The 576,716-nt window shown below is 46.8% G+C and overlaps 1 protein-coding gene across 1 annotated transcript; it reads left to right on the forward strand.

The window, feature by feature from the left end:
* Nucleotides 1–20,981: 20,981 nt before the first annotated feature.
* On the forward strand, nt 20,982–455,991 carry PLXNA4 (plexin A4; the record flags this gene model as incomplete). The annotated part of the gene is made up of 31 exons (XM_080614763.1): nt 20,982–22,160; nt 41,686–41,868; nt 221,369–221,500; nt 297,842–297,942; nt 340,795–340,918; nt 344,494–344,647; nt 347,268–347,367; nt 349,839–349,953; nt 365,779–365,979; nt 375,985–376,081; nt 377,579–377,769; nt 383,217–383,368; nt 384,274–384,391; nt 389,526–389,662; nt 391,305–391,472; nt 398,459–398,552; nt 401,279–401,518; nt 402,316–402,462; nt 408,000–408,234; nt 408,636–408,778; nt 412,088–412,356; nt 415,182–415,248; nt 417,368–417,514; nt 424,051–424,210; nt 431,643–431,746; nt 434,813–434,912; nt 437,384–437,574; nt 441,011–441,180; nt 444,074–444,286; nt 454,769–454,919; nt 455,896–455,991. 31 exons carry the CDS (start codon nt 20,982–20,984, stop codon nt 455,989–455,991), a joined length of 5,679 nt encoding a protein of 1,892 aa, XP_080470889.1.
* Nucleotides 455,992–576,716: the final 120,725 nt, after the last annotated feature.

Consider the following 576,716-nt stretch of genomic DNA (forward strand, 5'->3'; position numbering starts at 1 on the left):
TCCTTTGGAGGGGGATTTGAGTGAAGCGTTTCATTATAATGAGCTTAGTTATTTCCCAACTAGTAATCGCATGTCACCATTTGGTGCAAAAGGGTTTGCATTAAGTTCTGGAATAATATGTCTGTTCATCCATCACAAATACTATATTCGCAGGACCTCGTAGTGATTGCCTGGTAAATGCCTTCTCTTATCTCTTTGCATGCTCTGCTCCTTGTTGTTTGCTGAAGTTTCCCCCCTCCTCTCTGCAAACCCATCCCTCCACGCTGGGAGGCAGGGATGCTCCTCCCGTGCTCCCGTCCTGGAGCCCCCCTGCAGCCAGGCACCCAGCCAGGCTGTGCAGGGAGGCTCCTCCACCCCTGGCTACAGACTGAGCGATGCCAAGCAGAGCAAGCAGTGCTAAGGGCATCCCTCTGCCTGTCCTACCTCGTGATTTCAAGCTGCTGTTGGTGACAAGCCTGATCTGGGGGGCTTTTGCTGCCTGAGAATGGGTGCAAGGGGTAGGAAAGGGCATCTTCTATAGGCTGGGCTGAGAGCAGCATAAGGTCCTGTGAGGAGCTCATTTATACAGCATCTGGATGCATCCATTGTTTTGGGGGATGCACAGCTGGGCAGCGCAAGTGGGATGCAAAGCCAGATGTTTGGGTGTTCTGCCTGCAGCCACCCAGTTTACAGTTTCCCCTCGAAGCTGGCAGCACTGCAGAGGTGGCTCTGCAAGGAAACCTCCCTCCATCCTGTTGTCCTTCACACCCTGTCAGCCCTGAGGATGCTGCAGCCGCTGCAGAGGGATGGATCAGTGGGACCAGGAGCTGGGAGGACGGAGGCATCAGGAGGAACAGGGCTGCTTTTCCTTTCTGGCTGGGACAGGGGAGGGTTTGCCTTTGCTTGCAGCACAGATTAGCTGTGCAGTTCTTTCTTCCCATCCTAGCTCTAAAAGACTCCCTGGAAAATGCCTGGTGGGGAGGAAACAGAAAAAGAAAAGAAGAAAAATGAAAGGCAAGGGAAAAAAAAAAAAAAAAGAAAAACAATTCAGCTTTTCTTGATGCAGAATTAACAACTCAGAGGTGAAATTTCAGGGTGCAGCTGCAGGGGGATGGCTCAGGCCCTCTTCACACACTCTGAGTGGTTGCTGCAGGTCCAGGGCTGGGTTCTGCATGCCGCTACAGCAGATGCTCCCCTGGGGGACAAGACCCTGCGAGGTGGGGAGGGATGCAGGAATGGCTGGACCAGCGCAAGATGTTGTATATGGAGGGACGTGGGCGTGGGGAAACCTCTGCTGTTGCTTGCATCGTGTAGCCCTTGGAAGTTCCCTGTATTCCTTATGATCTCCACCAGTCTGGCCTGTTGGGACTGGGAACACCCTTTCCAGCCTTTGAGAAAACAAAAGGAGGTTCTTTAAAGCATCCCCTCGAGCAGGAAAGCATTTTACGCTTTCCTTTGCAAAGCCTCTTTCAGCGCTTAAAGTCAATCCCTTTGGGCTTTGTATTTTCCTTCTTGGAAGCTGTGCTCCCTGTGGAGAAGAGTTAAAAACACCTGGGGTGCAAAAGCAGGGCTGGGGAGGGGGCCTTCCTGGGAAGTGCAGGTTGGAGGCAGAGGGGTGGATGGGGGGGTCCACTGTGGGGGTCTGTAGGGATGAATGGCACCCCTCACTGTGCCAGGAACCCAGGAACCCACACTGCAAGTGCAGTGTTAGCACAGGGTCACATCCAGGCTGTCTCCGTGGTGTTAATGGCTGGGAGCATCCTGATGGGGTAGAGATGCTCCTGCATGTCCCAGACACTCCTGGTACAATGAAGAATAGCACTGAGTGGGACATAAAGAAGAGAAGCTATCTCTGGCAAATGAAAGCTTGCTATGTTTTGGTCGGGTCACTTATGTTCATGTGGGCCTGGAGGGGTCATTTTTTGCTTCTATCACCCCTTTTTCTGCACCATGAGCTGCAGAGAGCTGCTTGGGTATAGGATGGTGACACTGATGCTTGTAGAGATATCACCCAAGCAAAGGCATGGATTTGGAACTGATGTAAGGTGTCCCTCTGGATCCTACCAGCCATGAGACCTTCATGTCTCAGGTTGCTCTCCTAAAGCCTGCTGAGGGCAGGGTCATTTTGGCTTCTGGACTTAGAGCATCTTTGCAGCCTCTGCCTTTGCCTGTCACAGTGGTTCTGAGAGAACGGGAGCTGCTCATCTTGGCCAAGCAAGGGCAGGGGGCATAGAGCATCCCTGGAGCTGCATCCCTGTGCTTGGATGAGTGATGGAGAAGGGAGGCGAGAGAGGTGAGCCATGTGCAGCAGGAGCTGGATGCTAAAACCAATGCCTGTCAAGAGCCATTCAGGAGGGGTTTTATCTTCTTTATAATGGAATTGCTGCCCTTGTGTGCCTTAGCAAAGCAGGCATCTCGAAGGGATGCCTCTGAATGAAAGCAACAACTTCTAGGACAATTTTCTTTCTGCATAATGCCTCAAAGAAAGCAGGAAAAGGAAATGGCAAGCGGGCATAATTAGGTAAGCATTACCCATTAGGAAGGGGATGGAGATATCAAGTCGATTTCTATTTCCTTCTTACTTTACGTGCCTGATTTTTCCGCCTCTCCAGGAGGTGGTGTGTGAAGTAGGTCTCTCCTTAGCTTGGAGAAGTAAATAATCAGAACATGATGCGCTCCGCAGCGCTTCCCAAAGCTTCCCAAATCTGGGCTAAGCTCAGGATTTTGTAACATCTTCACAGGTCTGAGCTTTCCAGCAACCACAAGACCTCATGGGGACTTAATCCCCACCTTCACACTGGGGAAGCAAGGGCAGGGGGACAGCAGGGCTTGTGTATTCTCAGCGTGACTGCCTGTACATATTTCTCTCTGTTTCACCTGTTTCTGCATGGAAATAAGAGAACTTCTTGTCTGCTGGTTGCTTCCCGGTGTAAGCTGGGTGTTTGCAGTGTGAACCTTGTGCTGCACCGGGAAACGCAGTAGGGATGAGTCCTTCCAAACCGTCACCTGATCCACACCTACCTGAATCACTGTCCCTGGAAGTGTTAACAAACTCATGTAGATCAGGCCCTCAGTGACATGGTTTAGTGGTGGCCTTGGCAGTGCTGGGGTAAAGGTTGGGCTTGATGATCTTCAAGGTCTTTTCCAACCCAGCTGATTCAGTGATGGATTCTATGACCCCAGCATGTCTCCATGTCATCCTGGCCATGAGACGGCTCTTTGACCCCACGTACCCAAGGTTGGTCTCCTGTTCATGCCCTCTATTACCTCTTAGAGTAACATCACAGCATGGGCTGCAATTATGGACCCATCAGTGGGTGCTTAGAACAGCTTTTGGCAAGGATACAGGATGCTCTGTGCACCAGCCTGCAAGAGAAGCATTTTCCCCCCTTTTGTGTCCCTCTGCTCCAGAGTCTGCAAGTGATGTTATTAAAGGCTGTTGGGAACTGCTGTCATTGGCATAGTCAACGGCTGACACAAGGCAGCCCTCAGACTTTGACTCATCTGCAGCTCACACACACACTCTCTCTGTTATGCATGAGCCGGAGAAAAGGCAGTTTCTCACATGCATCACCCTTTTCCCAGCTGTTTGGGTCCTTTTTGCATTCATTTCAGAGAAGAGATCGTGATTGTCCTACAGTGTAAGAGATTTGCGTTGTATCGCACTGCCTGCACGTGCCCAGCTCCCTCATTATTTTGTAGCTGAAGTTGCAGTCCCTTTTCCTTACAAACAAGTACATGCATTCTATATATGTATATGTATGTGTATGTTTTATACATATACATGAAAATACGGCTTTATATGCACATTTCTACACATGAATGCAAAATGCATGTGGTTGGAAAATGCCAATCTGTTCACCCTTCACTTGTCACATCTTGTTGCCAATCTTGTTCATAGTTCAGGACAGGTCTTGCAGGTCCAGGATGAGATTTCTGGAGAAGGAAGAGCAGCCTTGCTGCACAGCCAGAGTTAGGAGGGATTTAGGACAAGCCCAGCTCTCCTTTGTCCTCCAGCATCCCTTGATCAGACGCTGGTGGGAAAGGGATTTGTTCCAGCTTGTAGGGAGGAGAAGGAAGGGAAGGAAAAACCTGAGGTTTTGCACTGGGAATAAATCTTGGGCAAACTTTCGTGTCTGGGGATGTGGCTCCCTATGAGCTCAGTTGCTTTAATGCTTTTCAGGAGGTGCTGGTCCAAGCTCCGCTGATCACAAAGGGGTCTCTGTCAGGGGCAGAGGATGGAGGTTGTGTCCCACTTCTCATTCCTCCATGGCTGGAAGTTGGCCATGAGCACTCAAGTAGGGCATCACAAGGTGCCACGAGCCTGGATGAGATCCCAAGCAGATTGCAACTTGGTGGCAATCTGTTTTCTGAGTGCTTGGTTGTACACGGACTCCTGGCTTGTGCAGGCATCTCCATCGCTCCAGCTGGGTGGTGCACAGCATTATGTGGCCATACAGGCTGCTTTCCTGCTCTGCTTCCCCTCTTTTGGGTATGGATGTGTGTGGAGGATAATTTTGAGGCTTCTTCATATCTGCACAAGGATATGGAAAAGTTACAGGGTGCTACAAAGATGCTGGAGACGGACTTTTCATCAGGGACTGTAGCAATAGGACAAGGGGTGATGGGTTAAAACTGAAACAGGGGAAGTTCAGGTTAGATAGAAGGAAGAAATTCCTTACTAAGAGGGTGGTGAGGCACTGGAACAGGCTGCCCAAAGAAGTGGGAAATGCTCCATCCCTGGCAGTGTTCAAGGGCAGGTTGGACAGGGCCTGGAGGAACCTGGATTAGTGTGAGGTGTCCCTGCCCATGACAGGGGGTTGGAACTGGATGATCTTAAAGTCCTTTCCAGCCCAAACCATTCTGTGATTCTAGGCTGATGCTTGAAGGCTGTGCTCCTCAGTCTTGCAATAGTGAGTTGGAAGTGATTTCACTTGGTGGTTTTCTTCTTTCCTGTCTTGTTTCTTCTTCCCTGGTAACACAGGCACAGCTTTATCTTATAATAAGTAAAATAGTTCTCCAGGTGCAGGTTTTTGCTCGCCTGTCTCTTCTATGCCAGTGGGTGACTTACTTTGCCACCCATAATTGGCCTCTTCCAAGGTCCTGCTGCAGGGCTGAGCCAGAAGGTTTTACAGCAACAGCCTATTCTCAAACACAGGCAAAAATAATCCCTTCTTCAGCTCAGTGTTAAGGGGGAGCAGCTTTCAAATGGGTTCATGCTGCTGCTGAAGCAGGGTGGTCAGCAGAAGGGACATAAACCAGCCCATGGCGATGGTGTTAGCTGGTGGGGAAGGTGGACGCGTGTGTCAGCCTTACCACGCAAGAGGAAGGAATCAAATATCTGCCCTGTATCAAATACCATGCTCAGTTCCTGCGGGACCAAGTTATTGGTGAGGAGGAAGCTGACCTTCTGCTGCATTTATGAACTGAGTCTCTAGTTTGCTTTGTTTTCCCCTTTTCTTCCCCTCCCTTTGCAGAGTACAATACTTCATTTCACAGGAAATAACATTTTCTTTGTTTTCTCCTTTGCTGTGATTTCTTTAAGTGCTGCTCAAGATGAACAGGCTTTCTTGTTCCCTTTAGCTTTCCTTGCTTTATAGTTGGTTTGGCACGCTGGAATTGGAATTGCCCATGTCTGTGTAGGACCATTAGCTGTGCTGGAGCCTAGGGATATTCCTCTGTTATGGCTGCTGAGGGTGAACAAATTCTCCTGGAGCTGGACAAACACATTACTATTTGAGCAGTCACAGCCCAGCAAGTTTGAGAATTAAAAGTAGTCAGCATTTCCCTCACTGCCACATAGATCTATCCTTCTCCCTCCTGGCTGCCTTATCCCCAGCCTTCCCCAATACAGCTTGCTCTGCAAATCCTTCTCTGCAAAAGCTGGTCTTGAGCATCTTCAGAGCAGCAAGTCCTTTGGAGCTCCTTGTTTCCTTTTCCTTCCTCTTCTGCCCATGGAGAGAAGAGTTTTGGAAGCTCAAGAGCTTTGTGCGCAGGTCCCTTGGAGATATCTGAAGCTACTTTGCTGAAGTTCACAGGCGACTTTTGAAAGCCTCGACCATTGCATTTGTAGATACATACATATATATATATATATAATCTGTTCTGTCTTCCCTCCTGTTTTCTTTCTCTGTCAGGAATCCAGCTGTGCAACATGTGGCACTTGTAGGACTTGGAAGGCAGGAAGATCAAGCAAACACAGAGCTTTCAGCAAGAAGAGATAAATCTCCAGAATAAATTCAAGCCACGTAGACCCAGTCTGTTTTAGTTCGAAAGCCCCGCTGGTAGCGATGTGTGGGAGCTGCAGATAGAAAGCCAGGCAGAGAAGAGTTTATTTGTGTTATTTCTAGCACCTTAGTGGAAAAAGCTCTGTTCTGAGTTCATGGTGCTTGGTACAATGTTAGTCTGTGTGGATTGTACCAGAGGAACCGCCTGTTGAGCGCTACCTTCGTGCATGGTTTGAAGGCAAAGGGAAAAAGGGAATTATCTGCCCTGAATGAGATACGGTTGTAGCTGGAAAAGGGAAGTGTGGGATTTGTGGGAGTGTGTGGGATGTAGATGGCCACAGAGAAATATCTTGTTATTAATAGTCATTAATGACCCATTGAATTGCAATAATATTTTTACACCTGCGATAGCATTTTAACACTGCTCCAGTTTTTATCTAGGCACTTCTGCATCTGGTAGGACCAGAGCTGAGAGCTGTGGGCTCCCTCCTGCAGGCAGTGGATGGGTATTTCCTATTCACTGCAGAGACAGAGGACAGGTCGGTGTTTGATGTGCCCATGGCATGACCATGGACTTGCTGCCTTGGGGTTTGGTCCACACAGCAACTCCTATGTTTCCTAAGTGTGTTTACTGACACTGACCTAGCCAGGGTCAGTCTGGCCAAGGGAGTTGCTAGATGAGCTTGTAGTAGAAATCCACATTTCTACTTATTGCTATGCTTTTGTTTTCTTAAGTATAAACAATAAATAAGCCCAGAAGTGGCACCTGGATGCACTCCCTAGGATAAGCTCAATAACACCTAGTGCAAACTAATGTGTTCAAAGCCACCACTAACAACCCAAACTTCATTTCACTTCCTCTCCCGCCCTGCCTTTTTCCTCTAGTCAAAGCAAAAGATTTCCAAGCTCCACCTTCTAAAGCGAGGGCAAATCTCAGCCCAGCCGCGTCTGAGTGGATGCCTGGTCATTAAAACCCATCCACAGCCACCCGAGCCTCCCTGGCCAGCTCCAAGCTGCCTGTCCCAGCCACACAGGAGCCAGGACAAGGCATTGTATTGTGTGCTGCAGGCCCTACCAGAGGCCCCCAGGGGCTGGAGCACAGATGATGCTTTCCAGGAGCAGGGAGGATGCTCCTACCTCCTAAACAGTTGTGACTGCATCCCCAAAGGGCACACAGTGTGTGGGCACAAGCTTATATGCTTTTAACTGTATTAGACACTTAGGGAGCACTCAAAGTGCAGCTATGATATCCTGTGAGGTGAGGGGAAAATAGCAACACGTCCTGCTTTGGAGAGAGGGATGACTGGGGAGATGGATACAGTGGGAGAATGAGGGCAGGCTTGCTCTCTGCAGCACAGCCTGGGGGGCTGGAGTGCACATAGAAAACAGTCCTCTGTGGTTCTTACCCTTTCAACACCTGTGCATGTGTTTTATAGCGTTTCTTCAGGTCTTGCAGCCTGTGTTATCAAGGCCTCCATCTCTAACGAGCAGGATTTTATGACCAGAAACGACCTCCCCGTGCCCCCACATTAAAACTGCCCCTCGTCTCAGTCTCAGGTGCCTTCAGCCTATGTGAGCAGAGATGAACACAGCAGATGGTGTTTGGATCTGGATGAAATTAGAGTGTGGGGTGACAGTTCGCTTGCAGCTGCCTCTAAGCAAACAAGTAACTTTCTTCTGGGTAGCACCACCCAGCTCTGAAACCAGTGGTTATTGCAAACCCATAAACTATCTTTTGCAGACTAAACGGGCGTATGTGTCTGTTTCTGGTGCTGGGTTTTCTCTCCAACACCTATCCTAACACAGCTAATGCTTTGTGATGATGGATCTGCAATTACGAGGCTATGCAAACAGCTCAGACAATTGCATCACCCTCCTTGTGGTGGCTCCGGGGTGATTTGTTGAGCTGTTGGTAGCTCTAGGTGTGTGTTGGTGCAAAGGAAGGGTCTGATCCTGCAAAGCGCAGCTTCCATCCATGTGTGAGCATCTGGCACAGGGAAGATACTTATAGAAGGAGGAAGATTTTGCCTTTGCAGGTGTGCTTTGCGGCAGCAGCAAGCTGTCTAGCAAGTGCCATTGCTGACTGCAGCCTGACAGTGTCTCCTCTTGAGGTTTGTCAGTGTGGGGAAGCACAGGTACATATTGTAGAAAGCTTCAGCAGCAAAGCAGCTTGAGCAGATACCTCCTCCCTTCCAGGCTGTGCGCCAGCAGCGGGACTCTGCTCTGTATCATTTCAGGATGCCCTGGATGCACCCATGCAGACTCACAGCTGAACATGGTGACCACTGAACTATTTAAAGTAGTTTTAACAATGACACTCGAGTGTATAATGCACCTATTCTGCTGACACTGGCAAAGTGCTGGGGGAGCAAATGAGTTGAAGACTGATGGGAATTTACTGCTCTGGAGCTATTCGGGGGTGTACGTGCTCTTAAAACATGCACCAAAGGAGATGATAATAGAGAAAATCAGCTATAAATGAGGTTCCCCAATATGCTGCATGTGTGGCTTTGCAGAATAGTTGTTGCTGTGGCACTAAGGTGGTGTTTGAACACATGGGCTCTCTGCCTCAGCTATGCCGTCTCTGTGTGACCTTGGCCAAGTCTTCACCTTCCTGGACCTCTGTCTCCCTGAGGTGCTTCTAGACTGAAACTTGTGGAGGTGGGGATGCGCTTTTAGTAGGAACATCTTGATTAGAGGTGCTGGTTGCCCTTGCAAGCAGCAATGTGCTGTTTTAGTGGGGGGAGCTGGAGAGGCCCTTCAGGACAAGGTGTGATGTACTGGTGTGAACTATGGTGGGACAGCAAAGTAACAGCAGCCTCCTGTCACCAGGCTCTGTGCCACCACGTCCTCCTGTGTCATTCATGTGGTTTAGCTTATGTAGAAATAGTCTGTAAATAAGGGCTGCTGCTCCTGATTCTATCAAGTCTTGTAAGTAACTCACTCCAGGCCTGACATTAAACATTGGTGTTGGTAGGCAATAGTGCTGTCCTTTATTCAGGAAGACCTGTGACCTCTCCTCAATGCACATAGAAGGGTTAAGGAAGATGCTGGATAAGTCTGCAGTCGTTTAGCAACTACCTGCTCTTTCCCCCCCTTCTTTTCCTTTATACAGTGGCATTATTTTTTGCTTTGAAATGCATTTTCTAAGCTTTTGAAAGCCAAAAACGGAAATATCCTCCCAGAACTTTAACCTCATGCAACTGATTTGACCTCTTGATTAGTCAGCAGCTGGAGGAAACCGATTCTAGGGGAACTGGGGGATGCAGGAGCTGCGGGATCAATACCCCATTCATAAGGAGGGGATGTTCCAGTGGTTACAGAACTTGCAAATCCACAATCTGCCCACACTTCCCTTCTCCTACATTGTCCTCCTCTCCTACCACTTTTCTCCCCCTCCTCCCTTTCCCAGCCTTCTCTGTCAGAGCATCCTCCTCTTTTGCTTTCCGATTGGGTTAATTAAGCTGAGCTGCAGGGTAAGTAAGCCCATCAGGGACCACAGAAGAGTTTTCTTCTTAGCAGCACAACAGACTCCAGCTGACACAAAGAATAAGCATGGGGAAAACTTCCTTAGTCCTTTCATTGCTGATGTTGAGTGTGTTTTACTCCTTCTTTAGACTTCAGAGCAGCTTCCAGCATCTGACGGGAACCTACAAGCATGCTGGAAAAGGACTTTTCATCAGGGACTGTAGTGATAGGACAATGGGTGATGGGTTCAAACTGAAACAGGGGAAGTACAGGTTAGATATAAGGAAGAAATTCTTTACTGTGAGGGTGGTGAGGCACTGGAATGGGCTGCCTAGAGAAGTGGTGAATGCTCCATCCTTGGCGGTGTTCAAGGCCAGGTTGGACAAAGCCTTGGGTGATGTGATCTAATGCGAGGCATCCCTGCCTGTGGCAGGGGGTTGGAACTAGATGATCTTAACTGGGTCCTTTCCAACCCAAACCAGTCTATGATTCTGTATGTGTTATTAGATGTTGTAACTTGGTCAAATTTAGACCGAATTTGAGGCATGGCCAGAAGATCCCTATGCAACAGTTGAGAACCTCCCTGATTTTACTGCCTGCTCCAAAGCATGAAGCTTTTAGTAAGACAGCGTAAAAAATCTAGCTAAGGTCAAACACACAAAAATTAATTCAAAAATTAAAATCAATAACTTGCAAAAAACCTTCTCCTCATTGAGTTCTCAGAATTGCCCAAGCCATTGTGAATGCAGCTCTGTTAGCCTGAGGCAGACACTGAGCTGAGGAAGTTGTCCCCTGAGTAGTTCAGGTCTGTCAAAGTAATGAGGTTCTTAAACCTGAATCTTAGCACAGAACATGTCAGTCTACCTGAGCTAGAGGTGTTGCCGCTAATGCTGGGTGTAATTATGCATGCACACACTACCCTGCACCAGGAGCACAGGAATTGCATAATTCTGTGCAAAACTAAATGTGTCTGTATGCTGTACAGGATAGATTTGTGTATCTCCTCGCAAATACAGCCTCGGTGTGTGTATACAACATCAGCTCTCTTCTAATCTTCTTGTTAACAAACATAGCATGTGATTATCTTTTCACCCATATTAGCACAATGCTGTCTCTTGTCTGTATCTGATCCTGGCCATTAAGTATCCTGTCTAGCTCAGCAGTATCTTGAGACTCTCAAGCAGGGATTGGAGCTAGTTATCCTGCAGCATCAGCCAGGCAGGGCTCTAAGAATAACTTCTCGTTGGCCTTTGTATGTGTTGGCAGTGGACAAAGTTACTGGAAGAGAAAATTAATAGCAAGTTAAGAATACTTCAATAATTATTTCCTTTTTCAAGAGGGGATTGAGTTTTGCTGCTAATTCTCTGCTGAAAGTACTTGTGGTCTTCCTGTGTCATCTGTAAAATGGAACATCACGGGACTGTGGTGGGAGAACATCACGGTATTGTGCTGGGATAGGTGCCAGACTGCTTCCACCTCCACAAAATACTTGTAAAGCTGCTGCTTATCAGGGCTGTGGCCGCACTGCCTCATTACAGCTATCTGCACAATGAGTCGAGTACCTCTTGCTGCTGCTGGGCTTGAATTTGTGTCTCAGCTGTGTGTCTCCACTAGTGCAAGCATGGGTGTCCTGTCCCTTCAGTTGCCTTTTGGATCAGGTGGCATAGAATCATAGCATGGTTTGAGTTGGAAAGGACCTTAAAGCTCCTCCAGTTCCAACCCCTGCCACGGGCAGGGACACCTTCCACTAGAGCAGCTTGCTCCAAGCCCCTGTGTCCAACCTGGCCTTGAACCCTGCCAGGGATGGGGCAGCCACAGCTTCTCTGGGCACCCTGTGCCAGTGCCCCACCACCAACCTTCTGACACCTCTAAAAGATCTCTTTTCAATCTCCAGAAATAGGTTACTTCGGCTAACACATGCAAGTTATAAACTAGCTAGATTAGGACCTATCTGCACTAGGTGCTACAGAAACATGTCCCTCATCTGATCTGCTCGAGGGCTGAAACACAGAGACCAGCTGGTGGAAGAGCCGTCATGTAAAAGGCAGAGTGAACACATAAGTCTCTGGCCAGGAGGTTCATCGGCATATAAAAAGCATTTAGGAACTTGATCAAAAGTAATAAATAAAGAGAAAGTGAAACAGGGAAGTGTGAAATTTGGGTGGGGTTTTTTACCATTATCTCCAGTACAGATGTCACTACAGAAATATTGTTACTGGTTGTAGTAAACTGAAGCTTTCCTTTAGGTTTGGTAGAGCAAATGCCAGTCAGCTCTACTTTCCACTAGTCATAATGTATGTTGGACTCAAGATCTGGCTAAGATCTGAGATGCTCCAGCCACTCCTGTTTTATGGGCCTGTATGTGCTCATCTGCTCTCTTTAGCCACTCATGTGGGAAACTGAAGATGAAGGATTTGCTGTGTCAGCTCTTTTCACTGGCCCCATCCATAGCTAGTGGTTGCTGCTCCAAAGTGGTTGGATACTTGCCATTAATGAAAGGAGATTTTATGCTGAATAAAGCATAAAGGGAGACTCTGTTCTCGCCTCTGCTGCAAACCCTGTATCACTGAAGAGAAATCATCACACCTCTACCTGACTCTTTCCTCCTAGTAATATAGTATAACAGCATTATCTTTATGTTCCTGCTCCTGCTGTGTGTTCAGCCTGTTTCCAGCTGTAAGGTTTGGTGTAGTTGCAGGATTAATGGTCCTTGCTCTCTAGGATCCTGGATCTCTGTGAGTACATGGCTGTGCTCTGCTTTTATTGCATTGGGCTGACCAGTTGTACACTTCATTTGGGATAGCTTCCCATACTCTCTGAACCATCAAGTACTGGTCACTGGTAATTGTGATGAGAAGCTCTCCATGACCCAGCTTCAGTGCTTGCTTGAGCCCAGAACCCCTCCATGTGCTGGGCTGCACCCAGCAGCTCAGGGAGGGGATCCTGCCCCTCTGCTGTGCTCTGGGGAGACCCCCCCTGCAGTCCTGATCCAGCTCTGGGGCAGCAGCACAAGAGGGATGTGGAGCTGTTGGAGCGAGTGCAGAGGAGGCCATGGAGATGCTGCGAGGGCTGGAGCAGCTCTGCTCTGGAGCCAGGCTGAGAGAGCTGGGCTGGGTCAGCCTGGAGAAGAGAAGGCTCCTGAAGGGGAGACCTCAGAGCAGCTCCAGTGCCTAAAGGGGCTGCAGGAAAGCTGGAGAGGGGCTTTGGACAAGGGCCTGTAGGGACAGGCCAAGGGGAATGGCTTTAACCTGCCAGAGGGGAGACTGAGATGAGCTCTTAGGCAGAAGCTCTTCCCTGTGAGGGTGCTGAGGCGCTGGCCCAGGGTGCCCAGAGAAGCTGTGGCTGCCCCATCCCTGGCAGTGTTCAAGGCCAGGTTGGACACAGGGGCTTGGAGCAAGCTGCTCTAGTGGAAGGTGTCCCTGCCCGTGGCAGGGGTTGGAGCTGGATGAACTTTAAGGTCCTTTCCAACCCAAACCATTCTGGGATTCTATGATTTCCAAACCTTATTCCCCATCCTGGTATCACCTCTTGTTTTCCCACTCCTGTTGCTTTTACCCTGTGTTGCTCAGTCTGCTCTGCTTAGCTGCCTTTTGAATATGTAGCGAAATCTCAGACTTTGAAGACTGAGGATTCTCTCCTGGCTTCTTTGCAAGTGGTTTCCCCACCTCCAAATATAGATCTTAGCGCTCCAAAACCAAGTAGATCAAGGTCTAAGGTTTTGAGTGTTTTTAATTCCTATAAGTCCATGTTTTATCCTTGGTGGCATATATGTAGATCTTGGGAGTGAAATAACCAGTGATCACAAAGTCACTGTGAATACAGAGTTATTCTCCCTGCCATGCTTTCAGGAGACAGCTGAAGTATAGTCTGTGTCTTATGAGATTTGGCTCTTTGTGGATTTATACAGTGCTAATTGCAAGACTTCAGTCAGAGAGAGAGGACTCGCATCTCGCAGATCTTCCCAAGACTGCAGAGCAGGGGGAAACATCCACCCACTGGCATCCAATGCAACATAAACTGTGCTGTACAGCCTCAGCCAACAAGAAAATAGCTGCCTGCTGACTCACAGAGAAAGCTGGGGTCAGAGCCCCTTTCTTGCTGTTTGGGAATCAAAAAGGTGTTTTAGGGCTCCTGTCTGAACCAGGTCAAGAAGATGTAAAGAGCTCATGTGGGAATGAGGAAATTTGCAAGCATAAGCTTGACTTCTAAGGGAGGAAACACCATTTTTCCTCAAGGCTGTCCTAAAATGCTATAAATGATACACAAGCTGGGGAGACCTGCTGGGATGAAACCTAGTTCATTTTCTTTTCAATATTCATCATTCCTTTAGGGGCAGAGGATGCGTTTGTTCCTCTTTGTGTCTAGAGCTGATCAGAGTCTCCTTGCCTGTGAAATGCTGTCCTGATTAAGGCTGGGATAGAGTTAATTTTCTTCCTAGTAGCTGATGCAGTGCTGTGGTTTGGATTTAGTGTGAGAATAATGGTGATAACACACTGATGTATTTAGTTGTTGCTAAGTAGTATTGGTACTCAGTCAAGGACTTTTCACCTCTTCATGCCCTGCCTGAGTGTAGGTTGGAGGGACACAAGAACTTTGGAGGGGACAGAGCCAGGACCTGAACTGTCCAAGGGGATATTCCATACCATTTTATTGGCACTGCCAACCCCATGAGAGCTGCCCATCAGTGAAATACAGTAGAGAAACACTTTGTAGTGGGAAGAGCAGAGTCCCAGGAGCATACAATGGCTTTGCTGGGGACAAGAATGAAACTGAAATAGAAGTCAACCTGACAGTCTGGCTTTGGTGATTCTTCACTTTTCTCAGTGCTTTAGGCTAAGGAAGTTGGGGCTGTTCAGCCTGGAGAAGAGAAGGCTGCGTGGAGACCTCAGAGCAGCTTCCAGTGTCTGAAGAGGGCCTACAAGGATGCTGGAGAGGGGCTCTTCATCAGGGACTGCAGTGATAGGACAAGGGGTCATGGGTTCAAACTGAAATTGGGGAAGTTCTGGTTGGAGATAAGGCAGAAGTTCTTTACTGGGAGGGTGGTGAGGCAATGGCACAGGTTGCCAACAGAAGTGGTAAATGCTCCATCCCTGGCAGTGTTCAAGGCCAAGTTGGACTGAGCCTTGTGTGCCATGGTTTAGTGTGAGGCATCCCTGCTAACTTTAGGGAGTTGGAACTTGATGATCTTAAGGTCCTTTCCAGCCCTAACTGTTCTATGATTCTATGATCTCATATACATGCTGGGGATGGACTATTTATCAGGGACTGTAGTGACAGGACAAGGGGTAACGGGTTCAAACTTAAACAGGGGAAGTTTAGATTGGATCTAAGGAAGAAATTCTTTACTGAGAGGGTGGTGAGGCACTGGAATGGGCTGCCCAGGGAGGTTGTGAATGCTACATCCTTGGCGGTGTTCAAGGCCAGGTTGGATGAGGCCTTGGGTGACACGGTTTAGTGTGAGGTGTCCCTGCCCATGGCAGGGGGTTGGAACTGGATGATCTTAAGGTCCTTTCCAACCCTAACTATTCTATGATTCTATGATCTAGGTAGGATCAGCCAATTCAGGCACTGCTGTGGCATGGTTTGCTTAAAATCAACAACCCTGTGTGCTCTTGCTACAATGGTCTGTTTGTCTGGGGGTTTATATTTCCCCAGTTACTGCGATAAGGAATAATTTTAACAGAGATATTCTCAGGATACTTTCAGAAGACTGGGAAATACTGCAACCTGTGTTGTGGAGGGTGGCACTCAGCCATGGAGACTCCTGGCCAAGTTTGCTCCAGAAAAGAGAATTTAACCCCGTATTCACGATTTGTAGGTTATTTCCATGACCTCAAAACTCTGTTCTTGACACTAATATTTGTATTCTTTCATTGGAGTCTCCACATAGCAAATACCTGGAGGAACTGAGAAATCATTGCAAACCTCTCTGCTTTCCCTTCCAAGAACAAAGGAGCACGGCTCTGACCTGCTTCTGCTGATAGGAAACCAAGTCTGAAATGCAGGCAGAAACCCCATCCACATGCAGTTTTATCACATGGGGGAATAAGGAAAAAAAGGCAGAAAATCTCATTCATGGTAAGCGTTAATCCCATCATTTAATACGCTTCTAGCAGATGCACAGGTAACAGGGTGATGGGCACCATCTGACTGCCTGAGTAGAATGATCTGTGTGATGAAGGAAGGCCATGCCTTAGCTTAAGTGCCTTGCAAACAAACCACTCCTGAAGTTAATCTCTCTATTTCTGGGACAAGCTGCAGCTTGCACTGAGATCTGTTTATCGCAGTGAGCTCTGAAGAAAAGATGCTCTGGCCTGGGATGCCCTCAAAGAGAGACTTGCCTTCAGTTTCCATTGGCATTGGCCAGGTTATAAGTTCAGGGAGAAAGGATTTAGCTGAAGTTAGGAGCTGAGCTTTGTTGGAGGAGCTGTCGACAATGTCTCTGCATGAGATTTCTTCCAATGTTGGCTCCCAAAGAAAAGCTTCTATCCATGGTAATCAGGGTTTATTAAAGGAAGCTGGGAAAAAAAGCCCTCTTTAGCTGAGATTAAAGGGATTGTGTAGCTGCACTTGGTGCTGAATTGCTCTGTGCTGGCTCCGTCGCTGGGCGTCTGCCTTGTCAGCATCCCTGCGCGGCCTCCCGCATCCTGGGAAATGAATAGCTGAGCCTGAGTGGAGCAGAAGTAAACAGAGGAGCGTGCTGTCTGATTAATGCTGGGCTTCATTACCCACCCAGCCCGTGCTATTGGCATTGCACAGGAGTCCTGGGTGCTGTTGGCTTCCTCCTAGCCATGTATTACCTGGTGGAGAAGTCACCAAACCCATCCCACCAGCCACTGGGTGGTCAGACCCACTGTGCAGGAGGACGTGGTGGGTTTTCTCCCTCCCCAGTGCTGTTTTTCAGCATGTTTTGGTCATGTTCTAGATGCTTTTTAGTGTACTTTTGCTCTGAGCCCTTGGCTGAAGCTGTACCCAGAGCTGGTTTGCTTCAATGGCTTTTTGCAGCCACATTCTCATGCGTGATTCCTCTTGCCATTGGCCTTGCAGTGGTTGTGGCAGGGGACATGGTGATGTGATTCTGTCTGCCACCTTTGATGGCAGGAGGGTTGTATGTGTGTAAGCCAAATGGGGAGATGCTGTCATCTCCTATGTTCACCCAGCGACACGTTCCTTTCAGGAGCTGTCATTGTAGAGGGGTGGCTTTGTGCCAGGAGCATGACCATGGCTTTTATGAGGTTGTCAATCAAAACCGAATGCCCCAGCTCCCTCTTTCCCAGTTCCCTGTACACTTCCTCCTAAGTCCTTCCCTCCCTCTCAATTGACAGACTAGTCCTTTGTGTCCTTTTTATGCCTGATCTATTGCTACTTCCTCAGCCATAGGGCATCCTTCTTGACTTCGTCCCCTTGGAACCTGCTGTATTGTGAGGGTGTATTCAGCATTCCCTAGCTCTCCCATCTAATAACAGCCACCAATGAGTTAAAAGGAGTTAGGAAAGTTTCTTCCTCTGAGACTTTCTTACATCCAAACTTTTCTTGTCCAGGGCTGCATCTATTTATCATAGTGTTGCTTGTTGTAGAGTCTTGGGATCATGTCCTAGAGAACCCTGAGCAGAACCAAATTGCATCCTTTAACTCAGCGTTCTCTAACCCTTGGTGGAAGTTGTCAATAACTGCAAAAAAGTAACCATGCCATAACTTGCTGCCCTTTAGGTGGAAACCGGTCCCTAAACCAAACTGTGAATATAAAGGTGAATGTGTTTTTTGATAACTTTGTATTGTTATGACCTGCGGCATCCCCTCTGTACCACCACTGCATGTGAAGGGTGAAATGAGGACAAGGTGTTCACGACAGAGGGAGAAAAAACAGGGCTGCTTTCTACCAAAAGCTCTTTCCCTACAGATCTCTGCGACTATAGAGGCTGTGTGACCTTCTTAGGGACCTTAAATGTGCTGGGGTAGAGGCTGTTGTGGCAAGAGCCATGTAGAGGGACAGTTCGGTCTCATACAAGAGCCCTACATGGTGGATCGTGGCATTAGTGCTGGCCATGTTCCTGGAAGGGGAAAGGAGAGTGAGCCTGGCTATTGTGGGAAGGCAGTTTGAGCTTATTTTGGCAATACCCAGCTTAGAGCTGAAGCCGAGACCTCACTGTGGCCTTTGTTATTTGCTTTTTTCTTCATATAATACAATCACTCTCTCTTAGACCAAGCAGCCTTAAAGACAGGGTATATCTATGGCCCTGCATTATTTGTCTTCCCAGCTGCTGTGACTTCTGCTATCCAGACATGGGTCATAAAAAGACATGCATAGCCCCCTTCTCTTTGGTGCATCCTCTAAGAGGTAGTACAAACTGTGCTCTGTTCTGCAAGCTAAACGACCAGTCCTCCTTGCCTTTGCCCTCTGCTGTTATTTATTAATAAATAATAGCAGCCACATTATAAATTATAGCCCTTAAAGGCTCAAGAACTGGTTGGGACTCCAGGACAAGTGCGGGCTGCACTCCAGAGGGTGCAGGGCAAACAACATGAGCAGATGGGAGAGAAGGAGTGAGTGCCAGCAGTTCACAGAGAGAAAATCCTGCTCCTAGGGTCACTCAGATGGCTGGTGGAAAATGGCAAAATAGCCGCAGGCTTCTGCTCTCCCTGCTTTGTTCCACAAGGATGCTCCTGCACTTGCTCAGTACCTATTGGTGCTGTCAGACTGTTGATGCTCTTTTCTCTGCAGGTGAGCATCTTCCCCCATGAGGTTCATTATCTTTGAAGCCCCCTTGTCTGCTGCAAAAGGGGCTCCTCATGCAGCCTTTCTGGAGCTTTTGTGTCTGGAGCATACCTTCCCTTTATGTTGTGTTGGCCACTTATTTTAATAGGGGTGTTTCCTCCTGTTGTTGCAACTCGACTCTTGAGTGTTGCAATGATCTTTGGGCCGAGGGCTCCTACTGCAGAAGAAGGGTTGTTCATTACTTCTTCAATCTCTGGGTCACAGCAGTTCCTATTTCCCTGTCCTGCTGCTGTGCTGACTCTGCAGGACTAAGAAGAGCGAAATACAGTAGAATATAGGGGCAAAATAGAGATCTTTTTAGTACCTGAAGAGAATAATTCCTTCCTAGATCTGTCTAGTGCCCGATCAAACCCGTGTCTGTTAGAAATATGGATCATAACTCAGAAGTGACAAGAGCCGGTGTTCAGGGTCGCCACGTGATGTTTCTGAACACAAGACTCAAACAGGGACAGCTTCCCCTCTTCTGCTGCTCTCTCAAGGATGGCCTCTTTTGAAAGAGGAATGGTTGTGTGGGGAGAGCTCATCCCATCGCTGCTCTATCTATCATCATAAAGGTTATTAAAAGCCTACGTGACCAGCCTGCACATCCCTGCAGAGCGAATCCTCTCCTGTTCATGAGACCGTCTTGCAAACCCTGCAGTCTAAGCTCGATTTTATTAAATATTTGCTTGACCAGGAAGGCAAAGCAGAGCAGGGTAAACACACCTAAAGTAAATGTGGAATGACCTTTGTCCATCATCTATCCATTGCCTGCGACTGCTGCTGTAGGGAGGGCGAGTGGGAGGTGGAGGTGGTCATACAACAGCTTTGAAATGACAGCTACTGGGAGAAACTGGAAAGATTTTGGGTGGCAGGAAAGCGGAGGATGCTCTACAATCCCAGATTTACCCTTTCCACTGTCAGATCTAATCAGACTACAGGCCAAAAGAAGATGGGGTTTATTCTCTTTATTATTTTGTTGTCGTTAACAGAGTTACACAGGTTGGAAAAGGCTGAAATCCGGACCTGTGTCACTGCCACTGCTTCCTTCCCTGCTGGGATCTGCGAACAGTGATTTTTTCCTTGCCTTCTATATGTGTGGGGCTGGCTGTCATCACTTTTACTCAGCTGTTCACATGCCTGATTTCAGAAAAGTCCCTCTGTGAGTGGTGGGACACTGGCCTGCAGGCGCAGAGCTGAGGGTTGGTTTGTGTCCTTTTTTGAAAGCAAGAACAGTCTTGTGAGATTCTGATCTGGATGTTAAAGAGGGATGAAGAGGGGAAAGATCTGCGTGCCTCAGGCTGGCCATGTAGCAAGGGTTATGCAGTCATCAAAGAACTTGGCTTGTGAGAGCTGAGCTGGCAGGACTCCATCTCTCACATACTTGGTGGGGCCATAAAGGGCTAAAGTTGTTCTTGGTACAGAAGCAGACATGAAAAAGTGAAGGAAAGGGGACCAGACGGATGTTTTGAGTAGGAAGATGCATTGCCATGGCGCAAGGATGGTGCTTGGTGATTATGGAAGATGTTTGTACCCCATACTGCTCCCACCACCTTCTCTTTGGAAAGTCACCACGCTGGTCCCTGGGTCATTGATTTTTCCAGTTCATGGTCGTTTAGACTTTATTACTTCTAATGGTTAGGTAGCCCCTTTCTCCTCATTCATTTGTAGTGCTCAGGGAAACTGTTTCTCTCTTTTAGACACTGTTTCCTTGGCTGTGCTGCGGATGGAGAGCAGTCTGGTGATGAGAACCCATGGGAGGGTGGGGACCTGGTGCTCCCATGCTTGGCTGCATGCCCTTTGTAGACATTGCTGTAAAGGCTGGCACACTACAACCCCTCTGTCTGTACTCCAGGCTGGACTAGCATGAGGCAGCTTTGATCTGGAAGCCACAGAGAGCCTGATCAAACAGGCCCATTCTGGACTGAGGTCTCCTGAATAGAAAGGATGATAATACCAGACCAGAGCTGGCTTCTTCCTGGTTGACTTCAAGGGTGGCAAAAGAGCTCAGCATCCAACTGGACCTGTCCCTTTAGGCAGGTCCCTGACCTTCTGTAGCCTTCAGTCCCTCCTCCAATAGAGCAGAATAATAATCCTTGTCCAGCCCTGTCTTCTTAGATAGCAAATACACAGTTGGCAGTACAAACAGCAATAGTACTTGATGCCTTTTGCACTGCTCTGGCTTCCAGTGACTTTTTGGGCTGCACCATAGAGCACCTGTGTGTGTGTGTAAGGGAGAGTAAAAAGGTGCTGATTTATTACTCTGCTGTGTGATTTCAACTCTTTCCACCAGCATCTTTTCTTTCAGGAGGGCTCCCTTTGTGCTGGTTGTAAGTAGAGAGCTCAGAGAGAGAAAGGGAGGATTAGCAATTAAATAGGCTCTGATGATGGCATGGTTGTGAAGGGGGGAGGAGGAAGGAATACTCCATAGTAATGTACTTTTGTTTTCTTTTGTCTTTGCTTGTAGGACAAAATCTGCCAGGGAATTGGTGTTTTGAAGACTTGTACAGCTTTTAATCCTCCTTCCCTTGGGAATACAAACATTTGTAATCATGTCACCGGCCATGTGGAAATGGACTTGCCTGGTTTCTCACCTCCTGCTATCCACCACAGTGTCGCCTCTTGGTAGGCAGCAACCACTCCATCCAAAGAGGCCCTTCATCACCTTTACTGGAGACCAAGCAGAGGGAAACTTCAACCATTTGGTGGTTGATGAAAGAACTGGGCACATTTACTTGGGAGCTGTCAACAGGATCTACAAGCTCTCCAGTGACCTGAAGGTCTTGGTGACCCACCAGACTGGTCCCGATGATGATAATCCCAAGTGTTATCCCCCCAGGATAGTCCAAACTTGCAACGAACCCTTGACACCCACTAACAACATCAACAAAATGCTCCTCATAGACTACAAGGAGAATCGATTGATAGCCTGTGGGAGTCTTTACCAGGGCATCTGCAAGCTTTTGAGGCTGGATGACCTCTTCAAGCTGGGAGAGCCCTTCCACAAGAAGGAGCATTACCTCTCTGGGGTGAATGAGAGTGGCTCTGTTTTTGGAGTCATTGTTTCTTACAGCAACATGGATGACAAGTTGTTCATCGCCACTGCCGTGGATGGCAAACCTGAGTATTTCCCCACTATTTCCAGCAGGAAGCTCACCAAGAACTCCGAGGCAGATGGGATGTTTGCATATGTCTTTCATGATGAGTTTGTGGCCTCTATGATCAAAATCCCCTCAGACACGTTCACCATCATCCCTGACTTTGATATCTACTACATCTATGGCTTTAGCAGCGGTAACTTTGTCTATTTCCTGACTCTACAGCCTGAGATGATCTCACCACCGGGCTCCACCACAAAGGAGCAGGTTTATACCTCCAAGCTGGTTCGGCTTTGTAAGGAGGACACAGCTTTTAACTCCTATGTTGAGGTGCCCATTGGCTGTGAGAAGAACGGGGTGGAGTACCGGTTGCTCCAAGCAGCCTACTTGTCTAAGGCTGGAGCTATCTTAGCAAGGTCTTTGGATGTTGGTCCTGAGGATGATATCCTCTTCACAGTCTTCTCCAAGGGGCAGAAAAGGAAGATGAAGTCCTTGGATGAGTCTGCTCTTTGCATCTTTGTCCTGAAGAAGATCAATGACCGCATCAAGGACAGACTGCAGTCCTGCTACAGGGGAGAGGGGACGTTAGATCTGGCCTGGCTCAAAGTCAAGGACATTCCCTGTAGCAGTGCGGTAAGTGAAGCCCCAAAGCACCCAACCTTAGCCTCCTCCTGTGCTCACAGAGCATGGCTTAACAATTAGAGCAGGAACTAGGAGCTCAAACTGCCTCATCCCAGTCCTGGCTCTGCCTCACATCACCACATCACCTATTTTAATCAGTTCATGCCCCAGTTTGCTCATGGATGAGGTGAGGATAGTATCACTGTATCACTTTCTGACCTGCCCAGGCATGCTATGATTGCTGATGAGCTAAGCGAAGGGGTCTTGAAATCTTTTGTTGGAATTTGCATATTGTGGTTACTTTGCTGTGCAATTCTTTGGTGGTGAAATTACGTTTCCTTGTGCAGCCTTGACTCAAACCTAAACCAAAACAGGACCTCGATAATGTCAATGGTTTGCAATGGTTTCTGTGTCTATGGGTGTAAGTTTCCTTCCCTGGGCTGAAGTTGGAGCAGAATCGTTCAGGGAGCTTTGTGAAGCCAGGGCCTTATTCTAGTGCTAAGAAGCACTGGTCATTAACCATCAAAGTCCCTCATCTTCCCATTCCCAGCGAGCTCTGTGTTGCCTCTGCACTGAAAAATTAAGGCCTGGCTGCAGATCAAGGATTAAATGCTGCCAGATTTAAGGGCAGGACAGGGAAAGAGGCTGGTCTACCTGACCTACAAATGGTCTGAAATAATTGCCTTAGTTTATTCCATCGGTTCACTAAAGTGTCAGTGCAGAAATCTGCGCCCGCTTTGATACCATGCACAGAAATCAGCATTACAGCCAGCACTGCACCCTGGCTGCTGTAATAGCCCCTTCTCTGGGCTTTGATTTCCTCCCTTAATTAGCTCTTTCAAGTGAGAGGCAAGTTCAAGCCTGAGCAAAGGGAATATGGAGGAACACCAGAGCGCTTTCCTGCCCCATAATCTCAAGGCAGTCAAGGATATGGGATTGCTCTGGCTTTTTCTTTGTACTTGAGCCTCCTTTGCTGGGGGATCCCTGCTATTGTTCCTTTGCAGGACAAGGACAAACCAAGAGGAACACATGGGAATTTAACTGCAGGGAGGCTGATCCTGCCTTACTCTGCCCTAGTTCCCCTTTACACCAGTGCTCTCAGCATCACTGCTTGACCTTGCACTGCTCCCATACTCCCACACCAAACATGCAGAGGGACAAGTCCTTCATTTTAGATGGGATCTTTTCTGCTTAGACCTGCAAAGCTCCCTATGGAGTATTGCACAGGGAGAAAGGCTGTGCCCAAATCTGCCTTTAGGTGTTTTGTTTAGCTTTAAGGCCTCTGCACATTCAAAAAGCTGCCTTTAGATTTAAGCTGGGAGCTTCCCATTGGAGTTGCTTTCCTGGGCTGTTAAGCATCTGCATGCATTGTGCGTATCCATTCTGCTTGTGCTCCATACTAATGTTTGCATTACTGGACCTCCCAAATCAGAAGGTTTGAAACCTCTTAGTAACCTGGCTTCTGGGGCTTTAGATAGGAGCAAAAGGGCCAACAGCTTTCTTGTGTCATTTGATGTGAGTCCCACCCAAGAAGACTGATATATCAGACTGAATTTGAAGGAACAGAGGCTGGGGAGAAGATAAGGAACTAGGGCCTGGCTGACACAGTGAGAAAAACATTTAGAGTATATTTGTGACTGCATTTCTTCATTCTGAATCAGAGATGCTAATGCTTCCCAGCTGGAAAAAGAGTCTGGAGATCCTTGAAGAGAAAAAACCCAGGAGTCTGAACAGTGTAACTAAGTGGACTGCCTTCTCTTTAAATGAGTCTGCTTAGAGCTGCTGGCAAGGCCTGTCTGAGATCAGCTGTGCTGCCCGAGGGAAGAGGTATTAGTGACTTGGCTGCGGTAAGGGTTGCACAGTCCAGCTGCTAAGCTTGGAAAATATTTGATGGTTGGTGAAGTATTTTGGAGCCTGGATATATGGCTGAGGGCCTCGTCTCCTTTTGCTGATGTCCTGCTTTGCCAGCTATCCGCCAGCACTGCCGCTCTGCCTCTTAGCACATGGATTCGAGGCAGCTCTAAAACCAATTACAAACCTATCAGTGAGACTTTGCCTGGTTTTGTGTGGATGTCAAATATTTCTCTGCTGGTGCAAATAGAGGCTTAACCTGCCCGTGACTGAGGCTGGACCTGAACTTCAGCTCTGCTGCCCTGCCTACAGCAGCTGAAATCCTGCATGTGAACAGATAGAGATGATGTGCCTGGTATTGAGCAGATGGGTAGAGATGAGATACGGGAAACCATCACTGAGCATTGCAGAAACACTGTTAGAAGACATATTCGAGCCTTTCTTTATGGTATTAATTGTAGGACAATGGATTATGGAGCTGGGCTCACTGCGTTGTCCTTGCATCTTGGTGCGTGGTCAGGTCTGGCTTTGGGTAACAAATAGTTTTCTAATAGGGTGATAGATGACTCAAAGGGGATCCCTATGTTAGGATGCTTTTGTTCCTGCATTGATGTAATGCTTGTTCAAGGCTGCTTTAGGGCAAGAGAAGTCTCTTGAGGACCATTCCCGGCACAGATCTCTTCACTTGCAATATGCACACAAATAATTACAGGGATGTGGGGGAATGTTGGAGTAGTACAGCGCAGTCTGCAGTTTCTCTGATCAGGCAGCTGGAGCTGGGGAAGTTGAGGACAGGTAGGAATTGGCAACAAGGTGGGCTGGACGCACAGTGTCTCGTGGTCAACATGCAGCAGGAGGCATTGGGTCTGCAGATGTCCTGCAGGGTTGAATGTCCTGGAGACTGGTTTGCAAACCCAATGTGAAGGTAAAGGATGGAGACACAGCTGTAATGAGCCTGTGCTTCTCTTGTGCCAACCACACGTGCATGTTGCAGGGGGCTGGAACTAGATTATCTTAATGTCCTTTCCAACCCAAACTAGTCTATGATTCTATGTTAGCAGTGTGATAGGAAAATTTCCAGAATGGGAAATATGAAAGTCCAGAGATGAATAGATTGGATATAAGGCAGAAATTCTTTACTGAGAGGGTGGTGAGGCACTGGAATGGGTTGCCCAGGGAGGTTGTGAATGCTCCATCCTTGGCGGTGTTCAAGGCCAGGTTGGATGAGGCCTTGAGTGACATGGTTTAGTGTGGGGTGTCCCTGCCCATGGCAGGGGGGTTGGAACTGGATGATCTTAAGGTCCTTTCCAACCCTAACTATTCTATGATTCTATGAATAGAGGATCCTCAATGTTCATTTCTCCTCTGTTCCTGTGTTGCAGCTTTCCTCCTATTAATCTTCAGCATAAATCAGGAAAAAAATGATGGATTTTTATGTCTAGGCAGTTGATTTGCAAATTGGGACTGTTCACTCAGGTGATGAACAACAGTTCCAGGTAATATCTCTCTGGTTTTCCTTGCTGAAAATACAGGATAATAGCTTATATTTAAACAGCACCCTTGACCCCAAATGCTTAGAAATTCATATAATCAGAAAAAAAAAAGAGGCTGGATTGAAAAAAGGGAGTCTTATGGGGTCATCTGATTTGCTCTTTTGCCCTACTTGTAACATTGCTGACAGATGTTTGTCTCACCTCTTCTTAACCTCTAAGCAATGGAGCAATGTCAGGAGGTTTGTCTCTCTCCCTATATGTTCTGTCTTGGCTGCTTAGGAAGCTTTCCTGCATGTCTAATCTAAATCTCCTCTCCTGATACTGAAGCCATTCCTACTTACAGAGAGCACCTTCATCCCCTCTGGCTATCTAGCAAGAGCTTCATGTGTCACCAAAGTGTGACCACTTTCGTGGTGCATTGCGGAGCATCAGTGTATGGAAGAGAGGGACCGAGGCTGTGTGGACGGACATACAGGGTCTTGGTAGGAGGAAGGGCTATCCTGGAGGGAAAAGTAGGCACATTGGAACAGGTTGCCCAGAGAAGCTGTGGCTGCCCCATCCCTGGCGGTGTTCAAGGCCGGGTTTGATGGGGCTTGGAGCAAGCTGCTCTAGTGGAAAGTGTCCCTGCCTATAGCAGGGGGTTGCAACTGCATGAGCTTTAAGGTCCCTTCCAACCCATATTCTATGATTCATGTTGAATAAAGAAGGCCATGGTTTAAATATATTTCATAAACTTTGTAATTAACTGTTGGTACCGTTGAGACATGCTAGATTTCTTAAAGAGGTACTTCGAGAGGAGGATGGAGATGTAAATGGCCCATTTTGTATAGGACTGGATCATTGGAGGAACCTGTTGATTTGCATTATTATGGAATAGGATTAATAATAGGTGCATTTTGAAGCCCAGTGATAACTGCATTACTGGGATGCTCAGTAACGGAGGCAGGAGCAAGCAGGTGAACTGCTGTGTAGAACATACAAGCATGGATGAAAAAGAGGAGGGTATTGGAACTGACCCTAAAGCAGCATAAGGGTGCTATGGCCTGCTGGGGAGATGCAAGAGGAATGGGGATCCTTGCTGGAGCTTTGTCTTGCAATGAAGCCCCAAACATGTTGTGTCATAGAATCACAGAATAGTTAGGGTTGGAAAGGAACTTAAGATCATCCAGTTCCAACCCTCTGCCATGGGCAGGGACACCTCACACTAAACCATGTCACCCAAGGCTCTGTCCAACCTGGCCTTTAACACTGCCAGGGATGGAGCATTCACAACTTCATGTCGATGGCACGCAATGCTGGCTGTCATCTTAGGAGCTGGTTGCATCCTAGAGCTGCTGTTCTGGGAGATCCTGGTGTCCTCATCAGCCTGATGTGCCTCGCAGCATCACCTGCTGCTCTGCAGCCTAAGAGATGCCAGTCCCTGAACTGAAAAGGTGTCACCTCCATCACTATAGCTTTTCCTGGATACATAGCTTGAATATCTGTCCAAGATAATCAAAGCGTCTGTCCTCAGCTATCACCTGGCTTCTGCCTTTTGCTGGTGTTTTCTTTTCCTTTTGGCAGGAAATGGAGTTTGACTGTTTAAATTACTGTATTCAATCTCTTCCTGTTTTTCATGGCAGTGCTGTCACTTGGGGGTGAAAAGCAGTGGTTTTGAAGCTGACCAGCCAGCAAAAGGCCTTGTGTAAAGAGCTGGGCAATATTTTTCCAACACTTTGCTAACAGGGGGCAGGCAAGGTGGGTGTTCGGGACCTGAGTCATTGTCTGACAGAGAATTGGCTATAAAGGCTTCCTGTGCTTCTGATGCTTCAAGGCAAACCTAAGTCAGTAGCTCCTTAAAGCATCTTTGCAAATACTGGCGCCTAGAGAGTTCTGCATCTCCTCCTTGAGGAACAAGCATCCACTTGTTCCTCAAGTGGAGTCTGCTGTCCTGCTCCCACCTGCTTTCCTGTATCCTCCCTGCCCATCTGTTGTGGTTGAACCCCAGCTGGCAACCAAGCCTCATGTAGCCACTTGCTAGGTCTCTTGCTGGTGGGATGAGGGAGAGAATTGGAAGGTAAAAGTGAGCAAACTCGTGGGTTGAGGCACAGACAGTTTAATAGGGAAAGCAAAAGCTGTGCACAAGCAAAGCAAACCAAGGAATTGATTCACCACTTCCCATGAGGGAGGTGTTCAGTCATCTCCAGGGAAGCAGGGCTTCATCACACGTAATGAGGACTTGGGAACACAAAAACCACCACTCCAAATGCCCCCCTTTCCTCCTTCTTCCCCCAGCTTAATATGCTGAGCACGACACCATTGCTGTGGGATATCCTTTGGGTCAATTTGGGTCAGCTGTCCTGGCTGTGTCCCCTCCCAATTCCTTGTGCACCCCCAGCCTCCTCGCTGGTGAGGTGAAGAGCAGAGAAGGCTTTGTTCTTGTGTACAAGCAGTGCTCAGCAGTAAGAAAACATCCCTGCATTACCTACACTACAGCACAAACCCAAAACACAGCCCAAACCAGCTACTGTGGAGAAAATTAACTCTACTGCAGCCAAAACTAGCACAATCTCCACCCCTTATTCCATACCATTTACATCATGCTCAGATCCCACACTAGCCAATACACCCTCATTAACTCCCACCACCCTTCCTGTCCTTTGATATAATGCCCAGATACCGTTCCCTGAGTTTATGGACAACCCCTATAAAATGTCTTTAAAACATCCATAAATGTCCAGAGTTTATTTAATCCGTGGCTTTGGGCTCCATCTGTTATGGTGGTCACTCAGGACAGGAGGAGTGGTGTGTTCCATGGAGTTATGGGGCACCAAAGCCATGAGTTAGCTGAATGTGGATGATATATTGCTCATTAGTTCTTTCATGAATGGCTGTCAGGCATGGGAACACAGACATTCTGCTTTGGCAGCATGAGCACCCCATCCCATGCTTGGTCATTGGGGCTGATCCATGGGCTCCTGCCACTCAGTTAGGAAGGGCCATATCTAACTCTGGTGGTAAAAGGGCTTTGTGTATGCTATGAGACAGTCAGTTTGACTCCTGGCAAGGCCACAGTTGGTGGTGGGGTAGCCAAGATTTTCCTATAAACAGCCTATTTTGTGACTTTCCTCTTCTTCCCAGGGCTTGTATTTGATATCACTGGTGTTAATAAGACACAAATCTGACAGAGCACCTCTGAGATACGGGGAGCAGCATTACCCTGTTTTACAGGAGGACTGGCTAAGGCACAGTAGAACAGAACTTGCAGTGCAATTGCAGCTCAGAGTCCTGGATCTTAGTAGTGTGCCCAGTGTTCCCAACTGTTGCAGAAAGAGCTGGAGAGGACAATTTTTGTAAGAGAAACTAGTGATAGGAAACAGGGAATGGCTTTAAACTGGAAGAAGGAAGATTTAGATTCAATGTAAGGAAGAAGCTCTTCCCTGTGAGGGTGCTGAGGCGCTGGCACAGGGTGCCCAGAGAAGCTGTGGCTGCCCCATCCCTGGCAGTGTTCAAGGCCAGGTTGGACACAGGGGCTTGGAGCAAGCTGCTCTAGTGGAAGGTGTCCCTGCCCGTGGCAGGGGTTGGACTGGATGAGCTTCTAATACAAACCATTCTATGATTCTATGATTCTATGAATATCATCCTTGCTATTGTATTCCTCTCTAGCATAGCGGATGGAAAACCGAGGTCAGTTAGAAAGAGGGGCATGTGCTGGAGGTGATGGAAAGAAAGGGCATTTAAAGAAAAAAACTCACCCCACTTTACAAACTAAAAAAGCAGGAATTGTCATCTCTATCTGTTATTTCCCTCATTATCTTCCCTTAAAAGGGAAAGGTTGGGGTAGAAAGAGAGTGTTAACTTTTGCTTAGCCCTTGGGAAAAGGAACGCATGAAAGTAGGTCAATGTGATACTGCTTTGACATTTTGCACACACAGCCCCTGCCCATTTCTCCTGGCTGGTATGTGAGCCTGCTACTTTCCCATGGGAATGACTCAGTCCCAGGAATGAGCTATCAGTTTCGTTAGACCTCGTAGTGTCACTGCTTGCCATGAGGGCCATCCTAAGCAAATCTCTGTTGGTGTCAATGTCAGTTGTGCTTGCACAATTTGTGGCAATCTGTTAATCTCTACTGTAAAGAACATGTATAAGCCTTTTGATACATGTGGGCTTTTTTGATACAGGGGCTGTTCAGCCTGGAGAAGAGAAGCTGTGTGGAGACCTCAGAGCAGCTTCCAGTGTCTAAAGGGGGCTACAAGGATGCTGGAGAGGGACTCTTCATCAGGGGCTGTAGCGATAGGACAAGGGGTGATGGGTTCAAACTGAAACAGGGGAAGTTCAGGTTAGATATAAGGCAGAAGCTCTTCCCTGTGAGGGTGCTGAGGCACTGGCACAGGGTGCCCAGAGAAGCTGTGGCTGCCCCATCCCTGGCAGTGTTCAAGGCCAGGTTGGACACAGGGGCTTGGAGCAAGCTGCTCTAGTGGAAGGTGTCCCTGCCCGTGGCAGGGGTTGGAACTGGATGATCTTAAGGTCCTTTCCAATCCAAACCATTCTGTGATCCTATGATTCTATGTCTTTAAATTATGCAGAGGGATATTTCTGACCCAAAGGCCTCAGGGTGAGTTGAGGTCAGTCCTTGGTCACCTTTTAGCAGTGCTTTCTTCTGCTTCCTCTGAAGATGCAAACAAGAGCAGGAACCAAAACAACAAAAAAAGATGCAGTGCAGTCTGTCAAAGGCAGTAGCTTCAGAAGTGCAGTAATGCCTCTCTGGGAATGCCCATTGGAGACTCAGAGACGGAGCAAACAGGCTTGTTACTGCCAGATCTCTATTTGTATAATTGGTCACATCAGTTTGTGTTGGATGGGAATGTATGTGCATGTGTGCAGAGCGTGTTGTCAGACAGACTTGCTGAGCCCAGCAACTTTGATAAGAAGTGACAGCATCCTCTTGCTGACACTGGAAGCTGGGGTGGGTGGAGGGCTTAACTGGAGAGGCAATATGGACAAGGGCTCTGGATTAGGGGTTCTGCAGCTGAGCTCTGTGATTCGCAAATCTCCCCCGTGCACCTTCCCACACCTCATACAGGGATGCTCGAGAGGGACTTTTCATCAGGGACTGTAGTGATAGGACAAGGGGTGATGGGTTCAAACTGAAACAGGGGAAGTTCAGGTTAGATATAAGGAAGAAGTTCTTTACTGTGAGGGTGCTGAGGCACTGGCACAGGGTGCCCAGAGAAGCTGTGGCTGCCCCATCCCTTGCAGTGTTCAAGGCCAGGTTGGACAGAGCCTTGGGTGACGTGGACAAGTGTGAGGTGTCCCTGCCCATAGCAGGGGGTTGGAACTGGATGATCTTCAGGTCCTTTACTTTTTAGCACTAATATATGCCTAGTGGTCATGCTAGGGACATGGCAGTTGGGTGTAATGAAGTTGCAGGAAGGAGACCCTCTGCTTTTCCACTGATGTACATTCCTATGGCTGAACAGGACTGGATGAGCACAACAGGACTTCTCCAGCATCCATATGTGCATCCAGCATCTGTAGTTCAGCCTGGGTATAGCTTCTGGCAGCATCCCAGTCCTCTGGACATCCCCAAAAGCCCACTGCTATTCATGTGGGTATGCAGATGCTTCACCTGGTGAGACCTCATTTGCAGGCACCCCATGGGTTCCTCTTCACTTGTCCCTCGGTGGTGGTCCTTTCTCCCATGTGCCACCTCTCTGCTTTCACCCAGCAGGGATGAAGAGACTTTCCTGCCTCTGTAAAGTGCTCTGCAATTCAGGCAGGGAAAAAAGTGGCTTTGGAGGCTCAGCGGGAGAGAAAACCATAAACTTTAAAGCACCTACAACAACCTAAGCTGCACTTCAGGGCTCTAAACCAGGGTCTAATTGCATGGAGAGGATGATTGCATTTGAGGTGTTAAGTACGCTCCTCAGTATTAAATGCCTGTCCTTGAAAAGATACTTCCAGATCAGTGTGCATGAAGAAATAGTGCTGGTGGTAATTCATTACCTTCTTATCACACCCCCACACTGCTAGTTCTCCTTCCAAAATCCCTATTGTTTGTTCTGGAGGGAGGGGGGAAGAAAAAAGCATTCTTTGGAAACAACCTCCTTCTTAAACCCGTTTATTTTCCTTCTTTATTTATTTATTTTCCGTTTATTATAAAGCAAGAGGAAACCCTATTCCTTTAAGTGGCCTGGTGCCAAACCTACTCACAGTGCTGTTCTCTGCTGGCTCCTCATGTCTGGTTGACCCTGCTCAAACAAAATGTTCATTGAGGACAGAGCAGGGCTCAAGGCTGCTGAGTTGCTGTTGTGTCTGAGATATTTCGGGCACAGCTCCCTCCCCCACCATCAGTCCCATCTCTGGACCACGTTGGCTCTGCATGAGCTGCTCAGCATCTCTTAGCATCAGCCCCAGGTCCTAGTGGTCCCCCACTTGCTGCTGATGTAGGTGAGCAAGGTGCCAGCTTCTTCGTTACTGCTTGTACTTCATGCCACACGGACATTAGTTTTGTTTCTGGGAACTGGTCTTTGCTGCTTTCCCTGCCAACAATCCAGGCTGTTTTCTTCTGTGGTTAAGCCCTGTGGTTGCACATGGCTCCAGCCTTGCATTTTTTGGAGGGCTCCATATGATCTCCTCGCATTCTTTTCCATGCCAGGAGATCAGCTACTTTGCAAACCTGACCTCGTAGTGCCTGGCCATGAGGTTGTCTGTGTGACAATGGGAATGCTTGTGCAACAGTTGGGGTTTTTAAAGGCAGCAAGCAAAATCCAGCCATTCTGGAAGAGCCAGAAGCAAAGTGACTCCAGCTCCGTTCATGAGCCTGATGCTATTTAAAGCACCTCCGGACTGGAGGCAGGAGTTTGTACAATAACCATTCTGTTGAGGAGGGGGTTTATTCAGCATTGGATTCAGCGCTGCTTTCTGGCTCAAATCCTGCACAGACCTTTCTCACTTGCTTGATGCAAGTTGGGGTGAAAAACAGCACAGGGTCTGTCTTAGTACTTGGGGAATCAGCAAAGATTTTTAGCCTCTGGGAATGGTCTGAGGTGCATCTCTATTTTATATTACAACACACACACAACATGAGGTTTATTCTCCCCCCCCCCAAGCATGTTCCTCTATTTATCCAATTTGCATGGAAACATGGGTCCCCATTATACCAGGTAGGATAATACAGATGTTGGAAGCACCAATCTCGAAGACTGGCTGGTGTGAAGATGGAGGTGAGAAAGGCTGTTGTACCTCGAGAGACATGTTCATATCTCATCTGACTATGTTTCTGCCCCAAACACTCCCAGCCTGGCATCTGCATGACTGTGCTAGTCTGGGATATGATTTTGCTATAACTTTGCTTGAGAGGCATTTTGTTAGCAGTGGCGCAGTCTTTGGGTAGCATAACAGCTTTGGGACCAAACGCGGTGTTAGCAGAGGCAGCATGGACCTGGCTAGATGGATATGTCCGAATTCAGGATGGAGCTGGTGATCTGGGCATCCTGCACACAGTTACCTTCAAACCGGCCTTCTCTTCAGCCCTACTTTGTTGCACAGATAGATGTAAGTGCGTGGATGAATGTGGCTTGCCAAAATGCAGACCTTCATTGCATCTTTCTCCTGCAGATTACACAATACATAGGACTTAATATCTTCCATGTGCCACCAGCACCCAGTTGCTTCAATTTGGAGCTAGTAAACATTGCCCCCAATGTTTTCTACTTTAGGGTATGGATTCTAATATTTATAATTTTTAAAGAAGTACTTGAAACTCAGGAGAGGGATGTCACTAAATGATAGCACCGCAAGAAGACCAAGAGACCTCTGTTTCCTTCTTGCAGCATTGGAGCTGGCATTGCTGATAGAGCATGTGGGTGACATTAGATCAGTAGGAACAACATTGTATTTTCTCTGTTTCAATGTCATTACCCCATCATTGTCAGTGATCCAGAATATAACAGGATTTGTTCAGCTGATTTATCCTGTAAACAAGTGATATTAGCCAGGCTTGTATTTAGACAAACAGAGAGAGTGGGAGAGGCAGAGTGAGGGAGCGTGCAGAAGGGAGTAATAAACACGTACTCCTGCTAATGAGGGAATGACCCAGCACTTATCAGTGGGTTGGGGCTATTGGTTGAGATCCTGAGCCAAGAAACACAGGGCTGTAATTATGGTGTTCCTGCTTCTGAGGGCTGGCTGCAGCCTTCCACTTGCACAGTCCCACTTTCAGATGCGGGAGAGTCCTGAGCTTAATGGCCTGAGTGAATTTATACTAGCCTGACACAAGTGTTCTGAATTCCTTAAGTACCAAGATCTGCACAAATAGAGGCAGCAAGTGGGGGATTTTATTATTCAGGGCTCAACTGCTTTAGTTTGTTGTTTAAATTGATAACCAGGGCTTCTTTAAATTCATTTTCTATGAGATGATAGGACCAGACACAATTCAGTCCTCCCTGATACAGATGTAAGGCACAATACCCTGTTATTTAATGACCAGGCCAGGGATTCTCATACCCAGCCAAGCTCTCTCAATTTCCCCATGCTGAAGAGCAACAGCACATCCATGTCATTCATTATAACACTTAACTTACCTTCACAGGACCACGGTGAAGCTTAATTAATGCTTTTAGGAGGCCCTGGGATGTCCAAGTGAAGGTGTTGCTTGCATGCAAAGCAGCGTTGTTGTTTCATTTATATAGTGCTGTTGGCGTGTGTGGCACTTTGCAGCCCAAATGGTAATTTTGCCTGTGTAACAAAATAATAATTATAGTAATTGTGATTCAATGGAGAATCTCTGGTGGTGCCAGCACAGGGGAAGCAGCTGGACTCTATGCGGCAAGGTGCTGATGTGCGTCACTGCAATAGGAATAAGGGGGTGTCTGGCAGCTGCCAGAAATGCTCCAAAAATGCTGCTTTAACCGTTCTGCTGCCAGCAAGTGTTGGGAAATAACGGGCCAGGCATGTTATCTGTGAAAGGGAGGGCAGGTCAGCAAAAGAAGGCTCCTGCATCCTTCAGTGTTGCATGCAGCAGTGGCAATGATATTGTTGTGGAGACCTCAGGAGAGCCCTGCAGTGTGGCTGTTGTGTCATAGAATGATTTGGATTGGAAAGGACCATAAGATCACCCAGTTCCAACCTCTGCCACGGGTGGGGACACCTTCCACTAGAGCAGCTTGCTCCAAGCCCCTGTGTCCAACCTGGCCTTGAACACTGCCAGGGATGGGGCAGCCACAGCTTCTCTGGGTACCCTGTGCCAGCGCCTCAGCACCCTCACAGGGAAGAGCTTCTGCCTTATATCTAACCTGAACTTTCCCTCACCCACTTTCTGCTGAGCAAAAGGCCTGAAGACTAAAGAAACCTGTTGATCCCTGTAAGAAAGGCAGCCTCCTCTTTGGGAAATTGCCCATTTTACAACATGGAAGTACATGGTATAGACTGTTGGGAAGCCTTATACTCACAGTATAGCAGGAACATAAATGCAGGCATAAAAACTTTGTACTACATTAAGATTCTGGAAACTTGACACTAATACTTGAACTGATGCTTAAACTGCAGACCTAAACCCCAAACACCTGTACCAGTTCTACTCAATTTGGATAACTTTACCCTCTGGTCTTGCATTCCTGGATTACGTTTGTATTAAAACCTCTTAGCATAGTGAGTGCAATTTCCCTGTAATTGGTAAAGTTACTGTAACTGCACTGTCATTTGTATATGGTGACATGTAATTGCATGGTAACCAGTGCTGTGGTTGCACAAGTGAAAAGCGGTGTGCAATTATAATGTATTTCCAAATGCCGGCTCTTTATCCAGCTCCCATTATATCACAGAGCACCCTAGGGAAATAGTGCTGGGTATTTTTGTATGTAATTAGACTGCAGGCTAACCCCTGAAGAGTGGGTGGTTGGTGGTCTGAGCTATCTTTGGTTGGTGGCCCAGGGTTCCCATCTTTTTGTCCATGAAATTTCTCTGTGGCTTTGGTTTGCAGATGACAAAGGTCTACAGCCACTGATGCTCATTGGGAAGCCAGCAGCCTTTTCCTGACCCATTGTCAGGAATGTGTGTGATCCGGAGGGCAGTAAGAGACATCACATGATGGGAATGACGTGGCATGAGTTGAAATTTGGAGAGGCTGTCTCCGTCATGCACTAGGACTTCATGGATAGACACAACCAACAGGCTGAAATGGGACGGTTCTGATGAAGCTCACAGCACAAACCATGGGTAGAACGTCAGATGAACCAAGTCTCTTCTGGCTCAGAAGCAGCATGGCCAGAACCAGAGATACTGCAGGAAGTCAGAGGCAGAGTCAGTCCAACATGAGGAAGGCAATGTACTAATGCCAGGGGTAGGGCAAACCAGCATTGAAACCGAAGTTCACCAAGCATTGAAGCCAATGCTGATACCATAAAGAGGACATGCACAGGCAAAGAGAAGCACAAGCCTTGGGTACCATACTGCTGCTGCTGGAGGTTAGAGACCTGTGGTTTGCAGGGAGATGGTTTCCATCATTTGCAGCCCCAGTGGGTAGAGATTTATGGTTCACCCTGCAGCAGGTTTTCCAGACCCTAAATTTCCTTGTACCTCTTCAGGTACTGTGAAGTTCCTGGTGATAGGCTATTCTAAGGCTTTCATGTCTCTAGATTTCTAAATACCCTATTTAGTAGGATACGTGTTCACTCTCACCCTCAGTCCTTGCATTCAAGAAGGAAAGATCTTAAAGTCAGGTGATGGAAAAGACCTTGGATATCTCCTTGCAAAGGCTCAGATGCATATTACTGTTGATTTCTATTGCTGGCAGCACAGACAGCTATAATGTATATGTTCCCTCCATTGCCTGCCGTAGCCAAGCCTGAGATAACCAGAGTGTGAAGCCAAGTACCTGCCATCGTATGAAGACAGGGCTGTTAGGTATTAGCAGTAAATCAAAGGCAGGACTTGGCTGTTGGGACAGCCTTTATCCCCAGTGAGACTGTGGAATTGCTTTGGAGCCTGCTGAGATATGTGGAAAAAGGCCCCTGTGCTTTGATTGAGGAGGAAGATTTCACTGGAGTGAAAGCAAGGAGGGACGAGGGATGGACAATCCTTCATTGAAACTTTTCCAGAAATATGGATTAGGATGTATTTGATTATGAGGGGCTGTTTCAGAGGCAAATAGCAAAAGCAGATGTTTAAGTGACAATTGCAGTTTATTATGAGCAATGTTTGCACTGACCCCCTAATATCTGGTGCTTCAGGCATTTGCGCAACACTGAAGTGCTCGCTTTGGCTGGGGAATAGAATGAGGACAGGTTAGGAGGTGCTGTAATCAGAGCTCTAACCCTTCTGCTGAGTTTGGGGGCTTCTGGGGGCTCAGCACATCCCATGGGGACTGAGCCAACACCAGCCTTGTAAAACCATCCTCTCCAGGAGGGCTCGGCTGTGTTAATTATCTATTTGATAGGCTTCATCCTGGAGAAGGCAAATACCTGCTAGAATCCTCCTGTAAATTAGGCCCATTCTTCTGCACATCCTTCCTATCTCAGTGGTGAATGTGACGCTCGGCTACGGTGTCACAGCTGTGATGAACCCTCTGGTTGCTGATGCTGGGATTGGTGGCAGGAGCAGACCAGAGCCTCTCACCAGCTGGTTTTCCCCCCTGCACATCAGTCCAAGATGGGGAGGCAGCTGGCAGGACTCATGAGGGCATTTATGCCCAGACAGCTGCCAACCATCTCACATGAAGGTATTTTGGTTATGTAGAGCACCTTATAAACTTATGTTTAGCAGCATTCCCGGGGCAGAAGAGTGGTGAAGAATATCCCCTCTCTTGCAGGTGGGATGTTGAACTGATTGATGCCAATCCAGCATCTCATCCGAAAGACCTCCCCTTCCCTTCTGCGTTACCTACAGACTGCGCCGTGAATTTCTGGGTTAGATTTTGACTGCTCAGGGTGTTAGAATTGCTGATCCTATTCCTGCCTCCTTAGATCTTCCCTTTGCCCCCCCCGCTGATATCCCAGCTGCTGCAAGCACAGTGAATTCACATCCTCACCTCCACTTTCATTCTGGAAAGTCGCTAACATAAAATTGCCAAGCAGAGAAGCTCCAGAGAGTTTAGCGTGGCTGCTTTATATTGCTGCTAGGAATGTCTGGAATTGAAAATAAACCTGTGCTTGCAACTCCTGACCCTTTCATCATAAATCCAAACTTCCTTATGTGTTTCTCTTCACTGAAGAAGATGACTGTGTTTCTGCCCTTCCAAAGTCGCGTCTGCAGCTGAGAGCCGCGAGCTGCACAGAAGCCGGGTGATGTTTATTCGTAGGGTTTTGCTTGCTGGCGTCTCTTTGCAGATGATCCCCAGAGGAAATGTTATATGTTAAGTGAAAATAGTTTTCATGTGGTGTGTGGCTTGCTGGCCCTGCTCCTGTTCTTGGCGGATGGTTGTGTACGTTGCAAACCACAACCCGGCAACTGCTTCTCCAGCACTCACGTAGCAGCATGTGAGTGAACATCATGGCCTTATCTGCCCTCATGCACCACTTGGTGAGCCTCAGAGGTTAGGGTGTGCTATGATGGTCCTAGATCTCATGTAAACTGTGTCCTGTAAGAGAAAGTGGTGCTTGGATCACGTTTGGAAGGAACCTTAAAGCTCATCCAGTTCCAGCCCCCTGCCACGGGCAGGGACGCCTTCCACTAGAGCAGGTTGCTCCAAGCCCCTGTGTCCAACCTGGCCTTGAACACTGCCAGGGATGGGGCAGCCACAGCTTCTCTGGGCACCCTGGGCCAGCGCCTCAGCACCCTCACAGGGAAGAATTTCTTCCTTTTATCTAATCTCTATCTCCCCTCTTTCAGTTTAAAGTCATTCCCCCTTATCCTATCAGTACAGGCCCTACTAAAAAGCATGTCCCCATCTTTCTCGTAAGCCCTTCTTATAAAGATGTTAATTGCAAATAATCTCAGGGAAATAAGATGAAATAAATGGGCTTAAATTTACTTTTAAATTTCGTTTATGGGGGAAAACCCATAATAATTTAAACCTGCCTGCTAATGGTAGGCCTGGGTTCAGCTGGAGCTGAGCCCAACCTAATAGAGGAGTAACTAACCTGTGGCAATTGGATTAATTAAGTCTTGATAGGTTGAAGGTGTGCTGCAGATCAGGCACAGGTTATTGTGCTTGGTGCTGGGATCTCTGGGTCTATATCTTCTCAGGGCTTTGCGAGTTTTGATACACATTAACAGCGATCATATCGTTTGGATAACGTCTTGGCTGTTGATAAAGTGGGTTACAGAGAGCTCAGAGCTGTATTGTGCAGCTCTTCAGGCTCAAACCTGCTTAAGGAGCAAACAGGAGTTTGTATCTTCCTGTGCACAACAGCACAGGCAACTCCTGCTTGAGATTTGAGGTCCTGGGTCATGCAGGAAGGCAGACCAGATTATTGCCTCAGTCCTTTCCGGTCTCCAACTACTTCAGCTGGAGTTTTGGCTGTGCTACACTAAGGAGGATACCTTGGAACTTGCCAGCTCTGCTTGATGGCTATTGTTTCAAGGCTTGTCAATGTAATTTCCTGTTTGAGATGAAGCTTCATACACTGCACCCTAGGTAAGGTGTCTGCTGCAGCTGTTGAGGTCTTCATTTTCTTGGTGGTGAAAAAAGCTGTTTTCCATTTCTTTTTTCCTTTAAAACCATGACAAAGTAGAACTTTTTTCTTTTCTTCCCTTGTCCTTCTTTCTGTCGTTTGTATAAGGTTTAGGGATTTCTTGCTTTCAGTTTAAAATGATAATTTTCTCAGCCTGACAGGCCATTAGTTCAAGTGAGACACATACAGTTTTATTATAGTTTTGAAATGCAAATCATGTTAATTTGAGAGCTTGAGAGTTTCTGGTCAAGCTAGGCCTGACTTCAAGACCTGGATTCTTCTCAGATCCTACATCCATAGGATAATTCAGGTTGGAAGGGGCCCCAAAAGGCCATATAATCGAGCTTTCTGTTCAAAGCACGATGTATCTTGATGTTAGATGCTTAACCTGGGTAAATCTGGAGTCCTTCTGCAATCAAATTGGCTTTATCAGAGAGTGATCCAGTGCATTATGTGTTTGGTTGGATGCCTTGTTCTCTGACATACCTTCTTTCCTCTGTTGATTATGGAGGTAGTTTAGGTGACCACTCTACACTACTTACTAAGCTTTCACCTGGCTAAAGCTAGATGAGATAGATCCCACCCCAGGTGATGTGTTGCTTCAAACACATTTGTATCTCCTGAGCAATCAAGCTGCGGTTATTCCGTCTTGACCTATGTAATGGAATCTGGTCATGTTCTCATTATCAGAAACACTCAGCATTTGCAAGCCATGCTGTCAGCAGGGGTGTCTTGCCTCTCTGAAGTGGGGCCATCACCTTGGGGGTACTAGACCTCATGTGAATTTGGCCTTTGAGTCTGGGATGCAGATTTATCTTAGGCTTTGTGCTGGCATTGTAAGGATGAGCAACACCCTGTCTGATGCTCATGGAGGTTGTTGATCCAATATGTAATTGCTCTTTGAGCTGGTGTTTTAGCTCTAAAAGGGCAGTTCACAAACACTAATGACTTGCAGGCCAGAGCTCAGGCTAGCTGTTCCTTACTAATGGCTGTTTGAATTCCTCATTGGTTTTATGTGTTTATAAATACCTTTAGGACATATTATTCTTCCATTCAGTAAAGCCGTTTGTAATTATTCTTTGTAATTGCTGGGTGAGGATAAAATGAATCAGCTATCAGGCTTTTACTGCTCGTGAACTCAAGTAAGGAGCAGTACATTTTCTAGCCATGCTTTCAGGAAGATGGGAGCTCAGACAAAAGAAAACTGTCATGGTCCTTTATCCCTGATATGTGAAAATTAGGCAACCTTCCTGTACAACTAATTATTGCCTTTCTAGGTCTTAGTCCAGCAAAGCATTATAAGTGGATGCTTAACTTCAAATCTGTGAGTGGCCCTAGTGAAGTTAATAAAGACTGACTTCTTTGGCAGTCATGTACTATGATATTTGGAGCTTTATTTGACTTACTCTATGGAGATCTTCACATTCATATAACCTGAGTTAGCCTCACCTACTGTCCAGATAGTGCCTTAAGGCAAAAGAATTGTCTGCATTCTTGTGCTGCTGCACTTCTGTAACTCTCTGAAGCCCAAAGAAGCACCCTCAGAGATAACTAGGCGCTATGTGCATTCATATACAAGGATCCCAGTGGAGCATCTGTCTGGTGACAAGCTTGTTGAGTTCAAATGCAATAGGTGTTGAAACTTAGGCAACAGTGTTAATGAACAGGGAGGGACATCTCTCTGGTTGTGAGGAGCTTGTGGGTATTCCAACAAAGGCTCAAAAACTCCCATAATAGCTGTGAAACCTTCCCTCCTCTCCAAAGAACTTCAGTGAATTACAGTACCACAGTAAGATGGATAAAAGTGGATAATCTCTATTTCATGGAGGAAAAATATAGACACCCAGGAGGATGAAGTGCTCAGGCCAAGCAGTGAAAGAAGGACCCAGGACTATATGATAAAACTAACCCCAGGAAATAGGGAGTGTGTGCAGTCACCATGTATACTGTTTAATCCTTAGCATGGTCTCTATTGCAGATTTGGCCTGGGCTGACCAGCTCTGCTCCAGACAAAGCCTGGACATGCCTTGGGAGACTGTAATGTCCGAAGTGTAGCACTGAGTGATGCTACAGAGTTTGGAGGTGGGAGAGGAGTAGTTATTTAGATTTCGTGGATATGAGTCTTACTGTTGGGCCTCAGGGCTAGCGGGCAGGGCAGGGTCTATTATTTGCCAGTGCAGACTTAACTCTGTGGTTTTTACTGTGGGTCCCATGGGAATGATGTGCATACTTCTTTTGACAGAACTAGTGACGTTTAAGATGTTTTTCAGCAGACTTTGTCTTTGACTGCTAAGTCTTGACTGGTAAAACTGACCGGTAAAGCAGTAGGAAAAAGGCTTAACATAATGTACCCTGCTAGGCTGTCATTCAAGAGAAGCAAGTTTCCTGTTCTCCCCCTGTCTGTAACTCATCATGCAAGTTTGGACAAGTTTTTTCCACCTCTCTATTTCTCCAGTCCTGCCTTTGTCATTGATTTGTCAGCCTGCCTAAATTATAGGCATATCATGCAATGATGTCCCTGCTTGGATGGATGCTTCCCAAATGGCTAAAGAGTAGTTGGCTTCATTTTATTACATTCTCTTTCTTTCTTTTCTTTTATAGCTGTTAACAATTGATGACAATTTCTGTGGCCTGGATATGAATGCCCCCTTGGGAGTGTCATCCATGGTGCGAGGGCTCCCTATTTTCACTGAGGATGGAGACAGAATGACATCAGTGATTGCCTACGTCTACAAGAACCACTCCCTGGCTTTTGTGGGCACCAAGAGTGGGAAGCTCAAGAAGGTAAGACCTATTGTGGCTCTTTAATTCAGATTTTCATGTTCTTATGGAAATTTGGAGTCTTGCATTGGGTGTGAACACAGTCTTACTGTGCATCACCTGTTTTGAGGGTAGAAAATGTTTCTGTTGGCAAAAATCTGCGTTTTGCCCTTGAGGGATAGAGTTGATGTGAGAAAGGAGAAAATCCTCCTTCCAAGTTGTTGTTCATCAGCAGTTGAATGTTTCTGAAGTCAAACCACAGCCCCAGCCCCAGCCAGACTTGATGCAGTTTACAGCCAACAGATTCTTTTTTGTGGTCAGACCATGTCTAACGAAGTAGTTGATCACAGGGTGTCTGTGCATGCTGAAGGAAAGCTGTGGGTGAAGATTGCTCAGCAACAGGATTCATACTCTGGAGATCTTTCTTCAGAGCAGTGTGACTGGGTTGTGATTCTGCCATGAGGCCAGCATGGGATTAGTGGTTGCTCTGTTTAGGTCAGGCTGGGTGCTTGTGCTGAAGGAAGAGTGTTTTCATCAAAAGAAAGCTGTGTCTTGAATGATAATGAGCTTTATGTTTATGGTTGATGCCACATAAACCCAAATGCATTAACGAGTGTATTTATGTTCCTCACTGTGTGTTCTCACTAAAAATATGCCTGTTGCATGGTTGTGGTTCTGTAGTTTGCCATGTAAGGCAATAGCGGAGAGGCTTGAGAGTTAGAAGCTGGGAATTATCTACCTGTGGCTTTCTCATGGCAAGGAGATATATTAAAAGTGACCTCCTTATGGTCATGATGGGCACTACCTTCATTTCAACCCATGTGTGCCAGTCTGACAGTGTTTGTTTGAATGCTCAGCCCAAGGGTGTTATATGTGCATGGAGATTGTAGCTTTGCCATAATAGAGATGGGTGAGAAGCTGTGATTGGAGGTTGGACAGAGCCTTTGGGGTTGGATATTGATTCCACTTTGAATTCCTTTGCAAATCAAAACTTCAAGGCTGGAAAGGGGAAGGTGCTATGAAAAGGTGAATGGTTTGTGTATAGGACGGACAAAGCAGACATGAGTGAGTTATTTGTTCATGGATGCTTAAGGAAGGTTCGAAGTATCTGATTTTGTTATGCTATCTGCTGCTTCATCTACAAGGAAAATCACAGTTGTATATTCAGATGCCCCTGTGCAAGGGGAACAGGATCCTGCCCATTGGCAATTGTCTCTGACTTTGTTCAACGAAGGAAAGAATGCTGATGCTTTTGAAAAGAGAATATTATCATTATTTTTCTCAACAGTCTATTCAGGCACGTGGAAAAGGAGCCAAATTGATTTTTTTTTTTTTTTTTAACAGTTGTAATAAAAATAATCTCCTCCCCTGACTAATTAGGTTTTGTTCCCCTGTCATCTCTGATATCATAATAAACTGTTTAGTTCTCCAGTCAGTCTCTTGAGGGGGAAGAATGGGGTAGCTGAGATTTGAATGGTAAATATCCAGAAGACCTAAACAGTTAAGAATGGCTGCTGCTTCCCTGCACTGCCAAGCTTTTGGGTTTTCTTTTGGCTTCAGGAGAAGCAAACTCAGACACAGCTCTGCCTTTGCAGGTCACGTTGCAGAATCCAAGATCTGATTCGTTTTAATAGGGGGAAAATAGAAAGTAAAGCTTTTAGTGCTTAACGGAGTGTGGGAGAGAGCGGGGACAGCCTTATAGGGTAAAGATTGGGAAGAGGGGAACTGAACAGGCTGATGTAATTTGAGAAAGCCTCATTTTATTCCCATTTTTCCTAATGTGCTAATATTCTGCCTGTGGTAGTTACTGCATCGGGTCTGTGTGTTGGAGCGGAGCTGGAGTCTTGGGCTGGGATTTTCCTCAGATGAATAAGTCTTCATCAGAGAGGCAGAATGCACAAGGAAATGGTGCTCCCCTGAAAACCAAGGTTGTTTTGGACCAGCTGATCCAGGCTCTGTGAAACTAAGTTCCTGCAAGTTCAGCCCCATCCTTGCTGTGACTTCTGCAATTACTGATTCTCCTCCACGTGCTTCCCTCTCCCAGGGCTCCTGAGGGTATCTGAGTTCAGGACACCAGCCTGTTTTCCCCTCTGGGTGCCAAAGGAGGCCAGTTTGTCCCTGAGGATTTTCAGTTGACACTCCTTGATCCCTGCCAAGACTTTATGGGTTTTTTTGAAGCTTTGTTTTCCATCTTGGCTCATCAATCAGGTGCTTTTGAGTAGGAAGCAATGGAAATACTACATTGTTATTGCAACTCTAGCATCATCCATTATGTTAGCACGAAGTTTGATTTATGTTTTTTAAAGCAAATGCCTGTGGGGAAATTGGAATAAGCTTTATAGGATGAAATGAGAGACTGTGTACCAATGGACAAAGCCCAGGAGATACCTTTTATTCTGCTTGCTGGGTCCTACCATGCATGGTACACACTGCTGGTGCAGCACAGCTACTCGGTCAAGCTACAGTGAAGTATTTCAGATAGCATGAAGAGAGGAGTTATGCGATTATCTCCAAGATAGCAGGAACTACTGAGTTGTTGGAAGACTCACTGCAAGTAATTACAAGGTGCTTTTGGAGGAACTTCCCTTCTTTTCCCTGCAGTTTGAGTCTTTTTCTGTGTGTGTATTTTTATATGGAAGTGGCAGACTGTATATCAGATTTTGATGTGTGCAATGCGTGAACACTCTGCAGAATACACACAGTCATAAAGCAATATCTGTTAGTTGATATACAAATGTCACATATGTCAAAGGAATTTATCCAGTGGCACACACAAGTGAAGTGAAATATTGTGCTTTATGGGACATACAATTAAAATGAAAACTAGCAGCGTATTGGGAATCTGCCCATGTAACCAAGACAACAAAGACAGAAAGAAAAGAGAAAACCAAGATAGAGATAGGGTAGGAAAAGAGTGAGTGAAACAGAACGACAAGGTTGGCCTCAGCTATTTCACTGCCCCAGGCAAAATACATTTTGCAACCCTCGCTTATTCACACAGCTACATGTGCAGACCAACAGGAAGGCACTGAATAATGTGCTGGATAAATATGCCCTCCAATTCTGCTTCCCTGTCCACAGCACAGCCAGAATGAAGACATAAATAGGATGAAAAAGCTGAGCTAGGGAAAATAAATAGTCCCCTTGTCCGTATGTTACGTATAGAAGGCAGTGCCCTTGAATTAAAGGTCTGATGAGGGCTGGTGGCATCTTGGGGATGGAGGAGGGTGGCCCAGGGATGAGTGGGTTCAGTTCTTTGTTCTGCCATAAACTTATGCTGTACCTTATTTTCTCTCCTGCAAAGGATGGGAAGGAAATATTTTGTTTGCTTAAAGCAGCACTGAAGCTTGTGAGGTGCGTGATCTAAACTAGACAAATGGGACGGAAAACCAGCTCCTGACCACTTTTGGGCATTAAAGATCCCACAGTGCTTTTTAGGGAGAAATATTTCATCTTGCAGCGCTTTTGATCACATCCCAATATCTGTAATTACCTCCTGTGTTGGTTGGCCTGTGGTGTTCCCTGCACTTCCATACCACATTGGTAAGCGTTGCCACAGCTTTAGTGTACTCCAGGATGCCTGGTGGGCTTCATTGGTAAAATCTGCTCCTGTGTATGATGGGAAATATACCTTGCCTTGGGGGAAAAAAACAAACAACAATGGCTGAAAATGATTTGACGTTCCAGTGAATCGTTAGTGATTGTTTTCAGGAGATATGGAAGCATCGCTTAAGTTTAACCAATATCTGTTTTGTTACTCTACAAACAGCACAGTAAACCATCAGGAAAGGGAGTTATTCCTGGGTATGTGCTTCCTGCAAACCACTTAGCTGTAAACCAGCCAGGTGCTGAATTCCACTGGCTCATTCCCTCTCATTATGTGCTTAGCTCTTCATTCTGGTGGCAAGAGAAAGCTGGAGATGAACCCACAGAGGTGCTTTGCACAAGGTTTTGTATGGTTGGTCTGGATTCCTCTTCTTGTATCTGGTCAAATTATGTGCCACTAATACCTGTCATCACTAAGGCAGCAAAGCAGTATTCAGTATTCCTTGTATTCCTTCTCATGGTGTTTAATTTATGGGTCATTGCTTTTACGCAGATGGTTTGCAGTCAAAGCAATACAACTTACCTGAGCTTATTCTGTGGGTAGCTGCAATTGGAGTTTACAAATGTCAGCCTAGGAATTGCATTTCTAACAAAGCAAAGCCCTTTGTCTATTTTGAAATGTTTATCTGCAAATGGAGTCATAGTAATTTACATCTATTTGAAACTTCCGCATAAGAAAGAATTTCTTCTTCTGCCAAAGTATTTCACTCAAAGCCTTCTCTATGCTAAATTCCTCACAGAGAAAGAAATTTGGCTTAAAACCCAATTCTTTCACTCTGTGGCCTGTATTTCAGCTTTCATAAAGTCCCATCAGTTTGAGGTCTTTGAAGGGCTTTGTAGATCTGCACTGCCATTTGTGGGGAAGGTTTTTCATTCAGATCAGAGAGCTGTGAAATCTGGCCAGCACTTCCCACCACTTACCACCTCTACTTAGTAGAACATTCTCAATACCAACCAGTTTCATGAACCAGCCTCTGGATTACCCTGAACCCTCAGGACCCTGCTTTCTTTGAATCCAGAGACAAAGCACCATAGGGAGACTTTTAGATGTAAGAGCTTGGATTTGCAATCCGCATTTGGCCCATCTTGTCATGTGTAGGGAAAGGCTGGCATTCTTGGATAGGTATTTGGATTGGAAAGTACATTCAGGTCTGAGCTCCTGCTGGTTTCTGGCCACATTGCTGTGACTACCCTGTCCCATCAGCCAGCTAACAGCTCTCCTGCTTGGGTGTTACAGTGCTATAGTGCTAGTTACAGCCCATCTGCCTTGAAGAAAGAATGAGAAGCTCTGACAGCTATTGAAGTAGTCAGCCTGTGCCTTGGAGAATCATATCATAGGATACTAGAATGGTTTGGGTTGGGAAGGGACCTTAAAGCTCATCCAGTTCCAACCCCCCGCTACAGGCAGGGACACCTTCCACTAGAGCAGGTTGCTCCAAGCCCCTGTGTCCAACCTGGCCTTGAACACTGCCAGGGATGGGGCAGCCACAGCTTCTCTGGGCACCCTGGGCCAGCGCCTCAGCACCCTCACAGGGAAGAGCTTCTGCCTAAGAGCTCATCTCAGTCTCCCCTCTGGCAGGTTAAAGCCATTCCCCTTGGCCTGTCCCTACAGGCTCTTGTAAAGGGTCCCTCTCCAGATTTCTTGTAGGTCCCCTTACAGTGTTGGAAGGCTGCTACGAGAGGCACCTTGCTCTACAGTAGTGTCAGGACTGCTTCAGCCTTGAAGTAACCTTGAAGAACATCCAAACCTGCAGCTCTATTATCGCTGTTGATTGCTATGATGAATCCTCTTGCTGCAGTCATTGCCACTTTACATATGGCATGAAATCCCTTTCCAGAGCAGGGTTCATCCTGTTTATCAGGAGAGAACAGCTGAATCCTGGTGGCATTGGCAGTATGTCGGGTCCTTCCACAAAACTAGTGTCTCTCAAGTGCCATGATTGGACAACAGAGGAATGAAATGGAGTTTTTCCATGCAGAAAAGTAGGGTAAATGGGTGCAAGAGATGGGCAGAGACCCACAGGTGATAGAGCTCTAGGCAGGTTGGTGGTACTATGATGTACCCACATGGAGAGAGGAATATCTTCCTTTTCTCCTCTGATACCTCACCTCCTATCCAAAGAGTTGGAGCTAATGAGGAAGCCCTGGATTCTCCACACACAAGATTGAAGTCTCATGGTAACTGCAGGCAAAGACAGATCCTCACTGTTTCTCCAGGCTAGTGGGGGGGTTCTGAATGCACACAAGATGAAAAACCCTGCTTGGTTTTGATATTCCCTGGAGGATATTCTGCTGCTGACAGCTCTGTGTGAATGCCAGCAGGGAACCTCGGCTTCCTTCTCCTTCCCTCTGCTGCTTTGAAAGTCAAGGGGTTTTTTGAATGTTATTTTTTTTCCCCCAACTGTTTGGCAAGTGGACTTGACTGCTCTGAAAACATGCTGTAGAAGCTCTGCCTCCTGCTGGGAAGCTGGTTGCTGCCTTGGCCTCTCCTCACAGCTTCCTAAACCAGCGGGAGTCCAAGTGTTTCACTCGCTTGTGATGGAGTGATACCACTTCCCGTCTGTATTTGACGGCTGTGAAGGCTGCAGTTGTCTGTGTCCTACATGGATATACAGTCCCTCTTTGAGAGGTTATTGCCAGCTCAGATGTCTGAAGAATAGCTCCATTTTCTGGCTGTAAAGTTGTGCTTTTGGTAGCTGTGGTGTACTTGGCACTTGATGCTCATGTTGGGTATACCAGCAAGCAGGTCTGAAAGGGGTGGTGATGGGAATCCATATGGACATTGTGCAGTGACACCCATTTGTAATGGGTCATGTAGAACTCATTGGCTGGTGAGTCCACCATGACCTAAAAGTGTTGAGTGATCAGATACTCTCTCCAAGGGGGAAATCAAAGATGAAGGACTTGTTGTAGGCTGCTGTGCTGTCTTTCTTCCCTGCTGCTCTGAAGCCTTGCAAGAGTTTGAAGGAGATGGGAAGCAGGTTTCCCTGTGCATCTCTTTATCCCAGAGGTGCGGTCAGTTGGGAGGATCTGACTGAACAACAGGGCTGCCATCCAGAGGGATGTAGGCAGGATGGTGCAATGAGGCTGACAGGGACTCATTTAAGAAGTGTGAAGTCCTGCAGCTGGAAAAGAGCAGCCTCTTGTTATGACTCAGGATCAGGACTCCCTGGCTGGGGAACAGCTCTTCAGAAAAGGACATGGGGATCTTGGCGAACAGCAGGTTTTACATTAGCCACCAGTGTGCCTACACAGTAAGAGTCCAACCATGGCCTCAGCTATACAACTAGGAACATTGCCAGTAGATTGAGGGGAAGGTGATCATCGGGAACTCAGTGGTTAGACCATATCTAAATACTGTGCCCAGTTTTAGGCCCCTGAGTACAAAAAGGACATGGATCAACCAGAGCAAGTTCAGGAGAGGGTGAAGAGATTGGCCAGGAGCTGGAGACCATGCCCTGAGAGGAGAGGGTGGAAGAAATGAACTTGTTCAGGCTGGGGAAGAGAAAACTTGGAGGGATGTAATGGCAATATTCCTATGCCTACAAGGATGTTATTGAGAAGATGGAGACAGGCTCTTCCCATTTGTGATGTCTCGCATCCTTCTGTGAGACAGCAAACATAAGTTGACCTAAGAGCACTTCCAACTGGATATAAGGAACAGCTTTCCCCCATGAGGACAGGCAAACACTGAAGAAGGGTGCCCATGCAGGTTGTGCAATTTCCATCCATAGAGATTTCCAAGGCCTAAATGGACGAAACAACCTGGTCTGATCTCACAGATGACCCTGCTTTGAACAGGAGGTTGGACTAGAGACCTCGTGAGGACTTTCCAGCCTGGGTCACCCTGTCATCATCCTCTGCTGCAAAACCCCAAGCCCTAAAGCACATCAGAGGGCCGTACCCAGACTCTGCTGCTGAACTGATGCAGCTGATACTTGTTTTAAATACCCACGAATTCCTCCATCGCTTTAGGTGGATGCTTTGCCTCTCATCCCTCATTTCTATCGCTTTGGGACTTCCAGCTCCAATTCGTCAGTGTAGCACACTGCAGTTAGCTCCTTGCTCATTGCAGTAAGAAAACTCCCTTTTCTTTCCTGCTAGGAAGGTTGCTGTTCCCAGCAAGAGTTAGAGCCTGCTTTTTGGCAGAGAGCAATTAATTTTCCATGTCTCTCCCTCAAGTACCCCTCTCTGCTTTCTGACTACTCAGCAGTCTCCCTGCTGGCATGCAGGGCTTGGCTGTGCTGTGCTTTTGCCGGGTGCCTTGCAGGCATGTGTTAAGTGCTGCTTTTTTTCTTAGAGGTTCTGGTTTAACATTGCTCAGAGTCTTGTCGGAGATGGGGTCTTGTGGTTGAGCAACAAGACTTGCAAATGACTGTCTGATCCCTCCGGGTTCAGCATCGGTGGTGCTGCACCATGGGGCTTTATTCGTGACTCCAGGAAGAATGGCTGGCTCCAGCGGACCCTTTGCAGCAGGGAAGGCAGCAGGTTGTACCGTCATCTCTTCAAACTCTTCCTTTTAAAAGCTGCAGCTTGGATTTGGCAGGTTTCCATCTGCAAAACAGGCAAGCTGGGTTTCCTCACAGTGGACTGAGGATGTGTGCTGTGCAGGCAGAGGGATGTGAGTGACAAAAGCAGACACAAAGGGACAGCTAACAATGTCCTGCTGCAGGTTACCTTGCTGAAACTCATGGATCCTGCAGGCTCCCAGGGGACAGTTTGCAGTGATGCTGTGCCTTGTCACAGCAGGTGACTTTATGCATGGTGTCAGTAGCTCTGTGCACGATGTGGAGTATTTAGGCTGCAATACCTGGTGTGGAAGTGCTGTTGATGGAAACCATGCAGGGGTGGAATACAACAAAAAGCAGATATATCCCTGTGTCCCCATGGTCTATCTACTTCTCTTAATCCCCCTGTTCTCTGAGAAGTGCTCTAGATGGGGCATTAGGTGATCAGCTTTGGTCTTCACCTTCTACTTCTGCTCTCCAGGGTAACAAAGAAAGGCTGGTGAACCCCCTCTACACTCTACCTAATGCCTGGCTCTTGTCATTCCTTCCTCCTCTCTATCCCCTTCCTTTTTGACTAGGATAATGACTTTTCAGGGAGCCCTTGAAGTGCCTCTTGCATCTGCCTTTGATTTGAATGCCTCTTGCCTGCTGACCCTTCATAGGGGAAGTCGGCTTAAGTGTGGTTCCTAATTAGTTTTGCTTTAATTTCATCTTTTGAAATCATTTTATCAAAAAGAGGAAACCTTTTAGCCGCTCCCTTGTTTTATCGGCTTGTTTTCATGCATGGTCTCTGGGTTGATTTCTCCCTTTCCCTTGTCTCTAGATAGGACATCATTTGCATATTTGATTAAGCTCCATATGTTATCAGGGAGCCAGTTGAAAGAACAGCAAGTCCCTGATAAGGCGCTGTGCATCCGTCTTTTCCTTTCACCATCCTCCACTCTATCCCCCTCACCATCCTGCACCCATATCTGTGCCCAAAATCACCTCTGCAGTCTGCCTCGCCGCCTCCTCCTCCTTCCTTTGGCCAGATGACTGAGCTCTGGTTCAGACGTAGATAGGCATTGATGTAGGCATCACAATTTGACAGCTCCCATCTTTAGGAAGGAAGCAGAAAGGGTGCAGAGGATGACTTCAGCACTGGTGAAGATGTAAACCATGACAATGAGATCCACATTCAGTTCCTTGCTCCCTATGAAGCCCTTCACAGGATCCCGTTGTGCCTATGGGGTGTGTGTTGCATGAAAGCTGTTTGTTCCCACTCTTCACTCATTGTGTTATCCAAGGTTTTATTGGGAATCTCAGCTGGACTATTTGCTGCGGTCTGGACCAACACCTTTAGCTCACCTCCTAGGTGCTAAAAATGACTGCTCTGCAGAGACAACAGAATAGGGTTGGAGAGGTTGGGAGCATACATATGTATGTGTGCACACACAACAAATATTGCTTCAAAGCTTAAACTCAGGCCTTTCAGGCTTTGTTCTCTGTGTATTCCTCTGTGAGAACAACTTGCCTTAAGTAGCTCCCCAGCCCATCTCTAGGAACCCTTTAATTTGAAATAAATCATGGATACCCCAAGGAAGCATAGGGAAATGCTTACTTTAATGGCAATTTTCTCCTCTCCAACTCTCATGTTTAAGCTGGGGGAGGCTTTGCTGAGTTTGGGACCCAGAGCTGGGTGTTTTTAGGGGTGATCAGAGGCCCAGTTCCTGGCCTAGCAAAGGCAGAGTGGGTTTGTAACAGCGAACATATTAGTGTAATTAGCCATGCTACTGGAGTTAGAGAAAGGAGCCTTGGTTAGTCAAAAGGAGCCTTTCCCTCAACTGACATCCAAAGCGTAGGAGCAAGAGGTTTGATTTATGAGCTAGCTCTTAATTAAAAGGCAAAAAGTAATGTGTTTCCCTTTGTTACGATGGGTGACTTTGAGCCTGAGCTAATTTGAAGAGCTTCTCTCCATCTCTTCCCTGCACACACACAGACTTGCAGCAGCCTCTTGGCATCAGCATGGTGTCTGCAACTCTGTGTTAGAGGGCTTTAGCATTAAGTTATCTGCATATCCACCCCTTGTGAGTGCAGCTATGGTGGTTGTGAAGCCAAGAGATGGAAAGTGGTAATAAACCCCCCCTGTTCCTCTCCAACTTGATCACTTCCCCTTGTGCTTCTTTCATTTTGGTTTAATGACTTTGTCTTGCTCTGCTTCATCATCTCACTCTCATTTCATCTTGGTGGCAGCCTGGCTTAAGCAATCAAGCTTTGATGAATTGCTGGTTGTTCGACTCGTGTGAAGCTTGAGGGGAAGCATGAGGGAGTTGTGCTGGGTTTTGTAGACCCCAACCCATATGGTGTCTATGGGAGTGAAGATGTGTCACTATGCAGGATTTGGGGGCCTGTTCCTGCTTGGTGTTACACTTGTCTTTTCCTTGTCTTTTTTTTCTCTTCCAAACCATGTCCATAACCTTTCACCTCTCCAAAATGAAACCATACAGAAGAGCTGCAGGTTCCTGGCCCTTTCTGAAATGAGAAAAGCTATCATTGCTGTGTGAGGGGTACAAATGCACAATGAAGGCTAGACTGAGACAGTTAATCAAAGCTGTGGCTCCAGCAAAGTCCCCTTGGGGATGCTGTGCCCAGGGTGACGAGAAAGCATCTTGCTAGCTGTGACAGCAGCAGCTAACCGTATAGATTTAACTGTAACATGAAGGTATCAAATCTAGGTTAATGTCAGTAATGCCTTTTTCAGGAACTTGACACTCTTGTTGCTTGGGTTTCTTCATACTGGTCATTGTTGCACCAGCTATAACCCTAAGAATGATCTTTCATCTCCTAAATTAAAAGGGATTGGGTTGGAGTGATGTTTCAGTGCAAGACACCAAAAGGAGATAGATGTGCTTGCTGGGTTGGTGTCTGTACTTGACTAGAGACAGCAGGACTGTGTTAATGGAGATATTCCTTCCATGGGATATGTCCCATGGAAGATCACTCCTGATAAGAGTTCTGATGTTTCAGCAGCATTGAATGAAGTATGTGCCAGTGCCTGCAGTGAGATCCCCTTGGTGCAGGGAGCCTGGAAGTGTGTGTTGGAAACAAGCTGAGCACTCCCAGGCTCTTGTGGGAAACGGATTGGTACCATGGGGGTGCCAAGAGAAGCAAAGCTTAGAGAGGAAAGTTGGGAGCCTGTCATCTGTGGGTTTCAGCTCTGGTTACACTCTGTCGTGCTGAACATGTTCTGCTGCTGATTCACAGGGCTGGGTCACTTTGGATAACAAAAATGCAGTTCCTGAGGGACTTTGGAGGGGTTTGGAAGCTTTGCTGACGGTTATTTTTCTAGCTGATGTGGTACATTGGCAGAGGACCCCAGCACACTGTTGTACCTAAAGCATCCTGGAAATGCACACCACTGTTTCTACTGCCAGCCACGCTGGCATTTCACCCTGCTGGGATGCTCATGGCTGTGGTCTGGAGTCATCTTTCCTTTTGACTTCTTGGAGCTTTATATAAACTGGGGCTGGCAATAAATCCCAGTGATTTCAGGGGAAAAAGAGGGTTATCACCGAGACTGGCAGAGACCTCTCATATGAATTTTTCAGGACCATTCTGATGAAATCTAATTAAACAGAGCAACCAGGCACCGTGCAAAGCTCCCTCTGTTTGCCTCATTTATCATATGGTTGATTAAGGCTGGGTTATGGGGGGGGGGGGGGGGGCGGTGTGTGTTTATGACTTGGGCTATCTGTTGGGGTGGATGTGGTTTCAAGTACTTTGATCGTTTCCCCACTGCTTATAAGTTTCTGTGGGTTTCTCTTGGATTTCCTGCTCAATTGATTCAGCTCCTTGGGGTCTAAGGGAACATATTGATGATGGAGCTAACCTGAGCGATAGGGACATGTAGCGCATGCTGATGCGTTTCTCCTGCCCTTCAGACTTAGCATCTTGATGTTGGTAAGTGATAGGACCTTGGCATTCTGTTAGGATTCGTCTGTTTCTTCCAATGAGAATAACTCATCTTATTGGTTTATTATAGAATAGAGAAAATCTTACAAAAAGGAGAAAGAAAGAAACCCCGAAGAGGCCTGTGCCAAATCAAAATGATTTTCTCCCTCCTCTTTTTCAGCAAAACAAACCAGCCTCCAAGGATCTGCAAGTTTCATGATCTATGGAATAACCACTTTGAGTTATTTGACCTCCCCACCTCCATTTTTCTCCCTTTCCTTTGTTTAATTAGTTCTCTTACAGGTACTTCTAATGCACGATGCACGAGTCAAAATCTTTTGACGCTTTCAAGCCCCTTCTTCCCTTTGTGCTGATGTAAATGAAGTCCCCAAATCCCACCTAAATCCTGAATTTTTAGCTAATTTACTGTTCATGGAGAAGAAGAAAACGCTTCCAAATCTGTATCTTTCTGTTTTCCTTGCACGTCTGTCTTTGCATGTGATATATGAAGAGGTGCAAGATCTTCTGAGGCTGCTGCATTTTAGGCTTCTTGTTAAAGTTCTTCTGTCGGGTTGACATTTTTGTCTGTGTGGAAGCAGGAGAACTGAACTCACTTGGGAGCCCCAGCAGTGAAATATATTATCATAATATAGTGAGAAAAGAAAGGTTTTTAGGTTGGTGAGTGGTGTGGGGCTACCCTGGTGTATTACATCTATGCATTTAGAGATGCAATGTGGCTTTAGCTGTGGGCTGCATGGCTGGGATTCTTATTTCGAGGGAAGGGGGCTGCTTGGGCTGGGGGGATGCAGGTGAAGGTAACACCAAAGTCCTGACTGCATTCTAATATTAATCTATTAATATCTATAATAGAATAACTATAATAGCAAGCTACAGCTGAGCAATGGTTATTAATTCATGTTTTTAAAGCCAGTGTCTCATTTTTAGAGGAATCTGACTTTTTTTAAGGGACTGGCAGAGCTGCAAAGCAGTGCTGGAAAGCAAGAGATTTAAGAAGTTGTTGCAATTAATATTCCAATGCTCTGCTTCTAACTTTGTTGGTATAACGCCTGTATGTGCAGATGCAGGATGGTTACCAAGGTGTTATGTACCCTACTGTGCTAACAAGGATTCATCTTTAGCCAGGGCAACCTTCTAGGGGGGACCCTAGCTCTACCCTCTCTGCAGTCCCAGGTTATGTTGTGGCAACAGTCAACAGGGCCCAACCAACCATAAAACTCATTACACTAACATCTGCCAGTGCTTCATATACCAGCATGGATTCTGTTTGGTTGTCTTCTTATTTTCCCCCTGGGTTTTTCATCTTGATCCTGCTCTGCAGCCTCTGCCTCTCTCTCTGTGATGCAGCCCAGGCTACTGCTGTGCTGTTTTCTTCCCTGTTAAGGAAATCTCAGGCACTTCTGTCTTAAAGCTCGCCCTGACATTGTCATGGAAGTGGTGTCCTTCTCCTCACTGCAGAAGGCAAGCCCTGCTAGGAAAGATGATATCACTGGCACTAAATATACCCCAGCCATCAGGCCCCTTGTCCATGCCAGGGATGCTTTGGCAGACTCTGAGGTGACTTATGTTCTATGTTTTGTCAATTCTGTCTGTCCAGGTGACTTATTAACTGCTATTTAATTGCTTGCAGAGAGCCTAGCTCTTGTTGGTTTTCACTCTCCTGATAGAAACACATGCTGGTGGCCTCCTTGCAGTTCCCTCCTCCAAGATGCACAGATCAGCCTTGTCACCTGGTTTCCAACCCTATTTCTATTTTATTTTATTAGGGTTCTTTAATAGAGCTGCAGAATTTGGAATTGGGGTCTGATTCCCACAAAGTTCACTTCCCAGGGTTTCAGCCTAAGGTGCTGTTGTGGGATCTGCTCTTAGTTATGTTCGTTGTGGGATCTGCTCTTAGTTACGTTCCTTGTGTGATCTCTGGGTGATCTTGGACTCATCTGTTCACTCTCCCTATTTCTCTTGCAGCTATTAAAATGAAAAAGAGGGAAGAGGGTGTTTGGGAGAGGACGGAGTTCCTCCCTGAACACTGTCTGGACTGGAGTTGGCATCTTAGCAAGGTTATCTCCACGCTATAGTCAATATATGTTGCTCATGGGTCTTCCTCACATCTGCTGGATCTTATGGGCAATGTATGGCCCCATTTCCTTTGCTGTCTTGTCATTTGACCCCTTTCTTCCAACACCCACCTTGCCTGGCTGTCCTTTAAACTTGCTTTTTAGGATATTTTGGTTTTCCCTCCTCCATCCCATTTATTCCTTACCCATAAGTATCTTCCTTCAAGCCTCCTTAATTTTGTTACCGCTTGGATGGCTCTTTGGCCTTGTTCATCTCTGAATGTTCATCTACAGTTTGATCTGAGCATCAGACTAGAGCATAGGAAACCTGAGTTCAGTTCCTGCTCTGCTACTGATTTTTATGGACCCATCTTTATGGCGATTCATCTCATTAAACGTAGGTATCTCCATCCACAGCAAGTATTGACAACTCCCTTTCCAATCCAGCGAGACAAATCATACCTTTTGGGACACAACCCATCTCATCCTGCAGGAGACTGAAATTTCCCCCAAATAGGGAGATGAATTGTGTCCTAAAAGTGTCTTTTTCCTTCCGTTAACAATGAAAGGAGCTGAAAGCAACTTGTTCAGATGTAAAACCCCCTTATATCTCTATTCCCTGCCTGTAAATGACAGCAATGGTGTTTCTCTTGTTGTCTCATGAACAATTACTGATTGTGAGGTGCTCCAACAGTATAATATTAGGAAAGCTCAGCGCAGAGTTGTCTTAGGCATGATTTTCCTGCTTGAATTTGATTAACTTGCTCAGATGGAGACGCTTCTTTTGGACCTAGGTGACCTAGGTGACCTCCTCTGTGAAGCTGGGATGCTCTTACCTAGCCAGGCAGTGGGCCATACCACCCTAAAGGTTGAAAAGAATAAGGCGGCTTGAGAGTGAGGACTATGTGCTGAGACATGAACTCCTATGGTTTAGGAGACAAGAAGGGCTGCCAACAGACCCAGCACGTGTGCACCCCTAAGTGATTGATTCTTTTGGATTTCATTACAAATGCTCCTTAAACTGCTAAAAGCTCAGGAAAAAAACCCTTTTAGGTTTATTTAAAAGGGAAAAGGAGCCTGCAGAATTTATGGCATCTGCAGTGACCAGGGGCACTGCCAGCAAATTCAGGGAGTTACAAGTGGATGAGCAGGCTGGGCTTTTGTTGGGATCACACATCTGACAGTTACAGTGATGTTAGCCAGACGAATATTGCTGCTGCACACGGACAGAACATCACATCACCATGCACCAGCACCACGCAATGCTCTGGATGATGGGGCATACTTCAACAACATATTTTGGGATATCCAACATACTTGTGTGTGATTTGGAGACTCAAGTTAGAAGGATGAGATAGATTAAAGGATCATGGAATCATATCATAGAATCATAGAACGGTTTGGGTTTAAGGGACTTTAAAGCTCATCCAGTCCCAACCCCCTTCCACTAGAGCAGGTTGCTCCAAGCCCCTGTGTCCAACCTGGCCTTGAACAATGCCAGGGATGGGGCAGCCACAGCTTCTCTGGGCACCCTGTGCCAGCGCCTCAGCACCCTCACAGGGAAGAGCTTCTGCCTAAGAGCTCATCTCAGTCTCCCCTCTGGCAGGTTAAAGCCATTCCCCTTGTTCTGTCCCTACAGGCCCTTGTCCAAAGCCCCTCTCCAGGTTTCCTGTAATCCCTTTAGGCACTGGAAGCTGCTCAAAGGTCTCTCATGAAGAAGAAAGGGAGAATTTAGGCATGCAAAGGTGCAGTCAAGATACTTCATAAGTACTTTGGTGTGTGATTCCAGTTGCAGGAGGTCCTTATACTCAGGAGCTTGCAATCAGAAGGGTGCAAATAACTAGAGCAGAAAGACACCCAAAGGGGAAAGTGTGGAAAGGATCAAGTTCCTTTAGGATCTTAATGAAGTGGAGCAGGTGGTTGGTGAGAGGCCAGCTCAGACTGGGGGGGATATGGAGACCATGAGGGCACGAAGAGAAGTCAGAAAAAACTGGGTATGACACAATGGTAGAGCAGCAACCCTTGATCTATTCCTGGCTCTGTTGCTGATTGCAGCATGACCTCAGGCAAAACGCTTTCCTCTCTATGTGCCTCCTACAGTCTTCTCTACGTAGTTCTCCAGGGAATGGACTGTCACCTGCAATGAGCACGTCCTGCTTGGAGCACAGTGGCACTTTGATTTCATCCCAAGGTTTCACAGGCAGCTGAACCATTAGTTCAAAGCTGGATAATGCTTGGGTTCAGCTGCTTTTAGATGCCAAATATCCACTTGTGAGACTTTGCTGCTGGTGTGTGCTGGCTCATGACACCTGAGTGTGTATTTGTGCAAGGGCTGTTTCAATGCACGACTTTTCCTACACCCCTGTGCATCTCTGGTTTCCCTGCCATGCTGTGCACAGGAATTCCATGCTTTGGCCTCCCTGCCCCTTCCCAACAGGTTGATCATAAATTAGGTTCTGATGTGGATATTGGATTTCACTCCAGCTGCTGGAGCTGTGGCACATCTGTAAGCCTCCTGTGGTTAATGGCTTCACAAAAATGAAGCAATAAAGGTTATGATGGCTGGGTTTTAACCTCGTGCCCCTCGTTCTGTTTGATGGCAGTGTTTCTTGGGAACAGTTTAAGACCCACTGGCTGCATTTTAAATATCTCCCAGTGATGTGCCATCTTCTATGAAGTGGTTTTAGTTTTTAAGTATAACAAAGCTGCAGCATCTCCCCCTCCTTTTGTTTTTTCTTCAAGAAAGATGATTTGACTCTCTTTTAGATAAACCCATCTCTACATTATGCTGTGATTTAACATTTACATAAGACACAAGTCAATGCAAAGCAAGAAAGGGAAAGAGAAAAATCCCACTTAGCTTGAAATCTTCCAGTGTAAGTCTGTAATGCTTTAAGTGATGCAGGCATGCACACAGTGGGGATGATTTGTTTGTAAAGAACAGTTCACAGTTCTGGCCACCAAAAAATCCTTCAAGGGAGAGTGCGTCTGCTTTCTCACAAACCTCTTATCTATTGTGAAAAGCCATGGTCACGAAAACAGGGATGTGACTTTGGACACAGCTTTTACTGCATCAGGAATGTGGTTGTTTTAGCATGTGTCCATCCTTAGAAAGCCCTTTTCAGGTGTCTTCTAGTGCTGATGCTCCTTAAATCTCAGCTGTTTATAAAGGGAAGTCTTGGAGTTCCAACTAAGACTGCGGTTGTCTTTGCTGGGTGTTGTGGATGCTACTTAATCTGCCGCTCAGAGACTTTCCAGCCATAGCATTTGGCTGGCCAGCAGATCAAATCAATAATGTATTTATCCTCCCAGCTCTGCTGACAGGTATGGAAGTGGTACTGTCCCCGAGTTGCAGAGAGAGCAAAACTATTCAGGCTATGTACTGAGATGCCTAAAGTGGATTTACCTGGAAAGAGGTAGATATTTAATTTGAAGTGCTCCAGATCACCTCCCAGCCAGGATGTCCTTGTGCATGTCGTCAGTGGAGTTCAAATCACTCCCTACAGATAGCTACATATCTCTTTTCAATACAAATAACTCAAATGCTTACGGGGAGAGTCATGAAGTGCCCTGCCAGTGCAGATATGCTGTGACTCCATGTGACACATTGCAGCAGAGTCTGAGCTTGCACAAGCTACATGAGTTGTGGCACAGGACAGGGGTGAACCTCAATGTCTTTAGGACATGACTATTCCATGAGTTACCCTGCTGCAGCTGGGGAAGAAGGGTTTTTCTTTGACTCCCTTTCCACCCTGAATTCTGTTTTAGCCCTGTACAGTTATACAGAGATCCCACTGTCCTCAGAATCTGCTGATAGTGCTTGACATACCAAATCCCCGCAGAAAGGCATGCAAGGCACTCACTTGGAGAAGATAAACAATCTCTCATCTATTTATTTAACTCACTTGCCATTAATTGCGAAGGATGACCCTTCACTCATCTGCTATGAAGCGTATTGACTTCCTCTCTCCATATCTTCTGAGAGACTTGCTGCTTAAGCGTGCTCAGCATAAATCCTGAGGGGGGCCCTGGGACAGGTTTTGAGGAACATGGGGTCTGATGTTAGAGCTAATGAGCTTGTTATGAGACATGCAGTGGTATCTCTAGCAGCTCGATCCTTTGGCACTGTATGCAGCCTGTCTGCAATTAGGAACAAGGTCTGTGACATTGTGCTTGAGACTAAATCTGCAACGAGACAAAAATGTCTCATTTTCCCTGAACATAGCAGAAACTCCTGATCCGCAGAGTAAGAACAAATTTGTCTTCTTTATGACTTGAATTCTTTAGAAGTCCCCAGGGACTGACTTTAAAATCGGATTTTTTCCTATTTTTTTTTTTTTAATACTAACAGCTACTGCCCATTTTTCTAGAGATTTAGAAATCAGAACGGTGTTAGCCCACGTAGTTGAAGCTATAACCCTGGACAAAGTGCTTACAAGGGTGTGTTAAGTGATTGCTATTGATATATTGACAGGGTAGAAGGCAAAAGAAGAGTATCTGGATGGCACTAATAGGAGACACAAAGATGTGGGTCATGTTGCCTACTTGTCCAAGATAACTCTTGCACTATATCTGTGAGAGATCAGTAGTGACGCAGAGTGTAAATCCATGATGCAAGGACACCTCTGCAAATGATTTTCTCTTCTTTGCTCATGATCATTAAATTAGGTATGGAAGTGACCTCAAGAAGTCTTCTGATCCCCTCTATCCCGAAGAAAAACTGCTGTAGCTAAACCATTCACCTGGGATGTTCAGGTTTACTTGGCCATCGTAGTGTCTCAAGGCAGACCCCTGGAGTGCAGTAGTCTCTGCCTGACTTGGATCACTTCTGGCTGTTGTCTTTGCACATTTTGCCCTTATTTAATGAATGTCACAAGCCTGCAACCTCTATCCTATACCTCTGGACATGCTCTTCTTGGGGGTTGTCCAGCCATTGCCAGACAATTCATCTGAATTACCCCCTTCATTTCCGTCCTATTCAGTCCCTGCAATCCATTATCTTCACCTTTTCTTCCCTACCCTGAATATCACCCAAGCTGTCCTTTCTTTTTGCACTGGGAACTTTAAATGGATAGATATGTTAATTGGTATCATTACAACAAATGGTCCCAGTCACACTGCAATTCAGGGTGAACATTTCATGTTGCCATTTAAATGATGAGGGGTTTTTCTTCTTAATGCCACTGACAGCTACTTGTGTTTAATTCATTTTGATTTTGTTAGGAGGGGGAAGTTATCAGGATTGTATCATTAAAAATGCATGCTTGGGTTATTCATGCATGTTTCATATATCCCTGTGTATGATCCATCATAATCCAGAATTAGCCAATGGGGATACCAAGTGGAAAAGGTCTGCTGAGCATACATATAATTCAATTACACCCATGACGTCACATTGATTGGATTCTTAATGACACCTCCAAGCTGTGCTGTGAACAGGGCTGGGAAAAGGAAGGTCTCCATTGGGACTGCCTGTGCCTGGGAACATGAGGTTTGTGTTATCACTCTGGACTTGAGGAAGTTTGGATCTGATAGGAACTGCTGCTTTGGAGCTGAAGCTGAAGGCCAGATGTGAGCCAGCTCCACGGCACAAACCTTGACAGCAGTAAGAGCTGTGCTGCTTGGGCTGTAAGAAATAAGGTGTTCTCCCTGATGTTCACTGATGCTAAAGTGCGTTTACCAGCTCCCGTGGCAGAGGGGCAATGCGTCATGCAGTAAGTACTAATGTGGGGTAACTCTGCTCACATTGGAGCACTGATTTGGTTAAAAATCCCTTCTTGCTAATGGGTGGTTGTGGAGCAGCGCATGGTGGCATTCCCTGCAGCTGAAAAAGGAGGGAGCTGGGAGATGCAACTGGTGATTCGGAGAAAACTCTAGGAACAAACTCGCCAACAGAGTTTCAAGTTGACAAGCAGGTATTCTTTATTGCGGTGCCGGGAGACACGAGGGATAGCTAACGAGTATCACCTTATCGCTATACAGGCCATCCTTATATAGTCCCTGGGCATACATACATATTCATGAGTCTACATATGGATTACATCGTTTTCCAGAAAGTTTTCTGCATGCATACGAAAATGTGGTGGTGGTCTTTGAGGGTCGTTTACTTCTTCCAACAATCTTCATCACTTCTGGCAGCCTTTGAAGCACCAACTTAATTAACATTACAGACATAGCAATAAACCTGTCCTTCCACCTATCAGTTAGTTTAACTGCTCCCATCCTGGACATCTGCTAGTCTCAGATACTCCCTATCCCCAGGTCCTGGTTTTCTATTCTCTTTTTCTTACACTTTTTGTACTAAGGTCCTAAGGACCTAAAACTATGTCAACTACCTTCAAGCACCTCAGCTGTTTTCCATTACAAAGCCATCAGACCTGCTTAGAACTGATTACACTTTGTGCTTTTGTGCCTCCTTGTCCCACTGGTGGCACCTTTATCCTTTCCTCTTGCCACAGACCTCCACTTAAGATAAATCAGTAATTCCACCTTCCTCCCCCATCACCTTCACTACAGTGTCTTTCACTTCATCAGTGAAGTTAATCTCTCCTTTCCAGAGCCTGCCCACAATATCCATAAAGTGCCATTCCTGGAGGCCCAGGTAGCACATGGCAGAAGCCGGGTAATCTGTAAGGTCTGTTATGTAGGCAGCAGAGGTGGGCTCCCTCCCTGTGAATGTTCCTGATGCTCTGAGCATAGTGGAATATGCCTCTGAGCCTTGAAAGCTGCTCCTCCTTCTCTGGTCCTTCAAGGTCATGCAGGAAGAAGCGAGCAGAAAAAGGGCAGAAGGAGCAAGAGAAGAGGTTGAAATTTGTTTGTTGCTGGGTGAGAAGACCCGTGTTCATCAGTGGAGCTGGAGAGATTGGGATACATGTTGGAGAGGGGAGTGTGCACAGCCTTGCTGTTGTCAGCAGCATTGATTGTCTTAAAGGTCTTTTCCGATCTAGTTGATTCTATGGCCTCCTGAAAGCCAGCCTTATCCCCATGGGAATGTCAAAGTCTTTCCTGATTGCTTTGACTGTGTTTTGCACAGCACCTTTTACACTTGGGTGCTGATCTCAGTTTTGGTGTCCTGGCACTGCTGCTGCCTCGTATTATTCAAATGGAGCAAAGAATGCTGGTGCAGAGTTTTCCCTGATGCTCCTTTAAATATATACATATAAAAAAGGAAGACTCCCCATCCCTCACTGCCTCACTTCGATGCATTAATAACTTGCTCTCTGTGAGTGCATCCTGTGCACCCATCTGCCTCAGCACTTTCTAAGCTCTAGTGAATTACAACCCAGCAGTGGATTATCTGCATTTTATTGGTGCTGGATCACAAGCCCAGAGAACTACCGAAAAAATCTCTGTTTCAGATCAGGGCCAGGGGAAGAAATCACTGCTTCTGACTCCTAGTCCTCTGCTTTAAACACATGAGCATTCTAACTACCAATCCTATTGATTTTCAATTAGGGCTCAAATGGAAGTGGTTGTAGCTTTCTGTTAACCCTCGGGAGACTTTGCTCTATCATCTGGAGTGAGGAATGGGGGGAGAAATCCTGCGTTGCCTGTGCTGACGTGGATCTGTAGTCGTGTGGTTGGAACTTGCTCCTGGACAGAAAGGGGTTTTAATGCAGTTTGTTAAAATGAGAAAGTCCTTTCTTATGGGAATGGGCACTCTTGGATCTGCTTCTGGGGGCAATATGCAATGTGTGGCATGAAGAAATTATAGCTGTAAATCCAGAGGTATTGTGGGATGGTAGAAAGTTATTGTTGGCATGAGTGTGGGGTATATTTAAATTATGTGAGGAAACTTAGATTAAATGGTAGCAGTGCTGAACCTTGCTGGAATGTTAGGGTTAGTCTTGGCAATGCTTTTTAAGAGGCAGAAGGCAAATAAGTTTGAAGCTGCAAAATTCACACCCGTCATTGCCTGATTTTTAGGTTGGTCAGTGTTTGGCAAGCACTATTTTGGGCAGGTGGCTGTGAGTGTGCACTTACAGAACCACAGATTAGAAGCACAGAACAGTTTGGGTTGGAAGGGACTTTAAGATCATCCAGTTCCAATCCCCATCTCACAGGGAAGAACTTGTGTCTTATCTCCAACCTGAACTTCCCCTGTTTCAGTTTGAACCCATCACCCCTTGTCCTGTCACTACAGTCCCTGATGAAGAGCCCCTCTCCAGCATCCTTGTAGTCCCCTTCAGATACTGGAAGCTGCTCTGAGGTCTCCACGCAGATTCTCTTCTCCAGGCTCAACAGCCCCAACTTTCTTAGCCTGTCTTCATATTGTATTCACACACATGTTCTGTCTTTTGAGGATGCTCCCCTCCTTGGATCTTCCAGCTCTTTACCGAAACCAGGAATTGACGTGTCCATTCTGTTGGCTGGGGATGCAAAGGAGCTAAATAATTTGTCAAGCCAGGTCAAGACTGTGGCATATTCCTTGAAAAAAAACAGAGATTCAAGGTTTATAATGGACAGGGACATTCTTCAAGGGCATGAGGGGATAGGACAAGGGGCAATGGCTTTAACCTGCGAGAGGGAAGGTTTAGATTAGATCTTAGGTAGAAGTCCTTCCCTGTGAGGGTGCTGAGGCGCTGGCACAGGGTGCCCAGAGAAGCTGTGGCTGCACCATCCCTGGCAGTGTTCAAGGCCAGGTTGGACAATCCCTTCAACCCAAACAAGGCTGTGACTCTATGATAATTTACAGCAGTTAATTTGGCCAAGAGCTTAAAGGAGTTTCATGAGATTTGGATTCATCTTTGTCTTGATCTGCCCTGAACCACGTCTCTGTGCATCCGTTCCCTGCTTCCAGTCCAGTGTATCTGTTTGTTCTATCAACTTTACGTGAGAGCCCCAATGATGTGATTTATAACAGCCTGCGGCCAGGCAGCTGGAGCCAGTATTGGGTTACCATCACCTTCTACCTTCCCTGTCCCCCTTTGCTGCATCAGAGGGTGCAGCAAGGCTGGATTTCAGGCTGGGCTGGGGCGCTGACCCTGAACTGTGGCTGCTCCTGGCATTAGGCACTGTCCTCATCCTCGCTTTCCCCTCAGGGCAGAGCCTGCAGTGAATCACATGCAGCAAAGCCCTGAACTATATCCTACAGGATGTTTTCTGTAAGGCCTAAAGGCAATATTCTCTAAGACAATTTTGTATCTTTACTCCTTCTCTGTGTACTTCAAGCCAAAATAATCTATCATGAATAATATCAAAAATATACATCATGTCTGGGCGCGAGCAGGTCTTATTTGGTGTGGGTGCTGTGTTGCCCTCTTGAAGATCCAGCAGATCTTTTTGGGGTGCTGTAAATAAGTGCTAAGGATCCCCAAATAGTAGGAGGAGAGGATCTCAGCTAAATGGGAACAGGATTTTCATGGTGAAGGTAACAGGCTGATCTGAGCTGGCATTTTTATCTCACTCATTCTCCCTGGGGGAGAGCAAGCAGTCCTACCTGCTGCTTTTCCACCCCTTATCGTCAGCATCTGGCATTATCACATTTGTTGTATTTCCTCTTTACAGTGCTGACATGAAAGGACATCCCCCAGGGTTGTCGACATGATAGAAGTTAGCAAAGCCCCCATGTGTGAGTCTCTGACTCTTTTCCTTTGCAGTCTGAGCATCAGCTCCACTGTGTCCTGGAGCAGTAAGAATGGTGAAGGTGACCACGCTCCTCCCTATTGCGTGAACATCTTCTCGTCTGGAGGATGCAACTCCAACCATGTGCATTAGCACTGCTGGCAATAATCAGAGGCCAGTGGCCAGATTAGTATGGAAAAAGTAGATGAACTTCCTTTGCAAGGGATGCTGTTGGGAGCACGTTTGTTCCTTTTCAGCCTTGCTAAGAGGGGATATGTAGGGGTAATGGATATAGAAGGGCTTGATTACATGATCCTTTTTTGTGTTTATTGAGTATCAATTGGAAACAGCTCACCGCAGTGGCTCTGCTTCAACCCCTTCTGCTTGTAGCTGACTCTGCATCCCAGTGGGAGGCCCAGACTTCCCAGAAGAGGTGGTTACAAGCTGGCCTGAGTTCATAACCTTCCCTCCCTGCCCCTTGCAGCTCCTGGAGCAGTATTGAGCAATGTTACTGCAGTGAACTCTCTCCTCCCTCCACCACGCTGGTGAAATGCCCTTTGTAATGCTCCAATCTTTTTTTTTTTGCACGATCTGAGCTGGGGTGAACTTGGCGAGACTGCCAGAGCATCATGAATAAGTTAGGAGAAAAGCTGTACTCAGTGCTCAGAGAAGAGAAAGCAGGCTTGGTGCTCAAACAGCCATTTGAGTGCTCCTGTCAGTGGCTTTTTAAACCCTCTTTACATGCCATGTTGGCTGAGAATTGGACCTTTCACCTCTTCGTGAGTCTTCCCAGGTCCTGTGTTTCTGTAGTCATGGCTGGCTTCAGGCAAGTGGTTGTCAAATCTCTGGCTTATCTTGTGATCATATTGGTGGCCTATCCTGACAGTCTAAGAGATCTCTTGACTCAAACAAAACATCCTCAAGCTGGAGAGCTTGTGACAGTTTTGTGTCTCCTCCTCAACAGTTCTGCTATCACAGCATCCCACTGCCCAAGGCTCCTCTTGGAGTCTCCAGTTCTCCCAGTTCAAGACATCTTTAAGGCCAGAGTGGACAATGCGGTCAATTCACTGCATGAACCACTCAATATACATGGCCCTGTGACTATTTCTGTTTCTGAAGAGTAGTGATTTTCCCAGGAGGTACAAAATCTGCAAGGCTGAGATGAAATTTCCCTCTTTGCTCTTCCTAAAACCGTCTTTGTAGAGGAATCACTCAAACAAAAAGCCACCTTTCTCTGTCTGGGAACACCTCTGCTCTCCTACTAAAATGCTTGTGCTTTCTGATTCCTGAGGACCAAGCCTTCTCAATCTTGGGGATACCCCTGTGATGGTGGACAGCCACTCTTTGTTCTCAGCTTCTGGGATCTTTTCCATCCTTTATTGCAGTTGATCACTTCTCATGACTCCCCCTATCCCATTCTTCCTGCACAGCTTTCAAAGTCCCTTGTCACCACGATTTCATTCATGCTGTCTCCAGAGGGTCATTGCCAGTCACCTCTCTAAGTTATTTCTGCACAGCTGGGGCTTTGTAATGAAAACCAATACTATCTGCTTCATTTCCAGCTTTGTCTCTGGATTAGCTCCTGATTTCTTCCTTGGATTCACTTCAGATTGCAGCAGGTCAGGGGAGAAGGTGCATCAGTGTCCTTTCTAAAGTGTGACTTTTCTGATCCCACGCTGCTACATCAGGACTTGTTGAAGGGCCAAAGAGCAGAGTTCTGCCATGATGCAAGGAGGTGTAGGATTGGAAGGGGTGTCTTGGGTCAAACCTAGGCCCCTGCCAATGCATCTCATTGTGTAATTCTGCTTGCAGACCTTATAAGTTCCATCCTAACCTTCATTTGCCAGTCAGCTCAAGGGTTTCTCATTGCTGGTGGGTTGTCCAGGCTGGTGGTCCCGTAGGCCTATAGCTGGTACATGGGAGGGACTGGGGCTGAGCTGGATGCTCAGCAACACACCATCTGAGCTAAGGACCAGCCTGAGCTGGACCCGGAAACATGCCTCCTCCAAACCTTCCTGGAGCGTGGAGGTGACCTAGAAGCTGGACCAAAGGGACTTTTCTACTCTGTGCGGGGAGAACAGGTCACCCCAAGAGAGCAAGCAGACCATGTTACATCTGCCTGCACGGAACTGGTGACCTGGATCACCAAAGCTGCTTTTCACAAGGTGTTTGAGGGATGCTGCTGCCTGTTTAACAATTACAATCTCAGAGTGGGCTCTAAATAACAGCCCCAAAGTTTGCTGCAGTGGGAAGTGACTCCAGCCTTGGAAGGACATGTGATGATCAGTGCTTATGAAGCAGCACACAGCTAATGGCACTTAAAAATTGTCACTTCATAAAGAGCAGCAAAACCAGGGCATTGAGCACTTCTCTGCTGCAAATGCCTTCACCACAAATACTTGATAGAGACATACACTCACCTCACACACACCAGACAAAACTGATGAAGACATTTGTTAGAGACTGCGATCCGTGCTGCTGCTGCTGCCTCCTCTGATTTCCTTGTGAAGGCGAGGGTTAGTTATTTGGTTTGTGTTTTGCTTTGGGTTTTTAAGTGCTTTTCTGATGGCTGCTTTACATTTTGTCCTGTGCTCGAGACGAGCTGACTCAGCAGTTCAGCACTCAGCTGCTGCCCAGAGAAATTTGCACTGATTTGGCTTATTACTTTGAGCACAGCCAGCTCTGCTTTGCTATTAATTGACAAGCAGGAAATGCTGCTTGTATTCTTTATCTGAGTTCATTGCTGGGACCTTGCTGTCTAGGAGGGACCACTCATACGAAACTTGTGTTTGAGTGATTAGCAAAAAGAATATGATTTGAATGCAAATATATTCTCTTCGTCAGGGACTGTAATGATAGGATAAAGGGTGCTGAGTTTAAACTGAAACAGGGGAAATTTAGGTTAGATATAAGGCAGAAGTTCTTTACTGTGGGGGTGGTGAGGCCCTGGCACAGGTTACCCAAGGAAGCGTTAAATGCCCCATCCCTGGCAGTGTTCAAGGCAAGTTTGGACAGAGCCTCAGGTGACATGGTGTAGTGTGAGGCATCCTTGCCCATGACAGGGGTTGGAACTGGATGAGCTTAAGGTCCTTTCCAACCCGAACCATTCTATGATTCTATAGCTCTTGATACATGAGGTGTCAGATACTGAGTAATCATCATGTTTTAAATATAGTTTATAACTTTCTCCTTATGCATATACCGCCTACTGTATATGCATTGTGGAATATGCATGCAGTGTGGCTGTGTGTAAATGATATAGCTGTATAATTACACCTACAGAGCAAGAGATCTGTTTTTACTTTTAATTATTGAATATATCTGTGTATAAAGATGTATTGCTCAGATGGAATGTCTTTTAGGTCACATTTCAATAATAATTACAGTTTAATTATGCTGGGGAGATTTTATTTTATCTTATTTATTTTAGCTACTTCTACAACTGCTACTTTTCCAACCAGAAAGGTCATGGCCCAGATGTGAATAAACACATCGTAAACTGGATGTAGTAAATAAACCCACTGTCTAGTAGCAGTGGTATTAAGCAGAGTAAGGGGAAAACAGTTGTGTCACTAAAGTTCTGATTATATGAATTAATGGCAGTTGTGTAATGAAAGATTAGTGGAGTTATATAGAAGTGTTTTTGATGTGGGTTTGAATTCATAGTAAATGCAGTGTAACTGCAGGACCCTGTTTATAAGGCAGGAGTCCCTGTTTTTCACTGATACCACCTCAGCCAGCTCTGCCGGTACCTTTAGCTTTGATTTGTAAGGGCTGTATCATCTATTCCCATCCTTGTTACTGTTGTGTTTGGGTGTTATGTGTCTGCTGAGATTTTCCTGAACTTATTGCTTGGACCTGGGATGCACTGGAGGAAAAATCAATCTGTGCTTATCCTGCTCTTTGTGCCATAAAAACCTGGCTCTGATTGCCTTTGAAGCAGGAGACAAGCCTTGGATGGACTTAATATCATCAAATTCTTATCCTAAAACTTGCGACTGAGATGACTGCTTCAGTTTTATTTGTTTAGACTCTTGTTTGATGGAAATTGGATGGGTCACAGAGAACTGGAGCTGATGGGCTGCTCCGTGTAAGGAAATTCAGGAGCCTTTGATATATACTGCCAGGCACAGAGCTTGTGCATGGGGAGGGGGATGAGCCTGTGAAGGAGATGATGCCTGTGCTGAGGATTAGCTGGAGAGAGAAGGTAACACCAAACCGACAGGTAGGATAGCCTGAGTTTGCAAGGATGGAGAGAGGGATTTATCTGCTGAGGTGCCAATACCTTCACAACAGAGTAGTTTATTTTGGATGTGATATTTGGATGCTTGTAGCAGTTGTGTTTGTTTTAACTGAACAGAGAAAATCCCAGTCCCATTGAAATTGCTGTTGGGGTGAACAACACTGGGGATGTCTTCCCATGCTGAGAGAGGTCGTTTGCAGGCTGTGGGCCAGGAGTAAAGCGTCTTGTTTTGTGTGTTTGTGGGAGGAAGGGTATGGCTCTTTCTTCCTCAACTGCTTCCATCGCGCTTTCTGCGCCACTGCTCACATCTCTGCTCTCTCTACTACAGTGTTGGGGTTTGATTCTTCCCTTCAAACTCCTCCCCACCAACTGTGCTGGCTCCTGAGGCAATAAAGCGTGGCCTGACACATTCCTGTCTGCAGCTCTCCTGCATGGCTGGGCTTCTTGCACCTACCTGCTGGGAAGAGCAGACTTGGGAACAGCTTTGGTTGCTGCTTGGCTTTCTGTGCCCGCTCTGAGCCCTCTGGGGTGGCACGTTGATGTGAGACAGGAAAGATTCTTTGCATTGAGATAGGGTGATAAGACAGGAGAAGCCTTGACTTAGTGTTTCAGGGGCTGCTGAATGAACTGGCTGCCTTAACATCGCTTTCAGCTTCCTGGTGTGTCAAGGGTGTTTCTGCAGGTCAGGTATAGGATGGAGCTGGGGAAGCTTTGAGCTTGTGCTGCCCCACATCTCTGTGATTAAACTCCTGGCCATAGAATCATGGAATAGCTAGGGCTGGAAAGGACTTTAAGATCAAGTTCCAACCCCCTGCCGTGGACAGGGATGCTTCACACTAGACCATGTCACTTCAGGTTGTGTCCAAGCTGGCTTTGAACACTGCCAGGGATGGGGCAGCCGCAGCTTCTCTGGGCACCCTGTGCCAGTGCCTCAGCACCCTCACAGTAAAGAACTTCTTCCTTATCTCCAACCTGAACTTCCCATGTTTCAGTTTGAACCCATCACCCCTCATCCTATCGCTACAGTCTCTGATGGATAGTCCCTCTCCAGCATCCTTGTAGCCCCCTTCAGATACTGGAAGGCTGCTATGCCATGTTTGGTCCTTCTAACTCATCTCCAGGTTGGAGTGATGGACGAGTTGTCGTGGTTGGATGTCACTCTGGATGACAGCAGCGTCTTTCTGACTCTCATACAGCCAGTCTTATTTCAACCTCTTTTTGCATCCAGAGAACCTCCCAGACCAGTCCTGGATGGTGCTGGGGGCTTCAAGAGGCAGCGTTGCAGGAGCTCCTGAGGATCCCATCACAGAAGCTTTTGTATCCTAGTCCTTCCCTCCCTCCTTTCACATATCATTGTTTGGAAACACTTGTGAGCTGCTGTGGCTGCAGCGCTGTGCAAACACCCTGTGCTTGTGCTGCTGTTTCACATTGATCATTCATCCTGAGATCAGCATTTAGAATTAATTCATTTAAAGGGACCTCATCATTCATTTATGAGGAAGGGAAACTTATAAAGAGCTCTACCCAGGGAACGTCTCTTTGTGTGCTGTGCTAAGGAGGGAGTTAGTTTCTACCTGGGTACTGTGCTTGTGGTGCCTCTTGACCTATGGTCGGGACCTGGGTATCTCCTGGGATGGGGAAAGCATTAGTTTAGGATACTTCTTTAGTGGCAATGTCAGCAGAGGAGCCTGACCAAACACTGAATCGTGCTTTTAGCATGAGATGTGATGTTTCTGGATCAAATCTAAACCACATTGCTAAGGCAGTGCAGTGCAGGGGTCCTTCATGGGGGTGTGCAGGGGTCCTTCCTGGGGGTGTGCAGACTCTGGAATGACTGGTTCACCCCTCTCCTCACTTCAATATGCACTTGGATAATAGCCCCAAATTTCGTTTGTCTTTCCAGCTAGCAATGTGATGAAATACGTTTTATTGACTTTCTCACAGGACTATATTTTGCCTCGCATGGATTTTAGCTTTCTTTTCCTTTCCTTACTTGCTTCCTTCCCTTCAGAAGCCAGTCCTCATAGGGAAGCCCCTTGGTGGGGTTATTTGCATTGAGTTATTCAGCACTACTGTACTGGCTGCAGCTTTGGGAAGGGGTTCCCCTCTTGCTGAGTGAAGATATCCCCTTATTACTCAGTTTATTTAGCTGGAATGGATATGCTTGGGGGGCACCAAGTGCAGGATGAGATTTGGTCATAATCTCCAGCCAAAGCTAGAGATGATCACCAAAGAGGGTCTTCTCTCTCATCTTCTTCCACAACCACATTGAGTTTGTAGCAGTCCTATCTGTTCCCATCATTTGGAAGAGCCTTTTCCACCTGAGGATTTGGGTTCATGCCATTCAACCAGCTGGAACATTGGTCTTTAGCTTCCAGCCATATAATGAGGATTCTGGATCACAGCCTTTGTCTTGGGGTGAGCTGTGTTGGGAGGGAACTGTTTTGGTTTTGTATTTGAGTGAGGTTGAGTTTTCTGGACCTTGGGAAACTTGCCTGTGCAAGGGTGATTCTTTACCTCTGGTGCCCTTGGGAGCTGTACTTCATATGTCAAAGTTCATCCGATGTCAACAGGTAAATCATTAAATCATGGGAAAAGCCACCTATGAAAATGATTTCTGCATGATTTTGCCTTTCTTCTTTCTCTGTCTGATTGAGGTTCTCTATTAACCAGAGCTTCATGCCATCTCCAGGATAAAGAGTATGAAGCACCTTGCTGAGCCTAGTTCAGGGTGGCACCTGGCATTCCACATTTCCTAGAACTGAGTCGACAGGGAGATGTTCCTGGACTCTGTCCTTTTCCTTCCTTATATATGAGCAGAAACATTTTGACAAGCCAGTGATGCAGAAAATAACTTGCTGCTCTCCAACTGTTGCATCCCTTGACCCCAATTAGAATGTGGTGCATGTAGAAGTGTCAGCTTCTTGCTTTTTCTCTGCTCCCCATCTCCCTGACCAAAATTCCCATTATAAAGTTGACACCTGAGAGCTTCACAGGGTAAAAATCACTGCTGACCAAACAGAGAATCAGAGTGGAGCTAAAGTCCAGCTCATGTGGTGTTTTTCTGGCCTTTGTTTCAGAAGAAGATGCAGGAAAGCTGTCAGAAAGGAGCTGTGAGAACATTTCCGCTTGCCCTGTCTGTATAGGGTTGCAACTGTCCATGTAGGTTTGGCTTATACCTTGAAAAGTCAATCTGTATGTCCCTTGCAGACCTCCTGCTTGGTGTTAGAATATTTCTTCTCAACAGTTACTGTCCTCATAGCTGAACCTATGGAGAATGAATGAATGGACTGGGAGTGAGGTGATCCATGGGATGCTTCTATGGGATTCAAGACCTAAAACTGCACATGTTCTTCTACTACCCCATGATTCTATCCTTCATGTAGAGGACCCATTGGTAGCTCCTGTCCCTAGATATGGCTAGATTGCAGTGTCCTGTTATCTTACAGGCATGGCATGAATGCTCTCAGAACAAGGGAGCAGAAAGCAGGGCTGGACTTGTGCCTGAGGTGTATCTGAAAGTTCCTTTCACTGTTTTGAATGTCGGGTTGTTGGTATTGGACGTCGGGTATGTTTCCAATCACAGCTGCCTTTTGCTCTCTGATGCACAACCTCTCATCAGGTTCTCTGTGTGTGATTCAATGGGATGGGAGGAAGACAGAACTCCAGTCTGTGACTCATTCAGTCTTTTCCCACTGTTGCTGTAATTCAAGTGGAAATCTCAAAAGATGGTAAAACCTTCAGGCATGTTAAAGATGACAGGATTTAAGTGCATGTGAATGAATCCAGAGCTCATTTTGAACTTGGAAAAGCAGGGTAGGCTTGCTGTGAGCTTATTGCCTCTGCCTGTTGCAGAGTATTTGTCTCCTTCAGAAAAGTGGCTGCACAAGTGGTGGTGGTGTCCACATGCACTTCTAAATCCCTACTATTGAGGGGGCTTATGCATAGAGGCAATGACAAAAGCATTAAGCCCTCTACTAAAGGTAGCCTTAGATTAAGCAATCAATTAGATCAAGCAAGAATGCTTCTATCTTCATTTGTTGCCCTGGAACTCTGTCACCTGAGTTATCGTGGTTAAACTCAGGACCATCACAGAGGAAGAGAGCTGAGCATACAGAGCATAACAGTTCATAATGCACCTGCCCTTGATGTGGGGTTTCCATCCCCACTGGATGCTGGGGGACCTTGTGGATGACCCTGACTGTGACTTTCCCTCCTTATCAGGCCATTAGGATTCATCAGGATGCCCTGCACTCTCTGGACATGAATGCTGGATTCCTTCATGCTCCCTCTGACATCCCCTCTGGTCTTATTAGGCAGATGTTGGGTTGAAGGTGGAATATTTTCTTGCCATCTGGTGATGGAGCTAACTGCAAGGGTCATTGCATCCAGCACTGCAGTGGCTTTCCTTACTCCTGCTGAAGTTGAGTTTCTAACAAGGGTGGTCACCTTGACCTTCTCTGCAGTGTAGAGCACAGGGATGGCCCATCATCCAAACCTGGGTGTTTGCTATCCTACATAGGTTATTGCTTGCTTGTTTCAGAAACTCTCTAATGCTGCATGAGATGAGTTCCTGCTGGAAACTCAGTGAAGGGAATGATAGAATGATAGAATCATAGGATGGCTTGGATTGGAAAGGACCTTAAGATCATTCAGTTCCAACCCCCTGCCACGGGCAGGGATGCCTCACATAGAATGGCTTCGGCTTGAAGGGACCTTTAAAGATCATCTAAATCCACGCTGCGATCAGAAAGATATTACATCAGTATTTTGATTTTAAATAACTGGAAGTATAACTCATGCAGAAAAACTCACCCTTTTTTGTCCTGTAAGAGTGACATATCTTTTGTCCACTGAACACCAGCAACCACCACCACTGTCATATGCAGCTTCCAAAGCCACCAAATTAAACACAGCCTTTTATTTCTTCTGTTATTTCTGTGTGAGAAGCATATGATGCCGGGGTGTTGTACAGTCTCAGAGCTGAGTAGGTCTTTAAGATGAACGAATTGGGTATTACATGAGTGACAGGCGGTGGCGTGACACTGATTGAGCTGTGGTGGCTTTGTGCAGAAGAGACTTTTGTCTCTGCAGTTAGAATGAGTGGCAGCCTAAGAGCTGCTTAATAATTTGTGCCATGAGAGAGGGGAGAAAATAGTGTGGTGAGACAGAGTGGAGCTCTCTGAACACATCAGTCTCTTTCTTTGCTTTCTTCTGCACTCTATATCAGGATGCTAAAGATGCGTGGAGGGACCATGTGTGGCCAGCTGAGGAAGGATGCTGGCGTGAACGAGTTCAGAAGCTCTTCCTGTTTCTTACCATTTTCCCCAGAGATCACAACCTGCAATAGAGAGAGGAAAGCTGTGTTTGTGAATAGCGCTGTCAAGAAAAACCTGCCTTTGCTGTCTGGCTGGAAGGCTTGGAACAGGGTGAAAAATCAGAGCTATGTTTATTTTGCAGAAGATAAGCTTGAAGCTGAATGTATTAGAGGTTGGTTTTGGCTGAGTGTAATCAGGGTGGGGTTTTTTTGTCCTTAAATAAGAAAATAACTCCCCAATTTCCAGATTTATTTTAACCTGAAAAATGTTTGTTGCTTGACAATTGCTTGAAAATAGGATTTCTGGGTGAGAAACCTTAATGAATGGCTCAAAAGTTGATGAAGAAGAAGGGGAGATGCAAAATCTAAGTTTTCTAGCTGGAAATGGTGATTTATTATCAAGCTATCTTTGCAAATGACAAAATAACTGATTAGATACAATTCATCACCACAACTAGAAGCTGCCACTGGAATAAGCTAGGAGATTTTGGGAACAACTCATAGTTTCACATTCTGATCTCAATGTAGCATAGTGTGTATTGAGAGTTAGTCCAACACATTGAGATGCTGGGAAAGGCTTTAATAAGGTCCTGAAATTCTGCCCCCCTGTAGAATTTCTTTTTTCCTAATGAAGGATTTGGAAAGGGCATTTTGGAATGATGGTTTATGTGGGAGCAGTCTTTTTCCCATAAAACGTCAGCTATAATAATTATTTTTATGCAGATCCTGAGGCACAGAGAGATTAAATGACTTTCCCAAGGTCGGACAGTGAGTTGGAGGCAGAACCAGTGAATGAATGTGAATCTTGATTCAGAAGCTATGGTGTACACAAGTAGCTGTCACTTTTTTTGGCCTCCAAAGCTAGATGCAGTCAACCTTTCTGGGTTTGATGTCCCAGCATCTCCAAACCCAGTTGTTTCTGTGGGAGCGTTGAAACCATAGAAGCGGGAAATGTGCTCCCAGCCATCTATCTTGGAATCAGCATGACCCCTGCATGAGGCTATCAATGAGTATATCATCCTTGATGAGTCAACTCCCAGGGGATAGCTATGGTAGTGAACATCTACTTGGCTGTGTTGTCACTCAATATCCTAGGTAAAGGTTGTGGGAAGGGGTTGGGCAGAGGCTTTCTACTGGTTTAAATACCCACTGGATAAGTCACTGCCTTCCTGGGATCACCTAGAGATTAGAAGCAGTGCATCCTTATGTGCTGTAACTTTTCCACCCATAAGAAATTGTGTAGTGGTAAATCTTGCACTGCTGCTGCTTCTGGCCAGTAATGGGTAAGGATTTCCATTCCGGCCCTTTTGCATATGTTTCTGATCAGCCTAGTTGACCGGCACCAGGTCCCAGGGGACGTATAAACTGTAGCAGTTATACACTCCCTTGGTGAAGCCGGGTAGGTCAACTGCATTCCTCTTTGGACATTGTTTGAGTTTCCTGATATCTCCTCATGAATTATTAGCTATGGAAAAGACTTGCTGCTAAGATACCGTAGCTAGTCTGGTCTCCTGGTCACTGCAGGTTTGCTTCCAAATACGTTTTCCTGGTTAAGCAGCTCGAATGCTGGTCCTCCCTACATTTCCCCTGGGCCTCTCTCCTGCAGTCTGATAGATCTTGCTGTCAGGAAGTTATTCCTCATACTCTAGCTACTTCTTATCAGTCTGTCACTTTTTCAACTCATTGGGCTGATAGTTTTCCCATTACAAGGGCTGTGTCTCTGTGTCCTTTCGCCCCAGTGTCCCCAAGGGAACCGCTTCCTTCTTGCACTAAAAGAGGGTCAGACTGGATGACTTTACAGGTCTTTTTCTCCCCTCCTGCTCTAACTTCTTGGAGGCTGAGAGATTCTGGGATCTGACCTATGATGAATTCTGACAGAGCATATAAAAGAATAGATTTGATAAGGCAGAATCATACAATTATAGAATAATTTAGGTTGGAAAAAACCCTCGAGATAGAGTTCAATTGTTAACTCAGCACTGCCAAGTCCACCACTGTCCTTAAGTGCCACATCTACATGTCTCTTAAATACCTCTAGGGATGGTGATTCCACCACTGCCCTGAGCAGCCTGTCCTAATGCTTGACAACCCTTTTGGGGAAGGAATTATTCCTAAATCCAATCTCAACCTCCCCTGGTGCAGCTTGAAGCCATTTTCTTAAGTAAGCAATGAAGACATTCATATACCCCACAGGTTTAGACATTCTCTTGAATATGAGAATAGGGAGCGAAGCAGGGTATTTTCTGCCAAGGATATACCTGACTTTTTGGGGGCATTGGAAAGGCTGAATTATTTTGGGGCTGAGAAAGAGTTCCTTGGATTTGTAGCAAGGTTTTCTAAGGATAAGAAGAGACAGGAAGAGAAAGCATGGAAAACAAACCAAGAGAAATTACTTCTGATGCTCCTCTGAGGAACCAATGATGTTGAGCACTCTTTCTCCATACAGATTCACTTCAAGGCTCTGGGACACCACTGAAATCTTCCAGATGCCTCATCTGTTTAAGGCTCATAAAAGCAGCATTTAGGCTCCAGATGTGCACAGATGTTGTGTGCAGTTGTGCCTCACTATGCACCAGCATTTGGCACAATCAGCGCTGTCCTGCATTCCCAGTCTTTGCTCTGGGGGATGTCTCACCAGCCAAACAGCTGGACTGGAGAGGTCAGTAGTGCTCAGGGCTGATTAAGCAATAATGAAATGAATAGCCTCTTAATGTTCTTCCATTAACAACAACGTCAGCGTGTCAGTGGGTATTTACAGCGTAAGTTACACGAATGGCATCTTGGTACACTGAGCACTTCAGATTTGCAGGTCTCTGCTACAGCAATAAAATCAATCAGCTAGTCAGAAAAGAAATGCACCCGGAGATATCATTATGAATGGCACTGGGCCAGGCTTGTGACCATCCATGTGTGAGGCAGATGAGCAGAGAGGGGCTCATATTCCTGCACTGAGGTAATGGGTTCAAACTGAAACAGAGGAAGTTTGGGTTAGATACAAGGAGGAAGTTCTTTACTGTGAGGATGGTGAGGCACTGGAATGGGCTGCCCAAGGAAGATGTGAATGCTCCATCCCTGGCAGTGTTCAAGGCCAGGTTGGATGGAGTCTTGGGTGCCACGGTTTAGCGTGAGGTGTCCCTGCCCATGGCAGGGGGGTTGGAACTGGATGATCTTAAGGTCCTTTCCAACCCTAACTATTCTATGATTCTATGAATCAGAGAGACTCTGCTATGCAACAATGTGGGCAAATTATTCACTGCTGGTATCCCTCTGTTTTCCTCTTCAAGATCTTAAATGTTGCTATGGAAGACAAATCAGGATCTATCACTATTTGTCAAGGTGTGTAAGGCCCATTAATACGGTTCTCTACTCGAGGAAATAATATGACAACATTTGAAAGCATCATGTTTTGGTTTCAGGTATAACAGCAGCTGTGGCAAATTCACATTTGTCTATTAAAAAGACACAAACACACAGGGAAAATGAAAGAATCCCAGCACTCGAAGGATTAAATAGTACATTGGCTTCCTAGAGCATCAGGGGCCCCTTGAAGGTCTGGATGTGATAAAAATGCACATGTCCATCTGACACACAGCAAACACTGAAGTCTAAACCTACACCAGGGATTGATTTGAATGTGGTCCCTTGCTCCCCACTTTCTGCTGTCACGTTATGATTTCAAAGCAAAGGATTATAAATCATACATAGAATAGGGAAATGTGGGGCCTATGTAAAATAATACAGGTACCTGGTGTCCTGCAAGCTCTTGAGTCCTAACGGAAGAGCTTGATGAGCAGGAGTGGTTTCAGGAAGAAAACTTGCAGGGTTCAAATCCATCAGAAGTGTCACTCAAGTAGCCCAGCAATACTGGGGAATCAATGCTGAATTCTCTAAGAAAAGTGTGCAGGGAAAATGATACCATTTGTTTGCAATTCTAATACAATGAGTCAACAGATCGCTTGCAAAATGCTCCTAATGAAAATGTGCATAATAGATGTGCAGAGCCAAGAGGGAGAGAGACAAGGGATCTGCGTTAGTGCAGAGAGGGGGCATCTGTGCCTAGGTTTTGCTGCTGAAACTTGTGTTTTCTGTTATAGCCCGGATGGATCTGTCATCCATAAAGTCCTGGGAGAGCCTGGCAGTGAAAGATGTAAGTTTTTGCCAGGGGAGAAGAGGTTTTGATGAAGAAGTAGTTGTTAGGGAGAGGTCAAGTGGCTTGTAAAAGTAACTAGCATGATAAAAAGCCTGAATGAATTAAAGATGATCTGAAAATGATACTTTTCACTCAATGCAACCTTTAGTTGCCCCAGTTTTTACAAGAGAGGTGGCTGTGGTCTCTTGGCATCCTTAGGTACATGGAGATGGCTGCTGTCTCCTGGGAAGATGAAGAGGGAACTGCCCTCTACTTTTCCCCCTGCTTCCTTGTATCATTCCTTTCTGGGACCACAAAGGAGGCCTGGTAGCCCAGAGAGGAGGAAATCAGGGTGTCTTGAATAGGGCTGTCTGGAGGGAAAACGGGAATTTGCTGATGGCAATGGATTGTTTACATCGCTTATGGTTTGCAGAGTACCAGCAAAGTAGATGGGCTGAAGCTGGATTCATTGCTGACTCTTTTCAAGATAAAAAAAGCCCTTGACTATTTCATGGGTTTATATGAAGGGCAAATGCTACAGTAGAGCTGTTTGACAGCAGGACATGGGTGTTGTTATCACCTCTTGTCCTCCTTCTACTTCAAATCTCCATTTTTATTCAAAGCTATTTTCTCTGCTCCCAGTGGATGAAAAACCTGGCGTTATCTCCAAGGTTATCACTGCTTGTCTCTTTCCAAGGTCTGTAACAAAGGTAATTGAGGGAAAGTCAAGCAGCGGGGAGAATGTGAAGGAAGCTCAGAGCTTCAGTCTGAAACAGTGGGAGGAGAGTTACGAGGCCTCCACTAACCATGAGACGGAGCTTTGTCTTTAGAGTGCTCCATGCAGGATTAAAATAAACAAGGCTCCTTCTCAAGACAAATCTCTTTCTCTTTCAAAGCAGAAACATATCAGGCGTAGGAGGAAGGGACAGGCAGTAGTTAATACTCGAGCTGTGAGGTGGGCATGAAGAGAATACGTTCTTTCCTTTCACTTGGTGAAAATTCATTACTGTTGTCTCTGCTTGAGTCTAGACTTGGAGGGGTAAAGGCTGTCCTATCACAAACGCCCCTTTCGAGCCGTCAGCTCCCTCCTGTCTAGGTTACATGGCAGGTGAATAGTCTCTTTCAAACAGTTGCTTTTATTCATGGGGATTGAAGCTTCCTTTTGAAACATCAAATCTCGGAATGGAATTATGGATGGTGTGCGAGGCTGAAATCGTCCTTTCTGTCACTGCTCAGAAGGGAGAAAAACACCGAGCTCCCAGGAGCAGTTCAAGTTTTGTGGAGGTTTGATAAAACCATCCCTGCTTCTTGTTGGTTTTCATTTTCTTTCAGTGCTCTTTTAGCTGCATCTGTAATAAAGGGAAAGGATTTCCATGGGCTTTTGCTAGCTCGAGTTCTGCTGGGGATGGTTTTGCGCTCTGCATGCCATTTCCCCTTTCCTCTCCTATGCCATGTGGCTTTTGTCTTCAAACTCTCGGATGTTTTTCTTCTCTAGTTAAGGAAAGGACTTTTCTCTACTACAGAGATAAACATGATGACTTTTTCATGAGCATGGAAAAGCCAGTGACTCAGAAGTACTTCTAAGGCCCAGCTCTTATTTGATAGTTCTTTGCACAAACAAGGGATGGTTCGTAACCATTCATGTGGGAAGCTATTTGATTCATTCCATGCAATAACATTGCAGGGAGTTGTGATGGGCTTGGTTTTGTTTAACGCCAAAGTACATAAGGAACAATTAGTTATTTCATTCTCCCAGAAGTGTTATCGTATTCATAGAATCACAGAATGGTTTGGGTTGGAAAGGACCTTGAGATCATCCACTTCCAGCCCCCTGCCATGGGCAGGAATGTCTCACACTAAACCATGTCACCCAAGGCTCTGTCCAACCTGGTCTTGAGCACTGCCAGGGATGGGGCAGCCACAGCTTCTCTGGGCACCCTGTGCCAGCGCCTCAGCACCCTCACAGTAAAGAACTTCTAACTTATCTCCAACCTGAACTTCCCCTGTTTCAGTTTGAACCCATCACCCCTTGTCCTGTCGCTGCAGTCCCTGATGAAGAGTCCCTTTCCAGCATCGTTGTAGACCCCTTCAGACACTGGAAGCTGCTCTGAGGTCTCCACGCAGCTTCTCTTCTCCAGGCTGAACAGCCCCAACTTTCTCAGCCTGTCTCCATACAGGAGGTGCTCCAGCCCCTGATCATCCTTGTGGCCTCCTCTGGACTTGTTCCAACAGTTCCATGTCCTTTTTATGTTGAGGACACCAGAACTGTGCACAGTGCTACAAGTGGGGTCTCACAAGAGCAGAGGGGCAGGGTCAGCTCCTTTGCCCTGCTGGTCACACTTTTTGTGATTCAGAAATATTGAACTTGCCTTCCATAGATGCAACTGTTTTCTGATTCAGTTGATGATCTCTCCTATAAGTGAAATTATTACCCTCCTCCACTCCATAAATTGTATGTCAGACCCTTTTTAGGCACTTTCAGGCTGGTTAGTTCTGAGACAGCACTGCAAAAGGTGGCCAATTGGGTTTTATTGGAGGACAACATTCTTTCCCAAGAATTGTTATGTATCCTAATGTAATTTCCTATACAGAGGCAAGCTTATGTGGTTTGACAGGCCTAGGGAAATGTAATATCCCACCAGGATCCCAGGCAGCTTTTTTGTGGTGGTATTCACTTTTATTTACTTATTTATTCTATTTTGAAATGAAGGTGGCTCTTACTTAATAAAAACCCATACTGAGATCCCAGCGCTGTGTGATAGTGGAGGATTTATTCCTATTGGGTGTAGAAAGGCACACCAGTCAATAACAACATGCCAGTCATTCATGAGCTTCAATATGCATTTTCAGAACCCTTCTCCTTTTCACTCTTTCCAGTTATTTTTCCTTTGTGTGGGATTGGAAATAAGCCTGGATGGAGGGTTTGCTCTGTGTGTGTTCCCATCTTGCACATGAAGATAAAAGCTGTTTGCTCCAGGGGGTAGATGATATGACGTGGGGATCATGCGAGATCTCAGACCTCCACTTGGGTAACAGAGAGCTAAGACCAAGAGCTAGGTCTTGGCCATCATGGGGTAGGAAGGGCAGGGGATGGTGAGAGGGATATGAGGTAGCAGAGCTGCACTTGTCTATCCCTTACCAGTAGATTCAAGGCTGAGAGAGCAGAAAGAAGCTGGTGTTTGTCATGAATCAATCATACAGTAATAGCAGTTGGGAATGGAACAGCTTTTGCATGGGCTGGTCTGCAAGAAGGGTATCTTACAAAGGTAAATTGAAGGAAGAAATTCAGAGCATGCCCCCGTGAGCTTTTGGGCTAGTTATGGGTGGATTTTGTGGTCTCTGCTTCTCTCCAGGGCTTTGGAGAAAGGCTGTGAGCTCTCTCTAGGGTGGATTCATGGATTCAGGGGGAGAGCATTCCTCTGCTCATTTCACTACATAGTTTCATTGAAAGGGAAAGCAGGACCAATCCTAATACTAATCTGCTACAAGCTCGGGTATCCAGGTCTTTTTCCACCCAATCTGGATCTAGCTAAGAGGGTATCTGTTTGGTAATCTGGTTCTGTCTTACACTTACATCTCTGTGCTGACAACACAGGTGTCCATGAAGACTTGAAAAGTCCATCAATTCTGCAATAGTGCTGAAAAGTGGACATGGGCAGATATCTCGCTTCAGATTTCAGCCTCTGGTCACAAACCTGAACAAAACCTGCAAATCAAATACATTGGGGTGATGAGGAACTTACAGCTCACAGGAAACTGCATCTTTTAAGTCATAATTTATACCTGTGAATCCCCTCCTGCATTCTTCATCCTTTTAGTTGCTGTTTCTTTGCTCTAAGCAGCAGTTTCTTACTGGGGGTGGAATGATACCTGGATTCAAAGATGAGCAGATCGCTGGAGACAGCATATTACCCAGCCCTGATATGCAATTGAATGGATTTGGAAATTCATTATATGGTTGTAGGTCATATAATATTTCTTGTACTTAACTAAGCATCTGAATCTCTATTTCTAACCAGCTGACAAAAGTCAAGCAGGAGCTGTAGTCTCCATGGTGGAGGCCAGTAGACTTCCAGTAAGGTCTATAGTATAGGGAGCTGAGGGATGTTGCATCTTCCAGAGCTGGGTGTGGGATATAGATGCGAACACACTGGACAAGCTGTTATGGCTTCAGGGTTTTATTTGTGTCCTTGCCACCAAATTGCTCTGAAACCTTGCTCAAATCACTTGACCTGATTTAGGTTCATCTTTCTAGTAAATAAGGCAGTTTGTTCTGTTAGCATGCATGTCACAAAGAGGAAAGTTGAGATTTGCATGGAATAGAAAGCCTATACTGAAGGCATGGCTTCCTAACATCGACTAACAAAATCTGGGGCTTTTTTGTTTGTGCTTTTGCTTTGATTCTTTGTTTTTCACGAATGTAATACTGTAACCTTGCTGATGCAAATCTAACCCACTGACCTTGTGCCCAAGCATGTATCTAGTGCAATGATAGAGTGAATATGCATGAAACCTAATCCCCAGCTGGTGGGCAACATGGTCTAGCATGTTTGGTGTCAGGCTGTTGTGGGGCAGAGTTATTCTTTTCTACTGCTTATCTTGTGCATGATACAGTATTAAAAACCCACAGCACATAGATTATTGTACATTCCACCCCCCTTTCCCAGAAATAACTACTTAGATGAAGGTTTTCTCAGTCAGGGACCACATCCAACAGTGTACAGTGCCTGGCACAATGGGCCCCTGCTCTTGATTATGACCTCTAAATGTTGCCATAATAATAATAATAGTACGTGGCTTTTGGCACATCACCTATTAATCACAGCAGCTGTCAGGCAAAGCATTAAATGGGAATAGCTCCCTGCAAGAAAAAACAAATACAACAACACCCTGTGGCTTATGGAGCATGAATCTACACTCTGGAGGGTGCCAGAGAAGGAAGGAAGGGCTAAGCCGTGACATTTCACTCAGATTTGTTAACCTTGGCTGCTGTTCAGATGCAGTGTTCAGCCAAGGCAGTGTTGAGGAGGGGGTCTCCAGAGAGAAAAAGCTTTGTTAAATATTTACAGTGAGCAGAAGCTGAAGTGAAGGTGCACAGAGGCACTGGGGACAGAGTTTGCCAGTGGTGAAGAAGCGTTCATGAAAGTGGCTGGGATGGTTTCTATGCTGTTACTGTATTTAATACCAACGGTGGATTTTTCTTCCCCAAATCTACCTGCGTGCTGTGTTTGAAGCCTCACAGACCTTGAGCATCCAGGATGGCCTGAGGCAGGGAGCTTCATGTTTTGCCAGCATGTTGTGCAATGAAACAGAATCCTAGAATGGTTTGGGCTGAAAAAGACCTTAAAGCCCATTCAGTTCCACTCCCTGCCACAGGCAGGGACACTTTTCACTAGAGCAGGTTGCTCCAAGCCCCATCCAACCTGGCCTTGAACAGTGCCAGGCATGGGGCAGCCACAGCTCTTCATGGATAGCCCACATCGTGTTAAGCCCGACACCCATCAGTTCCATTGGCTGATCCCTGTTGGAAGAAGCAGCGAGCTCTGTCAAGCACTTCACTGTATGCCAGTGAAATGCCAGTGGGTTGCACTGGTCCTACGTGACAGACAAGTTGTTGATGCAGCGTGTTGTAGATGCTTCCTAGGAGCAGGATGGGTGAATGCATTCAAAAGTCACTCCCCAGAGACAGTTGCTGAAAGATATTTCCATGTTTATCCTTGAAAAATTCCCTGGCGCTCAACTGGTCCATCTGCAGAAAGCAAACTGGTCCATTTGAACATCTGAAGAAAGCAAATTCCCAACAAAGTGAGATCACTGTCAATTTGTGTTTATTTGAAATCCTGGTGAAGCGCTAGTCATGGATCAGGGCTAAACATGTACAAATAATTGATTTTAGGTTCAGTGGCTTAAAGCAAAAACACATTGAAAAACCTTTTTGTTGATTTAAAACATATTCTTCTAGTTTCCTGTCAAAATAAAGGCATTAAAAGAACGCAACAAAAGAATGTGCTGCTCTAATACAGGGCCCAGTGAAATATTTGAAGCTTAAGGAAGTATTTTTTGTCCTTGCTTTGATGTTTTCTCATTTTTAATTCTTAAAATCAATTAAAAATTCCTTCAAAAATAAAATCTCAACATTAAAAATATTGATATTTTACAAAGAAACTTTTCAAACTTCTCAAAACTGTTGAGAAGTTGTGTTTCACTATGGATTATACTTATCCTGTGTTGATTGATGACCACTGTACATGACTTACAATCGCCATCCAGTTTTAATCCAGACCCCAATGTGACAGATGCTGTATGAATAGTGAGCGTAAAGCTGTTTAACAAAGATCTGGGATACTTCCTGCTCAAGGAATTCTTTTGCAGAGCTGCTTCAGCTCTCAGGCCAAGGGCTTTAGGGAGATATGATTTTGTGGATTACGCTATTTAAATTTACACTGCGAAATTCATAGGGAGTTGAGCTGAACTTGAACTAGAAGTTGATTTAAGCACTCGAAACCAGACCTGCTGTTCTGGAATTGAACTAGAACTGAATTTAAGCATTTTCTTCTTGTGCTCCTTAGAAATAACATTACAAACAACGTGAAAGCTGCCATGAGGTATCATCTTGCAATTTGGCACCTTGTGGGGTCCAGGTAGGAAAGAACAAAGTGCACTTGAATTAGACCAGTGGAAATAACCATTTCTTAAAACCAAGATCCCCTGTGTCCACTGTTGAGGATAAAGCTATTCATTGAGCTATTCACCTCCTCCAACTGTCACCTCCATTGACACACCGTATAGTACTGACCATGGCAGCTGCCTTTGGACCTTTGCCACCGCTCCTGCCTCCACAGTGGTTTGATGTGGCAGTTCGTGGGTTTTGGGGACAGCTTTGCAATCAGAATCATAGAATGGTTTGGGTTGAAAAGGACCTTATGATCATCCAGTTCCAACCACCTGCCATGGCAGGGATGCCTCACACTAGACCATGTCACTCAAGACTTCATCCAACCTGGTCTTGAACACTGCCAGGGATGGGGCAGCCACAGCTTCTCTGGGCACCCTGTGTCTCACCACCCTCACAGGGAAGAACTTCTGCCTTATATCCAGCTTAAACCTCCACTGGTTAAGTTTAAACCCATCACCCCTTGTTCTATCATTGTAGCCCCTGATGAAGAGTCCCTCTCCAGCATCCTCGTTGCCCCATTCAGCCACTGGAAGGTCTGAGGTCTCCACGCAGCTTCTCTTCTCCAGGCTGAACAGCTCTAATTTCCAAGGGCTAAGCTTGCAGACAGCAGGATGAAGAGGCTGTGAAGCTGCTTGGAATGAGATTTTCTAGAAAAGGAATCAATGTAAGGATGTTTGCAGCTGTGTGTGTGCCCAGAGCCCTGCCCTGCTCCCTCTCGGTGGCAGGGGGTAAGTATCACAGCAGCTTGGCTCCAGCTACCGAAGCCCCATGAAATAATCATCACCGTCATTTCCCAAAGGTGCCTCCTGCCTCTGGGGATGCGCGGCCTCATCCACCCCAGTGCAGATACACAGGGAAGGAAGTGTGGACCCCAGCAGACTTTATTGGCAAATGCTGCCACTGATTAAACCAGGCTTGAGCTGCTCTAGGAAGGAGAGGTTGCCATGGAAACAGTCTCTTGATGCGTCCAGGTTTTGAAACCATTTTTTTCCTCCTCTCCCCCTTAAAGCTTCTTTTATTTTGCTGTTGTTTTGTTGGAGATTTGATCTCCTGGGGTGATGAAGTGCAGATGGGCCCTTGGGACCCCAGAAGGCACCCAAAGGAACTGCTCAGCTCAGGGAGGGCTGTTCAAGTGGGAATTCTCTCTGTGATGGTCCAGCAATAGGGCAGAGCTTGTTGAGATCCTGGCAGAGTGGGGTCTGGATGGACCCTGGAGAGTCACAGTGTTGGCAGGGTGCTGGTCACCAGAGAGCATCCCAGAGTGGAGAATATCCCAGGGAAATCCTTCCTTCTCCCAAAGGCACCCAACTGGAATGCTCTTAGCATCTGAAGGGCTCTGCACCAGGGGGGGTCCCTCCTTGGGGCATTCATCTAATCTAATGACTCTGTTCCCATCACCTCTCTATGCTTGTGAACAGTAGCAATGATGGAAAGCCATCGTTTGAACAATGGGAAATCAAGTGAGTGACATAAGGAGTGCTTCTGAGAGACACAAATGAACCCCCTCCTCCTTCCTCCTCCCCTTTCCCTGGGCTCCCGACTTTGGGAAAGGGGCTTTCATTTAGCTCAAGTGCATGCAAAAAACCCTTGTCCCTGTGATAGCTGTTACTATGCAGCTGTGTTGAAGAGCTGTTGAGGACTGGTGCAAAGCTTTGAGGAGCAGTTTTCTTACGGATCATTCAGCCCACGTTTCATACATTGTGGGGGGTTTATTTTTACCATCCTCCTGTTTTTTGTGTGTTCTTTTCAGTCACAGAGGCATATTCATAGACACAGGCTCCTCCCTGTGTTTTTCATCCAATTCTGCTTTTGTTCCCTCCCTGGGAAGTCCCCTGGCTCTTTCCCAGACCCAACCCAAGTGCTTCAAATTCTGCTTGTGAAACCCATCCCTGCAAGAGCTTGAGAATGTTACTGCATCTGGAATGGGCCTGGGGAACCCTAAACACTGGGTGTCCATTCAGTCCTGGGAAACTCTATCCATGGGGTGTCTATTCAGTCCTGTTCTAAAGATCTTCCTATCAGCATCTCCAAACTTGCTTGACTACTCAAGCTTTGTTTCTGGATGGGAACGTAGCAAAACAGGCTGGTTAATGTCATTGTTTCAGTGCAGAGTGTCCAGACTGAGTTGTTTATATCCAACCTCACCTTCCATGGACTATCTAAAACACATGGAGATGCTGATAATTTTACTCACTGAGTAATGGATCTTGTGTCCCAATCCAGACTTCCTGAGCAAGGGTGATCCCCTTCTGGTTAAGTATGCTGCAATCCCTGTATATTGATCATAGAATCATAGAATAGTTAGGGTTGGAAAGGACCTTGAGATCATTCAGTTCCAACCCCCCTGCCGTGGGCAGGGACACCCCACACTAAACCATGTCACCCAAGGCCTCATCCAACCTGGCCTTGAACACTGCCAAGGATGGAGCATTCACAACCTCCCTGGGCAACCCATTCCAGTGCCTCACCACCCTCACAGTAAAGAATTTCTTCCTTATATCCAATCTAAGCTTCCTCTGTTTCAGTTTGAACCCATCACCCCTTGTCCTGTCACTACATTCCCTGATGAAGGATCTCTCCCCAGCATCCTTGTAGCCCCCTTCAGACACTGGAAGCTGCTCTGAGGTCTCCACGCAGCTTCTCTTCTCCAGGCTGAACAGCCCCAACTTTCTCAGCCTGTCTCCATACGGGAGGTGCTCCAATCCCCTGATCATCCTCATGGCCCTCCTCTGGACTCTCATTGCAAAGGTTGAGAAACCATATCCTCAAGAAACATCATCCCACCTACTTTAGATAGCAAAGTGAGCTGCCTGACCATCCTTGGGCTTTCACTAGCAATGCAGAGCCATTAGTAGGTCCAGAAGTGGTCTGTCTCTGTCTTAGATCTGAATTGCTTTCCAAACATTCCTCCTTCATCTCATTACCTTGATGCAGCAGCATCAGGTGATCAGGCTTCCTAAGTTACCTTACTATGCTATACGAATCCAGGTCTGAATACTCACTGTAATGATGAATCTCTGATGCGTTAATATGGAAATGTCTGTGTCATTTATCTGTGTGATTCCCCAAGCTTGGGTTGTAGTGTTTTAGGTGAAATGGCTATTTTGATCGCTTAACGTATCACCAACCCAGCAAGACCTGATGAGTGGGGAGCACAAGAGGCCATGAGCCAAACTGGAGTAGGAACCTCCAAGAAGCTGCTCCAGCCCTTTCCCTCCTATTCCAAGAGCATGTGAACTGTACATCCAGATGTTGTGTGTTATTTCCCGTGCCTGACTTTTGAATTTCAAGCCCTCCTGCAAAGCTTGGCCAGTTTCTCACTTTCATTGCTTCTTAAAAGCAAAGGGAGAAGCCCTAGAGTCCTTCTGCAGGAACGTCTCCATCAGAGGTGTCATGAAAGGGGTTTAATTTCAAAAGCTCTGAATTACACCTAGATCAAGCAGGACCTGGTAATAGTGGATTTGCTGAGCTCAAGAGGTTAAAGAATGAAGGGGAATTCACAGTTAACATCTGTGACACACTGAGTCAGGATGAGAGAGCATTTGTAGTCAGAGCAAATATCAAAGGCAGTTCCCAGATCTCGTGCTTTTGGGAGAGTTTTAATTACTCTGATGTTTGTTAAGAGTCGCTTATGGCCATATAAGTGGATCCTTAAATTTGAAGATGCTTTTCTGCTCCCAGAAATAATGGCTGAGCAGCAAATCAAGCCCAGAATGTACAACAGGGAAGATGCAGTGAGCTTAGAGCTTCTCTGAAGCTGGATCAAATATCAGTTCACGTAGTGGCCCCTGCCTCCATCCACGCAAGGATGATGATAGAACTGCTTTGAAATCCTTGGAAGAAAAGCATTCAACACAGTGTTCTCCTGGGCAAATGTTTTCTTTCCTGGCATTATATTCTCTGGTAGTTCTAACAGAAGAGGTGGCAGGTGGTGAACCTATTGTACAGGGAGGGATGAGGGAATCAGATAGGTGAATTAGGCAGGTGTCTTGCAATGTGAACCACAGCCATTCAGTGTTGGGATTCCTGGCTTCACCTCTGATATCCTGGAGAAACATGAACTCTGGTGTCGTGGCAAGCTGGAAAAACACTGAAATAATGGGTGGCCTGGGTCACGCAAGTGGAATATTGGGAAGAAATTCTTTACTATGAGAGTGCTGAGGCGCTGGCACAGGGTGCCCAGAGAAGCTGTGGCTGCCCCATCCCTGGCAGTGTTCAAGGCCAGGTTGGACACAGGGGCTTGGAGCAAGCTGCTCTAGTGGAAGGTGTCCCTGCCTGTGGCAGGGGTTGGAACTGGAGGAGCTTTAAGGTCCCTTCTAGCACAAACCGTTCTATGAAATATTAAGCAGGGCTTTGTCAGGAGGGGTAGAGGAATGCTCAGGTGTAGACAGTGTGTTAGCTACAGATGAGTGCACACAACCAGAACTATGGCTTTTATGTGGTTGGAGGGATAGAGGTTTGGTAGGGCAATGCATGTGCTATGGGCACAGATTTGTTCCAGTGTGCAGAGCTGCTTGATCTCTTCACTTGCAGTTTCATGCTATCTTTCTGCTGGCACATCGGATCCTTGCTTAGCTGGGGACTATTGCATAAGCCTCGCTGGGGACCTCGAAAGCAGATTAATTCCTTGAGCATCTTTCTTCTTGCCGCTGGTGAACACTGCTCAGATGTGATCCAGGGAGACAGCTGGGCAGAACTGAGTCTGAAACAGAGAAGACATGGGAGAAATAAAGCTATTCCTCTCTCTCAAACCCAGGACAACTATCTTTTGGGGTGAAGCTGCTTCCTTTGGGAGCTTGCAGAGTCCTGCTGAAGACGGGGCTAGGTGTCTCATGACAGTCAAGTTAAGGCAAAGACAGAGTGTGATTAAGCCTCTCTCCCTCCCTCAGGCAAAGCTCAGTCTGGGAAAAGGCTTTGGATGCGGTGGCCTGTAATTATGTAATTCTTCCTCGTTATCTTTTCTAATTGTTCTCAGCACTGTTTCCTAAACTGATTGGAAACAATGGCAGATGGGGATGAAGCGGGAGGCAGACGAGCGTGGCAAGCTGCCAGCATAGTACAACAGCTTCCAGAAGAGGAGGCAGAGAGAAGGGAAAGGGAAGGGAAGAGAAGGGAAAAGAAAATCCATGGTGGAGACTTGGATGCCAGGACCTGAATCGAGGGGACACCCGAACCACTGCCAGGCTGGGAGGCGTTGGCAGGGGATGTCTCATTCACACTCATGCATATGTGATGGGTATTACAGTCAACTGCAAGCCTTCCTCCATCCCTGGCACACCTCTTCCTGAGAACTTTGCTGTTCTCCTCCTTCCTACTACTCCAGTATTGCAGGTTGAACCCTCATGAGGAGGGTTTGTCCATCACCTGGAAACACTGTGGTCTTCTCCCCCTGGCACTGAGTTATTTGAAAGAAAAAGAGGGGGTATTTGTCTTGTTGCATTGTGGGTGACTGCACAGGGCAGGAGGATGGAGCTGGGGTTGGGATATTGCAATGAGATTTCTTCATATTTGGCAGCTGGTTTCATGGGAACTGTGGGATGCAGCTCCCCAGAAGCCAGTTTTTGTAACACTGACTCTCATGTGCGAATGCCTGCTGCTCTTCACCCACTGCACCCTCCCCACGTGGCTGAGGGTTTCTTGCAATGATGTGCATCACAGAAGCATTTGGGGATCCGGCAGAGACCTGGGCTAATAACCCTCTGCTCTTACAGCTCTCTTTTGCCAGCACAGTGGGAAGAAGGAATCGTAGCACTGCTGCTATTATTTGTGTCTAGAGAAGGCCAAAATAAACCCTGATCTTCCAGGCGTGAAGCCTGAGTATTGGTTTCTCATGGCAAAAGGGAGACAACAGATGTCTCTGCGGTGATGTGGCATCCCTCTGAGTGGGACCACAAACAGCAGCATCATCATGACCCCTGTGATGAGTAGGGGTAGGGTATGGGACATGAGAAACCCCTACAGAAAGCAGACCCCATTCATTCATATGGGATCAGTGCCAGGCACTGGAGGAGGCTTTGGGTCACCCCTGGATGCTGGCACTGATTTACCCTCCTCATCCCAGTCTTCGGGTGCTTTATCTCCATTTGGGGCCCTGTGTCCTGACAGTGCTGTCAGCTCAGGGAGTCACTGGCTGAGTAGGGACATTTGAGGGAGGAGGAGGAATTTATCAGAGCTGTCCTCTCCTATTCCAAACCCAGGCTTGTTCTGCTGTTTTTCCATCACCACTGGCTTCTCTGCATGCCTGAGGGCTGCTGCTGCCAGCACCATCCTGCCTGGCCCCAGTTTCTCTGGCTTCTGTTTGAGGCTGTCCTGGATGGAGAGGAGAAATGTTGCCTGAGGCTTGCCCTCAGTATCAGATTGGAGGTTTCTTTACTACTGTGGGCCAAGTGAGGAGGGGAAGATGGGGCTGTAAGGACCAGGAGCTGGAGGCTGCAGGCAGGGTGGTTCATCTCTGGCTTGTATAGGGATTTAGGGGGTTTTGAGCTGTGATGATCTCCAGCCACTTCTGGGCAGGAGTGAATAAGAAATAGGCAGAAGGAGCAGCTGGAAAGCAGTGGAAGTTTAGAGATGAAAGTCAGGAGGGTGACCACCTACATCTGTTCTTTATTCCCCCTGATTCCTATGAGAAATCATCCAGTCCTTGCCTGCAGGTAAATAGGGGCTGAAGGCTAGGGAGGGTAGGCAAAGTGTGAACCCCTTGTGGTGACATGTTACAGGGGGGACAGGTCACTGCAATGATCTGTTTCCAAATGGCAAAAGCAACGCCTGGATAGAGCTAGAAGGAACCTTCCAATACATAAAGGGAGGCTACGAGAAATGTGGAGAGGAATTTTTTACAAGGGCCTGTAGGGACAGGACAAGGACATGGACAAGGACAGGGAATGTCTTTGACCTGCCAGAGGGGAGATTGAGATGAGATCTGAGTCATGAGGAAGAAGTTTTCCCTGTGAGGGGAATTAAAACAAAAAACATCATGCATTAGCCAAAGGATAGGCATTAATGGTAGCTGACTCTTTGGTGCACATTCATCTCCATCCAAGGTTGCAGACCTTACCCTTTTGCAGCCCTGTACAACTTATTACATGCTTTCTGGCATGGAATGCCAGCAGTCACTGTTCCTCCTGGCTCACAGAGGGAGATGGGCTCTTCTGTGATGGAAACACATCAACAGGCAGGAGAAGACTCAGGAAATACGGCATCTTGTACAGACTGTGTCTGGTCCTTTCTGAGTGCTATACCATGGGTTAGGGAATGGTTTGATGGCTGAATTGCAGGTTGGATGTGGCCCCTGGCACAGTCCTCTCTATCTCCTATAATCTCTGCAGCTCTGGTGGCACCAGGGTGAGGGAATGGGGAACAGATAAATCACAGCTCCTAGCAAATGCCACCCTGTGTGCCACTCTACCAGGTGTGTACCACCATGGGCTGCTGCTGTGGATCTGGGAAAAGGATTCTCTTGTGCATGAACCTGAAGAGTGTAACTCAGTTTTGGCAAAGGCTGAAGGAGCACCTTTGCTATCCCCTGAATGGATCGGGTTTGCTCAGTGCTGACAGGCACACAAATAGATAGCTGACCAGGTATGTTCATATAAGGTGCCTTATTGACTATTCCCCTATTGTAGTTATAGTAATTGTAGTTATTGTAGGCTGCATGAATACACTACCTTCTTCCTTTGGCTTAGTAGGCTCTTTGCCCCAAAAGTTCCCATGATGTTACAGCACAGAGGAAAAACAGTTCCTTTTATCAGCTTCCCATTTTTAAATCCATTTTTCTTGTGAATTTCTCTTTTTCTTGTGTTATGAGGCAGAAAGAACAAAAGATCCCTCTATCATTTTCTAATATACCTTTATCATCCCCTCACATTCATCTCCTCTCTGAAACATACAGTCTCGGAGCCCTTGCAAATCCTTCTTCATGAGCAGATTTTTGCCATGACCTTGATCAGTTTTGTCACTGTTCTCTGGACTATCTGTAGGCAGGTCATTGCCTTCTGGGGTATGTGGCAGTTCTGTACACAGTGGCATGTCTGTGCTACTTAAGACACTGCCAAGAAGGTCTCATCTCAGATAAACAGGGAAGACCACCTAACACTAATGCAGAAGACCGTCCTCAAAGAAGCCATTAGTGGATGGTCATTAGTGGATGTTCCACTAGGAAATGTAATGTTAAGGTGGATGTTTTCCCTTGCACCAACCACTAAGCCAGGACCTCAACAGCACATAGCAATGGGATGCAGAGGCTGGTGTCAATGTGAGGATACTAGAAGAATCCTCACCTACCACAGGAGTGGAGGGAGCTGGTGTGAATGGGGAAGAAATCTCAGTTCTTTCCCAGTTACAAATAACTGTCTTCAGGCACATGTAGCTCATGAAGAGACAAATTATTTTCCCTCCATTTCCAGGAATGACTTCATCTATTATTTTTGGAGGAGGGGATAAGGTGCATATTTGCTTTGCTTTCATTACATATTTGCATTAGGTTCTTCTCTCTTCCGCAGAACACGATCCAAGGACTCGCTGCCGGGAAATACAATCAAAGCGACACATGTTATTTCAGTGTGTTTCACACAGTTGTTTTTCTTCTCTTATTAGTCTTTTTTTCCCCTCCCCTTTCTTCTCTTTTCTTTCTCAGACTAGAACAAATAGAGTGAGACTGGCAGAAAATTGTCAGCCTTCAGTGATCCAAAGGCAGTGATTTTTCTTCTAAGTAGCTTAATGGGGTCTATATTTTTCTATTGTTTTCTCAGCCTGCAGGTTGAGTGAGTATTTAAAAGAAAAGAGTGGAAGAAGTCAACAAGCCCTTTCCCTTCCTCTTCTTACCAACCCATTTAGAAAGTCCATAGACCTAAAGAGCTCTTCTGGATCAGCCACACTTCAGAAGTGGTGACAGACCTTAATGAAGGAGGTTGAATTACACTCCAGGCTCAGCCTAGAATAAAAGGATTTAAGCAGAGAGCAGTTCACCTGCACCAGCATCCATGTTGAGGCACCTTTGCACTGCTGGTCTGCTGTCCCTCCATCCCTCTACTTTCTTTTTGGCTGGGATCTTCTATGTCTTTCATAGTTAAAGCTCCTCCGGGTCCATTGTCCCCCTGAGCTCCCTGCACACTTTGTTTCATTCTGCAGAAAGCAGCAACACTGAAGTGGATTTCTCCTCCTGGTCTTTTCTGAGGACCATTGCATGTTGACTGCAAGCAAACAGAAGGACCATTTGAAGCTCAGGGCTGGAACACTCTAAATGATATCCCCAAATTCCTATTCAGAGACGATGGCAGGGCCGTTGGTCAGGGTACTTGGGGATGAACTGGAGCCCCTACTGCAGCTCTTTGGGTTCTGCTGAGCATCTTGAAGGAGAGGAGCCAAGGTGAGCAGCCATGGTCTCACAGAGCATTGACCTGCTCTCTTTTCTATTCCAGCTGATCCATGCAATGGCTGCTTAAAGCTTCTTTTTTGTGCTTTGCCTTGTAAGTCCTTACTGGAATTCTCTCTGGGTTTGCTTTTCTGCTCCCAGGGGTACCCTCACTCTATGTTTTGTCTCAATTTGTTCTCTGTGAGGGTGTACCATTATTCCTCTGCTCAGGTGATGAAGCAGTCTGTGGCCTGCAGCCATATACCCCCTCATGTCATGATCTCCTCAGGTTTCCTGAGCTGAGCAATCAAATAGAGCTCATGGGTGCTGCAGAAAGAAGGTATTCATGAGCTGATGCTTCTTTCTTCTCTGCTTCAGTGCAGCAAACAGGCTATGGAGGAAAGGGACCCTTCATTAGGGACTGTAGTGACAGGACAAGGGGGAATGGGTTTAAACTCAAACAGGGGAAGTTCAGGTTAGATATAAGGCAGAAGTTCTTCCCTGTGAGGGTGCTGAGGCACTGGCACAGGGTGCCCAGAGAAGCTGTGACTGCCCCATCCCTGGCAGTGTTCAAGGCCAGGTTGGACAGAGCCTTGGGTGACATGGTCTAGTGTGAGGCATCTCTGCCTGTGGCAGGGGGTTGGAACTGGATGACCTTAAGGTCTTTTCCAATCCAAACCATTCTACGACATGGGGAGAATCAGTTCTCAGTTGTGAGAAAGATCAATGTCTTGATTTCTGCTCATAAGAAATTACAAAGCAATTTTCTTCAGAGCTGGGAAACCAGCTCCTCTCTTCCAACCAGGTTCCTAAGTAGGACCTTCCTTTTGTTCTTTTTACCTGAATTCCCAAGTTGTCTGGGTATCTGCAACTCGTTTTACACACTACATATCCTAAGTATTTTTAGTTCAGGGGCAATGTTTTAATTTGCTTGCTTGTTTTAATGCCTTTCTCTCTGGGTCTAAGTCGAAATGTGCTATTTTTTTGTGATGAATAAGCTTTGCTACCTCGGTTTGTCCTTGTGAAAGATTCTAATAATCTGCCACATAGTCTGTGCTTTGCTTCCATGTCCCCAAACTGATTGCTAGTGGTCCTGCAACCCTCGTAAATTGCTCTCAAGTCCATCCTGTAAATCCATACAGTCGTTCCCTGGCCAATAGTGACTTCCTTCTTCTTTGTCTCTCCTTACCATGTCATTGAAACTGCTGGCAAAGGAGTTGCAACCTTTAAAATGGGCATTCAGAGCTGTCTGTAGGTGTAAGCTAATGAGGTAATGCATGCACCAGGGTTTGTCATCCAGCCCTGCTCCTCACTGGGGCTCAGTTGATTTTTGCATGTGCTGATAAAGAGACTTGAACAACCCTCTGTTAACTCAATGATACCATCTTCTGTGTCTAAAGGGCGTTGAGGAGGGCTCTCAGCTCTGGGGTGCACAGATGGGGATGCTCCTTTTCTCCATCCTAAGGGATTTCAGCTGATGTAATATCCTTGGGGTTCACAGCCTTTTGGCTCCTTATGATCCAAAATCCAGGCAATGAATGAGGCTCATCTGCAAATGTTGGCACAAACTTCCTGATGCTCAGCTGATGTCTCACAGAAGTGCCTTAAGCATAAAGGTACTGGCTTCTACAAACACTGAGCTCAAAAGGGAAATCCTTCATGTGATGAAGGTATATTGAATGACTGATGTAAAATAATGGCTCAAAATCATCTCCAAGAAGCTCTGCATCAATATTTCTAAGGAGTCTGAATGGCTATAACTGGCCTGCACAGGTCAAGACTACCGTGAGCAGCACATGAGAGGAGCTGAGCTGTATCCGTTCTGTCAGATGCTAAGTACTAACACAAAATTGTTATAGATAGATTGTATATATATATATACACACACACATATATATAATTGTAGATTTTTTATTTGTGTGTGTATATATATATATATATATATAATTCCAGATAATTTTCAAGCTGTCTGTGGCTAAGCGCTGCTTAAAAGAGCACTTGCTAAGAGCTGATGCAACATCAAGTATCTACTGTAGGTATGGTGGTGGGTATTCATCTTCTTGGATGTTACTGGATTAATATTGACCCTGGAATGAGACCACTCAGTTGAGTATCTCTTGTATCACAGAAACACAGCTTGAATGGGCTGGGCTGATCTCAGCAGCTGGTGCTAGTGCAAGTGCTGTCAAAGTCCATCACCATGCCAGTTCTTTCACCTGCTCTTCCAGACCCATGTTAAACCCTGTCACAAAGACCAATAACCCTTATGACCTTTATCACTTCGCCATTTAAAAGCATCTCTTTTTGCTGTAGCTCATCAGGAAACCCACTAACCTCTGACCTCCCAAGAAGCATTTACAAAGCAGGAACGATGCAGTGAAAATCCCAATGTGAGGTTAATTCCTAGGGTTGATTTTCAAAGTTTGGAAGTGACAACTTGTTGGCCTTGAAGATTTAGCACCAGCCCCGGAATAATCCAAAGGGAGAGATTTTCTTCTTCTTACTCAGACCATTGGATAATTAGCAGATTTTAATGACTGCTTGAGAAAGCTATCTAATTAGCTGTTAAAAACACCCCTCCCTCCCTCTTACTCAGTCCCTAAATAAAAGCCACAAAATAGCCAGTAATCTCTGACTGGATGCATCCTAGAGATACTTTTTCTTTTCAAGCTAATTGCAACTGGTCGGCTTTTCCTGACGAAAACTCCATTTGGGAATGCATTAGGATGAAAAGTGGTCTGTTCTGCTCCTGCGTGTTAAGCACAGCCACAGCCCGTTGCATGAAGCACAGAATCATTTAGGGTGCAAAACCCCTTAAGGACATAGATCTTTTGAAGCAAGTCCAGAGAGGCCATGAGGGTGATCAGGGGCTGGAGCAGCTCCCATATGGAGACAGGCTGAGAACATTGGGGCTGTTGAGCCTGGAGAAGAGAAGCTGCGTGGAGACCTCAGAGCAGCTTCCAGTGTCTGAAGGGGCTACAAGGGTGCTGGGGAGGGACTCTTCATCAGGGACTGTAGCGATACAAAAAGGGGTGATGGGTTCAAACTGAACCAAGGGAAGTTCAGGTTAGATCTAAGGAAGAACCTTACTGTAAGGGTGGTGAGGCACTGGAATGGGTTGCCCAGGGAAGTTGTGAATGCTCCATCCCTGGCAGTGTTCAAGGCCAGATTGGGCAGAGCCTTGGGTGACACTGTTTAGTGTGAGGTGTCCCTGCCTATAGCAGGGGGTTGGAACTGGGTAATCTTAAGATCCTTGCCAACCTTAACTGTTCCGTGATTCTGTAAGATTAGTGACTCCAATCATTAATCTAATGCTACTGCTAACTTGCTCAAGAGCAATCCATGCTTCTCTGCTGGCCAGTGTCTTGGGGAGCAACCTTGGTTGAAGTCCCAAGGTGTCCTCTGCGCCCAGCCCCTGCTACATGGATGCTGGTATCATGTGGTTGCACTTTAGAGCCAGGAGCATTTGCTGCTGTGACCATTGGTTTTTAGAGCCATATCCACGCTCGGTTTAGTGGCAGTTTGTCAGCCAAGCTGCTCTGCCTGACCTATCCTCAGGTTGTCCTCTTTCTGTCCATGTTCAGTATCGAGGTGAAGGGCGGACATAGCCAACGTGGTCTGCGCTTCCTACAGGTGTCTGTCCTGCATGACTACGGACAAGTCAGGACATAGCCCCCAGCACCTCCTGTCTCTGTTCATGGAGCAGTGACAACTGCTTCTGCTCACTCCATGGGAGATGGACAGCTTTTAAGAACAAAATAACTCCCCTCTCTCCGGCTATGAACTATGATGCTTTTTAGTTCAGTTCCTGGCATGTTCTCCTCTGTTCATCAGTGTTCCTTGCCTCTCCTAGGGGCTGGTGATTGTTTTTGCCAGTTTGTCTTCTCCCTTTTCCATCAGTGGCAATGTGAAGTGGTTTGAAAGCCTTGAATAGAAAGGGACAAAATGATAGTGGGAGAGAACTGAGGCCACTTTCTCTTTGAAAGGTGACTTCCTCTCCTGTCATTTACCATTCCCTTAGAGAGCATTGATGATCTGCAGCCCATTGAGCTGGGGCGGATGCTCCTGCTCAGGGGCTGTGTGCTGTTCCTGCCAGCTCCCATCTCAAATCCTGCCTTGTCACTCCAGAGAAAGAGACTCTTTGCTACTTTCTGACCTGCTCCACCTTTTATGTAAGGACAATGGGCTTCAGTGTGACACAAATCAAAGTGTGTGCTTAACATTTGGTGCATGCAGAAAGGGCTTGATAAGCAGGTGCCTTTGTACATGGCAGAGTCCATCTCCTCATTGAGCCCTGTGATCAGCTGCTCATTGTCCCACTCCTGAGGTATCTGTGAGCATGAGCATGGCTCCAGTGACATTTCATGGGGTAGTTTAGGTGTTGCTTTTCCTGAGAAGTCCCATCCATCACACAAGAAACATGGAGAGGTTAAAGCCAGTCTACCTGGCTGATTTCCTTTTCCAACCCATCTTGTGCAGCTCTCTGATCTCACAGTCTGTTGTTATGGAAATAATACAATTACAGTGGTTGTGAATAAAGAGGAAATGCAAGCTGCCAGAGGGAACAAAAACAGACCAGTTTTCTGAGGTTTTCCGAAGTATTTGGTGAGAGGAAATGGGTAGGATGGAGACAGACATCTCAGTGAGACAGAGCATGTCTCAGTGCCACAGGGTGGAACTAAGTTTCCAGCCATATCCCCTTTTTCCTAAGCATTCATATCAGTTTTTGTTCTTCTGTAGACAACGGTCAAACCTTGGTCAGTATGTTCACTGGTGCTCTCCACTTGGCTAATTAATAGTCCTTAAGAGAGTGGAAGTGGACAGCCTTTCAAAACAAAATAGGTCCCCAACTTACAGCTGTGGGTTCTGATGCTTTTTTACTTTGGCTCTTGACATATTTCTTCTCTTCATTAGTGCTCCCTTGAACTTTAGGGAGTTTCTGATATCTCCTGCGTATCCTTCCCTTCCACACCACTGCTTCCATGAGTTGTTCTCATCGACACCAGTTCCTAAGATTATGTCATGTAGTTTCCAACTATCCACTTTTGCAAGCATCAGGAGTTTCTTCTCGTTCAGACCAGGAGAACAAGCATGGTCCTGTGATGAGTCTATACCCGAACTCCTGTGGTGGAGGAGAATCAATGTACACAGCCCAAATGCTGCTTTGTCTTAGGAGAGTAGCATGACTTGTTCACGCTGGGGTCCCCATGTACTGGTAGAGCATGCCTGCAGCACAACACAGATAGCCAGAGGTGACAGAGATATGCATGTTGTTACTGGTCACTGTGTTGAATGTAAGATTTGAATCCTTGCTTTTTAGTGAGTTTCTTGCCTTTCTCCTTTAAAGACAAGTATAAAGAACGTGTGAGACATGAGATTTGGAGCCATTGACCTTGCCAGTGCCAACACATCAAGTGTGCAGTGTGATGGTGCCTTTATAAAGGCAGCGTAAAAAGAGACATGTGGAACAATGAGGACGAGGCAGAGATTAGGAGATGGGGTTTCTGTTCAAGTGTTAGTTACAAAGTCTGCGGGATTTAGGGGGAAATCCTTGTGTTTTCTGTGCCTTGGTTCAAGCACTCTTTAAGCAGGCAGGATGAAACTTTCACTTACGGACAGGGAGCATTGCTGTCTCTGCAAGCATCTGACTTGGAGTTATCACTGATTTCTCTAAAGAAGAAAATGTCCTTTCCTTTAAGCTATTTGTTGTCAAGCAAAGACTTGAATGCCTCTGGTCACTCTGGACAGTAACCTATTCCTGAGGCCAGTTTGCAAATAACTGTGTGCTGTTTGATCTGACAGCATTTGCTGCTTTCTCCTCCTTCTACCCAGAAGATGCTTCAGGGAGAGAAAAAGATGGAGAAGCAGAGTGTTCTGAAAGGGTTGTCTCAGTTCCCAGCAGTCACATTGTGCTCATCGAAGGCAGCCAAGTGGAACTGGTGGCACTCACAAGAAGAGCCTGCTTGAAAGAAAGCAAAACTGCAGAGACTTTGTAAACAAGCACTGGCTGCTCCAAACCACAGAAGGGAGAGGTGACAAGTCTGATTTAAACCGTGGAAGAAACCAGCATGGAGCACAGCCTTCTAAAGTGGGCATTGCTAAGACCTGCTTTAATGGAGGCACAACATCGATCTATTAGTGCATCAGCCTGACTTGTAAGAGCAGAGGACCAGGAACCTCAGTGTGGATTCGTTGAACAAGAAGCTGACAAGATGTATAGGTACAAAACAAGTAGAGGAAGAGATGAGTTTTGTTTAGGGAATTATTCTTGGTGTTCAGTGTCCTAAGTCAAGCCATTCTTGATTCTTGACCTCTGCGCTGAGGTCACTTTACCCTGTTCAGGATAAAAGGACAGAGATTGACTGGAGTGGATGTTTATCATATTTACTCGATTTCTATATCTATTTTAGAGTACTGGGCAGAGTAAGAAGGCTTTAATGTGAATTGGAGTCACTGGTTTGCCTGTCTAGTCTCATAGTTTATCAAGTCCCCAGCTATCAATACAGGCTGGGGGATGAGGGGATTGAGAGTACCTCTGAGGAGAAGGACTTGGGGGTACTGGTGGATGAAAGATTGGACATGACCTGGCAATGTGCACTTGTTAATTGTGTCTTGGGCTGCATCCAAAGGAGTGTGACCAGGTCAAGAGAAGCTCCTCACCCCTGTACACAGCTCTGGTGAGACCCCACCTGCAGTCCTGCATCCAACTATGGAGTCCTCAGTACAGGAAAGACATGGACCTGTTGGAGAGTGTCCAGAGGAGGGCCACATAAGTGATTAGAGGGGTGGAGCACCTCTCCTGTGAGGAGAGGTTGAGGTTGTTCAACATGAAGAAGTCTCCAGGGAGATCTTATTGCGGTCTTTCTGTTCTTAAAAGGGGCCTGTAAGAAAAATGGGGAGAGTCTTTTTAGTAGGACCTGTTGCAATAAGGTGAGGAGTGACTGTTTTGAACTAAAAGAGGTGAGATTCAGGAGGATGTAAGGAAGAAATTCTCTACAGTGAGGGTGGTGAAACACTGGCACAGGTTGCCCAGAGAGGTGGTGGATGCCCCATCCCTGGAGACATTCAAGGCCAGACTGGATGTGGTTCTGGGCAACCTGGTCTAGCTGAAGATGTCCCTGCTCATTGTAGGGGGTTTGGAACCAGCTGAGCTTCGAAGGTCCCTTCCAACCCAAACCATTCTGTCAGTCTATGTGAAGTCTGTTTGGTGTCTGTCCACCTTCCTAAAATCACCCCTCTAGAAGCAGAAAGAGATGAAATTTGTGAGGCAGGTTCAATTGCCCTGTGGGCAAGGGTACTCTGTATCTACTTGTGATGATTTCTCTTTGACTCTCATGCATTTGATACCGTGGAGCTACCTGGTTACTTGATCTATAGGCAGTGAAAGCAGTGAAGGGATAAGCCTGTGTGTCCTAGCTAAAATGCAGTCTCTTTCTGCTTGTCCTGTTTCCCCTCTTTCCAGCTAGAAACTGATCTGTCTCATGTGCAAAGTTTATCATGCATTCGTGGCATCCCATCCTGGAGAAAGCCACATGCCACTTGTGACTTAGGGATCTTCTAAGATAAAAGAGCCCTGTAAGAAAATGCTTTTACAGTGTAGCATTTCATTATAATTAAAATCCTTTTGAATTGGGTCCTACCCCAAGAATTTAATATAATTTTGATTATCCAGAGGATTTAAACCTCTTCAGCTCCTGTTTCAACTCGCATAAACAATACTGTTATCTCTCTTCACTCATGTTCCCCAGCAAACCCTTCTGGCAGACAACACCTTCTTCATTGTACCCCATTTCTAGGGCTATTGGCAGGAGGATGTTATGCAGAGTGTAACAGGCTAAACAGAAGTATGCCCAACTAAGTGCCATTCTTAATCCCTACAGGTTGCTTAAAGGAGGACCCTAAACAACATCTACTCATCCCTGAATGGTCTCTTGCCAAGTTCAGTATAGTCATAAGTACATAGATGTGGGATGAGAGAAGAGAGTCAGGAAGAACCTCAGCCGTTTGCTGGCTTCCTTATTAACAATTAATGTTTGAGGCAGCATCAAAGAGGGATGTGGTTGTCTCTGTGAGCCAGAAAGTAGCTTCTAGTTTCTGATGGATCCTGCCAGACTTTGCTAAGGACAGGGCTATTGTGGCTTACCTAGGAAACCTCCTGAAGCCAGCATATACCAAAACTGCATAAATCATAGAGTCAAAGAATGGTTTGGCTTGGAAAGGACCTTAAGATCATCCAGTTCCAACCCCCCTGCCATGGGCAGGGACACCTCACACTAGACCATGTCACCCAAGGCTCTGTCCAACCTGGCCTTGAACACTGCCAGGGATGGAGCATTTACCACTTCCTTGGGCAACCCAGTCCAGTGCCTCACCACCCTTACAGTAAAGAACTTCTTCCTTAGATCTAACCTGAACTTCCCCTGTTTCAGTTTGAACCTATTACCCCTTGTACTATCACTACAGTCCCTGACAAAGAGCTCCTCTCCAGCATCCTTGTAGCCCGCTTCAGGTACTGGTTTGCTGTTTTGAGTTGGTTTGCTCAAGTATGTGACTGTGTTGATGTTCAGGGTTTGACTGTTTCACCAGGAACCCTTCTGCCACAAGTGTGTGTGTGTGTGTGTGTGTGTGTGTGTGTGTGTTCAGTTTATTGGAAAAGAACCTTAATTCACTGATGCTGCTGACACTTTGGTGTCCAACAGTGAAAAATACTGAGTGCAATAAATAACAGTTGTGTCTAATTTATGATTTAGTTGTGTCCACTTCCATTTTGTATAAAGTAACCCAAAGACAGAAGGTATGGTTATAATAACATATATATGCTCTTCTAAACGGGTAATGTGGATTTAGCCATAGTGATTCTGTGTTCAGACTAATGGAAGGATGAGTATGTTGGGTCTGCAAGAGGAGGTAAAATATTTTTCTATCGAATCGAAGAGAAACAGGCACCCAGTTTTGCATAGAAATCTCTTCAGGAGATCCCAAAAGGAACAGGAAAACCCCAGTTAAATACTAGTTAGACACAATTATTGTTCTTCATTTAATCTAATTAAGCCTTCAATTTAGTGAGAAAAGCAATTAGCATCTGAAAACGCGAGGGGGGCGGAGGGGGGAGAAATAACGAGGAGGCAGGTCCACAGTGGGAGAGAGGGAAGAAGTGTTTTTAGTACCAGTGCAGAAGGGAGATGCCATCTGCATAGCTATAGATGGCCATAAACTCAATGACTCTGTGTTGTCCCTGGTCTTTAATTTCACTGGAAGTGGGTATTTTAGTTTCCCAAATGGGTTTTGAAGATACTTCATCAATTTACAGTAAGGGTCAGGAATGAAAAATCAGAGAAGGATTATTTTCTGTGAAGAACATTCCTCCCATCAGTTCAGTTTGTGATCTGTTTTAGTTCATTTTGTGGTAGAGTTGTGGTTTTGTGCTAGCTGTGTAGTTTCCATGAGGACATTTGGTTCTTTGGATGAAAATGCGCTGTGTTTTGGAATGATCATGCATAGGATCCAGGGGTTTGTATGGATAGCTTGTACAGCAGATTTTGAGCTTCATCCCAGAGAAACAAAGCAAAATGGAAAGTGCCAAGGTCTGGTTTCATTTGTCGTTTTTTGGTGTGCAAAAAACTCGATGGAAGAAGTGATCGCCTTGGCTAGACTACTGGGCTGCTTGGAAGCTTGAGGCACAGACTGTGGGAACAGTGCTCTCAAGGCAAGATCTTCATCCAGCACAGCTTTTCATTGTTTAATATTCTCTGCATAAATTCCATCATGGGATAACATTTAGTAGCAAGAAGTGTAGAGATTCTAGGAGATTCCTTTTAGTATTGTAGTGTGGTTGTTCAAAGAAATTACAATTGCAGAGAGAAACCAGCAAGAAGAATAAGTAATAAAGGCTGGGAAAGAAGTAATATTGGAGGGGTTAAGAGGCAGAAGAACCACACGTGGGAGTGTTATTGCAAGGGTCCTAATTCAAGGACATGAATACGGTGATTCCAAAGGTGTTTAGAGAACATGTCACTGCACAGGGATGCTTTTGGCATATCTGATCTAAATCTGTATTAGCTGCATCAGCAAAAGATCTGGAGTCATTCAAGCAATAAGCATCTCTATGGGATGGCACTAGGGGATGTGTTGGCCAAGCAGCAAAGAGTACAAACTGCACAAATGAGAGCCCAGCTCAGCAATAAGAGGATACCAGCCTGGGAAGTGCTGGGATGGGATTATATTGAATACATTCCACACATAAATGTATTTCAAGAAGTGTCACAGAAGTAATCGAAAAACATCAATAACCATTGATAAAAACACATAACTGGACATGCCTGGCAGAACCTCTGTCCCTAGGAAGCAATGAATGGAGATCCATGAAGAATTGAAACGAATTGTTAATCCCTTGCTACTTCAGTGAGATTCGTAAGAAAGTTGCTGATTTTTGCATGAAAATATGACCTTGTCCTGGAACCAGGTAAATCCCTAAAGTCTTTTTGTCCATTGGAATTGCTTTATTGGAGTTGTGCAAGGGATTTATTCAGTCCTCAGTCAAGCAGTTTTGCTAGAAACAGTGTACTTAGCTGAAGTTTGGAATCCCAAGGCATTAATTTTGCTGTAACCTTTAAGCTAAGAGTGTTTGGACTAGGTTGGTATTTGGACAGGAGCCTTAAAACCCCAAAGTGGACAAGTTGGAGCAGTGCAAGAACTGTGGGGATGGCATTTGCCTCTCAGAGTGAGGGAGTCTGGATGGCACCAGTGTTTTGGCATGATGCTAAGCTCTAGTTGTTAATATATTGGTCCTGACCTTCTCATGGTTGCTTTAAATCAATAGTGCCCCACAGCCCAAGCCAGCAAACTGAGGTTATGAACCTCAGCATCCTGGCTAAATCCAGCTTAGGCTTTCAAAACAACTTGAGTGGTATTAACTGTTCTGTGAGCACTTTCAAAGTTCTTGGATTTATGGACCCAAGCCATCCATTAGGAATGTCATACACAGAATTTTCCCTGTAGTATCTATGTATGAATTTACTTTTCCACTTTTTGTGTGCTTATAGAAGTTGCCAGAGACTAAAAACTCTGAGTCATAATATTCTCAGTTATTGTATATGGAAGAGCATTAAATGGAGAATATAGAAATGATGTGAAGGGGTTTAAGAGCCGAGGAAACTTCTTTGGGAGAATTTGTGTTTGTCTTCATGTGAACTAGGGCAGAGATTTAGAATACCTTTAGAAGTTTCAATCTAAGATCTTCATTAAATGACCCTTTTTCTCTGTTTCTGCGCTTGAAAATCCGTGCATGACATGGGAAATGTTAGGACAAAGCTGCAGGGAGAGAAAGGACAGATGGAAAGAGTGGGGACAAGAGCAACATGTGCAGAGCTAAATATAGTCCTGATGTTCAGTGTTTCCTGATCATGTTAAACCTACTCTCTTACTTCATGGAGACTTGCATGAACTTCCAACAGGGTCTAGATCCTTGTAGTGTGGAAGCTTGTGGTAGTAGTCACACACAGTGATGCATGAACCTTGACACATGTGGAGAGCAGTTGGCAGGTGGATTACCGGCAGTTTTAGAGCAGCCCTTTGCAATGGGTGCACACAAAAAGCAAAGATCTGTGTGTAAGACTTACTATGACATGATAGATGCTTTCAGAATCAGTTGGCTGTATTGGGGTAGGATTTTATAGGTGGCTTTTGGGCTTTCATTTCTTGAGGATCTAGCCCAGTGGTTGTCATTTGGCATCACAATTGTGATTGACATGTTAATGCCAGCGGCTCAAGACTGCTTCTTAATAATCTAAGAGAAGACACAGAACTATCTCTGTTTCCATGTGGCACTGAAGGTTGCATTGGCAGGATGAAGGTTGGGAAGGCAGTAAGGGTAAAGGAATGCTGGATGACCAGTGCAGCTTCAGAGAGAAAAAAGCTTTGTATTATCATCAGGAAAGTAGATGCAGGGGTGTTATGGGATGTGTAATGAGGATATGGTTGTTACACGCTGGCATATGAAGCAAGGAATCATCATAGCAGTGGTTTGTTGTGGGGACAGAGGGATGGAAATGGGGTGTTAAACTTGTGACAAAGCAAACAAGAGGAGAGTGACTTAGTTCCCAATGTGGGGAATGTTGGGCTGCAGAAGGCTGCATTCTTGGGTCAGGAGCTCTGATATAACCAGGCTCCGTTGTCTTCCCATATGCAGTAAAACACTTCAGCTTTCTGATACTGTACTGCTGATTTCTGCCTGTCTGAAATCCCTTTCTGATCGCTGAGCAGCAATTTAAACTCATGTTCCTTCCCTCAAGCTTCTCCTCAAAGGTTTTGGGTTGATTCATTCAGCCTCTGTCCTGCCATGTCCAAACAGCTTTGGTGCCTGCGTTCTCTGGTGGTGGCTGCAGGTGCCACCCAGGTCTCTGATCTTGCCCATTCCAATCCCAGGAATGGGTCAGTTGGGAGAGTGGAGAAACAATGGCATGTGATGGGTATTCCAGGTCAGATCTATGCTCCTCAGCATCTTGTGAGCAGTCCGACGGTGCATGGCAACCAGTCTAAGGCCAACTAAAACTGAATCACAACCTGTCTCTGATTTCCCTGCCTTAGGTCAAATCCCTAGTGAAGGACTTCTTGCAGGAGTCAGTCCGTCTGTGCCTGTGTGACAGGAAATGTGTTTGCACTCAGATGTCCTGTGAATCGGTCAGTGGGACAATTGAGCCTTGTTGCACGTGGTGTTTCCTAAGACAGCTATTTTAATGCTTCTGCTTAGTTCACACTAATCTCCTCAAAGGTTTATGCTTTCTCTTGGATTTATTTTATTAGAGGCTGTTATGCAGCTGCTAGGAAAGATTCCCCTCTCAAAACGCCTCTGTTCTCAAAAGGATTTAACACCGAAGATCCTCCCATCATGACGTAGTCCTAGTGGCCCTAGGAGGGACCCTGATTTTGCTGAGCAGTCTGTTCTTCCTTTCACCTTGCAATGCCACTGCTGCACCTGGGAAGCCCAAGACATCAGTCTCATTTAGGACAAGGTCTGCAGCAATGTTGTGTCCTTTGCCATGCAGCCAAGAAGCTGCTCAACAGTGTCTCTTGGTGCACCTTTGGGAAGAGAGTGCAAAACCAGCTGGAGAAACAGCAGCTCTTTAAAAGGATGTCCAGTGCCTGGATTACTATAAATCAGTTATTCCCTGGGTGCTAGCAGTGAGGATCTAAGCCCCATTGTCCTAGGGGCTTTGGAGTGCCTTCCTCTGACCTTCACATGCTTCTCCTTCTGGAGACTGAGTTGCAGAATAGCTGAAGTCTGGTGTCTTCTGCCAGCAGGCAGATGACTGCAGTCCCTACACTTTCCTGAGCACCAGTTTCATGGGTGAAATTTCCAAATCCAGCAGAAAAACCCAGACTGTGTGAGCAAGGATAGCTAGACATGGTCCTGAAAGAGAAAGCCAGGTCTCTATTTATCCCACTTCAGGGAAATCTGGATGTGGATGAGGATGCAACTGCACATTCCTCACTTAGTTCACTCAAATAGCTCAGTTTGGGTTGTGGTGATGGTCCTGCAGTGTCTAAGTACTCAGAAAATGAAAATTGCAAGTGGAATGGCATCTGGATCTCTGTGGTTTGCAGAATCTTTGGGATGAAAAGGCAGAACAGATGTGTAAATCATCAGTAATTACTCATGTGGGTATTGTCAAAGACAACCTGTCCATCCCTGACCACTGTACTGTGAGCTAGGCTCAGCAAGGTATAATGAGATGAGATGTTCCCATGAACCTTATGCTTGAGACAAACCCAGTTCATTTCAAGTCTGCCAAAGCTGTTGCATCTCCGCTTCAGCTCCCTGATGGCAGATTCCTGCTGGTGCCATACGGAGGAGTCTTGCAGTATTAAACAGGAAACTCTTCATTTTAACCATCTTCTGGCCTGAGGAGTTTCATACCTACAGTAGAGGTCTCAGGAGATGTTCACAAATCACTAAATATAGCAACTGTGTGCAGAGGGGTTCATCCTCAGCTATGTCATCTCAGTGACACTTGGATGCATGCTTATAACCATCTGCTTTTGTCTCAGCTAAAGTCCATAGGATGTTTCTGTATTAAGCATCCCCCATCACTGCTTCAGAATCTGCTTTTTCGTCCTCTGACGTTCCAGTTTGTCAAGTTGGCTTTTTCTTCATTTCTTCTCTATACTGTGAAGAAATTGCAGTGAGCTAGAGGGATAAAGGGGACTAAAGCTGGTGGCTTGGGACTTGATAAATATTTTCGCTCTGGAAGATGTAGTGCTTGCAGAAGGTGTGTGATTGATTTCACTGGTCACTTAATTGAAGGAAAATGAAAAGCGAATTCCCAATAAGCTAAACCATTATTCATCGGAGATCACAAATCTGTACCCAGGGAGCCCTCAGCAAATCTCTCCCCATGTGCACTGCCAGACCAAGGGATGAGAGGGTTTCATTTGTATGCACTGGAGGTGGCCGTGAGTGCTGGTGGTGCATCACAGCACCGAAGTGCCATTAAGGATTTTCATTCAGCTTTGGCATGAATGGTGGTGTGCTGTAAGCACTTGGATATTGTAGTGACAGAAGATCAAATAAATATCAAGGTAGATGGATGGTTGAAGGAGAAGTGGAAGTTGGAGTCTACTCACTCTTCCCTTTTGACATCTTAAGGGGAAGGTTTACTTGAACCTGGTCGCAGTTTCACTATGAGCTTCACCAGAGCTCAGTGAAATGAGATGAAATAAAGATAAGCATTCCACATTATTGCAGCTCCTCCTGGGACCAAATATGCCAACCTTTAAACAGTGACATGAAGCCATACAGCTCAGTGCTCTGTGCAGATGCAGCTGTGATGGGTGTTACATGCAGGCAGAAGCTGGATTCCCTTTTATTCCCATTAGCAGTGAGGCTGGAACTGGGGATGGCAGCAGGCAGCACAGCCTGCATCTCTGCCAGGCATTGAGTGTGCCAAGTCTACCTGGCCAGCACCCAGCACTGCTCCTCCTGAATTATATCATCAGAGAGGAGCTGATGATGGGAAAAGGGTGACAAGGGCTTGCCAGAAATGTGGCAGGAGGTTTATGCAGCCAGGTAAAATGTCACCGAAGGGTTAGTGTTAATAGAGAGGTGCTCCCTCTGTGGGGAAATGTTGGATGGCAAAGGATGGGCTGTCTGTGTTGTTGCGCTGCTGTGGTTTTCTGTCAAAGCCCACTGTATTCCTTTCATAAGTCCTGCTGTATTGAATGAGTGCAGGGTGGTAACTTGTTAGGAAAATGATAGGAGTTTGGGGACTGAAGTTTAATGTATTAACTCCCATAAAACATAACCAATGTTGTCTCCACATGTGCTAGCCAAACACCACATCTGGTTTGAATTAGTGCTGGGGGTGGTTGTAATGATCATCTTGGAGGAGCAGAGCACCTTCAGTATTGAAGTCACATCTCCTGAGCTGAAGATGTGACCCCAGCAGCCTTAAAAACTGGGATATTCTTCTTGATGCAGAGCCAAGAACAAGGAAGAGATGAAATCCTAAGTCCTGATGCACAGATTGCTTGTGCAGAAGGGAAGTCTTTGCAGTGAATTGGGATCCCACAATTGAAAAATCAACCTGGTTGCAGTGTATTTAATTGCTGCAAATAGATTGTATAGAGAAATCAAAGCAAATGTAAAGCTTGAGTAACTTGCTCACAGAATTAAGGTTAGTCTTCAACATGGAACACATTGAACGGAGGATTTCCGAGGCTGGCTTTTGTCATGCTTCTTTTGGCAACAATCCATGTTCCCCTTCCACTCTTTCCCTGTAGCATATCAACACAGACTGCCAGGACATCCCACCCCAGGCGAGCAGACTGCTTTGCCCAGACCTACAACTTGCCAAGACCTTCTAACCAGAAGTTAGAGGAGCTCAAGACGCCAAAGAGACATAGCTTGGGGATGGGCTCTCTGCATCTACGAGTTGGTTGTAATAGGGGCTACATAGCAGCAGCACTCAATTATTCTGGCTAATTCCACTAACTTCAGCCTTTGGTCATGTAAAAACACACAATGGCAGGATAACTTTGTCTGACGGAAAAAGAGTATGTGTGTGGGTTAATTAAAATAAGTAGGTTCTGCAGCTGAAAGCATTTCTGCTCTGAGCTAGTTCTACTTAGAATCATATAATCATAGAATAGTTAGGGTTGGAAAGGACCTTAAGGTCATCCAGTTCCAACCCCCTGCCATGGGCAGGGACACCCCACACTAAACCATGCCACCCAAGGCTCTGTCCAACCTGGCCTTGAACACTGCCAAGGATGGAGCATTCACAACCGCCCTGGGCAACCCATTCCAGTGCCTCACCACCCCCACAGTAAAGAATTTCTTCTGTAAGTTCATCCTGGCACTTGGAAGACAAGTGACCTGCTCAAACACTTTGCCATCCATGACACTGGGGGTTCTGTTTAGGGAACAGCACAGGTTTCTTACCTTGCTTCAAAGAGATGCTCTTCTTTATGGGGTTAGAAACTCAAATATGGAGCATGCACCTCATGTGAGCATATGTGCAGGTCCACGGACAGGCAGAGCATCTCTGGCTGGTGCAGTCAAAAGGTACAGGCTGCACTACAGAATCATAGAATCACAGACTGGTTGGGTTGGAAAAAGATCATCCAGTTCCAACCCCTCTGCCATGGGCAGGGATGCCTCACACTAAACCATGTCACCCAAGGCTCTGTCTGGCCTGGCCTTGAACACTGCCAGGGATGGAGCATTTACCACTTCTCTGGGTAATCTGTTCCAGTGCCTCACCACCCTCACAGTAAAGAACTTCCCGTTTGAGTTTAAAACGCTGGTGTGTGCATGTATGTGCATATATGGACTTGATGATCTTAAAGGTCTTTTCCAACCTAGTTGATTCTATGTTTTATGGCACCTGTAATATTTGTGTGGTGACTTCCAGGTGGTTTAGCAACAAGCTGGGGTTGGAGGGGATACATCCACTCTGATGTGTGTAGTGGCTTGAAGTATCGGTGCCTTTGGCAGCCTATGCACTTGGTGGGTACACCCTAGGCTGAATAGGAGCCCAAACTCAGGCTATCCCAGCAGCAGTATCTCAGAGCCTGTCCACTTGCATGGCTCAGCTTTCTCCATTAGTCCCAAAGCCTCAGCTTTTCAGCAGCAAACCCCAGCCTGCTGGAGAAGAAGAGGAGTGAGTGATGGGAAAGTTAGTTATGTTTCTCAGTGGCTTTCCCTCGGCGCCTCTACCATCAACCTTGGCTGAACCTGCTGCTCTCACAGAAATGAGAATCATTTCTCATTGCAAGCTGCGGCCCCAGGACCTGTCGTTTTTTTCCAAAAGGAATACTTAAGCGTCTACCAGCCCTCATGTACCAAGAGAGCAGGTCCAGTGAGACTCCGCTGAGCTCCTGAGAACTTCCCGATGAAGCAGGAAAGGAGCTGCCACCCTCAGCAATGCCAAACACCTTGTCCTTGCCTCCAAAATTTGCTTTGTTAACCTGCTGGGTTCTTCTGCCTTGCCCCAGCTAGCTCTAGGTTATAGATAAGGAGATGAAACGCATGTATGTAAGGTCTCCAAAGAGACCTTATAGCAGCATTCCAGTGCCTAAAGAGGGCCTACAAGAAACCTGTAGAGGGGCTTCAGACAAGGGCCTGTAGGGACAGAACAAGGGGAATGGCTTTAACCTGCCAGAGGGGAGACTGAGATGAGCTCTTAGGCAGAAGCTCTTCCCTGTGAGGGTGCTGAGGCGCTGGCCCAGGGTGCCCAGAGAAGCTGTGGCTGCCCCATCCCTGGCAGTGTTCAAGGCCAGGTTGGACACAGGGGCTTGGAGCAAGCTGCTCTAGTGGAAGGTGTCCCTGCCCATGGCAGGGGTTGGAACTGGATGAGCTTTAAGGTCCCTTCCAAGCCAAACCAGTCTGGGATTCGATCATTCTATGTATGGTTTTTAACCAGAGCTGAGACATGAGCTCTCTGTGCAAGCAATGACCCAGGGATTAGAGAGTGCCAGCTTCGTGCTACACCATGTAATGATGCTGCTGTTCAGCTGCTGTGGTAGGGAGAGAGCAGCAGTGGTTCCTAAAGCACTGTCAGCTGCAAACCCATCAGCTTTCCTTCTTCCAGCCACATTGGACCTGACTACATGTTCCACATCCTTCAAAAGGCATCCAAACAAATGGGGATACCCACTATCAATTTAGCCTCATTTTGCTCCTGACGTGGCTTGCCTCATGATTGCGTAGAGAGGTTATGAAACCAGGGAGTGTTAGAGCAGCCTCTGGTTGTTGTGTTAGAGCAGGCTGGTATAAGGAAAGCATAAAATCATAGCCAAGCCAGCTTTGCCTCTCCCCCATGACCCTCATCGCAGCATCTCAGAGGGGCAGCAACCTCCGCACTCCACTTAGTTCCCTGGTGTCCCATCACAGTGAGGCAAGGCTTGTAGGGAATGGTAATGTAAGTCAATGCCAGGTAATTTCTTCACTGCAAGGTTACTTTGTCCAATCTGACTCTTCCTGCTGAGGTTAATGGAGTTTCCCCTCTTCCCCCCACCTTGGAGAGTGTTTTGGAGTTATAGATGCTATTCTCAGTATATTTTCTGTAGGTACCACTCAAGTTTCTTCCAGACATCCCACACAATAATCAGTCAGTATCCTCCTTTAGAGCAATTTCAGTCTCCTGTTTTTCCACCTTTGCTGCTTATCTGAACTGAGCTCAGTAGCTGAGCCCTATTGAACTCCACACGCTCTCTTTCCAGTCTGCAGAAAGCTGGATTAGCTTTTCAGTAGCCTGGGTCATCCTGAGAGAAAACAGATATGTTAGAGGCCAACCAATTTACTTGCTTAATATTCCGAGAGCAGCAGCCTTTTTGTTCCCCAGTTGCATGTGCCTATGTATAATAACTCTTCTGGGAAACAGAAGTGGATAGATTGGGAGGTATCTTTAAAACAACGATGCACTCTTGGTGGTGGATAGAGTCATTTGATTTGTACAGGTTGCAACAGCATGCATGGAATATTGCTCTTGTGGATCAAGAGGTCTGAGTTGTTTGGCAGCAGCTGTGGAGCACAGAAAGTTGCCCTGCTCCCAGTGCTGCAGGTGGGTGGAAGCCTTCAAGGACATCGCATCTCACAATGTTTAGGTGGTATCATACTAGAACCTGTTTGCTGCACAGTTTGGTATTGCATCTAGGGTCTCTCGTGACTCAGGCTGGCACTTGGATACCTGGAGCATCCTTCATCTTCAGTTAACAGGCTGAGTTTGGCCTCTTCCTATGATTGGCACAACAGCGCATGATCCACTGCGTTCTGTAGGCACCTTTTCCTTCAAAGCCAATGGAGGCTTGTTTTAATCCCAGTAGTTGCCACTCTCTGTAAAGTATACCACAAGCTTTTTAGCTTAATACCCAAAAGGATGCAGCCACACACCCCTCCAGTGGCACTAATAACATAATGTAAAATAAAATTAATCCATCTGCTAAACCTCAACCTGTCATCAGATAATGATCAGCAACATACCAATCTCCTCCAAGGAAGATCTTATTCTATTAAAGAGAAATTGGCCTACACTTCAGCTGCAAGAGTGACAATGTGCTGTTTAGATGAGATTTCAGATCTTGGAGTGAATGCATTCAGTGATTTTTGATAAGCAGCTTTTTGGCTAGAAAACTCTGCTTATTTTTAAATAATAGGGTTATAATTACTTTCAATAATGATTTTTGCAAACTTGCATCTAGGATTTAGATGCTGTTTAGTCTTGTTCTGTTAAGAGTCCTTTGAAGGTCAGGCCTTTCTACTCAGTACAGCTATCAGAGCTTATGGACTAACCACAGGGTGAGTGTCTGGACTAAGTCTGCAATACCCCTACAAGAGTTAATCTGTGAATGGCACCTCATTGAGTAGCTAAGGGATCCATGCCATGATCTCATGGTGTATGAATCTAAAGACTTCAGTGGCTTGGTAGAAGGGATAGGGGCTGTTCAGCCTGGAGAAGAGAAGCCGTGTGATGACCTCATAGCAGTCTTCCAATATCTGAAGGGGCTAAAAGAATGCCAGAGAGGGACTCTTCATCAGGGACTGTAATGATAGGACAAGGGGTGATGGGTTCAAACTGAAACAGAGGAAGTTTGGGTTAGATATAAGGAAGAAGTTCTTTATTGTGAGGCTGGTGAGATGCTGGCACAGGGTGCCGAAAGATGTGGTGAATGCGTCATCCCTGGCAGTGTTCAAGGCCAGGTTGGACAAAGCCTTGGGCTACATGGTCTAGTGTGAGGCAGCCCTCCCCATGGTAGGGGAGTTGGACCTCGATGATCTTAAGGTCCTTTCCAACTCACCCTCTATGCCAGCAAAGTTTGCAGCAATTGCAGCTCATGGACCAGTGGCTGCTCTTTGCACAGAGAAGCCCTAGGAAATCATCTCTATTTCAACCAGGTCTGACAGGAGGGAAGGGACTCCGAATTTTGAGTTTTATGGAAGCAGGTGGCTGAGTGCAGGAGAGCTAAAGCAGTGCTGCCACTTAGGGCAAAGCTCAGCATGAGCACAACCGCATTACAAGACACCAGAGAGACTGCACAACATGGGACTGGCAGGAAAACGTGTGCTGGGTGAGCAGCACAAGGAAGGAGGCTTTATAAGTTGAGCTGCACACAGAGGAACTTGTTTAATATATGTGTGGCCAGCTGTACACGCCTGGGGAGGCAGGGACCGAGAAATTCCCTTTGCACATGGGCAGCAGGAGATGAGGTCTGCAGACCCTTTGAATTACTGTGAGGGTTTATGAGTCCTTCTCCAGAGACTCAGGAGAAGTGATTTTAAATAGTTCTTTTAAAAGAAATGAAAGGTTTGTGTGTGGGGACCCTGGTTCTGTCTCAACCAATGGGGTCTGGCCAGCACTGGAGGAACACATGGACATCAGTAGCATCTAAATCTCTCTCTCCAAGGATGGGATGGGATGGGATGTTGCATTTTCTTTTATCCTGGATGGAAGGAGTGATTCCAGCTCTCTTGTCCTACTGAGAACATGGAAATGCCCCTTCCTGTTGGGGCAGCTTTTAGAGGCAGAAAACAGGGGGACGTAGAGGATGGTGTTAGGGGGCCTTGCAGTTTAATGGGATGTGCCAAGTGATGGTGAGGGGAAGAGTGGGTGACCTGTGCTGGGGAGACAAATCCTGCTTGGCTGCTTCTATTATACAACTGTGCATTGTGCAAATGATGATCAGAAACCAAGTGTGATGAGCATCATGATGCTGTGAACTTTCTAGAGGGGGCTTTATATCCATATACTGGGACCTCCACAAATCACATAAAAAATGAGGTTTGAGCTGTCTCTGGTGGATCTCCAGATCCAGTCCCATGGTAAGAAAGAGGTTTTTTCAGTATAAGGAAAGCAACAACAGATGCAACAGGAAGAACACCCCACTTTCTCCTCCGCTTCTCCAGGTAAGCACCATCTAAGGCAAGGAAGACACAAGTCTGCTGTACGTGAATTCCAACAGAAAACAGATGTGCCAGAGCAGACTGTGTCTGCTCCATAGCGTTTTCAAACCCTCCTTTTAGCCTTGGGCACATGCTGGCACCACGTTTTCAAGCAGATCCATAATTTTCCAGTGGATTCTTTTTCGGAACAAGGAAACATGTTTCCATGTCAAAACTTTCCATGAGGGCTTATTGATTTTGATGGAGGGCTGTTGTGCTAAAGAAGAGGAATGCAGCGACTGCTTTGTCTTCCACCCGGATTCTTCAATTGGGCTTATTTAATGTGTTAGTTGGGCTTATTTAATGTATTTTTTTGCTTTGCAAGGGGTGTTTTTAATGCCATGCTCATTTGAAAGAAAGTCAAAGCTAAGCCTCTGTGCTGACACTGAACAATCCTTCCAGTCTCACTCACAGGGAATCTCCAAACGTGACATTTAATCCAGTTGAGCAAACACAAGCAGAAGCCCAAATGTGTGGGGTTTGCTGTGGATCAGAAGCTGAAGCCCCACATAACTCTAATTTCCAGCTATGGAGCACAACAGCTCATAATTTCAGCCCTAAACTTTCCTGTGATTTAGATGGGAGCTGGGATTTCACACTGGTTCCATCCTTGACGGGAGGATCCTGAGGTCACAGGCAGCAGCAAATCCAATCCTGCTTGAGATAGTTTTCCTTGAAACCTCAAGCCTTATCAGTGATACTTCTTCTCATGGATTTTCCAGCCTCCCTGCTCTTTTTAGGCTGTGAAACAGCTAGAGGCTGGGCTTGAAGGCATACTGCAGGGAAGGATGTAGGTGTCTAAAACTCACTAATATATGAATGTGTCTTTTAGTGTCTGATCCAAGATTCCTCCTTATGTTGATAGCAGTCTTCCCATCGCCTTCAGTGTGTTTCTGATCAGGGCTCTGCTAATTAATCTCTATTATTAACTGCTTGGTAACATTGCTGCACATCATTATGTGTGTATATTTGCTGGTCCAGTGATGCAGGAACTGCTGTTTCCTCCTGACCTGCTCTCCCAAGTAAAGCACAGACTATAAAGGGACATGGCAATCTGCTTAGTGGAAGTGACACTGCTGGCCCCAGGCCTTCTGGTCACCTCTGCAATTAATCCATAGCTAAGGTCAGTCCTGGTTGGGCAGAAGGTTAAGGCAGGAGTAGCAGCTGGAGTCATTTTAGATGGGTGCTTAAGTGCGCTGGGCTCCAAGTCTGATGTTGCTGATGGTTTGTTGGGGTCTCCCACCCATGCTGATGGCTGGATAGATGTCCTGGCTGGATGGAAAGTCCACAAGACACAAGCTTTGGTCTGCGGCTGTCCTCAGAGTTTAATTTCCAGCTCTCATTTGATGCTCAGACAAGCTTAGGGGTAGCTTGGGCTGGAGTTCATTCCCAGTCAGCAGTTTAGATGCAGCCCACATGCTGGTAGGAATATGGATATGAACTGGTATAGGGGGGTGAGGGAACAAGCTCTGGTCTGGTTTATTTGCTTATCTACAGATGTAGCCACCCAGTTCTCATGAAACCACAGTAGTAGAAGGGTCTAAACCTGCTCTTCTCCCTGCTAGCAGCTACTGTTAAAAAAACCTGCTTGGATCAGATGGATAAAACACAGGATTTAATCATTCTTGTGCAGCTGCTTCATCATTTGATTGCCCCTCTCATAGAATGGTTTGGGTTAGAAAGGACCTTAAGATCATCCAGTTCCAACCCCCTGCCACGAGCAGGAATGCCTCACACTAGAGACTCAACTCAGACTTGGCCAGAGGTCTGTTGTGTGTGCATTTAAAATAAAGCTTGCTTTACCGAGCCTCCATTAAAGCATCTGTAATTATTTAAAAAAGCAATGAAAGAAGCCTTAGAAGCTTTATGGAGGTTGTTGAATTATTCAGAAAATAGTAAATGTTTCCTATGGAAAATGTTGTCTTTTCAGCCAAAGACTTCAGATGGTTTGAGGTTGTTTATTTGTTTGTTTTACCGTCAAACCCTCGAATATATAGGGGGAAATTGGGCTCTTTGCAAATGGTGCATTCAAAATCCCTGTTCCCCATCTTAATAATGCTTGATGGGATATTTTCAATTAGTCCTGATCATTATCAACATCTTGCAAATTAGGTAAACTCAGGCATGGAAGTGTAATAATTTGTTTATGGGCCTTCTGCATGTAAGAAAACAGATTATGGCTGTCCCCTGGGCTGCTCCTGATAGCCTTTCTGGTTGCACTGGGGCCTCATGGTTTGTTGGAGCTACTGAGCTCCATACAGACTTATTCTGAATGGGAAAAGGCTGTTTGTTCGAAACTAACTCTAATGTTTTGTCTTTGAAGTGGCAACCCTAAAATAGATCTATGAATCCAAGCTGTTCTTGCTTGAGGATCCTCTGGACATTGAAGGTCTAGAGGTTCTTTGAGGTCTGGCAGATCTGGCCTCAAATCCAGGCAAGGTGGGAAGTGTAGGGTGTTTGGCTTCAGCTTCCCAATCAGACCTTCCTACTATGCATATGGTCTAGGACTTGCATATGGCTTGGTCTCCTAAATTAGCTTTGCAATTAGAAGAAACTGAAAATTAGAGGAAGATTCTATGTGGTTAGACCTGACAGCTCACTCAGACTGGGCACAGCAGATCCTGTTTGTGGTCCTCTCCACTTTGAGTGGTACCAGCATTTTATCCACATCGTCACAGCTGACAAACCTACCTTCTGTCCTCAAATCACTCTCTATTGCAGCTGATGCCTTTCCATCCATAAAGTTGTGTTTTGCATTGAGTTTAGGGATTGAAAGGCATCACCCTTACTGCTGCTAATATATTTTGGGAGGCATGCGGGTGAAAGGGGAGGTTGCCATTCTGCTGGATGAAATGGTTCTTCCTTGGGATCTCAGGGCTGCTGTTACTTACCCCTCTTCCTTTTGGGGAGATCCGTTTACCACAGGTGCCTCTCTTGGCCCTGCAATCTGGTAGTTTGGTTGGTAAGATACCTTAGCACTGTCTCCTTGCATTTCAGTTGTTGTCAAACTGCTGTCTGTGATCCAACAATCACAGCAGGGCAGTTAGAACTGGATGATCCTTATGGTCCCTTCCAACCCAAACCATTCTATGCCTGATGATGGGACTCATTCCATTTACACATCTACAACCAGCAGCTGATGCTGGTGGATGCCCATGCATGTATCTGTTTGCTTCACATCACTGATACATACACATATATATACGTAAATATATATATATGTATATATATATATATAAAATAATTGCTGATTGCTTTGCATGGGCTGGTCAACGTGCATCTCCAAATCTGCTGTGGTAATTCCCTTCAGCCAAAGGTTCAAGCTGCTCATTCTGTCAGACCCTCTCTCATGTACCCATCTCATGATCACTTCCATGTACACTACTTTCCTGGCCATTTTCAGCACAATACCTGAGCCAGTGTCTGCTTCAGAAGCAGAGGAAAAAACCTCAACCTCTCTATCTCCTTCACAGCTGATGCAGAACTCTGAAGCAGCTTTGATTTTAAATGATAACATTTGGCAGGTGATCAGCCCATAAAATATTCTATCCAGTGATAGAGTTTTAAATTAGAGATGCAATGAGATCTTTTTTTTTTCTATCTTCATCCTTTTTTTTTTTAGTACACTTGCAGAAGGAATTTTTTTAGTGAATCTCATTGGGAAAGGGAAAATCAAGTACAAACAACCATGTTGCAGTTACAGAGCTGGATTCAGCCTTGTTTAGTGCCTGCTCATGCTTTATTAATTGCAATAGCACTGCTACTCGTGATAGGTGTTGAGCTGGCTCTGATTCCCTAGGGAACCTCATCTGTTTGTGTTTGCAAGGAAAGACATGGCAGGGTTGTTTGGACAGATCCTGAAATGCGCTAATTAGAAGTTAAAGATCTACTTTCTGGCACGAGACGGGAATGCATTAGAGTGGAGAGCATTTTCTAATGCTTTGACTTTTCAAAAGCACACACTGCATTAAAGCCCGTGGTGTTTCTTTGATCCACGCCACCAAAATAATTCCAGGGACAAACACAAATGAGGGATAATAACTAATTTAACTGGAATTATTGGAAAGCGAAACTGCAGAAGATTAGGGTATCCTGAGCAGACCATAATTGCTGGGAGATTGGGGTCTGATGCCTGTTTATCTATTCGATTAATCTCCTTCTGCATCTGTCCTTCTACTCAATCAGCTGCCCATTAGCCATCATTTAGCTACTGTTCCTGTCTTTACTGCTGTCAGTGTCTCACCCTTTCTATCTGCTTGTTAGCTGGAGAAGATGCAAGAAAATTACATTCTGCACAGAAGGTAAATGTGAGCTCTAATGGGCCGGATTTTGATTTTCATATTTCTGGTGTAACTTTGCAGAAGCAAGAAGACCTCTTCTGGGTTTAGAGTTGCACCGTGGCAGCAAAATTGGGCCCTCACCACCAATATAATGCTCACTACTTTGTTAAACCTTCTTTACACGATGTTGGTATTTGAGTGAGATCCCAGAGCTTGGTTTTAAGGCATCAGGATGATGATTGGAATGATGCTTATTTCTGGGGAGCACCTTCTCTCCTCTAGATGTTTGTTTCCTTTTTACCCAGCCTCTTCTTGTGAGCCTGATCCGGTGTTCCAGTGGCCTTTGTGAGCAGGGATTCACAGCCAGGACAGGTCAAGGTTGCAATGTCCATTTTGCATCTGATGACCCATCCATCAGTCATCTACCTGTTGTGCCAAGCTACTGTTTGCCTCTATTACTGCACCTCCAAGTGATCTCCCATCCCATTACCTGGTATCTGTCTGCTCTTCTTATCTACTCTGGACTGTTCATTTAGCCTCCGTTTACCTATTCACTGTTGATTTTGCATATTAAAATCTCTGCCCATCTTTGCTTAGCTAATGGGGATATTCACTGGATCTCATTTTGTAATAGGACATTAATTAGACTTTTTTAATAGGATCCCTTTGGAATTGCGTGTTGCATCCACAAGAGACCTTAAAATTTACATTTCATTGCTGTGGAAACCAAAGGAATTAGATATGTTTTCACTGTGGGCTTGAAGATTGACCATCAAACTCAGAAAACACCAGGCACACCTAATGAGTGGGGCAGTGTATCTTCCTGTCCTTCAAGCCAATGTAGGGGCAAGAAACATCCTATACAGGAGGAATAATGAAATGAAATTAAGGAGATCTATTGATGTGTCTGTGTAAACTAAAGAAAACACGGGCCCCAGGGACCTCTGGGAATCTTGCACTTGAGTATTCTTTAAGCTTCCATGGATTTTTGGCTGTGTGATGAAAGTATTGTTAACCCCTGAGGAAATTTAGTGCCCAGGATCAATGAACATAGCACACAGATGCCTAATAATAGAAAACGGGATTGACGTGTTGCGCTGGTAAAATCACCCCTGCAGTTAATTCTGCTGCCACAACGAGCACGTCGATAATGCTGATTCATGGAAGGATTTGGGGTTACAGGCATGACAGCTGGGGAGGCAAGAGTTGGGTTTGCCTCAGCCATGCAGTCCCAGGAGAGTTGGAAAAATCCATCAAGGAGTATGTGTTCTTTAGGGCACTGAATCAGGAACAGCACAGAGCAGTGTACTGGCATCCCACTTCTAAACGGCTGCAAGGTATTCCCCAAAGGCCCTCCAGCCCAGCTCTCATATCCCAGGTATTCCTGGCTGCCTTGGGGCATATTGATGGAATTTCTAGGTTGGAAGACAGAAAGTAAGTTTTCACTGGGTTTCATTTCCCTCTGGATCTGACCTTACACTGATTTTGGAGTGTGAGCAAAGCAATCCAGGATTTCTTGGTTTTAAGGAATGACAGGCTCTGAGAAGGAATAAAAGTTGGTTTTTCTTTGCCTGGCACTTTTATGGTGGCACTGAGACCATGTGTAAAAGGCCTCCTTCTGTGGGAGGCAGCACCTGAGAGGCTCTGCTCTGCAGTAAAACATCCCTAATGATGAGACCTTTGAAAGGTGAGCTGGTGCCCCATCCAGTCTCAGCATATTGTAAGACACCATCCCTCCTGCTTAAAGCCGACCAGGTTGCCTGTGCATTTCTTTTCAGGTGATGAAGTATCTCATACAGGCAGATGCTGCAGCACTGAGTTCTCTCCTGCTTCCCTTTTAGGCCCCAACTGGTCAAACTGGGATTGGCTTCCTGAATGTCTCTAGCGCATGAAGCAGGAGAGAGGGCAGGATTGCACTGGGCTAGTGTAGCCCATCTTTGGGCATCTTTAGGTCCTATTCTCCTTCTCTATTCCACGTGAGCAGGCAATGGGTTAGGATTGTGTTTGGAGATAAAACATTTGGCAATCTCAATCTTGACACAAAGATGCTGGTCCTGTTTAACACTGTGACTGCTCCATCACTGACATGTCCTTCCAGTTGCCTTGACTAAGTTCCATCCAGTTGGGCAGCATTGTGTTTGATGTACTGTGGGATATGGTGCAGGTAATCCCATTGCCCATGTGCCTGTGTAAAGCCATGTTGTTACCTCCCTGCCATTCACTGAGAAGCTTCTCTGAGTGCTGAAGGCTTGCAGTAATTTTACTTGGTCTGGATTGTGCTATGCATTTACTCTTAGGGAAAAGCTGGACACCCCAATTCAGGTCCAGTGCAGGAAGCTTTACCTTTAGCTTGGAGTCACCAACCCATGCATGAGTCTCAGGGTTGGTAACACAAATGCTCCCCCGACCAGGGAGATTATGCCCTGCTTCATTTCATAGAATCATAGAGTAGTTTGGGTTGGAAAGGACCTTTAAAAGTAATCTTGTCCAACACACCTATAATGAGCAAGGACATCTTCAACTAGACGAGGCTGCTCAAAGCTCCATCCAACCTGACCCTGAATGTTCCAGGGACGGGGCACCTCCAACCTCTGTGGGCAACCTGTTGCAGTGTTTCACCACCAAAATTTCCTCCTTACATCTAGGTTTCATGTGCCTGAACTCTTCAGTGTTTGTTCAGAATTTGTCCTTGTTTTGAATCTAATCCTCTTTTTCCTTCCTTAAGCTTCAAGCTCATAGAAGCACTCAGCTCTTAGTTGCTAGGTTGCAGCAAGTCCATCATACAGACACACAACGTGATGATGGAGCCAGGCTGCCTCTGAGAAGTTTGGGTTAGGATCCAAGTTTCAGATGCTCACAGATTTCAGGGCAGTCTGGATCTGACTCTTCAGTTCTTCCCCTTCATGGGAGGTGAATCTCTAATCTCCTCTCTTCCTCAGTCCTTTCCAGACATGGGGATTTTGGGGTTGTGGATCAGACCCATCCCTGTGTCTCTAAATAACAATAAGGGGATTATCCTGCTTGGGGGATGGAGGATGGAGGGAGGAGCAAGCTCTGCAGGAAACTCTTTGGGACCCATATGTTGGGTAGATGGTTAATTTCTGCGGTCAGGCAACAACCAGCAATCTGATAGGATTCTGTCTCATTGAGTGCCCCAAATCCCGGCCTGCCCTTAGTTTATTAGGGATCAGGAAAGAAAATTGCTGATGGTGCTTACTGCAGTGAGCAGGGGGAAGAGATGGGGTGTGTCTGAGCAACTCTATTACAACCGGGCTTCTTTCCAGCACGAATAAAAATGTTCTATATGTCTGGAGTTATCACCATATTCTTTTTTATTCCTGTCAATTAATCTCATCTGAATGAGACACTGTTGTTCCCTGAATAATAGCCTTGAATGGAAGGTCTTATTTCTTATCTGCTTTGTGGGCTAGACTCAGATGTTGTTAGCCTGGGAATCATGCTGTTGATTTACTTCAGGCAGAATCAAACCCCTCTTTGACCAAAGCACTGACAGCTACTCGGTAAAATAGCTCACTCATGAGAAGGCAGCAATGTTATGGGACTAAGAGGAAGTAGTATAGAATCAAAGAATGGCTTGGTTTGAAAAGGATCATGATTTCCACCCCCTGCCATGGGCAGGGATGCCTCACACTAGACCATGTTGCCCAAGGCTCTGTCCAACCTGGCCTTGAACACTGCCAAGGATGGGACATTTACCAGTTCATTGGGCAACCTCTGCCACTGCCTCAGCACCCTCACAGTAAAGAACTTCTTCCTTATATCTAACCTGTACTTCCCCTGTTTCAGTTTGAACCCATCGCCACTTGTCCTATCACTACAGTCCCTGATGAAGAGTCCCTTTCCAGCATCCTTCTAGCCCCCTTCAGACACTGGAAGCTGCTCTGATGTCTCCACGCAGCTTCTCTTCTCCGGGCTGAACAGCCCCAACTTTCTCAGCCTGTCTTCATACAGGAGGTGCTCCAGTCCCCTGATCATCCTCGTGGACTCCTCTGGACTTGTTCCAACAGTTCCATGTCCTTTTTATGTTGAGGACACCAGAACTGCACACAATGCTCCAAGTGAGGTCTCACGAGAGCAGAGTAGAGGGGCAGGAGCACCTCCTTCGACCTGCTGGTCACGCTCCTCTTGATGCAGCCCAGGATACGGTTGCTTTCTGGGCTGCGAGCGCACACTGCAGCCAGCTCATGTTCATTTTCTCATTGACCAACACCCCCAAGTCCTCCACAGGGCTGCTCTGGATGACGTCCCGGTTCAGACACTGCCTCTCCTGCCTGTGCCTCTGACTCTAACCCCATCATGGCCCTTGGCACCTCCTACCCTTCTCCTATACTGTTTGTTTTTCCTTCCCACAGATGAAAGGCAAGGAAGCAAACCACACGAACGCTATATTGTTCATGGCTTATTGAACAATTAGTTTCAGCTCAGGGTCTCATCTTCCAGCATTTCTTTTCTTTCTCTTGTGTGCTATGTGTGTCTTGGAAACTTACTGGCTACAGAACTTATGTGGCACTGAGGGATGGGCACAGGGCTTGGCTCAGAGAGATGCTGTGCCCAAAGCAAATCAGGTGTGAATTGCTCTGGCTGCTCAGAGAGAGGGATAATAGGGGGCTGTAAACAAAACTAAAGAAAATAAGCTACAAAAAATGATTGCATAGCAACAACTCCTGCTCTGGGTTTCAATATAGAATCATAAAATAGTTTGTGTTGGAAGGGACCTTAAAGCTCCTCCAGTTCCAACCCCTGCCACGGGCAGGGACCCCTTCCACTAGAGCAGCTTGCTCCAAGCCCCTGTGTCCAACCTGGCCTTGAACACTGCCAGGGATGGGGCAGCCACAGCTTCCTTGGGCACCCTGTGCCAGTGCCTCAGCACCCTCACAGGGAAGAGCTTCTGCTTTATATCTAACCTGAACTTCCCCTGTTTCAGTTTGAACCCATCACCCCTTGTCCTATCACTACAGTCCCTGATGAAGAGTCCCTCCCCAGCATCCTTGTAGCCCCCTTCAGACACTGGAAGCTGCTCTGAGGTCTCCACGCAGCTTCTCTTCTCCAGGCTGAACAGCCCCAAGTTTTTTAGCCCTTTGACATTCCTCTTCCTGAGGTCTTTCAAGGTTTGAAACCTTTTAAACCCTTTTCCGCGCTCCCTGTGGTTTCTTTGGCTTGTGGGTGTAACGGGAGTGCAAGCGGTCAGTGGGTGCGTGGCTTCCCGCAAAGCCAGGAGGGTGCAGACAACACCTGGGACATGGCTTTGTGGAGTGGGATGGTGCCAGCACTCAGCTCCTGACACCAGTTCCAGGATCCACATGCTCTATGCTGTCTCCCAAATGAGGTTTGCTGCTCTGTTCCAAGACCAGGCGTGTTTGTGTGTCTGGGGGGAAGGAAGCAGTCACAAACTATCTCTGCACCACATCCCAGCACCATTGCAGGGTTTGGGACTGGTGGCAGATCCTGCCTTTGGGGTGACCCACAGCCATGAGCTCTTGGTCATGAGGCAGGAGAGACGTGCTTCTGCTTTTGCCCAGCAGCTTGCTCATGTGGGCTCTGCTCCCATTTGACTCCAGCCTGCCCCATTTCCCATCCCCAGGGCTTGTGACACTGATGTTTGGGATTTTCTAAGGGTTATAGTGATTCCTGACCTCTCTCTATAGATGGATTTATGAGTTCTTCTCACACCCATTCATCCAGAGGTTTCACACCACTGTACAATCACAGAAGAGCATTATGCATGTGGTTTTTTTCTCCCACATTTGGGTTTTCCCTGCCCTCCCTACTGGAGTTCAGCTATCTTGCTACTGTTCACTACTGCATATGGAGGGTTCAGTTCACGTGACGGCCCCATTAGCTGCTCTAACTAAAGCCTCAGGCAAATAGTCATTGAGGATTTAGTTTTATTACAAAAACGAAGTCGGATTAAGTATCCTGATGAACAAGAATAACATTAGCAGCTGTGCCTGCTCAGCCAACATGATCCCATCCCTCATATCATAAGCTGATTGCGTGCATGGGTCAGTAAGTTGCCCCAGCAGCAACTCGCTGATAACACTTTGCACGTTGTTTGCATGGTGTATGAGGTGTCTGAGGAGGGCTGCGATACCTGGAGAGGCTTCATGGGTGCTGAAATCCCTTCTTCAGATGTATTTGGGTGTCAGGTTGAACACACCTTAAGGCTGTGATTGCAAAAGACTACCTTGCAAAGGTGCCACGTATGGCCAGCTTCTTGTCCCTCCAGCACAGAAGCATCCTCAGCCCTTCTGGTTGAAGTCCCTGGAGGGGGTGATGGAGAGACTGAGGAACCTCAGCTTGGTTGGAAGAGGTGACCTGGGGCTTTCTGCTTGTGGAACATGAAGCTCTCGCCTGAGTGAGCACTGGGCTGGACCCTCTGATAGCTAAAAGGGAAGTACAGAGGGTTGGTGGAGAGGAAAAGCAGGCATCAAAGCTGCTGTTATACACTGGGGAGGTGGGACACGTTGTCTGGTTTTGGTTAAACCATGACACAGATGATGCTCTGCCACCATCCTACATGAAGCTGAGCAGTTCCCTTGCAGCACTCATTACAAGGTGCTTGGTTATTACTTAAAGCAGTTCCAATCCCTTCCTCTTCCTCCAAAGCACCCAGAATTCGGGCTGCTCCTCGCACAGGTTTCCTTCCTGTGGTGAGCAGCCCCCACTGGCAGCTGGCGTTTGTATTCTAATGTTTGAATGCTATCAACAGTCACCTTCAATCTCACTAATGCTAAACTCTGAGCTGGCACAGGGCTGGTGACTAGCTTCTGCTTCACAGGGGCTTGCCAAAAGCTGGGGGATGCCCTTTGAAGATGAGGAAGCAGGAGCCATAAAATTATGCAGCCTTATTAGTGGTATTATCATTTGTTCTCCACTAGCATCTGAGACTCTTCTTTCTCCTTTCCCAGCTCCCATGCTTAAAAATGGTGGCAGCTTTCAGAGGCACCATGCAGCGGCCCCAAAACACAAGTGAGCATCCCAGGCGATGTTTTCGTGTCCCCTTCCAAGATGCATCTCTCCAGGAGGGTGATGTGTGCATCAGAAGCCACTGTGCCATGTTGCTCTGCTGCCAAGAGATAAATCACAGCATGGGCATGCAGCCTGGTAGAGGGGAGCATCCCTTAGGATGCCAGCCCTTGGGAGCTAGAGACAGAGGAAAAAGCCCAGTTTTCCAGGACAAGTAGAAAGCAGTTGATAACCTGCAGGTCCTGCCCTAAAATGTGGGAAGGTGGATTGCTGTGGTCTTCACTCTTATTTCTGTTGTTTATGGTCTGGGTTTGCTGAGGAGGACGTTTACTGTGCCGCAGAGAAGCAGAGCAACTGCTGAGCCCCACTTTCTGCAAGCGGCTGGTGTAACTCGTTTGTTTTCTGTCCCAAAGATAGACCCCACATCAGCATCTGCAACTTGTAGCTGAAAATCTGTGTTTTTGGCTTTTGGAGGATTTTGTTAGTAATCTTTTACAGTATATAAAGACATGGCTGTGACTTCTGTCCATCTGTCTGTATGGGCTTTTCTAGCAGCTTACCCCCAGGGTATCTTGAATTACTTTAGGACGCCTGTTTCAGTGCTGCAGACTAGAAAAAAATACACTTTTCCTCTCTGAAATCTTCTATCCATTTCTAGTGGATGCAGGATTTTCAGCTGATTTCACTCCATGTGGATGACCTTGTCACAGTGATGAAGAAAAGAGTGTACGTGTATTAAGATAGCGATGGGTGCAGTAGAAAATGCTGTCTTGTTCCCCCTATTCTGCAGGGAGAACCCATTTTCTTCTGAATGGAGAGGAGCAGCTGCTTTGTCCCAACAAAGCAGCACATCTTTGGTGCTGCTCAACAAACGCGGGGATTGGAGCAACCTGCTCTAGTGGAAAATGTCCCTGCTTGTGACAGGGGGTTGGAACTGGATGAGCTTTAAGGTGCTTTCTAACTCAAACCATTGTATGACTATGATTCTATGAACGTCTCTTGGTCACTTATAACAGGGCCCATGTACATATAGGGATCTGTGAGCCTGGAGCTGACTAGACTAACAGGCAAACAGATTAATGAGAGGCTCTCCCAGCTTGGAGCAAGTATCCCATGTCCAACAAGGTCGGTAGGAGATGCTTATGGGAATGGGATAAGAGCAGAGAGTGGACCTGGTGGCTATACCCTTAGCTTTTACCAAGATGAGGAACTGATGCAGTAAGTTATGTTGGACTGTCTTGTTGAATTTCTGTGGGTTATTTCCCACCCACCAGTGTGTTTAACCCATTTCTGAATACCACCTTGGCCCCTCCAGATCTGTGCCCTCTGTGCCTAAAATGCACCAAGGCAAGACCTGTGCTATGTTCTAACGCAGAAGAAAATCAGAAGGGAAAAAAATGAGCAGAAAAAGGAGCAAAAGTCCCACTTCTGACATGAGAGATTAAATAATTAGCAAATGTGGCAAGAAAGATGCTGAAAAACAAGTGCAATGATTCATGTATATGTTTCCTCCTGTACAGAACACTTGAAAGTGTCAGACAGCACGACAGTCATTCTTTAAAGCCAATTAAAGTTTTATAATAAATAGAGGCTTTTTTTTTTGACTCTCTCTCCATGTGGTGGTGATGTAGTTCACTGCAGAGGGCCTGGCAAGGCATTTGCTAGCAATCCGCAACCAAATGGGTACAGAGGCTTGCTTTTTAAAGGCCTCTGTTATGCCAATGATTTGCCTTCCTTACATTCATCTCTGGCAGGGAAAGTAGTCATAATAATATTGTATTTTTTCATTGTGCTTTTCATATCTAACCTGAACTTCCCCTGTTTCAGTTTGAACCCATCACCCCTTGTCCTATCGCTACAGTCCCTGATGAAGAGTCCCTCTGCAGCATCCTTGTAGCCTCCTTCAGACACTGGAAGCTGCTCTGAGGTCTCCACGCAGCTTCTCTTCTCCAGGCTGAACAGCCCCAATGTTCTCAGCCTGTCTCCGTACGGGAGGTGCTCCAGCCCCCGATCATCCTTGTGGCCTCCTCTGGCCTTGTCCTGCTTGTCTGGCCTTGACAGCTTCATGTCCTTCTGCCCTGGGTTCAGCAGTAGCAGTCATTTTTCTCCTTCTTAGTAGCTGGTGCAGTGCTGTGTTTTTGACTTTCAGCCTGGGAACAGCGCTGATAACACCGATGTTTTTAGTTGTTGCTCAGTAATGTTTACTCTGACCAAGCACTTTGTGAGTCTCATGCTCTGCCAGGGAGGAGGGGAAGCCGGGAGGAAGCAGAGACAGGACACCTGACCCAAACTAACCAAAGAGGTATTCCATACCACAGCACGTCATGCCCACTATATAAACTGGGGGGAGTTACCCAGCAGGGCTCAACCTCTGCTCGGTCAGGCTGGGTATCAGTCGGCAGGTGGTGAGCGGTTGTATTCTCTTCCCTTGTTGTTTCCCTTATCATTATTATTATTGGTGGTAGCAGCAGTGGTTTGTGTTATACCTTAGTTACTGGACTGTTCTTATCTCAACCCGTGGGAGTTACATTCTTTCCATTCTCCTCCCCATCCCTCTGGGAGTGGGGGGAGAAACGGGAGGGGAGTGAGCGAGCGGCTGCGTGGTTCTGAGTTGCTGGCTGGGCTTAAACCACGACAGCTTCTTATGTTGAGGACACCAGAACTGCACACAGTGCTGTAAGTGGGGTTTCGGGAAAGCAGAGCAGAGGGGCAGGATCACCTCCTTCGACCTGCTGGTCACACTTCTTTTGATGCAGCCCAGCACATGGCTGGCTGCTCAGCAGAGCAATACATGAACTGGGAGCAGATTTGGGGACCCCCATGGTCAGGGAATTCGTTTGGAGAACATAGATTGCTCTAAGCTCTGTAGGTGAAGATGGGCTTGGAGTTTGGATGAGGGTCCAATTAAGTGGAGCAGGGTCATTTTGGGGTCCAGGAGAGCAAGAGAGTGTGAGCTGGAATCTATTTTCTTTGCGTATCAAATAACTGATGGTTATTGATCTCTTGGACTGGCAATACTGGAAGATGCTGTAAATTGGGAGCAGCTCTGGTAGAAGCTGTACTGAGGGGGCAACGGGGACTGTGGTTACAGGAGCCCTTTTTCTTTCACCTCCAAGGTTCCCTATAGGTAGCATGGGCATGAGAAACTGAACTGCTTACACAGGACTTCACCTTGTATGAATGGTGCTTCTTGACAAACAAAAGGGATTTCCCACCTCTCCAGACCCTGCGGTAAGATCCAGTCCATCGCTCTGATTAGAAAGTTCTTGCTTTCCCCAGGCCCAGGGAAGAAGCCACGGATGTGACTGCTCTGTCAGCCACCACGGCCTATTCATCCTCTCCTTTTTGCATTTACTCTCCAATCGATAGTGTTCATATTTGTGCATCTTTATCTCACTCATGCAAAAACACACCTCCAACCAATTGCAATCTTAATCCAATTAACATGAAAAGAAAATGAAAGGATACTGAAACTAAAGGCCCTCCTTTCCTTAGCCTCCAGTCCCCCTTGGCTGAAATCTCTCTATGAACCTCATCAGACTGCAGCCCCTGATTCCCTGAGCAGCATCACTTTCATGTTATGGAGTGGGCATCTCAGATGCAGAAAACCAGCCTCTTTGTCAGATATTTCCTCGGATATATGGGAGGGTGATAAAATTATTCCACAGCCTTCCCGCCAGAGGGGAGCTGGAGGAGCAGTGTTCCCACTATTAGGCAAAGATCCCTTTAATTAGGCAGGGTGAATATTCACTCCTTAATAATGGCTGGGCTCTAATCCTTCCTTATGTGGCTGCAGTCCCCCTCCCGAATAGGTTTTTAATGACCTGTTGTCTTGATCATTAATATCACAAATGCTGACACTGGTAGGAAATACAGCAATCAAAGGGAGACCCTGAGAGGTCCGGGAGCCACAACAGTTTCTTTCTCCCCTTTGTTGTCCTGCAAAACCAAAGCAGCAGTGATGTTTTGGCCTCCTGCAGTGGGCAAAGGGAGGGTTAACTCCAGCAAATTGCAGAAGCTCAATTAGTGCAATTAGGAGCTTGAAAACTAAAGCAGCTCTTCCTGAAGCCAGTCTAGGACTGTAGGCTCTGCCTGCAGGCTCAGAAGCACTCCCACACTGCCCTATTCCCTAGAGCTTGCAGCTTTTGAGGGCAGCCTATGTTAAAGAGGGAAGGGCAGATTCCCACCTTCTTTGCTTCATCCTGGGCTGGAGGCATTCTGTAGAAATCCATGGCATTACTCCAGCATATTCTTAGAGGAAGAATCTGGTCCAGAGTCCCAATTGGGAGAGATTTCATAAATGGATCAGAAGAAAAATGGTAAAATCCTTATTTTTCCCCTTAATTTTTCAGCATCCTTTCGAGTGCCCTCCCAATAGTGCGTGAGCAATGAGCACCAGTCATATTCATCCATCCCCAACTGTAATTGTTTTGCTGTGTGACAGCACTTGCCTTTTGATAATCTCAGAAGGAGAGCAGGGTATTAACATAACAAATCTGTGGCTGTCTAGAGGGTACCACATTGCTGGCATGTCATAGAAAGTGTACATGGAGTGCTACTAAGTTCCCATTGCTCTGAAACCATCCTATGCATTAAGACCTAATGAATTACTACCTGATAAATTAACTGGCTGTTGGAAGGAACTGGTGTTGGCAACTGTCCCGCATCCTGTGGCATGTTGCATTTTGCAGCTTTTAGCCTCATAGTGTAGGTCTTTGGGGGATTGGAACTAGATGATCTTAAGGTCCTTTCCAACCCTATTGATCCTATGATTCTATGATCTTGGGAAATGCTTTGCAGTGACCATGTGTCACACTGCAGGTAGTAGATGCTCTGCAGATCCCCTGCATTAAAGGTGCTTGTGGCAACAGGGAGCTGGACTTGACCAACTTGATCTTTCCTGCTGTTTTTAGTATTAAAATAGGAGGTTTTGATCCTTGTGGTGGTGGGGTGGTCCCTGGCTCTTCTGAGTCTATACCTGCAGCATCCCTGTGCTCTGATTTGATGTGTGGTCCAAACAGCATGATCCACTGCAGAAAAAACTGACTCCATCCTCCTGGACACTGTTCTCACATCACTGCATCCCCCTTGTGCACCCCTCACTGATGGGTTTGGAAAACTGCAGGGGCTGAAATAATACATGTTGTTTTCAGTGTCTCAGTTTCCAGCTGGATCAGGTTTGCTGCATGGCACTATGTGGGCACAGATTTGTGCTCACACAAGGGACAGGTGGCAAGGGGATGGGAATGAACAGCTAAGGCTGAGAAAGGGCACAGGAGAGGTCTCTAGTCTCATACATTGATATACCCAGGGTAAGAATGCTGCTTTCCCTGCAGTAGAGTAACAGCCCAGCAATGCTCTTGACAGTTGTAGATTGGAAGGAGAAGGGATTCATTTCTCTGGGTTATATTAGATGAGTGAAAAGTGTTTGCCTAAGCTAGAATTTAATGAGAAAATAGGGGTTAATAATCTCCAAGTCCCAGCTATTCTGGGAATATTAGCTTCATTTTTTTTCTCCCTTCCCATCTGATTTATGCCAGTGTGGGTTATCATTTACCGAGGTGCCCCATCTGATGCAGCACAGGATTGGGCTCAGAGCTGTCATCTTTCTCCAGCGAGACACAGGATGCCACTCTGGGATAAAAGATATTTTCTTCCAAGTTTTCTTCTTCTTTCTAAGCTTCCCCCCACCAAAATATTAACTTCCCAATCCCTTTGCACTGCAGACAGTGTTTGTGCAGCTTTTATTACCTGAGCTGCTCTGGGAGAGGAAGTTCTGTACCAGCGGTGAACCACGTCTCTCCGGAGCATCTCAAGCGGTTGCATGTCTCTCCTTTTGCTCTTATCCAGTCTACCTCCTTGAGCCACTGCAGGAAGAGAAGCAGACTCCCCTTCCAAACCACAGTAATGTACCTTCCTCTCCCAACCCTATCAGTCCTTTTCAGATTCAAGTGGCTGGCACCACCGTGGTGCATGTTGATAGAGCCTGGAATCCCTCATTGCTGGATTGGATGCCATCTGGATGCAGGCTGTCTCAGCCTGACAGCGTGATGGATGGTGTCATAGGTGATGCAATGTTGACACCTGCTTATCTTTTCTATGCCCTGTTGCCCCAGCCTCAACACATTCATTAGATCAGCATCTGTTTGCAATAGCTTCTCAGCATCTGCTCTTGGTTACCATCACAGGCACTGAGGTGTGTGGACTGACAGGGGTGGAATAGCTGCAACGCCGGAGGAATTTAAGCTTATGAGGTCTAAGCGTGATGCTGGATTGATTTATAATTACACCAGTCTCCTCCCACAGGCCCTCTAGCCTTGAAGGAGCTGCCCATATTAATGCACTCATTTTCCTGGAAGGAGTGAACCTCCAGGCTGGGGTTTTGTTTTGCTTTGTAAAATCAGGGACGTTTCAAGGTGCAAGATGGTCCAGATCGTGGGGCTGTGACTCTGCCCAGGGATAGCTCAGTGCTCAGGCATTTCTCCTTTCTAAGCTGCAGGAAACAGGCCGTGCTGGTTGGGTTGTCATCTGTTTTCAGGCTGCGTTTCTCCTTGCACACATTGTATGACGTTATATTCTTATACACATGGGAATTCATACGTACCTTATTATGGAGCCCAGAATAACACAAGGGACCTTCTCCATGCAGAGTTCAATGGGCTGTTGAGCTGCAGCCTCTAGTAACCAAATCTTTCCTCTTTCTCAGGGCAGAAACATGTTAATATTATTAAGCACATCTGCATCTAACACTCATACAAAGGCAGGTTCTTTCCTATGTAGAGCTGGAGGCATTCCTGCACTTATCTGTGACTTCTGGATCTTGGCAGGGTCCGACTGTGTCTACTTTGCAGGTGCCATACACTAACTGTCTGCAAGCACAGACTTCCCATCAAGGGCTGTTGTATGGCCAAGAATCCCAGATGTCCACAGTGTATGCACACGGTGGCTGCCCATGGCAGGCACAATAAGTCAGATCTCTGTGAGTGCACAGGTTCTTATAGCCACACTGAGCATGAGGAATGCTAAGGAGTGACCCAGATCAGCCTAAGAATGTATATGCATTTGGGGTCAAAATGGAAATGTATTCCCATTACAAAATGGGAATGTATCCCTTACTAGCTTGACAGATATGTTACTGCTGACATAAGAGTTGGAAATCCTAAGAAATGACACTTCAGCTGCTGTAATATCAAAGCACTTTTTGACCCTTGCCATTCATAGAATCATAAAATAGTTTGGGTTGGAAGGGACCTTCGAAGCTCATCTCGTCCAACCCCCCTGCAATGAGCAGGGACAGCTTTAACTAGACCAGGTTGCTCAGAGCCCTGTCCAACCTGACTTTGAACACTTCCAGGGATGGGGCATATACCAGCTCTCTGAGCAACATGTGCCAGTGTTTCACCACTCTTATCATAAAGAATGTCTTCCTTATATCTAGTCTGAAGAGCTGTGTAGTTGTGCCTAAATATTGCCTTTGTCCCCATCCCACAGGCATACAAGGGAGAACACACACAAGTCCACAATCTCACCATAAGAGTCCATCAGGAGCCCTGGTCTCCCGACTGTGAGTGGTGGGGTCTCTTCAGTAAAGGTGTCTCACAAAAGGTGCCTCTCTGGCAATAAAAGGAAAGAAGAGAACAGTCTATGCCCTATAAGATCCTCTAGCAGAAAATCTGATCTTTGGAAGTAGTTATTTTAACTTCTTACAATACATCAAGACTAATAAAAGACCCAACCACATCACCAGGAGCAACTTTATGGGCCAGTGGAGACTATTTCTTGACTTACTTGCTTGGCCTCCTGCAGGTCAGTCTCTCTTTTCTGCCACTGATGGCACTTTAACATTCTCACCTTTTTTGCCCGGCGATGTTTAATCATAACCCATCAGTGACAGCATTTGAAAAGCTTCTCAGTCCTGCCAGTGATTCAGTGTGGAGAATTGTGGATACTGGCAGCAGCGTTCACATGTGTCAGATGAAAGGGTTCTAGGTGATACTCACTGGGCAAGGGTTAAATTGTACCCATGGGAGGGCATTAACAGGCCATCAAGGGCATGTCCTCCAACTGGAGCTGAGCGCCTGGCCTGAAATGTCTCCTCTGATAGGCCAGTGCTGATGCTCTATAGATGAGACTGATGAAACCCCAAGCACTGGCTCTAATAGTTGCTACAAACTAAACCTGACCTCCCAATCTCCATGCATCCAGTTCCAACCCCATGCCATGGGCAGGGACACCTCACACTGTCACCCAAGGCTCTGTCCAACCTGGCCTTAAACACTGCCAGGGATGGAGCATTTACCATTTTTCTGGGCAACATGTGCCAGCACCTCAGCATCCTCACAGGAAAGAACTTTTTCCTTGTATCTGAACCCGAACGTCCCCTGTTTCAGTTTGAACCCATCACCCCTTGTTCTATCGCTACAGTCCCTGATGAAGAGTCCCTCTCCAGCATCCTTGTAGCCCCCCTTCAGATACTGGAAGGCTGCTCTGAGGTCTTCACGCAGCTTCTTTTCTCCAGGCTGAACAGCCCCAACTTTCTCAGCCTGTCTCCATACGGGAGGTGCTCCAGTCCCCTGATCATCCTCGTGGCCTCCTCTGGACTTGTTCCAACAGTTCCATGTCCTTCTTATGTTGAGGACACCAGAACTGCACACAATGCTCCAAGTGAGGTCTCACGAGAGCAGAGTAGAGGGGCAGGATCACCTCCTTCGACCTGCTGGTCACGCTCCTCTTGATGCAGCCCAGGATACGGTTGCTTTCTGGGCTGCGAGCGCACACTGCAGCCGGCTCATGTTCATTTTTTCATCAACCAACACCCCCAAGTCCTTCTCTGCAGGGCTGCTCTGAATCTCTTCTCTGCCCAACCTGTAGCTGTGCCTGGGATTGCTCCAACCCAGGTGTAGGACCTTGCACTTGGCATGGTTAAACTTCATCAGGTTGGCATCTGCCCACCTCACAAGCGTGTCGAGGTCCCTCTGGATGGCATCCCTTCCCTCCGGCATATCAACCGAACCACACAGCTTGGTGTCATTGGCAAACTTGCTGAGGGCGCACTCAATCCCACTGTCCATGTCACTGATGATGATGTTGAGCAAGATCAGTCCCAACACCCATCCCTGAGGGACACCACTCGTTACCGGTCTCCAGCTGGACATTGAGCCATTGACCACAATTCTTTGCTTGCGGCCATCCAGCCAGTTCTTTATTCACCGAGTGGTCCACCCATCAAATTGATGTCTCTCCAATTTAGAGACAAGGATGTCATGTGGGACAGTGTCGAACGCTTTGCACAAGTCCAGGTAGAAGACATCAACTACTTTGCCATTATCCATCAGTTCTCATCTTCCCCCCCTGCCACATCCTTCCCTTAATCTGTTCAAGGCTCCATTCCTCTTGCAGACACTATCTCAGCTCTGGAACAGCACATGACACTCCTGGCACTCATTTTGTGCTTGGCTGCTGTCCCTAAGTTGTCTAAGGCTCTTCTGAGAATGATGAGAAGCTGCTGTGTGCCTTCAAAGTCACAGCTAATTGCATTAGCTCCAGATCATGTAACTCCTGTGGATGACAGCTGCCAAATTTAGGAGCACTAGTGAGGTCTTATAGAAGATGATGGGGATGATGTGCTGGAATCAGCATCAAGGAAATCCTGGGTGCTGTCAAAGGCATTGGTTCTTTATCTTTCTCAGAATGGTTGTTTCCTCTTACTCTGTCTCTAGGGGGGTTTCTATTTCTGTTTTTCTTGTGCTTTTTGAAAACACATGCAGTTTCCAAACTATCTCAAAACCCACAACACTTGCATCATCGTGTTAAATACTGACTCCTAGAGCTTGCTTCACTCATCTCTGTCCTAGTGCTTTTATATTCCTGACTTTGCAGAGCTTAGCAGGAACAGAGTGAAATTCCTCCACCTCCACCCAAAAAACTTGACGTGGTTTGGACTAATATCATAGAATGATAGAATCATAGAACGCTTGGGTTGGAAGGATCCTCAAAGCTCATCTAGTTTCAGCTTGCTCCAAGCCCCTGTGTCCAACCTGGCCCTGAACACTGCCAGGGATGGGGCAGCCACAGCTTCTCTGGGCACCCTGTGCCAGCGCCTCAGCACCCTCACAAGGAAGAACTTCTTCCTCTTCATTTCCCTCTCCCCATTTCCTTGACACTGAAACCATAGCTGAGAGCTGTCTTCTGTACTCAGTCTCACAAGATCAGCTGCTGTGTTTTCCTCCACTGATGAAGGATATTAACAATATCTGAACTTGAGAACACAACATTCTCTGGGGAGTTCACATGATTAGGTTTATGTAAGGTGGTATCTTTTTTCTTCAAGATCATTGATGATTCTTCCCTCTCGAGCATTCCTCCAACATGAGAGCAAAACAAGCATCCACAATGCAACAGGAGATCTAAACTCAGTGCTTGCAGTGCTGAAATAAAGTCTATCATCACCCCATCCCTGTAGCTAGAGGGCAAAAATGTCACAGATGGAGTGATCAGGAATAAGGCAGAATTTTATCTGATGAGATAGCTCCCACAGCTCTGTTTCAGTTTATCTCCGTTCCAGATACAAATTCACACCCAAGTATCGCAAAATCCTGTGGTTTAATTTGGGCACAGAAGAGACATGAATATTAAGAGGCAAGAATTAAATATAGCTCTTGGCCATCTGATTGCATGGCTTGTATCACAGTATCACAGTATCACAGTATGTTAGAGATTGGAAGGGACCTCAAAAGATCATCTAGTCCAATCCCCCTGCCAGAGCAGGAACACCTAGATAAGGTTACACAGGAATGTACTCTTCCCTGCACTCATATTGCTCCCTTTGGAGGAGCTTAGATGAGATCTCCTACCTAGTTTTGCTCTTGCCCCATGGGAGGATCCAGGAGAACTCATAAGTCTTGTCCACTTCCAGGTTATCTGAGGTCTCTGGGTCCTGCAAAGAAGAATGATTGGTGTGAATATATGTGAAGGGACATGCTGCTTGTGTGTTTGCACCTTATTTCTATTAGCTTGTTTGGAGACTATTGCAAAAGGGTTTTTTTCTGTAGGATGCGACACTCCTACAGATGATTATTTTCATGTTCATTTTTACCATGAGGTTGGACTCTGAAAGGTCAGTTAATTTGGTCAGAGAAACTAGAAAATGGTTTATAACTATATGAACTATAAGAAACTCAGTAAAAAGAGCTTGTAGTTCATTAATTATTGCTGCATATACAGGAGTTGTATCTGCTGGATGGTTGCATCTGCAACCCAGGGAGATTATGATAGAGATGCTTGAGGCCATTTAACAGATTTAAGAGAAATGGAAAACAAACCCAAACCTTTCTGTTAGTTTGAAGGAAAATGATTTTAAATCCCTTAATCGGCTCTGAGATGAACCTCTAAGCAACATGTTCAAGGTTACACAGGGAGCCTAGCACAAGGCGGCTGCTAACCCAGATCTGTGGGGCTCCAACCATACAGCACCCTCTATTCACCTGGCTTAGGGAACAGGTAATCCCTTTGAGCACTTCTCTCTCCAGCTGGGGAGGGACCATAAGTACCATCCTCCCATCCATCTGCAGGGCCACCCCCTCCATGGAAATCATCATCATCTCGTGGTCCAGCTGAGAATTGAAATAGGAAAAAAAGAGGACCACAAAGGACTAAATCTAAAGAAGGGACATGTGAAATATGTGCTTAGCTTTCCATACAAAAGGTGGGAAGAAAGGCAGTGACTGTCCTATCCGGACTGAACTGTTCATTGCTGTGAATACCACTATCATGCCTCCCATGTTTTCCAGCCAGACGGCTCAATTCTGTGTTAATCTCCCTTCCATGCATAAGCCTTTCCAAATCCCTCATTTTCCAGTCCCCAGGTGGTGAGCAATCACCCTTGTTAGAGAAGGAAGAACTGAGGTGCAGATCCTACAGGATGCAGATGTGAATGCACTTGATGGTACTGCCCTGGTTTTGCTTCTGAGAACTCACATGCAGAGCTCTCTGATCAATAATCATGGCACAGTTGCTGCTGAAAGGTATAAATTACTGATTTGGTTTATGCAGAGAGGACCAAGGGTATAAATAGCCTGGAAGATACAGTTGTGGAAAGCAAGCTCTGTGTATGGACTGTATTTACATTCAGGGCAGGGGACTGGGTTGCTTGGAAGGAAGCATTTCAAAGGTGACTCCCGGTTCTCCCAGTGACTAATAGCCGCAAACTGATACAGCAGATTCTTTCCAGCATGAAGCAGACTGAGGGATGTCAGTGGTGCTCAGAGGTGATGTGAGGGCATTTCATGCCAGGGGGTTTTCAGTCAGTGCCTTCTGTACTGTCACATAGAGACAGAGCTCTTCAGCGTCTATATCAGGCACTGGGAGGTGAAGCTTGTGTGCTAGATGCTGTCATGGTCTCTTGGTGTATGGGGAAGGTCAGTTAGCGTAGGTTACTTTGCACTAGTTCTCCAGGGATATAAGGGAGTCTGTTTACTGTATCCCTTTTTCTCAAGGGTGCTCCTGAATGTCTGCCATGAGATCCTTTTGTATGGACTGAATCCTCCCAGACTGGCACTGCCAGATGAATTATAAACAGGGAGAACAGCAAATAGAAGGGAGAGATTCTTCACACAGATTTAAGGAGGGGAGCTGTGGTGTGGTTTTGAGTCATGATGGGTGCATCTCAGAGGGTTCATTAGATGGTCAGGACTTGGCTCTTCTCTGGAGACAAACAAGCCTTTGGGATATTTGCTGGTGAACCAAATGTGCCCAGTTTGCCCCTGGGATTTTTAGGTCTCCCATTGAGCCAGATTTCCCATCTGAAAACACTTTCTCATGTGCTCAGATGGCTCAACTTCTGGCTGAGATGCAGCTGTGAAGAAACTGTGAAGGGAAAAGCAAGGTAATGGATCGGTTTAGAAACAGTCTAGTGAAGCAGAGGCAGTGTTGTGGGGAAGGAAAGCTCAGTTTGCTTTTTGGGTCAGCTCTGATTTGACTTGTCATCGTCTGGGCTTGGGCAGACTCTGCAAAATCATCCCTGCCTTAGCTCGGATGTGACTTGTTGATGTCTTGAGTCTCCCAGTGCCATCTGGACCACGTTTGGCTGAGTACCTCCAGGGGTTTGCAGCAAGCTAGAGATTGGCTGGGCAAAGCTTCAGAGGAATCACATCCTGGTCTTTGACGAGTTGTGCTCAGAAAGGAAATCCCACAGCTTGCAAAACCCTGGTACCTTTTAAGAGTGCCACAGTCATGTCATATGGGCAAGCTGGCAGAGCTCAGTAGTATGCCATGAATCTGCCCAGCCAACCTCCCCAGGTATGTGGAGCATTTTGCACTGACAGAGGAGAAGGGACATTTAAAAAGGCATAGACCAAACACATCTGAGTGCTGCTAAGTGGGAGGTATGAAGCCTGGACCAGGAATGGATCAGGATTATGTGTCTTCTGTTATGAGCTCAACTCGGATTTAGACTCACATGAACTTTGGAGGAGTCATAAGCAATATGAAGAGGCTTGTTTAAGCTCAAAGCCTGCCCTTTCTGTCTATAGGAAACCGCATCCATACAGGAGTAGTTCTAAAATATACCAGAGCGCTCTGAAGCCTAGGATTAGCTTCATTATTAAATAAAGAATATACCTAAAGATGTAATATAGATACAGGTTTACACTTCCCATATCTAATTCCTCAGTTTAGGAAACAACTAAGCTTTGGAGAGACAACAGACCCCAAATCCTGAATTTTACCATCCACCCTCCATCCTTCTTTTGAATCTTTGCTTCTTTTTCAGTCTGGGGTCCCCTTTCTCTCTTGCTTCACTGCTGCTGCAGAACTAAAGCTTAAGCAAGGCTGGGTCAGACTGGGCTCATGTGTGAATAGGAGCCAGGCTACAGGGAATACAATCTTTTCCTTGGTCCTACATGCTTCCTTGCTGACCTGGACCGGACTCCTCCTTCCCTTTTGGTGTTTTCCTAATGACCCTCTTGTCTCTTAGTATCAGAGACTTGCACCAGGTCCAGCATCACTGGGACAAACTGCCAGGAACAATCCTCAGATCTCTGTGGTTTTAAGTTAATTCAGTGCTCTCAGTGGATAAATTTCAGAACTAAAGACAGATACGGAGAATAGTAATTACCTTTCTCCCACAAGTACCTGTTCCCCGAGCCTGTGCATGATATTTTGCGTTACAGAAAGTTTCTCAGTGGCAAACTCCTGCTGTGCTGCAGAACAAATTAAAAGTAAAAAGAGGGGAAAAGAGAAAAAGATGAAGGAAAAAAAAAAGAAAAATAAAAAAAGAAAAAAGGAGAAAAGGAAAAGGAATTGAAAAAAGGAAAAGGAATTGAAAAAAGGAAAAGGAATTGAAAAAAGGAAAAAGGAGGAAAAGAAAAAGGGGAAAAAGTAAAAGGAAAAAGAGGAAAAAATGGGAAAAGGAAAAAAAGACAAAAGACAAAAGGAAAAGGGAAAAATTAAAATGGGAAAAGGAAAAAAAGAAAAATTAAAATCAAAAAAGAAAGAAAGGTTCAGGACATCGCTGTATAGACAAGCAATGAATCAAAATGGGGAGATAACATGCACCTAGACATTACCTCCAGCTATAAATCACACCATAAATCCCATTCCAGTTTGCTTATTTGTGTATCTGGGCCCTTTGTATCGAGCAGTTTAGATGTTAATTTGGGCTATGCAGACACAGGGCATCCCAGCATGAGACTTGAAGTATGGGGAGGAAACTAAAAAAGATTTGATAGAATCATTGAATCATAGAATAGTTAGGGCTGGAAAGGACCTTAAGATCATCTAGTTCCAGTGGTCTGAAGGTACTAAGGTACAGGATGACAAAGTCAAGCTGCTTCCCCTCCAGCTTGCCCTTGGGATGAACACCCTGCTTTGCTTTCTGAATGCCCCATGGTGTGGGTTCCTCTGCTGGGGTTGGGTTGGGATACCAACCTTCCCTCTTGCAATGGAACCATGGCAGATCTCCTGGTACGTGGCCAGGTGGCCCCACCGGCCTGAATCCAGGCTGCTTGAAGAGGGAGGTTGCTGTTGGAAGTGAGTCTCCTTCCAGGCACACATGCAAGCGGCTGTTCTTAGGAGCAAGCAGATGATGTCCTAATTAGAAACAGGGCACAAGCCATGCGGGTTGGTTTCAAGCATCGCTCTTTTCATCAGGACTCAGGCAATAAAGGGAGCTCCCTGGTTGGGGAGCAGAGAACTTCCCTTTTTTGGGAGGAATGAAAGTCCTATGGATAGAGCTGGGAAAAGAGCACTGGGTCTGGAAGCAAATAAAGGCCACATCAGTTTTATCAGTTCTTTGGGAGGAGAAAGCTGGAGTTATGACTTAGGGGTTGGTAGTGTAACCCCCTGGTTAGCAAGAGTACCAGGCTGCACTGCTGGCCTTTTACATCAGGGCAGGAGACCTTCTTGGAACAATTTGATGTTTTCATATCATAGAACATGGTTTAGTGGTAGGCTTGGTAGTGTCAAGTCAATGGTGCGACTCAATGATCTGAAGGGTCTTTTCAAACCTAAATGATTCTGTGATTCATAGGACCTGTCATAGCTCATGTCAGTAGCATTAGGGAATGGTGCTGGGATGTACATCAGTGTAAGGTTTGCCAAAACTGTAATTTCATCCTCAGGAGGTGGAAATCTTCCTATGTGTGGTTTACATCTCAGTTTTAGCTGTTGAGCTTGACTCTGTGCTCCTGAATTGCTGATGCTACTCAAAGGCAAGCACAGAGTAAGTCAGGTGAGGGAGGGGGTTCAGATTTACCCTACATCTCAAGCCTGGACCCTGCTAGTGGCTCCAGACTCACCTCTACTTTGCTTTACATGCTCTATGGATAAACTGCAAGTTTCCTTTCAAACCCATTATGGTGCTTCTCCTGGGGACTAAATCGTACCATGTAGGAAGAGCCCATCTGGGCAATCCCTGCATATCACAAAAGGAGGAGAAAAGATTTGCTTCAATTCCTGCAATTTTCAGTTGTCTGTCAGTACAGCGAAGTGAAAAACTCTGTGGGCTTTGTCTACAGCCCTTTGAAGTCAGTGGGAAACTCCTGTTACTTTGAGAGGCTCCAGGCAATACGCAATCATTTTCTCACAGCAACATTGGGTGAGTTATATTCCAGTCCTGGAAAGCATCCCTTCTTCCTGCAAAGGCCAGCATCCACCTATTGCTCCCTCCTTCTCCTGCAGTGCTTTTTGCTTTCTCTTTCATATTGGCCATGTGAGTCCTATTAAAGTCTCAAATTCCCCAAATGGTAATCACAGGGGGGCTTCCAAACACACAATTTAAAGTCTTGTGGTTGATAAGAAATTTTTTGGCTGATCCCACAAAGAAAACAGTGAGAAAGAAACTCAGTTTATACATCCAAGTTTCCTTGGTGAAGGATTTGGCTCCTTTGGAGAGGACGGTGGCTCCTTTGGGCAGTTAAGGGGAAGAGAAAGTCACCTGGGCTTGAACTAGGTTGTGCCCCTTCATAGTGGAAAATCATTCAAAGACCTTGGTTGATTCAGCCTGGAGAAGAGAAGCTGCGTGGAGACCTCAGAGCAGCTTCCAGTGTCTGAAGGGGGCTACAAGGATGCTGGAGAAGGACTCTTCATCAGGGACTGTAGTGATAGGACAAGGGGTGATGGGTTCAAAATAAAACGGGACATTTAGGTTGAGGAAATAACATAAGGAAGAAAATCTTTACTGTGGGAGTTGTGAGACACTAGAACAGGCTGCCCAAGGAAGTTGTGGATGCCCCATCCCTGGCAGTGTTCAAGGCCAGGTTGGACACAGCTTTGAGTGACTTGGTCTAGTGTGAGCTGTCTCTGCCCATAGAACTAGATGCTCTTAAGGTCCTTTACAACCCAAACCATTCTATAATTCTACAATTTATCATGTTCCTGATTAAATACGCAATTATATTTCCGTGATGTACCCAGGTTCATGATGAGCATGTAAAGCAGCTTTCCCTTTGCAGCCCTTTCCATTCCACCTTTCACAAGCCCTCAGTTCACTTTGCCCTGAACCATGGAGTGGCACAAATCCCATTTTCAGATGGGTAACATAGAATCATAGAATAGTTAGGGTTGGAAAGAACCTTAAGATCATCAAGTTCCAACCCCCCTGCTCCATCAGCATCCTCTCCCCAGTTTGCTGCATGAACCCAGTTGCCTCTTTGCTTTAAATAGATTCCTGTTGCTCTTTGGGATAATTACTTCTCCCTTACTCTTGCAGCTGTGAGGTTTCTTGACAGAAAGGATAATAAGTATGTCTGCACTTTCAAAACAACCCCAACAAAACCCACAAAACCAACCCAACCCTAACTGAAAATACCCAAAGGAGATCAATAAGAAATCTGCACTGGAGAAAAGTGAGCTCAAGTTTCCCATGCAGAGACATTGAGCAGCTCTGCAGCCTTTCCTCTGCCAGCATAATCAGAAAGGCATTTCTTCTTTGTAAGGGAGTGCATATCAGCACTTAAAAAGGGAAAATAAATTATGAGAAGTGGAGCTGGAGGGAGGAATCCTCTTCCAGCAAAGGGGAATGAAGCCTGCAGCTCCATTTAGTTAATACTAAAGCGGGTGTGCTTGTGCGTCTGATATGAGCTCCTAAGCCGGTTGACACTGTTTGCAGGGAGTTTCTAGAGGTGGTACCACAGTGAGTAAGTCTCTTGGAGAGCAGGTGTTATTTCTAAAACAAAGATTAGGGTTTATGGCGTTGCAATTACAGACTTCTTTCTAGCAATGTTATTGCTGCTGCTGTTGGCTTCTACATTCAGGCAATGTTTGGGTTTCATTTCAAAGGAGAAATTGATGATGCAGTTATTATCCCTTTGATGAAATCCCACTCTCATATAAAGGGTGTCTGAAGTTCTGTTCCCTGACTGTATCCGGTGATCAAAAAACACGAGTAAACTTGCTTGTGGTTCCTTTTTCGAGTTAGCACTTTGCCTAAAAACTTTCCCTGCATCCTTCCAGCTATCTATGGGAATCCCAGCCTGATTCCTTTATGTGTGTCTCTGGCTCTTCATCAAATCCCCAGGGTGTGAATCCATGTGCCTTGCAATAGCGACTGGGGCTCCTGTTCCTGATTGACTCCGCACATGGACTTAGTTTGGGCCATTGCCTTCTGCTGCTTCTTCTCTTTTCCTCTCCTGCCTGTGTTCTGAGCTCAGAGCAGTCCTCAGGCTTTGCAAATGGAATGAGGTTTCACTCAGCCCTCATTGCATTATTATTTATAGAGACTTCCATGAGGACAACTCATAACTGGTGTTCACTGGAGCGGATGTTCTTAGAGAGGGTCATTGTGTGTGAAGAGTATCCTAAATATCTATCACTTTGAGGGAGATTTTAGGGCAGATGCTGGTTTTAAGGACCAAATCCTGCTGTTGGCACTGTTTTTGCAGTAGCTCCATGCCTGCTGGTCATCTTGCAGTCTGGGGAGAGGAGAAAAATGCAGCCAGGATTTGGTGTTTCCAAGCCTCAACCATTTGGAGAATCAGATCTTATTCCTGACATTTTAGTCCACATCCAAGCAATTGCATCCCATATGGAGCCTGGGGGAAATGGGAGTGGAAGGACAGCACAGGTAGGTAATACCCCCGGTTCTGAGAGCTTTAAGGAAAGACCATTTAGAAGATTCCCCACCGGTTTTGCTTGAAAAATCAAGTTAGAAGAAGTGGAGCTTAAAGCACACTACAAATACTCAGGGAAGCATCGCTCCCTCCTGGCTGTGCTGGCACTGCAGGACCTCTGTTGCCAGCACTCAAATCCCCACCACTTTCAGGGTTTTTGCCAGTTGTAACCTGCTTTTCCTTAATAGAGATCTGAAGGTGCCTGAGAAGTCATAAGCAAAGCCTGGTTCCTAATGGTTGATCATATTAGAAACAGTTCCAGTTCAGCGGCACCAAACCTTTTATGACTGATAACGGAGCTTGCCGATGCATTCGACTGGAAAAGTAGAAACCAGATTGAAATAAAGATACTATCTGCCTCTGCCAGGCTTGGTGAGTTGGCTCACTGCATTATGCACAGGGGCACACCTATCTTCAATGCATCTAGACTCTGCTGCTGTTGTTACTTCATCAGAGCATGTCTGGCTAGAGATTGAATAGCTGGCTTCTGGGCTAATGCTTTATGTTGTCTTTGGACTCCTATAGCTGCTGATTTGTTTGTGAGTCTTAAGCAGGTCTTCCAAGACCTAAAGGGACAAACAAGAAAGCCGGAGAGGGGCTTTGGACAAGGGCCTGTAGGGACAGGCCAAGGGGAATGGCTTTAACCTGCCAGAGGGGAGACTGAGATGAGCTCTTAGGCAGAAGCTCTTCCCTGTGAGGGTGCTGAGGCACTGGCACAGGGTGCCCAGAGAAGCTGTGGCTGCCCCATCCCTGGCAGTGTTCAAGGCCAGGTTGGACACAGGGGCTTGGAGCAAGCTGCTCTAGTGGAAGGTGTCCCTGCCCGTGGCAGGAGGTTGGTGTATGATGAGGTGTATGGTCTGTTCCCAACTAAACCATTCATTGATTCTAATTTTTGTGTGTGTTCTTAACCCATGGGTGAACTCCATCCACATCATATGAGCAACTTGACTGCTTGATTTGACCTTATTGGAGTCAAGTGTGCAAGAGAAAGCCAAGACTGTCCATGTATGTGAACACAGAATCAGACTCTGGGCCCTTCCTCTATGTTTTTATAAGAGCCAGTTAAGCATTATCTATCCAAAATAGCTTCATTCCTTATTACTGCTATTGTCTTTATCACAAAGCCAGCTTTTTTTACTGAGCAGCTTTTATTTTCAGAAGAATGTGGACAATATAGAGATTTCTGGTATTTTTAACAAAAGTGAAAAAAAAAAAAAGAAAGGAATTAAAACAGGAGGTGAAGAATACTTAAAAAGAAAAGATAGCAGCTGAGAATGGTTTAGTTTTGTGTCCTCCTTTACTCCAGGAACAGCAACTCCCTATAAGCTCTTTTCTTCATTTGCCCCAGAATGACTTGATGCAGTATTTCCTTCCAATCACTGTGATATATCACGAGGGACAGTGTTCATCTGGACACCTTTGCCTGCACAGGGGCATGGAAACTCTGAGTATCTAAACTTGCAGCTTTAAATGAACCACCTTAGTAACATGTCTGGGTAATAGAGAAGCATTTGGTGTGGGGATTTCTCTGGATATCTGTCTCCTTGCCACATCCCCAACATCTTTCAGCTTGTTGTAGCTGAGACCTGTTCTTACTGTGTGTTTTCAGGAATCCTTTTGCCTCTCTCTGCTTTGTGTAACCCCCTTGTAAAAATTACAATGACCTTCATGGGAGAAGCCGCATGAAGCCTGGTCTGTCCCTGAAAGCCTTGTGATGTCTCTGTAAGGCTGCAGTAATCCCACACCTTTGCAGTCCATGGAGAGGAATGGCAATTTCCAAGCAGCAAACTATCTTATCCCAGTGTCAGCATCTAAAAGAGCTGGGGTGGATGGTGCCCAGAAATTGCCCATTCCTCTGTGGCCTGTTGAGGAGCCTGGGTGACAGGCTCAAATGAAGAAATGCACAATGGAGTTGGTGTTTAGTGTTGCTAGACATAGCTAGGAGGTCTGAGGGGTCACTGAGGGCTTTGGCACCAATATGCCTATTTTAACACCCGCTTGCTTGCAAGCGAGCCACCAGCAAGAGTTAAGAACAAACCAGCCTCATGCTTTCCTGCTGGTGACCCAGGACCAGGGGACCATTTCCACTGACCAACCTGATGAAGGGCTCCAGTTCCATTTCCCCTTCTGGCTCCATGGTCCCAAGCTAAGCTGCTATCCCAAATTTCAGAGCCCCTGGGACATGCATAAGCTTTGCACATCGAAACAAGGCAGTGACGTTGTCAAGGCTTTAGCGCTGGGTTGAGGCTTTTTTCTCTGTCTGCATTCAGCCCTTCTGCCAGCCTTAAAAGGCTTATATCCCCCGTGCCCCGGTGACCTGGCCTCAGCACCTTTGCTGCAAGAAGCATCCCAAGTATTGATCACGAACATGATGAGGACACTTCCCTGCCTTTCTTTTCGTGCAGACGACATGTACATGCACAGACATTGACATGCAAGATTTCCATCCCTGGTCTTAACCTAAGCATTTATAATTCCTCTCGTGCTCCTTGTGCTTTCTTCTTAAAGAAGGCAAATAAAAGTGTGAATAATCAATTTCCTAACTGGAATTAAAACTGGCTCCAGTTAAAATAAGGGAAAGCATGAACCAGCATGTAAAGTAGGATAGAGAGGTTATCTGAGCTTCAATTAGTATCCTGCTCATGTAGGAGAACAATTAACGTGTGCATGAGAATGATTAAGCAGAAGGTAAATTACAAGGAATGAACCCATTCAACAAAGCAGGTCTGCTCCTGGACAGGGCTGGTGTGATAGTTGTTATGGCTCAGTTAAAAGGGAGAAAGGACTGCCAGAAAGGATGTGGTTTCTCAGTTTGCTCAGGCCCAAATAGGGTGATAAAGATTCATTCTCATATCAGAGGTCAAGCGGTTCATGCCGAATAAAGAAGGAATTGGGAATGGGTTTAGTGAGCTTTTTAAAGGGAGTCTGTAAGTTCTCTTGCTTCATGTGACATCATGTGGAGAATGATGTGGCTGCCAGATCAGGAGCTGGGAATGGGGTTTTGTGGCTTGTGTGACTCACTGATGGATGTTTCCTAGGGCAAATCTTTCCCTTTGATGCCTTTCCTGGGTAGAGCAATGAGGATAATGGCTCCTTGTCAGTTTGGGATGCTCTTCGAAACATCCCTGTGAAAACTACTAGGGAAATGGGAAATGATATGGCAGTTGTGGCCAAACGGCTGGCTTTGGGAACCTGAGGGTTGCAGGAATCTGAGTGTCCCCAAAACCCTACAAGCAGCTCCTGCACTGGGGAGCAAGCTGATAAGACAGGCCATGAGAGCTGTGGGTTGCAAAGTAGCCAATTTAAGGAAGGAGAAGTCCAACAGTGAAAGAGAAAACAGTGCAACAGGAGGTGTTTGGCTGCTTCTCCATGTGGAAGATTTCCAAGTTCTCTCTAGTGACACTAGGTAATGGATTTTGAAGGTGATCTCAAACATAAGAACGACTCTGCTCATTAAAGTCTCCATAGCCACTATAGCAAATCACAGCAGACGCCTTCCAGGAGTTCTGACAACAGACATCAACCATCAACAAGGATAAAATAAGGACAAGTGAAAGGCTAGTATTGATTCTGGTAGCCTTTGAATTAAATTCTTGTTGGGCACACTCAGCATGTGGAGCTCAGGCCAGTTTCAAAACTCCTGTTCCCTGCGTCTGTACAGCTCACTGATACATATCCATTAAAAAAAAAGAAGGAAAAATAATAGATTGAATCTTGCTGTAATCAATAAACAGAAAAAGGGCAATAGAAACAAAGGGGCAATGGGAGAAGTGTGTGCTTGGGAAGCCACTCCACTGGTATTTGTCATGAAAGAAGGCTATAAATGAAGAATAAAGAAGAGATCGGTTGTAGTAAAGAAACATTAAGAAGCAATAATTAGCAAGAGCCTAATTCTTAAGCATCAAAGTTCTCCTAAGGAGGGCTTTGTGTGCAGTAAGAATATTATCTCAGTGCCGTCAGATAGTTTTAAGGTAACTTTGTATGATTGAAAGAAAAATCAACATTTTAAAAAGTCTTCCAAGTTTTCCCTCCCCTTCTTTTTCTTGTTTGGAATTAAAATGTTCCTCTTCAGGTCTGGAAAACTCTCACAATAGTACCAGCTCAGGTTTATCAGGATGAGACCCTGCAACTAGTTGAAGTCCTCCAGCCTTGTATTACTCTCCCTGCAGAATAAAGTGCAGAAATAACTCAATTCCAGCACTGCAAATAGGGGAAAATTCAGATGCAAAAACTTACTATTTCACAGCCTGATTTTTTGCACCTTTCTTATCATTTCTAGAGTCACAGAATAGTTTGGGTTGGAAAGGACCTTAAGATCATCCAGTTCCAACCCTCTGCCATGGGCAGGGATGCCTCACATCACCCATAGACCACATCACCCAAGACTCGATCCAACTTGGCCTTGAACACTGCCAGGCTCATTAGAGTGTGATTCAGAATGTGCCTTGTCCAGGTGATGTCCTAGTCCACAGGTTTAATTTAAGCTGTGTGTTCCTAGCATATGGAAGGCAAATGTCCCCTTTTCTTCCTCCCAGGAATTGATAATATCTCCTTTTCTTAGCTGCATTTGAGGTCTGAGTGCACACTCTGCTCCTATTCTGTCGTGGGGGGTTGTTATATGATTAGTCTCACATGGACGGCTTCTATAATAATTTTATACGGGGTCAAATGGCAACGAGGAAGGCTGTGGACCATCAAACAGGCCTTATGTAGTGACCTCTGTAATAAAACTCCACCATTTCCCTTCTGAGAATCCCAGGGGAAGAAATGAAGAAAGAGGGGAAAAAAATAGAAATAAGAAAGAATAAAAGAAAATAGAAACCTCTTTAAAAGTCTGTGAAAGGGGAAAGTGAGGATTTGGTCACATTCACCTTTCATGAAGAGCAAGTGCACAGACAGGACAAGTTACCACATAAGCAAACACTGCTCTAGGCTGTATTCCACCCTTCCTGCTCAAATCAAGTGCTACAATTAGATCCTGGGAACTTCAAAGCATAGGGTGCAATAGAAGGGGTACAAGAGGTGAGTTTCCTTTTTACCAGCATTAGGCTTTGAGGAGAAATCTTAGATAGCAGTGTAAGAATAGTGTCGTGGGGTAGCACTTTGCTTTGTGGGTGGGAAAGGAGGGGGGTAATGTAAGGTCTGAACGACCTGCTGCAGGATCAGAGAGCAGAAAGGGGTTGATTTCATCCTTTGCTATTCCCTTATGAAGAATGAAAGGGCAGGGGATGTTAAATAGAGTCCATTGAATTAGATTAAGGGAGATTAGCTCTTAGGCTGTTGCTAGACTGGGAGATCAGTTGACCAGTTTTCACTAATTTCCCCTCTTAGGGTTCAGCGTTATCTGAGATTGATCAAAACCCCTTGGAGCATTGTATGTGGAAGGCAACTGCCTCCCAGGCCTCACATCTAACCAATCCAATTCCGAGTCTTGATGAGTTGCATCTTGCTCAACGCCCCTTCGGTTACCAAGCTGGTGTTCAGTTGACACGGCTTGAAAGGTGCTCATTCAAAAAGACTTTCTTCCTTCCAGACGTGTTTTGAAAGCAGAGCAAAGTCTGAATGAGTTGTTTCAGGAGGTTGATGGGTGATGCTGTGGGCTTGGGGTACCCCATTGTGTCCATTCATCTAGGAAATGGAAAAGGGATTTTAAAGTTGTCTTTGTCTGATAAGATATTTCCTTTTTTACAATCAGGGGAATAGAAAAGAGTTAGCTTTAATCATTTCTTGCTTAGCTGTTGACACATGAAAGTTCTTCCAGAGTATAACAGAGTGCGGATTTAAAGGGAGTGCGTGTTTCCAGAAGACAAGTCCTTAGGGAGGCAATGTTTCCACTGTTTTAATATGACAGCATAAGCCCCTGGTTAATGCTGTGGGCTGCAATTTAGGAGATCAAGGTGCAATTCCCAGCTCTCATGTAAAATACCCATAGCTTTTGATGTGTCCCCAATGATCCTACCTGCTGCTGACCAGGACCTCTCACAGAAGCACAATGTGGATGTAAACTAGCTCAAACCAGAGGGTTTCTGTGCTGCAGTAATTACTGCAGCTCTGCAAGGAGCAGGATGGGTGCATTGGGCTTTCACTCTTGAGACTGTTATCCCTGACCTACGACATGAGATGGTCTTTCCTCTTTGCACCTTTGCCCACTTAGGTACTAAGATATATATCTGGCAGCTACAGTTGCTTATTAATGTGGTGGTTCTGCTTTTGGAAGTTACTAAAGAAGAGTGTTAAGGCTGTGATTTGCACCGAGTTCCCTTCTTGCAGTTGTAATGCATATTAATGGAAGTACCGGTTTTCTCCAGGAGAGTAGAGAGGCTCAGGAGCAAGCAAATGGAAGTAGGGAGCTTTCAAGTTGGACTTAGAACTAAAAGAAGAACCTTGTATTTCCAGTGGAGAAATGCATGCTGCCTCCACAAGCCTCCTTGTTGCAAAGTAATGCTGAAAGCAGGGAAGGAAGACTTTCTGAGTCCTTTGCTGAAGACCCTGATACTTAACTCATCATGCCTCAACTTCCCCACCTTCACATGTAGGACCATATAGAAGAGGTTGAATTTCCTTTGGGTTGCCAGATGCTTTGTGGTCAGAATAGACGGGGTAAAGCTGGATGCTCAGGATTTCTCACTTGCCTTTGCAGTCTAAACCAGCCTCTTTGGGTATTTCCCTTGTGCCCATATTCATCAACCCCATTCGAATGATTGCACACTACCCTTCCCCCACACAGGGTCTGGGCTCTGGGTGGGCTCCTTTCCCACACAGCAATCTGTCCTGGTGTCTATGCAGTCAAAGGGGCTGTTTTGACATTGGGATGATGGTCAATACAGATCCAGGAAGTCTTGCCAGTTAATCCCGGTCATCTCTGCCTGTGAGCTCCTATATTTGGAAGCCTGCAGCATGGACAGAAATTGCTAAATGGATGCTCAACAGGGCACCACAGATCCATTATGTCTTGTTTAACTACCCCCTATGTCCTCCCTTCTGCAGCAACAACCTGACTGCCTTCTGGAAATGCATGGGGAAATAGCACAGGGCAGGGAATGCTGCAGATAAAACCAGAAGTTGGCTGGACTAAGCTTTACAACCTGAACAAAGAAGTCGCTTCGGTTCTGGAAATGCCTCTTGATGGGCTGCTCTTAGGAGCATGGAATTTAGTGTTGTAGCTCTTAAAACCCAAGCAAACCAAAAACCCAAATGCTCTTTTGATGCAGAGAATCTTTATACTGAAATACATCCCACTTCAGGACTATTTCTTTCTTAAAGATGTAGTGACTGATGTTGTGTGACAGAGGATCACCTGTGGAACTCAAAGTGAAGTCCACTTACGGAATTGTATGTGACAACAAAAATGAATTCATCAGGACCAGTGATCCTAATGAACGTGATATCCCTATCCTAATGAAAACCTTAAGGAGTTCTGCAGGGAATAGAGCTGAAGCAATTGACAAAAACAGATACCCTTGCAAAATTATCATTATTATTATTATCAATGCAAATCAATAATTTGCTAAATCTTGATTAGTTTTTATTTTTTTCTAATTTCTTTGTTAATTCCAACAAAGGAAAGTGTTGATTATATTCCCTCCCTCATCTCCCACCCCTTCACTGCATGCATGTCTCTTTGATTTGGGATGACTGAGTCATTAATTGAATATAAGGAAGTCTTTTCAGATCTTGGAAAAGGAAAAAAGAAAAGGAAGTGTTTTCAATTGCTGTTTATATCCCCCCATCCAGGGCTTGACAATCCACTCCATCTGTTCCAGAGGGCCCAGACCACCTGAGTCTAAGTTTAGATCATATCCTGCTACATTAAACTCCACACATAATACGTTGGCCACATGGGAAAATTTAAGGAAAATGAGATCTTATTAAAGCCAGGAGACCGCCTGACTGCAGAGGGATATAATAACAGTGTTATGAGGTTCTTATCTCACATGAAAGTTTCACATTTCCCTGCTTTCCTTTATGCTACTGTGGCTTCCCCTTCCCCCAGTTCCATATGAGTGTCAAGTTATTTAATGCAACAGCTCAAGAGGCAACACAATTAATTACAAAATAATACCCAATATTTTATTGTTTAATGAAGGCCCCATAGACTCTTTAAATTAGCACAGTAACATCAAAGATTCCCATCAGCATCCCAAGTACCACATGGGTCACGCAATCCATCTTCCAAAGGAAAGAAGATGCCATGTGGGAGAGCAAAGTGGGTTTGTATGTCAAGAAGAGCAGTTGATCTTATGTGTTGTGCCTCAATTCCTTCTGTTTTCACATCTTCATATCCTTGTTGTTACTCAGTAAGAGTTTTACAGGTTTTGAAGGAGTCAGGGTGCTTCACAGTCAAGCAGGATGCCGTGCCACTCAGCTATGACAGCACCATGGGTATCTTGCTGGTAGGCTAAGTAAGCCAAGTTATACAAGCCTTTTGGAGGTGAACCGGATATCTTCTTCATGGTGAGAGCTTTAGAGTTCCACACTTTCATAGCTCCATACAGTCACATGAGCTAGTGTCCTGTTCTGCCCTGGCCAAACTGCCTGTGCACATCTGAGACGTTTTTTGCAGGAAGTTGTAGGAAGGTTGAGGAACCTCTAACAGCCTTGTCTCTTCTCAAAAGAGCTGTCATTGGACTCCAGCAGATTTTCTTTTGCTAATAGTGGGATGGAACAGAGCAGAAAGGGGAACAAATCCAGTCTGGCTTCTTAAAAGTTGCAGATGGAAGCACAAAACCTCCATAATTCATCTTCCCAACAGCATGATACAAATTCCCCTGGCGAAATTCCCTCCTGAAGCCCGAGGGTTCTTCTGTCTTCTATTTTCTCCCGTTACTTTTATCTCCTTCATTTGTGTAATTACAGAAGTCACTAAAATTCACTGAAAACCATGTACTTGATCACCCCAGACTTTGGAGAGCATCCTCACCCTTCCCCAGAGAACATCCCTCCAGCACTTTCCATAGGTGCTCTGATCCATGCGTCATTCTGCCCCGAGTTGATTGCTTTAATTATACTCCTGAGATCCTCCTGTTAGCAAGGAGCTGTGTGAAGGTTCTCCGGAGACAGAGACAGGGAAACCCCTGGCATTCCCAGACTGTGTTCTAGATAGGTGAAGGCTGCAAGAGGTTTTTCTACTAAATACTGGTCTTTATTTCTTCTAATGAGGAAGGTTTTTGTAGCATTATTGAGCCTTCCGATATCTGAATGGGGCTACAAGGATGCTGTAGAGGGACTCTTCATCAGGGACTGTTGTGATAGGACAAGGGGTGATGGGTTCAAACTGAAACAGGGGAAGTTCAGACTGGAGATAAGGAAGAAGTTCTTTACTGTGAGGGTGGTGAGGCGCTGGCTCAGGTGACTGAGGGTGCCCAAAGAAGTGATACATGCTCCATCCCTGGCAATGTTTGTGGCCAGTTGGACAGAGCCTTAGGTGACATAGTCTAGTGTGAGGTGTCCCTGTCCATGGCAGGGGGTTGGAACTGGATGATCTTAAGATCCTTTCCAACCCTAGCTGTTCTATGATTCTATTCTGTTTCTTAGACCATTCCCAGGGCTTTGTCACGAACAGATTAGATATTAGATTTGGCATCCCGCAAAAAATCATAGGAAAACAAAATGCTTTTGATGAGCTTTGCGTTCAAAGCAATGCATTCAGGGCAGGGAACGTGCGTTGGCTATACACTTTGCACAGTTATTACTTTTCATCAGTCCAAGACACTTATCACTTAACTGCTTTCTTTTATCCTTTCTGGGTTACACCACCACTGGCATTTTGCATGGCCTACTGAGATAATGTCTCAGGGACAGAAAAGCAAGTGTCACAGCTTCACTCGCCTCACCTTGAAGCTGGGCAGCCTTTTGCTGGGTAGCCCATCTGGGCAGTCATGGGTTTTCGTCTCTGGGGATCGCCTGTTTACAGAGTAAGCAAGGTATTTAATTATGTTTCTTGCACCCTGGTGGTTTGCTGGGAATTGTAATCAAAGAGAAGGCTTAGTGAGAAGCTTAATACAGCCCCTGCAAGTGATTTCTTGCCTGAGGGGAAGATGTGAGTTGAAAGGAGCAGCAGTGGTCAGAAAACCAAACAAAACTGAAACTAATGAGACGATTGCTTCTTCCTATTCTAGAGCTCCTGTAGATACCCCAGTGCTCCTTTGCAAGCTCCATAAGACCTGATTTAGTGGTAAGGCCATTGCCTTTTCTTTCCTTAACAAACTTAGAGCAGAGATGAAAAGGTGGGGAGAATATATTGCCACACTTATAAGGGATCCGTGCTATTGTGAGCACACCTCCAATGCCCTTGTCTTTAATCAGTCTCCTGGGCTGTTATGCCATGACCCTTCCATCCCTAAGAAAACACAAGTCGATGGTGATGAACTCTCAGTTTTAGAGATGGATGCTGTGCTCTGGTGCGTTTCATTGATTGCATCCCTATCCCTGTGGAGTTTGGATGGGTCTTCTTTAAAATGTGACCACCTGAGGACAGGTTGGAAGAACATGGGCTGCTCAGAGATGTCCAGGGATGAGACAGCAGAGCATTCTTATGCACATCAGCAGGAGCTGCATGGAGGAAGGGAGTGATCTACTCTCTGTGCCTGCTTTGGGTTGAGAACTCAGAGAATCAAACTGCAGTAAAGGTGTATTTCAAGCATTGGGAAGAACACCTGGGGTGGCAGCAGCAGCGTGTGGGTGATGGGTATGAAAGGCTTGTGAAAGGTGAAGTTTCTCGTTATGTGGCCTGGTATGTCCTAAGCAATGGGAATTTGACTGGTTTGGCCACCAGCATACTGAACAGCTGTGAATGTCAGAGGGCTTTTTGCAAAGCAGGGCTCCCCGATGTGTCTGCTCTTTGTTCCACGTGTTTCGTGGCATAAATAAGTAACAACCCAAATGCTAACGAATTCCTCCCACTGATGTCCCTCCCTTCACATATGCATGTACAAACAATTCACAACCCACACGCAGACGTATTGCCCAGTTGTTATGTGAACCCAGCACTGTCTAGGAGGGAAATATCACTGTGTTGTAATCCAAGTTTTAATCATAGAATTATAGGATGGTTTGGAATGGAAAGGAACTTAAAGCTCATCCAGTTCTAACTCCCTGCCATGGGCAGGGACATCTATCACTAGAGGAGGTTGCTCAAGCCCCATCTGACCTGGCCTTGAACATGGAGCATTCACAATTTCTTTGGGCAATCTGTGCCAGGGCTTCACAATCCACAGTAAAGAACTTCTTCCTTATATCCAGCCTGAACTTCCCCTGTTTCAGTTTGAACCCATCACCCCTTGTCCTATCACTACAGTCCCTGATGAAGAGTCCCTCTCCAGCATCCTTGTAGCCCTGTTCAAACTTGAACTGAAGAAGTTTAGATTAGATATAAGGAAGAAGTTCTTTACTGTGAGGATGGTGGGGCACTGGAATGGGTTGCCCAAGGACGTTGCAAATGTTCCAACCCTGGCAGTGTTCAAGGCCAGGTTGGATGGAGTCTTGTCTGACATGGTTTAATGCGAGGTGTCCTTGCCCATGGCTGGGGGTTGGAACAAGATGATCTTGAGGTCCTTTCCAACCCTAACTGTTCTATGATTCTATGATTCTGTATTCTATGCAGATAGAGGTGCTGTGGCTTCTCCAACACATGTAGTAGCAGAGCTGGGAGTGAACTCCTGCACCCATGCTTCTTCTATACACACCAGGCATTCTGAGGTTGAAGCTTTACATTCTGCATGAAGCACTTTGGTCTCCCACAGCAGATGTTGGTCTCTTGCATCCAAGAAATGCAGCTTCCAGGCTGCTTAAAGACAGAATACCCCTGTACCCTCTGAGGCTGATAAAGTTTGCACTGGTCGCCACAACAGCCTGGCTGCGATGTGCTGGGGGAAGGGAGGCAACTCAGCTCAGTAATTTCATGTTATTGGAAATTTTGCTTTCGCAATCCAGCATTTGGTTTTCATTTGGTGGCTGAGCTCAGTTCATTTCTGCTGGCGCTTCACTTCTGATCCAATTGAGTTATCGATGCAGGCAAGGAGAAGGAAGCAAACAAGATTGGTGTCAATTTTTTCTATGTGGCTCTTTTTCCTCCCCTACCTCCCTCTTGCTTCTTTTACTTTCAAAGATCAAAAGAGGACAAAATCAAACTTTTCTCTATAATGAAACCCAGACAGAGGGAAAAATGGCAGCACGCAAAATAGTTTTCAGTCATCCTTTAAGGCTGGTATCTTTGATTTAGGCGTCGCAGCTTTAATCAGGGTGCTGGAGACGACACAAATATTAGTCATCTAACCAAGTTCCCCTCTCTCTTTGTCTCTGTTTTTCTGTCTCTCTTTATTAATGTGGGTTTAAAACAGATTCTCAAACTACAGCACTGGCTCAATTTTGTGTTCCCAGCTAATAACCCAACGCAGGATCAGCTCTTTTGCAGCTGACATATCTGCCTCTAGACTAGATTGTCTTTCTTGTTGAATGCATCCATCATGTATGGAAAAAAACCCTAAAAATAAATGAATAAAAAATGATTTCTTTTACATGGGCTCATGACTCCCTACAGTGACTGATAGCATCTGTGCCACGACAAGCCCACTCCCAGCATGGTATAACCAGGGCACTGCTGCAACAGCACACACTATTTGGGGTGGCTTTGCATGCCTTTCTGCTGTATTCAAGGCGGAGTGGGGTTTAGTGATGCAGTCTGTTTGCAGGATATTGCCTAGGACATCTCTGTGTCTTGCTTATGCCTTTGAGTTGAGAACTGGGATGACCTTGGCCACTCCACTCCAGTGTGCAATTTGCACCTTGTTCTGCACAGGCCAAAGCACGCTGCTGTGGAGATGTGCTCAAACTGCACCATATACTGTCCCTAGTGCTGGCTGGAGCTGGAGATACACATGGAAAACACCATGCTGAGTAATCGTCCTGAATATCCTCCCAGTTTCCAGCAAACAGCAGCGGAGGGACTTCTCGAGGTGAAGGTTATATCCTGAATAGTGTTTAATAACCCTTAATGGACCTATCCTCCTTCAAGTCATCTGATTTTTAGGGTTTATTTAGTTCATTCATGTTTTTTGGCCTGTCTGACATCCTGCCCTGACCAGTCCTCTAATTCCATTAGACACTGCATGAAAAAGTACTTCCCTTCTTTTGTGTTCAACCTGCTGCCTGCTAATGTGTGCTGGAAAGGGAACAGCCATTTGCTCTCCCCCTTCTCTGATGTGGCATTTCATAGACACCCCATCAGTCTTCTCCAGGCTCTGTTTAGTATCTCCTTTTTCTGAAGCTGTTTTGTACTTCTACTTATTTTATGCCCTCCTTCCACATAAATGTAGGTGACGTACCTGTTTATGTTAGACCTTCCCTCATGCTGAGTGTAGCACATCAATTATGCACAGTCACAACCTGGAGCTATCTGATGTGTGTTCTCTCCTATAAGGGACAGGCATTATCCAGATGGATATAAGTAGAAGGAAGGGGAGAAAATTAACAAAAAGGGTTTTGAGGAATCTTATCTAATATCCAGGCAGCAGGGTCTGTTAGAGGGGAAAGCATCCTTGCTTGTGGGTTGATAGGAATCTGGTCACAGTCTTAAAGCCAAGTTTATCTGCAAATGGCAGGGGGGTTGGAACTAGATGATGTTAAGGTCCTTTCCAACCCTAACTATTCTATGAATCTATGATTTCTGCAGCACTTGCTGTGCAGGTTGATGCCAAGCAAGCAGGGAGGTACTTTGACTTTTTCTTCTCTCTTAGGACTTGCTTTATTCCTTGGCTCATTTCTTAGGTAACTCTGTTTTTCCTATCACCTCTGTTTCTTGCCTGCCTAAAAGCCAGCGTGGGCAAGACAAGAGGAAACAACTATTTTTGGCAAATCAATGAGAAATTTCATAAGGGAGAGGAAACCCTCATAATTTGGGAGTAAATGTGCATCATGAGGGGAAACCAGGACATGATATCTTTAACTGCAGGCCCCCAAAGGGAGTATATTTGTTAAACATTATAATTACCCTTCAGTGCTGAACTCTATGGCAATTGAATCCACGGTGATACACATTATCATTTCTGAAATGATGCTTTCATTTAGATAAGGCATGCAATTATACATCTTGATTAGGTCACTGTTCCCTCGAGCTTTGGGTTATTTATGATGAGTTGCCCCTTCTTGTAAATTAGGTGGTGTGGTTGTGGATAGAGACATATTTCCTCCCTCTCCTCCCTTACCCCTTCCTACACCTTCATGTACCCTTTTGCTCCTCTCCTTCCCTTTGTGCAAGCAAGATCGAAAAGTCAGTAATCAGAGGGAGAAAAATGCCACATCTACAGAGGAAGCATTGCCATGAGTAGTCAGACCAGGGAGGTCTACTCATCCCTTGGTTTCTCTGCAGGACCTGCTAGCTTTCATGGTGGTGGTATTAAGGTTGGGATTCCCAGCCCTGTATTTTAGACCTCTAAACCCTGTCATCATTTGCACAACAGTAACCTCAGCTTTCCCTGTGATCAGTGACACTTCCTGAGGGTGACGTACAATTCCTCAACTTAAACAGTGACCTGAAGTCATGGCTTACAGCTAGGCCCATAAACTGTTGGTTTCCCGATGTTCTAATAGCTACATTGGTAACAGACCTCATGTAGGGCTCCCCTTCCCAACTCACTTCTCCTGGGGGACAGTTTCATTGAACTACTGTTGAAATACTCCCAGTTTCCGTACCACAAGTGGAATTGAGGTCTGCTACTGTTGCTTAACTGGGTATCCCATGAAGTGGTACCCAGTTCAATGCAAGAGGATCAAGCAAGACAGGAAGAGCGGATGTGAAAGGTCTTGGGGAAGAGAAGTGATAGGAAAAGGACTAAAGTGACAGCAGTAAGACGATATTCTCTGCTGCTTCTGGAGCTGGAAACTGAAGTTGTCTTTTGCTTCTGAAGGAATTTTTAGTAAATCAAAGTCTATGAACGAGGATTGAGGAAGCATCATCAAGATAGAGCAAATCTGCTTCTATTATATTGTTTTGTAGAATAAGGATCTTACATAGAATCACAGAACCACAGAATTGACTAGGTTGGAAAAGCCCTTTAAGCTCTTCAAGTCCAACCGCTCCCCAGCACTGCCAAGGCCACCACTAACCCATGGCACTGAGGCCTCGTCTCCACGGTGTGTGAACACTTGCAGGGACGGTGACTGCAGCCCTGCCCTGGGCAGCCTGTTCCAATGCCTGAGCACCCTTTGGGGCAGGAATTGTTCCTCAGCTCCATCTAAACCTGCCCTGGTGCAGCTTGAGGCCGGTTCCTCTTGTCCCATCCCTTGTTCCTTGGGAGCAGAGCCCAGCCCCTCCTGGCTCCATCCTCCTCTCAGGCAGTTGTAGGGAGTGATCAGGTCCCCCCTGAGCCTTCTCTTCTCCAGACTGAACCCCCCAGGTCCCTCAGCCCTTCCCCACCAGCTCCATTGCCCTTCTCTGGCCCCGCTCCAGCACCTCAATGTCTCTCTTGTAGTGAGGGGCCCAGAGCTGAACACAGAATGTGTTCAAGGTGCAGCCTCACCAGTGCCCAGCCCAGCCCTGGCCCTGCTGCCACGCTGGTGCTGATACAGGCCAGGATGCTGTTAGCTTCTTGGCTGCCTGGGCACAAGCTGGCTCACTCAGCTGGATATTGACCAACACTCCCAGGTCCTTTCCCATGAGCAGCTTTCCAGCCACTCTTTCCCAGGTCTGGAGTGTTGCATGAGGTTGTTGTGGCCCAAGTACAGGACCCAGCACTGAGCCTTGGTTAACCTCAGACAATGAGCCTTGGCCCATTGATCTGGCCTGTCCAAATCCCTCTGTGGAGTCTTCTGAACCTCAATCAGATCAACAATCCCACCCAGCTTGGTTTCACCTGCAAACTGACTGAAGGTGCTCTCAATCCCCTCTTCCAGATCATTGATAAAGATATTAAGATATTAAATATAACTCCTATCCCAAAGGTCTTAATTCTGATCAATGCCAATATCCAAAAAAGTCCAACCCAAAGTGTATTGGTCAGCCAGGCACAGGAATGAGAAATGTGATGAATTCAGCAAGCACAGAAAACACCAAGCAGGACCTGTGCACTGCTGAGAGGCAAGATGCTGTCAAGGATAATCCTACACGTAGAGGGAGAGATGGGGCTGTGTTAGTGATAGGATTTTAAACAGCTCTCAGTTATCTAAACTGTTTCCATCTGCCACCTTCAAAAGATGCCTTGAGGCCAATGTTAAAGTCTTACGAAAGACTCATCTCAGATGATCCAAAGGGTCTTTCCTAACTCCCTCTCCTCTGCATCTACAGTTCCTTAAAAGACACAGCATATCGTAAGCAGACTAATGTAACCTTGACCTTCCCTTCTTGCAGACCTCTGACCCTTTCTCTTTCTCTATGCACCACAGCAGCTTGTAATTACCTGTGTTGGGCATCACAAGATGTTTTCCACTTGGTACAATTAGGCAACTCTACCATCTCAATGAATAGAAGCAAAAGCCGTGAGAGGAGAGGTGCTGAGACATCAAATGGGACGGTGTTTCCCATCTGCAAATATTTAGTTGCAACAGTTATGCCTTTTTGAGATTAAAGGAGCTATCCACATGTGAAAAGCAAACTGTCTTATCTCTCTTTTGAAATAATATGTTTAGAAAGTTTGACTGAGCATGAAAGTTCATCCTTCACTATTGCTACTTGTAAACCAGTAAGAAATATTTACTGTGTTATAATTGGTATCATTAAGCTTAGGTGACATTATTAATATTACTAATTAAACTGCTCTAAACCTAGTTTACAGTTACATAAACACATCAGCTTCTGAATTGCCAGCCTACACATTTTGGCATCGGGGGGCGGATAAAAGCAAATTCAAATGCAAATGATATGAACATAGTTTAATCAGAGGATCAGAGAAATCAGACACAGAGAAGGCTTATTAGGTCTGTTCTATTCTCTAGAGATGTCTCCCCGTAGAGACTCCCCAGAGCTTTGGCCAGTCTAACTCTGAATGCCTCAAGCAATAGGACTTCTTCTATGTCCCAGCAGAGACCTGCCCACAGACTAACAGAAATGTGTCTCAATATTCAGCCTCTATTTCCTTGCCAAGGCAGAAGTCAGCTGCTGCAAAATAGAAGAGAATCACAGACTGGTTTGGGTTGGAAGGGATCTTAAAGCTCATCCAGTTCCAACCCCCTGCCATGAGCAGGGACACCTTCCACTAGAGCAGCTTGCTCCAAGCCCCTGTGTCCAACCTGGCCTTGAACACTGCCAGGGATGGGGCAGCCACAGCTTCTCTGGGCACCCTGTGCCAGTGCCTCAGCACCCTCACAGGGAAGAGCCTTACCTCCAACCTGAACTTGCCCTGTTTCAGTTTGAACCCATCACCCCTTGTCCTATCACTACAGTCCCTGATGAAGAGTCCCTCTCCAGCATCCTTGTAGGCCCCCTTCAGACACTGGAAGCTGCTCTGAGGTCTCCACACAGCTTCTCTTCTCCAGGCTGAAAAGCTCCAGTGTTCTCAGCCTGTCAATAAATAGGCTTGAGAAAGGTCTTGAAATCATATCCATGGGCTGAGGAGGAGAGAAATGCATTTTGTAAGGCATCTCTAAAGCTGTCTGTTAATGCAGCAGAGCTAGAAAATCATCTGTCTCCTCTTGGTTTAGCTTTCTGGCAGGGTTGGACCAGTCCTGGCATGGCTGGCAATAAGTAGCCCTATGCAGCAGCAGAGCACTGGAGGAAGCTTGGATGCAGCTAAGCATCCAAGGGTTCAAACGTCTGACCTAGTTTCTCTACAGCTGGAAAATTCATCTTCTGTCTAGAACTCCTCTGACTTCGGCTACTTCACAAATACCATGAGGACAGCATTTTCCCTGATCTGTCGGTATTTGGGTCCCATCTGGAGCCAGAAATTGGAGAGTCACGTGGAGCGTTTAAAATAGGAATGCCCCAAGGAGCCAGCTCCTGCTTGCTCCGAGTTCTGTGGTCTTTCTTCCCATTTGATCACTTGTTTCTCACTGGGTTGAATGGGTGTGGGACCATCCAAGGCTGAGACCAGAGGAAGAACAGCCCTTTCATGGTGGTGTGTTTCCAAATGGACTTGTTTCAGAGTACACTTACTGCAGGAACAGCTTTAAAGCATTTCAGGTCCATTTACTCTTCATCTGCAGAGCTGAGCTTGTCATTGAAAACTCCTAAACTTCCCAAACAGACTTTTCTCAGTCCAAATTGAAGGAAAAAGAGATTCCTACAACCATTGAGAAAAACTCCCCAAAGCAAGGTTGAGCTTTCCATGGTATCTACATTACAAATATTGCTTTGTTGGTTTTAGGCCAGGTAAATGAATGAGAGATCAGAGATTGGAATAATCTCCCTAGGGAAGTAGTGGACTCCCGACTGTTGGACACTATTAAGATTCAGCTGGACAGGGTGCTGGGACATCTAGTCCAGGTCATGCTTTGCCTAGAAAGGTTGGACCAAATGATCCTTTCCAACCTGGGATTTTATGATTCTAGGATTTTCTCAGTTCCCAGTCTCAGCCAGCAAAGCCATCTCTGCTCTTTGAATCCATCAACTCCATTTGGCCTTTCTGAGCTTCCTAGATACATCTTGAAGTAATCCTAAAGCTATCAGGAAAAGAATAAAGTTTGTTTAATAGGATGATAAATAGCACCATCTTGGGCAGCTAAATGTTTGTGCTAATGGGATGCAGCTGCAGAGCTGTGACATATCAGACCATAGAAGGGACTTTAAAGCTCATCCAGCTCCAACCCCTGCCACGGGCAGGGACACCTTCCACTAGAGCAGCTTGCTCCAAGCCCCTGTGTCCAACCTGGCCTTGAGCACTGCCAGGGATGGGGCAGACACAGTTTCTCTGGGCACCCTGGGCCAGCGCCTCAGCACCCTCACAGGGAAGAGCTTCTGCCTAAGAGCTCATCTCAATCTCCCCTCTGGCAGGTTAAAGCCATTGCCCTTGTCCTGTCCTTACAGGCCCTTGTCCAAAGCCCCTCTCCAGGTTTCTTGTAGGCCCTCTTTATTTAAGATTGAGAGATTGAGACCTCCCCATTCCTAACACAGCCAGACCTGAAGGGATTGTTCTAAGAAAAAAGTAGTATTTGTATGACAAAGCTGTATCAAGATATTAGAGGGTGTGGACAAGCTCATAACATCAAGTATCGATGTACAAATCAGTCTTTGGCTTGGTGGGAGGTTTCTCTGTGTCTCTGGGGCTTCAGAAGAGCTCAGATACCTTTTGGTAAAGCCTTTACTGAAGCCAGTTATGGCTCATTAAGTGCCAAATAAAGGGACACCTTAAGAGGTGCAGGATGAGTGATCTCCCAATCTCTGCCTTTACTAAACCTGAGATGCAATGTGTCCCATTCAGTATTTAAGCAGGTTTTATTTTGTCCTTCTCGAGCTTCTGTATCTCACATGGGGTGGGCAGTACTGCAAAAACATATATACAGATAAAGAAAGATTTCCAGTTCCTGTAATAGCTCTGATTCTTCAGTGGAGAGTGGCTTGGTGAGGGTAAAACTCACCATGTTTCACAGCATCTCATGACATGAGTGCAAGACCCATCTGTGCGCATCTCAGGGCTGGGCTTGGTTTCTTGGGGGGAAGGAGGGATTGCACATAGCTGTGTCACAGGGAGAGCTGAGAGACCCCCTGACCTCTGAGCTCCTCAAATCCTCCTGTGTCTAATAGGGGACACATGAAAACAACCCAGGTCATAGGAGTGCCTCCTGCCTCACATTGCCAGCGCGGCAGGACCAGCGAGGTTATGTTTTCATTATTGCTTGTGACTCCGATGCTCTCAGCTCTTTGGAGGTTAAGTCAAGGTCCTGGCTTTGAGATTCTGTTGTTGTAACCTTTCACGGGCAGACACTTCATATGATGTCTAGCAGGCAGGCTGTGGCCAAGAAAATGCCATGTTTTGCCCGAGCTGCAAGTGAACCAGAGCTCTGGCCATGGCAGTGAGGCTTTGACTAACAAGCAGCAGTGAGCATGTTATGTTTTGGCAGCCACTTTACTTATCAGATTGATAGAGGAGGCTGTAAGCAATTGCATCTGGATTTGAATGGGTTACCCAGCCTGCTCGCCTGCTTGGGATTCAGGCCAAGGGAAAGCAGAGGAGTTGTGAGGAGAATACCCAATTTCCCTCTGTGAGGACTGATTTTAGTTTAATGCAGCCTCCTCGCCCTTAAATCCAATTAAAGGCCTATATTATGTCAGTGGAAATTTATGCCAATCCTAATATAGTCTAATAAGCCTTAAAATAGCACTTTGCTAGTGAAAAGCCTTGTGGTTTAATTTGATTCTGAGCCTAATAACAGGCTTAATATGAGGGAATTGGCCCCTTTTTCTTTTCTAACGGGGCTCCACATGCATGCTTCCTTTTCAGGAACAAAAAGGTTTTCTCCAAAGCATGGACAGGAGACAGCTCACCTCAGCAGGTTGCCTCTTTTCCTCTTGCTTCAATTTGCTGGCCATGGGAAGTCTCTCTAAAGACATCCCAGGCTGGGTTCTGTAATGCAAAGCAGTAAGCACCAGCCTGCAAAGGGTCTGGTTTCTCTTTCAGGTTTTCTATGCCTGACCTTCTTTTAGCCACTGTGGACAAAAGCATCCCCTTGACCATCACGAAGTCCCAGTGCAGGATGTAACCTTCTCCTATGGTTACAGATACAAGCCTGCTTTGTGCTAATGCCTTCCCCTGACAGAGACACAGCCTTTCCTATCTATTCACTCACCTAAAACTTGATTTCCCTGCTCTCATTCCCTGTGTCTCAATTACTCCACCATCCTCTTCATGGAGCCTGAAAGCTGCCACCTCATGTTGCTCATGCATGGTTGCCTGTCTCTGTCCATGGCTCTAGCTTTGCACTTCCACTGGCCCCATTCTCTTTCAGGGTTTCCGTCACTAAGCCCTCTCTTTATTCCAGTGTTGCAATGTCAGTGAACAGCCCATGATGCCCTCTTGCATTGCTTGTTTGGAAAATTTTCATTGTTTTCTATAAATTTAGGATATTTCATAATATCAAACAACCACATTATTGTCCCACAAATTGTCCTCCACTGCGATCTAAATCCTTTAAGCTTGGTAGACCACAGTCTCCTGCTCCTCCCAAGCATTAGCGATCCATACAATTATAAAGCGATAGAATATCTGAAGTTGGAAGGGACTATGAGGATCATTGAGTCTAACTCCTTGCTCCTCGCAGGACTATCTGAAGCTAAACCATATCACCTTGAGTGTTATCCAGATGCTCCTTGAACTGACTTACAGGCTTGGTAAGACTTCCTTTCCTTGCATGGTGCTATCAGGATATCAAGACTGCAATGCTTAGACAATGGGGATGCTTCAAAGGGGCTTATTTGAGTGGGGATCTGATCTCCTCCAAGACATGAGTTGTGCAAACAGGACATGGCCATGTGGGAAGGATGTTCTGCTGCCTATGCCCATGAGCTAAGCTTATGGGCGCAGGCATTAGTAGGGGCATCCCCTCAAACTCCAGGAAAAGAGCAAAGCCTTATTATTCCAGGAACATCTTTCCAAGATCCTAAATGCTTGGGCATGGTTCTTGCTGCTAAACTATTTGCTCAACCCATCTGCTATGAGGTAGCGTCCTGATTTGAAGGGGAAGCTGTCAGCATCAGCCACATACACTGCTCTCCTTCACTCCCTGTCCTGAGCTGCTGCTCAGCTTTACTGCACACTGTTAAACAGCTGCTGCTCTGCAGCCCAGAGATGACTGCATTTTGGTGGTGGGTGGAGTGATTTTGATGCAGCACTTACTAAAACGCGTTGAGATAAAAGCCTCAGCAGAAACATAAAAGGCCCTTTGTACTTGCAAGTTGTTACCGTTATGTTTTGATTGGGAACTGTAGTAAACAGAGGTCCTCAAAGCTGCGTTCAGAAAAGAAAAGAAGACAAACAAACTAATTCTACCTCCAAATAAGAGAGAGCACAGATTTCGGGGAGTACCTAATAGATTTAGGTGCCTAAGTCCTTTTGAGTCTCGCAGTCTGACACCCCAGCTGGCACTGAAGGCAATAAACCCTCCCCACCATGTCCGATTCATCCTTAGGTTACTCTCCTGGCATCAAACATTCCTGCTGGCAGGAAATTTGGCCCAGGGCCCTAAGGAGCAATGCTGCAGCTCTACAGTCCCAGGCGGCAGTTTGTGTCTGCAGGACTTCTTATTTGTGTTGCTCTTTTGTAAGGAATAGGGAGAAGGCGACTTCATGCTGCCACTTCTTTATCCCCTTCCCTCCCCAGCCCAGCCCAATCCCCCATCTACCTAGGGGCAAGCTGGTCGGTTAAGGGAGCTTTGTTAATGCCGTAATCCTCACGTGTGCTCAGCTTCACAAAGCTGCCACTTTCTCGCCCCGGCCGTGCTCGCGGATCCGTAATGTCCCGTGTCCAATTGATTGCTGCGCTCGCTCTGGCTGCTGCCTTTGAGCAGTTTCTCCAGCAAGGGCCAGATTGCTCGGGCAAGCTCATCCATCCTTCAGGGATGGGGGCAGGAGGTGGAGGGGTGGGGGATGGATGCCTGAGATTGGGCATTTGGGATTCAGGGGGAGGGAAAGCTGGCAGGCAGCAAGGAAAGGAAAGGAAAGGCTGTGGTAGTGCAAGAGTGGTGGTGAGGTGGTGAAGGGCATGTGATTGGCATAGAATCATAGAATGGTTTGGGTTGGAAGAGACCTTAAGAACATCCAGTTCCAACCCACTGCCATGGGCAGGGACGCCTCACACCAGACCATGTCACCCAAGGCTCTGTCCAACCTGGCCTTGAACACTGCCAGGGATGGGGCAGCCACAGCTTCTCTGGGCACCCTGTGCCAGCGCCTCAGCACCCTCACAGGGAAGAGCTTCTGCCTTATATCTAACCTCAATCTCTCCTGTTCAAGTTTAAACCCATCACCCCTTGTCCTATTGCTAAGGTCCCTGATGAAGAGTCCATTTCCAGCACCCCTGTAGGTCCCCTTCAGATACTGGAAGGCTGCTATGAGGTCTCCAAGCAGCTTTTCTTCACCCCAAAGGTAAATGTTCTTGCCTGTTGATAGTAACTCCAAGCTAGGTCTCAAGGAGCACACAGCATTTAATTGCACTGCTGTTGATTCCTATTGAATACTCAGCTGATACTTTCTTATTTAGGCCCACCCCCAAATTCATTCTGACACCCCAAACTCTTGTGCAACCTCAGTGGCGAAGTGCAGACAAATGAAATAAACCTGCTGAAGGTAGTACTTCCACTCTCTGCCCCCAAGTTTGCAGTTTCAGGGTCATGCTAATCCTTCCCGTAGCTCAGGACAGGCAGGGTTCCAGATTGTCCAGAGATGTCTTTAGATCCAGGGACATGAGGAGATGGGGAAGTGGAAGTTCTCTGACCCAAGGAGCTGCGCCTGCATTAGGACATGACGTATTTATTTCTAATAATGGAAGCTCCTAAACTTTAGATATGAAATCAGAGGGGGTTTTATGCATAGTGAAGCTGCTCTGGGCTCTATTCAAGGCTTTTGTGTTTCCTTCTGTGCTCTGCCCAGTTAAGCCCAGGGTGAATCAAATATCTGGTTTCACAGAGGACAAGAACACAAGTCCCTATAAAGTGCTTTACAAACTTCCTGAAAGGTTTCTAAAGTTTCTTACATGGCTCTGCCTTATAGAGGCAAGATAGAGGGATGGGAGAAGCAAGGAAGAAATAGCTTCATTTCTTCTCTCCTTGTGTTAGGAAAGTGCACTCTTATGTTGTTACAGCTTTGTGTAGCACTACAACTCATATATATGAGTGTGTATGTGGGCACTTCCCCTGCAATGATGTGCTCAGGTAGAGGCTTCAGGGTACTTCTCCTTGGGGAAAGGTGATATGTACCCACTCAGGCATGGTTTGGAGTCTTTTCCTTTCACTTTACATTGCCTTTCTCCAGTTCGGATGCTGAGAATCTTCTCCGTCCCTCATCTACCTGTCTTCTGCCAAGGCTCATGAATGCAGACCCTCATAAAGGTCTGACATGCCCATGAAACACATAGCAGTGCAAGTGTAATCACACTACTAAACAGTGCATTGACTGGGATAGACAAATATTTAGCTGATATAAATAGGAAAAACCACACTGAAGTCAATCCATTGATTTATCCCAACAATGGGTCATGGTCTTCTGAGGAGACTAATCTCATGAGGAAACATCTCATTTGCTCCCTGTGGATACCAGGGGGCATTCAGGCTGAATCTACCTTGGCTGGTTGCACTCTGAGCCTCATCTCAGAGGTATTTCGGGGGAAAGCATCAACCTCCCTCCAAATATCTCTGTTCCTACAGCACTCACTGCATATCACTGCTCTCATTTAACACTAGTCCTTCCCTTAGAAGGTTTAGAGATGGAAAACCTTTTTCCTCAGTTATTTGCTCTCCTGCAGCATCAGGCCGACCCTTCCTAGGCTGATGGAAGCTTTTCAGGAAGGCTTCCCAGGCAGATGCATGGCCAGGGGTTACTCGTTGCCTCAGGGGCTACTCAAGGCCTCAGGAAATTGCCTTTAAAACCAAACACTGCTTCATCATGTCCTCCTCCTGGGATATTTTATAACAGACACTGGCTGGTAAAGAAAGAGTTGGGGCTAAGGCTGAAACTTGGTAGGTATCTGATCACCTTAAACAGCCTGGAAATATTGCCTGGACCACCCACTTTTGTGCATCTTTGCCATTTAGGGCTGTGAATATTTAATCATAACTAAATGCAGAAATATTCATGCATTTAGGTGGGGGGGCTTTGAATCTCATTGGGATTTGTATTTAATTAGGCAAACAACAAGTTCCTAACTTCATATGTTGAACCCCAATATGATTTTAAGTGTAATAATCTGTCTGATAAAAATGGGTTTCCCCATGGACAGTATTTAACTGACCCATGACACTTATAAAATGAGGGGAATTACATACGTAGCAAATAGTGTTTGTTGGTAGAGTCATCTCACAGGTAGAAGATGACCTCCTTTAAAGAAAAGATCCTTTTGTCACGATCAGAGAGAAAAGAAGTTGTTGGTTTCTTTCCTTGGTGACTTTAGAGATAATTTTCTGGTTGATAGGATGGCAGGTACACGAAGCAATGGTTCCCTCTATAAACCTTTCATGGAATGATAAAGCAGTGCTGAAAGCCAGCGGCTATCTGGGGTCATCTGCTGTGAACCCCCTTGGGTTCTGAAATCATGAATCAGGCATTGAGAGTCAGCAGATTTATATATTTGAACTGTTTTGATTGTTTTATGGTTTCTCTGTGCCAAATTTCCAGCCTGACTCCTGTTTCTTGGTTTCTCCTTGTATTCCAAAACCTCTAAACCAGTGTTTTATGTGTCTGGTACCATGTATAAAGTGGGTGGCTGTTTCAAAACTGATCCTCCTCATTTTGAAGTATGTTAGGTCATAGTTCCAGGTTTTCCCTAGTCCACTCAGAACTTCCTTTAAGTGAACACTGGGATTCCAAGCTAATCTCTTGAATCCAGAAGCTGGTTATTTCTCAATAAACTCTAAGCTACTGTGAAAATCTCCCTGAAATCAGGAGGATGGACAGGCAAGAGTGCATGCTATGCAGTGCCTTGGACAAAGCCAAGCTTGCTCGAAGGCTGCAGGTCAATCCTTGCTGTAGTGATGGTTTAGTTACCATAGAGACAACCAGGTCTCACTTCATCCTCCAGCACTTGCACTGTTCAATGACAACTCCTCCAGATTAAAGTTTGAGGGGTTTGGACCATTCTCTTTATTTTTATCAGTGGTGTAGCACACCATCTAATCCTAGTTGTACCTCTCGGGAAGGAAAAGAAAGACAAAAAAGCCAACCTATGTTTGTGTGTAGGCCAATTATCCAACGTGGTGACATGTAGGAAAATGAATTAACTATAGCTTTGTAATGTCAGCATTATTTATGTTGTATAAGCTTTGCCCAGCTCAGCTGTGGATCAGCAAAGGAGCGCTTTTATTCTTCCATCCTCTCTTTGATGCTGTTTTTTTTTTTACCTATCCATCCTTCCTTCTCTTGATACAGGTCCTTTGCTCTGCTGCACTATCATTACTGGATCCTTTTCTTCTGCTCTAAATCAGGAGGGATTTCCAGATCAGATGTGGGGCCGGTGAGGAGATGCCCTACAGGAGGTGAAGGAGGGGTTCTCCCAGCCTCTCATCTTTCCCATCTTTACCCTCTATTCCTGGGATAATGAAACCATTCTGTTGGGTTTATTTTCTCTGATCTCGAACTCACACAAAAAGTAGGTGCTGAGACTGGAAGAGGCCTCTGTTACCTTTCCCCCCTCCTTCCTTTTCCCATGCATAGTTTCCTAAGTCTATCCCTTCTTTCACCTGCTGCAGCAAAAACTTTCAAAAGAACTAAATGTCACTTGCTGGCAGGAGGCAGGAAAGGGACATTAAACCAGGATCCAGCCTGAAAGCAACGCGCTGGCATGAAGCCCACAAACACTTCAGATCTGAAGCACCAAGTCACAGAGCAGAGGCAAAAAATGCATCCTTGTAAAGCAATAGTGAATGTGCACCTGCTCAGAACTACCATCGCCAGTGCACTGTGACACTTCAGAGCTGCTGAGAAATCAGATACTGAGATACTCCTCTCAGGGTGTAAAATTAGTGAAATCTTGCACTGAGGCAGCTGCAGCACTGACTGGTGTGGGGAGCAAGCCTGAAGGATAATATGTGTATATCCCAATGACAGACAGTGGGAAAAGAAATCATAGAATCATAGACTTGCTTGGGTTGGAAAGAACCATAAGCTCATCCAGTTCCAACCCTCTGCCATGGGCAGGGACACTTTTTCACTAGACCAGGTTGCTCTAAGCCCCATCCAACCTGATCTTGAACACTGCCAGGGATGGGGCAGCCACAGCTTCCTTGGGCAGCCTATTACAGTGCCTCACCACCCTCACATGAATAGTAAATTATCCTGCAGTGGGTTTGTTCTTATATGAGTGTTACTGGTTTCCCTGGCTGGATTTTGAGACCATCTTCACTATGTGAAGTTCTCCTTCCAGTGACTGCAGCCTACAGAGATATGAGGTCCTACACATGCATTAATAAGTAAACCAGGCTCTTGGTTGCAGAGGTGATAGCTGGGTGGTTCAGCTGGGCTAGTTTTCTCTGTTGTAAATGCAGTTAGAAGGTATCTCAGTGATGTAGGTTAGCCCAGCTCAGCTGGCATGTCAGGAGTATAGCAGGGAGCTGTACCAGTGTGGCATGCAGACTGGCAGCCAGCAGTAAAGCTGTTTCAAGCTCTTCTGTTGTTCCAAGTGATCGCTGAATAACTTCTCTGAATTACTTCCAGTCAATCTCTCTTATATGAGAAGCTTACAGAAAGCTTATTGGGTTCAAAATTCGGAAGATATGGATTCTCACATGCTAAGCATCCATTAGCAACGGGATTAAGTCAACTCTCAGGATCAGATTTCTATAGGGGTAGCTTTATGCATACATGTAGGTGAAGTTTGCTTTGTGTGAATCGTCTCTGATGTATCCTTAGAAGAAGGGAAAATAAGATCTGTTAGTTGATGCCAGACGTGAGACAGGCATGACTTCCTAGGTGACCTTTCAGGTCCCTTCCAGCCCTAAACATTCTATGATTCTATGGCTGAAGATAAAGTCAAAACACTATCATTGTTCCAAAATAATCTTGAAGAGGAGGGAAAAATTCATCATTTGTAGGTTATTTCCTTGGCAGTGTTCAAGGCTAGGTTGAACGGGGCTTAGAGCAACCTGCTGTAGTCAAAGGTATCCCTGCCCATGGCAGGAGGTTGGAACTGGATGAGTTTTAAGGTCCCTTCCAACCCAAACCATTCTATGATTCTGTGATTTTTAGATCCACATTCTAGGGTTCATTTTGGGGAGATCAGGTTTTTGAACGGTGAGATGAATAGCTCTGTCCTTCCTGCCTTGCCACTAACTCCTTGCCACAAGGCTGCCGAGTGGGCATTTCAGTGTATTATTGTTTTAAATGTGATGCTGTTGTTAATACACCAGGTAAAATGTCATGGCAGCACTTTCAAAGGTGGCTAGCCCAGAGGTGCTGCTGTATAATAGGTGATACTGCAGAAGGTTGCATAGATGACCTCTCTAAGCCTATCTACACCGCGACCCATTCAAAAGCACATTGAACAGCTGCCCACAAACAGGTTTTCACTTTAGTATGAATAGGAACCTGTGCAGCTGGATTCCATGAAGGTGAAATAACTCACCTTTGCACAGATGCTAGAAATGCTTTAAAAATAATCAATTGAGTCAATGAACCAATTACTCTGTGGTAACAAACTCCAGTAGGTAATTCAGATCTGAATTGCTCTGTGGAAGTGTCTGTCTATTTTCTGTTCACTAAATGGGAAGCCTAAGATGACTTAACTCCCAACTCAGCATCACAGTAACTGTCTAAAGCTCGTTGGAGTGAAAGCAAACCTGTAACAGCTCTGGTTTTACCCCAAGATAAAAAATTGACTTTGAATCAAAAGTCTGTGTTGGTTTCGATGTTAACTATGATAGATTCAAACCAGATCCCCAGAATCTCCAGTCCTTCAGTTTTTGCGGACCTCTTAACCATGAACTAAATAATTTGTCTTGCCACTGCAGAGATGATGTCTGTCCTGCACCAAAATCCATCATCTAAACTGCCACCGATCTGCTGGTGTCTGTGATTTGAACTTCCAGTATTTAGTCCCTACTATTATTATTCCCTTTTGAGTATCCAGCCCTTGAGATGACTTCAGTCTTATTCATGTTTGAAGGTGTTATTGTTGCATGAAAAGCTGAATTTAACTGTAGGGAAGGGCGACAGCAACAGGGACCTCTGCCTGGACTGGTGGTTAGCATATATGTGCATGGACTCCATAGGGCCTGTGCTCTGGAGGTCCACCCATGCTGGTGACCCATTGCTTTGACCTGCTCTGGATCGATGAAGGTTGTGCCTTTGTGGTCTTTAGCAGACATCTCTGGTCTCACTATGTTTATGGTCCAGGCAAATTGCACACCAACCTCTACAAATTGGAAGCCATAGAGTGGTGATGGTATAACTTTCATCACTTGGCTGTCCATGCCACTGCAAGCCCAAAGCATGGATGGTGGTGGCACACCAAATGCTTAGCAGGGGCTGGGAGGTGATTTCACCTTGCCCTTTTAGGAGGCTGGTGTGATATCCTAAATCAGTTGGTGGGCCTCTGTGTGTATTTACATGCCTGTGTGTTAATTCATCTGGGGAGACAAGCTTAACTGAACTTACATTAACCCCTTGACCAGCCACCATAGCTAACATCTCGGTAGGATGCGCTACCTGTGCTACTGCTGGCCATAACCTCATGTGCTATCGATTTGGCTGTGTTGGCAAAGAGATGGCAGTGGGAAGAGGCAGTGAAAGAACCAGCAGGGAAAGAAATAAGTGGTGATTCATGCCAGTAACATTTGGTATCATCCAGGCTCTTTGCCAATGGGGATTTACCCAGGGCTGATCTTACCTCTGCACTCCAGCGATTCAGCCAGCAAAGCATCCAAAATCTCATCATCACCCTATGGACACATTTTCATGCATCTCACTTCCTACATCTTCCCAGTCTCCTGTCCTTTCATCCTCCTTGGTGCTGGCAGAAGTGGATGTGCAGGCTGCCAAGCGGGCAACAATTTCAGGAGGGGAAGAAAAGGGATCTCTGAATACAGGATGATCCCTGGTGCTTGTAGCCTTGGCTCCCCACTGCTTTGAGCCGGACGGTACCATACCTTGCAGGCAAAGGATCAAAAAACATTGTTGCCCTTGTCAGTGAGCTGTCACCAGGGTCCTGGGTGCAGCTGGGCATATGGGCAGGATGCTATTTATTTACTCATTGACGAGGGTTCATTATCTCCAAACCCCATTCAGATGATAGTTTCCAGGTCCCTGGGGAAGCCAGTTCAGCACAGCAGATGACACGATGCCCTGGGCAGGAGGTGGATGACAGCATCCCTGGCTGCGCATCACATGCAGCAGAGAGGGAAAGCAAAGGGATGAGGGCCGGATGTGTGCATGGATAAAAGAGACGAAAGCATCAGCAGTGGTAGGGCTGGGAAAGCAAATATGCCAGTGAGAGTTGGAATTCCTTGCCCAAAGTAAATGCTTGAATTCATCACCATTTTATTGTCCAGCTGGGCTGTTCTGAGAGAGGGAGGATGTCCAATCTGCTTTTCAATTACCATCACCTCCCAAACTGTCTGATCCCCATAGGGAGAGCCATGCTCCAGTTCTTACGGAATAGCAGTTCCATGTTTCATCTGCTGCATGTGCATGCCTCTAATGTCCCTAAGAATGCCCTCTCCTGAGCCTTGCCTGTTTGCATCCTCAGTCTAAAGAAGGATCAAGCATTTGGGGCCTGGTATAGTTCAGGAGAAAGGGATCTCACACTCATATCCATTATTTAGCTCTTCCCTTCCCTGGGAATGCCGGGGTGTGTTTAACACATGTTATTTACTTGAAGCATGTTTAAATACACTTCTTCTTCTTGACCCAGGCATATCTTTGATGGTGTTTCTGTGGTTGTAGTAGACTTGGTATGAAGATGTTGCACTTATGTTCCCTGTGTTCACTTAGACACCCTGGGAACATCTATGAGATTTTCAGATGCCAAATAAACTTTCAGCTGCTGATGTATCTCACTCCAGAATTAGGTGCATTTTTTCAGTGGATTAAGTTATTTTCTATACTTTATATCAATCTTGCTCTTCTCAGATACGTGCTTGATTCTCCCCCCCTCACTTAACACCGCTGTTAATTGGGTGTGGACTTGGTAATGCAAGAATTGTCCCTGTAGACACTGAACTTTCATGTCTACCCATCTGTATGCAGTGCTCCAACTGGAGGAAACCAGTGATGATGCTGTTTAAAATTATAATGTATCCATGAGTTCAAACTAAAACAGGGGAAGTTCAGGTTAGATATAAGGAAGAAGCTCTTCCCTGTGAGGGTGCTGAGGCACTGGAACAGGGCGCCCAGAGAAGTGGTAAATGCTCCATCCCTGGAGCATTCAAGGCCAGGTAGGACAGAGCTTTGGGTGACATGGTCCAGTGTGAGGTGCCCCTGTCCATGGCAGAGGGCTGGAACCAGATGATCTTATGGTCCTTTTTAACATAAACCATTCTATGATTCTATGATTCTATCTGCAGTATAAACTTGGCATACTGGTGTTTACTAGTTGATTTCTAGCATTGTATGAATGTTGGCTGTAAATCCGCTGGAGGAATTTGGGATGAATTTTAAGAGAAGCTGAATTTGTGCTATGTCAAGTTCTGTGTGTAAAGAGGTGCAGAACAATTTGCTTTCTAGAAATAAACCCAGAGAGACAGCAGTTTTGAGTGTGTTGTATATTACAGCAGCATGATGCAAAGGAAATGTAAGACTAGAGCCTCAAGGAGTTAAATGAATCCTTCAGAGCTTAAGAACCTCCTGATGCTTCATGGGAAAAGGGGATAATATTCTATTTAGAGAGTGTACTGCTCACACATCAGATGTTTTCTCCAGTTCTCTCTCTCTCTGTAATTCTCTTTTTTCTTTAATTTTAAATTGTCATTGGGGGCAATTTGCATTAAAGGGATCTTTGTATCTGAAGTGCCCATCTGCTCTGCAGCTTACCTCCCCCCGATGACATAGCCATCTGCTTTTGACATCACAACCATCTTCACCGCAACACCGAAGGAGCCACTGACACTTTATTAACACCTTGCCTTGGTGTCGTCCTGCTATTGGAAAGGATTCCCAGGCTCTTTTCTTGCTGGGATTACGCTCTAGACAGGGGAGAGCTGGCTCAGGACAGCAGCATGGCCACGCTGGAGTGGTACATGGGATGTAGTGGTGACACTGTGGCATGAAGCAGACAACCAGAGCTCTAAGTGGTTTTGAAGAAGGGCTGTGATTTCTGATCTGCTTTTGTTTGACACCTCGTGTGAAGGAGGAACCCTGTTGTCTCTGCCGTCTGGGAATAGAATAATAATAATTACGAGGCTGATGATAACACTTCGGAAGCAGTGTTTGATTAGCTTCAGTTGCATCTGCTCAAGATGCTTCTAATTATGTAGCAGCGTCCTGGTGTCATTCATCCTCCAAGCTAAACATGATTTGCCCTTCAGAGATCATCCCACCCCAAGCAGTTAGCAACGCTCGAAACAAAACTCAAGCAGGAGAACGTCCACTATACACTTTGTTCTTTGCATCAGATTGATGTACCTGGTCAGAGCTTCGATACTACACACAATAGATCCAAAAGAGTGTTTCCAACAGCCCAGATGGCAATGGCTCTGGGAAAACAGAGCCACCTTCTGAAACACCAGCTCTCCTCTCACCGTGTGTCAGCCGGTGGGTAACAGCACGAGCTGTCATGATTGCTGCACACATCAATTTGCTGTCATGAATGAAGAGAGATGCCTTCAGGTTAGGCCTATGATGCATCTGGGTTTCTGGGCATATGTATTCATTTTCCTATCTGGAAACCTTGTCCAGGTGGTATTTGAGGTTTGGGGTTTTCATATGTGGTTTCTTCCTTCTTTTCCCTACTCTGTAAATCTGCTGTGGGTTTCTCTCCTTTGGGAGTGAGCAAAACCACTGCAGGGCATCTTTGGTCTGGCTGTCATCCACCCAGAAATACACCTCCCAGGCATGTGTATGGATCAGCTGTGCAGAAATACACTGTAAATCCAACTCATCCCAGCCTGCGGAGAGGGCTGGGCAATGCCACTTCATTCTATAGAGCATGGAAGCACTGCTGCAAGTCCTTTTGCCTTATTTTAGGCACCAAAAAATACAGGGTGATCCTTACTGAAAAACTTACATGAAATTCAGGGCAACTCATTTCAATAGAAGCAATCTGCAAGCAAGAAATGGGTCAGAATTCAGAAAATGCTTTGGGTTTAGGGTTTTGAAATTAAACTTGTGAATTATTCCTCTGGAAACCAAACTTATCTTCAAAATTCCCTGAAATAAAGCTACCAACTGTAATATTATTGAATAGCAGCATGGTAGTGACATTCTTTTTGATGATAATAATAAAATAGTAATATAAACGGGGGGAAAAAAAGATGTTTTGTTTCAGGTCAAGCAAATTGTTTTGTTTTACTTGACCCATTTCCCTTCACAGATCTTTCATTTTAATAAGAAAAGTAGAGGAAACAAGTGCATGGATTAACCCTGACCAGAGTTAGGAGCAACAAGAGATGTTTTGCTTGGCTTGCAACCAGGATGTCTGAGCCTGGGAACAACCATGGCATTCACATACATACATGTGCACAGACACACTCATCACCACACTTGATTAAGGGAGGGAAGTTAATCATAGAATCATTGAATGGTTTGAGTTGGAAAGGACCTTAAAACTCATTCAGTTCCAACCCCTGCCACGGGCAGGGACACCTTCCACTAGAGCAGGTTGCTCCAAGCCCCTGTGTCCAACCTGGCCTTGAACACTGCCAGGGATGGGGCAGCCACAGCTTCTCTGGGCACCCTGTGCCAGCACCTCAGCACCCTCACAGGGAAGAGCTTCTGCTTTATATCTAACCTGAACTTCCCATGTTTCAGTTTGAACCCATCACCCCTTGTCCTATCACTACAGTCCCTGATGAAGAGTCCCTCCCCAGCATCCTTGTAGGCCCCCTTCAGACACTGGAAGGCTGCTCTGAGGTCTCCACGCAGCCTTCTCTTCTCCAGGCTGAACAGCCCCAACTTTCTCAGCCTGTCTCCATATGGGAGGTGCTCCAGCCTCTGATCATCCTCGTGGCCTCCTCTGGCCTTGATCCCACAGCTCCATGTCCTTATGTTGGGGACACCAGAACTGTATGCAGTACTCCAAATGGGGTCTCAAGAGAGCAGAACAGAGGGGCAGGATCACCTCCATTGACCTGCTTGGTCATGCTAAATGCTGGAGTTAAGCGCTTCTGTGGAGGTTCCCAGCTTTTCCATCTTTTCGTGCTGCACAATGGAAATACCGATGCACATCCCTAAATTCCACTTGAATTAAGACCTATTCTTTCCCCCCCTTGCTGTAGCAAGGGAAAATGAGAGAAGCAAGAGGGCTGATGCACCAGGTTATAATATTGCCCACTATCCCCACCAGGAGAGATGGCAGAGGGAAGCTCGTGCTGGATGATAACACTCCTATAATCCACTCACTGAAGGTAGCTTTTCAGTTTAGTTTAAATGCAGTTCCTCCCTCTGATCGAGTCTCTGTCAGTGCAGGCACCACTTTGAGGGACTGGAAACTCTTAATCCTTTGCAAGCATCTGTCAAATTGTTTTCCCATCTGGGACCCCTCTTCTCATGAGCCGGGAAGTCTGCATTGAATTCAGTGGGAGATGAAAGCCAGCAGCACCTTGCTGGATCAAACATGTATTTATGAACTGGATAGGAGGTGTGGGGATGCTTTGAAGGGTGCAGTGCTCACTCCCCTTCTTGGTCCTGTGGGGGAGTGGGACGCAAATCTTTTTCTTCCAAAATCTGGCTTAGAGGGCATCACAGTGATGGAACAAATCCATGAGCAGTCAAATGCTGAAGCATCCCCATATCCCCTCATCTTCTGCAGGCAGCCACATGGCAAACCGGAGCAGTGGGCTTTTGATACTGGGGGGAGCTGGAAGGATGCTGCCGGGGGCTGGGAGCAGGCTGGAAGCAGCTGCTGGAATGTCAGAGTGGATGGGTTTGTTTGCAAAGTGGGTGAGAGGCTGAGGAGACCACATGGGGAGGCAGGCAGCCTATTTCCCCCTCCCTCTTAGGGTGATGCTGTGTGGGGCTTTTCTTCATAGCCTAAGAGGTTTTGTTCTCTGCCCCATGAAACAGGCAAACGATGGAGTTATTCAGGTCTATTCAGCAGTACACAAAAGCTTCTGCAGGCTACAGACAGGCAACACAGCTTCAGTTTCACGATGCCAATCGGGGATTTGATTGCATTTCTAGCTTTATACTGGGATTTTTCTGTACCTGCCTTTGTGACCAGTCCCATTCCATGCAAGGGTGGCTCCAGCATCATTTCTTTAGCTGGTCATATGAAATTGATTGTTTTTTACAGCTCTCTTAAACCACTGGTTATTGAAAGCTTTTGGTTAGCTTGAAAGCCTTGATCTATTACTGGGCTCATTATAGTTTAAAACAGAAACCATCTCAGTTATCCCTTTCTTCTCCTTGGGAAGTCCAAAGGAGTGAAGCTTCCCAGATTGCGGATGTCACAAAACATCATACATTCATTTTACCCCTTTTCTAACAATTTAACATATTTTTGCTTTCATAGAGGTTCAAAAGTTCACTGAGCAACAGTTGGTTCTCTGGGCTGGTTGCATAGGCCTATGAGTAAACGAGAAATACCCCAACAGCATTATTGTATGGCTGTAGGACATAACAGTAAAACACCACATTTCATGCCCTTAATATTACTCAAATTGTGCAGGAATGCAAACAGAAACCACCAGCATCTACATGGTTTGTGTTTCTTTACCATATGTCAGTATGTTCTGCGAGTAGTTAGAAGTAAAGCCTGACCTGTGCTGGTTTTCCTTTAATTTGACCCAGCAGCTGGGATCAAAGCTCTGCTCCATTCAGCCAGGCTCAAAAAGCTAAAAGTCCTCTTCGTCCTTCAACACACTTTATTATGCAGTTGGAAGAGCACTGGGTGAAGGGCTGGATTAGCAGATGTTGCCCACATCACGTTGACAGCCCCGCGCTGGTGATCAGTGCCACTTTCAGATCTGAAAGCCAAGTGTTGCATGCTGTTCTCTTAAACGCTTGCAGACGCTGTAAGCAGTGGCCTGACACATGGAAATCAAAATCATGTGGAATACAATCAAATAGCAAAGGCACTGAGCAGAAGCTGCTGCTTAGGACAGGCATGGTTTGGTGGATCGGAGAGGGGAGGATCATAAGTCAGCTGGAGGCTGTAGGGAAAGCAGGGCTTCTGTCCTGACAGCAGAGGTGGACAATGCCATGGAACTCTTCATTAGAGACTGTAGCGACAGGACAAGGGGGAATGGGTTTAAACTTAAACAGGGGAAGTTCAGCTTAGATATAAGGAAGAAGTGCTTTACTGTGAGGATGGTGAGGCACTTGAACAGGTTGCCCAAGGGTGTTGTGAAGGCTCCATCCCTTGCCAGTGTTCAAGGCCAGCTTGGATGGGGTTTGGAGCAACCTGCTATAGTGGAAGATGTCCCTGCACCTCTGCTGCTATGGAAGGTTAACTTATTGCAAAAACTTGGCTGTTCAGTGGCTATGTCAGTCGTGAAGGATGGTGAGTTATGGTTGGAGATGTTTCAAAGAAATGATGAATGTATTGGGTTTCACCTTGTTCTGAGATAGAAAAGTCAGGAGTGGCAGCAGTGCACTGCCTGGCAGTGAAGCTGGGATGAACTGGGAGATACCAGTTTGGTGCTGAGAGAGCACCCAGCATGGTGGGGCTCAGGCTCTTCTTGGGGCTCCTAGTGGCAAGCATAATGCCCCTAAAGCATAATTATTATGATCGATCTGATGAACATCCCTGAGCTCTTTGACACTGCCATGAGCAAAGTCTGACCCGGACACCAGCATGCCCTTGCATTTATCCATGGATTGTTGCATGCAGCAGTCCCTAGGTGAAGTCTCCCATCATCTCTAGTCCCATTGCCAGTGGAGTTTTCCCTATGGATTCCCTCTGCAGCTGCAGAGGAGTTCTCAAGAGCATCCCAGCCAGGCTGCTGACACAGAGGCCAAGCTGCTCTCTCGACATGGAATTCCTGCTGTGTATCACCAGACCTGTCAGCACCCCACAGGAGAAATTTGTGCATAATGAAGGGAAGTGGCAGACTGTCAGAGTTTTATCTATGCTTTACTGACTCCTCAACCAGCTTCCAGAGAGGGTCTACGGCACCTTCTGGGCTGTCGGCCATACGAGAGAGCTGGAAGTCTGGAGTATGTTTCTTGGCATTGCCTCTGGCTGTCGTGTCTCCTGCATCTCTGTTGCTGGAGCCAGGGTGCTGTGTGCTGCTGCAGGCAGGCTGTGGGTTGGCATAGAATCACAGAGTGCTTTGGGTTGGAAAGGACCTTAAGATCATCCAGTTCGAACCCCCTGCCATGGGGACACCTCGCCCCTAGACCATGTCGCCCAAGGCTCTGTCCAACCTGGCCTTGAACACTGCCAGGGATGGAGCATTTGCCACTTCTTTGGGCAACCCATTCCAGTGCCTCACCACCGTCATAGGGAAGAACTTCTTCCTTATATCTAACCTGAATTTCCCCTGTTTCAGTTTGAACCCCCAACCCCTTGTCCTATCATTCCAGTCCCTGATGAAGAAATGTCTATGGTAAGATGCTAAATCCCATCTCTGGCCACTGAGTGACCACAATGTTTGATTTCCAACACATTTGGCAATGTGGTTTCAGCCTGAATCAATTTGTTGTGTCTCAAGATTAAGCCCAGACCTGCTTCAAGGGTTAACATCTACCAAGAACCATACCCAGTAAACACAGTTGAGGCAGTAACCCTGGTTTGGTAGCAAGGCAGTGTATAAGCATAAACCCAAGTATACCATTTCGTTCAGTGACAGCAAAAGTGCCTGTGACTCATTTTATTTGCAAGTCAAAGGACAAAGGAGCCAGGATTTGCAGTTTGACTTACTGCTCAACAGCGTATCCCTGCTCTTGTGCCTCCGTGCAGCACAGATCCCACCAGCATCCACCCTCAAACAAGAAAACCAACATCACCCCCGCAACAAAGGAGATTTACAACACAGCGCTCAGTCCCACAAGGCACAAGCATGGCCCCAGCTGTTATTTCTTTTAGCATTTAGTGCCCCTTAATGGTGATAAATGCTGTGTGGCATCGAACTTCAAAGACCATCGGAGCAGACTTCTCCAGTCTGGGGCAATGTGGTGTGTGAGATGTACCTCTGGGGCCACATGGAGAGGAGGGGCCAGGGCTCATGTGACAGATGCACACACAGATGCGCAGTCATCGGACAGACGTGCCCCTCGGCAAGGGGCAGGGGAACAGCAGAGGAGATGCAGACCCCAACTGTTGCTTTTCTTCCCCTACTCCTGCCTATAGTTTCACCCTATATTTTACTGCGGCTGCAATCTAGTGAAGGACAACCAATGCCTGTTGTTGGTTGAGACCTGTTCAGTATGTTCCCGTCTTCTGGTTGGGTTTTGACTGATAGGGATTCAGTGCACAAGCACAGTGTGACCTGATGTGCAGCACGTGGGGACAACTGAGGGATGCTGGTGTACATAGAATCACAGACTGATTTGGGTTGGAAGGGACCTTAAAACTCTTACAGCTGCAACCCCCTGCCACGGGCATGGACACCTTCCACTACAGCAGGTTGCTCCAAGCCCCTGTGTCCAACCTGGCCTTGAACACTGCCAGGGATGGGGCAGCCACAGCTTCTCTGGGCACCCTGTGCCAGCGCCTCAGCACCCTCACAGGGAAGAGTTTCCTCTTAAATGGAGATTCCTCTTGCAGCCTGAGTCCTCTCGCAACACTTTCTCTGCAGAGAGACACACATTCTTATATGCCCACATGCGCTGCTCTCTCCTGGGATGTACAGTGACCTGCTAATACCACCCTGGAGGTGTTAAACTGCATCTGCACTAGGTGCTAAAAGGTGTTTCATCATGTTAACTGCACAGAATGAAAGAAAACATCTACACAAAAAGCACTTATTTATCCTGCCTTGCCAAGGTCTGTGCACTCTGTGTGGCTGGGCCATCTCCCTTGGTGCTCTCGGTGTTTTCAAGTCTTGTCATGCTGGAAAACGTTGGAATAGTTTAATGACGTTCACTATAAACTTCTTTGGAATATGGAGTTGTAACATTTATAATTCCCCAAGTGTAGCTGCATTTGGATTTAATTGTCATTTCAGTCAGTGCTGTCTCATTTGGGAACTTACCAGCATGTTTACATTTGGTCAATTGGTCTGGCTCCTCTTGATTACATCTATACATCAACCATCTCCTTGGCTCACCCCATCTGGCCCCTGTATCACTTGCTAGCAGGGAAAAAACTTTCTTACTGTAAGACTTCTTCACTGTGAGGGTGATTGAACACTGGGACAGGTTGAACAGAGTGTTTGTGGATTCTTCATGGTTTGAATCATAGAACAGTTAGGGTTGGAAAGAACCTTAACATCATTTAGTTCCAACCCCTTGCCATGGGCAGGGATGCCTCACACTAGACCAGGTCGCCCAAGGCTCTGTCCAACCTGGCCTTGAGATATTCAAACCTGACTGCACAATGTCCTGAGCCACATGCTGTAGTTGACACTCCTGTGGGCAAGGGGTTGGACTAGATGGTCTCTAAACTCAGCTACTCTCATTCGGTGGTATGGAGAGATCTCTACATGCAGGCTCTGGATGGTGATTTCCAGGGAGTGAATACTCGCTGACCTGCTTTATTTGTGTTTTGAACCTTATCATATATCTGCATCAGATGAGGATGGCTTGAAAAGAAACCAGGTGCGAAAGGCTCTGTTGCACAACTACAGTGGAGAGGTTGCAATTAGGATGTGCTACAGTAGTAGCATTAAGGGGAGGTGAAGGGAAAGGTATAGTCCCTTAGAGAAGCAGCTAATTTCACACTGTACCACCAAGGTGATGTACTGTACAACTAACTGTGGCAGAGGGAAAATCACTGTGGGTGCCAAGGCCTGGAGACTCACATGTGAAATGAAACACCTTTGGATATATTTTGGGCTGTTTCTGTGCATGTGTTCATTTGTGGACAGGCTGAAGTAGACATGGACTGTGTTTTACCTGTGTGGGCAGTTCTGCCTTTGGCTTCACCGGGCAAGGCAAGTAATGCACTTATGTGCTATGGTGGACATGAGTGGCTGGAGAGAGATAAAACTTGAGATATTTATCTACTTGTATAGCTGTAACTTAAATTGGATGGAATTCCACATGCTAGTGTATGCAGGGAGTCTATAAAAACACTTTATATGTGTGTAGTGATAAGACAAGGGGGAATGGCTTTAAACTGACAGAGAGGAGTCTGAGATGGAAGAAGTTTTCAGGGACTGTAGTGACAGGACAAGGGGTAACGGGTTCAAACTTAAACAGGGGAAGTTTAGATTGGATATAAGGAAGAAATCCTTTACTGAGAGGGTGGTGAGGCACTGGAATGGGTTGCCCAGGGAGGTTGTGAATGCTCCATCCTTGGTGGTGTTCAAGGCCAGGTTGGATGAGGCCTTGGGTGACATGGTTTAGTGTGAGGTGTCCCTGCCCATGGCAGGGGGGTTGGAACTGGATGATCTTAAGGTCCTTTCCAACCATAACTATTCTATGATTGTGTAAGTTCTTTACTATGAGGGTGCTGAGGCACTGGCACAGGGTGCCCAGAGAAGCTGTGGCTGCCTCATCCCTGGCAGTGCAGTTGGGTATCCACCACCTTCCCTGGCTGCAAATTGACTCCCTGCCTTCCTGGCTTGCCCTTGGTCTGGGGAACCTGCTGCCTTTGCTCCTTAACCACAGATGAGGCTTCTCAGGACAAATCTTTGGAGTGCCCCTAGACAGAGCTGCATTCGTCTTGGCAAACTTGAACAGGTCCAGTAGAGGCTCCTGCTGTTATACCCCAACCTCCATACACCCAGGGAGGCAAATAACTGTCATTCACGACAAAACAAAGCTACTAGCATTCTCCTTTGTACTGTTAATGAAGCTAATTAAGCTTCATGCAAAGAAACTGAGGTTGAACTGGTATGAAAGCCTGGAGAGCAGAAGATGATTTTGCCAGAACATGATTTTCCTGGTTTCTTTCATTAGCTCTCCAACTCCAGTTTTACAGGAATCTCAACATGACATCATGAAAGAATCTTTCTTTCACCACCCCCTACAATCATAGGATCATAGAATGGTTTGGGTTGGAAAGGACCTGAAGATCATCCAGTTCCAACCCCTCTGCCATGGGCTACTTCCCTAGTCCCCTAGGATGCCGTAAGTTCCTGCATCCCAAGGTGCTTGTCTGGGGTATGCTAAAGTTTGAGTTTTAAGGTGCATTCAGGCACAAGAAAGGTGGAGATACCTTTGTAGATTGGCACTGTTATAAGCCAAAAGCCCATCCCCTCTGCCTTGAAAGGTGTGCTGCACCCTTGGAACAGAGTCCTTGCACTTCTGCAAGCATGATGGCTCTGCTTTCCCTTGGCTACGCTCCAGGCTTTCTCTGCCTGAAGGATCCTCTGGCTTCTTTACAACTGCACAGGAAAAGGAAGATGTGACTTATTTACCACCAGATGCAATCACTCCTCCCTTCCACCATAACAGATAAACCCAACCCCAAACCACCAGCCAAGCATCCAACAAATAAATCATCCTGCCATTGAAATGGTGGCTGAGGGTGATGACTTGTGCGTTGTGCCTTTCCTTCTGTGCAGGCAGAGGATGTTCAGAGAGTCCCTGCTTGAGAGATGCTCCTCCTCCTGCAGGGTAACCAGAAGCTCCCCAGTTCTGGAGGAAGGAGGAAGAGGGAATTACTTTCAAGGCAAGATGTGCCTGTAGATAGTAGTTAGCAGAGGTGTCTGCCGCCTGAGAGTGATGTCTATGAATGAAGCGAGTGGTAAAGCTGCTCTCACACACTCCAGATGCCCCTGGTAGGGGGGTTGGAACTAGATGATCTTGAAGCCCTTTCCAACCCTAACTATTCTATGTATCTATGAGGCGACTGCACTTGTCTTAATGCACATCTCATGCGAACTGGAGGATTTCTGTCTGGAATAGGCAGGGCTGGGAAAGCAGAGCCCGTGCACAATGCTGCTGCTGAGGTCTCACCTCATTGTGGATTCCCAAGGAGTGCGGGATTGGGAGGGGGAGCAGGTGCAGCTTGGGAGGAGGTGGGACCAGCCATTATCAGCCCCAGCATTAATTGTCAAATTAACATCACACTGTGTAACAGGAGTAAATAAGAGCCGGCAGTTTGGGTTTCTTGCAGCAACCTACTCCAAAGGCTTTGTGTGTGCTCTGATCTCTCTTGCGCCTCACGTCGCAGAGCCTGGCTGCTGTGGTCTGAAATAGCATGGATGGCTTTTCCCTCTCATGCACTGCTCCCGTGTGCAAAGCCGAAAGCGATGTGGGATGAACACATAGGCCATAGTTTCTGCAGAAGTTATTAATGCACCGCATTATCCTGGGTGGGGGAGGCTCTTTCATCCTTTTGGTAATTTCAGTGGGGTTTCTGCTGGTCAAAGTTCCCAGAAGCTGTGAAATTGTGCTACATTCCACACTGAGAGGCAGCTGCGTTACAGGAGTGAAGTGACACTTAGAGCCGAACCACCCTTTTTCTCCAGGCATCTTCATCTATGAAGTACTGCAGGTCCTGTGGGATGATTATAAGGTATTTATAGTTGAGGAGATGGATGACTTAGTCCTAACTGTATGAATGATATCGCAGCGATGGCAGCCTTAAACACAGACAGCTAGAGGTCACATTTGATTACATAAAGACTGGATTTCAGCCGAAGCAGCTGGGAGAGACGTTCCTCCCTCCTTGAGAAATGACAAGTGGAAAAACATCCTTCCTGCCTTGGGTTCCCGAGGAAGCCAGGAGCTGCTGCGGCTGAAGTGGGGTAGGGTGCCAGTGCCTCTGTTATCTTTGGCAGGGTGAACCAGGTTGCTGCCCAGCTGGCAGGGTGGAGAGGCCGCAGCAAGCAGAGTGTCTCCAGCATTCACCTTCCCATCCCCTTCCCAGTGAGCTCATTAAGATGTATCTCATTCTGCACTGATTGCTCTCCTGCACTATTCATTTGTGGTTGTATAAACTCCTGCTGCTGTTATATAGGTAGGTGATGCAGAACAAAGCTGCTTGTTAATACATGGAGGAGAGCTGTGGGCTCATGGGGCAGCTCCTGTTGCCATATGTGGGAAGGGACTTGGCTCCCACCACTAAGCATGAGCTTGGCCAGTCCATCCAGATGGAAGCTTCAAGGCTCAGGCATCCCCATGCCTGGAGGTGGTGGGGTGGGTTATGGATGTTGGCACTTTGGCCCCCCTATACCCCAGGATGAAAATGATGGGGGCCAGGGTCTCCTGCCCTAAATGAATGTGTTGTCATCTTTGTTGTCAACCCTTCTCAGGACCTGCCAGAAGGCACAGCATCCACATGGCTGGAAAAAGCTAGGGACGACTTGCTTATGTGTCCTTCCCATGGTGGTGAGGGTCAGGGAAAGGGATGAAAGGGTGGTAAGTGGAAAGAGAGACCCAGAGCTGAAAGACCAGGAGCAAGGCACATAGGTGTGAAGGGAACAGGGCAGAGCAGGTGAGAACAAGGGGTGAAAACCACCTCTGGGACTGGCTCTGAGCTCTTGGGGTTTGCCAGCTTGGTTCTCCTATTGCAGAGACAGCATAGAGGTGAGCCTCTACAAACTCATCACCAGTCTTGTAGCTTGATGCTGCTTAGATGTATGGCTATCAGAACTGGCTGACAAATCAGTGACAAACCCCTTGGTGAGAAGAAGCTGAGACTGGAGCTGGGAGGGACCAGCTCCTGATAGGACATGAGACCAGGAGCCACATGGATTGTAGTTGCTGTGGTCCTCTGGCTTTGCTGTATGATTGGAGGCAGAGAGCAACCAGTGAGCAAAACCCAGAGGAGGTGAGGCTGCATCCAGGTGGAGACAGAGTGGAGATGCTTCCAACCAGGAGGGCAAAGGCAGGTGTAATGGTCTCTTGTGGTTCCTTTCCCTGTCAGGGTGTTTCTCATTTGTACCACCTATCTCCTCCAGCCCCATCTTAGCCTCTCCCTATCAGCAACCCTCCAACCCTCCTGCCATCAGTGTGATGCTCAGCCAGGCTTGGCTTTTCAGGGCAGGGTGACAAAGCTGCCTTTCCAGACCCATTCCAGGTGAGCTGGAGCAGGATTTCCCATCACTTTTGTGTTTATGAACAAGCTTGAGATAAAAAGGGAGGACTGTATGTCATGTTTTAATGACAGAGCCGAACAACGGTGGGGAAGGGAAGTCAGACCTGGCTGTGCTGGCAGAGCAAAGGCATCAGGGAACACATCAGCAGAAGCTCTTGTGTGTCTTATTGTCCTCAAGCTTGAGTGGATGGCAGGCATGAAATCTCACTGCCATTCCTGTCAGCTTGATGGACAGAGGAGCCCCTTGTCCCTTCCTGAGGGTATAGGGAGGCCAAGCAGAATGGGAAAGAGTGATACGCAGCGGGGAGAAGTAGCTTTGTGTCTGGGGTCCCTTCTGCAGCTGGTGCTGGGGTTATCTTACAAAGTTATATCATTGGTGTTGGGCACAACCTCAGTTCTTTGGGTTGCAAGTTTCAATGAATGTGAGTGCTTGTGTTTTATATATGCCCTTTGGATAAGGAACTCAGGGTGCAGCTACTCCAGGTCCATTACTGCCTTTCTAACAGTCACCATTGCACCTCTTTTTCTACATCGTCGTCATCGAATCTGTCTAAGTTGCTGTCATGAGCCCAATCAAAGCCTCTTAGGTCTGGGAGAAACAAATGAAACCCACTTAAAATGAGACCAGATGTGGTATGGGGGTCATATGCTGCACATTTATGCTAATCTTTCTGTCACCTGTAATACTGTTTGATACTGTAAAGCATGAGGTTTTAATCGCAGTGATGTGAATGACCTGTGACTTACCATCTGTGATATTATCCAGACCTCCAGCAGTGGTATTTCAGCCATTAGAGACATGGAGCTATTGTAGTCGGGGTGCAATGCACCTCTTATTTCCAAGCTATCATTCAGTTTAGGGTTATAACACAGAGCTGGTCCTCCACATGTGGACAAGTATCTTGTATCTTGATGAGGACCCTCAAGCTACATGATCTTGGTGGTCCTGAGCTGATTGCCTCCCACTTTGTGTATGAAACCAGAAACCTTGGTGCACGAATGCAGGAGCCACTGCATTCACAAGCTGACATTCTCTGCTGTAACCATTTGACAGTGGGCATCTGCATCCCACTGGAAAAGGAATGGCATATTCAAAGGTACTGAGAGCTGCTAGCATGGAGAAGGAGATGTCAGACTAAGGACTGGCCGCACAGATAAAGTCCCGTGTTGACTGGTAATCATAGGGACCCAATATCCCAATGTAGCACCCAAGAAACGGGTGTCTGGCAATTCTTTGGTGTGCATTTTGACCGCCAATGGTGCTGGATAACCAGTCGTGCTGGATAAGTGCTTCTGGCCTAAACCTCTGGCTGATGTTTGCATTTGCTTCCTGTGGACCTGATGTCCAGTCAAGCTCCTGGCACTTGATTGCTCCTCCAAAGTGCTGACTCTTGAGCTCAGTGGTTTTGTTGCTTTGAGAAGCCATTCCCAACACAGACTTTCTCAAGTTGATCCTGCCAAGATGCTCTGACTTCCCCTGTTAACCAGCAGCAGAGTTCAGGCTGTGCTTCAGAATCATTATGCGCAAGGCACAGAGTCAAAGCAAAGGTGGAAGATCCTAAGCCATGCACAGATGTGTGCTCTGCTGTTCCTATCTGTGTCCTTGAGACATTTCAGTACCTTCCACAAAAAAGAAGTATCAGGTGCAAAATGATGGCTGCAGTCCCCTTGTCTTCTAGATGACATTTCTCGTGACGTTTAGGCTGGGAAGATAACAGGGGTTATTCAAGGCTGTTTGCTGTGGGATGGTGGGGTGATGTTGGGTCAGACCATGGCACTGGAGCATCAGGACACACTCTCATGGGTCAGCACTGAGCTATTTAGTGTATATATATGAGCTATAGTGTATATATATGAGCAATTTATTGAGCTATATATAGGCTCTCATACCTGTGCAATGGAGTGAACACTGACCAAGAGGATACAAGGTCCTTGCACTCTACCCCTGTGCAGTGCAGGTTCCTCATGCCTCAGAGCCCCAAAGTCACTGGATCTGCAGTGACAGGGAGCTCTGCTTTAGAGGGTGAGCCACCGTGTCCCTGACACACTGGCTTCAAGACCATGTGGGGTGTGAAGCCAAGTGACAACCATAGATCTTTGGGTTGCCCTTGCATCAGTTCTTTCTTCCTCTGCCTTTAGAATCATAGAATGGTTTGGGTTGGAAAGGACCTTAAGATCATCCAGTTCCAATACCCTGCCATGGGCAGGGACACCTTCCACTAAACCAGGTTGCTCCAAGCCCCTGTGTCCAACCTGGTAGAGTTGAAGTTTCTGGTGAGACATGTCATGCCCGAATAATCAGCTTTCCATGCATATGATTACAGCATCCATGATTTACTATGCACATCTCTTTGCCAAAATAGCTCATGCCCATTTGTTCCTATATACTGATCTTGTGCTAAGTCTTTGCTTAACCTCTTTTCTTGTGTGTTCAAGAGCTGGTTCAGGGCACGCCTTGGTAGGGGAGCCTCCCCCAGCTCCTGCCAACTGGTAGCATCTCCCTGGGGTGAGTTTAGTGCTTCTTCCAGCACGTCTCCTGCTCCTTCCCTGTTGTCACTCAGAGGAGGATCTTAGGAAGAGGCATGAACACCAGCCCAAACATTTTCCAGACCATCCTGACAGCAGGCAGTGACAAAGGAATGAGCAGAGCTGTTTCTCTAGAGGATGCCCCACAGGGAGAGGATTTGGCTCTCCATCATTCTTCCATGATCCAAGCCAGTGGCAGGGGTTGGTGGTTGCTGGGAGCCCCAAGCTAAGAGAGACTGATGTAATTATGGCACCACATTGTGCTCGAAGCACTGCAGCCTCAGCCTAAATTCTCAGCATTGTGACAGCCAGGACTGTGTCCTACTGGCACTGCTTCCCGGGGTGGGTCCATCTTTCCCCTTTGCTGATGGGGCCAGTACAAGACAGCTGAGCCAGAAGCTCCTTCCAGCAATGTTCTTCCTTGGGGCTGTAGTTTAACACTCAGTTCTCCTGATTCAGGCTGCAAGTACACCAAGCAAGCAGCCAGTCAAGATGGTTTTTAGGCTACTTGTAGATATAAGGACAATGTATCTCAGTTATTGGTGTCTTGCTACTGGCTCTTTGAATGCTGAAAGCATCCCAGACTGGCTGAGTCACTGGGATGCTCGACGTATGTTTAAGCCATATAGCAACCAGGTGATCTATATGGGAGATCAGGGCCATAAGGATGCTCAGGGGCTGGAGCACCTCCCATATAAAGACAGTCTGAGAAAGTTGGGGCTGTTCAGCCCGGAGAAGAGAAGCTGCATGGAGACCTCATAGCAGCTTCCAGTATCTGAAGGGGACTACAAGGATGCTGGAGAGGGACTCTTCATCAGGGACTGTAGTGACAGGACAAGGGGTAATGGGTTCAAACTGAAACAGGGGAAGTTCAGGTTAGATATAAGGAAGAAGTTCTTTACTATGAGGATGGTAAGGCCCTGGCACAGGTTTCCCAGAGAAATGGTAAATGCTCCATCCCTAGCAGTGTTCAAGGCCAGGCTGCATGGGGCTTGGAGCAACCTGCTCTAGTGTGAAGCATCCCTGCCCCTGGCAGGGGGTTGGAACTGGATGATCTTAAGGTCCTTTCCAACCCGAACCATTCTACAATTCTATGATTCTATGAAAGATAGAACCATTTCAGTCCAGCCTAACTTCAGTCCAGCCTAACAGCCTAACCTGTGTCACCCCTAACTTGGTGACACACTCCTGGGTCTTTGGAGTGGGTTTTGGATCCTACAGCAGGGATCATCTTCTGGGATCAGGTAGGGGATGGTCACTGTGCTCCATCCCCTGCACAGTGGTACCAGAGAGGGGAACGGTGCCTCCCTGCTCTTGTGGTTTCCAGCAGCCTGTTTGTTCTGCTCTGATGTCAGGGAGGCAGCTTTGCCAAGGAAATCACAAAGGCAGCAAGAAGTGGGACTTAAAATAACGCTTCATGCAAGGGGGGAGTGAAGGGGGAGTGGCGAGAGGACTCCTCCTGCCACGCTGATAACTTTCCAAGGGAGGCTGAACTCTTGCTTGTCAGTTCTCTGCCACTTCCCCAGCTGAAAATCCCAGTGGGAAAGAAGGATCTGGTGCCCCTTGGATGCTGAAAACCTTCATGTCTAGCCAGAGATTTTCAGTCGGATGGGAGAAGGGAACAAAATCAAAGCAGCATCTTGGGGGAGGAATGGGGGCCAGGCTGTCACTGGCTGGTGGCTGGGTTTGTGCAGGAGCCAAGTCCCTCTTCCCACATTCCTCCTCCTCCTCCCGTGGCATCCTGTGGTACCATCCGCTATGGCAAAGGCAATGGCTTCATAGTGCTTGGTTGACCCAGCCAAGCTGCTGCAGATGCCAAGTTGGATGCTATGGGGAAGGATGAGGTGGCTGTTCAAGCTGGGATATTGGCCACTACATGGAGGGCTATGTGGCTGTGCAAACTTTGTGCTTCCATGTGCTAGGAATTACACTGAGGCAGAACGGGCTTTGTCTGTGCTTGGCTTTCTTGGGAGAGGCTGGCTGAAGAAGTGAACTATCATAACTATTGAAGGCAAATCCCACCCTAAACAAGCTGGAGGTAGCATTTGAAGCCCTTCTCTGGCCCAGGGGGTGGTCTCTAGCCACCTGCAAATCAGAGTGGATCACAGCTGGTTTCCAAGCAGATGCAGCTCTTCTCCAAGGATCACACAGGTCACACTAGAGCTGTCCCACCATATCATCTCTTCTGGGGTGCTGTGAATCCAGTCCATGTTTCCCTCCCACAGCAAACATCACTGACGATGAAAAGCTCTGGGTTAAGGCTGATTTGTTTGGCTAAACTCCTTTTCTAGTCAGCAAGTTTCATCTATTCAAAACTAGGTGCCTATTGCTGATGGGACAAAACACCTCTAAGAGCTGCTTATCTCCGTTGCACCGTATGGGAGCCTCGAGAAGTCACTTTGTTAACACTGATTTTGAGATGTAAGTCAAAACGCCAACCCATTTCCCTTGTGTCTGCATTGAGGAGACATCCCTTGGAGGGTTGCCAGCCTGGGGCCCTTCCTAACGTGCACATCTGCAGTAGCAGAGCAGTTTATGGCTCATACGTGTACCACTAACTGCATCCCTTCTTGGGATCAGCCAGCAAATAAATGGCCTGGCAGCTCTCTAGCTCCGGTATCTCCTGCTCTCTGCAGGCTGGCAAATCCAGAGCTGATATTCCACAACCCCCCCTTCAACCATGTTCTCCCCCTTTTCTCTGGCCACACTGCAACCTGTGTCTTGTAGGTGTGCTGCTCCTTGTCTTACACTCATAAATATTCAGTCTCTGCTGTAGCAGCCTTTGGGAGGAAGCATGTCACATAGCGAGAAACCTGACTTGGCTGGGCACAGAGCGTTACAGGAGCTTCCTTGACCCACCTCCCAGGGGGATAATGCTCCAATGCAGCACGTTTGTGTCCTTAAAAATCAAACATTTCAGCCAGATAAACCTTTGATAGAGGAGGGTTGAGGTGACTGGTTGCATGGGGAAAGCAGGCTGTGAAATAAGCTGGTACAGAGACATGATGAAGCATTTTTATCTGCTCTAACATATGGCATCTACCCTTTACGTGGCTCCATCAATGCACTTTCTCCTTCTCTACCTGACCACTATCCCAGACCCAAAGATGTCCTCAACCTGTGCCATCTGGTCCATGCCTCATGCACTCCCAAACTTGCCCCGGCTTTGCTAACCTGTTCCAGCCTTTCTGATGGATGCTTCTCCTTGGCAAAGCGGCTGAACACATGACTGAACATTACTCATTGCCACGGGACATGTGTGCATGCTTAACTCAGACACGCTGTTCCAGTCTTTTGCCTATTTGGGGCCCTAACTTGGAGATTCCACACGCATCTGTTATTACCCCACAGCTCTAAGCTCATGCAATGCTGCAGCCAACTTTCTGCTTTGGATTAAATTTGCTGGGGGTTAAATAAGAGCCCTTAAATTTAAGCAGAGTTAAATACTCTGCTCCATCACATGATCCAACCTGGGATTTGGACATACAGAGCAGCATAACTTAGGCTGCCTTGTCCTACCTATTCACTTCCTGACCTCTAGTCTAGGGACTGTCTTGCCTGAATCATCCTCACTCAAATTCCCCCTCAAATATCCCATAAAAGAGCACACATTGGGCAAACACTTTTATAATATGTGTCTCTGTATTCTGTGTGCTCAGATCTCACCTTAAAAGGGTGACAGGTATTACTGCAAATACCTCTTGGCTCTTGTTCCACCTCTGGGTCGCTACAGCCTCATGCAATTTATCATGAACTAAGAATCCCCACCCCTGTGCTCTCCTTCACTCTCCACTTGCCTTTCAGAGGAATGCATCGGCCTTGTGCCTTCAGGCTGCAGTTTAACTGCAGCTTATGCTGCATCTGCAGGTAGATACTTAGAGCTGTGAAATACAGCCTTGTTTTGTCTTCTCTGGCCCTGGGCAGAGCAGCTGTAGCGTAGCTCAGTGCCTCCGTGCGGGGTGCATGTCCTCCAGCCCTGTGTTGGAGCAATGGATGGGGCTGACCCCTTGACATCTGGCTGTACAGGGCTTGTGTGATACAGAAGAGTGCAGTGTTGTTGCTGCTGCTGCTGCAAAAGCAAGGCATGGCGATGAGATAGCTTGTTTGGGGGGAATAATGGGTTCAGCATTCAGGAACTGCTTTGCTCCTGATGCTGCTGTGGCTCAGTCTGGGCAAGAGCCTATTAAATGCTTAAGCATCTCTTGCAAAGTGCTACTGGCAGGATCAGACTGCATCCACATTCATGCTGTTAATGTTCAAGGTTGCTAATATAATCTTCTCCATTTCTCACTCAGGATTGCCAATGACCAAGGAAGATTGGTCCTAATTTCCTATCATGTCCTCATTGCTTTTTGCCTTGCCTAATGCTAGGAGTGTGTGGAACAGCCGTTCTATTGCCTGCCCCAGAAGCAAACCATTTCCACTGCCTTAATTACAATTCCCCTTGCAGACAGGAACTCAGGAATAGCCATAATGGTTAAACATGAGGTCCATCATCTATGCTTGTGTCCTGTCTCTAGGAGTTGCCATCAGCAGATGTGGACTGAGTGTATAAACAGAGACATGCTCACTCGCATCACTCATCCAGCTACAGGAATTTGTGTCTTCCTAAGCCAGGGAAATCAGCTGAAACTCCAGCATGTCCTGGATGCATCTATTTGCCCTTACTGGAATGATTTCTTTTGCATAAGATGTCTTTGTTTTCTAGAAAGAGGCTGATGCCAGATGAGACTCAAAATGCACTAAATATATTCATTTTGTACCTGCTCAGGCACATGGCTTGTTCATCTGAACATGTTCTCCTTTGTGTGCTGAGGGAGAGAAACTGCACAAGGATGGGCATTGCTATTGTCCTTGTAGTAATATGGAAATAACCATAAGGAGGAAAGTAACTATCAAAGAAGACCAGTTCAAAGGATGCAGGAATAGTGTACAACAGCACTGATCTGTTCAGGGTGGTTGCAGGCAGGTATAAGCTTGGCATTCAGCATGACTTGTATCACAGGGAGAAAAGCTTATTTGTTGCTTGTTTTGGACAAAGCATTGTGGTTGTTACATGACTGTTATTCCTCATACCTACCTAGAGTCAGTCCACCTGGGTGGTGGCAGGGCACACATCCCAACAAGGCTGGCTTTGCAGGTGGTGTTATCTTTTCTATGGACTGTGCTGTCCCGATCCTTGCTGGGAATAGGGCCTGGTGGTGGTGCTTGTGATGGACTCTAGGAACTGGTCTCCATTGCCTCGCATACTCCAGCTGCTTCACATCCCTTGTCTCCTACAAGGGCATGTAGTGACAGGACAAAGGGTAATGGGTTTAAACTGAAACAGGGGAGACTGAGATGAGCTCTTAGGCAGAAGCTGTTCCCTGTGAGGGTGCTGAGGCGCTGGCACAGGGTGCCCAGAGAAGCTGTGGCTGCCCCATCCCTGGCAGTGTTCAAGGCCAGGTTGGACACAGGGGCTTGGAGCAAGCTGCTCTAGTGGAAGGTGTCCCTGCCCGTGGCAGGGGTTGGAGCTGGATGAGCTTTAAGGTCCCTTCCAACCCAAACCAGTCTGGGATTCTACGATTAATGATGCCAGGTAGGCTGCAGATGGAAAAGGCTGAAGAAGAAACTTCTGACACCAAGCCCAAACATGTGACAGCATGACACCAGTTATCCCTCCAAAACCTTGCCACACTTTGCCCTACATGCACAGGAGAGCCATCATGTCCCATGGTGTCCCAAGGAAAAGAGCAGTTTGTGCTTCGTTTTGCTGAGCCACTAGGAACAACAGGGTTCACGCCTGGAGCCATGGGATGTAGCAACGTGTACCAGGATGTGCAACACATGGGTAAATGCACTCATGGGAGCTATGTCTTCCTGGCAGTGCAGGTGGCTGCTAATTTGAACAGTATCCACCACTTAAATGAAAGCAGCAGGGGTGAGGAACAGGGATTTGTCATTTCTAGGAGGTGGCTTTCAGTCCCTGCCAGCTCAGCAGGGTTGGGAGCAGCTCTTCTCATCCAAAGCAGCAGCTGCAGCACAGTCCCAGCCAGAACCTCCTCTGTCCATGGGGGTGCTTACAATAAACAGTGGAAAATAGGGTTGGGAGAAGTCTGAGAGCTTCTCTAGCCCATCTCGCTGTGGGCAGGATCAAGTTACCTGTATCTCCCCTTAGAGAAACTTCATCCTGTTCATCAAACTGCCAGGCTCCCCAAACTGGTTTCTTTACCCTTATGGCTAGAAAGTTTCTCTAATGTCTAAAGCCAGTCTCCCTCCTGTTGCCCACTGATTACCCACACCAGACATGGAGAAAGGTTTATTCTCTTCGCTTTTTCTCTTCCACATACGACGATGTTTATTCTGCTTCCCCTCCATCTTCACTAAACAGCCCTGGGTCCTCCTGCCTTGCTGTATAAATTCAGGTTCCCTGCCTTGCTGTATAAATTCAAGGGGTCCCCCTTGAGTCTTGTCCTCTTCATCTGGCCTCCTGAAGTGCCCCACTCCTGGCCTCAGCAGTACCATCAGACCATGGTCTGCGCCATGTGCTCACAAGCACACGTGCTTGCTGTCCATCATAGCGGGGGGGCTGCGTCTCCTCCAGCAGCCCAGCACTGTTGGCTTAAGCACACGGCGTTCATCACTCCCTTTACCTCGGTCCTGCCGTGCCGCTGAGTCCCTGCTCCCCTTGTCTGCCTCTGTGCACTCAATTACGGTCGCCTGAGAGTATTTACCTTCCCTGAGTTCAGTCCTGTTTTCTTTTTCTGAGCCATTTCTTCTATTCATCCAGCTAATTCTGTGTTCCAAGCTCTGCTCTCCAGTGGGCTCACAGCCTTTCCTGATTGAACAAGCTTCTTTATTTACCCTGGTCATTCAGGGCAATTACAACCAATGCTACAAAGGGCTTGCACGTGTTTTCATCCCCAGCAAGCAGTACCTTGATGCAAGCTACAAAAGCTCAGGTTGCTTTGGAGTAACTCTGGACTCAGTGCTCTGAGAATTAGGCCTTGAATTCCCATAGGGTGGTAGCTCTTGGAGATTGCTCACCTATATGCTTCCCCTGCATCTTTTTATGGGAAGGATTCCTCCTCTCATCACCAGCATCCTATGGCATACTATGGCGTCAAGGACTCCATCCTGGATGTTTGAACCCCCTATGACCAGAACCTGCCAGGCTGTGGACAAGCACAACAGGATGCTTTTGAGGTAGGTGACTGTATTTGGGTCAGGGAATACCTCTTTGCACTTGGTCCTGCAAAGCAATGAAGAGTTTTCCTCAGCAAGGTGCCAAACACCCTTTGAAGTGTCGATCACACCATTTAGCTTTGATTTTACTTTTAAGGTCTCCCTGCCTTTTCTATCCCAAGAGCTGGGCTTTCCGCTGACAGGCAGCCTGGTGTGGGAATTCTGGGGCTGTGCAATGCAAAGTGATGCAGGGACCTGCTCAGGATTTTGGGGTCATTCTTGCTCCCAGTATAACCATGTTACCATGTGCTGCTGCTGTCAACTGCATTGTACCAGCACAGACTTGGGTGCGTGGTCCTGGGGGCATTTCTTAGCAGGGGATGGAGTTTAGCGGATGTCTTTGCCACCAATGTTGTGGGATGAGCCAAGCAAAGCTTTCACATGGCGCAGCATCCTTATGGCCTTGGATGATTTTGGTTTCACTATCTTGTTCTCTTTGTGTCTAAGGTTTTGCTGGACTTACGTTTCTATCACTGTCCTCTCTGAGATATATTTAATCTGCTCTCTTCACATCTTGTAGCAGGGATTCTACTTTTACTTAAGTGGTAGATGCCTCTGCATTTAAATGACGATGGTTTTTATCTGGGGCTGACAGCTGGGAAGTGCTAGGTGGCTTCAGCTTTATAATTACCTCTGTCTGTCTTGTCTGGGTGTTCATGCACATACACACGTGCGGTTGTGCGCTAAGCTGGAGAGAAAGCAAGCAGTGAATGCAAGCAACAGCTGGATCCAGTATGTGACGAGTCAGGAGGAATTGTTTGTCTTTAAATGTCTTTTTATGTGCATCTCAGAGCTGTTCTTCGTGGGTGCAGCAGCACAGGAATGAATAACCCCAGAAATCCTTGGCCTCTTTGGGAGAAATGCAGGTTTGGTAAATATTGGGTCTGCCTGGATGAACTTGTCTTCTGCCTGGGGATCGTGTGTCTTGGCAGAGTTCCCCAGGGATTGGGATGGGAGGAATCTTAGGAGGAGGACTGCCTTCGGGTTAAACTTTACTGCCGGCAAGGCAGAACAGTACTGGAGATGGCTGAACCAGTGATGTGTTTGCTGTAGCAATCCTCTGTCCCTCGCACCGCCATATCCCTTGTACTCCCTGCTCCATTCCAACTGATTTTGATCCAAAAATGTCCAAGGAGCCTTCTATCATTTCAATTTTCCATCTTCAGGCATATGTCCAGCATAGAAAGACTTGATCCCTGTGGCACACACAAGCTAGGGAGAGGACTGGGATGTGGGAATGAAGACTTTCAGCATCAACCTGCGATCCCAGGAAAAGGGCTGTGCTGGAGTGAGGTTTGGAGAGGCCTCAGCTCGTAGTTTGTTTCCTTTTCCTTTTAATGTGTTTGCTCTCTAATGTGTGTTGACACAGTAAATACACATGTTGGTACAAACATCCCAGCAGAGGGTTGCTTTGAAAGCCCCTTGCAGAGGATGGGAAATGTGCATGGCAGATGTTGGGAGGCGACCCGCTGCCTGGTACACATTGTGATGTTGGAAATGGTCCCCCATCAGGAGGAACTCCATGGGACAGCATGAAGCAGAGAATGCTTCGCTTGGGTTTTTTGGACAGAAAGACATGGGAGCCTAGTGCTGGTCAGGTGTAGAAAGGGGTCCCTTTCCCACTGCTAACTGGGGATCCAAACTGCTACTGAGTACATCCTGGTGGTGATAAAAGCATTGAGAAGGATGGGGAGAGAAGTCCCCAAGAGGAGCAGGACAAAGCTCCTCCAAACGAGGCACTTGCATGTAGATGAAGCAGAGACTTGTAGGAAATGATGGACAGACCCAATGCTTTGTGAGGGGTGCTGCCAAAGCTGCCTTCTAACTCAGCACAGTACAGCATTTGGTGTCGAATGGGAAAGCAATGAGCTTGGCCATAACCAGTTTCTTCCAAGTTCCTTCATGGCTGATCAATCACAGAATCATAGAATGGTTTGGGTTGGAAAGGACCTTAAGATCATCCAGTTCCAACCCTCTGCCATGGGCAGGGACACCTCACACTAGACCACGTCGCCCAAGGCTCTGTCCAACCTGGCCTTGAACACTGCCAGGGATGGAGCATTTACCACTTCTCTGGGTAGCCTGTGTCAGTGCCTCATCACTCTTACAGTAAATGTGCTTTTGCACCTAAAACTATTCTTACAGTTGTCTGTGGCATCTTATTTCCAACCGTAAATCATAGAAACCAAGGTCATAAGGGCCTTGCAAATGGGCTTAAGTATGTTAAAACTGACCCCATCTTGATTCAAAGCCCAATGAGCCCATATGGTTTCACAGACCAAATTCCAACACTATGGAGCTTGCTACATCCTTTATCATATATAAATAAGGCACCTCAGTACTGGCCACAAGCTGTTTATGATTAAACCTTAACACAAAGAGGGTGGAGGTGATTTTGGAGAGTACAGGGTATATAACACAACATCCTTGGTTAAAGGCATGCACTCTACATAGGTGTGCCTGAGCAATCTGTGGGCACTCTTACCACTCCCAGCTGATTAACAGACTCTTTTTACTTCTGATATGCTGCAAACTGGCCACCTTGCTATACTGCGGCAGTGTGATGTAACTGGCAAACCATGAATTCATGGGAAGGTCCAAGCTTGAACAAGGCATGTAGCGATAGGACAAGCGATGATGGATTCAAACTGAAAAAGGAGAAGTTCAGGTTGGATATAAAGAAGAAGTTCTTTACTGTGAGGGTGGTGAGGCACTGGCATAGGGTGCCCAAAGAAGTGATAAATGGTCCATCCCTGGCAGTGTTCAAGGCCAGGTTGGACAGAGCCTTGGGTGACATGGTCTAGTGTGAGGTGTCCCTGCCCATGGCAAGGGGGTTGGAACTGGGTGATCTTAAGGTCTTTTCCAACAAAAACATTCTATGATTCTATATAGGCATGCAACAAGGATGGTGGTTGCAAAGCCTTTCTTTCCTACTGTCAGCTCTGCACTAATGGCAAGCTCTGTTAGCTCTTACCTGACAGTTGCCCAGTGGCCTGTTTTCTGGTCATCTAAAAGAAGAGACATCTCTATGGCTGCAGCTCTTCAGCTCTGCAGGAGTTGGTTCATAACTGTATAACAGCAGAACATTCCAAGACAGACAGGGATCAAAGCACAGTCCTCCAACCCTCTTTTTGTAATATGATGTGCTGAGCATACAAACACCGTCCTCAAAATTAAGCATTCCTGTTATAAACCTTCCTCACACCTTTTCCCACATGGACAGCAAGGAAAGAGTGCATGGCCCATCTGTGAGAGATGCCAGACAGTCACTCAGGCTGAAATTTGTCTCACCTAATGTCGGTCATCAGCACTGAATGGAAATGAGTCGCTGTTTATAGATAATGGAGAGAGACTGGCACCTTCAGAAAGCAATTCACTCAATCTGCCTGAGACACCTATTTAGGATGGCACAAATCGCCCTATGGTGAAAACCTGTCTCTTCCCATTGACTAAAGGGGAAAGCTGCCTGACTCATTAGGTGAGATGTCTAATTTTCAGGAAGACCATGTTAAACAAGATGAATCCCACATTTAGTGCAATGCCTGGAAGGCGCACAGGTGACTGGTGACAGCAAGATCGTCTCTGGAGCCAGGCAGAGCAAAGGCTGCTGGGTTCTCATTCATTTGCTTTCAGGTTGGTCTTTGCAGCTGAAATATCCTGCTTTGAGCTGGGTTACTGGAAGAGGCACCTCTTTGGTGGTCTAGGGAGAAGATGGGAATACTGGTGTGGGAAACATGGGATCGGAAGTGTTTCTGCTACATTGCTCCATCCTCAGCACAGCTTCTTCCCTGTGCTGCTTACACGTGGCAAGGGAGGGAGATTGCAGTGTTCCCATTTTAAGGATGGGACACTTGAGGCACAAAGTGGGATGAGTGACAGCAAAGGGCACTCAATGGACAGGCCCCTTGCACCTCCTGATGCTCTGCTCAGACACCAGGGATTGTAGCTGCTTGTACCAGAGACTCGGGGCTTGTCACTGCTGCTTCCCTCCCCAGGTGAAGCTGGAAAGGAGAGGAAAGCTTTTAACTCATGAGTGAGACATGGCAAAGCTCTTTGCTGCTGTTTATGAACACCCAACTAATGCACTAATGAGGTGGTAAAGGTTGTGTTTGGGGTCTGCCTTGACTGTTCCCAATCCCACTGAAGTCCCTTTGCTAATATTACCTAGAATTTGGCTTCAGACCTTCAGAAACACAGGAATTAGAACTAGATGATCTTAAGGTCCTTTCCAACCCTAACTATTCTATGATTCTATGAAATAGCATTTCCTGCCTTAAAATCCCTGAAGTCCTGTGCCAATGTGCTGGGGACTTGGAGCAAACCCTGGGCAGCATCCTGTGGGACAGAGCTCATTGGAAACTCTGCCGGGGGGACAGGGCAGGATGAGACCCATCTCAAATCACTGCACCAGCACTAGGACATCTCAGGGAGCTGGGATTCCTATAGGAGACCCACTCCATATAGCTACTGACACCCTGTGGCTGTCGGGCAGAAATGCAGGGATTTTCACACAAGGGGTGGGCAATTTGGGGTTTGAAAAACATCCTTCCAGGAAAAAGACAAAAGCGGCTGTTCTTGGAAGAAATAAACCCAAAAAGGAAAGAAATCCCACAGATGCTTCCCAGCTGTGATTTTAGTGTTACCACAGGGACAAAGGTGGCATCGGGCTGGCTGGCAGCCTGCTTGTGGTGGTCTCCCTTGACTCCCAAGGCCATGGGCCAAGGGCAAGAAGCTTTGAAGAGCTCCCAGTTTAGGGAATGGGTGGGAGAAGGCAGCTGCAAACAGAGATATAGGACATGGCCACTTCCTCACCAAAGAGACTTCTTTAACTCTTCCTCCTTCCTACTCTGTGTCCCTCCTCTTGTAGTTTATGTGCCACCAACTGCCAAGATGTTCCCACACAGAGTATTTTCCCCTCTGTATTTTCTTTCCCAGCTGCCAAGAGATCTGTGTACAAACACAGGTTTCTCCCTTTCACAAGCAGCTATCTGGTCCTCCTCCAATATAGCACAACAAAAGCAGAGAAAACAAAAAGATGAGGAAAAGGAGTGCAATGACCATGCTCTGCTCAACACAGAGGGATGGGGGGAGGTGTTGGCACAAGACAAAATTGGCAGTGTAATAAGTTGTAGCCTTTGAAGATGAGAGAAGAAGCAGGCGATTGTCATAAAGGGAGCAGACATGTCCCTTTAAACAACAAAGCCTGCAAAGATAGCCTGGAGTCCCCAAAATAAAGGCTTCATACTGCATTCTTCTGTCACTCCAGGACAGAAATAGTAGCCCAGTGGGAACCATAAGACATGATGAGAAGCACCAGTCTTCTAAGATGAATACAGCTGGGTCCAGAAGGGTGCAGGCAGTGGGAGGAGGTTGGCTCCTGGCTCTGGTCTCCATCACCCCCACTGGCATCACTTAAAGAGGCAATCCCTGCACTGAGGACATGGCTCTTCCCTCCTGGTATGGAAATGAAGCACCTGAGCCAATGCAGGATTGCTCCCTATGGCCCCTTTTGCAGCTTGTCCTTTGTCTTGCCCTGTTTTAACTGTCCCAAGGAGAACTGGAGAGCTCAAGCTGAGCTCAGGGCTGTGAATGATGCCAGTGTCCCAAGAGGTACCAATGTGGGTTTTATGGCACATCCATCTTTGCATGATGGAGCTGTGCCTCATGCATTCCTTACAGGCATGTTCCCCCTCTTTGGGACAGCTGGTGACCCACTTTCATCACTGGAAACTGCTTGGAGAGTGCTAAAAACCAGTGCTGCAGGCTGCATGGTGCAGAACCCTGTCAAAGAGGGGCAGGATGAGACAACCATCTAGTGAGGGTTGACCTTTCAGATGGTGATGAGGCTGGCATGGGGACAGTGGGTGGCAATTGGACAGCTACTGTAGCTGCGCCATCTGCTGCACACATAGAGAAGTTTCGGCCAAAAAAAAAGGAGCATTTTGGTCAAGTAATTGCTAAAAATAACTGTCAGACCATCCCCAGCCCTTTCTCCATCCCCTTTGTTTCCCACTGGATGTGCTAGCAGAGCCGCTCACTTCCTTGTTTCATCATCTCCCATAGACCAAGAAAACATTAGATGCAACTTGATAAAGGTTGATTAAATAACTATTAAAAAGCCTTCTTTTTCTCCCCTTCTGTTTTAAGAGGGAGATCTATAGGGAGAGAAAACAAGGGAGCTCCAGGCACTTGTAAATCTGTTCTCTCGAGGGCTCTGTGAAGCATCCTCAAGGGAGTGTGAAAATCACCAAACCTGAGGTTACTGTGACTTGTTTCTTGAAACTGATCTGATTTAACACAGGAAAACCCTGGAAACATTGAAAACTTTCCCTCAAAAAGAGATCAGGCTTTGGGAAAGAGTGAGCAAATGGGAATTCCAGTAAGGGGTCTGTTTTCAAGCAGATCCTCAACAGTGCAGATGTTTCAAGCTGTTGTTTGGATGAAGACCAGCGTGTACCTCAAAATGCACAGGGGTTTGTGGATTATGTCTCCCTGACTTGGAATTTCACTAAACAACACCCAACACTTCGGGAATATGAAACACCAGCACTACCCCACTCTGGCAGGACTTCAAGGAAAAGGAGTTGCTCCTGCTTTGGAGGCTTGAGGTCGTGTTTCTTTTCTTGGAATCACCAGTCCACGTGAGTTCCCCTGGAGTCCCTGCTGCTACCGGTGTGTAAATCTGGGGTAACTCTTGATTTACTGCAGCACAAAGCTGGATGTGATCACAGAAACAAGTGGTCCATCTTCTGGATTCTTGTATACTTAGTGGAAGGTGTCCCTGCCCGTGTCAGTGGGTTTGGAACTAGATGAGCTTTAAGATCCCTTTCAATTCTAACTATTCTATGATTCTATGATCTTAAGAGTGATTCTGCTGAATCCTGAGCCATTGCTGCAATGAAAGAGGGGTTCAACTCTTGCACCCCTCATTTAAGAGAGGGGGATGATGCTGGCACAATATGATGAACATCATTCAGCTACTGTGCCAGCACCTGTGTGTCTATGGAGTGGTGCCTTGGCTAGGAGCCTGCAAGGACAAAGCCAGGAGAGTCATGTGAACTGCAGGGAAGAGCAGCACAGATGAAAGCGGCTGTAATTATGCATCTCAACACCCTCCCTCCCAAGCAGTGCTTGGCAGGTATATCTGATCCCTGAGTCTTTTGTGTCCTGACTGGCACTTGCTGTATTGACGCTGAACTCCTGACCTTGCTTTGTCTCCAACCACAACCTTATGTCAGAATGGGTTTGGGTAGAGTTTCACTGCCCGGGTTACCTCGAGGTCCCAAAGGAAAGCGATCCCTCGGCTCGTGTGAATGACGCTCTTGCTGTCTCTCAGCCCACGGGAGATAGTTGATGGCTATGGAGACATGAGATCATGCTCAGGGTATTCTTCCACCACCTTTCCACCACCAAAGGTGCAGCTTGCTGCATGCTCTTTGCCTCACTTGACACGTTCAAGAGAACAGGGAAGGATCCTATTTAGGCACCCTAGGGACGCAGGAGTGTCATGAGCATTTCTAGGAAGCAGACCTGGCCTTCTTCCCAAATTCTGCTATCCAAGAGCACAACTGCACCAGTAGTGTCTGGGATATGGTTTCTACTTTGCTAGTGACCACGCAGAAATGCTTGCAGTTTGTCTCCAGAAGTTTTCAGGCAGGACCTGTCTATTGGTCTCTACTGATATGCGGCCAGGTATAAGCCACTTGTACATAGATAATGAACTATGTAGATAAATAGCAAGCCACAGACCTGTAGAGGATGGAGGACTCCTGCAATTCCTTATGGGATGCTGTTTTTTAGAGCTCAGACATCTCAGTCTCTTACATTAGAACAGAAGTAACCAGCTGTTTTGCCTCAGACAGGGCATTGCTCTGGTACTTACAGAAGTAAATAAAGGGTCTGGAGGCAGATACGGGGCACCAAGTGAGTTGGAGACCTGCAAGTTGGTCCTGTTGGAAGGACAGTGCCTATTCTCAGCTCTGTTCTGACTTCTCTGCTGGGCTGTGGCCCTTGTGCATCACTTGGCTCAGCCAAAGCATCCCTAGAGATGCTGCATTAGGACTCTATTTGTGCTCATCTTTCCTAAGCTCTCTGCCTTCTGAATTTACCTACATTTCACCTGCAGTTCTTCTGGCAAGAGGTTTTTGGGCTGGTTCAATGCTATATGATCATATTAGACTCATGAAAGCTGTTCTAACTCCTTTGACGGGGCAACTTAAACTGCTCGACAGCTTGATGTAGGGTCTGATTCCCAGCTCAGCAGCCAGGCCTCAACCTCCATGGCTCAGGCAGCCTTTTTCCTCTCCCAGCAGTCCCCTGCCTCTGTCTAAGTGGAATAATATGTCAGCACTCACCCACTAAATCCCTCTGACACTCTTAATTCTCTCTTGATCATGCCTTGTGCCTTGCCCTTTGTGCCATACAGCTCCTTTAGGACAGTTCCCAGCAGACCTCCTAATCCTTTTAAGTGCTCATGGAAGGCTCTGTTTCCTCCATGGGGTGGTCAGCTTCCCTTCCAGAGACCTGGGCTGATTATCTGCAGTCTGGGGTGTGCGTAGCTGGGAGGAAATCACTTCCTGCCACTCTTAACTGCTGCATTGCCGTCTTTTGCCTCTTTATACATGGAAACTTTATACTGATGGTCTTGGCGGGTGATTTACAAGTGTTAAAAATGTGCCTATTATGCCATTCTTTTTATATTCCTTCAAATTACTTTTGGATAATTCAATTAAGGGCTTTGAATACACATTTGGCTAATTCTGATGGATGTACAAAGAACCCCAGTGAATAAGGGTCTGGAGATACGTGCTATTCTTATGCTGTTGGAATTCATACTTAGAATCATAGAAATTTTAGGTTGGAAAAGCCCTTCAAGCTCATCCAGTCCAACCGTTCCCCAGCACTGCCAAGGCCACCACTAACCCATGGCACTGAGGCCTCGTCTCCACGGGGTGTGAACACTTGCAGGGACGGTGACTGCAGCCCTGCCCTGGGCAGCCTGTTCCAATGCCTGAGCACCCTTTGGGGCAGGAATTGTTCCTCAGCTCCATCTAAACCTGCCCTGGTGCAGCTTGAGGCCGGTTCCTCTTGTCCCATCCCTTGTTCCTTGGGAGCAGAGCCCAGCCCCTCCTGGCTCCATCCTCCTCTCAGGCACTTGTAGGGAGCGATCAGGTCCCCCCTGAGCCTTCTCTTCTCCCGACTGAACCCTCCCAGGTCCCTCACGTCACTTCCATAATACATTCCATTTGAAGATTTCCAATACCAAACAATGGTTACTCTCCCCAGACCTCTTTGGAGGTGCCCCAGTAATGATCTGAGAGCCATGGGTGTGCGATCCTAAAAACTGCTGCTCTCCTCTGTGTCGCTCTCTGAGCTGAGGAATGCACAGGGATGAATGCTACTTCAGTAGTATTTTTCAGGTCTATACTTCATATCTCAAGAACATCCATTTATCTTCTCTGCAGGTACAGAAGCTCTCCCCTGAAAATCACCCAATCCAAAAGTGTTTCAGTGAAAGATGTGGAAACTGAGGCACTGACAGGGCAGCTGACATCTCTGAAGTCATATGGCCTGTTCATAGCTTAGCTAAGGTTTGAGATTCCCGTTTGTCTAAGTCCCTTGCTCTAACCCTGGAGCTAAATAAAAGGATGAAGAAGAACAGAGACCATTCATTGTTACCAGCACAGGCTGGAGTCAGAGGCTGTATAAAGGAGGGTGCTGGGAAGGAAAACTGTCGATATTCACTGCTCCACTCCTCTGTATCCAGTGATCTCTGGTGTAATTCATTATAGAATCACAGAATGGTTTGGGTTGGAAAGGGCCTTAAGATAATCCAGTTCCAACCCCTTTTTGGATAGAGGAGATAGAGAGGAAGGAACTGAGAAGGGATGTGTTTGATGTAGTCGTTTCTCCAGGAGTTTGGAGTGGCGGCTGCCTCTCCATTAGGTAGTGACTAGGAAAGTCTTGTAGCTCAGTGCTGGAGTCTGTAGGTGAATCCAGCCAAGTGATGTTGGAAGAGACCAACAAATGGGATGGATATCAGCCAATAATGAAGGATCAGTTGATGGAAGATGAGAGGAAGCCTTGGGAAGGCAAAGGCTTCAGTGAGACACAGCTGAGCACATATGGCACTTGCTGGGAGCACTGCTTCTCATTTGGGACTGACTTGGTTAGGACTATCTTACAATATTGCTGTTAAAGTGGAGAATATGATGGAGGAGTACATGTGATGGAGAAGTAGATGCCTTATTCTTGGAAGTGCTTAAGGCAAGGCTGGATGGGCTTGGAGCAACCTGCTCTAGTGGAAGGTGTCCCCGCCTGTGGCAGGGGGTTGGAACTGGATGAGCTCTAAGGTCCCTTCCAACCCAAACCAGTCTGGGATTCTATAATCTATGACTGGTGAGAAACGTGGTCTGTGCTGAAGCTGGCCTGCAGAGAGACATATCCCTTAGTCAGACATCAGAGACAAGCAGAGGAACTGCTGGTGGATTGGCAGATGAGAGCAGCTTTCAGTGGAGCATGGGTCTCTGGGAGGTGAATGGAAGAGGCCTCTTCTACTGTTCCAGCATTGGATCAGTTTTCTGGCTGCTTGCATGAAAGGGGAATAAGGGCAAGTGTGGAGCTTTGTCCCCAGATGGTAATTCCCTTTTATCTGAGGCAATATTGGAAGATAAGCATTCATTCATTCTCTTCTTTTTTCCTGTGGATAAACATAGATTATGAAGGTTAGAAAGGCTTCAAGAGATGTTTCTTTTATCTGATATTAAGTTCTTTATAGGTCACTTTGGCATTGAGAAGCCCAGGAGCTGAAAGGGTCAGCAACTGAATTACAATAACCCTTGCAGAGCACAACCCTGTCAGTGGGGCTGAGACCCAGAGATATGTGGGACCTTATTATCACAACCTTAGCCTCAGGGATGTCCCTGACAAAGGGACTGGACAGGGAGTCTGGGCTGGCTGATTTCCTTGGAGAGCTTCTCTTTCAGGTTCCCCTTTCCCTTGGCCTTGGAGATAACAGGTCCCCACACTGCTGACAGGAACTGTTCCCAAGCCAGCACTCCATCCACCCACCCAAGCCCATAGCTCTTAGCAAAGAGCTCCAGCCCTGAGATTTCTCTGTTTTCAGTTATACACTCACAGTCCATCACTCTCTGCATCTCTCTGTAGTCATTTAGCATCAGCACTTCACACAAATATTGGTGCAGGAACAGAGAATCTTACTTGACCAGTGATATAATCTTCAGGATATGATTTCTGATTTGTTTTTTTATAGAGAAAGTGGCAAAACCACCCAAATCCTCAGCAAAGCAGGAGCTTTGGTCTGCCTCTGATACACTGTAAAGGGAAATTGCAAATACATCTGTATATCTCCAAGATTGAATGTGGCAGGCTATGATTGAGCTTGTTGCCCTCACTGATGCCTGGAGCTGCATAGGGCACTGTGCCGCCAAGGTGTGTGTATATGCCTGTATTCAGAACAGATTCCGTGTGTTGTCTGCTACAGGGAGCAGGTTCTTTGGTGGGAATGCTGTGCTGGGTGCGAATACACACTCAGTTGTATACATGGGCCCATCTTTACATCACTCATGTCCCCTTATTCATGACCAGGACCTTGTGGCACATTGGTGAGAGCATCCTCAGTCCAGGTAGATGAACCTTGGTGGGCACAGTGTGTGCACATAGGTGCATGTGTTGTTGGGTGCCTTCACATGTTGTTGGGTGCCCTCCACCCTCCTGCATGGGTGCTGTGCTGCCCTTGCCTATCCGTGTGCTGCTGTGCGCTCTCCTGCCCATGTGTCCATGTGGATGCCCGGGTCTCCGTGCTTCCCATTGCCAAAGGGCAGCTGGCTTCCTCTCAAGTGACCCAGTGTCATGAGGACCTGTGGGTGTCTCAAAGCTCACCCTGTCTGGCTGCAGTCAAAGGGCCCTTTGTGGTGCTGCTCTGCTCCCAGCCCTCTGGGTCACTGCATTCCTGGCATGGAGAGATGAGCTCATCTTTGGGAGGAATTAGTCCCAAGAACAGACATTTATAAAGGACTTGTATTCATGATCCAGCCCATGTGGTGATCCATTTGTCTTCATACCATCCCATTTTACTATCCATCTGCCTCAATTACTAAGCTTATCCCACGTAAGGATTTGTACTCCAGGCCAACTGTTTTGAGATCTTTGTCTGTGGTCAGTCCTATTCACACGCTGTGCTTCTGGGTATTTCTGTACTAAAAGCAGACAGAGCTTTGAGTCTTTCTGCTGGTGCTGCTGGTCTGGATTTCTTTTATCTGCAGCTTGACCCTTACTTAAGAACTGACCAGAGTCAGGCAAGCATTTTGGGTTGCGTCTCACGAGATGCCACCCACGCTTTTGCATGTAAAAGTGTAATTTTCATACTTTTCTGTTTTTCATTGTTGTTCCTTTAATCTCAATGAGAACCCACTCTGACGGAAAGCATCTCCACGTCCCTCTTGTGCTGCTGCCCCAGAGCTGGATCAGGACTGCAGGGGGGGTCTCCCCAGAGCACAGCAGAGGGGCAGGATCCCCTCCCTGAGCTGCTGCTCACGCTCTGGGGGTGCAGCCCAGCACACGGGGGGGGTTCTGGGCTCAAGCGCACACTGAAGGGTCATGGGGAAGGAAAGGAGGAGGAATAGCAGGTTCAGGGCTCTGGTTCTTGCATGGAGCAACACAACCCAGTCCTTGGTGGGGACTGGACAGCCCGGTGCCATAGGTGAGTGCCAGCAGGCTGTTAATAGATCTCCTGGCAGGGCTTGTTGCTGAACATTGAGCACTTGGCAGGCCATTACCTTGAAAAATGAGCTCTGCGGAGCTTGCCTTGTGTTGTTACAAACTAATGATTTGCATTGATTAGCACGTGGCTCGTGAGTGTCTAATTTATCAATCAGGGAGCGCCAGGGGAGGGTGTGTAAACCCCGCTTTCAAAAATGATGTCATCTGTCAATTGGCTAAGGAATGTGAAAGCTGCATACACCCGACGTGCTCTCCCTGGTGAGGAAGGACCAAGTCATCTCCTACTCTTTTCCCTCTGCTTTCTTCTCTGTACCTGTTTCACTTTAGGGTGAGCCCTGCAGTTGAGGTACAGGCTGTGTGTGCCACCAGTGTGGCAGCAGGGCCAGGGCAATGACTGCCCCCTGTACTGGGCACTGGTGAGGCTGCACCTTGAATCCTGTGTTCAGTTCTGGGTCCCTCACTACAAGAGAGACATTGAGGGGCTGGAGCGGGGCCAGAGAAGGGCAACGGAGCTGGTGCAGGGCCTGGAGCACAGTGTGATGGGGAAGGGCTGAGGGACCTGGGGGGTTCAGTCTGGAGAAGAGAAGGCTCAGGGGGGACCTGATCGCTCCCTACAACTGCCTGAGAGGAGGATGGAGCCAGGAGGGGCTGGGCTCTGCTCCCAAGGAACAAGGGATGGGACAAGAGGAACCGGCCTCAAGCTGCACCAGGGCAGGTTTAGATGGAGCTGAGGAACAATTCCTTCCCCAGAGGGTGCTCAGGCATTGGCACAGGCTGCCCAGGGCAGGGCTGCAGTCACCGTCCCTGCAAGTGTTCACACACCGTGGAGACGAGGCCTCAGTGCCATGGGTTAGTGGTGGCCTTGGCAGTGCTGGGGAACAGCTGGACTGGATGAGCTTAAAGGGCTTTTCCAACCCAGTTGATTCTATGATTCTATGACTGGCCACACTTCAAGCTGTAATTATTGCTTTTATGGTGCTGGGAGCAACAGTCATAAACCCAATGTGTTAGGTGCTCTTCAAGCCCACATTGAAAGGTTAGTCTTTTATTTATGTCTAATTTACATCGTAAATTCTTTGCAACCAGTATCTTTAGCTGTCAATGTTGGTGGGGAGCCATAGTGGTATGGCACAGAAATCACATGCTGTGGACTATGAAACAGAAGGGACTTCTGCTAGCTAGGAGTTTGTCTCCTGGCTTGAAAGATCCTTTGGCCCAAAGCAGAAGGCTCATTCCAGCACATCCCAGATCATTATATGTTTGCTTCATTATGAGACAGTGACCTACCATTAAACTGGAGCATCTAGGAGCCATGTCGAGGCATGGTGACCCATGTCTCTCTAGTAAAGGAAAAGAGATGGCCGTCAACATCTTGTCCTATGTTTTTCCTGGACCTTCTGAAGTAAGAGGAATCCTCTTCTGCTCCAACATGCGGGAGATCTCCTATCCAGCAGTCAGGCACGTCTGTTTGACCTGATTTTGCAGCCTGGATGGATTACATGAGAGGTCAGTGGGTGACTCCTCTGCAGGGATTAGACCCTGTGCCCCTGCTTAGCGCAGCCACCTGTGCTCCCTACCAGAGCCCAGCCAAGTGTATGTGGTGGAAGGATTACAGTGCAATGCCTGCAGATGATAGGGATTAGCCAGCACTATTCTAGGGAAGCTATTTTCTTGGAAATCCTTTGTTTGCTGCTTGAAGAAAAGGCCTTGGGAACTGTGTGAATGGAGAAGGGAGAAAGAACCATTCTCCTTGGCCTTTGCAGTGCTGTAGCAAGTAAATCTTGCTTGCTTGCTAACCACAGGATTTAGGTCACAAAAGAAATGTGAAGGGATTGCAAAACCAACCTCCTTTGCTGCCCCTTCTGTTGTGTAGATGGATGTGTGCGCTCAGGTGGACATCTGTGGGGCAAGCATCCAGTGCTTGTAGATGCCTTCTGCAAGGGGTGTGTTTGTGTGGACAACTTCAGGTCTGTGGATACAGTTGGATGAGTGATCACACAGACACTGATGAGCTTGGGACAGAGTTTAAGAGATGAGCCTTGCCAGGGTAAATCTGGAGGGAAATGGCAAGTTTAGGTGTAGATCTACCTTGGAAGCAAGAGATTGGGTTTGATTCTCTTCTGGAGATCAGCTGGATCACCTCTGGTGAGAGTGGTTGCTGCCATGACACATTGGGGTCAGGACAGCATTGAAAGCAAGAGTGTTTGGAAGACTAAACACCTGGTTTTCCGTATCTTGCTCTCTGTATGACTGAAGGTGCTGTGAGATCTGTATCTGGATGGGTTGGCATTGTCCATGCAAGCAGCACCTTCAAATGTCTGTACAAGAGATGCTGCTGGCTGCTGACTATTAGGCATGAGAAAAAGACACCTCAGCCCTTGCTTTTTCAATTAGTATTTCTAAAGATTCTTTTGGATCAGTAGATAGATGGGGTTATTGAAATGCCATGTTTTATTAGAAATTGATGTCATTTTAATAGGCTTTAGGCAAATTAGAGCAGATTATTCGACGGGAAAACACATGCCAAAACGGAGGGATAGAGGAGGAACATGGAATGTCACCAGCCCCTTCCCTCTCTTTGCCGAGATCAATACAGCTACAGCACATAGCCCAAATCAATGCAAAAGCAGAAACAGATGATCATCATAATGGTCTGACATTAGATATGTGCTGTCTGCTCTGTCTTTGCCTCCTCTCCATGCCAGAAACAGCAGCCAGAAGTCCCAGCATCCACTGGGGAACATTAGGACCATCAAAAAGGGAGGAACTAATATTGGAAAAGCAATGAAGTATTAGAGGCCCCTGTGCGGTCGTAAGGCTGTGGCTGGGCACTGCTCAGAGCAGCCTGGATTGATGTGCCAGGCTCCAGGACTGCTTGGATCTCCTAGAAATGATGTTTGCAGATCCTTAATCCAATAGCAAGAAGTAATGATGGTGATTTCAGTCGGAAGCCCTGGGAAAAGGAGAGGCAGGGAGGACAAAGGAGGGACGCTGTGCGGTATGGGGAGGATGGAGCTTGTCCCTCCAGGTCTGCCAACCATTTTATCCCTGCTCTAGGGAAATGGAGCAATTTCATGGGCAAAATAAACCACCAGCAAGACTTGAGCGGGAGCTGCTGGAGCACTGGCTGGAAGCGTTGGGATGGCGATGATGAATTCCCTTTACCTTCATCAGCCCAGCGCTGCTGGCGCTGCACAAAAGCAGAGTGGAGGGGAGGGATGGGTTGACTGAGTGAGCCATGGTTCACCAACCTCCTCTTCCACTTAGTTATTCATTTAATTATTTGTAATGACTATTATCAAACCAGCATCTGCTCCTGCTGCCTGCCTGGCCATCCAGCCTGATCCTGATCCCAGCCAGGCTTTCAGGAGTCCTGGGTGGGTTTCAAGTGCTTTATAAAGAGATATTAATGGAGAGAGGTCTTGTTTTGACTCTGGTGGGCCAGGAATGATGCTCTGGGCTGGAGGTGATGGTTTTAGAAGAGTAGGAAACAGATGAGCTCAATTGGCACAATGGAAATGAACCATTCTTTTGCTGCCAGTGACCAGTCTAATATGGGACAGTAAAATAGAAGTGAGGTGGTAGAAGGAGACCTGGTTCAGGAGTGTGTTTCTGAAGTGAGTCTGAAGACGATTAGTTGTCTGTGCTTCATTTGCTGTGATTTATACAGCAGAGCTGTCTTAAAGTGTATGAACTGGATTTTTCTTGGATAAAACAAAACTGGATGATGTTAACAGGCTCCAAACACTGATTCAGTCTTCGGGATGAGGCTTTGATAGGTCTGAAGTAAAGCTCCTGAAGTACACCTAGTATGGATGCTGGATTTTAGCAGAAGCAGTGTCCCTTGACAGATAACTCCTGTTACACTACGCTATTTGATAACGTAGGCATATTGTTTGGGAGAGCTTTTCCCATCTCTGCTGCTGGCATGCCTGGTCACTTCACCTCTTTCTCACCTAACCTCCACTGCACAATGAGCCTTTCCAAAAGAGACTGTCCCCATCCAGCTTAGTGGAGGAATAACAGGCTAACAGAGGTATGTGGTCCTCTCAGACTACAGGATTGATGCTCCAGTCTGGAAGTCTCTCTGTTGGTGACCTTAAAGATATCTGCTTTTTTTGCCATGATCATAGTTTATTTTCCAGCAATGGGACCAAGTGCTTGATAGCACCAATTCCTTTGTCCTCCAACCCCACTGCTTTCCCTTTATGCTTTTGAGCCCATGCCCATGACTTGGAGGGGTTTATTGTTCCCTTCTCTTCAATAACCATATGACCCCATCTCCCTCTTAGAAGTGTGATTGAGGCATCTGCCACCAGCTTGCCTTGGAGACTCAAGCATCACCCTCCTGCAGACCCCACAGCAGCCAGGAGATAATGCTGAAAGGCACCAGTCGAGTGATGGAAGGTATCCTTTACCTGCTTTCATCTACCAGCCCCATGGGCTGCTTGCCAGGACGCCTGTGGGGCTAGCCATGGCCAGTATAGAAGCTCAGGGAAGGCCAGAGCCTGTGTCTTTAAAGATTAATAGTGTTGTTTGCTCATTAAGGAGATCATTTTGAAGTCAGCTGTAGCCAGAACATTTGAGTGCAAGCATCTGTTTGCTACTGGGAGAGGATATTTATTGTCTGCTACTTCAATGGATGTAAATAAACAGCCAGACCTAGATGATGTTCAGACACACAAACAAGCAGCTGCCAGAATAGGTCCCCTGGTAGTTGACCTTCGGGAAGCATCATGCTGATGTTTTAATAGCAGCCAGCATTGCAGCATGAAGCCCAGTGAATTCAGCTTTCCAGGAAGCAGGATTAACATGCAGCCTGAAAGCATTTGTCCTGGGGAGCTCTGCACGTGTGTGTTGGGTTAAAGGAGGGCAGTGGAGCTTCTGGTGCTGAGTAGAGAGCATCTTGTGGTCCAAGGTGTGTCCAGGACTGATGTGGAGGTGATGAGCATGTTTGTGGAGCAGTGTACACGTCTGTTAATAGTGGTTGTAGCAGACTGAGCACTTTGAAACTCATGTATGGTCCTGGAGTTATCTCCATCACTTCTTGCCCCCTCTTCTCTTGCCTTGCAGAAGTGCTGATGGTTCACAGGCAGTTTCAAGGAGAAATCCCATCTGGACTGTCAGTCAGGCTCTAATCCCACAGCCTGATAAAACTATCTTGACTATAAGAATACCCATACTTCATCCAAAGAAAACTCCTATCTATCCCAGCACACCAGCTCCACATGGGGCTTGTGGCTCATGCCAGCAAAGAGCAGGAACAGAGCAAATTGCTGGTTCGTGCTTCAAATTCCCTGCAATTGGCAACTTTGGGAGCTTTCTGAATAGAGATTGTATCTGTGTCCCTGCTTTAGTGGTGATCACTTGCAGGCTTTGATGGGAATCTTCTCATTTCCCCTTCACAGATTCTTCTTTTGATTATTTTGCCCTGGTTCTAATGGGTGCCTGGGAGCCAGGAATAAATCTCTCTCAAACAGAAACTGCTGTTGTGTTGTTTGATGCTCAGGACTGTGAAGAATGCTGGGAAGGTGAGGATCCTCTGGGGTCTGTGCCCGGGGTTGAACATAAGCAAGATAGAGTTCAAGGCAGGTAAAGGGATGGCTTGAGTTAAGGGCCAGAATTTTGGCTGCAAGCTCCAATGATCACCTCTTTGCTGGCACAGGGTCTGTTAATGTCTGCCAGATTTTCTGGTCTTCTTCTGAACTATCTTTTCCCTTAGCTTTAACTAAAGAGAGAGGTTTCTGCACTTATTGTACTGTGCGTGCATGAGCGCACATGTGTCTGTTTGCACATGTAGGGTGGAATGAGCCCTGTTCCTTCCTCCCCCTTTGCAAAATAATGACTTTTTGCAGGCAATTAGGCCAGCAATAGCTGTTAAATCACTTCCGAGTAGCTCTGCTTGCCTGGTGTGAAACCTCTGCAATCTTTTACCTGCACCAAATGCATAGGGGAGATCCCTGGAGGGGAAGCTGTGCCTCCTGTCTGAGCGGTTTGTTAACTCCAGCTGCCTATTCCTCCAGCCTGCCTTTTCCATCTCTGAGCTCTTCCTCCTTTAATGGGGCCTGGCAAAGGCTGAGAATGGTGACTGAGCCCTGGGGTGATAATTGGCTGCTTACATATCTAGCGGCCTGCAGATCTGACCCTGGCAATGCTGCGAAATCAAGGTCAAAGCAGCAGAGATGGAAGGTTTGTTTAGCACAGTGAGAGCGAGGATCTTCTGCAGACCTCTGATGGGGATGAGCAGCCTCGAGGGACTGGGGGGAGCTGAACAGAGCTGAAGCAGCAGACAGAGCTCAGCACTGCTCCCTGAGAGTGAGAATATGGCACAGGGAAGTCTCCGTGGGAAATAGGAAAGGCTTCTGCTATGGGGGCATTTGAGATGCCCCGGGTAGAGACCCAACAGGGAGACTTCTCTGTTTCTCAGCCTGCAGCTCTTCTATCTCCTTCCTTTCTCCTGACTGTCCTGAGGGCAATGGCTCATCCTGAGCCTGTTGGCCTCTTTGCTCCTGACCTCATGGGTGAATCACATCAGTGTCCACTCTCAAAAACAGAGGCCCTGAGGAGCTGAATTCACCCATTACAGACGGTGAACACAAGCAAGCCCTTTCCTCCTAGGCAGTGAGGGGCAGTGGGAGGCATGGATGCTCAGTGCTGGGCTTCAGGCTCTGACCTCTTGGTGTGTTGACGTTGTGACATGTGTTGCTGTCATCACCAGATCCATCAAGATGACAAACTAACTACAGTTCGTCTGGTGTCATTTGACCAGCCCAACAGCCAATGCCTGCACATGCACTCACTTCTGTGGAGTATAATGGATAACACACAGGATCTGTGCATCCCTGAGCATCCTCCATACCCTTTGCTGTCACAAGGAGCCCCTTTAACTCCTCTCTGCCTCATTTACCCTGTCTTTCCTTGGGGAGTAAGATTTCTTTGTTGTCATATAGCAGGTGGTGTATAAGAATATGGTACAAATCTCGTATATCATTGCTGCTTTTTGCTCATACTGGCTTTCCAGACCTTTTGTCATTCCATCTTTTCCTTTCTCTTTGCCTTTATAATACAGAAGCTGATTTACACTCAGTTTCTTGGCTGAAAGGTTGATACAGAAGGAGCAAGCTCACAGACTGTGCCAGAGAACAGTGGGAATGGGTCTTGGTACCATAAGTTCTCCACAGCTTGTTATTTCCTTTGGGTGAGAAGGGTGCTTTTAGCTCAGCTATCAAACTGCTCAGGTAAAAACCACAGATGTGAACCTTTGGTCTGGAAAGTGTTGAGGTCATGATGTGGAGCATGAAGCAGATCTACTACAGCTTAGTTTCTTCTAGGGAAAGGTGCTGTGTTTCTGAAGGATAGAAGTGAAAGGAAGCACGTTAAAAGCATAGTAAGGGAGATAAAGAATGTGACTGCAAGTCTGAAACACAGAGCCATGGGTTTGTTGAAGTACAGGACCTCACAAGATTGAGAAGAACCTGACTGCTAGATTACCATCAGGGACTGTAGTAATAGGATAAGGGGTGATGGGTTTAAACTGAAACAGGGGAAGTTCAGGTTGGATTTAAGGAAGAAGTTCTTTACTGTGAGGGTGCTGAGGCGCTGGCATAGGGTGCCCGAAGTGCTAAATGCTCCATCCCTGGCAGCGTTCAAGGCCATGTTTGGACAGAGCCTTGGCTAACATGGTCTAGTGTGAGGTGTCCCTGCTCATGGCAGGGGAGCTGGAATGGGATGAACTTTAAGGTCCTTTCCAACCCTAACTATTCTATGATTCTATGATGATTCTATTATCCTGAACTGAAATTATAGATTGAAAGGGATTGCAAACCTTCTCCAGCTGTTTTTGAGCCTAATCTTTAGAAGTTTGGTTTAGACAGGAAAGGAAAGCTCTGGTGTTTTATGCATTTTCTCTGGGTCACTGCCAGGGATAGAGTGGGACTGTGCGTCCTGTTCTTTCTCTTAATTCCAGTTATTGATGTTCCTAAGTGACACCCTGTTATGTGATATGTCTGGAATCATAAGGTGCCATATTTGTGCAGGACTGATTTCAATTTCTGATATATATAATAAACAAGAGAAATAGCCTGTGTTGGAATGTTCAATCTGCAATAATATATTGCCCTATGGAATATTAGCAATAGGAACAATAATATCATCTGAGTGAGTCAGTCCTGCAGACTCTTTTGTGTTTCTTTATCTTCCGCTCGTCATCACAACAAATTCTGCCTTTTGTGCCATGATTTTCAGCTCAGTAGATTTGTCCAGGCAATTACAGTAACATGGTGACAGTGCCAGATAAATGTGAGCAGGGTCTGGACTGTTCTTCTGCAGTGCTTTCCTGTTGATGGGACCAGCAGTTAAACCTGCTTTATCCTTAAGTGAGGATGCAGGGGAAAGGTTCACTTTTGGTTGTTTTCCAAATGGCATGGACCACAATACATTTCTCCAATTATTATTATACAATCTCCATGGAAAGAGGAGAAATACTCATGTTCTTTGCCTATTTTTGCTCTGCAGATCCGTGTGGACGGCACCACCAAGAACACACTGGAGTATGAGATTGTGCAGGTGGTGGATACTGGTCCCATACTGCGAGATATGGCTTTCTCAGTGGATCACGAGCACCTCTACATCATGTCTGAGAAGCAGGTAAGAAACCCTGTCAGTCCATTGTGGTTCATGCTATGGACATCAGAATTGCACATGATGTTCTGTGGTAAATACGGTTACTACAAAGATGTGCTCTGTTGTCGATCTCATGATGACTTGTCCTTAGAAACCATTGCATTTATACACTGATGCAGTTTTTGAGGGCATCTCCGGGGCAGAGAACTAAGGGGGCAGAAACCACCCCCAGTGTTGGTTTATTCAGCACATGTCCTACTGGCTACATGACAAGGAGCTGCTATTGCATCTGCTGCGTACCACATTGCTCTCCACCCCCATTCAAACTGTGTCTACATCTGCCACAGATACGGAGAAGTTTAACAACGCTGAATCACTTGGCATCACCTGGAGTATTTGGAGAACATGAAGCCTCTTTGAGACACAGTGATCAAGAGTGTAGGATGCTGCCTGCCAGGGTGCAGGCCAAGTTTGGTATGATGTTCCTGGTGTGTTATTTAGTAGTAGTATTGAAAATACTAACAGCCAGATGCCAGGGAAGGACCAACCTGGGTGTTCAACATGGAAGTTCGGCTGATTTCAGCACAGTGCTTGGCCTTAGGATGTTTGATGCTTGGAGTGGGAGGAGAAGGAGCTAGTTTTGCATGAAGAAATTCATTGTATGTAGTTAGTCTGCTGGACATACAGGGCTACTTGAATTATCATATCTGGCTGATTCATGCATGTTCATGAGGAGCTTTAGGTCCATACAAAAAAGGGAGCAAAAAGGGTTGTAGTAGGGTGATGGCAGGTGCCCTACAGTGCAACTTCAGTGGAGGCCACCAGTCCAACTGTGACATGTTCACCCATACATTAGAGTTCAATGATTCATTGAGGAAGTATTACCCACCTGACCTTGGATCACGTACGTGGCACCAAACACAAAACACCACTTCATATGCTTCCTGTTGGCTTCATGAATTGCCTGGAGGATGCCTACATGTTCCTCCTCATATCCTCTTCAGATGGCTGTTCTCCAGGCTGTGGCTAACACTGAAATTATTGGCCTTTACCTAAGCTAGGAGTTTTCTCCTGGATCATAAGGCAGGAGTACATGTGGGTTCAGCAGGGTTGCTGTGGTCCTGCAGCTCATATGTGACAGGCTGGCTGTTCTTCTCCCTATACAAAGTAGAGGGGTTGTAGTTTCCAGTCTATGACTGTCATTTCTTCTGCTTGAACCACTTTATTATAAAAGTTTTGTGCCTCTGTGATGTCTCCAACTCTCCCCCTAAGCTATGGGTATTTGTACGGATATTTGGAGTAGGGAGGGAAGCAGCTCTGTACCTTCATCTTATTAAAGAGGCTGAGTTGGCAATAACATGGGAGAAATGATGTGACGACAGAGCTAGGATTGCTTTCTCATCCGCTCTAAGCTGGGCAAGGACGGGATGTCACCTCCAATGCTGAAGTGAAAACAGTCCCAGTCACCTGTTGGGATGGAGTGGGAAGCTGGAGGCAGGTGATGCTTGCAAGCTCCTGTGTGACTTCGGTCAAGACACTGTCCCTTTTTCTCATCCTTTTATTATGTGGGTCCTTTTTTTCTTAGATTAGAACAGGGTTCTTTGCATGGTCAAAGCATTGGGCATGGCAACACACCAATAATCAACTCACTGATTTGCTCAGTGTCCTATTTGTGCAGTCCCATTTGACAACAGGTCACCTCAGATACCACCACCTTTCAGCCCTTCAGATTTACATAGATGAGACGTTTGTCTCTCTCGGGCTGGTTGCTCTCATCACACCCAGGTGCTGTCTCGGTTCTCCTTAGGAAAAGGCAGTGTTCCACTCATTTCCTTAAAAAATGAAATCTGGAACAAGGAGAGAAATCTGTTTTTCCTCCAGGAACTTCTAAGAATATATTCTTGCTGTTATATTGACTGCCTGCACTTTACTGACCATTACAACATGAGCAGATCCATTTTGTGGTTGGCTATTCTGAAGCACAAGCTTAAGCAGGTTATTTTAGGGCTACAAAATGTTGATTGAGCCCTATAGAGAACTCAGTGAGTCCCCCGTGATTTGTTCAACCATCTCCCCCTACTTATCTTTGAAGCCCAAGGGTGTTTGTATGAGACAGGTTAGTGAAAAGGGCATAGACTTCTTATTTAAAATCTGATCCTGTTTTGTGAAACACTCAACACTACAAAAGCCTTTGCCCACCTCTGATTTTATCTTTGACATAGCAAGCAATGTGAATGACAGGGCTGCGTTTGTGGCAATCCAGTCACTATCTGTGTGTTTGTGATATGACCCACTTCAAGTGCTAGAATGAATTAACATTTGTAGGGCTTCAGTGGCTGAGAGTGGGCTCAGGACTCCTATGCTGGAAACAGGACCATGAACAGTGTGGAGGAGTGCAGGCTGGCTTTGGGGAGCATGTATCCCATCCACTGGGATATATGCTCCCCAGCATATATCCATATAACTATATATCCATATATCCATGTATTCAAGCCATGTCACACAGTTCTTTGAATAAACGGATGAAGATCTGACATATCAAAGTTCTTCATTGCCCACACAAATCCCCTGGCATTATGAGGTCTGTGGAGATGAGGAACAGGAGCTTGATGGCTTGACCTGACCTTTCCGAAGGCAGGCAGACACCAGGACTGGTCCCATCCCTAGGGAAGGAGGAGGTTTCTTCTCCCTCTGTCTGCTGGGCTCAATCCTGGCTGTGCCCCAGGGGTAAGAATGATTCTGTTTGGTGTAGCTGCTCCATTAGTTTTACGAGCCTTGGCTCCATCACTCACCAATTCCCAACTGGAAGCCCCAGTGATGAAGCCAGTTTCTCCAGCTTATCCCAGTCCTATCATGGCTTTGGCAGTCCCAGCAAGTATTGCTCTTGCCATGCCCCAGACTGTCTGCATTTGGTATTTGGACTCAGCTCAACAAGGCACCCTTTAATCTGAAACACCATCAAAAAGCTGTCACTATAAATCTGGCTACAAGAAGAGACTTTCACGTGCTGCCGAAAGAATATAACCCCTGGCTTTTTGAAGGTCAACATCTGCATGGGAGTACTTTCCTCAGTGCATCAGGGGGTCCTTCGTTTGCACATGGGGTTTTTCATCTGGAACTGAACTCCCTGGGCTCCAAAGGGAATGGGGAGTCCAGGGAGTTCAGGTCCAGATGCGGTCTGTGGCTGAAACAGGTCCTCCCTTGCAGCTCCTCTCAATGCTGAGAGGTGACAAGCAGCACTTTCATCAGACAGGCCATGCTCTCAAGAGCAGGATGCAACAGCATTTCACCATCAGAGGGGCTCTATTATATACAAATACATATTTTATAGGGAGATGGATTGAATGAGAGAGAGGAAGATTTGTCATTGAAACCCAGGGACACACTATACAAAGGTCCATTATTTCACCGAGGTGCAGGCGTATGCCCTTCAAGCGCAAACGTGTTTCAAGTCCCTGTTGACAGAGAGAAGAAGGGTTGATGCGTGCATGGGGTATGTCATGATTTATCAGGAAATCTGTCGTTTAGTCCCAGCCTTCACAAAGGCTCCAAATGAGGTGCATGCTGGATGTTGTTTCACACTGAACAGAGGTCTTGCCTGGGAGAGGCAACAGAGAACTGCTCTGCTGTGTAATTTCCTTACTTATCTGTTTAAATAGCACTTGTCCCTTTATTGAGATGTTCCCTGGGGGTCTCAGGGATATGGGTACGTTGGAGGCTTGGGCTGTTTCTTTTCCCTGTTGTGTTTCTGGTGTGCAGACAGTGTGGAGCCTCTGTCTCATGTGCTGATCTAAGGGATGAGGAGCAGATGGGAAATGTTGCTGAAGGAGCAGGAGAAGGATTGTCTGCATCTCCTCTGTTCCTCACCACACACGCACATGCCTTCTCAGGTCCTTCTTCCTCCTCTAACTCCCTCTCTGAATTTCTTCCCCCTCTCAATTGAGAAGCCGGAGCCTACAAAGCTCCCTGGAGATCTCTGCAGGGATTGTGATGCTTCTTTCACCTCTTTCTCACTATCCCCACCTCTCTTTCTGATTCCATCCCTCTTTATGGCTCTGTCTTCTCATTTGCAGGCTTTAACTTGCTTTTCCATCACTACTCTACCCCTGGCATCCCTGTTCCTTTGCTCTCTCCTCTTCCATCTGTTCCCACACTGCTGGCTGACCATGCTTCCTTGCTTCCTTGATGCTTAAGTGTTGGCATTCACACACAGCCCAGCTCTACATGCCAGGAGGTGCAGGATGCTGATTTTCCTGTTGTGGCTTTAGGCTAGCATTTAAAAGGTCACCTCCACTACCCTAAACATCTCTTTTGGACTCCTTGGTCTCTTCCAGTGTTAGGTGTATTGCAAAGCTGACGCAGCACATAGAAGCAATTCCAAGACATGAGAATCTCAGCTTTTCCCTTTCGTATAGAGGGATCAAAGGAAAGAGCTAGAGAAAATGAACTTAAAGGCTCAAAACCCAGAAGGCAAACAAGAGGCTCCAACTTCCTATTACTAAGTTCCCAAGGCTTTGAGCTGCCTCCTACTTTTGGTTTACTAATGGCTGGGGAAGACTTTGTTCTACAATCAGTGTATGAGTAACCCTGTGTTTGACTCAAGGAAGGAGATTTGGTGTCCCTGTGCAGGAGGGTTTGTTTCATGCAGGTGATTCAGCTTCACGCTCCAGTGGAAAACTGTGTTTCTTCCCTGTAACTAGCACAAAGTCATCCATGATCTGAGAATAAATCACATCTGTGCAGTGCTATCATTCCCTAAAACCATTACAGTGTGGCGGAGGTGAGCTTGGTAGGGTCATGCATAGCAGAAGCAGATAGGTATTTGGGGGGGGGGTGTCTTTTAAACTTTGCCAATGAAATATCAAATAAATATGTACTTCAACTAAAGCATGGCAGAAAGCACATTTGGGAAGAATTAAGTATTGCAAATCATGTTGACAGGCTCTTTTTGGACTTTCTGTGTCTGTTTCTCATTAAAACAGGGAAGGTTTATACCTATTTGTCTCCTGAGATTTCTTCTTCTTCCCTTTGCAGCTGAGTCACTATCTGCACACAGAATGATTGTGTGCAAATTAGCTGCAAAAAAGGTGGGGACTGGCTAGTTTCCTTCTGATTTCATGACCACTGATTAAAATCTTGTCTGCTGCTTATGTTATTCTATAAATTAGTTAAAGCAATCATTAATAAATTGACTTTAATTATAGTTTAATTTCTCCAAATGTGAGCTTTGCACAAGATAGCCATTAGCATTAACTGGTTGGTTTGGAGTGGCTGTTTCCAAAGGACTCTCAGTTTTAGGCTGTCCCCAGAAACACTGGCTCAAGATCACAAGGTTTATAAATAACTCAAGAGGTTTCTTTCCTTTTCATTTGCATTTGTTTGTATGTGAACCATCAGGTTGGGTGCAGAACATGTTTTTCATCATTGGGCCAGAACCAGAAAAGACAGCAATGATCTTGTTTAAAAATGAAAAGCTGAAATTGTCTAATAGGTGTGACTTTTTGACCTGGGGAGTTAAAAGCTGCAGCAGTTAAAAATAGCAGCCTTCCAGCATCTGAAGAGAGCCTACAAAGATGCTGGAGAGAGACCATCAGGGACTGTAGTGATAGCATAAGGGGTGATGAGTTCAAACTTAAACAGAGGAAGTTTAAGTTAGATATAAAGAAGTTCTTCCCTGTGAGAGTGCTGAGGCACTCAACAGGTTTCCCAAAGAAATGGTAAATGCTCCATCCCTGGCAGTGTTCAAGGCCAGGCTGGACAGAGTCTTGGATGATATGGTCCAGTGTGAAATGTCCCTGCCCGTGGCAGGGAGTTGGAATTGGATGATCTTAAGGTTCTTTCAAAACCGAACCATTCTATGATTCTATGAGAAATTCTAGATTTTGGCACTGCTCTTGCAGATTTCTATCATTTGACTCTGCTGTCATGCAGGCTCTTGAGTATTGACTGTCAATCTGTTGAAGGGGCTGCTGTGGACAGTGTGAAAGATGGCCACCTTGTATACATTTAGCCTTTGGAGGTGATCAGGTCTTCTGCAGGTCTTCACTGTTCATCTTCTGAAAGGCAGGAAGGAAGGGAGCTGACAGCATAGAATCAACCAGGTTGGAGAAGACCTTTAAGATCATCAAGTCCAACTATTACCCCAGGACTGCCAAGTCCACCACTAACGCATATCACTAAGAGCTTCACATAGCCTCTTCCTTGGAGTGATTGCCTGCTCCTAAATGAGCCTGACATCGTAGATAAGATCAGGGTCATCAGAGCTTCTAAAAGGCTCTAAGCAAGAGTTAAAATACACATTGTCTTTGCAAAGATAGATCTTTTTGCAAGATGATCTTTTGAGGTCCCTTCCAATCTCTAGCATACTGTGTGACTGTGTATGTTAGGCTCTATATCCTGAAAAGAAGAGGACTCTAAACTGCCCATTTCTTTGCCCAAGCTGCCCTGCTTTTTGGCTTCCATGCACAAAACAGATCGGGAAGAACAGTTCCTAGGGTTCAGTTAATCCCAATTGGCAGCAAAAGCAACTTCGGTTCTCTTTGCCTGTTCTTTCCTGCCCCAAAAATACCACTCATTGCCCTCAGTCATATCAGAAACCGAACTCCGCTCTCCCCTTGCATTTGCATTCATCTAATTAAGGGCCTGTTAAATAAGGTCAGATGCCCTCTGAGAAATGACTGCAGAGATGGAAAATCCTGCATGGATGCTCAGCTAAGGATGGAAAAGACACTGTGCGAGTGCCTGTGTTTCGCAGCCAAGAATGATGAAGGCTGTTTGGCCCACCAGCAAAACTGCAGCACATTGTGCTGCTGACTCTTTGGAATTGACTCTTTATCAGCACAAGGCATATTACTGCAGAAAGTCGTCATTTAGTTGGATTTTAACTCTTTTGTTGCTCGTACATGGGTATCCCAGGAGGAAGAAGCTGTGGGATAAATAAAGGGGTAGGTGGGTTAATCTCGGTTAACTTCCTGCTGGGTTGGTTGTGTGTTCCAGCAGGGATGTAAGTGTAACTCAGGAAGCTGGAGTGAGGAACTGAGGAGCCAATTCAAGGTGGTAGAGGTGTCCCAAATGAGCCATTTATGGCAAAGGAAGAAATTCTGCTGTGGGCTGTCTCCATCCCATGAGATACTTGGGCATCTGGAATTTCATCTCCAATTGTCCCTCAGCCTTGGGCTTTTCACATTTGAATTAAGCTCTTTTTATGCTTTGGAAAAGCTTTTTAAAGCCAATTTGATGCTATATTTAAGTGCCCCACTTTGCCCTAAAACAAGTACTATAATAAGTGCATTGGAAAGGAGAAAAGGTTTGTGGTTGAGCAATAGCTTAGGATTTGTGAGACTTAGACTCATGTCCCACCTTGCTCACAAATTCCTTGAATCATAGAATAGAATAATAGAATAGTATAGAAGAGTTAGGGTTGGAAAGGACCTTAAGATCATCCAGTGCCAACCCCCTGCCATGGGCAGGGACACCCCACACTAAACCATGTCACCCAAGGCCTCATCCAACCTGGCCTTGAACACCACCAGGGATGGAGCATTCACAACCTCCCTGGGCAACCCATTCCAGTGCCTCACCACCCTCTCAGTAAAGAATTTCTTCCCTATATCCAATCTAAACTTCCCCTGTTTCAGTTTGAACCCATCACCTCTTGTCCTATCACTACAGTCCCTGATGAATGGCCCCTCTCTAGCATCCTTGTAGGCCCCCTTCAGATACTGGAAGCTGCTCTGAGGTCTCCACGTAGCTTCTCTTCTCCAGGCTGAACAGCCCCAACTTTCTGAGCCTACTTTCATACGAGAGGTGCTCCAGCCCCTGATCATCCTCGTGGCCCTTGTCTGGACTTGTTCTAACAGTTCCATGTCCTTTTTATGTTGAGGAATATAAGGAAGAAGTTCTTTCCTGTGAGGGTGGTGAGGCACTGGAATGGGTTGCCCAAGGAAGTGGTAAATGCTCCATCCCTGGCGGTGTTCAAGGCCAGGTTGAACAGAGCCTTGGGTGACATGGTTTAGTGTGAGGTGTCCCTGCCCATGGCAGGGGGTTGGAACTGGGTGATATTAAGGTCCTTTCCAATCCTAGCTATTCTATGATTCTAATTCAGGTCGGTGTCCCTTTGCTTCATGCTTGGCCTTGCTTATCCATGCCAGAACTCTCTTCCAGACCTGCCCCACCTCAGAGAAATGACTTCTCTGCAAGCACATTGCATTTATCACTGGGATCCAGCTGGGGAGGAGTGTATCATTGCAACTGCTCAAATACTTTGAATGTGTGTATCTTAGCCATGGATAGAGCCTAAACCCTGCTTGCTGTCAAGATGTGAACTCATATAACCACCCTCTGCGTTGGAGCACTGCTGGTGACGTTTTAGAGCTGATGAGCAAAGGAGGCTGAGTGACACATCCTTGGTCATGCCACATGCCTATGACAGATTAGTGCGTCCGTGCTGAGTCTCCCAGTCACCCCTGGGCCAGTATTTGGGATGCCCTTATGTGCACATAGATACATTAACACAATTTAGTGCCTGGTACAGTCTTTCTCATTAAAGGACTGATTAGTCACAGTGGTGGCATATTTGTGCCTAAACTCTACACTTACGCCCTCCTCTACATGTCCAATGTTTGAGGGTAGAACTCTGGCTTTCACACTGCCATCTGTGCATCTGCATTTGGCTTGAACTTCAGGAATGCCTAATGTCAGCATTCATCTTCTTGCTAGCCAAAGAGTCATCCCATGCCAGGATGCTTCCTCCACAGGCTGCTCAAAGAAGCAGTGCAGGAGCTGGGGGATGCACAAAGGCTTTAGACAGTGCTGTGTTCCTGTAGAAGATGGTTTCATTCATCTTTGGGACTCCTTGTCTTAAGGTACATGATGGATGTGATGGACACAGTTGTAAGGGGTTGCCTGGAGTCATGACAGGAGGAATGAGGTGGGTCATTCAGTCTAACCAGGTCTCTCTCCTCCTGTCCCCTGTGTTTTTAAGTGGGAGCACTGGTCCTTCTAATTCATCAGGCTCTTCTTTCACTTCCTTTCACACTATTACTTTCTAAAGTAATAACTCCCCTCTACCTTGCACAGAAGACAAAGAATGTGTAAGACTGGAGGAAATAGTGAGCAATGCTCATAAATGCAGAAAGCATTTGTGAAGTCATTCCCTGGGTGGAAGCAACAGGGACTATTGATCCTTGGGAGCGGGTGACGGGTGGGAAGCCATGCAGACGTGTCCCCTAGGGCACAGCTCTGCCTGGCACACAGTGTGCAAGTCATTTGGCTCTATTGATTGCGGTGCTGTTCCTCTGTGGTCTGGCCTTTCTGAGTCGAACACATGCTGCTACCGTGCTGTTTGGGGAAAGGAGGTGGATCTGTGGAGTTAAATCCATTGCTCCTCTTGTTTTAAACACCAAAAATCCACTCCCATCTCCTTGCCAGACTGGTAGGTTGTGGTTTCAGCTGGGAAGAGGTCAGGATATTAAGGGCATCTCAGGGAATTTAACTGGCAATCTGAAAATCCCCATCCTCCCTTCCCCCAGCCTCTGACCCTGTAATAGACCCAGAAGAAGGGGAGAAGAAAGAGGAAACCTAAGAAGCTGGTGATTACATGTGAAGCCTGGCAGATCTGTAATCCTGGACTCCATTAAACATCTGTCTGCTCCAATCTCAGTGACAGCCACGTCTCCTCCTCTCCACTGCCTCACACTGATCTTACATTTGCAGGTCACTTGAAAGCACCAGTTGTTAATCATCCCCTTCCTTTGGTATTCCACTCCAGCCCAGCCTGGACACTGGTGCTCCCAGGGAGAGAGGATTTGGGCTACATGGAGACCCTGGCTTAGAGGTATAGGCACTTCCATACCTCTTGGGTTTAAGCTTTTAAATCAAACACTTGCTCGAGTGCTTTCCCGGATCGGTGCCCGGTGGCTGTCAGAGACCATTCTCTTAATTACTGCTTTTTAAATATGCTTCAAAAGTTGTTTCCATCACAGGCTCATGTATCTTATTACTTTCTTAAAAGCAAGTGTTTGCTCTCTTGGGGCTTTTCCATACAACATTAAGTGCACAGAGTTATCATTTTCTGATGCCTTTTCTGTTTTCCATGCTCCAAAACTCCAAAACATGCTCCTTGTTAGTGAGGATTAATAAGCATTTCGTTGTCAGACTCAGGGAGAACTTGTTTTAAGTGTTCCAGAACTTGCTGTGTCTTCTGCACTCATGGCTTTCAGTCTTTCTTCCTTTAGGCTCCTGCTAAACATCTTTCAGCACTTTATATTATTTGATAAAGCCAATATCATTATAGGTGTGTGTGTAGTAGGAACAGGAAAATGAAATCCATTCCAGAACCTGCCCTTGAAAGGCTTTTATGTTCTTTTCTAGTAAAAAGAAAATTTTAATTCATACTGTTAAAGGTTTTTCCAAGTTTTTTCTTCAGGGATTGGGTTTTTTTTCCCCAGTTTCTGTGATTTTCCAGTATGAGATTGTACTCAATTACCCTTAACATCATTTTCTTCGTTTATTTCCTAACTGGATGAGGAAGTAATGGGAATCCTGGAGACCTTATTCAGTCCATCTTGCTTTGCTTTTATCCTTTTGAAAGATATTTTGAACCAGCAAACTGAGCACTTGGTCAGCCTTCATGTTGTATAGGGTATATCTGTCTGTTTGTAGGGTAGGCTTGACCTGCTTAACCACTTATGGAGACGGACAGTTCAACTTGGGAAGACACTCAGCGATGTAATGACATTACCAGAGTCCAGGCTTACACCTATGGTTGCGTCTATATGATAAATGTAGCAAGACCAAGGGGTTTGAGTAGTTGGGAAGATCTGGGGGGACAGAAAAATCAGTGCAGGAGGTTGTGTGAATAAACCAGCGGGTGTTTGTGTGCCCATTCAGTGGATGTTGTACACAGACAGGACAGTTTTCTCTGACAAATGCCCTATGTGACATTGCCTGAATAAGAATCAGGTCAAGACTGGGACCTTTTGAAATAATGGTGCTTAAACTCTCAGTTCTGCTGTCACATCCCAGCACTTCCCACATCATTCGAACTCACTTTAATTTACCTGATGAATTCATTCCTTTTCCTCTAGTCCTGAACTCCTACATAAATACCCTCTCTTGTGTCCCTTCTCTGAGAATGTGGATCCATGGATGCCTTTGTGATGTTTATGAACTTGTAAAGCCCTTTGGATTTCTTTAGGATGAAAGACAGTATTTGGACAAGATCCCTGCTCCTATGTTATCATTTGGAAAGCTTTCTGTGGAAGAAATCTTTGGAAGTTCATGTGTCAGTAGTTTCTGTCCCAAACAGCAAAGGTCACTCATGTGTTTCCTCATACCATCATAGAATCCCAGGCTGGTTTGGGCTGGAAAAGAACTTAAAGCTCATCCAGTTCTAACCCCTGCCACGGGCAGGGACACCTTCCACTAGAGCAGCTTGCTCCAAGCCCCTGTGTCCAACCTGGCCTTGAACACTGCCAGGGATGGGGCAGCCACAGCTTCTCTGGGCACCCTGTGTCAGCGCCTCAGCACCCTCACAAGGAAGAACTTCTGCCTAAGAGCCCACCTCAACCTCCCCTCTGGCAGGTTAAAGCCATTCCCCCTTGTCCTATCACTACAATCCCTGATGGAGGGTCATCACACCAGAAACAATGTGTTTGGATGGACTATGAACTCCAGGATGATTCACATAATTGATGTTGTATTCACAGAGCCCTGGGACAAAGGAGACAGGCTGATGTTTGCATTGACCTGGCCTCCATCAGGACAAAGGATCTTTTCTTCCCTGGATCTATGCTAATAAAAGCAATAAAACATGGAACAGTCTCTGGCAATGAGACCAAATGCTTCAGTGTGGCCTGTGCCTGTAGATGTCAGCTCTCTTATTGTCCCATCCAGACTGAGCACGGAATAAACCCAAACCATTCCTGGACATTGTTGGAGAGCCTTCCTGTCTCTTTCCAAGAGCATTTTCTATCCCTGAGCCTTCCACCTCAGGCCATGAACTGTCAGGTTGGTCATTACAAACCTGTTGGCAGTGAGTAATTGCGGTGGTCTCTTTTGCTAGGGAAAATATGGAACTGATTGTCTGGCTGACCCCATTTGACCTCAGGAATTCTGCATTTAACCTGGCTCTAGACATAATAAACTCCAGTAATTAGCAGAGAAATCCAGTGGTGACATGTCTAATTGATTGGAAATGCCAGTCCCCGATGAGACGAGAAGCTGCACTTGACAAGCAGCAGTGGGGGCTGCAAGGGGATCGTTGGGATGCTGTCAGGAGGCAGGAAAATGCCGGGAAGGAATGTGGAGCATGTCGGAGGTTTGCTTTTCTTTCTAGCTGAGAATGCTGCAGGTTTGCTTTTCTTTCCAAGCTAATGGCCTTGGTGAAAATGCTATCCATCACTAATTACTTATCCCTATAGTCAGCATCTTTCCCAAGGTTGAGTTTGCACCTTTGGGAAAATCCACCTAATCTCTGCACAGTCCATCATAGCAAAGACAAAAACACCTCCTGTGATCCTCATCTGAAAAGCTAGCACTTTGTTCCCCACCAAGGAGGCAAGTAGGGCCCTGTTTGGGAGAACATCATCTTCTTCAGGTCATGGGTTGATGATACCTCATCTCCTGTGCCAATACAGATCTGTGGTATCCCTTCCCAGGTCTTGCATTTGTGCTTCTAAACTGATGACAGTGGAAAAAAGTGGAAAAAACATTTAATATTATGATTGTGGTTTGCTTTTGGTTTGGTTTGTGCTTAAAGCTGGCCAATTTACTGCCCTGGTTCATGGCTGGAGCTCAGGACCACTTGTGTGCAGACCTTGACCTAGGACCATGCCTGGAGTGAAGGAAGGATTATCTTCATCTGCAGTTGCTGCTTCCTTTTAATCATGGCTTTCCTGCAAGCAATGAACTGGCAGCCAAGTGGACTTTAGGTTACAGCTGTACCAGTGCTAGGGAGCATGACCAGGCGCTGGAGGTAGATTGTCTCATCCATTAAATTGGTGTAATGGCACTTGGCACATCCTCACCATGGGGCTGGCGAGCTGACTCCCAGACAGTGTTGGACGTGGTTCAAGCCTGTTTCTGAGGGGCAGTTTTGCTGCAGCTGCTCCATTTGCAGGCTAAGATTGTTTAATGATGTGTACATCTGCTCTCCTGTACTCACCGGCCTTACAACCAGAGAGTAATGCAGGGCACATTACATTTACCAGTACAGATACAACTTCACAGAGTAGTAAAACACAGTGTTATGTGATTTGTGTAGGTAGGTTCAAAGTCTGCATCCTACTTCACAGGACAGGAGCTATTGCAAGCTGTCAGCCTGAACATTTAATGTTTTTAGTTTCTACTCCTAATTAAACATTCGAAATATTGATTAAGAGCTGGTGTCTGTCTTGTAAACAGGAGTAGCACAGGAGAAGAGTGGGTACATGTTGTCCAGGCCAGGTTGGAAGGGGCTTGGAGCAACCTGGTCTAGTGGAAGGTGTCCTTCCCCATGGCAGGGGTTGGAACTGGACGAGCTTTGAGGTCTCTTCCAACCTAAACCATTATGTAGTTCTATGATTCTATGATTCTGTGACACAGCTCACTGTAGCAGACTTGCTGTGCACAGTGGGGTTGCTGAACTAGCAGCATCCTCTGGTTAAGGCTGTCTGTGGATGTACTGCCATCCTTAGAGGTGTCAGTCCATGCTTCAGGGATAGCTGCCTGTTAGGCATCTCAATCACATGCCTGACCACAAGGACCTCATGTTTGCTTGAGGCGCAACAAGTGTCTTTGCAGTAAGAAGTCTAGGAGGTGCTGGGAAGGTCAGCTGTGATGTTCTCCTGACCTGTCAGTGGTGCTGCCCAAGCAGTCGTTGTCACAGGAGGATGCTGCCCTTTGCTTACCTCCATGTGCCCATCTCGTGGGCTATGCTGAAATCTCCACATAAACAGGGCCAGCTGAATGCCACCACCATCACCATGGAATATTATTAGTATGGTTCCTGCTGTGGGTTTACTCTGTGCCAGGTAGCATTCCTCTAGGCAATTCTGAGGCAAGGCTTGGGAATGTCACCGGCAAGGACTGGTCCCTGGGGCAGTAGGGACACATGTAATGACAAGACAAGGGGGAATGGCTTTAACCTGCCAGAGGGGAGACTGAGATGAGCTCTTAGGCAGAAGCTCTTCCCTGTGAGGGTGCTGAGGCGCTGGCACAGGGTGCCCAGAGAAGCTGTGGCTGCCCCATCCCTGGCAGTGTTCAAGGCCAGGTTGGACACAGGGGCTTGGAGCAAGCTGCTCTAGTGGAAGGTGTCCCTGCTCGTGACGGGGGGTTGGAGCTGGGTGAGCTTTAAGTTCTTTTCCAGCCCAAACCAGCCTGGGATTTTGTGATTCTATGATCTTCAGGGAAAAGGGAAGGAAAAAAATATTAGGAAGGATGTAGACACTGCTGTTTGCCAGTGAGGCTTTAGAAGGGTCCTTGGCCTGTTTTATTTGATAATGCGGAAACAGCCTTGAAGGAGTACAACCTGTTGCAGCTATCCCACCATGAAGATTCTCTGTTTGCTAATGCAATGGACATCAACACATCAATGTGGTGTTCCTGGGTTTCACAACCTGCTGGTCTCTCCTCCTGCTCTTTTGGTATCAGAAGTGTACCCACCTCTGTGCATCCAAACTCCTTCAGTACTGGTTTGCATTAGGTGCACCACCTCCTCCCAGCAAAGGCAACCTCTGAAAAGCAACCCAGGGCTTCAGGGACACTTTTTTTACTCCGGATCAATAAATTGAAAAGGAAAAAAGAAATACAGTGACAACACCATATGCACCGGAGCATCCTGCAGAGATTGCGGACTCTCAAACCAAACATTAGATGTGTAAACAGCGCAGCAGCATTCCTTCATCAGGGTGTCTGCAGATCCATTTATTGCCTTCTGATCGTTTGTTTTCATTAATTTTCATAGCTAAACACATAAAAGTGCTCGTAGGCTCCCCCTCCTCCCCCTTTCTCCTTCCTAGACTTTCTGTTTGAACTGACAATCAATCCACCTACTACTGATTGTGGCACAAAATTTACACAAGCAACAATTTGCAGGCTCTTTGCCCCTGTTGTCAGTGCTCAGATAGCTTTGGAGTGTTGTTCTTTCTATGTAGAGGAACAACAGTAGTGGTTGCGGTGCAAAAAGACCTTTTAAATACTGAATGTGTTTGACGTATGTGTTTGAGTTCATGTGTGTCTTGGCTGCCTTGCGCAATTCTTTAGAAGGAACGAGAATTTACACGTGATAAAGAACTTCAGTTTTGAATCATTTTCTCTTAAAGCAAAGGGACTATTTGCAGGTTTGGGCATCTGCAGTTTTGCTCCCAGGGTCCTAGAAAAGTACTATGCTTCTTTCCTGCTTTTCTTGCTCAGCGAGGTCAGGTCCCTGGAAATATCTCATGCATTTCAATGGGACAATTTTCTTCTTTCTTTGCTTGCATTTCTTTATGTTTTTTTCTGCCATCCTTCCTCTTCAAGATATTAATTTAATTCTTTTAATTTCACCAAGTGAAAAGTCACCCCGAATTTAGTGCTTCATCTGTAGGAGAAAAAGATTTATTCTGGCTCTGTGATTTGCTCTTAGCTGGGGATGCTGCTTTTTCTGCTGCTGGCCACAAGGATGGTCATGTGTAACACAGACCTGATGTAGCTATTTATTAGCCTCTTAGTGATGTCTTAAAAGAAAGGCTAGAGCATTTTCTTGACTAAAACCTCTTTATTTTGGGTCAGACTGAGAGCCAGCTGCGGGTGAATGAGTTATTCTAGTGGCAGGAGACCCGTTGCATTTCATAGAATCATAGAATCATGGAATCAACCAGGTTGGAAAAGACCTTTAGGATCATCAAGTCCAACCTTTACCCCAGGACTACCAAATCCACCACTAAACCATGTCACTAAGGGGCTTATCTATATTTTCCCTATCAAGCAACAGGTTAGTTGTGAGATGAGGTGCATGACTGGAAGCATAAGGCACGAGTTCATCATACACAGGACACACAGAAAACCTGGATCTACTGCACATACATAAATCTACTGTAATGATCATGCCAGGTCAAAGGGCAAGAGGAAAGCCATGTCATAGAGTCATAGAATGGTTTGTTAGAGATGATAATGTTCTTTACTGTGAGGGTGCTGAGGCACTGGAATGGGTTGCCCAAGGAAGTTGTGAATGCTTCATCCCTGGTGGTGTTCAAGCCCAGGTTGGACAGAGCCTTGGGTGACATGCTTTAATGTGAGGTGTCCTTGCCCATGGCAGGGGGTTGGAACTGGATGAGCTTAAGGTCCTTTCCAACCCTAACTATTCTATGATTCTGTGATTCTATGTCACACAGCTATTACCTGGTACTCCTCTGAGTTACATCCCTCCTCCTTAAGCTTGAAAGAAGACAGCAAAGCAAGGAGTCAGGCTTATTTTTGTCTAGCTGCAAACATTCTCAAATGATAAAGCTCATCGCCTAAGTGTCATACAATGAACCAGTATGCAGCATTTTGTAAGTACGTGTTCATGCTTATGCAGGACCTCAATGGATGTTACAAAACATGAGCCTTGTTCTGTAACCTCTCTGTGCGCTCAAAATCTTCTGTTTTGGGGCAAAGGTTGGACTTGGTGGTCTTAAAGGTAAATCAACCCAGTCGATTCTATGATTTTATGATTCTATGATGTTGCTGACAGCTTTGGATACTTCAGCATATACTTTTCTACATATTTATATGTACAGAACCAGAAGAATCACCTTATCTGCCTGGGGAGCACATCTGGGATGGAAGGCAGCATGTGTTTGGCAGTGAACACCACCATTACACTAATGCATCGCAAGTGCATTGGAAGGCTGGTGAGGGGCTATTTGGATAATGGAGTGGCTGGGCTAATAAAATTAGCCTCGCATTCACAGCCTGAGTGGGGAGGAGGGGAACTGTCCCTTTCAGTCCTCCCAGGCAGCTCCTGACATCTTTTTCCCGCATGACAGCCCAGGAAGGGAAGACGGGAAGGAGGAGTATTAAAGCAGGGCGAAAACGTGCTTTCTGCACTCACACAGTGCTGATGCTTTCTGTCCCAGTGAACAAGAGGGGGGAAACCAAATCACTGGGCCATGATGCTGTCACCTAGGTAAGATGTGTGAGCGCAGGCTCCAGGAGCCCTGAGCCGCTGTCATGCTTCACAAAGCACCCTCCCCTCAAAAGGGGCAAGGCTGGGAATGCATTTGTCACTTGAGCTCCAGACAGCAACTGATGCTGATTTAATTAACCCAGTGAGCCCTGCTGGCCTTGTCTATGAGTGCTCAGGCCAGCGCAATGTGTGTGTGAGTGGAGGCAGGGTGAGGAGGGAGAGGGGAAGAGGGCAAACGCACGTAGCGGACCATCAGAAGCCATCTCAAAGCACTTTGCTTCTCACAACCAAAAGCCCTTTACAATTAGTCTTGATGTGATTTACATTTACTTTAAGGCATCTGCATAATGGGATATAATGCACCGGAAATGCAGTCCTGAGCTTCTGAAAGCTTTTGGGGATTGACAATCCCCACGGAGCATGAAATCTCCTGTTTACTGCAGCTGGAAGTGAGTCCAACCTTTACAGGGTGTGTGTTTATTGGCTGAAATGTCAGAAATCTTCCTACACATCTGACCTGTCAGCTGTATTTATGAAGTGCCCATCATCACGGTGCCTGGGCTTGCCCTTTCATTTCCACCTTTGCTATGGATTTATTGGGACCTTGGACTTCGTACTTACACACTTCCTCCAGGCAGGAAGACTTCCGTCTCCAGCAGAGCAAAAGATGAATGTTGCTTTGCTGACAGACGGGAAGAGCAGGAGCTGCTGAAAGCTCATGTGGGCCACCTTTGTCCACACATGGCAGGGTTGGTGGGCAGGTTTGCTGTGAATCCTACTTGTAGAAAGTCTCCTTGGCCGAGGGCCTGTGAAATTTTAATGCTCCCCACCAAATATTGACTCTCCAAGGGCGTCTGAGTGAGCCTTTAGTGAAGAAGTCAATATTTGTCTGCTGTTTCAATGGATAATGTTACTTTTCTCTGCATTTCCATTGGACACTCCTGTCCTCTCCCAAACTCATTGCATCAAGATAAAAACATGTGGCTAGAAGGAAGTGTTCCCTTTGGAGGGTTGTTAAGTGTTGTCTACTTCTCCCTGCCTTAAGGAGACTTTCTGCTGGGTGCAACCCTCTTGGCTCAGCAGCATGTCTGGGTGTCATCACTTTCAGCATAAAGCAGTTCCTTAACGTCTGGCTTTCCATGAATCTGCTAAGCAATATGTGTAGCCAAAGCATTGCCAGGAATGGGGCAGCCACAGCTTCTCTGGGCACCCTGTGCCAGCGCCTCAGCACCCTCACAGGGAAGAGCTTCTGCCTAAGAGCTCATCTCAGTCTCCCCTCTGGCAGGTTAAAGCCATTCCCCTTGGCCTGTCCCTGCAGGCCCTTGTCCCAAGCCCCTCTTCAGGTTTCCTGCAGCCCCTTTAGGCACTGGAGCTGCTCTGAGGTCTCCCCTTCAGGAGCCTTCTCTTCTCCAGGCTGACCCAGCCCAGCTCTCTCAGCCTGGCTCGAGCAGAGCTGCTCCAGCCCTCACAGCCCTTGCTTCCTTAACAAGAACAACTTTATCATTCCATCATGAGCTGATGAGTGGTTCTGGTCTGTCCCACTAGGTAAAGAGGCCCCAGGTTAGACATTAGGTAGGGCTGTAGCCATATACTGTTAATAGAAGAGGCACATGTAGATACCTTGCAGTACTCAGGCTACCCAGTTAAATTCTGCAGCAAAGACTGCATTCTGCCTTTGTATGATAATTGTGCCATCTCGGGCAACTTAGTATCTATCCTGTACAGGTCTGAGGTGCAGAAGAATCCCATTTGGGTGAAAGTAAATCTATTAACTTTCAGGTAGCAAAACCACTGCTGCAGGTTAGATTTTGACACTTCACCATCCATTTAGGACTCAGTCTAAGTTAACTGTGCCTCCTGAACCAGAATAGTCCTGTAAAGAACGTAGCTTTAATATAGCGAACAATTAAAGCTCCTGTTTCTAATTGAAGCTGAAATTCATTCTGTTCCCATTTGCAAGGCAAGTCGGGCAGATTTCAAAGTGAGTGATGGAAAGAGCTGATTTATATTTCTGCTTGTGCAGGAAGGAGCTAGAAAATAAATCCAGCTGCACCAGAAGAGGTGGAATCCTTTAATTTCGGTGGCAGCTGGAGCATCTGATAACTGTAGGAGTCTGGACTTACAATAAATGCAAAGGAATTGTTTCCAGGAGGAAAAGGCACAGGATTTGTGGGTACATCAGCACTGCTGATTTAGACTTAATCTGACCAGGAGTGAAGTTCTATAACAAACGTCCCACTTGTCCCTACTTACTGGTTTTTCTTTGCATCTCACTATATGACCCAAACTCTTCTTGAACAGATGATATGCTCCAGAACCGCAGCCAGTGCTAATACATATTCAGTCCAGGGGATAAAGCTGGGTCTAGCTTGAAGTTATCCTCCTGAAACCTATGTGGTGTGCATATTGGGTCCCCAGCTCCTTCTTATCTGCAGATTTGCTCCTGCTCTACCTTCCTAACTACATACATGCACATGGTCTTAACCTCCTCACATTCTTAGTGTCGTGGTAATAAACACTGGATACCATGGGCTGTTTGAGATGTGCTCTTTGGACACCTGGAGAAGAGAAGCTGCAAGGAGACCCCACAGCAGTTTCCAGTATCTGAAGAGGGCTACAAGGATGCTGGAGAGGGGCTTTTCATCAGGGACTGTGGTGATAGGACAAGGGGTGATGGGTTCAAACTGAAACAGGGGAAGTTCAGGTTTAAGATAAGGAAGAATTACTGTGAGGGTGATGAGGCACAGGCACATGTTACCCAGAGAAGTGGTAAATGCCCAGTCCCTGGCAGTGTTCAAGGCCAGGTTGGATGGAGTCTTGGGTGACATGGTTTAATGAGAGGCATCCCTGCCCATGGCAGGGGGGTTGGAACTGAATGATCTTAAGGTCCTTTCCTACCTAAACCGTTCTATGGTTCTGTGATTCTATGATCTTGTTCATCCCTCATGGATGTTCACTTCCTAGTGCTGATCTTGTCCTAGCCAGATGCTGGTTGATGCTTTTGCAAATCTGTGGCATGCCTGAAAGACATCCACATCTGGGAGTGAGATTGCTGTGGATATCCTCAGCAGTGGATACCCACCACCCAAGCACAGCAGAATAGGATAGCCTGGTGTGGCAACAGGTCTGTTCAATATTTTTTCTGTCCAAGAAAGAGAGTGAATGATGCTTGTATAAGCAACATCATATTTAAAGGTGTCTCCACTTAACTGGAGGTCACAGTTTATACTCTTCTTGAGTGGTGGCATCATTTCATAAAAAAGCTTTTCCATTAATTAAAATCCCTTAACCTTGCTTCGTGCTCAGGGTTCGGTCTAGAAGCTTCATTCTTCTGATCAATACATATTACCATATTTCCTAGAAAGAAGCTTTCACCCCTCAATTAGCAGATAAAAGTAATTGCATGCATTTGAAAGCATTTTGTGCCTCTAATATCCATTAACCAGATCAGAGCTGCAATTTTGCTGTTCTTATGGACTTTTGGCCATCTCAGTTACCCAAAGGAACATAAAACATTGTTTGGTTTCATTCAAATGACATTTCAATAAATGCCAGGGGAAAATGATGTTCTGTACTGCCTTTCCTTTATTTTTAAGGTTGAGAGAAAGGGGATAAATGAATGAAAATGCCTTAGTCCATGAATCAGGAGTTTCAGCATCAAGTTTCCTATATGATCTCTGTGTGATTCTGCACAAGTCACTAAAGGCCACATCCAGCTCCTTGCAGCAGGATCTGGCATTTATTTTCACGTAGCACCCAGGGTCACTGATTTTGATGAGGTTTCCAGGCAGGAACATGGATATTAATTTATCCACAATATTAATGGAATTGGGCAGGAAATTGTTTTATCTCAAAAACCTTCCTTCCCTTCTAACTTTCAACACTTTGGGATGCCTTTAGACATTGTGAGCACTCGAAGTGGACTCACACATCAGCAGAACCTCCTTCTTTCCTCCCACTGGGCTGGAATTAACATTCTTGTTTCAATCCCCTTGTACAGACAACCTAAAACTGAGCTGCCTGTACACAGGAGAGGTGAATGACCGGATGCCCAGGAAAGCACAACAGCGTTATTGAGTGATTCTGCTTTAATTAAGCGCCTCAGAGAGCTGGGATTGCTGGGGCCCTGTGCTTGATGCCAGTAACATCATTTCAAGGGCGCGAAGGGATGACTGCTGCCAAGGGTTGATGGAAAGTACTCAAAGAATATAAAAAGCTATTTTAATGCTGGCTTCCTTTGAAAAAGCTGGAGGAAGAGCCAATAGCCGTAAAACTGCTGGGCCAAAGCTGCAAGCAGACCAGGGGCATCCCTCAAGCACTTTGCTCTCTGAGAAGGGAGATCTTTGATCAGTAAGAGGGCAGCAGGCAGCATTTTCAACCTCTGCCTGAAGTTGTCACCATCCAAACTACCCAAGAGGGAGGCAGCTGCGGAGGTTTCCCCTTTTCTGAGTCTGATTCCATGCTGAGTCACTCTTGTTCTTAAACAAGATGGGTAATACAGTTATTTCACATAAATTAAAGTTATGTGAAAGGTGGGCTGAACTAACCTCTTGCAATAACAGTGTTAAACAACATCCTTTAGTTCCTGGGCTGAATTAGTGGCTACTGAAGGTTTCTCGTACAGTCTTTAAACCATGTCATGGTGGTTCCTGTCCTCGCTCAGTGGAGCACAGGCCACCAGGATGAAGCTCACCAAATTCACCTCCCTGTGTTATGTGTATATTACAAGGCAGACATTCCCTGTAAATTTCCCATACAACACCCAGATTTCCAAATTCCTATTTGGTTCTCATTTTATCTCCCTTGGGAAAAGGAAGCTTCATGGCCTAAGAAGTTTAGTAGTCCAGAGCTTTTGTTTGTGAAGCCAATCCACATGAATGGAACATACTATCCAAGAGAAAAGGTCTCCTCTTTCTCTTTGCTTGTCCTTCCCACCACTGGCTAGAGAGAAGCTGAGTGCAGTGCAGCCAACACTGCTGGTACTCAACTGATAAAGGAGCTGGGACACTGTGGCTTCCTGGTAATGCGTCCATCCTTCTGGAATGCAGGGCTTGTCTGCTAATGACCTGTGGATATAACAGACTCCTTTAGGCAGCAGTAGTGGTATTCATCTTGACTTACTGTATATAGCATGTTTGTCCGCATCTAGGTAAAGGATCGGAGACCTGCTGGTAGTGGCAGGGAGAAACTGGCTCCTTTAGGATGAAATACACTTGTTTTCCTACAGGTTCAACTTTAAGATAGCATGAGCTACTCTCAGCAATAGCTGCATCGCTGCAATGCTTACAAAGGGAGTCCAAGCAGCTCATACGTAGGGAGATATTTGCATTGTCTGTGAACAGAGATGATTCCTAGTTTGGGTGTCCTCTAAATCACAGCTAATTGCTTGTGACCAGTGTCCATGCTCTTTTTTCTCAGGGTGTCTCTGTGATCCTTACAGAGATGCTTGGGACTCTGGCTGCCCTGCCACCAAGGAGCATCCTCAGATGTTTGTCCAAGACTTGCACCCAAGGCAGAGACCAGGTTGTTGTCAATTGTACTAGTCATTGTGGCACAACCTCAGCATGTGGCCTTGCTCCACTGGGCAATAAATACATATTTCCCCCAAAAAGTAGTTCTCATCCCCTTGTGAGGGGGCAGCAGTTTCCACTATCCTTTGACTCTCTTTGTCCCCAGCCTTCTTGCCCAGGTGCATTCTTGCTCAGAGTGCATCTGAGGTGGGTGTACTGAGGTAATTTTAGGGACTGCTACCCAAATGATGACCAGAAAAGGGTTCTAAGAAGTCACATCACAATATCACTTCTTCAGTGTTAAGTCTTAGGGCTTGGGCTGAATACTCGAGTACACTCATGCTCTACTTTGCTTGTCACCCTGTTCTATTCTGGATAAAAAGGAGCTCTTGGCCACTCTGTAAAGGAGATGAATGAGGGACCACCCAGCTTCCAGAGACCCAGAGCCCAGACTATGAGATGATCCATTTGGAGTTAGTAGCATGGCTCAGACATCAAGGAGTTAGGATGGCTACTGCTAATCCTCCAGTAATTAAAGCTAGCTACAGTATTTTAGCTCTCACTTCAGAGTCTCCAAAAAGCCAAACTCACATCACAGCATTAGCAAATGTGGCTGGGGATCCCAGAGGCAAAAGTGCTGATGAAGAACTCAAAAGGAATTAGAAAACTCAGTGATCCATGGCAAAATCCTTCAAGGACTTTTGTGAGGTTATTTCTCAGAATGCATCAAACACATAGAGACGTAACGAACTTGCAGAAATGGCTCCCTGGGTGAGCTAAGGTGTGGAAGCTTCTTAGTTTGGTGCTTATGGACAATATGCAGAAGAGATCAAGACACTCCTAAAGTTTCATTCATCAGTGGGCTATAGGACAAGGGGTAACGGGTTCAAACTTAAACAGGGTAAGTTCAGGTTAGATATAATGAAGAAGTTCTTTACTGTGAGGGTGGTGAAGCACTGGAACAGGTTGTCCAAGGGAACTGTGAATGCTCCATCACTGGCAGTGTTCAAGGCCAGACTGGATGGAGTCTTGGGTGACATAGTTTAGTGTGTGGTGTCCCTGCCTGTGGCATGAAGTTGGAACTGGATGATCTTAAGGTCCTTTCCAACCCAAACCATTCTGTGATTCTATGATTCACATTCTAACCTTTCAGGCAGCGTGACTGCACATGATTCAGCAGTGTTGAGATAGGTCTGTGCTCTCCACCATAGATACGTCTGTGTTATCATGATAGTAAATGCATGGTGTAATATATCTAAAAACCCAGGACTATTTTGGTGCTGAATTTTAGGAAAACCAGAAAAATGGGTGATATTAGGAAAAGGTTTGCAAAGAACTGACTGCACTACAAGAAAACCTTCACTAATCCTTAGGTGTTGGAGGACGATCTGTTGAACCCTGGAGTTGTACTTCAGTGTATAAAGCTTTTTTATGTAGAATGAAGATAAACCTAATACAAAGCCCCAGATGAAGTGCTAAGGATTTAGAAGTAGGATGGGCTTCAAGTTCAATTATAAGCTGAAGAAAAAGAAAAGGAAGATTGTCTACATGTGTCATCATGACTGAAACCTTGAAGGTGCTGCCAAGTCTTGGTAGAGGCTCATTGGAAATGCTGGGCATAGCCTGTGAGTGGAATAACAAAGAACTTCAAGGGAGCAGTAAAAAAAGAAATATAACTTCAGAATGTTGGAGATCTTCGCATATCCAGCACGGTGTTGCTGTCAAACAACATGGGACCATTGGAAGCCTTGGGGCAGTATTAGAATTGTAGCCAGACATGAAACTACAGTAAAAATTTAAGAGCATCTAGGGGTCTTCACTGGAACTGAGTGCACACAGACCTTGTAGGACAACCCTAATCACAACATATAAGCATTTGCTGTCACAGTCCAAGGCAGTGGCCCAAGCTTAGCATGGTATCTCCATGCCTGAAGCTATAGAAGCGATCATCTGGCAAAGATCAGCTCCAGCCTAGTTAAGCAGCAAGTGAACAGCCATCTCTAGTATCTAAAGCAAACTACAGCTCTGTCTTTTTATGTGCCCACAGAGATACTGGATTTCTGCACTGCTCCTTTAATTTTTATGCTGTCTGCTTATTTCTGTGGGGCACATAAACTTGCAATCTGTTCATAAAAGTATAAGATCACGGTGCGATCTGCTTTATATCTGTACGTATCTGCAGACACACAGCGTTTCTCCTAGCAGGCAGAATGAATAAATTCTGGAGTAATTTTTCATTGTTGCCTTTATGAGTTTAAGTAGAAAAAAAAAAAAACCAACCCCTCAAAAGCTAATAAATAATTTATTCCAATGAAATTGCTGTTTATTATGCTGCATGATGGACTTTAGCTAGCTCAGCCAGCACGTGGGATCATGGACATCCCTGTATTGTTTCTCTGTGTTAATTTTAGGCAAGCCATGAAGTCTATGTGTGTGTCTATGCATACATGTGAGAGCATGTGTATGTTAAGGCTAGAAACAGGATAAAAGAAACACAGTTTCTTTCTATCTGTACATGCTTTCTACATGTGTGTAAAAAGAAATCTCACCCTCTGTTTTAGGTGTTCAGGCTCTCTTTATAATGCAACACAAGTGATGGATTCATGACACCTCTCTTCAGCATAGGACTGGTCATTTGTGGTCGGTAGAGTTCCTGGGGAACTTTTCACCTGAAAAGACATTTAAAATACACCAGATGAACCATGTCCTCTTTCTACATACATATGTGTACAATGGAATCTTGTGATTTTTATGGAGTTGAGCATAATAATATGGTTTGGTGTGTTTGTATAATTACCAGATTATAGTTCTGTTTACTGTGCACATATAGGTGACATGGGGTGAGTGGTGCTGGATGTACATACACGTGTCTGACCACAAGGCACATGACTGGTGTTATGTCACCAGTGTAATAGCTAGGAAAAAGGCACAAGGAAAAGCAAAAAGAATGAATCTCTGTGTGTCTTTTGAGGGTGTATCTTAGTAGTACCCAAAAAAGTGATATTCAGAATTTATTCTCTACTTCACATCAGCAGGTGATGTTCAGCCACTTATTGGGAAGTAGGGCTTGCGTATGTGTAGTGGTTGCTCCAGAAGACAAACGTCATATGACAAATGACCCCCACCCTTGTCTTATCTTTCATTGCTGAGCAGTATGTTTGTTCTATATTTTTAAATATATTGTTTATATATATAAAAGTTTCATGTATTTTATTGCTGAGCATCGTATGGTATGGAATGTCCCTTGGATCAGATGTCCTGGCTGTGTTCTCTCCCAAGATCTTGCCTATCCCCAGCCTGCTGGTGAGGGGGGAATGGTGGACAGAAGCCTTGATGCTGTGGAGCAGCAGCACTCAAAATACTGGTGTGTTATCAACATCTTTCCATCTACCAACACAAAGCACAGCACTATGAGGGCTGCTACGGGGAGAATTTTCTCCATCTCAGCCAGACCCAATACAAGGGCACAACGCAGTGGGATTCTTCTCTCAGCATGAGATTCTTGCCATATAAATAAAATAGTAGATATAAATGATTACTCTGCCACTGGGTTTATTCCAATGACTGATGCTTAAAACACATAAATTCACGCAGAGGCGCACGTAAAACAGAGAGTAAGGAATAGCAATGCCTGAGCTCTTCCCTTGCTAATTCCAGCAGCTGGTTTGCATTGGTAAAGACAGACTAAAACCAGAAACCTGGGATATGACATCCCTGCAAGATCAGGTCTCAGGGAGATGAGACTTTCCCCTCTAAGCTGAGAGAAGCAAAACTGAGGGGAACAAACAGGGCTCTGGGCCACAGCTCTAGATTATTGCTGCTGGTTGCTCAGGCACGCTCTATGTGATTACCATTTCCAAGTAGCCTGGATCTGTATTTCCCTTAATGTGCCACGGCTGCTTCTTGTGACCTCTTCCATGCTGCCTGTTACCTCGGCTCTCCTTCCCCTCCTTTCTGATCGAATTACTAAAGCACACAGTGGAGTCTCTTGGCTCAACAAAATTTAATGACAGTGACAACAGAGGAGGATAATAAAGATAAATCAGCTGCTCCCAGGAAAGGAAGATGAAGTAACAACAGAGTGAGTTAGAAGGCTACACCATGAAGTGACCCTGGCAAGTACGTGGCCCTTGTCATGCCTTTCATCTCAAAGTCTACATTTCTTCTGCTTTTCAGGGAATTTGATAGGGGAGAGTAGTGAGGAGAGGGGACCAAGGCACTACTACTACTACTTCTGCCTTGATGGGGATCTTGGGCACGTCATTTTGCTTCTTCAGTGTCTCCTCTCCAAGGCTGTAGGTTGAGAACTGACCAAGAAAAGTCTTTTAGACTGTAAAGAACATGTCAATTGTGGGGTTTTAATCTTATCCGTAACCCTATATACTAACATGATCCACAAAGTTAGTAAAGGGAAATAGTGTTCGTAAAGGAGCTCCAGTAAGAGCATTTTTTTTCTCAATGTCTATAGAATCATAGAACCTCCCGTATGGAGACAGGCTGAGAAAGTTGGGGCTGTTCAGCCTGGAGAAGAGAAGCTGCGTGGAGACCTCAGAGCAGCTTCCAGTATCTGAAGGGGGCCTACAAGGATGCTGGGGATGGACTCTTCATCAGGGACTGTAGTGACAGGACAAGGGGTAACGGGTTCAGACTTAAACAGGGGAAGTTTAGATTGGATCTAAGGAAGAAGTTCTTTACTGAGAGGGTGGTGAGGCACTGGAATGGGTTGCCCAGGGAGGTTGTGAATGCTCCATCCCTGGCGGTGTTCAAGGCCAGGTTGGATAAGGCCTTGGGTGGCATGGTTTAGTGTGGGGTGTCCCTGCCCATGGCAGGGGGGTTGCAACTAGGTGATCTTAAGGTCCTTTCCAACCCTAACTATTCTATGATAGAATCTATCATGATTTTTATATCATGATATAAAAATTTTATTTTATATCATGATATAAAAATATCATATCATCATATGATATGATAAATTATATGATAAATATTATATGATAAAAATATATCATCATATTTTTATTAGAATTCTATGATTCTATCATAGAATAGTTAGGGTTGGAAAGGACCTCAAGATCACCCGGTTCCAACCCCTCTGCCATGGACAGGGACACCTCCCACTAAACCATGCCACCCAATAAATCCCTGAGCACACTAAATCATATTAATGTGGCTTTTTATGCTAAGCTGTTCTCATGGAAGCCAAAGGAAGGAGGCTCACGTCTTTGTTTAGCAAGGAAATCATGCTTGGCTGGAGCGTTGTGTGAGGTTGGAGCTCTCCCCTTACCTACCAGCTAAGGTTGATTGAGGGGTCCATGGTTTCAGTGAATGGAGTGTGGTGGGCACAGAGTTCATCTCATCTCTCAGGTACAGTGGGAGAGCAGAGGTAGGAATCAAACTGAATGTGAGCTTCACACCTCACGCAGACCTCCTCAAATGGGGAGGCACAATAGCTGTGCCTACAACCTCTTCTTTCCTCCTAAAGACAAGCAGAGACAGAGCCTGCAATGACTGTGCCTACTGAGATTGCTTTTCTGACATTCACTGTGTTTCCAGTCACAGAGGATTTGCTGTTTAATGGTAACTCCTGAAGGAAGAACAACCCTTCTAATTGCAGTCACATTCCTTGCCTCTCCCATCCCAACTGGTAAACATTTAAACATTGATCTAAAGAGCTGAGCATGAAACAGTGAGCTGTAGTTGAGACCTCCTGCAAGCTCCACAGACTTAATGGGCATCCTCAAGAACTTGAACTGGGAAGATTTAGCTCCCAAAGAAGAGGGGAGACAAACACCCGGAGCAGGTTTGTCTGCCTGTTGTCCCTCATTTTGCCAGGAACAGCTGCTCATGCTGGGATGAGCTCAGAGGTTTGTATTGAGCAAAGGCTGACTCACAAGAGCAAAATCAGGAGCTCATTACCTCTTGGTGCAGGCTCCGACTGCTTCAGTCTGCACAGGGAGAGGGGAAATTAACTGGAGTAAGGAGCTAAAGCCGCAGAAGCCCTGCACAACTTGTGTATGTGTGACAGATGAGCAGAAGGGAGCACCTCTGCTCCATTGGGCGAGTGCTGCAGGTCGTGGGATGGAGGAGGCTGCTCCTGAGAAGGCAGAGGTGGCTTGTCCCGCTGATTGTCTCACTTTTGTGCCTTCTTCCCTTAATAGAGCCCATTTGCTCAGGATTCATGTAAGACAAATGCTCAGAAAGGAGGAACAAAGCTTGTTGGTTTACAAAAGCCTTAATTACTCAGAAATTCCACATCCCTCTAGACACTGAGCACAGCACTGCTGGTGAGGGGAACAAACCATAGAAACACAGAATGGTTTGGGCTGAAAGAGACCTTAAAGCCCATCCAGTTCCAACTCCTGCCATGGGCAGGGACACCTTCCACTAGAGCAGCTTGCTCCAAGCCCCTGTGTCCAACCTGGCCTTGAACACTGCCAGGGATGGGGCAGCCACAGCTTCTCCGAGCACCCTGTGCCAGCGCCTCAGCACCCTCACAGTAAAGAACTTCTGCCTTATCTTCAACCTAAATCTCCCCTGTTTCAGTTTGAACCCATCACCCCTTGTCCTATCACTACAGTCCCTGATGAAGAGTCCCTCTCCAGCATCCTTGTATCCCACTTCAGATGCTGGAAGCTGCTCTGAGGTCCCCACACAGCTTTTCTTCTCCAGTCTGAACAGCCCTGTATTCTCATCCTTATAAACCATCTCCCCATCTTATCGAGGGAGACGACAGAGTCTTTACCCTCATACATTTCCATTCTAAGGGTAATCTCTCAAATAGGTTAGGGGCATCAGCTTAGTAGCTAAAATGGGTGGGAAGTCGTGTTAGACTAATTATAAGAGCTGATGAAACCCGCAAGCAGAGAGCATGTGCAGAAACACAAAACAGCATCAGATCAGCACTCTCCATCCTCAGCTGACTGTTGCCATAAATAAGGAAGGAACTTCCCTGTACTCCACAGGAAAATTTAATATGCTATGGATTATCAGAGGTGTTATAGCAAGAGAGCAGCTACTGGTTCAGCAACAATAAGTGGCTTTGTAACAACTCATTTTCTAACAGCCAGGAAAGCTCTGGAGGGAGGAGAGGAGAGACTGAGTTTAAAAGGTTGCTTGGACAGTTTGTAACTCAGAGACTCCTCTCTACTCATCCTGGTCAGAGGATAGCTTGCGGTTGGAAACAGCTCTGCTGTTTCTTGAAGTCCTGAGTAGCCCACAGGGCTTCACCAGACAGACTCTCATCCCCCCCTTTAATGCTGGCATGAACTCAGGGTCACCTTTCTCTGTGTTTCTGTCTTTCAGGCTAGGACTTCCTCCCCCCTTCAGCCCTGTAACATAATAAACAATGACCCGAAATGATCAGTAAGCCCATTTCTCCATGGGTAAGTCATCATTGCCTGGAACACAGCAGTCTGCAATTTCATCATCTACTGATGGCTGCTGCTAAGTCTTTTCTCCTTTTCTTCCTTTGTGCACTACTCATAAAATACTCACTGGTGTTGTGGCTCAACAAGAGATCACCAAAGACCATAGGAAATCTGACAACAAGATCTCTTGCTGCATCAGGGTTTGGGTAACTCAATCTGAAGGTGGTATTTATGACCCATCCAAAAATGACTTTGTTCCCTGAAGTGTGACCACAATGCATGCAGTTGAGGTTGCAGACAGGTTAGAATGCAGTTACCTCCAAGGAGGCTTGTTCACAACAGCAACCTGAATGGGACAGCCAGCCGAAGGACACAACTGAAATGGCAAGAGCAGGTTCAGCTGGGTACAGTGACATTGCACCTTGGTTTGCTATTATTAATGCTCCTCAAGTCCCATATACACTTCCATCTTGGCTAATGACCTGGAGTTGTGCTTTACTACTCAGCCTCACCAGTTCTGCCTTGCAGGGATGGTATATACGTACTGGTAGATACATGCTACCACTGTCTCTTTCTTCCAGTGGGGAAACAGATGAAAGTTTATGTTTTTCCTGTGTTAGGTCACAAAGTGTTGGTTTGGGTACCCTCCAGAATAATCCATTACTTGTCATCTTGCAGAGTGAGGACAAAGTAAGGCTCTGCCACATGCTGTATTGATCCCTTGACTTGATTAGTCGGTGTATCGAATACCTCTGCCTTTCTAATCTAATTAATGCAAGATAAATACTCCATGTTGGGACCTGGAGTCACGTTCTAAGAGTAATCAGGGAGTGGGGCTGATTAAAACCAGAATGCTTCAGGCATAATTTATGGACTACTTGACACTGCTGACACGTTAGGGTGTTTTGGAGGTCTCTGTGTGGTCTCTGGCTTGAAATTGCCTTTTTGGCGATGGCTCCAGATCCAAATTCCTCCTCATCACTCAGTATGATAGCTTGAAGGTGGAAGGGGTTTAATGTCTGGGGTGAGACAATCATGGGGGTCAGGACATCTGGTTTCACATCCCACCAGCAGTGGGACAGGTGCTTCAGACAAGACACTTTATTTATGATCTTATGAAAATCACCAAATGACATGGTTTGATGCCAAAAGTTAGGACTTTGCTCTTGTTTAGAAATCTGTAAGCAAATGAATATAAATGGTGGAGATGTAGCTTAATTCCCCTTTGTCCCTGTTCCAGTTCAGACCTTGATGTTTCAAGACAAGTGAATGCTCTGGGTTGACAGATATAACTGGACTAGAGAAGGTGATATTAATTCACGTCACATACAGGGATTAACTAACTCATCCCGACTGTAAGGTAACATAATTACCATTGTGATAAAGAGGGAAAAGAGACAATGGGAGTTTTCATGGCCAGCTACGGGGTTTGTGTGCTGCAGATGTGGTGAGCTCCAGGGGATGAGCTTAGTCCCAGTTACTTCCTAAGATAGACCCTTTCTCTTACAGTAGGATGCCTGGATGGGTAAACTGTCATAAAGGATTTATCTTCCCCCTGTTTTATGTGGTCCTTCATCAGTGGGGACTCTTACAACACCCTGTCCAGATGATGTTCATCCCCCCACACCTTGATGAACATCTGGGTGTGGGATCACCCTCCGCATCCCCCCTTTGAGCCTGGGAACACATTGCAACAGGGAGCAGACAGGCTGTGGAGAAGTGAGGAGTTGGAGGGTGGAAATCCAGTACAGCCTATGGAGAAACTGGTGTTGAATGTCTCTGGGGTCCACCATGGAGAAGATTCTTTAGTGACATGAGGTAAGGTGCAGTGCGCGGAGAGGTCCAAGGTCTGTTTGCCCTGATTGCAATCATACCATGCTTGGGATGGCATGAGGATTTTTCCAGGGAAAGGGGAGCAGGAGCACAGGGTCACTGATGGCAATGGCAGGACCATCTATTCCAATCCCTTTCTTTTGCAAAGGAGTTTTCCCAGACGAGAGCACAGCACATACAGGCAGGGGAAGGCGAGGGCAAGTTCAGCAGTCAGATGTAATTGCATTTTCCTCCACAATTGCCCCCGGGGCTGAGCCAAGGCCCTTCTGTGCCTGTCTTTCTCCTCACAATGCATCATAGAGAATTGGTGTAAAATCCACTTAAAAGGCCACACTCGGGTCTCAGCTGCTGCAGCATAGATTGTGGATGAATTTCTTCCCTCTCCCATCTACGCCTGATGGGTTTCGTCATCCAGCCCCACACAGTTGGGTTGCTTTTCTTCCCTCAGCGTGGTCATTGGTCTCTCATCACAGCCCTGCTTGCTGCTTTGTGAGCTCTGTCTGAACAAGGCTGTACTTCAGGCTCCTTGTTTTACAGCAGTGTCATTACATACAGAAGGATATCTCTTCCTACACGTGTAGAAGGGAGCCCAAGATTAATGGGGTGTTGGAGTGGGTAATCACAAATCCAGCTGCCCCGAGGTAGCTGAGAACAGAGATGGTGCAGGGCAGGGGGGAAAGGGTTGTGGGGCCTGAGGGAGCTTTGTAGGGTACATTTATCACATTCCTGACAGAGAGATGCAATTTATATGGATGGAGCGTAAATCCTGTTCGAGTTGCACAAGACTCCATATGGGCAGCTGAGCACCTGGGTCTACTGTGATGCTGGGCCTGAGATGATGATGCTGGGCCTGAGATGATGATGCTGTGATCATCCTGACAGCTCTCTGGCTCTTCCCCTTGCGTATCTTGCACTGTTTCTTCCTTTTTACCCTTTAGTAACCCCTATCCTCTGCCCACCTAAGAGCCAGCCCTTCTCGAGCCGGCCCTTCTCCCAGGCTTGTGCAGCAGTGCTGGCTCTGTTGAGCAGGGTGAAGGTGAGCAGGAAGGGTATTTTCCTTCTGCTCAACTTGAGTAACTAAATCCACTAGAAAGCCTCTGCTTTCTCCTCACCAAGCTATTGACCTGGAGCAGGTTCTTCTCTAAGGATTGCTTTCAAAAGACTTCATGGTTGCCAGTATGTCTCAATGGGCAGTGTTGACGGCATGTACCAGCATGGACCTTGGACCTGATCTCATTTTGCTTGTCTCCCATACCATGGAGGGCATCTGTTATCTCCTTGGCTGTGCAGAGTGACAAACTCCCCATGTCATGCGCCACGGCGATGGGTACACATGCACACCCTCTTTCTGCTTCATCACTGCTGATTGCAGGTCCAGATGCACTTAGACTTTGCACACATGGAGGATGTGATTACATTTGCCAAGCCTCGGAGTCATCACTGTTCTCACTGTCCATCACTGTCACCACTATCACCAGCACACAGGGTTCCATGGGTGAGTGGTTGCACATGCACCTGCAAAGGTGTCCACACTGCCCTACCTCCTGTACCCCCGAAGACATTTGCCTTTGTATATATCACCATCATCATGCTGGTGGGTTTGGGGCACAAGAGGATGTTTGGGCCCTTTCGAATTAGGGTATGTAGTAAAACATGGCACTGCCTGTTCAGGGATTGATTTACTGAGGATAGGGATGCTGTCATACTGGTTCTTGTTGGGTTGCATGCTGTACCTCCATACCCTTCCTAACAATCTAGAGTGTATACCCCCCTATGTCTATTAATTTTCTTCCAAACATAGTATCATAGAATCATAGAATCATAGGATCATAGAATCATAAAATCATAGGATCATAGGATCATAAAATCATAGAATAGTTTGGTTTCGAAGGGACCTTCAGAGCTCATCCAGTCCAACCCCCTGCAACGAACAGGGACATCTTCAACTAGATCAAGTTGCCCACAACCACATCCAGCCTGACTTTGAATGTCTCCAGGGATGGTTCACCCACCTCCTCTTTGAGCAACCTGTATGAGGGTTTCACCACCCTCATTGTAAAGAATTGTTCATGAACATCTGATGGGAAAGCTTGTCTGTTTTTCCATAATCCTGAAAAACTTTTTTCCTCTTTTGCCTTATGTTTTGGAAGATGGAATAGTGATCTCTCTATTATTTTGTTCCTGCTATTTACAGTCACTCTTCTCTGGATTTAGGCCATCCTTTGTGCACCCCTCTTTCCACTTCCAATTTACTGCTGCAGACCTGCTATTTGGCAAGAGTCTGCAGATACACACAGAGGGAAGGGTCCTAAAAACTTGGAATAAGCCTTGGAAATTAAATAATGAATAAAGACATTCCTCCCTTCCCCACACATGCTACATGTTGCTTCAGCAAGCGTTGAATAAATCACTGAGCTCTGCGGTAATATATCTTCCATGAGATTAGGACCATCTGAACCTCAGCGATTGTGTGGGGAATGTATAAATTTCACATGCAGATATAGTGTAAAGGAAAAAAGAACCCCTTAGATTAGTTATTAACTCTGGAAACACTTGATGAGTTTTGACCCATTAAGTGTTTCACAGTCTTGTTAATTTAATAAGTGCCGATGAGGCTGTAACGTAAGACAACAATCAGTAATTTGGGGGGGGGGGAAATAATAAAGTAGTCATTACACAGCAGAATGTTTAATCAAAAAATGTGAAAACTTAGGGTTTCACATTAATTTGAAAAGGTTGGAGATTTAAAATTAATATTAGCTCTGACACAGGGAGGTTCTCTCTGCAAGCAGATAGGGCTCAGATAATTGCTTAGAAGAGAATTAAAATGCTTGTGATTTTCGTGGCTTCACCTCTTTAATTGCATTCCCAGGCTCCGTAGGTAGAAGAGAGTTAGAGCTAAAAATGGTTGTTCAAATCCTTGAGTAAAACTCACCTGTGGAATTTTGACAGTGTTCAGCAAATGTCTGGTGTTCTTCTGGTGTCCTGGGCTTAAGTGGAAAGAGCTCCCAGGAAACTGAGACATAGAATCGCAGAATCATAGAATCATAGAATGGTTTGGATTGGAAAGGACCTCAAGATAATCCAGTTCTAACCCCCTGCCACAGGCAGGGACACCTCACATTAGACCATGTTGCCCAAGGCTCTGTCCAACCTGGTCTTGAACACTGCCAGGGATGGAGCCTTTACCACTTCTTTGGGTATCCTGTGCCAGCACCTCAGCACCCTCACAAGCAAGAGCTTCTTCCTTATCTCCAACCTGAACTTCCACAGTTTAAGACATACCAAGCAAGACTCAAATAACCTCTGCCTACCACAGAGACATCTCCCTCTGATTTGTCATCTGAGACTCCATTGACAGTTGATGGAGACATACAATAGTTTTCATGTTGTGACCAATATAATTTACTTAGATGTCTATGCTATGATTAGGCTAACCCTTCCCAGAAGTTCTTGTGTCTCTCTGCTGTCCCAGCAGGGAGTAAAGACAAACATATAGCCATGGGCATTTCAGCCACTGAATTTTATCCACAGGTTCATGCCCATGTTCTGTGTCTGCCTGTGCCTCTAAGTATGTGTTTGTAACATGAGAGGTGGACATTGCTCTTGAGTGTCCAGCTCCAAGGCAACAAAACCAAGTCATTGCATAAGTGTTTCTGAAGCAAGGGCAGCTTCTTAGAGCTGCTGATGCTCCATGTTTTCCTGGGCAAATCCCATATTTCTATGACTGGTTATATTCATTTTTCTCCTTATCCCAGTGGGGGTACAGTCTACCCATGACTCATCATTTGATGTGGTTCTACGGAGGACAGCATAATGCTCTCCAGCAAAGGAGAATGGGGATGATGGTCGGACTAGCAGCAGGAACAGATAAATGTGCCCTAATTTGTCCTCTGTCTGGACTCAACTTAGGTAATGAAGATAAATCTGCCCAGCAACAGCTTGTCACTTCAAGTGCTCTGTCCAGACTTTCTCCCAGCCAAGGACAGGGATTGCAGAGAGCAGCCACCTCAGAAAGCCTAGCTAATGGATAAGCCAGCTTGTCACTCAGCTTGGAGAGCCTCATTAGCAGGCTGAAAAGGTGGACTAATTAGATGGATTTCAGGCCTGTGTGGGCTCAGCGTTTGCTTTGCTGCTGCTGCATGTGTCCCTTGGGACTCCTGGATACGGAAAAGAGCTAACATAGACAAAACAAGATCAGAAACTACATCCAGTTTGTAATACTCTTTCATTCTGCTTCCAGCATATGAATCATCAGGTCTAGTCGTTGGGTGAAAAGGGATTTTTCCCTCTGTGGAAACTCTACCTTTTTCTGCTCTCTGTAGGAAGCAATGAAGAAGATCTTCATGGTATTCTGGAAAGAGAAAATCCTAGACAAAACAAAGTTGGTCTATTTGAAGGAGCCTGATAGTCAGTTTGGAAGCGAATGGTATATTCTATGATTCTATGATCTGTGTTTCTCTGGATTTCAACCACTCTGGGGAACAACCACCCTCTAAAGACATTTTCCTGCATCTAACAAGATGTCTCACTCCGAAGTCTCACAAGTCTCACTCTGAGGCTATTTCACGATGAAATCTCATTCCTTTAGCCAAATTGTTTGGGGCCCTGACTTTTTAGTCACCATTGTGAAGGTTCAACTTCCAGCTAACAGACTGCCTTACTCCAATCAGGGAGGGATGGGCAGTGATGAGTTGTCTGGAGCTGTATCTTATACCTACAGAAAACACTTCACAAAGGACGAGAAGCTCTGATCTTCTCAGTTAAGAGGTGGAGGAAGGAGTAAGAGATGATAACTTTCACTGATGGAGAATTTCCCAGATAACGTCTTCATTGACAATCATAGTTGCTTAGTCCATGTCATGTCCCATCCCTGGCCATGTTCAAGGCCAGGTTGGACACAGGGGCTTGGAGCAGCCTGCTCTAGTGGAAGGTGTCCCTGCCCATGGCAGCGGGTTGGAACTGGATGAGCTTTAAGGTCTTTTCCAACCCAAACCATTTGATGATTCTATGATTCTATGCAGGGAGTCTCACATAGCAGTGAAAGTGGTACAAGGGTGAAAGAGAGGACTGGAAGCACTTGTATGTGGTTGGGTGACAGATCTGCAGGGAATTCTTGCATCTGGTCGAGAGGAAGGATGCTCCAGCCTTGGAGTGCTGAGGGATTCATGCAGCACATGAAGTACCAGACATTGCCAAGAGCTATAAACAGACAAGAACCTTCAAATCCAACATTTCCTTACTACCTCCCTAGGAGTAGTAACCCAGTCTGTAGGACTGTATGGGCATTTTTGGTCTCAGGCAGTCCAAGTATAGGAGCAGGGCTGCATTTATCTCACACACCAGAGACTCAGCTCTTTGACCCTTAAGGAAGCAGCGTGAGATAGTGGGGACGGGGGACAAGGACGTTCTCAGTACACTGTGCTTGGCCATGCCATGGAGTAGTCGGATGCTGCGATGAGTCAGTGCGTAACAGCAGCTCTACTGATCCTGGGAGTATTTGCAAAGCAGATGCTGGCCCGGAATTAACTCCATCTGTTTCCGAAGCAGGGAGTGTGCCGCCTGTGTTGTGTAATGCCAGTGATTTCCCACCGAGCTGAGCAGTCCTGATTCCCTTTCCAACAAATTCTGCCTTCCACAAGCCATTGCAGGACAGCTGTCCCAGGGATAGCAGCCTGCTGTGTGCTGGACAGACAAACGGACCTGTCCAGGTTGGCAGATGGGCTTCTTAAACAAACACTGCAGGAATGGCTTAAATCCCTCTGTAGCCCCAAACCATATTTGACATTAGCAACTGTGGTAACTTTAAGGAGACAGTAAACAATCCAGCCTGCTGCTCTTCAACACTGCCAGACCCTGGCTGCCTCCGCAACCAGCAGAGAGATGTAGGAATTGACTTCAAACCATCTAGATTTAGGTATTAGGAAGAAGTTCTTTACTATGAGGGTGCTGAGGTGCTGGCCCAGGGTGCCCAGAGAAGCTGTGGCTGCCCCATCCCTGGCAGTGTTCAAGGCCAGGTTGGACACAGAGGCTTGGAGCAAGCTGCTCTAGTGGAAGGTGTCCCTGCCTGTGGCCAGGGTCAGAACTGGATGAGCTTTAAGGTCCCTTCCAACCCAAAGCATTCTATGGTCTATTATATATGGGTGCTGAATGCATGTTTCTTTACTGTTTCTCTCCATTAACTGTACAGGGAGCCAAAGGCTCCTGGGTAAGAGGCCATCTGAGTGGGTTATCACTCTCAGTGAGCTGGATGTTAGGTGTCTAACTGTGGCTCAGGCACCACAGTTGTTGGGCTGACATCCTACAGTTGCTCCACCACCCACTGAGATGGTACAGCAATGCCATAGACTGTAAGATGGACTTGATCATGAACCATGATGCCATAGACCATAAGATGATCTTATTTTAGTGAATGAAGTACCATACATTGCATACCTGTTGATATCCATGTCTTAACTTCCCTGGTTGCATTGTTACCATTTACTAAACAAGATGTATGAAACAATTCTCAGTTACCATTTTTCCACTTTCCTGTATATTTCCTTCTACTTGGAATCCTCCTGGAACACAGGGATGTGCAGTGACAGAACTTACAGAAGACCCTTACTCTTGCACAACACTCCAGACATCATCTGCTAACATGCTTCAGCATTTTCCTATGGGTTACCACAGTCCTCCATGATGTCAAGTAGAGAGGTGCTAGACTTCCGGGACCTCTGTGGGTCATCTTGCTGTGGGTCATCTGTTCACAGGCACAGCTCTATACTAGCAGTATATGGTGCATCATCCAAAAATATAACCAGGATGTTCTTATACAGGCTTCTTATTTCTGTTTTGTCTTCATCATGGTACCAGTATGTTCATAGAATCACAAAATCATAGAATAGTTAGGGTTGGAAAGGACCTTAAGATCATCCAGTTCCAACCCCCCTGCCATGGGCAAGGACACCTCACACTAAACCATGCCACCACACCAAGGCCTCATCCAGCCTAGCCTTGAACACTGCCAGGGATGGAGCATTCACAACTTCCTTGGGCAACCCATTCCAGTGTCTCACCACCCTTACAGTAAAGAACTTCCTCCTTATATCTAACCTGAACTTCTTCTGTTTCAGTTATAACCCATTACCCCTTGTTCTATCACTACAGTCCCTAATGAATGATCTTCAGCATCCCTATAGCCCCCCTTCAGGCACTCGAAGGCTGCTATGAGGTCTCCACGCAGCCTTCTCTTCTCCAGGCTGAACAGCCCCAACTTTCTCAGCCTGTCTCCATATGGGAGCTGCTCCATCCCCTGATCATCCTCGTGGCCTCCTCTGGACTTGTTCCAACAGTTCCATGTCCTTTTTATGTTGAGGACACCAGAACTGCACACAATGCTCCAAGTGAGGTCTCACGAGAGCAGAGTAGAGGGGCAGGATCACCTCCTCCGACCTGCTGGTCACGCTCCTCTTGATGCAGCCCAGGATACGGTTGCTTTCTGGGCTGCGAGTGCACACTGAAGCCAGCTCATGTTCAGTTTCTCATTGCCCAACACCCCAAAGTTATTCTCCTTGACTGGAGCCACAGCCTTTACCTGGAACAGCACCACTTCAGCCTTGTGCCTTACAGCTACTGTGTTTAGAGAAAATGAGTTAAACGGAAGTATCACCCTGTTGTGGCTCTAATGATCAGCTAATATGTCAGAGAAAGACAGGAATGCATTTAGAAATGGAAACAATCTGGATATTCAAGTCTGACCCCAAACTGTGCCTGATTCATTCAGTTTTGAGATGATCTAATAAAAGGTGCCCACTTGATCCATCCTGTTCTGTTCTGTTACCATTTTATCCACAAAGACACCGATATAGAGGAGCAAGAACTGGGTTGGAACTGATTGTTCCATCTCATTGTTGAGATGAAACTACATGATCTTTAAGGAACATTCCAACGCAATCCAATGATTCTATGGGAGCTGGACCTACCTAATCTGAGTTCCCATGGGGGTTCCTGTAGTCTGTGCAAAGAAAATTAGTACCTGTTCCTAACAGTGGAGCATTGATCCCTCAGTCACTCTAGGAAAAGAAGACACTTAGGAGGTGAGAGATGGGACAGAAGTGAGGTAAATCTCATTGTCAGGGCAGGGTGATCACCCAGCAGCTCTGATCACATTCACAGCTATATATTTTCTTATAAAGGGACCCATAACTTCACTTCTTTTGGCTATTTTCTTCCTTTTCCCTATCCTCCTCCCCTGTTACATTGCTCATAACATGTTTTGGAAGGACTGAGACAGCAAGTGAAGGCTCAGAGCATTTCATGCATGCAGAGCTTTCCAGCCTTCTGCTTTTGCCATCCACATCCTGGAGATGAGATGCAAGATGGATCTTTTTTCCTCTGACTTGTTTGACAAACTTAATGTGCAGCTACATGAAATACTTTCCCTCCAGGCAGTGGAAATGTCGTGCTCTGTCTCTGTTGGTGACATGGGCATATTTACATAGGGTATTTCTTACCAAACAGCATTTTATGGGACTCTGGCTTATCAAGTACCCTCCCACGCTGGAGACTGCATGGTACCTGAAGCACACTGCACATGGATGCATGGCACAGTGTGTGATGCACAGTACTGTCTGTAATGGGCATATTGAACATTATTATTACAAAATTCATGTGATTGGAGCACACACCTCAATCTAGATTACAAGCAGAAAATAAGTGCATGACACAGGGCCCATCCTCATCAAATACACAGCACGTGAGCTCCATAAAACATGCAGCAAACAGAATCACAGAATCCCAGACTGGTTTGGGTTGGAAGGGACCTTAAAGCTCATCCAGCTCCAACCCCTGCCACGGGCAGGGACACCTTCCACTAGAGCAGCTTGCTCCAAGCCCCTGTGTCCAACCTGGCCTTGAACACTGCCAGGGATGGGGCAGCCACAGCTTCTCTGGGCACCCTGTGCCAGCGCTCAGCACCCTCACAGGGAAGAGCTTCTGCCTAAGAGCTCATCTCAGTCTCCCCTCTGGCAGGTTAAAACCATTCACTTGTCCCATCTCTACTTGCTCTTATAGAAAGGACTTCATAGTGCAATAGATGTGATACAAGGATAGTGTTGGTAGAGCTAATTCTCACCAAGCATCACAAGGACAGCGTGCATCTCATTTCTGCATCTCGTGACCTGTGTGAAAACGCCTTCCTACATGGTCCACAGATGCACACCGACATCCTGTTTTCAAATACATCCATGTGCAAGCGACTGAACACGAATGTGACTTGTCACAAACATGACACTTGTTTGTATATGCATAAATGTACCATGTGCTTCATTACGTGATGGGAGAAACACATCACACGTGTACATCAAACACCCGCAAGTGCGTGTCTCACGCACTCGTACGGCATGCACATTTAGGAAGTTATATCCATAGCATATTTCTATGGCAGGCGCATGAACAGATGCCCAGTCCATATGGATATGTATCACAAGCACAACACACACCCAGAACGGGCACGTTAGGCTGGGCTGAAGGAAAGCACTGGCTCTTTTTCCCTGTCTGCAGACGAAATGCCTTCTCGGCATCAGCTTGGCTCTCATTTATTAGTTTTTCTGGGAAAGGCCATTCATTACAGATGTCAGCTCCTGTTGGATGGCACATTCCTTGCCTTTTCTTAAATAATTGCCCCTAAAACCATAATACATCTTGGAGGTGTATTTATGCAGAACTGGAGATTCTAAGCCTGAAGGGGAACACAGCAAAATAAATCAGAGGGCAAATGGTGAATCATGTATTAAGATATGCTGGAAGTTGGGGCTTTCATTTTAATAGTATGGGGCAACATGCACATGCCAGTGCTTCCAATATGGTCAGAGATGCCAGAGTTGTCCAGAGAATCATGCTGCTCTGTTGGTCTTTTCTGATAGCCAGTCCTTTCCTTTAAACATAAGAGCACTGGCTTCCTCTGTTGATGCTTAATATCCATTTGAAAATAGTCTAATCACACACTGTAGTGGCGAATTGGGCTCCCAGCCCCTTATCTCCATTGATTATATAAGGAACCAGGGTCAAGCAGCTCTGGCTAAGAGCTCACTTGAGAATCCCATCATTTCCTAGGGGAAGTAAAGTGAGAGATGTTCAAATTGCTCCTATATCTACAATCTAGATCTGCCCAGCATTTTATGTGGACGCTTGTATATATTTAACCATAGCTTCTGTATCAGTTCAGTTGCTGTTGGATGATCCAGAAAACTAGTTTAGCTAAAGAAAAGTTTTGAACTTGAAATAAAAGTCAAGAAACAAAATGTTCTAACTATGCTAGTTTAATTCAAATACATATAACTCAAGTGTGTATGCAAGTCCAAAGTCTTACAACTTAGCTTCTTCTGCAGACACACATGATAGGTTCATCAGTGGTTTTACATAAGCATTGCATCAGTGAACTCAAATATATGACTTACAGTGCTAAAGTTTCATCCTACCTGGCCTTGAACACTGCCAGGGATGGGGCAGCCACAGCTTCTCTGGGCACCCTGTGCCAGCGCCTCTGCACCCTCACAGGGAAGAGCTTCTTCCCAAGAGCTCATCTCAGTCTCCCCTCTGTCAGTTTAAAGCCATTCCTCCTTGTCCTATCACTACTTGCCCTTGTCCAAAGTCCCTCTCCAGCTTTCTTTTATAAATGGAAAGTAGAGGAAAGCAAGGCAAACAAAGTTTGTCCTAGGATGGGGGCTGGGATCACTTCTGCAAGGAGCATTTGCAAAAGCAGTCCTTCATGCTTTCTATCTTGTTACCAACACCTAGAGTATATCAGCATTTTGGGTTAGCTGTTAACACGTGCCTGGGGGAATAAACAGAAGGATATGGCTCAACCAGGGATCTATATATATAACTCCAATGAAAGAATGCATGAGCTGTAACTTGTCAGGTATTTTCTCTAATGAGGGTTGATCTTTGAGAAGTTAGCACCAGGGAGGTCTGCAGACCAGATGCTCCGGCTCATAGTTCAGGGCTGAGAGTTTTAGCTCTGTAGTCCACTCAGTATCAGCCCTTTGCGGCACAGACAAGTCAGGTGAAGTTCTCTGCAGCCTCTCACCACTGTGGATCTGCAGTTGTACCAGTCCAGGACTTGATTTGCTGGTGTAGGTCTGGCCACTTCTCTGCATCTGATCTCCATTCTAGCTTTGTAGTCAGCTTAGATTCAGGTCAAATCAATCGCATTGGAAAGTGGCTGCCATGAGCAAGATCAGATTTATTTCTCTTAGAGATCATTAAGGGATAGGTTTTTGTAGGGGAAGGGCTGTTTAATAATCAGTGAGCTCTGGAAATCAGCAATAGGGAGAAGATAGTTAAAACCCGTCTCTTTCTCCCATGGGAGAAGGAATTCTTCAGCTTTACTTAGCATAGAAAAAATACAAAACCCTATTGTCAGTGAAACAGACTTGGCCCAGTTTCCCAATGAGCTGAATGACCTTGGTGAAAAAGCAGAAAATCAGGTTAATAGTCAATTTATATCCTTGGACCTCACTACCTGCAACTTCTGCATTGACTTCCTGGTCTTCAGGCCTTGCTATTACTGTCTTGGGTTGTCTACCCTCATCTGATGCTCATCTTTCTTCTTTCTTCTCTGCCAGTAATGTCTCTTCTTCCCTTCCTCATTGTGCCACTGATAATGGCCTCTGGTACCTACAGGTTAGCTGTTTAACCCCATATGGCTCTGCATAAGCAATCCACTAAGCCTGGTCCTCTTGTGTTCTGGGATAAGACAAACTGCACAGAAATGGATCCAGGAGAAGCTGTTTTCCAGATGTTTTTTCATAGTAGCACATCATAAGGGCCCATTCTATGTCTCTCCAGCTGGCTTTGAGCAATTCCTTACATTCATGCACTTATTTCCCTAAGTTAAGCTCTTCCTCTCCAGTCTGATAGCAGATTAGTCCCTCCTGATCTTTGTGGCTTTAGGTCTTTTCCAAGTAGACGAAGCATTCCCTGTCTAAATGTTGGAGCACTTGTTGCTTGGAATTTAGTGTAACTGCCTTTAAAATCCAGGCAGTTGCCCATTACAGTATTAGCAAACTAGAATCAACAACGGCTAACTGATATGCAGCTAAGAGGGAATCAGTTAATCATGTAATACATTGACTAGTGCCTAGGACTCTTGGAGTTCTTGCTGAGTTGGGAAAGACCAGTTCATGCCATCAACAGGATCCCTGCCTGGCATGAAAATCTGTAATATAGGACCATCAGGATTATGAAACATTAGGTTTTCTCCATTTCACTGACTTTCTCTGCTGTCTTAGGAGCCACCCTTGGGACACCCATGTTTGTCTTCCACACTTTGTTATTTAACAAGCAGATACAGATCAGATTGGTTAAAGTGTAGGTATCAAAAGGAGCAAATCCATACCAATTGACTAAAAGAAGACCTAGGACTTTCTTTGGCGAGCAGCTCTCCTTCATTTAATTGAGTTTGAATGGAAATCTCTGCCAACTGATTTATGCAACGTTGTGTGAATATCTGGGCAGCATTTGCCCTGCTTGGAAAATTACATTTGTTGCTATTTGCTATGCTTTTCCAGAAGTCTTCCAAAGGTTTGTTTGGGAAGATGAGTTGGGTCCAGATGAACACGATGAATAAATAATGTTATACCAGGCAGCTGGGGTCCAGGGGTTTTACTCATTGTCCTCTGTCACTGACCCCACTGTCACCACCTACTACATGTAAATCGTGGTTATTTTCCATTCAGAGGCAACTGGGGGAGTGTTCTGGAGGATATTCATCTACAAAACATGCAGGCTCCTGTGTTATGTTGCCTGCCTGCAGTCTCCGTTCTCCATCTGCTTCACAGCCTCCCATTATGCAAATGAAGGGAGCTTGCTTAAAGTTTATTCCTTAATTTAATAAATGTAATTTAATAAATCTTAATGTAATACATTTCTAGTGAATGAAAGGAAAGCTCCCTGCATAAAATAGCATCAGCTGTCAGACAGCCTGCTTGCTCACAAGGATCGCAGACTGCTTGAGGGTTTGTTTTTGAAGGAGACAGGCATTACTTTGCCAAATCAGATCTGCAGCCCAGCTATGCCTGTGTCTTGCTTTTGATCATGGCCAGAAGTAAAGATTAACTGACCTGTCACTTAAATGGAGCCAGGATGAGGACGAGATGGTTGTAGTGCTGTGCAAGCGAGAGGTAGTTACATGCAGATAGATGTGGTTTTCTGGTTGGGACCGCAGTGTCACATCTTGGTCCATAAACAACAGATTTCACTTCAGTTCTTTCCCCCCTGCTTGTCAGTAGAAGCAGAAATGAGTGGGCATTACATTTATTCACTTCTGCACAATTTATTTCCTAGTGCATCTCACCAAGATTTGAATGTGCAATACAGCAGGGAAAGGTGTTTGGAAGGACCTTCTTTTGGGACATGAATTGAGACAGCCTAGTCTGGTGATCCCTGCTTCCCAAGAAGATTCATAGTATCTTAAGGTCCTTTCCAACCCTAGCTATTCTATCATTCTATGAGACTTCAGTACTGCAAGGTGAGAACAGACCGTTGTAAGCATCTAACCACTTTGTCTGATCTCCTGCAAAAGAAAGCACAAATTAAACCAGGACTTCCCTGAATTAACTCTTCTTCGAAACAGAATGAAGGGTAAGAGATCCCAGATAACAGAAAAGGGTTTCTTCACTGAGGTGATGCATTAAGGTCTGCATTCAGGGCTAGAAAACACCTACCTGAGCACTGAAGGACAGCAATGTTCTTGCCTTGATAACCAGCTGTTGGAGAGAGGTTTCAGCTCCGAATTCAAAAGCATTTGGAGAGGATGGTCAGCATTTAGACTGTGAAACCTTGCATCAAGGAAACCTAAAGGAGTTTTAAGTTTTAAGTCTGCAGAGGGGGCTTTACTGACACTATGATACATCATGAATGTTCCAATCCACATGGGTATGGCCTATGGATAGTAAATCATAGTCCTCAGGCTGATAACAAAAAAAAGACTAAAATGGTAAAAAATGCCATAGAATCATAGAATCATAGAATTAGTAGGGTTGGAAAGGACCTTATGATCATCCAGTTCCACCCCCCTGCCATGGGCAGGAACACCTCACACTAAACCATGGCACCCAAGGCTCTGTCCAGCCCAGCCTTGAAGACTGACAGGGATGCACTTCTCTGGACAACCTGTGACAGGGCCTCTTCACCCTTACAAAGAAGAGCTTCTTCCTTATATCTAACCTGAACTTCCCCTGTTTCAGTTTGAACCCATTACCCCTTGTCCTATCACTCCAGTCCCTGATGAAGAGTCCCTGTCCAGCATCCTTGTCCACAAGTAAATTTTCCCTAGCAAATAGCTTAGGATATATCCTCAAGCTGAAGCAGGAAATCAAAATAGGAACCGAACTATTGAAACTTTGGCAAAAGAAAAGAGAAAAGAAGCAATTAATTGGACTCTCATTATTTGGCCTCCATTCCTGCATGGATGACTGTTCTGCTCTGCCTGCCACAGCGACGATGATAACCTCACTTCAAAAGATGGAAGAGCTGACATTTGAGTGACACCTTTTTTCCCCCTTTTTTGTTAGTTTTTCTTCTTTCTTTTTGCATCATTATCATCTCAAAAACCCCAACAAACAACCACCCTGCCCTTGTAGACAATCTTGGGGTCAAATGTTCAGCCACTTAAAAGGATATGTACAGGAAACCACACGTATGTGCCAAGAAGACAGTTGCTGGGTGATGAATTACATATGTAACAAGCCAGCATACATATGCAAAAGGAGACTGCAGAGGCACTAACAAAGACACAACTGTAATCTTTTAAAATAATTTTTCATGAGCACATTCATCTTCCCATTGATATCAACAATTTATACACAAAAAAGAACAGTCATTGTTTGGGGAAGACAATAAGATCAACTTTATGTTAGTTTTTACACTTTTCTTCTATTTTTCCAGTAAGAAAAAACTGTGTTTCTGTGTATAGATTTGTTAAAATGAAGGAAAAAAACTAGATTGTTTTTCTACAGAATCATAGAACCATTCAGACTAGAAAAGACCACTAAGATCATTGAGTCCAACTGTTCCCCAGCACTGCCAAGTCCCCCACTAAACCATGTCCCTTAAGTGCCACAACCACATGTCTTTTAAACCCCTCCATGGATGGTGACTCCACTGGCACTGCCCTGGGCAGCCTGTTCCAATGCCTCTTTGGGGCAGGAATTGTTCCTCAGCTCCATCTAAACCTGCCCTGGTGCAGCTTGAGGCCGGTTTCTCTTGTCCCATCCCTTGTTCCTTGGGAGCAGAGCCCAGCCCCTCCTGGCTCCATCCTCCTCTCAGGCACTTGTAGGGAGCCATCAGGTCCCCCCTGAGCCTTCTCTTCTCCAGACTGAACCCCCCAGGTCCCTCAGCCCTTCCCCATCACACTGTGCTCCAGGCCCTGCACCAGCTCCATTGCCCTTCTCTGGCCCCGCTCCAGCCCCTCAATGTCTCTCTTGTAGTGGGGGACCCAGAACTGAACACAGGATTCGAGGTGCAGCCTCACCAGTGCCCAGTACGGGGGGCAGTCACTGCCCTGGCCCTGCTGCCGCACTGGTGCTGATACAAGCCAGGATGCTGTTGGCTGCCTGGGCACAAGCTGCTCATGTTCAGCTCCGTCAATCAACACCCCCAGGTCCTTTTCCATCAGGCAGCTTTCCAGGCACTACCTACTAAAAGAAACAACCCCCCTCTTCTTCTTTTTAGAAGCCAAAAAAAGGTACATTTTTGTTCCAATAAAACCCATCCTTTGTGTGGAAAAACTGTTTTTCCACTTAAAACCATGGAAATAGAATTAGCATTTGTCCCTGGCACTTACACATGAGCATCATTATTCATCCTACTGCAGCTAAAAGATTTGTCTCAGAGAGCCAAGAGTAAAAGTCAAATTGATGCCAGTGTATGTAGCCATAGGTAGGATGTTTCAGTGTGTGGCTTCCCTGCCCATGGCAGGGGGGTTGGAACTTAATGTCCTTTCCAACCCAAACCATTATATGATCCTATGATATGATTCTGTGTATGAAGCACAGAGTTGTCCTACACCCCAGGGAGGTACCTTGAGTCCTTACCGTGAAGGAGATGCTCAAGATACCACCTTGATACACAACCACCACCTTGTGTCTGCCACAAAAGAAACTTTGATGATTACCTTACTTTGATGAGATGGGTGTGTATAAATGTGCATCATTTAACACCAAGGGCAGGCACATATTTGCACCTACTCACGCTGCGGGTGCTGTATCACTAATGTCACTACAACCCCACTCTAACCATAAGTGAGAGCTTCTGCACATGCTGTATTGGTGCAGTGATAGTTAGATGTACCTTCCTTGGCCATGCATGAAAGACAACTAGATTTCCCCGCATCTCATCAGTGAGGTGAGAAATGGACATTGAAAGCAACCAAGGGAAATGACTGCACTTTCCACCTGCCCACCCAGGTAACCCCTGCTCTTCCTTCCCCCAAACACAGAGCAGAAGACCCATTATTCTGCCTGCTGCTCCTTTGCCAGGTATTAGGGCTATTAGGAAGATAAAAGAGAAAACTGCTCTCACTCCTGAGCTTGAGTGTGTGGGAGGAGTGTTTGAGAGCTCACATTTGCAGTCCAAAGCTCTTTTCAACAATCTAGCAAACCCTCTACCTATTGCCTGCAGATACCTACAATAAAACTTCCAAGGCAAGCATGGGAATGAAGTGACCAGCTAATATTAGCATCTTGGAAGACCACTGAGCATAGAAATCCACTCTGTTCCTCTAGAAACCAGACCATGGCGATAGGGACCATCTGTGACGGAGCAGCGTGATCCTCCCTTGCAGTCACTTGAAGGCTGCAAATTCCTGGAAGAATCCTCCTTATGTATCAGGCTAAAGTGTTGTGAGAGGACACCGAAGGGCTGTGGGTGGGTGTAAAGTACAAGGACTTCCAACAACTGGCAGTCCTGCTCCCACCCACAACTATGAGGAGTTGAGTCTACAAAAACACGGGGCCCATCGAAGACTGCTGCATCACATCAAGAAGGCGTCTTGGTTCTACAGTCAAGCTTGTTTCCAGTGGGGTCTTACTGACACAGGATTAGGTCTTCCCTGGCTTCTTGAGTCCTGATTCACTCAGGGAGTATACGCACAGGTTCGTATTCCAAATGGAGACACAGCTGGTCAAACACCTTGTGTATCATAACAGCAGCGAACTAAGTTGGTCTTTTGAGGTTACAGCAAAAACGATAACAGGTTGCGGAAACTGCATCCACCAAGGGATCAGCTGAGTGTTGTAGATGCAGAATGAATAGGGGAAGACACAGCATGAATAGATAGACTGCGAGAGGGAAGTTAGCACCTCTAATAACTCCTGAGGATTTAGCACTAGGAGAAACTGCCACAGCTCCAGCAAGGAGCTGTTATCACCTCCAGTGGGAGCCTCCATGGCTCGTCCTTTGCTGACCCCATGTCTCTGGCAGCATCTCCTTGTATTCATCTGGGTGCTCATAATGTATCATGCGATAAAAGAAGTCTCTTTGCAGGAAATACCTCCACTGACTGCCAAAGAAGCTCTTTTTCTTCACTAGCAATGGAGAGTGCCTTTTTTATTCCATCTGGGTTTGATTTTGGCTGACTCTCTCAGGTCTGGATGTAGCTTCTGAGTCCAGGATGGAGAAAGGCAGATGGAGGAAGTCTCTGGACTGGATCATTTTCCCAAAGGCACTATCTCTCACCTCTCTTTTTGGAACTGCTCTATTCCTTTCTCCCTAATGGGCCAAGGTGGGAGGTTACCATTTACTTCCAAAGGCTGCTCATGGGTACCCTGCCTGACATATTAAACAGGGAGGAATGAGAGCAAGGGAGAGCAACTTTGATGTACAAGACTCTGTGCTTCTGTTCCTAAGTGCTTTTGGAAACCTAACTTTTTACCTGTCTCTCATGACTGGCCTTGCAAGACATGGTCTAGGTTTGCAGGGGAAGATGCAGACAGTCCCTAGCACAGGCAGTTATACATCAGAGACAGACAAAACCTGATGGTTTTGTGTGAATTATACTTTTTTTCAGGAGAGGCAAATCTATATAAATCCTCAGGGTTTGTCTCAGTAATAACACAGGAATAGATTCTCAAAGGGATCAGCTCCATGTCCCATGTGGTGTAGAGGAGTGCCCAGGGAAAAGATCTGGAGCTGACAAGGTCACAGTGTAATGCTTATTTCTACCTCAGTCTGTGTGATCATGGCTTTTTGCTGTAGGCTGTATCTCTGATCATTTAAGCTTTTCTTTCCCTCTGATGTCAGTGGTAGTAGCCCTCTATGTCCCTTTGTGGGTCTGGACATGAAGGTGTTTAAATACCTGTCAGATTGGGCTTGATTTGACTGTGGTGGCCTCTCCAAGTGCCTTAAGCTTGACATCTGGCAAGGCTTGGCTTCCTTCTATAAGAGGGTTTAGATACCATGATACAGAAACCAAGTACCTTTTGGATCTGGCACTTGTGCTTAGTGGTGACCATCATCAGTACTCAGCTCTACTTGAGGATTTATCTTGTTGGCATCGTGTCCCTACACTGGGATATCCATACATCTCTGCCCCACCATCTGATGAGGAGTTTGTTATGACTCTGCAGGGAAGAGCATTGGCCACAGTGGAGCTGCTTGGCTGTTTTGCAGTAGAAGATGTCAATTTAGACCTGCACGACTTATCCCCTGCTTTTGACTTGGTCAACTTCCTCTGGTCAGTGAGGCAGAGCTGGGGGAAAGAGAGAACAGAAGGATTTACCCAGGCCAGCAGCAATGAAACCTAAGAAATCTTATTTCTTGGCATGACTGCTGGCTATAGCAGAGGGGTGTCTTGTCTCTGAGAGCTTGAAGATGCCTTCCCTACTCACTGTTCCTCCAGCATGCAGGGCATGGACCTTCTCAAACCTTGTCTTGCACAGCACCACCACCTCTTCCCTCTTCTGACTTTGGGCCTGTCTTCTAAAATGCTGGAGTTAATGGCAAGCCCTTTGACCCAAGGGTGGAAAGAAGAAACACGGCACTGTACTACTAGCATGACTCTTCCTAGACCCAGACCATTGAGCTCTCTGAAGTAGCACACACCCAAGTGAGAGTGCGTCTAGTAACAAAGGTGATGAACAATCATATATTTAGGTAGTCTGGTTGCAATAGGAAGAACGATGCTCTGTGCAGTCTCCTTATTGCAGTTGCGAAGGATTAGTTAGCTTTCCAGGATGCTTTTTGATCAATTATGTACCGTAATGAAGGGGACACCATGAAACACTTTCCAGCCACTTTACTCACCACCATTCTAAATATAAGACCTAAGAGCTTTTGTCAAGAGATCACTGGTAAATCAAGCTTCAACTAACCCTATTCCTTTAAAACTGACTCCAATTCCATTCAACTCCCTTTTATGTCCTCAATAATACAAAAGATAACATTGAATATTGTCCAGTGAACACAGGGAGGAGCCCAATGGGAAAATGAGTCATTATCTCTCCTTCCCTCCACTTCCAGGTGCAACCTTCTGTCTGTGTCTTCGAGAGGTCCCCAGTGATTTATTGATATGGCAATGTGATTTTGGTAATTAAAATTGATTTTCAGCTTCAGCTTTGTAAATACACTGATCCATAACAAACCTGGGTCGTGTTCCTGGGAAGGGGGAATAAGGAAATGGAGATGCCAGGAGGAGTGATGGGGATGACAGCAACACTACTGGCCTAGGAGAGAGGCAGGGAGATAGTATGGGGCTGTCTATGAGCTGGAGTGGGGTCTGCAGAGCATCCAGTAAAAGCCTTGCACAGTGCCTGGGCATGCTGCTGATCCCTAATCCAGTCGCTGTTGTTGTTGGATGGTGGTGGGGCCGCGTGGAGCCTGGATTCCAGCGTTATCAGCTCTGGTGGCTCCAAGGGCAGCCAAGAAAAGCAGCTGGAGCTGGGAGCTAAATGAGCTCGCTGCTGAGATATAGTGTGGAAAAGAAACAGAAGGAGCAACCGGTTTCTTTGGAGACCTTCATGGACTGTGATATGAATCTGTCAATTCAGGTCTTCTCCTTAGCCTGCTTTTGTTGTAAATCAGCAGAAGTTGCTCTGTTGGATGCAGTGAGGGACTGAAAGCACAGCATGCTCCTGCAGGCTGGGCTGCCCACTCTTCCATGCACCCATCTATCCCTAAAACTCCCCTTATTCCCTGTGAAAGTGGCTTCTCCTTGTGTATAGGTGTTGTGCATGCCCAGAAAGTCTTTTGCTTTGCATGTGCTCCATAACAGTGTGAGCCAGAGGGTAAAATCTGCCCCTGGGAGATCTGTGCTCCTTTTGTCACTGATTAGGGTGAGATCAAGCACATTTGTGCCTCAGTTTCCTCACTTGTTCAGTGGAGGCAAAGCTTGGTTTTCCTTTTGTGAGCAGCCTTGAGGGTGGCAAATCACACAGCCCCTGCATCCCAGCTGCCTTTGAATTGCACCTCTTCCTGCAAGGAATGATCTCCTTGGGCTGTTCTCATCCTCAGGGCTAATAAACCAAGCTCTCGTAGGGGACCTGTGCATTGCCAAAGGCTGAGAGCCCTTTTCAATCTGAGCAGAGGAGATCTCCAAGCCTGAACCCCTCCACCTCCTTCTTCCCCAGGCCAAGCACTTAAATAACTCACTTTTGAGGTTGCGAATGAACATGGCAAGGCAGCCCACGCGCTGGCTGTTTTCTGCTGCTGAGCCATCTCTCTAAGCCAGCCTGCTTTTCTAGCACGACTTCTTCCATTAGCTGATAATCTCACTGTACAACCTCCCCAATTGCTTTGGGGAAATCTAAGTGTATAACAGCTATTCCATTTCCCTTGCCTACCTTGGCAGTAATACTGTAGCTTCAAAGAACTCCAACAAGTTAGTTAAGCAAAAGACCTCCTGCTTGTAAATCCATGCTGGCTGTCTCCTCTAATCCAATTATGCTTTACAAGGAGCTCCCTCACTAAAGCCTGGAAAATTGTTTCTGATATTTTTACCCACAATTTATGTTAAGCTACTCGGTGTATGCCTGCTTGTCTAATCGCATGCTCCTAGGTTTGAATAATGGTCTTAGGTTGGACGTTTTTGCAGCACTCCTGTGTCATCTGAGAACTCCTAAAATATTATTACTGAAGACTTCACACAGTTACACTCTCCTTGCATCCAAAGCTGGTGGGGTTTAGCTGACTGCAACAAGCCAGCATCGATGCTGTGGAAGGTTTTGTTGCCATTAATGCCTACTTGTCGACTGAACCCTCCTTTTGATTCAGAATGAATGAGATATATAGATAAAATAGTTGAGGTCTTACTCATAGTAGCAGCCCTGCTTCCGGCATGAGTATGAGCAGAGGGAGAGATGGCACGTAAGGTATGAGGAGGCTTGAACAAAGGATGTGCTTAAGGACCTCACTATCAGTGAGGAGATATAAGGAACAAAGAAGTGGGTTTCTCATGGACAGGATGAGGGTCTTGCCACCAAAGTCTGGGGTTTTTTTCAGGTTCAGCAGGTCCAAGACGTAATTCCAGTGCCTAAAGGGGCTGCAAGAAACCTGGAGAAGGGCTTTGGACAAGGGCCTGTAGGGACAGGCCAAGGGGAATGGCTTTAACCTGCCAGAGGGGAGACTGAGATGAGCTCTTAGGCAGAAGCTCTTCCCTGTGAGGGTGCTGAGGCGCTGGCACAGGGTGCCCAGAGAAGCTGTGGCTGCCCCATCCCTGGCAGTGTTCAAGGCCAGGTTGGACACAGGGGCTTGGAGCAAGCTGCTCTAGTGGAAGGTGTCCCTGCCCGTGGCAGGGGTTGGAGCTGGATGAGCTTTAAGGTCCCTTCCAACCCAAACCAGTCTGGGATTCTATGATAATAAACCTGGCCTGGGAGGTGGGTGCAAATCCAGAGGACTCTATCAGGTAAGAGGCAATACTAGAGAAGGGAGCATGGCAGAGGTTTATTTGCTTGCCCTCCCTCTGTTTTCAAAGACAGTAACAATTTCACATGCAAATGACTGTCTCTGACGGGGAGATCAGTTGAGACTATTTTCACACAGTCCTGGCAGGGAGTTCTGTTTGAGATGTCACATCATCACATAACCAAGATTTAGTGAATAATCCGTGATGTACAATCTAGTAACACGATGGGTTTGAGCCAGACGAAGAAAAGTGGCATCCTCTTGCTTGCAGCCAGGCAACAAAAGGGATGGAATTTAAGCAGCGAGCAACATATGGTTTTGAACCTTAAATAGACTGGTCTTTTCAAACGAAGAGGAAGAGCGGTGATTCCTCATGCTGGAATTCTTCCTAGACAAATATCACATTTGCAATCTTCAGCCTTTCCTTAAAGTTTAACTGGGAAAAAAAAAAAGAGAAAAATAAAAGGAAAAAGAAAATCTTCTCTAGCAAACACCTCCTCTTAAGGCCTAGGGTTTTAACCTCTACAAAGGATCGGACACCACCTCACCAAAACAGCCCTCATGGTGGAGGTACAAGGTTAGGATAGCCGAAGCCATCATTACATTTGGGGTTTTTGTTTGGAGGGGGTGTGTTTTGTGGGTGGGATTTTGTTTCTTTGGGGGTTTTTACGTGGGTTTGTGGGGGTTTGTTTGATTTCTTGTGGGTTTTTCGGAGGAGGTTTGATTTATTTTTGTGGCTTTCCCAGCTACACACAGTGTAAACTGTGTGAATTATGGCCTCCTGAAAATGAGGTTTATAACCTCATTTGGTTATGAGGAATGAGGAAACCAAGTGACCCTTAACCACAACAGAGAGAAGCTCAGCTGTAATGTTACTGGGGAAAAGGCTGGTGAGGGTCCCAAGGCACACAACTTCCACAGACAAATTTCTCCATGCCATCCTTTCCCTTTGCTATGTGACAGATGACCTTCCCACTGAGACAGGGCCCTTTCTGATGGGGATGTCTGATCCTGCCTTCATTTCCCCATCAAGGTCATTCTACAATACAAAATTGCCTGGCAAATTTAGAGTTTTCTCTAAAGCTTCTAATCCAACTTCAGTAATGACTTTGTCTTCCCTCTCCTCATCTCCAATCCTTCGTTCTATCATTCTCCAGATTTACGTCTCCAGGAAGGTGTGTTGCTGTTGGTCTGTTGGTCTGTTCCTTTGTTCCTTTTCCAGGGGCACAGAGATGAACTAGGTACAGCTTGCCTGGCCCTGCTGCACTGGTCATACCGAGATGTGGAGTGAGTCCAAAGGAGAACATGAAAAGGATCACAGGGCTGGAGCAGCTCTGCTCTGGAGCCAGGCTGAGAGAGCTGGGCTGGGTCAGCCTGGACAAGAGAAGGCTCCTGAAGGGGAGACCTTAGAGCAGCTCCAGTGCCTAAAGGGGCTGCAGGAAACCTGGAGAGGGGCTTGGGACAAGGGCCTGTAGGGACAGGACAAGGGGCATGGCTTTAACCTGCCAGAGGGGAGGCTGAGGTGGGCTCTTAGGCAGAAGCTCTTCCCTGTGAAGGTGCTGAGGCGCTGGCACAGGGTGCCCAGAGAAGCTGTGGCTGCCCCATCCCTGGCAGTGTTCAAGGCCAGGTTGGACACAGGGGCTTGGAGCAAGCTGCTCCAGTGGAAGGTGTCCCTGCCCATGGCAGGGGGTTGGAACTGGAGGAGCTTTAAGGTCCCTTCCAACCCAAATCAGTCTGGGATTTTATGTCTCCAGCCCAGAAAACTTTTTCTAATAGGGATCAGTAGCGAACATGTTGCAGAGATCCTCAAAAGAGAGAAAACAGTGATACGCTGTCCATTCCCAGTAACCTGTGGCTCAGGACTTCAAGAGGCAGAGATGGGCTCCTTGCATGTCATATAAACTACCCACCTCTGCTGCTTCATTTTCCTTGACACTCTGTTTATTCCCTTGACCTATGCAGAAATTGTTTCCTTCTCTTCTTGATGTGCCTGTACACTTGGAAACCCTCAGGGGAACTGGGGAGAGGTGAGCACAGAGTTTAGCCTCTTTAGCCTCTCAGAGTTGCCAGTAGATAAAATAAGAGCTATTAGGCTGCTTTCAGAGCACCATTTGATAGACCCACCTCTTTCATAGGATTAGATCTCCTGTCCTTTCCAGCTCCTTCCTGCAGATGAGCTATTAAACTCTGCCCATTGAACAGAAAGGTGTTTTTAATGGAAATGAACAGATCACTTGCCCCAGTGGCAACTGTGCCTTATTAGTTTAGTGTTTTCGGTTGCACTCTGCTCCTAGAAGAGGACACATTACAGCAATAGGATATGCCAGGACTAGTTTGCAGGGTGAATGTGGTCAGCATGTCCCTGAGCCAAAGCTCCTACAAATGAAGTGAGCTCCCTCAACACAAGCAGCACTGCAGAGATTCACGTTTCCAGTCCTGACAAAGAAATAGTGATTGAAGGGACATAGAGAAATCAAAGCAGAAAAACAGTTCATTAAAGGTAGAGTTGCACTCTGACCCCATTCCCTTCCCAGTAGATTGGCTGTGGGTTTTGTCTTGAGTTTATCAACAGCCAGCAGCTAGAGGAGCTGAAGGATGCTCCAGGAATTCAGCTTTGTTTACCAAGCTTGGCATTGCTTGTCTAACCACCAGTAGATGTTTTAATTTCCTTCCCTTTGGTGAGCAGTTTGAAGAGCATCTCTCAATCTCACCTTTTCTTCTCCTTGCCTCCTGAATTCATGAAGGATGAAGATTAATTGTCCTCATTCGCTACTTTTTGTCACTGAAAATGTGAAGCTGTCTTGGCTTTCTGTTAGAATACAGGCAATGATTTTCCCAAGCAGGGACAGAATAGTTGGTGCTGCACATAGAGCTCCCAGACTCCTGCTCATTAATGGGCTATTAATGCTTGTCAATAATATATGTTCATTGAAATGATGATCCCTTGAAGACTGTTCTTAGGCCCTTAATTTTCCATGCTTTGGGTCCGAGTCTCTGCTCCCCTCCCATCCCTGCACCTATCCCAGATAAACTGCTGCCACAGGTATTTTGGGCATAACACCTGATCCTTGAATTCCTTTCTGGGGAAATGTTTATGTGGGAAAACATCATCCTTTTTGCTCCCAAACTAGCTCAGCATTTTGAAGTTCAGGTACACATCTTGCAAATTACAGGAAGTTTTCTCCTCCCTCTCTGATGTGCTGAGCCGAGCAACAGCTCATTGCAATCTGTCAGTGCTTGATGAATGGAATTCAGTGAACCAGCATCTCCCCATGGATATTTCCTCTTCTGATGCTTTCCTAGTGAGCCCCAACTACACTCCATCCTGCAGTTCAGTCCTTGCGGTGGGCAGTGGTGGTGCCTCTGCAGGTTCAAAGAATCCCAGATTGGTTTGGGTTGGAAGAGACCTTAAAGCTCATCCAGTTCCAACCCCTGCCACAGGCAGGGACACCTTCCACTAGAGCAGCTTGCTCCAAGCCCCTGTGTCCAACCTGGCCTTGAACACTGCCAGGGATGGGGCAGCCACAGCTTCTCTGGGCACCCCGTGCCAGCACCTCAGCACCCTCACAAGGAAGAGCTTCTGCCTTATATTCAACCTGGATTTCCCCTGTTTAAACCTATTGCCCCTTGTCCTGTCCCACAGGAGAGAATTTCCCCAGGACAATGAATAAGGTGTTTTTTTTCAGTTTTTTCTTTCCAAATTTTCACTCTAAACAGCAACAAAGGAGCAAAAGTAGAAAATAAATAAACCTAAAAATAAATAAAAAAAAGAGGAAAGTTTGGAGCTCAAAATGATTTTTAATTAAAAGAAAACTCAAACATAAAAGTTTAGAAGAAGTCTTAACTGCAGGTCACCAGATTACAAACCAGTGTCTAGGTATAAGAGAATACAGAGATACCTAAAAGAAAGTCCTGGCTTTTGTAGGCTGCTCACACCTTTTATGAAACATCTGTCTCAACTTGACAGCAGAATTAGGAGACAGGGAGGGGTGGATATTAGGTTTTATTAAGTCATGGAATCATAGAATCATAGAATAGTTAGGGTTGGAAAGGACCTTGAGATCATCTAGTTCAAACCCCCCTGCCATGGGCAGGGACACCCCACAAAAGTCTGTCAATTCCTAAGTAATTAAGGAAGCATTTTATACAGACCCAACATCTCAATCATGCTTTAATCTCAGTTATTCTCCCCAAACGGTTTCTTAGTGAGTCTTTATGCTTAAAACACCCCTGGGCATTTGCTACCCATCTGCGTGATGCTGGGGTAGCCGATGGCCTTTCGCTCTGCTTTTTGCTGTATCCATCTTGTCATTCAAAAATAAACCTTCTGAGGAATGGCAGTGTCAAGCAAAAGGTTAATATCTTTAAAAGCTAGATGGATCTTTATTTAGCTGCCATTTTGTGGCAGTCATGCAGTTCTGTTAGGAGGAGTTTTGCCAGTTTCTAGGTTGACTAATTGGTCTCGGCGCTATCCTTTTCAAGAAGAGCCATGCATCAACTTCTGCTTGACAAATTGTACGACAGAGAAATCACAAACAAAGCCAAGGAAATGGAGACGTTAATATTAAACTATGACTAAATACGCCGTTGAAATGGAATTTTCCTGAGATCACACCAGTAAATCAGGCCCAGTGTAAGTCATAGGAAAATTATTCCTTTAGATTCCTGTATAGAAGGATGAAGTTTCCTGCAGAAAATAGACATGGTTTTGGATGGAACTGTTCAGTCAGTTTAATTTTTCATCCAAAACCCTCCATTTGGATAGATTTTAATGGGATATGCTGAATTAAAATGTAAGAATTCAGAATAGGTAGAGTATTAGAAATATCCAGTGATGGTCTCACTGATACTATGGGCTATTTAAAGACAGAACCCCTTTCTATAATTACCCATATAAGAACATTGCCTATATAGGGTATAACTATCCTACATTGCTAGTTGAGGAATTAAGAATGGAAAATGGCAAAATTTGCAATGTTAAAGGCAACAGAAAAGATGGAAAGGGAACAATATTTGAAATAATAGAATCATAGAATGGTTTGGGTTGGAAGGGACCTCAAAGCTCATCCAATTCCAACCCCCTGCCATGGGCAGGGACACCTTCCTTATATCTAAGCAGAATCTCCCCTGTTTCAGTTTTAATCCATCACCCCTTGTCCTATCACTACAGTCCCTGAAGAAATGAAAATAACAAGGAAATCATGAATTCTTTGGCTTTCATTACCTTCCAAACTTCTTACTGTATCCCAACCTGGTATTTTATGATTCTAGTAGCTGGAAGTACAGGTGAGAATCCCTCTTGAGCTTCATATTCATTGACACACAATGCTTGGGGCAGAGCAGGCAGTGGAGGATGTGATTTGGTTTTGGTTGTATGGACTTACTGTATACTTACTATACTTACTATACTTTCTATACTTACTGTATACTGTGGATGGTGATCAGAGCCATCACTAGATTGGTTTCGAAGATCAGTCTTCTTTCTGATGTGCTCCATTCTTCATTCCCTTTGGTTTCTTTTATTTATAAATATCAGTTTTCCAGCACATCTTTTTAATGTCTTGCAGCAAATCAGCAGGAGAGGATGAGGGGCTTTTTTTAAAGCCCTGCTACTTGGTGTAATCAGATTGGAATCCAATTAGTTAATCTCAACTTGGTAACTACCTCTTCCACCACCAGTCACCATTTTCCTCTTTCCCAGCATTGCCAGTATCACAGATATATTAAATCTGTAAGGTACTGCAAGAGAGCAGAAAAATCAGATTCAGGCACTAAAGTTTCAGGGTTATTTCACTGTGAATTGTCTTAAACCCCTGTACTGTCAATAGTTCACGAAAGCACCAATATAAAACGTCAGCAAAAATATGTGGAAAAGAGGACCCTGAAACAGGAAGCTAATTGCTGGAACATTCATGCATCAGCAGAAAGCAAAACACATTTAGGGCAACGATAAACTTCATCTCCACTGTCTGTGTAGCTAATCTAGACGGAGCAATTCGTACTTGTCTTGCAAATATGGCAATTATTGCAGCAGGCACATTATAGGCCTGGTCATCGGGTCAGGCAACTTGTCTTCTGAAAGCTGTATCCTCAGAGAGAAATTGTAGCTTAAAGCCAAGCAAGACAAAACCCATCTGCAATAATAATAATAATAATAACTAAAAAGTTTTCACTTTCCATCAGGTCTGTATGCTTAACTAAGCTCTTTTCAGCACAGGCTGGCAATTAGCATTGAAACTATTCAGCAGCTACTTGGGAATTCATAGAACTGAAAGCCAAAAGAGACCAGAGTGATTGTCTGATGTGATCTGCATAACTCAGGTCAGAGAATTCCTCAGGGAGATGTCTGCTTGGAGCCCCCAGCTCAGCAATCCCGTATATCTTTTAGGAAAACAAACTTTCTGAGCTTAATGTTTCCAGGGATTTCAGTACATGACTTTCTAAACATCCACCATTAGCGCCGGGCAATCCCCCTAGTCCCAGAGCTTCACAGCATCCTTGTGAGCTGCAGATACACTCTAACCCTTGCTAGGCATGGAGAAAAAAAGCAGCTTCATATTCATTCCATCTCCTACTTAGGCTCCCTACATAACACATGAATAGAGATCATTGAATGATTTGGGTTGGAAAAGATATTAAAGCTCCTCCAGTTCCAACCCCTGCCACAGGCAGGGACACCTTCCACTAGAGCAGCTTGCTCCAAGCCCCTGTGTCCAACCTGGCCTTGAACACTGCCAGGGATGGGGCAGCCACAGCTTCTCTGGGCACCCTGTGCCAGTGCCTCAGCACCCTCACAGGAAAGAGCTTCTGCCTAAGAGCTCAGCTCAGTCTCCCCTCTGGCAGGTTAAAGCCGTTCCGCTTGTCCTGTCCCTACAGGCCTTTGTCCAAAGCCCCTCTCCAGGTTTCTTTTATGCCCTCTTTCAGTACTGGAATAGTCCTGGATGGTGTTTATATCCCTTTCAGAGGTGCTTTGGTTAGATGAAGGGAACTGGAGATTAAATAACTTACACAGATATGGGGCTCTAGCCAGGGGGGGCCTTCAGCTATGCTCCTACCTGGCTGGGCTGCCCTCCTTCACAGACCATTTCTATCTCCAGTCAGGGAAGGGTGTTTGGGGATGCTGACTGAGAGCAATGGCTGAAACAAGAAATAGAACAAGTACAAAACATCACATTTCCTTCACCCTCACTGGGACACATGCGTATAAAATCTGTGTGTCCACTGGAGAAGATAAAGGAGCAGGGCCATGAGCTCTGGTGTTTTTCTAAGACATGAGCCCAAAAGGTGCTATTATAACTCATGAAGCTAAAGCAGGAGATACACAGCTCTCCTCAGGTAAAATCCCAGGCAACTGGAAGGAAATCCTCCTCCCCACCTACTGTTCTGGAGAGATTTGAAACTGATCCTCAGCTGCCCCCTGGTTTTATTATATGTTCCTAATTTCCTGCTCTCCATAAATGCTGGGAAAACCTCTCTCTTGATTATACGGATAACGGTTTTTCTCAATGCCTGCTGTTCGGTTAATAAACCAGGGACAGGGATTGCTGTTTCTGGAAGAGGCAGGCTGTAATCCATGAGAAGCAGAGGTGATATTGTTCCTTCAGGACATACATTATTGCCACCACACTGGGTGCGTGCCAATAGGTAAGAGACAGACAGACGGATATCATAGAGCGGTAAAAGACTGAGCAAAGCTGTACTTATAATTTTACGGTTCACTGGTGTGAAATGGAATCCAGTAAATAAAAAACATGTTCCCCTTTCTGTACCGTATCAATCTGCCAGTGGTTGTAAATGCTGTTAGCTGGCTGCCAGGGTTGCATGTGTGAATGCATGGACCGTGTCTGCATGCATGAGAGGGAGTGTGATGCAGAGTGATGAATACTTCTGGTCCTCTTTGCTGATGCTAAGGCTGCTATGAGCCCACTGTGGATGGAAGGAGGCCAGGTCCAGTGGACAGACATCAGGAGAGGGGATTTCAGCAACCTCAGTTTCCCTCCACTTGACCATTTTGTGCATCAAAGGGTTTCCTAAAGCAAGATAGATATAACCATAGCGGTATTTAGATAGTGGCAAGACTGCTTTAATAAGAATTGCCTGCAAGCAATCTGGAAAGGGAATTTTTACAAGCGCCTGTAGGGACAGGCCAAGCGGAACGGCTTTAACCTGCCAGAGGGGAGACTGAGATGAGCTCTTAGGCAGAAGCTCTTCCCTGTGAGGGTGCTGAGGCGCTGGCCCAGGGTGCCCAGAGAAGCTGTGGCTGCCCCATCCCTGGCAGTGTTCAAGGCCAGGTTGGACACAGGGGCTTGGAGCAAGCTGCTCCAGTGGAAGGTGTCCCTGCCCATGGCAGGGGTTGGAGCTGGATGAGCTTTAAGGTCCCTTCCAACCCAAACCATTGCATGATTCTGTGAATTCTCATGCCAATGAGTGTGTTTGACCTTCAGACAACCACTTCAGTGCTATGCCTGACCTTCTCCAAATCTCTAATGCTTCTTGTTCCCTGTCGCCTTCCCAAATGGCTCTGAGGACCTCAGTTGTAGAGTGCTGGCCCTTTAGTGCGTGTGTTTGCATTAGCTGGAGAAAAGGAACATTAAAGAGGAGCAATGTGGAGGTCACTGCTACTGCTACTGAGACAGGGAATTCAGATGCCCTGAGCTCTGCAAGGACACTCCAAACTCTTTGAACCTACTGGTCTCTTTAGTGATGGGGGTGATACCTGGATAAAAGGGTCCAGAAGGCTCATCAGTGTCCTGCTAAGAGGCATGAGTGTCACCTGCAGTGATGACGATGTGCACATGAGCCAGCCTTCCTGGGAGGTGCTGGGTCTGCCCCAGAAGCCAGAGAGCATAACTGTCCCCACTGCTTGAGGTGGACAGGAAGAGCGAGTTCTTTGAGCTGCATGGCACGGCTTGTGTTTCAGAGGGGCTTTCTGAGGGCCTGGACCTGCTCTTTGCTCTCATTTCTTTCCCCTTGCATTATGTGCCAAACGGGTCTCCTTTCTTCTTTGTGGCTGGGAACAAAAGAGCATTTTTGAGTTGAAATGCACCTGAGCAAATCCCCAAGCCCAAATCAGATTATGGGCTTTTGAAAGTGATGCCCACAAGAGACACAGGTGTAATGAGAGACATGGAACCAGTGTGCCTTTGATCATCGAGGTGGAGGGCTCCTTTAAGATGCGTGGGTTAATCCTTCTCCCTTTCAAGATGCCAGTTTGGGAACCACCTGGATGGACTTGGCAAAGGCTTTGTGGGGTCTCTTGGGTCTCCGTGCTTTATGCACAGGCCAGCTGGCAGCATTCGTCTTGCAGTCGTCCAACACCATCATTCCCCCCCTAGACCCTGTCCTTACCCCCTGGGTAACACTCTTGCTTAGTAGCAGCTTTTGTGAGTTCAGTGCCTGGCAGCAAGGAGCTGAAATAAGATCCCAGTGTTTCAGATAGTACCAAAGCAGCACTGAGCCTTAAATCAGTTTTGAACGAGCCCTGCAGGTTTCCAGTGCCTGGATTGATCCTATCTAACTTTGGTCTATTCATCAAAGTGTTTTAGCCGGGTGTAGAGCTACAATATATAGGCACTGGATAATGCAGGGCCCCTCTGAGGGTGACTTTGCACACTTGATACCTGAAATGCCCTATATTGAATATTCTTGGCAATATACAGAATCATAGAATCACAGAGCAATTTGTGTTGGAAAGGACCTTAAAGCTCATCCAGTTCCAACCCCTGCCACGGGCAGGGACACCTTCCACTAGAGCAGCTTGCTCCAAGCCCCTGTGTCCAACCTGGCCTTGAACACTGCCAGGGATGGGGCAGCCACAGCTTCTCTGGGCACCCTGGGCCAGCGCCTCAGCACCCTCACAGGGAAGAGCTTCTGCCTTATCTCCAACCTGAACTTCCCCTGTTTCAGTTTGAACCCATCACCCCTTGTCCTATCACTACGATATTTAGGTGAAACAATGGGACCCCTGCTTCAGTGATTCATGGTTTATGAGGAGGGGTACTATTAAGTAGTAAACTCCCTGAATAAGCCTGAAACTCCTAATGCTTACTCCTGAATAGGGCCAGATGGCTGCTGGGTGACATATTTTCATGAAGCATAAGACATTCTTCATTCTTTGAGGAATCAGATGATTCATTCTGTAAGGAAATAATGGGAGTTTTATTGTGTGGATGCCCTGTCCGTACCTTTCTGTACAGCACTTGAGTCAACACCACAGCCCGCTCCCATTAAAAAACCCCAAAGAAGCTAAAAATAGCATGAGGACATCTCTGAAACGGCTTCATCCTTGGCAGCTCTCAAAGAGCCTGAGGGTTTTCCTGGTTATATTCTCCAGGGATCAATTTTGGGCCCAAAGCTCCTTAAAAAATGTCATGAAAGAGTGGGAAGCTGATATTAAAACCCATGGATAAAATATTCAGTGGTACAACGATCAGCTCAGCATTTACAATGATGAGGGCAGAGCTGATGGATGACTTGGGCTTCCTTGAACCAAACAAGTGCAAACTTCCCTGTCTCACAAGAAGGAATGTAGGTCAGGATGGAAAATGGGACATGCATCCTAGAAAGCAGTGACTGAAGTGGATGAACAGGCCATTTCTTTACGTCCTTGCAAAGGGTTTCTCTTAGACTAACCTGTAGTAGAAACAGGCTGACACCATTGTGCATCCTTGGAGGAGTGCAAGAGAATGGGTGAGTAGTATTCATGCCCTGCGGTCAGCTCTGGAGGCTCCTTTTGCATTAAGAGCATTGGGAGATACGAAAAGGAGCACTGAAGACCCATGAAAAGTATTTCTAGGGAGTGGGAAGCTATGAATTTCTCAAAGGGATTGTAAGAATCTCAGTCTGTTCATTTATCAGAGGGAAGATTGGGGAATGACTCAGGATAACTGAGCATCTTCTCAGGGTGGAAACAGCAGGCTTAAAGGACTCTTCAGTGTAGAGAACAGAAACAAAATGAGAATCAGTGGGTCAAAGCCCAATGAATTCACATGAAAAGCAAGGCCTGTACAAGCTTTTTATGGCGTGAGTGATTAACCACTGGAACAAACTGGCCGTGAAATGCATGATTCTCCATTTCTTGGTGTCTTCACATTGAAATGGAAGGTCTTTTTACGCAACATACTTTAGCTAAAACCAGATTATTTGGTTCAGTATAAGGGTAGACAGGTAGTGGCCTGTGATGTACGGGAGGTGAGAACAGATGATCTAATGGTCCCTTCTGACCTTACATGCTATGCATTTATATGATCCCTGAGTTAAATGTCCTTGAACTTCCATTTTATGGCAAGATGAATGGCTGAGAAAGCTGGGAAAACATGTGCAGTGCTTGCTGCACTAGGTTATGCACTTAATCTGTTGAAATATGGGCACTGGGGGCTGGGATGGAGCAACCCTCATTGCAGTCAGTAGGAATTCTGCACTTCAATCCCGTCGAGGAATAAAGCACTGCAGAGAGGGAACCGGGCTTTGCTAGGAACTTCTCACTTATTCCATGCTGAAACAAAGAGCTTTAGAGATATCTAAAGGCAAATAGATGTGCCCCAAAATAGTTGCCTGCATCTCTGCCTGGTCACTGTCTTTTTGGCAGCGCTAATTACCACCCAAGCCTTGAAAGCGCATTGAGCTCTCACAGGCGTTGGCTGAGCAGTGAGCTCTGTCTGGTTTCCTCTCATGTAATAAACTGAGACATATATTTAAGGTCTCTGGAAGAGCCTGCTTCATATTTTCTCCCTGGATCTTGGTTAACTCTTGATTAAAACACTCAGTAACGCTGTTGGTGATGAGTGCTTTGGAGAAGCAGTAGTATCGTAATAGTCCTAGTTCTGCGTCTCTTGGTTGGGTTAGTTTATGTTCGCTGTAGTTCGGGATCAACTGCGAGCAAAGGTTATCATGGCTCTCTCTGCCTCAGATCTTCAGGTTTTGGTTTGCAGATTAAACGACGTGACCCCATAACTCTTCAGCTGATGCTATCACTCCAACTGATGCTGCCGGAGGCAGTCACAGTGCTCTTGTCAGCCGAGATTTGATGGCACTGCATCACAGTTTAAGCTGATGCATTTTCTCTCCCAGCTGGGATGAGCCTGAAGGATGTGGACAGTCCGTGTGCCTCAAGCTGAGAGATGGCACCCTGTTAAAGGCAGTGGTTTAATAGTTGTGATGATGGCCAGCTTTATCCTGAGCAGCATCAAGAAGCACGGCCAGCACGTCAGGGAGGGGATCCTCCCCCTCTTCTGTGCTCTCCCCCCTGCAGTCCTGATCCAGAGCTGGGGCAGCAGCACAAGAGGGACGTGGAGCTGTTGGAGCGAGTCCAGAGGAGGCCACACAGATGCTGCAAGGGCTGGAGTAGCTCTGCTCTGGAGCCAGGCTGAGAGAGCTGGGCTGGGTCAGCCTGGAGAAGAGAAGGCTCCTGAAGGGGAGACCTTAGAGCAGCTCCAGTGCCTAAAGGGGCTGCAGGAAACCTGGAGAGGGGCTTGGGACAAGGGCCTGTAGGGACAGGCCAAGGGGAATGGCTTGAACCTGCCAGAGGGGAGACTGAGATGAGCTCTTAGGCAGAAGCTCTTCCCTGTGAGGGTGCTGAGGCGCTGGCACAGGGTGCCCAGAGAAGCTGTGGCTGCCCCATCCCTGGCAGTGTTCAAGGCCAGGTTGGACACAGGGGCTTGGAGCAACCTGCTCCAGTGGAAGGTGTCCCTGCCTGTGGCAGGGGTTGGAGCTGGATGAGCTTTAAGGTCCCTTCCAACACAAATCGCTCTGTGATTCTATAATTCGATGATTCTATGTGGTCAGTGCTTGAGAGTTGAGGGAGGAGAAAAGGAAAAGGCAGGAGGTGGAGAAGGCTATAAAGAGATGACCTAGGCCAGCAAGTAGCCCCTCCTTTTGCCATTTGGCTAATAAGGGTAAATAAACAGTCAAATGTCAATGGTCAGGATGATCAGAGGTATGGAGCAGTTTCCATGTAGGAGGTGACTGAAGAAATAGGAACTCCTCAGTCCGGGAAGAGATAAGCAGGGGTGTATGGTAGAGACTGGTGAAATTGTGAATAGCAGAAGGGGATGGATTGGAAGTGACTGTTCACCACCTCTGCAAATACAAGAATTACAGGGCATGAAATTAAACTGTTGAAAATCAAGCCCTGAACAAATGAAAGGAGGTGATTTCTTCAAGCAGTGGGCTCTGGACCTGTGAGACTCCCTGCCAGAACATGCTGTGGATGCAAAAAGTCAAGGATAAACTGGAAAATTAAAGAAAGATCTGTTCAGGATACAGCACAGAGACACATAAGACTCAGAATGAAAACAGCCAAAGGCTGGGCAGCTTCTGGGGACATATCATATACGATGGCCTGTTCTTAGGCTTTGTTTGGTGATATAAGGCCTTGGCTGATGAACTGGGATATGTGGAGTGTTGATCCCATCCAGTACAGCTGGTTTTGGGTGAAATAATGGGGAATTTTAAGTGTGATCTCACTGGAGGAAAGGGCATTTTCAAACTGTCTGCCAAAATTCCTGTAGATTGATAGTGCTTGTAGGGGTCCTATCCTGCACAAAGGATTAGATCAACACGATCAATCCTTCATGAACTGAATCATAGAATCATAGAATAGTTAGGGTTGGAAAGGACCTTAAGATCATCCAGTTCCAACCCCCTGCCATGGGCAGGGACACCTCACACTAAACCATGGCACCCAAGGCCTCATCCAACCTGGCCTTGAACGCCGCCAGGGATGGAGCATTCACAACTTCCCTGGGCAACCCATTCCAGTGCCTCACCACCCTCTCAGTAAAGAATTTCTTCCTTAGATCCAATCTAAACTTCCCCTGTTTCAGTTTGAACCCGTTACCCCTTGTCCTATCACTACAGTCCTTAATGAAGAGTCCCTTCCCAGCATCCTTATAGTGGATCTAGAAACCCAGGACAGAGTGAGGGTGGCTGGGGAGAGAGGTGAGGCAAAGATTCTCCAGGCAATGGGATGGACAATTCTTAGCCCAGGGAGATGGTAACAGTGTAAAGATGAGTTTTGGAGTGGTGATAAGATTACACTTATGGAAGTGAACAAGGAGACCCATAGGATACCTGAGAGGATAGCTGCTCAGGAGAAAGAATCTGCAAGAAGATGCTCCTTGATAACTGAGCGTAAGGAGGGGGACATCTGGATGTGGATGGTGGAACAATATGACCATAGCCATCACCAGTAGAAACAACTATTAACTTCTCCCTCTGTGTGTGTGTGTGTGTGTGTGTGTGTTAACTCTTGAGGGCTCAACCAGGAGTCTTCAAGTGATGCTGGACTTTGAGAAAGCCCATTGCAGTGACATGAATTTCATTATAGGTCCCAATTAAGTCTATATATAGTCTTTATAGAGCCTGGGTAACGATGTAGCCCTTGCTCAGCAGGCATGCTTCAGTAATCACACAAGCACCAGCTCTCATTAAACCTGGGCTGGCCCTCCGTTAATTGTGACATGAGGCTCTCTATTTTGAAGGCATTTGAACACGAACATAGAATCATAGAATGGTTTGGGCTGGAAGGGACCTGAGAGATCATTTAGTTCCTGTGGGCAGGGACACCTCCCACAGTCTCATTTAGTCAAACCTCGTTTGTTTTACAGTTTGGAGACTGAGACACTTGACCATGGATTAAAGATTTAGTGGCAAACAAGGAAGGGAGATCTAAAGCTACCTGGACCCAGAAGGGAAAACACAGATAGAATACTGCAGGCACAGAAAGTTGGCCAGAGCTGATGGTTTTTGGGGTAGGCAGGAAGGTGGTTGTTTTCTTCAGACTTGGGTAAAATCACTTGACATTCTCTCCACCCCTCTGAGCTGGTGAACTGTGGCTTTTACAAGGGACAAGGATTCCTAATGCATTTCCTGCCTAGTGCAGAGAGCACATCAGCATGCTGATGGGATGTACTGTTGCTATCCCAGATGAAGTGATAAATGCTCCATCCCTGGCAATGTTCAAGGCCAGGTTGGAAGGAGACTTGGGTGGCATGGTCTAGTGAGAAATGTCCCTGCCCATGGCATGGGGGTTGGAACTGGATGATCTGAAGGTCCTTTCCAACCCAAACCATTCTATGATTCTATGATAAGGAAAAAAATGAGGGAATTTGAAGGAATGCTAAATGAGATTCAACACTGAAACCTCTGGACACACTCTTCAATCTCCAGGTTGCCAGCCATACTCAGAGCAACATGGTGTGTCCCTGGCTTCTCCTTGAGAATTGATGCTTTTGAGAGAAGAGTCATTGTGGCACTGGAGACTTTGAAGAAGGGACAACACAGGGTGTAGGTTGAGAAGTTGTGAAAGAGGAAGCTGGGAGGCAGCCAAGCCCTCAAAAGAAGGTCTGAGATAATCTTTATTCTCTGAGTTTCTGTTCCTTTGTAAGTAAAGCCAGATCAGAGAGCAGGAATGAGCTGGGATGCAGTGAAGCACAAGGGCTGTATGTACAGAGCAGATGGTGAAAGGCACTTGTTCAAACACAGTCTGTGTCTTCACACGAGGTCTTTGGAGTTCCAGAAACAGCTTTCTAGCTATGTAACACTGCGGATTTCTTCTCCCCGTCTCACATTTTCTGTTGTCACTGGTTATTCTGGTGCTACAATTAGGAAGAGGGGAGACTTCAACGTGTTTAGGGATTGTTTGCAGTGGCAAGATTAGAGGAATAGCAGAAAATCAAGTATAGCATTGATGTGGGATTCACCTCACCCAGTGTTCACCATGTGCATTGTAAACGTCTCCATCTGACCTGGCTGTCTAGACTTCTTTATGTTCAGTGGATAGACATAGGCACATCCAAGGTGTGATTTATCTTATCCTTGGTAGACATCTAAAACAGAGCAGGCAGATCCTACCCTGCAAAAGGTCTCTTCTTCAACAGAGCCTGGGTTTCTAGCTTAGACTTAGACACTGATGTTACATACAGACAGACTTTGGTGAGAGTCCATAACCCTTGCTTTGCATGCATCCCAGGACAGAGTCTTGATGCATCAGAAATGAAACCTAGCACGCTTTATGTAGAAACTGGCTTTTCTGAACCAGTTTAAAGCAGGGTCCTGCCAAGGGGAGCACGAAGAAGAAAACTGCACAGCAAGGGATGCAAAGAAAATTAAGCTGTTGCAGAAGCACCAATAGAAATCTCATTGTGAAAGCATTGGATGGGAACTGACACCTCTCAGCCTTACCCCAAAGGTTTCTGAGGTTATTGCCAAAGAGATTGTGGGCATCAAATCTTTCTATATCTCACCTTGCTTTACCCCTGTTCATGTGAATGGTGTGTAAATGTGGCTTGGATTTTCCTCTGGCAATGTCACAGTAAAGACATCTCTCACCAAAGATGTGCAGGACAGCTCAGGGCAGCAAAAAGGGGAGGAGAACCAGCACACACGCAACTGTAGGTAGGAAGCCCTCTGCGAGCAAGTCTATTTGGACAGGTAATTTATCCTGCCATGCAGTGGGACACTGACCCCCAGTTTAATTATTGTGTCATTTGTCCTTGACAGCTACTACCGCTTCCAATTAACTCCCTTTAATTAAAGCCTCCAGTTTTCCAAGTAGGTAAGCATGGATTTACTGGGAAGAATGCTACAATGAAGAGGAAGAGCGTTGGGGTGTCTGATGAGAAATGACATTCCCTGTCCCAGTGGGACTGGCAAGTTATTTACTTATCACACTGGAGTGGCAGGCTGGAATCATACCAGAGTCTCATCTCTGTCCCTGCAGGAGCATCCCCTCTCCCACCAGTTTTACAGCCATCTACATGTGTGTGAGTCCTGTTATTTCCCAGTATAAATAAGACATCCTTCAGCTCCCTGGCTTTCCTTTTCTGTGTCCCTGCTTTTTGTAGGTCAGGTGGATGATGCACATGGCATTCAAGGTCCCTTTGTCCACAGCTCAGGCCAGATTCAAGTTGGCACCCTGGGATGCCATGCAGGTGACTGAATATCCTCACTGACTCCGTTAAGAGAGCAGACTCTGGTCTCTTAGGAGTTTTTTCTGCCTTGCTCTATTTAATAAACTGTGTTATCATGAACACTCTATTCAAGGCTTGGAAATCAAATAAGCTCCTCTCTTAATCTTTCTGCAGTTTCTCGGGGCTGGCTGAGTCTCGAAAGATAGAGGCATTCACAGAAGCAACATGGCTTGACGAAGTCACTGTTCAGTGTTTTGGAAATGTATCTTTTGACTGCTGGGGAAGGAAACTGGCTACTTAAGATGCGTTTTTGTACATTTAAATTGACTTAGTCCATCAGCCTGAATAAATCCCACCGCTGCATTAACATCCAATTATCACGGCAGAGATTGAGCAATGATTCACGTTTTGACCAGAATGTTGGCAGTTTAAGGGGAGAAAGAAAAAAAAAAGAAAGATATGTAATGTATATTGGAATAAAAAAGTCAAAAACGGGAGCCAGAAAATTATGACTGAGCACATAGCAGGAGCTGTGAATATATAATGGCAGAAGCAGGAGCCAAATTTCTAACAGGATTAGCTGTTGCTGTCTATCAGATCCAAACCCCTCAATCATTGTGTTTTAAATGACTCGCTCTAACTCATTCATACCAGGGTGAAAGTGAGGCTGGGAACTGGAGAAGCTGTAGTTTAGGCTGGATCAGAGGTGAGATGGTGCGTGAAAAGCTCTGGAGTTGGATATACCAGGCGAGCTCTGAACCATACAGCACTTTGCAGATCTTGCCCTATTCTTCAAGATGTCCTTGTGAGCTACAAACTCCTGAATGATTTCTTTCGGGACTGGTGAATGAATGTGTTGATGAAGTAAAATATCCTTTCAAATCCTGCTGCAGCAGCTGGACCTGCTCATCATTTTCTTGCTGCCCTTGAGAAGGACATCAGATTCACTTAACTGCTTGTCTGACCCTGGCTCTGGGATTGCCTTTCACTCTTGATAGCTGTGAGTAGAGGACAGTCTAGATGGTGAAGATGTCTAAGGGATACAGGTCCTGACCCTTTGGTCTCCCCTCTTCAAGCAAGGTACTTGTGGTGTTTCGAAGTCTTTCACATCCTCCACTGCACAGCAGTGATCTTGGACATCCTGTGGTGGGATAACTGCTCTGGAAATGCTGCCTATCTTGGAGGGGATCAGAGATCTTCTCTGGTCTGCTATGGACAGAGCCTTGGAAGCACAGCAGCTCCTAGATGTCCATCAAGCTTGTGGACAGGAATACATATTATACCTGGCAGTGTTCAAGGTCAGGCTGGATGGGGCTTGGAGCAACCCAGTCTAGTGGAGGGTGTCCCTGCCTATGGCAGGGGGTTGGAACTGGATGAGCTTCAAGATCCCTTCCAACCCAAACCATTCTATGATTCCATGATTTCTTCTATATTTCAATGAACCCCAAGTTTAAATATGTTAATAACCTAGTGTTCTATAATCAGGTCATTCCTGGAATTCTTACATGAACTTGCTCAGATACCTTAAGCCCACATCTTCAAAGACATTTATGTAGCACCTATTTCATCTTCATGAGACTCACTTTCAGTTTCTGCTCTCGTTGGTAAAATAGGGATATGTGCTTTCATTGATGAAATGGGGATAAGTGCTTCATCACAGGTAGGATATAAGCCCTTAAAACAACAGCAATCTCTTCTTAAATTTAACCACTGAAGGAATGTAAATGACTTCTAACCTGTCTCATAGTGCCCCCAAATGAAGGACACTTTGCTTTCATTAATCCTCTGTCTGCTGAAACCCTGTTTGTATCTGCTGCAAATGTTGACTCCAAGTTCCACCCTGATGAAAGAGCAGCCATAGGGAGCCTCACCGAGGTTCAGAAATGACCTTGAAAAGTTGGTTAGACTTTCCAATGATGGAGAAGGGGTGGAAGGAGTAATCACAGCCTGGTTTACAATGCAGATTTCAGCCTTCAGTGCTGTCTAGTCCTCTCATGGCAGTGAATAATGTTTCAGTTTAAACCCTTATCTCTTGTCCTATCACTCCAGTCCCTGATGAAGAGTCCCTCTCCAGCATCCTTGTAGCCCCCTTCAGATACTGGAAGCCGCACTGAGGTCTCCACGCAGCTTCTCTTCTCTCTGTAATTGGGAGGGTGCATGGACTGTTCTTTTCCAGCTATTTGAGGGGCAGCGTAAGGAGCTGATGGCTCCCAGGAGGCACAGTCAGTCCTCCAAACATTCAACTTGGAAAGCTGAGCTGAATTAATTACAGTTGATGTTGCAAAGGAAAACAAGACCTCTGATGTGCCTTATTTGCTTGATGCTCTTTCTTCTCTTCCACTGCAGATCCGTAGGTGGCTTTTCCTTTCAGTCGCAGCTCCTTTGTTTTTCTGTGGTTGCTTTCTTTATTAATTACAAGGTCTGACACTTGCAGCCCAAGACATTTGTCAGCAAGGTACAGTTTTAATAAATCTCACAATAAAGCTACTCGAGGTGAACTCATAAAAGGTCTCATATAGCAGGAATAACACGTAGCAATGCAAATGGTGACACCGCTACACCTACTACTCTGGTGTGCTTGACAGGGTGTGGATGTAGCATGGTGCACGCTCTATATAGCTGTGCTCTCTGGGATGGCTGCATGATCTTAAGGTCCTTTCCAACCCTAACTATTCAATGATTCTATGAGCAAGGTAACACAACAAACTACATCCTATAGAGATCAAGTACCCTAAATAGGTACTTGAAAAGGAAGCATTTCTGCGAAAATAAAGATCTGGATTCCCAGTAGGTTCCTCCTGCCTCTGAAAGGAGCTTGGGTATCCTTTGATGGCTAATTAAATGATAATAATATTATTATTATTACAGAGACTGCTTTTCGTATACTCTTTTGGCCACAATTTAGAATCATAGCATCATAGAATAGTTAGAGTTGGAAAGAACTTCAAGATCATCTAGTTCCAACCCCCCTGCCATGGGCAAAGAAATATCAAATTTGAATCTTCTAGGACTTCTTTCTGATACATAGGTCATAGTCACAAGTGGATTTTGACTCAGAACATTCAAACCCAGCACCAATAGATGTTGGAAAAGGGCATGTTCTGCTCTAAACTTCTTAACCAAGGCTCACTTCTATAAGGCAGATGTAAACTAGCTCAGGAACTGAGATGCAGAAAAACTATTTACAGCTAATGAGGATAAATTGAGCAGCACCATATGTTAAACTGAGGGTATTTTGGGTAGGAACTGCATAGCCAATCCCAACTGTGTTCCCAAATTTCTAATTACAAGGCACAGATTACACCATCGATTACATCTGGATTGAGGGATGGCAGATTTAGTCTTTCAGAACTGAATTATCTGCCTCTTCTGCAAGTTCACAGCACAAACATGGTCTAATAGGTAGGAAATAAAAGAGGCGATCCTGCCCCTCTACTCTGCTCTCCTGAGACCCCACTTGCAGCACTGTGTGCAGCTCTGGTGTCCTCAACATAAGAAGGACATGGAGCTGTTGGAGCAAGTCCAGAGGAGGCCACGAGGATGATCAGGGGCTGGAGCACCTCCCATGTGAAGACAGGCTGAGAAAGTTGGAGCTGTTGAGCCTGGAGAAGAGAAGCTGCTTGGAGACCTCATAGCAGCCTTCAAGTGTCTGAAGGGGGGCTATAAGGATGCTGGAGAGGGACTCTTCATCAGGGACTGTAGTGATAGGACAAGAGGTGATGGGTTCAAACTGAAACAGGGGAAGTTCAGGTTAGATATGAGGCAGAAGCTCTTTACTGTGAGGGTGCTGAGGCACTGGTACAGGGTGCCCAAAGAAGTGGCATATTCTCCATTCCTGATAAGTGTTCAAGGCCAGGTTGGACAGAGTCTTGGCCAACCTCTAGTGTGAGGTGTCCCTGCCCATGGCAGGGGGTTGGACCTGGATGATCTTAAGGTCCTTTCCAACCCAAACCATTCTATGATTCTATGAATGGCCAACATAAGAAATTATAAGGTCTCCACTCCTTGATTTCTCCTTTTAAAAACTTGTATAACTTTATGGATGCATCACAGGCTGCTGGGTTCAACACAAGGCTAACTGAGTGAAATCCTGGCACATATCATTTATTTTTGAAGAACACCTGATAACTTCATGACTGAAGCTTGAGGAAGATGGAACTACATTCATGACCAAACCATTCTACCCTTGAAACTTCTTGATACTTCCAGAAGTTTGAATGACTCGTTCCCTGTTTTGATTCCCTGATGTTCTTATGCGCATGGCAATAGATTCAAATTGAGAAAGGTGGTTTTGTTGTTTGTTTTGGGGTGGTTTTTTCCACATTCTCCCTTTTTTATTACATTTTTCAGTAGCTGTAGTTGGTTTCCTTGAGTGATTTGACACAGGCAGCAGTGCAATGGTAAATAAACCCCACCATATTTCTATCTGAAGTTTTCTAAAGCTATTGCCAACTTCCAAAGGTAAAAATAGAGGGTTTTAGCTTTTCCTCTTGATAGGGGTTAAGAGACAATTTCTGACACAAACAGAAAAGGTCTCCATAAATAGCTGGAACTTTGCCTGATATATATTGGTATATAAAGGCAGTTCTTGGTTCATTTACAGACGCAATCAGAATGACTCTTAATCTGTCACTTCACAGCTCAAACCCTCTTGAACATGGAACCAAGTAAGAAATTGCCACTAGGATCCAGGTGTATTTCCTTGTCATTTGTCACAAGGAGCTGTTCTGCAGTTTACAGCTGGCAGTTCTCAGTGGTGTTTCATCAGGATAACACCACACTATATCATCCGAAGGAATAAACTGTCCCTGCTGACATGAGCTGGGGTGAAGGCTCTGGCAATTGACTGCGTATTACAGAAGCTCTCTGAAGCTTATTCAATGGAAAAAAAAGACTATCAGGTCGTTGGGCCCAAATTGTACGTTTGGCTTCAAAAGAAGAAGTAAGGGGCTTACAACACTTAATAGGAATCAAAAGGCTCTGGTCCATTAGACAGAAGGTCAGGCTTGGCAGTTCCTTTTTTTCTTTGAATTCCCTGACTGAAATACTTTAATTAAAAAGAAAGAAAGGAAAAGAAAAGATAATATAATGCAGTATTTTGGCAGTAGGTGGGAATCCTCCTCTCATGCCTTCAGAGCTGCGAAGTCAGGGTGACAACAAGCTCATCAACACCCAGGCTTTTGTCCTTTTCCTGCTGGAAACAACCTCTTCAGGGATGGGACAACTGATGGTTGGAAAGATGCACGGGCATTGGGGAGTGGAGCTGATGCTCTCCTGGGACCAGTGGTTGTGTGCAGTGCGTCATGGGAGGCAGACAAACACATCATGAGGCCACAACCAAAGTGCAGGAGAGCACTGAGATCCATTGAGTTTAACCTGATACAGAAGATCACTCACTGTTTAACTGTCTCAAGGTACCATGTCACCACAGACTGCTCACAGTCTGAGTGATTTGCTGATTCCCTATGAACTGTGCAAGTGAGACGACCTCGCAATGAAGTGTGGAAGGCCATGAGGAAGAGGGGAAGGCCACAGGGGTTGTGCTGATCTCAACAGGGTTTGTACCAAGTTGTATTCTGGAGCACTCTGCAGCCACATTCCTCTGTTCCAAGCTTGCTGAGCTCTGCATGGATGTCCTTCTGTGAACCAGGGGAAGAGGCCAGGGAGGGTGGCACCTCTGTCAAGTCATTATGGGCATTGCAGAGCCTGACAGGTTGTCCCCTTTCCTCTTGCAGCTCACCCGGGTGCCCGTGGAGTCATGTAGCCAGCATGAGACCTGCAGCGAGTGCTTGGGCTCAGGCGACCCTCACTGTGGATGGTGTGTTCTTCACAACACGTAAGTACCTGCTGATGTTTGCCATCATCTCAGCCCTGCTTTTGCTCCAGCCATCTTCCCTTAACAGCTGTAACAGCACATGGCAGAGATGCGGAATGCTGTCTCAGTCTCTGGGTGAGCCACTGAGTCACACATGTACCTCCAGGAAGGTCACTGGGACTTATTGGAGGAGACTGCTTAACTAAGAAGCATTTTTTGGAAGGCAAGGGAAGAGAAGGGTGGTAGAGACTGGTCAGATCTCCTCAATCATCTGATCCACCTGCAAAGTGCCTGTCCACCCTGATGCACTTTGAATCAAATCATCCATGAGGTCTCTGTATGACAATTACCTTCATGTTTCCATTGCTTAAGGCAGTTTGGCTTTGATAGCAGCCTAGCCTAGACACTTGTCTTGGCACCTCCAACCTTTCACTGCTGACCCATACCTCTCCTCTTTCAGACTTGTCCTTATCTCCATTGCCCTTAGAGAGGAATCCCTGTAAGCATCATGGGGTCTACTCCAAGAAAGATTTCAATGGGACCTTATGGTTTTTATGCTCACTATGGGAAAATGTTGACACTGAAGTTGGGCACAAATGAGCCAAACTGGTTATTTGGCTTCTCTGTCCAGGATGCTGGGCAAGTTTATCTCTATCTGCATTCTCAGGCTTCTGAATAATAGGCCAAAAAGGGACCTGGTTTCACCACTGCATTATTCTACAGTACTGGCTTGTCCAGTACCTCACAAGGAGCACTAAATCCAGGTGTCCTCAGAACGGAGAGGTTAGTTTCTTGGCTTTGTTTTTTCTGTAGGCTTTTAAATGATGCTCTTGATCTTCAAGTTGCCTCTCTGCAGCCTTCACTGCCAGTGATGTTCTCCTGCAGAGAGCCCTCTGTCAAAGCTATGGAGAGGAAGGTGTCGTGTTGGTGGAGCTCCTGGCTATGAGTGGCAGGGTGGTCTTATTTGCCAGGAACTTCTCAGCAGAGACAATGGCTGGAAAGTGAATTAAAACTGTCTAACCAACCGCTTCCAGCTGAGCAGGGCTCTGCAGGGTGCTGTCACTCCAAGTCACTCCAAGTCTCACAATGTCCTTGGCAGAAATGGAGGCTTTTTCTGATGGACCTTGCTATTGCAGCATGTCTGTCTTATACCATTGAGTTCACCTTCAAACTCTCCTGGTGCCCACAGTGATCCAGTTGAAGTGATCCTCTTTGCTACCTCTCCTTTCTGGGACAGAAGAAAAGGGAGCAAACCTGTACCGTAATCCAGCCTTCTGTGGATGTTCTAACTTGTGTGACCCTCATCCAAAGCCATGACACTGCTTAACTTCAGATCAGAACTAGGTGATCCATCCCAAAACTTGTCCAAAACCTTGACTCAGGCTCTGGAATTGTTCAAGGGATCCTTGGCAATCCATTCCCTGAGTTGTGGTCTGGTGGGCATGAACCCATGAAGCCTTCACCCTCTTGGCCTGAGGATTATTTCTAATTGATATACAGCTCTATAATGTGTTTCCATCTCACCTTATCCTGCATCTATCCTATGGAGCACGGTGTGTTTTGCTGTCAATGGAGGGGCAGCACAGACTATGTGCAAACAGGATAGAGAACCATGAATCTGGATGTTGATTGTACCACACCAGTGCTAGATAGTTCATCTCCTGCTGTCCAGGGTCAGTGGCAACAAGCAGTCAATACATCCAGCAATAAATCCCCAAAAAGAGAGAAAAGGAGCGAAAACAAACTGCAGATTCTCATTGTGAAGGAGTGTCAGCAATGTGATGGTTGGTGACAAATGAGGGTGGCAGCATTGATGTAGAACAAGAAACCCCCATAGAGATTTGGTCCTTCAAGGAGACATTTGGCCTTACAGTCTGGACCTGACTGATGCAGGATCCCCATGTCCTCCTCCCTCTGGCCACTTAACCTCTGTTTCCTTATCTCAAAAGGAGAGGCACCTTTTATTTATGTAGAATCATGTACCTTGCAGCAGGGTCACTGACATTAATTCCCTGTGGACTTTCTTTTAAACAGTTTGAAGGGAAATGTTATCAAATCCCACTCCAGTCTATCCCTTCCCTTAGTTTCCTCTTCAGTCAAGAAACCTGATTTCCAGTCCTAGTTTGGAAGGAGTTTTCAGTGCAGACTCAGGTGCTCCACTCTGTGTCTCAGTTTCCTCATTGTTAGATAGCCCTCAGAGCAGAGGAAGCAATTGCATCCCATTCAACAAGGTTTGGCTGTGCAGGATATCCAGGGTAAGAGTGAAAACCTTCTTAAGTCTCTTATGTAAGTCTTATTATATTAAGTCTCTTATTAGAACTTCTTGAACAGCAGAACCCCTTAAGATACATTAACAGACCTCAACTGAAATGCATTGTCAATAATTGTCCTACACAAGGATGGTTCAGGTGCAATGCGCCATAAGCATTTCACCTCGTGAGTGCTAACACTTCCATTCCCTTTTCCTTACAGTCAGGAATCCAAGGGGATTCCTGCTGATGCAGGAGCTGTTTTGTGGAAGGATGGAAAAGTCAGTTGTGCTGTGCAAGAGCTGGGGTAGAATGGTACTGGAAACCAGACTGCCTGTGGGCAAAGCCATGCCTTTTACTCATATTTCTCCTCCAGTATAAACCATCAAGAGGAACAGTGGTAGATTGGGAGACAGGTGGGGTACAGCATCTAGCGCTGTCTCAGACTCTTTTCTCCAAACCCTCATTTCCAATCTACCCTCATCTCCTGCACATGAGAGGTCTGGGTACGCTTGGGGCCGGCTCTCCATCCATCCATCCATCCATTGCCTCACAGCAGAGCTGGTCTGTCTGCACCGAGGGCGGCGTGCCAAGGCTCAGGAATTGATTTCCACAGCTCTTGCTGTCCTAACCTTACACTGAGAAACTCGAGTCTGCTGAGAGACAAAGAGACAGACAGACCCACAGACGGCTGCGGGAGAAAGGAGAGGGGGGGAAGGATTGATTGGCTTCTGCCCCTAGGAGAGCCGATACAGAGCAGGTCACCGGAGCTTTTCATCTCTGTATCTTTAGCCCCGATCTTGTGTTCCCCCCACCTTTCCCTGCTAGAGCTTTGCTCCCCTCCTGGGCTCTGTTCAGGCCTCTTTAGGCAGCGATGAATCATTTAGTCGGTGTAAATTGAAATCGTGGCGCTCGCTTGCTGCATGGGTCTCCTGGGGAGGGTGAAGGGCTGGGGTGGGAGCAGGGAGGGGAGGAACCAGCCTGAAAAGCACAGAGGCACTCGGTGCCTGGCTGCAAGGTCGCAGCAATGTCACCAGCCTGAACGGGGGGCTGCAGAGAGGGATGAGATCAGAGCAAAGTTTTCTCCAAGCCTGAAATGAATCATTGCTTCCTCCTGTGTCAGATACAGCAATGCCTGAAGATGCCATCCAGTATCTGACCACCCCTCTAAACCCCCCGTCAAGTTTCTTCTGTCTGCATTCAAATCCAGACTGTTACCATCTTCTACCTCTTTTCCTCCTCACATGCAGAGGGGCAGAGATACCTGCAGGTCTTTGCCCCAGAGAAGGAATAAATCCTTCTGCAGCTGAATGAGCCCTTGCCCTCCCTGCCTGCCACAGCACCAGCTCCAGACATGTACAAGCGCTGATTCACGTGCATGTGGTAACCACGCAGATTTTCACCCCTCCACAATGTCTCTGGCTTATGCTTAACACTCCAGCTGCCAGGAGGATGGATATTTGGGGCAGAAGATCAGCAGCATCCCTGTAGAGAGATGCAATATGTTATGAAGGGGACGTATGCTGACCTTGCTGAGTGCAGAAGGACCTGGCCCAGGCTCTGCCACTCCTAGATCTTGGCTGTGCTGTCTCATTTCATAGAATCACAGAATCAACCAGAGTGGAAAACACCTTCAAGCTCATCAAGTCCAACCATTCCCCAGCACTGCCAAGGCCACCACTAACCCATGGCACTGAGGCCTCGTCTCCACGGTGTGTGAACACTTGCAGGGACGGTGACTGCAGCCCTGCCCTGGGCAGCCTGTGCCAATGCCTGAGCACCCTTTGGGGAAGGAATTGTTCCTCAGCTCCATCTAAACCTGCCCTGGTGCAGCTTTGAGGAACTTCCTCCTCATGTAGCTTCTAATTCTGAAATGAATATTCCAACATGCACAAGCTGTCCTTAAGGAAGGATGTACCCCCCTAGGCATCAGCCTCCTTCTGCTCTGGAATCTGCCCTTGCTATTATTGGGACTCCCATGGCAGGCAGGTCATTAGTTGCAATCAGAAAGGAAAAGAGTCCCATTTTCTGGGAGGATTTGTGATATTTCAAAACTTTTTTTTTTTCCAGATTTTAGTGGCCAATTATTTTTTATTTTAATAAGAAATGTTCTCAAAAGCCATTTTAGAAGGGACCGATTCCATTTAGTAATTACAGAATGATTCATATGGACTTCAGAAGTTCTTATTTTGGGATTTTATTTCACTTTTTAGTAAATTGCTAAAAAATGCAATATAAAAAGTCACTCTGAAGTGAGGCATTACTTTTTTCTTTCTTCCTTCATTAAAATGAAACATTTGGGCATCTGTGATTTCTTTCTCCCCCCAAAGTCTTTACCAGCTCTAGAGACTGAGCAAAGTAGGCCATCAACAAACACTTGGTTTGGAGAAGCTGACATTTGCTGTAGAGGGAAGAGGGTTTGTTCAAGCATCACCAGCCTGTCCTATTGTGGAGGGAGCAGGGACAGCAGTTGGCTCTGCTCTCCACACTCCTTTGCTCATCTGTGAGGAGCTGCTCATGCTCTTCAGGTGCCTTCTGGCACCCAAGACCTGCACCTAGGGACCTGAGCTGGCTCTGCTGGCTTTGCACCCCAGCTGCAGAACACATGTAGGAGAGGCCACCCTATTCTTGAACCATGGGAACAGGATGCCGTGGTTTCCCATAAGCATCCTCACCCTATGAATGAAGCAGTGACAGAAAACTCTTAGATATAGGCCATACCAGTCACCTTCTTGTATCCGTTTGGCTCTGTGTTAGTCAAGGGATGACCAAAATCTGGTACACAATTACTTAGGCTGAGCTGACCACAGATTAACTGCAGCAGCAGAGACAGTGTTTATGAGACACTTCACAAGCCATATAAGAGTTTTTTTTGTTTCCCCCCAAAAGCAAAGCCCTAGTTGAAGAGTTTTATCCTGTTCTCTGGCGGCAGACGCATCTGAAGTGCCCCTCCGCATCCTCCTGCTCTCCAGCTCTTCCCCTCTGCCTTGTAGCTACAGGATACTTGTGTACGCAGATACTTGTGTACTCCTGCCCCTCTCCCTTCTCCCGACTGACTCTGTGCCGAAGCCTGGAACCCAGCGGCAGGTCCCCGAGGCTCCCGCCCTCCTGCTGGAGCTGAGCCAGAGCCCCCGGCCTTCGCTCGGCCCCGCGATCCCTTGAGTGTCGCTGGGTCCACAGGAGCGCTGGGACCCAGCCTCCTCGCTCCGCGCCCGTCTCCATGGCACTGCGGGGCTTCAGGCTCTGCGCCTGCGCACGCAGGGACCGGACCCTGGCCTGGCCCGTCCGGGCTGTCCGCGGCAGGTTGCGCCGTGCTTGTAAGCCCGAGGCCGGACTACAGCTGCCGACGTGCCCCGTGCGGGGGAGCCGTGCGCTGGTTAGGTGCGGCGGCCGCGGAGCGGGAGGGGGGTGAGGGTGAGTGATCGCTTAAACAAGTTGTTTACGAGGGAGTGAAGGGGGGGGGAAGGGAAGGAAGGTTTCTTATCCGTGCTCAGACTCATTGCCAGATCAGACCAGTGCAGCTCCCACTGTCGCGTCTCAGCAGGTAACTCGATGCGATGCTGCTTGCAGAGGTTCATTGATCGCCCCTGGCTTTAACTTTCTTGGTCAAAGTCTTCGGAATCACTAGAGAGTCTCGGGTAACCTAAGCTGCCTACACATGCCGCAGTAAAACCTTTTCTGAAGGCTCTTTTTCTTGCTTGACTTTCTGTTGTCTGAAAGGCTGCGACTGTCTTTCAGGCTGAGGTTTTTACTTTCTTTCCCCCTTCACCTCCTCTATATTCCTTCCAAATCCTTTCCTCCACTTGTGCAGGGGAGTGAGGATACCTCAAAGTGCTGTGTGGGGAAGGGACACTGGGAAGGGATGTATGGATGCGGCTTCAGGGAGCCAGCAGGGCAGAAGGGGTGGAATATCACACCCAGTTCTGTGCCACTCTGAGCTCTAACAGATAGTGAGATAGCAGTGATTTACTGGTTCTTACAGGGGCTTGGGATCCTATAGACCCTCAGCTTCCACTACAAGAAATCAGAGCCTCAGCTGCCCCTGCTTTATAAGCCCTGTGCTGTTATATCCCAAGGTGCAAACTGGAGTCCTCTAAGTAAGGTAGCAATTTCCAAGTGCATTTACCTTGAATGCTTGATTTGCCATTTACCTTGGCATGCTGAATAAGTCTTTAGAATCATGGACATTTTTTAACAGGGGAAGCTTCCTGTATCCTTTCCTGCCATAGCATTGACTTGCCATGGGTCAGCTCTCGGTTCCTGGCATACCCTCTGCATGTCAAACATCCATGGCAATAGTCCTAATCTTCCTAAAGGTGGATCAGCCACACAAAAAACAAACGGCTTCCAGCTCAAATCATAGAATCCCAGAATGGTTTGTGTTGGAAGGGACCTTAAAGCTCATCCAGTTCCAACCCCTGCCATAGGCAGGGACCCCTTCCACTAGAGCAGCTTGCTCCAAGCCCCTGTGTCCAACCTGGCCTTGAGCACTGCCAGGGATGAGGCAGCCACAGCTTCTCTGGGCACCCTGTGCCAGCGCCTCAGCACCCTCACAGGAGAGAACTTCTTCCTTACATCCAAGGTATCTGGGGGCATTTTTCATTGCAACAGGTTTCCAGATACAAGCTATTGGTACATGATGAAGTGTCCTGGGTTCAGCAGTAGCAGTCATTTTTCTCCTTCTTAGTAGCTGGTGCAGTGCTCTGTTTTTGACTTTCAGCCTGGGAACAGCGCTGCTAACACCGATGTTTTTAGTTGTTGCACAGTAATGTTTAGTCTGACCAAGGACTTTGTGAGTCTCATGTGGTGCCAGGGAGGAGGGGAAGCCGGGAGGAAGCAGGGACAGGACACCTGATCCAAACTAACCAAAGAGGTATTCCATACCACAGCACGTCATGCCCACTATATAAACTGGAGGGAGTTACCCGGAAGGGTTAGGTCACTACTCGGTCGGGCTGGGTATCGGTCGGCAGGTGGTGAGCGGCTGTATTCTCTTCCCTTGTTATTTCCCTTATCATTATTATTATTGGTGGTAGCAGCAGTGGTTTGTGTTATACCTTAGTTACTGGACTGCTCTTAACTCAACCCGTGGGAGTTACATTCTTTCGATTCTCCTCTCCATCCCTCTGGGAGTGGGGGTGGGGGGAGGAAGGGGGGGAGTGAGACAGAGACTGCGTGGCTGGGGTTAAACCATGACATGAGGAGAAAAACATAAGTGCTGAGAGGGAAAGCAATTGCAGAAAATCTTTCATTTGGTTTGAAGGCCTCTGATGAGTTGCTTGGCAGGGTTAGTGCTGCCTTTCAGTGGTGGCAAAGGTAGGAGTGAACGTGCTGTCAAGGTGTCTTGTCTGCAAACAGCGCTTGCTTTGACTTCTCCCTGGTCCCAGCTGCTGCTCACACAGCCCTGCACATGGCCTGGGAACCTTTTCCATCTGATAGCCAGGGAAAGGGGAGTCATCTTCCCACAATTGGCTTTGGCACAGAGTGATTCCCGCTTCTTCTCAGGTAGTTATTGAAACTGGAGACAGCATTTCAGCCTGCGCACAGAGGGATGTGCACAGCAGGGGGGCTCCATAGAGTGACATTGACCTATTAAGCATTCTGCACTGAGCCCAGATAATCTTTAACCTGTCTGCCGATGTATAGCTAAAGTACCCATCATTTCACACCCAGGCATCGCCTCCGCTTTGGAGTGGAGGAAATAGCCCCAAATGTGATAGCTGTCCCAATGGCCTTTTGAAATGAGATCAGGGCTCTTAGTCCAGAGAGCAGAGGCAAGTTCTTGGGAAGAGGAGCATGCCTATTGATGGTGATAAAGCCCCGAGTGAAATAGAGGCTCCTGGGAATCCCATTTCACTACAGATGGGTGATGGCATTGAATAAACCACTCTGAATCCTGGAGAGCTGCCTGTTGTGCATCCAGCACCACTGGTGATTTTACATTCCCTAGACTGACCCATCACTGTACCTGCATGTTGCGCATCCAGCACCGCTGATGTCCTTCCATTCCCTGGATGCCATCCTGTGCCTTTTTGGGAGCACTTTTGCTGCTCCAGCCTACCTAGCAGTGCAGGGCAGAGCTGTGCCCTTCACAGGTTGAGTATCTTGGTGCCCGTGCCTGCCTGAGGCAACCTGGGGACAGCGCTGGGCACTGTGGACTATAAGACGCAGGCGTGTGGTAAATGTGTTTTGATAACAGCCTTCTTCCTTGATTAGCTTATTTTGCTAGAGGGCAGTGGGAAGGGGTAGGAAGATAATTAGTTTGTGCAGCAGAAGCTTCCTCCTCATGCAGCCTCGTGAGTTAAGTGTCCTACTTGGGATTTGCCTCCATCACAGACACATTGGCAGCTCAGGTTTAGCGCTGCAGAGAAAGATATCTGGGGTTTCTTCTTCTCTGATGTGAAACACAGCACACAGTCTGCTAGAAGCCAAGAGGTGTGTCTCGTGCTAGGACATGCAGTGAGAAAGGGATAATGATGCTTAGTGGTTTGGGGGGCTTCCAGAGGACCTCCTGTAGGCTGGTTCCTTGATAGGGTGCACACCTTTGTCATCTCAGCATCACTCTTGCTCTGGGACATTACTTAACTGGGGGGTGGCATATATCTAGATATCCCATATGACATGTCTAGGGTGTCAGTCATGGAGGGAACAGGGGAAAGCTGTATGACCACTCTTAGCTGAGAAAGCTTGTTAGATGTGCACTGGAGTTCAGACGCAAAGTTAGAGGGGCTGCAGAGGGAAGGAGTGTACCCTGACTTAGGTTACAAAGTGAAGGTTGACAGAGCCAGCAAGGAAACTTAGACATGGAGCAAGGACTTAATTCAGGTGCCTAAACACAGATGTATGGAGAACATAAGGAGACTTTGAAATATAGGTGGTTTTATTTGCACAAGAAACTCCATTCAGTCGCCCATCCATGCTGTCTGCTGTAACTGGGATGCCTGGGGGAGCTGAGATGTTCACCTAAGGCTGGCAAATATGACACAAAGTCTACTCTGGAGACCCATTTCCCTTGGAACATTAAGATGGGGGCCAGCTGAGGACCTCTTAAGTGACTTTAGACCCCTGGGTGTAGGCCATAATGTAGACCCTAACCCCAGCTTGGGGTTTCCTATCCCCAGATATTTCCTATCTGAGTTTTTCAATCTGACCAATCTCTCTTTTCCCATGAATTTAAAATCCTCCAAGCTCCTAATTCGCAGTCATAGAATCATAGAATCGTTTGGGTTGGAAGCCTTAAGATCATCCAGCTCCTGCCATGGGCAGTCCCATGGGCAAGGACGCCTCACACTAGACCATGTTACCCAAGGCTCTGTCCAATCTGTCCTTGAACACTGCGAAGGACGGGGATTTACCACTTCTTTGGGCAACCTGTTCCAGTGCCTCAGCACCCTCACAGTAAAGAACTTCTTCCTTATATCTAACCCGAACTTCCCCTGTTTCAGCTTAAACCCGTATTTTAGACAATAAAGCAGGGCTGGGCTTTCCTGCAAGGTTGTGCCACTCAGTGTCATGATATATGGATGGTTCGGAAAACTGCCTTAGTTGCTGGGCTGGTTTGTAGGGAATTGCTCTCTGTCTTGCTGTCAGATGCTCCCTGGTGCCTCTGCAGCCAATGATCTGCCAATGGGGGAAAATGGCACGCCAGTCAAGCTCTCCCCAGGGTGGGGGTGAGTCTGCCCTCCACTTCCACTGTCTCTTCTGTGACATTTCATCATTCTCAACCTGTGACAGGTCTTGGAAGGGATGGGAGGGGGGAAGATAAGGAAGCTGTTCCTACTAAGGAAAAACACAGCAAACCTTTAAGGTTTGTCTTTATCTTCTCCATGGATCTGCACACACACAGACCCCTACCCATAAATACAAACCATCATCCCTGGGGAGACCTTAGAGCAGCCTTCCAATACCTAAAGGGGGTATAAGAAATCTGGAGAGGGGCTTTTAACAAGGGAATGTAGGGACAGGACAAGGGGGAATGGCTTTAACCTGACAGAGGGGAGACTGAGATCTTTTGCAGAGGAGGCCAAATTCACGGTGAAGAACAAACATGTTGATGGTGAATTTCTTCTGCCCCTGGCTATGAGCTTCTTCATGTGCTGTAGGGATATGAGGCAGCCCCACTGCAAGCAGGCATGGCTCTATCTTGTAATACAACAGGCACCAGACCCTGGTAATGAAAGGAAGGGCAGGTTTCTGATGATTTTCCTCCACTATTTGCTTCCATGCCTAGGAAGTTTCACCAGCAACCCCTGGCTAAAGGGGTTAGAGGGGTTGTGAATAACATGAGGAAGTGGGAACTGGTGTGGGCTGAAGGTCTGAGACACTGTTGTAAGGCAAAATCTGGGACAGTTTCTGACTGGGAAATGCAAGTTCTGGACCACTTTGTGCACTTAGCAAGGGATGCCAGCATGATCCACTGGTTATAGAATTTTCCGTAGGGAAAAGACGGCAGTATTGGTTTCCCTGCTCTGCTATAGATACCCTGCATGATTTTGGACAGGTTACTTGGGCATTTATCTCATCTTCTGCTCAGTTTCTTGTATCAGCAGCTAGTGAAGAGAGAGACTCTTTTCTGGACACATTCATTGTAACCCTGAGGTGTTGAAGGCAATAGGGTGAGTTGCCCTCTGGAAGTGCCAGTTCCTTTTAGTAGCTTTGGAGGAACCTGAACAACTCCATCAAACAATGCCCAGCTTTCAGTAACTCCAGTCCTCAATTTCCCTGCATTTTAGCCCCTTGTTTGTAGAAAAGGAGTAACACTTCCTCACCTCACAAGCACCTATGGGGTCCAAAGCCTTAAAGCACTTTGGGTAACGTGTGTTTTGCAGAAGTCTTGTAGGGAGCTGGACTGGATGACTGAAGGCTCCCAGACAATACTGGCTATGAAGCCTAATGATAGTAATTTCATCTCACCAGTAGTTGAATAAGGTTTTGGGTTTGCTTAATTAAAGCAGAAGGAGCCTTAGTAGACATGGCAAAGTGCAAGAACACGTGTAGTTCCTTGCTTAACCCAATGAACATATCCATATCACCCTGTGCCATTGTCTGGCTGTTGGAGCAGAGGTGGCACCAGAAGGGTTAAGACAGGCAGGACAGGGAGGACTGAAGCAAGAGCGCCTGTGTCTCCCATATCTCATTCCCAATGCCTCCTGCCCCTCTAGCCCCAGGCAGTAAAGGAGATCTACATTTTAATTGAGACATGTTAAGAAAAGAATCTCAATCTAACCCACCCATGCCTGGAAGGCTTCTCCCTTGTTAGCTTGGTGCAGATGTTAAACGAACAGTATGGGGGGGGAGGTAGGGGTGTTCATTATATGTCTGTTTCTCTCCTTTTTTTCATCCCTGCTTGATTTCTAGCTATGGGGTGGAGGGCAGAAGGCTGGTGCAGTCAGGAAAAGTAGAGCAGTAAATGGCAGGACCTCATTTAGGTCTTCTCCCTCTCTTGTAAATGGGATTGGAATACAAAACACAGCCATGATATGCACTAAGCCATGCAAAGATGCTACAGTGCCTTGCAGTGCTGGGCACTGGCCTTTGAGGATCTTGGGAACAGTCTTTGCAAAAGGCTGTCTTCTCTCCCTCTGATCCTTGGTAGCAGGAGTCTATTTAGTCTAGAGAAGAGCAGACTGAGAGGGGATCTCATCAATGCCGATCAATATCTCAAGGGCAGGTGCCACGAGGATGGGGCCAGACTCTTTTCAGTGGTGACCAGTGGCAGGACGAGGAACAATGGCCATAAACTAAAACACAAGTTTCATCTCTTTACATTGAGGGTGGCAGAGCCCTGGAACAGGCTACCCAGGGGCAAGTGGCAGGATTTCACTTCAGATAACACTTCCCTGTTTTGTCTGCTCCTTGCCTGGCCTGATAAGGTGCTATCAGAGTGCAGCATCTCTGTCAGAGCCCACTGAGATGTAGCTGAGCCAGAGGTGGGTTTTTTGACTCCTTGCAGGCCTCCCTGTCCCACTTCCACCCAGTGCCTCTAAAGAGCCACCCACTTAATAATGGTAGGAGGGTGACATTGGGATGCTTGCTGAGAGCTGTGCTTTATCGGAGAGAAGAAAAACTGCAAATATGGATGGGAGTGAATCAGTCTGATCCCTTCCTCATTTTCACCCAGTCCCAATCCTGCAAACAAGCTTTCAAGTACCTTTGAGTGTATGACTAACCCAGAAAGTAGAATGATTATCCCATCTTCAATTTATTGTCTATTTTCAGGTATGGATGTGAATTCTACAGTTTCTCTGAGTAAGGTTTCATATACCTAAATATGAGTGTGATTTTATGTGTGGTAGGGACTTAATTCTTACTAGTACTATTAGGGCAATGAGTGTCTGCTCTCTGTTCCCATCTCTGCTCTCAAGGACAAGTGGCAAAAAGCTGACATAGAAGGTTCTGTCCTGGCTTTAACTGGTTGGACAGAGCCTTGGGTGACATGGTCTGGTGTGAGGTGTCCCTACCCATGGCAGGGGGTTGGAACTGGATGATCTTAAGGTCCTTTCCAACCCTAACCGTTCTATGATTCTGTGATCTGGAGGGGTTGGTGAGCAAGGAAGAGAGCGGACCCATAGCATAAACTCATCTGGCCAATTGACATAATTCATCTGCCTCTTAAGCTGCTCAGGAGCACATCAGTCCAGTTATTGAGTGCTAATACTTAATACGCTGCCAACTGGGGTGCGCTGGAGAGGACAACCTTCCCCGCTACCCCCATTTCCAAATTAAAAACTAAGAGGAGAAGGAAATGCTTTGATTTTTCACTCTGCCTGGATGCGGAGGGAATTTGCTGTTAATAAAAAAACCCCAATGAAACCTTAAGAGTGGAAACATGAGTAGAATGAGTTATAGCAAAATCAATTAATACTAACAGTATCTATTAAATATTGCACTCTGGAGCTTTACAGGAGTACGTTGCTGCTCTGATATGACCATGACATCATTAACATAATATAAAGAATCAAAAAATCAATAGCTTGCTGAAGCCCAAAATTAAGGCCAAGCAGTGTTATGCCATATCTTTAAATGTCTGAAATAGCAACTTGTCTCTGCCATGTCAGGGCTATTTGAAGATGAAATATATCCCAGAAAGGAGACAGGAATGTGTTGTCCTGCCTGTCACTCCTGCAGCAGCCCCCCTGGAATACTTGGCATGAGCATTGGCTCACTTTTTCCAACAACATGGACTCAAAGAGGGCAGAAAATCATATCAGGGTTACATTGGCATAACCCTGGAGGGAGTCCAGAGCAGGCACAGGGTCACTGCATTGGTAGACAGAGGTATCTCTGTAGGATGAGGTGTCTTCCCCCATTGACTGGATTTACATTTGATGGTGCTAATGTGATGGAGTTTCTTTTGCCTAAGACACCAGGCTAGGAGACTGCAGCTCTTCTAACTGCATTAGGAATAAAAGAAATGGAGTTATGAGAGGCTTTCAGAGCTGTGTGGGCAAGAAGAGACTGGCACCGGTCTCAGTGAGTGTAGAAAACAAAGGTAGCCAGAGATAGGACTGCTATTTACGTGGATTTAAAGATTAAATGCCTGTGAAAGAGTGACTGTTTAAGATGTGGATAGTCTTGGCCCAAGAGGGAATGGATATAAATTGGGCATTTAGTAAAGTAGAAGAAGGTTTATGGCTGGGACGAAAATGAGTATCTGAAGTAATCTTCCACTGGGATTAGTGAGTGCTAAAAATATAGCTGGTGTTATGATAAAGCTTGATAACAATTCTGTATGAGCTGCTATGGAGGGGTTGCCTGCAGAAGCACTGGCTGAATCAGGAGGTCCTTTCCATCCCTGTTCTTTGTGTGTGAGAGTGCTAGAGTCCCTTTTCAGCTCTGCTTAGGACTCTGACCTGTCGAGTCTTGTGTATGCATATGTCTCCGTATGAGCTGGGTGCTGAGCCCCCTTACAGCCCAAGGAGATCCTGCTCCCCATCAGTACAGTCAGTGGAGTCTAAAGAAAGACACAGCTCACCCTCAAGGAGCTATGAGTCTATTCAGTTACCAAAATACAGGCTTTTGGAGGCCTTGCTTTGCTGTGACCAAGTCCTCCATAGGTCCTGTGTCACAGTTTCCAGCCCGAGATGGCTGTCTTGAATACCCTGTATGTGGTCAACAGAAGAGAGCTCTTGTGTTAGAGCAGGTGAATCAGGTCTCTGGCCTCTGCTGACCATATTGAATAAATCCCTGGTCTACGGAGCTCAGATGTGAGCTCACACACCTAAAGATGGACTCATATATTTAAGAGCCTCATCTACCATATTAATCCCCCTCTGGATCTCAGATTTTCCAGTTGATATCACAATCTTAATGCTTCTTTCATTTGCCAAGTCTCCAGAAAGAGAGAGGGGCTTTGAGTCATGGCACAGGGGCTTTGGCTCGTGACACAGAACATCAGCTTTTGCCCCATATGCAGATGTTATGTAGGTGCAAATGGTGTTGGCAGCTCATGGACCTTATTGATAAGTGTTGGGTCAGACTGGAAGGACTTGAGGTGACAGGGAAATTCACTGATGGAACTTACAGCCACATGATAAAGCAATCCTTCCATCAGGTTAGAGGGAGGGATGCTCCCTTATGCCAAATATAAGAGGAAGGAATGAACTGTAACATGTGGTTAACAGAGAAAGGATGAAGAAGCACACAAACAAGATCTCTCCGTATGTGACAGAAACAAGCTGAATGGTAAGAGACTTGATCAGCAGGTAAACATGTAGCTGTGTTTCTGAGGACATTGAGGAATGATCAGAGATTTGCCTGCAAGATAGAGATGTGACAGATCCCATGGGCATCCAGACAGACTCCCAACAGGAAGAATCCTTGGTCCATATTTTGTGTATTTGTAGTACTAAATAAAACAAATCCAGGGAGTGCTATTAAACACTGGAAGACAACTAGCTATGCTGCAAAGTTATTAGAATATAGTTTGGCTTGGGCCAGCTATCACTTCTTCAAACAATTCCTGGACACGTTTGGGAATTAAATGGGTCAAGGAGGATTTCCCCTTGGTGTTTTGGAAGTTAATAGAATTTAATAGCATGAATGTGACTAGACTATGTCATTTGGCCCCAGGATCGGAGAATGTTTCCTTGTATTGTTTAATATACTAATGGGAGGTTGACACAGCTCCCAATTGCAAGGAAACAGTAGAATGAAAATCCTGGTGGAAAGACACAAGCTGTTAAGGTAACAAATGCAAAACCAGGCTCAGAGATAGTGTTTCAATGCAGTTAAGAAAACAGAGTAGGGAAAGTTTATAAGGAATAAGGAAACCTTTTCCTTATTGGAACCGACACAGGAAGGAACCTGGCTGTTGCCAGTTCAATAAAAATTAGGCAAGAAAGAGGTTTTGAAAGTGAAATTCATTGTCTAAAGGTGAAGTCATAATACGCGTTTATCCTTGAAAAGTGGTTGGATTGGAACTCGATCAAATTCAGGTAAGAAACAGCAAAAATCAATCCCAACAAATGCCCCGTTTAATCAGGGCACATGAAAATAAGCAATCAGACGAAATTAAATATGTTGCTTCTATGCACTTGCTAGGAGTCTGCTTTAAATGAAGATGCTAATAGGATGCACAGCCTAAAACCTTGATGGAAGGAAGCTCATCTGTGGCATAAATCACACAGGAACAATAGAAGTGGCCAAAATGGTAAAGAAAAGGCTTTTATGTTAAAGAAAATGTAAAATCAAAGAAAGAAAATAGGGTCAATCTCTGCACAAGTGACAAGGTATCCCCAGGGAATGGTGCTAAGGCTCGTTTATTGACCACTTGAAGATTAGGAAAGTGACTGTGACATGCTGAGAGAAATGCAAGAGGTTGGAAGGGCAGAAAATGTGGTAATGAGACATCAGGTGGCCTCATATGCACAAAGCAAATGTCACAACACTTGGAGCTCATACCTATAAAGCTACTAAAGGAGAAACAAGTCTGGATTTACTCTCAAGATTTACTTGCGGGACATGCTGCAGGGCACAGCTATCAAGGCATTACTCTGTAGCGGTGACCACATAGCACTCAAATTCATCATCCTGTAGAAGCAAAATAAAAGAAAGAAATAGAAATGGCAGTGAAGTTCAGCTTCAAAGTGGAGACAACATGAAGATTTTCTGTGGAAAATGAGGAAGCTTGTTAAAAGGAAAAGGTGCAAGGTTGAGAAAGTTGGGGCTGTTCAGCCTGGAGAAGCTGCATGGAGATCTCAGAGCAGCCTTCCAGTATCTGAAAGGGGGCCTCCAAGGATGCTGGAGAGGGACTCTTCATCAGGGACTGTAGCGATAGAACAAGGGGTGATGGGTTCAAACTGAAACAGGGGAAGTTCAGGTTAGATCTAAGGAAGAAGTTCTTGACTGTGAGGTTGGTGAGGCACTGGCACAGAGTGCCCAGAAAAGTGGTAAATGCTCCATCCCTGGCAGTGTTCAAGGCCAGGTTGGACAGAGCCTTGGGTGACTACTACTACTACTACTTGGGTGACTACTGTGAGGGTGGTGAGGCACTGGAATGGGTTGCCCAGGGAAGTTGTGAATGCTCCATCCTTGGCGGTGTTCAAGGCCAGGTTGGATGAGGCCTTGGGTGGCATGGTTTAGTGTGAGGTGTCCCTGCCCATGGCAGGGGGTTGGAACTGGGAAGTCTTAAGGTCCTTTCAAACCTAACTATGATTCTGTGATTCTGTGGTTTCCTGGAGGGTGCCTAAAGATATCATATAAGATGCTGATCGTGAAGTTACCTGTCTGACCTGTGAAAAAAGTCCTGAAAAGTGGTGAAAGTGAATGAACATCCCCCCCACCCCACCCCCCTAAACTAAAAATTCCTGTTGAATACTTGCCAGATGAAGAGACACTATTGAAAACTGGAGGCTGTATTCAAGGGAAAAGTAATAAAAACTCTACTGTATGAACTTCACAGCAGTTGTAAGGCAGCCCACATAGGAAAGACACTGATGATCTCTTAAAAATCATGGAATAATAGAATGGTTTGGATTGGAAAGGACCTGAACTTCCCCTGTTTCAGTTTGAACCCATCGTCCCTTGTCTTATCACTACAATCCCTGATGAAGAGTCCCTCTCCAGCACCCCTGTAGGCCCACTTCAGACACTGGAAGCTGCTCTGAGGTTTCCAGTCAGCTTCTCTTCTCCAGGCCTGATTAAAATTTAACAAGGTTCCCCTGGAAGTTTCCTTTCCAAAGGGCACAAGCTGTCTGAAGTGTCTGCTGCCACTGAAGGTTTACTAAAAAAAATGCTTCTAGATCATAAAAGTAATAAGCACTAGAAGACCTTACGAAACTCTAAGATGAAATTGCCAAGTTATTAAATCTGGCCTACACCTCATTACTTATACTGGCCTTGATAATGGAGGAATGAAAGGTGAGAAACTTGCTAACTTTATTTTTTAAGTTGAACTCATGAAGGATAGGATCATAGAATCATAGAATAGTTAGGGTTGGAAAGGACCTTAAGATCAGATCATCCAGTTCCAACCCCCCTGCCATGGGCAGGGACACCTCACACTAAACCATGCCACCCAAGGCCTCATCCAACCTGGCCTTGAACACCGCCAAGGATGGAGCATTCACAACCTCCCTGGGCAACCCATTCCAGTGCCTCACCACCCTCTCAGGAAAGAATTTCTTCCTCATATCCAATCTAAACTTCCCCTGTTTCAGTTTGAACCCGTTACCCCTTGTCCCGTCACTACAGTCCCTGATGAAGAGTCCCTCCCCAGCATCCTTGTAGGCCCCCTTCAGACACTGGAAGGCTAATATGAGGTCTCCACGCAGCCTTCTCTTCTCCAGGCTGAACAGCCCCAACTTTCTCAGCCTGTCTCCATATGGGAGGTGCTCCAGTCCCCTGATCTTCCTTGTGGCCTCCTCTGGACTTGTTCCAACAGTTCCATGTCCTTTTTATGTTGAGGACACCAGAACTGCACACAATGCTCCAAGTGAGGTCTCACGAGAGCAGAGTAGAGGGGCAGGATCACCTCCTTCGACCTGCTGGTCACGCTCCTCTTGATGCAGCCCAGGATACGGTTGCTTTCTGGGCTGCGAGCGCACAACGGGGTCGGCTCACATTCAGTTTCTCATCGACCAACACCCCCAAGTCCTTCTCCGCAGGGCTGCTCTGAATCTCTTCTCTGCCCAACCTGTAGCTGTGCCTGGGATTGCTCCAACCCAGGTGTAGGACCTTGCACTTGGCAGGGTTAAACTTCATCAGGTTGGCATCAGCCCACCTCACAAGCGTGTCGAGGTCCCTCTGGGTGGCATCCCTTCCCTCCGGCATATCGACCGAACCACACAGCTTGGTGTCATTGGCAAACTTGCTGAGGGCGCACTCAATCCCACTCTCCATGTCACCCACAAAGATGTTGAACAAGACCGGTCCCAACACCGATCTCTGAGGGACACCACTCGTTACCGGTCTCCAGCTGGACATCGAGCCATTGACCACAGTTCTTTGCGTGCGGCCATCCAACCAGTTCTTTATCCACTGAGTGGTCCACCATCACATTGATGTCCCTGCAATTTAGAGACAAGGGTGTCGTGTGGGACAGTTCTTCCCTGTGAGGGTGCTGAGGCGCTGGCAGAAGTTGCCCAGAGAAGTGGTAAATGCCCCATCCCTGGCAGTGTTCAAGGCCAGGTTGGACAGAGCCTTGGGTGTCATGGTCTAGTGGGAAGTGTCCCTGCCCACCGCAGGGGGTTGGAACTGGATGATCTTAAGGCCCTTTCCAACCCAAACCATTCCATGATTCTCTGATTCTGTGGCTGGAATCCAAAACTCTGTCATGTTTTACCTGTCAATTTGGTTGAACCATGACTAAGAATAGACTGGAAAAGCATATGACATGCTGGGGGAGGGGGGTGGGTGTCACAAGTCATTTATTGTTCTTTAAATAAATCAAAGTCCGTGTGATACAGATAATGTGGTTAATACAGAGGAATTTATGCTTTTCCCATAGTGAAGAATTTCAACTATGTTGTCAGAAGAAGAGTCTTTTGATAGATTAGTAACCAGTTCAAAAGTGGGAATTAAAGATCAGGAATAAAGGGTTATGATGGAGGGAAGGAACACCCAAGGGCTTCTCATGGGAATCTCTGCTGAGGGTGTTTGGTGTATTTTGAAATGAGCTAAAAATGGGCATAGAGTGAAAGAGGAACAGTGGTTGGAAGGTGGTGGGAAGTGTGGGAAGCAGGAACACGGGTTTCTAATGATCTTTAGACAAGGAGAGATTGTATGACTTGGCAATTTTCATCTTAAAAGAGAGATGACTGAGAGGGCTATAATACATCCAGATAATCATGAGTGTAATGAAGAAAGTGAATAGGGGATGATTACTCACCATTTCTCATAACACAAGATCTAGGGAACTTTATAGGAGATTATCAAGCGGAATATTAAAACAAACAGAAGAAAGGACATTTTATATAGTGTATCATTCATCTCTGCAACATTGTGGAGCACATTAGGGAGGCCAGAATACAACTGTCTGGAAAGCAATTAGGCAAATTCATAATAAAGTTCTGTTGAGAGCTGTTCAGTACAATGACATCACTGCAGGCTCCAAGTCACGCAGTCCCCATGTCATTGCTTGGTGGAAACTGAAGTTTAAATCAGATGTTTCACTCTATAATCTCTGTTTTATTACTCTTTCCACCCAAGTATGTGCTATCAGAGGCAGAGGCAGGGTGAATGGCTATACAGATATTTGGCTGAGCAGTTGCAGCTATTTCTATGTTTCTGCATTTTCAAGTGCCTGTCAAGCATCAGTTTACACATCTCTTAAATCATAGAATCATGAAATGGTTTGTGTCGGAAGGGACCCTAAAGCGCATCCAGTTTCAAGCCCCTGCCACGGGCAGGGGCACCTTCCACTGGAGCAGCTTGCTCCAAGCCCCTGTGTCCAACCTGGCCTTGAACACTGCCAGGGATGGGGCAGCCACAGCTTCTCTGGGCACCCTGTGCCAGCACCTCAGCATCCTCACAGTAAATAACTTCTTACATCTAACCTGAACTTCCCCTGTTTCAGTTTGAACCCATCACCCCTTGTCCTATCACTACAGTCCCTGATGAAGAGCCCCTCTCCGACATCCTTGTAGCCCCCTTCAGATACTGGAAACTGCTCTGAGGTCTCCACGCAGCTTCTCTTCTCCAGGCTGAACAGCCCCAATTTCCTCAGCCTGTTGTCATACGGGAGGTGCTCGAGACCCCTTATCATGAACGGATGGATGATAAATAAAGTCCTCCTGATCTGTGGCCTTAGTAGCATGACACTGAGTAATCACAATGCAGTTGATGTAGAGTGAGATGAGTATCTTTGCCATACCCTTCCACTCAGGATGTGTTTGGAAGCCCTTTGTAGACATATACTCCCTAAACTGTTCACCCTATGTGCCTTGGAATTTGCTTTGGCTCTGATGTTGCCATGGTTTGGCTCTTTGGCGTGGTGTTGGAGCAAGACAACGTTTGGAGCAGGGGCTTCTTTTCCATCCAGCTGCTCCATAGTCCTGCTCAGAAGCTCCTCACCAGCTGCAGCTTTTGCTGGACGGCAGTCCAGCTCCAGGCTGAATTTTGTTTGATTAGCTCAGTAATTCCATAAAGGGGAAGCCAAGATTCTCACAGAAAGCTTTCAGCAGCAGCAGTGGGGACTCCAAATACCCATTTAAATGTGTGCTCAGCTCATCTCGAGTCAGTAATTTTTGCTGTCTCCCTCCGTCTCATCCTTTGTTTTCTGGCCTCTGATTGCAGTTGATGAAGTTTGTATCAGTGTTGTCATGGTGAGTCTATTATGAAGTGGTCTTTTCCCTGCGGACCAGGCATCGAGATCCCTGGTTTCTGTTTAAAACTCTATCACTGAGGCACAATGGGCAAATGATGTTTCTCCTGTAGATCTCAGGTTCTATGACCCAAACGTTTTTCTTCCGCCAGGCATACAGGGAGGACGTGCTGGATTTATGCATTTCCTCTGGGTGCGTGGTGGGTGATGCTTTCAGGATGAATTTTGAATGATAACATTATCCGTACATCTGAGTGATTCCAGCATGAGTTGTATCAATGTCACAGCCACAAGCTGGTCTAAAAGCCAGTCTGTCAGCCATTGTGACAAGGTCGTGAGAGATAGGAGGGTCGAGAAATCCTTGAGCTACACACAGTCTTTAGGGAATTACTGAATGGATCCTTCGGGATCTGAGACTTATTTCTTCCTAGATTTGAGAAATACCTGTATATGGATGTTAGTCCATCTCAACTTGTCACGTGAGAGCTGTGCTGATTGTGAGCTCTGGGATGGATAGACTGGGTGGGTTGGTGGGCATCCATTCTGGTCAGACTGGGAATAGAGGAAGGGTTATTTTAACAAGGTAAGGTAAGTTTCTTGTGTCAAAGAGGGATCTGAGTTGCTGCTACTGGCTCCTTTTTCACAGCTACCTCCAGACATGACTCTTTGGTACCGAGGATCTTTCTTTGCATGGGATAATTGCTAATGATTTGAGTGTGAAAGAAAGGAAAGAAATCTATAGGGTAAACACAAACTGAGATTGAGCTTTGTCTGAAGGGATGGAGAAAAACCAACCTGGGAGCAGGGTAAAAATAAGCAATGACTTGCTTGCATCACCCAGCACCCTGCAGTCCCTGTAACTGATAGCGCAGGTTCCATCCTATGTTACAAGTAAAGCTCCCTCACTGGATATATCAATGATCTGAAAGGTCTTTTTCAATCTAAACAATTCTATGCTTCTACGCAGATGATTATTGCGCCAAAGGAGTTCTTAAGTGTCTTTGAAGCTCTTTTACCCCTACCTCCACCCAGGTCCACATACATGTCATTGCATACTGGCATTATCACTCCTCTGATGTACTGATTTCCACTCTGAATCTTGCAGCATATGTGACTTGTGCCTAGGGAAGGAGCAAAGGTTCCCTGTGTCTGGCTGATCTTCTGAGTTCATCCATTTCCTCCTTTGCAAGGCCATGGACAGAAATGCCTGATTCTTTCCTTTAAGCATCAATGCACCCATGAAATCAGAGGGAACAGTCCAAGGTTATTATAGAAACACAAGAAGGAAAATTTGTATTTCAAGAGCTGCTTGGAGGATAAGGAGTAGGATATTGCTGGGTGGAAATAGGGACTTGCTTTCTCACAAAGTGCTTGTCCAACTGATGCTTCTTCAGAGCAACACCAACAAATCACTACATGGGTGCTGCACCTACTTTAATTAGATATTGAATCATTGATGAGAAATAGGGCCTCCGCATATATCTAAGGGCAGCATCCCCCACCCCATGTGCCTGAGCTGGCTGCTTCAGTGAAGGCAGAAGGTCTGTACCTGCCCATGACCTTCCTTGAATTATTTGGAATCCATATTATGGACTTTGCTGCTCAGGACAGCCAATGCCAGGTGTTAAAATTAATAAGCAGAACCAGGTTTTCCGATCATTGCTCTGGGCTGTTTGCCATTCCTTTTGCTCCTCAACATCTGATAATATAACCCAGGACTTTAGGCAAAGGTATTTTGCATGCACGCTATTGATAGCACTTTGGAAGTGGGGTTTTTCCTACTGGGAAAGAATGAAACAAATGAGGAAAATGGATTAAGTCAGGGGAAAAAAGTAATTGGAAAGTTGATGTTAAAAAAGGACAGTTTCTAAAGGTGATCACAAGCATCCACTGGAGATCAAGGTCTGATTTACAGTAGTGCTGGTAATTTGTAGTTCTGGTGTACTGAAAATACATCCTTCCGAGGTGCTGTTGGACAGGGCCTTGAGCAACTTAGTATAGTGGGAAGTGTCCCTGCCTATGGCAGGGGGTTGGTCCTTTCCAACCCAAAGCATTCTGTGATGCCATAATTCTACGATTCTGTGAAGCAGATCTAGTGCTAGCAAGATTTTAATCCATACTAGCACCCATTCAGCCATAGGATGAGCAGGAACAGCTCCCCATCTAGTAGCTGTTTGCCCATGAGTCTGAATAAAGTCCTATTTAATAGCAGGCTGTGTATGCAGGAACATATCATCATTATGGACAATTTAACTAAAACCACATAGGGCAGGTAAAGCAATTAACAGGTTAGTGGAGGGAGGATCATTGTGGGACAGGGATTCTGATGTGTGGCTCATTGAAAATGAACTGGCAATAACCCGTCACCTGAGACAGCCATTGGAGAAATCCCTGACACAGAGACTCATTTGCTTGAGGAGTGCTCTTCCTAATAGAAGAAGGAGAAACACATCTATAAGGTTGTAAGAGATGACTGTAGAAGATGCTTGAAAAATATACACAGAGTGGAAGGAGTGACTTGGGACATATGTCCCAGTTTCAAATTGGAGGTAATGACTTGTCCGGAGAAGGGCAATGGAGCTGGTGCAGGGCCTGGAGCACAGTGTGATGGGGAACGGCTGAGGGACCTGGGGGGTTCAGTGTGGAGAAGAGAAGGCTCAGGGGGGACCTGATCGCTCCCTACAACTGCCTGAGAGGAGGATGGAGCCAGGAGGGGCTGGGCTCTGCTCCCAAGGAACAAGGGATGGGACAAGAAGAACCGGCCTCAAGCTGCACCAGGGCAGGTTTAGATTGGAGATTAGGAACGATTTTATATCTGGGGTTGCAGCCTCTCTACAGCTATTCTTAGTTCAGTTGTTGGTGCTCCTGGGTCACTCTTATTCTATGCACAGTGACTTTTTTGCATCAGGGCACTTGGCAGAGGCAAAAGTAATTTTCATCCCCATTTTAAGCAGGTAAAAGTTGGTTAATGTCTCTGAATTTCGTGGAGACCTCTGATTCTTACATTCAACAGCCTCATTTTTTGATCACTGTTAGAACACATTAAAAAGAGCAACCAAAAAATGACAGACTTTTGCTTGAGTTGAGAGGGGGAAAAGCTCCCAATTTGAGCTAAAAGACAGGCGGGGAATGAAACAGATCTTCTGTCTGTCTGTCTGTCTGTCTGTCTATCTATCTATCTATCTATCTATCTATCCATCCATCTATCCATCCATCCCATTAGCATCGTGAATGCATAATAATCCTGGTTGTAAAAGGCATACATCTCAAAGTATCTCTTCAGTCTTTTCCATCAGATTAGAAATGTATTCAGAACACAGGGAGTGTTATTGGTGAGCTTGCTGTTGTGTGGCTGCTCTAATAGATATTTTATTGCACTTTCCATACAGAGATTGCAAAACCCCAGCCATCCTAACGCTGCATTTACTTCATCAATTCTTGTGACTGCTAATGCTGACGCTGGACTGTTTGGCAGCCTCCATTAAGAATGGTTTGCCCCATGATAGTAAGAGGCAGTGAAGCTTTGTGCTGATGGATAAAGCACGGTGTAAAACCTGATTGGAATCAATCAGAGTAATTGTCTGGATGTGTGGTGGTTAATAGGAAATGTCCTGCATATTATTGGCTGTTTTGTATAGCAAACGGATTAGCTTTCTGCTGCCTTTTGTGGCTCACATCCTCTCCTGAGCTGCTGGGGGAGGTGATGGATCTGCTGAGAGGCTCTGGATACACCATGCTGGTGTTGCATCCTGCATCAGTCTCTAAGACATGGAGCTTGGAGAAGAGCCCTCTAGTTTGTATTTGTCTCAGTGACTATTCTGCCTTTATATCCATTGCTAACAACTGGATAAAGGGCAACTGTCAGCCTGTTTCATGACTGATGTTAAGCCTAGGCCAGGGCTTTGGGATGCAGCATGAGGCAGAGACCAGGAGCAAGACTGGAGTAGAAATCTGAAGCTGGTGTGTGCTGCAGGCTCCATACTGGTAATTAAACACAATCTCACATCCTCTTAGGTCAGCCTGATGTCCCCACAGCTGATCTGGCTCTGTTTGGAACAAAGTCTGAAGAGAGACCCACCAAGATCCCACCATCATCCCTCAGCATTCAAGTGCTGGCCCCTGTTCACATGCAGAGGCAGCCTGAGAAGATTGAATGCGAGCAAACTCAATTGAGTTCAACCAGAGACCAGAACAAACCATCCTGAAACAGGCTTCACAGGCAACAGCAAGACACTGTAGATGCCACTCACACCCCAGGAGGACGTAGGCAGTGTCTCCTTGATCAGACACTCTCTGATCAGGCAATCTGGAACAGAGATAAAGCCACTGAGGTTGCAGAAAGCAAGTGGATGATAGCTCCTGGTATATTTACACATAAACTAGGAGCAGCCTTGTTTTCCAGCATCTTCTTCTTCTGGGAGAGGCTTTAAAGCACATAAAGGTCACAGCTTCCTCATCAAAGCATCTTTCCAGTCACCAACTGCCTGGCAGCTGTGGGTGCATCCTCTGCTCTGCCCCAAAATGCTGCTTGGAGAGGGTCAGCAACTCAGCAAGGAGTTCTGGGCAGCCTCTGGTTGCTAACTCTCAGCTTCCTCCCTGCCACAAGGACTGGGCATTCTTTTCTCTGTTTCAGTGCATTTATTGTTAGCAAGTCTAATAAATGCCCACAAAGCAGAGGGGATTATCACTTGCATTTCACTAGGAAGGGACTCACTCTTGCCTGAGGTCATGAGTAGTGCCTTTCATTTAAAGTCAGTGCTAGAAACTTCCCAATCCCTGTGAAGAGCTCTTTCTTGCAAACAGAGCTGCTGATGCTGGCTTTGGCTGGGGAGAGGCCAGCTCCCCTCGGTGACCAGAGCCCTGGGTACCATCTGAAGTGCAGCAGGCTGGGCTCCTAATGAAAGTGCTTTTCAAGCCCCCGTTTTCTTCCTCAGTGAGTAGAATACTATTAACCTTTAAGGCAAAATTATATTGTGTGCCTCTGGGAAGCAGTAACATTTTCCTGAGCTGCACTAGGGAATCAGGTAAACAACTGTTAACTCTCTCCAGCCCCATTGCAAGGCCAGTTTGGGGCAGCTTATGTGCATGAATGTGTGTGCAAACCCTGCCAAGCAGCTGAGCAGAGAGATCTGTGCTCAGGAATCCATCACTGCTGGAGACTTGCTGTTCCCTGCTGCAATTCAGCCTGCACATCCCCTCCTCTTTGTTCATTAAGTGATATACAGTTGAATCCATGATCCTGGCATGCTGGAGCCAAAAGCTCTGCATTGCTATTCTGCCATTTCCTAATGCCACACAGTTGTTGGGCAACAGGGGAAGTTTAGATTGGATATAAGGCAGAAATTCTTTACTGAGAGGGTGGTGAGGCACTGGAATGGGTTGCCCAGGGAGGTTGTGAATGCTCCATCCTTGGTGGTGTTCAAGGCCAGGTTGGGTGAGGCCTTGGGTGGCATGGTTTAGTGTGAGGTGTCCCTGCCCGTGGCAGGGGGGTTGGAACTGGATGATCTTAAGGTCCTTTCGAACCCTAACTATTCTATGATTCTATGATTCTATGAACAGGTCTGGCTATTGATAGCTGAGGACATGGTTTGTTGAGTCAGGCCATAGGACACCTTTTATGAGCCTTCCACAGAATCATAAAACAGCCAGGTTGGAAAAGCCCTTCAAGCTCATCCAGTCCAACCATTCCCAGCACTGCCAAGGCCACCACTAACCCATGGCACTGAGGCCTCGTCTCCACGGTGTGTGAACACTTGCAGGGACGGTGACTGCAGCCCTGCCCTGGGCAGCCTGTGCCAATGCCTGAGCACCCTTTGGGGCAGGAATTGTTCCTCAGCTCCATCTAAACCTGCCCTGGTGCAGCTTGAGGCCGGTTCCTCTTGTCCCATCCCTTGTTCCTTGGGAAAAGAGACAGATCCCACCTCACTACAACCTCCTTTCAGGTAGCTGTAGACTTTACTGTGATATCTCTCAAAACTGAGAATCGTTGTATCTCAGTTGTGATACTGTGACAGTGAGGACAAGGCTGCTGTATGTATCACTGCTATTAAATAATCCCATGGAGCTGAGCCCTGCTGTCTCTGAATTGAGTATCCAACTGTGCTTAGAAGCTACTTTACCGAACAAACTGCTTGGTGCAGCTTTGACAGTCTAGAGGCTTTGACCAAGTCCTCTCTTGCCCTTGGACACTGTGTGGATAACAATATATTGCATAGACGTGCATGTTTTGCTGTTAGGATGAAACAGGTTGTTGATGGTGCACTGAGCACATGTTGCTTTGCACAAGAGCTTCTAAATCTATTGAGTTCTGGGATCTATTTCTGAGGATAAAAATAAAGAGGACTAAAAAATGAGGTGCTTCCTTCCCTTTTCCCCCTTCTTTTCCTCCTGTCTCTTCCCCCGTGCATTACTCTAGCTCTACCCTCACTTCTAGCCAGTGCTCTGCGCTGGGCCTACCCAATATTGGAGCTCTAAGCTACTCAGGCTTGGACAGGGAGAAAGCAGGAGCCACAATCCAAGGGCAAAGTCAACACCTTGGGTGGAAAATGAAATCAATGAAGCAGCATGAGCCAAGAAAGCCAAGGATGCAACGACAGCAAAGTTGGCTTCCAAATTGAAATGTGTTTGCTGGGGATTGTCCATCGGCTTGGGGAGTTATTATTTCTATACCTCTAGTTATGAATTAATTTCTAGTGAACTTAATCATCCCCTCCCTTCTCCCCTTCACAACCCCCTCTTCCCTTCTCCTTCCAATTTTCCACTTGGCTGGGGATTCTCTAACAGTGAAAATTCAGGCTTAGAGAAGGTTCATGCAAACTGCTCCATTAGGCTGGTTAATCTCATTGGAACCAGTGGCTTGAATAATAACACCTTCACCCTCATGCACTGCACCAGATTCAAATGATGCTTAACACCCTGGGCTGCAGGCATGGCTACAGCAGGAGAAGGGGTGGGTCGGAGCCTGCACCGAGCACCCTTTGTCTCCTGGAGCTGCCAACCTACCCATGCTCCTGAGAACACATCTGCAGAATGAGATAAAGACTGGTCCAAGCCTGCTGTGATGCCAAGACATCCACACGATCAGGAGCAGAGGCATCCTGAGCTTGGCAGCTCTCCATGCAAGGGGAGTCTGAGTCCACCCCGTGTCTGAGTGATGAGGCTTTTGGCTGTCTCAGTGGGTTAGGGATGAGTGGGGATGAGCCTGTCCCACCAGATGATGTCCTGACTTCTGCTTTCCCTCAAGCAAGTTGTGCAGGTTGAAGCAGAATCTTCTTAAGTGAGGCTTAATTCACTTCATTCTATTGCCAAATCTGCCCTTATCTTCCTAACATAAGCACATAACCTAGATCTTTCTATGCCACCATGTCTCTACATGCATCAATCTGACTCTAGCTCCAACCAGGCTGTCTGCAAGAGCCCCCCCCTCTAACTTAAAACCCACCTGAGAGCACAAGCACACCATGGGCTCTGTTTCTGCTCTCTGGTCTTTCCCTCAGTGCACAGTACCAGACTATTGTCTCCCTTTCAGATGAAACCGAAAACCTAAGTTCTGTCACCACCCATAAAATGATGGTTTTAACCCAGGATTCTGGATGGGACATTATAGGGTTGATCCTGAAAGACTTCAAGTCTAGCAGGACTCTCTTGCTCTTTGAAAGCATAGTAGGACTGTTGTCCATCACAAATTATCATATTGGAAGGCATCTTGTGGGTGGATTGTGTATGGGAGACAACACCGTGGAACTACACTTGAATTCCCACCTCCTTCAGCATTCCCAGCCCTTTCCCACACTAGATCCACACTGTCACTAGACAGCCTGTGTTGGAGCATTGCTGTGCCCTGCTTCAGGAAGAAGGTCAGTCTTCCCATGGTGATTTCCGTTGCATCCACCAGTGCAACCTGGCTATCCTGCTCGCCCAGTAGTATCAAAACTGCCCATAGAGAAGCAATGTGCAAGTTTCCCCCAGAGCCTACTACATGCTTTTATATGGAAGGAAACTAGGAAAACGTGTGTGGGAGATGGACACCTGGAATGTATAATAAATAGCTCTATTGCCATGCATCTGACAGCCCAGCATGACTGAGGTCATTCAGAGCACCACAGCAATTTTTCAGCATTTAACTCATCCCTTCCAGCTATGCATGGATGAGGGGAAATCCATACATCACGTGCCGACAGCTTTTCCTTGCAGCTGGAATATTAGCTGAGGTCCTGAGCTAACCCTTGGGTCAGGGAGGGCTTTCCTGTGCCTTGTGGTGTGGTTAAAGCAAGGGGGATGAAGCAAGGAGCATTTCTGGGGTGAAATCCTCATCGTTTTGTTTCTTATGGGTTGGCTTTGGTTGGATCCAATTCCAAACCTCTCTGCAGAGCCAGCCTGCTCTTCGTATGGAGCCAGGCTGAGAACATTGGGGCGGTTCAGCCTGGAGAAGAGAAGCTGCGTGGAGACCTCAGAGCAGCTTCCAGTGTCTGAAGGGGGCTACAAGGATGCTGGAGAGGGGCTCTTCATCAGGGACTGTAGTGATAGGACAAGGGGTGATGGGTTCAAACTGAAACAGGGGAAGTTCAGGTTGGAGATATAAGGAAGAAGTTCTTTACTGTGAGGGTGGTGAGGCGCTGGAATGGGTTACCCAAAGAAGTGGTATATTCTCCATCCCTGGCAGTGTTCAAGACCAGGTTGGACAGAGCCTTGGGTAACATGGTTTAATGTGAGGTGTCCATGCCCGGGCAGGGGGTTGGAACTGGATGATCTTAAGGTCCTTTTCAGCCCAAACCATTCTATGTTTCTGTGGGTAAGAAACCACCGTAGAGGGAGCTCAAACTGCCTGATATACCCCTTAGTGTTTAGCAGACAAAAGAGGCTTAGGAAGAGAGGAACTGAGCTTGTTTCTGACTTTTTGGCTGGAGCAGTACTGGGCAGAGAAGGGCAGTGAGACTAAGATTAAAATCCTGCCTGCTTCATTTTTCCTCTTGTTCCTCTATCCCCCCAAATTCCATTTCCTAGTACACAGTGTGAAGGATGAAGCATACTTTGAGTAGGGTTTCCATTGTGATTTGTGTCCGAGTTGGGGTGAAATGCTGACTTAGGTAGTCGGGAAGCTCTAACTCTGCCCAAAAGCCTCTGCATCAGTCATGTGAAAATCATGTAAACACATTTCCTCCTCTATTTATGACCTCTGAGGCAGTTCACCTGTTGAAAGCTGTGCATCCAGCTCAGCTTGTGCTTCTTCCTTGCTATGAAGAGATGAATACCCTAGAGATGGGTTTGAAGCTTCAGACATGGTCTGGGTTGGGTGCAACTGCACTGTCTTCTTCAGGCAGCAAATCCCATCACAGTAATTTTCCACCTCACAGAGAAAGCCAAACCTCGGTTAAGAGGTTCCTTAGCTTATTTTTCCCAAATGAGGCTTAACTTGCACAAGAGTTAAGCCTCACTGTGCACAAGAGGCACAAAGTACATCTTCTCTCCAACCAGACCCATGGGGCAAGCCAGAGACCTCCCTTTCCAGGTCTGTATGGCAATGAGGACTGGATGTAATTCCTCCTGTGCTATCCCATGGTTTTCCAGGCTTCTGATTGTACTGCTACAGAGCAGGGGGAAAGTTTGGAGCCAGAGGGAGGAACTGTCTCTGTCAGCAGCAAATAGCAGAGCTACAGCCCACGTCACTGTCTGTTGGCTCTGCTGCCAGGGGACATGGGCAGATGGATGAATGCATGTGGGCAGGAGGAGGAAAGGGAAGGAGCTGAAAAGTGGTGTGAAAAAGGAGATACTGATGAAGGTCAAAGGGAACAGTGGGGAGGGAGAGCCTGGTTTGAAGAACTGTGGGGCTTCCTATGGCCTCTCTGGGTAAAACTGCTTGGGGTAAGGGGTTTCTAGAGGTGGGGGGTTTCAGTAAACAGTGTTCATAGCAGCTCAGTCTATCCTGTGGAAATATTTTCTCTCTTCTTGCTATGCTTCCCTAAGTCAGGACAGCAGATGCTAACAGTAAAAAAGCAATTAAATTGCATGCTGGCTGAGTCTGGCAGTGATTCAGTATCAGTATAAGTGAGGGACCACTTACAGTGTACATCCCATGGCTCCATACCTCCTTGAACACAGATGCTGTGCTTCTTGTTTGTAGTTCTCCTGCCCTGTTTGTCCTTTAAGAGGTGAGGCTGAAGCGGCACCAAACCTTCCCACCTGTTTCACGGGTCTCAACACAGTCTTGGCAGTGATTAATGAGGAAACCTCAGGACCCACTGGTTTGGATTAGCCCCAGAGTGTGAGCACTACACTCCAAATTTTACCTTTCTGAAGGTCTGGGCACCTTTCTTCGTCTTCATCATTGATACTTGTCATTTGGTCCAGCCTGGCCTTGAACACTGCCAGGGATGGAGCATTTACCACTTCTGTGGCCACCCTGTGCCAGCACCTTACCACCCTCACAGGGAAGAACTTCTTCCTTATCTCCAACCTGAACTTCCCCTGTTTCAGTTTGAACCCATCACCCCTTGTCCTATTTCTACAGTCCCTGATGAAGAGTCCCTCTCCAGCATCCTTGTAGCCCCCTTCAGACACTGGAAGCTGCTCTGAGGTCTCCACGCAGCTTCTCTTCTCCAGGCTGAACCGCCCCAACTTTCTCAGCCTGTCTCCATACGAGAGCTGCTCCAGCCCCTGATCATCCTCATGGCCTCCCCTGGCGTTGCTCAAACAGCTCCTTGTCCTTCTTATGTTTGGGATACCAGAACTGCACACAGTGCTGCAAGTGGGGTCTCAGGAGAGCAGAGTAGAGGGGCAGGATCGTGTCCTTTGACCTGCTTTTAAGATCCTTTCCAACCCTAACTATTCTATGATTCTATGGTAGGGAAAAGACCAAATACATTGGAGTTACCCAAGAGAAGCTCCCACGAACAATTCAGGGATGATGCTCCCAGGTATCTGAATCAGGCCACGAACAAAGAACTTGAATCCCTTTGAACAAATTCTTTGCATCAGCCCTTGCAGAGGAGACCATGTAGGAGTACGGGAGAGCGTAGGTGTTATCTACCTAGGTTGTGGGGAAAGACACTCACAAATGTTATTAGCATGAATAGGAAGCACCATGATAGGATGCTCTCTGGGAAAAGTAATTTTGTTCATTAATTACTTGCCTTATCTCAGAACCTTGTTCCCTTTCTCTCGCTTTCTTCTCTTTTAATTTTCTTTAAACCGACTGTAAGTGAATTCAGTGCTGGGAGAGTTATTTCACTGCCTCCTCAGAGACAGAAGCTTGTATTACTCAGGTAGCCTTCAGCTGAGTCTTCAGGGGTTTTTCCATCTTCATTTCAAGCCCTGTCTTTTATGGGCAGATGGGAACAGACAGATCCAAGCAGATTCATGTAATTTCTTTCTTGTGGACCACCTCAGTGCTCTGGACTGACCTCTGTTCACATGTGTGCCTTTAGGGGCTTGTGATTCTGTGCTCTGTGAATCTCCAGGCTTGTGTTGTGCCTGGTTGGTTCAGCCACAAAAGGAGTCGGAGGGCTGTGATTTAAGGGACAGCAGAACACAGATCCTGCAGCTTCTGAGACGTCCTTTCCTTGTGTCTTTGACCCTTGGAGGAGGATGGAAAGGGTTAGTAGATGAAAGCAGATGATACCCATCCTCTCAGGTGTCAAACATGAGTTTGTTGGTGTTTTTCACACTGCTTCTACAGCAGGGCATACTTGTCTTTCTGGGACCTGTGCACTGTCAGCATTATTCACTATTCACAACTTCAAGTGAGTTTGCAGTGTCAGGTGGGAATCAACACATGCCAGGGCTCATCAGGGCAGCCTTGTTTTGTGAGCACTGAGGACGATGAAAGCAGAGTTGCCGAAACTGAAATGCCACCATCACTTGCAGCCTGAGGCTGGGACCCACATAGAGCCAAGCCCCCACCCCAGATTTCTTCTATCCCAGCCATTGACTGATGCTGTAAAGCTTGACGGGGCTTTTTGACGTCCCTCTGAACACAATGGCTGTCATGGGAGGAACAGAAAAGTGTATTCCAACATCATTTTCCACAGAACCTCTTCCTCATTTCCACACTCTCCTCCCCTTGTGCCAACAAACAATTTCCAATTCTTCATTAGACAAAGGCTCCAAGTTTCCAGGGATTTGCATGCGAAATGTTCACGTTCATCTCAGGCTTGAATGAGCCATCCAAATGCTCATCAGAGATCTGCCTACAGAGGCACACACATGTGTACACACAAACCGCTTGTCCATGGCTGCACCCCAGTGGTGCATGAGCTGGTGTGGTCCTTAGGCCACCTCTGAGCCTTTGTTCACAGGCTAAGGAGCAGGTTGCACTTGATGAACAAACGCAGGGCCCCCCAGGCAAGATTAGCACCAACAAGACAATCTGCAGCTGCGGGAATGTGGGGAAAGGGGATGAAGGGAAAGAGAAGGGGCATGAAATGCCTTAAAGCAAGGGGGAGGGATGCTGTGTATGGAGTGCCTGGCTTTGTAGAGCAGGACATGGAGAAGTAAATCCCTTGCACCCATGCCCCATGGGGCTCCAGGGCTGGGTTTATATAATTGCTGTGATAGAGGGAGGAGCCCACCTGGGGACAGAGATAAGGGGCAGGCAGTGGGCTTGCGGTTCTGCAGTGTAAGCCTGGAGAGTTATCAGGGCAGAAACTCAGCTTCTATTACCATTCATTAGAATAGATTAGCAGGCAGAGCAATTAGCATCCTTACTCTGTTTTACCAAGTGACAGGGTCTGTGGCAGCAGGCAGGATGTGGGGGAGAGGAAGGTTTGGTACAGCAGTGCAACCCTCCCCAAACTACAGCCTAAGGATGGAGGGGATGTTTGGTCCTTCACCCCAGGGACGTCCCTGCTGGGATATTGAAAAGAGCAGGGGTTGGGGTGAGCTTTGGTTAGTGGTCTGAAGCTTTTTGTGGCTTGTGGTCCCTGAAATATGGCCCTGGGGAGATGCAAAGCCCCACAAAGTGGATTTCAGCTTTCTTGAGTTATACTTTTCACGTCTTTCTGAAAGGATACAGAGACCTTTGGATCCCCAGATACTACCAGTTAAAAACCCCCACTGTTTTAACGTCCCCAGGCCACCCCAATGGCCTTTTCTTCCTCTTTAAGAGTCCATGCTCATCTTTGATGCCCAAAGAGCAAGTTTTTGGGGGAGGTGAGCCTGTTTGTGGTTAGAGCCAAAGATGAAAACAAGGGTTCAACTCCTTCCATGGATGCATATGAATTTGCATCTCACTGCCAGGAAAGGTTTCCCAGGACACAACTTGGAGCAGCCTGCTCTAGTGGAAGGTGTCCCTGTCCATGGCAGTGGGGTTGTAACTGAATAATCTTAAGGTTATGATCTCAGCTCAAATTTATCCTTCTTTTCCTATAGCATCTCCTGCCTTTCCTGAATGGAGTTTCCCAGGCAGTGGATAAAATTTAACTCCTTCATGGCAGGAAGAGCTAAATTCCAGCTATCCATTGCAGGGATGGAGGGCAACCTGGAGGCCAGAAAGAGCAGTCAGGGAGGGATGGCTATTGGCCACATCACCACAGAAAGTTTAAGGTCAGTTATGCTTTCATGCCGACATTTATGGCATTCCCATTCTTAGGACCCTGAGGAAGGGAGCCTGGAAATGTCAAAACATTGCTAAAACTGACAATAAACTTTACTTGCAAGTGGGATTGAATCTTCCTTCCTCTCCTTGACTCCAGCCAGAAAAATGCTTTGGCTCGAGCAGAGGGAAAAGGGAATTTCAGCTGCTCTTTCCTCCTTCAGCCTTGCACCGCCTTGTGATAAAGACATCTCAGGAAACACCAGCTTTGCACTTTGGTCAGACTTCAGCTATAACAAACCTCTTGTTATGTCCCCAGATTCCTTTAATTGCTCTGTTCTTGTCTCATCCTTCTTCCCAACTGGGAAATCAAACACTTTTCCCCATTCGAAAATGAAGCTGTCATATTGCATCTCATCCTGAAAGAGGGACCACACGAATGAGACCGATCCAGACCATCACAGCAGGATAACTTGAATCTCCAGAGCCTCCACTGCATCTCTGTGTCCTGCGGTCCCTTTCCAGGACTTCTGTCCCCAGCCCTGGCTGAAAATGCCATTAGGAAAGTTTGGACTTGGCTTCCATTGAGCTCCCTCTGCTGGCACCTTGCAAAGGACATCGACCATACCTGGCTGGTCTTTTGAGTAGCCATCCCCTCTGGCCTCTGAGCAAGGAAGAGCAGGGACAAGGAATCTTAGGTGATGCTGGGAAGTTGGGCTAGGGAGACTGGTAGAGCATAACCCTCTACCAGAAGCTGCCTGGCTTTGTGCATAGAGTAAAACCCAAATGATGCCATGATGCCAGAAGTCACCTCCAAGGCTCTGAAACCTGCTCCAGCTTTGCTCAGGACACAAACAGTGGTGTGGTACAAGGCTGATGACTTTGAAGAACAGCCACCCTTTATGTTAGTTCATTTAGGAGGAGGTGACCCTCCCCTTAGGGAGCAAGGGGAGCTGCTACACACCCCACTAAATTTCAGGTTCCTAAATATTTGTTCTGATCTGAGGATGGGGGACCTTATTCAGTGTGACCCTTGCCAACTGTCTGCAGTTACAACTGTCTGCCTTACCATGGGCTCTGGGTGCTCTGGGAAACCTCAGATTTCCCCTTGGAGATAAAGAGATGTAAGAAATGGAAAAATCAATGTCTCCTGCCCTGTCTTGCTCCAGCAAGGCTGGGACCATCTCAGGGTCTTCCATCTGACATCTAGATAAGATCTCCCTGAAAAATTCCCTTCATCTTCTCTACTCTCCTCCTGAATTTTCTCTTTGGATGCATGTCTCCAATATGCCTGGGCAAGGAGACCGATGGAAGGGGTAGAAAGCTCAGACTGTGAAGCATGGAAAGTGCTTGTGGCTTGGACCATGTGAGTGTTCACAGCAGCCCTGCACATCCCTGTCCTCAAAGTCTGGGGTGTGCAAGCTGGCTGCTGGTCCCTTTGTCCCCATCTTCCTCCCTTCTCCTCATGTCCCTATACCTGCTCCACCCAGACCCATGTTCTCATTCCCAATATCCTGTTTTCTCATGGTTGGCCATAGGGAGATTAGGAGGCACATGACAACTGTGGTGATGAGAGTCAAGGAGGCAGACAGGGAACCAGAGAAGGAAAGAAGAAAAGGTGAATTTAAGGGGAAGAGCTAAAGAAAAGTATGGGAACTGTATCAAAGCTGAAAACACAGAACTTGGAAGAGAGGAAGATGGGGACAACATCTCCATCTTGCACAAGCTGAAGACCCCAGTGTGACTGGCACTACCACGTCATGCTGAGCAGTAGACAGGTTGGGGAGGCAAATAGGGATGCCAACATGAAATAAAGCCTGTGTCCATCAAAATGTCCTGCCCTGGTGACTGCTCCTTGCTGGTGTGAATGGGGTGTGCTGGTTCCCATGTGCCACCTCTAATTTAGCAACACTGGGAGGAAGGTGTAAGGACAGGGTGTTCGGGGTTATTCTGCCAAAGGGTGAGCGAATTTGTCCCCTGAGGGGAATGTCACCCTTTGGAATGAGAAAGGAAAGCTGAAATGTCAAAAACTTTTGCAAAACCAGCAATACCCACAAATTACCTGTTTGGAGGTGGTGGAAAGGCGTCATTTCAGTTTGCTGAGCTGACCCAAACCACTGAGCTGCTTCTCACACTTCTCCTCTCAACCTTTGCCATCAAATACTCCATGCTTGATGGCTTCATGTCCTTCTTCTTCCCTACATGCCCACCTCACTGCTGAGATTGAGTCTCGCAATGCAAAAGCAGTCGGAAGAAAACTGCTGTACATCCAATGCTGAGGCTTCTCCAAAAAGAATTAATTTGTTTGGATTTGATTTCTGGGAATTCATTATTTTTTTTATTTAATGGTAAGCTTATTTTTTCTTTTTTCCTGAATTAAAAAAAAACCCAAACAATTGTATAATGTGCTAAATGTGCTAATTGCCATTTGTTAAAACACACAAACCCTGTGTTCTGAGCAGCAGTTTCTGATCAGATCCAGTCACCGCTCTTTTGTCTTGGAAATTGGTTTTAATTAACAACATTGCAGATAAGACATTTTCCATTGCCAGACAACTGACAGCATTTTATTTTTTGGGTCTCATATTAGAGAAGTTGGGTGTTTTAGTCTGTTTCTGGGAAAATTAAAGGAAAAAGAGAAAGAAGGGAATCAAAATCTTCTTTTTGGATAGGAACAAGACAGGCTCAGTCAGGTCTCTATGCTGTTGTTATTTCCACCTTCCCACCATAAAAGAATATAAAATGACTTAAAGAAACTTCCTCTTTGGCTTTCTCCTCCCAGGACTATCTGTCTCTGTCTATTTTGTCTGCTCAGGGTGTTTAGTTTCCAGCAGGGACCACTGGATCTGGTTAATGATGTGAACTTCCCATCTCTCCCCAAAGCCTTGTGGCCCCAGGCCAGTGCATGGGTCTGGGTAGCAGCTGAGCACCTCGGTCCCTGCAAACCCAAATGATAAGAGAAACTCACTGCATGGTCTTATCAGGGCTCTGCATGTCTTAGCAAATGCTTACCACTAGAAAGTCCAGGCACAAGGGCCACTGGTGCCTTTTAGTGCAGTTAATTTGTTATCACAAGTGATGCTAAGCGCTGGCTTACTGGTAGGTATAACTAAGGGAAAAGCTTGTGGCTCATGGAACTGTGGAGTAGTTGGTCCCTAAGGAATGGCCAGAGAGATGCTAGAGATCTTGGTCTGTAGTGCACCCTACGCAGCACGTTTCTGCATCCCAGTTCAACAAATGAGAGCTGCAGGGATGCTCTGGCTCAAGTCCCAAGAGCATCTGCAGCTCTGCCAACCTCTGAGCACTCTGTTTGGGAGGGGAGAGCTCACCAGCACCTTCCCCTTGTTTCCTTCTTCTAAGGAATCAGGAGTCACCCAAAGCACACTTGAGCATTTCAGGCAGTGCTGGGATGCAGAGATGGACAAGAAGTGGGAAAGGCAGAGAAATATCCCTCTTGGAGTCATCTGTCCCCCCCCGTCCCGTGAGGGATGGTCATGAGAGGCAAAGGCAGGTGAAGACATGCACACAGCACGCATGCTTTCTGTTAGGCTGACAACCCTGCAGTAGCAGGATGACCTTTTTCCACCCTGTGCATAGGGAAAATGAAGAGCTCGAAGGGCTTATACTTGGTCTATGCATGTGCATGGAGGTCTTGGGTCTGTGCTCAGCTTCTCCAAAGATTTCTAGGCTTCCGATTAACTCTCCTAACCTTGGACATGTAGGCACAAACCCTGGAGGTGATGGCGTGAGCCTGGGCTTGGTTTAACCAAGCCATAGAAAGGCAGAAGAGCCCTTAGCATCTCACTGCAGAGGTGGGATAGAACCTCAGCCCTCTGCATCCTGTATCTGTGGCCCCAGCGGGTTGCTTTAGATGGCAGACCTGGAATTTAGCCATGATCTCTTGGGCCTCAAAGTATCTTCATCTCATCTTCAGGATGAGATGTGCTCTCTGACACACATGCATCTATGCCTCACTTTCCTGTCTCTGCGTGATAGCATTTCAGCCTCACAGAGGTATCATAAAGTTTAATTAGCTGCAGGCAAAGCCCTTTGAGATCCTCTGATGAGATATGCTATAGAAGCACAAAGTATTAATTTAACATTATTAACATCATTGCTTAGTGGATGGTGAACAGAGGGTTAGTGTTAGAGGTATTTATTCTTCATGGGAGATGAAGAGGAAATAACATCCCTCATGGTTCAGCGGTAGGACCAGCTTCTTAGTGTTTGCACTAATGGCTTGGACAGAAGCAGGACACTTGCAATTGTTAAAGACGCAGCTGATAATGAAATAGCAGGTGTTATTAAGACATGCAGAGAAGTACCATGTCTACACCATAATCTTATGCAAATAGCTCAGGAGTGGAATATGCTCTTTTGGGTGTCTTAAGCGTAATGCGATGCCACTGGGTGGGAGTTCCACATGCTAATTATAGCATGAATAGGATTGAATTAAGTTGTATGGCAGTGGAAAGCGAGCTTGGTATATTGATAGAGCCAGCATAGAATCATAGAGTCATAGAATGGTTTGGGTTTGAAAGGACCTTAAGATCATCCAGTTCCAAACCCCTGCCATGGGCAGGGACACCTCACACTAAACCATGGCACCCAAGGCTCTGTCCAACCTGGCCTTGAACACTGCCAGGGATGGAGCATTCACAACTTCTCTGGGCAACCCATTCCAGTGCCTCACCACCCTCACAATAAACAGCTTCCTCCTTATATCTAACCTAAACTTCCCCTGTTTCAGTTTGAACCCATCCCTCTGTCTTTATCGCTACAGTCCCTGATGAAGAGTCCCTCTCCAGCATCCTTATAGCCCCCTTCAGACACTGGAAGCTGCTCTGAGGTCTCCACACAGCTCCACTTATCCTCGTGGCCTCCTCTGGGCTTGCTCCAACAGCTCCATGTCCTTCGTATGCTGAGGACACCAGAGCTGCACACAGTGCTGCAAGTGGGGTCTCATGAGAGCAGAACATGTTTGAGCTACTGATATTTTATTAAAGCAAAAGAGTTATTGGCAGCACAAGGTGTTTTTTCTGCATTAGCTGTAGTACATGAACCAGATGAGAGTGCAGTGGAGCCACAGCAAGCTCCAGGACCCCGAGTACATGCTGACTCTGAACAGAGGCACCAGGACTGATTAGTTGTGACTGGGGTATTTCATTATCCCTTTCACAGTCCAGCTGCAGCGTGCAGGCAGCTGCCTTCCAGGTGACCACTTCTCTAAGGCAGGAGCTTGTGTCTGGAAGTACTTAGTTATTGAAAGTCACATTTGCCTTTATGTACAATTTACTGAACTTATTGTTTCGGAGCTGCCATGTCCCCTCTGGGCAGCTGCCTTCATGGTGCTTTGCCATGTTCCTGCCTCTCAGCCAACTCCAGTCAGGGATCTGAGGCTCTGCTGCTGGAGGGCAACACTTTGCACATGCTGAAACGATTTTCTCTGTTGTTTCACCCTGTTCCTGGGGGAGGATGGAATATTTCAGCAGTGCAGAGGACGAGCAGAAAGAGGTTATTTTTCTGCTCCCCTGAGTTGCTGAGCAGACACCTGGGAGACCATAGTGTGTAAACCCATAGGATGCTCCACATGCAATGGTCAAGGAAGAGGAGATGGGGACACCATGGGCAAAATGCTCTGAAGAAGAGCCACCATCACTCCTTTCTGCACAGCCAAACCTGCTAAACCCGCTGGCAAGCAGCTCCATCCCTTTAGTCTTGATTTATGGAGCAGCTGTGATCAGTTACCTGGGATGAATTATGTTGCTGGCTTAAGGAAGGGGTCAGTGATGTTGACTCCAGAGCCTGAACCCTGCCCGTGACCCAGAGCCCAGCTTGGTTTGGTTCAGCCTGGCAGAACTCCGCCATCACCAGACTCAAGCACAAGCCACAGTTGTGATTTCAGGTCCCCCCCTTTGTTTTAAGTTGATAAATTGCACTGAAAAAGTCAATCAAAGTCAAAAGTTAGGAAGTGGCAGAATTGGGGTCACCCAAGGAGAAAGAGAATAATAATGTGTGATGCTGTAATTAAAGTCTGGCTTGCAGTGTGTCAGTGCAGGGAGAAGATTTAGGAGTGCAGAAACTCCTTTCTGTCTGGCAGTACCTAACTCTTGAGAGCCTGACACTGCAACTTTAACGTTATATTAAAACCACGCTTAGTTTGGTTTGCTTTTGTATCATTTCATTATTTGGATGGCAGCAAACCTTACAACAGATACCAAGACACATCATTCTAATACAGAGTGAGGTTTTGGCCTGAAAAGTAACATGTCTTAAATGTGTATGACTAGTAAACAGGAAGATAAGATGCTGATAATTATACTCCTGCTCAGTGGTGGGGCTGGGAATAAGAGCCCTATCCCCATGTGTGCAACTCCTGTGCTGGATGTGTTTGGAACCTAACTTGTTATTGTACTTGAAGAGAGCATGGGTATGTGCACATTTAATTTTAGCAAATCCAGATATTTCAGTCATTCTGCAGATGGAGGCAATAAATGGGAGATCTTGAGGAATTTGGGTGCTTGCGTTGTGACACTGAGCCCAAAAGGGTTTCCTTCCCAGCTATTCTGAGGAGTTCCCACACCCTGCAGAGCTGTGACGGGATCGCTGTGTCCGTTTGTTCTATAGAAGTGCTTACAGAAATCTCAGCTCACGGTTTTGCTGTGGCTTTCATTCCGCTACATGGGACTCAGTTTTGGGAGCGGTTCATCAGCGATCCATGCAGCCCTCTGGAAACTGCACATTTAAAATTCCTGACCCAGCGTGCGGCAGAGCTAAAGGAGACTTAATGGGATGAAGGTTCCTAGGGAATGGAGAGAGCTGCAGTGCTGCTCTTGCTCTCTCAAATCTGCAAAGCAAAATGAGAGCTTCCTGAGAATGGCAGAGATCTCCCTTTATGAGTCCTGCCACTTGAAATACAAAACTTTCCTCTAGCAGAAAGATGGAGCAATCTGAGTTTGAGATTGGGGTGTTCATTTTATCCAGTGTCAGCCACTAGAGAGAAGCCAAGCTTTGAAGTTATAGGTCAGCCCCCAAGTTTTGTAACATACGGGCTCACATTGGGTTGATTCTGCATATGTTGCAAATCATAGAATCATAATGGTTTGGGTTGGAAAGGACCTTAAAGCTTATCCAGTTCCAACCCCTTGCCATGAGCAGGGGCAATGTCCACATAGATCCCTATCTGCAAAGTCCCATGCGCGTAAGCACAATCTCTGCTCTAGAGAGCAAGGACATTGAGGGGTGATCTTGGAGTTAACCCTCCAGCAGCCCCCATGTGTTCTCACAGCTAAGACTCAGAAGCCTGGGAGTGGGTGAATAATACAGCATCTGCGCTTAGTCTTTATAGCTGGTTTTAATGGGGGGTATTAGTATTGCTAATAACAAAATCCATTGAAGACACCCTGTGCAAGTCCATAACATTAGCTTAATGGCAAAAAGGCAATTGGCATGCAGTTGTAGCTGTCCTTTTGTATTAACCCTGTGGATTTCTGAAACACCTTCCTTGAAGCGATGGCCTTGGCAGTACATGTGGAGTAAAATACAGATGCGTTTTATGCTAAGCAAATGCAAATCTGGATTGAAACAGGGTGCACAGCTACCCATTCACACTGAACGGAAAAGACAAGAGACAGCCACAATGCTGAAAGTACTGACAACAATTAATACATGGTTTAAGTTTCACGGGCTTGTGCACCCAGGTGCTGTGCACCCTCCACTTTTACTGTCACTAACTGGGAACACCAGAATATTTAAGATCCTGCCCTGGGTACTTTCAAACCAGATGCCAAAACCCCCTTGATCTGCCATGGACTGTACTTTGAAGTGCTGAGCAAAGCATTGGAGGGATGCCCCTTCCCAGCAGCCCAGAAGTACAACAGATTGCCACTAATCAGCAGGGCCAAAGAGCATGGGCTGTGTACATCTACTTTAAAAGGACATCTGCCTAAGATGTCCCACTGCCACTGGACAGGACAGGGCTATGGGTTTGCTTAGGGGCAGGTTAGACTGTATCTGCTATATGCGTGGAAGGACAGAGCATCTCTATAGCTGTGCATTCTACTTAAGGGATGGGGCTTTCACCCGTCATCTTTCCTCCATTCATGATGTTCTTTCATCTCTCCATCCTGCTGAGCAATCACACAGCTGATAGAACTGAGTTAGAGCTGTCCAGGGCGTCAGTGTGGCTTTCCACCTAGTGCAAAGGGTACAGAGTTGGCTTTCCATACTCTTCCCATGGGAAGAGCATTTTCCATACTCTTCCATACATGTCCCAGGATTGCTCCCAGCCTGCTCTGTGTTAACTCTGTCCCCCTCTGTTCCCTCTTGCTCAGGTGCACAAGGAAGGAGCGATGTGAGCGCTCCAGCGAGCCTCGGAGATTCGCCTCGGAGATGAAGCAGTGTGTCCGGCTCACCGTGCATCCCAACAACATCTCCGTCTCCCAGTACAACGTATTGGTGAGGAACGTTAATCCTAGCACACCCCCCAGGTTTAATCTGCCCATGCACAGACCCAGGTATGTGCCACCTGGATTCAGCATGAGTGGGAAGGACTAGCAGCTTGATGCAAGAGGTTGTCCAGAGTTCATTAACTTCCTCATCAACTGTCACAAAGGAAGATTTGACACGGGTGGACATTTTGGCCTTGGTTATCCCCTCTCTAGAAGTGTGGAAAGAGGCTTCCCTGTTAACTATGGATAGATGAGGGCAGGTCTGAAGGAACTCTATGCCCTGCAAGTGTTGTGTGCACCCAGTGTAGTTGTTTGCTTCCCTGGAAGAGGGATTTGGTTGTGGGCATGGACTTTAAGCAAGGAACATTATTATGGTTAGAAGTTGCCTTCTAGAAGAAGGACAAGTGAGGGATTCTGTGAGTTATTTCAGTAAGCTCCAAGTTCCCATCATCTTGGGTGGAAGTGTCTCCTTCTTAAGGCACCAAGAATTCCATCCTGGTCCAGCTCTAGCACTAAGAATGAAGAGCAGAGAGGCAGAATGCTACACAGAGGAACCTGATGCTGCCAAGGTTCTTGCTACCTATCTCTTGTGATCCCCCTCAGCAAAAGGTTCAACCTTTGTGGTCTCAAGCTACTCAAATTAGCATCCAACGAAGCCATACAGTCAATGCTGGCAGATCATTACATGATCCTGATCTTCTTCTGGGCTTTAGATGAGAAATCTCTGTTGAAGAGGTAACCAGCTTGTGGTTTCTCTCCTCACTCATGACAGCAGCACCTTATGTGGTGAGATCCCAGCAAAGTCTGAGAAGAAGGCAGAGATCCATTTCATTCAGGCTAACAGGTCTCTGTCTTCTTGGCCATATTAATTCGGGCTGGAATTAAATTGATAACCCAGGCTCCAAAAGCTCTGTCTCTGTGCAAGTTGATCACTAACCCAATACCTTGAAAGCTCTCCATGGAATTGCTCAAGGTGCAGTTGCCAGACTTGTTCCAGGTGACAGGTTTTGGAATGGTAGGGTCTCTCCAGTGATAATTAAATGAGCCTTTCGAAGCCTGCATGTCCAATCACTGCTGCTTTGTTTCAGCCTCCTAACTTTGCTGTGACTTTACTTTCCTTGGCTTCAAACAAAATTGATCTGAGACATCTTAAGTTCTTTGTTCTTCTGGGAGTTCAAGGTTCCTTTTTCTTATTCTCTCAGTAGTCGTTGAATTCTTTCATGTTGGAATAAATTCTCAGGGACTTGCTGGCTCAGGGCGATTGGAAATGGTAACAACATAAAAGACCTTTATCTCTAGGTTACTCCCAGGGCAAGTCAATCTGGAGCTGCTGGGATCAGAAGTTGCCATCATCTGACTGTTGCCCAATAATCTGCAGGAATATTTCAATGGGAGTCTCAGCTCAGTCCCAGATTGGTGATTAATCTCATCCACATCTACAGGTAGTCTCTTGGCAAACGTCTTTATCAGGGACTGTAGCGATAGGACAAGGGGTGATGGGTTCAGACTGAAACAGGGGAAGTTCAGGTTGGAGATAAGGAAGGAATTCTTCCCTGTGTGGGTGCTGAGGCACTGGCACAGGGTGCCCAGAGAAGTGGTAAATGCTCCATCCCTGGCAGTGTTCAAGGCCAGGTTGGACAGCGCTTGGAGCAACCTGCTCTAGTGTGAGGTGTCCCTGCCCATGGCAGGGGATTGGAACTAGATGATCTTAAGGTCCTTTCAAACCCAAACCATTCTGTGATTCTATGAAACCAGGAGGGAAGCACCAACAAATGAATGACTGGTGTTGTCCTCACTGAATCTCACTTGGGTTCTAGTAAAGGATCAGGGAACTGAGTTCTTGCCCATAGAGACAGAGAAGGTACCCGTGTAGCCAGCCAACCTTTTAAATTTGAGGCAGTAACAGGGACTTGGAGAATTGTATCTGATGCTGTTTCAGCCCAGAGTTGCTGCTCTGGGATCTATGAGATATGATTTCTGGTGGAATGCTCCATTCTGCCCTCATTGCAGCAGTTGCAGAGCAGGCTTGTGCGATGTAGGGTTTCTTGTCTGTTCAGGGTGCGCACTGGCTCATGATATTTATGGCCAAGCACTACTGGTACATCCACTGGTGTTGTCTTCTGCATGGCACAGCGTCATTTCTGCATCATGTGAAGCAGAATAATCTTCCTTTCTCCATTGCTAGCAAGATATTAATGAGCAGGGAGAATGGATTTATCCTGAGTGTTAAATCCATCCAAATAACCAAAGCTTGATCCTACTCCCCATCCAAGACAAAAATCTCACCTTTCCCATTGCCATTCCCATTGCCCAGAAATGAACATACTCTCACAAAGGCTTTATGTCAGCCAGGACTGAGGCCTGTCTGCTCAGCCTTTCCTCTGAAGGTACCTAGTGTGAAGAAGTTCTAGACTTTCTCTAAGTGAGGGAAACAGTGAGGGAGCAGTGAACATTAGGCAATGTTATTAATCTCTCCTGCTTTGTCACCTGGACTGACATCCTCTGTTCTTTGTGCTGGTAGAAACACTTCAGCATGCATTTGTGTCCTCTTTCAGTGGCCTTCACCTCAGCTGGGGCCTCGTGGAGGAGGCAAGTGTGGAGAGCACCTGCATTTGTGCCGTGTCAAGTGGCTGCTCTAGCGTTTGGTCACAACAACACTAAATCTATACTAACTCCTAAGTCTTCAGCAGGTTCTAAAAGTACCCTGGGATGCCTCTCTGTGTTCAGACATGATGTTGGATTGGGCAGGACCCTCAGTGGTGGAGAGCCATGGTGCAGAACGTGGGAAGTTAGCAACGTGAGGGTCCTTCTCCCTGGTAGAAACCAGCCATGAGATTCCTTTTTCATGACATTGCGATGCCTGTGGGTGCTGTGAACTCCAAAACCCTGGGCAATTCCTCCTTCACAGCTTTTATTATGTATGGAGCCCCATTATGGCATGTCCCCAGAGCCAACCGCTTCTTTGGTGGGATGGGCAAGAGAGGTTTGCTGTGCCTCTAGAGACAGCGGGGTGTTTTTTGTGGTGGACTGAAGGCTGTAACTAGACTCTCCTTACACAGGAACTTGGTGACAGAGCGCTCCCCCATCTGCTGATGCTAGGAGAGCAGGCCGTAGAGAGTTAGACTGGAGCGCTACAGTTTCTCTGTAGTCTGCAGAGTGCCTCTTGTGAGTAGTAGTCACCTTCCTCAGAAACCGCGTGCCTTGGGGGCCACCAAAGCCCTGGTCTTCACGGCTGCCTCCAAAGACTCCCTGCCTAACCTTACACTTGCATGACAGACAGTGAGCACTCCCTCCCCTCCACTGACCCAGACAGCACTGGGATGCAGTGCCGTTGTCCTTGCATAGCCACGTACCACTTGTGTTGGCATCAGCATCTCATCCCCTTCCCCTACCACACACACATCCCTCTCCTGAATCGCTGCTTTCTGTTGAAGGAGGATGCTCTCTGTAGCAAGAGGCTCTTTGTCCAACCTCTCCAGTGTAATTCTCTCCTGCTGACCCAGTTCTGTAGTTTGGCTTAGTATTCTCTCTTTTCTTTTTTTTCTTCTATGTCTTCTTCCCTCCTTTCATCTTTGCTTGCAGCTGGTTTTGGAGACCTACAATGTGCCCGAGCTGTCAGCAGGAGTCAATTGCACCTTCGAGGACCTTTCGGAGATGGATGGCTTGGTGGTGGGCAGTCAGATCCAGTGCATCTCTCCAGCTGCCAAAGAGGTGCCCCAGATCATCACAGAGAATGGTGGGTATCCCACATCTCCCTTACCTGCACCACTTCTTCCCCCCACATCTCTCTATATCTCCATCTGCTTTCTCCCAAAGCAGAGTTTAGCTCATGGGACCTTGAGGTTTGCAAAGCACTGGGAGTAGGTGGGATGCTGTGCTGGTGGAGCTGCACAGCAGCACATTGATCTGTCTGAATGTGTGTTTATGTGTGCACACGTGTGCAAGCACTGAGCTGCGATACCAATACCTGCTTTAAGGTGCTGATATGTGTGATGCTGTGTGTTTTCAGACTGCCACCGAGTGGCAGTTGCATATATCTAACCAAGGCAAGAGATGGATGTGGGATATTCACTCACCTTTTGAGCAGGCTGCTGCTAAACAACCCAGGGAATGAGTCTGTGTGTGTGCTCTTAACACATCCCATCCCATGCAGCAGCCAGAAAGTCCTGCAGACCTCAATGATCCTGTCTGTAATTTCATCCTGCTCCTCCCACATTTAGATCTGGAATCTCAGTTCTTTGTCTCTGTTCCCTTCAGCCATCCCAGGTTTGCTACTGGCTTCAAAGTGGTCCAGCGTAGAAAATACCTTGTTTCCAAGGCTGGTCTGTGTCCATCTCCTTCCAGCTTCCTGCTCCTTTTTTGTTTCCCTTTTGTAAGTAATTTTCTAGGTGCCTTCATGAGCACCTATGTCTTTACAAGGACTTACGATATAAACCGCGACCCTATTGATCACCTCAAGAGATGCAGAGAGGATGCTGCCATTTTTTTCCTTGTGAATATTTACTGTAAAGTTTGTTTCTGAATATCCTCAGGCCACATAAATGAAATGACACGAACTGTCCTCATCATCTCTGCTCTCCCCACGCCTCACGGGACTGTGCGTGCTCTCCATCACAGTCCCAAAACAAGCCGTCAGAGTGCTGTTACCATTTTCAGGTTCCACTGAGTTATCTGTCATGTTTGCCTACTAAGGTAGATGCCAGAAACTATTTCCTTGCTATGGACATCTGTCCCAGGCCAGGCTATAATCAACCAGCAAACAAAATAGCAGGAGAAGCTGGAGGGAGAACAACAGAGAGAGATTTATGTGAAATGTGGTTTTCAGAGCTGGACACCTGTGGCTTGACCAACTTCAGCAGCTGGTGCTCTGCACCTCTATATAGACTGAGTCCTCCATTCGTGGTGCCAGAAGCTGGATTTGAACCAAAGAATGCGCAGCAAGTCTGGTTCCTGGGGCCATCCAATCCTCACACCCCAGTTCCTGAGGGAATGATTGGATTTGATGATCTTTGGTCTTTTCCAAACGACTTGATTGTATGATCTTAAAATATATGCAAGATGCTGGCAAAGTTGTTAAATCCAACGTGGTTAACGGAGCTGTCAAAGCTGGTGGCAGCAGATGGGCAACAGAGTCAAGCACTGGCAGCAAAATGTAGTTAGTGAAGTGTGTTGTCTGTGTGTGTGTGTGTCTGTAGGTGAGTATGCGCATGGATCCACACCACCATGAATTGTCAAGTTTTCTTTGGCCTGATTGATGAATGGATCTTTCACGTGAGGAGGAAAAAGAAGAGAGGTAAAAGGATCAGTGAGGTTGAAGTCTTGAATTAAACAGGGGTCCCTGCCCCACCAAATTACTGTAATTAATGCACCCACTCATTACTCACAGCTGGTGGGCTCTGAATAGTGCTTTTGGCATTGTGGGGAGAGGTAATATTGGCTGGGAGCAGTGGGAAGGAGTATGAGGAGATGGTGTGCAGGCGTTGAAGTGCAGGCTTTGCTGATGATGAGTCTGCTATGGAAATGAATGGGTCCTTCTGGAGGTGCAATGGCTTGTGCTGTCTCTCACACTGAGGTGGGTTCTTTGTAGCTAAAGGTTGGGGTGAATGGGGTGAGTGAAGCTGAGGGAATTGTTCACATGGGAATTTCCCACTTCATTAGCATTTCCCAGGCTGCAGAAAGGGAGCCTCTACCCTGTCCTCCATGTTATGGGATCTATCCTCCTTGCTCATTCCTCCATACCTTTCTCAAGGTATAACCTCTCTCTGGGGGCAGGATCTGGAGGTGGTCTCTTTCAGGTTGTCCTGAATATTGAGCCCCATTCAAAGATGTCAAATAATGAGGATGAGGAGAAAGTAACTCTTTCTTTATCCTTTTAGGGAAGCAGGTATGTAAGTGTATGTTCAGGCCACCAATGTCTGGAGTCAGCAGTCAGATCTTCCATAGGCCCCTTCCTGCTGGAGACATCAAATGAACCAGCAGCAAAGAGGAACCTAAAGGCCTACTAATTCCAGCCGTCTGCATTCTTCTTTGAGCTTAGCTTTCCTGCTTGATGACTTCAGCCACCCTATTTTTGGAATTAGTGAGGTATGGTCTAGACCTGTTGCCATCATCCAGCCCAGATTCTGCTCCAGGAATGGTAATTTCCAGTGGTGAAGCCATGTTCTATCACCCCGGTACCATAAAAGGAGGTGGAGAACTGGGGTCTGGAAGGATTTTACTGCACTTCCTACATCTACTGAGGTTAGACTAGCCAAAGTGCTGTGAGACAGCTCCAGCTTCAGTCTGGTGGCATGGCCAATAGGGCTTTATTAGGCGAGCAAAGCCATCACACACTGATGTGTCTGTTTTTTCCCCAGGAGACCATCACATTGTCCAGCTCCAGCTCAAGTCCAAGGAAACGGGTATGACCTTTGCCAGCACCAGCTTCGTCTTCTACAACTGCAGCGTCCACAACTCGTATGTGCATTTCTGTTGATATCTGCTTTCCATTCCACCCCTGGATCTGCCCCAGAGCCCACTGCTGACCCACGTGTCCCTCAGTTAGGTGTGAACCAGGAGCCAAGGCCAATTGTGTGATATTCAGCATGATGGTGTCCCTCATAAGAAGAAGTGTAATACAGTGACCATTCGTTCTGCTGATGAGGCTCCTTTGAGGAGTGGTTGATCCTCTTGTGTCACTTGTGATGCTGAGAAGCATCATATTAATGGGAGTTCACCACAGAACTGATTCAAAAGCAAGCCATGACCTCAGCAAATAGCCCCTCATCTTCCTATTAAGCAGTTTTCTGTGGATGGCTGGGTCCTGCCCATACCTCTGGACCGCCAAACCTCATCCATACTGTCAGTCCCACCAGTAGGACCCTGTTCCATGCGGTTAACACAGACTTGGACCCTCAGCTCTGTCGAGACAGGAGTTTCTAGTTCCTGCATGATGTGAACTGAGCAGGGAACACCCAGCTGATCCCCTCAAGACCACCTTTCCCATCCTTGGAGCTCCTTTCCTGCACCCATCATTATGGGGTTGAGCTGGTACCCAGGGCTGCTCAGGAGCTGCCCCACCAGAGCGTGTCTGCAGTTTTCCTGCTAAAGATGCTCTTGCAGCAGGTTGCTCCACCCCTGAGCAAGGCTAAGCAGCTCTGTCCCCACCACTGAGTCATCAGAAGTGCCAAAAGCAGATAATTACTGCAGCTCAGCAATCCACAAGGAAAGGCAAATCCTATTTCCATGTTCCTGCTGCTTTGACAAACAGTGTCAGAAAGCGAGTGTTGTGGGGGGAGAGCAGGAGAGATGGTGGTGTTAAATATTTATGGCATGTTTTGGTTCCTTACTTGACAAACTATAATACACTATCCATTTTTAATTTGATGGATCAGAGCAAGCACTTGTTACCAATTTGAAGCTGTACCAGAGCTGCAAGTGGATTGGAGTGGAGCAAGATTTCACAGAGACTGGAACTGTGGCTGTCTGTTGGGCTCAGCCAAGCTCTACTTGGCAATCTTTCACTCCTGCCTATTAAAAACCCAGTAGCACATACAGGCCAGGAATATTCCCCCCCTACTGTTTCCCCCGGGTAGTTCAGAGCCTATAGCTACATGAATATCTTCAACAGTGTGAGTGACCAGGAGCTGTGAGCATCATCTTGTGCAGAGAGGTTGTTATGGCTCAGTTTGGTTGCTGGTGAGCAGATGTCATATTAAATGTAAAACCAGAAAGAGAAGTGTGATGTAGTTATAAGTCAGTACTGTAACGCAGCCAGGAGAGGTGTTTGCAGCTCCTACTCTACAGGGTCTATGGGGCTTAGGAGAGCAAAACCTTGTAAGATGGAGGGAATAGCTCTTTCCTACACCTTGAGTAGCTAACATCCTACATATGCCCTCTGCTTCCCAGACTGCTGCTACAATAGTCTTTCCTTCTCTGCTGAGATAAGGAGAAGAAGAATGCAGTTGATACATGCCAGGGGAGGAGAAGCTGCGTGGAGACCTCAGAAGCAGCTTCCAGTATCTGAAGGGGGCTACAAGGATGCTGGAGAAGACTCTTCATCAGGGACTGTAGTGATAGGACAGGGGGTGATGGGTTCAAACTGAAACAGGGAAGATTTAGTTAAGTCTTAGGCAGAAGCTCTTCCCTGTGAGGGTGCTGAGGCGCTGGCCCAGGGTGCCCAGAGAAGCTGTGGCTGCCCCATCCCTGGCAGTGTTCAAGGCCAGGTTGGACACAGGGGCTTGGAGCAAGCTGCTCCAGTGGAAGGTGTCCCTGCCCGTGGCAGGGGGTTGGAACTGGATGATCTTAAGGTCCCTTCCAACCCAAACCATTCTGTGATACTATGATTTTCAGGAGCCCCGTCACTCTGAACATAACTCATACTAATAAGCCTGTGGGGGACAGGGGGAGAAATTTTCCTCTTTCATCCTTGACTTTCCTTTGGCCACTTTCTTGAGATCAGCTCCCAGGGCTCTTGGTGCAGCTGAGTGTGGAGGCAACAAGGCCATCAAGGTTTCCATGCATCCTCTGATCTTGTATCTTTTGTTACTCTCAGGATTTTTCTATGGGCGAAAAAGGGAATACTTCTTATATATGAAGCTGAGAACTTGCTAATAGTCTGAATAAGATTGTTACAAGGCAACCACAATACAACAGATACCTATTATTACTCCAATTACAATGATGTGAATGCAATCTAAATTATCTAATTACGAGACACTTGTGATCACAGTGACAGCCAGCTCAGGCCGTGTCAAGTCCACCACCACTCTGCAACCTGATGATGCTGGGCCAGTTCAAAGCCTGTGGCCTTCAGTTAGTGCTGGTAAAAGCAATGTTGGCCAGGCTATATTCCCCTCTGAGACACACTATCAGCCTCCATCCAGGTCTGTCCTAGTGGCTGATGGGACCTGGCAGGCCAAGTGACTGCTCTTTCTCTCTATTTGCAGATGTCTGTCATGTGTGGAGAGCCCTTACCGGTGTCACTGGTGCAAGTACCGCCACGTCTGCACTCATGACCCCAGCTCCTGCTCCTTCCAGGAGGGACGAGTGAAGCTTCCTGAGGTAGGCAGGGGCACAGGGCATGGAACACATATGTTGGCCTTGGTCAGACCAATAGACCAGCAAGCCTTCTCCACCCACTTCTTCCTCCTGTTCTGCTCATCTTCCAGGTGACCCTCACCTTTCCCTCTGCAGATGGGTCTACTCTGCTCTGCTCTACCAGACCCCAAGGGAGCTGCCCTCTCCCTCCTGTACAATACAGGGAATGTGTTACTTTGGGGATTCATTTCAAGCTCCTGGGACTGGGAGGGTTGGGAAAGACTGGGCATACATCTCCTCTTTCCTGTGAGGGTGCTGAGGCACTGTCACAGGGTGCCCAGGGAAGCTGTGGCTGCCCCATCCCTGGCAGTGTTCAAGGCCAGGTTGGACACAGGGGCTTGGAGCAAGCTGCTCTAGTGGAAGGTGTCCCTGCCTGTGGCAGGGGTTGGAACTGGAGGAGCTTCAAGGTCATTTCCAACACAAACCAGTCTGGGATTCCATGATTCTAAGCAGATTCCCCAAGCTGCTGAGAATGGATTTAGGGGAAGAATTTGGGGCTCTATCTACAGTGTTAGTGGATTTCAGCCATGCTTCGTGGGTAAGGTACCTAATGGTCACTGCACCAAACTGCCTCCAGATGAAGCTAGGGAAGCCTCATTGCCAGTCACTGAGCTGAACTGGACCTTAGGGCTTAATACAGAGCTGGCTTCTACACTGCAAATGCTGTCTGGCTCATATTGTAACTAATGAGCACTTGCAGACAAGCGGAGCCTGGGAGAATACAAATAGGAAGCAGCTTAATTACTTCCTGGTCAGGAATGGTCTGAAAGCATCCTGGCCTGTCTGGTAAATGACCTGAGATGGCTCATTGTTTGCCTGGCCCAAGGGACCAGTAGCCATTAAGAGATGTGATCCTTGCTGAACCTCCAGGGACAGGCTGCTGAAGACTCAACGTGTGTTGCATTCAAAGGATGAAATCCCTACTTCTCCTCATGCCGCCTGCTGCATCTGGTGTCTCTGGTCCCTCACCCCCAGCCCATGCCCAGGAGCCAGTTTGCTGGACCAAATGGCACACATGTAGTGTCTTCACACCCCCATGGCACCCCCCATTCCCTCTCACCCCTTATGTTCTGGCTGAGATATCACATACGTGCTGGTTGAAGTGACCTGGAGCAGACATCCTGAGCTGCTGTGGCATTGGGATAGGCCATAAATATACATGAGCAGGGAGGCTGCCTGTTCTTCATTTACCAGGATTCAGAATATGCTGTAAAGCTGCTTGAAATGTTGCTTGGGAGCTACAGGACTTCACATCCTCTTTTCAGTGGTGAAGTGATGAAGGAAAGCAGCCAAAGGTTCAGCCCTCCTGGCCCTATTCCCTCGCATGGACCCTGGCCAGTCCTGTTGGCCACAGGCTTCAACGCCTTCCACTTCAGCTACTGGAAGGACCTCAACCTTTTGCTCAGGTGGCATTCCCTGGATTAATTTGTCTCAGTTTCCTGCTATGCAATACTACCACCATCTATCTCCTATCGTGTGTCTCATGTACCAAGCACAGGGCTCACCTTCCCAGTTCCTTCTTGTCTCATGCACAAAGTGAAATGCCTACTACAGATTTCAGTGCATCTCTGCACCGCTATCACATCCCTGGTACTTCTGACACTTGTTCCCATCATAAAGGAACTCGTGAGAAGCTCTGTATCATCCCAGTTCTTTAGGGAAGATACTGGGGGTGACACAGCCCTTGGTCTTTACTTTATCCCCTATGCAGAACTGGGAAGGAGGCAGTGGACTCTGTCCTCTGCAGATCAGCCTATTTTAATACGTTTTCCGTTGTTGCTTTATCACCTCTCACTGGTTCTGTTTCTGAAGGGTATCCTCTTCAGGCTAGGAGACAGCTCCAGTCTGGGGGGCTTTGTCCATCAGTGTAGACTGTTCTTTCTCTCTTCTACTCCTTTTAACAGATAGTTTCCTGCTGAGCTTCACATACCCCCTCTCTGATCTTGCAAAGTGATTTGCATGGCAGCGGGGAGAGGCACAAATCTGACCTTAGAAGAAGGCCATTGATCCACAAGGCAACGATAGCATCATGAGGCACATGTATATTATGCTGGCCATTGCTAATGAGGGCTGCAGCAATGAGGTTAGAGACACCTCATTGGCTTCTGCAGCAAAACCATCTCTGACCACAAACCACTTTCCTACAGGAGACATTTGGCAGCCAGCTGCTTGGCTCAGGAGCTGGTTTGGCTGTGTGCTGTGCAGAAGAAACACTTCTCAGCCTAGGAATGACTGGACATATCTGCAAGAATGGCCTTGCAAGAGCCCCAGACTTCCAGAGATTGCTTTCTAACTGGCAATGTGAAGAATGCCCTGTAGCTTCAGAACCCTTCTCATTGCTCTCTGTGTATTCATGGCCCTCAAGGACGCTTGGGGGAGGATGGGATTACATGTGCGTTCTGACAAACACAGATCTCCACTCAGTTCCCATTGACTCGCAAGGTTGAGTGGACTGAGGTCCATTTCCAGACTTCCCAATAGCATCTCCAGTAGTGCTGAAAATGTACCATCTCAGTGAGTGGGCCTATTTTTACTGGCCTTTCATCTCCATCTGCAATGCTTCTTTCAATCCTTTCCTCTACAAGCACTTGGACCTGCGGAGGATGAGGAGGGGGAAGTGTTTGCTACCATCCAGGCATAAGTACCTGCTAAATCAGTAAGTTTTGAGGCGGTAATGATGGGAAACTGTACTACCAGTGTGGGATGATTGGATGATCCCATTTGCAGTCCATCCATAAATCTGCTGAGCAGATTAGCATAGCCAGCTTCTAGGATCATATGATCTCATTGAACCAAGAGACTCCTTGCCAAGCATAGAAATATTGGTGTTACTCTGTCAGATGGACCAGTGCCAGAATCTCCTTCCCTCTGCAACCACCATTGCCAGCATCCCAAGCCTGCTCCCTTCCTCCTCACTATGGCCTTCACCTTCTCTTGTTGATACATCCACCTCCAGGTGATTTTTCTTCCTCTCTTTGCTCATGCAGCATCTTGCCATCATGTGGGAAGAGACTTCCTACTCTCCAGATGGCCTGGGCTGCAAATGGACCAATTGGGATGGTACCCATCACCCCATAACCAGCCCAAAGCACTTCTAAGGAAGACTTGTGCCTTTGTGTACTCCTGACTCCATCATTATCTTAGCACATCCCACAAGTTTCTGGATTCCCATGGCCTCAGCCTGCTTTTCCTACAGGTCTTCTTCATGTTCTCTGACAGGATCTTGGGTTTTCTTTCCTTGTAGTCTGAGTTGCTGATTAATACTGAGTGCAGGATGAATTTGAGACCGATCCAGTAGCACAGCAGAAAGGCTTTGGCATGACCCATGCTGTCCAGAAGGCAAAATGTTGTTTTTATTGTATAGCCTCTGATCTGCTATCCAAAGGGGCCCTTTGACTTACATGGTAGATAGCTGTGATCAGCCAGCCCCAGGATGGGACAAGGCAGATGTCCTACCACCGCCTGACAAGTTAAACCAGAGATGGAGAAAGGACAGAATAGGCACATCCATTGCTATCAACAAAGGAGCATGACTTTCCTACCTGTCACTTGTCAGGTGCTCAGTGAATCACCTCTGCCCAAAATAAAGCTGAATGAACTTGTTTGGGAACCTTTGGAAAGCCCATGTTTGCTCCCGGTGGAGAACTCCAGCATAGTCATAAAGCAAGAGTATTTACGACTATGGTCCTGATCTCAATCAAATTGAGTTGACGATGTCTCTGTGTGATTTGCAGCAGGAATACTTCACCTTGGCATATAATTTCCCTTTACAGTAGGCTTTCAAAAGCCACGTCCACCAGCTTGAAATATACTGGGTGACTCCTTGCTGATATTATTGCCATCGAGGGCAGGAAGGGCAAGAATGTGGAAACAAAAGGATATTTTAATACTGAAGTGGATTGTTGTTGTTTTTTTCCCCAAGAGCTGGTGGCAGAAGTTGAAAGAATTAGCCTCAAAGATAGAGGGCAGCAGGCCAAGTTCCTGTTTATTTCTTGGCCATCCTGTCTCTGCTTTTGACATTTGTTGCTGACTGTGTCTGAAGTCGTAGTGCAGTCTCAGTGTTGCACCACAAACCATTGCATTGCAGACTAACACAGTGTGAAATCAAGCATTACTCATCTGACACAATCACCAAGTAAGAGGGCTTGGTTATTTTCTCCTGTAAATGAGCAACGCAGTCAAGAAGTGGATGGAAACTGAGTCACGGAGGAGTAAAGCAATTGATCTGAGTGGCTCTGGTGTGATAGGAGCTGTGGAAAGAGCATCTGTCTCTCCTGATATCTATTACCCAATACATCTGATTGCATCGTCCATCTTGCCTTTGAGCAGACAAAGATCTAGAGGGGTAGTTTTCATGTCAGTGTTTCACAGACATCTGTACAAGGATGGGTAAGCTTGGGTAGCCTACTTGAGTTGAGGGGATAAAGGATTAAGTCTTCTTTTGTGCCATCTCCTCTAAGATGAAAGCTATCTTGTTCTGGGCCTTGCAAGGATTTTAGTTTTGTTTGGAGAAAGAGAAGGGGAGAAAAAATGGCAAAAGCCAAACCCAAGCCTAGATAATATCTATTATCCACTGGGTTTAAAAGATACGCAATCATTTAATTACCTTGAAGGAGGTTTTCATCTTTCCCTGCTTAGCCGATTTGTGTGTGTGTTTTTCTTCTTTCCCCCAAACAAGCTTTTTATTAAAAGGATTTTCATCTGCTGCCTAAAAACGAGAACAGAAGAAAAGATCTCGCACCCAAGTGTTTTATGTGGAGTTGTACGTGCTAATGACAGCAAAGCCCACATAAAACAAACAACTGCTTCAAATATTAATTTGTCAAAAGTGATAGAAAGCAGTGTGAACATCATGCTGGTGAGCAGCTGCTTGAAGGAGAGGAATGCTGCTTTGCCCAGTGTTTGCTCATGTCTTGTGCTGAATGATCCAGTGGCCTCTGCAGTAGAGTGCACTGATTTAGCTCTGATGCAATGATTGTCCTTCTTGAGGATGGGTGTTGGGGATACAGGGAAGAAGGGAGGGGAAAAAGAAGCAGGGAGTGATAATGAAAGCTCAGCCTGAGCTGGTAGATATTTAAGAAGCAATGGACAATGTCTTTAATACCATGTTTTAAATTCTGGCCAGTCCTGGAGTGGTCAGGCATTTGGACTAGGTGATCAGTGTTCCAGTATCTGAATGGGCCTACAAGGATGCTGGAGAGGGACTCTTCATCAGGGACTGTTGTGATAGGACAAGGGGTGATGGGCTCAAACTGAAACAGGGGAAGATCAGGTTGGAGATAAGAAAGAAGTTCTTTACCGTGAGGGTGCGGAGGTGCTAGCACAGGGTGCCGGGAGAAGTTGTGAATGCTCCATCTCTGCCTGTGTTCAAGGCCAGGTTGGACAGGGCTTGAAGCAACCTGCTCTAGTGGAAATGTCCCTGCCCATGGCAGAAGATTGGAACTAGAGGATTTGAAGGTCCTTTTCAACCCAAACCATTTTCCGATTCTATCATTTTAGGCCCCTTACAACTGCAAATACTCAATTATTCTATTCTAGTCTAGTTTAATGCCTCATCATGAACTTTGTCTGTAGTAAACTCAGCAGTGCCCTTCCCCACCCTGCCAATGCATCTCAGTATGGCTAAGGGAGGGCTTTGCTGCAGGGTCTCAAAAGAGCAGACAGGTTTTTAGGGCCTCCAAGTGTTCTGCTTTATCCTCTTTGCAAGGTTCAGAAGGAAGGTATTGTGCCCACCTCCTAAAATGCTGGTGGAAGTGCCTGGGTGTCTGCACTGGGGTGGGATTAGAGGAGCTGCTGGGTCATCAGGTGAGTGTGGTCCACTCCATTCTCCCTTGCATCTGCAAAGCTTCTGGTGATGCATCTTCAACTGTTGCTGTGGCAACTGCTTGGTTTTCCTCCCACTCTGGTTTCTGTTCTCCTCTAACCTGGCCAGAGAAGAGACTGCTGGAAGCATGAGCACGGGGTAGAGAGAAAACCCATCTCAGCTCAAATGAATATATCTCATTTCTCAGGGACTCTAATGACAGTTGGAGCAAGGCCAGTATCAGAGGCTGAATCCTTCCTTGTTTTTCGATTATCCACTCACTTATCCTGGCACCTGCCTATCATTAAGGGGAGGGTGTGAGGTGTAGTTTCTATGGCAACTGCAGGCAACCTGCTACCTTCAAGTGCTGGAAGCAGGCAGAGGGACCAGCAGGAGAGGAGAGGGATTCAGAAGCAGCTCTAGACTGCACCCTTCCCATGCAGATGGGATTTGGCGTAGTGATGCATGCGTTTTGTGGCACCTGCTTTTAAGCAGCATGGGGGTTTGGTATTTATCATCTGTTTAGCTCTTAGAAGTGTTTCCAAGCATGGATGACGGAGTTCAGTCTAGTCGGCATCTTGTCCAGGGGGAAGCAGGGATAATCTGGGATGAGGCTGTAGCTGATGGTTTGGATCCAGCCATGCCCTGAGGGTTTGGCATTCCAGGCTGTGGCATTTCAGCCTTCATCCACTATTATCATAGAATAGTTAGAATTGGAAAGGACCTTAACATCATTTAGTTCCAACCCCCCTGCCCATTCCCAGAAAGAGAGATGTGTGGTGTAGTGGGTATGTCCTCTTCAGAGAGAGTGCTTCAAATGATAGTAAGAGGAATCTAAGCACAGAAATGGGAGTCCAGGCAGAAAGCTTTCCCCTTGTTCATGGCGTCCTGTTAGAAATCACTGCTCAGAGGCAGTCTCAAGCAGTGCATGAGGCTACAGGTTTTACTTCAGCAAATGAGAGTTTTATTCTTAGCTTGGACCTTCCTGTGCCCCTGTTTCTGTCACACACACATCTGATTTGGGTAAGCACTTCCTGCTAATAGGTGCTTGTACAGTCCTTAGTACCTGGAGCTGTGATCTCACAGTGAGGACTGTTCATGTCTTTGAGCATGTACAAGCAAATTGGATAATTCACTGGTTTTTGCAAGTCACACTGACTGGCACTGAGGTGAAGACAAAGATGGAAATCCTGGTTGTGAAGTGGTTTCTTCTGCTATTTTCTAGTACTTTTTGTCATCTCTGAGCCTTTATGCCCTGCAGCCATCCAGCTGGCAGGGGAAAAGGCTGGTAACTTGTTCAATTTCTGCAGTAACTTCCAGCAGGGTTTGTGATTATTATGGTGGTGGATCTGCAGGCAGTCTCTGCTGGGCAGCCCCATCATGCCTCTCCTTCCTGAGACCTACAGCCAAATCCCAACGGGAACAGAGAAGTGATGGAAAAAGGCCTTCCTATGAGCACTTCATCCTACCTTAATACACATCTTGTGTTCTTAGTGCTTAGCCTCTCCAGCCACCATGTGAATGACGAATCAAGGACCTGTTCATATAATTCCTAGGAGCAACTCAGGGAGATTAGTTTGAGTGGAGATGTAAGAAGCATCTGACGCTCAACACCATGTTACTCATAACAGTTGGGCTGCTCATCTTTGTAATGCAAGATTATTCATTCCACAGGACAGAGTGATCTCAGAATGAAGCAGGGTAATATTCATCTGTCCCTGTCAACACTGCACCCTTGAAATGACGTCGGGAAGAGCTTATGTTGTTTTGATAGCATAGCGCAGTGCAATGTCATTGTAATGCCTCAAGTGACTACAGGATTTTCTGGCTATCTGGACATCTGTTAGGTCTGCTAGGATCCATATGGCAGCCTGCAGTTTAAGGGAGGAAAGACAATTCCCTATTCAGACTTAGTCCAGGGTGATGGCCTGGCTCTGAAGCAAGAAGACTTTGCTTTTCTCCATTGTAACACCAGCTGAATTCACTGCTTTGGGACGTGTAAGCTTTTGGGATCTGGCCAAGGATAGATGTTCTCAGGATGTTGAAGCTGCAGGTAAGAGGTGAGGCTGGAATGTGTCTCCTGCTTGGTGCATCTCCAGCAGACTGACCCCAGACCCTCCTTCCCTGCCTGTTATTTGAGAGTGACTCCATTTGCTTTGGCTTGGTTGTTATCTCATGCTGTCATGAATCTTAGTGAGGGGGAGCATGACAAAAGCCATGATATCACGGTCCTGACCTTCCCACTGTGAAAGCCAAAGCAGTAGAACTTTCTGAGCCTCTGTCCTAGTTTCTGAAGGAAATGGGTTTGAATCAACATGTCCTGTGGGTGCAACCTCCGATCCATCTGTTGCTCTGTCTCCTCTATTGACTTCTGAACTCATTGGCTATTCCTGGCTAATTGGACCAAAGTCTGGAGCTCTCAGAGATACCAAGTTCATATTAACTTTGTCAATACAGGCAGCTTTAGAGAACAAATAGTCCTTTTGGTCCTCTCTTAGGAAGAAAGCACTACATTTTGGGCTCAACCCTTGTTAGATACGAGAAATCCTCATGTGAGAGTATTGTCATGATAGTCCCTGTCACTTCTGAGGGGATTCTTGGTTGGAGAATGACCTTTACCCATACAAAACCCATTTGTTGGCACAGAAACTTATGCTGACGAATGACATGTCAATGTCATTGGTACATGGATGAGCAGTAGAGGGTATTATTGTAAGGCTCAAAATCTGCAGCCTCATTGGGCTTCCGGGGTGCCACACGTAGATGTACAGCGGTTTGATATACGTGAAAGGTCTTATGAACTTCAGAGGGAAGTAAGAAAGATGTAGATTTATATAGTAATAACTAGAGGAGAAATAAGCTGTCTGTGCTCTGTCCCATGCTTTGCACAACCCAGTTCTACTCTGTGCGTTATTCTGAAGGGCTCTCCTACTGAACCAGGATTTTCTGTTCACAAATTATAGACTTTATCCAAGTAAATACATGGTTATCTTCTCTCTTGCACATACACCACCTTCCTCAGTGCACACATTCATATTCCTTACCATTTCAAAACCAGGCAGTTACTCAGGAAACACCAAGAACTGAGACTGTTTGCATGTCTCCAGTAGCCGTTCTCCTGTGAGCAGATGTACCTACTGACACAATCATCTACTATTTTTATCACTAGTCCCCTCCTCTCATCCAGTGACCAGAAGGCTCCTGCTCTCTGGATCATTACTTTTCCTTCTGAGAGTGAGTCAAAGCAACAAAGGGCTGAGAGAAAGCTAACGTTGTGTCTCTATTTAACAAGGATAAATGTGGTGCTTGGATAATTATGGCAGCCTGACCTTGATCCTTGTGAAATAATGGACCAGCTGAGAAAGACTCTATTAATAAAGGATTAAAGGAGGGTAAAATCATTAATGTTGATCAGTAGAGATGTGTGGACTGACTTCAGAGGCAGAATAGTCCTAGGTTGGGATCAAGCTCTCAGCAGACCTGGGTCATTTCCCAACGCTGTCTGCATGGCCTTGGGGGAGTCACTTGGCTTCTGATCAACGGGATCCATCAGTGAGCAATGTGAGAGGAGGTTAGTTATCTTCATTCAGCTTCTGCTTTTCGAGTAGCCACTCTTTGGTGATCAGCATCACTCATAGCACTGAAGCCAGGGACCTAAGAGGTCATGGCAGCTGAGCTAATGATCTGCTATTGATCTCTTGGTCTCCCTTCCTCCAGCAGTGATATCTGTACACTGATCTGTGCAAACCACCATTGAAGTATGTAGTAAGTAGTGTGTACAGATCTTAAACAGGGCCAAGGCTCTTCCACAGACTGAGCACCAGCCACGTTTTCCCAGGCACCAGCATCACTTGCTATACCTGACAACAGAGCCCTGGTATTTGCTCTTGAGTGCATGGAAGGCTCTTAACTGGAATGGAGCCACCAGAAGTGACAGTGGTGCAAGTACTCAATTATTCCTTTGCTGGCTCTGCGTGTGTTTACACTTCCCATAAATCCTGTTGCTTTCTCCTCATTGGCTGCCTTTAAAGTTCAGAGCATTTTCTTCTTGTATTATTACTTTAGCTGGGACAATAAATAAGCATGCCATCAATCAAACTAACAACACTGTAAACTTAGGAAGTGCAGCTAAAATAGATGGTGCATTAAAAAATTCTTTGACCGGGTGAAGCATTTTTGTAGCTGGTTTGATTGCTGCTGGTGCCGATGTAAATTTGGGAGAAGTATATCCAGAAATTTATGGACTTTGGAATCCTGCCTCCAAAGCATTGACCTGATTCCGCTTTATAACCTAATAACATTCCCCAGCACTGTTGGCGTAAATTTTCAGTATAATTCTTATGATGCTAAGAATTAGTGGTGTAATAATGTAAACACAACATGGACTGTAAGTCACCCCTTTCCCTTCCCACACTGGGAATGCCCTGTGCTCCTTGCTGCTTCCTTCTCCAGATAATCCTGGGGCTGGGAAGTTGCGCGAGTGTTTAGAAGTGATTCATCGACGGAACCAGCTTGTCAGCCCTGGAGCTTGAAGCCGTCTGTCTGCAGCGGTACAGGGTTGCTGCTGAACAAGCCTCTGGTTTGCTTGGGTGATATCACAGCCCTGACCCAGGGTGACTGTGCTGAGGTGTGAGAGAGAAGTTCAGAGAACATATTCCAGGCAGTCCCTGCTGCCTCTCATCTGCCAACTTGCTGCCTTCCTGCTTTTTATCCCGGTGAAATCTGATTCCCCTAAAAGCAATGAAAAAAACTCCATTATTTTCTTCCTTTTTTACTTTCCTCTTTCCCCTTCCTTTCCTTTCTCTTTCCCTTTCCCTGTTCTGTTTTGGTTTTAATGTTTTTTGGTTCTAATTTACAGATCATCCAGAAGCTGTGATCTAGATATCTTTATAAAGACGCAATCCCTGCCTCTCACTCCCTCTTAATCAAGACTTAATCCCTTATCCTCTTGATGTGATTACAGTGGAGTGGGAGGGTGGGAAAGCCATAGGGAACACAGGGAAAGCAGTACATTGCAGCTCAGCAGAGCAGAGAAACAAAAGATGTATTGTATTTACATCATATGCGAGTAAACAGCAATCTGAGTGTCATTTCTTGTGCATCCCAAAGGACTTGAGTGAGTAAGTTATGGCCCTCACTTGGATTCACTTTGACGTCATGTTCCTTCTAGGCAAGATGGCTTGGGTAAGGCACAAAGATGGTTGATGAATGAGGGATATTGAAAAAAACATCTTAAAAGCCCCTGAGGTTGAAGATGAGGAACTGGATTTTAATGGCAGGAGAAAAGGGGATCTGTATGCTTTGAGATAAGTAGGTAGTCATAAGTAGGTGGTGGTCCTAAATGGAGATGAATGCTGCTCATCTGGGAAAGGAAGGGTGAACATCCGTTGCCAAGAGTTGAGTTTATCTTGCCAAGGATGCCTGCAATGCAGTCAGCAGTAGGTGAACTCTAGTTTCCTTTTGTAGACAGCAGAGATCTGGTCAATGTTACCAGGGATCATGAGGGGGTGGTATGAAGGAAAAGTAATTAAGATTCCCTCACCTGAATGCTTGGAATAACAAAAGATGCACAGAGAAAAACAAGCGAACTGGGACATCAGTGTAAGGTGGAGACTGTTGACAGATGGATGAGTCATTGTATTAAACCTTATAACAGCCTTCCAGTACCTAAAAAGGGGTCTACAAGAAATCTGGAGAGGGGCTTTGGACAAGGGCCTGTAGGGACAGGACAAGGGGAATGGCTTTAACCTGCCAGAGGGGAGACTGAGATGAGCTCTTAGGCAGAAGCTCTTCCCTGTGAGGGTGCTGAGGCGCTGGCACAGGGTGCCCAGAGAAGCTGTGGCTGCCCCATCCCTGGCAGTGTTCAAGGCCAGGTTGGACACAGGGGCTTGGAGCAAGCTGCTCTAGTGGAAGGTGTCCCTGCCTGTGGCAGGGGTTGGAGCTGGATGAGCTTTAAGGCCTCTTCCAACCCAAATCAGTCTGGGATTCTATGATACTATGATTCATGGATGTTTTACCTGTTCCCATGCAAGATGCCTACCATTCAGAGCAGATCAGACTCATTTGCTTTAGGAAAACAGAAAACACTTTCATGACACTTGGGATCATAATTCTGGCTATAAACAGTAACAGAGACTGAAACTCTGAAAAATAAGATTAGAAGAAAACCCATGCTATATTACAGCATTGTAAAAGAAAGATCCTTACATGCTTCATCCCTAGGAGAGGATGATGACTACGAGTACCTCGTCAGTCTCCAGCTTATAGTGGAAAAAATATCTCCACAAAAACATAGCTATGTATGTATGAAGCACCATAAAGGAACCAAACTGATTAGTTCAGGGCTAAGAGCACATAGCCCCAGAGAGGTTTCATTGTCCTCTTCAGAAGAATTCTCATGATGGCTTTCACTGGGGACTCTCAGGTATAGCTGTGATGAGGGCCATAACACATATGTGAGAGAAAAGGAGAGAAAAGCTTCTCATTTCTGAGACTTCATTATTTCAGCAAGTTACAGCAAAACACAATTGCAGACATTCTATGAGGAGTTATAAATAAAGAAAATGAAACTACCATCGACCCAATGAGTACAGTCCATTTCATGCAGTGTTTTACTTGACAACTGGCAGTCTGGTGATTTGAGGTGTGCATCGCTACTGATACAAGTAACAGGCAAGAGTGGAGAATGTTATTGTAAAGAGACTGATTTGAAAGCATTTAAGGAATAGAATGGAGTTACATACACAGAATGAATCAACAAAAGTCCACTTTCAAATGAGTTGCCCTGGTACAGATTAAACTGGATTTGAGCTCCTCTGGAATCTGAACCTGCTCCCCTTAGAGTCAGGAGGAAGGCTTCATTTATTATACACCAAAGGCAAAAGGGATGGGATTGTGCCCTTCCTCGGTACAGTTGTTGGCAGTGGATGTTTTTATTCCCCCTACATCATGTGAAAACTGTGCTTTTGCAACCTAGGTGATGTCCGTTGCAGAGGAAAAGGTGAATAGAAACTGCCTCTGCTGGAAAATGCCCAGGATAACTCTTTTTAAAGGATCCTTCTGCTTGGATCCTGTGCCAGGGTCTGCTCTGAGCAGGCTGGTGTTTTGCCCTCTAAATACATACCTGACCAGGCACCCAAAGCTTGACACAGGTTGTGAAATGAATATCACATCTGAATTCAAACCCAGAGCCTAGTCCAAGCTCAGAGGTTTTATGCAGTACATCACCCAATGAAATTGCCTTTTCCCCTCCCTGTTTCAATTAGAAAGAACATTAGGTCAATCAGATAAAGCCACATTGGGAGGATTTCCTCTTTATGGCGCTTGCCTCTTCAATTATCTATAATGAACTTCCTCACATCACTGCAAAGCTTTTTATATGCAAACGAATCCTGTTTTGGGGCTGCTGCAATCACTGCTTGTTAATGAACTTGAAACAAGTGTTATCAGAAAGGTTACAGCACCAGTGGTGGAGGGGGACAGGATAAAGCTAGACAAGACCAGCCTGAAGAGCTGGGATTGGCCTGCAGGTAACATAGTGGACTATCTCCAGCCCCCATCCTCTAGCCCCCTTCAGAGGCTTTTCGATGTGACAGACATCAAGCAAAATGCCCACTCTTGGGAAATGGCTGCTCAGCAGCAGATAGGGCTTTCCCATCCTCCTGTCCCACTGATTCCCTGTGCCAATGCATTTCTCTCTCAACTCCTATAGCTGGGAAGAAAGAAAAATGAGGTGATGTTGCCAAGGTCTTTTCTTATGCCAAGAGAAAGAGAGGGAGCTGATTCAGAGGCCCCAGGACATGTTGGGCAGATGAAGGGGAAGGGTCAGGGGGGTGTTGAAGCCATGCAGTCCCAAATGGTGTTTATAGATGTTATCTGCTGGTGTTGTCAGAGCTGGAAACTCTCACTCATATTTCTGCACAGCCTAGACCGCCTCCTTCCCTTGCCCTCTGCATTTTCATAGGTCCGAGTCACCCAGGGTTAGATTATGCCTCACTTTCTCATGCTGAGTAGCTACTTAAACCTCCACCTAATCCTAACACTGGTGGATGGGACCACTGAACCTAAGGTTAGAAAGGCTTTCTAGACTGTCAAGTCTTACCCTGTTGTCAAGACAAACACTTCTGTGACACCCTAACCGTTGTATTCCAGCATTAGTAGAAGTTATATTCCAGTATTAGTAGTTGTCCCTTAGGACAATGTCACAGGACAGAACAACAGCAAGAGCTTGGAGTATTGGAACAGGGTGTAGCTCCTTAAGCACTCCTGGGGGTCCCATACAGCCTCTTTCTACACTGTGTCTTGTGCATGATGAGGCATAGAGCAACATCCACCACTCATGCACTCAACTTTCTGGAGCCTCCTCACATGTTGAAGTACTACTCGGCACCAGCATCCCCAAGACTGCAGAGAGTCATAGTGGTAAAGCTCATTACTGCAATGCAGTGCCACACGGGCTTTCCACTTCCAATCCTTACATCATCCAGCCAGGAGACTGGGGAAGGCTTCTGGACTTCACTGCAGCAATGTGCTGTGTGGTTACTGGATTTTCTTCCTGCCCCTGGCCATGGATCAGCTCACACCCGCAGTGTGATGATTGATGGCTCTTGTAATTCTATTCCTGGTTGGCATAACTGCAGATGTTACACGTCTAATCCATTTCTTTATCTTCCTAAGCTATTTGCTTCAGTAAGATGCTTCCACCATCTGCTCTAACCAGCTCCCAGGCTCTCATGAGCCATAAATTCCACTTTTGAACCTCTCAGTCCCTTTCCTTACTTTCCAGCCCTGGATCAGTCATTTTTTCTCCTGCTGTCCCTTACCCACACCTGCAGATAAAGCTTGCATCTCTTTATATAAGTTTCCTGTCTCTGCTTGCACCAACTGGGTCTGACTTTAACACTGGGCAGTTCAGTCTGAAGTGGTGCTGTTCTCTGGACAGGGTGGCTGCACCATCATGATACCGTGGTGCTCTACAGATAACAGACAGCATGCCCAATGCAGTGCAGAGAAATAAAAAGACGGGACAGGCTTCCTTTTGACATCTAGGAAAAGACTTAAAAGGGGGGACATCCAGGCACTCAGAAGTGAGCAAGACAGCATGGTCTGTGCGTATGGCATGCTTACGTTTTGTAGCCTGCTGCAGTGGGGTTTTTATATCAAAGTGCCTTGGATTAGCCAGGCAAATGCTGCAGTCATTTCCTGAAGAGTTGATAGCCTCCTGGAATACATGGATTTGACAGCTCGTGGTTGTCTGATTGTGCCATGAAGAAGCAGTGCACTGCTACTCTGTGCTTATTAATGAGACTTTGAATACAGCCTTCTGCATTGCAACTTTGGGTACCCAAAACCTCACCCTGTGAGGCACTGGATTAGCGACACACACTCAGCATTGCTCCTTTAGTGAAATGGTGACAAGCTTTTCCATGGGATCTCCACGCGCTGTGTAACAGTTGTTTCCTGAGAGCTGGATCCATCTGTAATAAATGCTCTGTCCCCTTCTAAGCCAAAAAAACCTCTCTTTTTAACAGCCTAGCCTCTGTCTTGCTGGAGCTGGCTGGAGCTGTGCCTCCAAGCAGGGAATTATGCTCAGCTTTGTGCTTTATTCACTTCTCATGTCATGGTGTTGCAACTGGGCTAAGTTCCTGGAGGGAACATGATTGCTTTCCAGCTACCTGATTAATGGAACAGGTATTAAAAAGCACCAGCGGTAGCTTCCTTGGGTCCTGAAGGTTGCAAGTCTGTAGGGTGAACAAGGGAGATAGGAAAGGGTGGTCTGTAAAAGAAATCCTTCTTACCTGTTTATCTCAGCCTTCCTGTAATGCTCCTGGAATACCTTGTAACAGGCTGAGGCCCAGGGAGATGCAAAGGCTTTGTAATGGGCGGAAGCAAAGCATGAAGTGAGAAGGTTGAGAAGCATCAGAGGACCCCACCTGGGGCTGGGAAACCCATGTGCTGACTTGGTGCCTTGTCTTCTCTCTCCCTAGGACTGTCCCCAGCTGCTGCAGGCAGAGAAGATCCTGGTGCCGGTGGAGGTGATCAAGCCGATCACCTTGAAAGCCAAGAACCTGCCTCAACCACAGTCGGGACAGAGGGGCTACGAGTGCATCTTGAACATCCAGGGCAATGAGCAGAGAGTGCCTGCCTTGAGGTTCAACAGCTCCAGCGTGCAGTGCCAGAACACCTCGGTGAGCAAGCCCTGCGTGCTAGGGAGGGATGCAGGGGCCAAGGAGGACCAGTAGTTGCTTCTGCCCTTGGATCCCAATATTTGGCAGTACAAGAAAGATGCTCAGGGGTCTGGAGCATCTCTCTTATGAGGAGAGATTGAGGGAGCTGGGCCTGGTTAATCTGGAGAAGAGCAGATTGAGAGGGGATCTCATCAATGCAGATCAATAGCTCAAAGGTGAGGATGATGCCAGACTCTTCACAGTGGTGCCCAGTGACAGGACAAGGAGCAATGGCCATAAACTGAAACACAAGAATTTTCACCTCAGCATGAGGAAGAAGTTATTTATGTTGATGGTGACAGAGCACTGGAACACGCTGCCCAGGGGGGTTGTGGACTCTCCCTCTCTGGAGACATTGCAAACCCACCATGGACATGTTCCTGTGTAACCTGTTCTGTGTGGCCCTCCCTTGGCAGGGGTTTGGACTGGATGGTCTCCAGAAGGTCCCTTCCAATCCTGACAGTTCTGTGATTCTGTGAGTAGCCATGACCCTTAGGCGTTATGGGTCTACGATTCTATGATTATTATCAGTTTAATCTGCCTGTATCCTCACAGTGCCACATCGTTGTATGCATTCAGAAGGGTTTCTGGAGGGAGAGGTCTTCATGTCAAGGCTGAGAGTTGGGTTATTCTGTGGGGTTTTGGTGATGGGACATATAAAACCCTATATAAAGTCTGACAGTGGCCAGCATGTAACGGGTCAAAAGAAGGGTGAAAGTCTGAAGACTTGAATCAAAATTTCCTCCTGTCGCTGATTCACCACATGACCTTTTGTTAGTCTCTTTGCCTCTGCCCACCTCTGCTTCCCCATCAGCAGTGCAGGCAGTAACACCCCCCGCTCAGGAGTCGCAAAGGTGGTGTCACTGCACCGATGTTGTTGGGAGCAAACGTTGGCATAGAATCATAGAATCCCAAATTGGTTTGTGTTGGAAGGGAACTTAAAATCATCCAGCTCCAACCCCTGCCACGGGCAGGGACACCTTCCACTAGAGCAGCTTGCTCCAAGCCCCTGTGTCCAACCTGGCCTTGAACACTGCCAGGGATGGGGCAGCCACAGCTTCTCTGGGCACCCTGTGCCAGCGCCTCAGCACCCTCACAGGGAAGAACTTCTTTATATCCAATCTAAACTTCCCCTGTTTCAGTTTGAACCCATCACCCCTTGTCCTATCACTCCAGTCCCTGAGGAAGAGTCCCTCTCCAGCATCCTTGTAGCCCCCTTCAGACACTGGAAGCTGCTCTGAGGTCTCCACGCAGCTTCTCTTCTCCAGGCTGAACAGCCCCAATGTTCTCAGCCTGTCTCATGGGAGGTGCTCTACCTGCCAGCAGCTGTGCATATAGGCAAGAGTGGTCTTTCCACGAGATTCATGTCTCCAAGATGTACATTTGAGTCATTCTGTTGCTGCTACTACGAGAAGATGTATTAGTCAAAGAGCTAGTTACAGGCTTTAGCCACTTCACTGTAGCTCTGCCACTCCATGCCGAGCAGTGCCTGTTAAAATCCGTCACAACATATTCTGCTGCATTAAGCAGCATGCTGAAGATTACAGGCACTTCACACACTTTATGATCTGTTGCAAACAAGCAGCTTCCTAATCACATTGCTGCATTTATTTCTGTGTCCCCCTGATTTTCATTACTGGTTAGCGGCCTGTGAGCATCCAGGTTTGATGTTTCGTAAGAATGGATGGTTGGAGAAGTTAAGAAGGCATTACACTTTAAAACAAATTAGGATTTACTTTTACAGCAGTGGAACGTTGTGGCTAAAGGGGTGTTATATGGATCTGGGTAGAGACTACATGACTGTCCAAAAAGTCTTAGCAGGGAAGAGAGCAGCTACCCTTTAGAGACGCAAATTCTCTGGCACACATAAATAGACATCATCGTAAACTACCTCAGGATGATTTTAAGCATAGCGGGGTTGAGCAAGGAACGGACAGCATCAGCAATCCTGAACTCAGATCTGAATTTGTGATATCCAATAAAAGAGGCTGGTTTTGAGAGGTAATAGTTACTATTCCCATACTACCTGCATGCTCCAAGAGGTTGCTAGTGCCTAGAAGCAGAGAAGTGGGCTTCCGTGAATCGCCACATGTGTTTGCTCATGGGATGTCTGAGTGCTCCAGAAGCACTATATTGATTTTAATGCTAATTTTCACAAGCCAGGGCACACAAGGATACTCCTGAGCTACACAGTGTAGCAGGGCTGAGTGTCAGGCTAATGGCAAAGCACTCCATGACCTTGCTGCTGCATGGTGACCATAGTACGCCAGTCCCATATTTGGTGGTGGCTTGGGTGGACCTCTCTTTTCTACAAGGAGAGATGCTTATTTTGGACCAAATCAACTCTTTTCAGTATTCTTCCTCCTCTCCCTTTCTCCACCCTCTATTCTTTTCCCTTCTCCTTCCTTCCTTTTCCTTTCGAAGGCACTTTGACTCTCTGATTTGAGTTCTTTTTTGCTTTCTTCCCTGAGAAATGTTATTTCATTGTTGCTCTGAATTTGCAGACACTGAAAGAGATGTGGAAGGGAGAAACAGACAAAAGAAAGACACATTCACACACATACAGAGAGGAAACAGAGAAGCCCTCGCTCTGAGCAGTGGCAGAGCACACAGACAATAGGGAAGGAGTGCTGCAGATATGTCTCCATCATGATTATTTCCTTCCTTGCCCGAATTAGCATTCAGTCTGGAGCCACCGCAATACAATGAGCCCCTGCTCCAAGGGTCACCTGCCTTTAGAAACAGCTCTATGAGCTTGTTTGTAAATTGAATCAGCTCCCTTTGACAGAGCTTTTTACTCAGCAGAGTTGCTGGATGAGGGACTGAATGTAGCACCTGCATTGCAGGCTTGGAGAAGGTCCAAAAGAAGGTGGGAGGATGTGTTGTGATGGTGTGTCTCTGAAGGGATGCTATCCTGCCAGCAGATCTTTCTGTTGGTGGTGCATGCTAGACTAAGCAATCATTCTTGGCTTTTTTTCCCTCAGAAGCCTCAAGATCTATCCCCTCCCATTGTACACTAGGCACTGACGTGCTCAAATTCAGCTCAACTTCTGTGAAATGCAGGGGTTTCCCTGCTTTCACACCAGATAGAATCAAGGGAAAGCCTCAACTCTTGCTCTCCACTGTCTGGTCCCTCAAAATTTACACCAAGGATCAGCATCTTAAGCAGATGCTTTTCTAAGTGGCTCCAACTTGAGTTAAAGGATGTTATAAGGACACCCAGGTGGGACCAGCCTATCTGATGGTGTGTCAGTGATGTCCTATCCAGCACCAGGTGCTCAGCAGCCAGCTCTATCTCTCCCCCTGTCTTTCCTGGAGATATTTCCTCTGATAACAGCAATAAGTCACTGCAGGGCAGCACGCTTCGGGACAATTATTGTTCCTGTCAAGTGGTTTGAGAGTCTCTGGGCTTTGTCCTCAATCACACCACCCAAGGCATGCAATTATCACTCAGAGAGACACTACCTGCCAGTCCTTATTGCACTTACGATAGCTCTGCCGACAGCCTGGACACAGAGTGATGGGAAGAAATGAAAAGGAGGGGAGCTAAGAAGGCATATAAATCAGTAAGTAAAAACATCAGCAGGAGGGGCTGAAATTGCTAGATCTATTAGGGTGGAAAGCAATCTCCCCAGTGGGAAACACTGGGAGCCCCAGCACATGCGATCAGCTCCATGTTAGCTGCCTTTGGCATGAGGAATATGGGTGAGTATTAGAATCATAGAATAGTTAGGGTTGTATCATGGTTTAAGCCCAGCCTGTAACTCAGAAACCACACAGCTGTTCACTCACTCCCCCCGCTTCCTCCCCCCGCTCCCAGAGGGATGGGTAGGAGAATGGAAAGAATGTAACTCCCATGGGTTGAGATAAGAGCAGTCCAGTAACTAAGGTATAACACAAACCACTGCTGCTACCACCAATAATAATAATGATAAGGGAAATAACAAGGGAAGAGAATACAACCGCTCACCACCTGCCAACCGATACCCAGCCCGACCCGAGCAGTGATCTATCCCTTCTGAGTAACTCCCCCCAGTTTATATAGTGGGCATGACGTGCTGTGGTATGGAATACCTCTTTGGTTAGTTTGGGTCAGGTGTCCTGTCCCTGCTTCCTCCCGGCTTCCCCTCCTCCCTGGCAGCATATGAGACTCACAAAGTGCTTGGTCAGACTAAACATTACTGAGCAACAACTAAAAACATCAGTGTTATCAGCGCTGTTCCCAGGCTGAAAGTCAAAAACACAGCACTGCACCAGCTACTAAGAAGGAGAAAAGTGACTGCTACTGCTGAACCCAGGACTGGTTGGAAAGGACATTAAGAACATCAAGTTCTAACCCACCTGCCATGGGCAGGGACAGATGACCTGCTTCAATGACTAAGCCCACATTCTTGTTTGGTATGAGCCTTCCCATTGCCTGGCCTTGGCACACACAAGCAGCACTCACTGATTTCTAGCAGCAAAATCCCTGTTGATAACTCGCCTCTGGTCTTCTCATTGCAGTCACAGGTCTGTGTGTCATGAGACCCGAGATGTTACAGCTCAAAGTGCTGTGTAACTTCAGGATAGGAAAATATGTTATATCTGTCACATCATCACATTTGAGCTAAAGATCTCAGTGGCGTTTGACTCTGTGGTGTGGTTCACACAGTGGGGAGAGTGCTAAAAAACAGAGCTAAGAATGAAACACAGAGCTGGGAAAAAATGAGGAGCTATTCACAGAGATCATGGGAAAACACACTTATGGGTGGCCAAAGGGAGACAAGCACAGGGCTGAGTTATACATCCGCTTCTCAGCTATTGTGATGCAGCATGATTATTATTATTATTATTATTATTACTATTATTATTATTATTATTATTATTTATGTAGCTACAATCAAATATCACAGAGAAATCCCAAGCATGATGTAGGCTCTATTGTCTTGGGTGATACCCAGAATTCTCTCCCAGCTCCAGGAAGCAAAGACTCCAAGGAGACGGAACAACTGTGAGCAAGAAGTTTTCTGCCTATAGTTTATGCCTGGAAAATTGATGCAAAGAGGGATTAAAAGATTAGCACAGGACCACACAAGTAGCTGGTGCAGAGGTACAAGAATCACCAGGCCCAAGCTCTAATCACTAAAGTAGTGTCAGGAAAACAGACTAACGCTAAAATACTGCTAAAATGCTTGAGGTACAAAAGGGAAGCATCATGTAGCTGCTTTTTGTTTATTGTCCCAAGTCTGTCCAATCCAAACTACCAAAGGGCTTTATCCAGTGATACAGCATCCCAGCAGGATGCAGTAAGAGGTTTCAATGTGATGGCTATGGATTTCCACAAACTGCATAGCTCTGAGGTCTGTGAAGCTGAGCTCCTCTAAGGCAGGGTGCCTGTAGTAACTGGATGCCCCAAAAGAGCCAGGAATTACTGAAATGAGAAGTGTTTTTTCATGAAAGCAGCTAATGTTAATATAGCTGTTGTAGAACTGAGCCATGATCTTGTGATCTCGGTCCTAGGATCATGAAATTCCATGAGACAAACAGTTGATGGGATTACAGTGGCTTGTGGACAGTATGTTAAACCACTACCAACATGGCACAATGGCCAAGTGAGGTGATGGGCTCAGCCTGTGTTGCAGGAGACAAAGAACTGGGATTTAGGAGTTCAAAACATTGCTCCTGTGAATTACAACAGCTCCTTCTAGCAGCTTTTTTGGCATTTCCTGGTAAGAGCCAGCCTGCCTTTCTGGGAAGGCAACCTTTCTTTCTCAGTTTGGGCCTCCAAATTGCCTGTAATTTTCTGCTTTGATTTGATTTGCATAACAGGAATCCGGATTTGGCAGACTTTGGCATCAGATTTACTTCTTTTGAGCAATTTTGCCTGTGCTGGAGGAAGTTGTGCAGGGCAATGTAGACACACAAGCCCTAATGGTATGAATGCTCTTAGTAGGAGTATCCCGGAAACTCTGGTGTCCTGGAGATCGATACACCATCCCTTTTTTCTTCCCTGAACCATGTTTCCTCCTTATTGCTACTGCTGAGTGAATCCTTTTCAAAGCCTCCTATTGAGTTCAGTGGGCTTTGAACAGGGGTCACAATGAGTTAGCAGCTCCTGTGGTCTGAAGAGGATGGAGCGTTTACTCACTGTTGCTTTGCAAATTGCTCCGTTTCACTGCCGTGCAGCCCATGAGATGTCTGAGGCTGGGCATGGCACTGTGAGCATCCTCATTCCAGCCCCTAGCTGGCTTCATCCTTTATGCTCATCCATTGGGATCCTGTTGTTTATTCCTCTCATCTCTTTCCAGTTGTGGATCAAGTCTGCCGAGTTAACAAGTCTAATATGTGTCTGCCCCTGGTGTCACAGGCAGATAAGATCTGAAATCCCAGCTGGGCTCACGCTGCTGGCTCTTGGATCCTCAGTGGGATGAAAGGCTCTGGGGGACTCCAGCTGCCTGTCCCTTGGCAGCCTTGTCTAGGCTCTGCTAACAGCTAAATCCCAATACACACGTGAGGCTCTGCTGAGGCAGAAAGCAGCAGTTTTTCAGGCACCTACAGGCTCAGCTTCTTACTTAAGGGTGACCAGTGGTTCTGCCCATATTCTCTTTCCCATTCCCAATCAGCATTTACAAAGTGCTGTGCAAAGCAGGAGTTTGCAAAGCTCCCGAGTGGCAGAAGATGAATTATTCTCTACTTTTCAGGCTCTCTCCTTCCTACTCCTGTCTCCTCACCCTTGCTCCCAGCTCCATAAAGCTGTGAAAAGCCAGTGTTCTGAGTCCAAACGGCTCTGCATCATCTTACATCTTGCTGGCAGTGACACCAAGGAGTGTCATAGAAATGCTAATTCTGAATGAGACTGGCGGGTGCAGCTCTGTTGCAAAGGGCTCTGCTAACCTGCAGCTGCTCTTTACTTCCATGGTAACCACCAAGCTCATACCCATAAATACCCTGCAACCAGATTGTAATCACAGGGGTTTGCAGATTAGTGGTTAATTGTGTTTAGTTTGTCCAAAGAGAAATTACCATGTAACTAACTCACTCTGCTCTAATGGGCAGAAATCACCATCTACGATTTACTCCCCAGTTATACGGCAATTAATGGATACAGAAAAACCTGCTTCTAAAGACTCAATGCTTTGACATCTCTGTGGGAAACCACACTGAGATTTAAGTGATAGGGAGCTCTTTAGCAGTCTTTAAGATATAACCAACCAAATCAGACACTTACTGAATTATGTGTAACCTTGTAGTGGGAGAAGCATTTATTTGTTTAAAAGTAGAATTTTGTCCTGCTATGGATCCCAGTGCAGGGGGAGATGCCTAATCTCAGGAGGGTAAATCCTTATGTGGCCAGTAATAGTAGGAGACCTGAAACGTCTCTTGCCTTCCTGCTTTGTTACCATTCTGTCCTTTAAGCAACCATCTCAAGCCACACCAGGGCAGGTTTAGATGGAGCTGAGGAACAATTCCTTCCCCAAAGGGTGCTCAGGCATTGGCACAGGCTGCCCAGGGCAGGGCTGCAGTCACCGTCCCTGCAAGTGTTCACACACCGTGGAGACGAGGCCTCAGTGCCATGGGTTAGTGGTGGCCTTGGCAGTGCTGGGGAATGGTTGGACTGGATGAGCTTAAAGGGCTTTTCCAACCTGGCTGGTTCTATGATTCTATGACCTTCTTTCTCATTATGAGGCTTTTTGCTTGTTGGTGAAGTGTTGGATGGAAGCTGTTGATGGAGGTGGGCAGTAGAATGTGATGGGCAAATGGGTGAACCCTGTGTGAACTGGCTGATGGCAACTCAAATTCTAGCCTATAAAATACACTAAGCACAATGTGTGAGGGAGCTCTCTGAGTGGAGAGGGCCTCCAGAGATCAACTTCCATTTCCTTTGTTAAGGCCAGGTCTGTGTACCTAGGCTGTGCCTGACAAGTGTTTGTTTAAGTCTGTTTAACTCTCTCTGAAGATTTCTATGACTTTCTTAATATGTATTTCCTGGAAACTGGATACCTCCTATTCCAGTTGAAGTCTTTCTGGTTCTGAGAAGGGAAAAATAACTACCCTCTGGGGCTTTATGTGTGGAACAAACTCTCATACATCCCCAAATGAGATTTGCTTGGTTTTTTGGCAGCAATATGGCATTGTTGATTCACAATCTGTTTGTGATCTTCAGTAGTCTCCAGACCCATTCCCGCAGCACTGGCCAATCACTCCAATTTCTTACTTGTTAACATTGATTTCTCCCACTGAAGAACAGTTGGGACTTGCTTGTATTGAATTTCACTTTGTTGATTTTGGCCTGGTTCTATCATTTGTCAAGTTTGTTTTGAATTCTTAACCCAGCTTTTGGGTGTTCTTGCACCCTCTTCTGGAACAGTGTCATTCATGGAATCTGTACTCTATCATCCAAGTCAGTAGTGAAAATACTGAATAATGTCAGACCCAGGATAATATCCCATTTAAAACGCCCTCCCAGCCTGACATTGAGTTATCTGACTTCCTTATTTTTGGCATCTTTTGCATATATCTTATGGTGGTTTCCTTTAGATCGTATTTCCCTAGTTTGTTTATGGGGCTGTCTTGTAGGACAGTAGCAAATACTCTACTGAAATTAAGATAAAGCCCATCTGCTACTTTCCTTTCATCCACAGAGCCATTAAGCCTGTCAAAAAAGGAAATTAGATTGGGTTGACACAATTTGTTCTTGATAAATCTATGCTGGCTGATTTTTATCACCTTATCATCTTGCAGGTGCTTATAAATTGATTGTTTAATAATTTGATGTACTTTCTTTCTGGGAAGCAAAGTTAGGCTGACAGGTCTATAATTACACAGAACCTCCTCTTTCCCCTTTTTAAAGGTATTTCCATGATATGCTTTCTGAGACCTCACTCAGCTTCCAGGAGTTGTTCAACATATCACCATCCCTGGCAGTGTTCAAGGCAAGGTTGGACAGGGCTTGGAGCAACCTGCTGTAGTGGAAGGTGTCCCTGCCCGTGTCAGGGATTTGGAACTGGATGAGCTTTACGGTGCCTTCCAACTCAAACCAGTCTGGGATTATATGATCAGTAGAGTAGATCACCTTACATATATGCTCAGCATCCATGCAGTACACAGCAGAGATATATGTGGATGGTAGACCCACAGAGCATAATGAACACCTTAGTGATGCACCCAAGAGTTGGCAAAATATCCTTCAGAGCTGTGCTCAGTACCTAGAAGTTTGATTTCCAAGACAAATCCCATCATACGCACAGATCAACTAGTACTGTGATGGCACTGGACATCAGGGCAGGTGGCAGCAGGTCCCTAGTCCAGAGAAAGGCAACGGAGCTGGTGCAGGGCCTGGAGCCCAAGTGTGATGAGGAACGGCTGAGGGACCTGGGGGGTTCAGTCTGGAGAAGAGAAGGCTCAGGGAGGACCTGATGGCTCCCTACAACTGCCTGAGAGGAGGATGGAGCCAGGAGGGGCTGGGCTCTGCTCCCAAGGAACAAGGGATGGGACAAGAGGAACCGGCCTCAAGCTGCACCAGGGCAGGTTTAGATGGAGCTGAGGAACAATTCCTTCCCCAAAGGGTGCTCAGGCATTGGAACAGGCTGCCCAGGGCAGGGCTGCAGTCACCGTCCCTGCAAGTGTTCACACACTGTGGAGAGGAGGCCTCAGTGCCATGGGTTAGTGGTGGCCTTGGCAGTGCTGGGGAACGGTTGGACTGGATGAGCTTAAAGGTTTCTTCAAACCTGGTTGATTCTATTTTATATGTAAATGCACTTTATTAATGGAATATTCACCTAATGGGTAAGTAGGTTATTCAGAGGGGCACGGCTTGCTCTACTGAGCACCACAACTTTGAGAGCATCCCGGTAATGGCGATTAGGGAGGTAGCTGACAGCTCCATTTCTCCTGTTCACAACTTGCCTGATCCCTTGTCCTCCCCACCTGAGGGCATCATCTAAGCCTGGTTTGGGGTTTCTCTTGTTTTTCCTCTTCCACTTTTAGTATTCCTACGAAGGGATGGAGATTAACAGTCTGCCAGTAGAGCTGACAGTCGTGTGGAACGGGAATTTCAACATTGACAACCCTGCACAGAACAAAGGTAAAGAGTTATTTCAACTTGTCCTTGGAAGCAGTAACCTTAGCAACGGGCTGCATCGCTCCCTACACTTAACAAAGCTGCCACCATCTCCCAGTGCTGTCTGGTACATACTTGTTCTCTGCACTCTTCAAATTACCATTTCTTGGTGTGCTTTTTGTCATGTGTTTCCCCTCTTTGCAAATATGACTCTCCCTCCCACTTGTGTTGCTTCCCCTGTTCCTTCATCATCTTCGCCTCCTTTTTCTCCCCACGTTTTTGTGTCTTGTTTTTATGCCTCTCCTTCTCCAGCTTTCTCCCCCTCTTTATTTCTCCTGCAGTGATGCTCTTCAACATGCCAGGAGATGGGGCATGCTCTGCTCAGAGGCAATGTAGTGATGAAGAGGGGAAGGGAGCAGGGGAGGAGAAGGGCTGCAGCTCGCCAGTGGGAAAACTGAACAAAATACAGTTATCATAACAAAGGACCCAAATCTACCTCCTGTCTGGAGCCTGGCTCTGTTTAACTGCCACAGGATTGATGTGCCCCTCACAGAGGGGATATTGCACATCCAGCCATGACCCTAAGGCAGGCATTTTTGCTGGAGATGGATGGTCCATTCACATCTTCTTCCTTCATGTTCATCATCCTCAGCTACCCTGAAGCCTTTCCCCAGGCAACCTGGATGCTCTGCATTTACAGCTCAGACCCGCAGATTCTTCTTCTTACATCACCACCCTTCAGACATTTCTCCCTCCTTTGTTTTACCTTTTCTTGTCTTGGACACTTTCCACATCTTCTCCCACTCCATCTCTCCCCATCAGGTACTCCCTTGTTACTCTCACACCATTTCAAACCCACCCTCATGCTGAGGGGTGGTGGATGAGGTTTTCACCAACACCACATTGAAGCTGGAGAGCAATACAGAAGGCAGCTCTTCTCCCCATGGTGTGACCCCTTCCTGTCCTTCTCCCCCTGCACCCACCTCTGTGAGGTCTTTCTCTTATGTCTGAAATAGCCACTCTGAATGCAAAAGGTCCTGCACTGTACTTCTCCAAAACAGTGGCTCTTGAAGGTTAAGTCCACACAGTAAATATGACAGGCTGGAGACCCTTGTCTAGCCCTGGCATCCAGCAGAATGGCACAGCCCATGTTCACACTGATATCCTCTCTCAGCTTCCAAATGCCCTTTTCATGGGGAAATAACTCTGACAATTGCAGTTTATTTCTGTTCAATGGGGCTTAGAACATCCTGGTCTAGTGGAATATGCCCTTGCCCATCGCAGGGCATTGGAACTGGATGATCTTAAGCTCCCTTCTAACCCAAACCATTCTATAGTTTCAAGAAGGATGTAAACATTTTTTTCCCCAATTCTTCATCCCTCTGGAGAGGTCCCATCCTGCCTCTGGGACATGCCTCACAGAACACCTTCCCGTCTCTCACTCTTCATTCTGCCTTCTTTCTACCACTGTTCTGTTCTGTCAGCATCTCTGAGGTCCTCTCTTTTTTCCTATCCCTGCAGTTCACCTGTACAAGTGTGGGGCCATGCGGGATAGCTGCGGACTCTGCCTTAAAGCTGACCCAGACTTCGAGTGCGGCTGGTGCGAGGGACAGAACCAGTGCACCTTGAAGCAGCACTGCCCAGCCCAGGACAGCCAGTGGCTGGAGCTGTCCAGCACCAAGGGCAAATGCACCAACCCCAAGATCACAGATGTAAGTCATGGATCTGCAAGAAGTTGGGGTATTCCCTCTTGTACCCTTTCCTTGGGTTAATTTACTGCTTTCTCTTTGGGTTGGTGAGGGCTGAGTTATGCTGGGTCAAGCAAAGCCACAGGCACCCTTGGGGATGGGAGGCTATGGTGGCCTTCAAAGTTGGGCACACAGTTTCAGGTATCTACAACATCTGAGCAGGGCATCAGAGTGCCACTGTAGTCAATGTGGACATGAATTACTAGTATATAGTCTGCTGGAGCCCCATAGCAACTGACCTGCCAACACAGGGCTGGTTGATGTGACATGAAGCCTTCATGAGACCTTGGGCTTCTAGAGGAACAGCTTAAAGGTGAGATAAGATGCTCTGGGGCATCCCAAATGGACAATGTGAGGGTAATCAAAGGAGCCCAACTGTCTTGAAACAGCCTCTCTGGCCAGCCTGCCTGAGAAGGAGATGTTAAGTGATCCCAGAGTGGCTTGTGCTCTGCTGACAGGAGGTCAAGAAGGGGGCAGGTTGTAGTTCATGCTTTCTGGCAGCATGACAAGGACAATGTCAGTGTACAAGACTCCACTGACTTTATCAGAGTAATGCTTTTCTGTTTTCCTGGCTGACTTTGCATGGTGAAAGAAATCTCCATAGAGCAAACAAAGCCCTGTGTAGCTGTCAGCTTTCCGCCTTTGAAGGCTCAAGGAGGAGGCAAGATCAAGCCTGGACTACACAAAGTTTGGAACTGTCCTATTAAGTGATGAAGAGAATGAAGGCAAGGCTTGGAGGAAGGACCTGCAGGATAACAATGTTCTTCAGGTTTCTTATTGTGTTGAGTGTGACAAAGGAAGAGCTGAGGGATAGGTACAAAGAGGAGGTACGAGAATAGAAAGACCATAGAGAAAAGGAGCAGAGGAAGGGGGAGAAGGCAAGAGAGGCAAATCATTCCTGCAGTCTAAAGGGATTTTCGTCTGCTGTCTAAGGGTGCTTTGCCATGATGTGCACCTTTCATGGTCACAAGGCACACAGCAGGACAGATCTGAGCCTTGAAAATTAGTGCTCCATCCTTATCAACTTCCTCCTGCTGTAAGTATTTCTCAGTCACCATGTCTTAGTTAACATGAGTACCCTTTCAGGGTGGCTTGGGACTTATTCTGGGAAAAGTAAGGAGGAAAATGAGACAGAGAAGGTAAGGGGATATGTAAAGGAGGAAAATCCAACCTCCATGGTCAGGTTTAATAAGAATAATCAGGTAGGTTATCTTCCTAGAAAGCAAGAAATGATTTTCTACTATATTTGATTAAGAATCAAAATGTTTGCATGTTATGGACAAGCCCTAAAGCAATGTCCATGCATGTGAAAACAAAGGCTGGGTAGAATCTGTTACTCCCAGATGCCACTGGAAGTAACCCTTCTTACTGTGTTTGGATCCATCTTCCTGTCATTCATCGGTCCCAAATAAGGGGGATTGTCCCCAGGTTACCCAGTTGAACTGCTGGAGTGCCGGGCTTATTCTGATGTTTCCATGGTGGAGGTTTCCACCATGCTTGGTTTATCTGATGTTGGTATTTTGAGCCCACCAAAACCACCTGAAGCTGTGAAACCAAATCCAGGCAGATGGAATGAGCAGCTCAATCTGAAAGTTCAGCTTTGAGGTCTTGAAAATTGTTGGAAAATAAGGAAAACTTCCTTTGAATCTTTGCAGATTCTCAAACCTCAAGAAAGAGTCAGAAATTTTGCACAGATTCATAGAATTTGGTGTTGGGAAGCTGACATGGTAAGAGGTTGGAACAAGATGATCTTTAAGGTCCCTTCCAGCTCAAACCCAAACCATATGATTCTATGATTCTATGATGACTAACTAAAGCAGAAGTCCAAAACACAAGGACCATGCAGTAGTATGATGTCCTGAAGGTCCATCCACATTTCTCTATCATGCTTTAACCCCAAACCTGCATGTCTAGTCTCTTTATGTACTGCAAAGCACTCATTCTCCACCCTACAGCTGCAGAGGGGACATAGCTCTAATTCTGCTGGCATTTCCTCCAACAGCTCCCAGAGCTCAAACAGATCATTGCAATATTTGCCTATGAAATATTCCAGCTGTCTGGTGCAATCATAAGTAGCTCTTGGAAAGTCTTTTTCTGAGCCATTAGCATGGAAGTAATCTCAAGTGACTGGATATATATTGCAGCTAATGGTAGGTCTGGAGCAGTTGGTAAGAGCACGCGTATACTGGAGCAGACCCAGGGCAATATCTGTGCAGGCAAAGGAGAAACAACATGTGTACTCACACTTACACATGATCACACACATACCCAGCACAGACCTTCCTATAACCTGCACTTACTTACTAGATCTTGCATTTGTATTGCCACAAAACCTCCTTTAGGAGTGGCAAGCTCCAGCACTGGAGTGACATGAGCGGAGGGTGTCAATGGTAATGCAGTGTCGCAGCTCTGGGTCTTCAAGAGAAAGCTGAGGCTTCCTGGCATCGTTTGTATCCTTTCTTGTGTTTTCCTTTCCCAAATTGACAGGTCTTGTTCCATATTTCTGCACTCGTGGTAGAAACAGGCTCCTTCCCTCTTGCTGTGAAACAGAGTGGTAGCACCTTCTCCTGGTACGCATCTCTGGGAGTGCAACGGGTTGGGGTTAAGACATCTCCCACATGCTCTTAAGAGAATCCCAGGCCCTCCTGTTTTACGGAAATAAGTGGGTTTTGAAGCTGGCCTTTACCAATCAAAAATCACCCAGTGGAGGTGTTCAGAGGTGTTTTGCTGGCTTCACTCTGGAAAGTTTCCTGTTGATGCTTTTTGCGTCATAGCAAGGTTTTATAAAGATCTCATGCTTCAGACAGAAATAGAAGAGGGATGATAATGTCTCCACTGAGTTGCTTGTGACTTCTCCAGTGAAACTTTGGTCTTAAAATCACCCTTAATTCCAAAGAAATGGGTCTTTCCAGCAAGATGTTCCTTTTCACTGCTACTCTTTCTTTTATTCAGGGTAATGGTGCAAGTCATACAAGAGAAAAAAATCCTCTTTTGCCCTGGTATGAGATGTACAGCCCATGCTAGCAAGCTCTTTCAAGCATAGGTGAGCCCTAATTAACCACGGATCTAGCCTGCTAGACACCTACCTTACTAGAACAAGTAAAACTCATTTGATGGCAGGTTTAATACAGCAAAACTGAATCAGAATATTCCATGGGGAATTCTTGCAAATATGTAAGGAAATAAAACAAATGATAGGACTTTAAGTCTATCTTTTTGTTTAACTTTTTCATTTTGAGTACTTATTAGATTGCATTTGGTATGGTGACATATTGTAGCCTTCCAACATCATTCATATAGTGATTTATCAGGAGAAGATTAACTAATGCCAGTGAAATAGGTATTTCAAACAGAAAAACTTTGCTTGGATAGATATTTATTAATGATTCAGAATGAAAATATTTTGCAATTACCGTTTTTGGAAGTTTTCAGTGTTGAGTCCCCAGCTGAGACACCTGGGATTAGTTTCTCCTGGAATAGAAATTTCCTTTTCATCCTAATTTTTAAAGATACCTTCCTCATTTCATGGACAATAACCACAAATGCCTCTCTCTTTCCTCCTCTTCTTATCCATTTTTGACTTTTCCACCGATCTCATCACCGCAGACCATTCAAAGGTCAAAGTCAACCCAAATGACCATTTCACCTCTTAGATTTATGAATGTTGCGCTATTTTCTTTTTAGGTCTTCAGTATCTTGGTGACTTTTGGAGTAGGAATAAACCTGCCCTGGTTCTGATTTTGTTGGCTCCAGTGGTATTTGTGGCTTTTGAACCTGAGACGATGGTGCTGCCGGGATCTTGTGCTGCAGAGGTTGTGTGTATGGAACACAACACTACAGGTCCAAGGGCCTGTCTGCGATCATCTGTGCTATATATTTGTTAACCTCTGTTGATTCCATGTATAGTCAAGGTTCATGATACCTGAAATTAAATATCCTGAACTAAAATATCTCTTAAAGATATCAAGGTATCTCCTTTTTATTACAGATGGACCTTCTAAATGTGTGGAAATCAGTCTAACCTTGGTGCCAGCCTCAGCACTGGAAAGTGGTCACAAGCAGCCCTGCTTGTGCCAGCGCCTCAATTTTCCCTTCCAGTCCAACTGCTATGCAAGGGTCTTGCTGCCAGGCCAAGATTCCCAGTTGGCAAAACCATTGGACAGTGAGTAGGGACCTCAGACAGGGAATTCCCCTTCCTCACTGCAGACAAAGCCTTGCCAATGCTGGCAGATCACAGCCAGAGTGGGCAGCAGGGAATACCCTTTGAAAGCAACATTTGAAACCCCTTTCAACTAACCAGTTGTATGGCAAAGCATTTGGGCACAGTGAATAATTGGAAGTGCAGAACTGAGAGAATTAAGGGCCAGCCCCGTGATTTATGTGTTGTTCAATTCAACTTCGATGCTAATTTCCACTTGGCTCTGAGCAAGGGTGATGGATGTGATGCAGAATGGGCCAGATACACTCCACAGAGATAGACAGCTCTGGATGAGGCCCTGCAGTGGGAGGGAGAGCTGGACTTTGGAGGTTAGGTGGTGCTTTGGCTCTGCTGCTCAACATAGCGATCCTACCCCTGCTAGGGTCTGCTGATGGTCCAGACTGGGATGCAAACATCATGCCAACAGCCACTGGGATGGTTGGGATAGCCACTCATCCATGCTGGGGCTCAGGGGCTGTCCACCTTACAAATAAGCTGTCCAAGCTCCCATATCTCTTCCCCTGGCCTCAGCTCTCCATGAGGGCATTTGGAGCTCTCTCAGAAATCCATGTTGGCACACAGAAACTGCTGCTGTCTCAGTGACCGTCCACCTACCCCATACCTAATCTGACATGGTGTTTATGTTGCCTCAGCTGTTTCTTTCGGGTAGACGTGTTCAGTTGAGTTTGTGATGCTTGACCAACACCTTCCTCCAGAACAGATCAAAAGCTCCCTGTGCTTCAGGCTGGGAATTTAGGATTGAAAGTGACTGGATGAAGCTGTTTGTGCTCTTTTCTTGTTCTTTCTCCCATTTCTTTCCGCCAGGCCCCTCTGCTGTCTTTCCATGGCTCACTGGAACTAGATGATCTTAAGGTCTTTTCCCACCCTAACAATTCTATGATTCTATGTCTATAAAATGCAAAGCTCAGTTGCACCACCAGAAAACACTCCCCCTACCTAGAAAACATTTCATACTCATATCTGGATATTTCACAAGTGGTTAGAAGACAGTTGAGGCATGTGTGATGTATATTTGGACCTAGTAATGTATCTGGAGCAGGTTTGTTCCCTCAGTTTTTCAGCATTCATAACTATGAATGGCTCTAGAGGTCACAAAGAGACTTGATATCGTCTCTTCTTTCACCTGAGAGGATGCTGATGTCTTTAAGTAGGTAGTTTCCTTATTCTCCTTTGTCTTGGCTTGTTTCTCCAGATCAACCCAGTGACGGGGCCTCGTGAAGGTGGGACCAAAGTGACCATCCGTGGGGAGAACCTGGGACTGGAGTTCAGAGATATTGCGTCTCACGTCAAAGTGGCCGGAGTTGAGTGCAAACCGCTGGTGGAAGGGTACATCCCAGCAGAGCAGTAAGTTGGGTGTGTGGCAGGCAGTGGGCCACAGCACACCTAGTAACAGTCATGCTAACTGTAGGGTCTTCCAAGGAGTCCATTCCAGCCATCCTTGGAAGTGAGGAATGGAAGATGCCATTCCTTTAGTGCAGGAGCTAATAATCCATTTATTACTATATTTGGATTGTACATTTAGATAATCCTCATGGCACATGATCTGAAGTTATCCTCTGTTTTTCACATAACACAAGGATGTTCAATTCCAGTTTGGGGGGTAGCAGTCCCAAAAAGCAGCTTTCCACATGCAGGAGACATCATTAAGCCTTACAGCTGCAAAGGTGTTCCACCATGCAAGACTGGAGGACAGTGGATCCTTGGACTCAGACCTCAGCCCAGCATTTCTCCGTATATTTAAGTGAAACTATGCTGATTTACACCAGCTGATCGTTTACACCAGCTGAAAGAGGAGTGATATAGATGAGCTCTTAGGCAGAAGTTCTTCCCTGTGAGGGTGCTGAGGTGCTGGCACAGGGTGCCCAGAGAAGCTGTGGCTGCCCCATCCCTGGCAGTGTTCAAGGCCAGGTTGGACACAGGGGCTTGGAGCAAGCTGCTCTAGTGGAAGGGGTCCCTGCCCGTGGCAGAGATGGAACTGGATGAGGTTTAAAGTCCTTTCCAGCCTAAACCACTCTATGATTCTAATTCTATAATTCCATGATTTGTCCCACCAAGGGCCAACAGCCAAAAGCCACTACTCTTTAAAGAATCACTTATTCCACAGTTTGGTTCCTGGGTTGGGAAGAAGAGGAGGAGTTAAGTCTACACTCCATTCCCCAGCATTGTGAGCTGTTAGCTCTGATTCCATCCTACCTAAACCGTCCAAACCATCCCTTAAACCTTGCTTCTGGTTCATGTTTTCTCCACAGGATTGTGTGTGAGATGGGGGAGGCCAAGCCTAGCCAGCATGCCGGATTTGTGGAAATCTGTGTGGCCGAGTGCAAACCAGAGTTCATGGCCAGGTCTTCGCACCTCTACTACTTTATGGTAAGCTCCTGCAAGTTCTCCTTGGCCCTGGAGGTCCTCAGTCCTTTGTCCCCTTTGCTACATCTATCCATTGTCTTTGATCACCTTCAGCCTCTGAGCTTTTCACTGCTGTTCTGAGTGCAGCAATGTACTGATTCCTTCTATTTCCTTTCAACCTCTTGTTAGGAGCAAAAATAGCTTTCCTAATTAATGTTTTAACAATCTAATAATAGTCCAAATTATTAGCCCAATTACAGTTACATAGAGTCATGGTCCAAATTAGTACAGAAAATCCTCATTAATAGTTAAAAAATGCTATAAAAAAGAAAAAGGAAAAGAAACCTTTCCCTAGTACCTTACTTTTCCATGGCGCGATGCTTAACCTACCAGTATCCCTTCAGGCCCTATAGCTGAAGGCACCAGTGTCCTCCAGGAGAAACCATTATCATCCTGAGGTCTTCCCTGGGAGGAGTGTGATGTGCATCATGGGGTTTCTTCCCTCTCACTCTTGGGTCCCCCCAGGGGTATCTCCATCCCCCTCTCCCCACTGCCTGCCTCCTCTCCCTGGTCCCCAGCACCAGTGGCAGCGCTGCCCGGCGCCCAGCCCCGGCACACAAAGGGTTGGTGTTTGCTGGGCAGAGGCTGCCCAGGGCAGCAGCCCTTGGCCATGCCAAGTGTCCCCAGCCCTGAGCTCAGGTGGGTTGAGCACAATGCCCCGGGCTACGGGACACTTGTGACCACAGGGACACCCAGCTCAAGGGATGGTGAGCCCAAGAGGCTTCCTGAGACCTTATGGTGTTGGGCCAGTGCAAAGCCCGTGACTTTCTGCTATAAATTCCCATTTACAGGGCTACAGGCAGTCACCATAGTGGTGGTGGGTGTTTCTGCAAGACGTAGCATTCAAGGTGTCTGTGTGATGGTCTTCTGGGTGTCTAGGAGCAGCGCTAACTCAGGAGGGACCGATTCACCAGCCAGGCAGTGGATAAGCTGTAGAGCATCACTGTGGCTCAGCGCAAGTGGGCAACTGTTTTGGATGCTCTACGGTAAAATAATAGATACCAGCAAGCTTAAACTGGAGTTAGCTTTTAAGGGTAGGTGTTTTGGAGAGAGGCCTTAGCCATGAGGAATTTGGAGATCGTCAAAAGTCCCTAGGGATGGTAACACACAAAAGTTCCACTCAATGTGTGCTGATGGCACTTGGAGAACAGCCATACTCCTCCATTTAGATTGCTGGGGCTGGCAAATTGGCTTGTTGTGCTGTCTGTTGGGACATCAGCTTGCAAAGCAATCAGAGGAGCTCTGGTACTGATTCCACCCTTTAATGGTTCAGCTGGATGCTGTCTCTTTGCTGTAGTGAAAGAGAAAAGGAAAGCCAAACACATGTTGTACACTCAACTTGGGTTTTTTTGCTGCTTTCTAACAATGCTCTTTGTCCAAGAGACCTGCTTGTTCCTCAAAGGCCCCTTGTCCTCAGAGGGACATGCAGGCATGCTGGGGACATGCAAGCATTGCCTGGCCTTGGTCTGTGCAGGTTGGAGGTGACATAGTCTCTTTGTTCCTACCAAATGCTCTCAACTCCTGCAAGTGAATGGCTTCTTTCTGACAGTATTCATATAGCATCTTTTTAAGGCAAAGGGAACTGGTAATGAATGCAAAATCCTGTATTTCTCCTTGAGCTACAGAAATTCCTCTATTCTTTGTATTTTCCAATGTCACTCAGGTGGTTGGGGCAGAGAAACACCTTAAGAGATAGCCCCATGGGGCATAGAGAAGGGCTCTTTCCAAGACTTCAGCATGTCACCTTTGCTACTCTTGGAATTACTGTCTAATGTTGATCATCTGTGTCCATCGGTGACAGCTTTTCCCTCTGCTTTTTGCTGCTGCCAGCTATCCCAGCAGTGCATGAGCATAAAGTCAACAGGGTTTTCTCAGCTGAATACCTCAATACCTTCATGCTAGACAGAATAATACAGATGCTCTTCAGCCTGCCCATCACATGCTCTTTCCTGCATCCATTGCTTTCATAGCAGGAGCTGTGTTTGTTGGTGTGGTTTGGTTTCCTCCAATGCTTCTGCCAGGATTGTAGAGATGTTATTGCAGGCATCGCAAGGTACCTTGGCATCCTGCAGCAGTGGGTGGCAGCTTGAAGGGAAGGAAGATGTTTGAAAATGAAGGAAGGGCATCACATGGGAGATAAATGTCACTTTCTGATGCATGGTAAATCCAGTGGAAAATTGCTTTTCAAAAGGTTGGTAGCAAAACAGGGTCATATTTGGGCAATAAGTTCAGCCTTCCCTTCTCCTGCAAGAACTAAAAGAGATGATGTTTTGTTGAACTCAGCAAAGTATTTCATTTCAGTGTTATAAAAAGGAGGCAGCTTAGTTTAGAGATGTTAGAAGAGGAGTTCTCCACATTTCTGGCCAGAACTTTTACATTCAAAATGCTGTTAGTTTGCTTTAAACTCATCTGTGATCAAAAATGCAAATTGCATTAGAAAGCACAGTAAGCCAAAAGGGAAACAAAGCATTTGCTTGCAGGCTGAAATGAAATCTATAATGAAATGAAATTTATAATGATCTAAATGAGAATAATTATTTTAAGCTATTCATTTTGTTGCTATGATAATTTCCATGGTCTTTCAATCAATAAAAAGTTTCCCTTCACTTTTCAATTCAGATACTGAAGCAAGTTTGCCTTTTATACTGGCTTTGGATGAGAATATTAGGCTCAGTGCAGGTGATGTGGGTTACTCTGATTGGAACTCCTCTGGGTCTGCTCCTAAAATCCTCTTCCAGTACAGCATTTGCAACACGTCTCCCTTCCACCTTTCCCTTCCCACTGCTACTATTGAACCTATAGATAGGAAACACAGGTACATATGCTGTGTTTGTCACATCTTGCTCTGCCCTTGTCCCCAGGAGGAATGAAGTGGGAACCAAGGTCTTTATATGCACCATGAGGTCAGTTTAAACACAGTTCTGACAACAGCTTCTTTGTGGGCAGCTTGTTTGGAGGAGGTTCTGAAGGAAAGGGAAGGGTTGGGGAGCAGATGAAAGCAGGCAAGTTCTTAGAAAGGTTCGCCTATTGTCGCTGAACACTTCAGCTTATTACAGATCCACCAGACCCACTTGCATTTTCCATCACCAGCAATGAAGTGGTCAATAGTCTGGAGACTGAGTTTCACTGCAAACATGCTGTGCAATATTTATGAAGGCCACTGTGAATAATTAATGGTTTATTGCAACTTTGAAAGCTGAGCCACAAATCCTTTTGTAAGCTCGGCACAAGACACAGCAATGCTTTAGCAAAGAGCATTGCTGAGGTAGGTCTGGTCTGCAAGGATCCTCAAAGGGCATGGCTGCGTTTATCTGCCTCTGAGGAGAGGGAAGAAAACCCATCCAGGAGTGGGCTTTGGATCTTTAACTCAAGTGTTCCACTATGGTTCATAGCTGTTGTGCACCAAGCTGGCCATTCTGAAACATTTTCCCACAGCAGTAATGTGCTGGTGGGGCTGGCCATCAATAAGGCACTAAAGAGGAGATGCCATCAGAGCTTGAGGTGGTCCCCTAAATGAAGAGGAGCACTGAAGAACATCTTTTGCATCTGCATACTCTTCGTGCATCTTTCATTCCAACATCTGTTAGCAAGTATTAGAAAAGTATAAAAGCAGTTTGCAGCCCATCATGTCAAAACCAGTCTAGTTTAAACACAAGAAGTTTCCAGCTCTGACAACAGATCTTTCTGCAGAGCTGTACGTCTGATTTCCATCTTCAGCCCTTTTGCCATGAGGCAGCTGCATTTAGAACAAAAGCAAAGGCAAAACCTTACTGCTGTTCTTCAAAATGATTACCCAGAGAGGGTCAGGGACAGAGAGGGCTCCCTGTGTGTGAAAGAGGGAGCTGTGGTGTGTGTCAGGTGGGTTTATAAACATGGATTAATGGTTTCCAAAGCTCAGTGACGTGGCTGCCCTATGCACCTACTTGTTCAGAGGAGCTGAGAGCTTCAAGAATTTGTGTCATCATTTTTAAAGAGGAGGGAGGGGGAAATAATCTTCATTTAAATGCATATAGTAGCTTTTCACTTGGGACTGAATAGAAAGTTTTTCTATTAAAATGCAAATGAAAGAATAAACTGTAACTCCAAATTTCTCCCTGAAAATGGATGTCTCTTCTCCGCATTGTGGTAACAGGGTGATCTGTGCCTTCAGAATGTGAGTGTTTTATCTTGATTTGGAGAAGAACGGAGGTAGAAAAAAAGAGGTTTGAGATTCAGGGATCCTAAAGGAATTGTGCTCTTTTTTGCTATATTAATACAGCACTGTGTTGTATTTGGAAAAGAGGTTTGGAATATCAGCAGAGAAAAGAAAAAGGAGTTCATGTGAACAATGCTCCTTTTGGGGCTGTAGCATTTCAGAGTACATCTCAACATGAGCATCACCACACTGTATCAGTGCAGGACACTTGTGAATACTAGGCTGTCTCAGCATCCAAGTCTGATAAGAGGAAAAGATTTGGGGTCATGAGTTGGGCATGCGGGAAAGGCAAGACATGAGCTCAGATGCGCTGCTGAACCACAGCTCTCCTCCTTCCCAGGGACAAAGCCTGTGAGAATGGTGGCAGCTTTTAGGCATCCCTCTGGAGCTGTAGAGCAGGTTCTGTTGCCTTCTCAGATCAGTAGGGTTCAGAGCAATGTTTTCATCACTTGTGAGCTTCACAGTTTGGAGGTGGAAAGTCCCCATCGAGATCCAATCGACCAGTTCAGGACCCAGTTTATTTTGCAGAGATGGTGTTGCATGATGGCAAAGATGACACCTGATCTGTGTCAAACAAGCAATGGAGATGGGAGATCATGACTCCAGCTGCTCCAGGCCTGACTTTACAAACAGAGTATTTCTAAGGGTAGCCAAGGGCAGTCCTGATTTTGCAAGGGTGAGGAGAACAGATGGGGTTAGGTCTGAATTCATCCCACCAACTTGGCATTCATGTCTATGATAGGACTGGTGTCAATCCTAGGCTCCTCCATTGACCTAGGCTCCTCTGTATAGTCATCTTCTGAAGTCCACCTAACATGTGGTTAACCCCTGAGAGTACCTACCTCTCTCCATCACTAAAATGCTCCTCTACTGTGCTTTCAACACAACCTTTTGCCTTCACAGACTCTGACCCTCTCTGATCTCAAGCCAAAACGGGGACCAGTGTCGGGTGGCACCCAAGTGACAATTACAGGCAACAACCTCAACGCAGGCAGTAATGTCATCGTGACCTTTGGGCGACAACCCTGCCTCTTCTACAGGTACAGATGAGTCCTTCCTACTGTATGTGCCTGAGTCGATGTGAGCAATTACAGTTGAGTCACTTCTATCTCTCTCCCTCAAGTGCCTTCTTTGTCTGTGGCCATGTCTATTCATTCAGCAATGGGACTTCTGCATTCTGCACCGTGCACATCCTTGCTGTGCATGTTTTGGGGTGGGAGAACAGGATTTATTTCATTGTTTTGATCTGTGTTTGATGTGCTTTTTTCCATGGCTGCTTGTCAAATTCCAGTACAATTCTCCATGGTCCTTTGCTTTGCTACTTGCTCAGGGACTACGTTGTTTAAAAGATCCGTTTTCATGTCCCTGTTTAGATGAGGTGTCAAAGAAAATCTGACAACATCAGTTCTAAGTATTAAAACACCTCTCTTTTATCCCAGAATAGTCCTGTAGTGCTAAGAAATGGATTATTTGCCACATTTTAGCTCTGGGTTGGCTCCTGTTCAATCGCAGTTCAGAGAGGCTTAATGTCAGTGTTACCTGCTCAATGTTCCCTGATCCCTGTGAGAATGAGCCTGAATCCCATTCCCAGGGGCTCCTGCAGCTCAGAACTACCCAGTGCAACGCGTTTCACTGCCAATATCAGTGGAGGCTGAAGATGAAGTTGGCACATTTCTCCCAGCATAAGCTTGGCCGAAGAAGGGCTCATTCACAGAAGACCTGGGACTACTGACTTGGGGCAATGCCCTTCCCTCCACTGGCTGTGGGAATCCTGTTTAGCTGCCTGTCATGGCCGTGGTGTGATTTAGCATCTATAATTCAGGAGGATGAAGTCACAGCTTGTGATTTAAAAGGCCAAGAGGGACCCACAGCTGCTTGGAGGTGCTTATTGAAGAGACTGGGGAGTTTTAGCTGGGCTTGAGCTTGTTCTTCCATGGGAATTTGGAGAGCACTTGGAGGGTGCAGTCAGTGAAGTGAGTTCCCTGCTGCAAGGGAAGGATGCACCCTGCTTTATGCTTTCTAAGAGTATAAGGTGAGGCTGCATCACAAATCACAAGTCTGGGGAGACTGAAGGTGTTTGGAGCCTGTAATTTTGGCTTTCTATAGAATGTTCAGACCTGGAGCTGGTTTTGAGCCCTGGCAAAAAGGAAAGGTTTATGCAGAATCCTCTTTGAGTGTAATCATAAAATGCTTCCCACTATATTAGTACCTTCTATGCAAAGGTCCCAGGCACACTGCAAACTGCACTTAAACAATGCTTGGAGTCCTAATGCAAAGTTAACTTTATTATCCCAGACTGGAAAGCTGAGGTGCAAACACCCCTCTTTATGAGCTGCTGCTGAACATGTCTGCAGGCAGGAAGGAAACATCCATCATGTATTTAATCACACAGAAATACTTGTGGAGACTGGTCTGGTTTGGACTTCCTTTGGGGTTCAATTTTCACTCCGGGACATGAGAAATTATGGCTTTTGGAGTTTTATTTAAAGTAGTGAAAAGGCAATGTCGCTTCCTCAGATAAATGCATTACACTACCCACAGCGTATTCCTGTAGCAGTGAGTTTCACCACAGTGCATAGGTTAAAGTCTCAGGAGATAAGAATAAGTAGCCGATCTCTCTTTGGCACCATGTTTTTTGCTGCTGGTGGCATCTGGCTTATACTTACTTGCTTCTGCTCACAGGAGATCGGCCAAGCACATTGTCTGTAACACCACTGCCTCAGATGAAGGCTTTGAGAAGGTGAAGGTGTCTGTGAGAGTGGACAAGGCCAAGATACATCAGGAGTTGCAGTATGAGTATGTAGAGGATCCAACTATCCTGAGGATTGAGCCTGAGTGGAGCATCTTCAGGTAAGCATCCCACGGACACCCCTGAAGACCTCCCATGGTTTTCTAATGCAGCACTGGTATGTTCATATTGGTCCCTGATACAGGAAGGTGCTTGCCAAGCATTGTGTTCAGTGAAAAGTGGATTTGCAACATCCAGCTGCAAATGCTCACCAGAAGCTTGTCTTGGTAGTTTCATGCTTTGATTACAAAGGTAGGTGCCCAGGACAAGGAGTGATGGGTTCAAACTTAAACAGGGGAGATTCAGGTTATATATAAGGAGGAAGCTCTTCCCTGTGAGGGTGCTGAGGCGCTGGCACAGGGTGCCCAGAGAAGCTGTGGCTGCCCCATCCCTGGCAGTGTTCAAGGCCAGGTTGGACACAGGGGCTTGGAGCAACCTGCTCCAGTGGAAGGTGTCCCTGCCCGTGGCAGGGGGTTGGAACTGGATGATCTTAAGGTCCTTTCTAACCCAAACCAGTCTGGGATTCTATGAAGTCTCCAACTTATTGTTGAAGCTTTCTCCCTCTTTGCTGCAGCCCAGGGTTTCTCTCCAGCACCAAGTTTCTCCCTGTCTGAGTGCCATTACAGACCACCGGGGTTGGTTAAACTACACATTTGTATCCCTAAAAGCTGCAATTCCTAATGCTTCTGGTCATGGCTGTGTTTCAGGCCCCATTGGGCTGGGTCCACAGCTTTGCATGGCAGCAGGACCAGCCAGCGACCTAGTAAACCCAGGTACAAATAACTGTGTTTAGAGAGGTGAATCTCCCTTGCGTTTGAAAGCAGCAATTCCTACCTTTCCTACAGCCTTCGTGGACTTGCTGGCTAAGGACTAAGCATTGCTTGTTTGGCTGTCATGCCTGGAAGCTTCAGGACTGCTCCTGAGATGAAGTAGAAAGGGAGCCGTGGTCCCTGCCCCATCAAACCGACTTTCTCCTCGTTAGTCATCCCTGTTTCTCTTCACTCCATCAATGCTGCTTTGGTGAATTCAGAGGGCTCACATGAAGGTGTCTGAGAGGGAGCATTTGCCCTGGTTGTGCACGGCATCAAAGCGACACCCAAATGCTCTCAGAAGCCTGCAGAAATGGCCTTGGGTAGAGAGAAATTGGCCATTAAATGCTCTGATATTCCTTTGGAAAAGGTACAAAATAAGAAATCTTAGTCTCTCCTCATTCATCCACAGCAGCTCTCTGCTTTCGTGTCAAACCAGACTGATTGGAGTAGCTGGGGATTAGGAGCAGGGCTTGTAAATCCCCCCAGTTCAGCTCCCATCCAGAAGCTGTTTTCACAAATCAATTAGTGCCTTTAATTTCCATGAAGGAATTTACTGATTCAGCCGGATTGAATCTTTGCACATTGGGCTTGAAGCTTTAGTGTCTGGATTTTCCATTTGGGGGGGGTTATTTTCAAGCAGAGTTCAAGTTATCAGTGAAATGAGAAATTGCTTCATTCCCTTCCTTATTAAAGTGAGTTCAGGGCTGGTTAAAAGGGGCAAGATTGACAGCCCAGGAGAGTGAATTCCCCTGCTTTCCCCAGGAAAGTTACAGCATAGGAACTTTCTCTGCTTGACCTTAGGTCATAGAATGGTTTGTGTTGGAAGGGACCCTAAAGCTCATCCAGTTCCAACCCCTGCCACGGGCAGGGACACCTTCCACCAACCTGGCCTTGAGCACTGCCAGGGATGGGGCAGCCACAGCTTCTCTGGGCACCCTGGGCCAGCACCTCAGCACCCTCACAGGGAAGAGCTTCTGCCTAAGAGCTCATCTCAGTCTCCCCTCTGGCAGGTTAAAGCCATTCCCCTTGGCCTGTTCCCTACAGGCTCTTGTCCCAAGCCCCTCTCCAGGTTTCCTGCAGCCCCTTTAGGCACTGGACCTGCTCTAAGGTCTCCCCTTCAGGAGCCTTCTCTTCTCCAGGCTGACCCAGCCCAGCTCTCTCAGCCTGGCTCCAGAGCAGAGATGCTCCACCCCTGACAGCATCTATGTGGCCCTGATCTTAACCAGCTCAATCGACTTTCATCCTATTTCTTGTGTAATTTCAAATCACTTTGAAGGTTCGTAATCACAGAATCCCAAGGGTTGGAAGGGACCTCAAAAGATCATCTAGTCCAACCCCCCTGCAAGAGCAGGGTAACCTAGAGTACATCACACAGGAACTTGTCCAGCCGGGCCTTGAATATCTCCAATGTAGGAGACTCCACAACCCCCCTGGGCAACCTGTTCCAGTGCTCTGTCACTCTCACAGTAAAGAAGTTTTTCCTGATGTTCACATGGAACCTCCTATGCTCCAGTTTACACCCATTGCCCCTTGTCCTATCACTGGACATCACTGAGAAAAGCCTGGCTCCATCATCCTGACACTCACCCTTTACATATTTGTAAACATTGATGAGGTCACCCCTCAGTTTCCTCTTCTCCAAGCTAAAGAGACCCAGCTCCCTCAGCAATCTCAGAGGAGGTCACATAGAGAGAAGATGCAATATCCAGGATTACCCATTCTGGTTAAGGGTGTTGAGGACGGCTTTAAGCACTATAACTGTTAGCTGTGGAGCTCCATCCAGCAGGTCATGATGGAAACAAGCGCTAGAGTAATGCCTCCACACAGAGCTGGATGAAAGTGCAGCCAACTCCAGTCATGAGACTGAGCAAGAAATAAGTTAGTCGAGACACATGGATCTAGAGATGGATGGAGGAGGCTGTTACTCAGTATATTTGCTATGTGGTATGATTCATTACAGCAAATCCACTGTGCTTCTCTGATTCATCACTCCTGGCTGTGGGGCTAAGCTGTTTTGAGGGATAAATGATTGCTACTAAACCAGCTTTGCTAAATTAGTAAATGAATGTACTGAGCCTGGCTTAAAACCTTCTCAAGTGCCATTTTCCAAGACAATAAAGAAAAGATTACTGCTAATTCACTCCCATAGCCAAAAAAAAAAAGAGAGTCCCACTGGGCTGGCAGGTAACTTGAATTTTATGAGGCTCCATTAATACTTTTGATCTGGGTTTGATTTGCGTTACGTCCAGCAATTATCTGAGTCTGCAGATAGAAGATTATGCTCACAGCTTTTGGGATAATAAGGAGTTAAATTAGGGAAATGTCCTGGGTTCAGCAGTAGCAGTTACTTTTCTCCTTCTTAGTAGCTGGTGCAGTGCTCTGTTTTTGACTTTCAGCCTGGGAACAGCACTGATAACACCTATGTTTTTAGTTGCTGCTTAGTAATGTTTAGTCTGACCAAGGACTTTGTGAGTCTCATGCTCTGCCAGGGAGGAGGGGAAGCAGGGAGGAAGCAGAGACAGAATACCTGACCCAAACTAGGCAAAGAGGTATTCCATACCATAGCACGTCATGCCCAGGAGGTAGAACTGGGGGCAGTTACCCAGAAGGGTTAGATCACTGCTTGGTCGGGCTGGGTATCGGTCGGCGGGTGGTGAGCGGTTGTATTCTCTTCCCTTGTTATTTCCCTTATCATTATTATTATTGATGGTAGCAGCAGTGGTTTGTGTTATACCTTAGTTACTGGACTGTTCCTATCTCAACCCATGGGAGTTACATTCTTTCCATTCTCCTCCCCATCCCTCCGGGAGCGAAAGGAGAAAGCAGGAAGCGGGGGAGTGAGCAAGCAGGCTGCAGGGCTGAATTACCAGCTGGGCTTAAACCACGACAGGAAGCTTACAGTCTTGGCACCTCTGTTGTTTTGATGGGCAGCAACATGTCACCAGGCTCTGATCCGACCTGGTTGAGAAGTGACCATGACTGGGCTTTCATCTGCAGATTCAAAATGCAATGACTGGTGGAATTCATGCAAAGGAACAGTTTTATGTGCTTAATTTGAAAGCTGGAGAGGAATTGGGGGTGATTTTATGTCTTCAACCCCTCTCTGATCTGGGGCTGTGCTTAGTAACTGTGATCTGAGCCTGCAAGCTCGGTCTCCAAACCAAATAGAGAATTTTTAACACATGGGTTTAAAACTGTGCACAGACTTGGTTGATTAAATAAAAGGATTTCTGTATGTATGCACACACGCTTATATCTGTACATATGTACACAAATGATACGTCTGGAACATGTAAAACTGTCAGCTGAGTAAAGGCACAAAATGCCTTGTAGTTTGAGGCAGCAGAGATTAATAATAAGAGGAAATAATAGCAATAATTATAAAAGCTCGCAGCCCAAAATCCAGAAGAACCAGGACAGTGGAGAAAGAGCAATTGGTTTATACACGTCTCTTCTGGTTTCTGGTGAGTGATCTCTCCTTGGGCAATGGGGTTAGAACTAGATGGTCTTAAAGTCCTTTCCAACCCGTTAACTATTCTATGATTCTATGATATGAAGAATACTTAATATGAAGCTGAGTTTTGGAGAGAGGGTGTTTCTTCTGTAAGGCAGAAAAGAGGAGGTCTCTTGTACATGTATGTGTGACTTCAGAAGAGATCCCCTGTGCGTTCAAGAAAACTCAACCATCCAAGCAGATCTTATGGAAATGGCAAAATCTGGTTTTGCCCCATAAAGTTTCCCATTAGAAATTTCCCATCACAGCAGATGGCTTCAGACAGCAAGATCTTGAGATACTCTGCAAAACTCAAGGTCAAATGTTGTCCTTAACATGGATCAGTCTGTACAGGCATTACTGGAATAAAAGAAGACCATAAAGAACCTCTCAGAGAAATGTCACGGGAGCATCTGCCTAAAGATACTGGTGTGACAATCTGTTTAATCTCTTTGACAGAACTTGTGTCTCATGACTTCAAATTTACAGGCTTTTTAGTCACACAGGCTGTGTTCCAACTACTAAGTACTTCATACAGGTCTAATTTAGATGAGCTGTTAGGCAGAAGCTCTTCCCTGTGAGGGTGCTGAGGTGCTGGCACAGGGTGCCCAGAGAAGCTGTGGCTGCCCCATCCCTGGCAGTGTTCAAGGCCAGGTTGGACACAGGGGCTTGGAGCAAGCTGCCCTAGTGGAAGGGGTCCCTGCCCGTGGCAGGGGTTGGAACTGGATGAGCTCTAAGGCCCTTTCCAACCCAAACCAGTCTGGGATTCTATGATTCCATTCTTTGGTCCTGAAGCCAGCAAGCATTCATTGCCCTCATCTGTACTATCAGTGATCTTTCCTCCTTCAAAGGCAGTTTAGCTTCATCTATTCTGTTTGTTGGGAGTGCTCCCTGGCCCTTGCTATCCTTTGAACCATGCCCAGCCATTGGCTGGGGTACTACTAACAGCTTATGAGCATCAGTGGCCACCAGTCAGTGTCTTAGCTAGTGTCCTGGCCATTTGGTTTATCAGTGTGGGTTTAACTACAGTGACTGAAGCACGTTCCTAGCTACTCATGGCCAGCTCACTGAAACCTGGTAGCTATCCTGCTGAGCAGAGAATGTATTTGCATTCACTTCTACCCTCCTCTGATTAATAATGGAAGATAAATGAGGAACATGGAAAACAAAGGTCAGGAATGGAGGAAGTCTGTTGGCCAATACAAGCTTCTTCCTTACAGTGTGTTTATTCTCTGGTGATTTCTCATCTATAATGCACTTGTTTCACCTTTCATGTATGTATAGGTTTACCTGGAGGCAAGAAAGGGAGTCTGAGCTTTGTTTTCCCAATCCCACTGTTTTCTGCATGACCTCCGATTCTCAGCAGAGCGCTCCAGGAAATAAATTGCAACCTGGACAGTCTCCAAGAGGAGTTATAGAGGCAGGTGCTGAAACCGATGAGAGCACTTCTCACTCTGGGAAACCCTCAGGAAGGGGGCTATCCATTGATGACATTTCCTCATCCTGTGCTTTCTTGGATAACTATTCCCACTTCAACCCTTGCATCATGTTGCCTCCAGTGCTGTAAAGGGAAAGCTCACCCTGGCAGAGCAATGCTGTTTCTAGTTGGGATGGTCAAAGCTGCCAATGGTGAGCCTTTCCCCTTAAGACAGCGTTCAAAGCCAATCCATGCAGCAGCTCCTTCTGAAGCCTGGGAATTCTCCTTCATGGTTTCCTTCCTCTTCCTCTCCCCAAAGTCCCACAAAGAGCACTGCTGGCTGCAGCTGGAAGAGGCAAGGGAAATGAAAGAAGGGTGTTTCTGAAAGCTGCTTCCTTCTCATGATGGTGACTGCAGTGAATGCGAAGGGCTCCATTCACATCTCCCCATTGTATGCTGGACTCAGAGAGATGTTATAAAGTGAGAAAATCCACCAGAAGACGGCTGTGACCTTTACGAATATGCTTTCTCAGGATATTGGTCCTTGTCTGAGCAAAAGGACACAGTGACTGGAAGTCTCTATTCTGTCATATGTTGGATCTGACACACATGGCCTGAGGCACCAACTGGAAACCAAGCAAATGCCTTATGCACACCAAAGTTGAAGACTTTGGCTGTGACATGATTTAGTGTGAGGCATCGCTGACCACGGCAGGGCAGCTGGAACTGGATGAACTTAAGGTCCTTTCCAACCCAAACCATTCTATGACTCTATGATTCTTCTAGATGCTGCAGGACCAGGTTCCCAGGCAGCACTGAAGTGTGTACACTGAGGCAACATAATCTTATTCAGGGTGATGCTTTTATAACAGGTTTAATACACAAGATGGGACTACACACTTGAACCAAGGTAGCACTGAAACCTCAAGAACTGCTTGCACAGGATCGTGTCTATGAGGGGGTTTTCTGACTCCTTTCCTGTAGTGATATGGGAGATACAACCTGCGGACCATTCTGAAGAGCCCCTGTTAAATTTCCTACTCTTCTTCTCATTACTGAAGATCATGATTGCTGAGTCCTAACAATGAAAAACACCCAGATGCTGCTTGATGTGACAGATTTAGCAAAAATGTGGCTTTACTTCTTTCCTTATGAATGAATGAAAAATTACTTGGTTTGGTTTGTTTTCCCTTCCTATGGCACTGTGAGATGTGGTCAGATAATTTTCAATCAACATTCAGAAATACAGATCACCCACTGATGGTGCAATCAGTCCTGATATCTATTGGCTAAGTTCATGCTTTTCTTCCATTTCTTCTTCTCTAGTGGCAACACACCCATTGCAGTGTGGGGAACTCATCTAGACCTCATCCAAAATCCTCAGATCCGGGCCAAGCATGGTGGAAAGGAACATGTCAATGTGAGTATGACTGCTGAGCTGGGGAGGGGACATGTCAAGGGTGGTGATTGGGGCTGGCTAACGGCTCTGGAGGCTGAAATCTCCAATTTGATCCAGAAAAGAGGGCATGGCTTGCTTTCAGAAAGATCTGTCCTTGAAGGAGTACTGGACCAAAGAGGGAGCTGTCAGGAAGGGTCGTTCAGCTCCTGGTCTCTGCTGAGCCTTTTTCTTCTGCTAGCTCAAGGATACCTGTCCTCAATCTTGGCCCATGTATAACCTGTGTTATTTATCAGCCATGCCTGTGAATAAGTAGACCCAAACTCAGGTTTTTGCTGAGTGTTCTAAGATCAGAAGAGATTCCTTGGTACTTTTGTGCCCACTCCCTGGATTGTGCCCACTCCCTGGACTATTTTGGATTCTACAAGAGTGTATCCAGGTTTAACCAGCTAGATTTACAGCCTAATTCAGCTCTCAGTGATCATGGAGGAATCAAAAGCTCTCTGAATTCCTCTGATTCATCTCTCTGGCCTCCCCTGCTGTGGAGGCCAGAACAGCTTGACCAAGGTCTAGGAAGACAATTTACTCAGAAGGAGCCAGTTACCAGTAGCTGTTGAGTAGCTCCAGATAGAGCTGTAAAAGGTGTGAGTTTAGCACCTCCGATTAGGAGACTAGACAGTGCTTTCACCTACAGTAGGTTGCAGGATGGGGCCATGCAACAGGAGAGATTTAAACAGGGGAGATTTTGGGCCTTAAACAGGGGAGGTTTAGGTTAGATATAAGGAGGAAGTTCTTCCCTGTGAGGGTGCTGAGGCGCTGGCACAGGGTGCCCAGAGAAGCTGTGGCTGCCCCATCCCTGGCAGTGTTCAAGGCCAGGTTGGACACAGGGGCTTGGAGCAAGCTGCTCTAGTGGAAGGTGTCACTGCCTGTGGCAGGGGTTGGAACTTGGTGATCTTAAGGTCCTTTCCAACACAAACCTTTCTGTGATTCTCTGATTGTAACAGCATCTTAAAAGGTATTGTCCGTGTATGGACACTTTCTGGGACCAAGTGTGAAACAGCATCACAGAAAAAGAGGCTCCAAAAATAAAACACATAAGAGGGACTAATTTGGGTGGGTGCAGAAAGTCTGGATCCTTTTTCATTTCTCATATTTTAAGATTAATCCATGGGCTTTCCACCCAAGGTTTTCAAAGCACTTTGCTTTGAAAATAACCTACTGCCACATGAACAATGGTGAAACTGTGGTAGACCCAAAAAGAAAATGCAGGGATATATGAGGTAGATTCATTTGCATCTGCAGTTTGCAGATTAAGACACCTGAAGTTTGGTCTCATCCCAGTTCTGCCATAAACTCATATGTCCCAAATCCTAAGCAATGTTTTTGCCTCTCACACGCTATCAGATTCAGGAAATGTCTGTTGAGATTGGTTTCTAGGTCTGATGTGAATCTTGGCTGACAATCTCCTTTCTAGTCCCTCATGAAGTGATTATGCATATTCATAGGTATTCTTTATAACGTGTTGGATTTCCTAGTACAGCATGACCAAGTTTTCCTGCAGAATTAGATGGCCACATTTCTTCATGTTATTCTTCCAGCAAACTCCAGCTTTTGCCTGACACAGTGGTCTCAAACAATCATGCCATTGTGCAGATGATGAAGCCTATTCATCATCTCACACTTGCTCATGTAGAATTGCCCATCATTTTTGTGCTGGGAAGTACTCTGGTGCCTATTCTTCCTTGTAAGAGCTGTTACAGCAAAGAACATCTGACTTACTTACTTTACAATATGAAACTAACTGGTCCAAGTCACTTATCTCTCTATTGATGTGAACCAAAGACAGATTAGCACTTGAGCTATGCTAGCTGTGATAATGAGTGTGCTCTCAGTGCTGGGGGTATCAAACTAGCTTGGAGAAGACTGTCACATCAAGCACAGCTGGGATCCTACAGGGCTGGTGCTGTTTCTAACAGAGCCTCTTGGTTCATGGTGAGACCAGGATGTATTGTGCTAGCTGCCACAATATAGAAAGATGAAAGCTCATATCCTGAAGGAGAGCCGGACATCTAATTCTAAGTCCTTTATCATGGAGAAAGGGTAAAACACCTTTCACAGTCTCACCCATTTCTCAAATACACAAAAAAGCAGGTCTTTGTCAGGGCTGGAACCAAACTTCAGGATCTCCTGAGACCTACCCCATTGTCTTCACATCTGCAACTTCCTGGGCTTCATTTGAGATAACCTGATGTTCAAACAGGTTGGGCACAGCTGAGATATGCACTCACATAGTGTAATGTATGCACTACACATACGCTTTTGGAGTGATCCCCAGAGCGTGTGAGCTAATTGCAGGGTGGTTGTAAGGCTTTGGCTAGTCTTTTCTGTATTTGAAACAGGAAGACATTTCTATTTCCAGAAGGAAATGAGGTTAGTGGAAGATGCTGGCACTGGCAACCCCAGAGGCTGTGCTCCCTCAAGGCAGAGGAGCACAGGATGCCCAGTTGCAGCGTAAACTTCATACCCCTGCCCCAGCAAACCTTTCCTAATCCCTTCCCAGCCTTGACTATGTGATGTTTATGTGATATGTTTTAAGCAGTGAAGCACCAAACTGTGTCATGCTAACCAAAGAGGTCTGGCCCTCCCTATCCTCTGGCTGTAGGTAGGCTAACATTCCATTGGGAGGTATCTGCCCATCAGGAGAGTTGGGGGCATTTTCAGTAAGCACTCTTTGTGTTTTCTTTCTCCAGAACTGTGAGGTACAGAACAGCACGGAGATGACCTGCCAGGCTCCAGCCCTGGCTGTCGACCCCAATCACCAGTCTGAGCTTGCTGAGCGTCCAGAGGAGTTTGGCTTCATTCTTGACAACGTGCAATCCTTGCTGATCCTCAACAAAACCAACTTCACCTACTACCCAAACCCTATCTTTGAGGTTTTCAATCCCTCGGGGATCCTGGAGCTGAAGCCAGGAAGTCCCATCATACTGAAGGTGAGATGGGGACCAAGGGCTGGATGAGAAAGGACAAACATGCTCCCTATTGCCTCTCTGTGTCTGCCAGCACCCTGCAAGTCATAGCTGTATCCCGACTGCATCTTCATTCATCTCACCTATCATATCATATCGTATCAGAGTCACCATCTGCAGACACCAATCACTGCTCCGCATCTGCCAATACCCATAGCTAAAATATATAAACTCCTGCCGTCTTTAGCTATGTGCAGTCTAAATTTGTACCCACTGCTGTTCACCGTAAAAGAACTGCAACAGGACTGGCAATTAAATACCTAAGTCTCTTTGTTGGGTTTTCAAGGCCTTTTTCTCACCCTGTTTAATTCCTACACCAGTCCTTTGTTATTTCTGTAATATGGACACTGCAATACAGAGAAGGAACTTTATGATTGAGCATTTTTGTATCAGCACTTGTATGTGGTGCATATGCAAAGAAATTATTGTGCCTGCATAATGACTTCTTGCATATTTGGAAAGGGATCTGTCTTACTTTCCTGAATATGTTTTGTGAGGGCCTATTTGTGCAAGACTTCTATACAACACTTCTCATTTAGTTCTGGAAAGAGAGGAGCAGAACAGGCTGTTTTGACTGATTACTGTCCATACCCATCCATGCTGTCCTCTGCATGATTTCCTAAATTGTCTTTTTCTCTCTATGTTAGCAAATGGTGAACCACAGATGTCAAGTGCATTGTTAACACTGGAACTAGAAGTGAAGGCAAACTCTTTCCTGATGTGTGTTTTTTTGGGTGGGGGTGATATTCCTTTCTATCCAGGGCAAGAACCTGATCCCACCAGTGGCAGGAGGGAATGCCAAGCTGAACTACACCGTTTTGGTTGGTGAGAAGCCCTGTGCAGTGACTGTATCAGATGTGCAGCTACTGTGTGAATCCCCAAACCTCATTGGAAGGCACAAGGTGATGGTAAGTGATGCTTGATCCTCAGCCTTTCCTCCCTGGGTGGATTGAGAGGGCACACCAACGCTGAAAAGCTGTCAGAGTTCTCTGAGGAGTTTGCATCACTGTTTGCCTTCTGTAGATCCCATAAGCATCAGGGTCCCATCTTAATATAGTATCCTCATCATGAGTAATTTAGAGAAGTAGAAGAGTAACCTGGAGATCTTTATGGATAGTGAGAAACATTTCATAATCAAAACCCTTAAGGAATGTTTGCCTGTCTTGTTTTTGTATGTACTGTATGAACCCTCAATGTTCATGTGAGTTCATTTATGTAACATGTTCCCTATGTGACATACTTTGTTAAATTCAGCAGTCCCCAGCAATTTCTAACATGTTGGTGGTTAAAATTTGCCTTTATGTAGGAGAAAGGAAAAAAAAAGCAAGATACAGTCTATAGTGTGACTTGACTTTGAGGTGTTGATATCTATACAACTTAGTGTACTCCTGCATATCCTTCCTGGAACCTGTGAAAAATGGACCTAGTGATTACATCAGAGGTAGCTTCTCCTCCTTTCACCATTGATTTATTCACACCTCCTTTACTCACCTCTCAGTAATCTGCATTCCTCAGTTCTGCTGCTTGATAAACAGTGCATCAGCAAACTCATCTGAGCTGTTCCGAGCTGTGGGTGGAAGCACACCAAAAGCGAACAGACTGACCTCAGGCATACGAATGATCAATGTTTCTCATTGCCCCCCTCCACCAGAGCTGTATCTGTCACAAATTTATTTATTGCAGTGCAGTGAGGCTCAGAGAGGTTGATAGAGACACACTCTTTAAAAAGAGAGGTTTTTGGGAACTTGTAGAAGATAAGAGTTTTGTGGTGACCCTTTTGGGTCTTGTTTGTGACTGCTGCTGGCAGACCTCATGGTGGCAACTTAAATTCTCTGTGCCAAAGTTTGTCATCTGGAAAATAGAGGTAATAATGCTTTTCAGCCATGCAAATATACCATGGCTCTCGATTCATTGTAAAGCACATTAAGACACTCCTATAGGAGCAATAAAGAAGTGAGAGATTTTCTTTGTGTGAATACCAAAGCTTTTTAAACAAGGCGATATATGTTCCCTGTCATTTTCATGAATATAGTTAAGCATATGGTTAGTCAGAAATGGATAAAGCCAGTCCTAGAGAGAGAAAACTCCAAGTCAGTGATCAATCAACCCCTGGGGTTCAGGGAGGATGAACATCCGGTCAGGTCTTAGTAACTGGGAAGATTCCCTTGCTCCTGTAGCTTGGGACAGCTTAAGTGAAGCCATCGAGGAAAATATCATGGAATCATAGAATGGTTTGGGTTGGAAAGGACCTTAAGATCATCCAGTTCCAACCCCCTGCCATGGGCGGGGACACCTCACACTAGACCATGTCACCCAAGGCTCTGTCCAACCTGGCCTTGAACACTGCCAGAGATGGAGCATTTGCCAGTTCTCTGGGCAACCTGTGCCAGTGCCTCACCACTCTCACAGTAAAGAACTTCTTCCTTATATCCAACCTGAACTTCCCCTGTTTCAGTTTGAACCCATCACCCCTTGTCCTATCACTACAGTCCCTGATGAAGAGAAAATAATTCCTTTTTGAGGATGCTGATAAAACAAGATATGTTGCTGCAAACATGGAAAGATGATCACATTGGAACCCATTAATAAGCATCAGCATTAGGGCAAGTTACAGGTTCCTTGTTTAACTGCCAACACTGAGGCAATGCTTTGACAGCGTCTGCCCTGGGAACCAAATACAGGTCACCTGCAATGGAAACCAGTGCTCAAGGGTGGACTTTGCATGAGGAGCTTAACAAGAGGATAACTAGGATGGGAAATGCCTCCTCCAGCATAGCACAGCATCGCTGTTGCTTGGGTTGGTACAAAATGTATCCCTATGTTCACATGAATGTCACTCTGATGGCCAGGATAATTGGCAGGTAGCTCTCCCAAGCCTTCCTCCTGTTTCTGCCAATGATTTACTGTGTGACCTTGAATAAATTGCTGAGCAAACCATTTCTTGCAAAGCAAGGTGGCCTAAATCTGAGAGGGGACCGCGAGAGTGCATCAACCATTGCAACGCTAAGATTATTTCTAAGGGAAGAAGAGTGACAATGCCACACATTGATGTCAACATGGTTTTGATCTAGTTCTAGATCTTTTGATCTAGCTGTCTTTTATACAATGACAGTGTTAAATACTTGACAGAAAAGAACTAAAAGGCCTGAGTAATTGTTAAAAAGATTGACTGAAACTCAGAGGCAAGCTCTTTTCCAAGGAAAAAAGAAACATGAGGAAGAGCCATAAGTAACTATATTGAAGAAGTTCTGCAATGAAGAAGTGGAGTACATCTGAAGGGTTGCTGGTATCTAATGTAGGCACTTACATATTGAAAGTCACACTGGACTCTTTGAATAGTGAATGGAGAGATGGCCAAATATATCAGTTGAAGTTCAGGGCACATTTCACCTCATCCTAAGGTAGATACTTACCTTTGGTTCAGGGCAAACTTGCATTAGGAAAGACACTCCCACAGACAAGTTTTGCACAACAGGAACTCTTGGACTGCTACAGGTGCCCCTAAATGTTTCCTGGAGAAAAGTGGGCTCTGCCTTAGTGCCATTTAGAACAAATTCATGATTAGTAGGCTTAACATGTGGCCAAACTGTTGTTTGGTAAAATGGAGGGTTCATGTTCAGTCCTCTGGAAGGTATAAATAGCTTCCTTCAGAAAAAGGAAGACTATTTCTGAGTGCCCAAGAAATAAAGTAGGGCTATACCTACATATTTGCTTGTTTTTCTTTAAAGTGCTGTAGGCTTTCTTCTTCAAGAGACAGATTCTCTTAGATCATGGCAGTTTGATTCATGGACTATGAGGCCTTCCCAGTGTTGAAACCACCTTTACAGAGGAACAAACTGAGGCTAACTTTGTTAAGACACCTACTTTTAGGAGTCTAGATCCCTTTATAGTTAATGGAAAGAGATAGGAACTTCCAGTGAATAAAACGTCTCATCCTAATGTCAAAGGAGGTTTCAAAAGCAGCTAACATAAATCAAACTCTAAAAGTGCTTTTTCTCTGTATTGACTCTGAAAGCACAACTGTAATGTCGAACTTAGATGTCCATGTCTAACGTCTCATGAGAGGAATCCCACCTATTGAAATGGGCTGTTCTCTGGGCTTTGAGGACAGAGCTGCACTGGGGATTGGGGTAGAAATCTTTGATTCTAGTCCTGATACTCCTTGAATGGACTCATCTGACTGCAGGACTTGGGGGTAACGAGCCACTTTTGGAAACGGAAAATGAAGTATCAGGTATCCGTTTATTGACCCACTGTGACAAGAAGGAAGTTGTGCAACCTGGTGAGCTGGGAGGATTTGGGACAGTGCTCTAGGGCAAAAGGAAACAGCTTTCAAGGCACAGATTACCACGTGAACTTGGCAGTTTGTCTTCTCAGTTGATCATGCCACCTACCAGTACCAAACCCATGCCCTATGCAGGCTTTATAAATGAGGTGGGCGTTGTATCTTGAAACAGATGGGAAAACTAGTACTGCTGTGTCCTCAACTTACGTGGGTAGTAGGTTGTTCCTGGGCCACTGAAGTCATCAATGTCTTAGTGCAGAAATGGTCATCTTGAAACTTTATTACTCCATTAGATCAGCTTAGGTTTGGTTTCATTTCTCATTGTGGATATTGTTATCTCTCTAGATCCCATCCCAAAATGGCATGAGAGGACCTTGTGGATGCAAATTAGGTATTTCTAGACATTCACTTTTGTTCTGTCGAAGACATAAGTGTTACAGCTATGTGTCTTTGGCCAAGACCTACTAAGGAACAGCCTATAGCTGGTGCTAGAGCAAAACAGACGTCTTAAATTGAAAAATGTCTCAAACAGACATTAAACTGAAAGAGGGTCGATTTCAGATATTAGGAAGAAGTTCTTCCCTGTGACAGTGGTGAGACACTGGCACAGGTTACCCAGAGAAGCTGTGGCTATCCCAGTCCCAGCTGGAAAACTTCCCATTAATTCTCTGTAGTCTCTTCTGCTGCCTCCAATATTTTCTCCTTCAACCAGTTTCTTCCTCCTGCAGCCTAGAGAGGAAACCCGAATAGCTGCTTGATTTGAGGCATGGGAGGCCTGGGACAAATGCATGTGGTGCAGACAGACTGATTAACTGACAGCTAGTGGGATGAAGGACAAGGCTGTCCAGCAGGCTGGGATGTGGGGGTATCTTTTCACTAGCTGCTGTGGGAGCTGAGAAGATGAGGGAGAGCTCCTTGTAAAGGAGGAAGAAGAAGGTTCAATTACATGCTGCAATTGTCCCTGTTGCAATGGGAAGGGGAAGCGCATAGCCTGGGGTCTTGACTGCATTTCTGCCTGGCAGCAAGCTTCTGCACTTTATGCAGTGCCTGCTGTGTCTCTCCATGATGAAGCTCAGATGGGGTGAAGTGATGGGGTTCATCACCATGTCACAACCCTCCAAACTCTTTTAAGGGCATCTTCAAAGCTGTATATTGGTCTGTAACCAGTGTTCTCCAACCACAAGACAGTCCTAGAAGCCTTCTTTTTATACCTCAGGCTATTCAGCAGTGTTTTTCCCCTGCCACTCAAACTTCTCCTACTCTACAAATAGTCTTGAATAACCTTGTAGTAGCCTTGAGCAAGTAGTATCCTGTAGGATTACTGCTGAGAATAGTGTTCATGTTGTAAAAATGGACTCCTAATAGACTTTCTTCAACAAAGCTTTTTGTTGGGCTTGCAGCAGTACCACTTGCAGGGTTTATTCTGGCTTTTAAGAACAAGGTCCTCACACAGCAGCTTGTTCCAGAGGATGGCAGCATCACTGGGAACCTTTAGGATTACATGTAGCATAGATAGCTGTATTCAGCAACCTGTGTCATCAAGGCAGTCCAGCACAATTTAGCTGTTCAGGACAGGGAATTAAAACCCAGAATGAAGCCCAAACTGATATGTAGCCAGGGCATTAAGAGTGGTGAAATTTATCTCACCACTAGTCTTCTGTTGATTGTGTTCATGGGCACTTTGTTGATAGAGGTGCTTCTATATGAAATTCGAGGTGTTTTTAAGCTATTCTCCATCCCAGTATTTCCTGATTGAGCTTGGGAGACAAAGGGAAGTCATTATTCAGCCTTAGGGAGATAGAATCATAGCAGGGTTTGGGTTGGAAGAGATCTTAAAGCTCATCCAGTTCCGACCCCCTGCCACAGGCAGGAGGAACACCTTCCACTAGAGCAGATTGCTCCAAGCCCTGTCCAGCCTAGCCTTGAACACTGCCAGGGATGGGGCAGCCGCAGCTTCTCTGGGCATAATTTCTTATTTATATCCAACCTAAATCTCCCCTTTTAAGTTTGAACTCACTGCCCCTTGTCCTATCACTAGAGTCCCTGATGAAGTGTCCATCTCCAGCATCCTTGTAGGATGTCGGATGTAGATGATGGAGTTCCTCTGTGTTCCTGCTTGTTCAACAGTTTCAACGCAACTCTTTCCTGCCTTCCCTCTAGGCCCGTGTAGGAGGGATGGAGTTCTCCCCTGGGATGGTCTACATCTCTCCTGACAGTCCCCTCAGCTTGCCAGCTATTGTCAGCATTGCAGTGGCCGGTGGCTTGCTCATCATCTTCATCGTGGCTGTGCTGATCGCGTACAAGCGCAAGTCCAGAGAAAGCGACCTCACCCTCAAGCGTCTGCAGATGCAGATGGACAACCTGGAGTCTAGGGTGGCACTGGAGTGCAAAGAAGGTAGGATGAGGAAGGAAGGCTGGTACTGTGACAGTCCTGGTAGAAGAGAGGGATCCACCTACAAAACTTTGAGCCAAAATGTCACAGGCAAAAGGAGTATTGAGCCCTATGGGTATAGCTCGAGCCTGGATTTCATCTGGCTTTGCCTGTTTTCTCTGAGTTCAGCCTTCTTCCACCCTGTCCTAACTGCCTTTACTAAGAGAACCTTGGCACATGCGCCTGTGGAAAAGCTGTGTTATAAGAAACACTTATAACTTTTCTTGTGCACCTCCTTCTTCCTCTCCATGTTTCTTCTCCATTTATACCTTAGTTTCATGCATGTGGGTCTGAGGTTCTTTCCCACCATGGTGAGGGAGATCTGGACTGTCACTGCTACATGAGTCTTTCCTTTTTTGTGGCAGCCTTTGCAGAGCTACAGACAGATATTCACGAGCTCACAAGTGATCTGGATGGAGCTGGGATTCCTTTCCTTGATTACCGAACCTACACCATGAGGGTGCTTTTCCCTGGCATTGAAGATCATCCAGTCCTGAGGGATCTGGAGGTAAGAATTCAACATCTACTTCTGGTTCCTCTCAAGCCTTCCTGTTCTGTCCTGAATGCAAGCAATGTTGTGTCAATGGTGGGGATGTGATGGCTTACAACACTGTCCCCCACCAGGGATGAAACACCACCTCATTAAAAATCCAGGTTGAAAAGGGAAGATGATTATTACTATCTTAGATGTTAAATTCTGTCTGGTCACTCATCTGTCTGGAAGAGTCTCATATATCTGTGTGCATTAGGGCTACTCCATTAAGCTTCTCCTGGGCCTCCAAGGGTTTGTTTTATAGACTGAATTTATTGGTTATTGCTGTGCCAGAGCCAGGATAAAGAGTTGTATGGCAGAGCAGCATAATTACCTGTGTCACTCTGGCTTTGCATGACACACTACCTAGAGGCATTTTCCTGGAGCAACACCTATAGAACTGTCTCTCACTGGAGGAGGTTCACCTTTGCTGTGCTCTGTGGTTTGCGGTGGGGTCAGAAAACCGCAGCATCATTTGCCCATATGCTGCCTACGTCTGCCTCTGTCACCCTAACTCTCCAGACCACAGTAGTGGGAGGACAGTGCGACACTGCCCAGCACTACTGGGGTCTACACACATCCTGCGTGACCTCGCTGGTGACAATGAGTGTGACGGGACCCTGGGTGACGTCTGATTGTGCTGCAAAACAGCCTCAGGCTTTGACAGATGGACAGGCTCTGCTCTAGGGATACCTGGGCTAGAGAAGCAAGGGATACACCATGACCAAGGCCAAAGAGGTCATTGGCCGAGCTCTCTGCAAACTCTTTGGCAAGCTCTGAGCTTCAGAGAGGCTCTGGCATGGGCTGATGAGGTTGCTGGAGGCCAACACTGGGGCTACTTGGCAGGAGGGAGAAGCAGGAGCTGGCTCAGGCAATGCCGTGCTTGGCTGGCTGCGTAATCAGAGGTTCCTGCTCATCTTTGCTCCTTCCCTTCTGGGGAGCCAAAATTCATCAAACTGCACGGAAACGACCATTAAAAACCCTGATCCATCTGCAGGGAGGACTTGTGGGATTGGAATCCTGTATATATTTGCCTTTGGGATGCAGGTAGAGTGGCCTTGAGCTGCTTTCCCTCAGGAAGAGTAGCTCGGCAGCTTTAACACATGAGCATAGGACACAAGGGGTGATGAGTCTCTCTCACATATGTATACACACACACACACACACTTTCATTATACCCACAGCCTATTTCAATCCCTATATTCATTAACCTCAGCCAGCTGACCACAGAAGACCATCTGACCCCTACAGAGCTTTTAGCATGGATGCTCCCATATGTAGATACATAGACACAGAGCTAATGTTTCAACCTGCCACCTTTGATCTCTTCTTCCTTTCATTTCATTAATCTCTTTTTTTCCCTTAATCCTCAGTAAAGCTTCAACAGCTCTTTCAGTGTCAACATCTTTGGCTACTGACATATCAGGGAAAGTAGTCCCCATTCTTCTCCCTTCTCTGTAGGATCTAGAATGAGCCTCTATTTATTGCAAAAGGCCCCGGCACACATCCCGCAGCGAGCAGGTCTTACTTCTTTCCAGTTCATTTGCCAATGAACTGCTTCCAGATGCAGTACAAAACACTTTTCTTGTTATTCTTTTTTTAATTGTCTGTAGTAACCTGGGGATAGGCAATACTAAATGTTCAAGTAAGTGAGCTAAAAAATCATCATTGTCAGGATGGGTGACGGTGGCTGGTTGGTTGTCTCAAGCTATTTACTAAGTAATTGATTTTCTATATGCAAAAAGAGTTAAGAGCTCTCATTTCCAGAACGAAAAAGTAATGACTCTTTCAGGGCCTTGCATTACTTGGTTATTTAAGCATGCCAACTTCTTTTGGATTAAAGCGCCAAATCTAGTTGGTTATTAATACACACATAGAATCATAGACTCATAGAATGGTTTGGGTTGGAAAGGACCTTAAGATCATCCAGTTCCAACCCCCTGCCATGGGCATGGACACCTCACACTAAACCATGTCACCCACGACTCCATCCAATCTGAACTTGAACACTGCCAGGGATGGAGCATTCACCACTTCTCTGGGCACCCTGTGCCAGCTCCTCACCACCCTCACAGTAAAGAACTTCTGCCTTATATCTAACCTGAACTGCCCCTGTTTCAGTTTGAACCCATCACCCCTTGTCCTATCAGTGCAGTCCCTGATGAGGAGTCCCTCCCCAGCATCCTTGTAGCCCCCTTCAGACACTGGAAGCTGCTCTGAGGTCTCCATGCAGCTTCTCTTCTCCAGGCTGAACAGCCCCAATGTTCTCAGCCTGTCTCCATATGGGAGATGCTCAAGCACTCTTACTTGTTGCTCTGTGTTGAGCACCTCCAGCTTATGGGGGAGCTTTTTCAAGGGCTAGACAACTTCAGCAATGTGGAGGAGTGAGTTTGGGGTTCTCTGTTTAGGCTCCATTTTCATCTACAGCCAAAAGGACCAGAAAGGATAAAGCCCACTATAGACTGTGGAGTCCAGCATACAGTATTGAGGACATAAATTGCTCTGTATAAAACCAAGTCCATCAGCCTCTTACAACTGATAAACATATCAGAGACTTATCAAGCTGTTTGTCTTCAAAACATTTCACCTTCCAAACCCATGGGTCCTTCAGCAGTCACACCTCCAAGACAGTCCCAATTCAGGGTCTCCTCTCACACCTTCATCTACCTACTTCAAACCAAGGCCTAGCTGCATGATCACCATCTCAGCCACTGCCTCACTGCTCATCTCTTTGTTTCCTCAAAACCTGACCCCAGGCTCTCTTCCCCACTCATTTTTTTGCTGTCTCTCCTAGCTTCTTGAAGCTGAACCCCAAATCTCTGGAAGCAGGTTTCTTGCAGAGATGAAAGAGAGGCTTTAGGTGAAGATAGAGTGAGACTTCAGTCTGACTACAACAAAAATATATCATGGTATGGTACCACTCTAGGCACTAGCAATCTCTTTTTGATGTACTGTTCAGACAGGGAAACAGAGGATTGGAAAAGAATCCTCTGGCTGTGGCTGGGAGGTCTTTCGGGCTTCCTAATCATTAGATGATGTATGGACTCTCTTCTTTTTTACAGGATTATCCTGTGATGCAGAAGGACTCAACTGACTGCTAGATGCAAGTTTATGTCTTATGATTGTCTCTGCTTTTCCTTTTTCCCTTTCTCAGAACTGACTTCTGCTTGATGTCACAGTGTATAGTTGGAGGAGCTGGATGGATGAAGTCAGAGAGGTAGCAAAGGATGCGCGACCCATTTGGGTAGCGAAGGAAAGGTGTAAATTCCCTTTGTTCTCCTGCAGGTCCCTGGCTATAGGCAGGAACGGGTGGAGAAAGGGCTGAAGCTCTTTGCCCAGCTCATCAACAACAAGGTTTTCCTGCTGTCCTTCATCCGCACGCTGGAGTCCCAGCGCAGCTTCTCCATGCGGGACCGCGGTAATGTGGCCTCGCTGATAATGACAGTGCTGCAGAGCAAACTGGAGTACGCTACTGATGTCCTCAAACAGCTCCTGGCTGACCTCATAGACAAGAATCTGGAGAGCAAGAACCACCCCAAGCTGCTGCTCCGGAGGTAAGGATGCCTGAGGCTGGAGGGATCTGGGATGCGCAGCCTGTGTCCCACTGCGCAACGTAAGCATGTTGGTCTTTGGAGGAAAAGGGCAAATTTGCCTGGTTTATGTTTGCTTGAAATCAGGATGGTTGCAGCCATGGTTCGCATGACCCTATAAAATCATAGAATCTTTTAGGTTGGAAAAGACCTTTAAGATCATCGAGTCCAACCATTCCCCCAGGACTGCCAACTCAACCACTAAACCATGTCCCTAAGTGCCATATCTACATGTCTTTTAAATGCCTCCAGGGATGGTGACTCAAACTAGGGATGATATGAAGCTGTTTGAAGTTGAATCAGACAAGTAGGGCTGAATGAAGACTGAATTTTGTGCCTTTCTGTTTTCTTGCTCATTTAAGACTTCCTGACAGTAGTGGATTCTTCTCTTCCTCCCAGCATCTTCTCTGCATTTCTTCCCCTTTCCTTGTCTGTAGATCTTGCTCCATCTGCTGCCTAGCCAAAAAATGGTCAATGATTGAAAGTTACAGAACTAACCTACCTCTGCATTTCAATGTGGATCTTCCAGAAAGTGTCATAACAGCAGCAAGAAACCATGCTTCCTAAACTGTATTTTGCATTCTTTGTGGGCTTAAGATGGTCACTTATGATCATGTTTTCTTTAAACCTGAAAACTCCAGTTTCATTGTGTAGGACCTATAAGTATATCACATAGAACAAGCTGCCTTATATATCTGGTGAGTAGGTCAGCCTACTGCTGCTGTGTCCTGCCTGGGACGTGGACTGCCCTGCTTAGTTTCTCATTCATGAGTTAACTATGGACACATGGAGAGTTTTCTTCAGCTGCACTGTGGTATTTCCTGTCTCAACCTGAGCAATGGTGCTGGGCAATAGAACTGGTTTCATACAAGGCACAAGTCTGGATTAGTGCTTCTTGGCCAGGTCTAAGATCTAAACTCCATAGTTCTGTGGGAGCCCTCAAATCAGAAATCTGCTGCTCTGTGATTAATGTTCTTTCCCTGCCTAGGGAAATGCTGCCTTTTCTCCCTTTGGGATCACATTCATCTCTTTTCCACAGTCTGAACCAACCCTTTTTAGGACCCTAAGTGAAATCAGGGTGACTTTTCTGGAGGGGAATGTCCTTTGCCACCGCTCAGAGCCAACTTTGAGGAGCCCTCAGCTGATTACAATGGATGGCTGGGACAGGAATGAGACCCGTGGTGCTTGCTGGGAGGCTTTTCATTTGGCACGCAGCCCTATGGAGAACCAGCAAACAAGGGAGCAGAAGGCACTTCCTGGCATTCAGGGCAGCAACGCCAGGGGCAGAGACTGGACTTTGCTTTGGTGTCAATTGACCCCCTGATGTGATTCAGGTCCTACAGCCTGGCTGGTGACCATCCTTCAGCTGTCCCCAGGGTTCCTTTCTGTGCTTCTCCTCTGATACTGGCTGGCACTGCCTCCTTCCAACTGTGTCCTCCCTTAATTTTCTCCTTTTCCTCTCCTTTCTCCATGTCTTTATCTTCCCTGGTTGTTCATTCCTGTCTTGTCCTGAGCATCCCATTTTTCCTCTTTCTCCTGCTTCTAGCTCTTTTCTAACTCTAGTCCTCTTTGTTGGAAATGAAATGTGGCCTTTGGAAGGAGAACCAGTGAACAAAGAAGGCACCTCCACTGTTCCAAGCCCTGAGAACAGAAAGAGAAGTCAGAGATGTGGTCTGTGCTCTGAGATGGAGGTCATGAATAGCTCCAAAACAGAGTCTTCTGAGCACGTAAAGAGCTTGGTGCCTTGGGTCAGATGTTGATGTGAGTTCCTTGGTTAGGTTGTTGGCTGGTTCCATACATTATAACTCAAGTAGTGCAAACCCTTCCCCTTGCAAGTCTCATGCTCCAGAGGAAGGAAGATCTTTAGGCTTAGGCTTAGGGAACCTAAAAGTGAAGCTGCAGTCCTAAGCAAGAGCCACTGCATGGCTTTGGTGACTACCAAGACAAGGAAGAACCACTTCAACTCATCCAGGAAGGACTCTTGCTTTGTTCTTGAACAACACCAGTGCATTCAAAAAACATGTAGATGAGGCCCTCAGTGATATGGGTTAGTGGTGGCCTTGGCAGTGCTGGGGTAAACATTGGACTTGATGATCTTAAAGTCTTTTCCTACCTAGTTGAGTCTATGATTCTATGTACTGGAGCCAACAGAGGTTTATCCTGTGCTCCTGGGGTCCACGCAACATTTACAGGTCTGAGTCATTCCTTCCATAGGAAAAGTTCATCCTGAAAGACTTGAGATGGGTTTTTATTTGGTTGAGAACAGAATGTTCAAGGGCAAAGCAATGAGTTTTGTGAATGTGTCACATTGAAACACTAAGGACTATAATCAATCCCAAATGCCAGGGAGACAGACAGTGCCAGATAACTGTTCTGTGGTGATTTAGATCTGTCTGTCTTAAGTATTTATATATCCCACTTATCATATGGCCTAAATCTGAGCTCCTTGTATTTGATGGATTTATCCTCCCTGAGGTCCTCTGAGAAGGTTCCTTCAAACATTGTCATCTCCCTTTCGTGGACAGAGAAACTGAGAAACAGACACAGGGACTTCCCTAATCACAGCAGAATCAATAGGGCAGGAAGGATTTGCTTGCATGTTTCCTAAATCCAAAGCTAAAACAGAGAACCTAGGACATGCTTAAACCTGATGGTGTCATGCCAGACCTCCCATGGGGCTCAGGGACCAGGCCAGTGAGATGGACAAAGCCAGTTTTTGACTAGCCCTTTGATATGACTAGTATGACTAACACGTTTCCAATCTGCCTTTTCTCCCTGGTGGACTTTAGGACAGAGTCTGTGGCTGAGAAAATGCTCACCAACTGGTTCACCTTCCTTCTGTACAAGTTCCTCAAGGTAAGAGGAGCAGCATGCCTGGATGAAGCTGCTGCTTTAATATGTTTCTTCTTGGTGAGGTTTAGTTGGGGCAAAAGCTTCCGAGATATAAAGGAAAAGGGTTTTTTCTCTGGAGGGAGCTCACTGCCTAATGGGAGAGGGGCTGTTTTCTGATCCAGGGAGAACAAAGAGGGATGCTTTGTTGGAGAAGCAGCCTGTTGGTCTTACTTCTGTACAGTGATAAGATTTAAGGGTCAGTGCTGAAACATGAAGGACTTTAGAGCCTGATGAAGACCTACATTGAAAATGTTCTTCTTTTACTGGCATTAGATCTCCATCACCTGGTGAACCATATTTTCAGTGCATAGTGACTGGAGAACTCCTCCCACCCCAGTTCAGAGGCAGTACTGAGGCCCAGTGCCTCCATCATACTTTATATGTTTTATATACACCAAAATCAGATCTCTGCTTAGTTTAATTTAGTCCCAAGCCCAAGCTCTTCTTGGCATTAGGCTGTCTCAAGCCTGCCCTGAGCATGGCCATGAACCCTCTGGGAATAGAGGGCTGGATGCAACACACCGTGACTCTTGCATCCAGAAACCAACAACTGAGGCTGTTGCTGCTTTGTATTCCAATGGGACGTGGCACTGGCTTTGCAGGACAGTCCTCAGCAAGAGATCAAAAGGACTTGAGAAACCCACTGAGCCCTCTTCTACCTCCCACAGGGTCTCCTTGGGGTGTGTGTAATAGAAAGAAAGAGTATTTCAGCCTTTGAGCCCTGCCGCTGACCACTGCGTAATGGCAGTCTCCACTTGGGGACAAACATTAAGCCTCAAGCATGCTAATTGCCAAGGCATCAAACTCAGAGCCAGGAAGGAGCTGAGCTCTGCACCTCTCCCCCAATCCCAATGGAATTACTAGATATACTTACACCTTCTAAGCCCATTTGGACAGAATAGACACCCTCTGCCTGGCAATTGAAGGCTTTACAGATAAATCCCATTCCCCTGAGCCTTTCCCAGGCACAACGATGAACACGTGGGAAAGTTTTGAAGGTCCCTGGAAGGTAATTTCGGTGACTTCAGTATCAGATTCCTGCTTTCAGCTGAAAGGAAAGGATATAAGGAGGTGACTCTCTAAAGAGCTGCTTTTATAATAGGCTTTTTTCACCCCACTCAGCTACTTGTCTTCTTGCCTTAGCCTGAACAGAGGCCTGATAAGGGCAAGAGACAGGCTCACAGAAGCAATATGCTGCTGGCAGATAAGCTAATTAAGTGGGAGGCAGGTATAGGAACTGAGAAAGGGGCCACTTGGCTTCAGTTTATTAACTTGTTTTGCTGGGATTTACACCAGAGGAATATGACCTCACTCATTGAGTGGGGACACAGAGCAAGAAGAGAGGGCAAGATGGGGAGGAGGGGAGGAAGGATGGAGGCATGGAAGGGAGGCAGTAGAAGGAACCATAAGGAGGGATGAATGGCAGTGAATGGGCAGAGGGAGGGCAGCAAGAGAGGAGAGGCTAGGAAAAGAGTGGGAAGAGCAGTGCAGTGAGTGCAAATGATGGGAAGGAGAAATTAGGGAGAGTTATGCATGTATGTGGGCTGCTTGTTGCTGTCTTGTGCTGAGCCCCACACATCTGACATCACCATTGCAACCATATAGATCCAGGGGTACATTGCCCTGGGTCATGCAGCTGCTCCTGCCTGAGCATTCCTATTTGCCTCCAACATGAGAGTGCTCATGGACACTGTGAACTTTGCGTAGACACCCAGGACTGGGCACCAGCAGTCCATATCCCTTTGAACTGGACCTATTTCCAGGTCCTCTGAGATCCATCCTACCACGTGCTGAAAACTCTGTCCTAGTGACAATCACTTGAACAGCTCCTACAAGTCTCTGATAACCCAAATATTGCCAGGACACCTTTGTCCCAGGACTCTCGAGAGGGCAGGTTGCACTCTGTAGAAGTGGAGGGTCACCTCTATTCCCAGGCTGTATGGAATAGACTGATTCCCACTGATGCATCTGTCTCGAGTGGTTGGGGATGGCAAGCCCATGGCTGTCACTGAGATGCTGTGTAGGTTATGTTCTCACCTCTGCTCCTTCTGTTTCACCTCGTGGTTGTCTCTCCCCTCTGCAGGAGTGTGCTGGCGAACCTCTGTTCTCCCTTTTCTGTGCCATCAAGCAGCAGATGGAAAAGGGTCCCATCGACTCCATCACTGGGGAAGCCCGGTACTCACTGAGTGAGGACAAGCTGATCCGACAGCAGATTGATTACAAGACACTGGTGAGTGCTCTGAGCACCCCTTCCTGTGGGCTTGTGCAGCCTCCTTTAGCAAAAGGGCATTTAGAGAAAAGAAGCCAATGATGGGCATGCTGACCCTCTAGGACTGTTTATTCTTGCAGCCCATCAGGGTAGTTGTGCTGAATACTGACTAGTTGCATCCCCTAACACAGCAAGGTTAGTGGCTGAAGCATCTGCTTGCAAAGCTGGTTGCTTCCAAATTACTTCCATTGTGCACTGGAGCACCTTCAGCTCCCCAAAGACATTACCTGTTCTCTGAAATCAGCAGCATTGCAAGATAGGCTGACAGTGCCAATCCTTGCCATTGCTTAGATTAGGTAAGGTCCAGGAGCGCTGGAAGACAAGCATGAACCTTATGTCATGAATATGCCTGTGAATGTGAAGGCAATAGATATGGGCAATTTCCTGTGTTTTGTTAGACAAAATACTTTATAGTATCTACCCCTTCTACCTGCAGTGATGTCCACCTTTTCAGTGTCCCTCTGAGTTGTAAGTCAGAGTTGGAAGAGTTAGAGTTGTAAATCTTCTTACAGCAGGAAGCATCAAGGAATACTTTAAGAGGTACACATACAGTAGAGAGATCTGTTAGGTCTTCTCTAATGTTAACGCAGCCATTCCTCTTGAGCAAGCACAAGTCAAGGAAAAATGAACTTGATTTAGAGATTTCAAGGGAAAGAAAATTAATCCCTGTCACTGAGTCATTTGCTTCAAATGTAATTGTCTGCATGGTGAAAGATATACATTGCTTATGTGCGCTCGGCTTCTACTCTGAGATTACACCCTCTTCCCACTTGATTAAAGCATCAATTAAAGAGCATTAGATATCTCTTCTTAATGTAATTGTTTGTGGGCCTTCACCTTTTCCTGGATACACTAAATACTCTGAGCTTCTAAGTCTCTGTGAGATGAAAAACACTTTCTAAGTGTTCAACGATCCTAGTAATTTATTTCCTATGTCTTTATCCACGCAAAACCCCAGCTCCTAATTTAAGGATGGTCGGAAGATGCTCTGAATTTACCAGAGTATTTTATTTCCGCCTTCAATTGAGGGACATTCATCTCGCTTAACTTTAACAGGCTTTTAGGGCTGTGCCCAGTTGATGTTAGTTCCTTGACCCATCTTAGATCTTAGCTCAGGTGGACTGATGCTGGAAATGCCTTCTTCAGCCTGTACAGAGATGAGCTTTGATTCAATCCAAGTCTGATGAGGGGGTAGACTTTATCCTTAAATAAGACCATGGTATTATTTTCCATATTAAAAATGTCACTTTCCTATTAAATGAGGAACTTAGTGCTGCTTTTCCATTACGTATGGTTCTCTAGCAACTCAGAGGCCTGATCTCACAAGGAGAGCTTGAGCAATAGGAAGAGAAATGCAAACACGGACTGATCACTTTCACCAAAGCAAATCCCTCCGATCCTTTTAGGTTTGATAGAAAGCAGCCAGCAAAGGGTAGTAATTACACATCAGCCTGAACAAAGCTCTCCTCCATTCGCTTTGTGTCGTTTGATGTTAATCAGCTCTCCCTCTTATGTCTCAAGAGCAGACAAATATATCCCGATTGGAATCTCCACAGATTTACAGAGATCAGCTTTGGTGAAGGAGATTAAGAAGAAGAAGGCTATGAATAGGACTGTTTTTCCTTTCTTTTTCTCTTTATTTCTGTTTGATTTTGTCTTTCCTTTACCTTCCTCAAGCAGTCTGTCATCTTCTATTAAAACATACGTAGCGATGAAATAAAGCAAGAACTGACTAAGTATTTCTAATATAGGTATTCCCTCAATGTCTCCTTCTCTTTGCCTGGTCACCACTGTGAGTTTGCAATGTATATGGCTAAAATTCATCAGGCTGTTCGTGTTTCATGAGTGCTCGATGACTGCTTGACTGAGTTAAACCACAGTTCCAGCAGTGTGGCACATTGAAACAGGCTTTTTGTTGTCATTATTCCAGAAAGACAAGGCTTGGGTCTTCCTTTGGAAAGCATTTATTCTTTAGCTTTCATTAATCACGACCTAATATTATAAGACGTGGTTTCTAATATGGTTTGAGTGAAGAGCAGATCCAAAGAAATTGACTTACCAGGGACAAAAAAAGAAGACAGAACACATTCAGACATCTGGAATTACAGATCTTACAATGCACACCTTATGTGCTAAATTTAGATTGTTTCAGTTTGATTTCTCTCCGAATCAAATAGCTCCGATTTGCTGTCTGTCAGCTCCTACAGTTCTCCAAGGAAGCAGCCCTCGGTGTCCCAGGTCTTTGCAGTCTATAGCAATTTCTGTACTTACAATGGATTTTTCAGTCCAGGAGAAAGCAAGCTAGTTACAGCTATGATTTGCTAGAATAAATGTGTGGCAGCTTAACAGTAGGTCTTCTCGCAAGCTCTATACCTTCAAGAAACACCCACTCGTGTTAATGTCTTTGCTAGCAGTCACCGCTCATCATCTCTGGTCTTCAGCATTATTAAAACCCCAGCTAGATTATCCCATCTAGGAGAAACAGGGAGATCTCATCCCCACTGATTCCTATCTGCCTTTGCCAGAATCCATGATCTTTTAACCATTTACCAAAGGAGATGCAGATTCCCTACTGCCACTGCTTCGCTGTCACTGGGAGATGAAACCATCCATCTCCTATGTCAGCTTCATTTCTGTTGATAAGAATTATGCAGGGGAGCAAAGACCTTGATGCGTGGCAGAAGCTGTCAAGAGTATTGGCTAATTAATGCTTGGGAGTGGCAGGTGGGAGCTGCTCAGTGCATCCTGAGCAGTGCCATGCTCTGTGTGGTCCCTGCACACCTCGCTGGCTCCAGTGCTGAGAGCCTAAACACATCATCTCTCCTGACAGCATATTCCAGATGGATAAAGATACTTTCAGCTGCCTTTGGGTAAGGATTTCAGGGAATTTTAGTGGCAGGGAGGAAGTCACTACTAAGACACTACTAAGATAACAGAAGTCTCTCCTATGCTTGGCTTTTTTGAGAGTCCTTCTCCAGCTTGTTCACTGTCAAACCCCCTTGAACCTTCCTTAGCCCAATTTAAAAGGAAAACAAAGATGCCTATCCCTGAAACAGACAGTGTATCGACACCCTGGTCTCAGAACAGACCACTGAAACACTGCATAGACGAGGGGCACCATATAAGTAATCACAAGCTGTGCCTTTATTGTTTAAATGCCGGTAATCTGTAGTGGAAATCAGGGCTTAGCTGTGCTAAGTATTGCGTGTATATATAGGCTTAGAGACAGGTAATGGCTGGAAGGGCTGGCTCACAAAAAAAGCCCAAGGACGTAGAAAAAGGTCAATAAAGATAAATCCAGTGAGATTACATGCCCCAGGGTCATACATAGTCAGTAGAAGAGCAGGGCTTGGAGATTACTGCTGTGCTTGCTCCCAGTCCCATGACTTTTCATATTGACCCCTGCACTGTCCTTATGTTGAACCCAGGACAGCTCCGCAATACAGTAGTTGGAAAACATCAGCTGATTGCTGAAGCCTGGGGTATGAAGCCTGGGGCATATATGTCAAAGCCATTGTGCTTTGGGAAGGGTTTTGGTTTCTGTAAGCAATGCTTGAATTCCCTAAAATGTTGAGAGAAGCATCTTGATTGTCACTGGAATTCAGGGATTTACAGGTAATTCCACCTGCCTCATCTATGCTTGAAATCGCTGTGAGCAAACTTCCCCCTGCACAGCCCTTTGAAGTATTGCCTTTCCTGCTCCTTCTTCCAACTGTGCTGGAAAAGAGGAAAGCAAGGACTTCTGTAGTCACTCAGGCAGAGTTCTGCCACCTTCCAAAGCTGGCACCTTGTGAAATTCAAGGACAGCCAAGATGTAAGAGCAAATCACCATTGTCAGCTTCCAGCTGGATGATAGTTCACATTGCACGATGTGTGCTGGTGTAGTACAGACTAGGCAGCACCTGCAGGAGATGTTGGGTTTTCTGGACCAGATGTTGGCCTGGCAGGCTAGCCCAGATTATTTTAAGCAGCACTAAGTGCCTTCATGTAGGGAACTGAACTGGATCCCAGGTTTTGGCATCAGAAATGAATCACACCATGGAGCTTGCTCCAACTGGCATTTAATCTCAGCTGAGCTCACTGAGAGAGACCTGCAAAGTAACTTGGTCTCCAGTGTGTGACCTCTATAGCACTCTCAAAAGAGCTGTCTTAGCCTGACATCACTGTTTCATTTCCCTACAGATGTGTAGTAGTATCATGGAATCATTTAGGTTGGAGACCTTTGCGGTCATCAAGTCCAACCATAAGCCTAACACCAGCTCCCAGCAAACTGGAGTTTATGTTTTAGATATACCCAGGGAGTTTGCAGAGAAAGAGGTTTCGGCAGGCAAGGAGGAATGGGCATAGCCTGGGAGGGCTGCAGTGGGCTGGATCAGCTAATAACCCCAACACTGGATGTATTTCAACAGTGCTTTTTATGTATGGTTCTGTGATCCTTTGAGATGAAAGATGTCACAGAACTGTAAATCTGTGCTGTTATTATTGTCTGAATTGATGCTTCTTCAATAATCCTGGAAGTGACACATAAATAATAGCATTATGATCTAATCAATATCTCATATTTACATCTCCCCTTTCATCCAGAAAGATCACAGAGCTCTTTGTAAGCACTATCTTCACAAGTCTCTCTTAGTTGAGCAGAACAGCACCAAAGGGAGCCTGGTGAGACAATATATGATTATGCTGATATGATTTCACCCAGTTTCGAGCCACTTTGAGATTCCACTGCGTCTTAGTATGTTAAGATGGAAAGTGATGTAGAGTCCTGCTCCTATTGCGTACTACAGAAGGGAATTTATAGTCAAGGTTGAATCTGTCTCAGGCACAAAAACTAACATGTCTGCACTAGCAAAAGTGGTGGAGGAACATCTAGTGATTGTATATAACCAGGAACATCACTGAAAACCCCTTCCAAGTGCAACGATGTGCTAAGTTTATAAAAGTTTATAGACTTCACACTGGTGTAACCAGAAGAGAGCAGAACACTCAACATAGACATGGCCAAGAGCTAGCAGGCAGATTGCTATTGAGCTCTAAGTGTATGTGTTTAAGGTATCCCTCCCTCACCACCATATGCTTTGCATTTAGTCTTGGACAGAGACTTTGGAGAAAATTACATTCTCTTTTTGAGAAATGAGAGGCCTCATAAGTTGGGTCAATTTTCTTGTTCTATCTGTGAAAGCGGAAGTTGCTTTGTGCTTTATTTCTTAAGAAGCCGTGCATCTTCATCAGGGACTGTAGTGACAGAACAAAGGTTGATGGATTCAAACTTATTCAGGCTGGAAATAAGGAAGAAGTTCTTTACTGTGAGAATGGTGAGGCACTGGCGCAGGTTGCCCAGAGAAGTGATAAATACTTCACCCCTGGCAGTGTCCAAGGCCAGGTTGGACAGAGCCTTGGGCAACATGATCTAGTGTGAGGTGTCCCTGCCCACTGCAGGGGGTTGGAACTGGATGAGCTTTAAAGTCCTTTCCAACCCAAACCAGTCTGTGATTCTATTATTTCAAATAAATGATTTCTTCTGAGAAGGGTCTGGGTCAATCCATGGCTGTGGAGAAGGTGGATGAACTTAAGGTTGAGAGGTTGAAGAGCATTTTTACCTGAATTGTCAAAGTCAGGTGGCAAAGCAAGGAGGCCACTATTGAATTAGGTCTCCTTGCCAGCTCTCTAGGGAGCATGGAATGGGTCAGAGCCCAAGGATCACTTTGGAGAGCCCTTTTATATATCAGTTCAGCTCCAAACAGGGTCAGGGCCCATTGCATTTGTAATGGTTTCCATGAAAAGAGTGTGTGAATAACCATTTCTGGTACCATTTGGGTGAATGCCATTTCTACAGAACCTAAGCTGGTACTCATGGGCTTTCTATTATTAAACATATTGAAGATGCCAAGGAAATGAAGCTCATCTAAGGGCCTGTTCCCACAGGTAGAGCAGTTTCACCTCACAGGGAGAAGTTGCATTAGACACAAGTTCAGAACAACCTTCACATGAGCCCTAACTCACTGGCTGCAACATCTGGAAGCCCATCACACTTGACTGAGAGCCAGATGTTGAGATACCTTGGACAGTGGCAGGAGGTTGAAAGCAGCACAGGCAAGGATGCAGGGAATCCTTCTATGTGAAACCAGATCTCTGTGCTCTCTTGAAGGAGAGAATGCTTTTGGTATATACTTTTCCTCTTATTGCACCCTGGATCCGTCTAATTCATAGGACACAGAGACGAGCAAGCAGGACAGCCCCAGGAATAATAGAATATTATTATAATATATATAAATAATAATAGCCCTAATATAATATAATTATATATATATAATATAATATAATATAATATAATATAATATAATTATATATAATTTATATATAATATAAATAATATTAGCCCTAATAGAATATTAGAATGGGTTGGGTTGGAAAGGGCCTTAAGATCATCCAGTTCCAACCCCCTGCCATGATGTAATGATGTGAAATGTGTGGCGGTCTCACTGCCTCTCTCTTAGGTCCTGAGCTGCGTGAACCCCGACAACGTGAACAGCCCTGAGATCCCAGTGAAGATCCTGAACTGTGACACCATCACGCAGGTCAAGGAGAAGATCCTCGATGCCATCTTCAAAAACGTGCCCTGCTCCCACCGGCCCAAAGCTGCTGACATGGACTTGGGTATGTGGGTGCACAATGGGCCCTCATTGCTCCCTGGCAAAGGGGAGAGAGGAGGTGTGAGACAGCCATACTCAATCCACACACTGTTTTCTGGGGCAGGGTACCACCTTTCAAGGCTGAGTGTACTCTTGATGCTTGTGCAAGACACAGCATCAATGATAAGAGGGCAGAAGAGACTTATTAAGTTGATATACATGTTCTTGCTTATGAAATCTTTAGCCTTGAGAACTTAAAAAGATCAGTGGCCATCCTGCTTTTCTGCCTACAGAATTCGACTTGGATAAGGGTATGGAAAAGACATGACTCAGGCTGTTCTTGCTGTCCTGCTAAAGAAAGACCCCTGGAAAAAGAGTACCAAATGCCCAGGGTGATGTTGTCAGCAATGTTCAGGCTGCAGAGATATATTCCTAGCTCTTCTCTGAATAGGGAGGGTTTGGATTAATGGGTTGCCCACGGAGGTTGTGAATGCTCCATCCTTGGCGGTGTTCAAGGCCAGGTTGGATGAGGCATTGGGTGCCATGGTTTAGTGTGAGGTGTCCCTGCCCATGGCAGGGGGGCTGGAACTGGATGATCTCAAGGTCCTTTCCAACCCTAACTATTCTATGATTCAGTATCTTATTGCTGAGATAGTCACAGCCCAGGCATTATTAATTACTTGTTGTGCAGGCTCAGGAAAGGGGATGAAGCATCCTCCGTTCCATGGGCTACATTCATCTCACCCTGACTGCTTCCCTCTCCCACCACTAACAGCAGGGCTGGGAGCTGCTGCTCCAATGTTTCCTTTCTGCAGAGGACTAGGAGGTCTTAAGGAAAGATTAGTATTTCTTGTTATGAATTCATGTTTTCTGTATTTCTCAGAGGTTTATTCCTTCGTGCATTGCTCTTCTTGGAGAGTGGAAAGAGCAGCACCAGCTTCACTCACATTTCTAGGCAGTTGTGTTGTTGAGCTCTGGGGCTGTACAGCCCAGTGGAGGAGTGCTTCTAAGGGCAAAATCCATTTCTGCCCATATTCTGTATGAAGGATGCTGGGAGGAGTGAGATGTCTGAAGTTGGGGTCCAGAGGCAGATGTGGTACTACACACAGAGGCTACTATGAAAGAATATAGAAAAGCTGCTCAAGGCATCACTGAGGTGTCTTAGTAGGGAGCTGGGGACTGCATTGTGGCTGCATCTGCCAGAATTTGCCCTCAATGAGCATCAGTGAAAGAGACTTGAGTGGAAAATGATGGAGTCTATAAGCCCCAGAAAAGTAGAGGAGGAACCCAAAAGAGAAGGAATGGACTGATGCCAAGAAACACTTCACAGCAATAACGGAGGCAGGAATGAGGGGTCAGGGATTCAAGTTAAGTGTCTATATGTATGTGCATATGTGTATGGGAGGAGAGGTTTCTTGACAGAAATTACAGCAAGATTCCTGCTCATGAAAGGCAGAATAACGAAAGGAGCTGCCAAAACCAGCAGCAGTAAAGAACAGATCATATACATCATTAAGAAAGGACCCAGGATGATATTGGAGCTGCTGTGAGTCAGTCAGCAGGGGAATGGTGAGTGAACATGAGGACAGATAGGGCAAGGTGCCAGCACACAGTAGATAGAGGAGGGGGGGTTACAGCTAGATCTCTTGACCTGGTGCTGGATGGTGGCCACAGAGCCCATTACATTTGCATCTCAGACTGGGTGTGAGTGGCAAGTATTTTGTTCTACTGTGGGAGTGAATGATGCATCCATAATCTCATAATAAAGAGAGGGGCTTTGGACAAGGGCCTGTAGGGCCAGGCCAAGGGGAACGGCTTTAACCTGCCAGAGGGGAGACTGAGATGAGCTCTTAGGCAGAAGCTCTTCCCTGTGAGGGTGCTGAGGCGCTGGCCCAGGGTGCCCAGAGAAGCTGTGGCTGCCCCATCCCTGGCAGTGTTCAAGGCCAGGTTGGACACAGGGGCTTGGAGCAAGCTGCTCTAGTGGAAGGTGTCCCTGCCTGTGGCAGGGGGTTGGAACTGAATGAGCTTTGAGGTGCCTTCCAACACAAACCGATCTATGGTTATAGAAAGAGAGGAGAAACAACTCTACTTCTGGGGTGCAGAAAAATGCTGATATCAGAACATGTAGATGGAAGATGCCTGGGAAATAGTTGATGCTGTGTATGCAAGTTCTTTGCTTACTGTATATATACTAGATTAGGACCCAATTTAAAAGTCTTCTAAATGTTGAACCCCACATCCCAGGACTGTACTGCTGGTGAGGCAGTTGAAAGCTTGCCTGACATAGAATACTTAGAGTTGGAAAGGACCTTAAGATCATCTAGTTCCAAAGCCCCTGCCATCATCCACATTGACTCTGAGACAGCATCACCAAATGCAAGGCAGCCAACTTAGTACCTCCCATCACCTCAGCAATCCCTTTCAAAAAGCACATGAAACACGGGGAAGATTGAATTCATCAGCATGAAGCCAAATTCCTGGTTTGTGATCCTCACACCTTAATGTTTTCCCCAAAATGGGGTATTTTATTTATGGCAAGTGCTTTGTAAAATAATAATAAGAGAAATAGCCACTGTAGAAAGAAGCCTTTACCCAGAGCGCTGCAGTTTGGGGTTTAGACTAAAACATAACCTCAGGGTGTCCAAAATAAGTGCTTTCATCTGACAACCCCCTCCATGGGTTGTCTGGGTAACTGCCAAACATTATGACATTGGCGACACATACAAGTCTCTCTGCCTGCAGCTACCCTGCATTTAACAACTCAGAACAACTCATTAGCTTGTTTGCTTTCTTCCATTCAAGCAATCTGGCCTCAGTATGTACAGAAAGCCCAGGAAGTTGTAATGGTAACAGCAAATGGTGTTGCTGTTTAGAAACCCGTTGATTTCAAGGCTAGATTAGAGTCATCTGTTCTGACCTACTGTTAGGCATGGACCGATGGGGCTGATCCAGCTGCCTTTGCAGTTAGAATCATAGAATAGCTAGGGTTGGAAAGGACCTTAAGTTCTGAGCATTCAGCCTGGGGCAGGTTGATCCTGAGAGCTCAGTCCTGCTTCTTAATGCCCAGCAGTGCTTTCTGCTCTTCCCTTGCTGCCTTCACTGTCACTGCAGCATGACAGGTCTCAACAAAGATCTATTCCTGCAAAAAGGCTGGGCTGAAGCTGTGGCTGGGTGTGGGAATCCTCTTGTTAGCTGCTTCACGCATGCTCCTTGCACCTTGTTAGCTGCTGTGCTAAAGGAGACTGCATCCATATTGCTGCTGGCAAGAGTCTTCTACTACATGAGGGTCTTTTTGTAGTTGGTTTGGCTGGGTTTTTTCCACTGCATCATCAGTGCTACTGGCCAAACACCTGCTCAGTCTCCTGTCAGTATGGACAAGTCTGTTCTCCAGGGGGTGTAGACTCTCATAGATACTCTCTGGAACTTGCTGGTCATCAGAACCACTCCAAGCTCAATATTTCTTAAAACAGGAACAGTTCTGGACATAAAATTGTCATACTCCAGCTGGGACCCTGCACACACATGCTTCAGTATCTGCCAGTTGTCAGAGCTACAGTAAAATCTGTGGACTCAAATTTATCCCTGGTCTTTGCAACATGCAGGTAAAATTCCTGCTTCCCATTTTCATAAAATCACAGAATCCCAGACTGGTTTGGGTTGAAAGGGACCTTAAAGCTCATCCAGTTCTGACCCCTGCCACGGGCAGGGACACCTTCCACTAGAGCAGCTTGCTCCAAGCCCCTGTGTCCAACCTGGCCTTGAACACTGCCAGGGATGGGGCAGCCACAGCTTCTCTGGGCACCCTGTGCCAGCGCCTCAGCACCCTCACAGGGAAGAACTTCTGCCTAAGAGCTCATCTCAGTCTCCCCTCTGGCAGGTTAAAGCCATTCCCGTTGTCCTGTCCCTACAGGCCCTTGTCCAAAGCCCCTCTCCAGCTTTCCTGCAGCCCCTTTAGGCACTGGACCTGCTCTAAGGTCTCCCCTTCAGGAGCCTTCTCTTGTCCAGGCTGACCCAGCCCAGCTCTCTCAGCCTGGCTCCAGAGCAGAGCTGCTCCAGCCCTCGCAGCATCTCCGTGGCCTCCTCTGCACTCGCTCCAACAGCTCCACATCCCTCTTGTGTCGCTGCCTCAGAACTGGATCAGGACTGCAGGGGAGTGAGCAGAGCTCATCACATACTACACATTTACCCATTTTTGTTTCCTACCCACCTGTTTGCACTACTGTCTGCAGCTTACAGGCAAAGGTTTTATTCTCCTGCTTCCTGTGCCAATCTGTCTCACAGTTGGGAATTATTGGGAAATAAAAAAATACTCATAATGCTAAAAGAATCCCCCAGCTCTTCAGACTAATCCTTCATGAGCACAACTGATCATGAAATAGACATCGAGCTTGGGAAAGCCACGTGCATTTGTTCCACATGCCATTGCTGTGCACAGTCACCCACAAAGCATTTCACAGCCCTTTATGGGAGACTTGAGATCCTTAGCAAAAGAGTGGGAAGCACAGGATATGCCACAAACAGTTGACTGAAACGGATTGTATGCATCAAGAAAGACCTAGAAGTGCCTGTAAAGGGTGGTGTAACCAATGACGACATGGTCAAATGAAGGCTCTAAGGAGGGAGCTGGCAGGTCTTCCATCCACCTGGATAATCCAATTGCCCCTGAAAAATGTTCTCTCAGCTACACTTTCTCCTTTGTTAAATGGGCATCTTCAGGGTAACCTGGAACAAGGCATAATGTAGATGTAACATCTTCTATAGGATTTGAGGTGGAGGAAGACATCTCTCCATCTCCCATCGAGTCATTCCCTATTCACGCTACAGCTCAAAGAGGCACCTATTTGTCAAAGGCCCCTGGAATTTCCTTTTTCCCAGTCAAGTCGAACAGAAAGGTTGTTTCTTAAAAAAAATAAAGAAGAAGAAAAAAAAGAAGAGAGAAGTAATTCCTGTGTGCAATAAAAAGATACACTATCTGCTGAATGAAATATAAAGGCTTCACAGCAGCTGTCTCCTGAGTTTGCATTTACTACTGCTCCTGATTGGAAGGCTTGATAAAGATAATGGGATTTCTTACCTCCCTCCCCCTCTTCTCCGTAAGGTGGAAGTGTAACAAATTGGATTGGAGAATGTCTTCCCTTTGTGCCGGCTCGCACAGGAGTGTGCAGATCTGATGGCAGAGAGGACAGGGTGCTGCCGGTGAGGATAAAGCTAACAGCTCTCACTTAGTGCTGTGAATATGGATGGCAGGGTCACCTTTTCCTCATTCCCATTCCCTTGCTCCCATTTCCATGCAGATGGGTGTGTGACTGCCTCAGCTGGCTCTCATGGAGAAGGGGAGTGTGAAGTGCTCCTATGAGAGCAGGGAGAGTGGGGGGACTGCAGCTGGGGGTCCTTTCCCTGCCATTGCTCAGATGCATGATGAAGTGATTTGTATTTGATCAAGGCAAACTGAGGCCAGATGCTTGGAAACTGCCCTGCAGCGTGTTTTCCTCCTTGTCTTGCTTAGGAGTGGGTCTTGTGTGGAGTCAGCCCAACCCTTCCTATTCCGTATGTGGTTGGGGTTGGCAATCCCCTGCGTCTGTGCAGGAGCACAAAGGGCTGCAAGGGACATCCCATGATGTTCCCAGCTCCCTTGGAACGGAGGGAAAGCTTCAGCTGCTCTGAAGACCTTGTCCAGCCCTTGAATACAACACATAAAGCACAGAATGAGGAAAGCTGAACGCAACACTGTGAACCTGTGCATCCCTCCCAAAACACTATGTGAGTGTGTGTGTTTCTCCCCAAAGATGAGTCAGGAGAAAGGAAGATGATAGGAACATGCAGAGCCCTGAAGGCGAGAGGTCAAAGAGACACTGTCCCCATGAGGAAGGCACGTAAGAGACACACTCTGTGGCTTTGGCAGTCTGTGGGGTACTTTAGAAGATCATCGGTCCCCAGCCCAGCCCAAATTCCATCATTTTATGCTTTTCCAAGCAATATCTGGGAACAGATAGTTTCCAAGAATCTTGTCCAGGTGGGAATGAACAGACAGCATCATCCACAGACATCACAACATGAGGATCTAAGAAGTAAAGGAAAGGCAGCTCAGGATCAGTGCTTAGCCAACATAGCCTTTGCATACCCTTTGAGTATTTCCAGCCAAAGTAACACCCAGCAATAAACAGCAGCTGACCTCTTCCTGCTGATTTAAATGAATTATAAAGACAAGGGTGGCTTTCCCAATGCATTTTAATTGTGTGATAAGAAAACTGCTGAAACCAAAAGAAATTTGCAACTGTCCTTGCATTTTTTATATAAGGAGAAATAAGCTTGGATATGGAGGCAGGTGATGTCTCCATATCCAGGAGTTCATTCTGATTGACTCTCACAAATGAACAAACTTTCTGCTTTGGCTCTGACTAACGTGTATGTGGTTGGATCATTGTGAGTGAGACATGACAACCAAAAAGATAGCTTTGGATGCTTCAGATTATCTATGGTTAAGCCACAGTTTTCTCTGGTGTCACCAAGTGATATGACATTTCTCCCCTTTTGGCCATGTTTATGTGTTCCTTGCTGTGAGTCCTCTGTGGTGGAAGCTGTGGCTCTCCTCCATGTGGAGCATCCTTCAAGATTTCAGGAAGAGGTGGTACCCTGGGAAGTGTTGGGATGCTCCAGAGCTGCAGAAGGAAGAAGCATTCGTCATTTCAAGGTGGAGACTAGAGAACTGGATGTGGTCAGAAACTGGACCTCTTCTGCCCAGAGGCATGATGCTGAAGGCTGGTGGATATTAGATGCTCTATGGAGCACAGTGTTGGTTCTGTCTCTCTCTCTTCTCCCCATTGTTCCTCTACTGTGCCCAAAGCTAAGGGTTTCTTGCTCTCCGTCACTTCTGGATTTGAGTAGCATGAGTATTGTGGATAATTACGGTGCTAAAGCACCAGGCCTTGCTCTGTTCAGCTTTGCCAATGGATCAACAGCTCTGGTCGTTGTTTTATTTATCTGTATAGAGCTCACCACTGCGTGCTGCTGTGCCCTAGCCTTGACCTCTTGTGTCTGTAAGCAACTGCTCTGTTCTGATCTCTGTATGGTACCACTCTTTGAAGGGGTAGGTGCTTCCTGTGCAAAAGTTTTCTTGTGACTGCAATATCATTTTGTCCAGGGTAAAGGAACAAGCCTGGAAAACCTAGGATTTGACTCTGAACTTTGCCATATGGCTATGGGTTTTGCATACTTTCCTGAACGATCTTCCTGAACTTCTAATGGTTCATCTGCCTTCCCTTTCCCTCTGGAAACAGGGCTCTGGACATTCCTATGTTTTATGTGAGGAACCTGACAGAGTGTGAAGGCAATAACTGACATACTGCTACATGCAGCCTTCACATGTGTGTCTACATGGGCACAGGGATGACCAAGGCTCCATCCCCTATCACAGAGGCTTTGCACACCAGAGTTCAATATCCCTGTTCTCCTTTCAGAGTGGCGGCAAGCAAGCGGGGCAAGGATGATCCTTCAGGATGAAGACATCACAACCAAGATAGAGAATGACTGGAAGAGACTCAACACACTGGCACACTATCAGGTAACCGTGAGAAAGATGGGTGGAAAGTAGATTCTTTAAGAATATAGAAAGAAGGGCAAAGCATTATTCTCTAAGATGCAGAGATAAACAGTGGTTGAATGGGCAATAACTGGGCAGAGCCCTTGCATTGAGTACATCTGTCCTGCTCCACTGACCTTGTAGTAACTACCCTGCACAACATTAGAGATAGAGCTAAGGGAAGAAAAAACTCTCTGTCTCAAAGGAGGGGCATCCCTGGTGAGTGAAGGATGTGAAGAGATGTGGTCGTGAGGACAACATGAGTTAACATTTCTCATGTAGACAAACAGAACACAAGCCCTTCCATCCCCCTTCTTCCAGTGCATCACAGGCCGTGTAATGCTGGCAGAGTTCAGAAGGATGGAAGAGAGAAAAATGGAAGGGAAGGAGATGTAGTGTCCAGAAGAAGGAGGAGGAAAGCAGCATGACTGGAACCCATGGTGCAGTGGAGTTGTCACTGACCTAGGAACCATTGTTTTAGATCCCTGTCCTGGTCTGTGTGCCCTGCCTTAGGATAGGGCTTCCCTTTATGTCTGCATAGAATTACAGAATCATAGAATAGTTAGGATTGGGAAGGACCTTAAGATCATCCAGTTCCAACCCCTCTGCCATGGGCAGGGACACCTCACACTAAACCATGTCACCCAAGGCTCTGTCCAATCTGGCCTTGAACACCACCAGGGATGGAGCATTCACAACTTTTTTGGGCATCTTGTGCCAGTGCCTCAGCACCCTCACAGTAAAGAGCTTCTTCCTTAGATCTAACCTGAACTTCCCCTGTTTTGTAGTTTGAACCCATCACCCCTTGTCCTGTCTCTACAGCCCCTGATGAAGACTCCCTTGAGAACCGTAAGAGACAGCTAAAGATGTCCAAAAATATCTTACAGAAATGATAGATCTAATGAATAATGGGGTTTTGGTCAAAAGCTCCCCCTGTTCCTCCTCTCCTTGCCAAAAAAAGAGACCAAGAAAAAAGGCACCTCATTAATTTTAACCCGATGCTGACAATTGTGTCATTTCCTCAATCACACGACAGCAATCCATGGGCCATAACAAGATTAGTTTTCTCTCTAAGGGCTGACCTAAGGAGGCAGCAAGCAATGATTTTAAAAAGAAACAAAACTTTTCACTTCAGATTGACTGCAGCGTTGCTGGCTGGCTGGGGAACAGGGATTCTTTCTACTTTATTTCACCAGCAAACCAGGCATGATTTTCTTTCCCTTCCATGCTTTTTCCAGTTGTTCGCTTCAGGCAACAAGCTCCCAGCTGTATGGATGAGCTGGGACAGAACAGGTCCTTAGCTGCTGGGGTACTGAGTTCTATATTGCTTTTCCTGGCTGTCCGGAGGGCAGATATGGAGCATGCTAAGACAGACACTGATCTTCCTCTTGCCTCAGTTTCCCCATCTGTAGTGTGGGGTTCAAACTACAAAGAGGCAATAATTGCCTTCCCTGATTGCTGAGGGGCTATTTAATTAGCCTCTGCAGTGCTTTGAAGATGAAAAAATCTTTGCAAGTGCTAATTATTATTATTACACAGACAAGAGTTCGATGTTGTTAGCACAGGGTTTTTTTTCACCCATCTCCTTTTTATGATGTCTTATTTATCACAGATATTTCTGATATGACTCCTCTGAGCCACTGCCTTGTTAACATTTCTCATACAGGACCCACATGAATTGCCTAGCTGTAGAAATGGAAAGTCTGGCTGGTTTCAGGAGACTCGGTTGTGTGTTCAAACACTGTCCCATAATAGAATTATAGAATCAGACAGGTTGGAAAAGCCCTTTAAGCTCACCAAGTCCAACTGTTCCCCAGGACTGCCAAGGCCACCACTAACCCATGGCACTGAGGCCTCGTCTCCACGGTGTGTGAACACTTGCAGGGACGGTGACTGCAGCTTTGCCCTGGGCAGCCTGTGCCAATGCCTGAGCACCCTTTGGGGCAGGAATTGTTCCTCAGCTCCATCTAAACTTGCCCTGGTGCAGCTTGAGGCCGGTTCCTCTTGTCCCATCCCTTGTTCCTTGGGAGCAGAGCCCAGCCCCTCCTGGCTCCATCCTCCTGTCAGGCAGTTGTAGGGAGCCATCAGGTCCCCCCTGAGCCTTCTCTTCTCCAGACTAAACCCTACAGGTTCCTCAGCCGTTCCTCATCAGCCTGTTCCAATGCCTGATCATAGGGGGGGTCCCATATAGCCATAGGGAGGGAATGTACTGTATAACATAGAAGGATGAAAGGTCCACCTCAGCCTGCTGGGGTTTCACATTAAAGGACAGGAGGACATAGAGTCTTTGCAGGCTCTGGGGAACCCTCCCTTGTAAGACAGGAGAATGGATGCTGGGGGTGAGCAGCTGTCACGGGCCCCAGCACTGGCTCTTCTCCATCTCTGCTGAGGAGGTTTTTGACCCAGGGGCTCTGCCTCTGTGGTGACACATTGCACTGTCTGAGACCCTTTGATAAAGCAAAAAGAAGGAAGCTCTGGTAGTCACTTCAGCCCAGCAGTGCATTTGTCACTGTGCATGGAGAGGTTGACATGATCAGTCAAAGTGGGAAATGTAGATCTCCATTTCTGAGCTAGGTATCTCTGCCTGCAACCAAGGTGGAAGAAATAGAGAATTACACATCAGTTTTATCATCGTTATGGGACAGCCCATCCTTGGTGTTTGAAACAGCTGAGATGATTTTATTCTTCCCGTGATCCTGTTCTGCATAAGAGCTTCCTTGTGAAGAACCTACTGTCTGCTTTACTGAGGTTAATGCAAAGACCCACTCTGTCATCACTGGGCTTTAAATCAGAGCCTGAATGGAGCAGAGTCTTCTTTGTCATCAGTTGTCCTATTGCCCAAGTACAAGCTTCTAGTGGTGTAGCAGGAGATTTTGTTCCTTTTTTCTTAGTAGACCCACTGAAGAAAGCATTTAAAGCTTTGGGCCAAAGCTAGTGTTCTGCCTATGGTGGCACTGATATACAGCTCTGTTTGAATTCCTGCTGTCCTCAGCATGCTCCTCAGCCAGTTTTCAGAAGCTTGCTGTCAAAGTCCCTATTTCTCTGCAGGTGCCAGATGGATCTGTGGTAGCTTTAGTCTCCAAGCAAGTCACTGCCTACAATGCAGTCAACAACTCCACAGTCTCTCGGACATCAGCCAGCAAGTATGGTAAGGATTTGTGTGCTGATACAGCTTGAAAGAGCACTGGACAAGAGATCCCAAACATCATGGTGGTTACAAGCCACTAAGCACCAACAGAGAGAATGATAGGCAGATGACTAGTTGATAAAATTGCTTGAGAATAGCAGAAGGAGAGGACTTTGCCTTCTAAAACTTCAGCATCTGATCCAAGCTGTTAGTCTAAGTGTTTGGATTGCTCTTGGGGACACTTCTCCTCCCTCATTAAAGAAAGGAGGAGCCTATGTAGTTATCTGTCTACATTGTGGGTCACTGAATCTCACTCTTAGACTTTGCACAGGGAGGGGCAAGACAGAAACATAGCACACTTGTGTTGTTCTAGTTGTTCTAGTGGGTAAAGCCCTTGCAGCATGGCCTGTTTTGAAAATGGATATATAACACAGATGACCAACAACAATCTACATAGGACATAGCCTTTCAACAGTTGTATCTCAGTGTGAGTGTGGTGTGTCCCGAGGGAATCCCACCTGGAATAATAATAAAAATGGCTTACTGAAGTCTTATATCACAATATATCAAGGCAGTGGATTGTTGTTCCCGCTTTACCCATGAGATAACTGAGAATGAAGCAGCTGTGAAATAGACAACAGGTAGAAATTCTTCTGTAGAGACAGAGACCTGAGTCTCACCCACACCACTGCATGCCTTTCTCCCCTGTGCTAGAATTCCAGCCAGGATGTGTCTCACATGGTGATACCAGATGGCAAAGCAAAATGTCTCTAATATACAACCACAGTTCTGCAAAACCACCCTCGAACCTGCGTGGAGCTGTCATATCAGTTTATTATTACCTTTTAATTTATGAAAGCACCTCCAATCCTTCTTACTCCCTTTAGCCTGAGGAAAAGTATGGCTACTCAATGTCCAGAGGAGCCCCCTTCCTTTTCCTCCAAGGACATAAGCAGTCCACCATGCCTTATTAATATTCATCCTTTTTGCCATGCTGTTGCAATTACTGAAAGACTTGGTGACCTTTCAAAAGGAAGACCTGAGGGGAGTTAATTTCTCTTGGATTTCCTAAATTCTTCTGCCATTTGATTCTTCAGGAGGAGGGAGTGGGGAAGAGTGGGGAAGAGTGCAGGGGGAGGAGAAGATGCAGTGGGTCTGAAGTGATTGTTAATTGCAATTAAGAAAACAGGATCCAGAGAGGAAAAAGGATATTCCATCTGATAATTAGTATGGAGAGATTGGTAATACATTAATGAGGCTGATTCAGATCTTGCTACAGGAAAGTGCAATACTCTTCTGTTAATTGCGGTTGGGAAAGACTCTACCTGCAGCATTGCTGGAAGATCAGGGAGAGGGAAATGCTCTGTGCCATCACTCAGAGGTAAAGGGAGATAAAATTTGGAGGCTAAAGGTGTCCTTGGAGAGGAAATTTGTATGGGTCCACCTGAGGTTCTGGTTTTCTTCCTGTCAAAGCAAGATTTTGGAGCAGGGAGTGAAGAGGATGGATTTGGATTTATGGTTAAGTAGAAGTTATGGATTGCTTTAATGCCAAAGGAGGGAGTGGAGGTAGCTCCTATAAGTCTGGGTATGGGAAGCTATGCAACAGGTCACATTAGCTACATCAATATTACTATGCATAAAGTCCATTGCCTGTTTTCTGGCCATAATACCTATCAGCATAGCATGGTATAGCTAATGTTCATACCACTAAGCACTTGGTAGAACAAGTGGTGTTTATACCATTGGTAAAGCACTTGGTAAACCCAGCGGTATTTAGCCATACTGGTTACTATGAGTGTCTGGTACTATCCCCTGACCAAGTCCTGGGCAGTGTCTGACACTTGTGGTCCTGGTTGTCCCAGGTCAAGGCTCCACCAGGAAATGTGATAAGAGTGTGGGCAATTGAAAGTAAGTCTTTGAGCCTTGCTTAATTTAATAGCGTACACACTTATATCACATCTGGCTTGGCTGACATCCCTTGTCTTCGCTCAGCAAATCAGTCATAAGATAAAGCTTTGATAATAAAGCCTGGCACATACAGCTGCCTGGGGGACTTCTCCATCTCACATTATAATTGCACCAGGAGACACACCCCTGTTGCCTAATGTTATGAATTGGTTGGTGAAAATGTATTTAATACTAATATGGAAATGCAGAGCTTGTGAGAGCAGGGACATTGCTGTACTAGGTACAGCCTTCCCACTTTGGGGACCTGAACTAACATCTCCCCAGGGTGAGATGTTAGTTCAGGTCTCCAAATCACTCACCAGCTGTGACTGTCTCAGCCCCACAGCAACATGTGTATGAGCATCCATTCCATATATTGAATGGGAGAGGCACCTCCTACCAAACCCAGACAGAAGAAGTCCTCTTCTTGCGTGTCTGATGAAAACCTTCTACTATGTGGCATGTCATCAACGTATTTCCTTGGTGGAACCTGTGAATCCCAATTCTAGTGCTACTAGGGCTGACACGTGCATTTCTCCTTGCAGAAAACATGATCCGGTACACAGGCAGCCCAGACAGCCTCCGTTCCCGCACACCCATGATTACCCCTGACCTTGAGAGTGGAGTCAAGATGTGGCACTTGGTGAAGAACCATGAACACGGTGACCAAAAAGAGGGTGACCGGGGCAGCAAGATGGTTTCTGAGATCTACCTGACGAGACTACTTGCCACCAAGGTAAATGAGGAGGGCAGGGAAGAGGGTGGGAAATGTTGTTTTAAAGGCTGCAGTGGAAATTCTTGCCTATGAGAAATGAGAGGCTGCTCAAAGGATGCTGAAGGGGGATAAAAAGAGAAAAGCAGAAGGAAAATAGAGAAAGAGGAGTGCTTCAAGTAGCGGTTTTGTGGCACAGACCCTTATTCTCCACCTTTCCTCCGGCCCGTAAAGATCCTTGTGCTGATGAATTGCAGGGGATTAAACTGACCATGATGTAACTAACAGATAGCCAGCTCCAAGGAGAGCAAGCAGAGTCAAATACTCATCCCCACTGCAACATGGAAAACCCAGGGTCTCCAAAGAGAAAATACAGCTTACCTCTGGTAGGGGCAGAGCAGGGACATCCTGAACTGAATCTCCTGACACATCTCACACATCAGAGCTGGACCATGGCAAGTTTGCAGAGAGGATAAAGACAACATTGGAAGTTGGTAAGATCCCATCTGCTCAATCAATATTCTCCAAAATGATGGAAAACAGCCTTCTACATGGGTGCAACTGCCTGCACAAAAATAACTCACTGTCATTCAGCGCCGCACTGTCCCTTCCCTAGGAAGGGGATGGCCAGTTGTTGCTGCAACTGGCTTGCTTTGGGGTCGACAAAAGATCTCAGGCCTTTTCACCTTCTTCCATTTCTGCCCAAGACAATCCTCCACCCGACTCACCTCTAAAGGTTCTATGGGAGTGTAGGCAAAAGTGGTTGGCTGAGTTTACATTTATTTGCTCTTTTAGATTAGATATAAGGAAGAAGTTCTTTCCTGGGAGGGTGCTGAGGCGGTGGCACAGGGTGCCCAGAGAAGCTGTGGCTGCCCCATCCCTGGCAGTGTTCAAGGCCAGGTTGGACACAGGGGCTTGGAGCAAGCTGCTCCAGTGGAAGGTGTCCCTGCCCATGGCAGGGGTTGGAACTGGATGAGCTTTAAGGTCTCATCCAACCCAAACCAGTCTGGGATTCTATGATTCCACCTTGTGAATAGTGGTCTCCTTGTAGAAGCCTGCGTTAATGAAGAGGCAACAACCTTCTTTTGCACTAAAGCAGGGACTAGGGCAGGTAGGTAGGAAGGCAGTGTAATCAGAGACAGACTCCCTGTGCAGTTCTGCTGTCCTCTTACAGCACAAAACATCTCTGTGCCCAAATCTCTCTAGCGTAGTAGTTACCTCAGTGCATCCCACAAGTGGAAACTGCAGGGCAGCTGTGGCTCAGGTGTGCCTGATCATGGTGTTATCTCACCCTGTTCTGAACAGGGTTAAACCAAGCAGTGATCAAACAGCCCAATCTTCTCCCTTCTGTCAAGTTTTGACTATCATAATTTCTTGTCAGGGCACAAACCCAATTTCATGTGCCCACGCAATCTCCATCTGAGTTTTCCCATCTCCATCACATTCCTAAGCCCTGCCATACAGTTTTACCTGCACATTGGTTCCTCAATTCATTTTGCCCCTGATGTCTGACTCCCCCTGCAGTCTCACTCAGTCTGTCTTCATTGCAATAGGCTTTGGAGATAAAGTGCCTGGTACATGCCCAGCTCCCTGGCATCAAGCTGCTTTTATGGATCACACAGCATAAAAGCAAATGGTGCTCCCCAGGGCTCAGGCCCCAGCTGGTGGAAACCAGCAAGCACTGGACCGTGCTGATTTACACTGTCTGGGGATACAGCCCTTACCCCACCACTGAATTGCTTTTGCTTTCCAGATCACAAACTCAGCACTTGGGGGGTTTGGTTAAGATGTTTTTGTGGAGATGGCAGGAAAGCAGCTGTGAAACTGGCACAACAACAGAGACAGTGGAAAGGCTGAGGGTTTATTGTATCCTCTCTTGGGCTGAGCAATTTTCGTGTCTCATCATGACCGTTTGAGGGAGGGAAAGAGGGAAGAGAGCAATTGCTGGTAATGCAATCCCAGGGAATACTTCGTTAAACTGACAATGATTTTTATTCTGGTAAATCCCTGACCTCAGAGACCCAGAGTCTCTTGCCTAAAAGCCTCAGAGGCTTTCTTTGTGTTTGTGTGGGTGAGCATGTAAAGAACTAATTCCCTCCAGAAACCGAACCTGAGGGCAGCTCTTCTATGTCAGACCAACAAGGTTTCCCCTTTGGGGGCCCTTTCTGAGTCAGACATGTGCTGCAGGGCTTTATTTGCCCTGCAGGAGTTCACACCAGCAAAAGGTACCTCTGGTTGTTTCCCAGAGAATAAATCAAGTGAGGAATCAGCAAGAGACACTGGCTTTCTAATGGAGTATTTGTTAGTGCTGTGTAAACTTGAGCTGCTGTGGTGGAACCTGGTGCTTTGTTTCTTGTAAGGAGAATTCTTTTTTCCTGGGCCTGCAGAGAAAAGGGAGGGTTTTATTTTTCAGAACAGGAAGTTTTGCCTATTGTTTGCTGGAGATTTGATTCATTTCTGGGTATTTTGCAGTTATTTTATGGTTTGTTCATATGTAAATGCTTATGAAGCACTGGCGGTGGAGCAGAGGTTCAAACATGGGCTAGAGGTCCACATTCAGCAGGGAAAGTGTGCCTAGCCTGGTTCTCCCACCCCTGACTAAGACTGAAGCTCATGTGGTTAACACAGACCCTCAACATCCCCCTTCTCCAAGCCTGGTTACCTTCTGGTATTCTAGCTTCTTGCTAAAAGTCAGCAGTCCTCAGTGGCTTGTTCAGGTGGTTCTGCATCATAGGACCTGGGATCCTTCTTGCAGAGGAACGTAATACCTCTGCGGTCTCTGCAGTGGACATTACTGAGGTCTGCAGAGCAGTACCTGATACATTTGCTCATTGCTTCTATAGTTTGCCTCAGTCCAATGCCAATGGGTATTAAAAAATGAGGAGGCTTCTTGGGCTTAAGATGAAGTTTGTGTTATTTATTATACTACTCACATATAAACCAGCCATCTCTCGCCAGGTACTCTTGTCCCATTTGTCTCAATGACACCTTCTGCTCTGCTCTACAGACATCTGACTTTTATTCCCAGCTTCAGAATTAGCTTTGGAAGAAAGCCAGTATATAAAGTGGCCAGATTTTGTCTCATGCATGCACGAAAGCATTGAGGATGGGATGCAGAGGAGAGGAAACAAATCAAGGCCTCTTCATCACCATAGACCTGAGATAAGGCAAGGTATCTACCACAGCTCAGCAGAGAGTACAGGTAGCAACTTGAACTACTACATCTGGCTGCTAACCAGAAGTAGCAGACATTGTGAATATGCACATGCCTGCTTAAGGACATCTGTATTGAAATTTCCAGCTCATGCCACATTTAACAGGTATTAGACAGCTCCCACTTTTTGATCACACTTTCTGGGCCTGATCCACAGACATGCTCTGTTTTCAGTGGGGTACCAGAATTCAACATCCTCTTCCCACTTGGCATCTCACATTCTTTTTCCCTTCCTTTTCCTAACAGGGCACCCTCCAGAAGTTTGTAGACGACCTCTTTGAGACCATCTTCAGCACTGCTCACCGTGGCAGTGCGCTCCCCCTGGCTATCAAATACATGTTTGACTTCCTGGATGAGCAGGCTGACAAGCACAACATCCATGACCCCCATGTGCGGCACACCTGGAAGAGCAATTGGTGAGTGAGACATTCCAGTATAGCCCAGCGCCACATTCTGGACTGGAAGGAGAGTAGAGGGACATGTGGTTTGGAATGCTGCGGGAGCTGAGGAGCCTGGTGTAGGGTTCAGAGCACCAGGCTTAGTCTTCCCAAGCTGATGGGGAAGTCAGAAGACCCTAGAATCTAAAGGATGCTCTCAAGGATCAAATGCTTTTCTAAACAGGTCCCTGCTTGGCCTGGATTACGTGGGAATGGCAGTATTTATGAGGGACCTTATGGAGAAAATGGAGAAATGTTTAACTGTTGCTGTGCCCAGACCCATAGGAATATCTAGGGAAGGATGGGAGAGGATTTTACACCACTGTCTTCATCTAGACTAAGTGTTTGAATTCAAACTATAGTCAGCAGGATGCTTGAGCTGCAGTGTTTGCCTACACATGGGCAATATCTATATTAAGGTATCCCAGACATCCACAGGGGATGTGGAGTATCCACAGGAGACTTGTACCCTCCTGGGCTGGCAGCTGGAAGCCAGGAGAGCATCTAAGTGCCTAAAGGCTCTGGAGCTGGATGTGAGCAAGTGACAGTCTGACATCAGCCCCTGCTCTAGCTGCCAGGCAGCAGCCTCTCTTCATACATGCAATGGGATAGCCTGGAAAAGCCAGGATCAATGGCAAGAAAACACCTCTGCAGCTCCTCTCTGCTGACTCTCTCTGTTGGAAAGAGTCCCCTGGGGAATGGCTCCCTCCCCTTCTCCTGTGCAAATACAGGGACTATAAAAGGAACAGCAGAGGAGAGCCATGGGGCTCCCAGCTCATGCATTTTTAACTTTTACCAGCCATGCTGATGGCAGATCATCCCAGCACAGTGACATAAAAAAAGAAACCCCATGCACCAAAGAGGCTTTCAACTAATGAAACATTAGCATATTATTAACATTATCTGCAGCACTAATCTCAGGCTGATTGCAGCCACTCAGACTAAATGATCAGGAGGTTTATTTAAGGGGAGGGAGGGAAAGGCAGAGCGTGTGTGTGTATGAGGGAACAGGGGCAGTATGAAGAAATCTGTTCAATCAGATTAAATTAACTCAAAGTCACATCATGGGCTTCATTATTCCCAGCTAGGGACATCGTTCCTCTCAGCCCCCTCTGTGTCCATACACTGCTGCGTTTGCCATCTGAACACCTGCAGAAGTTCTGCATGGTTCATTCATCTGCCTCATCCCTCAACAGATCATAGAATCATAGAATGGTTTGGGTTGGAAAGGACCTTAAGATCATCCAGTTCTGTGTCCCCTGCCATGGGCAGGGACACCACACACTAAACCATGTCGCCCAAGACTCCATCCAACCTGGCCTTGAACATTGCCAGTGATGGAGCATTCACCACTTTGAACAATCTGTGCCAGTGCCTCACCACCCTCACAAGGAAGAACTTCTTCCTTATATCTAACCTGAACTGCCCCTGTTTCAGTTTGAACCCATCACCCCTTGTCCTATCACTACAGTCCCTGATGAAGAGTCCCTCTCCAGCATTCTTTTAGGCCCCCTTCAGACACTGGAAGCTGCTCTGAGGTCTCCACGCAGCTTCTCTTCTCCAAGCTGAACAGCCCCAAATGATGAACCTCCATCCCCCGCCTAAAATGTTCCCCCCACCCTTGACTGCATCAACTCTTTACCAGCATCTCCCACATCTGAGTTTGGCTGATAGGATTACCTGTGTGAGGCTTTCCTTACTTTGCTTCTATGATTTTGCTGGCTCAGGAGAACACACAGTGGTTTAGGAAGGAAAATGTGGTGTCATCCCTCTGTCAAGACATGTTAAACTGCCTGCTGTTACCCAACATGTATCATACTTGAGATGAATTCTTTATGGTGCTGAGAACACATGGGGCAAGGAGCAAAGGGAAGGAACTAAGGAACTGGGGAGCTTAGCCTGAGCATCAGATGGATTTGTTAAGCTGAAAAATAACTTCCTCTTGGGAAAGTGCAGACACTGAAGGTAGACTTAACAACACTGAAAGTAGACTTAACAATCTACCTGTCAGACAGAGAAGAGTTTCACTCTGATCAGTGACACATCTGATTTCCTAGGCCATGATCATACGAATGCATTTGCCCTGACAAAAAGGCTCGAGGCAAAGGCTGGAAGTAGATACCTCAGGGCATCTCATACAAATGAACTGCTCTTTTGAGAAAAAGGAGGGAAAATAAGGCTTTGGATTGCAATTGGAATAACATTTCCTTGGTTAGGGCAGATACATTTTCATTTCAAAGGTTGCAGTACTTATTTCCCGGTTCCTTTTTTGACTTGAGGCAACAGGGTTTTCCCTATCACTTAATGACTGCCTCATGCTGGGATCATATCTGGACTCGAACTTAAGCTGTGGAGTGAGATAGTACACAGTGTCCACAGCACAGAGTGCGTATCATTAACACTCCTAGTCTCAACTTGGGAGCTCTATTACCTGTTTTCCCATGGGGTTGCTATGAGGGCTAAAAGCTAAGTCTCCCAAAGACAGAAGTTCACCATAAGTTTTGCAGATCCAATGTCTGATGAAGCAGCCAACAAGCGCACCTTTACATTACAACCTATTATAGAGAATCTAGGAGTAGTTTTCATTACCTCAACAACAATCCCGTTAACTTATATGAAACTTCAATAAGATGGCATTAAGACAAAGTCGGATTTCTAAGGATAACAGGGACAAAAGCCACCCCAAGGTGACTCCATTGCCATCCTCACAGTTCTGTAGGGGACGAATATACTGTGTATCAGAGCTTATCTCAGAATCCTTATCTCCACACCATGACATTTGATTCCCATCTACCATTCACCATTGCAACCACACATAACAAAGCCTGTGAACCATGCACTGACTGACTCACCTCTCCCACCTCTCTCACAGCCTGCCATTGCGGTTCTGGGTGAACATGATCAAGAACCCACAGTTCGTCTTTGACATCCACAAGAACAGCATCACAGATGCCTGCCTCTCCGTAGTGGCTCAAACTTTCATGGACTCCTGTTCAACCTCAGAGCACCGGCTGGGCAAAGACTCACCCTCCAACAAGCTTCTCTACGCGAAGGACATCCCCAGCTACAAGAACTGGGTGGAAAGGTGAGTTTAGCTCTAGGAACAGGAATGCCATAAGCAAGTGGTGCAGTGTGGCCCTGCTTCATGGATGGAGGTAGGAGGCATCATAAGTATTGCTTTTGGTAGCTACTGCTGGGCATTTTCTCTTTGGTTGTTGCCTAAGTAGAAAGCTTGTTGTTAGCCTTTAATTCCCATGACCCTTGCAGCAGAGATGGAAATTTAATTAGAGGTGTGAACTGAAGGTGTTTGCTGTCATTGTTTCTCTTGAGGAGAAACTGTTGAGAAGTGATAGAGGGAGGAAGGAAGGAGAGGTGATGCCTTTGAGCCCTGTGAAATACATTTACTTCTAAGTCTTTCCACACAGACCAGAAGTGGTTTGTTGTTCTCAGCATCATTGTGACAGTCTTCACGCTATATAGATCCCAAGGGTCATAGAATTATCTCTCCTTATTCCAAGCCCAGTATCTTTCCTTGAAAGCACTTGTGTGCTTTGAAAGAGATGCCGTAAGATTGACAGCCTGGTGCATGAAGCTCTGCAGGTATTTTCTGAAAGGTCAGAGGTCTTTCCAAGCATTTAATCTGCATCTGCAAGACCTGTAGCTACAGCTCAATGTTCTGTTCAGTCTACTGCACTGAAGGTCAGTGCCTGCCAAAGCTTCTCTACAGGGAATACGACCAAAACAACTATTCCTGCAGCACATAGGGGCTTCAGTTTGTCTATGATTTCCCGCAGGACAAGTGGATAGCACATCTTGCACTCCATTCAGCAGGAGCCTGTCTGCTGGAACAAGCCTTGCAGAAGTTGATCTGTGCTTTGTTTTCCAATATGCCACACTTTACTCGGTGTTATTGACAGGTTTGGGAACTGCACAGATGGAGAATCGCTGTAAATAGCAAGATGGGTTTATCTAACAAATCATTCCTGTGCAATGCCATCCAGTTTAAAGCAATGGTTTGTCTGGATGACTTGGCAGGTGCTGTCTATTGTTGCCATGTCATGCGGGTTATGTGAGACCTCTGCTACTGTAGGACACTGCTGTCAACTACTGTATTTCCTTTGGGGGACTGATTTTCTCTTACCTTGTGAAAGGAGAGCATGGTTGATCAAAGAGCTCTGTCCCCTACTCAGCATGAGGTGGCATTTTTACAGTGATTCTCCCATTGCTCTCTGATTTATCTGGACAATTATTTTTAGAGGTGGTTAAACACCTCTGAAAATGTTGTTTCTAGGCAACCTGTAAGGCTCTTTAAAACCTTGCTTAATTATGACCTACTTCTGGTACTGTGTCCAAGTTTCTTAGTATGTTTTGAGGTTGATTGCTGGGTTGACCTGGGTAGGGGAAAAGAGATGTCTGAGGTTCATTTAGAAATCAAGCTTGCACCAGCAGTACAAAGTCACACTCTAGTGATGCTTTAGCAACCTTGTGTGCAGTGGGTGGTTGGTTTCTGTGGACAGATACTTTGGTTTACATATGAACCCTGTTGATTTTTATCTTTGGAGATGGTACATCTAGGTGACAAACTGAGGTACGCAGGTGGGAAACAAAGTTTCTTTCTGGATGAACAAATGGCTGCAGTTTCCATTTTATTTTTCCAGTATTGATTTCACTTTGTGACTTTTGGGAGCTAAATCCTCTTTGTCCAGTGATCTTCAGCAATAGATGCTGCATTTCCCTGGAAGTTTTCCCAAGCAACTGGATTTGCAAATGAGGTACATAACACCTCCTGCTGTGAGTAAACAGCACTGGATTTCGGTCCCCAGCTTGTGCTGGGTTGTTATCTGCACTGATACCTGACAACTGCACCGAAGCCCAAGGGGAGGATGTGGGGTTTGGAATATGGTTGAGTTTCTGCCTATGTTCTTGTGTGTCAGTTCCACTGACTCAAGGCAGTGGCACCTGGATGCTATGGTAGATCAAAGGAAAAAACACATCAAGAATGAATAAAATATAAATTCAATTCCAGCCTGAGTTAATGAATTCCTTTTCTCCATTCTGCATCTCTACTTTGAGGGAGTTATTCCAAATCCAAAGGCTTCCAGCGCTGGTTGGAGCCATTTCTGTAGTCAGTATCAGCTGGAGATGGCATCCTTCAAGACCACTAGACTTCTTCAAAGAGCAAATCACAAGATAAAAGGATCTTCAGCCGGGGAGTTTAAGAAGTGGTTGAGTAAATCAGAAGAACCTGAAATCAAATGAACTTCTTTGATGAAGGTGAAACTATAATAGGGCAATTAGGCAGTGGTAGATTGTAATCCAACTTGAAGGCACTCTGGAATAAAGACAGGCTTCTGACTTCTAACAGGTCTGTTGCAATGATAGCTCAGCTGGGTTACTCCAGCCCTTTGCTACTGCTGGTTTCTCAGTGTGGAGTGTGCCTTTAGGACTTACAAAACGCAGCGCAGGGAATGACCTTGCCATAAGAAGCAGGCATGGGTGAAAGTACATTCCTCCAGTCAAAGGCTGGTTTTCCTGCTCCTTAGATTGTGAATATACATTGGAAAGGGAATAGCTGCAGATTCTGGCCTGACCAATGGTCTACATCTACATAGTAGTCAACTGGGAGTTTGATTTCAACAGTGCTTTTTAACGCTATTGGAAGGAGAGGTGGGCTGCCTGATGAAACAATCCCGCTGAGAAATCCCGCCTTCTGTGCAAAAACAGGTTCAGCATTCAAATTACACCCCCAGGGCTCTTTCACTGGGAAAACACACTGGTTAAAAGTATGGAAGTGCAGCCACAACTTGGAGTTCCTGGAGCAGAAGATGAGGCCCGACTGAGGCAGAATTAACCCAGGAAATGGGGACAGGCTATTTGGCTTTTGTTGAAGCCATGAAGAGTCAGGCTATAGTTCTAAAACAAAGTGGAGGCTTTTCAATTATCATTATATGAGGCTATTGAAAAAAAGAGGAAAAGAATGGGAACGGTAGACCAGATTCTCATCTGACTTCGGTTAGTAAAACTCCATAGGCTTTGCTAAATTTACATTAGAGCAGCCTCAGATCTGCATCTTTTCAAGTTTACTTCAAATGTCCCCTTTGAGCCTAGAAATCTGGAGAACTTGGGAGCATTTGATGCAATCCCTAAGCAATACAAAGGGGAGCCTGTTCTAATTGGACTGTCTCATTAGCATTCAACACCACACTGAAAAGATGACAAAGGGCTGTGGCTGACCTTTCATTTCTCTCCATGCTGCCAAGCTTATGATAACACTTGTTTGAACTTCATTAACACCATTTAATTGCCTGCATCACGATCAATACGCTGTTTCCCTACCAAAGCCTGGCATGGAACTGGGGATGTGGGAGACTGAAAAGGGGCAGAGCACAAAAAGCAGAAGCCAAAGAGTTTTTCCTTTGCACACTGGTGCCCAAAATACCTGCAGTGCTGCAAGGAGAGGAACTGGTGCTTTTTTCTCAACCCTGCAGAGACTTGGTCTCCTTTTGGCTGCTTATTATGCGTTAAAAATAGCCCCTCAAAGAAAACCTGAAAGTCAATGGAGACATTGCAAGTATTCTTAACACCCTGAGAACCTTCTAATGAAGACCTTTCAAAATAGGCTTGCCATGTTTGGGACTAAAAGAGGTTTAAAGTGACGTGATCTGTGGGATTCAAAATTAGAACATCTGCAGTTTATTACGTTAACCTGGGTACAAACGCTACCTGACCTAGCTGTTGGTACCCAGGCCCTGGGTCAGTGATCTATTTCCTTTCATGGAGAATCCATGAAAGGCATTAGACTGTAGATGCCAAGGTCTTAATCTGTTAGAAAATGCTATGAGAGTGTGTTTGGAGTACACAGAATAGATGGTCTGTACCCATTTGGGATCTAACCTACATAACTTGTCAGCCTGTGGTTTTTGGACTGTGTAGTCAATAGATGGTCTCTTCCGGTGCAGTGATTGTGGTATCTGTTGGACACTTTGCAGCTAGCTTTGGAAAGAAAGACACATTGGACTAGTTTAGTACAACAAAGATTACAAGCTGCATGTACCCTAACATTACGCATTATTGAGGTTTTAAACAGAAACGCTGGAATGATTCCAAGGGCTTTAAAAGAGAGCATGAAATGGCAGGTGCAAATCCTGGCTCTACTTTAAAACATGCGGTTTTCTGTGTCTCCCTTCCCTGTCAGAAAGAAGCTCAAGGTTCAGCAAACCAAGGGTCAAGCTAGGGGGGTATTGTCAGTACAGATAATAAAAAGCAGTGTTGGAAGGGGCCTCAGGAGGTCAACCCAAGCAGCTCCTGCCTCAGGGCAGGATCAGCTCTGTCTACAGTCTTCCTGACAGATACTTCTCTGCCCCTTTCTTAAAGGCCTCCAACAACAGAGCCTCTGCTCTCCTCAGGCAATCCCTTCCTGCGCTTCCCTGTCCTTCCCATCAGAGTGTTTTCCCTGATGGCCAGACAAAATCTCCCTGGCTGTAATTAAAGCCCATGCCACCTCATTGCATGAGGTAGTGAGTACAGCTCATTCCCCCTCTGCTGCAGCTTTTGGTATTATTTGAAGACTATTGTCTTTATTCACTTTCAGTCCCCAAAAAGCTCCCAATGTTTTCTCATCTCAGTAACATGCTGTTCTTACTAGTGAAGTTTTCAGCAGGGATGAAAATGTGCCTATACACAGAGGGTACAACCTCAGACCCACATATCTTCTGCACTGAGACGATGCTGGATGGTTTCTTCTCCCAGAGAAACTACCTGTGCACCAATTCACTCTTCAGCCATTGACTCAGTACTGTCCACACATCCTTTACCTTTTATTCTGAGACAAACAGGAACAGCAGCAGGAAAAGCCATGTACATGCAAAATAAAGTCATTATCCTTGTTAGGGAATGCATACACAGACAGAATTGTTCCCTCAGTCACTGCAAGGCAAGTCTCTGGAAGAGCAGGTCTTTGGCTAACTTTGAGGCTGGTAGCCTTTGCTTAGCTGTCATGCTATTACTGCCAACATTCAGTGTCCAACAGCCTGGTCTTGAATCTCTGTTGTCTGAGCTAACAGAGTCTTGCAGCTGCCTGTAGCTGAATCACAGAATCCCAGACTGGTTCGGGTTGGACGAGACTTTAAAGCTCATCCAGCTCCAACCCCTGCCATGGACAGGGACACCTTCCACTAGAGCAGGTTGCTCCAAGCCCCTGTGTCCAACCTGGCCTTGAACACTGCCAGGGATGGGGCAGCCACAGCTTCTCTGAGCACCCTGTGCCAGTGCCCCACTACCCACAGCAAAAACACAAACTGCAGCTCAGATGCCTGCCAAGAATACAATACTGCCATGCCATGCCAATAGAAGAGCTGACCGCATGTCCTTGCATTGCCAGGCTTCATCCCATAAAGAGCTTGCCGCGGGGCTGCTCCCAAGCTTTCCTTCAGCCCTTCTCTGCTATAGTAGTCCCCCACATCCCTTTTATGCATCTCTTGCTCCTTCACTGGTCCGGATACAGCCGGCTATTGCATAACCCTAATTATGTTATTGCTGTAATTGCGTCTGCCGTCTGCAGCACATGGATTTGTTACAAGCTTTTCATATGCTAAAATGATTATTAATGAGTGCAGTCCCAACCCAGCGACGGCACAACAGCCATGACAAAAAGATCTTTTGGAAGGCAATTAGCTCCATGCTAAGCTGCCTAAACCACAGCAGTGCTGGAATATTTCAGACTGCAGAGGAAGCACTGGCAACATGGCTTTTCTCTTCTGATGAGTTAATGAGTTACTGAGTGGCAGCAGGCGCAGTCATTCTTGTGAGACAGTTCCACTAAGGAGCATTCAGAGCATCCCTGCAGAGAAGGACTTGGGAGTGGTGGTCGATGAGAAACTGAACATGAGTCGGCTTCAGTGTGCGCTCGCAGCCCAGAAAGCAACCGTATCCTGGGCTGCATCAAAAGGAGCGTGACCAGCAGGTCGAAGGAGGTGATCCTGTCCCTCTACTCTGCTCTCGTGAGACCTCACTTGGAGCATTGTGTGCAGTTCTGGTGTCCTCAACATAAAAAGGACATGGAACTGTTGGAACAAGTCCAGAGGAGGGCCACGAGGATGATCAGGGGAGTGGAGCACCTCCCGTATGAAGATAGGCTGAGAAAGTTGGGGCTGTTCAGCCTGGAGAAGAGAAGCTGCGTGGAGACCTCAGAGCAGCCTTCCAGTATCTGAAGGGGGCCTACAATGATGCTGGGGATGGACTCTTCATCAGGGACTGTAGTGATAGGACAAGGAGTGATGGGTTCAAACTGAAATAGGGGAAGTTCAGGTTAGATATAAGGAAGAAATTCTTCCCTGTGAGGGTGCTGAGGCGCTGGCACAGGTTGCCCAGGGAATTGGGAAATGCTCCAGCACTGGCATTGTTCAAGGCCAGGTTGGAAAAAGCCTTGGGCAACATGGTCTACTGTGAGGCATCACTGCCCATGGCAGGGGTTTGGAACTGGGTGATCTTAAGGTCCTTTCCAACCCAAACCATTCTATTATTCTATTATTCTATGATTCTATGTAGGATGTGAAAGGATAATGAACAATTATCTTTCAAGAAAAAGAGGGAGGACTACTAGATACTGTCCCATCCAAAATCCTTCACCATACAACAGTGTCACGGGATGTTCTCATGTGCTCTCCCATTCAAGCTGGGCTGGGGTGAGTTGCTGTGCTAATGATACCTGTGAAGTATTCCTAAGGAATAATCCTTACATCCTCCATCTGAGTTGCTGAGTGATGGATTTACTCAGGTTTCCCAGGGTTTTTCTTGCTTCTGAAGTCTAATGAACATATTTCTTGACACATGAGAGAATGAACAGCCTTAAGGTAAGAACTCAGGCTCCTCCTGGAAACTCAAGGGAAAACTCGAACACATAAGGCAGGATCTTTTGATATGCATCCAAGAATCTTCTGGAAACAGCTAGGAAAGGATCCACTGGAAACAATCAAAGCCGCAATACAGAAGAAGTAGCAAACCTGCAGCTCCAGGCCAGCAAGTGGTGCACATCTGACCAAGTAGCCGTCATCTTCTACTTTGGACTCCCAGTTTGGAACCTTTGGAGGCAAGATAAAATAGATTTGCTGCTTTGCTACCTTTCTGTCTCATTCAGAGGGAACCTGGCTTAGTCTTGTTTTCCCAGCCTCCTTCTGGCTCATTCAGCCTCTGGAGCTGTGGAAATGTGAATCCAAGATCCGTCCGTGTCTCAAGTGAGATCTGGTGGCCGTCTTCTCACAGGATCATCGTGGTGAAAGAGCATCTTCCCCTGAATTGCCTTGCAGCTCATCTATGGTGTAATTGAGAAGGGAGGTGGCACACAGGCAGCCTTGCAAATGCTGGCAGTGAAAATGTAAAGCCCTCTGGGCTTTGGTGACAGCTTGACAGTGGGTTTGAAAGCATTTGGGGTACGCAAATGGCAGAGAGGCCCTAAGTACCTCTGAGGATCAGTGCTCATATAGAAGGTAAATAAAGACACAGGAGGGATGTTGTCATCTCCCTACTAGAATGATTTAATATACACATTCATCATTTCTTTAGATAGCACAGTGATGGCTTCATTAGAAATACTTTAGTATAAATAAGTCATTTGGCCATGGTGGAGTTCTGATGGAACGATATTATATGTCTTCTCCTTATACCAGCAGCTAGGCTTGATTGTTGTATGTGCTTTTCCCCTCTTCTTTTTCTTATATTTTATCCCTGGAACACGCTTCCACAATACCTTGGTTTGCTGTCCTAATAGGAAATGACTGCTCAGGTGTATGACGCCCAGGGAATTGAGTCCAAGTCAGACCAAGATGCTTTGGTACGGTGGTAAGTAATGGCCCATGAACCCAGAATACAGCTTGAGAGTCTGTCGTGACTGGATAGACCTCCAAACCCTGAAACTCAGATTCCTGCATCCTTCCTTTGCGCTAAGGAGCCTTATGTGTTGCTTTTTGTTGTTCAGATGAGTCATGGGAGTGTTTTTCTCCTGGGAAAATATCTCTGCGGGGCTGAAAAGGGACTGAGGAGCTTTCATGCCCTTGTGAGTGACTTAGGAGAGCATTGCTGTAAGGTGAAAGGGAGACAGGACACACTTGGAGAAGCAGAAGACGTGTGTCTGTGTTTCACTTTTTGGAAGCACCCTACCCCTATAACCACTCTCCTGCCACTGTTTGATGACTGGTTGTACCAGAGAAGAAAAGGAGAATTTCAACAGGTTGTCAGAGCCAGACCAGCAAATACAACATAGGAACTCTGCTTTCCTCCACTGGCCTCATTCTTTTTTTGCTATGATGTAATCCCCTTCACTTTTCATTTCACCCAGAAGGAGGGTACCTATGCAGTATTCATGAGAATCTGGGCTCTTCTCCATGGGCTCTTCTCAAGTACCATAAACCAGTGCATTTCACTGCATTGCAGGCTGCTTCCCCCACAAGTCTATGAACTGCTGGTTGCACACAGATGTAGTTTTCTTTGGGTGCCAAGGCACACTTGGCTTTTTGGCCATAAGACTCCTTGTTTCCCAGCAATGTGCTTTGCATCTGAGGAATCAGCAATAGCACTGTCATGGATGCCACTGGTTCCTGACGTGGATATGATTTTGTCCAGCTGCTGATGCTATGACCTATTTGAGTGTTCCTGAGAGCGGCAGAGGTCTAGAAATACTTATTCATCCTGATCACCATCTTCTCTTGGATGCAGTTGTGCAGGACAAGTCTTCACAGGATTTCTGGATGCTTGCTTTACTCATAGACAACTGTTCAGATCCATTTGGGGATTGAGGGTTAGGCAGAGCGTAAAGCAATATCAAGGCCAGACCACTCAGTGATGAATGATGATGGAATGGGCAATATTTAGACCATGGGACTGAGTTAAATTAGGACTTTTTGATGGTCCTAAGCCCAGAAGATAAGATGCTAGGCCTCCAGGGACAGTGATGTTGTGCATACTGGAAGTTACAGCAAAGTTAATAAGGTTTGCGTGAGTTTTTATGATGAGCCAGAGCCTAGCTTTGGAAGCAGGCAGGCAGGAAAAAATTAAGGGATAAGGACCTCTGTCTTCTATGCCTTTGTCTCTCAAGGGTTACACCACACTCCGCTGCAAAACCAGGATAACAACTGACACAACCCATCGCAATAAATCAGTATGGGAGTGAATGACCAAAACCAGGGCCTTCTGGTGTGGAGGGATTTCCTCCCTGCGCTCTTGCACTGCACTCCTTCCATTAGAGACTCAGCAGCTGCTTGTCCCACTCTGTGACAGCAAGTGTTTTCCCACTTGTCTGTCTGAAGGATCTTTATCATCGAGCACTTTAGTGTCCTATTTGCAGTGAAAACCAGCCTCCATCTCAGCAGGTGTCTCAGTGCTGTTTACAGGGCACCTGTCAGCTCTTTTGGCTCCCTGTCCCCTCTGCCTCCTAATTATAAAACTGTGGATTGCTGCAGCTATGTGTGTGTGTGTGTGTGTCTCTTCTGGTTTCTTTTCTTTCTTTCTTTTTTTTTCTTTGTGCACAAAATGTCAAATTGCAGAAATTAAAAATGTAAATGATGGTGTCTAATTAACCAGTTGACAGCAGAGTACAGCTGCGAGTGACAGTGACTGATTACCTTCTGCAAACCTTGTCCTCCAAGACCTGCCTTACCCGAGGGGGGAAAAAGGACATCATGGAAAATAGCAGCTTCCTTAAAGAGATATTACTCTGCTAATGAAACCTGATGGACAATGGTTTTGTAGGATCTCTACCTTATGGATAATGTATCTCTTTATCCTCTTGATCCTCATGATCTTAAGGGATCCTCTTGATCTTAAAGGGTCCTCTTGAGCTTAAGGGGAATGACACTGATTCCTAAGGAAAGCAGTTTTTCCCCAGTCAGAGTAGGAGTGGGAATGTTGAATCCTGTTGCCTCAAAATGACAGCTTAAAATCTGGGGCAAAAGGTTGATGCTGAGCAGCAGACAAGTTTCTGGGATAGACTGGATTCAGTATGGGAGGTGGATGATGTTAGCAATGGATGGAGGCGAACTAGTGTGAATAGTGCAAACAAGCATGCAAGAGGTTTATTTGTCTACTAGTGTGAAATCCTGAGCTCTCCATGAGCAGCAAGATCAGTGGAACTTCTCTGTGGGACCAGAAGAAGGGCTCAAAGTTCTTGAGGGCCTGACAAAGGAATACAGCATGAATAGTTACTGCCTACTGCTTTGAATGGCATGTAGAAGGTTTACAGGATGCTCTTTGGGACTGCAGTCCCGGAATAGGTTTGAGTGAATACAACACAGGGTTGAGTGAATACAACAGTCATCTCCCTTGCTGTAAAAGAAGAGCATGACCACATACATCATTGATGCACCAATAAACCCTGTGAGTCCTAAGTGGTGCCCCTTTGGGTGCCCCTGTCCATGGCAGGGTGTTGGAACTGGACGATCTTTAAGGTCCTTTCCAACCTAAACCATTCTATGATTCTATGATATGATGATTCTATGATTCTCTTTATTGTTGGTGGCTTTAAACTCTTGATTCCCTACTCCATCCCCTCAAATGCACCCATATTTCTCTCTCTCAGGTATTATTCAGACATCGCCAAAATGCCAGCAATCAGTGACCAGGACATGAATGCATACCTGGCTGAGCAGTCTCGCATGCATATGAATGAGTTCAACACCATGAGTGCACTCTCAGAGATATACTCCTACGTTGGCAAGTATAGCGAGGAGGTAAGAGCAGTTCTGCAGGACCATGGAACATCACACCCATTCCAAGAGCCCAGCATGTGTCACAGATACCTATCTTCATCCTTGCTATGGGGATATGGATTTAAGGAATGAAAAGAAAGGCCTAGAGTCAGGAAAAAGATGGTTTGGGATTATTTGTCTCCCCAGTACTCTTCCACTTGGATCCCTCTCATTTTTGTCTCCTGTTATTAGCTTGCAAAAGTTGATGATCAGATGTTTGCTTGCTACAGAGGAGCCCTTCATGAGCTCTGCATCACATGTAACCAGAAGTTATTTGAGCATATGTACCTAGTACTATTTCAGATACCCTAAAGAACTCAAGAATGGTCCAGCAAGCATGACACACGACTTAAATGTGACTTATCTGATTCTGTGTGTTGAAGATACAGTTAGACCACTTATGGCATCTCAAGTACAGGTTTTGGGGAGACTGAGATGAGCTCTTAGGCAGAAGCTCTTCCCTGTGAGGGTGCTGAGGCGCTGGCCCAGGGTGCCCAGAGAAGCTGTGGCTGCCCCATCCCTGGCAGTGTTCAAGGCCAGGTTGAACACAGGGGCTTGGAGCAACCTGCTCCAGTGGAAGGTGTCCCTGCCTGTGGCAGGGGTTGGAACTGGATGAGCTTTAAGGTCCCTTCCAACCCAAACCAGTCTGGGATTCTAAGTGATGTGGCAAGGTGATGAATAAAGCTAGCAAGCAATTCATCTCCATTACAACAATCCATTTATTTGGTTGCAATCTAGAGGTCTGCATCATATCCAAACTGCCTGCCTTATTCCCTGCTGGCTGACTGACCTGCTTCGGTCATGCTTTGCATGATCTAAGCTAAGCCTGAGAACTACCTTAGGGAAAGCTAACCCTCACTTGCTAGTGAGGGTTCTGGACTAGCACCTCACTTGCTGGACTCGGTCCTTCTGGGTAAAAAAGATACAGCCCTTATCACTTCTTTCTCTTCTTTTCCAGATTCTTGGAGCCCTTGATCAAGACGACCAGGCTGGGAAACAGAAACTTGCCTACAAACTTGAACAAGTCATAACCCTCATGAGCATAGACAGCTGAGAACTGTCCTGCCAGGGACACCCTGGGAGGGATAAACCAAGTCGTGCCTCACTCAAGATCATCATCTTTACCAAGTGCAAGTTTTGATCGGCTGTAAGCAGAGTCACCGGAACAGTGCTCCTCTCTCTTTCTCTCATTTCTTTCTCTTTCGATATCTATGGACAAAGCGACAGAGCCCCAGGGGTTAAGAGAAAAGACTGCAGAGAAATCCTGGCTCTGGGGACATCAAGATGTTTGGGTGAAGCTCTTCTTTTCACAGCTTCCCCTCTGCCTTTGCCCTAGAGAAGGACTATTACACACAACCCCCCCTACTCAAACCCTCCCTCACCATCACATCATCACTCTGGAGATGCGAAACTGGGAGGTAACTTCTTTCATGCTGCTTTAAACTGCCCTCCAAGGGCTGTAGCCTCTGGAGTGGACATGAAAATGAACTCACAGTATTACTAAAGGCCTCCCCAGGGGGAAGGCAGCCTGCCTGCAGGGATCCTGGAGGGCAGGAGCAAGTCAAGATCCTCTCCTGCAGAGCCATTGCAACTCTATCTCTTGATAGTGACCCACTGGGAGAGGAATCCGAAGGCTCCCTAAAATACGCCACAGCTCCTGCCAGAGTGGGACCATTGTGGCTCTTATCTGCCTGGGCAAACAGCAGTGAAGCTGCTCTTTTGGGGCAGGCTCAAGAGTAGAGGAGGAGACCGATGGTCCCCTGCCCATGTGTTTCATATGGTTCTTCTTATTTTTCAAGAGACCTGTGTTCCCCTCCGTCTTTCCCATTGTGTCCTGTTGGTCGTAGCACTGCGGCAAAAATACTCTCTCTGCTCAGTGGTGGTTCTGTTCCTTCTGGCAACGGACAGCACAGCATCTCCCTCGTCCCCACCTCAGCTTGGAAAGCAAAAGCCAGAAGTCTCATTTTGTTCCAGGCAAGGAGCTTGGCCTCAAAAACCAACCAGAGGGATTTTGTTTTAAAGCTGTTAGTTCTTTCCATTCTGTTTCCTCAACTGAAACAAAGCTATTGTTTTCTCATGGTGGAATATCAGAAGGATACTGGAGGGCTTGCCATGAAGCGAGGTGGTACGTACAACTGATCGTAAAAACCTTCCTTCAAAGCCACACCTAAGAGGAAATGTCATCATGCATTTTAGAAGGAAATCTTGGATGAAATCCAAATGAAACATTGCAGAGAAGTCTTCTACCTAGATACCCCTAGCCAAACTGCATGTCTTCTGGAGATCTCTGAACTGCTGTAAGCCCATCTGCCTTTTGGTGCCAACTCCTGGCCTCTCCTCCATTTCTGGAACCAACAGGCCTTGCTGAAGGCACAGTTGCTGCCTGGGAAGGATTTGCTCTCTCTTTGCACTTCCTATCCCTTCAGAGATCACTGTCCTATCCTCTACTCAGCTCCTCCAGAACAACATCTCTACCTGTTTCATGGCCAGCCAAAGAGGTGTGAGCTCCTGTGTCTCTTCTGTGTTTGACTGCTTTGTTCATACAGCTGCTAGCCTGGGTAACACCATGGTTCAGCTTATGAGGAGACCCTCAAGGTCTGGAGAACCTTGCATCTTGTACACCACGGAGTCAAGAGCTGGGTCTGCATTTATCTCATCAGAAATGAACAGAGCTCACTAGCAGATGGAGGAGTGGCTTGATGCCACAGAGAATAAGCTCACATCCATCCCACACCATCCACAGAGCTACAGCCTGGATCTACTTTGCACCTGGAGGGAGGAAGGGGTAAAGACAGGGTGTGTAAATTGATTACAGAACGAGTGCATTGGTTTTTATTCATGCATCTTACTAGCAAACCAGAACCTCTTCGAGAGTGACAGATGGGTGCATCTAATAGGGGATGTGGTGCAAACAGGAGTCAGTCAGCAAGCAGGTTTAGTTCAGCCAAGCAGATACACGTGTAGGCAAGTCTTTCTAAAACCAGTTAAATAACAGCAGTCCCAAACTGGATGTGTCTGTGGAGAGAATATCACAAGGTTCATATTGAAACAGCAAACGTAGGGACACGTCTTGGTTTTAAAACCCCAGACATTTCTCTCTTGATTCTAGTTATTTTATGTGTGCGTGAGCGTGTGTGTGTGTATCTGTGTGCACGTGTGCGTTCTTTCCTCTTTAGTTTTGCTTGCTTTCTGTTTGAGTGCTGAGCTGATGGACTCATCATGCACCTTATGAACATCTCAGCATTTATAAGAGGCCTGTGCATTGGGGATGATTTTGGGGGGTTTGGTTGGTTCTGCCATTGGTTTTGTTGATGCGTTCAAGTAATGTCGGCGCATGTTCCAGATCCACTGATGATGGCTGTGAAAGTGGGGTAAAAAGTCCCACCAGAGCCAGCAGTAAGAAAATGACAACAACAACACAAACACAATATTTTTATAAGTACATAAAAAAAGGAAAAATAAAAATAAAAAAAAAAGGAAGAAACCAAAGGTTTTGACAAACAAAGTGCCACAAAAGAGAAATATGGACCCTATTGTCATGCCTTGTACTCACACCTGGAGGGTAGGAGTCTAAGGACGAATAGCTGGCTTGGAGGGTAGGGGTTATGAGTGATGGGCTGTACTGCCTGGACATGCGCACATGGAAGGATGAAGAAGCTGTTTTAAACAAAAGGAAGTATCAAAGTGAACTGGTGTAATCCTGTTACTGGAGTCAGAGGAACATCACAGGGGAAATTCGAGACTCACCCTGTTTCGTTTCTGTGTTTTCAGGTCTGTGTTTTTCGGTTTATGATGGTTGTTTTCCATTGTGATTATTTTATTTCTTCTTGCTGGTACGGAGTTTTCCATCTGTAATATATATTTTTCTGTGTTTTTTCAAGAAAAAACTTGAACACCTCAGAGACACTGAGAATGAAACACTATGGGGAAATGGGAAGCTCCGTGAGATTGGTGTCTTAACCCTTCCCAATTTCCCTGTTAGGCATTTCCGTTTTCTCTCCACCCTCTTCTTTCCCCCATCCCCAGGATTTGAAAGAAAATCTCTATTTTGCTTCTCTTTCATCTCCTCCTTAGTTTTGTTTTTCTTTATTTGGTGTTTGAGCTGGTTTTGAGTTTTGTGTGGAAAATGTGCCAGAATTGTGATGTAAATGCGTGGGCTTCCTCCGCTGTACCCTTCAGTGCCCTCCCCATTTACAACCATTGTCCCAGCATCCCCCAGTCTATGAGAGGTCTTGGCATCTTTCTTCCCAGCCTCAACTGTTCAGCTATTTTTTAAGTGCATGTAGAATACAATAAAAACAAAGACACAAGCAGAAGAATGAGCCCTAATACAACATGGATGCGTTCTTTTCCTCTTCCTTTGATTTGTTTCTTCCCACCTCCCTTTCCACACTTGACAAAAAAAATGCCCAATAGGTGGTATTCAATGCTGGTTTTCAAGCCTCATGGAGAAAACTGGAGCCAAAATCCCTAGAAGTTGATAGACAGGCTCCTAATATCCAAAATATGCCAGATGATAGGCTGATCTTCATGGGTATTTCTCAAACACTGCAATCAGCACTATGAATCATAGAATGGTTTGGGTTGAAAGGGATGTTAAGGCTCATCCAGTTCCAAACCCTGCCATGGGCAGGGACACCTTCCACTAGAGCAGCTTGCTCCAAGCCCCTGTGTCCAACCTGGCCTTGAACACTGCCAGGGATGGGACAACCACAGCTTCTCTGGGCACCCTGTGCTAGCACCTCACCACTCTCACAGTAAAGAGCTTCTTCTTTATATCTAACCTAAATCTCCCCTGTTTAAGTTTAAGCTTGGCTTAAACAAGAGGGTAAAATCCATTTTGTGTTTCTCCAGACTAGAGAGCTATGATCATTTACACAATCACAGTAGACTCTGTTTCTATGGTGGCAGATTCCTCACCATGACAGTCGATGGATAGAGTCATTGGCATAGCCTCAGTGACCATAGAATCATAGAATAGTTAGGGTTGGAAAGGACCTTAAGATCATGTAGTTACAACCCCCTGCCATGGGCAGGAATGCCTTCCACTAGACAATGCCAGGACAATTTGCTTCATGCATCTGATGAGTAGTAAAAGAGGGCAAGTGGAAGTCTCAGATAGCTATGGCCATCCAAACATGGTATGCTGTGAAGCTGGCAACTGGTGAAGCAAGTGAACCTCAACATCATGGTGTGAACTTCAGCCTCCTGGCCATTCACAACCTGAGTTTTTCCTCTTTGCATCCAATGCTGTTCCCATTTGGTCCATGAAGTCCTGCAGTTTTCTCTCACTTCTTCCGCCATGTAATGCCTCTTTCTCCCCAGAAGTTGAGCTGTCTTACAGAGCATAACTACTTTGTGTAGAATGCTTTGAAAATAGAGCTTGTCAGCCACCTTTTCTTTGGGATGGCTCAGTTCGTTACGCTATTAGAGAAGGATCCAAGGGGACACAGGCTTACAGCAAGGAATTAATCTGTAGAAAGAGGTCAGAAAAAGAATAGATATTTACACTTGGTACAAATAAAACCACCAAAACCCCCCCAGCAAGGATATAAAGCTGCTTAAGTCTAATCAACCTGTCACATGTGTGATTTCTGTTGTCGTCGTCGTCCATTGACGCTCTTTTGTTTTGTGTTAATCTTCTGTTCTAAAAATGGAGTTTTACCTCAAGAAATTCTTTCTGCTTGGAAACAGATCACCTCAAAGATGCTGGCAGCAGAGAGCAGGGTGCAGAGAAGCTCAGTAAAGCAAACCTGGGTGTGGGAAACAAAGGGGAAACCAGGACATTCAGGCTCTTTCAGCATTCCCTTCTCTTGATGGTGTGCTCTGATGTGTCTCCTTGACTCTGAAGGCAGCATTTCTCAGTAGGAAAGGTTGCTACTCACTTTCAGATAGACTGAGACATGAGAGCCAGTTGGAGAAATCAAGGCACATGTCCAAGCTTGCAGACCTTCCTGAAGTATCTTAAGAGAAACTTGGTATTATTTAATCCTTCTATGCCGCTCTTTCTCCAGTGCCTGGAGAAAACCCACTTTCCAGCCCACAGGGGGGTAAGGAAGCAGAGATTAGGTGCTAGCTAAATGCTCCCAGTGTTTTCCCCAAGGAATCAAGATGAGAGGCAACTGGATTATTTAAGGTCACAAGACAGACCCCTTCCTAGTGTCTGACCCTGTGTCTTGGACATACACATGAGCCCAGAAGTCTCATTCTCTGTTTTGCTAAAGCTTCCACCTTGAATACAAAAACCAATGTAAAAACATATCCTTTCACTACAGTGTTAACTAACAGCCTCAAAGAGATGTCAAGACAGCGTTAGAAAGGAGGTTGGGATCCTTTTTCTTAGGTTGTTGTTGTTGTTGGTTTGATTTTCTTTTGAATTGATCCTAGTTAAAAAAAAGAAAGAAATAAAATCTATACTATTTAAATTGGAATCCCGTTGTTACTTGGTAAAGGCAAAGCTTCTGTACCTTTGTTATAATTAATTGTATACCTGTGTATGTAAATATAAGGCATTCCTATTTTGCAGTCCAGAACAAAAAAAAAAAAAAGGAAAAAAAACACAAACAAACCTTATTTGTAATATAGAATAAAGTTTATTAAAAAAAAAATAAATAAAAAATGTTCCAGGCTGTGATTGCTGCTTCCTGAAATTACAGTCAGGGAAAGGGAATCCAAATGGTTGGGAAGCATGAGACTGGATCCCGTATAACTGCTCAAGGCATGTCTACACCACATCTACACCGTAAGAGCCCTCTCCCAAGCTCAGGCTTTCCCACCATCCACTGTACATGCTCTAGAGTTTCCCTAGTGTTCCAGAGAGTCGGCTTATGTTGACATTTTGGGCCTGGCTTCATTGTTATGTCCATGGGCTGGGCTGGGGAAGTGTGGTGGGAAGTAGATCCCAGATAGACCACCTTCCTTCCTTTCCTTCTTTTCTTTCCTTCCTTTCCTTCCTGGCATGGTGTTTCTTCTCAGCATGTATGTTCAAAGCTGAAGCTGTTCCCCAAGAAGTGAGAAGTGCAGCCTCCCTCCTTCCCCTGTGTCATACCCCTGCTCTCCTCCCACATGTGGGAAGAAGTAGCAGCTGATGGACACTCCAGTTTCTACATTAGAGTCACAGAATCCAAGACTGGTTTGGGTTGGAAGGGACCTTAAAGCTCATCCAGTTCCAGCTCCTGCCACGAGCAGGGACACCTTCCACTAGAGCAGGTTGCTCCAAGCCCCTGTGTCCAACCTGGCCTTGAACACTGCCAGGGATGGGGCAGCCACAGCTTCTCTGGGCACCCTGTGCCAGCGCCTCAGCACCCTCACAGGGAAGAACTTGTGCCTTATATCTAACCTAAATCTCCCCTTTAAGTTTTAGCTTAGCTTAAAGCAAGAGAGGAAAATCCCTTTTCCCTCTCCCATGTCTGCTCCCCACTACAGTGCTCCCCTTATCTTACAACTGTTATGATACCGTCTTTTGCACTGCTGTTGCAAAGGGTAAATCTTTAATGAAGGACGCCAGATGCCCTAGAGCCCATGACCTGCCTTGACACAAGTGTGCATGGTTTAACACATCAGCCTCATCTTGTACCCCAAACGACAGGAAACTTGACCCAAGACACCTCAGCTGAAGGCAAACTGGAGATAACAGATTCATGGATGCTTTTCACTGACCCTGCTCTTGAAAAGCCGAACTGATGCAAGCAGAGACAGGTCCTTTTGGAGGTGGAAAGGGGACATGGTGGTGAGGACTACTGAAACTGCCTTCTTTCATGATTCACCACTCTCACAGCAATAAGACATGGCAGAGGAGGCCAGAGCCCCATACCTCCTTCCTCCTTGTGTCTTGCATCCCCCAGCAGCCACTGCTGCACGTAGCTACCAGCCTACCTCTCCCCACAAAGCAGGGATAAGGCTTTTATCCTCTGTCATCCCAAGAGCTTGGCACCTGGGCATGCTCTTATCAGTCTCCTTGTCAGCCTCCGTTTCCTATGTATACCTCCAGCATTTCCTGCTGCTTCCCTTCCCACAACCATCCCTGTGCCCCGCATTCCATTCATCAGAAAGGAAAGCAGAGCTAGGATTGCATGCCCAGAGCTGGTGAAACTCCTGCCATGCTCCAAAAGGCTGCACTTTTGTCACCCACCAAAGAATGAGACAGCTAGTAGGTTTTCTGGGATATGAAGACCGTGGTGCCAATATAAAGCTTGTGGAAAGCAAACACGTTTCTGAAAGCCTCAGCTCAATAAGAAGCATGAAATGGAAGTAAAAAACTGTGTTTCAAAAAGGAAATGGAGTCAAATGAAACTCTGACAGCTTTAGCAATAGACTTCAGCCTGATACCACTTAGCAAGTGTCTGGGTACCTATAAATGAGCAACAGACAAACTGACCACATCCATGAGACATCACTGTCCAGCTGCTGCTTGGGACACAGCAGAGGAAAAGTCCTTGTCACCAAGAAGGGTTTCCATCACTCTATCAGCACATCCCAGCAACACGTCTATCAGCAGCAGTGTGTTGCCTGTGTAGGTATCACCCGTCAGACCACTCCGGGCAGCAGGGTGAATTGCAGGAACTGAGGCTAGAGAATTCTGCTTCCAAAGAAGTGCTTCACATTTCAGTTATTCTGAATTTTTAGTGCATTTAAGGGGAAAAAAACCAGAATCACCTCTAAAGGAAAGTGTTTATGAAGGCTTTTGTTTTTCAGGGCATTTATTTAAACCTAAACTAAATGATCTCACAAAAGCGTCCTTGCAAAGTGCCTGTACTTATCATTTGCACAAGAGTAGTTTTAGGCTGAGTCTTAGCCAGACATTGCGTAAACAGAGAAACAGTGTCCCCTGTAGCAATAACAGCTTCTATGTCAGTGAGAGCAGACAGGAAAACAAAGAGGTGGGGAGGAAACTGAGGCACGAAGTGAAATGAGATGCCTGCAGTCTCACAACAGCTCAGAGGCAAAGTTATGGTCTCTGCAGCCTGGTTTTGCCCAGTTCCAACTAACCCTGTTACTACTTTTGCAATGGGACAGAGTGCAGTGGTGGGAATCCACAGGGCAAAGCATGGTTAGCACCTACTTGGTGATCCATTAGCTAATCTCATGTGTGATACATACAGGACTATGGTTTCCTTTTCGGCACCAAGATTGGGAAACAACACAACAGCAGTTATTCCCACAAAACCACCCTTCCAAGCATTAAATGGGGCTGCAATTACTTAGCACAGCCAAACAGATTCCAGGTTTGTGGGAACTCCCTGTTGTCAGCTGTAAGCTCAGGATGTTTGTTTTTCAAGAGGATTACATGTGCGGGTTTGCTACTACTTAGTGGAGAATTTACCTATTGATTTAATGAGAGCTGCAAGAATAGGAGTGAGGAGGAAAACCACATCTACAACAGGACACGGCATCCGTATGGTTCCTGCTGGGGCACAGTGGAGGTCCTCAGAGACTTTGGCTCAGGATCTGTTGGCTGTGTTTGCAAGTGCAAGACAGAGACAGCACAACTGTGCAGGAGGTACCAGCCATTTCTCCCAGTTTCAGCATCTGAAATGCTTCTGATCAGCTTCCAAATGGGCTGAGATGGATATTACAGGCCAACCAGGTATTTACAAAGCTGGCAGGAGCTGTCTTCCCATCTATTCTTTGTTCATGCTGGATACTCCCATCTCCAACCTAAAGAAAGGACGCATTTTCAAAGCTTTCCTGCTTTTACTGTCTGCAAGAGGTGATGTCCATTTCCTGCATCTCAATCCATCCCTTCTTCAAGCTCCTCCACTGAGGACCATTTGCCTCAGCTCCAGTGTAAATAACATCACCCATGTACCCCTCAAAAACCTGGCAGGGGAGAGGGCAGGGCAAAGTTAGGAGCCAGCCTTCAGCTCTCAGGGCAAAGCTAGGAGCTGGTCTGCCGCTCAGCTTCCCAAAGCAATCCCAGATGTCAGCTAACAACTATTTCTAGCAACCTGGAGAATATTCAGTTTGCCTTTATTATATCCCAGTTCCCTCACCCGCTTTCTGACACTTCACAGGTTCAGTTGCCTGCATTGTATTAAGCTGTTCCTCTTCCTGGAGATTTTTCTAGTCCAGTAGAGTACATCTCCAGCATCAGTTCTCTCATGCCCACTTGTGCAAGGAAACTAACAGACGCTTCTTTCCTTGTGTTCAGCCTCAGGTTCATTATGCTCACCAAGGTGGTGAGAGTGATGGGGACCATAAATCTGAGTCACTTGCCCTGCAGAGACCTGCTGGCTTCAGCATCAAGGTGTGCCAGAAGGCAAGGAAATGATTCTGGGATCAATGAGCTTTTATTTAGAGCCATCCTAGCAATGTGTATGTGCAACCCAGAACTCCCCTGCGTGCTGGGCTGCATCCCCAGAGCGTGAGCAGCAGCTCAGGGAGCGGATTCTCTGCCTCTGTTGTGCTCTGGGGAGAGCCCCCCTCCAGTCCTGATCCAGCTCTGGAGCAACAGCACAAGAGGAACTTGGAGCTGTTGGAGCGAGTGCAGAGGAGGCCACGGAGATGCTGCGAGGGCTGGAGCAGCTCTGCTCTGGAGCCAGGCTGGGAGAGCTGGGCTGGGTCAGCCTGGACAAGAGAAGGCTCCTGAAGGGGAGACCTTAGAGCAGCTCCAGTGCCTAAAGGGGCTGCAGGAAACCTGGAGAGGGGCTTGGGACAAGGGCCTGTAGGGACAGGCCAAGGGGAATGGCTTGAACCTGCCAGAGGGGAGACTGAGATGAGCTCTTAGGCAGAAGCTCTTCCCTGTGAGGGTGCTGAGGCGCTGGCACAGGGTGCCCAGAGAAGCTGTGGCTGCCCCATCCCTGGCAGTGCTCAAGGCCAGGTTGGACACAGGGGCTTGGAGCAAGCTGCTCTAGTGGAAGGTGTCCCTGCCTGTGGCAGGGGTTGGAACTGGATGAGCTTTAAGGTCCCTTCCAACACAAACCAATCTGGGGTTCTGTGTTTCTATGATTCCACAAAATTCACCTCTTCTGGTGCTGGGGCGTTAGCTGAATGGCTGTGGGTGTTTTCTTCTGTGGTAGTTGTCCTGTCTCCCTGCACAGTCACCACTGCAAAATCATTCCTTTCAGGATACAATTCATCTCATTGCAACCTCGATGGCTAAAATAGATCAGTGAATGACAAAGGTAAATGCTTGTTTCCTCTTGCTGACCCTAGGGAGGATGGGGGAGCTAGCCCAGCTGCACTATGCCTTTCCACAGCCAGGTGGGATGAATCCCACCAGTGTGTCTGCTTTGACCTTTCCTGCTGTAATTGTTTTAGGAAAGGGAATGTCTCTTGCTGTATATGCAGCAGAGCACTATACTCCTCTGTAGTGTGCTGTATGTTCCTATAACCCAGCAAGCATTCGGGAGGAAAGCAGGAATCGATTTGGTCTCTTGCCTTCAGCTAAGCTCTTCAAAGAAAGAATAAAATGAAAGGAGAACAACTGCTTTATTTTTATTATTACTATTCGCTTCTTAGAATTTCCTGCCTTCTCATAAATTCTAATGGGAAATGTACTCACTGACCTTATAACTCCCCAAACCAAACCTGATGCCAAGACATCTCCACAGGCCAGCTTTCTCTCGGTACACCATATAGGATGCAGGCCTTGTTCCTACAACACAGGCAAGCAGATCACAGTTCATGACACACACACATTTAATGGGCAGGAACATGACAAGCAGATAACACTATCAGGCATTATGGTTTTCCTAGCTACATCCGTGCTGGTAAATAAAAGAAGGCCAAGGTGAGTATCAAGCACTGTTGAAGTTGTCTGTGATGCTTAGCTGTGAGCATGCTCCCCAGCACAAGTCTGGTCAGTGCCTGCTACCCATCTCCCAGAGAATTCCCAGTTTGGGAAGAGCATATACGAGGGATTTTTTACCTTCATGGATAAAGCTGCATCCAGTCTGGCTCTCTTTGTCCTTTATGCTCTTAATACAGTTGCTTTACTGGTCCAAATATACAGAGCTAGACCAAAGAAAGGCATATTGGGAAAAGGGTCTACTGGGCCAGGAGATGTTTGTAATAGAATATAGAATATAGAATATTGGAAAAGGAGCTGCTTTAAAGGTTCAGGCTGTTATGACCGTGATGGAGTGATGCTTACCTCTTCAGGTACTTGGGGACAGGAGAATGAGTCCTAAGAAATGCTTGTAGTTGGCTTTTAAGTTAGATTTGAATTCTGAAACATGGCCTTTTGGGACAGAAAGAGGATGCCAGAGAGAAATCTATCCACTGGAGCAAGTGATACTTCCCAGGACATCCCAACTTTGTCTCTCAGACACTATCGACTTGTGTCATATTGGTCCTATAAGTGCTGTCCTGTCCAGAATAGCCCTTTGCTGGAGGAGCACCAGAATGTTGACCCTGAAGTACTGCCAGGACCTGTTCTTCTTTATAATGTTATGGGACATGAGCTAGATCTCATGTCCTAAGTTAGTTAAATGTCATCCCCCAGCTGCAGTACAGGGCAGGCCTGCAGGCAGCCTGCAGCCCCTCAATGTCACTAGAGAGATCCAAATGGAAAACTTACAGGGTTCAAGACACCAGGGTTGCCTTGATGGCCATGCCATGGCTCTGGTCCTGTACTTTAGGATGGATGACTATGAAGAAGGCTGCAGACACTGATTCAATTACATTAACAGTACCTAAGCCTGTTCTCTGCTTTCTCAGTGCCCAAGCCAAACCAGAATGCACTCACAAGGGAAACTCTCTCATAAAACTGCCCTGCTTTGGATTAGCAAAGGCAATGTGATTAACTCCCCAGCACGGGCAAGACACAACACTGAGCTTGCTCTCAACTACCACATCAGAGACCTCCGGTGAATTAGATCCAGAAGAGGCAGCTGTGAGTTATGGGGCTGGAATTCCATCAAGGGCTTTTGGGGAGGTCATAAACCACCAAACAGCTCTCGCAACCTCCCCCCCCCTTCCCGTTCACCATCCACAAATAGAATTATAGCCCCATAATTCAAGTGGGGTCTGTTTGTCTGCTAAAGGACAAATGCAAGGAGCCATCTGTGGGGGTGTGAGGCTGTAAATCCATTCTTTTTCCTGCCATTCTTCCACCTCTGACTTCACAGGATGATGCTTCCAGGCTGCACCCAGGTCTCCTCACTTTCTCCACCCTTCCTATCTTTTTCCTTTCATCTCTTTCCTCCTTCCTTTCCTGCTTAATGCACACAAATCCGACAGTCAACCACTCACATCCAATCCCCATCCCTTCATCCTGGAAAGTAAAAACAACACTCAGTCTGCTTCTCACTTCTTTTTATCTGCAAACCATTCCCTAGCACAAACCATATTGCAAACATCTAACCCATGTAAAACCTTCTGAAAGAAAAGCTTATCCTGGTTCTTTTCAAGTTGGGCCAAACAAGGTAGTTTCCTTTAATGGCATTCTTTGATGGTTTGGGGGATAGGAGTGGGGCCCACCCTTTATACTTTTGCTGGCATTTACATGCAGACATTAAACCTGCAAACCAGAAAGCCAGTCTGGAACATTTCAGCATTACAAGTTAGACAGGTCCAAGTGATTCCAACCTCAGTCTCTTTGTGGGCCATTGGGGGCAGCCTGAACTCCAGAGGGGGTCCATGTTTCCCAAAATGTGCCTTCACTGGTTGATAAACAGCCAGACTGTGAATCCTGTGTAAGTTAAAGCTGTCAGGCATCATAAAATATCCCTAGCACAAGTTCAGAAAGAGGATTTGCTATGGTCAGACACAAATTCAGGACTCAAACTTACTGGTCCAGAGCTTGGGTGATGTGTTGGATCACATCACCTGTTCTAGCAATCCAGCTTGTCAGTGTGAATAGATAAGAAAAAGATGGCTTCAGCACTTTATGCTGTATCAGTATTCATTCTTCTCCTCTCACCAGAACTTTTATAACTTACTGAATTTAGGAATTTGATGTGATAGATCAAAAAGCACAACCTGGAAGTGCTGGACATCCCTACATGAGAAATAGCAGGGCACCATTTCTCACCGGCTCAGAGCCTTCTGTGCTTTCTGCGTCATTTTCATTGCCTTTCAAATCATTTATGATATAAATGATCACAAACTCCCTTTAAGACAGGAGGGAGCTGTACCAATGTCAAACCACAGCAAAATCAGTAGCATACTTGCCATGTTTATTTAAGCCAAAATGGCTTAAATGCTTCTATGAGTTTAAAGCTGAATGGTTGGGTTCATGCTGCTCTGACTTAGGCATCAGCTCCCGAACCCTTGGAAAGGCTTTTCCTGACAAATGGTGCAAATTTGGATCATAGCCTGTGCTACTAACTCTGAAAACAGTCTTAACACACTGAGAAGGTTGTTTCATCAGACACTCCAGTGCAAATACATTTTAAGTCATAAGTGGTTTTAAGTTAATGACATAGTTCTGTGGTTCAGAGATTTCTCATAGGAAAACAGGTTATTGGTCAGTGCACATGGGAATGATGCTTCTCCTGAGCTCCATGAGAAAGATTTACAGCAACAGGTAAAGACATATAATCATAGAATTATTTGGGTTAGAAAGGGCCTTAAGATCATCCAGTTCCAACCCCACTGCCATTGGCAGGGACACCTCACACTAGACCGTGTCACCAAAGACTCCGTCTTGGCCTTGAATACTGCCAGAGATGGAGCATTTACCACTTCTTTGGGCACCCTATGCCAGTGCCTCAGCACCCTCACAGTAAAGAGCTTCTTCCTTATCTCCAACCTGAACTTCCCCTGTTTCAGTTTGAACTCATCACCCCTTGTCCTATCACTACAGTCCCCAGTGGAGAGTCCCTCTCCAGCATCCTTGTAGCCTCCTTCAGATACTGGAAGGCATGTTCTTATTGGTTTTAACTAACAACTTCTAGATATTTTCTCCTAGTTTGGCCAATGATGATGTCAGGTTTTGTCATCTGACCTTCCACTTTCTTAGTCAGATGGAATCCTGCACGGTTGGGTTTTGTGGAACTTTTTGGTTGGTTGGTTGGTTGGTCTGGGGCTTGTTTTCTGTTCATCCTTTAAAGCTGTCTCACAGGACTAATGCCAATGTCTTCCTGTCTCCCACTTGAGGCTTCTTCAGTCCTCTTCCAATCTGATAACTCTAGTACTGGTCTACTGTGAAGGGCTGTGCTGCAAACAGATTTTAGAAGTCACAAACTAAAATTTAAGGAGAAAGAGGGGAAAAAGGGAGAGACAGAGGAAGAAACTGGTTGTGCAAACAAATGAGAGCCATAAAGTAAGACCTGTGATGTTATGAGGCAAAACATCTGGAAAAAATAGATTAAAACCACTCCAATCTATTTAAAAAGCCAACTTATTAAAAGAGGAAGTGTCTTGGTGAATCCCAGCAGAAAAATGCTTTGCAAACTGGATTGTGCCCTATGACCAGCATCATGGTGTTTCATACATATATATATAAATATAAATTCCTTAATTACTAAGATTACCCCATGTTATATTTGATAATTCTGCCCCTTTGGGAAGTTGATTGTAAGGGAAAAGCACAAAACAGTCTTGCAGATTTCCAGTCTGGAGAATTGCTTCAGAGGCTTGCTTAAATTTATTTCTTTTTGCTTTGCTATTTCTTAACTCTTTCGGAAATCTTTCATTTTCCTTCTTTAGGACAGAATTTCAATTAATAGAAGGATAATGCTATCAGGAGGCACTGAATATCCTTGGAGATAAAGCTAGCTGGGAGTTGGCAATGGAATATCTGAAATAGCCTGGCATTACAGGTCATGTAAAGCTTAGATTACTCCTTAAGAACAAGCAAAAATAATCAGTTTACATTTAGAGAAGGAATGAAAGGGGTGGGAAGGAAGTTGTTTATGGAATTGTTATGTTCAACTGCAAAAGAAGATGATAAAGGAATAGAGACAGTATATTAAAGACACCCAAACTGCTGGATCTTACTAAGATCATGTCTAGATAAATTTCTAGGTGCAGTCTGTAGCCACTTTCATCCACTGGTGGATGTTTTCATCAGATGACTGAAAGAGTTTCTTGTTGAGCCTTCGCTCATGAGAGGGATGAAATTGTTGAAAGAGACCCGTGAATGCGACAGGAACTCACATAGAGTAGAAGACACTGAGATGCGCTCTAGAACAGCCATGCCCTGAGCACATATGAGTGTTGGTTTGGTCTTTTCTGGTTCTTAAAAAACAAGAGTTTCCAGGTAAGGCAACCTTCCCCCTTTCTGCATCTGACCCTCCTGATGGTTCGCTTGTGAATGATGTTAGAAGCACCAACACGCACATACTGACTGAATATATCTAAGTATAGGAGGACAGGTCTTAAAATTTGTATGGGATTCCAGGTTCCAGCTGATGCCTCTAAACTCTCTGATGTGTTGGACAGCTCTTCCTTTTACTCTTCAGTGGAATTCCCTTCCACTGGAAGGCTAGGGTTTGTCTTGCTAGTTAATAAGAAGTGTGCTGCATTGCTGGTACTGCTGTTGGCATTAGGTGTATGATAGGTTGGGGAAAAGGCTACCATGTCCCTGAAATTGCTGCATCTGTACTGTATGGAGCTTGAGATGTGTTTGTGGTCTTGAGCATGGTTATTTCCTAAGGAGGAGCATCAGGAATAACAGAAATCAGAGGAACTGATAAGCCCAGTTCTCATGAGCTACATTATTCCGCCTTCACACCCCCAAGCTGAAGGGACAATAAGCTTAGCCTCAACTCACCTGAGCAGGCAGCATCTGGCCCAAGTGTTCCTCAGCAGTGAGGAATGGAAACATGAATAAGAGAAGGTTTATCTGAGCCTACTTAGAGCTATTTTGCAGTGCCATATCTATTCCCAAGCCCCCATACTTGATGCAACTAAAATCAAATGAACATACAACCATTGGACAGCTGTTATCCTCACCTCAGGCCCTTGCAGTCCTGTGTTGTGAGTGCTTTCATACCTTCAGAGGAATGAGCAGGAGCTGATGTCCTGTGATCAGAAGCATCTAACAATACAGAACTCTGCCTTTGCATTCGAACTATTGACCTTTCTCATTCACCTGGCAAGTTCAACCAACTTAGCTCACCAGAAATGGCATGAGGCACTTTTCCTGGCATAAGGCACTGCAGACCTATGACTGCTGTTTGAACTCAGGGCTGGAGAAGCTATTGAAGGCTTTCAGAGATAAGACACACATGGCCCAAATTCCATTGGCTCCTTTATCTGCTCACATCTGGTTATCATTAATGCAATCTATTTGCTGCAGCACAATTGCTGGTTAATTGTATAGTGGACTCAACAGAGCTGAGGTTAGGAACATGCTGAGAAGGCCTCTTCTAATCCAGAGGCTCAAAGGAGCCATGAATGCTCCTTGGCAATGATTTTAGCTTAGCTTGGGCTATGCAAAGTGAAAGATGCCATCACCTCAGAAACGGTCTGGCAGCAGAAGGCAAATATTCAAGGATAAAGGGCTGATACCACCCCTGAAACCACTGCAGACCTTGGCTTCAATGAAGAAGGGTATATATGGGCATATTTTTGTGATATACTCTTAGAAATCATCGGGAGGTCTGGACTCCAGGTCTGCAGGACCTTATGCATAGTCTATTCCCCACAAAGGCTTTTCCTTTCAGCATTTACAATCTAAATCTAAATAAAAGTGATGAAGAGAATAAAATGTCTATTTTTAAGACATGGGCTGATAGTAAGACATCTTCCATGGCCAGTTTATAACATACTTGGACTTTAAAATCCTATTTTCTCAGTCACTGAATGGGCATTCTTACACTGAAAACATTAGTCTGGTATTCAACCTCCTTTCTCTTGTTTTTTGATTAGTCAACTTGCTTGAGAGTGGTTCTGGATTAACTGGAATATTTGTGCCAATATCTCCTTTGCTAAATATCTTCAGGACATGTATCTGCACAAGAAAACGATGCACAGCTCTGGCCACCTGGCCAGCATCTGTCAGCACTAATAACCAGCCAAGAGAGAAAGGGAAAACGTATCTGTCCAGTTGGGAGGCAGAAACAACAATCATAAATAAAACATGGAAAACAAACAGTCATCACTTTCTCCAGCAATTCAGAGCCTAAAAATGTTGTTAACAGAAGCTATGTTCCAGAAGTCTGGGACTAACAAAGACCTCGGTTGGGAATACAGTGTACTTCACAGAGTGAATTACAAACGCTCAGACTGTGGGATAAATTAAACTCCAGAATAATCATAGAAGCAAAAAATACTTAGGGCTAGAAAAGACCTTAAGATCATCTAGTTCCAACCCCCCTGCCAAGAGCAGGGACACCGCGCACTAAACCATGTCACGCAAGGCTCTGTCCAACTGGCCTTGAACACCACCAAGGATGGAGCATGCACAACTTCCTTGGGCAACCCACTCCAGTGCCTCACCAACCTCTCAGTAAACAACTTCCTCCTTCTACCCAAGCTAAACTTCCCCTGTTTCAATTCTAACCCGTTACCCCTTGTGCTACCACTATAGTCCCTAGTGAAGAGTCCCTCCCCAGCATCCTTATAGGCCCCCTTTCAGACACTGGAAGGCTGCGATGAGGTCTCCAAGCAGCTTCTCTTCTCCAGGCTGAACAGCCCCAACTTTCTCAGCCTATCTTCATACGGGAGGTGCTCCACTCCCCTGATCATCCTCGTGGCCCTCCTCTGGACTTGTTCCAATAGTTCCATGTCCTTTTTATGTCAAGGACATGGAACTGCACACAATGCTCCAAGTGAGGTCTCACGAGAGCAGAGTAGAGGGGCAGGAGCACCTCCTTTGACCTGCTGGTCACGCTCGTCTTGATGCAGCCCAGGATACGGTTGGCTTTCTGGGCTGTGAGCGCACAATGAGGCCGGCTCATGTTCATTTTCTTATCGACCAACACCCCCAAGTCCTTCTCCGCAGGCCTGCTCTGAATCTCTTCTCTGCCCAACCTGCAGCCGTGCCTGGGATTGCTCCAACCCAGGTGTAGGACCTTGCACTTGGCAGGGTTAAACTTCATAAGGTTGGCATCTGCCCACCTCACAAGCGTGTCGAGGTCCCTCTGGATGGCATCCCTTCCCTCCGGCATATCAACCGAACCACACAGCTTGGTGTCATCGGCGACTTGCTGAGGGCGCACTCAATCCCACTCTCCATGTCACTCACAAAGATGTTGAACAAGAACGGTCCCAACACCCATCCCTGAGGGACACCACTCGTTACCGGTCTCCAGCCGGACATCGAGCCATTGACCACAACTCTTTGCGTGCGGCCATCCAGCCAGTTCTTTATCCACCGAGTGGTCCACCATCACATTGATGTCTCTCCAATTTAGAGACAAGGATGTCGTGTGGGACAGTGTCAAAGGCTTTGCACAAGTCCAGGCAGATGACGTCAACTGCTCTACCACAGTCCATCAGGTCCGTAGCCCCATCGTAGAAGGCCACCAAATTGGTCAGGCAGGATCTCCCCTTAGTGAAGCCATGCTGGCTGCCACCAAGCACCTCCTTGTTTTTCATGTGCCTTAGCATGCCTCCCAGGAGAATCTGCTCCAAGATTTTGCCAGGCACACAGGTGAGACTGACTGGCCTGTGATTCCCCGGGTCATCCATTTTCCCCTTCTTGAAAAGGGGCGTTATATTTCCCTTAGTCCAGTTGTCGGGAACTTCACCTGACTGCCATGATTTTTCAAATAGGATGGACGGTGGCGTAGCAACTCCGTTCCCCAGCTCCTTCAGGACCCACGGATGGATTTCGTCAGGTCCCATGGACTTGTGCACATTCAGGTTCTAAAGATGCTCTTGAACCAGATCCTCTCCTACAGTGGGCCTAAGGTCTTTGTTCTCACAGTGCCTGCGTCTGCCTTCCAAGACTTGGGTGGTGTGGTCGGAGCATTTGCCAGTGAAGACCGAGGCAAGGAAATCATTAAGAACCTCAGCCTTCTCCAAACCCAGGGTAGCCAGTTCTGCTGAGAGCTTGCGGAGAGGCCCAACGTTGTCCCTAGTCTGCCTCTTATTTGCAAGGGAACTATAGAATCCCTTCCTGTTATCTTTCACATCCCTAGCCAAGTTTAATGCTAACTGGGCCTTAGCTTTCCTAACCTGGTCTCTAGCTTCGCGGACAACATCCCTGTATTCTTCCCAGGCCGCCTGTCCTTGCTTCCACCTTCTCTAAGCCTCTTTTTCCCCTTGAAGTTTCCTCAGCAGCTCCTTCTCCATCCAAGGAGGTCTCCTGGCCCTCCTGCTGCACTTCCTTCTAGTTGGGATACAACACTCCTGAGCCTGTAGCAGGTGGTCCTTCAACATCAACCAAGAGTCTTGGGCCCCCCTGCCCTCTAGGGCTGTATCCCATGGAACCTTACTAAGCAGGTTCCTCAAGAGGCCAAAGCCTGCTCTCCTGAAGTCCAGGGCAGTGAGCTTGCTGCATGCTCTTCTCACTCTCTGCAGGATCTCGAACTCGACCATCTCATGATCGCTACAAGCAAGGCTGCCCTGGAACGTCACATTTCCAACAAGCCCTTCCCTTTTGGTGAGCACGAGGTCAAGCATGGCACCTCTCCTTGTCAGCTCCTCTACTAGTTGCAGAAAGAAGTTGTCTTCCACACAATTGAGGAACCTCCTGGATTGCTTGTGCCGGGCCGTACTCTCTCTCCAACAGATGTCAGGGTGGTTGAAGTCCCCCATGAGGACAAGGGCCTGTGAGCGTGAGGCTGTTCCTATCTCTCTATAGAGCACTTCATCCACAGAGTCCCCCGATCAGGCGGTCTGTGACAGATCCTCACAGTAATGTCTCCTATCGCTGTTCTCCCTTTAACCCTGACCCACAAACTCTCTGTTGACTGCTCCCCTGTTCCCTGACAGAGTTCCATACTCTCCAGCTTATCCCTAACATAAATAGCAACTCCCCCTCCCCGCTCGCCGGGCTTGTCTTTTCTGAAGAGCCTCTAACCTTCCATTCCAACACTCCAGTCATAGGAGCCATCCCACCACGTTTCTGTGATGCCTATTATATCGTATCCCTGTAGACGTGCACACATCTCTAATTCCTCTTGTTTGTTCCCCATGCTAGGGGCGTTTGTATAGGGGCATCTGAGCCGAGCTCCAAACGAAGCCGGCTCATTGGCTGGAGCGGCTGGAATATCTCTGCCTTGCTCCGAGCATTTATTATAGGCAATGGCAACTGACTGGGTGTGTTGGGATGGAAAAATATGTCTGCCTTCACATACTGCGTGTTCCCCTGGTCTTCCTATTTCATTCTGCTTGATCTATCAAAAATATATTAACCCAAAAGCCTATTTCCATCAAAGTCTCGATTCCATGAACAGTTCAAGATAAAGCTTATCTTATTACTGGTGCATTAACAAAAGCAATCTAAGGGGCTGCTGTCAATCATCTCCTGCCCTCTGTTTCTTTTTGCCCTCTTCTCAAAGCAGCTTCTCAGGGAGCACGGCTGGGGCCTCGCGGGCTCTGGTGCACACCACCACTCAAACATCAACAGGCGTAACACCTCTCCAGAAAGCAGCACCCACTCAAACAGGATAGAGCCCGTATGAATTTCTACCGCACCAGCCTTCCCCAGCAGCGCAGAGCCTGGGGCTGATCATCTCAAAGCTTGCACAGGGGAAATGTGCTTGCACTCGAGAAATCAATGGTCACAGAGATCATCTGCTTTTCTATTTCGACTGCATCTCTTTTTCATTTGCTTTCCCTTGCCATCCTTACCTACTACTTCCTCCTGGTATCTCAGCTCCCCCACACCACGTGGGGGGTACTTGTTCAATGGTTCATGCTGCCACCATGCAGAGCAAATCACCAACCAGCTGACACCTTTACACAGCCGTCATCCAACATCACCAACGGGCTTCTGGCACTCACTGCAGCCAGATGCCTGCACAGCTACAGGCTTACGAGGGATCTCTGGCTGGGCCACCACGTCCTTCCTGGCCAGCAGAGAGGACTGAGTTTGCTTCGCTTTGGTTCCAGAGGACACCACCCTAGAGCAGGGGCTGAGCTCCGCTCTGCCGCGCTCACCCCACACCCCAGTCTCCCGCTGCATTTCCAAGGGCGGCGTTACCCGCTCAGGGCGCAGCCCCCACCTTGGCAGAAGAATGTCAATGGCAGCCAGTGACCACATTCAATCTGCCACCACCCCTCCCGCCACTGATCCCTGTAACGCAGGAGCGCTGCCGGCTCTCCTGCAAGTCCTGACAAGAGACTTGAGGCTGCTTTGGTGGCTCTGTGCCCTTCAGGATCGAGACTCCTGGACGCTGTGATTTCCCACACTCCGATGCTAAAGGCCCCCTCTCCGCAGCTACTCATCTCGCTCTCATTCATCAAGTGGTCAGCAGAAAGTTGGGGTTTGGTGACCAGAGAGACCAGAAACACAAGGGCTAAATCTGCAAACAAACCCACAGAGACTTAATTCAACAAAACCGTCCAGTACATCATCAAAAAAGGCAAACTCAAAACCCTGCATGCAGAAGCCAAAGCCACTTGGCAAACATGTCTGGAGAGAAAAAGGCTCCATTCATGGCAATCTCTCTGCACTGAGACACGTGATGAGCATCAGCGGAGAGACCAAGACGAAGCACAGCTGTCAGACCAGACAGACAGTATTTGGGAGCCTATGTCAGCAGAGCTGCTCCACCAAGACAGCCAAGACCTGAGATTCTGCTTTTCCTCACCTTCAACTTGCAGATGGAAGCAAGTTACTCCCGCCAGTGAGCCAGGGGGATCCACACTGCCTCCCCCGCTTAGGAGCAACACTGCCCATGGCAGCAGATCCAGGAGGACACGGGCAAGCCCTTAAAGGACCCACTGGCTGCAGAGAAGTTTTCGCAGGTCACAGCTTAAAGGTCTCCGATAACAATTTAATTCAACAACCCAGTTACTGCATAGTAAAGCCTCCAAGTACTAGATACATGTCTTGACTGCTGCTAAACCTCAGTAAACAAGTCTTTCATCATCCATTGGCAATTCATTAGCAAACAAGACCTGATTGCGACAGAGAGGTAGCCGCTTAGATTGAAGTCAGTTGGTTTACATTAATTAAATAGAGAGGTGCATGAATTACACAAATATGTTCTAATCAACACACAGGCAGAGACGAGCACTGGGGGGAGGGGAAAGAGTTATCATTTATTGGCCCAGGAAAGCACCCACAACAAGTGCGGGCTGCAGCATGACATCCTCAGCACAGCTGCCTTGGGCCTGGCGGCAGGGTGCTACTCCTCCACACGCGGGGTGAGGCAGGAGAAACGGAAAGCCTTGCGCAGAGCCCTCAGCGCTCCCCTGAAGCGGCAGAGTCGTCGCCGTTGGGCCGCTCCTGGGTCTGGAAGAGTGGCGATGCCTGTGGGGGAAGAAGAGCCGTAGGCGAGGGACTTCCTTCGGCAAGCCATTCCAGTGCCTCACCACCCTTACAGTAAAGAACTTCCTCCGTAAATCCAACCTAAACTTCCCCTGTTTGGGTTTGAACCCGTTACCCCTTGTCCTATCACTACGGTCCCTAATGAAGAGTCCCTCCTCAGCATCCTTATAGGCCCCTGTCAGACACTGGAAGGCTGCTAGGAGGTCTCCACGCAGCCTTCTCTTCCCCAGGCTGAACAGCCCCAGCCTTCTCGGCCTGCCTTCTTACGGGACGTGCCCCAACCCCCTGATCATCCTCGTGGCCCTTTCCACCGAAGCCTTGCAGCCCTCAGCCCATGGAGGGCAGGCTGGGGCACACCCGAACTCATGCACACACTGCTGCCGGCCTGGCCTGGGTGCCAGCCAACTCGGGGAAGTACCTGGCTCCTTCTCGCTCTCCTCAGCTACAGCAGGCGACATTGATGGGCACTCCACAGCCAAGCTTTGTGCCACGTCTGGCTCTTCCACCTGCTGCTGCCGCCTTGTTCTCTGGATGACAGTCACAGCCTTGCCCAGGTGTTTCCTCACAAAGCGTCTGACCATACCCTGCAGGGTAGCAAGAGCACAGGCAGGGGAGGGGGGCAATGTCAGTGGGATGACCCAGGGAGCACCAGAAATAGCCCTGTCACAAACCCCCTGGGAGCTGCGATCCAAGGCCTTGGGATCCCCGGTGCCAGCCACAGGCGCCTCACTCACCAGGCGCCCAGAGTCCCGAGACAAGGGAGAAGCTGCTGCATCTCCCCTGTCATCTGCTCCTGGAGGAAGGTGGGGTGTTCCAGCCTCTGCTGCAGGGATCTCAGTCAAGGAAGGGGCCACTTCCTCCTCAAGTGCTGTTGGGGAGGCAACGGCTGCGCTGGCCTCTCCCTGAGGCTCTGAAGCCACAGCAGACTCAATGTCCTCAAGTGCTGCAGGCGTCAATGCTGCCACCGTCACATCCAGGATTTGGGTCACGTCCTGATATTCCACCAGCTGTTGGCTTCTTCCCTGAGCCACAGCCTGGAGCAGAGGCTCCCTTGGGATGAGCACGGCTGCTTCCTGTGCAACCACCTCATGCGCATTTGGGCTGAGCAGAGCAAGCGCCTGGCTCTGTGCCTCTGGTGCTGCCTCCTGCCCATTGACACCAAGAGAAGCTGGTGCCGATGCTGCCTCCCCCTCTTGTGAGGCTGGAAGGAGAGGTGGGCGCTGCTCCTCTTCCTCTGCAGCTCCACCCAGTGTAGAAGCTGCCAGTTTGGTGTTCGCGGGACCGGCTGGGACAGGAGGCACTCTCTGCAAGTCTCCAGCTGCCTCTCCTGTCACATCCTTGCCCACGCTGCTGGGGAAGCCAGACCCCTCCTGGAGATCTGCCTGGGGGTCCTGGGACAGCTCTGGGACCAAGGGGTTGACCCAGAGGTTGCGTACGGTGATCTCTTCCCCTTCGGACAGCTCTTTGTCTATGGCCTCTTCCCACTCCTCCTCTTCCTTTCCGTCCAACTCCTCCTCCTCATCAGCTTCCTCGCCCAGGGTCCCTGGCGCCACCTGTAATCACACAAGAGGGATGCAGGAGGTGAGTGGGCTGCACTTGCGTGGAGCAGTGGCTGCCCACAGGCAGAGGCTCATCCCCCTCTCCTGTCCCATCCTGTGCTTGGCACTCACCTGCCTGTGACTGGGCATCTGTCTGCGCCGCAAGGCCAAAGGAGGCCTCCTGCCCTCCTGCTGCTGGAGCTCCCTTTCCACAGAGCTGCCCAGCAGCCAAGGCAGGCTGGCTCTCCTTTGCATGTCGAGCCCGTGCCTGGTGTGGGCCATGCTGATCCTCTCCCGCTCCTCCAGAGGCTCTGGCACAGGCATCTCAGTCCATGAAGCTGCCACTTCCTCTTCCTCTGTTTCTGGTAACATCATGGCTGTTTCAGCCTCTCCTCCATGGTCTCCGCACACAGGAGACTCAGTGTCCCCACACCCCGCAGATGTCATTACTGCTATCGCCTCATCTAAGTTTTGGGTCACGTCCCGATGTTCCGCCAGCTGCTGGCTGGTTCCCTGGACCACTTCCTGATTCATCATCAGGACCTGCTCAGTGATGCTCGTGGCCATTTCTTCTTGAATCATCTCGGAGGCGTGTGGGCTTTGCAGAGCAAGCGCCTGGCTCTGTGCCTGTGGTGCTGCCTCCTGCTCCCCACAGGCAGGAGAAACTGGTGCCGCTGCCACCTCCTCCTGTGCCACTGGAGTGAGAGGTGCGTGGTGCTCCTCTTCCTCTGCAGCTCCAGCTAATGTAGAAGCTGCCGACTCAGTGTCTGTGGGTCGGGCTGGGATAGGAGACATGTTCTGCAGCTCTGCAGTAGCCTCTTCTGCCACATCCATGCCCAGGCTGCTGGAGCAGCCAGACCCCTCCGAGATATCCTCCTGGAAGTCCTGGAAGGCCTCTGGGACCAAATGGTCGACGCAGAGCTTGGAGGTGGTGATCTCTTCCCCTTCGGACAGCCCTTCATCTATGTCCTCTTCCTTCCTGTCACACTCCTCGTCATCGTCATCAGCCTCCTCACCCAAGGTCCCTGGCACCTCCTGTAACCACACAACAGGGATGCAGAAGATGAGTTTACGGAACAGTGGCTGCCCACAGGCAGAGCAAGGCTCATACCCCTGTCATGTCCCACCCTGTCCTTGGCACTCACCTGCCTCTGACTGAGCATCCGTCTCTGCCTGGGTGGCAAAGGATGCCCCTTGCTCTCCTGTTGTTGGAGTTCTCTCTCCACAGAGCTGCCCAGCAGGCAGCCTGCTTGGCTGGCTCTCCTTTGCATGTCGAGCCCGTGCCTGGTGTGGGCCATGCTGATCCTCTCCCGCTCCTCCAGAGGCTCTGGCACAGGCATCTCAGTCCATGAAGCTGCCACTTCCTCTTCCTCTGTTTCTGGTAACATCATGGCTGTTTCAGCCTCTCCTCCATGGTCTCCGCACACAGGAGACTCAGTGTCCCCACACCCCGCAGATGTCATTACTGCTATCGCCTCATCTAAGTTTTGGGTCACGTCCCGATGTTCCGCCAGCTGCTGGCTGGTTCCCTGGACCACTTCCTGATTCATCATCAGGACCTGCTCAGTGATGCTCGTGGCCATTTCTTCTTGAATCATCTCGGAGGCGTGTGGGCTTTGCAGAGCAAGCGCCTGGCTCTGTGCCTGTGGTGCTGCCTCCTGCTCCCCACAGGCAGGAGAAACTGGTGCCGCTGCCACCTCCTCCTGTGCCACTGGAGTGAGAGGTGCGTGGTGCTCCTCTTCCTCTGCAGCTCCAGCTAATGTAGAAGCTGCCGACTCAGTGTCTGTGGGTCGGGCTGGGATAGGAGACATGTTCTGCAGCTCTGCAGTAGCCTCTTCTGCCACATCCATGCCCAGGCTGCTGGAGCAGCCAGACCCCTCCGAGATATCCTCCTGGAAGTCCTGGAAGGCCTCTGGGACCAAATGGTCGACGCAGAGCTTGGAGGTGGTGATCTCTTCCCCTTCGGACAGCCCTTCATCTATGTCCTCTTCCTTCCTGTCACACTCCTCGTCATCGTCATCAGCCTCCTCACCCAAGGTCCCTGGCACCTCCTGTAACCACACAACAGGGATGCAGAAGATGAGTTTACGGAACAGTGGCTGCCCACAGGCAGAGCAAGGCTCATACCCCTGTCACGTCCCACCCTGTCCTTGGCACTCACCTGCCTCTGACTGAGCATCCGTCTCTGCCTGGGTGGCAAAGGATGCCCCTTGCTCTCCTGTTGTTGGAGTTCTCTCTCCACAGAGCTGCCCAGCAGGCAGCCTGCTTGGCTGGCTCTCCTTTGCATGTCGAGCCCGTGCCTGGTGTGGGCCATACTGCTCCCCTCCAGCTCCTCCAGAAGCTCTGGCGTACGCAGCAGCGCGAATCTCCCTGCCACACACACTCCCGGAGCTGCGCTCGCCTCCAGCACCTCAGTATCCCCAGTGCTGGCCACAGGCACCTCACTTAGCGGGTGACGAGAGTCCCAAGCCAAGGGAGCAGCCACTGCACCTCCTTCATCGCCTGCTCCTGGTGCAAAGCGGGGTGCTCCAGCCTCTGCCGCAGCCTTCTGGGGCAACGCAGCGGTCACTTCATCCTCATGTGCTTTTGGGGAAACAAGGGCCGTGTTGGCCTCTCCCTGATGTTCTCCAGACACGGAAGATGCCCTGTCTTCTTCAGCCTCATCTGCTGTTGAGATGGGAGAGGCTGTGCTGCTCTCTAGATGAGGCTCTGCAGCCCCAGGAGGCTGAGTGTCCCCAGCTGCTGCAGGCGTCAGTGCTTCCACTGTCACATCCACCATGCGGGACATGTGCTGCTGTTCCAAAGGCTGCTGCTCAGTTCCGTGGAGCACAGAAGCAGGCTTCAGCAGGACCTCCCTTGTGATATGCCTGGCTGTTTCCTCTAGAACTATCTCACAGGCATGTGGGCTGAGCAAGGCAGGTGCGTGGCTCTGTGCCTGCGGTGCTGCCTCCTGCTCCCAGGGACCGGTTGGGACAGGAGAGACGCTGTGCAGGTCCCCACCCGCCTCCCCTGTTGCATTCATGCCCATGCTGCTGGGGAAGCCAGACCCCTCCTGGAGATTTGCCTGGGCGTCCTGGAAGAGCTCTGGGACCAAGGGATTGACCCAGAGGTTGCGTGTGGTGAACTCTTCCACCTGGGACAGCAGTTTCTCAACATCCTCTACCCACTCTTTCTCCTCTTTGCCCACTGCCACATCCAGGATTTGGGCCTCGTCCTGAAGTTCCACCAGCTGCTGGATGGCTCTCTGGACCACAGCCAGACACGTAATCAGGACCTGTCCAGTGATGTTCCTGGCCATTTCTTCTACGACCATCTCATGGGTATCTGGGCTGAGCAGGGCAGGTGCGTGGCTCTGTGCCTGTGGTGCTGCCTCCTGCTCACCATCGTCAGCAGAATCTGCTTCCTCTGCCTGCTCCTCGATCACATCCCAGAACTGGCAGGTTGCACTGACACTGGATGGGACCTGCAGGCCTGCATCTCTTACTCTGATGTTGACTGAGGCAGGGGCATGGCGCTCTGCTTCTGCTGCTGGGGCTTGACTGCCAAAGCCACAAGAGGCTGGAGTCTCTGCCTCCTCCTCAACAGCATCTCTGAAACGGACCTTCTTCAGCATGCTCTTGGGTGTGATCTTCAGATCCCTGTTGTTTTCTTTGTGGCTGTGCAGCGCAGGTGACTGGTGCTGGGCTTGTGCTGCAGCAGCCTGCCTGCTAAAGCCACGAGATTCTGGTGCTGGTGCCATGGGCAGGAGAGGTGCCTGGTACTCTGCTTCCTCAGGAGCTCTGGCCGAGCGGCTCCTTTTGGGCTCTTGCAAAGTCTTGATGTTGTTGTGCAGGGCGGGCAGGGGCTTTGCAAGCACCTTCTGGTGCAGCCCCAGCAACTTGCCATTGAGGCTGCCCTCGATGTCTGGCGCCAGCATTGCTCGCTGCTGCTCTGCCTCTCGCCCCGTCTTGCTGCTCTGGGGAGCACCAGTGCTCGCACGGGTGTTAGGATCAGGAGCAGGCTGAGTGGCAGCGGCCTTGCTGCCGTTAGCTGCCCTGACAGTGTGTCTTCTTGTCATTGCAGCCCTGCTGTATGCTGGGTCCTGGCATGCCACTGCCTGCTGGCAGGGTCCCCGGCTCCCGGCGCTGGTGCTGCGCACGACCGTGCTCACATTTCCTGCACCCTTCGCTGTGGCAGAGGCTGTGGGCCTGCGTGGGGCAGGCTGAGAGCTCCGTGGCCGCGCAACAGCGCTGCCATGTGCAGGGATGCAGGGCAGCTGGGCAGCAGTTGTGAGACGCTGCCTTTGCCTGCTGCTTGTGCTGCCGATGGCCATGTCAGTGAAGCTGGCTGCAGCAGCAGAGGGTGTCGGTGTCAGGGGAAGCAGCCTGCAGCAGCTGCTGGCTGCAATCACTGGCCGAGGTGGCGGCCGAGGTGCCCTTGCCAGCAGCGGTGGCAGACAAAGCGTCTGCTCCTCTGTCCTCATGCTGCGGGGCATCCCCGCTCTGTGCCTCAGGCTGCCCACCTGCAAGAGAAGCCGAGGAGAGAGGCGGTGTGAGAGTGTCTCTTGTGCCCGTGTCCCAGCTGGCCGAGCTCATGCCCTTGGGCTCCGTTGCCAGCCCCATGGCAAGGCTCAGCCCCACAGGTGGGTGCTGCCTGTTCCCAGAGCTGGCTGGGCAGAGGGCTGGCCACCCGCAGCCCATGGCCACTGCCCACAGCCCCCCCGCCATGCCCGGGCAGCCTGCGGGGCACAGCATGGGGGGCTCAGCTTCCTCCCTCCTGCACCTCCCGCCTGCCTGTCAGCAGTTCCCGTGGTTGGGAAGATGTTTGGCTCTGTCTCCCTCGGGGTCCCTACCTGTGCCTGCTGGGTCACGATGGGCTGAAACCTTCCTGGGTAGGGCAGCTGTGGCGGCGTGATCCCATGCGGCCCTTCCTCAGGCTGCCTGTGGCCCACCTGCAGGCAGGAGGAGGAGGAAGAGGTGTGTGATGGAGGCGGCTGCCTTGGCACAGCAGCCCCCGCAGTGCCGGCAAGCCCGGCCCCGGCACCGAGGCAGCTCCGTGTGGCCCCGTCCCACCACCGGCCTCTCACTCCTGCCCCAGCCCTCACCTGGCCTCTCCTTTGCACTCTGGGCCTGCCCTTGGCGGGCTGCCAGCGGGCGTTTGATCCGTTGTCCACTGGCATCTTCTGTGTCCTTGGATGCAGACTTGCCGTGGATTCGCAGGGCAAATGCCACCTCTAGGGTGCTCCGGGGCCTTAAATACCCCACAGAACAGACGTAACAATGCCCCCGTGGTTTCCATGGAGATGCCTATGCCCTCACCAGTTCCAAACAGTCCCAGCTGGTCATAGGCAACTCCACAGCAACCACGGAGGCTTTGTGACGCCGGCGGCGCCATCGTGCCCATGGCCACTGGGCACCCAGGGATGCACTCTTCTCCTCCCTGGTTTTTCCCTTGACAAGATGAAAAGGGAACAGAGAAAAGAAAGAGGGGTAAAAGAAGGAAAAAACCAACAAAAATAATAAAATACTTGGTAACTGGCACTTTCTCATACAGGTCCTCAAGTTTTGGCAGGAGATGCAAGCACGATTTTTTGAGAGTAACATGACAGAAAAGCACTTTGGAATTACTTAAATAGGACATTTGTGGACACCTTTCCGTATTACGGTCAGCTTTAGCAGCTCTTCCAGCTGACACCAGACCTTCTCCGTTGCCTGTTCCACTGCAGTTTGACTACGAGGACAAGTATGGGTTTCACCCTTACAAATGGATAAACCTGGTGTCAAGGTGCTGTGGCCAAGACACATCAGCTCCGCTGCCAGCGGGAGCTCATGGTCCTCTCCCTCTCCTCCTCATCCCACATTCATCTTAAAGCAAGCGGCTCTCAACCTTCCTTCCCTTTTCACACACATTAGAAGCAAAGAATCATAGAATAATTAGGGCTGGAAAGGACCATAAGATCATCTAGTTCCAACCCCCCTGCCAAGAGCAGGGACACCGCGCACTAAACCATGTCACGCAAGGCTCTGTCCAACCTGGCCTTGAACACCACCAAGGATGGAGCATGCACAACTTCCTTGGGCAACCCACTCCAGTGCCTCACCACCCTCTCAGTAAACAACTTCCTCCTTCTACCCAATCTAAGCTTCCCCTGTTTCAGTTTTAACCCGTTACCCCTTGTCCTACCACTACAGTCCCTAGTGAAGAGTCCCTCCCCAGCATCCTTATAGGCCCCCTTTCAGACACTGGAAAGCTGCGATGAGGTCTCCAAGCAGCTTCTCTTCTCCAGGCTGAACAGCCCCAACTTTCTCAGCCTATCTTCATACGGGAGGTGCTCCACTCCCCTGATCATCCTCGTGGCCCTCCTCTGGACTTGTTCCAACAGTTCCATGTCCTTTTTATGTCAAGGACACCAGAACTGCACACAATACTCCAAGTGAGGTCTCACGAGAGCAGAGTAGAGGGGCAGGAGCACCTCCTTCGACCCGCTGGTCACACTCCTCTTGATGCAGCCTAGGATGTGGTTGGCCTACCAGGCTCAGGGAGGAACAAGCAGGTCGTGTTGTGAACCCTGTTGCTGGGGTCCCAGACTGCTGACCAATATGGTCGCCTCCAGAAGGAGAGCTTGCAGTAAGGAGACTGTAGCAACCCAGACAGAGATCCTGTCCCAAACTGTGGCTGTTCAGGTCTCTGGCTGCAGGGAGTGCCAGAGCCTGCTGCTGCCGAGGGAGGGAGGCCAGCATTCCACCTGCGTGAGGTATGAGCAGGTAGAAGATCTGCTTAGATTGGTGGCAGAACTTAAGGAGGAGGTCGAGACGTTGAGGACCATCAGGGAGTGTGAAAGGGAGATCGACTGGTGGAGTAACTCCCTGGCGTGCCAGCCGGAACGGTTCCAGGGAGATACCTCCCAAAAGGGGATGGACCCCCTGCCCTCTCAGACAGAGGGGGATGGCCCGAGACAGCCTCTGCCCTGTAGCTGTCGCCCAGAGGTAAGGGACCAAAAAGACTATGAGGGCTGGAAACAAGTTCCAGTTCGGAGTCGTGGGCAACCTTCCTCCCTTCCTGCCCTGCTTCCCCAGGTGCCCCTCAGTAATAGGTTTGAGGCCCTGGATCTTGATGGAGAGGTAGGTGAGGATGTGATGCAAGGCCGGCCTACAAGGTCACATAGGAAAAGGCGGTCGACTTCACGCCTCAAGACTGCCTCTGACAAGAAAGAAAGAAAGGTCATTGTTGTAGGTGATTCCCTTCTGAGAGGAACAGAGGGCCCGATATGCAGAGTTGACCCTCATCATAGGGAAGTGTGTAGTCTGCCTGGAGCCCGGATCAGGGATATCACCAGGGCGCTCCCCAGCCTGGTGCACCCGACAGACTACTACCCGCTGCTGGTCTTCCAGACAGGTGGGGGGGAAGCTGCTTCCCGCAGTCTGAAGGGGATGAAGAAAGACTACAGGGCCTTGGGGCGGATGGTGAAAGAGTCTGGGGCTCAAGTGATCTTCTCCTCACTTCTTCCATCTTCCCGTGATGATGTGGGATTGAATGGGAAAATTCAGTCCGTAAACAATTGGCTACGAGACTGGTGCTTCAGGCAGGGCTTTGGGTTCTTTGATAATTGCTGGTTTTTTAAGGCTCCAGTCCGGATGATGGCACGTGGGAAAGGTTTAACTCACCGAGGCAAAAGGATGCTGGGGCATGAATTAGCAGGGCTCATCTGGAGAGCTTTAAACTAAATTCGAAGGGGGATGGGGTTGTAACTGGGCTTGCCCCAGTGGGGCAGCACTCTAGGATTGATGAATACTGGGAGGCCTCCTATAATCCTAGGGTGGAATCGGTGAGCTCAGCTCCCTCCTTGAAATGCCTATACACCAATGCGTGCAGCATGGGAAATAAGCAGGAGGAGTTGGAGACCTGTGTTAAGTCAGGAGATTATGGTCTGGTGGCAATTACAGAGACGTGGTGGGACAGCTCACATGACTGGAATATGGTCATGGAGGGCTATGTCCTTTTCAGGAAAGACAGGCCAGCCAGGCGGGGTGGTGGGGTTGCTCTTTATGTGTGAGAGCAGCTGCAATGTACTGAGTTCTCTCCAGGAACAGGGGACGAGCGAGTTGAGAGTCTGTGGGTGAGAATTAAGGGGCAGGCTGGCAGGGGCGATACTGTTGTGGGTGTCTGTTACAGGCCACCAGATCAGGGTGAGGAAGTTGACGAGGTCTTCTACAGGCAGCTGAGAGCGGCCTCACAGTCACAGGCCGTGGTCGTCGTGGGGGATTTTAACTTCCCTGATGTTTGCTGGAAGGACTACACAGCAACCCAGCCACAGTCCAGGAGGTTCCTCCAGTGTATGGATGATAACTTCCTCATGCAAATGGTGGATCAGCCAACCAGGAGAGGAGCGCTGCTGGATCTCATCCTCACTAACAAGGAGGGTCTGGTCGAAGCAGTAAAGGTTGAGGGCTGCCTTAGTTGCAGTGACCACGAGATGGTGGAATTCAGGATCTTGTGTGGTAGGGCCAGTACAATAGCAAGTAGAATTGCAACCCTGGACTTCAGCAGGGCAAACTTTGGCCTTTTCAAGCAATTGCTAGGGGAAATCCCATGGGCAAGGCTGCTTGAAGGTAAAGGGGCCCAAGATAGTTGGTTGGCATTCAAGAATTGCTTATTCCGAGCTCAAAAGCAGAGCATCCCGACACATAGGAAGTCAAGGAAGAGGGCCAAGAGACCTGTGTGGCTAAATCAGGAACTGCTGGGTATGCTCAAGTGGAAGAGGAGAGTTTACAGGTCATGGAAGGAGGGGCTGGCCACTTGGGAGGAATATAAGGCTGCTGCTAGAGGATGTAGGAAGGCAGCTAGGATGGCTAAGGCCTCCTTAGAATTAAATCTGGCCAGAGGGGTCAAGGACAGCAGAAAGAGCTTTTTCAAATACATAGCTGATAAAACTAACACCAGAGGCAAGGTAGGCCCACTGGTGAATGGGGTGGGTGCCCTGGTGACAGAAGATACAGAGATGGCAGAGTTATTGAATGCCTTCTTTGTTTCTGCCTACTCTGCCGGAGGCAGTCCTGATGAGTCCTGTACTCCTGAGACCTCAGATGAAGTCAGGTCACTGGAGCAGTTTGCCTTAGTCGATGAGGAATGGGTTAGAGACCAGCTGAGCAATCTGGACATCCATAAATCCATGGGTCCAGATGGGATGCACCCGCGGGTGCTGAGGGAACTGGCGGAAGTCATTGCTAGACCACTCTCCATCATCTTTACCAAGTCTTGGGAAACGGGAGAGGTGCCTGAGGACTGGAGGAAAGCAAATGTCACTCCAGTCTTCAAAAAGGGCAAGAAGGAGGACCCGGGTAACTATAGACCGGTCAGCCTCACCTCCATCCCTGGGAAAGTGATGGAACACCTTATCCTTGATGCCATCTTAAGGCATGTCAAGGATGAGAGGGTTATGAGGGGCAGTCAACATGGCTTTACCAAGGGGAAGTCATGCTTGACCAACCTCATAGCCTTTTATGAGGAAATAACGCGGTGGATGGATGATGGCAGAGCGAAGGATGTGGTCTACCTTGACTTCTGCAAAGCATTTGACACAGTCTCCCACAGCATCCTCATAGCTAAACTGAGGAAGTGTGGTCTGGATGATCAGATAGTGAGGTGGACTGCGAACTGGCTGAAGGAGAGAAGCCAGAGAGTTGTAGTCTATGAGGCAGTCTAGTTGGAGGCCTGTATCTAGTGGAGTGCCTCAAGGGTCAGTATTGGGACCAGTATTATTTAATATATTCATCAATGATTTAGATGAGGGAATTGAGTGTACTGTCAGCAAGTTTGCTGATGACACTAAGCTGGGAGGAATGGCTGACACGCCAGAAGGCTGTGCTGCCATCCAGCGGGACCTGGACAGGCTGGAGAGTTGGGCAGGGAGTAACTTGATGAAATATAACAAGGGAAAGTGTAGAGTCCTGCATCTGGGCAGGAACAACCCCAGGTTCCTGTATAGGTTGGCGAACGACCTGTTAGAGAGTAGTGTAGGGGAGAGGGACCTGGGGGTCCTAGTGGATGGCAGGATGACCATGAGCCAACACTGTGCCCTTGTGGCCAAGAAGGCCAATGGCATCCTGGGGTGTATTAGAAGGGGGGTGGTCAGTAGGTCGAGAGAGGTCCTCCTTCCCCTCTACTCTGCCCTGATGAGACCGCATCTGGAATATTGTGTCCGGTTCTGGGCCCCTCAGTTCAAGAAGGACAGGGACCTGCTGGAGAGAGTCCAGCGCAGGGCAACTAAGATGATAAAGGGAGTGGAGCATCTCCCTTATGAGGAAAGGCTGAGGGAGCTGGGTCTCAATAGTTTGGAGAAGAGGAGACTGAGGGGTGACCTTATTAGTGTATATAACTATATAAAGGGGGAGTGACACGAGGATGGAGCCAGGCTCTTCTCAGTGGCAAACAATGATAGGACAAGGGGTAATGGGTATAAACTGGAACACAAGAGGTTCCACTTAAACTTGAGAAGAAACTTCTTCTCAGTGAGGGTGACGGAACACTGGAACAGGCTGCCCAGGGATGTTGTGGAGTCTCCTTCTCTGGAGACATTCAAAACCCGCCTGGACACATTCCTGTGTAACCTTATCTACGTGTTCCTGCTCTGGCAGGGGGATTGGACTAGATGATCTTTTGAGGTCCCTTCCAATCTCTAACATACTGTGATACTGTGAAGCTAGGGACCAGGTGAGGAAAGCTAAGGCCCAGTTAGAATTGAACATGGCTAGGGATGTTAAGGATAATAGGAAGGGATTCTATAAGTACGTAGCGAGTAAAAGACAGACTAGGGACAACGTAGGTCCCCTTCGGAAGATATCTGGCGAACTGGCTACCCAGGATTTGGAGAAGGCTGAGGTTCTTAATGACTTCTTTGCCTCAGACTTCAATGGCAAAATCTCTGACCGCACCACCCAAGTCTTGGAAGGCGAATGCAGGAACTGTGAGAATGAGGACCCTAGGGCCACTGTAGGAGAGGATCTGGTTCAAGAGCATCTTTAGAACCTGAATGTGCACAAGTCCATGGGACCTGACGACATCCATCCGCGGGTCCTGAAGGAGCTGGCGAATGAAGTTGCTAAGCCACTGGCCATCCTATTTGAACAATCATGGCAGTCAGGTGAAGTTCCCGACAACTGGACTAAGGGAAATATAACGCCCCTTTTCAAGAAGGGGAAAATGGATGACCCGGGGAATCACAGGCCAGTCAGTCTCACCTGTGTGCCTGGCAAAATCTTGGAGCAAAATCTCCTGGAAGGCATGCTAAGGCACATGAAAAACAAGGAGGTGCTTGGTGGCAGCCAGCATGGCTTCACTAAGGGGAAATCCTGCCTGACCAATTTGGTGGCCTTCTATGATGGGGCTACGAAACTGATGAACAGGGGCAGAGCAGTTGACGTCATCTACCTGGACTTGTGCAAAGCCTTTGACACTGTCCCACACGACATCCTTGTCTCTAAATTGGAGAGACATCAATGTGATGGTGGACCAATCGGTGGATAAAGAACTGGCTGGATGGTTGCACGCGAAGAATTGTGGTCAATGGCTCGATGTCCAGCTGGAGACCGGTAACGAGTGGTGTCCCTCAGGATGGGTGTTGGGACCGTTCTTGTTCAACATCTTTGTGAAGTGACATGGAGAGTGGGATTGAGCGCGCCCTCAGCAAGTCACCGATGACACCAAGCTGTGTGGTTTGGTTGATACGCCGGAGGGAAGGGATGCCATCCAGAGGGACCTCGACACGCTTGTGAGGTGGGCAGATGCCAACCTTATGAAGTTTAACCCTGCCAAGTGCAAGGTCCTACACCTGGGTTGGAGCAATCCCAGGCACGGCTGCAGGTTGGGCAGAGAAGAGATTCAGAGCAGCCCTGCAGAGAAGGACTTGGGGGTGTTGGTCGATGAGAAACTGAACATGAGCCGGCCTCATTGTGTGCTCGCAGCCCAGAAAGCCATCCGTATCCTGGGCTGCATCAAGACGAGCGTGACCAGCAGGTCGAAGGAGGTGATCCTGCCCCTCTACTCTGCTCTCGTGAGACCTCACTTGGAGTATTGTGTGCCTTCTGGCACTCACTGCAGCCAGATGCCTGCACAGCTACACGCTTACGAGGGATCTCTGGCTGGGCCGCCACGTCCTTCCTGGCCAGCAGAGAGGACTGAGTTTGCTTCACTTTGGTTCCAGAGGACACCACCCTAGAGCAGGGGCTGAGCTCCGCTCTGCCGCGGTCACCCCACACCCCAGTCTCCCGCTGCACTTCCAAGGGCAGCATTACCCGCTCAGGGCGCAGCCCCCACCTTGGCAGAAGAATGTCAATGGCAGCCAGTGACCACATTCAATCTGCCACCACCCCTCCCGCCACTGATCCCTGTAATGCAGGAGCGCTGCCGGCTCTCCTGCAAGTCCTGACAAGGGACTTGAGGCTGCTTTGGTGGCTCTGTGCCCTTCAGGATCGAGACTCCTGGACGCTGTGATTTCCCACACTCCGATGCTAAAGGCCCCCTCTCCGCAGCTACTCATCTCGCTCTCATTCATCAAGTGGTCAGCAGAAAGTTGGGGTTTGGTGACCAGAGAGACCAGAAACACAAGGGCTAAATCTGCAAACAAACCCACAGAGACTTAATTCAACAAAACCGTCCAGTACATCATCAAAAAAGGCAAACTCAAAACCCTGCATGCAGAAGCCAAAGCCACTTGGCAAACATGTCTGGAGAGAAAAAGGCTCCATTCATGGCAATCTCTCTGCACTGAGACACGTGATGAGCATCAGCGGAGAGACCAAGACGAAGCACAGCTGTCAGACCAGACAGACAGTATTTGGGAGCCTATGTCAGCAGAGCTGCTCCACCAAGACAGCCAAGACCTGAGATTCTGCTTTTCCTCACCTTCAACTTGAAGATGGAAGCAAGTTACTCCCGCCAGTGAGCCAGGGGGATCCACACTGCCTCCCCCGCTTAGGAGCAACACTGCCCATGGCAGCAGATCCAGGAGGACACGGGCAAGCCCTTAGAGGACCCACTGGCTGCAGAGAAGTTTTCGCAGGTCACAGCTTAAAGGTCTCCGATAACAATTTAATTCAACAACCCAGTTACTGCATAGTAAAGCCTCCAAGTACTAGATACATGTCTTGACTGCTGCTAAACCTCAGTAAACAAGTCTTTCATCATCCATTGGCAATTCATTAGCAAACAAGACCTGATTGCGACAGAGAGGTAGCCGCTTAGATTGAAGTCAGTTGGTTTACATTAATTAAACAGAGAGGTGCATGAATTACACAAATATGTTCTAACCAACACACAGGCAGAGACGAGCACTGGGGGGAGGGGAAAGAGTTATCATTTATTGGCCCAGGAAAGCACCCACAACAAGTGCGGGCTGCAGCATGACATCCTCAGCACAGCTGCCTTGGGCCTGGCGGCAGGGTGCTACTCCTCCACACGCGGGGTGAGGCAGGAGAAACGGAAAGCCTTGCCCAGAGCCCTCAGCGCTCCCCTGAAGCGGCAGAGTCGTCGCCGTGGGGCCGCTCCTGGGTCTGGAAGAGTGGCGATGCCTGTGGGGGAAGAAGAGCCGTAGGCGAGGGACTTCCTTCGGCAAGCCATTCCAGTGCCTCACCACCCTTACAGTAAAGAACTTCCTCTGTAAATCCAACCTAAACTTCCCCTGTTTGGGTTTGAACCCGTTACCCCTTGTCCTATCACTACAGTCCCTAATGAAGAGTCCCTACTCAGCATCCTTATAGGCCCCTGTCAGACACTGGAAGGCTGCTAGGAGGTCTCCACGCAGCCTTCTCTTCCCCAGGCTGAACAGCCCCAGCCTTCTCGGCCTGCCTTCTTACGGGACGTGCCCCAACCCCCTGATCATCCTCGTGGCCCTTTCCACCGAAGCCTTGCAGCCCTCAGCCCATGGAGGGCAGGCTGGGGCACACCCGAACTCATGCACACACTGCTGCCGGCCTGGCCTGGGTGCCAGCCAACTCGGGGAAGTACCTGGCTCCTTCTCGCTCTCCTCAGCTACAGCAGGCGACATTGATGGGCACTCCACAGCCAAGCTTTGTGCCACGTCTGGCTCTTCCACCTGCTGCTGCCGCCTTGTTCTCTGGATGACAGTCACAGCCTTGCCCAGGTGTTTCCTCACAAAGCGTCTGACCATACCCTGCAGGGTAGCAAGAGCACAGGCAGGGGAGGGGGGCAATGTCAGTGGGATGACCCAGGGAGCACCAGAAATAGCCCTGTCACAAACCCCCTGGGAGCTGCGATCCAAGGCCTTGGGATCCCCGGTGCCAGCCACAGGCGCCTCACTCACCTGGCGCCCAGAGCCCCGAGACAAGGGAGAAGCTGCTGCATCTCCCCTGTCATCTGCTCCTGGAGGAAGGTGGGGTGTTCCAGCCTCTGCTGCAGGGATCTCAGTCAAGGAAGGGGCCACTTCCTCCTCAAGTGCTGTTGGGGAGGCAACGGCTGCGCTGGCCTCTCCCTGAGGCTCTGAAGCCACAGCAGACTCAATGTCCTCAAGTGCTGCAGGCGTCAATGCTGCCACCGTCACATCCAGGATTTGGGTCACGTCCTGATATTCCACCAGCTGTTGGCTTCTTCCCTGAGCCACAGCCTGGAGCAGAGGCTCCCTTGGGATGAGCACGGCTGCTTCCTGTGCAACCACCTCATGCGCATTTGGGCTGAGCAGGGCAAGCGCCTGGCTCTGTGCCTCTGGTGCTGCCTCCTGCCCATCGACAACAAGAGAAGCTGGTGCCGATGCTGCCTCCCCCTCTTGTGAGGCTGGAAGGAGAGGTGGGCGCTGCTCCTCTTCCTCTGCAGCTCCACCCAGTGTAGAAGCTGCCAGTTTGGTGTCCGCGGGACCGGCTGGGACAGGAGGCACTCTCTGCAAGTCTCCAGCTGCCTCTCCTGTCACATCCTTGCCCACGCTGCTGGGGAAGCCAGACCCCTCCTGGAGATCTGCCTGGGGGTCCTGGGACAGCTCTGGGACCAAGGGGTTGACCCAGAGGTTGCGTACGGTGATCTCTTCCCCTTCGGACAGCTCTTTGTCTATGGCCTCTTCCCACTCCTCCTCTTCCTTTCCATCCAACTCCTCCTCCTCATCAGCTTCCTCGCCCAGGGTCCCTGGCGCCACCTGTAATCACACAAGAGGGATGCAGGAGGTGAGTGGGCTGCACTTGCGTGGAGCAGTGGCTGCCCACAGGCAGAGGCTCATCCCCCTCTCCTGTCCCATCCTGTGCTTGGCACTCACCTGCCTGTGACTGGGCATCTGTCTGCGCCGCAAGGCCAAAGGAGGCCTCCTGCCCTCCTGCTGCTGGAGCTCCCTTTCCACAGAGCTGCCCAGCAGCCAAGGCAGTCTGGCTCTCCTTTGCATGTCGAGCCTGTGCCTGGTGTGGGCCATGCTGCTCCTCTCCCGCTCCTCCAGAGGCTCTGGCACAGGCATCTCAGTCCATGAAGCTGCCACTTCCTCTTCCTCTGTTTCTGGTATCATCATGGCTGTTTCAGCCTCTCCTCCATGGTCTCCGCACACAGGAGACTCAGTGTCCCCACACCCCGCAGATGTCATTACTGCCATCGCCTCATCTAAGTTTTGGGTCACGTCCCGATGTTCCGCCAGCTGCTGGCTGGTTCCCTGGACCACTTCCTGATTCATCATCAGGACCTGCTCAGTGATGCTCATGGCCGTTTCTTCTCGAATCATCTCGGAGGCGTGTGGGCTGAGCAGAGCAAGCGCCTGGCTCTGTGCCTGTGGTGCTGCCTCCTGCTCCCCACAGGCAGGAGAAACTGGTGCCGCTGCCACCTCCTCCTGTGCCACTGGAGTGAGAGTTGCGTGGTGCTCCTCTTCCTCTGCAGCTCCAGCTAATGTAGAAGCTGCCGACTCAGTGTCTGTGGGTCGGGCTGGGATAGGAGACATGTTCTGCAGCTCTGCAGTAGCCTCTTCTGCCACATCCATGCCCAGGCTGCTGGGGCAGCCAGACCCCTCCGAGATATCCTCCTGGAAGTCCTGGAAGGCCTCTGGGACCAAATGGTCGACGCAGAGCTTGGAGGTGGTGATCTCTTCCCCTTCGGACAGCCCTTCGTCTATGTCCTCTTCCTTCCTGTCACACTCCTCGTCATCGTCATCAGCCTCCTCACCCAAGGTCCCTGGCACCTCCTGTAACCACACAACAGGGATGCAGAAGATGAGTTTACGGAACAGTGGCTGCCCACAGGCAGAGCAAGGCTCATACCCCTGTCATGTCCCACCCTGTCCTTGGCACTCACCTGCCTCTGACTGAGCATCCGTCTCTGCCTGGGTGGCAAAGGATGCCCCTTGCTCTCCTGTTGTTGGAGTTCTCTCTCCACAGAGCTGCCCAGCAGGCAGCCTGCTTGGCTGGCTCTCCTTTGCATGTCGAGCCCGTGCCTGGTGTGGGCCATACTGCTCCCCTCCAGCTCCTCCAGAAGCTCTGGCGTACGCAGCAGCGCGAATCTCCCTGCCACACACACTCCCGGAGCTGCGCTCGCCTCCAGCACCTCAGTATCCCCAGTGCTGGCCACAGGCACCTCACTTAGCGGGTGACGAGAGTCCCAAGCCAAGGGAGCAGCCACTGCACCTCCTTCATCGCCTGCTCCTGGTGCAAAGCGGGGTGCTCCAGCCTCTGCCGCAGCCTTCTGGGGCAACGCAGCGGTCACTTCATCCTCATGTGCTTTTGGGGAAACAAGGGCCGTGTTGGCCTCTCCCTGATGTTCTCCAGACACGGAAGATGCCCTGTCTTCTTCAGCCTCATCTGCTGTTGAGATGGGAGAGGCTGTGCTGCTCTCTAGATGAGGCTCTGCAGCCCCAGGAGGCTGAGCGTCCCCAGCTGCTGCAGGCGTCAGTGCTTCCACTGTCACATCCACCATGCGGGACATGTGCTGCTGTTCCAAAGGCTGCTGCTCAGTTCCGTGGAGCACAGAAGCAGGCTTCAGCAGGACCTCCCTTGTGATATGCCTGGCTGTTTCCTCTAGAACTATCTCACAGGCATGTGGGCTGAGCAAGGCAGGTGCGTGGCTCTGTGCCTGCGGTGCTGCCTCCTGCTCCCAGGGACCGGTTGGGATAGGAGAGATGCTGTGCAGGTCCCCACCCGCCTCCCCTGTTGCATTCATGCCCATGCTGCTGGGGAAGCCAGACCCCTCCTGGAGATCTGCCTGGGGGTCCTGGAAGAGCTCTGGGACCAAGGGATTGACCCAGAGGTTGCGTGTGGTGAACTCTTCCACCTGGGACAGCAGTTTCTCAACATCCTCTACCCATTCTTTCTCCTCTTTGCCCACTGCCACATCCAGGATTTGGGCCTCGTCCTGAAGTTCCACCAGCTGCTGGATGGCTCTCTGGACCACAGCCAGACACGTAATCAGGACCTGTCCAGTGATGTTCCTGGCCATTTCTTCTACGACCATCTCATGGGTATCTGGGCTGAGCAGGGCAGGTGCGTGGCTCTGTGCCTGTGGTGCTGCCTCCTGCTCACCATCGTCAGCAGAATCTGCTTCCTCTGCCTTCTCCTCGATCACATCCCAGAACTGGCAGGTTGCACTGACACTGGATGGGACCTGCAGGCCTGCATCTCTTACTCTGATGTTGACTGAGGCAGGGGCATGGCGCTCTGCTTCTGCTGCTGGGGCTTGACTGCCAAAGCCACAAGAGGCTGGAGTCTCTGCCTCCTCCTCAACAGCATCTCTGAAACGGACCTTCTTCAGCATGCTCTTGGGTGTGATCTTCAGATCCCTGTTGTTTTCTTTGTGGCTGTGCAGCGCAGGTGACTGGTGCTGGGCTTGTGCTGCAGCAGCCTGCCTGCTAAAGCCACGAGATTCTGGTGCTGGTGCCATGGGCAGGAGAGGTGCCTGGTACTCTGCTTCCTCAGGAGCTCTGGCCGAGCGGCTCCTTTTGGGCTCTTGCAAAGTCTTGATGTTGTTGTGCAGGGCGGGCAGGGGCTTTGCAAGCACCTTCTGGTGCAGCCCCAGCAACTTGCCATTGAGGCTGCCCTCGATGTCTGGCGCCAGCATTGCTCGCTGCTGCTCTGCCTCTCGCCCCGTCTTGCTGCTCTGGGGAGCACCAGTGCTCGCACGGGTGTTAGGATCAGGAGCAGGCTGAGTGGCAGCGGCCTTGCTGCCGTTAGCTGCCCTGACAGTGTGTCTTCTTGTCATTGCAGCCCTGCTGTATGCTGGGTCCTGGCATGCCACTGCCTGCTGGCAGGGTCCCCGGCTCCCGGCGCTGGTGCTGCGCACGACCGTGCTCACATTTCCTGCACCCTTCGCTGTGGCAGAGGCTGTGGGCCTGCGTGGGGCAGGCTGAGAGCTCCGTGGCCGCGCAACAGCGCTGCCATGTGCGGGGATGCAGGGCAGCTGGGCAGCAGTTGTGAGACGCTGCCTTTGCCTGCTGCTTGTGCTGCCGGTGGCCATGTCACTGAAGCTGGCTGCAGCAGCAGAGGGTGTCGGTGTCAGGGGAGGCAGCCTGCAGCAGCTGCTGGCTGCAATCACTGGCCGAGGTGGCGGCCGAGGTGCCCTTGCCAGCAGCGGTGGCAGACAGAGCGTCTGCTCCTCTGTCCTCATGCTGCGGGGCATCCCCGCTCTGTGCCTCAGGCTGCCCACCTGCAAGAGAAGCCGAGGAGAGAGGCGGTGTGAGAGTGTCTCTTGTGCCCGTGTCCCAGCTGGCCGAGCTCATGCCCTTGGGCTCCGTTGCCAGCCCCATGGCAAGGCTCAGCCCCACAGGTGGGTGCTGCCTGTTCCCAGAGCTGGCTGGGCAGAGGGCTGGCCACCCGCAGCCCATGGCCACTGCCCACAGCCCCCCCGCCATGCCCGGGCAGCCTGCGGGGCACAGCATGGGGGGCTCAGCTTCCTCCCTCCTGCACCTCCCGCCTGCCTGTCAGCAGTTCCCGTGGTTGGGAAGATGTTTGGCTCTGTCTCCCTCGGGGTCCCTACCTGTGCCTGCTGGGTCACGATGGGCTGAAACCTTCCTGGGTAGGGCAGCTGCGGCGGCGTGATCCCATGCGGCCCTTCCTCAGGCTGCCTGTGGCCCACCTGCAGGCAGGAGGAGGAGGAAGAGGTGTGTGATGGAGGCGGCTGCCTTGGCACAGCAGCCCCCGCAGTGCCGGCAAGCCTGGCCCCGGCACCGAGGCAGCTCCGTGTGGCCCCGTCCCACCACCGGCCTCTCACTCCTGCCCCAGCCCTCACCTGGCCTCTCCTTTGCACTCCGGGCCTGCCCTTGGCGGGCTGCCAGCGGGCGTTTGATCCGTTGTCCACTGGCATCTTCTGTGTCCTTGGATGCAGACTTGCCGTGGATTCGCAGGGCAAATGCCACCTCTAGGGTTCTCCGGGGCCTTAAATACCCCACAGAACAGACGTAACAATGCCCCCGTGGTTTCCATGGAGATGCCTATGCCCTCACCAGTTCCAAACAGTCCCAGCTGGTCATAGGCAACTCCACAGCAACCACGGAGGCTTTGTGACGCCGGCGGCGCCATCGTGCCCATGGCCACTGGGCACCCAGGGATGCACTCTTCTCCTCCCTGGTTTTTCCCTTGACAAGATGAAAAGGGAACAGAGAAAAGAAAGAGGGGTAAAAGAAGGAAAAAACCAACAAAAATAATAAAATACTTGGTAACTGGCACTTTCTCATACAGGTCCTCAAGTTTTGGCAGGAGATGCAAGCACGATTTTTTGAGAGTAACATGACAGAAAAGCACTTTGGAATTAATTAAATAGGACATTTGTGGACACCTTTCCGTATTACGGTCAGCTTTAGCAGCTCTTCCAGCTGACACCAGACCTTCTCCGTTGCCTGTTCCACTGCAGTTTGACTACGAGGACAAGTATGGGTTTCACCCTTACAAATGGATAAACCTGGTGTCAAGGTGCTGTGGCCAAGACACATCAGCTCCGCTGCCAGTGGGAGCTCATGGTCCTCTCCCTCTCCTCCTCATCCCACATTCATCTTAAAGCAAGCGGCTCTCAACCTTCCTTCCCTTTTCACACACATTAGAAGCAAAGAATCATAGAATAGTTAGGGCTGGAAAGGACCTTAAGATCATCTAGTTCCAACCCCCCTGCCAAGAGCAGGGACACCGCGCACTAAACCATGTCACGCAAGGCTCTGTCCAACCTGGCCTTGAACACCACCAAGGATGGAGCATGCACAACTTCCTTGGGCAACCCACTCCAGTGCCTCACCAACCTCTCAGTAAACAACTTCCTCCTTCTACCCAATCTAAACTTCCCCTGTTTCAGTTTTAACCCGTTACCCCTTGTCCTACCACTATAGTCCCTAGTGAAGAGTCCCTCCCCAGCATCCTTATAGGCCCCCTTTCAGACACTGGAAAGCTGCGATGAGGTCTCCAAGCAGCTTCTCTTCTCCAGGCTGAACAGTCCCAACTTTCTCAGCCTATCTTCATACGGGAGGTGCTCCACTCCCCTGATCATCCTCGTGGCCCTCCTCTGGACTTGTTCCAACAGTTCCATGTCCTTTTTATGTCAAGGACACCAGAACTGCACACAATACTCCAAGTGAGGTCTCACGAGAGCAGAGTAGAGCGGCAGGAGCACCTCCTTTGACCTGCTGGTCATGCTCCTCTTGATGCAGCCCAGGATACGGTTGCTTTCTGGGCTGTGAGCGCACAACGAGGCCGGCTCATGTTCATTTTCTCATCGACCAACACCCCCAAGTCCTTCTCCGCAGGCCTGCTCTGAATCTCTTCTCTGCCCAACCTGCAGCCGTGCCTGGGATTGCTCCAACCCAGGTGTAGGACCTTGCACTTGGCAGGGTTAAACTTCATAAGGTTGGCATCTGCCCACCTCACAAGCGTGTCGAGGTCCCTCTGGATGGCATCCCTTCCCTCCGGCATATCGACCGAACCACACAGCTTGGTGTCATCGGCGACTTGCTGAGGGCGCACTCAATCCCACTCTCCATGTCACTCACAAAGATGTTGAACAAGAACGGTCCCAACACCCATCCCTGAGGGACACCACTCGTTACCGGTCTCCAGCCGGACATCGAGCCATTGACCACAACTCTTTGCGTGCGGCCATCCAGCCAGTTCTTTATCCATCGAGTGGTCCACCATCACATTGATGTCTCTCCAATTTAGAGACAAGGATGTCGTGTGGGACAGTGTCAAACGCTTTGCACAAGTCCAGGCAGATGACGTCAACTGCTCTACCACAGTCCATCAGGTCCGTAGCCCCATCGTAGAAGGCCACCAAATTGGTCAGGCAGGATCTCCCCTTAGTGAAGCCACGCTGGCTGCCACCAAGCACCTCCTTGTTTTTCATGTGCCTTAGCATGCCTCCCAGGAGAATCTGCTCCAAGATTTTGCCAGGCACACAGGTGAGACTGACTGGCCTGTGATTCCCCGGGTCATCCATTTTCCCCTTCTTGAAAAGGGGCGTTATATTTCCCTTAGTCCAGTTGTCGGGAACTTCACCTGACTGCCATGATTTTTCAAATAGGATGGACGGTGGCGTAGCAGCTCCGTTCCCCAGCTCCTTCAGGGCCCGCGGATGGATTTCGTCAGGTCCCATGGACTTGTGCACATTCGGGTTCTAAAGATGCTCTTGAACCAGATCCTCTCCTACAGTGGCCTAAGGTCTTTGTTCTCACAGTGCCTGTGTCTGCCTTCCAAGACTTGGGTGGTGTGGTCGGAGCATTTGCCAGTGAAGACCGAGGCAAGGAAATCATTAAGAACCTCAGCCTTCTCCAAACCCAGGGTAGCCAGTTCTGCTGAGAGCTTGCGGAGAGGCCCCACGTTGTCTCTAGTCTGCCTCTTATTTGCAAGGGAACTATAGAATCCCTTCCTGTTATCTTTCACATCCCTAGCCAAGTTTAATGCTAACTGGGCCTTAGCTTTCCTAACCTGGTCTCTAGCTTCGCGGACAACATCCCTGTATTCTTCCCAGGCCGCCTGTCCTTGCTTCCACCTTCTCTAAGCCTCTTTTTCCCCTTGAAGTTTCCTCAGCAGCTCCTTCTCCATCCAAGGAGGTCTCCTGGCCCTCCTGCTGCACTTCCTTCTAGTTGGGATACAACACTCCTGAGCCTGTAGCAGGTGGTCCTTCAACATCAACCAAGAGTCTTGGGCCCCCCTGCCCTCTAGGGCTGTATCCCATGGAACCTTACTAAGCAGGTTCCTCAAGAGGCCAAAGCCTGCTCTCCTGAAGTCCAGGGCAGTGAGCTTGCTGCACGCTCTTCTCACTCTCTGCAGGATCTCGAACTCGACCATCTCATGATCGCTACAAGCAAGGCTGCCCTGGAATGTCACATTTCCAACAAGCCCTTCCCTGTTGGTGAGCACGAGGTCAAGCATGGCACCTCTCCTTGTCAGCTCCTCTACTAGTTGCAGAAGGAAGTTGTCTTCCACACAATTGAGGAACCTCCTGGATTGCTTGTGCCGGGCCGTACTCTCTCTCCAACAGATGTCAGGGTGGTTGAAGTCCCCCATGAGGACAAGGGCCTGTGAGCGTGAGGCTGTTCCTATCTCTCTATAGAGCACTTCATCCACAGAGTCCCCCGATCAGGCGGTCTGTGACAGATCCTCACAGTAATGTCTCCTATCGCTGTTCTCCCTTTAACCCTGACCCACAAACTCTCTGTTGACTGCTCCCCTGTTCCCTGACAGAGTTCCATACTCTCCAGCTTATCCCTAACATAAATAGCAACTCCCCCTCCCCGCTCGCCGGGCTTGTCTTTTCTGAAGAGCCTCTAACCTTCCATTCCAACACTCCAGTCATAGGAGCCATCCCACCACGTTTCTGTGATGCCTATTATATCGTATCCCTGTAGACGTGCACACATCTCTAATTCCTCTTGTTTGTTCCCCATGCTAGGGGCGTTTGTATAGGGGCATCTGAGCCGAGCTCCAAACGAAGCCGGCTCATTGGCTGGAGCGGCTGGAATATCTCTGCCTTGCTCCGAGCATTTATTATAGGCAATGGCAACTGACTGGGTGTGTTGGGATGGAAAAATATGTCTGCCTTCACATACTGCGTGTTCCCCTGGTCTTCCTATTTCATTCTGCTTGATCTATCAAAAATATATTAACCCAAAAGCCTATTTCCATCAAAGTCTCGATTCCATGAACAGTTCAAGATAAAGCTTATCTTATTACTGGTGCATTAACAAAAGCAATCTAAGGGGCTGCTGTCAATCATCTCCTGCCCTCTGTTTCTTTTTGCCCTCTTCTCAAAGCAGCTTCTCAGGGAGCACGGCTGGGGCATCGCGGGCTCTGGTGCACACCACCACTCAAACATCAACAGGCGTCACACCTCTCCCCTTGGTGAAAGGCACCACGGGAAGGTGCGAGGGCCTGGCCAGGGCCAAGCCTGCACCCCAGCAAAGGGAGGAGCACCAGAAAGCAGCACCCACTCAAACAGGATAGAGCCCGTATGAATTTCTACCGCACCAACCTTCCCCAGCAGCGCAGAGCCTGGGGCTGATCATCTCAAAGCTTGCACAGGGGAAATGTGCTTGCACTCGAGAAATCAATGGTCACAGAGGTCATCTGCTTTTCTATTTCGACTGCATCTCTTTTTCATTTGCTTTCCCTTGCCATCCTTACCTACTACTTCCTCCTGGTATCTCAGCTCCCCCACACCACATGGGGGGTACTTGTTCAATGGTTCATGCTGCCACCATGCAGAGCAAATCACCAACCAGCTGACACCTTTACACAGCCGTCATCCAACATCACCAACGGGCTTCTGGCACTCACTGCAGCCAGATGCCTGCACAGCTACACGCTTACGAGGGATCTCTGTCTGGGCCGCCACGTCCTTCCTGGCCAGCAGAGAGGACTGAGTTTGCTTCGCTTTGGTTCCAGAGGACACCACCCTAGAGCAGGGGCTGAGCTCCGCTCTGCCGCGCTCACCCCACACCCCAGTCTCCCGCTGCATTTCCAAGGGCGGCGTTACCCGCTCAGGGCGCAGCCCCCACCTTGGCAGAAGAATGTCAATGGCAGCCAGTGACCACATTCAATCTGCCACCACCCCTCCCGCCACTGATCCCTGTAATGCAGGAGCGCTGCCGGCTCTCCTGCAAGTCCTGACAAGGGACTTGAGGCTGCTTTGGTGGCTCTGTGCCCTTCAGGATCGAGACTCCTGGACGCTGTGATTTCCCACACTCCGATGCTAAAGGCCCCCTCTCCGCAGCTACTCATCTCGCTCTCATTCATCAAGTGGTCAGCAGAAAGTTGGGGTTTGGTGACCAGAGAGACCAGAAACACAAGGGCTAAATCTGCAAACAAACCCACAGAGACTTAATTCAACAAAACCGTCCAGTACATCATCAAAAAAGGCAAACTCAAAACCCTGCATGCAGAAGCCAAAGCCACTTGGCAAACATGTCTGGAGAGAAAAAGGCTCCATTCATGGCAATCTCTCTGCACTGAGACACGTGATGAGCATCAGCGGAGAGACCAAGACGAAGCACAGCTGTCAGACCAGACAGACAGTATTTGGGAGCCTATGTCAGCAGAGCTGCTCCACCAAGACAGCCAAGACCTGAGATTCTGCTTTTCCTCACCTTCAACTTGCAGATGGAAGCAAGTTACTCCCGCCAGTGAGCCAGGGGGATCCACACTGCCTCCCCCGCTTAGAAGCAACACTGCCCATGGCAGCAGATCCAGGAGGACACGGGCAAGCCCTTAAAGGACCCACTGGCTGCAGAGAAGTTTTCGCAGGTCACAGCTTAAAGGTCTCCGATAACAATTTAATTCAACAACCCAGTTACTGCATAGTAAAGCCTCCAAGTACTAGATACATGTCTTGACTGCTGCTAAACCTCAGTAAACAAGTCTTTCATCATCCATTGGCAATTCATTAGCAAACAAGAACTAATTGCGACAGAGAGGTAGCCGCTTAGATTGAAGTCAGTTGGTTTACATTAATTAAACAGAGAGGTGCATGAATTACGCAAATATGTTCTAACCAACACACAGGCAGAGACGAGCACTGGGGGGAGGGGAAAGAGTTATCATTTATTGGCCCAGGAAAGCACCCACAACAAGTGCGGGCTGCAGCATGACATCCTCAGCACAGCTGCCTTGGGCCTGGCGGCAGGGTGCTACTCCTCCACACGCGGGGTGAGGCAGGAGAAACGGAAAGCCTTGCGCAGAGCCTTCAGCGCTCCCCTGAAGCGGCAGAGTCGTCGCCGTGGGGCCGCTCCTGGGTCTGGAAGAGTGGCGATGCCTGTGGGGGAAGAAGAGCCGTAGGCGAGGGACTTCCTTCGGCAAGCCATTCCAGTGCCTCACCACCCTTACAGTAAAGAACTTCCTCCGTAAATCCAACCTAAACTTCTCCTGTTTGGGTTTGAACCCGTTACCCCTTGTCCTATCACTACGGTCCCTAATGAAGAGTCCCTCCTCAGCATCCTTATAGGCCCCTGTCAGACACTGGAAGGCTGCTAGGAGGTCTCCACGCAGCCTTCTCTTCCCCAGGCTGAACAGCCCCAGCCTTCTCGGCCTGCCTTCTTACGGGACGTGCCCCAACCCCCTGATCATCCTCGTGGCCCTTTCCACCGAAGCCTTGCAGCCCTCAGCCCATGGAGGGCAGGCTGGGGCACACCCGAACTCATGCACACACTGCTGCCGGCCTGGCCTGGGTGCCAGCCAACTCGGGGAAGTACCTGGCTCCTTCTCGCTCTCCTCAACTACAGCAGGCGACATTGATGGGCACTCCACAGCCAAGCTTTGTGCCACGTCTGGCTCTTCCACCTGCTGCTGCCGCCTTGTTCTCCGGATGACAGTCACAGCCTTGCCCAGGTGTTTCCTCACAAAGCGTCTGACCATACCCTGCAGGGTAGCAAGAGCACAGGCAGGGGAGGGGGGCAATGTCAGTGGGATGACCCAGGGAGCACCAGAAATAGCCCTGTCACAAACCCCCTGGGAGCTGCGATCCAAGGCCTTGGGATCCCCGGTGCCAGCCACAGGCGCCTCACTCACCTGGCGCCCAGAGCCCCGAGACAAGGGAGAAGCTGCTGCATCTCCCCTGTCATCTGCTCCTGGAGGAAGGTGGGGTGTTCCAGCCTCTGCTGCAGGGATCTCAGTCAAGGAAGGGGCCACTTCCTCCTCAAGTGCTGTTGGGGAGGCAACGGCTGCGCTGGCCTCTCCCTGAGGCTCTGAAGCCACAGCAGACTCAATGTCCTCAAGTGCTGCAGGCGTCAATGCTGCCACCGTCACATCCAGGATTTGGGTCACGTCCTGATACTCCACCAGCTGTTGGCTTCTTCCCTGAGCCACAGCCTGGAGCAGAGGCTCCCTTGGGATGAGCACGGCTGCTTCCTGTGCAACCACCTCATGCGCATTTGGGCTGAGCAGAGCAAGCGCCTGGCTCTGTGCCTCTGGTGCTGCCTCCTGCCCATCGACAACAAGAGAAGCTGGTGCCGATGCTGCCTCCCCCTCTTGTGAGGCTGGAAGGAGAGGTGGGCGCTGCTCCTCTTCCTCTGCAGCTCCACCCAGTGTAGAAGCTGCCAGTTTGGTGTCCGCGGGACTGGCTGGGACAGGAGGCACTCTCTGCAAGTCTCCAGCTGCCTCTCCTGTCACATCCTTGCCCACGCTGCTGGGGAAGCCAGACCCCTGCTGGAGATCTGCCTGGGGGTCCTGGGACAGCTCTGGGACCAAGGGGTTGACCCAGAGGTTGCGTACGGTGATCTCTTCCCCTTCGGACAGCTCTTTGTCTATGGCCTCTTCCCACTCCTCCTCTTCCTTTCCGTCCAACTCCTCCTCCTCATCAGCTTCCTCGCCCAGGGTCCCTGGCGCCACCTGTAATCACACAAGAGGGATGCAGGAGGTGAGTGGGCTGCACTTGCGTGGAGCAGTGGCTGCCCACAGGCAGAGGCTCATCCCCCTCTCCTGTCCCATCCTGTGCTTGGCACTCACCTGCCTGTGACTGGGCATCTGTCTGCGCCGCAAGGCCAAAGGAGGCCTCCTGCCCTCCGGCTGCTGGAGCTCCCTTTCCACAGAGCTGCCCAGCAGCCAAGGCAGTCTGGCTCTCCTTTGCATGTCGAGCCTGTGCCTGGTGTGGGCCATGCTGCTCCTCTCCCGCTCCTCCAGAGGCTCTGACAGAGGCAGCAGCAGCAATCTCCCTTCCACATGTCGCCCATGCGAGACTCCTGCTTGAATCTCCTCAGGATCTCTGGTGCCAGCCATACCTGCCTCGCTCACCGGGTGCCGAGATTCACCAGCAAAAGCAGCAGCTCCTGCATCTCCTTCGCCGGCTGCTTCTGGGGCAGAGTGGCATGCTCCAGCCTCTGCCACAGGCATCTCAGTCCATGAAGCTGCCACTTCCTCTTGCTCTGTTTCTGGTATCATCATGGCTGTTTCAGCCTCTCCTCCATGGTCTCCGCACACAGGAGACTCAGTGTCCCCACACCCCGCAGATGTCATTACTGCCATCGCCTCATCTAAGTTTTGGGTCACGTCCCGATGTTCCGCCAGCTGCTGGCTGGTTCCCTGAACCACTTCCTGATTCATCATCAGGACCTGCTCAGTGATGCTCGTGGCCGTTTCTTCTCGAATCATCTCGGAGGCGTGTGGGCTGAGCAGAGCAAGCGCTTGGCTCTGTGCCTGTGGTGCTGCCTCCTGCTCCCCACAGGCAGGAGAAACTGGTGCCGCTGCCACCTCCTCCTGTGCCACTGGAGTGAGAGTTGCGTGGTGCTCCTCTTCCTCTGCAGCTCCAGCTAATGTAGAAGCTGCCGACTCAGTATCTGTGGGTCGGGCTGGGATAGGAGACATGTTCTGCAGCTCTGCAGTAGCCTCTTCTGCCACATCCATGCCCAGGCTGCTGGGGCAGCCAGACCCCTCCGAGATATCCTCCTGGAAGTCCTGGAAGGCCTCTGGGACCAAATGGTCGACGCAGAGCTTGGAGGTGGTGATCTCTTCCCCTTCGGACAGCCCTTCGTCTATGTCCTCTTCCTTCCTGTCACACTCCTCGTCATCGTCATCAGCCTCCTCACCCAAGGTCCCTGGCACCTCCTGTAACCACACAACAGGGATGCAGAAGATGAGTTTACGGAACAGTGGCTGCCCACAGGCAGAGCAAGGCTCATACCCCTGTCACGTCCCACCCTGTCCTTGGCACTCACCTGCCTCTGACTGAGCATCCGTCTCTGCCTGGGTGGCAAAGGATGCCCCTTGCTCTCCTGTTGCTGGAGTTCTCTCTCCACAGAGCTGCCCAGCAGGCAGCCTGCTTGGCTGGCTCTCCTTTGCATGTCGAGCCCGTGCCTGGTGTGGGCCATACTGCTCCCCTCCAGCTCCTCCAGAAGCTCTGGCGCACGCAGCAGCGCGAATCTCCCTGCCACACACACTCCGGGAGCTGCGCTCGCCTCCAGCACCTCAGTATCCCCAGCGCTGGCCACAGGCACCTCACTTAGCGGGTGACGAGAGTCCCAAGCCAAGGGAGCAGCCACTGCACCTCCTTCATCGCCTGCTCCTGGTGCAAAGCGGGGTGCTCCAGCCTCTGCCGCAGCCTTCTGGGGCAACGCAGCGGTCACTTCATCCTCATGTGCTTTTGGGGAAACAAGGGCCGTGTTGGCCTCTCCCTGATGTTCTCCAGACACGGAAGATGCCCTGTCTTCTTCAGCCTCATCTGCTGTTGAGATGGGAGAGGCTGTGCTGCTCTCTAGATGAGACTCTGCAGCCCCAGGAGGCTGAGCATCCCCAGCTGCTGCAGGCGTCAGTGCTTCCACTGTCACATCCACCATGCGGGACATGTGCTGCTGTTCCAAAGGCTGCTGCTCAGTTCCGTGGAGCACAGAAGCAGGCTTCAGCAGGACCTCCCTTGTGATATGCCTGGCTGTTTCCTCTAGAACTATCTCACAGGCATGTGGGCTGAGCAAGGCAGGTGCGTGGCTCTGTGCCTGCGGTGCTGCCTCCTGCTCCCAGGGACCGGTTGGGATAGGAGAGACGCTGTGCAGGTCCCCACCCGCCTCCCCTGTTGCATTCATGCCCATGCTGCTGGGGAAGCCAGACCCCTCCTGGAGATCTGCCTGGGCGTCCTGGAAGAGCTCTGGGACCAAGGGATTGACCCAGAGGTTGCGTGTGGTGAACTCTTCCATCTGGGACAGCAGTTTCTCAATGTCCTCTACCCACTCTTTCTCCTCTTTGGCCGCTGCCACATCCAGGATTTGGGCCTCGTCCTGATGTTCCACCAGCTGCTGGATGGCTCTCTGGACCACAGCCAGACACGTAATCAGGACCTGTCCAGTGATGTTCCTGGCCATTTCTTCTACGACCATCTGACAGGCATCTGGGCTGAGCAGGGCAGGTGCGTGGCTCTGTGCCTGTGGTTCTGCCTCCTGCTCACCATCGTCAGCAGAATCTCTTTCCTCTGCCTGCTCCTCGATCACATCCCGGAACTGGCAGGTTGCACTGACACTGGATGGGACCTGCAGGCCTGCATCTCTTACTCTGATGTTGACTGAGGCAGGGGCATGGCGCTCTGCTTCTGCTGCTGGGGCTTGACTGCCAAAGCCACAAGAGGCTGGAGTCTCTGCCTCCTCCTCAACAGCATCTCTGAAACGGACCTTCTTCAGCATGCTCTTGGGTGTGATCTTCAGATCCCTGTTGTTTTCTTTGTGGCTGTGCAGCGCAGGTGACTGGTGCTGGGCTTGTGCTGCAGCAGCCTGCCTGCTAAAGCCACGAGATTCTGGTGCTGGTGCCATGGGCAGGAGAGGTGCCTGGTACTCTGCTTCCTCAGGAGCTCTGGCCGAGCGGCTCCTTTTGGGCTCTTGCAAAGTCTTGATGTTGTTGTGCAGGGCGGGCAGGGGCTTTGCAAGCACCTTCTGGTGCAGCCCCAGCAACTTGCCATTGAGGCTGCCCTCGATGTCTGGCGCCAGCATTGCTCGCTGCTGCTCTGCCTCTCGCCCCGTCTTGCTGCTCTGGGGAGCACCAGTGCTCGCACGGGTGTTAGGATCAGGAGCAGGCTGAGTGGCAGCGGCCTTGCTGCCGTTAGCTGCCCTGACAGTGTGTCTTCTTGTCATTGCAGCCCTGCTGTATGCTGGGTCCTGGCATGCCACTGCCTGCTGGCAGGGTCCCCGGCTCCCGGCGCTGGTGCTGCGCACGACCGTGCTCACATTTCCTGCGCCCTTCGCTGTGGCAGAGGCTGTGGGCCTGCGTGGGGCAGGCTGAGAGCTCCGTGGCCGCGCAACAGCGCTGCCATGTGCGGGGATGCAGGGCAGCTGGGCAGCAGTTGTGAGACGCTGCCTTTGCCTGCTGCTTGTGCTGCCGGTGGCCATGTCACTGAAGCTGGCTGCAGCAGCAGAGGGTGTCGGTGTCAGGGGAGGCAGCCTGCAGCAGCTGCTGGCTGCAATCACTGGCCGAGGTGGCGGCCGAGGTGCCCTTGCCAGCAGCGGTGGCAGACAAAGCGTCTGCTCCTCTGTCCTCATGCTGCGGGGCATCCCCGCTCTGTGCCTCAGGCTGCCCACCTGCAAGAGAAGCCGAGGAGAGAGGCGGTGTGAGAGTGTCTCTTGTGCCCGTGTCCCAGCTGGCCGAGCTCATGCCCTTGGGCTCCGTTGCCAGCCCCATGGCAAGGCTCAGCCCCACAGGTGGGTGCTGCCTGTTCCCAGAGCTGGCTGGGCAGAGGGCTGGCCACCCGCAGCCCATGGCCACTGCCCACAGCCCCCCCGCCATGCCCGGGCAGCCTGCGGGGCACAGCACGGGGGGCTCAGCTTCCTCCCTCCTGCACCTCCCGCCTGCCTGTCAGCAGTTCCCGTGGTTGGGAAGATGTTTGGCTCTGTCTCCCTCGGGGTCCCTACCTGTGCCTGCTGGGTCACGATGAGCTGAAACCTTCCTGGGTAGGGCAGCTGTGGCGGCGTGATCCCATGCGGCCCTTCCTCAGGCTGCCTGTGGCCCACCTGCAGGCAGGAGGAGGAGGAAGAGGTGTGTGATGGAGGCGGCTGCCTTGGCACAGCAGCCCCCGCAGTGCCGGCAAGCCCGGCCCCGGCACCGAGGCAGCTCCGTGTGGCCCCGTCCCACCACCGGCCTCTCACTCCTGCCCCAGCCCTCACCTGGCCTCTCCTTTGCACTCTGGGCCTGCCCTTGGCGGGCTGCCAGCGGGCGTTTGATCCGTTGTCCACTGGCATCTTCTGTGTCCTTGGATGCAGACTTGCCGTGGATTCGCAGGGCAAATGCCACCTCTAGGGTGCTCCGGGGCCTTAAATACCCCACAGAACAGACGTAACAATGCCCCCGTGGTTTCCATGGAGATGCCTATGCCCTCACCAGTTCCAAACAGTCCCAGCTGGTCATAGGCAACTCCACAGCAACCACGGAGGCTTTGTGACGCCGGCGGCGCCATCGTGCCCATGGCCACTGGGCACCCAGGGATGCACTCTTCTCCTCCCTGGTTTTTCCCTTGACAAGATGAAAAGGGAACAGAGAAAAGAAAGAGGGGTAAAAGAAGGAAAAAACCAACAAAAATAATAAAATACTTGGTAACTGGCACTTTCTCATACAGGTCCTCAAGTTTTGGCAGGAGATGCAAGCACGATTTTTTGAGAGTAACATGACAGAAAAGCACTTTGGAATTAATTAAATAGGACATTTGTGGACACCTTTCCGTATTACGGTCAGCTTTAGCAGCTCTTCCAGCTGACACCAGACCTTCTCCGTTGCCTGTTCCACTGCAGTTTGACTACGAGGACAAGTATGGGTTTCACCCTTACAAATGGATAAACCTGGTGTCAAGGTGCTGTGGCCAAGACACATCAGCTCCGCTGCCAGTGGGAGCTCATGGTCCTCTCCCTCTCCTCCTCATCCCACATTCATCTTAAAGCAAGCGGCTCTCAACCTTCCTTCCCTTTTCACACACATTAGAAGCAAAGAATCATAGAATAGTTAGGGCTGGAAAGGACCTTAAGATCATCTAGTTCCAACCCCCCTGCCAAGAGCAGGGACACCGTGCACTAAACCATGTCACCCAAGGCTCTGTCCAACTGGCCTTGAACACCACCAAGGATGGAGCATGCACAACTTCCTTGGGCAACCCACTCCAGTGCCTCACCAACCTCTCAGTAAACAACTTCCTCCTTCTACCCAAGCTAAACTTCCCCTGTTTCAGTTTTAACCTGTTACCCCTTGTGCTACCACTATAGTCCCTAGTGAAGAGTCCCTCCCCAGCATCCTTATAGGCCCCCTTTCAGACACTGGAAAGCTGCGATAAGGTCTCCAAGCAGCTTCTCTTCTCCAGGCTGAACAGCCCCAACTTTCTCAGCCTATCTTCATACGGGAGGTGCTCCACTCCCCTGATCATCCTCGTGGCCCTCCTCTGGACTTGTTCCAACAGTTCCATGTCCTTTTTATGTCAAGGACACCAGAACTGCACACAATACTCCAAGTGAGGTCTCACGAGAGCAGAGTAGAGGGGCAGGAGCACCTCCTTTGACCTGCTGGTCATGCTCCTCTTGATGCAGCCCAGGATACGGTTGCTTTCTGGGCTGTGAGCGCACAACGAGGCCGGCTCATGTTCATTTTCGTATCGACCAACACCTCCAAGTCCTTCTCCGCAGGCCTGCTCTGAATCTCTTCTCTGCCCAACCTGCAGCCGTGCCTGGGATTGCTCCAACCCAGGTGTAGGACCTTGCACTTGGCAGGGTTAAACTTCATAAGGTTGGCATCTGCCCACCTCACAAGCGTGTCGAGGTCCCTCTGGATGGCATCCCTTCCCTCCGGCATATCGACCGAACCACACAGCTTGGTGTCATCGGCGACTTGCTGAGGGCGCACTCAATCCCACTCTCCATGTCACTCACAAAGATGTTGAACAAGAACGGTCCCAACACCCATCCCTGAGGGACACCACTCGTTACCGGTCTCCAGCCGGACATCGAGCCATTGACCACAACTCTTTGCGTGCGGCCATCCAACCAGTTCTTTATCCACCGAGTGGTCCACCATCACATTGATGTCTCTCCAATTTAGAGACAAGGATGTCATGTGGGACAGTGTCAAAGGCTTTGCACAAGTCCAGGCAGATGACGTCAACTGCTCTACCACTGTCCATCAGGTCCGTAGCCCCATCGTAGAAGGCCACCAAATTGGTCAGGCGGGATCTCCCCTTAGTGAAGCCATGCTGGCTGCCACCAAGCACCTCCTTGTTTTTCATGTGCCTTAGCATGCCTCCCAGGAGAATCTGCTCCAAGATTTTGCCAGGCACACAGGTGAGACTGACTGGCCTGTGATTCCCCGGGTCATCCATTTTCCCCTTCTTGAAAAGGGGCGTTATATTTCCCTTAGTCCAGTTGTCGGGAACTTCACCTGACTGCCATGATTTTTCAAATAGGATGGACGGTGGCGTAGCAGCTCCGTTCCCCAGCTCCTTCAGGACCCGCGGATGGATTTCGTCAGGTCCCATGGACTTGTGCACATTCGGGTTCTAAAGATGCTCTTGAACCAGATCCTCTCCTACAGTGGGCCTAAGGTCTTTGTTCTCACAGTGCCTGCGTCTGCCTTCCAAGACTTGGGTGGTGTGGTCGGAGCATTTGCCAGTGAAGACCGAGGCAAGGAAATCATTAAGAACCTCAGCCTTCTCCAAACCCAGGGTAGCCAGTTCTGCTGAGAGCTTGCGGAGAGGCCCCACGTTGTCTCTAGTCTGCCTCTTATTTGCAAGGGAACTATAGAATCCCTTCCTGTTATCTTTCACATCCCTAGCCAAGTTTAATGCTAACTGGGCCTTAGCTTTCCTAACCTGGTCTCTAGCTTCGCGGACAACATCCCTGTATTCTTCCCAGGCCGCCTGTCCTTGCTTCCACCTTCTCTAAGCCTCTTTTTCCCCTTGAAGTTTCCTCAGCAGCTCCTTCTCCATCCAAGGAGGTCTCCTGGCCCTCCTGCTGCACTTCCTTCTAGTTGGGATGCAACACTCCTGAGCCTGTAGCAGGTGGTCCTTCAACATCAACCAAGAGTCTTGGGCTCCCCTGCCCTCTAGGGCTGTATCCCATGGAACCTTACTAAGCAGGTTCCTCAAGAGGCCGAAGTCTGCTCTCTTGATATCCACGGCTGTGAGCCCTGCTGTTGGGACAAGTCCAGAGGAGGGCCATGAGTATGATCAGGGGACTGGAGCACCTCCCGTATGAAGACAGACTGAGAAAGTTGCGGCTGTTCAGCCTGGAGAGGAGAAGGCTTGACATGATTTAGTGCAAGGTGTTCCTGCTCATGCCAGGGGTGTTGGAACTAGGTGATCTTAAGGTCCTTTCCAACCCTAACTGTTCTATGATTCTATGAGAGTATCCCACAGCTCACCACCTACTGCAGGAGGACCTCCGCCATGGAGCACCAAGTGTAGCCCTTCCCATTGTGCACCCTTCCCTCACAAGATCAGTGTAGGCACTTTCTACACTCCGAGCTCTGCACTGCAGCCTCCCCTCTCATCATCTCTGTCTGGGTGCCTACGCTGGCCACCACCGGGGCAGCCAGACCAGAACTCCCAGATTGGGCCCTGGTCGTGAGGTGAGCATTCACCATCCCACTCACGCCCCTGCACCAACTGCCGTGCATGTCCAGTTCACCGAGCTCCCTGGGGCAGACTTTTAACCACTCAGGGCTGGTGCTGCTCCTCCTGGCTCCACCCCTGTGAACCCCTGCTCGCGTCAGCTGAGCTGCCGGCTCCTGGGCAAGGCCTATGGAGAACTTGAGACTCCCTCGGTGGCTCTGGCCGCTCTGAGTTGAGGCTCCTGGACGCTGAGCTTCCCCCGGCTTCGGTGTTGAAGGTGTCCTCTCTCGAGTTGCTCACCTCAGCGGTTGCTGCAGATAATCTGCCTAGTCACAGAATTCAGGCCAGCAGCATTTCTTGAGGGATGAACTCTTTCCTGAGACTTTTCTCAGGGCTGGGTTCTAGATTCCTTAAGAACAGCAGTTATTTCCTGGTGATGGGGTGGGAATCCCTCTCCATCTTCATCTTGGAAGAACAGCAGTTATTTCCTGGTGATGGGGTGGGAATCCCTCTCCATCTTCATCTTGGAAGAGTGAAGACAAAGTGTAACTAAAAATAGTGGCATCAAAGGAGAGAATGTGCTAATCGGGAGGGATGCTGTTAGTAGAAGAAGATTAAGATGAGATTTTGGAGCTACCCATAGGCCTGCTGAGCAAGTTATTGGGATCTGTGAGTTGGTTTAAGTCCAGTGTTAACCCTTCACGTGCTGCAAAGAGACATCAGCTCAGTCAGACGTCTGTTCCTGTCACATCAGACATCAGTTTCCTACTCTGGAAACTGGATGCTGGCAATTCCCTCTTGCTGAGGAAATGGTCCCATTCTGCCCCTTCTGAGTGACATGAAAGGTGCAAAATCCCAAATCTCTTTCTAAAGCTTGGAAGTCATAAAGTATTAGTGGAGCAATATTCCCTTTTCCAGTTGCAGCATGATCCCAGGAAGGAATTACTCTTGTTTCCTTTTATCCATTTATACTAATGCCTCCTGGAGATCATTCCAGAAATGTCTTTTGAAAGTTGCTCTGGGTCATCTGCAGTATGAGCCTTGCAGAACTGAAATACTTCAGCTTGGCTCCTTTCCTTGCTACAATCAGCTCAGCAATGCATGGAAGCACCTTTCAAACTCAATTCATTTCAAGCCTTCACAGCTCAGCTGATGAGATCATGCATGGTTTTCACTAGCTTGGGTGCTACAAACTGGGTCTTTCGGATATCAGGGTCAAACTCATTGGAAGGCACTTTATGTTCAGCGTACTTCTAGCAGCAGATCTGGAGTGTTTTCCTTCTGCTGGGCACTGGGGAGCATCTTTCACACAGCTTCATTAGGATTCTTAGTCATCTCTCAGTAGGGAAACTGCGAACGGCTTCACTGAGTATAAGGCCATTAACTTGTTCATTGCATACAGCAAGTCTGCTATGGAGCTCATTCCCTGCAACTTCTGATGCTTGGAGATGCTGAATTATACAGTATTTTCAGTAGCCAAAAAGATACTGACAGCCAAATTTCACAATTTGATAAACTCACATAGCCCCTGACAATTTTGCAAAGCATCTTCTTTACCTCTGAAAGATGTCTCCCCATATATATGCAGAATTATAATGGGTATGTGGTTTCTCTATCTTCAGCTTTCTTCACTGACTGCATTTTGCACAGCTTTCATGAGTTTCCACTGCAGCAAACTGTTGATCTTTTATCATGCTCTTAAATCGGGCACAAATGTTTTGTGTGCTTTCAAATTTACAGCACACCACAGGCACTGGCTTTATAACTCAGAGGGCTTATACTAGAATAGCTTTGATTGAATTACACAGATCAAATGGGTGCTGATATAGTAGGTAGTCATTTATAAAAGTTGAAAAAAAACCCAACATTTCTGGTGTCACAGTGGCATTAGTAGTATTTCAAAGAAGTAACAGCTTTTGGGTCTCTAGGGAAGTGCATGGCATACAGAAAATTAAGGACAAATCTCATATATTGTTTGGAAAGGAAAAGAATGGGGAAAATAACAAGAAGCAGCATTCTTGCTGATGTCAGATTAATTACACCTTACTGGTTTACACAAAAGAACAGGGAAGTATAAGAGGTATATGTACTGCTTGTATGGGGTTTCAGTCAGGAATCATCCTGTGTAAAGCATCTAAGTAGGGCTGGTTTTAATTAGGACCTGTAAGTGCTATTATTATTAATAACAATCAGGATCACTGAATGGAGGTATGACAAGACTGCTGTTGCACTGCAGTTGCTTGAGTAGTGTGTGCTTCATAAGGAAGCTAAGGAAAAATGATGCACAAATCACCTCACCACAAGGACTTTGTCATTCTCTATTTAATAAGCAATTGAAGAAGCACAGGATTTTCCTGGGCAGCATTAAGCAAGTTAGCTTGGCATCAGGGAATGTCAAACTTGTGTGTTTCTGTCTTTGCAAAGATCATTTCCAGGTCCTGGTTCCCCAACTGTCCCCAGTGTGTATGTGTTAGATCAGAACCAATTTCTTCCTAAGTGAAGAATCCAAGGGCTGTTCACTCAGGAGAGTTCTTATACCCTGAATTTCCCCTGGTTTGGATCCCTCCATTGCGCATTCCTAAACTATCCCCACAGATCTTGATCTGACAAAAAGATCACACACACTTGAACATGGTATGCCAATGAAATGGAAAAAGCACAGTAAATATAATAACTCTCTCTTAAGGCCACAGAGTGCCATAGCCAAGTGCAGTGCTAGGTAATGCCCTGGAAAGGGCTTCCAGAATTAATGTGGGCATGACCTTTCTGCATCATAGGCACCAACTCCTGGGGCAAACACCCTCAACACTGCAAATATGGCTGTATTTATTTGGGATTCTGGCATCAACTGGCTTTTATCAGTTTGAGATATTTACCTGCCTGCCTCTCCCTCTTGTGGGGCTGATACAGGGTCGGAGCCTTCATTTTCTGATGTAATATCAATAAGCAATATTGTTACCTCAGGATCACATTTATTCTTACCTTGTGCTATCCCTGACACCCACCTGGCTGCAACACTTCATCCTGACACCTCCAGCTGCTTTTCCCCATGCCATCCACATGGCCTGCACCTCCTGTATCCCTTAGCATCCAGCAAATGGTCCTCCTCATTACTCCCATGTCTTATTGATCTCCCAGCTCCATGTATGCCCATGGGTGGTGAGAGTGTGACATATCTGTGCAGTAGTGGTTTCCTCCTGCAGTTCTCTCCTTCCTTTCTCTATGGATGCTTCATGCACTATTTATTCCTCTTCTTCTCTCAACCCCCAGAGAAAGTTACTGTTAATCACAAGCTGAGCTCGTAATCCTGCTACCATCCGTCAAGATGGCAGACATACTGTGGAAGGGCTTGGTGGCACAGAGCCAGGGCTAATGGGCTGAGACGCTGCTCGCTTGTGCTCTGAGCTGAATTAGAGAGCAGGCAGAGATGCTAATTGAAGTTAGCTGTGCTGCAGTAAGGGAAGGAGTGAGGTCGTGCAAGGGAGATTTTGAATGGTGGAGCTTGGTTGCTGCTAACAGCTCTTCAGCCACTTTCTAATCAAGATTCAATGACTTTGAAATCCTTCCTGTGTGCCCTATGAGAACTGTGGTTTGTGGTCACTTTCCTATCCAGAGCCCAGAGTTTTCCGCTGGATGACCACATCCCTTCCAGTGGTGGGATGGCCAAGAAGCTAGATATGTTCTTTGCTCTGATAACAGAATCATAGAATTATGGAATCATAATCATGGAATCATGGAATCACAGAATCATAGAATGGTTTGGGTTGGAAAGGACCTCAAGATCAACCAGTTCCAATCCCCTGTCATGGGCAGGGAGACCTCACACTAGACCATGTCACACAAGACTCTGTCCAACCTGGCCAACACTGACAGGGATGGAGCATTCACTTTTTTGGGCACCCTGTGCCAGTGCCTCACCACCCCCACAGAGAAGATCTTCCTTATCTCCAACCTGAACTTCCCCTGTTTCAGTTTGAACCCATCAGCCGTTGTCCTATTGCTACAGTCTGTGATGAAGAGTCCCTCTCCAGCATCGTTGTAGCCCCCTTCAGACACTGGAAGCCGCTCTGAGATCACCCTGCAGCTTCACTTCTCCAGCCCCAACTTTCTCATCGTCAAAGGAGATGGAGTAAATGCGGCATATAGATCTGGAATAAAACCACCTACATCTTATCCTAGATCTAGAAATATCTCTTCTCCCTGAGGTCAGACTTCACTGGTGTAGTGGAATGTGTCCCTGCCCACGACAGGGGGGTTGGAACTAGATAATCTTAAGGTCCTTTCTAACCCAAACCATTCTGTGATTCTATGATTTTATGGTCTAACTTCCACTGAACACCTTGTGATACTTCTCACTGATTCTGCATGCCTATCCACCTCTGAAGGCCCCTGGAAGCAGTAGAAAACACCAACAGGGCTAAGTAGAGTGTGTCTGGCTGAATCTGGTCTTTGCTGTCTGTGGCTTTGCCTTTGCAGAGCCAGAGTCTCTTTTCTTCCTTATTTTATTTCCTTCTTCCACAGCTTTCAGGTAAATACTGATATACAGCATTTATTTCTTAAACCACCTGTCTTGCAGAGGGTGAAATGATCTTGACAAAACTGAATCAAAACCCATTTTCACTATGAATCTGTGAGGCTACAAAACTATGAGGGAACTGTGAAGCGCCGTGGTACCAAAATGTACTGCCTTCACAGTCTGTTCCTGCACTCAGCTCAACGACTCTGCCCCTCATCATCACAGCACTTAGAAGTTTATCTAATCATCATTTCCAGCACTTACGATGAGGTGTTCCTTACTTGCACAGACAGATTGTTTACTACTAACATGGGGTCAGGATTGATCCCTTGCAATTGCATCCTCTTCAGAGAGCTCAGAAAAGAGAAGTCTTTAAGGGATGCCAACAAGTGAGTGCATCTTACCTGTGTAAGGTGGAACCATGGGGATTTCCTTGACCTTCCAGGCAGCAATTGCCTACTGAAAATAAATTGCTCTGATAAAGTATAAAATTTATCTCTATGGGACTGGGTCTGTAGGAGGTCTTCTGCATCATGGAACCATCACTGACAGTGTCTGGAAGCCATTTGGTAAAACGGTCTACAAAACAACCACCCATTTCATAGAATCATAGACTCATAGAATGGTTAGAGTTGGAAAAGACCTTAAGATTTGGCAGTTCCAACCCCCTGCCGCAGGCAGGGACACCTTCCACTAGAGCAGCTTGCTCCAAGCCCCTGTGTCCAACCTGGCCTTGAACACTGCCAGGGATGGGGCAGCCACAGCTTCTCTGGGCACCCTGGGCCAGCGCCTCAGCACCCTCACAGGGAAGAGCTTCTGCCTAAGAGCTCATCTCAGTCTCCCCTCTGGCAGCTTAAAGCCATTCCCCTTGGCCTGTCCCTACAGGCCCTTGTCCAAAGCCCCTCTCCAGGTTTCCTGTAGCCCCTTTAGGCACTGGAGCTGCTCTAAGGTCTCTTCTTAAGGAGCTCTCTCAGCCTGGATGCAGAGCAGAGCTGCTCCAGCCCTAGCAGCATCTCCATGGCCTTCTCTGTCCTCCCTGCAGCAGCTGCACAATCCCTCTTGTGCTGTTGCCCCAGGGCTGGATCAGGACTGCAGAGGGGTCTCACTCCTTTTTCCACAAGCCATGGAAGATTCCCCAGTACCTTCAGGTGCCATTAAAAGCCTGTAATGCACCATCTTAAAAAAAAAAAAAAGGGGGATCAAGAGAGACCTTTGAACTATAAAGGAAATTAAGCCATAGGCAGTAAATCCTTCTATGAAGACAGCTCAACACACTCTCAACCGTAGAGCAAAGTGTTGGTATTTACCTAAGTGTACCCTGCCAGCTGGACCTAATTCATTCCCCTCTATTTTCCTTTACTGACGTTGGAACAGCAGCTGTGACCCATGGCAAAGCAGACACGTTGTTTTCTGTGAGCATGAACCCTTTGCATCACTAAACACCAAGGCAGCCTCTCGCCATCACATGATAGCCCCTGAAGGCATGGTGAAAGCACATTAGGTATGTTTACCCTTGAACAAACACTTGTTGGCTGATCCAAACATGGGAGAATTTGTAGTTGCTGTAACTGCTTTCTGTTTTCACCTTTTTACAAACAGGCCTTTTGTATGTGTCAGATCCACACCTGCATCCCTCTTTTCTGTCCCCAAAAGTCACAGGAACCCTAAAGGCTGTGATGATTGCTTTGCTCAGATGAAACCAGCCTTCATCAGCTCGTAATTCTGTTTACATCCACTTCCAGGCTTAATCCTCCCTCTTGAAGTTAGGATTGAGGTGGAAGAAATAAACAAAGGAGAAGTTAACATTTAAAAGTAATCTAACCAGAGAGCAACTTTTAAATGAAGCCATTTAAGGCCAGAGCCTCCCAGCTGTCTGGTTGTCCCTGCTGAGCCCACTGCAAAAGATAGTTCAGGACACCCCTGTCAGAAACTGCAGGCTAGCAGGGAAGATGCATTAGCCAGGAACGTCCAGAGCATGATTAATCTTTTCCTCCTCATTCTGATGCTGCTGCAGTTGCAACAGATGTTTAAGAGCCTTCTGGCAGTGACAGATCCCTGCATGGTCCTGACTCCTTACCAGGCAAGTAATGATAACAGCCACTGCTTCCCAGGGCTGTGTCAGCTGGAGTTTATTCCCCCCACCTTCTGGAAAGTTCTGCATATTTGCTGGAAAGTTTCTTGATGAGATATGATGTATTTAAATCACACAAAGCACACATCAACTCTGTCCCAGAGTTCACACGGGTGGATCAGTGGGAAAAACATCTTTCTGAGCATCCCAACCTGGAGCTTCCCAGTGGAAGTGCAGGAGGAAGGTTGTTATCAGACCAACAGGACCTGTGGCTGGTCTATAAGATGGGCCAGTGAAGCAAGCTTCACACAATGTGACAGATAAAATTGGGGCTGTTCAGCTTTGAGACAAGAAGCTGTGTGGAGACCTCAGAACAGCTTCTAGTATCTGAAGGGGGCTACAAGGATGCTAGAGGGGAACTTTTCATTAGGGACTGTAGCGACAGGACAAGGGGTGATGGGTTCAAACTGAAACAGGGGAAGTTCAGGTTAGAAGCTCCTTCCCCCAAGATGATTCATTTTGCTGTTGCTCCATCCCACCCAAAAAAGCATTACAAGTTTGTTTCTTATTTTCATTTTAAATCCTTCCACCTTCTTTTTCCTTCCATTGGATCTCACTTTGCCTTTGTTCGCCAGCTACATTCATTCATACCTGTCAAGAGCCTTCAGTGGAAAACCCTACAGCTCCTCCTTCTTCAATGCACCCTGTTTACAAATCAGTGATGAACTTATTTATTATATTACATTACAGAGATGAAAACCCCGCTCAGCAGACAAAAAGTCACTCAAAATTCTTCCTACTCCTCATATTATATCCAGCAAGGTGTATCCCACCGTCAAAGCTGATATCTGAGCAGCAACGATGAGAAAAATTGCTCCCCACGCTGTACTGGGCATGCAAGCCAGAGAGATGTGAGAAATGTGCATAGAAAGTATTTCTGGGAACTATGGATAGAACAGAGGTATGGAGAAAGGCAGCTGTGAAGCAGAAGGGCTCCAGCAGGTCCTGTTTGCTGACACTCTGGAAGACGGTAATTTTCTGTGGATGGTGGCACCTTTCGTTTCACTTTAAGCTCTCATTCAATGAGGAAAATAACAGGGCTCATCCAACCTGTCTTTAGCAAGATCCAGGGCACAAGGCTGCATTTCATCTTTGGCACACTTTTTAGTCAAGGGCAAGAACTTCTAGGTCATAAATCAAGAAGTCTCATTCACTCCAGCACCTAAGGGGGACTGGCACAAAGAGATTTGTCCATCCTATAGATGCCCACATACAGCCAGAGAAAACTGGGGCAGGTACTGAGATTACAGGGAAACCCTGCAGTTGTGAAGCAAATGAAAACAGAGAGAGCAGCATCTGCAGAGGGCATGGAGTACACATCTCTGAGGCACAGCTGTCTTCTTTCATCCCAAGGGGTTGTTAACTCTAAGCTGTGTTACATGTCATGATTGCCACTTGCTTCAATGCTGATTAAAAAATGCATAAAAGAAACTTCCGTGAGCTAAAGCAGTGTTAGCTATCAGTGCTTCATAATGGCATGAGAAGTGATGGATCCTGTCTTATGCCTGATCTTGGGAATAATATCCAACCTTTTCCATCTGTTTTCCACTCCCATATACACCCTGATAACTGCCTCTTCCTCTATAACTGATGTGAAATTGAGTTTCTTTGCAGGTCAGCACAATCTTGTTTCATGTTGGGAGGGAGGCAAATGCAATGTGCAATTTGGGACATCCACATTCTATAAATTAACTTATCCTGGAAGAAGTACAGCGAAGGGCTGATCAGATGATTGAGGAGCAGCAAAGCCTATTTTAGAAGAGGAGACTTGCCACATTTCATTTCCTGAAGCAAATTATCACTCAGGAGAAAAAAAAAGCACTGGACTGTATAGGAACTAGGGAAGGTGGCAAAACCTCTTCAGTTTGCTGATAGAAAGGGTAGGACTGCGGAGACCATGAGCAAATAATGACAGAGATCAGAGAACTTGTGAATACATTTAGACTGAAAATGAAGAAGAAAGAGTCAAATGGTCAGAATGAGAAGGTTTAGAGTGTGCTGTCAAAGAAGATAGGACAAGAAACCAAACTACTTAGATTGAGCTCAAATGCTCCATCCCTGGCAGTGTTTAAGGCCAGGTTGGACAGATTTTTAGGTGACATGGTCTAGTGTGAGGTGTCCCTGCCCATGGCAGGGGGGCTGGAACTGGATGATCTTAAGCTCCTTTCCAACACAGATCACTCTATGATTCTATGATAATGCCTTTGTTTAAGACATTATATAGCATAGCTCTGATAATAGCAGTGGACCAAGGCATCTCACCTTGTCTTGTGTTCTTAAAACCAAACGTCTTCGCTCCATCTTCTGTTTCCATGTATTAATAAGGGAAGCAGAAAATCTGCAGCAGCAAAACACAGCCTGGGTTAAGTCAGCCCAATGCAGAGGTAAGATTTAGCACTGAAGCTTGTGAGGAAGAAGCAGGTAGAAGTGTCTCACATCCCAGGCAATTATCTGATTAATGCCTAGAGCCAGAGGGAGTCAAAGGGAGGACTTCATAATTCCTCAACCACTAATCTCACCATCATTTAACATCTATGAGAGAAAGAATCCTTCTTTTTCCACGAGGGGGTCTGGCTGAAAAATGTGACAAACCAACCAGCTATCAATTAACTTTATGAGTCAGCTTCTTCCTTTCTGTGCCATTGAATTCATCGTTCGGTCCAGCCCACGGCACCATGTCTACTGCCCCTTTTCTGTTTCAAGAGTAAATGTGCTTTCATACCTCCCTATCAAGCCTTTCCTCAGTACTCTAACATTTTAGGCATGCTCTTGTCTACCTTGCAACACGACAGAGAGCTTTTCTGCTTATTTCTGGTTATTAGAAGACATTTCTCCTTCTTCTGACCTCTGCGGTAGCAGCTCATTCATGCAGAGAAAGTGGATGCATATCCTATTATCCCTTGAAGTATTTTATAGCCTGTGTTAAGGCTTTGGGCTCTTCATAGCTTGTACCCAATTTTAGGATCACAATACCTCTAAGGAGAAAGTGCTGGGATGTTATCTTAAAATTACCTTAACCTCCTGCAGAAGATAAGTAAAAATATTCATTTATGAAGTCTAAAGTAGGCAATACAGCCAGCAAAAATGAACAGGGAAAAAAACCCAAGCCAACAAACAAACCATGAATTTACTTAGAATTTAAATGATGTGACAAGTCTTCTTTTTCTATGAGTGTCTCAAATAGCAAGAGAACAGACTCTTCCCTGGCTTTCCACACAATCCTTGAAGGTGCCTTGACTGAACATGGTCTGGCACTGGAGCCCATATCCATCTTTGGGGATATTCAAATTCAAACTTGCTTACAAAATAACACCTTCTTTATCCATCAGCTGAAGCAGTGAATGTACTCACCTTTGTTTCACTTTGGGGATATTGATGTTCTCAGCTCAAACCCTTAGATACTGCAAGCTTGAATCCAAATATCTTGGATGGGTTTATGGAAACACATTGCTTGTAGCAATATGAGCTTGATCTTTGTGAGATCAGCAAATATAACCCATATGAAGGATGGAGCAATTGATGCTTCAGCCATGCAAGAAGTATCAGCACCTATTTAATACCAAAGAATTCACTCTTAATTGAGGTGAATGGAGCCAATTCTGATTAAGTGCTCTAATATGTGACTAAGGATCATCACATACTGCAGCTTTGGCAGATTTCTGTTGCAAAATAAACCATGATGAAACACAGATCCTTAGGTGACCTGCTTTGATCAATAATGACATTGAAAAAGAATTACAATGAGCAATAGAAATGATTAGAACTTTCCTGGGTTCCCAACTGGTGCTGAGTTCACATCCTCGCAGGGATCATTTCAGGATCTGGTGGCTGTTCTTACCTGTGCCCATCATTCAATGCCGAAGATTAATTCCAATAGTTTTTTTGCTGCTCATTTGCTGCAATCTGGATTTGTAATCCATTTGTTTAACCCACTAGGCAAGAGGAGTTTATTTCCCTGCCAGGTAGGTCTTCGCCATAGGTTAGATTTGGGTCTCTCCTGCAAGGGTTTGTTACTTTTGCTTCAGGCCGAGGAAATATTCTGCATTGACACAGCTGCTGAGAAGGACAAATGACTCTGCTCCAGTGCTAGTGAAATAAAAGCAAGTTATCCATCCTCCTGGCATTGCCAAAAAGCACTAACCTCAGCCGAGCTTGGCCTTTCAGCTTTCATATCCATTGTTAGGCTGATGGGCTTGATCTCCTCCTCTGCCCCTAAGAAGACATCTACAGAAGAGCCCCACAGCTTGGCACTGTTGGCACTGGGGTGCTGGAATGCTGCTTTATGTTAAGCTAACATTTAGCACATTTAGTTAATTCAAATCAGCATCAGTCCTTAGCCAGCCATGCACTGAAAGGCTGACTGTTGGTCACCATTCAGCTTAGTTCCCATAGGATGATGTGGGTTTCACACACAAAATACGCTGAAACCACAACAGAGGAGAAATGCAGGCTGGAAGACAAATGTGTAAACCCCATTTCACCCATGAACTTGTCCAGACACATTCTAAATCTATGGTCATATATAAAAGACAACGAAATACAAATTCCTGCCTCCGGACATATGGCAACAACTGGTTTGGATCACATTGCTTAGAGCTAACTGGCTGTAGTGCAGAGATGGCACATCTTGGGAAGAGCAGGACAGATGGGTCCAGAAAAAAGTCAAGGAGTGCTACGCTCAAAATCTTGTTATGGGCAAAAGGGACACACTGTAAATCTGAACTTATAGTTAGTCTAACTACAGGTTATATAGTGTACACTATAGTGTATAGCTGTACACTCTGTTCAGCTACTATTAGCCCAGTTACAATGACACTAAAACAGTGTAATTTATTATTAGCCCAGTGTTACAATGACACTTACACATATTATTAGCCCAGTGTTACAGTGACACTAAAACAGTCCAAGGTAGTCCAAGTCTCAAAAATACCCGTGAAACTATCATACTGGAAAATGTCCTAGTATCTCCTCTTTCCTCTGATGTGATGCTCACTTTGCCACCATCCTCAAGGTGCTGGAGAGATGGTGGTTCTGCTACAGGTGACCTCTACTTGTTACCACCCTAAGCTCTTCCCTAGGATGAGTGTGATGTTCATTGTGGGGTTTCTTTGCTCTCACTCTTGGGTCCCCCCAACGTATCTCCATCCCCCTTTCCCCACTGCCTTCCCCTTCTCCCTGGTCTCCAGCACCAGTGGCAGCGCTGCCCAGCGCCCAGCCCAGGCACACAAAAGGCTGGTGTTTACTGGGCACAGCCTGCCCAGGGCGGCAGCCCTTGGCCATGCTGAGTGTCCCCAGCCCTGAGCTCAGGCAGCCTTTGGTCATGGGACACTTGTAACCACAGGGACACCCAGCTCAGGGCACAGCGGGCCTAGAGCTGGGCATTTTTTCCACACAGAAAATACTCTTTCCATGCTGCATTTAAGATAGAAATGAACAGCATAATTTCCATTTGCTTTTAAGAAACAGAGAGAACTGAGAAGTGAAAATAGCTCCAGAGTGATGTGGTTTAAAGATAGGTTCTTGATTAATGTGATTTTACTTGCTGAAATCAAATTGTGAAGTCAAGCATTAGAGAACTAAAATCCCTTTCTGTATTTTCTACTTTGTCATGGTTTGTTTTCTGATAGGAGTTACTAGTATGACCAAAGGATTTACCTTTGTTGGTTTGAAGTTTACTCTTCAGTGAGCTCACAGTATCATAAATTTCTTCTCATACAAGATCAGTTTGTTTTATTTTTCTGACTGTTCCATTAAAGTAAAAAGATGAAAAATTGCACAACCCAACAAACTTTTAACTTGTTGTGAAAGGAAATAAAAGCAGTTGGTTTTCAGTTCCTAGAAGTATCATCCCCATCTTCATCATCCTTCAGGAATTTGAAAATTAGAACTGAGCAATCGTTTTCTGTCATAATAGTTGATTTCTAATAACTGGAAAACATCTTAATACCCACTCAGGTTATACGGCCAGCCATTTAATGGTGACATTCCTCAGTGCTTTCATATATTCCAAAGTGAAAGCCATTAAGCATCTTCTGTCATTCTGAAATGATGAGAAGTGATTCAAAACAGTTATACAACCTGCAGAACCAAATGACAACTTATATATAGCACACTTTGCTGCATGAAGCTATATATGAACTTAGCTATTAATCTGAAGCTAAATATTCCTCTTATTTGTCATTAATTTGTAGACAAAACGGTTTTCCCCAGGGTTAACATTTTCATTATCATGTGCAAATGATGGTATGTTGCCAAATTTCAAAGCATTTGAATGTAGTGCACTTTTTCCATGTCTAAATATTCCTAATACAGTTTTTATTGCCCTCTTGAAAATAATTAGGCAGAAAATGGATTATTCTTCTTTCAATGAACAACTATTGGAAACATTTTGAGATTTCATGCTTTCAGGCACCAGTGGTTGCAGAGAGAAATATGCCCTTTCAACCAAACCCTTAATTATTTTATCAGTTGAGAGAGGAACTGATATATTGTTGGCAATACACAAAGCATTGTCCTCTAAATCAGTACGAGTTTATCTGTGGGCTAATCTTGAAAAATAATTAAGTGCCCCTACCCAGTGATCTATACAAGCTGTAGATAAAATCACAATGCACCTCTGTTGCTCTTCCAGAACAAAAGAAGTTTCAAGAGTTTTGTTTTTAGGAACTGCAATAGAACTATTTCTATCACCTTTTAGATTTCCATGCATTACTGTATTTGCCAATCCTCAACAAGTAACTGGGAAACAATATCTGCACAAGTGAAGTTAGCAGTTTGCTGTCTCTATTAGAATCATACAATAGCGTTGGAAAGGACCTTAAGACCATCCAGTTCCAATCCTCTGCCATGGGCAGGGATGCATCACACTAGACCATGTCACCCAAAGGCTCTGTCCAGCCTGGTCTTGAATGCTGCCAGGGATGGAGCATTTACCACTTTCTGGACACCCTGTGCCAGTGCCTCAGCACCCTCATAAGGAAGAGCTTCTTCCTTATATCTAACCTGAACTTCCCCTGTTTCAGTTAGAACCCATCACCCCTTGTCCTATTGCTACAGTCCCTGACAAAGAGTCCCTCTCCAGCATCCTTGTAGCCTCCTTCAGACACTGGAAGCTGCTCTGAGGTCTCCACACAGCTTCTCTTCTCCAGACCAAACAGCCCCAGCTTTCTCAGCCTGTCTCCATATGGGAGGTGCTCAAGCCCCCTTATCATTCTCATGGATCCTATTGATCCATTGCCATTCATTTGGAAAGAGCAGAGGACACTGGCTGAGTGTGTTTTAACTTGCTGATGGATGGAGACTATCCATGTGATCCATGTGGGGATATAATTCAATTAACTAATGCAAAACATACATGTAGTACTCAGATTCAGTGTGAGGTCATGATTGCTTAATTCAGACCCTGTATGCATTGGTCCAATGATTTCTAGTAAATATGCCACATCTGGACAAGATTTAGTGCATGATAAACATGTGAGATAAAGTTTTCTTTGGAGACCAAGGGTTTGAATGGCTAAGGGTACCCCCACCGCACTTCTTTCATCAGACTGGATCTGTCCTGTAAAGCGCAACATTTGCATTTTGATGGAAGAAATCAGTCATCTGTAACAGTTGTAAAAGAGATTCAGATGCCTGCCTAAGAGTAAAGATAGGAAACAACTAATTAGGCTTTATTTAGGAGATAGCAGTCACATGCTGAGGAGTCCAGTGATCAGCCAGACCAAGATCACTCCTACGTGCTCAGTTACCATGGAGACAAGCACATTCTTATGAACCTCTTCCCCAAAACATCACCCCAATTAGATATGCCTTCATGTATCCCATATGCTTGAACTGTTCCCTGAGGTTCCTTAAGTAATTGTGACTGATTCATTTGCCTTACTGACATCTAAAGAAATAACCTTTACTTCCCACTTCCTGGTCCAAATTTAATTCTAGTATCATCTATCCATAATTTCGCCACAACCAGAAATGGGTCACTCTCTGCTGTGCTCTATAGTGCTCTTAGTCAAAAAGCTCTGGTTAAAAATTCCCTTTAGTGATCACCCAAGGAGAAATGTCAGTCAGGAAGCACAGAAAAGAAGAAAGTTTAGAAGGAAGTGTTTGGGAGGGAGGAGCAGGCATCAGGGTGTCTATCTCATGCTGCTTGACAACTGCAGAGAACAAAACTGCAGAGTCTTAACAAAAACACTGATGTTTCACAGCGTGATCATGCTCAGCATGACAAAGGCAGCATCAGGCAGCTTTGTTTGGATCAGGGTCTGGGACAGGTCAGCTTTTTGATTCCCTTTTAATTCTGAGTTCTTCAGTGTCACTCAGACAGCATGAAGGCTGTGTTATCTACCATCAACATGGCATTGCTCAAAATTCTCTCCCAAGATGCCCATCACCTTCAGACCAAATCTGGCAAGACTAGTAGGTCTCCCCATGATTTCAGATAAGGAAGAAAAGAGAACAAATGAGGACAAACCCTTTGAAGACCTGGGTGGGATTCATTTGACTGAGTGTAGACATCTGTACTATAGATGTTCACATGTGGGTCAGGTTGCCTAGACTCCCTTTGTAGTCTTTAGAGAGATCCTGACACTTCCAGAGCATGATTCATCTCACCCAAACACAGAGTTAAGATTAAGGCAGGTGCTTATTTTACTGCACTGCCTTAAGAGGAGAGTTCAGCTCAGCTGGAAGTAGTGACATTAGGGCTTGAGTCAAGTTACTGGTACATAAGCCTCTGTGAACTGAGCTTATGGTGGGACTCAGCCCAAGACTCACCCATTCATATTGGCTGTTAGTGTTTGGGAAGGTGTAATGACACTGGCTTATTGGTATTTAAATAGCAGTGCTACTTCTAGTGATTAATCTTCAGTGAATTGTTGCAGAATTCAAGTGGGTGGATAAAATTAACATTTTGGAAGGAAGAAAGTGCATTATGTTAATTAACTGCAATCATAAAGGAAAGAGAATGCTTCTCCAAAAGCTACGCTGTTCTGATTTACAAGGATTTCAGCTGATTTTGCTGAAGATGATTTTGGACTTGATGATCTTAAAGGTCCTTTCCAACTGAAATGATTCTAAGTTTTAAGGATGAAATTACTTTTAAGAGCTCACATTAAAGTCTAAGGTGAATGCATAACTGTATTATAGCTGGTTATGAAGAGAATAAAAGGAACTCTTCTGGTGGTTGAAGCAATTTTTCCCCTCTACATTTTATAATGATTTTGAAGCTGAATGCCACAGGCTTACAGCGTTGACCTCTCCAAGCTTAACACACAAGCAACTTCCTTCAAGCATGCAACCTTGAGAGTCTGCATCACTTTAAGGTTTCCAGATGCAGTACAAAGATTCAAAGAACCTGGAGGATTGTTTCTTACCTCTCTGCCTGGACTAATATTACTTTTAATGCTTTCCTGAAATTCAGGAAGAAAATTCTTGCAATGGTGATCTTGAAATCAAATGAGATTTTGTTCTTCACAAGAAGCTTTTTACAGGAATATTCATCCCTTGTATTAAGTGAAGGCCAGAGAACATTGTTTAAGCCACCCAAGCCATAAGGAGGACTCCTAGATTTGAATTTATGAACCCCATTAAGTTCCATGGGAAAAGTCCTCTCTCTTATTTAATCATTCCCTGGGAGGGGATGACTACACAGAGCATCCTTGGAGGAGTGAGGAAATGGCATTGCTTTATAGGGCTTCAGATAAAAATTAATTAGCAAAACTTACTGTGTAAATTCAAGACTATGCGAATGACAGCAAATCTGAAGGCGTGTGCGCAGGCTGAACTGATGCAGAATTAATGCTATATGATGCATAAAATGTATGAACAGTTTACCTGTTTCATGAAATATTAAAAGATTTGTGAAGTAATTGGGTATAATAATGATTCCATTAAATATACTCACAGAGATACAAAATATTTTGTACTGTTTATAGCTTTGATGAAGCCAACCTTTAGAGTTTATACATTACCAAAAAAAAAGATTTTTCCCATTTTAATTAAGGTTGAACAGGTTCTGTGCTGCTGTTCTATTGCATTCTCAATAAAGGTGAAGTATACTGCTTGAACACAAGCAAATTGGGGGGGATGGTGAGCTTTATGGAACATTATTTCATGCTGTTGAACAAGAATTACCTACATGTGGGTCACTGGCAGTATTTTTCCCACAGTATGCTCAAATACAGACACTTTTACATAGCTGGCAAGCTGTTGATTTGTGGATACCTCAGGGACAGCCATTCCAAGGTGTGTGTATATTTACTCTTGTTAAGCCAGGACATGATTTGTTGCTCATAACATGGACCTCCATTTGTGTGCAAATGTGTTACGCTTAAGGTAACAGCTTTATCTATTGCCAAGAAAAGAGAAAAGAGCAGCAAAACTGTTGAAAAGAGTCCTGGACAATTATCCACAAGCTGTCTGGCACTGCTGGGCAGCACCCTGGTGTTGAGTGTAGCCGAGGATGGATGTAGCCCAGCATGGTTATTACAGCTGGAACTCATTGTGTCTAACCTTAGACATCATCTGGCCACGAAGTTGAACTTGTGTCTGAACCGGTCACCCCCAGACCTCTTTCCAGTATGTAAGGCACTATTCATCATTTCTCCTTCAGGCAGTCAACTGCAGGATGAGGAGAAAGGTATCTAGAAGTACTCCTTTCTCCCACTGCTTACAAAGGTAAGTCCAAGTGGGCAAGTGCTGGCTTTGTTAAGAGTCATTTGTTAGTTAAACCAGGACTGATGAGCAAAATGGAAACTCTTCAGGCAGCTCCTAGAATCAGTTAGGATAGGAAAGGACCTTAAGATCATCTAGTTCCAACCCCCTGCCATCAGCAGCTACAGTCAGGTCTTCCCTTCTCCTGGTGCTGAACTACAGTCCCATTGACTGTCATTGGTGTTTGGGCACTCAGCACCTTTTCAAGTGCTTCACCTATTTTGAGGAACCTGCCCAGAGTTGAGTAGATTGGAATGGTTAAGGAGTGAACTGCAAGGATTACAAAGCATTTGGTCAAAGTGGTGTAATTGTCTGTGGCTATTAGTGAGTACTCAGATCTGTGTTCTTACCTGCTAGCACATGTGGCTACCATGCAGTTAACATGCAATTTTGTCCACAGAGGTTATTTGTTTCCAGATTCATCTGGAAATGAGCCCTAGTTACTATCCCTACCCAGAGCAGCATCCCTGCTGATAACCTGAATGGTTATCTGCTATTCCTAGCCATACTCGGAGCAGTTTTCACTCCCTGTGGTTGTCTGGGTCTCACTGCATGCCAATACCACTTCAACCAAACCTGGATTCATTTAACTGCCTCTCAGAGATGAGCTTTCCTTCCCCTTCTGGCCCTGGGATCCTGCAGCATGTCAGGAGGAGACCAGCTCCAGATGGCCTAGAGATATCAAGCTGCAGTCCATCAGGATGTGACTGGGTTCTGTACTCATTGCTGTCCCCCATCTGCCCTATCAACCTCACTCACTGCCTTTCACCCCTTGCTGCTAATAGAAAGAATGTCATCCTGCCCCAACTGTTTCATGTTTTGGCTGTGTATTTTAATTACAATCTATAAACTGGATCAAAAGAGATATGAAAAGAAGGAACAGTGCAGTGATGTAGGGAGATTTTAGCCAAGCAGAACTGCTTTGTTTAGTGTTTTAACGAGTGTTGAGAGAAAAGCAGCACTTCTCTCTTCTGTGATGAAGCCTCTAGCTCTTTCAGTGCTTGAAGGCTTCTAATGTCAGCACTGGACAAAGGTCCAGCCAGGTTGCTAATGCACCATCCTGCAGATGACCCATAAATCCAGTGAAATGTTTATCCATAAATTTGATGTTTCGGTTGTATCCCAGCATGGATTTCTTGGCTGCAGCCTGCAGAATTGGCTGTTTTGAACCTCGATGTGACAGCTCTCACAAACCTGCTATGTTTCACTCTCAAAGTGTTTCTCTGGTTGGTCCTGTACTGTTACTTGTCCATTTGTGGCTTTATGCTGCTGCCTTGGCAGGGTAGGCATCAGCAAATTGTAAGGCCAGGACCTGGAGGTACCTCACTGGTCTTGTAGTAGGCATTTCTCATCAGTGGTGCAGATTAGATACTACATTATGAGCTGCCACAACTGCTCCCACTTCAGCAGCTCACACGCTGGGCACAGATAAAGCTGTTGCAATGTATCTAGAGGCAGGTGTCATTGCCTCTTAGTCAAGAAAATGGTCCCTGTGATTTTCCAGTTCCCAATGTTAGCTGTGTGTCATATTCCCAATTGCTGTGCAGCAATTGCTTTGCATAAAAGACATGTATTTGGGTTGTGGATACTTTTCTTAGACATCTGAAGGGGGAAGATGAATCCCATGGCTATTTCACTTGGACAAGTGGGCAATTTAACCTTTTTTTTCTCCTTTTAGCATTGATTCATGGATTTATGTCATAAAAGGTATAACAAAGAAGTGCTTTAATGTGAATTATTTAGCCCAAAGTATTACCATCTGCCTTTCCATCATTTGACTCATGACATAGATGTGACTTACAAAATGTGCCATGTATCAGTCTGCCCTCAGGCACCTTCACAGCAAGGACCCTTTTCATGGAGGCTGGGGATGAGAGAGCAAAGTCTGGGGTTACATTGCAGCAGGGGAGTTTTAGCCTGTGAGGAAATGTTAGCTAAAGACAAGGGCATCCTGGTGCTGGAGCAGGATAAAGCCCCGTAATCACTAAAGATCTGGGATGAAGCTGGACAAAGAATACTTAAGAGCACGTCTCAAGTCAAGAGGGGTCTGGATGACCTTGTGGGTGCCTGTCCAACTCTGTTCTCAATGGTTGCTTGCATTCTGTGCATTCTGTGCCTGTTGCTAATGTCCAGCTTTGTTTCATGAGCAAGGTGGCTCCATGCTGGAACTCAGGACTTGTTGACTGTCTCTGATCCACTGTCACTGCCTCAGTTGCCAGGACCAGGATGGTCCGTATACCGCTGTGGGCAGTGGTTTGTTCCCTGTCAAGCAGTGACCAGGATTGCTAAAAGGATCAGAATGACCCTTTTCATTTCTCCTTATGCTTAGCATTTCCTAATATCAAGGCTAATCTTTCTGCTGTCATTTAACCCAATGACTTTCCCACCCTGCCTCCAACGACCATGCAGATTCCTACCTTTATAGCATAAAAAGCCATTGCAAGATGGGCACCACTGTGAGAGAAAGGGACATAAAACTGCGGTTATATTCACCCCAAAGGGATGCAACATTGCTGTTGCCAGAGCAATAGGCAGGAACCAGCACAGGTAACACATGAAGAACAACGGAGCAGAGAGAAAAACAAGTATCTTGTTTATTTTCCTTTTTCATATGGGAAAAACCCCTGAAACTTATAAAAATTGCATGAGTTGGGTCACATAGGAATTCTGCAGCAAAACTAGAAACTGCATCCAAATCTTCAGAGAGCCCAGAGGAGTTGTAATAGCTTAGTTGCAAAAACTTCCTTCCTTTCCAGCAGCTGCAAATGACAGTCACACATCCAAATAAATGAAACCTTTGCAAAAACTCCCCCCCCCCCCCCCAAAACTATGGGAAACTTCCTTCCTTGGTCACAAAGGATGGACACCTGCAACCTGCACAAAACCCAGGGAGAGAAAATACAGATGTACAGGCAGATATGTATAGGACATGGTTTAGTGGGACTTGGAAGCATTCAGTTTACGGTTGGACTCAATGATCTTAAAGGTCTTTTACAACCTGGATTCTATGGTTCTATGCCAGAGGCATGCTAGAGATCTGGCATGGAAAGTGCTTACCTGGTTGGTTTCCACTCAGCCTGGGTCACTTTAGTAGAGCTGTGTGTTTCCTGGGTACTGCTTCAGAGCCAGGGTGGACTTACAATTCCAGCCTTGTCTTACCTGATATTGGAAGACAAAGGATATAGTGAATTTCCCTGGCTTCTTGCCCCCCTGCACACCAGATGGTGCCCATATCATCTGATTCCTGTCCAATACCAGAAAGCAGCACTGCTGTGTTTTCTACACACTCCACTAATGGGGCTAGGTCTTGGGAGAGAGCAAAAGTCTGGGTCTGAGAGAGCCAAGACACAAGTTTTGCCATGGCAGGGACACATGTAAAACAGCCAGTTTCTCCTCTGCTGAGCCCAGCGAAGAACTGAGCTCTCATTAGAGCATCACAGCCTTCACCCTTTTGCACCCATGAATTGCATTCTAACAACCTTGTGTTCACATAGAACAGTTCCACTTCACATCTCCTTACAGGAAAAACACAAACAGTGGAGAACTTGGTTCAGGTCCTCTAGTTTCAGATAGAAAGCAGAAAAAAAGTGAAAGTTAATACTGGCATACTAGGTTATTATATCAAAGAAAAGGGGATTAGCATGTAGGAAATGAAAAGTCTACACTGCATAAACCATCTGGCAATTCTACTTAATGTAGACATAATCACGAAGCCCTTTCTGATCTGCCAGGTTAGTGGGCTAGGAGATAAGATCATCTAGGATAGATGGATATTGTGACCCTGAGCCCTGTGAAGAGCTACCCAAACCTTCATTTCTTTGTCAACCCCCTATGTCTAGAATAGAAACACAGAGAAGGAAACAACCCAAACCAAGCCCCCCCCCCCCCCCAAGCGACTGGTTTATTCTAAGCTGTCATGAAAAAGAGGAGATAATGTGAACTAGAGGCAACAAATGCAATTAAAAGGAGAGGGGGGAGAGGCCTTCCTTGTAATCGCTGTTTCCGGAAGGCAATATGCTGTGGATTATAACATCTCAGGCCCGGAGTGGTACCATATGGTTAGGCTCTGTTCATTCGACATTAAATCCTGGCATTTTGCAGCTGTCAAGATAAAGCTGTTTATATGAATAACATTGTAGTTTGTTTATAGGGAAATAATATGTAGCGAGTTATGATTAATCAAGGTGTCCAAAACCCGCTGCAGGCGTTTGAAATAGATTGGGTTTTGTGGCAGAAGCTTTGTCTCTTAAATTATTGATATAATTCTTCTTTTTCTTTCCCTCCTCCCCTCTCTTCTTCTCCTTCTGTGTGTGTCTGTGTGTGTTCTGCTGCTTCTTACTCCTCCCCAGGGCACTCACAGAGTTGGGAAGTGGCAGATCTCATCCCCAGGCAGCAACCTGGTCCTCCCTGCTCTGCATATAGGAGGAAGCCAAGGGAGTCTGGCATCATCCTTCTGCTGAGAGATGATGCTTTTGCTGCAGATACTCACGTGGGCACAAGGCTGTTCCTCCCAGAGTAGAATATGCCTCTTTCCTCCCCCGAGAAACTGCCTTTGGAGGTCTGGAGGCTTGTTCTTTGTATTTTCATTGCTAGAGATGTTGGCCAACCTGTATTTAGCAGGGTGGCATGGACGTAAAGCCACAATTTCTTGCCTGCACTCTAACAAGCCAGTTTGGGCTACCCTATAGGATCCTGAAGTGGTAGAGAAGCCCAAATGCCACGCTGCTGTGAAGTTTCTCCTAATGCTGCTGATCTGCCTTTGTCATATAACTTCATGCTGCACCTCATCTTTACAACACCCCTCACTAACAGCTCTGTCTTGCTCAGCAGCACCATGCTACAATCAGACTTCACAATGCAGGTGAGCAAAGAGTCGGCATGGCAAGAACAAGCTCTGTTACTGGCTTACCCCTCTTCACAGCGGGGCTATAAACCTTCATTATTTAAGGGCAGAAAACAGGAGGTTTGTAGCAGAATAGCTCTGTAGAACTACATGCAAAATTACACTAGAGGATGATGCATGTTGTTCTGAGACAGAATCACAGAATCACAGAATGGTTTGGGCTGGAAAGGACCTTAAGATCATCCAGTTCCAACCTCCTGCCATGGGCAGGGACACCTCACCCTAGACCGTGTCGCCCAAGGCTCTGTCCAACCTGGCCTTGAGCACTGCCAGGGATGGAGCATTTACTGCTTCTCCTCCTGGGCAATGTTTTACAACCTGCCTATACTCCCTCTGCAAGTTTCCTTTGCTTCAGCCTCCTGTTCGGACACAGGAATGACACTGACCATTTCAACAGGGCACCCAAATCTCAATCTTTTACTTTGGAACAGCTTTTTATCAAGCCTTCTACACAAAATCACAGGACCAGCTTTGGATTTGGCCTCATACACACAAACACACTATACCCTTTCTCAATGGTAATGCAACAGCCTTTTAATCTGCAGATTCATCACTGTTATCCTCCCTCCCTCCCAAGCCCTCAAAGAGATTTATATCTCCTCCTCTGCCCCTATCAATGCTTGTTGCTGATTAGTCAATATTTTCAGGTTGATCTTTCTGAATAAGATGCCTGGCAAATGCAGCCACCTCATTTTCCCAGATAAGACACTTCTAGGAAACAATCATATCCATAGGAGGCTGCTAATAGGAGCTGCAGGGAGAGTTATAGATAATCAATCCAGAAATCACATTTGTAAGTGGCCCCTGTAGCTGCTTAATTAAGCACAGCATTCTGGTATTAGACATGAAGGAGCTTTAAGGTCTATTTGTCTTCGCAGAAAATATCCCACTAATATATTTGCAATTCTGTGCTAGCCCATCCTAATCTCACCTGTGGATTAGCAGGATAAAGGGATTTAAATGACAGTAAGGAACTTCTGGAGAAGGTGTGGAACCAAAGAGAATGCCAAAGGAATATTTGACTTTGATGCTCTGCTGAGCAAGTTGTTTCTGTCTTTCAAATTCCCTCTTGTATCTGTCACCTTGGCTGTGCCCTGAAAACCTCTGAGTCATCAGGAATCTTTCCTTTCTTTACAGAGAGCTTGGAATAACCTGGTATCAGCCAAGTTATTCCTGCCAGAGGGACAAGGGAGAAAAGGAGGAATTCAGAGCCTGGTCGGAGAGGGTAGCAGAGTCAAGATTGCTGCTTCTGTTGCCAGTGGAGAACAGGAGGGGTGGGAATGGTGGTGCCTGTGCTGGTTCGAGGGGCAGCAGTGTGACATCTTTCAGCTTGGCCAAGCAGGCACCAGGGTTACAACTGTTTGGTGCTCTGGGCAGCTGCCTCCTCGCTTGGTGCTAAGCAAAGTGTTCACAATAAATAGCTTCACAGAATAACAATAACAACAACAACAATAATAATAACAATAATAATACAAAGAGGAAAAAAATAATCACCAAAGACATTTCCAAGATGTGCTTCTGTTAGGCGGGAGTGTGGATATTTATTATTATTATTATTATTATTATTATTATTATTATTATTCACTCTCCCTCCTAACAAAGGCACATCTTGAAAATGTCTTCAGGGATTATTCTTTTTCCTCCTTCTCATCTAATTTCTCTTGCAATTCCTCATGCGTCAGTCCCTCTACTGCTCCTGTCTCTAGCAAAAATTCTATCTTGGACACTGTGCTGGGTGTTAGGAGCACCTCAGTCATCTCAATGTCCTTTCCAGAATCTACCTGCTCCTTTGGTGCAAGACATCCAAATTTGTTCTCAAGCTTCCAGAGCCAATGCTGGGACAGAGATAATAAACTGCAGATTTCCAAGGGAAAGTCAAACATGCATCATCTGACTTAAAAGTATCCTCAAATGTCAAGCTTTTCCCCCTTTTCTCTCCACTTTTCTGCCAAGTCACCATTTAGATTGATTTTTCTGCCTAAATTCTATCTGAGTCTAAAAATGCCATGAAGAGGCGCAGGCAATACCAAAGAACTGAGGGTAGAGATCCTGGACAAGCGTTGTAACTTCATCCCATATTATGGTATTGATTTGCATGTCAGTAAGGACCTCAGTTATTCAGAGTAACTTCCTGTTCCCTAATGGTTTTATTCGCGCATTGCCAGAAATCCTTGCAGAAAGCCATGGTGGTGGCACTTCTTCAGTGAACAAAGTGTCTTGATGATCTGGGGTCTAACACTATGAAATCTGAAGCAATACTGTGCAGATCAAATGGCAAAAGAGTTTCCAACATTGGGAAGAATTTGTGTGGCCCGTGTTGAGCATGGGAGAAGCCAGACCCTTGGATTTTCTACAGGTAGGTGCTAGCTATCACTTTAGATATCCCATTTTGTACCTGGCCTCAGTACAGTTTCTGAAGGGTTTTGGAGTCTCAGAGGCTGTGTCACATCTGCTAGCCTAGAGCATCTCGAATGGCACAAGATGCCTGTGTGCCAGGAAACGTATAATACATGTCTAACTAGGAATGAAGATGTATTTGCTCAGAGTATGTCAGAGGGAGCTACAAAACAAAGCCAGGCTGTGCTAGCCTAAACAATTAGGTGTAGAAAGCTCAAATCCTATCCAGCTTTCTCATCACCACCACTCCATTGTGAGGGAAAATCCAGGGACATGAGTCCATCTTGTGGATACAGACTATGATAGCCATTCGTTTAATGAGCAGGATCCTTTTTATCACTAGTCCTCACCATTTATTGTGCATCTTGTCAAGGTGGGAGATTGAGCCAGAAATCATCGCTGTGTCAGGGTGGTGGTGGGATCCTGTCACAGTTCAGTGTGCCATGAACCCCTGTCCTCCCAGCTTTCATTAATCTGCTGGTGACAAGGGCACATAAAGCAAGGAGGTGGCAGTGATGTGGGAAGATGTGTTGGAAGCAAACAGCCCCTGTGCAAGTAAATCCTTGGTGGGAGCAAGGCTGGTGTGCCCTGCTGCTGTCAACACATCCTCTGGCAGGGTGCACTTCAAGCGACATGAGATGGGGAAAAGAGGAGATAGGGGATAGGAAAGCATTAAATAAAACTAAAAGTAATGAAAAGAAGGAAAAAGGAAGAAAAAGACTCTTTATTCCCTCCTCGTTCTTCATTCACACTTCACCTTCCCTTCTTCCTGTTTCCCATCTGCTTTTGTTACCTGTTTCTGAACTTCTCCCTGCAGTAATTACTAGGTACAACTGTTTCTTAATGAGTAAGACAGGATAAATTAAGCAGCAACAATAGTAACAACAGCAACAATAATAACAATAAAGCAACAACAGCAACAGTAGTGACAATAAAGCAACAACAACAACAAAATAAGAATAATAGGAAGCAGAACAAGAAGATGACAATGATGATGATGACAATAACGATGTATTAAAATTGGAACAAAAGGAGCAAGAGGACAGTGCACATTTTGAACTGAAAAGCAGTCTCAGGTTTTTGGAAGTCCTGTGCTTAAGTGTTTTTCTAAGGCTGGCTCAGAAGATTGGAGAGATTTATCCTGTCATAGCCAGCCCTTCTTTGTCCCAGCCCAGTCCAATGTGTGTCACATCTAGTGCCTGAGCTGCCCAAAATGATGGATGTAACCATAAAAACATCCCTTCTGCACTACAGCTCTACTGTGTGAGAGGAAAGATACATGGAGTGCTGGAAAGCAGTTTTGGTTTTATGAGGGCAGCTTTGGAGAGGACAGCTCCAGAAAACTGCCTGTGCAAATAAAATGGGTCATTGCTACCTGCCTTTAATCCCTCAATTCTTCCATATCCCTGAACTATTCAGGTCCAAAAGCAGCAAGGCCAAAAACAAGTTGTTAGGTCTCCTGGCCAGGGTCAGCAATCACACTGTAGTCTCAGAGAAGCTGCAAAGGCATGGTCCTCCCAGTGCTGGCCTAAGCAATGGATAGCAGATAAGGGCTACGTAGTTTAACGCAGTTGTATGCAGTCATGCCTTAGCCACCTCAAGTACCAGGACAGAGGTTGTTGTTGATGCTGCTTCCTACCCCCAGAGCATCCCAGGCACAGTTCTGAGGCATCATTTACCAACTCTGGTATTGGACAGAAACACAAGATGATGTTTAGGGACTTCCTTTGGCTTTTGTGGCAGATGATGGAATGAGTGTGATGATGGCATTTCTAGGTGATACCTGCAGACAGTGATAAGTACAGTATCCCTTTGTCGTGGCTTTCTACTGCTGCTTCTCTCCTCTTTACAGCCTCAGTCTTCCCCACTGGAGCCAGAAAAGTTTCCTTACAGTTACTAAACATTGGGGGGTCACAAAGGCTTTGCAGCGAGGAGGGATTTGGTTTCTTCTTTCTATTTTAGTTGACATTTTTCATGCACAAAGCAATAGATGAACACAGCTGTTTCCTGCTGAGACCCATTACTGGTCCCTTGTTGTGCTATACCATACTTGAGGAGAGCAAATGGAAAAGTTTACCATATCCACCACAGAGGAGCAGGAAGGCTCCCAAGTGGACAGTCAGTACCCAGATCAACTCCCTAACAACTGTATAATTCCCTGCAGTGTCACTGATGGTGACAGCAGACCAGTTTTAGATATCACCTCTCTATCTTCTTTGTTTTTCCCTTGGAGACTTAGCATTGTACATGCCAAGGCTCATTTGTTTTGGGAGAGATTTGGTCCCATTGGTAAAAACAGCTGCTAAACTTGCAGTTAGGTTCCAATCCAGATGCTAAATGTCACCCCCTGCTAATGCCTTTGCTTCCACAAAACCCCTCTCCTCCTCCTTCGGTGTGATACAGAAGGCTCCAAATAAATCAGCTCCTCTTTGCTCTCTCCTATTTAAGATTGAATGGGGAAATCTTTACATTTGTCCCCATCACACACTCTGTGACTCTGCTTCTTGAACTAATGATTATCAGTCTACCAGAAGACAATGGACTTCTAAGGTCATAATAAGTCTTAAGAGCTTAAGGTTAAGATTCTTAAAACTGTCTAAATACCATGAAAGTACCACTAAGTGATTATCTTTACTCTTATCTATTGAAATAGGCTTAAAAATAGGACTGAAAACACATTGGAAAATGTGACCTTGGCAGTTTGTATCTTTGGTCTTTTACAGTTCTCAAAAGTGCAGTATCCAATGATCCCAAGTCAGGATACAAGGTTTGATTCGGTAGACCACACTTCTTTTCTCTATGCATTCCTTATTCCAGCGCCAGCATGACTGCTTACTTCCTGAGGGAACTGGGGACTCCCATTAGTATTCACAGGCTAAGGGCCAGTCTGTTTCTGCAACCTGGCATGCTAAGGCTCTTCAGGTGGCTCAAGACATAGGAGGACACCTCAGCATTGCTCTTCTCTGCTGGGAAATTATCTGCTGGCCTCTCATCTATGGGCCTCAATTGCTCTGTCTGGAGAAAGAAATTCATGTTACTTCTGTTTCAAAGTCCTATAAGACCTACCATTCCTCTAGGATGGAAAAGGTTTATTTTCCAGCAGTTATGTCAAAGGTGCCTGTCCATGGCTTAGTCTAAGGTATATCACTTCTTTCAGACCTAATACTGCAGAGGTCCAAGTTGCAGTTAGTCCCTCGGCTGATTTTCTCCCGAGTTTACCAAGATTCAGCACAACCCATGCCACAGGGGTCAGTTGACAGCACAGTTTGATTTTTTTTCTGAACACTTAAAAAATCATTGCAAAATCAATTAAAAATATTTTGGGAATATAATGCAAATCCTTTTGAAGCATTTAGAATAAGAGCTCCATAAATTTTACTTGGACTTCCTGCAGAGGTTGCTGGTTTTGAAGGGCATTTATACAGTTTCTTAGCTGATAGATCTTAGCTGTTATTTACCTTGGGATGTCTAAGATGTGAAGATGTTTATCAGCAAGAAACCTTGAATGCTAACGTATCTCTGTGAATTACTTTGCTGCGCCATCCATTACACTCCTATGACCATTATACTCCTCAACTGAGGTCTGCAGTTCACTGGGCTATAACCCTCACTGTGTCTTGCTGGGTTCATCTCAGATGACATTTTTCATCTAAAACTTAAGCATCTCCTATGGGTGGGCTTTGTCTCACCTAACTTTTAAGGATGGGAGTCAGCTTCAGGTGCAAACTGTAAGCTTTAGGGTCTAAGAGGCATTGGTCACCACATGATCTGAGTATCCATTCTTCATCCAAATCCAACAAAAACCTAAAACCAGTATAAAGTGCATTGCCTCACCCCATAGTAGACATTTTGTGAGCTCTGGATTTAATTGACTTGAGTGGCGAAAGCTTCATGAACATACATGCAAGCCTGCTTGTACATTCATCCTTGTCTTTAGCATCATAGATGCTATTGAACATCTTTCTTTATGCAGCTAAATTCCTCTCCCCTCCTTGGGTGTCTTTAATGTACATGTCTGCACCTGAGCTGGGTGTCCTGGCTCCCTTTGCTGACAAATGTGATTGAGTCAATATCACCAGTGGAATTTAAGCTGCCATTCAACCAAGGAAGAGTGGATGTCATCTCTGGAAGAGATGAATCACACTAAATTTCATTGCCTATACTGACTGTCTCTTGTGATAAAGAGAGCTGAGGATGACATGCTCAGAGACAGATTCTGCATTGTAATTGTTGGATACCATTCCTAGATAATTGTCTAGACTCTTCCCATAATAACTGGTGAGATTGGCACCTATGGGCAGTGAGCCCATGTCTCCATCTCAGATACCTCACACGATGAGATCACCCATCTTCTTTCTACTGACTGCAAAGGGGACGTAGGCAATCTGCTCTTGCACATCTCACATACACAGCCTGATAATTTGCTTCAAGCCATGAGATATCACCATCATCATGTTCAGTTAGAGGTGGTCACCCACAAAAACTGGCCTTCTATCAATGACTTCATATCAACGCAAGTATGTGAGGAACCTACATGCGGATTGAGAAGTACCTGTCTGGGGAAACAGATTTCACTTACTCTGTATGCTTTTGTTCAAATACATTAGAGCCCAGTTCTTGCTGACATCTATGGAGGTGAGTGGAAGTGTTGAGATGGGCATGATTGTGGAATTATAGAATCACAGAATTGTTTGGGTTGGAAAGGACCTTAAGATCATCCCTTTCCAACCCCCTGCCATGGGCAGGGATGCCTCACACTGAACCAGGTTGCTCCAAGTCCTGTCCAACATTGCCATGGATGGAGCATTTACCACTTCTCTGGACAATCTGCGCCAGTGCCTCACCACCCTCACAGAGAAGAACTTCTTCCTTATCTCCAACCTGAATTTCCCCTGTTTCAGTTTGAACCCATCACCCCTTGTCCTATTGCTTCAGTCCCTGATGAAGAGTCCCTCTCCAGCATCCTTTTAGGCCCCCTTCAGATACTGGAAGTTGCTCTGAGGTCTCCACACAGCTTCTCTTCTCCAGGCTGAGCAGCACCTATGTTCTCAGCCTGATGCAGGTGGATCCTCTGCTGTGTATCTATCTCAGCACCCTTCCACCAACAGAACCACCATCCTGCAGGATGAGAGGTACAAGCTGATTACCAATGCCCTTTAACCTCAGTATGGGAGAGAAAATGAAGAAGGGGATGTTAAGGGAAGAACTATTTTGATTCATGCCAGCTGCAGATTGGCCCTACCCCAGGCGTGCATGTGCCCAGCGAAGCAGAAGACAAAGTAACTGCTGTGAAAGATCCAGTAAAGGAATATAAATGCACTTTTGTTTATTAAGAGTTCCCTTTGGCTTTGCCACTGAATCCCTCTATAAAAATACTGCTGTTGTTGTCCTCACAGGGATTTTTTTCATCCCTTTCTCCACTGAAAATTGAGAAATATGTTGTGTGAAATCTCAAGGCTACTTAGACCAAATGGTGCTTGGATCTGTTGCTGTTTTTCTGGAGCATTGTTGATAGCTTCAGAGACTTTAGTTTTCTTTCTTGTTAATTAATTATGAGCAATCCTTCACTTAGCTGAAAATTCCTATGGATGCCTTAATGGATAAGAGATGTCTGTGGGAATGGAGAAAGTGTGAGAGCATGTGTTTGTGTTGTATGTGGGTTTGGGATAGGGGCATGTCTTCATGGTGAGCATGATTCTGAGTGAACAGCACATATGGGGAGAAAACAAAGGGTGTAATACCCGCATCTCCAGTGTGGTCATATGGGAGGGGAGGAGTTCCTGCTATTCAAAGGGTGTGCCTGTGCTGTCTTCATGGTTTTCTGGAGTGAGCAGTGGTTAGGGCAGCATTTTTGAGGGTTGATGTGTTTCTCTTGTAGTGGGAGGGTTTGCACAAGGAGCTGCTGCTCTGTGGGTAGAGGTGCAGGTGTGGAAGAGCGTGAGGGGTTGGGAGGCAAAGTTGGTTGACTGCAAGAAGAGGATGGCCAAGGCAGTGCAATCCTGGAGAGTGTGGCCAGAGATGGTTCATTTCACTGAGGATGGCAACAAAAAAAGCAAGAGTGGCTGCAAAAGGGATCAAGGAGAGAATCATGGACAACAGAGCTCCATGAGGGCTGCAGAGCTGAGCTAACGCTGCAAGGTGGATGATGAATCCTCTCTTTCCATGGTTTGTGTCTTGGGAGTAAAGGTCTGTCCTGCACTAAATCCATAGAGGTGTCTTAATCCCACATTGGTGCCCAAAAGAGAGGGCAGTTACACCGAGTGCCCCAAGTATTTTGCTCAGATAATTGTTCAGGTATGATGATGTGCTGCAAAACTTTGCAAGCAAATGCAAAATGCCACTGCAATGCCCAGACCTTGCCAACTGTAAAACTCCACTTTCCTCTGACCAGAGATGGGTTTGTGAGAGTCTGTGGTGTGAGATGTGAGAATCCAAAAACTTGTTTTCATTTCACAGAGGTCACTCAGCCACAGGATCCGAGTAATTCCCCTGGCAAACCTGGACATCATCACCTCCTAATCTCACCCCAAATCTGGCCCAGTCCTGGACTCTCTCTACTAGTCTACCAGGCTTCCATTTGATTTTTTCCCCTCCTTTCCTTTTTATCTTTGGCTGGTGTTAGTTCTCTGCATGCTGAGATGACAGCTACATTAAGAGACCTGAAAATACCATAGCAGAACTAAAGCAATTATTGTAATGTAGCTTTAACAGAGGCTGTAATGAGAGAGAATTAAAAATGTGCCAGTCTCATCACAATTTGATGTTCCCGTGACCTTGCAGGGGGTACTGACACATGAAGAGTCAAGCATCCCATATGCTCTTCCCTTCTTTCTCTTGTCATAATAAAGAAGAAGGAGGGGGGAAGGGAAAAATTAACCCAAATCCCTCATCCTTTCTCCAGGGCTGTCTGTGGTTCACAATGACTCTGGTATTGAAGGGTAGAGAAGTGTTAATCACAGAATAAAACCCATCAGTTCCTAATCCATTCACATCCAATCTGCACAGTAGATCCCATCACCACTAAGGTCAAATCTAGGATATAGAGACCATTGGCTCAGGAAAGTGATATGGGTTTGGGAGATGGCCTCTGAATGCAGCTTGTAAGAAGAGGTGCTACATGATGGGACAGCCATCACCATCACCAAGAGGATCACGCATTGAGATGCATGAGACAGGAAGCAAAAAGTGAAAAACAGTAAAGCTTTCTTAAAGGCTTCAAGATCAAGTGTCAAGATGGGCTAAAACAGGTGTTATAAAAGATGCTTTTGGTTCCTAAACCAATGCCTCACCAAGCTGCAGTCATGTCACATCTCCTCAGGTCTGAGAGAGGGAGCTGAAGGTACATAACCCATATCCCTCAGCACCAATTTGGTCCCAGTTTTTATACTACAGGCTGTTTCTCTTCCCTGCCACCTCCACTGATCCCCCAGTTGCTGTCCACCATGCTGACATGTGAATCACTCCAGAAAGGTCTCACCACGGTGTCACAACCCTCCCTATAAACACTTGTCCCTCCCCTGCCCAAGTGCAGACCAGATATCCCAATATATTCCCACCTGAATTACATAAACCAGCAGTGCAAAGGGCCCATCTACAAATAAGAGTTTGTGGCACTTTACCTTCACTTCTCCTTTCTTTTCCACTTCTCTACTGTGTATGCAAGTGTCCTGCCCACTAACACTATCACCTTACATCCTGATTTAGGTAATGGTACCCAGTAGGTACAGGTAATTCTTTCTCCCATTACTTCAGAGCAGGTGGATGGTGCATCATAGCTGGGTACTCCCTGCTTGAACCATGACTTGTTTCTTCATCAGCTCAGAGTAGGCTGATGTCCTTAATAGGAGTTCAGGAAGCCTTTTTGTCAACAGATCTTGGTGCATGACACGGTTCAGCTGGGAGAACATGGCTCTGACCACTGTAAATCATCAGGACTAATGTCTAGAGCAAAACAAATCTCGTTAATGAGAGATGAGGTGATGCAACAGATTGCCCGTTGTGTTTATAGAACTGAACTTATTGAACTAAGCAGCAGGCATAAAACATGCTGTAATTAGACCTTTTTAGTCCAGTCAAAATATAAGCCTTGTAAACAGAGGAGGGGTTCCCCTTCTTGTGTAAATAGGCCGTTGTGGAGAATCCAGGTGAGTGCTACAGCAGCAACCAGAACTGTACATACTATCAGCATTAATAGATGCAGGGAGCCACAATCCCATGTTTATTTGCAAGGCACAGAAAGATTTGTGGACTCAGGAAAGCTGCATTTCACCCTGGGGATGGATACAGAAGGCCTGTCCAGGATTGCACTCTGGGGACAGCATGTTTTACTTGTAGTTGTATTTTCAGCACAAAGCTTATCCCAGTCACTTAAAACAACACAGACTTCCCTGTTTGCCTGCCGTGCTGCTGAAGGAAGCCGTAACTGTCAGAGGCAGGACAAAAAAGCAAACATCTGAAAATGAGAACAGGCTTGCAAATATTTTGACAAGTCAAATTGCTTTAAAACACCAAGTAAAAGTGGTACCAGTCCCCTACGCAGTCAGGAGAGGGATAGCAGGAAAACATTAGCGCATCCACCAGCTCATAAACGAGTGACGGAGGGTTGCACCTCCATTAAGAAGTAGAGTCCTCACTGATAAATATCTGCCAGTTGTTCTTTGGTAATAGACCTCAGCTATACATGTTAGTGTGACATCTTGTTGACTATAGACCTCTGCAGGGCATCCTCTGGGCTTTATAGCAGGAAAGCAAGTGCCAATCCTGCATACTGTTCTTCTGTAAGATATCCCAAATCTCAAACTAAGGAAGAGAATAGGAGGAGGTTACCATGTGGCAAACTCTGATGTGTTATGTGCTACTCTGGACCTCCTTTAGGATCAGGATCAAAATCACCAGAGAAAAAGATGCTCTTTGAAAACACACTTTTGCGCTCATCATTAAAAAGAGCTATGGGAAGTTGTGCAAAGGAGATGAGTCCAAACACAAAATGAAGTGAAAACCAGCCTGGCTTTCAGTTATGTTCACATGTAACTGAGCTGAACAGGACTTTGAGCACAGCAGTGTGGGGTCCTCTGTCATTACAGCCGAGCACACTGATTAGCATCTTGTGCATAGCCCAGCTGGCAACAGGTATTAAGCGGTGGCTCTATAGCTCCCCTCTCCCTGGGACACCCGGCATGGCCAAGTGCTGCCACCTCGGGCAGGCTGTGCCCAGCAAACACCAGCCCTTTGTGAGTCCGGGCTGGGCACTGGGCAGCGCTGCCACTGACGCTGGGGCAGGCAGTGGGGAGAGAGGGACAGAGATACCCCTGGGGGGACCCAAGAGCGAGGAGGGAAAAACCCCACCATGGACACTGCATTCCTCCCAGGGAAGACCTTAGGGTGGAAAAGACTGGAGTGACAGCCCTCAAGTTTTCTGACCGTGGTGCCTTTGACTATAGGACCTTGGTGGATGCTAGCAGTGTGAGCATCACACTGAGAAAAGAGATGGTTTTTTTGAATAATGATTTTTCCTTTATTATTAGTGATGTTTTCCTGTGCTAACACTTGTGAGTGTTAGTGTAACTGGACTAATAATAAGTATGATATTTTGAGCCAACTGTTAAAATTGCAATTAGGCTAAAAATAAGAGGTTTTTTCTGCAGATATAGCGTGTCCTTTTTGTTGGTAACAAGATTCGGAGGGTCATGAAGTAGAGGGGCACTGAACTTGCAGAACCTCCTCTTTATGATCAGCCACTTTCTGTTTTCCCATACGTAATACAACCACAAACCACAGGCCCAGTCCTTTTCCCAGTTACTCTCTGCAGTCATAGAATCATAGAATGGTTTGTGTTGGGAGGAACCTTAAAGCTCATCCAGCTCCAACCCCCTGCCATGGGCAGGGACACCTTCCACTAGAGCAGGTTGCTCCAAGCCCCTGTGTCCAACCTGGCCTTGAACACTGCCAAGGATGGGGCAGCCACAGCTTCTCTGGGCACCCTGGGCCAGCGCCTCAGCACCCTCACAGCAAGTGGCAAATTACTTTCCAGAAGGCTCAAGCAGAGCTGGGTACAATGTTTGCAGGTTTGTGTCCTTTAAGATAAAAATCCTGTGACTGGGGGACAAAAATGCAATGAAAAAGATTGGATCAAGATACTGTGCTCATTAAAACAGGAAATAGTCCTATCTGAAAGGTCTTAACTCTCAATCAAAAAATAAATGCTCCTTTCCCCCTCTCTTTTATTTCTTCACAAGCCATTACATCGGTGCTTACTGCTGCAGGAATGAGCTTGAGAAACCTTAAAAATGCTGCACACACCCTGACTTCATTGGAATTCCCTACTATAGGAATATCTGAGCTGAGGACTAAGTGTGCTCGGGCACTGAAACCACTCTGGTGTGTGCTATAGCTCTCAAACAGAAGCACAGATTTGTTTTCAGGACTTGGTTTCCAAAATAGAAGGCCTTTTTTTAAGGAAGAGCATTGCCAGCTATTAAGGTTATTTGGGGATCCATCCCCTCTCTCCAGGCTTGGTGAGGCCACATCTGCAGTCCTACCTCCAGTCTGGGCTCCCTAGTACAAGAGAGGTATGGACAGACTGGACGGAGTCCAGAAAAAAAAACCACAAAGATGATGAATGGATTAAGGTCTGGAACACAAATGTGATGGGGAATGGCTGAGGGACCTGGGTGAGTTTAGTCTGGAGAAGAGAAGGCTCAAGGGGGACCCTATAGCTCCCTAGCCTGACAGGAGGATGGAGCCAGGAGGGGCTGGGCTCTGCTCCCAAGGAACAAGGGATGGGACAAGAGGAACCGGCCTCAAGCTGCACCAGGGCAGGTTTAGATGGAGCTGAGGAACAATTCCTTCCCCAAAGGGTGCTCAGGCATTGGAACAGGCTGCCCAGGGCAGGGCTGCAGTCACTGTACCTGGAAGTGTTCACACAACGTGTAGACGAGGCCTCAGTTCCATGGGTTAGTGGTGGCCTTGGCAGTGCTGGGGAACGGTTGGACTGGATGAGCTTTAAAGTCTTTTCCAACACAGATGATTCTGTGATTCTGTTTTTCTGTGATTTAGTATACGAAGGGAAGACAAAAGAGATGGGAGTGTTCAGGCTGGAGAAGGCTTAGCTTAAGAAGAGGACATTATCAATATGTATAATTACCTGGCAGGAGGGTGTAAGGAAGACAAAGCCAGACTTTCCTTAGTGGTGCCCAGTGAACACAAAAGAGACAATGGGTATGAGCTGAAATACAAAAAAATTCTATTCAAAATAACAAGAAAATCATTTTTTCTTCTGAGGGTGGCTGAACACTGGAGCAGATTACTCTCCATCTCCATCCAGAGGCTGCAAAGTCTCTATTTCAGGAGATATCAAATCCCAACCAGCCAAAGGCCTTATCAGTCTTCTTGAGCTGACCCTGCTTTAAGTAGAATGGTTCAACAAAGGCATTCTCCAGAAGTGTCTCCAACATCATGTGTTCTGTGGTTCTGTCCTCCACTGATGCTGAAAGGCTCTGCGTACTCCAGAATCTGGGTTGAAAGACTAGCGCTCACTCTTGGCTTAACCTGGAGCCCACTATTACCTGTACAGACAGCACAGTTTGTCTGCAACTGTCTATTTATTCATTTGAGACAAACACCAAGAAAAATCCAATCAGCAGGGTGTATTTGGTTTCCCAGCAGCACTGAAGACAGTGGCACAAATTCACATTCAAAGTATATACCAAGGATTACATCAATCATGGAAATCACCCATGTTTGGAGTTTGGTTCCAGCATCTCTGTATTTATTATTTAGTTCCAGCATCTCTATATTCACTGGGGAATGGTTGAGTTGAAATTGTTGAGTTATATCCCAAACCATAGACTAAAGGTTAAACCATCTATAGAGTCAGATGGGTGACAGCAGGCTCTGCTAGCAGAAGTTATCAGACCATTGGCATTATTGTGATACCCAGAAATAACCGATATTGTACAGAATCTAATGAAAGAGAATTTGGAAGAAGGAGAGATCTCTCTGTGAGGGAGTTGCTTTGATGTTAAGTAGTTCTTTGATACATTCCCTTCTTCCTACCACCTAAGACCTGCACAGCCATACTTCAAACACTTACGTAGCTGGAAATAAGCTGAAAACCAGCAGATCTTTTCAATTCATGAAAACACTTTCCTAAACACATCTGGGGTAAGCACCAGGGAGGATGAAGAAATACTTAAGAAAAATGACAGTGCTAACATGGGGAAAAATGAGGCTAAAGAGACCAGAAATTGTTCCAGGATGGGAACTAGAAGAAAAACTCTCGCCACCCTCCGTAGATCAGCCTTCCTGTAGGACCAGTATGGGCAGGAAGTATTAAAGTGTCTCTTAATCACTTGATATGATGGACTGAGTGGAAAGAAGGGCCTGACAATGCAGTCTGTCCTATTTCAGATTTCAGGGACTGGTTTTGAGAACTACAGGAATGATCTCATTTCTATAAGAGAAAATCCAGCTCCCAAGTGATTTGTGACTTGGACTCCAAGTGCTTCTGAAGCTGTAGATACATTTCTCCTGGGAGGAGTTCACTTTATCTTGCCGAATAAAGGCAGAACACTTTTACAGAGGTCATACAGACAAGATTCTGCAGATTGCTCTCCTGCTTATTGTCCATGTGGCCATGAAGACTGATATAGTACTTAGACTTGATGTTCTTGGAAATATGCATTTCCATTTTACAAAACTCTATAACATCAGGAATTTAACACTCTTAAGAACAAACAAATGGGAAGAACCTCCCTTAAATGCCATCTGCAGCAACACTATAATTTCGTAAGTCTTCCTGTCATGAAAGGTCATCCCTCTTCAAGTCAAAAGAAGCTTAATCTGAGGGAGAAAAAAGGCAATGTGAGCTTGAATCCCTAGTTTCTCTATATTGACATACAAAGAGGAGCTAAATACTGTGAATCTAATTTTAGAAGACTGATAGATGCCCTAAATAGGTACAGATATTTGTGATGGCATGTAATAGCCTAATGGCTGTCACTTGAGTTTTTTTCTTCACAGCTTCAGTGACCACTTCATACTACTTGCTTTGCACACTTAGCTCATGAAGGGGTAATTTTCTCCTTGGAAATTCTTTCCATTGACTATAGAAAACCCCTAGAAGACCAACTCAGACCAGATGCCTGTTACCTGGCCAAAGCTGTATGTTGAATCCAAGCCTACTCAACTCATCACCCAAGACCACACAGAAGTGGAGAACTGAGTTGCATCCCAGCTGGATGCTCCTGTCTCAGACCCTCCAGCCACCTGGCTCATCATCTTTCAGTGATGCCTACAGCTTGTCAGTCACCACAAATGAGTACACATGAGCTCATAGCTGCATCTTGAGGTTAAACCCTGAGATTTCATGAAGCACTTAGCAATCTTTAGCAGGGAGGTGCCCAAGCAGTGCTGTAGTATGGCACAGTGTGAATCCCTTTATCCTGTAGCTTCCTCCTGTGCCTGGCAGCGTCAGTATGGCTGAGCTCATTTTGTCCTCCCCTAGGCATGGAGTTTGGTAATCTGCTAGAAGACCATACTGTTCCTTTAGCATCCAATTGATTCTGAGAGGCACCAGCCACGCTGCTGTTGCCTGATTTACACAGCTGGCCTCTGAGACAGCTGTGGAAATGCCAGATTCTAAATAACTCCTGCTGGAGACATAAGCAGAAAACTTAAGACCCTCCACCATAGGGAAACAAATGCTCATCACTCAAGGCACTGAAAGATCATCCTGACTCACTAGGAAAGGCACATCAGCAATGTTGCCATAACTGGAGGCTGCTGATCCCCACAGAGCTCACAGTTCCAGTCTAGGCAAAATGTATTTGTCTTAGAAGAAAAGTTGCAGGATTTTGTGTGGGGGGTGAACCTACATCTGAATTTCAATCTCCTTCCTATAATATAAAGAAAACAAGCTTTAGAGCAAGGTGGAAGGTGGGGGGGGAAGGTGTCAACTGACCAGTTTCTCAGCAGAGAGTAGGCTTCTCTGCTTCTGCTTAATTGATTAATTCCTTCTTAGCAAAGTCATCTGTTTGATGTACTTTTCCATAAAAGCAGTTTGGAAAGTTCAGGGGAGTTAATCTGTGAAGATGGCTGGAGCTGCAAAGCCAAGCATCTGATTAAAGGACAAGGCGATCGCTTACAGCTTAGCTGCTTTTCAAAGATGTCCCCAAAGTCTTTGCTAACCTCCATATTTCAAAGTTCACTTCTTGGCATTGGGGAATTTAAAGGAGAAAGTTTCTTTTTAACACCACTATTATTATTGTAATCAAAAAGCAAGTGAAATAAATTCAGAGGAAGGCCACACACAAAGTCACATGTGCACCAGCAGAATGAAGCAGATGAAAAGATACACAGGCATGCACACACACAGAGGCTCCTGTTTTACAGCCTATTCAAAACAGCTTGCTCTGAATTCAGTACATGCACTCACCACTCACAGACAAAGGCAAAGCCATTACTTGTGTCAGTGCTACCTGCCTGCACACAAGAACTTAGAGAAACAAATGGCATAAGTGTGTTTTCTCTGTAGGGGTTTACATTACCGTTACTTACAACAGAACCTGGCCATCAAGATGGAAAGGTAGGCAAATACCCTTAAGGGAGATGTAATTCAGGTGTATTAGTGCTGAGTGATGTAATGAGGTGACTTAAACCCTCTGATGATGCTATATAAGGTAGTAATTATGAGGGATGATGTGGAAGACTTGCAGAGGGACGTCATACTGCTGAGTGATTTTATGATAAAATAGCAGCTGAAATCTGGTGGAAATAAGTATAGGGTGGTTCACATGGGGGAAAAAGCAATCCTAACTTTACATACAGTGATGAGCTTTGAATGGACTATTATTTCCTCAGGAATGAGTTGGTGTTTATCATAGGCAGTTCTATGAATATGTCACCTCGGTGCTCAATGGTAGTGACAAAAAGCAAATTGAATGTTAAGAATGAATAGAAAAGGAATAGAGATCAAAATAGAATGCATTATTATGTCCCTGGGCGAATTCAATGTGTGGCTGCTTCTTGAATGTTTTGAGTAGCTCTGGTGTCCCCCCTCCCAGAAAGGATGCAGCAGAACTGGCAAAGATACATCGAAGGGCAATAGACTGATCAAAGGCATAGAACAATGAAGTACTCTAGGAATATTTCATCTGAGTAAGAGGTGACAGAGGCAAAGTATGATAATAGTCTATCAGATTATGAGTGGCATGAAGAGGATGAAAGAGAGAAACTATTTTTTGTTTCTTTGAGAAGACAAAACCTGGTGCTTGAGATGATAACAGGTCAGAACAAAGAATCTGCTTCACACAATGTGCAGTTAATCTGAAGTTAATCCCACCTTGCCAAGGAACATTGGAAGTGCTAAAAGTTTACGTTCTCTAAGAAATTTAAGCAACTTAATGGCAAAAAGATTCATGGAATTCCAGTAAATACAAAGGTACTTTAAGAATATTTATTTATACTTTAGGAATATTCCTTCCAGTACATAAAGGGGCTTACAAGAAAGCTGGAGAGGGACTTTTTCTAAGAGCAAGTAATGATAGGACAAGGGGGAATAGCTTTAACCTGATGGGGGGAGATTAAGATGAGCTCTTAGGCAGAAATTCTTCCCTGTGAGGGTGCTGAGGCACTGGCACAGGGTGCCCAGAGAAGCTGTGGCTGCCCCGTCCCTGGCAGTGTTCAAGGCCAGGTTGGACACAGGGGCTTGGAGCAAGCTGCTCTAGTGGAAGGTGTCCCATTGGACACTCATTGGAACTAGATGAGCTTTAAGGTCCATTCCAACCCAAACCATTCTGTGAGTCTATGACTTATCATTCTGTCCTCTAGAGGCTGTAGAAATATAGCTATTATCCTGTGCTTGATCTTGTACACTTCCCTATATTGGGCTGTGTAGACCTACAGTGTGATCCACTATGGATGTTGTCAGTATGCGCATTATGTTAATGATCATCATATTAATCTCCTAGCTTCTCCAAAGGATGGAAGCTTCATTCTGTCCTGGGCACAGTCAGCTCAACTGTACCAGCCATGCTCATCTTGGAATCATTAGAAACAGCTTCCAGAAATGTTACTTCCAGCACAAATTTCTTGGGATGCTCCATTATATCCAGTACTATACTATTACACAGGACAGCTTGCCTTGTGCTCCTTTTTCATTACCTTGTAGCTGTGTCCATTGTGTTCCTTATGGCATCTCAATGCTTGTGTTTAAGGACTTGGGAATAAGTGGCCCTTCAGGAAGGCAGGACTCTGACATCTTTTCTGGATGAACTTCAAGCCTCCTGAAGAGGTTTTTGCACAGTGATGCTTTACATTTGCAGTATGATGTTATGTAGGATTTGAACTCCTAGAAATATTCTCAAGTAATTGGAGGTACAACCATGAATCAAACCGCACTGTTTCACAGTTGTACTATGCAGTTGACATTGCCTTTCAGTATTATGATCAGATCAGGAGAGAAGAAGGATTTAACGGTACAAAAGAATATTGACCATGCGGTAATTCAGCTATACAAGGGACCAGTAACAGGGGAAAGGGCATGTGATCTGCATCACCACCTTTACTATGTGACCTTGTTCATGGCATAACACCTCCTGGTACTTCAGCTTACCTATACATAACAAAGCTCCCTTATTTATGGTGAAGCTGTCTCTCTTTCAGGACAATTGAGTTAAAGATGTCCAAATTACCAATTACCATTTTTGCTTGAGTATGGCTTCCATCCACACACATCAAATACAATATTAATACTACCCACAAGGACAATCGTTGCAGCCTATCAGTTTCAGTCCAGACTACTCCAAAAACTTAGCAGCTTGGTGCTACCAGGAGATCAGTAGAGATCAAAGTTCTCTGACGATTCCTAGGACCAGCATCTGGTGGCTGATCAGTCTGGAAAGGGATTTGTTTGGTCTCTGGGGAAGTGGGGTCACAAAAGGTGTGATCTGGATTAGAGAAGGAGAAGCCCAGAAGCACACAACAGAGCAGCACATATCACTGACGGCACTGGGTGGATGTGCGAAGTCTGGCTATGCAGCAGGAGGAACAATCTGCTGACAGATCTTCATCTTCTGGACCAGGCATTCATGTGAGAGTGAACACTCAGGAGTTGACCATGTTTATGACTCAAGGCCTTATTTTTAACGTCCATATGCTATTGGGTGACGTGCCAGAGCTCTGATCTCCATCTCCAGATGGATACTCTTGGAGGGTTGGAAACAGCTGCAGACTGTTTTGTGTGCTGGTGTAAAGGGTGTTAGGATCCCGTCTGAAAACTGGCAGTAGACGAAGTGCAGATGCAGGTCAGGTTTGCTGAGTATTTGTAACTCAAACAAACACAAGAGAAGAGTGCTTTCAGAAGAAAAAACACTCTTGGAATGGGACTGGTCAAGGAAACTCTAAGTTCTTAATTTATCCCACTAGCATTTCTCACTTGACTGAAGCACCGTCACCACTCCATCCAACAACAGCTTACAGCTCTAGAGAGTGAATGAGTTACTGAATAGAAGCAAACAGGCACTCCACTGCTGGGATTGGAGCATACCACTAAAGTTTGATCAACTTCAAAGTAGTTGTCCGCATGTGAGCTAGTTACCCTGCACTCTATGATCAGGATGGACTAAAAGGTCATAGTATATCTGGCTTAAGGCATCTATTTTGTGAGAAAGAACCCAAAATAAACGTCCTAAAAGTATTAACCCTTCTCTGTTAGCTTCAAATGTGGACAGGAATGATCACTACTCATGGCCACTCATAAATAGGATAAACACCTAAAATAATGAGTGCAGTAGCTGTTGCTGATGAGGACTTATAAAGGATATAAACTATGTGAAGTACCTGGACTTATATGTGCTTCTAACTGGTTTCTCATACGGTCACAGTCAGGCTAGCTAGACCATCAGTCTGACCTCACACTGTATGTCTTATGTTCTCACAGAGAGCAGCACAAGTAACACACAAGCTGGGGCTGGACACATGAATTTGGAAGAGATAACCTGTGGTTCATACAGTGGACAGGTGGACTAGTCAAACAGTGTTATCATCTGTGGGGAAAATACCTTTGCCCAAAGGGATTAGGACAAGCCAGACTAAGGATATTGTAACTCTGAATTTGTGCTTTGTTGCAGTTCAGCTAATCCACATTAACAGTTCAGTTGCATTTACTTGGCTATGACAACAAGTGCACAGACTCCTGGGATTTTATGACAAAAAGGTACATTTTTAACAAAAGATGGTTTAAGTGAAGTTTGTTGGCCACCTTTCTCCTTTCCTCCACTCAGACTGACCTTCCTCAGGTCAGCTTTAGAGAAGAGTTTACTTAGGGAGTGAATATGCAGAAGGTTGCTTTCCTCTGGACTGATACCTGTCTCCAAGCACGCAGCATGCAGGCTGAGGTCAGCAGAGGTAGCTGAATTTTTTGTTGAGGACAGATGCTTTGATAGTGGTTTGCAATTCTGGACACAGAAATCAGGAGGGGTATCAGACTGCCTGCTTTTACCTTTATCATGGCTTTCTTCCTGTATGTGACATCACGCAGATGAAGGTCAAGCTGATCTTTGCTCCTTTCTGACTCATTGAATATTAGCAATGGCTGTAGGCGGCAGAAGGCAGTGATTTGATCTGACAGGCCAGGAGGTAGCACACCAGCAGTAGAGCGGGACATGGGATGCAGAACTGGGTGATGCTGTGATCCATTGTGACAAGAGGAGAGTTTCAGATGGATGGACCAATGGCCTGAAATGACCCAGCAAGGGCAGGATAGACAGAGGTAAAAACCTTTGGTCTGTGTTCTCACTTCAATGTGACAAATCCAAAGTAACCTTCCTTAACCAATGATGTGATTGCTGGTTTATTGTGTGAGATCTTGTGCCACCATGAACCAGGTTCCTCCCTTTCCCAAGTCCATGGGTCCTGTGACCAGAAGATAGTGTTTAATTGATGGACTAAATGTCTCTCCTCCCCTCCATTGCAAAGCAGGAAACTCACTCCAATTCCTTTAATTTCTGGTCCAGCAAAGCACATTTTTACAGCATCACCCCAGGGCTCACGAATAACATTGCCCCTGGGCAATGGAGCACAACTGGTGAGATAACTGGGTCTGTGGATGAGCCAAGCACTGTGACAGGAAGGAGACTCCCCAGCAGGCACCATCTGCCCCATACGGCTCTGCTGCACTTCTGTTGCTCCATAATTCACTATCAGGACACTTGTGGACTGCAGACCAGGCTGGATCTAGCATGTGGTCATCAGAGCAAGACAGAAGCAGCAGGAAGAACTCTGCTCTACATGTCTGTGGCAATGTAAAAGGGAAACGTGAGGCAGGAGCCTATGGTATCTGCCACTTGACGTACGCTGCTTGGTTAAGCAGGAACTTGCATTTGGCAAAGATCAAGAATGCATTTGAAGACACCAGCTTTTCTTCCAGGTGATGTTTCCTGGCATTTCAGTTTCTCATGCATTCAGCATCCGAGTATTTTGAGAAAAGGAGGAGGCCACGAGGGATGATCAGGGGCTGGAATGCCTCTTGTATGGAGACAGGCTGAGAATAGTGGGGCTGTTCAGCGTGGAGAAGAGAAGCTGCGTGGAGACCTCAGAGCAGCTTCCAGTGACTGAAGGGGGCTACAAGGATGCTGGAGAGGGACTCTTCATCAGGAACTGTAGCGATAGGACAAGGGGTGACGAGTTCAAACTGAAACAGGGGAAGTTCAGGTTAGACAGAAGGAAGAAGTTCTTCCCTGTGAGGGTGCTGAGGCACTGACGCAGGGTGCCCAGGGAAGTGGTGAATACTCCATCCCTGGCAGTGTTCAAGGCCAGGTTGGAGAGAGCCTTAGGTGACATGGTCTAACATGAGGTGTTCCTGCCCGTGGTAGGGGATTTGAACTGGTTAATCTTAAGGTCCTTTCCAACCTGAACCATTCTATGATTCTATGATTCTACTCCTCCAGGCTCATGGAGGCAGGGACAGCTGGTAGCTATTTCACTTCACCCTTTTTGCCTTCTCACCCTGTGAAATCTCACACCAGCTGTGGTCACCTGTTTGATTTCTCTTTGAGTGACTGCCTTCCTCTACAGATTAATCCTAATTATTTAAGCTTGTCTTGTCTTTAGCAGGGAGGGGATCTCTTAGCAATGTATTTGAAGCACCGGCTCGCTTATCTTTCTCTTCTCCCCCTGCACTGAGTCTAATTTTGCAGCTCTCTGCCTTCCCCCCCAAAATAACCTTCAGACCCAATCCTGAACTGTCATATTCATTACATCACAGCTGCCTGCAGACAAGGCTTATCACTTGCAATCCACTCAGTTACACTTGTGATTAAAACTGATTGCGAATGTGATCCTGGCTGCTCAGCCTGGAAATTGGGAACGTCTTTATAATTTCTGACAGCAGATCATGAGGCCTTACATAAGCCTGGCAGGGCTGCAAAGGCAGGACAAGAGCTTTGCAAGGCTGTGCATCTGTACGAAAGACAGAGAAGCTGGTCATTTGGGAAGAAAAATAAAGGAGGGACCAGGCTAACCCCCCCCCCCACTATATAATATGGGAAAGGAAGAGGGTGAAAACTAACCTCAGCTTTTGACTGCTAGGACCATCCTTAGGAATAGGGGAAGGAAGCAGTTATGTAGCAAAGAAAACCAGACCATTGCACTGCCCAGGCCAGGGCCTTACAAAGTCATTTCTTTTGCTCAGGTTTGGGCATTGGTAACTCCTGTTGTAGCTGTTCCTCAGAAAAGAACTGTTGTGCGTCTTCCTGATAGCAGTAGCAACACAACTTAGTCTCCAGGCCTCTCCTCCACTTCTGCACATACTACTCCACCATCCTATATTCACTTTGCATACCTGGAACCAGTTATTCTCTGTTTTATCAGAGTATTCTACAAATTCTTGAATGTGCTCAGGAAGTTTGTGTCTTGCTCCAAACATGGAAATGGACCCACCACCTTTCTGTTGGCCTGAACTTCAGCTTCATTTCACAGATTTATATACTTAAAATTAAGCAGGGACTTAAATTTTATTTAATGTTATCTTTATATCATAACCCACTTTTTTCCTCCACCTGCTGTCATCCAGGCTACAGTGCCTTGCGTTAAATAAGTCCAGGTTCTTCTGAAGAGACTGAAAATCCACCAGTTTACTTGGGAGCTTGTTTCAGCACATTAAATCCTCTCCTTGTTTTCACTTCAGTCTTCTTTAACTCCAGCCTGACTTGAGTTATGCTTTTCTTCATTCCTCCCTCTGAATCTCTCCCGTCTCCATAAGGAGGTAACCTCTCAGACTTCATCCTTATAACCTGAACATGGTATGTTTGAAATGTCTCCTGCTCAGAGATTTCCCTCCAGACGTTTGAGTCAGTTTTGCTGGTCTCTTCTGATGTCTCCCTAAGCATTAGATGTTCCCTTGCAGGCACAGACATCAGAACTGGCTCTCTCTCCATTTCCCCTGTACCCAGATAAAAAATGACTTGTCTCATCTAACTCAACATGCCCCAGCTTAAGCATGCAAGAGCCGCATTAGTTGTTCTGGTGAGTTTAGGGCATTGCCTAAGACCTTGCTTCACATCATTGGGCTGGCCTGGCTATCTTGGGGTTGATATTTTCCAGCACAGGCTCTCCCCCTCCTGCTGATGCTTCAGGTTTTCTTTGTTCAAAAAAGAAAACCTTTGCAGAGAGCTATCTCAGTGCCATGGGATCATCTATCTAATAGAAAGCAAGAAGCTGATGTGCCTCTGGTAGGAGCTCACTCACTAGCATTGTCCTGTAGACAGCAGACACCCAAACCAGTCTGATTTTCAGCTGGAGATTCCGTCTTTCTCTGTATTGGCAGGAGGCTCTCAAAATCTTGTTTAGAAATCAGAGTTTAGTTGAAATCAGCCTGTGTCTGCCTTGCCATTCATCTGTTGTGACGCCTTTTCTTAATGCTCAGTGTAGAGCTCCTTTTCCATTATTACATCTGTGTATTCTTTGAAGCAGACCCCGTTGCCAAGGGAAAGAAATAGCTCCTCCTAGAGGGTTGCTAGTCCTAAATTATGGATAGGATTTGCCAAGTTAAGGTTGTGTGTTCACAAAAGGGGCACCTATATCTTGACTGAAATATTTCCACTCCTTGGGACTATTTTCACCACAGTTAATTTTTCAGGTTAGAAAAGGAAGACTTTATACCATTCACACCCCGTCACTTCAAGAAACTGGTTTCCTGCCTTTATGGGGCTTTTTTTGCCTGCCTTCATTTCCTGCCTTCATTTCCTTTGCTTTTCAAAGAAGCAACATCTTCCGTTTCTGCAAGTAAGAGCCAGGGTGAGAAGTTTTCACTCCCACATTAAAAACCTTCCACCTCTGGGTGAAGTATGGCATCTGTCTAACAGTACAGGGAAATGCTATTATTTGTCCAGAATAGCCCAAAGTCAGCCCCTGCTGCACAGCAGGCTGCCTGAATTGGGACACTAAGCAGAGCACTGTATTGATTTGGAATAACAAAGAAAAAGAGGGAAGCGTCCCAAATGAGATGTGTCCAGGGCACGCTATAGACCCTGTTGGCTTGCAAGGTCCTGGCTTGAAGTATATGGCTGCCAACAAATCATTGCTGTCATCTTGGCAGTGGTACAAATACCATAGACATCTGATCTTTTCCTTTGGCTCCTTCCCTGGAAGTCCCTCCTTTCATCATGACACTATGAGTATAGTCACTCTGTAGATCATTCCACAGACACAATTTGGATGCATTTGTGGTTGTCGTTGCGGTGACCTCTCTGCTCTTGGAGGCTATAAACTCACCTTGAAGACCTGTGTGGACTTCCTTGGTAGGTGGAAGAGGATAGAGGAAAGGTGCCTGGTTTTACAGATGGTTAAAAATGAATATAAACTCTGTTGTGTTGAATCTGTGGGAGACAGATGATTGCTCCCTGTAAAGACACAGTTTGGAAGAAAAGAACATTTCCACATCTGCTGTGGGACCTGCAAAAAATCCTTCTATGGCAGACAGTCAGACCATCTCCTATATAAGTGGGCTGAAGTGGTATAAAAATGAGGGAAGTTTGCACCATCAGGCTCACACGTTCCCTACAGCCTTTTATTATTTAGGCCTGCAAATCTAGCCAGGCTACCCAAAGCGTACCCCTGCTTTTAAATAGTGTAGAAAATGAGAGGCACAGATTCCCCCACAGTATGCCTAGGACATTCAGTTTCAGCGTTGAAGACAAAATTAACATGCCACTTGCAACCAAGAGGCTGCTAGTGACAAGCAGCAGCTTCGGAGGTCACCTCGCCTCCCAAGTAAATAAATAAATAGTAAATAAGGAAGCAGGCACCAATGAATACCAGGCAAAGCAAGAGGCATTCCACTGGCTTGGACTTAATATTTTTTCATTTCCCCAAAGGTCAGTGCTAACAGGAGACTCCTCTTATTTCTCATGCGTACTGCAGCATCCTCAGCCTGCCTATTTCAGAACTGCTGATACCAATTCAGAGCCTAAGCTGAGAGCAGAAATAGTGTCATCTCCACCGCTGATTACTTTAATGAGACCTTCTATTAGTATCACGGCATGACGGGTGGGAGGATCTGTTCCAAATACCGTGTTTGCCTCTCCAACAGAATCTATGTATTTCTTGCTAAAGAGAAATCATGGTGCCAGATATTTGTTTGCCATGCTCCTCTCTGCCATGCCTAATGAGATCCTGGCTCTGCAGGCTCAGAGTTAACTTTCTCCACCATGGCCACATGGCCAGAGAAGGCACAGGGTGAAATCACTGAGAGAGCTGTGCCAAAGCCATTTCTGATTGGTTTTGTGCCATGCTGGACCCATCTGCTGGATCTGAAGAGATGCTCACAGGAGGAGGTGCTGGAGATAGAGACCTCCTTCAGCTCTTTCTTCTTGAGAGAACATGCACACAGCCAAGTGGGGACTTTGACTTCTCAAAGTGCCTGGTCTCTCAGGCATCCATCCTACATGTGTGCTCCTGGGCTCCTTTCCAGAGTGAACCAGCGGCTCACTGCAGGCAGAAATCTGGGCAGGCTGACAGGGCAATTTTACTGAGATGCTCTTCAGAGAGACACAATGCACATGCTGCACTAAATGGGTCCAGTGCTGTCCCAACAGGCCTTGTGCTCACTCAGATAAGTTTCTGTCAGATTCCAGGTCATAAAACAAATACCTGGGCATCAAGCTTTGAAAATAACACATTGAGGGGCATGGCATTACCTGTGCCAAACAGCACAGCTTCACTGGGACCAAGTGTTTTATCAATGTCACTGGCTATTTCTACGCATAGTGCAGCAGAAGCCAGAGCTGGATCACAGGGAAGTTTCTGTGTCCTAAAGGATTGTGCTCTCTGAACATGTTCATATCCTCTGGACATACAGATCTTGTCCTTGGTCTGCCTGCTCACTGAACTGTCACTACACTTTTGAGATGAGACCCACCAATCCATCTACAGCAGAAGAGGCTGAGGACACTCAGCATCTCACCCTGCTGCTGCCCACCTCACCTATTTGTGCTGGATAAATTGAATATGAATATATTAATCTAGAATGCTGGAAAAGAAGTTTTTATAAGAGCACGAAGTGGCAAGACAAGCGGGGATGGCTTTAAACTGAAAGAGGATAGATTTAGATGAGATATTTGGAAGAAATTCTTCACTATGAGGGTGCTGAGGCGCTGGCACAGGGTGCCCAGAGAAGTTGTGGCTGCCCCATCCCTGACAGTGTTCAAGGCCAGGTTGGACACAGGGGCTTGGAGCAACCTGCTCTAGTGGAAGGTGTCCTTGCCTGTGGTAGGGGATACAATATACTATATATACTATAGGAGTACAACCCACTGAAGCTCTCCATTCCCTCACCTGCAAGCCTGGTGGGGTGGCTCTAATTCTGATCTTCCCTACAGGGCTGGCACATAGCTCTGTCCCCACAACTGGCTAGAGTCCTCTCCACAGAAGGTGGAAGCTGGCTGCTAGGAGACTAGGCTATCTTCTCCTTATTTCCTCACTATTGAATCTTCCTCAATTAACATGATGATAATTGTTACCCCGTGGGCCAGACATGATTAATCAGCAATTTTCTTCTTCTTCTTTTTTTAGAGCAGCTGGGAAATGTCATTGTCTCCTTCAGTAGAGTTTGAAAGCTTCTCCATCTGGACAATCTAATTCCCCATGTAAATACAGAGAAAAGAGGGAAGAGAAGAATGGTGTCCCAAGGGAGCCCCTCCACCCTCCACATCCCCCTGTCTCTGCCTGAGATGACTTTCTCCCCCTCCTCTCATTGTCCTGGCCTTTAGGAACAGAGCCAGCCACTCCGCTGAAGGGGAACTGAATAGGTGACAGTAAATTGAAATTAACATCTAGCAGCAAGGAATACAAAGCAATGATTAATGGCTTTTTAATGCTCCACTGTTTTACATTCAGAGCACTTTGTTTTAATGGTGTATGCAAGGGATGGAGACTAAAAAGTGTGCACATGTGGGAATACAGCTTTGTACACATGTATCTTTCTCAGTCTCTGTAATTCTCACCATTAAGCAGAAACAATCTAGCACACTTTAGAATTACGTAGGAAAGCCTTTCTCTAGCTCATCTCATCTAGCACATCACAACTCAAAAGTGGAACGGAACAAAGTCATTCAAAGAGATAACAGTTACCCACATAATGGTTTTTATGCTTTGGGTTTAATTATTAATGTGGACCACTTGCTTAGTTAAGTAAGTTTCTACAGCCTTCTCCACCCTTGCCCAAAAGGAAGGTTCCAGTTAGGATTACTGGATAATGGTTGTCTTTCAGCCTGTTTAAGAGATATGGCTTCCTCAGGATATGTCTTCCTCAGGAGTGTCTCCATGGGTAGCAGTTTCAGCTGTTCATCATTTCATGTGCTGACATATGCCAATGGGTCTCTACGTCACTTGGCTAGATGAACATTTAGAAGAGCCAGGCATTCATCAGTCGTTCTTAATGCTGTTTCTTTTCTTTTTTAACTAAAATTACCTCCTATAAGCATTTTCAGACTTCTAGCCAACAACACAATCATACCAGGTCGGAGATGAAGTTCTTCTAGTGTAACTGTAGCCAACATCTAATCAAATGTGATTTGCAGCAGACTTGATCAAGGTCAAATTCCATGAGGCTGTGATCAAGTGAGGTGGTTATTAATAAGTGAGATACTTATTAATGATCCTTTCTGCTCTTGGAATAGCTGCTCACTTCACCTGCTGTTGAATATCTGCTGAGTAGACCTTTCCTCATGGTCTAGTGATATAGATTACTTCATAGTCTATGGAAAGAAGCATGTGCTTCAAGCATGACCTTGTCTTCCAAAGCAGATTAGTCAGATGAATGTTTAACTTTAAACAAATTAATGTTTTCAGATTCATATTTCCCCTTGGGGGAAAAAAAGTCAAATTACAAGTTCAGATGGTGGTGTCCACCTGTAGTTAGCTGCATAAACTCCATCCTTCTGTTCAGGCTGATCACACAAACCTAGTTAAAAACATTTCTGCTTAACAGTGCATTACAAAAGGTCTTTAGTAGACTACATTCCTACATTTCCCTATGAATAAATTCCTATCAGAGGAATCATCTGCATCAAACAACAGACTGTTAGAAAGAAAGCAATACAGCAGCATCAAACTTGCCAAGTGGCTCCTCCAGGAAACCAAAGCATTTTGTGTTTTACAGCTGAACACCACATCGACCCTACTGAGGTTTCTTTTTCTTTCTGCAGGAACAAATGCAGGGAGATTTATACCTGGGAATATCACTTGACACAAATTGAATAGTGGATATAGTTATGTATAAAAGCTCCCCTGTTACAGGAGAAAAAAAATATAAGACTTTAATAATCTGTTTTGTGGATTAAAAAAGGAAAACAAAGATGGTTTATGCCTCAGTCAGACAGAGGAGATGTTTTTTAGCATTGCTATTGATTAGTAACTATGGCAAAGCCCTAAGAAGCACTAATGCGAATTTGATACAAGGAGTAACTGAATGATCTCATTGCAGGATGCGTGATATAGAGCAGGATTCATGCTGCTGATGTTCAGGTCTTTGATTCCCTCTGCTGTTCTCATAAACAGCTACTGGCAAAACCTCTTTCCCAGACCCTTACTGCAGCTGGTAACCTTGAAGTCACAGCAGGTTACCTAGGAGCAGTGCAGAGGTCCAGCTGGTCTTTCTGGAAGTGAGATTCTTCTGGAGCATCTCATGTTGTTCTGGATGGCAGAATATATGCAACACTGCTTCAATCTCAGCTGGGAAATCTGACAACGCTGAGAACTCTACAAAGCATGAGAATAGAGACATGATGCTGTGATGGCTAACAAATGCAGGGGGAAATCCAAAGGATATAAATCATCAGCCTATGTATCCCATAACACCAATGCTACCAAAAGTTTTGAGTCAAAACATCGCTACCAAAGACCATTCTATTTCCATAAAAAAAAAAAGCAGAGAATATTTGGGATTTATCTGTGGCCTTTTCAGGGGTTAATACCCTGACAAATGTTTTAAGAGATCTTGGGCTGTTTCTTAGGAAGACTTTGGCAAAGCAGTTTAGACACTTTTCATGAGTGATGTTATTTCCATGGCTATCATGCTGATGATGCCAAAAATGGTTTGCAAACACCCAGAAAAGTTGTTGCAGGATGAAGGGCTCATAATTGGTTTGATGAAGTCTGGAAATACATCCAATCTCCCAACATATCATGCTGTTGTGCCTGACCATGAACTCAGGAATCATTGGCAACCCCTAAGGACTAAGCTTATGTCTGCCTGAGCTTTGGGTCCATAGCCCAGGGGTCTTTGGAATAAATGTATATATGTGTGTATATATATATACTTATTACATATTATACTTATTGTACATATACCTATTATATATATTATTATATATTTTATTATTATATGTATTATTTTATATATATATCTCCATTACCATAGCTTTGGGTCTTTAGAATAAGTATATATATATATATAACTTTCTAACTGGCAGGAGAGATGGGGAAGGCACATATGCCAACTCACTTGTGCTTTCTCCCTGTCTCATCCCATATATACAGATAGCTCTCATCCACATGCACATACATAGATGATCCTCACAACTGGGGAAGGAATTCCCATGGGAAAATGAAAAGTACTCCAAAGAGATGCGGAGCATTATGAATTGCAAGTCTATCACATCAGATCCTGATGAATACTGAATGGAAGAGACTCCTAAATTCTAGACTTCTCATCCCTGAACCTTTATTCCTGCCGCGTTGCTGCAGACCTCTGGATTTCCTGGAAGAGGCACCACTTGTCAAGGTGGAATAGTTCACGCTCCCCTGTAAGGTGAATTCATCCCAAACACTGTTCTTTCTCTAATTTACCTGTGAATGTAGACTGTACTACCTACATCTTTTATGCACAGAAATGACCCCAATGACAGCATATCAGTATAGTTAGAGAGATGGAATGTGCTCAGATACCAACCTGTTCTGTGTCTGTCTCTGTAAGAAGCACACAGTCTAACATGACATAAACCTTAATTCTGCAGCTCAGAGACTGTTCGTTTATCATCCTTTACTTCAACCTGCCTTTTTTAGTCAGATCCTCCTTTGCTAACAAGGGTTTTTTGTGGCTGTCATTTGCGAAGGGATCTGCTTTTCCATATATGATGTATTGCATACTCTATTTATTATGGACAATGAGCAGATCTGCAAATTGCATGACCAGATCTGCAAACAGCATGACAAACAGCACTTCAGTGCAGTCTCGTTCCCTTCAGTATTAATCTTCTCCTCTTCAATCCCCCGACTCTCCCCATTAGCTCTATTACTACTACAATACTCACTCCCACTTTCACCTCCCCATCTCTCTCATTTTCTCTTTTCTGTGGCTCTGGCATCAGATTTGCTCAGATGACAATCTCAGATTCATAGCTCACTTCCTTCCCTCTTAGCACAGGGATTTGGGACCTAAAAGCAACAAGCTAATAGATCATCTCCTACTGAAGGAAAGGTTTCTCTTGGCCACTCAGGACCAATGGCACATTTGCCTGCAGCTCTTTATCCAGACAGTGCTGGGCACATCCACACATCCTGATATTACAGTAGAGGGTTATTTCAACATAAGTGGTAGCAATGATCAGTCTCATACACCAAAAATAATGCTAATATTACTACTAACAAAACAAATCTGTTCACGTGATTGGCTGCTGAGTGGGCTGAGTTCCCATGGCAACTGTCGGCAGTTAAGCTTGTAGGAAGAAAGTAAGTATTCTGTTTGAAATGGTTCAGATTTCTGCTACAAAGTTCATGCAGCATAGAAACAGGCATCAGATTCCTCCATTAGCTACACAAAGTGACCCCCATCCCTCCAGCAGCCCTCCCGAACTACATTATCTGATTTTAGTCTGCCTTTACAGTTGAGGTTGAACATTGGTATGAGATATCGTAGTGAAGGGGATCACAGATGATTGATGCTTTCACTCAAGCTTTTTGCCTTCACCCCCCTTTCAGCTCTCATTGCTGTTGGCACTTTGTTTCTACCCAAAGGCTGAGTAAGAGCTGACCTCAGGATATCTGCTACTCAATTAGGATATGGCACAGACAGCCCTGACCATGGTCAGCCATACTTGCCCAGCATGAGGAGCCCTTGCCTTTAGGCAATCCAACGCTGTATCCATCTGGATTTCAGACCTGGCTTGGAGTTAAGCTTGGCCAATGGTGGAAACGAAGAACTGTCTGCTTATGGAGCTAAGAAAAATGCTCTCCTGGGATTTAAAATGAATCCCCTGCTAAGTCTTCAAGGAAAGTCTGATCCAAATGTGAGGTGGATGAATGTTGTTTTACACCTGACCTTAAAAGTCACCCAGAGTGTAGTAAGGGTTCAGGGCATATATCAAAACCTGGCTGTGCCCTTTTGAATTTCACATTTCCTTTTGGGATTCAGAGAAGTTCTTTGGCTGTTGATACAACTGAGTGAAAAAGCAATCCAGAGTGCTGCAAAACAAAGGACAGTGAGATAATCTCACATAGAAACAGTAAACACCTTAAGGACAATACAAAAAAGGTTTTGGTGTGGGATTACGCTCCAGCTGAAGCTAATGGTGTTTATCCTCAGAGAAAACTTGAATTTACAGCCTATAGATGCACCTGCCTCTGTGCAGACTTACCGAAGCTCTTCTGAGGAACAGGGGAGCTGCTGATGGCAGCTCATGGGGTGGGACAAAGCCAGTTGCCTCCAGCAATTTTGATGGAATGAAACAATAGAAAGATCTTTCTATAGTTCCTTGTTCCAATGTATTTCTCCCTAACAAATCCACCTCCTTTTCCCTCCCTCTTTGATGCCATTTTCCACAAGGCTGGTTCTGAAATAATCCTTGACACTCAGAATAAGCAGTCATACATTTGATTATTAAGTGATCTACATATGACTGGCAGCACCCACCACAACTGAAGGAACAGCAGCTGAAGTGAAATGCTAATGTGCTTGATTCTAGCACAAGGGAGGGTGGGAAGATTCTTCTCTTGCTCTTCACAACATGTAGGGTCAACTACATGTGGTTGCCGCATATGTCCAAACTGTATGTCCCGGTGTAGTTAGGAGGAGACAGGAGAAAGGAGGCTGGCTCATTATGGTGTGGTGGTGATGAAGAGTGGTCACAGCTCTCCTAGACCCACCAGATAGATCCACCAGGAAAAGAGAACTAAAAGTCGTCTTGGAGAATGCAACCATCCACCAGTCTACTCATCATTACTGCAGAAAGGAGGGGGTATTCACATGCAAGTGCATAGAGAGATGGAGGACATCGGTTTCTCTGCATAGTGGGAATGTGCCTAGATCCCTGTGTCTGTGTATGAAAGTCTGTGGGCATGAAAATGAGTTTGGCTTCACACTTGGCTTTCAGGGTCAAACAGCTAGTCCATCTCTGTCTCTGCTTATCCTTAGCTGTTTTTAGGAAGAAGTGGTGCCTCATTTTTCTGCTGAGAAACAGGGACATAGCAACTTGTCCAGGGAAACCAAGGGAAAAGAATATTCACCTACTTTAATAAATCTCATGTCTGCAGCTATTTCTATGCTGTGCACCTTGCACCCTTGTGAAAAATCACTACTCCTAGGGAGAGTTTCCCTCAGAAGTGGTCAAATTAATCAAACCCTACCAGTACCTATCTCTTCCTTTACCATGAGCAGAGCTACAGATGCCTAGCTTTGACAGACAGATAAAGGTAAAGTAATCCCAGCCAGGAAAACTGTATTTAGATCTGGACTTGAAACTCTACCCATCAAATACACCCTGACTGCTACACGTTACCCTGCTGGTACCTTTACATGGAAAATCATCAGTGCAGGAAAGTTCCTGGCCACAGGAATATAGGTCTTGCAGTGTTTTGATGTTAGGATGAGTCCTGAAATAATCTGTGTCAGCTTGCGTGCTCCAGTGCAGCTCCTAGTCACGATTTGACGATAAGCATTGGCCATGGATATTCCCATCAGGAGGCTGGTATGCAGCCATCTCAACCAGCATTTTAGCCAACAAAGAACTGGGGTTGGTTTGTTTGTTTGTTTTTCACTAACCTGTATGGCTGTAAACTGTGGAGAAATCTGAACCAGATATAGCACAAATATTGAAGAAACTGTTTATCATGAGCCCCAAACCTTCTGAGTCAAGGGAATAGGCAACGAGAAGATGGTGAGGGCAAGTACAGAGGCAATGGCTGGGCCAATGGGTCAGTGGACATCTTAGCACACCTGCAGCCTAAATCCTGAGTCTTCTGAAGATGCAACATTTATCTGAAACCACAGACATTGTGACTCACTCAAAGGATAGCACCTTCCCTGTGGTGACCCATTGTGGTGTGTTATCAACATAATTCTCAGACTAAATCCAAAGCACAGCACTGTACCAGCTTCTAGGGAGAAAATTAACTCTATCTCAGCCAAAACCAGGACACTTTCTCACCACTTTATTACCCTTCATGTGGAAGGTCTCAGAAACAAGAAGGCTAATGCAGTCTAATAACTTCAAAATCAGCCTTTGATGACACCAGAACTGCAGAAAACTGGCGAGAAAAGACTTCAAAAAGGAGTCTATTTTAATTTGTTTCTTAAAAAAGTGGATGGAGCTTGACTTGTGCTTGAATATAATGTCTCTGGATCGTGTATCTGAGATTCTGATGGAGTAAATCAGGCCAGGGAATGGACAAGACGGTGACCTGAAGATGTCTGGCATCACGGAGAACCCAGAGGTGATAGTATGAACAAGAGAGGGATGGAAGTGAGCAACCCTTCTGCCTGAGGATAACAAAGTTCCCATTTGCTCCCGCAAATTGATTGAGGATTAAAGGCGTCATTAATATGCATGTAGCAGGACACTGCTCCTCCACAATCCCTTGGCCTCTGGTGTTTGTGGAAAAGGTGGATTGTTGTAGAGGAAAACCTACCTCTCAGCATTTGTTTGCTTATTGGCATTATTGCACTATCTTCTAAAATCATGCCAGGATGAGAGAGGAGGGAGAACAGTGACCATTATGGAGAGAAACTGGAGGGATAAGCATTGATCTGGGTGGGAGCAAGGTGCAAAGGTACCTCCTTTTGGCAGGAGTTCTCAGCCCAGCCACTGATCTGTGTGTTTCTACCTCCTTGGCAGGGATAAGAAGGCTGAGGGACGTCTAAACCAGACAAAAGCAGTCTAAAAGGTCTATGTAGTGGAGATTTTCTTGAGTGAGTGAGGGAGGGAGGGTGCCAAATGCATTCAACTACTGTCTTCTGGCTCACTCAGTCGTCACTGAACCACTCCAAACTTGGTCTGCAGACAAGCCAGGCTGAGTGAGAGGAGTGTCAGCATTATTGTGGTTCCTTAAGTGCTCAGGAATCTCTTTCACATGCATTTTGGGGCAAGGGGTAAATCCAGAGTGCTCACCTTTGCTCCAGCCACTGCTGATGCTTTTTGCATGAGTGAGTCATTGGACAAAACCAGAAGCAGTTTGGAAATGGAGCCAGGGATGAATCTTGCTTTACTGCTGTGCTACAAAAGCAGAATACTCCATCTGACTCTGGGTCCTGTGTCTCTCCCTGTGAAAAAAGGTCCCATGCCAGCCTCCAGCTCAGTGTCATGTTTGAAGAAAGGAGGAATGGGATCTATAATCACCTCAAGCCAGGGAAGAACTGTGAATCTGGAGGAACTCTGAACACCTTTGGATTGAGAACAGGTTAGTACAAGTACCTACATCTGTGTCAGCAGTTAGTGTGGGTCCAGTCTAGGGCTTCGTTCCAGCTTCTTTTGAGGCTTTGCAGAGCAAAGAAGATATGTCCACTACACGGGATGAATGATTAGCAAGTCCTGAATCACCAGGGAGCCTGGAGTGGCCAGAAAGTTGCATACAAGAAAATCCTCTTGTCCTTTGCCCAGAAGTAGGAACATATTGAATTAAGAGGACACCAGAATGTATAGGAGAGCTGCATGACTTGCAGGGAAAGGACAGAGGATCTTACTGAACTGTTGTAAAATCCCTCTAAGATCTTAGCAAGGTCTTTCTAAGCCATGGACTGAATGAAGGTGGACAGACAGACTGTCTTTTCTGCCACACAAATGCATCTCCTCAAGGAAAGCACTAGGTTTGAAAGAAATCTGCATCTCTCCAGTGATGGTTGAGAGGAGGCAGCTGGCTGAGGCTCACCTCCATGCTCTTCTGCAATGGGGATCAAATTCCCCATCTCCACTCCAAACCCTTTTCTCTTTCTCTCTTCTTTCCTCACTTTGGTTGCAAACACCAACAAGGGACACTATGGCTTTGAACAGAACTTTATAACTCACAAAGAGTTATAAAGCAGGTATGATTATTGCAGCGCTGGGTGCGAGGGGGATCACTCCTCCTAACTTGCACACCAAGAGCTCAACAAGCTGGTTATTTATTACACACAAACATACATATTTATCAGATTTCACAAGCATAGGAGATTATTATAATTAGTTCCAAGAACTCATTAATACCATTCCCCTCCCCTCTACGCCTGCGCACTGCCATCTGGTGGTCTTGGGCCGGGATCTTCTGGATGAAATAAGAGGTCTTCCTCACCATGCACTTTTCACCCTTAGCACAGTTTCCGCAGCTGACAACCTCAAGTCTTATAGAGACTACTTGAAACATGTTCTTGTCAGACATTCATCTTCTTGAGGGAAAAGGGTCCCTGATTTTAAACCATGTGTTTCGGCTACCTATTCTTTTCTGAGTTATAGTTTAACTGGCAAGAACAAGAACATACCTGTTCCCTATTCTAAGTTAAGACAATGCATAGTTTAAAGAAAACTCTTAACTCTTTCCTTAACCCGTTACTATTCCTCGCATCAGCTTATACATCCAACCAACAAACTGACAAGAAGCTGTTATCAGTGTGGCGCCATGCATTTGCCTGCCTTACCCTGGGGAAGCTGCTGGACCTCCTTGGGTTCAATTGAGACCAGAATCTATCGCAGAGTGTTTGCCCTGCTCCACCATTCTCTGGCTAATAAATTGTTGACAGTGATGCAATCATCATTTTGAGGAGGCACAAAGAGTATTGCTTACTTTGATGGGGTTCAAACACCAGCTATGACTTTTGCCTCTCCTTATTATACTTCTTTTTCAGTGTGCTGTAGAAATGTGTCACCCCTTGTGATGAGAATAAGGAAAAAACCACAAAAGTGACACAAATTACTAATTACTTTATTATGCAGTGATTAAAAAAAGAAAAAGAAAGAGAAAAGAATGAAAAGCTTGAAGTTGCTTCAGCAAATTCTATTTTTAAAGAAATAATTATGGGGTTTCAACTCTACTAAATTAAGTAATTCTTTGCCAGATTTCTTCACCCCTTTTAAGCTTCATTCTTGGCTGCGTGGCTGGCTTTGCAGTCAATGCTGTGCTAGAGTGATATGTTTAGCTTATTATTATTATTGTTGTTGTTGTTGTTGTTAATATTATTTATTATTATTAGTTATTAGCAGTATGCTAGCACTCCCCACCAGACAGAGCCACGCTGCCTGTGCTAGGTGCTACATGAGCACTCGGTGAGATGTGAGGGCAAGAGAGCTTCTGAGCTAAATAGACAAAGCAACTGGTGCTCATATATTTTGCAGAGATGCCTCATGGATGTCTCAGCTGATGCATCTGGAAACCCTACACATGGTTAAGGGACAGCAGGAGAGCCTGAGGGCAGATGAGATCACAGAGACAAGTCAGTTTTGCAGCTGGGATGTGTGTTTATGAAGGGTCTATAGGAAAGGAGGCACCTCGTGCCATGGTGATTATCTGCTCTGGCTTTGAGGGCTGTGGCTCTCTGGGCTGCCAAGATTTCCCTGGGAAGTGTTTTTTCCTCCACCTTCACCATGCTGGTGGTATCTTCCTCCTTGTAGGGATGTGGGAAGGCAAAATGGGATGTTCTCACCTACCTTAAGGGAGGTAACTCAAGGATCGGAGAAGCCAGAAGGGATAGCAGGGCTATTGGTACAACTCAACTGTGCCCATGCAGGAACTCCTAGGCCACCCTCAGGACTCTGGAGAGCTCTAGGTCATGGTGAGTACCCAAGAAGACATCTAAATGAAGTCAGTAAGAGCAGTGGTGAGTCCTGTGCTGGGACAGCATTTGGGGTGAGCACATGGGGATGGAGGAAAGCTAGAAGAGGTGGTAGGCGAAGGGTCTGGGTCCTGGTGAGGAAAAGTAACAGCTTAAAAGTCAATAGGAGTGATCCTAATCTGTGGCAGAATGAAAAGGTACTAGGGTGAGGTCTGCTTGGAGATGCCATTCCCCAAGCTAGGTCCCGCTGAGTATTGCAGGGAATATAAGCCTGTGCCAGGATACAGACACAGGCTAAACCATGGTCTGGAGTGAAAAAGACTCGGGCTTCTTCTTTTTGATGGGGTCTCAAGTTCAGGGGGAACTGGACACTTGTGTCTGAAGACAATCACAGTGACTTCAGGCAACACCATAACTGGGAAACCTCTGATTTCTAAGGATCTGCTCAGCACTTCAAATATTCCTTCCTCTCAAATCCTAGGCTGCAAGAAAATGTTTCATATCTTTCTGGATTACAGAAATCCATGCTGACGGTTTAACAGCCTGCTCCTTTACAATGTTTAGGCACACTCTGTGCCAAGATAACTATTGCCCAATTTTGTGCCAAGTTCAGTACATCCCGTTTCTCTTATTCTTTCCTGTCATATGGAGTTTGGTAAGCCTGCGTACCCCAAACTCTCCTAGGACCTCCCCTCTCCTCCTCTGCTGTAATTAAACAAGAACTGTTGACAGCTGCTGTTGAAGCCAGTTCCAACACTCCAGAAATGTTCAGCAAATAATAAGAGAAGCCCTGAAATAAGAAGTCAGATGAATTCAATAGAGTAAAGGCAAATTCTCAGCAGCCTCAAGAGACCTTGGTTCAGAGAAGTGCTTCTGACACAGCACAAGAGAAAGAAAATGTAATGCCTACATATTTTTGCTGCTTGATGAGACACCAGAACCTGCTGACAGAGAAGGAGAGGGTTTTGCAAGGCTTTTTTGTTCTCTTTTCACCTTAAGAGCTGTGTCACTTGCATTGCAAGAGTGTCTGAGCTGGCTTATCAACTCTGACTCAAGGAATCCCATTATGAGTGGGTGCAGCCTTTGTGGGGCCAGGCCAAAGTCACCAGGGGCTGGCTGAGGAAAAGAAGCTTTAGAATGAATTTTCTGACACCCTTTTCTTTGCCAACAGTTTGCAACACCATTGCATCAGAAAGGATTTGTGGTGGGTATTTCTTTAAGCAAGGAATTTGACAGATATTCTTGCTCTGCTGAGCTTGCTTTGCTGACTGCTTGTTAAGTCCTTTAAACAATGGTATTGTGATAATAAAAGTCACATAACTAAAAGAGCATCATAATTGCTCAAAACATTCTCATTAACAAAAAAGTTCTCCTTTCAAATTCCTCTATTCAAGCAGCTCTGTAAGCTTTTAAGCCTTCAAGCACCAGTAAATAACATCTTTATTAAGAACGGCTAGTTTACATCAGCAAAGAGGTTGGAGGGGGGAATCTGGGTTTACTGCACATGGAGGGGGAAATGTTTGATGTTAGCAAAGTCTGAGGTTCTCAACATACCAAAAACCTTACTTGTTGCTTATTGAAACTCACAGGTAAAAGTTAAGAGGCTCAAAAGCTCAAAGCCAAGATGCTGGGATGGTGCTAAGAAGAAGGATATGATGCTTCAGTTGTGCAAATGCATGGAGAGTTCACATCCATGTGTGAGTCCATGAGCTCAGAGTGAATTAGCTGAGGTCAGGAGAAGGCATGAAAAATAAAGGGTTTCTGAGTTGGAGAGCATTTGCCAATGAGGTCCAACCAAAATGAATCTACATTCAGCCTAAATTCTCCCAAATCAAGGTCTACTTGGTATACAAGTTCCAAATTGGTCCGTGTGTTGTCTTCTGTAGACGTTCAGTGGACAGCTCAACCTGTGAATTCTCCAAACCCAGAAGGCAGCATAACAGCCTTCCCAGGATTCAGTAACACGTCTGGGACCATTGCCTCAAGGTCAGGTGGGATAGCCAAACCATGCCCACAGTACCATATCCTGTTTATGTGGTAGTAGCAGAGTTCTCTAAAGCTAACCTCAGCATAGTTGAGAAGGATGCTTTACCATCAGTGTGGTGTGGTCAAGCAGCTGTTATAGCCCTGAGCTTTTCCTGGTAATGAGGAATGCTGTTTTGCATCTCAGAATAGCACTCAAGGTTTAATTAATGTCTATCTCCAAAACATCTTCAACTGCAGGCTTCAAGATCGGTCCCATATCCTGACCCAGGACAGATGTGGATGTGCTAGTCTGGACCAAAACCGCCTGGAGGACACCTCTACGTTTCCTCTCCTATCCCCTAAAATGGTTATTCAAGAAAAACCTCTTATCGTCTACTTTTTTATTGCTCTGATGCACACACTACCAG

This window comes from Psittacula echo (assembly GCF_963264785.1).
Source record: "Psittacula echo genome assembly, chromosome: 1".
NCBI lineage: Eukaryota > Metazoa > Chordata > Aves > Psittaciformes > Psittacidae > Psittacula > Psittacula echo.